General features: G+C 43.2%; 2 protein-coding genes, 5 long non-coding RNA genes and 3 pseudogenes across 18 annotated transcripts in view; 5 read left to right on the top strand and 5 right to left on the bottom strand.

Moving 5' to 3' along the window:
• LOC105471562 (tripartite motif containing 44) overlaps nucleotides 1-164,239 on the top strand; it is a 197,016-nt gene extending 32,777 nt beyond the window's left edge. Inside the window, exons 3-7 of one of the 6 annotated variants that reach the window (XR_011610684.1) lie at nucleotides 27,685-27,924; nucleotides 37,093-37,112; nucleotides 89,855-89,950; nucleotides 91,555-91,647; nucleotides 93,274-96,608. Coding sequence is in view for 2 of the 6 variants with exons in the window: in XM_011724101.2 (XP_011722403.1) it covers nucleotides 27,685-27,924; nucleotides 37,093-37,112; nucleotides 99,682-99,709 (288 nt within the window). In the remaining 4 variants the exon portion in view is untranslated. Of the gene's footprint in view, nucleotides 1-27,684; nucleotides 27,925-37,092; nucleotides 37,113-89,854; nucleotides 89,951-91,554; nucleotides 96,609-99,681; nucleotides 103,128-164,214 lie in introns of those variants that run through there. The other 5 variants (XR_981214.3, XR_011610685.1, XR_003015836.2 and 2 more) reach the window with 5 other exon arrangements.
• Nucleotides 103,274-127,254, top strand: LOC105471563 (uncharacterized). Its single transcript, XR_011610686.1, has 3 exons — nucleotides 103,274-118,594; nucleotides 121,238-121,308; nucleotides 124,414-127,254. It is a non-coding gene; the product is annotated as an uncharacterized lncRNA (long non-coding RNA).
• On the bottom strand, nucleotides 153,163-154,992 carry LOC105471711 (keratin, type I cytoskeletal 18 pseudogene; annotated as a pseudogene).
• A 3,365-nt stretch (nucleotides 164,240-167,604) lies between the features above and the next one.
• Nucleotides 167,605-186,245, top strand: LOC139357475 (uncharacterized). 4 transcript variants are annotated; one of them, XR_011610682.1, is made up of 4 exons: nucleotides 167,605-168,946; nucleotides 174,706-174,799; nucleotides 184,226-184,341; nucleotides 184,465-186,245. It is a non-coding gene; the product is annotated as an uncharacterized lncRNA (long non-coding RNA). The 4 variants fall into 4 exon arrangements; XR_011610681.1 differs by lacking the exon at nucleotides 174,706-174,799 and adding an exon at nucleotides 170,235-170,410; XR_011610683.1 differs by lacking the exon at nucleotides 174,706-174,799 and having other exon boundaries at nucleotides 167,605-170,410; nucleotides 184,465-184,634; nucleotides 185,117-186,245.
• Nucleotides 186,246-194,287: 8,042 nt separating this feature from the next.
• LOC139357474 (uncharacterized) lies at nucleotides 194,288-200,466 on the top strand. 2 transcript variants are annotated; one of them, XR_011610679.1, is made up of 5 exons: nucleotides 194,292-194,466; nucleotides 195,311-195,350; nucleotides 195,728-195,989; nucleotides 196,455-196,551; nucleotides 197,161-200,466. It is a non-coding gene; the product is annotated as an uncharacterized lncRNA (long non-coding RNA). The 2 variants fall into 2 exon arrangements; XR_011610678.1 differs by lacking the exons at nucleotides 196,455-196,551; nucleotides 197,161-200,466 and having other exon boundaries at nucleotides 194,288-194,466; nucleotides 195,728-196,421.
• Nucleotides 200,467-210,498: 10,032 nt separating this feature from the next.
• LOC105471564 (uncharacterized) lies at nucleotides 210,499-221,158 on the bottom strand. The gene is made up of 3 exons (XR_981216.2): nucleotides 221,011-221,158; nucleotides 220,442-220,545; nucleotides 210,499-210,759 (listed from the first exon to the last, which is right to left on the bottom strand). It is a non-coding gene; the product is annotated as an uncharacterized lncRNA (long non-coding RNA).
• A 17,397-nt stretch (nucleotides 221,159-238,555) lies between these two features.
• LOC105471565 (uncharacterized) lies at nucleotides 238,556-249,833 on the bottom strand. Its single transcript, XR_981217.3, has 2 exons — nucleotides 249,298-249,833; nucleotides 238,556-239,496 (listed from the first exon to the last, which is right to left on the bottom strand). It is a non-coding gene; the product is annotated as an uncharacterized lncRNA (long non-coding RNA).
• A 69-nt stretch (nucleotides 249,834-249,902) lies between these two features.
• LOC105471567 (low density lipoprotein receptor class A domain containing 3) lies at nucleotides 249,903-535,974 on the top strand. Of its 3 annotated transcripts, none has more exons than XM_011724106.3 (6): nucleotides 249,903-249,998; nucleotides 338,976-339,122; nucleotides 385,002-385,127; nucleotides 406,815-406,946; nucleotides 530,899-531,244; nucleotides 532,992-535,974. In XM_011724106.3, the coding sequence occupies exons 1-6, from the start codon at nucleotides 249,953-249,955 to the stop codon at nucleotides 533,227-533,229; spliced, it is 1,035 nt and encodes a 344-aa protein (XP_011722408.2). In that variant the 5' UTR covers nucleotides 249,903-249,952; the 3' UTR covers nucleotides 533,230-535,974. The 3 variants fall into 3 exon arrangements, with proteins under 3 accessions (XP_011722408.2, XP_011722407.2, XP_070930978.1); XM_011724105.2 differs by having other exon boundaries at nucleotides 406,812-406,946; XM_071074877.1 differs by lacking the exon at nucleotides 385,002-385,127 and having other exon boundaries at nucleotides 406,812-406,946.
• LOC105471568 (wee1-like protein kinase 2 pseudogene) lies at nucleotides 270,103-271,775 on the bottom strand (annotated as a pseudogene).
• Nucleotides 300,295-302,641, bottom strand: LOC139357637 (large ribosomal subunit protein uL11 pseudogene; annotated as a pseudogene).
• Nucleotides 535,975-576,716: the final 40,742 nt, after the last annotated feature.

Raw genomic sequence — 576,716 nt, 5'->3', positions numbered from 1 at the left:
TAGAAGCATAAATAAGAAAAAATATTCAAAGATAAGAGTCTTATGATAGTAGAAGTCTTGATCTGTGATCATAGGAAAAGCTGTTCACATCAAGGATGCCATCTTCTGGGGAGAGACTTACGTAGTAAGTTTACACTAAGTGTTTCAATGGGTGTACATTTCTAAGAGTGAAGGGGGACCCTTCTCAGTTGTGAGATTATGAATCCAAAATTCAGGGTTCCAAAGTTTTGCTGCAATGTGGATGGCAAGGGCGGTCTTTCACTGATGTTCTTAGATGACCCAGTCTTTGGGTTCTAGATTGTGAAGGGGTTGACTGTCCTCAGTGTACCATAAAAAAGCTTTATTTACCTGGTGAAAATACGCTGTGGCATAATTACTTAGCGTTATAACATTAGCCCTCTTGCGTGGGAGAGCTTTTATACAACCAGAAAAGATGCGTTGAAAATAACAGTTGAATGAAACTTTTTATAAAATATTTAAATGGCCCATCAGATGACCAAATGTACCTGAAGCTTTGATTGTTTTCCCAGGAATATAGGACCAAACATTGTTTATAAACTATTTTAGCAATTTGTAAGTCACGACACCAATATATTCAATTTGGATCGTTTTATCTTTTCCATGTCAAGTCACGGAATGCAGAACTTGTAATAACAAAAGCTTTAAGGACTCAAGAAGGACAAGGTGCCCATCCTGGGTCTCCATTAGTCCATGCTTAATTAACATTAGACTTATGTCCTCTTTGAATACCAGTTGTTTCTTCAAACTAGGTGCAGAGCACTGATAACTGATAGGTTATCTTGGGTGATTTGACTTAGACCATAGAGTTCATTCAAATTGTGTATCTAAACAATTTCAGTATCAGCTGATTTAGCATTAAAATCTGACAAAGTATATTCTTGGTAGCTAATTTTGTTCTGCTTGAGTTAGCAGTTTTATAAACCAGTCTGTCTTTTCATTAAAGTTCCAGGAATTCTTACCCAGTTCAAATGATATGATTCTGAAGTTGTTAGAAACCTGTATTGAAGAGTACTTTTTAGGGTCCTTTTCATCCTTTCCTGAACCTCGTAAAAGACACGATATTCTAGGATTTTGTGTCCTCGTGAGGTTTTCAGAAACTGCATCAGCATTAAACAATTAACTGTGGAAATAACTTTAAATCGTTATAGATGAAAACACAATTGATAAGGAAATTTCGTTATTTATGTGATCTGCAATAACATAACCACAATTATGATTAATAGTGTATACTCAGACATACTAGAATTTTAGAGATCCCATACAACTTTGTAACATGTTAATATCACTCACTAAAATATAATCTGAAGAAGATTAAACTTTTTTATTTTTTGACAGTGCTTCTCATGTAACATGTCACATCTGTTTACCTCTCTTTTGGATGCTTTAGGGGCCCTCTGTAGCATTTCAATGTTAGAGGAAAGAAAAGGCAATTTTGAAACTGAAATTTGATTTTGGTACCCTATCAAATATGTTAAAGGTTTAAAACACTTGATACTATGAAATAGAATTCCAGGTTACCATAAGTCATTCATTTAGCCAAAATGATGAGTCAAAAGTTTTTTAAAAGCTAAAAACCTTTACTCGTTGTTAGAGTGAAGACTTAACTTTCCAAATCATGTGTCTCTTGTCTTTCCCTCTGCCCCTTTTTTGGTAGTTAATTTAAAAGGCAATCAAAGGCCGAGCACAGTGGCTCACGCCTCTAATCCCAGCACTTTGGGAAGCCGAGGCAAGTGGATCATGAGGTCAAGAGATCAAGACCTTCCTGGCCAACATGGTGAAAACCTGTCTCTATGACAAATACAAAAATTAGCTGGGCGTGGTGGTGCATGCCTGTAATCCCAGCTACTTGGGAGGCTGAGGCAGAAGAATTGCTTGAACCCGGAGGTGGAGATTGTAGTGAGCCGAGATCATGCCACTGCACTCCAGCCTGAGCAACAAGAGCAAAACTCCGTCTCAAAAAAAAAAATTAAGTAATTAATTAAATAAAAGGCAAACAAAAATGTTTCATTATCTTTTAATATTACTTGAAAATCTTGTTCAAGAGAGACAGCCAAATTTCACTGTTGTATTACTGTACTATTAATGTCAACCCCAATTTTTAATAAAACATTAAAGACAAATTTTTTCAATCTTAAATCAGTTTGACCATAAGGTGAGATTTTCATAAACCTTTTATAGCCCTTTACAAATTTTTGTTTAAAAGCAGATCAGTGCTTTTGTTTCTATGTTCAATTTACTGAAAAACCAGAAAATACTACTTTAAATTTAGTCGAGGTGTTCATACTCAGAATTTTTTTTACAAGATTTTTACAGGCCTTCCACAACTTGTTCAAACCTTTAGCTTATTCTTATCTAATTTAAAACAATCCTTTAACCCTTTAATCCTTCAGGCAGAAATTTACATTCCCATGCCTTATAATCTTTTACCAAATATACATTTCATTCTCCTCACACATCTTGCATATAAAACTATTTTTTCAGTAGTCTTAATCACATGTTGTAACGGTAACTCTTAACAACTTTTACTTTTGATGCATACATTTCCTTTCATGAATCCTTTCACAACTTAACATAGACCATCTATGTTGTGTGGATTTTCTAACTTATTCTAAATATCCCTCTTTTTAAACAACCCGTTATTTTACTTTAAGACAAGAATTACCCATACAAAATCCTTTCTTATATAAAATCTCTTTTCTTTATAACCTTCTTTGCATAGCTAGGAGGCATGGCTAATTCCACATGTCCCCAGGCCTTATCTATAATATAATGCTCCAAAGTAGGTAAATTGAACAATTTTTAAAAGCAGTTTTAATTTCCCAAAGATTACTAAAGTTATGTGAACTGAAATATTACAGTTTTTATTTTTCTGACAAAATATTTAAGGGCTTATTCTTTTTTTTTTTTTTTTTTTTTTTTTTTTTTGACAGAGTCTTGCGCTGTCGCCCAGGCTGGAGTGCAGTGGCCGGATCTCAGCTCACTGCAAGCTCCGCCTCCCGGGTTCACGCCATTCTCCTGCCTCAGCCTCCCGAGTAGCTGGGACTACAGGCGCCTGCCACCTCGCCAGGCTAGTTTTTTGTATTTTTAGTAGAGACAGGGTTTCACCGTGTTAGCCAGGATGGTCTCGATCTCCTGACCTCGTGATCCGCCCGTCTCGGCCTCCCAAAGTGCTGGGATTACAGGCTTGAGCCACCGCGCCCGGCCTATTAAGGGCTTATTCTTAAAGTCAATTAATTAGAGCTGTTTTATATAAACATTACACACACAATACATGTATAACTACACAGAAGATCCAGTAGTTGTAAGATTTTTCATTTGCCAGTTTTTAAATTTTTTTAAATTGGATTACTGGCTTTAGGGTACAGTCCTTAGAAGAACAGGGCCAGGAAAGCATGCAGTTTCTAAGGCCTAATATAATAAGCAGGCACAGCTGGAAGGCAAACCAGGTCCCCCAAAATTAAAGGTCCCATTTTTATACCAGATCCTCGATCCCAAAAAGAACAGAGCCTTAGATTTTGGGTAGATCTATCCATTTCCAATTCCTGGGGTTCCATGAGGAAAACAGGTTTGTTTCCGCCCCCACCCCAAAACGGGATCTTTTGCACCCCGTTTTTCCCCAGAAGTCCCAGGTTGTTAGAGCTTGAATATCTGCTTTTAATTAAGCTGACGTTTATAGCGCTTTTTTATTTTTATTTTATTTTATTTTTTTTTATTTTTTTAAATTTATTTATTATTATTATACTTTAAGTTCTAGGGTACCTGTGCATAACATGCAGGTTTGTTACATATGTATACTTGTGCCATGTTGGTGTGCTGCACCCATCAACTCGTCAGCACCCATCAACTCGTCATGGCACATATACACCATGGAATACTATGCAGCCATAAAAAAGGATGAGTTTGTGTCCTTTGTAGGGACATGGATGCAGCTGGAAACCATCATTCTTAGCAAACTATCACAAGAACAGAAAACCAGATACCGCATGTTCTCACTCATAGGTGGGAACTGAACAATGAGATCACTTGGACTCAGGAAGGGGAACATCACACACCGGGGCCTATCATGGGGAGGGGGGAGAGGGGAGGGATTGCATTGGGAGTTATACCTGATATAGTGCTTTTTTTAAAAAAAAAAAAAAGTCCTTTTAAATCTTTTATTACCCAACTGACTAGGCCAAATGGCCAATTTCTATGCTCAGAAAAAGGAAAATTTAAGATAGTTCATGGAGGGAAAAAGAATCAACAAATGATAAAGGTCATGCAGATCTCAAACCAGAAAGTACTCATTCCCTAAGCCGGGAATTGAACCCTGAACCCAGGCTGCCATTGTGAAAAGAGAAACCACAGCCATGTGGTTACAACGTCGAGCTCCCATGGACATAACAGACCAATTTTCTGGACCGTCTTGAACAGCAGGCTTATGGGGTCCTAGGCAGGCATTTTATCCTAAGGTACCCCTCTTCATGACAAAACAATACAGAAAGGCGCAAAGCACACTAGATTCACTACAGCTTAAGACCAGCCTCAGAATTCTTTTTTTGTGTTAACGCAAACTTTATAGAGGAGATAAACAGTGACTTTTACAATTCGTTTGACCGGTTTGCACAGAGAGAGAGGCCAGAGTCTGACTGGTAAGTAGTTCTTACCATTTTGTTGGCAGACTTCTGGGTTCCTTTTCCCTGAGAGGCCCTAGTGACCCTGCTTGCCACACTGTAACCCTGGGGGCCAAGCTGCATCATAAAGGAAAATCATCTTTTTTGTTTCATGGATCCGCAGCAAAAGCCTCTCAGTTTTGCAAGTTGCCACCCAAGGAGTTACATGGGGTGACTCAGTTAACATTTTTAATTCTGGCCAGAGGAGTATATATGTGACTAAACCTAGAAATTAGTCACTCTGCTTAGCACCCAATATTGAACTGGCAGGACTCAAACTTGCCCTTGGTTGAACCCTGTCACCTTTATTCCATTTTTAACCAAGAAGGACTTTACTGAGGGGAGGACCTCTACCCCAATCCCTTCCTTTACTCAGGTAAAATGTACCCCATTACTTATCCAAAGTCAGCCAATTGGTGCTGCAGTCTATTTCCTTTGGATCGGGATAGTAACTAAGCTGAAAGATAAACATTTAATTTTTGGAGGCTCTCATTTGTAAATGCACTTCAATGCATTATTGTTTATTCAGAACATTCTACCATAAGTTACCTTTAGTAAGATTTCATTGTTTTCTTTAAGACTTTGCTGCCTCCTGTGCCTAATGTATAAGCCAGAAGGAACTCAGTTTTTCAGAAATTAAGGATCCCATTTTTACATAAAATATTGGCTTTGCTCTCAGATTCCCTTGATTAACTTAGCCAATGATTTTTCCTACCTAAGTGGGCAAGAAAAGTGAAACAAAGGGATCAAACAAAAAAATCCTTGCAAATCTTTAATCACCAAATTTTGTACCCCTAAAATACTACCATTTGCTGTCAGTTTCTTTCTGACCCAGTCAGATGTAAGAGGCCTCTAACTGGATCCAAGCCAATTAATTACCAGATCAAATCCATTGCTGGACCCAGCCCAGTTTCCGTCGTGACTTCCAAACCCAGTTTGGATCAGAAATTTGCTCAAAGAAACTCAGAGAGTTCAAAATGCAAATCCGAGGAGCTCTGAAATCCGAGAGAGAACTTAACGCTTCCCAGCCACTCTGAGAGATCAGAGGGCGCAAGTGGATCCTGCGGGCACCTTACTTGTTCACTCAGCACTCCTGGGGGTCATTAGAAGCTGTACTTCAGACCCCACTTGTGACACCATTTGTTTAAACAAAAATGTCAGCTAAATTAAATTTAAAGGAGTCTAATTGAAAAATGAACAATTTGTGAATTGGGCAGCCTCCAGAATCACAACAGATTCAGAGAGACTCCAGGGATGCCTTGTGGTCAGAACAAATTTATAGACAAAAAAATAAATAAAGTGACATACAGAAATTGGAAGTGAGGTACAGAAACAGCTGGATTGGTTACAGTTCAGCATTTGCCTTATTTGCACACAGTTTGAACCCTCAGCAGTGTATGACTGGTTTGAAGTATGGCTGCTGGGATTGGCCAAGACTCAGTGATTGTTACAGGTGCATACTCCTAAGTTAGGTTTTCAATCTTGTCTATCTTATTAAGTTAGGTTACAGTTCATCCACAAGGACTCAAATAGAGAATTACAAAGTCCTTTTCAGGCCATATTTAGTTTGCTTTATATACACACGCACACACACACACACACACACATACACACACACACACACATATATATATATATATATAGAGAGAGAGAGAGGGAGAGAGGGGGGAGAGAGAGAGAGCTTTGTATCCTACTTTTTTTCACCTAATGTTATATCTTATAAATGGATACAATTTTATCATTTGAATCCAGTTCCATCGTTGAATCTCAATTTAGAAAACCGGGATCCTGAACAATAATTTTCCTCTCTACCTTTCAGAGTTCTTAGTTGAGACAGACCCTTTTAACAAAGACAGATTACCAAGAGAAAAACAGAAGTTTATTAACATACATACCTCATGTGTGCATGGGATACCTAAGGGAAGATAAGTAAATCCCAAAGAGGTGGCTTTGAGTTCAGGCATAAATACCATGGAAGGGAAGGCTAGTTATGGGGAGATGCCCAGGAAAAGCATAGTAAACAAAGGTAAAGTTTGTTATGCAGATTTAAGTTGGTGCCTTCTCCATTTATAACAAAAGAGTTTCTAGTGATTGGGAGTCATCCTTCTCTTCCTGGTATAGAGAGGGAGACACCCCTGTAAATGGAGATTTCCTTTACAGATGTACATTTCTCTCACAAAAGGGTAGCTTTTCTTGTTTTCAGTACTATTCCTGTATTTGCAGTTTCTCCAAATAATCAGCTCAAAACAATTCTTCTGCCAAAGAAGCATGTTTTGGGGTGGCATGGCCTCCTACAGACATATTTTGGGATAGCATATCTTGAACCCCATCAATAGTTAAAGAAGTTATTCTTTATATTCTTTATATATTCTTTAACCAAATATATGATTCTATCTATATGAGATGTTCAGAATAGGCAAATATATAGAGATAGAGACTCAATACTGTATGGGACTGAAGGAGACGGAGGAATGTGGGGTGACTGCTAATAGCAATGGGGTTTCTTTTGGGGATGATGAAAATGTTTTAAAACCAATGGTGGTGATGGTTGCACAACTCTGGGAATATACTGCAAACCACAAAATTGTATACTTTAAACGGGTAAATTGTAAAACATGTGAATTATATCTCAGTAAAGCTGTTGAAAGAGAACAAGATTACTGCCTGAATCACTTTTTTCAAGCATTCACTTGGAGTGTCAGCAGTGAATATTAATTTTCTTTTTCCTTTTCTTTTCCTGACAGGGATGAGGGTTAAAAACCTGATGTTAGCCTCTGGCAGGGGGAGGCAGTATACTACAATTATTAAAAGTTCAGGCTTGGGAATTGCCTCATCAGCTCCAGCATTGATAGCTATCTGACCTTGGGCAAATCTGTGCTTAATCTCTTCATTTCTCAGATTTTTTGTTTTTTCAGTTCCAAAATAGGGAATAATAGTACATATTTCATAGGTTGTTGGGAAAACTAAGTGAGATAATCCATTTAAAGTGCTGAGTACATAAGGAGACCCCCATCTCTACTAAAAATTAAAAAAAAAATTAGCCAGGTGTAGAGACACGTGCCTGTAGTCCCAGCTACTTGGGAGACTGAGGTGGGAGGATCTCTTGACCCCAGGAGATTGAGGCTACAGTGAGCCATGGCTGTACCACTGCACTCCAGCCTGGGCAACATAGTGAGATCCTGTTACAAAAAAGTGCAGAGTACAGCCTCCTATAAATGGTGGCTGCTGTTAGCCTCCAGTCCGGAGAATAACCACTACTTCCAGCAGAAGGGCAAGGGTACGTGAGGGCACCTTCCTCCCCACAAAGTTCTGGAAATCTTCCAAGCCTTGCAGAGAAAAGAAAGCCACCTGTTTATAAATAATTCTATGCTTTGATCAGTTAACACTTCCTAGGAATAGTGACACCAATTGCATGTTTTAAGGGGCCATTGATACCTGTCTGAGTGATAATGACTTGCAAATAAATTGAGTTTAGTCTCCACTTTTGGGTTCCCTTGGTGTGGTTGGTTGGCTCGCTTACTCTGTGGGTCTTGCCTGGCTGCAGAGTAACTGGCAGTAGTTCAGCATAGGTCTGTTGCCTGTTCAAGTCAAGGCAAATGTATCTGCCTTGGGAGTGTGTAGTTGTGTGTCCATATATTCCCAATAGAAAGAAGAAATCAGTGCATAGAAGCAACTATGTTTATTGTTATGAAGCAGACTCCCTAGTTAGTAGAACTGCTTGGTGCCCAACTATAAGAAAAATAAAGAAGTTAAGTCAAATTTAAGAAACACATTAGGAAATATATTCCCACTTTAAAGTAAACGCTACTGAGATTCTTCACTCCCTTCCTACCTCCTCTTTTCCCTTCCCCTGCAGCTTTATCTTATCCTTCTCTTTCTTACTGGAGCCCCAGATCTCCTAACTGAACCACAGCACCATTAGATTATAGTCATTTAAAACCAGGTGGGCATGGTTTCCAAGCTGCCTGGTGGACTGGAGCATTGTTACAAAGCAAAGGGATTGAGCTTTAAATGGCTTAATACAATTAACACTTTGTGATGTCTTCTTCCCCCTGCTCCAGCTCCTCTCTGCACTGACAGGAGACTTGATAATATACTCTTTGCCAAAAGCTTGAAGGGCTGATTACACAGCGAACCTGGAGAGGGAAGTGAAGCTGTCAGGACTCCCCCGTAGCAGCCACGCTTCAGGTTTCCAGTGCAGGATTATATTTGACAGTTAATTTAGGAGCCGGGGTACCTAGATATAAAACTTTATTGTGATAATAGTGATAAAATCACCTAGACTTTTATTTAAGGGCCTGCTGCTCTCCTATCCCCCTCCTTCCTCTTTCCCTGTTAGTTCAAGTTCTCATTCAGTTAAAGAAATAAAATCAGATTTGATAAGGGAAAAAGGTGTTTTCTTTGATATTTTTAGACCAAACCTGCAGAATGCAACTCTCAATCTACCTCAGATCTATATGTAGATGCTTATACATATATATAAATATAAAATTTGAGAACACTGCCTCTCTCCTGATTGACTGCATTTAGCCAAAGGGCAGAATTTGTCAGGTCTTTGCACCTACGAAGAGACATTTCATTCAACCCAGTGATTCAATGGATGTCCATCCCCTTGTTTAATGACTTTTGTTTACTTCTACAGCAGGTGAAATAGATTCTACCATGTCTCCCTACTTCCTAACTGAGCTCATTTAGTTAGACATTATAATCCCCTTTTACAAATGAAGAAACAAAGATTTAAGAGGTTAAGTGACTTGTTCAAGGTCACAGGGCTAAAGATGCTAGGAAATTGCCTTTTTGTGACGTCTATATAGAAGTTATTAACTTTTACCTTTAGAAGATGGATTGAGAATGGTATTCCAATGTAGTATTTGTTCAGACTTGGGGTAAAAGTTTACATTATGACATGCTTTTCTTTTTTTTTGCGGGGGGGGTGGTGAAAGAGCACAGATACTGGAGTTAGATGACATGAGTCCATATACTTCAGTTTTATCTATAAAGGAGGACTAATCATATTTTTATTAATGAAGATCCTGAAAGTGAAAACTTGTAAGGAGGAGATAAGAAACAGTGGAAGATGATTTTGTGGTCTTAAATATATGTTAGCAACTGTACTTAGTTAATGAGCACTGTGGTTCTTGGTAAGCAGGTTGTTAGCTCCTTAAGGGAGTAGAGTAGGGTTTCAATCTACAAAGGAGAGAAAATACCATGAGAGGCAAGCTGTGAGATTGAGGAGCCAACTATGCCCGTAGACTGACTTTGTGTAGGTACAGAGGAACAGAATGTGACCCATCCTTCTTTGCTTCTGTATCATTGAAGTAGACTGACTCTGAGATGTTGGGCAGTCAGATCTGATCAAATTAGAAAAGGCATTCATTTCTCCTTGACAGCTCGTGGCCATTTATTTGAAACTCAGGCAAGGAGCCTTGATATAGATATCTTTACTTTTCAATGCCTAGGATGAGTAGGAAAGTCTTTTGTATGTTCCCCTGGGAAATTAGATCTAAACTCCCCAGGGCATAGGCTCCCTCTTTTCTTTAGGAAAGCTCATTGGGGGCTCTTTTTCTGTGAGAGCTCAGTAGATACCATATGGGAGGCACACAATAAAAGTTCACAGTTATTGTTACCTCTAATGAGCCGAATGGTTCTGCTGATGGTTCTGTGTGCCCAGAGAGCACTAAGTGCTTTCCATGTATTATTTTGTGTTAAGTTTAGAAAAATATCTATGGGAATGTTGTTATTACCCTCATTTTACAAAGAAACTTTTTATGGAGAAACTTTCACCTTTCTGAGCTACAGAAGCAGGGAGTTAGCAGAACCAGTCCTCAAACCCCTTTCTCTACTACATCAAACTCCATATGCTGTACTGTTATGACCCTCTGTAGGAAAGAAGACTCAGCAAACATGAGAGCTACGTCTCAGTGCCCTTTCCTGAGTATTCATGGCTGTATGCAGTTGTTTTGGTGTTGTGTTTTTAATAAAATACAAATAACTGGCTTTATAGGGAAACTGCTTGAGAGAACTGGAGTGGAGATTGAGTCTTATTTAAAAATTGCTTTAATCTTCAGCAGACAAAATAGGCTTTCTTTGTATATTCAAGTCTAACTTATTTTAAGTCACGACTTAAAAATAGTATAAATTCTGTATAGTTGCCCCTCAAATTTTCAGTGTCACTTTCAACCTCCCACTTCCTACACGATAGTTCCCAAAGCAGAAGTTGTCTTTCTGGTTTATGCATAGGCTAAGGTGTTAAGAAAGCAGGAAAACAAGATGGAATAGAAGTTCTCACGCTTATTCTTGGTTGATACAAGTCCTGGGTGTCTCTGGGGACACATTCTTCTAGTTTCACATTCCTATAGCAGGGGCCACCCAGAATTTGTTTGCTCAGAAGTTTGTGATTGCTTTCTTTATTGCCACCCTGGGGTCAAGCAAAGAAAGAAGCAACTTAAGAGCAAGCATTAGTATTGAGTCAAAGTGAAGCCACCATCCCCAGTGAACTGCTTTCTGTTGCATCCAATTCAGTGTCATGTCACTGGGTTACACATCAAGTTGTCATGGCAATAAAGTCATAGCAGCTGACAGCATGAACAAGCAGCCCTGGGAGGAAAGGATGCTTGGCGGCAATGCCACAGTTATAGTGGTTAGACATCCATCTCTCCCGTTAAGGGGTGCTTGACAGTCAACTGTGGCTGTGTCTCAGGTAACTGGGGAACACAGTTGCTGTCTACTTCACAGTTGATTAACTGATTCAATTCGAGTGTTTATTAGGCCCTTTAAAGTACAAAGCCTCTAGGAAATATGGTCCTGAGCATGTATTATTCTCTATGTGTATGTGTGTGTGTGTATACAAGGACATGTATATTTATGGCTATATGGAGGAGGGAGAACCATGAAGGGAAGGCAATTCAGAAGAAGCGTAGGGTCATATTCATGAAGCTGTTAAGTAACAATACAGAATTAGGGCTTAAGTACCAAAATTTATAGTCTTCTGAAGAAGTACTCTGGCCACAAGTAGAGGAAGGATGGAGTAGTCTGACTGAGATAGGGGGTGTATTAGTCCATTCTTGCATTGTTATAAAGAACTACCTGAGACTGGGTAATTATAAAGAAAAGAGGCTTAATTGGCTCACGGTTCTGCAGGCTGTACAGGAAACATAGTGGCTTCTGGGGAGGCCTCAGAAAACTTTCAGTCAGTGAAAGTGAAGGGGAAGCAGGCATGTCATACGTGGCTGGAGCAGGAGGAAGAGAGAGGAAGGAAGTGCTGCCCATTTTTAAACCAGATCTTGTGAGAGCTCCCTCACTATGCAGTATCAAGAGGGGTGGTGGTAAACCACTCATGAGAACTCCACCCTTATGATCCAGTCATCTCCCACGAGGCCCCACCTCCCTCACTGTGGATTACAATTGAATGTGAGATTTGGGTAGGGACATAGATCCAAACAATATCCAAAAGCATTTGTGTCTTGGAGTCAAAGCTATAAGCCAAGAAAAAGACTATATAAGAGAAAGCTGAATTCCAAGCACCAAGGCAGAGGGAGTGAAGGGCACATATGATCACTAAGTTTGAAGGGGCCAAAGGTGGGATTTGAGATCAAGGTTAGAAAGCCAAGGATTCAAGGCCAAATGGAGATGAAAAGAGAGAGAAAGCTGGTCAAGAAAAAGTTGGAGGTAGAAGCAAGATACTAACCAGTGTCCTCAAATCACTCAAGAGTTCTTTGTGACTTTGAATTTTGTTTTAGCGAGGTAGTGGTGCAGGGGGCAGTGGAACTAGGTTAAAAGGTCTAGGTGGGGTGAGCAGCGGGTGTTAAAGTGGAGCCTTGAAGCATGGGTCTAGATGTCTAGCAGGGAGTATGTGGAAGGGAATACAAAGAAAAGAAAGGGATTTTCATGTATATGGGGCAACATCTCTGCAGCCATACTGGTGAAGGGACAGATGTGAGCTGGCCTCTGACCTTCAGTCAGAATGTATTGCCCACCATTTTTTGCAGGGCCCTTAGTTAAGGTATCATAATTTCTCCTTGAGGTAGTAGTAAGTCAATAGACCTATTATCTGGTGGAGAAAATAAAACTTGGCTCCAGAGTTTGGAGCCTGATAACTGCCTAAATCATGGTGTCATTAAGGGGAATAGAGGAAGCAAGTCGACATTTGAAGGGAAGATGTAGGAGAATAATGTTGTGGTCAGAAAGCAGATTGTATAGTCAAACTACTTGGGTTCAAAATCTGCTACGTACTGTGTGCCTGAATTTGGGCAGGTTTCTTACCTCCCTACTTCAGTTTCTTCATCTGTAAATGGGTATAATAATACTAGCCACTCATGGCATCATCATAATGATTAATTGCAGTAATACACTTAAAGTGCTTAGAATAGTGTCTAATATGTGGGGCACTGAAAAAAAGTAGCGATGATAATGATGAGGAGGGGGAGGATTCAGTTTGAGGCTTGATGGCTTGGATAATAGAAATGTATCCAGGTAGAGAAGTACATCAGCCAAGAGCAACTGTGAGACTGATTTCCTGTAGAGAAAACCTAGGCGTAGGAGCCATCCTTATGGAGGTATTAGTTGAATTTCCAAAGATGGAATGAAATTGTTAAGGAAGACTGTAGAGTAGTGCTTCTCAGTGGAAAGTGATTTTGCCCCCAGAGGGCAGTGTTTAAAGACCAAGGGTGTCAATATGCTGAATGCTACAGACAGGTCAGTGGTAAATAGAGTTGGTGACTTGCAGTAGACGCCTTTGTGGTGGGGGAAAAACGGGTAGCAAGTGTTATGGTACCTTTTTTTAAAAAGCCTAGTGTCAAAGGTAGAAGTCAGCTCCCTATGATTTCATCTTCAACCTGACCAATCAGGACTCCTGACTCCCTGGTCCCCTATCTGCCAAGTTATCCTTAAAAAACCCCAGTCCTCCAATTTTCAAGGAGACTGATTTGAGTAATAATAAAACTCTGGTTTCCGGTTCAGCCAGCTCTGCATGCATTAAACTCTTTCTCTATTGTAATTCCCCCGTCTTAATAAATTGGCTCTATCTGGGCAGTAGGCATAGTGAACCCACTGGGCAGTCACAAAACTATGCCTCTGAGAACCAGGATTAAACCACTGGTAAGCAATTCAGAACAGAGGAAAGCACCAAGATAGAAGCAGAGGCCCCAAATATCAGTCAGTCAGTCACACCAACCAGCTGTGTGATTTTGGGCAAGTAACTGAATTTCTCAGAGCCTCATTTTTTTTAATTATAAAAAATGAAAAGCCAAACTCAGTTTCCTTTTATCTCTAACATAATACAACTGCATAGATTTTAGAGTCTTGAAGGAGTAATTCACCAATCCAGATTTGTTTCTAATCACATCTGTTGCACAAGAGTGGAGATTCAGGGCACTAGGAATCTAACTCAGTAGTAGTTAGGATGAGATAGCCAAAATAAGAAGTGAAGAAGATAATAGAATAATCTTGTCTTCTGACAATGCTCCTTCGCTATTTTGGATGCCATTATTTTCATGGCCTTAAATTGAAATGGGCTTTTTAAAACTTTGATTATTCTAGAAAGGGGGAGTCATATTGGGAAGGAAGGGTCTAGTATTAAATGGGAAGGCAGAGAATGAAAATGTTGACAAATTTGGGTGTCAGGTTTAAGCAGAATTATCTTTTCTGGTCCATTTGATGGTCACCCCAGCCCCAGATCTTCTGTAGGCTTCTCAGTGGCTACTTGGTTTTCTGTTTTAATTGTATTAGGTTGGTGTAAAGGTAATTGCAGTTTTTGCCAATGAAATGGCACCAACCTAATATTAACATTTTAAAATAGTTTTTTTAAAGAATGGTTTTATGTTAACAGAAAAATTGAATGGAAAACAGAGAGAGTTTCCATGTACTCCTTCCTCACCCCACGTGCACAGCCTCCCCCACTATTATCATCCTGTACTAGAATAGTACATTTGTTATAATTGGTGAAGCTGTACTAACATATCATTAGCACCCAAAGTTTGTAGTTTGGATTAGGGTTCACTGTTGGTGTTGTATATTGTGTGGGTTTTGAAAAATGCATACACCATTAAAATATCATACAGAATAGTTTCACTGCCTTAAAAATCCTCTGTGCTATGCCTTTTTATTTTCCCTTCCTCCAAACTTCTGGCAACTGATCTTTTTACTGTCTCCACAGTTTTGCCTTTCCTATAATGTCATGTAGTTGATTCCAAGCCTTTTAGATTGACTTCTTTCACATAGTAATGTACACTTAAGATTCTCTTTTGTATGTTCATGACTTCATAGCTGTTTGTTTTTCTTGTGTTTTTTTTTTCCTGTTTGTTTTTTTGTTTGTTTTTTTTGGTGGGGGGGGGATTAATATTCTATTGTCTGGATGTACCACAGTTGATTTATTATTTTACCTGCTGAAGGACATCTTGGCTGCTTCCAAGTTTTGGCAATTATGAATAAAAGTTGCTATAAACATCTGTGTGCAGGTTTTTATGTGGATATAAGTTTTCAGCTCATTTGGGTAAATACCAAGGAGCATGATTGCTAGGTTCTATGGTAAGAGTGTATTTAGTTTTGGAAGAACTGCCAAACTGTCTTCCAAGTGGCCTTACCATTTTGGATTCCCACCGCAATGAATGAGATTTTCTGTCGTTCCACATCTTCGCCAGCATTTGGTCTTGTTAATGTTTTGACTTGGACCATTCTAATAGGTGTGTATGGAATCTCGTTGTTGTTTTAATTTTTAATTTCCTAATGATATATGATATTGAGCATCTTTTCATATGCTTATTTGCCATCTGCATATCTTCTTAGTGAGGTGTCTGTTTTTTTGTTTTTTGTTTTTTTATACTTTACGTTCTAGGGTACGTGTGCACAACGTGCAGGTTTGTTACATATGTATACATGTGCCATGTTGGTGTGCTGCACCCATTAACTCGTCATTTACATTAGGTATATCTCCTAATACTATCTCTCCTGCTGCCCCTCCCCACAATAGGAAATGGTATGTGATGATCCCCTTCCTGTGTCCAAGTGATCTCATTGTTCAGTTCCCACCTATGAGTGAGAACATGCGGTATTTGGTTTTCTGTTCTTGCGATAGTTTGCTGGGAATGATGGTTTCCAGCTGCATCCATGTCCCTACAAAGTGCAAGAACTCATCCTTTTTTATGGCTGCGTAGTATTCCATGGTGTATATGTGCCACATTTTCTTAATCCAGTCTGTCACTGATGGAGATTTGGGTTGATTCCAAGTCTTTGCTATTGTGAATAGTGCCACAATAAACATACGTGTGCATGTGTCTTTATAGCAGCATGACTTATAATCCTTTGGGTATATACCCAGTAATGGGATGGCTGGGTCAAATGGTACATCTAGTTCTAGATCCTTGAGGAATCGCCACACTGTTTTCCATAATGGTTGAACTAGTTTACAGTCCCACCAACAGTGTAAAAGTGTTCCTATTTCTCCACATCCTCTCCAGCACCTGTTGTTTCCTGATTTTTTTAATGATTGCCATTTTAACTGGTGTGAGATGATATCTCATTGTGATTTTGATTTGCATTTCTCTGATGGTGAGTGATGATGATCATTTTTTCATGTGTCTGTTGGCTGTATGAATGTCCTCTTTTGAGAAGTGTCTGTTCATATCCTATGCCCACTTTTTGATGGGGTTGTTTGTTTTTTTCTTGTAAATTTGATTGAGTTCTTTGTAGGTTCTGGATATTAGCCCTTTGTCAGATGTGTAGATTGCAAAAATTTTCTCCCATTCTGTAGGTTTCCTGTTCACTCTGATGGTAGTTTCTTTTGCTGTGCAGAAGCTCTTTAGTTTAATTAGATCCCATTTGTCAATTTTGGCTTTTGTTGCCATTGCTTTTGGTGTTTTAGACATGAAGTCCTTGCCCATGCCTATGTCCTGAATGGTATTACCTAGGTTTTCTTCTAGGGTTTTTATGGTATTAGGTCTAACATTTAAGTCTCTAATCCGTCTTCAATTAGTTTTCGTATAAGGAGTAAGGAAAGGATCCAGTTTCATCTTTCTACTTATGGCTAGCCAATTTTCCCAGCATCGTTTATTAAATAGGGAATCCTTTCCCCATTTCTTGTTTTTGTCAGGTTTGTCAAAGATCAGATGACTGTAGATGTGTGGTATTATTTCTGAGGGCTCTATTCTGTTCCATTGGTCTATCTCTCTGTTTTGGCACCAGTACCATGCTGTTTTGGCTACTGTAGCCCTGTAGTATAGTTTGAAGTCAGGTAGCGTGATGCCTCCTGCTTTGTTCTTTTGGCTTAGGATTGTCTTGGCAATGCGGGGTCTTTTTTGGTTCCATATGAACTTTAAAGCAGTTTTTTCCAATTCTGTGAAGAAAGTCATTGATAGCTTAATGGGGCAGTATGGCCATTTTCACAATATTGATTCTTGCTATCCATGAGCATGATATGTTCTTCCTTCCATCTGTTTGTGTCCTCTTTTGTTTCACTGAGCAGTGGTTTGTAGTTCTCCTTGAAGAGGTCCTTCACATCCCTTGTAAGTTGGATTCCTAGGTATTTTATTCTCTTTGAATCTATTGTGAATGGGAGTTCATTCATGATTTGGCTCTCTGTTTGTCTGTTACTGATGTATAAGAATGCTTGTGATTATTGCACATTGATTTTGTATCCTGAGACTTTGCTGAAGTTGCTTATCAGCTTAAGGAGATTTTGGGCTGAGACAATGGGGTTTTCTAAATATACAATCATGTCATCTGCAAACAGGGACAATTTGACTTCTTCTTTTCCTAACTGAATACCCTTTATTTCTTTCTCTTGCCTGATTGCCCTAGCCAGAACTTCCAACACTATGTTGAATAGGAATGGTGAGAGAGGGCATCCCTGTCTTGTGCCAGTTTTCAAAGGGAATGCTTCCAGTTTTTGCCTATTCAGTATGATATTGGCTGTGGGTTTGTCCTATATAGCTCTTATTATTTTGAGATACGTTCCATCAATACCGAATTTATTGAGAATTTTTAGCATGAAGGGCTATTGAATTTTGTCAGAGGCCTTTTCTGCATCTATTGAGATAATCATGTGGTTTTTGTCTTTGGTTCTGTTTATATGCTGGATTACATTTATTGATTCACGTATGTTGAACCAGCCTTGCATCCCAGGGATGAAGCCCACTTGATCATGGTGGATAAGCTTTTTGATGTGCTGCTGGATTCGGTTTGCCAGTATTTTATTGAGGATTTTTGCATCGACGTTCATCAGAGATATTGGTCTAAAATTCTCTTTTTTTGTTGTGTCTCTGTCAGGCTTTGGTATCAGGATGATGTTGGCCTCATAAAATGAGTTAGGGAGGATTCCCTCTTTTTCTATTGATTGGAATAGTTTCAGAAGGAATGGTACCAACTCCTCCTTGTTCCTCTGGTAGAATTCGGCTGTGAATCCTTCTGGTCCTGGACTTTTTTGGTTGGTAGGCTATTAATTATTGCCTCAATTTCAGAGCCTGTTATTGGTCTATTCAGGGATTCAACTTCTTCCTGGTTTAGTCTTGGGATAGTGTAAGTGTCCAGGAAATTATCCATTTCTTCTAGGTTTTCTAATTTATTTGCATAGAGGTGTTTATAGTATTCTCTGATGGCAGTTTGTATTTCTGTGGGATCGGTGGTGATATTCCCTTCATCTTTTTTTATTGCGTCTATTTGATTCTTCTCTCTTTTCTTCTTTATTAGTCTTGCTAGTGGTCTATCAATTTTGTTGATCTTTTCAAAAAACGAGCTCCTGGATTCATTGATTTTTTTTTGAAGGGATTTTTGTGTCTCTATCTCCTTCAGTTCTGCTCTGATCTTAGTTATTTCTTGCCTTCTGCTAACTTTTGAATGTGTTTGCTCTTTCTTCTCTAGTTCTTTTAATTGTGATGTCAGGGTGTCAATTTTAGATCTTTCCTGCTTTCTCTTTTGGGCATTTAGTGCTATACATTTCCCTCTACACACTGCTTTCAATGTGTCCCAGAGATTCTGGTATGTTGTATCTTTGTTCTCATTGGTTTCAAAGAACATCTTTATTTCTGCCTTCATTTCATTATGTACCCAGTAGTCATTCAGGAGCAGGTTGTTCAGTTTCCATGTAGTAAGCGGTTTTGATTGAGTTTCTTAGTCCTGAGTTCTAGTTTGATTGCACTGTGGTCTGAGAGACAGTTTGTTATAATTTCTGTTCTTGTACATTTGCTGAGGAGTGCTTTACTTCCAACTATGTGGTCAGTTTTGGAATAAGTGCGATGTGGTGCTGAGAAGAATGTATATTCTGTTGATTTGGGGTGGAGAGTTCTGTAGATGTCTATTAGGTCTGCTTGGTGCAAAGTTGAGTTAAGTTCCTGGATATCCTTGTTAACTTTCTGTCTCGTTGATCTGTCTAATGTTGACAGTGGGGTGTTGAAGTCTCCCATTATCATTGTATGGGAGTCTAAGTCTCTTTGTAAGTCTCTAAGGACATGCTTTATGAATCTGAGTGCTCCTGTATTGGGTGCATATATATTTCCGATAGTTAGCTCTTCCTGATGAATTGATCTCTTTACGATTATGTAATGGCCTTCTTTGTCTCTTTTGATCTTTGATGGTTTAAAGTCTGTTTTATCAGAGACTAGGATTGCAACCCCTGCTTTTTTTTTGTTTTCCATTTGTTTGGTAGATCTTCCTCCATCCCTTTATTTTGAGCCTATGTGTGTCTCTGCATGTGAGATGGGTCTCCTGAATACAGCAAACTGATAGGTCTTGACTCTTGATCCAATTTGCCAATCTGTGTCTTTTAATTGGACCATTTAGTCCATTTACATTTAAGGTTAATATTGTTATGTGTGAACTTGATCTTGTCATTATGATATTAGCTGGTTATTTTGCTCGCTAGTTGATGCAGTTTCTTCCTAGCATTGATGGACTTTACATTTTGACATGTTTTTGCAATGACTGGTACCTGTTGTTCCTTTCCATGTTTAATGCTTCCTTCAGGATCTCTTGTAGGGCAGGCCTGGTGGTGACAAAATCTCTAAGCATTTGCTTGTCTGTAAAGGATTTTATTTCTCCTTCACTTGTGAAACTTAGTTTGGCTGGATATGAAATTCTGGGTTGAAAATTCTTTTCTTTAAGAATGTTGAATATTGGCCCCCACTCTCTTCTGACTTGTAGAGTTTCTGCCAAGAGATCTGCTGTTAGTCTGATGGGCTTCCCTTTGTGGGTAACCCGACCTTTCTCTCTGGCTGCCCTTAACATTTTTTCCTTCATTTGAACTTTGGTGAATCTGACAATTATGTATCTTAGAGTTGCTCTTCTCAAGGAGTATCTTTGTGGCATTCTCTGTATTTCCTGAATTTGAATGTTGGCCTACGTTACTAGGTTGGGGAAATTCTCCTGGATGATATCCTGCAGAGTGTTTTCCAACTTGGTTCCCTTTTCCCTGTCACTTTCAAGCACACCAATCAAATGTAGATTTGGTCTTTTCACATAATCGCATATTTTTTGGAGGCTTTGTTCATTTCTTTTTATTCTTTCTTCTCTACACTTCTCTTCTCGCTTCATTTCATTCATTTGATCTTCAATCTCTGATACTCTTTCTTCCAGTTGATCAAGTCGGTTACTGAAGCTTGTGTATTTGTCACGTAGTTCTCGTGTTATGGTTTTCATCTCTATCAGTTCTTTTAAGGTCTTCTCTGCATTGATTATTCTAGTTATCCATTCATCCATTCTTTCTTCAAGGTTTTTAGTTTCTTTGCGCTGGTTACGTAGTTCCTCCGTTAGCTCTGAGAATTTTGATCGACTGAAGCCTCCTTCTCTCAACTCGTCAAAGTCATTCTCTGTCCAGCTTTGTTCCATTGCTGGCAATGAGCTGCGTTCCTTTGGAGGGGGAGATGCTCTCTGATTTTTTGGATTTCCAGCTTTTCTGCCCTGCTTTTTCCCCATCTTTGTGGTTTTATCTGCCTTTGGTCTTTGACGATGGTGACGTACTGATGGGGTTTTGGTGTGGGTGGCCTTTCTGTTTGTTAGCTTTCCTTCTAACAGTCAGGACCCTCAGCTGTAGGTCTGTTGGAGTTTGCTTGAGGTCCACTCCAGACCCTGTTTGCCTGGGTATCAGCAGCGGAGGCTGCAGAAGATAGAATATTGCTGAACAGTGAGAGTTGCTGTCTGATTCTCACTCTGGAAGCTTTGTCTCAGGGGTGTACCCCGCCGTGTGAGGTGTCAGTCTGCACCTAGTGGGGGATATCTCCCAGTTAGGCTACTCAGGGGTCAGGGATCCACTTGAACAGGCCGTCTGTCCGTTCTCAGATCTCAACCTCCGTGCTGGGAGATCCACTGCTCTCTCCAAAGCTGTCAGACAGGGGCATTTCCTCTGCTGAGGTTTCTGCTGCTTTTTGTTTAGCTATGCCCTGTCCCCAGAGGAGGAGTCTACAGAGGCAGGAGGACCTTCTTGAGCTGTGGTGGGCTCCACCCAATTCAAGCTTCCTGGCAGCTTTGTTTACCTACTTAAGCCTCAGCAATGGCGGGCGCCCCTCCCCCAGCCTCGCTGCCTCCTTGCAGTTAGATCTCAGACTGCTGTGCTAGCAATGAGGGAGGCTCCATGGGCGTGGGACCCTCTGGGCCAGGTGTGGGATCGAATCTCCTGGTGTGCCGTTTGCTAAGAACCTTGGTAAAGCGCAGTGTTAGGGTGGGGGTTACCAGATTTTCCAGGTGTTGTGTGTCTCAATTTCCTTTGGCTAGGAAAAGGAATTCCCTTCCCCCTTGCGCTTCCCAGGTGAGGTGATGCCTCGCCCTGCTTCAGCTCTCGCTGGTCGGGCTGTACCCATGGACCAGCACCAACTGTCTGACACGCCCCAGTGAGATGAACCCGGTACCTCAGTTGAAAATGCAGAAATCACCTGTCTTCTGTGTTGCTCACACTGGGAGCTGGAGGCTGGAGCTCTTCCTATTTGGCCATCTTGGGTGCGCCAGGTGTCTGTTTTTTAATCAGGTTGTTCATTTTCTTATTTTTGAGTTTTTATGGTTCTTAGTATATTTTAGATAACAGTCCATTTTCCTCATATAGATCTTGTACATATTTTATTAGAATTATACTTAAGTATTTCATTTTTGGAGGTGCGAATGTAAATGGCATTATCTTTTTAACTTAAAATCCTGCTTGTTCACTGCTGGTCTGTAGGAAGGCGATTGACTTCTGTATATCGGTCTTCTATCCTGTAGTCTTGCTGTTGGTTCCAGGAGGTTTTTTCTTTTCTTTTTTCCTTTTTTTGGTGAATTCTTTCAGATTTTCTACATAGACAATCTTATCATCTGCAAAGATAGTTTTATTTCTTCTTTCCCAATCTGTATACCTTTTATTTCCTTTTCTTGACTTACTGCATAAAGTAGGATTTTCAGTACAGTGTTGAAAAGAAAAGGTTGAGAGGGGACATCCTTGCCTTGTTCCTCATCTTAGCAGGAAAGCCTTGAGTTTCTGACCATTAAGTATGATGTTGGCTGTAGGTAATTGTAGATGTTCTTTATTAAGTTGAGGAAGCTCCCCCCACCCCATTCCTAGTGTACTGAGAGTTTTTATAATAAATGAGTATTGAGTTTTGTGTATCTATTGTGATTTTTCCTCATTAGCCTATTGATGTGGATAAATTATATTAGCTGATTTTTCAAATATTGAACCAGCCTTGCATACTTGGTGTATATATCCCTCATTTATGTCATGGTATGTAATTCCTTTTTTTTTTTTATTTTGAGACAGAGTCTCGTGCTGTCACCCAGGCTGGAGTGCAGTGGCACCATCTCCACTCACTGCATCCTCCACCTCCCAGTTTCAAGCAATTCTTGGATCTCAGCCTCCTGAGTAGCTGGGATTACGGGTGTGCACCAACACACCCGGTTAATTTTTGTATTTTTAGTAGAGGTGGGGTTTTACCATGTTGGCCAGGCTGGTCTCAAACTCCTGACCTCAGGTGATCTACCCACCTCAGCCTCCCAAAGTGCTGGTATTACAGGCATGAGCCACCACACTTGGCCTGTTACTCTTTTTATACATGGATTAATTTGACTTGCTAGTATTTTGTTGAGAATTTCTTTTTCGTTAAGCCACATTTCTTTTAAAAAATCGTTTTTTGGTTTTTTGTTTTTGTTTTTTTTTTTGAGATGGAGTCTCGCTCTGTCGCCCAGGCTGGAGTGCAGTGGCCGGATCTCAGCTCACTGCAAGCTCCACCTCCTGGGTTCACACCATTCTCCTGCCTCAGCCTCCCGAGTAGCTGGGACTACAGGCGCCCGCCACCTCACCTGGCTACTTTTTTGTATTTTTTAGTAGAGACGGGGTTTCACCGTGTTAGCCAGGATGGTCTCGATCTCCTGACCTCATGATCCGCCCGTCTCGGCCTCCCAAAGTGCTGGGATTACAGGCTTGAGCCACCGCGCCCGGCCTAAAAAATCGTTTTTAAAAAGTGTTACATGTTATTTCAGAAAATTTGAACTGAGAAGTAAAAAAGAGAAAAGTACTTGTAATTCTACCATTCACAGATAACCACTCTCCAACATGTTGGTATTTATTTTGGTCTTTTATAATGAAAATAATAACGGTAACAATAGCAATAGTAAATACCATTATATTATTTCATTGAGTGGATCCCTGAAGTAACTAAGTGGTTAACTGAGGTAGAGATCTAATAGTGCCCTGTTAACAAAGTGGAGGTGATGACAGAAGTGAAGATACAAATGACTGCTTTTGCCTGGAGGCTTCTGAAGAAGATGAGAAAGATAGCTTAATGAAGAGTTTAAATGTTCACTTCAGTCAACTTTTTTCCTTTCATTCTCACCCCATTGTAAAACCTGCTCATATCAGGCTTCTAATTAGGTCGCTGAGGATGACATCACTGAGAATGTTGGTAGTGGAATGCTGTTCAGAGTTTATGTCTACTGTGTTTCTAGGCTGCGAATAATTTTCTAAGCCTGGTGGGTGGGCAGTTGTTTTATTCACAAATAGTGGCTATTGCACCGATACACAAAAGACACAAGAAATAGGAGATCTTCCCATCCATTGAAAAAAACCATGACCTCCTTATTGGTGAAGTATTTCCCTTGCCTGCCCTCACTGGAGTCTGGCCTAAGTTTGGAAGGAGCTCTCTTGGAGTACAATGTAGGAATAAATGCTGAAGGCTAAACAGATTCCTTAACTTTGAACTTCCCAACTTGAAGTTTCCATAGACACTGGCAAGTGGGGAGGACACTGTGCTGTGGGAGTGTGGACAGCTTGTAGCATCTGAAAAAGTTCCATTTCCTGCTTTTTTGTTTTTCTATTTTAGAATAATGGCCTTTCAAATGAGGAAGAGGGAAGTGAAAAATGGATTTTTGGGGGAGATATTTAGAGTCTTCAAACTATATTTCATGCAGTCTACAATTTTTAAAGTTATTTTTGGAGTAGTCTCCTTAACACCTTGCAGGAAATTTGGCTTGTAGGACTGTTACCAGAAAGGGGTCCTGATCCAGTCCCCAGAGAGGGTTCCTGGATCTTGCTCACAAAAGAATCCAGGGCAAGTCCATAGAGTGAAATGAAAGCAAGTTTATTAAGAAAGCAAAGGAATGAAAAAATGGCTACTCCATAGGCAGAGCAGCCCCAAGGGCTGCTGGTTGCCTATTTTTATGGTTATCTCTTAATCATATGCTAAGCAAGGGTTGGATTATTCATGCCTCCCCTTTTTAGACCATGTAGGGTAACTTCCTGACATTCCCATGGTTTTTGTAAACTGTCATGGTGCTGGTGGGACTGTAATGGTGAGGACCACCAGAGGCTACTCTCATCGCCATCCTGGTTTTAGTGGGATTTGGCCAGCTTCTTTACTGCAATCTGCTTTATCAGCAAGGTCTTTATGACCTGTATCTTGTGCCGACCTTTTATCTCATCCTAAGACTTAGAATGCCTAACCTTCTGGAAATGCAGCCTAGGAGGTCTCAGTCTTATTTTACCCAGCCCCTATTCAAAATGAAGTAGCTTTGGTTCAGACGCCTGTGACAGAACAAATGTTTCTGAAATATTCAGTGTAGATTTGGATGCTTCTCTTTTGAGTAGCTTCCTGCTCCTAACCCTGACCGTTATTCTCAGTTCATCTCAGCAATACTTTTGTGAAACAAATTTTTTTTCAATCTCTCTCTCTTTCTCTCTCTACCTCCGTCCCTCCCTCTGTTTCTCTTTACCTCCCTCCCTCCCTCCCTCCCCCCCTTCTCACTGTCTCTCCCTGTCCCTTCTCTCTCTCTTTCTCGATCTCCCTTCTTCTCTTTTTCTTCTTTCGACAGGGTCTTGTTTATAACTCACTGGAAGTGATGAGTTGTAAAAGTACATTAGACTGGACCAGAGGAAAGTTTCTAAACCTAACTTAATTATCATACTTCTCTGTGGCTTTTTTCCCCCTTCACCTATAAAATTAGAAGGTTGAATTCAGATGTTCAATAGGTAGTTCTGACCATACAGTGGTCAAATTTTTCAAATTGCAGTGCTATGTTATAATTTCATTAAAATGCTATGTTTAATCATATTGCACTTCACCCTAATGCAACTATAGCAAAGATATATCAGCTTGATTGTAACTAATGCGCTAAAGGTTTTGATGTCTTAGGCTGGAAAATGCTTATGTGTTAATTAGAGAATGAGAGTGGGAAAACGCATAAAGGTTTTATAGAGTGGATTATTTTTCCTTCAGTTTTCATTTGTGACCTGATCTGTATAAAATACAGTGTCATGCTGAAAACCCTATGTAATAAAGCTATGGGAAATAGAGAATTTTAAAATCCATGACTTATTTACCTGCTGCAGTCTGGTCCACACCTTTACTAAGTGGGATGTCAGCTTCCTAACTCTGAACCACATGTGTATGTAAGGTCTAGTAAAATAGGTTGTGAGTCAGTTTTTATTAAGATATCCATTGTTAGTTACTTGTAGCCATTAAGAGAGTTTCTCAGGCATTCAGAAAAGTCCAACCCTTAGTGGAAATGTTTGGTTTCTGAGAGAAGGTCCTGGTTATTTAAGACTCAGTTTATTTCAGGAGTAGAGATCTGTTGATCAGTGATCACTGTAAAGCATAATAGTCCTAAAATACATATACTAAACATAAAAAGGAATTATATAAACACCAAATCACAGTTCTCAATCTGATACAGAATTTGCGGAGACATTAAGAACATTTAATACACCTTCCCATTTTCTCCAGCACCAGGGAGAGCACCTGCAGAGAGTGTATGAGGGCTTATGACACTTAGTCACTTGATGTGTGAGCAGATACATGTCATACAGGCCTTATTTTGCACTGATGTCCTTAGCAGTGTTACAAAAGCTGCGTAAGGTATCAAGCTTCTTTCAATTTCTAAGAGGCTAATTAAAAATGACTTATTCTGCTACCCTCTCCTTTAGGCTTTCTCTTTCTCAGTCTCCTTTCTTAGGTTTTCCCAGTTTGACTTCCCTGCTGACAGGCTTTTACAGTGAACAGAGCACCAGACTGAGAACAAGAAGATTGGAGTCTTTCCCTCTTCTGCGGGTTTGCAACTATGTCCATTTCCTTATCTGTAAAAAGGAAGGAGTTCATTTAGATGACAACTATTTTCTCTGCTAGTTCTAAAATCCTCTATTGACTTTTCTTCTGCCTTTCTCCTTTCATCTACAGTTTACTTCTTCCCTGTTCCCTATCTCAGCTACACTCATAATATGCGTAGTTGTTTTAAAATACTCATAAACTAAACATGGTTGTGAGGAAACATCAGTAAATGCAGGTAAAATTTGGAGTTTAGAAGTTCTCATTTTGATGATTTCTCACTTCATTAGCCTTTCTTATGCCTTAAGCATAAATATAGCTAGCAGTTGTATTTTCTTTGGTTTGCAGTTATTATAAAATAAAACAATAATATATTTGCACCCATCATAGTAAAAGTTTAAAAGCTTGATATTATCCAGTATTGGTAAGGGTGTACGGAAGTGCTATACGTTGTGGTAGGAATGTAATCAATACATCTTTTTCAGAAGGCACCTTGGCAGTATGAAACAATATTTTTAGAGTATATGCCAATTTACTAAGTGGCTCTAAACGTCTTTAAATAAACTTATATGCAGATATTAAGAGATATACCCAAGGATGTTTATTGCTGTGTTGTTTATAATAGCAAAAATTTGGAAATATCCTGTACTTCCATTAAGAGAGGAATGGTTAAATAGGAGAAATACACACACACACAACCCTCCAGCTCCATATCATACAGATAGTAAAAATAATAGAACGAAGTTGATCTGTATGCACAAATATATCTTAAGTAGAAAAGACAACCATATTTTCACTATGATTCATTTATATAAAACCTACTTAATTATCTATATACATATATGTACATAACTATATAGAAAAATGGCTGGGAGGATACATACCAAACTGTTAACAGTAATTGGGGCAGAGAGGAAGAATTTCATGTTTTGTTTTGTTTTGTTTTGAGATGGAGACTTGCTCTGTCACCCAGGTTGGAGTGCCGTGGCACAATCTGGGCTCACTGCAACCTCTGCCTTCTAGGTTCAAGCAATTCTCCTGTCTCAGCCTCCCAAGTAGCTGGGATTACAGGCACCCACCACCATGCCCAGGAATTTTTTTTTTTTTTTTTTTTTTTTGTATTTTTAGTAGAGACGAGGTTTCATCATGTTGGCCAGGCTGGTTTCAAGCTCCTGACCTCAGGTGATCCACCCGCCTTGGCCTCCCAAAGTGTTAGGATTACATGCATGAGCCACTGCACCTGGCCTCATTTTTTACTATATATGCTCATCATATATATTACTGAAAATGAACAAAACAAAAAGGAAAAAAGGATAAGAAATTACTCCCTGAAGAATGAAAAAGGCAAAAAGATTAGCAGGAAATTCATCAAAGATATTAGGGGAACATTGTTTTTAGAATATTCCCAAAACTTCAGGATCAGATAGGATCCATGGTATGTATTTTAGCCAGGGCTGTGTAGTAATAACTCTGCCCTTTTGTTTCTTTGTGTGTTCGACTTATTCTTCTTATTTGCCTCTGTTCTACAGGTAACTCGGGACCAAATGAAGATGTTTATACAGCAGGAATTTAAGAAAGTTCAGAAAGTGATTGCCGATGAGGAGCAGAAGGCCCTTCATCTAGTGGACATCCAGGAGGCAATGGCCACAGCTCATGTGACTGAGATACTGGCAGACATCCAATCCCACATGGATAGGTTGATGACCCAGATGGCCCAAGCCAAGGAACAACTTGATACCTCTAATGAATCAGCTGAGCCAAAGGCAGAGGTAAAGGAAAAGCCCATAATGTTTAGTAGCAAGAGAAATAGGAGGAAACTGATGCCATATTTGTTAGACCCCATGTGGTCGCTGAACATGAATGAATTGAAATCTAGGTAGGGTGTATGTCTTTCACATGGTGTATAAACCAGTATGGAAGAACTGGCCACTAGTTTACCCAGTGGCTGGGCCTACCAAATTATTTATCCATCATTACTTTAAGGCGTATAGTCAGTGGGGACAGATACTAATCACAATTAAGGAAGGAAGCCAAAAATTACAACCAGAGAAGAGGGCAAGCAACAGACCCCAAGTTGTGAAATGAGCCTTTAAAGTCATCATAGACCTGAGCTGAATGAGAACAAATCATGAAGTAGAGTATAAAGCAGGCCAGAATGAAAGATTTTAGACTTACTTTATACATAGTGAAAAGGTATCTCAAGCTGGTTGTTATATGGAGTCAGCTTCATAAATTGGAGGCATAACTACTGGATTAAGAATGGCATGTGCACTAGGTCATTGTAAGATTTAAAAAAAAAATACTACGAATGAAAGACATGAGGTAAATGTTGAATCGCTATACAAATGTTAGTTGTCATATTCATTGTTTTATAATAGGAATAAAAGGGTCTTCAGCATTTTGCCAAACAACATATTTAGGCATTTTGAATCTACTTTGAAAAAAATTATTTAAGGTAGCCATTAAAAAAAAAAAAATGCTGGGCTCAGTGGCTCACACTTTAATCCCAACACTTTGGGAGGCTGGGATGGAAGGATTGCTTGAGTCCAGGAGTTTGAGACCAGCCTGGGCAACATAGTGAGACCCTGTGTCTACAAAATAAGAATTAGCAGACATGGTGTCACCTGCCTGTAGTCCCAGCTACTCAGGAGGCTGAGGTAGGAAGATTACTTGAGCCCCAGAGGTTGAGGCTGCAGTGAGTTGTGATTGTGCCATTCCACTCCACCCTGTGTGATGGAGTAAGATCCTGTCTCAAAAAAAAAAAAGTATGTTTCAACCACTAGAGAGAGGCTACTATTAATCAGATTTCACAGCATTATGTTGACAATTCTAGTGAAAATAATGCCAGATAGGTTTAGGGTAGGTCCTTCTAGAAGAAAACCTAGGAGCATCCTGTGGACTTTCTAGGACTGTTGATTACTCAGCAAGCCCAGCCTTAACTGGAAGTCTTGCCTTGGCTCGAGAGAGCCTGGCCACAGAATAAACTGGCCAGTAGAAGAGCCAAAGTAAACCAGGAGGCAGGTATTTCCAAGCTATCCTGACAGAAAATGTAAGAAACCATTAAAAGGTGTCTGCTATACCTATCCAAGGCTTTTGATTAATTTTCATCAATGTGTGAAAAGAATAACTCTTCCTCTTTTCATTTTATTCTCCCCATAATTGAGAAATTATGTGCCTAAATAAGTTTCTAGATTGGCAAGAGAGCACTTTATATTCATCATTTCATTTAATCCTTATGTCAGCATTCATTAACTTCATTTTACAAATGGGATATTTGAGATGCAGAGAACTGCAGGGATACTAACCCAATGTCATTTAGTCAGTAGAAAATAGAGCCACGGTTTAGATTTAAGTCTGTCCTATTTCAGTGCCTGTGCTTTCCCCCTACTATATGACATATGCTAAGCATCCCATCTGTATCTGTGGGAAAAATGAGAAGAATCCATGTTCTAGACAGCTTTGCATACCTTTACAATGTCCAGATGGTCAGTTTGTGTCTTAATAAACAAAAGATTCAACTAGAGTTAATTCAAGGGATCAACAGCATAACTCTGTCCACAATTCCCATCAAGTTCGACCCCTTCATTTATTCTGTTTGTTGATTAGGTTGTTATTTGAAAACAAAAGTTTAATTTTGGCTGGGCATGGTGGCTCATGCCTGTAATCCCAGCACTTTGGGAGGCCGAGGTGGGTGGATCACCTGAGGTCAGGAGTTTAAGCCTGCCCTGGCCAACATGGTGAAACCCTGTCTGTACTAAAACTGCAAAAATTAGCTGGGTGTGGTGGCGAGCCCTTGTAGTCCCAGCTACTTGGGAGGCTGAGGCCGAAGAATCACTTGAACCCAGGAGGCAGAGGTTGTAGTGAGCCTAGACTGTGGCCACTGCAGCCCAGCCTGGGAGACAGAGCGACACTACATCTCAAAAACAAACAAAAAAAAGTTTAATTTTGAGGTTTATTCTTCTCTTTTATTTTCATTTTAATCTATGAATTTAGTCCTTCTCTGACCTTCGCTGTCCTTTAAGCACCTCAATGGTACTATGCTTGTTAACTCTGATGAAATTACTCTTAAAGGGATGCAAGAGCTGACAAGGCTTAAGGACCAGGTTACAGACAAAATGAGCTATTAAAAATAGAGATAGCGTTCAGCCACTAGAGTAGAGTGTTTACAAAGAGCTGTTATTATTTAATAGCCTCTTGTTCCAGTTAATCTGGTAAGTTATTGGTGAGAGCAAATATCCAGTACCTGTCTTTCACTCATCAGAGGAATTATGTTATTTTTATGGTGTAGAATTTATCAAAAATCACCTGCATTTTGAATTCAGCCAAAAGACCCCCCCCAATATTTTATTATAAAAATTTTTAAACATACAGCACAGTTGAAAGGATTTTACAGATTATGCCTATGTACCTACCACCTAGATTCTCCTATTAACATTTTGCCATACTTGCTTCATTACATATCTAGTCATCTTTTCAACCTTCCACTCACCAATCTATTTTATTTTTGGCATATTTAAAGCAAATTGTACCTTCTGCTTCTGAGCATGATGGAGTAAACATATTCTGTTTTACTCCTTTCACTTATTACAGTAGAAATCTCTGGGCAAAAATACTGAAATCATCACCAAAAGACTCTTGCAGGTGGAGAAAAGATGGCATACTGATCAGGGACCTTGGGATTTGAGGGAATACAAGGCAGTGAATTCTCTGGGGTTTTCTTTACTTCCTGTATATCCTAGCCAGGTATCCTACAAACTGGAAACACTAATACACACAGACAAAAAAAAAAAAAAAAGGAAAAGAAAGAAAAAAACCAAGAAAGGCTTGCTTCGGGAGGCAAACATCATGAAAAAAGTGGCACTGCTCCTCAACCCCAATTGGCACTGCAGCAGTGGAGCCAGTGAGTGAAACTAACTCATTTTATATATGCCCTATGTTAATGAGGTATCTTTCTCTATGGAACCTGTGGGTGAAACTTTTGCTTCTACCTTTGGCCCTGCTTCTCTCAGTAATCAGTGGTACCCATCTCCCATGCATCTGTGGGTAGAACTCTGACTTCCAACCTACCCTGCAGTAATGGTACAGAGGAAGTAGTACCTCTTTGTTTTGGAGACTGTAGATAGAGCTCTAACTCCTCCCTCTCACCCCTGCATTAACTAGGCTATGCACTTCCCCAGCTGAATCAGTTATTGGAATTTTATCTTTCACTCCTGCCCTGTAGTAATGATTTGGTTTCCCTACTCCTCCCCAACTAGCTCTGCGAAGAATGTAGAATGGAGTCCTATCATCTGAGTGGGACAGACAAGAATAGCACTGTAGAGGCTTTATAAACTTAAGGTGACATGTGAACCATAGTTCACAGAAAGGATCCAGGACATGCATTCTGAATCTAAACAGGTTGACTGCTAAAATAGAAGATTTAAATAGGAACTAGATTTTTATAATACAACTCATCGTGTCCAGGATACAGACCAAAGAACCAATAAAAATCTCAATTCTGTAAGGCCGAGGCAAGAGGATTGTTTGAACCCAGGAGGTCGAGGCTGCAGCCATCTGTGTTTACACCACTGTACTCCAGTATGGGTGACAGTGCAAGATCCTGTCTTAAAAAATAAAATAAAATGAAAATCCCAATTCTAAGGAGAAAACAGAATTGATGTATGCCAACTCTAAGATGGCATAGATGTTGGAATTATCAGACAAAGATTTTAAACCTGCTATTGTAAGAATGTTTCAGTGAGCAATTACAAGCACTCTGGAAATAAATGAAAACCTCAATAAAGAAATAAAAATATTAAAAAGTACCAAATTAAAATTTTGGAACTGAAAAATATAGTAACTGACACCAAAAATTCACTGGATGGGCTCAATGGCAAATTGAAGGAAAGATCTGGTGAATTTGAAGATAGATTGATACTGATCAAATCTAAACAACAACAACAAACATGGAAAAATAATCGAACTGAGCTTCAGGGACTTATAGGACAATAATGAAAGATACATGACACCAGTGTCAAGGGGGGAAAAAGGAATGTGGAGCTGAAAAAATAGTTTGAAGTAATAGTATCTTAAAATGTCTAAAATTTGGCTGAAAGACATAAGCCTACAGATTTAAGAAGCAGAGTGAACCAAAGCAAGATAAACTAAGAAATTCATACCCAGACACATCAGAGTCAAACTTCTGAAAACTAACGGCAAAGAAAAAAAATCTTGAAAGCAGAGTAGCTAAAGAGAAATGACACATTAGCTCTGCAGAACAGCAGTATGAATGAACATATGTCTCCATTTATAAGTCAGTTTTTACATGCTCTCAGAAATGGTTCATGGTTTTCATTTAAAAGTATTAATGGCTTTTATTAAATTTATTCCTAGTTATTTAATATTTTCAATACTATTGAAAATAGAATTGTTTTTAAATTTTATTTTTCAGCTTATGTTAGTATATAAAAAATTGTTTTTTATATATTAACCTTATATCTTGTAACCTTGTCAGATTCACCTATTAGTTATAATAGTGGCTTTATAGATTCTTTAGGATTTTCTGTATCAGCAATTATGTCATCTACAAATAGAGACAGTTTTACTTCTTTGTTTCTAATCTTTATGCTTTTTATTTCTTCGTCTTATTGCCATGGCTACAACCTCCAGTGCAATGTCTAACATAAGTGGTAAAAGTGGACATCCTTGCCTTGTTCGTAACCTTAGAAGGAAGGGATTCAGTATGTTACTATTAAGTATGATGTTTTTTGTAGATGCCTTTTATCAGATTGAGGAAGTGCCTTTCTATTACTAATGTGCTGAGGGCTTTTATACAAACTGATGTTGACTTTTGTGAGATACGTCTTCTGTATTTCTTGAAATGATCATATGCATTTTTTTTCACTATTCTATTGTAATGGTTAATCATGTTGGTTAATTTTACAATATTAACCAACCTTGCATTTCTGAGATAAACTCCCATTTGGCCATGATGTATAATCTGGATTCAGTTTTCTTATATTTTGTTCAGGAGTTTTGTGTCTTTGTTCATAAGGGATATTGGTCTGTATATTTTTATAATGCCATTGTCAGGTTTGGGTATTAGGGTTATGTTGGCCTCATAAAACAAACTGAGAAGTAGTCTCTTCTCCTTTATTTTTTTTCTCACTTTTTGTGGAATTTACTTACATCATTTTATAAAACTCTTCACTAAAGCTAAGTATTAAAAAATGGTGTGTCTTTATATGTCATGTGAGCATTTTTATCTTTTGTCCAGTTTGGTAAGGAGAGTAGTGAGTTGCAATAAGCTAATATTGGGAAAAGTATGTTCAGATGGATAAACCATTAAAAATGATACATGCATATGATAACTATTTATTTTAAACTTGAAACATATATTCGTACTTTTTTTAATTCCAAGGCAAGGCCTTTGAAAACATGGGTTTGCTAATTAGAGTTAAATGTCATGTTTCTGGCGTAAACCACACCCATTTTGCACCATTTATAAGGTCCAATTTCAGACTCTGTAGTGAGGGTGATACCATTCAAAGCAAGCTGAATGCAGAATCTTAGTTCTTGTAACTTATTGTTTCTAGTATTTTGCTTGTGTTTCACCTACACCAAAATTGACAACAATTTTTAAGTAATTCATCTTTATCAGTACTGTGGATGCATTCAACTTAGTTTTTATGTGAGCAAGTTATCTCTCTTGCATTCACTTTTTGTTATTTAATTAAATGTGACATCATTACAAGTTCATATAAACAGCCTTGTTTGATTCTTGGTGAACAACATTTCCATTGGTAGAGGTAGAAATGGGAGGTTGCACAAGAGTGCAGTCTGCCCAATCAAGAGCATTTGTGATATCTTAATTAGGGATTTGAGAGCAGTGCTTAATCTAACAAGTCATTTAAATGGAAGTTGGTATTTAATAGACTGTCACTTCTGATATTCTCTGAAACCAGAATTTGCTCATAATAGGAGAAGAAATTAATCTTAAACCTTACCCATATCTTGAGTAATTATTTACTATGAGCCTTGTGCTGTGTTCGGTGCAGTGAATACAGAAATGAGCAAAATACAAGCTTCTATTCTCAAGGAGTTGAAATCCAAAGAGGGAGGCACTGTTTGATGTTGTCATTGTCAGTTTTCTTCTCTAAGTACTAGTGTAGAGTGGCAAACCCTACAGATGTGGGGGAAAGGAGGATTAACTTATTCAAGATGTTAGTGAAGAAGTTTCTGAGTAAGGCTTGATCTTAAAGGATAGATAGGAATTAGCTAGGTTTTTAGAATAGGGATGTACATTTCAGGTAGCAGGAACATCACATGCACATCTTTTACTAGCAAGATTAGCAATTCTCTCTGTGCCAGCCTATTCAAAACGGCCTTATAATTCATATGTGTGTGTATATTCTTGCTTTGTAACAGTGACCATTGTTTCTGAAAAGAAGCATACATCTATAAGCAGTAGAATTGGATGAACATATAGCAAAACTTTGTGTCCCATCTTTTCTGTCCTTCCCTACTCTCCCCTAGAAATGTTATTAATTAACAATTCAGGGAAAGTAAAAATAATGGCTGCCATTTGTTGAATGATTACAAGGTACTAGACACTTGCTTAGTTTTTATACAGATTTTCTCATTTATTTTAATCCATATGGTGACCCTTTGAGGTAAGAACTAGGATCTTTATGTGCAGATGGAGAAACTGAACCTTGGAGAAGTAAATTGCCAAAAGCTGCACTGTTGGGATTCATGAACCAGAATTTGAGACCATGTTTTTATATTATAACTGGGAAACCCTGTCTCTTAATCATTACACCAAAGTATGTGATCGTGAGGAGGACTTGCTCTAAATTGTGGGAGAAAGTTTAGATATTTTTTCCATAAAGTTCTCTTAGACAATTAGGGTTAAACATCCAAAAATCATGGAAAAATTTATGTTGGGATTTAATTGTGTCATTCATAGTTATGTAACTCATATTAAATTTAAATTATATAACTTTTTAATGGATATATTATAGTTCCCATGAGACATACCAGATGATAAAAATGCGAAGAAATTATCTACTATCCCTATACCCTCCCTCTACCCACTCGCCCTACTTCCCTCTAGTTGGAGTGTGGATGATTAACGCCCTTCCCACTATTGCAGATGCTTAACAGTCTGCCAAAAATGCCCTTCTTATTCAACCTCAAATGGCTAGTCTGATTTAAATCACCTTTCTGGCTGCAGCTGTGCTTTACAGGCTTTCACCCTGGCAGTCTCCCTTTACCTCAGTCACGCTCAACTCCACATTGCCCTCAGTTCCAACCTTATACCACTCCCAGCACCCTGCCCAAAACACACACGTGCACATCCCCATTCTCCAGTTTCACAGAACTCAAGGTTCCTTGAACAAGACATTTTTAGAAACTTGCCTTTGCTCTTGCTAGTTCAGTGTCCTTCCCACTTTTCTCTGTTGTCATCCTGGGAAAATACTATTTATCCCTCAAAGTGGCAATATCAATGTTACCTTCTGCATGTGAAGCTTTTCCCACCTTCTCCAGCAGAGGCAGTGTTCATAACTTGCCTGTTGATTCTCATATTATTCTGTTTATGTCTTTGGTATTGTTCATAACACATTTACTAATAGTTCATTTTCTTTCTGCCTGTTTCTCGTACTCCTGATTCGAAAATCCTAGAAGGTTAGAGCATTATGGGTGATTGTTTTTCCTTAGTTAGCATATACATAGTAGCTTCTTAATGAATCTTACTGAATTGTTACTGATACTGATAAATAGCCTTTATTAAATACATCCTGTGTCACAGACACTGTGTTTGATGATTATAAGCATTATTGCATTTAATCCTCATACTTATGATACAGAGACAGTTATTACCTCATTTTACAAATTAGGAAATTGAAGTTAAGAAAGGCAAAATAACAAGAGTAGGCTAATACAGCAGTAAAGTGACAGGGTTAAGACTTGAACCCAGAACATCTGACTTGAGAGCTCATTCTGCCTTATACCAGTAGGAACCATTTATTCATTCATTCATTCGTTCTCCAAGGAGTACAACCAGAATGTACATTCTCTATTAAGACTACCCCTGAATGGCTAAAAAGAAGGATATAAAAGATATGCTGACACTAAAAGGATGAGTGAGGTCCCTTGGGAAAGGCTTGAGAGTTATTTGAAAAATCTCATTTGATCACAGAAGGAAGCTCAAAGGAATCTGCTGTGATCACTTCTGATAAAGTTAGGTTGAGAGAATGCCATACCTGGAAAAATAATGTTCACACATTGTTTTTGAGAAGTGGACAAGAAAAAGAGAAGAGCCATTGTTTGGTGGAAGAATGATACGGATCATCAAATGCCAGAACTAACCACTTACAGAGGAGAAGACCAAAGTCCAGATTAATTAATGTTTGCCCAAGGACGCATAACTAATAAGTAACAGAGCTTGGACTAGAATCCCAATTTCCTGAGTCCCAGTTCAATGCCCTTTATACCACAGTGTTCTTTACATTAGAATTGCAGTGTTCATGTTTGATGAAAAATGCTAGAACAAGGCAGAAATGAGTCTTTGAAGGAAACAGCTTGATGCTTTTGGAACTGGCTAGCTTTTGCCTAAGACCTGCCTCTATTTTGGGTTTCTCACTTTGCTAAGAACTAAATACTGCCAGCCATACAAATAAAAAGGCAAGGCTATTATTTAGGCCTCCTAGGTCTGTGCATTCATTTCTCTGCTCTGCTTGTCAGGGCAAATTATCAGTTCATCTCCACTGGGCAGTTTGAACATAGGATTATATTAGCTCTTGTCTTATACTTTAGATGTCTGTTGGTTTGTCTCTGTTACAATAAATGTATAGTACATGCATTCAGGTTGGGAGAGGGGAGGGAAAAGAAGGAAATCTGACTCTCTCTGTAACAACAGTGATTTCTAATACTGTTTCTTTCTGTTTGTCTTTCAGGGCGATGAGGAAGGACCCAGGTAAGATCACATTATTGTTGCTTGTCTTTTCTCATAATTGAAGTAGAGTGACATTTGTGGCCTTTAGTGCTCCATGAAATATGGACAGCCGAGGAATAGCACAGAGAAGGGATCTCTATCTTAAGCCTAGGATTTGAAGATCTTGTTTTGTAAGACTCCCATCTTCCTCTCATCTGTGTCATTTCCTGCCTGTAACTTTCAGATAAAGGTAGACTTTAAGGTATATAATGACAGTAACTTTGCTGTATTCTTTTGTACATTCAGAATACCTTGTTAAGAAGAATAGGCACTACATTTAAATGGTAATGTAGTATCATTATGGTAATGGTAATGGTATCAGGTGGACTGACTAGATAAATTTTTGTAGTGTTCTTTCTTGATTGGAATTGGATTGATTTTTTTAATGGCCTGTAGATCTAGTATTCTTTATTTCTGACCTATAATATCTTTGTGTCTGACCCAAGACACCTATATGATGAATCCTAGGGTACAGGTATACAAAACTTTGTTTAGGAAAAAAATGTTCTTTGTGCTTCTGTATTGCCACAGTTGAATACAGTGCATTTTATTATTGTCTCAGCCTTGCAGTGAACCTGGACTGTGGTTTACTTACCCTTCCTGTCATTCTCCTTAAGCAGTGAAAACAGACTCCAGGAAAAGCTACAACTGTGTCATCAACACATTTGAGGCATATTTGTACAAAGTAAAATGCAATGTCCACTTGGGTCCCATCTGTCACATAGAATCAAGGGTTGTTAAGGCTGGGAAGTATCAGAATAGTCATCCAGGCCACTGCTATTCAAACTGTATTTTTAGCAGAAGCACCCTTTTTTCAAGTGGACTTTAAGCAGAACCTCAATGTGTGAAAAACAATTTTTTTCTGGTTAAAGTTGGGGCAGTATTCATTGAACCTTCTCTCTTCATCACAATATACCCTGAGGAACTTCTGCAGAGACCTAGGGTTCCTCAGAACTCAGTTTGAAAATCACTATCAAGTCCCTCAATAAAAGAAGCTAAATGAATTGTCAAAGGTTACCTTACTGGAATCAGGATTTGACCCTTCTTTGTTATTTTGTTTGTTTGTGTGTTTGCTTTTTACAAACCAACAAAAACAGTTTCCTCTCTTTTTTTGTTTTCCCTCCCCATATCCTGAGCCTCTTTCTTAGCACCAAATGTTGTCCCACATCTGCATCTCTTGGTGTGTTCTTCCCTTGGAAATTATAGTTTTTAACATCTGCTCTGGAACAACAAGATCTTGTCTGTCTCCTTGTCTGCTATGGCTAAAGCCACAGGCACCCAACTTTAAAAGACATAGGCACCTTGCTTTAAACCTACAGGGTTTCAGGGAACCACTTCAGACTCCATCTTTCAACCATTCTCAGGAACAGGCTCTTCTGTGTTGTGGTACTTTTCCTTCCTTCCTCACTCTTCACTCCCTTCCTTTTGCTCATTTAACGTGTATTCGTGACCTACCGTGTGTCTGGCACTGTGCTACATCCTGAATATATCATGGTGACTAAAGCAGGCATAGTTCCTACTCTCGTAGATCCTAAGTGTAGTGGAAGAGGCGAACATGTAACTGGGCAATTATACCGTAGGGAATGTGTTCTGATAAGTTTAGGCTATTTTAGGAAGGGCTCCTAAGTTAGTCTTGGAGGATAAGGGGAGGCTTACCAGAAAAGGGTTTATATAAACAGAGATCTGAAAGGTTGGAGCAGGGGTTGGTTGTTCTAGGTAAACAAATTGTGTGCCAGTTCCAGACAAGAGAGGAGTGGAAGAAAGACAACAGAGCCCAGATCATTTAGGGCCTTGTAGACCTTCTTAAGGCATTTGAGCACTATACTGAAGGCAATGGGAAGCTGTTAAAGAATTTTAAACAGGAATTAATGAACAGATTTGCATTTTAGAAGTGTCTCCTACCTACGGAATGGAAAATGAATTGGAGGTGGACCAAGATCCTGGGAGACTTCCAGGCACAGTGACGCACATCTATAATTCCAGCTACTCAGAAGGCTGAGGTGGGAAGATTGCTTGAACCCAAGAGTTCAAGAGCAGCCTGGGCAACATTATGAGACTCTGTCTCTAAAAATACGTAAATAAAAAATAAATGTTAAAAATTGAGGCCGGGCACAGTGGCTCATGCCTGTAGTCCCAGGACTTTAGGAGGCGTGACAGGTGGATCACCTGAGGTCAGGAATTTGAGACCAGCCTGACCAACATGGTGAAACCCTATCTTTACCAAAAATACAAAAATTAGCCAGGCATGGTGGTGCACACCTGTAATCCCAGTTACTCGGGAGGCTAAGGCAGGAGAATTGCCTGAACCTGGGAGGCAGAGGTTGCAGTGAGCCAGGATCGTGCCATTGCATTCCAGCCTGGGCAACAAGAGCCAGACTCAAAAAACCAAAAAATTGAAAAATAAGAAAAGAGCCTGGGAGACTAGTTAGACTAGGTTATCAGTGATGGGAGCCTAAATCAATATCTTCTAGTTATTGGTTAGGTTTTTATCATTTTGCACAGACCTTTGGTTTAGATGCACGTTAACCTATCTCCTTGGCCCTCCACCTTTTCTCTCAAGATTAGCTCTAACTCCTTAAAATCCAGTCCAGTCAGAGCCCTAGACTTACTTTCCCAGAAAAAGAGTTCAAACAAGACCATGATAAAGAAAATACCTTGGCAGAGGTAATGTGCAGGCTCCACAGGATAGCAGTGGCATTTGTGTCTTGGGAGAGCTGGATTAGGATGAACACACTCATCTTTATAGTCACATGCCAGAGGCACATTGATTAGAAGAATACAGGGACCGTATGAAGATATTAACTCCCTTTAAATATACTGTTCAGTGTGAGATTCTGGCTTTAGAGTTTAATTGCGGATACCTTTGTATCATTTTGACAAGATAATGGAAAGGCATAGAGTTTCTTTACTTGCAACCAAGATGTCAGGCCATCTCCTTCGAGCCAGGCTGCTATGGAGGTCTCAGCAAGGAGTTCACTGGACTAGGACTTGACAGACACTTTTTGGTATAATAAGTACTTGAAGTGCATGTTCTGATTTGTCAGAAAGAAGAAGGAGTCGTCAGATTTTCTTTTTTAACCTTTAAATTCCTATTTGTTGGTGCAATTCACTTTATTTGTATTGAGCTACCATTTGGCTCAATTTATTCTGATTAACCCTTCAGGGCAAATTGCCTTTGATCTGAATTTTTCTCATTTATGATATATACTTTACCATTTCAACAAGCCAAATATAGTTTTGTTCCAAAGCCTTCTATATTGCTGACAGTACTAAATGAGAATTTGATGTATAAGGAAGGCAGAAAGGAAGTGTGGGAGTCCCTACACAAGGGATGGATGAGAAATGAAGCCGGAGACACTGAGTTCCAGTTCTGCTTGGATCATTATGCCTGTGTCTCCTTTGCTAGTGTTCTTTTCACACAGCCACTTCTCCACTGTCTACATGAAGTCCAGAGAGAATTAGATTCTAACTAGTCTCCATGGTGGAAGGAAAAAAGAAATTCCTGTCCTATGGAAACATATTTGTCTATAATGGATCTTCCTCCCTTTCTACTAGCTGGAGTGTCTTGCCTTTTTTCCTTTTTCTGTTTTGATTTCCCAAGCTGTTTGATATGAGGGGACCAAATGTTGTGCTTTTAGTCATGTCTGTTCCTTGCCCTGAATTTCATTGTGCAGTTATTCTGCTAATTTACCACAATCATAATCGTAGCTACATTTATTGACAGTTCATTATGTCCAAAGTGCTTTATATATATTCTAATTCAATCTGCATGCAAACCTCGTGATGTAGTTATTAGCCCACTTGTCAAATGAAGAAATTAATGCTTTGAGAGATTAATTTGCCTTAGATCACATGGCTAGTAAGTGGCAGAACTATGACTTGAATCTAGTCTGGCTTCAGAGCTTAACCACCAGGTGCTCTCAGCCACCATTTGGACTGTCTTCAAAATGGCAGCATGCTTCTCTCTGTGACCCTATACAAAAGCCAAGAGGATTCACACACAGTCCTCAGAATATCACTTTGGTCTCGTTCCTCTAACCTGGGAGTTCTTCTGTTGCTTTGACATTGAATTGCTGTGGCCCCTGTTTTCTGCAGGTTGCTTCCCCTTCTCAGCCTCTGTCATTATAAAGGTAATGTCTTTGTCTCATTCTCACACAGTATCCTCTGAGGGTTAGAAAAAGGGGTGCTCCCTGGGGAGCAGCGAACTAAGCCTGCCTTTGACTCCACAGAATAGCTGCCTGTTGCCTCTCAAACTGGTATGTTACTCCTCAGATCCATGATACGCAGTCATATAGCTGTCAAGAATTCTTGGAGGACATGGAGAAACAAAAGTCTTAATATATAGAACATGTGTATTAACTGTTGTGGAGTCATCGTTTAAAAGAGTGTCTTTGACTTTGGGAGACTGAAGTGGGCGGATCACGAGGTCAGGAGATCGAGACCATCCTGGCCAACATGGTAAAACCCTGTCTCTATGAAAAATACAAAAATTAGCTGGGCGTGGTGGCGTGTGCCTGTAATCCCAGCTACTTGGGAGGCTGAGGCAGGAGACTCACTTGAGCCAGGGAGTCAGAGGTTGCAGTGAGCCGAGATCGTGCCACTGCAATCCAGCCTGGTGACAGAGCGAAACTCCGTCTGAAAAAAAAAAAAAAAAAGAGTGCCTTTAAAGACCAGAGTGATTTTTTTTTCCCTAAGCAGAAAAGCAATTTACACTTTTGGCAGCAATTTTCTGTCTTTGTGCTATTATGAGAGATTTTGTGTTCACTCCCTCACAGATTGACTCCTTCTCTACTCCTGCTGGAGCCTGCTGAGAAGTAATATATATCCTAGGAGAGGGGGTGGCAATGGGATCTGTTGGCGTAAAAGCTATTGTGTAGTGGGAGGAAGTCAGAGAGGGAAAAGACCCTTAAACTCTTGTGCTTAGAGGAGAAGGAGGAAGATCAGGATTAGATTTTGATTTGCTATTGAGGTTTTCTGTAATTTTTTTTTAACCTAAGAGGAAAATGGCTTTTTAATAGTAACAGCCACACTTGGAACTTCTGTAGAATTTTTCATCTTCAAAGCTGGCTGTTATTCAGGCAAAAAGCTCCTGCTGAGATCAGTGTGAATCTGACCCATACTGATTCTGTGATCAAACAGGAAGCGTATTCTGAAGGAGTAGGAGCCGAAGGAGAGTCAGCAGACTTAGCTTCTATTTGTGTTTCTGTCTGTGACTGTGTGACCTTGGGCAAGTCATTTAACCTCCTTGTACTCTATTTTTAGTTTTCTGTAAATACTATCCTCACCCCTCTCCACTCTTCCTCCACCTAGTTTTGGGGCCATCCTTGGGAGAAGGAATACAAGTCTTTTATCAAATATGGAGTGGAAACAACCTGCTTACAGATTCTATAATTTGGTGGATTTTTTTTCTCAATTTTGTTTCTTAAAAATTATCTTGGGTCTGAATTCTAGGTACTCTTTTTGCCCCTCTAAATGAATAACCATATGTTCTTAGATATGGCATTTCTCTTTCTGTTTAGGTTGGAGAGATAAAAGAAGACTAAGTTAGTGATACGCTTACGTTTCTTTTGTCTTCTGATTGCAAATTTGTAGTTTGGTTGTTGCATTGTCTTCATTGCAGGAAGTCTGTCTGAAAGCTGAAGAAAATGGCTGTGATACTTGTGACATGGAATGGAACTATCAGGGCTGCTTATTATGCAGAGTGGGGTGCCAATATTTTAAGCTGGCCTTCAGCTTACAGAGTCTCTTAATTGTCACATTTGCCTGTTACGGAACCTGAGCTGACCTTATTTTTCCGTGTTGATAAGGATTGTTTATCCCTTACTTAAGTCAGGTGAAAGTTGAAGCCATACTATGCATTGTGCTGCCTGTCTATACCCAAAGCATACCTCCTTGCTAAAATAATTGATTCAGAAATTTGCCTGTAAGAGTCACAACTTTATTTTGTGCATGTTAGTATATTAACCAGAGATTCCATTCACAGCTGGAAGATTCAGCTGAAGTGCTTCTAGCTTATTGCATCTGCCTCCAACTGGAAATGTTGACTAGAAGCAGCCTATGTTTTTAACATACATCTACCTACTTCATAATGCTAAGAAAAAAGGTTCCAAGAGGAAGGGGCATTGATGTCATTTTGCATGCTATTGTTTAACTCTAATCAACTTGTTTGCCATCCAGTACAGTAGGTATGATGCTTGGCAGGCTAACCTTATTTATATATTTGGCCTCAGAAGTTAATCAGGATAACATTTCCCACTAGGAGCTCTATTCGCTAACCTCTCAAACAAGAAAGATTGCAGAGGAATTATTTCTTTCAGACATCTTAGAGCGCCTAATGCCAGGACCTCTGCTAGGCCTCAGGGATATGAAGATGACTGACTTTGTTCCTGCATTTAAAGATCTCAAAATCTAGTTTGAAAGAGAGCTAAATAAACCATTTTAATTTTATTTATTTGTTTATTTATTTATTTATTGAAACAGGGACTTGCTCTGTCGCCTAGGCTAGAGTGTAATAGTACAATCACAGCTCACTGCAGCCTCAACCTCTCTGGCTTAAGCGATCCTCCCAACTCAGCCTCCCACCCCCATCAGCGAGTAGCTGGGAGAATAGGTTCATGCCACCATGCCTGGCTAAATTTTTTATTTTTTGTAGAGATGAGGCCTCACTTTGTTCCCCAGGCTGGTTTTGAACTACTGGGGTCAAGTGATCCTCCTGCTTCAGCCTCCCAAAGTGCTGAGAATATAGGAATGAGCCACCACATCTAGCCAACAATTTAAATTTTATATTTAAGTGCAGTATAATAATTATTATGATAAATTATAAAGAAGCATTGAGTGCCAGCTATATGTGAGGAAGTATTTTAAACATTTACGTATATTATCTACTTCTCACAACAGTCCTAATAAATGGTTAATATATTATTTTTATTTCTCATTTGAATGAAAAAACTGAGTCACAGAGAAGTTATATACTCATGAGGTCACACAGCTAAAAAGTGGTAGAGCCAGCATTCAGACTCAAGTAGTCTGACTCCAGACTGCAAGCTCTTAACTACTGCAGTATAATGATTCTCTGAAAAAATGCTGGTTGTAGAGTAAGTTCCAACTAACTCAGGATAAAGAATCAGAAAATATAGTGTTTCTTCTGGACCTTGACAAATGGATAGGTCTAGGCTTCTTCAGATGGAAAAAACAGGAAAGCAGTCTAAGCAAAGAGGTAAGTATAAAGGCTCAAGGAGTGAAAACACATGTGCTGTGTGGGGAATGGTGAATAACTGCATGACTGGCCCGGGGCAGGAGACGAGACTAGAAGGTGGGTTGAGTCCAGCTTGTAAAGAGTGAGGTGTACCATGTTGAGGCACCAAAAGTTGTTACTGTTTTCTGTTACACTTTATCTCTTGATTACAGCATTGCCCCCTTATAGAAGAAATGGACAGACTTCTGAATCTTGCAGGTTTCTTCCTCTAGTAACATCTTATGATTTGTTATGGGTAAATTGCTTTCTTTACATTTTTGTTTCCCCATAAAAATCTCACATCTTATTATACTTAAAGGACAAATATGTTTAGAAGCATTTAAAGTATTCCCCTTTTGGGCTTTGTTCTTTTAGATGGAAAACTAAGCAACCGAGGTAAAGTAGTTGTAGAAGGGAATTGTCTATTTGATTTGTGTCGGTTTTGATAGCTTCTGCCTTCCTCTAATTTATTCTTTCTTTTCTTTTCTTTCCAACAACACCACGTTTATTACATAAAAGACTGACATTCTGTTCCATCATTGTCATCATCACTAATGTTCGTGACCCACTAAAATGATTTCCCATCTCATCAGTGGGTTATAATCCATGGTTTGAAAAACACTGGAGCACATTTTATGCTAATCTGCCATGGATACAGGGTTACCACTGTCCATGATACCTTGGCGTGAACTAGAAGAAGGTGCCCCTTCCTCAAGATGTCTAATTCCATCTGCCAAAAAATTGTCATAATGTGCTGACTTTGTTACAGTAAAATACTGTCATATGCCAGATAATGGTTAAAAATAAGTAAAACTTGATGTCAACATTATGAATGGTGTCCCCAATAAATAATTACGTTGTAAGCACCCTATGCACAACTGTACCTATTTGCCCTGGTGGACACTAAACCAGATGACAAAACAGATTGGAGTTGTTTGTTCAATGGATTATCTCAGAGTACCTGTATATCAGGGATTTGTGACAGCTGTTTTGCCTTCTTAGGGCCTTCTGCTCATTTCCCAATTAGAATAGCCAGATAAAATACAGAACACCCATTTTTTTTTTTTTTTTTTTTTTTTTTTGAGACGGAGTCTCGCTCTGTCGCCCAGGCTGGAGTGCAGTGGCGCGATCTCGGCTCACTGCAAGCTCCGCCTCCCGGGTTCACGCCATTCTCCTGCCTCAGCCTCCCGAGTAGCTGGGACTACAGGCGCCCACAACCGCGCCCGGCTAATTTTTTGTATTTTTAGTAGAGACGGGGTTTCACCGTGGTCTCGATCTCCTGACCTTGTGATCCGCCCGCCTCGGCCTCCCAAAGTGCTGGGATTACAGGCTTGAGCCACCGCGCCCGGCCAGAACACCCATTTTAACTGGAATTTATATAAACAACAAAAAAATTAGTATAAGTATGTGCTACACAATATTTGGAAGACACTCATGCTAAAAAAAATTCATTATATATTTCAGAATTGCTAAAAGAGCATTATCTTAAATGTCCTTAACACAAAAAATAAGTATGTGAAGTCATGGATGTATTAACTAGCTTAACTAATGTAATTGTTCCACAATATTTACATATATCAAAAGATCACATTATATCCTATAAATATATACAATTATTATTTGTCAGTAACATTAAAAATTAAATATTTAAAAACATTCACTGTTATCTGAAATTTAAATTTAACTGGGCACCCTGTATTTTTTTTTTTATTTATTTCTTCAATGTTTAAGTTCAGGGGTACGTGTGCAGGATGTGCAGGTTTGTTACATAGGTAAACATTTGCCATGCCGGTTTGCTGCACACATGGTCCTATCACTTAGATATTAAGCCCAGCATCCATTAGCTGTTCTTCCTGATGCTCTTCTTCCTCCCACCGCCAACCCTCTGACAGGCCCCAGTTTGTGGTGTTCCCCCCATGGGTCCATGTGTTCTCATCATTCAGCTAGCACTTATAAGTGAGAATGTGCAGTGTTTGGTTTTCTGTTCCTATGTTAGTTTCCTGAGGATAACAGCTTCCAACTCCTTCCATGCCCCTGAAAAGGACATGATCTCATTTCTTTCTGTGGCTACATAGTATTCCATGGTGTATATGTACTACATTTTCTTTATCCAGTCTATCATTGATGGGCATTTGGGTTGATTCCATGTCTTTACTATTGTGAAGATGGCTGCAATGAATATATGCATGCATGTATCTTTAAAATAGAATGATTTATATTCCTTTGGGTATATACCCAATAATGGGATTGCTGGGTCAAATGGTATTTCTGGTTCTAGGTCTTTGAGGAATCACCACACTGTCATCCACAGTGGTTGAAGTAATTTACACTCCCACCAACAGGTTGTTTTCTACACCTTGCCAGAATCTGTTACTCTGGCTGGCGTCAGATGGTATCTCATTGTAATTTTGATTTGCTTTTACTTTAATGATCAGTGGTGTTGAGCTTTTTTATGTTTGTTGGCTGCATGTATGTCTTCTTTGGAAAAGTGCGTATTCATGCCCACTTTTGAATGGGGTTGTTTGTTTTTTTTCTTGTAAATTTGTTTAAGTTCCATGTAGACTCTAGATATTAGGCCTTTGTCAGATGGATAGATTGGAAAAATTTCCTCCCATCTTCCTCTAATTTAAAGTCAGGTTTGGAAAGCACAGCAAGTCCTCACTTAACATCGTTCATAGGTGCTTGGAAACAGCAGCTTTAAGTGAAATGATGCATAACAAAACCAATTTTACCATAGACTAGTTGATATAAATAAGAGTTAATAAAGATTTAAGAAAGATTAATAAAACAAGCAAGGTAATTATTTACCCCATTATTACAGTTCAGAGTCATGTGTGGCTGGAGCAGCTCAGGGCAGAAGGTGGAAACCTGCCCTGGCCAGGATGCCATTTCCTTGCAGGGTGCCCTCACACCCACATTCACTCAGACTATGACAATTTAGACACACCTGTTCACCTAAGGTGTACATCTTTGAGATGTGATTGGAAACCAGAGTACCTGGAGAAAACCCACGCAGACATGGGGAGAAAGTACAAACTCAACACACAGTGGCCCGGGCTGGGAATCTGCCCCCCTCCCCACTTCCCTTTTTCCCCTCATCAACATTATTTAAAAAAATATTGAATGAAATGACTCTATTCAAGGACCTGCTGTAGTTTAGTTCCTTCTAAATTAATGGAGAAAAGCAGTATTAAAGCACCATCTTCCAAATAGATTTAAGGATTTAGAGGTTTTCCTTAAAAGGTAATCTAACAATTAAGTTGATGTGAAGGAATGCCACATTGGTCCCTGAGTTAGATCCAATGCTGAGGAATCTAGCTGCAGCCTAATTATCTTCTTCCTTATTTGTCTTCATAGCTATTTTGGACTAGCACTAAGCAGAGTGGAATTTAGGAAGTCACACAACTTCAGTCTGTGTTTTAAGAATAACTAAATTTGATGTCCTTGGTTATGCCTCCCTCACCTGTGGACAGCCACAGCAAAATTGTTGTTGGTGGTGTCTTTTTCATTTTAGGAGAAACCTGCTGGTCTTGAGTATCTTGTCACATTTTTTCCCAGTGAGAGGCAGGCAAGAGGTCAGTGATTCCATTTTCCCAACAGCTTCCAAGGGTCCTTCCTTTTTTTTTTTTTTTTTTTTGGAGCTCTGTGTCACCGAATTGTAGTCACCTCTTTATCCAGAAGCTGAAACAGCAGGTGTCTGTAACTCATGCTGGCACCTCATGCTGGTTGAGTTTTTTGTTTGTTTATTTTCTTTCCAAGATGATGTGAAGTTCAGAGTCGATGAGTGCAGATTTTCTTAAAATTAGAACTGCAGGGAGGTGGCTTCAGAACTTTAAGAAAGGTAGCCAAAGGCTGAGTTAAAACTGGAGTACCCTAAATGGTGAGGTTTTACCATGAGGCAAATTCATGTGCCTATACTTGTTTGGACCCAGGACCTAAATATGAGTGGTTGCAGGTTCATAAATACATACTTTCTTGTCTATAAGCAGGGGGTTCCGCGAAGAAAAACATTTTCTTATAAAAATGCCTCATTCCTTCTTAGCACCACTACCAGTTGTTCCCTGTAGGTTTGCAATGTGGTTGTAAAATGGAAAAGCATTTTGTTTTCTTGGTGAGTACATGTCTTACCCTCTGGTTTCATCATTTCTATTTAGAAATTGAGCATGAGAAAAACAGTGCAAAGAGGGAGGAGCTGACAGAGTTGTAGCAAAAGCAGAGAAAGAGGCATTTCTTAGCTGCTAGATGCATCTTGGTCTGGATACTTTGGGACAGCTGCCATTTTCTCCCACCTGTACAGGTATTATTGTCTCTCATACAAGGACTAGTTAAAACTCACTAAGCTGCCAACTTTTCCCTAACTTTCAGGATTGTCCAGGGTTAATAGTTATCCAGCAATAATACCTGCCTATGTATCGAACATTAAGTAGGAGCTAGATCTACATATATAATTTCAAAGTTTTGAAACAACTCCATGAGGACAGGTATTCTAATCCCATTTTTGTTTGTGTATGTGAAGACATTGATGTTATAAGAAGTTAAGTGACTAAGCCGTGATCACACAGTAAGAAAGTGACTCAACCAGGATTAGAACCCAGATCTATCAGGATTAAAATTCTGTGCTTCTAACTATTATACTGTACTGCCTTTGTCAGAAGATGGAAGATTGAGATCTTCCAACCTCATGGTCAGGAAAAAGTAAAGCTGATGGATGGAATTATTTGCCTACAGGGATTTGGTAGTTTTATGAGAACATTTTTTCATTTTCTTTTTGAATGTCAACAAGCAGTTTGTCTGAGAAGAAAGTTGAGGTGGGGCTTGCCAGGAAAGTGCCTAAGGTGGAATGAACAGAAACTTCTCTCCCCAGACAGGTAAACACTAGTTTACTCACTGGCTTTTGTGAAGCCAGCAACTGCCATTGCCTCTTCTGAAAGAGCCACTGTTCACCAAGTGGCAGGTGCAGGCCAACTGTTACCATGGCAACAGCAGGAGAGGCAAGCAGTTTAATTCCAGAACTAATAATTAACTGGGGGGTATGGTGTGGGGTGGGGAGAAAAATGGGGGGATAATTGCTGCAGAAGGGAAAACTTAGCAATTACCAGCAAGTTGCATAAATGAAAAGGCCAGGCACAGATGCTCCAGCCCAGCATTCAGCACTTATTCTAGCTTTCAGCACTCATTCCCTCAGGTTAGGAATTTTTGATACACTAAAGTGAAGGGTTGAATCCCTAGCCAACCAAGTCTTTTTAAGGAATCACCTGAGGAAAGAAGATTGTCACGTAGGCTGTGAAAAGAAATACAGGGGGCCAGATGAATGACTACCCGAAATTATACCACTCACCCAGAAACAACCCAGAAATGCTATCTAAACTCTGCAGGAAGGATTCATACTTGGTGATAAAATAGGACCCATAAAGCATACTTGTGGGTGTCTACTTCTTTGGGTTGAATAGGGGAAACTGGCTTATTAGAAAATAAAAGGAGGACTCAAGGAAGTGATGAATTTGTTTAGGTACTTAATCATCATAGCTATTAGTCCATCAGCCCTTCAGAGACTGTGTTAATGAAAGTAGCCAGCACTCACATGAATGATTATCTATCTCATTTAATCCTCAAAACAATTTAGGAAGAAGATGCTATTAATATTCTCATAACAGACTCAGAGATGTTCAGTACCTTGACCAAGGTCATAGAGCTAGTAAGTTGATGTACTGAATCTTATCCTATTGGGTTGTATTTTAAAAATAGAACCTATACTTTTCTATAGAGAAATCATGGTCCCAGTCTACAAAATCAGACTTCAGCATATATAAAAAATTTATAATAAAAAGGAAAATATTTTTTCTAGCAAAATAAGGTTAACTGCAAAATAAAATATCCTGAATGAGCAATATTGGAGAATATCCTTTTCTTTTGAGATCTATCAGGCTCATAGCTCAAGATTAGCCCTATGTCCCAAGCCCTGATCAGGTGAATAATGCGAGTCATGATTTTTTCCTAACTTGGTTCTGTGGCTCAGCTGGGTTAAAGCTCAGAAGAAGAGGAGACTTGTTGACATTAAACAATGCAGAGACTGTCCAAAGCTCATCTAAATGATCTGTTAGAACCAAACTTCCATGATGTATGTATTTTTCATGGGAAAAATACCATAATGTACAGCAAGACTTCCGTGTATTCCTTGGTGTGTGTATGCGTATGTTAGAGAGAGAGAGAGAAAGAGAGAGACAAAAACAGATATTTTACTTTGAAACAGTGAGTCTCAGTTGGAGGAGAAACATGGCATTCATTCAGCAGAGTTTAGAGCACCTGCTTCATTCTAGCGTTGTCTTTCGTGCTAGGGATATAACTGTAGAGAAAACATTCAGAGTCCCAGCCTTCAAAGAACTTATGCTATAGAATCTTAAGAAAAGGTAAAGGAAGGTAAGTGATGTGTAATTTAAAGACACATTTTTAAGGACTCATTAATCCTTTCAAAATCTATTAAAGAAAATAAAACTTACTCAGTCTTTCTGGCTGGTAGGAAGGTACACAAAAGATAGAATAAGAATAAGAGAGCAGTAGAGGCTGGGTGCTACAGCTCACTCCTGTAATCCCAGCACTTTGAGAGGCCTAGGCGGGTGAATTGCTTGAGGCCAGGAATTCCAGACCAGCCTGACCAACATGGCAAAACTCCGTCTCTACTAAAAATACAAAAATTAGCCAGGCATGGTTGCACACACCTATAATCCCAGCTACTAAGGAGGCTGAGGCACCATAATTACTTGAACCGGGAGGTGAAGGTTGCAGTGAGCCGAGATCGTGCCAGTGCACTCCAGCCTGGGCAAGGAAGCAAAACTCTGTCTCAAAACAAACAAACAGAGCAGTAGAGGTTGATAATCACTATTTAAAACTGTGAGCTTACTCTTGATTTTCCAGAGGTTTGACAAACTAATAAGTTAATATTGCCTTTGCAAGGGAAAAAAATTAATATCAAAATTTGGGAGCTCAACTGACACAGTAATTATGCTGGAAAATGTAATTTTGCCTCCATAATAGAGATGGGATTATTTCAAGAAGATCTCATTAATGTGCTGTTCATCAACAAAAAGCAGTGTAACCTTTCTTTTATTAGATTAATGCAGGGTCGTGATGCAAAAGGCTGTTGGAATAATTCTCACTCCTTTGTTCTCAAAGAAAATAAATTAAGTACCGTCTTAAAGTCTAGATACAGAAATTAAAATCATTGAAGACAGAAAAACAGTGTGACCACTCATTCCAAAATCTCCATGAGCCTTCTGTCATTTCTATACAATTCATTCCTTTATCCATTTATGAAATAAATTTGATCAAGTGTCTACTATGTGCTAGGTAGTGCTAGATGTTGGAGCTATAGTAGAAACCGAAACCAAATGCAGTCCATGTTTTCATGGCGCTTACCACATGGTGAATGGTCTCTCCACATTTCAGGGGCATATATTTATTCTGTGTCTGCTCAACTCACATTAAAAGATCAGCAACCTACTAAAACATGCATGTCACTTGTAGCTGTAAATGGAAATCTCCCAATGCAGGGCTTTCTAGATATATTAGACTAAATACTATTTTAGTTGTTAGTTTACTCTTCTAAACTAGGGTTCCATGGTCCAATAAGTTTGGCAAAGGCCACCCTCTTGGAGTTCCACAAGTATCATGATGTGATAAAGACTTTGAGCATCCTCGTGATAATGAAATATGTTTACTTTGTTTAACCTGACATTCCCAAACTTATTGACTGTAAGACTCTTTTAACCCCTATCACATAAATGTTCTTTAGAAACTGTGTTCCTCAAGATATACTATGATGCATGCCGCTTTTTTTCCACTAGGTGTTGGGACTTGTTGCTAATGACTGACATGCAGAAAGAGGGTATAAAAAAATGTAGAGTCATTTCTTTTGTTGAAATCATCTCTTCACCGTACTTTGGGACTTCGGGACTTCTAGAACATTTCTCTGCTGTTATTCGTGTAATCTATTTGTACGGCAGTTAAAAGTGTAGCTATCAGGGGTAGAGAAAATGAAGGTAATACATATTCCTGGGAAAAGGAGGCCCAGAGAGGGCTGCTCAGATTTTTTTTAAAATTGCCATTAAAAAACAAACAAAAAAAAAAAAAAAACAAAAAAAACTTGGATGTACATAATTCCATATAAAAAATGCCACTATAAATAAGTTTTGTGTTCTTTTCATCTTAATTGATTTTTTTTCCCAATTTTTAATAATAACAAAGCAGTGGTACCACTGTAAAACAAGCATCCAGCACATTGCCTAGCACAGAGTAGACACTCAAATCTTGGTTAAATGAGTAAATGAATCAGGCAGTGACAAGGAACATTACTAAGTATAAAGCAATGCAGAACAATTAGGTTTTTCCGGTTTTAACTCATTGCATAAAGTGGGCCAATCCTTTTATGTCTTGATAGTGTGTCTTACATCTAAAAGCTAATACATGTTTATCATATGTTGGGAAGAACCAAGAAAACATTTTGCAAACCCTTAAGTACTCCATCTAAGGAATAGTAATTTTTTTTCACCAATGATGATGGAATTGCTTTAACTTTCAATGTGTGGGAAATTTCTCTAATATGGCCAGGCGATGCCAAATGGATTATAAACTAGGATCACAGTATTCTGACTAAAGGCCAAGAGAAAAGGGCAGTGAGACCAGGATATCAGGCTTTCATTAGAACCTCGCTGTCTCAATTTTCTCATCAGTCATATAGGAGCATTAGTACCTGCTCTGTATTAAGAATCAAGTAATGATAGTATATAAGAAATACAAATGAGAAGTGTAAATTGTGTCTTATACCCTTTAAAAGCATAAAGTGCTAAACAAGTGAAATAAGAGTGAAATAAAGGTAAGTCTTTTATAATGGTATCTGTTAAGACATAATTGTTTTCACAACCTGAGGCTTAAATATGAGTCATTTAAACATTTACCGGAAATAACAAAGGCAACAAGAAAATTGACCTTGATTCAGCACCTTTACAATTTACAGGATGTACACAGACATCTCATTTCCATATTCTGTCAATCCTGAGAGGTGGTTTTGCTATTTCCATATTACATAGATGAGGATATTGAATGAGTATAAGTGACTTATCCAAGTTTGCCCAGCTAAAACTAGAAGTGGCAGGAGTTAGAGTAAGGCCTTCCTGTCCTACATCCCATGGCTTTGCTCTCCTAGCTACTTGTGTTCAAAACATAACTCTCGTTTTCTCCTCTGTCCTCCAAATTCTCCTACCCTTTGCCTTCTTAGTAAATGGCATTAGTCTGTCTCAGGCCAGTAGCCGAAGAATTATCCCCAATATCTTTCTTTTTTCTTTGCATTCCACATCCAGTTAATCAGCAAATCCTGTCAGATTTATCCTAAGTATACATCAAATATAGAGACTTCTCACCACCTCTACCTCACCTTCCTGGTGTATGCCACATACTTCCCTTTAAGAATCCTACTGCCTTCTTCCTTTTGGCCACTCTTACTCATTCTTCCTCCTGCCAGACCTCCCCACAACCCCCACTGCCATTCCATTCTTCACATAGAAGCTAGCATGAACTTTTAGGATACAAAGAAGATCATGTAATTCTCCCAGTCAGAACATTGCAATATTAATTATATTGTGTCTGGAATTTGTGTCAGAATAACCTGGGGGAAAGGAAGCCTATAAAGCCTCACAAAATGAGGCTCCCACCTACCTCTCTCCATCCCCATGCCCCGTTGCTCACCTTAGCCACATTGCTTTCTTCCTCTTCTTCAGAGGTGAAGTTCCTTCCTACGGCAGGGCCTTTGTGCTCACGTTCCCCTCTGCAGGAATGCTTGTCCCAAGAGCTTCACATGGCTCTCTCTCTGGCTTCATCCAGGTGTCTGCTGAAATACTACTACTTTAGAATAACATTCTTGACTGTGCTTTGGTTTTCTGCATACACTTGCCACTGCATGAAAGTATTATATATTTAACTTATTTTCTTTCTTTTCTGCTAGAACATAAATGTAATAAGGGTAAAAATTTTGTCCATTTCACAACTGTATTCTCTAGAATATAACAGGCATTTATTTTTGAATATACAAATCGCTTTGCAAACCCTGTTTTCTAAGTGAAGAAAACCCTGGTTTGGAATAGGAAAGCCTTAGATTCACTGGATTACATTCTCAGTCTGTCACTTTGTGCAGGTCATTTACCTTTGGCAGTTATTTGTGAGTCTGCTTTTGTTATTTACAAAATGGGCATAATAAGGTGATATGATGGGGCAGGGGAGTTAAATTAGCAAATGTATATGAGTCTTTTGAAAACTGTAAGGTGTTGTAGACGTGGAAGAGAAAGCCTGTATTTGGGCCTCAGAGCCTAATCCCCCTCTAAGACGGCGCTTGTAGGGAATTTATACAGACCCATTTCTTCAGTGTTTCTCTGCAGCTCTGTACCCTTACAGCTTGGCAGAGATTCTACTCTGCCAATGTTAGAATCCCAAGCCTAGGATCTTCATTCATTCTCAGACCCTGGCCTAAAGAATAACTTGTCTAAGCCATATGGTTTCCAAATGACTATGGGAAATAATGCCTATGGATCATAACTTTTGCTGGGAACCAATATTAAACCATCTAGGGGCAGTTCTCTTAGGCAGGACTACCTTAATGAAAGGCAAGTATTCTCTTGCTTCTTTTTAATCTTATTTTGTTTCCAGAACATGCAGATTATGCTTAAGTAAATGAGTAACACTGTTATTACTGAAACCAGATCTATCCTAATGCTGTTTGGAATGAGAATGTAGTTGCCAAATTGGATTTTTTTTTTTTCTTGAGATGGAGTCTTGCTCTATCACTTAGCAGGTTGCAGCACAGTGGCATGATCTCAGCTCACTGTAACCTCCACCTCCCGGTCTCAAGCGATTCCCCTGCCTCAGCCTCCCAAGTAACTGGGACTACGGGCATGTGCCAACATGCCTGGCTAATTTTTGTATTTTTAATAGAGACAGGGTTTCACCATGTTGTTCAGGCTGGTCTCGAACTCCTGACCTTGAACCCAGGAGGCCAAGGTTGCAGTGAGCTGAGATTGTACCACTGTACTCCAGCATGGGTGACCAAGCGAGACTGTCTCAAAATTTAAAAAGAAAAGAAAAAAAGAAATTTATTAAATACTTACTAAGTGACTAGTAAGTGCTAAGCATTTTACATGTGAGTATTACCATGGGCCTTGAGACTTTGTGTTAGAGATAATCTTTCTTTCTTTAGTAATCTTTACTAATCTTTTAGTGGTTGTATAAAAGAGAGGCATGCTAATATTACTGTAGTTGAAGGGAAATTATTGGCAGAATTTTCAGGTGAGTAAACGGAATCATCTCGAATTTCTTGCAGGATGCAGGGAACATTCTGGATGTAGTACAAAACAGATAGCCAGTGTCCATGCTGCGTGCTGCTCACTCTAGTGCCCGACTGTTACGGAGACTCACTGCCTGTCTCCTCTTTATCTGTACACCTCCTACCTTTCTTTCAAGGTCCCATTTAGTTGCCTCTTCTTCCATGAATCCGTCTTTGATCCTTCAATCTTTACAGTTTATTTTTGTGTTTTTTCAATTTATTTTTTAGATTGACAGATAAAATTGTGTATTTATATAGTACAACATGGTGTTTTGAAGTACATATACATTGCTGAATGGTTAAATATAGCTAATTAACATGCATTATCTCACATTATTATCATTTTTTATAGTGAGAGCACTTAATATCCATTCTTAGCATTTTTCAAAAATACAGTATTTTATCATTATCTATAGTCACCATGGTGTAGTCACCATGCAATCGATCTATTAAACTTACTCCTTCTACCTCGCTGTAATTTTATATCCTTTGACCAACATCTCCCTAACCCCTCCCTCAACTGCCCTAGCCACTGGTAACTACCATTCTTCTCTCTACTTCTGTAAGATCAACTATTTTAGATTCCACATATTAGTAAGGTTGTACACTATTTGTCTTTCCATGCCCGGCTTATTTCACTTAATATTGTCCTTCAGGTTCATCCATGTTGTTGCAAATGACAGGACTTCTCTTTTTTTGATGGCCAACTGGTATTTCATTGTGTATATGTACTACATTTTATTTATTCATTCATCCATTGATGGTCTCTTGATTCCACATCTTGGCTATTGTGAGTATAATTCATCTTTGGACTTACCACTTTCTTCTCTGTTTTATAATTATCTGTCTGCTGTGTTATACCATCAGCCTTCGAGCTCCCGAATGGCAGTGTCTGTACCCAAATTTTCTTTATCTCTGTAACAAGTCTGTTGTAGCAGGTCTGTTGTATTATCTGCTCTCTCTATATATATATGCAATACTTTGCCATGTAATGGCATATATACTTTGCGATACTTTGGAAATGATTGGAAAATGATTGACTAGGACTCATGAACCCATGGCCATTCCTTAGATAATAATGATCACAGCCATAATAGCTAATACTGATTGAGGGCCTGCTATGTGACAGACACTGTTAAAGAGTGTTACCTGTCATCATTCCATTTAATCCTTATAATAACCCGATAGGGGTAGAGTAGATACTATTATCATCCCCATTTTCCAAATGAGGAAAATTAAACATTCCCGAGGCGGGCGGATCACAAGGTCAGGAGATCGAGACCACAGTGAAACCCCGTCTCTACTAAAAATACAAAAAATTAGCCGGGCGCGGTGGCGGGCGCCTGTAGTCCCAGCTACTCAGGAGGCTGAGGCAGGAGAATGGCGTAAACCCAGGAGGTGGAGCTTGCAGTGAGCCGAGATCGCGCCACTGCACTTCAGCCTGGGCGACAGAGCGAGACTCCGTCTCAAAAAAAAAAAAAAAAAAAAAAAAAATTAAACATTCAAAGATAAAATAATTTGTCCGAGGTCACATAGCTAGTAAATGGTAGACTAGTAGTTGAACCAAAGCTTTCTGGCTGCAGAGTCAAATCACTATTGTAGACTTGCACTGAAATGAATAAAACTTCTATGCATGTCTACTCTTAAAGATGGCTTTAAATCTAACTTCTCAAGGCTGTTATTTATTTTTGTTTAAAGCGACTTACCTTCCCTGTTTGCTCTCTGAGCCTTCTGAGAAAGGCAAGGATGCAGCAGGGAGAGCTTTGGAAGGAGTAAACTGTATTCTCAGGCATACAATGGCAGAAGAGCACCTGGAGAGATTTGGGCAGTGCCCTTTTCCCTTTCCTTGCGAGGTGACAGGCTAAGAGGGTGCTTTCATGGGCAGTGGCTGTCCTTTCAGCTTCAGGCTCGTGTACCTTGTACATGATGAGACTGGAGAACAGTGGACTGTCTGAGCCAGTGACCGTGCAGGCTGCTCTCTGGAAAAGCAGGGTGTGAATACAAATTTATTGTCCTGGGACATTCCCCAAAATAAGCAGACTTTTTGTGCTGACTCCTGGCTTTTCCAATTGAGGCCTATTTTCTCTTTCTTTTTTAAAAACAATCTTTCTAGATGACATTTCTTTTCCTTCCTGTCTTTGAGTGATAGGGCTCACATCTAGGAAGGAAATGATCTTTTACTTCAAAGGTTATATCTCTGTCAGACTTAAAGTTGTTTAAAATTAAGTCTTTGCCTCTGGAGCTCTGAGTCAAGGTGAAGAGTGCTCACTCCAGAGTTCTGACTCCTTGAGGACTGGAAGTAAGAGTGAACTCTTGCCCTGAGCCAGCTACAGTCGGTCAGGAAATAAGTCTTTACTGAGCCTTGACTAGGTGCTTGGGCTTGTGATAGGATGAAATCCTTGACCTCAAGTTGCTTACAAACATGGGGAAATGGTGTAGAAGAGTCAAGATCATAATATGTGAAATAACCAGACAATAATAAGATCATACATAATTATATATAATACATATATCAAACTCAAGCAGTTGTAAGCGTTTTCCGAATCAGTGTGATGTACTGGTTAAACAATTTTGGCTTTGGGGTTAGAGGTTCTGGGTTTGAATTCCAGCTTTACCACCTACTAGCTATATAACCTTAGCCCTACTATTTAAACTCCTTAGACCTTAGTTTTCTTATCTGCAAAATGGAGATGAAAATAGTGTCTAAAGTCAGTTTGCTGTTAGGCTTAAAGAAGATGATCCATTCATTCAGTTAAAAAAAATCTGAGTGCCTTCTTTGTGCAAGGCGCTGTTTTAAGTATGTGGAATATACAGATGACCCTGGAATCTCAGTGGTAATAACAACAAGTGGTTTTCTCACATACTACATGTCCACTGTGGATCAGCTTTAGCTGTGTTCCCTTCTCCTTTATTCTAAGACTGAAGTTAAAGGTGAGCCCCTATGTGGGACATGCTGGCAAAAGGAAAAGGGCAATAGCAAAACGATGCAGTCCACCCTGGTAGAGCAGAAAATCACTGTTAGGGCAGAGTGAGAAGTGACTTCAGATGGGGAGAGAGAGAGTCCTGAAGGCCCACTAGGTTAGGACATTACTGCAGTGATTCAGATGAAAGATCTTGACATCCTAGACTTGCATAAGAACAGTAGTGAAGGAGAGAAAAGAATAGGTGGAGGGAACAAGGATACAGGGAAATGGAGAGGACTTAGTGAGTGTCTGTATTTGAGGAATAAGGGAGAAGGATGGAGCTAAACTAAGAGTACTAGTTTTCAAAATTAGCTGTGCTACTAAGTTTACTTAGTTGTGTGAACTCAAGTCATTGAACCTCTCTGGCCTTGAGTTTTGAACATTTATAAAATGAGAGTCCTGAGTTTGATGTGGCCCCTAAGGTTCCTTCCAGCTCTATTCCTCTGTGGCTCTAAAACTCCAAAGTCTTTGTTCTAGAAGACCACACACTACTGGGAGTGGTGCTGTTGGGAGGGAAAATTAATTTGGAGAGAAAAATGTTACAAAAACCTAGTTTTGCTTTTGTCTGCTTCTATTGGGTTGTGTGCCTTTCCTTTTTGCCTTTGCTCATAGCCTTCACTTTCTCCTTGGCTTGATTGTAAATCCAGAAAGGAGATATAATTTATTCTTCATCTCCAAGGTGGGATCCTTGGGAAGATACAGGGCCTGGAGGTCGTGGAACTAATGCAGCCTTGTGCACAATGCCTTTCCAGCGTCTTTGGTATCTTGGCATCTTTATATGCTTCCACTAGCATATTTTGCAGTATGATAACATCTTCACAAATGTCAGCCAGGAGGTCTGTTTGGAGAAAAACTTTTTGTTCCCCTATTCCCACATATCCACAGAATCAGAAACTTTGGCCAACTCTTTCTTCTCAAGGGCATGCTGCTTCCTCTCTTTTATCTCTTGGTTGCTCCTTCTCATGGGAAGAGGAGCAACTTGTCTCATTGGTTAGTCTGGCAATCATTTGGTCCCTCTTCTCTATTGTACAGAGTTAATGTGTTAACAACCCCTGCTTCAAAAAGACAACATGGTCTTATCCTTCTTTTCTTTTGCTTTCTTTGATCACCTAGTTCAGGCAGGGTGGGCCTTCCTTCTGCTCTCTGTTACATTAAGCAGATTAGGATGGAATTGCCTCTGATAAACCCAGACAGGTCTTTCTTTCAACTTCTCTAGCAGGTCACTTTTCCCCTGGGATTTAGATAATTTTAATTTAGTAGGAGAGGTGGCATGAAACACCTGCTATAGCCTCTGACACCAGTCCATGTAAGTCAGCACTGTACTTTATTAGTTGGGTCTCCATTAGCAAAACTAGTACCTTGATCACAGTTTAGCTGCTTAGTTTCTGCTCTTCCTGTTTGAAATTGGAGAATCTAGTCAATAAGTGACACCATGACCTTTGGCAGAACCCATTCAGCATCACATCACAATTGTTAATGGTTTCCTATCCCTCTTTCCCAGCTTTGCCAGTAGGAGAGTACAATTATCAAAGAGGAAGGCTGTTTGCACCTTGCATCATAGGAAGTAGTTTATAAAGCTGAGTGGCCATCAACCAGTATCTGCTTGACCCATAAACTGTGCTTCCAGGAAACAATCCAGCATTATATCCTGGCATTTTAACCATTTCAGATGGTCTTTTCAGTATGAAATTTATTATGCAGTATGAGCTCTCTGAAGATGAATGTTGTACTTAATATTTTTTTAAAACCTCCTTCTCATACCCATCCCTATTCCATATCCCATATAGTGTTTTGTAATAAAACTTTTCAGCTGGAAAGTACTTAATAAATTCTGACATGATATCGAAAGACTTTTTTTGTTGTTTTGTTTGTTTCTAAAATGAGAGGCCAACTCAATTGAAATGGTTAAGCCATTTGTGTGCATAGTTGCAATCCCAGTTGATTCATTACAGAAAAAAATTAAATCTTAATAATTATTTTCAGGACCTCTCTCATGAGACAGAGCTCATGGGCCTTGATTTATTCCACAAACATGCATACCAGATACTGTATGAGGCACAACAGAGAAAAAGAATAAGCCAGGGACCCTGCTTTCAAGGCATCATAGTCTAGTTGAGAAATGAAATTCCTGAACAAAGAATTATAATCTACCAGTATGAGAACCCACATAGAGAAATGTGTTAAGTGCCATGGGAGGCAGAGTAAAATATGACTGGTTCTTCCTAGGAATTAAGGAAGATTTCACAGATGTTGACTCATTCTGACTAGTGACTTGAAAAGAGCTGTACAACAGTAAATTGAGTGGTGACAGATAGAGAATGGACATCCTAATAGTAAGCTTGGACAGCCTAATAGTAAGCTCTATTCGTTACAAGGAAATTTTTGAACTGTAGTTAAGGGGAAAGTATGCATTCCCTCACTATTTAAGTCCTTTGCCAGCATCGCGCTTTATTTTGTAAGGAGAGGGTTTTGCCAGCATTTATCTTTCTGGTTCTAGGCAAAGCTTGGGTATAAAAGAAATAAACTTGGCATATTCTGAGGCAGCCATAATTTGGGGCCTTTCAGTCTTGATGTTTCACTCATTCATTCATTTGTTTATTCATTCTCTCCTGCTCTTTCTGTGCAATCTGATAGAACAAAATTTAGTTTCTTTTTAACCATCCCCTACTCTTTCAGTGCTTCTTTGGTATAACTATGTCTCCTGTTTCTTACTGTGTTTGTCGGAGACTAATTGTAAGAAACCAAAATCCATCCAAACTAGTTCAATCAACACGGGGGTTAGGAAAGGATATGGTACATTTCATAAGACCCAATGAAAGCAAGTATTTCTGTGCCTGGTGGAGACAGGAGTAGGAATTGCTTACAACCAGAGATTACTCTCACAGTCTTCTTTCTTCTCTTTGTCTCTTTCTCCTTTTTGTATCAGTCTCTACCTTCCAGAACAGCCTCCTCTTTTTACTTGTGCCTCTCTTCTTCCCGTGTAATTTCAGCTTGCACTGGCATCACTTTGGCCCATGCCTTGCAGTTCTCTGATGCACATTCACCCTTACCTTAACACTGTCTCAAAAGAAAGCCCAGCCAATTCATCTGACTGTTAATTAGCTGCTCGAGTTAGGTGGGCATACCTAGTCCAGTCAGCTACAGTAAAAAAGTATACGTGTGTTGAGGGTCGGGAATTTATGTGGTTATATAGGGCTTTTCCTCCCCAAGGCCAGGGTAGAGCAGAAGGGTAAATTGGGAAATGTAGGCAAAATTGAATGATACTCTGCTTTGTTTCCCTAGAGAGACAAACCAATGTACAATCTAAGATGACAGTTGAGACTTTCTTAACAGAAGTTTTTCATAGTTGGACAACAGAGTGCTCCTACATGCCCACATTCAGTGTCCATTCCAAAATAAATTCTACTTCTTGCATGCCTAGCATTTTGCAGATAAACAGAGTAGTGATCGTTCATCCAGCACATAGTTTTTACTCATTTCTCACTTGCTGTGGCCTCGGCAGGCCGGGGTATATGAGAAAAACCATGAATTTGGAGTCACTAGATTTATTAGTTTCATCCCTTACTAATTCAGTGACCATGAATAAGCTCCAACTTCTTAAGAGCCTCTCTTCCCTGATTCAAAAAATGAGGTTGACTTGTGCTTCACCAGCCTCCCTGGATACTTATGAGGGGCACATAATAAATGTGTGTTGAATGACTTTGTGAATAGTAAAGCACTGTGCAAATGAGTTCAGTTATTAACAAATTATGTTAGAGATGGGAACAAAGGTTGATTTTTGGCTTGTCTCACATTTAGCACGAGGTACCAAGGGATAGATGCTCTGATATCTGCTCATCCAAGTCAAGGCATGGTTTTAGGCAAGATTCATAAACACAAGTTTCTGGTGCTCTGGCTCTCAGACTGTCATCAAGCATGTGAAGTTCCTTGAATGAAAGATGTAATGGAAACAAATGGGTGCATGCTTCTTCATCAATGTGTGTATCAATATGACCTCCAGGCATGATAGAGGACCTTTCATTTTTTAGCTGAAATTATTTTAATCATTATAGTGGTATTAAATGGGCTGTTATCTGGGTGTTTCTTTTAGTTAGATGGTGATGGTGAGAGAAAAAGGTGGATCACAAATGTCATTTAACTGAGGTTCATCTTTACTTGGTGTGGATAAGAACAAAGAAAAGACCAAACTTGTCAACATACGAGATCACCTTCCCTGGCCTTCCTCTGTCAGTCACAGGTTAGGTATGCAATAGATAATCCTCAGTACTACTGCTCTGTTCCAGGATGGAGAAGTAAGGAGAGGAAAGGTCGGAGGTGCTGCCAGCTCTTTTTCTTTGTCTTTTCCGTGGTTGTATTATGTCTCTGTGCTGTGGCGGGATAATGAGGAAATATGAGAAGAATGTTCTTTCTCTGTGGGGAAAAAAGATATGTATATATGTATTATTTGAAGATGTATTATTTGAAGAGAGGCAACTTGATGTAATGGAAGGACCATGGGCTTTGAAGTTATACAGACATGGATTCAAAAATCAAATCCCACATTAACTATTTTTTAATGGATATGACCTTGGGAAATTACTTAACCTCTGTGAACTTTTCAGATGTTTCATCCGTGCAGTGCAGCTAATAGTTCGGATATGTGATCCCCTTGGACATGGCCTAGCACATAGATGCCCACTAAATGGTGCCTATAGCAGTAACGATGTAGGCCCCTAATGGTCCTTGGCCCCAAGTGGCAGCTGCAGTGGAAATTTTAATCAGAAGGTTAGGGGGGCTTCTTTCTAAAACCACAGTTAGTTCATAAGGCTGCTCACAGCCCTCTGCTGCAGTTATAACATTCGCTGAATCACATAGAGGGACCTTTGGGGGAAGAGAGCCCTGCCCAGGGCATAGCAGACTAAAGGCCTAAAGGAATCTTAGATGGGGAATGAGGATTTAAAACGCAATGATTTGGTTGTGGGTAGCCCAAAGAGAATGTTTAACTTGTATTCAAACTTTGAGTGTAGACTGTAGAATTGAGTTTAAGAAAGTTTTATTATTTAATCCCCTGCCATGTGGCAGGCACCATGCAAAGTAGCTTGCATACTTAATTTAATTTACTGTTCATGGTAGCCATACAAGGTAGGTGGGATTATTCTCACTTTGAAAATAACTAAAAGAACCTTAATAATTTGTTGAAGGTCACACAGCTAGTCGAAGGTCACACAGTTAGAAGTTGAAGATTCGCACTCAACCCATTTCTGTTTCCAAATTCAACATTTTTCCCAATATGCCTCATGGCTACCAGATCTTATAGCCCACTTGCTTAGTGCAGTAATTTCTAATCGTGGCCCTTGGATCCCTGAAGATAGAAATGAATTCTATGTGCCATTTTCATTATTTCAAAAACTTTAATGGAAAATCTTATATTTAGTTGCAACAAGTTTATACTTGGTAACAAAAATGGTATGTTTCTTTGCTTACAGTTAATGTTAACTGTTTTTCTCCCATGGTGACCTAGTGCATCAGTTACTGATGTAGTTAATAAACTAATTAAATACTCAAAAATGCTTTTGGTTAGACAAAGTCTTCAGATTCTGAAGCTCATGAGGGTAAATGGGTGTTCTTGATGGTAAAAAAAATTATGAAATATAGTCAGATTTGAAGACTGCAAATTGATGGGTCATCAGCCAATTCTGGCCTAAAGATGCATTTTGTTTGGCTAATAAAGTAGTGTTGTTTTTTAATTTATAAATTACTGACAAGCATTTAAAAATTAGAAAATGTCACATCAAAAAGCAGATGTTTAAGCTTCTTGTCAAAATTCAAAAGTTCTGGCGTTACTGGATCCACATTTCTCCATGACAATAACCAGCTGGAACCAGGTTGTAACTTAGATGGAGCATGTGCTTTTCCAGTTTCCCACAGCCTCCACCTGACCCAGTTCATTGATGTATATTACCTGTCAGGCCCAGTAAGCATGTGAGTCTGTGATGCCTGGGCTAGCTCAGACTCCTCATCATCTTGTTATGCTATAGAGTAAAACCCATTTTCTGGCTGTGATCACTCACATCTTTTGTACTCTGTACAGCTTTGTGTCTTGGGATTTTTTCTTTTGTTGTTAGTTTATGTCTTTCATGTAAATAGGTCTGTTTGACAAGAGCCACATTCTCATCAGTTCACAATTGGCATTGTTTTGGGGGCTGAGAATGCGGAGGAGTCTTATGGCGCTCATACCCTGAGGGAGGTCACAGCCTAGCCTTCTTTCTTTTTAATTTACAAATGCATCCAGCATTCTGATGTGCATGTTCAGGACTTATTAGAATGTGGAGATTAACAGCATGGGATTGGGTATCAGAAAGACCTAGGTTAGAGTACTGACGTAGTTTATGTAAACTCTTCAGCTTCTGTTTTCTTGTCTTTAAAAAGGGGATAATTATAGTACTTACGAGATGCAGTGAGGTTTGAATGACCCAGTAATTATAAGGGGTTTAGTTCCAATCCATTAACATTTAATAACTGCCAAATACCTGGTAACTCTTATTAATAGGGCTGGAAAGGCAGTTGGCCCTCAACTGATGCTTGTTGAATTAACAAATAAATTGAACAAATTGAGTGTAAGGAATTAGATGTATTCAGACAAATAACTGCAACGGATGATGTCACCAAAAGTGTCTCCAGCAGGCCTGAGGACTATGAATTTATTTTTTTATAATTTCAGCTTTTAGGTTCAAGAGGTACATGTGCAGGTTTGTCACATGAATATATTGCATGATGCTGAGGTTTGGGGTACAATTGATCCTATCACCCAGGTAGTGAGTGTAGTACCCAATAGTTTTTCAACCCTTGCCCCACTCCCTTCCCTGTCTGGTAGTCCTTAGTGTCTGTTATTGCCATCTTTATGTCTGTGTCTACCCAGTATTTAGCTCCCACTTACAAATGAGAACATGCAGTATTTGGTTTTTGTTCCTGTGTTAATTCACTTAGGATAATGACCTTCAGCTGTATCCATATTGCTGCAAAGGACATAATTTTGTTCTTTTTATGACTGCATAGTATTCCATGATGTATATGTACCACATTTGCTTCATTCAGTGCACTGCTGATGGGCACACAAGGTTGATTCCATGTCTTTGCTATTGGGAATAGTGCTGTGATGAACTAACAGTGCATGTAACTTTTTGGTAGAATGATTTTCTTTTGGATATATACCCAGTAATGGGATTGCTGGGTTGAATGATAATTCTGTTTTAAGCTCTTTAACTGCTTTCCACAGTGGCTAAACTAATTTACATTCCCATCAACCATGTATAAACATTTCCTTTTCTCCGTAGCCTGACCAGCATCTGTTGTTTTTTGACCTTTTAATAATAGCGATTCTGACTGGTATGAGATGGTATCTCATTGTGGTTTTGACTTCCATTTCTCTGATGATTAGTGATGTTGAACATTTTTCCATATGTTTATTGGCCGCTTGGATGTTGATATGCTTTGGCTCTGTGTTACCACCCAAATCTCATCTTGAATTCTATTCCCATAATGTGTTGTAGGAGGGACCCAGTGGGAGATAATTTGAATCATGGGAGCGGTTTCCCCCATACTGTTCTTGTGATAGTGAATAAGTCTCACAAGATCTTTCATCTTTCTCATTTTCTCTTGTCACCACCGTGTAAGAAGTACCTTTCACCTCCTGCCATGATTCTTAGGCCTCCCCAGCCATGTGGAATGCAAAGCCCAATGAACTCTTCTTCTTCCCAGTCTCAGTTATGTCTTTATCAGCAGCATGAAAATGGACTAACAGAGTAAAATGGTACCAGTAGAGTGGGGCATTTCTGCAAAGATACCTGAAAATGTGGAAGCGACTTTGGAACTGGGTAACAAGCAAAGGTTGGAACAGTTTGGAGGGCTCACAAGAAGACAGGAAAATGTGAGACAGTTTGGAACTTCCTAGAGAGTTGTTGAATGGCTTTGACAAAAATGCTGATAGTGATATGAACAATAAGGTCCAGGCTGAGGTGGTCTCATATGGAGACGAGGAACTTGTTGGAAACTGGAGCAAAGGTGACTCTCGTTATGCTTTCGCAAAAAGACTAGTGGCATTTTGTCCCTGCCCTAGAAATTTTTGGAACTTTGAACTTGAGAGAGATGATTTAGGGTACCTAGCGGAAAAAATTTCTAAGCAGCAAAGCATTCAAGAGGTAACTTGGGTGCCATTAAAAGCATTCAGTTTCGGGTGGGCACGGTGGCTCATGCCTGTAATCCCGGCACTTTGGGAGGCCAAGGTGGGCGGATCATGAGGACTGGAGTTTTAGACCAGCCTGGCCAACATAGTGAAACCCCCATCTCTACTAAAAATACAAAAATTAGCTGGACGTGTTGGTAGGTGCCTGTAATCTCAGCTGCTTGGGAGGCTGATGCAAGAGAATCGCTTGAACCTGGGAGGCAGAGGTTGCAGTGAGCCGAGATCATGCCACTGCTCTCCCGCCTGGGTGACAGAGCGAGACTACATCTCAAAAAATTAAAAAAAAAAAAAAAATTAGTTTTAAAAGGGAAACAGAACATAGAAGTTTGGAAAATTTGCAGCCTGACGATGTGATAGAAAAGAAAAACCCATTTTTCTGAGGAAAAATTCAAGCTGGCTGCGTAAATTTGCATAAGAAGGAGCTGAATATTGATACCCAGGACAATGGGGAAAATATCTCCAAGGCTTGTCAGAGGTCTTCACAGAAGCCCCTCCCATCACACGCCCAGAGGCCTAGGAGAAAATGGTTTCCTTGGTCAACCCAGTGTTCCTGTGCTGTGTGCAGCGTAGGAACTTGGCGCTCTGCACCCCAGCCACTCCAGCCATGGCTGAAAGAGGCCAACATAGAGCTCGGGCCTTGGCTTCAGAGGGTGGAAGCCGCAACCCTTGACAGCCTCCACAGGGTGTTGAGCCTGTGAGTGCACAGAAATCAAGAACTGAAGTTTGGGAACCTCCGCCTAGATTTCAGAAGATGTATTGAAATGCCTGATGCCCAAGCATAAGTTTGTTGCAGGGTCCGGGTACTCATGGAGAACCTCTGCTAGGTAGTGCAGAAGAGAATGTGGGGTTGGAGCCCCCACACAGAGTCCCTACTGGGGCACTGCCTAGTGGAGCTGTGAGAAGAGGGCCAGCGTCCTCCAGACCGCAGAATGGTAGATCACTGACAGCTTGCACCATGCACTTGGAAAAGTCGCAGACACTCAACTCCAGCCCATGAAGGCAGCTGGTAGGGAGGCTATACCCTGCAAAGCCACAGGCACAGAGCTGCCCAAGACTATGGGAACCCACCTCTTGCATCAGCATGACCCAGATTTGAGACATGGCATCAAAGGACATCATTTTAGAGCTTTAAGATTTGACTGCCCTGCTGGATTTTGGACTTTAAGGGGGTGGTAGCCCCTTTGTTTTGGCCAATTTCCCCTATTTGGAATGGCTGTATTTACCCGTGTCACACAGATAGAACTCAGTGTGCCTGTACCCCCATTGTATCTAGGAAGTAACTAAATTGCTTTTTGATTTTACAGGCTCATAGGTGTAAGTGACTTGCCTTGTCTCAGATAAGACTTTGGACTGTGGACTTTTGAGTTAATGCTGAAATGAGTTAAGACTTTGGGGGACTGTTGGGAAGGCATGATTGGTTTTGAAATGTGAGGACATGAGATTTAGAGGGGCCAAGGGCAGAAAGATATGGTTTGGCTCTGTGTCCCCACCCAAATCTCATCTTAAATTGTACTCCCATAATCCCACTTGTTGTGGGAGGGACCTGGTGGGAGATAATGTGAATCATGGGGGTGGTTCCCCCATGCTGTTTTCATGGTCGTGAATAAGTCTCACGAAATCTGATGGTTTTATCAGGGGTTTCTGCTTTTGCATCTTCCTCATTTTCTCTTGCCACCACCATGTAAGAAGTGCCATTGCCTCCCACCATGATTCTGAGGCCTCCCCAGCCATGTGGAACTGTAAGTCCAATTAAACCCTTTTTCTTACCAGTCTCCGTTATGTCTTTGTCAGCAGTGTGAAAACGGACTAATACAGGTATCTTTATTTTTAAATAAGTATCTATTCATGTCTTTGGCCCACTTTTTCATGGAGTTACTTGTTCTTTGCTTGTTGAATTGTTCAAGTTTGTTATAGATTCCAGATGTTAAACCTTTGTCAGATACATAGTTTTCAAATATTTTCTCCCATTTTGCAGGCTGTTTACTCTGTGGATAGTTTATTTTGCTGTGCAGAACCTCTTTTTCTTAAATTATTATACTTTAAGTTCTAGGGCACATGTGCACAACGTGCAGGTTTGTTACATATTTGTATACATGTGCCATGTTGGTGTGCTGCACCCATTAACTCATCATTTACATTAGGTATATGTCCTAATGCTATCCCACCCCACTCTCCCCACCCCACGACAGGTCCCGGTGTGTGGTGTTCCCTACCCTGTGTCCAAGTGTTCTCATTGTTCAATTCCCACCTATGAGTGAGAACATGTGTTGTTTGGTTTTCTGTCCTTGCAATAGTTTGCTCAGAATGATGGTTTCCAGTTTCATCCATGTCCCTACAAAGGACATGAACTCATCCATTTTTAGGACTGCATAGTATTCCATGGTGTATATGTGCCACATTTTCTTAATCCAGTCTATCATTGATGGACATTTGGGTTGGTTCCAAGTCTTTGTTATTGTGAATAGTGCTGCAATAGACATACGTGTGCATGTGTCTTTATAGCAGCATGATTTTATAATCCTTTGGGTATATACCCAGTAATGGCATGGCTGGGTCAAATGGTATTTCTAGTTCTAGATCCTTGAAGAATCACCACACTGTCTTCCACAGTGGTTGAACTAGTTTACAGTCCCACCAACAGTATAATAGCGTTCCTATTTTTACACATCCTGTCCAGCACCTGTTGTTTCCTTTTTAATGATCACCATTCTAACTGGTGTGAGATGGTATCTCATTGTGGTTTTGATTTGCATTTCTCTGATGGCCATGATGATGAGCATTTTTTCATGTGTCTGTGGGCTGCATAAATGTCTTCTTTTGAGAAGTATCTGTTCATATCCTTTGCCCACTTTTTGATGGGGTTGATTTTTTTCTTGTAAATTTGTTTAGTTCTTTGTAGATTCTGGATATTAGCCCTTTGTCAGATAGGTAGATTGTAGAAATTTTCTTCCATTCTGTAGGTTGCTGTTCACCCTGATGGTAGTTTCTTTTGCTGTGCAGAAGCTCTTTAGTTTAATTAGATCCCATTGGTCAATTTTGGCTTTTGTTGCCATTGCTTTTGGTGTTTTAGACATGAAGTCCTTGCCCATGCCTATGTCCTGAATGGTATTGCCTAGGTTTTCTTCTAGGGTTTTTATTGTTTTAGGTCTAACATTGAAGTCTTTAATCCATCTTGAATTAATTTTTGTATAAGGTTCAAGGAAGGGATCCAGTTTCAGCTTCCTACATATGGCTAGCCAGTTTTCCCAGCCCATTTATTAAATAGGGAATCCTTTCCCCATTTCTTATTTTTGTCAGGTTTGTCAAAGATCAAATGGTTGTAGATGTGTCATATTATTTCTGAGAGCTCTGTTCTGTTCCATTGGTCTATATATCTGTTTTGGTACCAGTACCATGCTGTTTTGGTCACTGTAGCCTTGTAGTATACTTTGAAGTCAGGTAGTGTGATGCCTCCAGCTTTTTTCTTTTGGCTTAGGATTGTCTTGGCAATGCGGGGTCTTTTTTGGTTCCATATGAACTTTAAAGTAGTTTTTCCAAATTCTGTGAAGAAAGTCATTGGTAGCTTAATGGGGATGGTGTTGAATCCATAAATTACCTTGGGCAGTATGGCCATTTTCACAATATTGATTCTTCCTATCCATGAGCATGGGATGTTCTTCCATTTATTTGTTTCCTCTTGTGTTTTGTTGAGCAGTGATTTGTAGTTCTCCTTGAAGAGGTCCTTCACATCCCTTGTAAGTTGGATTCCTAGGTATTTTATTCTCTTTGAAGCAATTGTGAATGGGAGTTCACTCATGATTTGGTTCTCTGTTTGTCTGTTATTGGTGTATAGGAATGCTTGTGATTTTTGCACGTTGATTTTGTATCCTGAGACTTTGCTGAAGTTGCTTATCAGCTTAAAGAGATTTTGGGCTGAGACAATGGGGTTTTCTAAATATACAATCATGTCATCTGCAAACAGGGACAATTTGACTTCCTCTTTTCCTAATTGAATACCCTTTATTTCTTTCTCGTGCCTGATTGCCCTGGCCAGAACTTCCAACACTATGTTGAATAGGAGTGGTGAGAGAGGGCATCCCTGTCTTGTGCCAGTTTCCAAAGGGAATGCTTCCAGTTTTTGCCTATTCAGTATGATATTGGCTGTGGGTTTGTGATAAATTGCTCTTATTATTTTGAGATACATCCCATCAATACATAGTCTGTGGAGACTTTTTAGCACGAAGGGCTGTTGAATTTTGTTGAAGGCCTTTCTGCATCTGTTGAGATAATCATATGGTTTTTGTCTTTGGTTCTGTTTATATGCTGGATTACGTTTATTGATTTGTGTATGTTGAACCAGCCTTGCATCCCAGGAATGAAGCCCACTTGATCATGGTGGATAAGCTTTTTAATGTGCTGCTGGATTCAGTTTGCCAGTATTTTATTAAGGATTTTTGCATCGACGTTCATCAGGGATATTGGTCTAAAATTCTCCTTTTTTGTTGTGTCTCTGCCAGGCTTTGGTATCAGGATGCTGCTGGCCTCATAAAATGAGTTACGGAGGATTCCCTCTATTTCTGTTGATTGGAATAGTTTCAGAAGGAATGGTACCAGCTCCTCTTTGTACCTCTGGTAGAATTTGGCTGTGAATCCATCTGATCCTGGACTGTTTTTGGTTGATAGGCTATTAATTATTGCCTCATTTTCAGAGCCTGTTATTGGTCTATCCAGGGATTCAACTTCTTCCTGGTTTAGTCTTGGGAAGGTGTATGTGTCCAGGAATTTATCCATTTCTTCTGGGTTTTGTAGTTTATTTGTGTAAAGGTGTTTATAGTATTCTCTGATGGTAGTTTGTATTTCTGTGGGATCAGTGGTGATATCCCCTTTATCATTTTTTATTGCATCTATTTGATTCTTCTCTCTTTTCTTCTTTATTAGTCTTGCTAGTGGTCTGTCAATTTTGTTGATCTTTTCAAACAACCAGCTCCTGGATTCATTGATTTTTTGAAGGGTTTTTTGTGTCTCTATCTCCTTCAGTTCTGCTCTGATCTTAGTTACTTCTTGCCTTCTGCTAACTTTTGAATGTGTTTGCTCTTGCTTCTCTAGTTCTTTTCATTGTGATGTTAGGGTGTCCATTTTAGATCTTTCCTGCTTTCTCTTGTGGGCATTTAGTGCTATAAATTTCCCTCTACACACTGCTTAAAATGTGTCCCAGAGATTCTGGTATGTTGTGTGTTTGTTCTTTTTGGTTTCAAAGAACATCTTTATTTCTGCCTTCATTTCATTATGTACCCAGTAGTCATTCAGGAGCAGGTTGTTCAGTTTCCATGTAGTTGAGTGGTTTTGAGTGACTTTATTAATCCTGAGTTCTAGTTTGATTACACTGTGGTCTGAGAGACAGTTTGTTATAATTTCTGTTCTTTTACATTTGCTGAGGAGCGCTTTACTTCCAACTATGTGGTCAATTTTGGAATAAGTGTGATGTGGTGCTAAAAAGAATATATATTCTATGATTTGGGGTGGAGAGTTTTGTAGATGTCTATTAGGTCTGCTTGGTGCAGAGCTGAGTTCAATTCCTGGATATGCTTTTTAACTTTCTGTCTTGTTGATCTGTCTAATGTTGACAGTGGGGTATTAAAGTCTCCCATTATTATTGTATGGAAGTCTAAGTCTCTTTGTAAGTCTCTAAGGACTTGCTTTACGAATCTGGGTGCTCCTGTATTGGGTGCATATATATTTAGGATAGTTAGCTCTTCCTGTTGAATTGATCCCTTTACCATTATGTAATGGCCTTCTTTGTCTCTTTTGATCAAAAGAGACAAAGAAGGCCATTTTGACCCCCAGCCTCACTGCCACCTTACAGTTCGATCTCTGACTGCTGTGCTTGCTAGCAGTGAGCGAGGTTCTGTGGGCGTGGCACCCTCCGAGCCAGGCACAGGATATAATCTCCTGGTGTGGCATTTGCTAAGACCATTGGAAAAGTGCAGTATTAGGGTACAAGTGTCCCGATTTTCCAGGTACCGTCTGTCATGGCTTCCCTTGGCTAGGAAAGGGAATTCCCCGACCCCTTGTGCTTCCCGGGTGAGGCGATGCCCCACCCTGCTTCGGCTCACGCTCCGTGGGCTGCACCCAATGTCCAACAAGCCCCAGTGAGATGAACCTGGTACCTCAGTTAGAAATGCAGAAATCATCTGTCTTCTTCGTCGCTCACTCTGGGAGCTGTAGACTGGAGCTGTTCCTATTCAGCCATCCCCTCCTCTCCCATCTTATCTGTCTAGAAGCTCTTTAGTTTAATTATTAACAGATCCCACTTCTCATTCTTATTACAATTGCTTTTGAGGACTTAGTCATTAATTCTTTCCCAAGACCAAAGTCCAGGATGGTGTTTCTTAGGGGTTTTTCTAGGATTCTCAGAGTTTGGGGTTCTTATGTTTAAATCTTTAATCTATCTTGAGTTATTTTTTTTGTATATGGTAAAAGGTAGGTATCCAATTTCATTCGTCTGTATATGGCTAGTGAGCTATCCCAACACCATTTATTGAATAGGGAGACCTTTCTCCATTCCTTTTTTTTTTTTTTTTCCACTTTGTCAAAGATCAGGTGGCTATAGGTGTGCAGCTTTATTTCTGGGTTCTCTATTCTGTTCCATAGGTTGATATGTCTGTTTCAGTATCATTACCATACTGTTTTGGTTACTGTAGCCTTATAGTATGGTTTGAAGTCAGGTAATATGATGCCTCCAGCTTTGTTCTTTTTGCTTATGATTGCTTTAGCTATCTGGGCTCCTTTTTGGTTATATTCAAATTTTAGAATAGTTTCTTTTAAATTCTGAGGAACACAGATTTTTGATGGCTTTGAATATCTTGCAGGATGAGACCAGAGGAAGCACATGTGGCAGAATCAGCACCCAGTTATTTAAAATAGATTTATAAGCCTACCCCTGTGGGATAACATCAGCCCCAGTTTAATATAAGTTGATACAAGGTTGAGAAGAGAGGAATAAAATATCCATCCTTGCAAGGTAGACTCATGCTTAGTGTTTTGAGAATGCACCTCAGGACTTCAGAATTGGCTGTAGGCTAGACTCCCTTATACAGCAGCTTGAGATTATCTCCCTGAAGAATTATAATATTGGTAAGGTGACTGCTAGAAGCATTAGCCACTTTCTTAGGGATCCTGCATTGCTTTTAAGAGCCTTAAGGACAGGCAGAGGGGAACTAACTGATATTGTGTGTTATCGTGGTCTCATTTAATTGTTATACTGATCCTCTGAGAAAATTCACTAAACAGATGACAAACCAAATCTCAGACAGATAAAGGAATATGTGCCAATATTCATACATGTTGTAAGTGACAAGATCAGGACTCTTTCTACAATTCCACATAGCATCTCAAAGCCATCCCCATCACCCCTACACATATTAAATCCATAGCACCCATCAGCCCCAACCCCGCTCTCACTCTGAAAAGGAAACTTAAGGTAATCAAAATGGATCAACTCAGTGAACACACGCTGCCTTCTTTCTTTTTATTCATTTTCAACACATATTTATTAAGCACCTACATTATACCAGGCACAGTTCTCAGATGAGAACGCTTCTCTCATTTAACTCTAGTGGGAAGAGCTAGACAAAAAAACTAATAAACCACTAAATGAACAAAATAATTTTCGATAGCCATGTTAGAAAGGAAGTGAAATAGTGATTTGGTAGACAGAGACTGAGGAGAAGCAGCTACATAGCTACAACGTGGAAAGTGTTCAGAGAAGGGCTAAGGAGGTCACTTTTGAGCTGAAACCTGACAGAACAAAGGAGCCATCCAAGCAAAAATGAACACGGGGAGTGTTACAGGCAAAGGAGCAGAAAGTTCAGACCCCATCAGACCACTTCACGTTTTAGCCTTTTTTTAAATGTAATGTGCATAACAGTGAAGCATTTTTCTGATTTATAGTCTGAATGATATGTATTATTTGGCATTATTATTTTTCTGGGTATTTTGGCAGTGGGGCTAATAATCTTACCTCAAGAAGGCTGTGATCTGCACAAGTCCCAGAGACGAGCTGGCTTTATAGGAGGAGAGAGAACATGCGAGTTTACATCTGTTTTCTGAGGGAACCGCATACCTTAGGCTCAGCCTGAGGAGTGACTCACTGCATTCAGAGATGGGCGAGATCCAGATATGCCAGAGCCAGTGGGAAGCCTCCAGATCCCTAGTCACACAGATAGAACTTAGGCACCTCAGAAGCAAGGTGCTGGATTATGTGAACATTTGTTTTAGTGCTAAATGGGACTTTTCCCAGGATGTCTTTGGTAATCATGAAGAGTAAATTCTAAAACAAGAAAGAAAATAAAATTATTTTTGTGTAGATAAGAATAAATATGTGGCATAGAATAATTGAGAGAGCCAGGAGTAGGAGAATGTTATGAACTTGAACAAGGATCAAGTGGAATAACTTTTAAAATGATAAAAATCACTGCCTAGACCTATGCCTTTCCAACCTAGAATCTCTGAAAGCAGTCACAGGAACTAGAAAGCGGTTTGTAGTGTTTCAAAGATAAAAGTGAATGATAAGGCCACATAGGCTATCCTTTACTTCATGCCCTTTCAGATCATTTTTTCATCTTTCAGTATTTCAGCAAATCGTTAATGAGTTATCTACTGTGTGCCAGGTACCATGCCAAGTGCTAAGAAATTTTGTAAATGGCTCAAGTAAGGATCCTTGGTGTTGATACATTTTAACCATCTAATGTGGCAAAGAGACAAGTAAATGGATAATTTTAAAACAATATTACTTGTACTGATACAGGGGTTTATGGAGTACTTTGCAGAGTCCAACGGGTGGGGGGAATGCTAATCCAACTGGGGTAGGGTCTTGGAAAACTTCCTAGAGGAGACATTGCTAAATCTCAGTCTTAAAGGACATATATAAATTAGCCACCTGGATCGAAGGGAATGAAATTCTTGGCAGAGGAAAGATCCTATACTTATGTATAGGGCTTTTAATTCTCCAGAGTACTTACTCATTGTATTAGTTAGAATTGTGTTCAGTTTTGAGGAACAGAAAATTCTGATATCGGTAGTATAAGCAAATAAAGGTGTGTTTGTTTCACAGAGTAAATTTGGAGATAAGTGACATCTGGCTTTGGTTTAGTGGCTAATGATGTCAGGACTGCCATGTGTCTCTGAGATTCCCTGGACATTTCCTTCATGCTTGTTGCCTTACGATTGAAAAAGAGCTGCAGCTTTGGGTATTATACCCATGTTCAATCATGAGGGAGGGGTCAGAAGAAGCGCTATGTCTCTATTAATCAGGAAAGTAAACACTTTCCCAAGGAGCACCCCACCACCACCACCACCACCAAACCAGAAGACTTATCCTTCTGTGTCATATGCTCAAGCAAGGCTGCGTGCCACTCCTAACTGCAGTGTAGGCTAGATACACAAATACTTAACTCTTCTACTCTCCAGAGTAGAAGTTAGCAATGAGAGTGAGTTGGCAAATGACTACTGAGTCAGCCGATCAGTAGTATCTGCCAAATATATAATTTCATTTGCCTCCTTGTAATAAGTTTGTGAGATGGAAAGAGTGGGTGTTATTAGCTCCACTTTACAGAAGAAGGAACATTTGGAGAGCCAGATGATACCTAAAATCACAAAGCTGAACATTTATTCACTGATAACAAAAACAAAAACTAATATTGGTTGTATGTATGCTTGTTACACACCAGACTCTATGCTAAGCACTTTACATATGTTCTCTCATTTCCTTCCCATGCAGTCCTGTAAGGTAAGCTCTCCTCATTTTATAGATGTATCTGAGTAACACAACTGAGGTATAAGGAGATATTGACATAAGTTCCCCAGGATCACAAAGCTAGTATATAGCAGATCCCTCAGGATTCAGACTTCTCCAGAATGTCAGCCTGATGCTCTTCTTGCCTCACCTCCCTTTGATTTAAATGATCAAAATGTTCTCCCTGTAGATCCAGCGAATGTACCACCTCACTGTTGCCCAGAGCCCTTGAAGCTACCCTGTGCCCTTGTTACTTCTTTTAATTATGTGACCCACTCCTGTTTCTTCATTATTGCTTTTATGGACATAGAATCCAGCAACACATTGTTTCAAATGTGCTTTCATTATGAATGCAGTTTCTTTCATTGGAATAGCACCAACCATAATGAATACATTTTGTATCCATGCAGATGTCACTGGTGTTTTCAGTGCTTCATTCTAATTTATGCTGGAAAATGAATACTTAAAGTATTGCCCAGGCTCCCATTACTCCAGAGGAAATTAGGGATGCCTTGTGTGTCTGCATATGTTTTTGTGTTCATGCAGCAGATAGAATGTTTTGGTCAGAATGAATTGTGTGAGTGAAATAAGAGCCTAGCCCTTTCCTGGAAGGGCACTTTGGAGGTAATTCACTATGCCTATCAGTAAACCTGTGCAAGCAGGTATCTTTGTGAGTGGGTGTTTTGGGCACAAATTATAGTCAGATTTTGTTAGAAGTGAAAGAGGGAAAGCCCTACTGATTGAGAGATACATGTTTTGGGGTGCCCCAATGTCTTCTGGCCTTCTTATATACAGCCAGCAAAGGTTGCAGATGTCCTTGGTGGCAGCAGTCACCCCATCTATCAGCTTCACACTGACATGGCCTTCAATGTTGAGGGTGAACAGTGAGACAGAGGCCTACCGGCGGGGAGAATGTGCTGGGCTTGGGGTTAATTATGTGAACTCACCTTTATGGCAAGAGTTGGTTCATGACGTAGAGGATAATAGTCAAAGACTCTGAAACTATGGATAAGGGCAGGAGTACTCAGCTATCTAAGAAATGACCTCTCTTATGTTTGAAACAATATGTAGGCCAGAATGCTGTAGACATTCAGCCTGTCTGCAGGGGATTCTTGAAGTGATGTACTTTTAGATACATCTATGCCAAAAGTATTATTTCTGAAGCTTGAGATCTGAGCAGCTAAAGGGTAGCTGGAAGATAACTTGTAAGATCCATTATTATGAATTTTTATTCAAGAGTTCTACGTATTAAAAGAAGGAGAAGTGGTGGTTTACAGAATATAAGAGTATTCTAAGTTTCTTTAAAAGACTACATTTTTATACCATACCTATTTAAATCTTTTAAATATTCAGGAGTTGCCTCTTAATAAAACTTGTCTACTTCGTTTAGAATTACTGACTCCATAATTGCAAGGCAAATCGAAGAAGGAATAGTGATTGCAAACTGAATTTAGAATGGGTATTTACGTATGTATATATGTATGTGTATGTGTGTATACACACATATATAACATGCATATAGATTAAGGGGGTTGGAAATGTTTATTTTGCCTCTAACACAAAAGGGCAAGAACCATTCTAAAATTTGGCTTGGGGAGAAGCAAAATCTCTCTATATATCTTTAAGTGATCTTAAATTTCACCAGGTTTTTATTGCTGAAAATCTAGGAACAAAAAACTAGGTTGTAGAATTTCAATATCTTTCATTTTCTGTTTCATAATGAGTACTTTCCCCTCTTGCAGTCTCTCAAGCCTTAATTTTTACACGGTGCATCACCTGACTCTTATGTCAATACCTGAAAGACAGATTTGCAAGAACTAGTTTTCTCAAATCTATCTAGAAATAGAGCCTAGATAAGATCAATGCAATAACCTTAAAGAAGGTATTGTTCTTTGCTTCTTTCACACCAAAAAGCTACAAATACTTGTCCTATACTGACTAAAATGTTTACTATTTTACAGGAAATTCTATAGAACCAAGTATACTGTTTGAGGGGATTAGTTAAAACACAAATGAATTTAGCTCTGAATTGAATCTGAGTTCCATGTTCTCCATTTTTGCAGATTCAAATAGCAGTAATGCTTGCTGTATCGCCTAAAAGAAAACAGCAAGAGGCAAAAACCTTCAGAGCTCTGCTTGTCTGATGAGATGGCCCCACTGTTCGCCATTTCCTCAGGGGTGGTGATTCAAAGCACATTTTATATTTGCCCTGGGGCAAGGATAGTCTTGCTTCAACCTAGAAGCCTTTTTGAAAGGGGTGCAGAAAGGAGGATGGATAGAAGGTGCCTCCTGCCGTGCTGCCTTCAGATTTCTGTGGACAGAGCACAAAAGACAGATGCAGTTTACTATCAGAGCAGCTTTGAGTCAGAATTGTAGGAGGCTAAAACCTGAGAACCACCTCTGGGTCTCTGCACCCCATTCGGTTAAGAGTTCAGTCTTTATGGTAGGGAGCAGGAGTGGCTAAACAGTGTCAGCCTGATTCTCCTTCAGTTTGCTACTTTCAGCTGTTAAGCTGGCAGGCAAGCCTGGGAATCGGCCTGAATCCCTCCCTAGGAGCTGCCCATCTTAAGAGAGTTCCTCTAGCAAATGTGCCTTCAGGGGCCTGTATAACTGAAGCAAAGCCATTTGCATTAATTCATCCTACACATGTCTTTTGCCTCCTAAAACGTTCAAGGTTCTCTGCCATATGTGTATACTGGATAGTAAAAGTTTCTAGTCTCTAAATTGCTGTGCATTTAGTCTGCGCCAAGATGATTGAAACATGTGAGAGAGAACCAGCCCCAAAGAGAATGTGGCATTTTATTTCCTTAACCTGAGTCATCTGTGCTTTCACTGCCATTCTTTTGTTGTGGTTGTTTTTAGCCGTGAAACGAACTCAAGATTTTTAAAAAGTGTTTTCAATCATAAATAGCACCTACTGAATGAGAATAAGTTAATACCAAACTTAGGTATTTTCCAAAACTTTTAATTTGAAATAAAACAAGTTACAACTATTATTTATAAAATATTACCCCTGTGCCCATTATAATATTAAGAACTTTAAAAAGTGTTTCTCTTTAGTAGCATTCACATCTACTCTATTACATAGGTCTTACTGGATGCATTTTACAGATGAGAAAACTAAAACTCAGAGAGGAAAATGACTTTCCCAAGGTTACATTATCTGCTTATCTCAGTTCCCAGTCCTTTCCTTTTAGATGGTTATTGACAACTAGAAGACTGAAGGAAGATTCCATCAAAGACTCCATTAGCTCACTTAAGATAAATAGGTTGACTCTTCTTTTAACCAGGTGGACAGCAAAAGCCACCACACTATGCACACCACTTACACTACTACCTAATTAACCCAGGAGTAACAGCTACTGAGACCTGGCGAGATTCACAGTCCCATCCAGCCTTGTTTTTAGTGGGAAGAACATGAGTTTTGCAACCAGTCACTCCTGAGATCCAAATGTAGTCAAGTCACTGACCCCTCTGAACCTCATTTTCCACATCTGTAAAACAGAATCATAATGCCTTCTTCACAGAGATGCAGCCCTAATTGGACAAGAGATTATATATGAATACCTATTATAATGCATACTCATTGAATAAATTTTTTAAAATACACAGTTGCTTAAAATATAATTTTCTCTGTGTTAGCAAAAGGTTTCCCAGGCACCATGAAGTGTTTTGGCTGCAGTAGGAGAGTGGTTGGCAGATACAGTGTTCTTCAGTTTCCATTTTTCAGGTTCATTCTTTAGAACCAACTTTGCTTTTTATGTCGTGTTTTTTCCTCCAAGATAGGAAGTGGGCTGACGCTTTCCCTTCTACACTCCCCATCCTATAGCTCTCTGTAAGTATTCTCTCGCCTCCCTTTTGTGATTTCCTTAAGTGCTTTTAATGGTTGCTTGACACTAGAAAGATATTCCCAGCAGGCAATTTGTAATCACTGCTTGTTGCTTGATGTGAACTTGTGGCTGACCTCTGGAAAAGCGGCGTGGGTGGGCATGGAGACGAGAGGAGGGAGCAAGGCTCTGCTCCAGCAAAGTGAGATGGTGCATCCCTGAGCAACTGGCTGACAACTGGAGGGGTGACTCTGAAGATTGCTGTCACGCCTCCTTGCCACCTTGGGTTGGCCAGCGTGTCTGGAAGTATAACACCAGCAAAGCACAAAAGAAAAACAGGATGATAGAGCAGCTACAGTACGTTTCCACAGTGTCTCTGTTATTACCACAAGGTGGATGGAATGCCCTGAGGAGCAGCCTGCATACAGCTAGAGCTAATCATCCCTTATTCCACAGCCTGCAACCGGGGGGCCTAGAATGTCCCCCACTTTTTTTTATCTTATAATTCTGACTGTCTTCACCAAGGAGGTGATTGAGGTATTGCATATGGAAGAAAAATACAAATTCTTTGTGTCTTCATTCTACAAATCTTCATAGACACATGACTGCTAATCAGGGCTGTAAATGATGAATCCAGATACTTGCCTTCAAGCAGCAGTTCCCTGTCTAGAGGAGGAAAAGCCAAGTGTCTGTACCAGCTTAGTATCACCACAAGAGACACCTGTGGTAGCGGGTGTCAATGTCAGGGAAATGGATTTCATGTTAAATGCCTTGTGCCCAATCTTTTGTGACCTGCCTAAACCTTATGGGCATATCCCCAAACCACACTGTGAGCCAGGACTTCATAATGAGGCATCCAGTATCTACCACTGTCCACAGCCTCACTTCCTAGCCTTTGTAATGAATTACTCTGTTTATGGACATGGCTCACTTTCCAGGCTGCCACTCTCCCCTTCCTCACCAGCTTTGATGCCATCCTATGGCAGTTGTTCATGCTTATTCCCTTGATTAGGCTACTTCTAGCTCACCTGGTCTTACCAGCCCTTGGGATCCTGCATTTCTACTGCTCCCGCATGAACAGTAGAGCCACCAAGTTCCTCTTGGTCCTACAAGCAGGACCCCGAATTCTCTGATCTTGAAGGTGGATGATGAGTAGTCTCTCTAGAGTGGAGTGGTCAGCACAGACTTCATGGAAGACATAGACTTAGGCTGGTTATGATTTGGGTGGGTAAAGAGAAAGGATATGGCTCTTCTACCCTAGAGCAAGAGAGATCTTTGTTATGACTTGTTAACAGCCATTTAAACCATCATTGTGAAGAAGGAGTTTAGAACTGGAGCTGCCACAGAGATTCAAGGATTATCTGTGGATTTCGGTGCTGTACTGTTCTTTACCAAAGGGAGGGGAGGGGAGGCAAGGGGTTGTTGGAACGAAAGAAAGAAAATAAAGCCTCTAGTATGGCGTTATATCAGATTCATGGAGTCCTTCTGTTCTTTTCCTCCAGACAATTTTTATATTCCTGCATTGGGCCTCATTTGAGAGTCTGGTTTTGGCCCCTAAGGAGAATGCCCCTTGTAGCCATGTTGTAACCATTCATGCCAATTAAAATGAATAAGAGCTAAGTGATCGTCTTGCCTTTCACACAAACCAGTGGTTCTCAGAGTTGGTTGCTGGACCCCTACAGTTAATGGCTCTATTTCCAAAGTCTGGTCTTTCCATCCTCTTCAGTGGGCAAAAAGAGGCATATGATTAGCCACCAGAGGCCTTAGTCCCACCAGGGCTCTGAGCTCTATCAGAAATCAGACTCAGGAGAGGTGGCTGGAGAAGCAGTTTGGGAAGGATGTAAGCTTTCTCTTTACAGCTGAACATAAACTGAGTTGTTCCACAGGCTTTGCTTAAACTTTTACACACAGAATTATCACTCTTAACTCCTTTTTTCTTTCTTGTGTATATTTCAGCCTGAGGCCCTAAAAATAGTTTTTTTATAGAGGAGTAGCTTTATTGTCTCACAGCAAATATTTTTTAATTTGAAAACAACTCTCAAAAGAATTCTCTCATCTTTTCCCCAAAGTGGTTGACTGAAAAATATTTATTTTGTTGTCATTCCCTCCCTCCTACCCATCTCTGCTGGGCTGAGTGAGGACTGCAGTGGAATGTTTTAAGAAGTGAGTGGGTGACTGGATAGGGAAAGTAAAAGATCTATACCTCATGTTAACTTCTCATACTAGAAGAGCCATCTGATATATTTATTGTTCTATATTAAACTTGAGTCTGATTGGGACTGAGAATGTGAGAGCCTTAGAAATCATCTAATTCAAGGAGGAAGAAGGGGACATAGCAATATGTCATGAAAGTTTAGTATGTATAGGGTACTGCTTCATACAGTGTTTAATGAGAAAGGTAATCACTTAATAGTTTACCTTGTGCTGTGTGTTTTTACATTCATTAAGAACCTGGGAATCATTGATCCTCTTTTACAAGTGAGGAAACTGGGACCCAGTGGAGTAAGTTTTGCCCAGAGGGGTCTCAGTTAATAAGTAGAAGGACTGGATTCAGCCTTGGTTTCTCTGTGCACTCCTGCTCCTCTTAGCCTAAAAGGCAAGGTTGAGAGTTCTGACAGCAGGAAACCCTGTCCTCCAAATTACTGACAGATGCCCCTCAATTAAGCAGTCTTAGAGGGTGACTGGGCCTTACTCAGTTCTAAGAGGCATATATTCCCCTGGTGCTCCTTGGGGTATTTACACTGTTTCGTTCTGCCTGGGCCTTGCAATTGGGCCATTGGTGACCAAGTGCTTTCCAGGTATCGTAAATACATCTTATGACACTTGATTTCTGTTGACACTAAGCCATAAACAGGTTCTTCTTCATATAGATGAAACAGGTTTAAAGTTGTAGAATTATGTCATTTGGGTGTCACAGCAGAGCCAGCTTCTGGAAAAACTGGGAGGAGGGCAAAATGTTCTTTAATAATCCTTATCTGCTTCTTTCAGCACCCGTACTTATGCCCTAGTCCTGACCCTTTAAAGATTATCATTTCTCTTTCCCCCAGCAAAACTTAACCTCATCCCAACACCTAAGATGACAGCTGGCTCATCCAGAAACTCTTCTGCACTCAAGTGGTTTATGGTGGTCCCATGGCATACTCTTGTCTTATAATACATACTGATTTTTAACTAGGGGCTAAACTATCAGGAACCTTCTAAGTGCAGCACCTTAGACTACAGGAATAACTTTAATAGGGACTTTAGGCTTAATGACTTATGGGATATCTTTTAAAAGTGGCAAAGGCCTTGCTGTTTTTCACATGCTCTCATGTTTGGCATCTGTTACCTCCTCCAGTACATAGAGCAGTCCTTTGAGTTCAAAGCACTGGGCTTTGTTCAGTCTTGAGATTAGGCAGTGACGTATAAAGGATGGAAAGCTGCAGTCTTCAGTTCCTCTCTTCTCCCTGCTTCAGCTCTGTTTGATGTTTTTATGTGTTTTGGATCATCTAGTGGTGACCAGACTAGTGCTGTCTCTCATCTGACGGCACTGCACTGCAGTACAAGGAGAGCCTCTGGTAAGATTGGCTGAAAGTAAACTGGATGTGATGTTCATCTCATTGCTGTCTACATCAAGCAACCCTCCTTCCAGGAGGGGCAGACCTACAGTCCAGGCCTGTTGACTGTATCATGAGCTTTTGGAATATTGAGGTTGGAGTGCAGGTAGGGATAGCTTTCTTACCTTCTTTTCCATTTCCTAGGGAAACTCGTAACAAGAACACTTACTAAAAGGGCAGGGGTAGAACTGGGTAGTAAACAGGGAAGAAACCAGGCAGTGGGAGAACAGGGACCCTCTGTTCCCTTTCATAAACATCCACTTCTCAGTTATACTCATCTGAGAATACATGCTGGCAGAGATGCTTGAGTTATTAACTAGACATAAGACACCTCCTCATGGTTTCTTGTTTTCCCATTTCAGAGCCCTCTCACTGTCCCTGGCACGGACTTTAGACTCCTGGACAAGTGAGTCTGGCTTTGACAAAGAGGGAGCCCTAGCCTCTGCTTGGGAGCAAGTGTCCATTTGCTCCAGACCCCCAGCATCATGACTTTGGCACCTATAATACTCTTCCAAGCTGAGTCGCAGATCTGTGCTGATGATGTCATCACATTTGAGCAGCCTAATGCCTGCTGGCCCCCATGTAGGCTTTATATTGAGTTACCAATGGGTGTTTGTTTTTCTTTTTTTTCCTGAAACATCTGCTTGTGCTGCCTCAGGGAGTGTCACACAGAACACAGCCTGTATATTTTAAGCATAGCCCTTGTTCACATTTTGAAGTGCTGGCAATGTGGTAGACGCCATATGGAGCCCTGACACCCTTCACATCTCCTATTCTTTCCTATCTACATCCCCTCATTTTCTTAGGAGACACTTCCAGCATGACCCATAAAGATGAGCATTAGGAGCTGCTGATGAGACACGTTCTCTCTCTGGACCCTCGCACATTTTATCTCTAGCCATTCTGAATTTTTCACAGCTCCTTGAGCATGCCGAGCTTCACATCTTCAAAGTTTGTTCAAGCTGTTCCCTCCACCTGGCACACCCCTCTCCTTGCCCCATTGTCTTCCTAGAAAATACCAATCCATCTGTCAACACTCAGTGATAAAGTCTTCTCTGACTCTGCAGGTGGAATTTAGCACTTCTTCTCTTATGGCTTATAGCTACATTCTTTGCCATACTGTGAGCTCCTGAATGGTAGAGACATCTGATACACCACTGTGTTCCATCACTGGCATGTATTTGGGGCTCAGTCACTGCGAGGTGAAAGAATAGCCACTGACTTCAGGATGAGAGTGATACAAAAACAGTTGATTTTAGTTGAGTACTCATTAGGCAATAGGCTGAACACATTATATCCATTATCTCATTTAATATTTATATCAACTCTTAAGAGGTGGATCCTGATACTGCCCTTTCCTGAGTTGCCCCTACACACACACACTCACTCTCTCTCTCTCTCTCTCTTTCTTTCTCTCTCCCTCCTCATTCTCTATTCCAGCATCCTGGTTTATTTTCTTCATATCCACTATCAGAAATTATTTATGTGTTTGTTGTCAACTTAGTGGAAATTAAGCTCCATGAAAACAAGGACTTTGTCAGTCTTTTTCACTGCTATTTTACCTATTTGAATGCCTTATATACTGAGGGGTACTCAATAAATACTTCTTCACTGAAAGCACAAATGAAGGAATGACTCCCCATTTCACAGATTCACAGATGAGGAAACTGAGGCCTAGAAGATGTTAAATAGCTTTGCCAAAGTTACACAGCTCAGAGCTGAAGGGTTTGGATGGTAAGTAATCCTGGTCTCATTCCAAAGTGGATGATCCTAACGTATTATACTACCTCCTTTACGAGTTCTTCCAGTAGACAGATCTTAGTGCTCATAGAGAAGGGTCTGCTTTCCTGCTGGATGTAGTTTTTACCTTGAAGGTTTACCTTCCCCGCCTTTTATCTCACCGGTGAAATCCCTCCTTCTAGGCCGAAGCAAGTTATGAGAGCTGCCATATGCCAGCTGCCAAATGTCTTCAGTGCCAGGCATGTTGCTAAACTAGGGGTAAAATAGTGAATGAGAAACAAATGCAGCCTCCAAAGAGCTCAAGTGACAAATAGTGACTTTTACAATATAATGATGCTGAGGTGCACTGAAGCCCGGAACCTCTGGAGGCTACAAGGGCAGAGCAGTGATGTGTCAGACCACCTGTATCACTGGTTCCCTGATGGCAGACAGGAGACATCATCTTCACTTCAGATTTCATCCTTTAGTAGGGTGTAGTGAAAATCAACTCAAACCTTGAAAGATATTTCTATGTAACCTAACTAAATGAGTGAGACCTTGGTGCCTCTCACTGCAGGACAGGCAGGATTGAAAATGAAACCAATATCTGACCCAACGAGATTCTATCGTAAGTTCTGGGGAACAGGTCTTGGTGGCAGGCCCTTTTGCCCTTTTACATGACTGTTTGCTGGAGCGCACAAGAACCAAGACGAGAATCTGAGGGAAATGGCCACTTTGCAGCCAGGTTACAACAGGAAAGTCATGACCGGCTGCAGTTGTAAAAACTGAAAAGAAAAAAAAAAAATTTAGCTGTGCTTCTTCTTTTTTAAAAAACAAACAAATAAAAAGACACTATTGGGGCCAGGCACAGTGGCTCACACTATCCCAGCACTTTGGGAGGCCGGGGCAGGCGGATCACCTGAGGTCAGGAGTTCGAGACCAGCCTAGCCAACATGGTAAAACCCCGTTGCTACTAAAAATACAAAAATTAGCCTGGCATGGTGGTGTGTGCCTGTAATCCCAGCTATTCAGGAGGCTGAGGCAGGAAAGTCGCTTGAACCCAAGAGGTGGAGGTTACAGTGAACCAAGATTACACCATTGCATTCCAGGCTGTGCAACAGAGTGAGACTCTGTCTCAAAAATAAATAAATAAACTAAGAGACTATTGGGATCCCCTGTAACAAGGAGAAAGTTTTCAAGTAATTAGTGCCCAGACTGGAGTTTGAATCTGCCAAGGCCTTGGAACATCTTTAGCAACAAAGTACCAGTTACTTCCTCTGCTACTAGTAATGAAGCATTACTAATAACCAAGCTGAATAAATGCAGCCAGCTGATGTCACAAGCCCCCCCATATGCTACCTTCCCTCGTCATTGTCCAGGGCCAAAAACAAGAGCCAGTCCTTGGTAATTTCAGTGCTGCCTAGCTGTGGGACCCTGATTGCGAAGATTTGGGTGAAGTGATTAGTTCAGTGTCTAGCAAGTAATAACATCCATTTATTAATTGTAAGTGCTTATAATGTATAATTATCCTCTTTTTACAGATATGGAAACTTTAAAGAGGCATCTCACCCAAGGTTGTGCCGCTAATACCTGCTAGAATGGGGTCTCGAAACTTAGTTGTGTGCTTTTTCCATGATCAGTCTCAACCACCACAATAACTAACCTAGCTCTCCCACTTCTGGATCCATGCCTCAGCTGACATTTCATCTGAGGGAAAGAGGGAGCCATGAATTAAGTATCCCCTCACCTCTATCTTGGCGTTGCTGACTTGATATCATCCTCATCTCTCTCCCTTCATAGACTGTTAGGGTAAGAGGTGGATAAAGTATTGGAATCCAAGCTTGCCTTGAGAACAGCTCACAGCTGGGTTGTGGAGAGTTAGAAGTTGGCAAACTCACAGCTGTTTTATAGAGAAGCCAGATGAGAACATTTCCTCATGGAGATGAATTTGTTCTTCAGGTTTCTTTGTTTAGGGAGGACTGGATATGAGCTTACTTCTGCTTTGTCACTGCTGTTGCAGTGACAACAGCATTCCCTGTCCATGGGCCACACCATCCTTTACTCATACGGCTTCCAGTAAGGCTTATTTGTTTGTAAGAATAATCAGTTTATGATATAGCATTTTAATTCATTCTAGAGCTCCAGTGGTTATGTGTGCCTGGTCATTGCAGAGACAATTAGAAAAGAAATGGAGGTTGGGTTTACCTGTCAAAGTAAGCTGTTCATGAGATTCCTAGGCAGTGTCTCCATGACCAGCAAGTGGCCCATGGTTTGCCTGGGAAGGCTTCTTGAACAGTTACGTGTTATACGATTGTTTTGATCATTTACTCATTCATTCACTCAAAAATATTTGTTGTGGTTTCACCAGTGCCAAGCACATTACCAGGTACTGGTGATACGGCAGGGAAAAAAATAGTTAAAGCCCTTTGCCACCGCAAAATAATTGTAGATAGTGATCAGTGCTATGAAGACAATACAGCAATATAGTGTAATAGTACAGGGATGGGGTGGCTACTCTAGATTTCCTGGTCCAGGACAGCATCTAAAAAGGTGATACTGGAGCTGAGACCTGAATGTTAATGAGTCTTGCATTCCAAGATGTGAGGGTAAGAGCTCTAAGGCAGACCAGCAAAGCACAAGCCTTAAGGCATGAACAAGATCAGCTTATTTGGGGAACAGAAAGCAAGCCAGCGTGGCTGGAAGGTGGCATGAATCAAGCTTGAAAGGGAGAGAGGGGCCAAAGCATGTAGGAATTTGTGTGCTATGAACTTTGTTCTAGGGGTTATAGGAAGCTATTGAAGGATTTTTAAATGGGGCACTGATATAATCTATTGCACGTTTTTGAACTGTTACTCTGAATACAGTTTGAATAACAGGCAATAGTGCGTTAAGATTAGAAGTAGGAAGACTAGTCAAGAAGCAACTCCAGTAGTTCAAGCAGGAGATGGTGGCAGCAGTGGAGAAGACGAATGGACACACATGGGAGAGGTCGTGCAGGGTGAGTCAATAGGGCATGCTGTTGGACTTAGTGGGATAGGGAGACGGTGCTGCTAAGGTTTTGAGCACCATGCTTGGCACATAGAATGCGTTCTTATTCATGATAGCTGTTACTGTCTTTATTTTTTTAATGGCCTGTACACTAAGAGAACAAACTTGAGAAGGAATCTTAGCCCACTGGAATGACAGCATGGTACCTAGAGTGTACAGGTGACAACAGTGTTAACTCTTCTAGTTTTTTGTTAATAGATAGCAGTTTTAGAGGAAATGGGTGTTACAGGTATGGTGATGTATTCAGGAGCCAGAAACTGACTTCCAGTCGATCTCCCTCTACCATCAACTCATTGTATGACTTTTAGTCTCTCTTAGTTTTGGTTTCTTCACATGATGTTATTAAATAACTACAAAATGTTTTGAGCATTTACTGTGTGATAGGTACTATGTCAAGCTCTTTATATATCTGCCAAGTACTTCATATACATTAATCTCATTTAATCCTTCCAGCAGCTCTCCCTGGTAGGTACTACATTGTCCACTATTTCCAAGTATGATCACCGACCTCAAAATCTCACAGCTAGTAAGTGGCAGAGCTGTGATTCAACCCCAGGTGTTTCGAACTCCTAGGTCCATATTCATAACCTGCTGCCCTATGAAAAGTAGCACTAGGACATTATGGATTGGTATACTTCCAACTTCCTACAACTTCAATTGAAGGTCATCATCATGGGACTGCCAGAGTTACTGAGAACTGTTTTCTCTGTGTGTGTGTGCGCGCGTGCCCGTACGTTTTGTGTCTTTGCCTCTGTGTGTGTGTGTATCTGCCTTGCTTGCTCACTCTCACACACACACATGTGCATGCACACAAACATGGTGTGAGTCTCTATTCAGACAGAGATTAGAAATCAGTGTCAAGTATATTTATTTATTGATCCTTTCTCTTTTTTTTCTTTGGTAACTTGTGAGATACAGCAACTGAGGCAACAGGAAATTTGAAGTCCAGCATTTTACTAAATCTTATCTTATGTTTAAGATTTCTATGGAAGGAAACTGCTTGAGAGAGATTTGGTTTCCATTATACACATGCCAAGAGAAGATGAGGAAACTGGGTCAGGTGGATTTCCTGAAGGTACGGGAAGCAGGGAAGGCAAATCCTTGGGCTAATTTCTGCTTCTAACTCTCCACCCCTTGAAATTGCGTGGGCCCTAATAGAGGGTGTGGGAAAGGTTCCTTTCAGACCTCATCACAGGAGATCGCCAGTGATAGAAAATCCAGCAACACTGGGGGAAGGAAAGGGAGGTTGGGGAAGGTCAATGTAAGGGCAAAGAAAAGGAAAAACCTGGCCCCAGGGCCAACAGGAGACTGAGTAACGTAGAAGTTATTTTAAAGAGATGGAACAGATAGACACATGCATGCATATATATGCACATACTGTATCCCATGCCAGGTCATCTCCCTGCAGTCACTTTGAAATTGCCCTGCTATTGGCAAGGGTGTGGGGAAAATGGGCATTCCTGTGCCAATGTGAGTAATGACTGTAAATCAACATAAGATTTCTGGAGGGTAGTATCAAATGCCTCTAAAACCATATCTCTTGTGTCCTTTGGAGAATATCTGATTTTAGGTCTGGGGAGGAAATAGACAGCTAAGCCTGAAGGCTCTGTAGTGCTAGAAAGTAGGGAAGTGCTCAAAAACAGAAAACCGGTATTGATGGGGATATGTCAATGGAACATAGCCAGCTAACAGAGCTTTCAAAGGCCAAAGCTGAGCAGTTTGAGCAACAGAATAGTAATATTGGATTATAACCCAAAGAATAAAATAAACATCCATGAGTCCATACTGATATAAATGATCAAATAAATAAATGAAGAAGAGACAAAGCTCATGTTCGAAAGTATTTCACATAATGTATGTAGATATTCCACCCTCAAGGAGAGGGAACATAACTTCTCACTCTTTTAAGTATAGGCGACTCGTAGTGACTTCCTTCCAAAGAATACACTGTGGGAATGGGAAAAAAGAGTAGCCATACCATAGAAAAACCTGACAAGCAATACCTCAGCCAGGTGGTCAAGGCCACCTTCAACAGTGCTGTCATATTGATACTATCAACCCTTGATATGATGTAATGATAATGGCACTTTACCTCTGTAATTTTCGTTCCAAAAGCCCATAACTATGGCCTAATTGTGAGAAAAACATCAGACAACTTCCGATTGAGGGACATTCTGCAAAATACCTGATGACCACCCCTCAAAACTGTCCTCACCATCACAAACAAGAAAAGTCTAAGAAACCATCACAGCCAGGAGGAGCCTATGGAGACTTAATGATGAAATGTGGTATACTGAGTGAAATCTGGTGCAGAAAAAGGACTTTAGGGAAAAACTAAGGAAATCTCAAAATATGAACTTTAGTATGAAGGTATCAGTATTGGTTCTGTGAACCTGAAATATCTGAGGCAGGTCTCAGACAATTTAAAAAGTTTATTTTGCCAAGGTTAAGGACACACCCATGACACAGCCTCAGAAGGTCCTGATGACATGTCCCCAAAGTGGTCGGGGCACAGCTTGGTTTTATACATTTTAGGGAGACATTAGATGTCCATCGGTATATGTAAGATATACATTGGTGTGATCCAGAAAGGCAGGACAACTCAAAGTGGGGAGGGGGGCTTCCAGGTCATAAGTAGATAAAGGACAAATGGTTGCATTCTTTTGGGTTTCTGATTAGCTTTCCACTGAATCAAAGGAAGCAATTGGATATGCATTTGTCTCACGTGAGCCGAGGGATGACTTTGAGTGTTGTCTGTCCTTTGTGAGGGAGGTATGTAGCTTTTTAATCTTTGTAGCCATCTTATTTAGGAACAAAATGGGGGACAAGTTTGCCACGGTTCCCAGCTTGACTTTTCCCTTTGGCTTAGTGATTTTGGGGTCCCCAAATTTATTTTCCTTTCATAGTTCATTGGCAACGAATATACCATGCAAATATAAGATGTTCATAGTAGGGGAGACTAAGTATGGGAATCCTCTGTACTATCTTTGTAATTTTTTGGTAAATCTAAAGCTGTTCTAAAAATTAAAGCTTATAAAACAAATGCAAACAAGGCTTTTGACCCAGAAGGAAACTCCAGGGAATTTTTCTTTGGAAATAACTAAGGATGATTCATCCACAATGATGTGTGTCACAGAGATGTGGATAATAGTGAAAAGGTAGAAATAATTTAAATGCCCAATATTAGGTATGATAAATCCATACAAATCAATCATGATCATAATCTTATAGAAATATATTTCTTGATATGACATTCATGATTGATAGCTGAGTGGAAAAAGCAGACTGTGAAGAAGGCTGTCAAGTATGAGCTGATTTTGTAAAAGATATTTATTTTTATATATGTATAGAAGGTGTATGGGGAAATATATTTCACTGTGATAATGGTGATTATCCCTGGTGGTAACATAATGGAATTTTTTTTCTTTTTTATGGAACCAATACTTGTTTGTTACAGAAAGTAAAAAGCAACAAAAAAGCAAAAGTTACTCTTTGAATTTAAAAAAAAAAAAAGCTGTAAATGATTCTACTCTAAATTCAGCAGCAGTAAAGGACTAAAGAAGGAAATTCTGAGAGCAGATGGGACACTGGCACGCTACAAGCCTGCCTGTTACTTCCGTTCAGTCACCTCCCTGTTGCAAGGCACTGCCTGGGCAGGCCTGCTGGCTCCTTTTAATCTTCCATAGAAGTAGGCCATCCCCACACAGGCCCTGCCAAGTGCAAGAAAGGTAGCCACCTATAAAAACAGTAAATAGGCTGCAAAGTGCATGGAGATCAATTCAGACTTGGCACTGTGGTCAGTGCCAAGGAGGAAGTAGACAGCTAAGCCTGAAGGCTCTGTAGTGCTAGAAAGTAGGGAAGTGCTCAAAAATAAACAAAAAACAGAAAACCCGTTTTGATGGGGATATGTCAGTAGAACATAGGAGCCAACTAACAGAGCTTTCAAAGGCCAAAGCTGAGCAGTTTCAGCAACAAAATAGTAATACTGGATTATAACCCAAAGAATAAAATAAATATCCATGAGTCCATACTGATATAAATGATCAAATAAATAAATGAAGAAGAAGAAACAAAACTCATGTTCGGAAAGTATTTCACATAATGTGTGTAGATATTCCACCCTCAAGGAGAGGGAACATAACTCCTCACTCTTTAAGTAAAGTATAGGAGTGTGGGCCTGAGGTCATGCGGGAGACCCAAGGCAAGGCTCTCTCAGAGGTCCCTAAATAGGTGTGGAGAGACAGAGTCAGCTGTGAGGGCTGAGACAAATTCAGGTCTGTATTTCTTCTTTTTCTTCTATAGTAATCCTACTCATCTCTGGCATTTTTTCATCTTAAAAAAGCACTTGCTTGTATCTTCCATCTCCTCATGGTAAGTGTTAATATCCCATTTTTTCAGGTGAAAACATTTTGCCTCAGAAAACTTAAATGGCCACTACTTATCAGCTGGGTAACTAGGGATCAGAAAAGACAGGCTCATCTCTTACCCAAGGTCAGTTCATTTCTCGGGGTTCTAGAGTCTGATTGCTTAACCTAGGTCTATTATTTACAAGTCATGTACCTTAAGCAGGTCTTGCAGCCTCTCTGGGCCTCATTTTTCTCATCTGTAGAATGGAGATCATACCAGAAGCTATCGGTGAGTTTATGTATATAGATTTCTTAGCACAGTTTGTGGAACATTAAGTAAGCCCTCTGTGAATAGTGGCCATTACTGAAAGAGAGAAGGCTCATGGGATAAAGTAGAATGCAAACTAGAGAGAGAAGAGCCCTTGCCCTTGTGGTCTGAGAAGGAATTGCAGTGAGGCTAGAGCCAAGTCAAACTTTAAGGTCCATGATGAAATAAACAATCATGGGACTTTTGCTCATGGCAGACCTTACTCTTGGGTCTACACTAGGTAATGATCAGGCAGTACTGTGTCCGGAATTTATTCCTTCCGGTGGGTTCTTGGTATCACTGACTTCAAGAATGAAGCCGCGGACCTTTGTGGTGTTACTGCTCTTAAAGGTGGTGTGTCCGGAGTTTGTTCCTTCATATGTTCAGATGTGTCCAGAGTTTCTTCCTTCCAGTGGGTTCATGGTCTCGCTGACTTCAAGAATGAAGCCGCAGACCTTCGCGGCGAGTATTACAGCTCTTAAAGGTGGTGTGGACCCAAAGAGTGAGCAGCAGCAAGATTAGATAGGATAGAGGGGGGCACAGGAAGCAAAGAGAGACAGTTGTATAAATGAGAGCAAATTAATTAGCTCAGCAAGTCTGTATGTTGGAGAGAAGCTTTATTAGTTTTTGTCTGGTTTGGAGTTTTCCTAAATTTTGCGTAAAATGCAAGACATCCTAATTTCCCAGATAAGGATACTGGGTCCTAGAGTCACACAGCAGAACCAGGACTAGAACTCTAGTATTTTCATCATGTTTTTCTCGGTTAGCCCAAAATAGACCCAAGGACGTTTTACTTTATTTTGTAAAGTTCAGATCCTTTAAAGCACAGTAACCTTATTTTCAGTTCAGGCTGTTGGGGCAGGTGAGTGTGGGACAGAGGGGACAAAGAAGGCAACTCTGCTCTGTCTAGTAAAGAAAGGTCCCTGGATCCGATTGTGTAGTCCATCTCTCCAGCAGTGCTGATCGCATATTTACTGCAACTAGGCAACCACTTCCTCAGATACTGAAAGCATGAGACTTCCCAATCAGCTCCTTGTACAATGCCCAGGCAGTGTAATTTTTGGAGAATATTAAATCTATCTTTTTGAATTTCAGCTGAATCTAGCCTTCCTCCCTTGTCAATAACTCTTAATTTCTCCATCCTCCTGAGTTAAATAATCCTTTTACAGCAATAATCAATTAATAAATAACTAAGAACTCAGAAGGCGTGAGTGATACCAAGTCACATTAAGTTGTACTATATACTTAGGAAAAGAAACTGTTAAACTTGCAAAGTCAGAATGCCTGCTACCTGATTTATTAACTCCCCCTTTATACCCCTACAATCTGGGGACAGAAGCCAAAAAGCTGAGCTGCCTATGTATACAGCCTAACTAAAAAATTGTCAGTGAAACACTGTAAAATGATTATGATAAAATATGATCATTTTATCAGCAGGTGTTTAGGGTCTGAACGTGGGGCTTATGGCATGCCCTCTGACATTTCAGTTTCACAGGCATCACATCAGACAGTGAGCCCAGCTCAGAGAAGGGATACAGCATTCTGCTGACTGGGATGCCTTAGTCTCATTCTGTCACCCCAACCCCTACCCACAACCAAGAAAGTGTTAAATTTCACACCATCCTCCTGGTCAGAATTTAGGAGCTCCCAGTTCCTTTAGCTAAACATTTTTGTTTTACATCCCCTAAAAGAAAATTTAAAAGTATGTGCCTTTTTGCACATTTTTAAATTAATTCCTGAAATCATATATCAAGTGTTAATAGTTGCTAAGGGTGTGATCACTGACATATTGTGTAGTTTATATGAGTTTTTATATATATTTTTGTCAAAACTTTGGCACTGTTAGTTTAGCTTATTAAATTTACAAGCAAGGTACACTATATAATCTAATTGGCAAAGCCAGTTCTGTTGGTCAAACCATCCAGCCAGATCAGACTTGCTTTCTGTCAGATTAAGTCTGATTTCGTTTTTTTCAATACCAATAAACATTAGCACACACCTCATGATAACCATCTCACTTTTGAATTTGAAGTGTTAGATTGATGGATAGATAGATAAAACACACAGCCTTGCCAAGAGTTTCCTGCCTAAATGAAAAAAGAGATTGTCTCCTTTACTATTGCTTGCCATTCTCTCATAGGACTCCTCTAAGGGAGACATTCTAAAATTGTTACATGCTAAGATTCAGAAGGGTGAGAGTAGCATTTCTGCAGAAGTGTGGGACTATGGTGATCTGGAAAGTGGGAGTGGCTGAAACAAGAACCTTATAGAGCACAGGCATGTTTCTGAGGAGATAAGTTTTAGGAAGCAGTATATATGGAAGTTAAGGATTTGGACATTAATTTTCATAAAATTACCCAGGCCCAAATACTTCCTGGAAGGTAATTACATACCACAAGGGTATCGGTACCCCAGTTTTAAGGCCACCACTTTTAGATACAGCAATACCCTCAAACTAGATCAGTGACTGAGCTAAGGCCGGTTAACTAAACTTCACTCCGTATTTTTTCTCCCCAGTGTTTGCAGGCATGACTTTTCTCGAGACCTGCCACCTAGAAGGGTCAGAGTGATACTCAGCCTTTCTAGTTAATACCTGTATTTCATTAGGTCTGGGTTGTCATTTACAAAACTCTCCAAGTGAGCAAAGCAGGATACTGTTGCTTTCCAGATATTTGAAGGGTATTTGGGGATAGGAACACACTTGTTCTGGAATGTAATGTTTCAGCTGCCAGAACTAGGAACATTGGAGGGAAAGGCAGGAGGAGGCAGGTTTTTATTCAGGATAAGAAGGAAGGTGGGTTGAGGAAGGTTAACATTTTTTATCATTTGTATTGCATAAAATACATAAAGCTTTCACAGTAACCCTGGAAGATAGCATTTCGACGAAACTGAGATTCAGAGAGGTTAGTGACTTAAGATCCCACCGTTTATTAGTTCATAACAGGGATTTGAACCTAGTTCAGTCTGGTGACATCAGAGTAATTATGTAATGCTGACTCTCTCATTGGCATTACCTGCTATAGAATGGGCTGTCTGCCTAACACCCTTAGTTTATTAAAAAAAAAAAAAAAAAAAAAAAAGTGAAACAGCCATTAACATCTGAGTCCCATTCCGGCTGTAAGTCTAAATGTGACTGGTAGGTGTTTCAGAGGAGCGTGGTAAGTGGCTGAGGTAGAAGGCTCTATTACTTCCCTTGCAGAAAGTGAAGACTTTTATAGACTATTTAAGATAAAAAATCTCATGAACAGTCAGGCATGGTAGCTCATGCCTATAATCCCAGCACCTCGGGAGACTGGGGCAGGTGGATCACAAGGTCAGGAGTTCAAGGCCAACATGGTGAAACCCCATCTCTACTAAAAATACAAAAATTAGCTGGGTGTGGTGGCGTGCACCTGTAATCCCAGCTACTCAGGAGGCTGAGGCAGGAGAATCACTTGAACCCGAGAGGCGGAGATTACAGTGAGCCAAGATCACACCACTGCACTCCAGCCTGGGTGACAGAGCAAAATCAAAATAATAAATAAAAATAAATAAATAAATAAAATGATATAATCTCATGAACATAGACTAGCTTATATACAAAGTTTATATACAAAGTGAAGGAAGAACATTCAGGAGAGGAGATGATGCCTAACACTAATTATATTGTTGAACCCTCCAGGAGAGGTGACATAGAAGCTGAGCAAAGCTCTGTGTTACAGATTCAGTTATGATCCCTTTTCTTATTCATTATTGTGAGAAGTGGGTTATTATAAAAATAAGATGCTTTCTTTAAAGATGCTGTTCTGGGGGGGAAAAAAAAGGTCTCCCTCTCTCCCCTGAGCCTGTATCTCACCTACTAGGCTTTAAAGTCCTAGAGGGCAACTCCTGTGTTCATCTTATTCATTATTGTGCCCAGAATCATGACTGACACATGGTTGACAGTAAACAAATATTTAGCAAATGAAGTAATCAATAAATGATATGCCAGTATCCTAAGATCTCATGTTTTAAACTGTGAGATAAATTTCAGACCCAAGAACAGATCTTTTTTAAGTTAATGAGAAAAGATTTTATCAGTTCAGACTTCAGACCTTTTCCCCAAGCCACTCTCCAAATCTTATAGTAAAGAACCTGGCAACTGGAAAAGAGTTTATTTATAATTTGGTTATTCCCAATTTGGCAAGAGTTGTTGACTTCTTTGAAAATATGATGAAAAGTATGGCTTCTCTCAGACAAAGGAACACACAGATAAAATTCTGTATACAATTTCATTAGGTCCATGAACATTTAAACTATGTGTCTCAAGAATGCTAAAAAGTGAACTGCAGCTTAGGGCAGAGTCACCATGCTGCCCTCATATTTGAAATAAAACTGACAAGAGAACAATGAGAGCTTGCTTTGGATATAATACCAAGGGGGAGAATATGGCGCCAGTTCCAGCTCTGCCTTGATTCTGGTGAGAAGCTTTCATAAAAGACCCTTTGTTCCCTTTGGGACAGATGCCATTAAATACTGCTCCTTAATGACAGCCCACTGTCCAGCTCTTCCTGGCATGCATCCTTCATCCCATGATTGTATGACCAGCAGGAAAGGGGAGTGGAAACAAGGCAGATTTTGGAATGGTGAAGATTACTGGGTTGGTTCTTTTGGCTCCTAGCATACACTTACCTTAACTTGCAGGACCTGTTTCTTGAAATGTTTTTGCCTTTAGTGGAAGGTCTAGAAATCTGCTGCCTAGGATATTTTCCCTTAAGATCTTTCCCAAATGGATGCAAAGGAGCACAGCTTTTATATAGACATAGATAATCCCTTGTGAGATGAAAAATTTCTAGGTAATAGCTGGGAGCTGATGTTCTACAGGCCTTTTCCTTCTCTACCAGCTTGACCACTTCAGACTTTATCCAACTGAAACTAAACCTTGAGTTTTAAGGACACAGACCTTACTATGTGACCCTAGGATTTTACATGTCTCAGAGCTTCACGTTTTTCATCTGGAAAACGAGGGATAATAATAGCCCCTACATAATAGGAAGAATGGGTGAGTAACACACGTAACTCAGTGCCCCGGTCCACAGTAAGCACTTGATCAAGCTGGCTCTTGTTACTATTTTAAGGACAGTGACCTATGGAAGTGGATGGGGAGAAACTAGGCAAGTTTGCTACTTTTGCCTTTCTGAGTGTGCTCATTCCTGCTTTTTCAGGCTCTGCCTTCTCCTTGCCCCTGTCCCTGTACCAACAGTGTTCTCTCCCAGGTCCAAGCCAGAGGTGCTGTAACTCTGAGCAGCTGAGGTACTAGCCATGCCTCTGGGGCTTGACAACTCATTTTTTGGTCACTGAAACATCACTAACATCTGGAATAACCTGGCCAGGGCAGTAATGACTGACCAGTCCCTTCAACTGTGTCCATCCCTCCCTCCCTTTCTTCCTGTTGTTTGTATTTCACTTCCTTTTTAAAAACAATTATTTATTGAGCTCTTCCATGTGCCTAGTCCAGTGCTAGTGCTAGATATACATAGTTAATAAATAGTATTGCTATTCTTGTATGCTCTAGTCATGGGTAGAGAGAAGAGTAAATCGCAAACAAATTATGTAATGTGATAAGGCCTATGAGAGAAGTAAGAGAGAATCACCAGGGAGTCCTACTTAGTAGAGTACCTTCTCTGACGAGGTGGCATATGTCCCTATGGCATGAGTTGAAATCTTGGATTTTTTCCAAGTGCAAAATGCCATTGAGAGTGCAGATGATAGTAGCTTCTCCTTGTTTTTTCTCTCCTAACAATAAATGGCTTAAGGCTTAGAGGAAATCACACACCTGATTTTTACCAGCAATTTATTTTGCCAGTTAAGTTTAAAAGAATGATGACTCTCACCTGCTCCTTTAAATAGCTGCTCACTTAACCATATACCAGGTACTGTGCATTTTGTATGTATTCTCTTATTTAATCCTCTAGTAACTCAAGAAAGTAAGTTTTATCATCATCCCCCTATGGCCAGATAAATCAGAATTTAGAGAAACTAAGTAACTTGCCTTTGGCCATGTTGCTCAATCATGGTAGTTAAGACTTAAAATCCAGGTATGTCTGACATAAAGTCTGTGCTATCAACCAGTAGACTAGGTTGCCTCCCTTCTTGTGATACCTTAACTCACCTGGTTCTCCTTTTCCTTTGTAGTGGTGCCAGTGAAGAAGAGGACACATGAAGGCTTGCTACCCCCAGTGGAAAATCATCCCCTCCCCTTGTGTGTATGTGACAGTGTGTATGTAACGGCTTCTGATTTCTGTGAAAGCTGCTCAGCAACAAACGTACTTCCACCAGATGTGTCCCCAGATCCACAGCAGGCACATATCTCTCCAAGGGATGACCAGTTTTATGCTTACTGACTGTGTGCTTCTCATCCTCTGGTTGTGGTAGGTCAAGGAAAAGAGCCCATTTGATCCACCAGGAGCAATTAAGAAGGGTCCTTCAGGTAATCCCTCAGTGGCTGCTTTGAACTTACTCAGGAAAGTCAGCCCCCATAATATTGTGTTACCAAACAATATGGCTTTGTTAGGAAGGATCTGGAATAATCTTGAAGAGAAGTCAGAGTTTTCTCCCTGCCTATTAACAGAAACCCAATTTTGTTCATATTGAAACATGAAATAAATGAGAGCAAGGTAGGGCCACATTGACTCATGTGGGCAGTCCCTAAAAGTCCAGTTCTGCATTTGTGAAAATGTGGTGCCATGAATTAAGGTGGATGAGTGGAAAAAGGTGTTAAAGAGTTAAAGATTAGGAAGAGATATTTTTAGTATATGAAGTTATCCAGGACTTGAGATTCATAATTCAGTGCTGTGGAAATGAAAAAAAATGATTGAAGAGGTGGAACGGAAATGACCTTAGGGGGAAAAAAAAGGACCAAAGAAATCTGATTAAAAGTTGAAATCAGTAATTCTGAATTCAAATTGCTTGAATTTCCAAAATAGTCAGTAAAGGATCTAATAGAACCACAATTATTTGGGTGAATTCTGCAGGTTTTATGGGCTTGTCACAACATGAAGGGCTGGAATGTATATTACCAAACGGGAATTTTCATTGTAGGTTTTTGCTAGTCCTACCCCCATTTTAGCTTAATTTGTCTTAAATGCAATATGGGGAGAATTGATGCCACTCCATGTGTTCTGAATTCAGCTCATCTCCCAGCATAGAGATATAACCTCCTTTACCTCAGACCAGAACCCTTCTTCCTGTGGCACTCCCCACCCACAGACCTTCAGATCATCTCCCACACCCTGGATCTCGCTCTCCTCTTAGCAACAGAGACATGCCTGAGGTTGGACTTCCTTGCTTTTCTCTACTTCCAAATCACAATTTCTTACAACCAAGCTTTGTACTCCCGAGTAAGCAGGGATGTGCTAGGGGAATGTAAAACTGCAAACTTAAAAACCTGCATCTTCTTGAAGCATCAGTTTTACTTACCAAATGGTTTGGAGTCAGGAGATGACCTATTTTTATATAAAAGTTATATTATAGAATAAAATGTTCATACACATAGACTGTTAAGATAAAAAATAGGAATCTTGAAAGGTAATTATTTGCAAGTGGGTTATATGTTCACTCTCCTCTGCCTTTATGGTATTTTGGTGTTCACTTATGAAGAATACAACTGGAACCATATCCAAGCAGACTCTGGGTTGCTGCTAACCCAGGGGCTAGACTTCTAGTGCCTCTGAGGCAGAACTAAAGGAGCCTGCACCGGGGGAAATCCCTTTTCCTGCCTGCCTATGACCTGTGTACCTATTATAGGGCCAGCTGATTATTGTGCTTGCAGGATGGTTTTGAAACAGAAACAATACTTGTTTACTATAAGAGTCCTATTTATATTATTTTTCAGTCCTGTGAATGCTGTGAAATGATTTATTCCTTGAGGCCAGGAAGCTCCCAGGCATATATGCTTCTAGGTTAGGATTGTCCTAACTCACTAAAGATGCCAGGATATTGGGGCTGAGAGGAGTTTGAGATGTTAAAAAAAAAAAAAAAAAAAAAAGCATTTTTCTCTCAAACTGGTGGCCAAGAAATGGCTAAGACAATTTTGGTGCTTTAGCTGTCTCTGCAAAGACTGGAGAATTTGGCATACCATTAATTACAACCTCCAATCATATCCAACAAAACTACCCTAAAAGAAGGACCAGTGGCCACTCTTGAAAAAGTTTAAGTATCAGAAGATTAAAAAGATTTTAGGATTTGGAAGCTTGTATTGTCTTTCCCCAATAATCATTGTTTGATCTCCAAATAGTAGCCTTATATTAGCAATGGACAGATCATTGGTTCTCCATATCTGATCATATGTTATTACTTTGAATCAGTATTTGGGAAATTCAAGTATTTATGCAGTGGATATAAATGGAAATATAAAAATGTGTGCCAATCTGTCTCAGTAACTTATCTCTGATCCTCAAGGAAAGCACTTTTGCTGTTACTTAGAAAGGGTTTCAGAGTTGCTTTACAGACTCCTGCTGTCTTCAGCACCTGATAAAACTTTAACCAGGGAAGCATTAAACACAGTGCAGCAGCTTTTGCCCAGGCTCCTAAGTTCCTGCCGGCAGCATTTATCAATGTAAGAAACTAGGATGCTTCCTGCAGTGGCACCACCTTCCTATAGAGCTGGAGCATGCTGCTTGGCCTTAAGCCCCAGCATGATGAGGCTTCCCTCCTGCCACGTCAGTAAAACTTAGAAAGCTCAGAATTGTGTCTTGCCTGGCTGCAGGTTGCAGGGTTTGCTGAAACCCCTAAAGAGAAGTCACCAAGGGAGGCAGGTAATGAATGTTTCCAGAATCAGTCAGATACTCATAGCAATTTCTGGCTACCTTTCAAATGTTGAATTTCTGGATGCCGAGAGGGACTTTGATTTGATATCATTAAATCCAGGACAGTCCCAAGAAGTGCTTGGAGTCTCCGCTCTGACAGCCCAAGAAGGGAAATAACTTGTATTAAGGCACAACTATGAGCCAGGCCCTGAACTGTCTCTTAGATAATAAAACAGATGGGGAATGGAAGTCATTTGCTTCAAGTTACACAGCTAGGAAATACTCAAGCCAAATCTTGAACCCACCTCCCCCTAATTCTGTGGACAAGCACTTTGTACCACACACTGTGGTCCACCTAAAAACAGAAGGATAAAAAGGCTTCAGGTTTTCCCACTGTGCGCTGACCATCCCAATTTATGAATCTTTTTCAAAATGACAGTTATAGTTAGGGCTCAGAAATGGCATTGAGGTAGCCTTATTTCTCTCCTTTAGCCGATGCTTTAAGTACACATTGCTGACTTGAGCCCACCCCCAGGAGTTGGGAGAACATTTCCCTTTTCATGCCGTCTTCCATAAATAAAGTGTTTCTTGGCCTTCAAAGGTATAGAACTTTGCAGCAGTAGTAAAAGTGAAGGGTGTTCTGCTTTCTACTCAACTTTATTTGCAACTCTCTGCAGCTTCACTGCTGTAGAAAAGGAAATCTTCATATTTTAGTAAACTTAGCGGCCAGTGTGCTCTGTGAGGATGTGGCAATTCAAAGTCCAGTGAATCTGGACTCTCCTACTGATTCCTGGTTTGCGTGTGTTGGGTTAGTGTGACCTATATATAAATGACAAGTGTGATATGTGTGTATATGTATATACGTACATGTCCACACACACACACAATATTTGAGAACAAAGGAAAACTCAAAGCAGCCCCTTCATTATCTTGCATACTACTTCAAAGATTTCTGTCAGCCCTAATTACAAGTGTCACCATATAGTTGGAGCTTAGGTACTTGCTTACTTGCTTACAAGAAGAGCAATTCCCTAGCAAAAGTTGTTAGCTCCTAAGGCACTGAGTCAAAGTGACAGCCCTGAAGGAAATTGCACTCCAGCCCTCCTCCAAGATGTCTAATAACATGGGAAACTTGGATGCCCAGCCATTTTGGTGACCTGAGAGTCTAACTACTCCAGTTAGACCTGAGGGCACAAATGCAGAATTCATGACCTTGTAGTAGTGGCAGGGTCTAGGAAGTCCTCTCTCCCCAAGTAGAAAATGCTCCCTTGCCATTCTTGAAATTCCACATTCGTTATATGTATTGGCTGTTCCATACATGCTTCTCAATAAGAAAATTAACTGCATGTTTACTGTGTGCTGATCACATCAGATTTTTATGTTTAAAAAAATCTCATTATGGACTGAGTCCAGCCCAGCCCTAGGAGAAAAAGAAGGCCCATAGGGGAGACTTCAATCTCATTATTATTGCCTTTATCCAACAGGGCTTATGAAACCCCCTACCCTGTCCCATTCCAGAAACCATAAGACTCAGGCAGTTCTTGATTCTGGAGGCCTGCCTGGTAAGATAAGATAGTATCATTTGGAACTGAGAACATACCAGAAACAGCAGAACAAGGTCCAGAGCAGAAAAATGAAAATAAGTGAAGACACTTATGGATACATTGGTGCAGAAAAAGCCACGGAGCCCATACTAGGCTTGATATGACTTTGAGGGGACAGCAGATTAATACTCAATGAGGATTAAACCTGACCGGTCTTTCTACAGTGACAGGCCACACTGCATGAATGGGGAGAACCAATGAATCCATTGTCCTCTGCCTATTTTCCTGTGCACAGTCACATTCCTTCCTTAGGAATCTTCCCCTTCCACCCTTTACATTAAACAAGGGAACACTGAATCTTTCAACAGAATTACACGTTTGAGTTAATGTTTCAGTATATCATTTTCATACTGTAAATTATTTTGTAAGAGAGATTTACTGCTATCCCAGGATGTTCGGACTTGGCGCCCCTGTGCATTTGGAAATCAATAAACTATTACTGGAAATGCCATTTGTCTCTCAGAGTTGTGCACAAAGGACCCTGCAAGGTGTAAATATTTTGACGATCTGCATACTTCACTGTGGTAATGCTGGAGATGATGGTGTTTTGGTCACTAGATGTGGAAGTCTAATTTACTCCTGACTTTCCCTGAGTGCCTTAGGAGAGATCTCTGGGAAGTGGCAAAAGAACAGACTTAAGATCATTATTATTTAGTGATATGTTTTCTCCTCAAAGTAAAATGATCCAGGCCTAGATTAAATTTTATGAGCAACTTAGATTATAACCTAAAGAATACTTGGTGCCAAATTATGTTTTCAAGTAACATTAAAGTTTTAGAATTTGGATGAACTAGAAGGAAGGTCAAATTGTAATTTTTGCCGTCTTTTCTAGAAAAAAAAAAATGTCTTTTAGAGCAAATTACAGTTAGGCCAACAAAATCTTTGTTTTGTGAAACTTTAGAAATACCATATTTGCATATAATTGATGAAGAAATAGAATGAGTTGTAAATGAAGCAATTCCAATCTGGTTTGAAGGACCAGAGGTTGCACTGAAATCAGAAGTCATATACTCAGAGGCCTTCAGGAGCCAAATGTGAAGACTCAAGATGGTAGATATTGTGTGAATTAGAAAATACCAAGCCCTGCCTAAATGCATTAACATTTAACATTTAAAAATCCTAAAACCCACCAGCAGGTGTATCTGGCGGGACAGTTTGTAGACTCTCCTCTAAATTTTCTTTTAACGCATTTGTCTTCATCAGACCCTTTTAGTTAGCTAGGGACTATGTGAGAACCTTGAGAAAATTGTCCAAGCTAGGGAGATAAGTCACTCAAGGTCACCCAACAAGCCAGGCTGGTAAAGCCCAGGACAGCAGACTCTCTGTCTCCGGGAGCAATCATTAGGCCCTACTTCCTCTTCCCCAGTTGCGGAGAACACTGCTGCCTGGTGGGGTGGCATTGCCTGCCACTGTAGCACTTAGGAGTCTTCAGTGTTTTAACAAACCACAATGTGTTTGGAGGTTTTCTTCCCTGCTTCCTGGTGCCAGTATCTCAACACCACATCCACTGCCCCAGCCCTTTCTTTGTTTATCTTTCCCTCTGAAAGCTACAACTCTTATTTTATTACTCTTTGTTTGGTCCAACATGGCCCCATTTCCTTTATTCTCATAAAAAGGTAGAATTTCAGCTTGTCTGGAATATCTCCTGGCCTTCACAAGGCACAAGAGTTAAAGAGACACCCAACAGAAAGTCTAATAAGATACCACAGAAATAGAACCAAAGCAAAAGACTGCTTGAAGTCAATAACAGGCTGCAGTAAGTGTCTGTGCTTGTTAAATATTGTAATCTCCAGGTTTAAATCATTCATTTTTGTTAATAATAAGAGCTGTCACTTAGCTCTTTCTCTGGGCCAGGCACTCTCCTGTTGTCTTTCACATTATCATAATAGTAACAGCACCAATACTGTTATTCCCCACTCTATTGCTCAGGAATCAAATTTAGAGAATTAAGTACTGTGACCACGGTTACACCCTAATAAGTGGGAAGCCAGAACTTAAACCTAGGTCTAGCAGACTTCACAGCGTCTTTCCTTAATCTCTTCGCTCCTAGATGCACTGATTCCACCTTGTATTGGTGAATAACAACACTTATCCCCCTACAACTACCCCCACGCATGTACTGTATGGCTTCGGGGCAAAGGAGTTTGCCTTTTGCAAAGAAGGTCTTGCTTTGTATAGTCTGTAAAATGCAATGTACAGTGAGGGAAAGAAATCTAAGGGTAGCAGTCAAATCTTCTTCTGGCCTGAAACTGTACTTTTGGAAGAGAGGACTATTAGACTTGCTTCACCTTCTTTATTCCAAGGCCATAAATAAGGAAATCAACAAGAGAGGCAAAACCATGTTTTCTTTTGCTATAGCCTTAGAATCCTGAAAGTCAGCCAGCTCTGACACTGAGTCTGTTATTTAATTAAACATGTTGAAGGCTCTCCAACAGCTTGACATCAGGCCAACTTCATATTCTTGGAAAGGGACAATAGCAAAAGGAGCTTATCTGTTTTAAAGTTCACTTACTGAGTTCAGCTGTCATGGCCACAGCATACCATTTGCCTTATAAAAATGGCCCACAACCTTCACAACATTTTAGGATTCATAGCAACTCATTTACCTAGGGCTTAGCCACCTGATAGCTTCACCTGTCCCTATTTCCTGAACACAAAATCTAAACTAGTGGTTTGACAATGAGTAACTGAGACAGAGCTATAAAAATCTAGAACCTCTGCTCAACCCATCAAAAATGACTGAGAATTAAGAAGTAAGCAAACAAGGCTTCCAACCAACTGAAATAAATCCATGAAGCAAACGCATAAGACAAAGGCCATACATCTAGCCATCAAGCACCTCCTCAGAACCTATTTGCTTTTCCTTCACACATATTTCTAAATGTAAAGGAGAGAAACAGACTTTTGGAGAAAACAAGAAGGAAAAAGGAGGACTGCAATAGAGAAGATGGAAATTTTGAGTAGACTGCAAAACTGAAAAAGCCCTGATATATGGGTTATTTAGTGCCAAAACCAGTCTATAGACATCTCAATCTTTAAGAGTCTCACTGTATCACAGGACAATATTCTATTTAAAATGATGACCCTGTGCACCATACATTAAAAAAAAACTATGCTTAGAAGGCAAAAATGTGTATATCAAACATTTTAGAAATATTTATATCCCAATGGTTAAAAAAAAACAAAAAACTTTTAGGAATTAAAAGGAATAACCTCTTGACCATCCAGAGTATTTAGCTACATCAAACAATGTATATCCCCCTAGCTAACTTATTGTTTCATGAGCCTCTGGTGTTTAGAGAGTTTTTTTCACAGCTTTCTAAGTGACTTTCATGCTACAGTGCTTTGCATATAATGGCATGAACAATGGAAGTGCCAAGTTTCCAATGTGATGAATAAAACTAATAACTAGAATACAGATCAAATTATGTTACAACAAATACTGCTACCCATAAAAGTCACTTAAGCATCCCTGTTATTTCTAAGCCCCTGTCGATTGCTCATTTATTTTAGGCAATAGTCATTCAACAAAATTGGAGGATAATAAAAAGAAACTGGACCCTCAGCACAAGTTGGGTGTAACACATTTTAACCTGTAATAACAGATTCTCACTTGTATTTCTCCAGCTCTTTGCTGTAAGAAGAATAAACGTTATGTAGATATAATACCAGCATGAAAAGCTTGTGGTTGGTGGTTTCTAGGAGAAGAAAGAATTCAGAAGCAAAAGACACATGAAGTTATGTGGCAATTCCTCACTAGGGAATTTGCTCTCCACGGCCACTTTTGACCTTAATCCATATTGGAGCCATCAGTCAAAGAGTTGCTTGCATCTAACTGGTGTAATGCCTATACTAAGCCCTGGAACGAAGATAGGATTCATTTCTCATGGATTATTGAGCACTCTGGGGTAACCTGGCCCTGATCTGAAGACGCTAAGATTTAAAAACCCAGACGCATGTGACTGGAACTGTCTTTTCTCCCATGATGCACTGCTTTCAACACTGTATGATTGTAAAAACATGTGCCGTGTTGACTATATATAGAGATGGTCTAAATTAATCAGCTGCATCCCATTTGGTACCCAGGCAAGGATTTTTCCATACCTATCTTTTTGCTGGTGGTAATGATGAGCTTGGTCACTTGATATAACATTCTCTGTCTGTCTTTTTTTCTTTTATGTAAATACTTTTGTGACTTCATTGTAACCAGCATTTTGTAATATTCTTAACAGCAGAGGGGATTAAGTCGTGATTCACTTCTGAACAGTACAATCAGCAGTAGGAAAACGAGAAGGGAGGGAGAGGGAAATTGTCCACCATTTCCCAATGATAATGCCTGGCTCGGGCCCCAGATTCACATCTTACTTGAAGTTCATAAATTCTGGGCACTGCTCAGCTTGAGGAGGCAGGCATTGCTCCTTTATATTTCAGGGTGAGACAAATGCTCTGTTGAAGCCATGCCACTACAGGATACGTTCACCTCTGCTTTCCTTCCTAAGCCAGAGTGTAGTTAAACATTTATATGTCCCAGGCCAGGAGATCAAATTAAGAAGAGGTTAGCTACTTTCCCTGGCTCTTAAAAACACTGAGTCGAAGTATGGTTCTCCAGCTTGAGGGTGGCCATTTGCTGCCTCACTGTTTTTATTAGGGCATCTGGAGATTAGAGGTGTTAATTGGAAGTAACTTTTCTGTATTTGGTTTCTCTCCACACATTATGAGACCTTTTAGACCCAGTTGGATGGCTATATCCTAGTATGAAATTCAACTTCTAAGTAGGAAGAACCATGATAGAGGAACAAGATTGCTCTTTGACTTGGTGGTAGTAGTGGCAATAGGGAGTGTCAGTAGGGTAGTTTCGAGGGGGAGGATGACAAACCACTGATAACAATAAAAATGGGTATTCCTCAACACTCAAGCCAATGTCCCATTTGATAACAAGTAGGTTCTGATCTATTTTCCCCAAATTAATATTTTCCCTGGAAGATTCTGACCTGTCTGATCAAATAAAGGCATTCCTCTGAGAGTACACCTAGCCCACTTGTGACCAAATTATACTTCACTGTTATGTACTCCAAACAAGCTTGCCTGTTAATCGCTTTCTCTTACCTCTATTACGAGGACAAGACGTGGAAGAAGAATTAGGTCATCGGGGGATCCGCCATCGTGTATATTTAAGTGATATAAAGAAGCCAGGATTCCTAGAATGGTCTGTCTTTTGCCATTTCTGGGACAATGAGAAAATCCATCTGGAGTGCTTATGCCCCTCTGAATAGCCAAGTCATGGGCTTGTTTGCTTTCAGTCACTGCTAATCACTGAAACAGCCTCATGAGGACATGCAAAACTGGTATCTTCAGGCCTGGCCCATCGTCAAATGGCAGACTTGCAGAGCAAATAAGAGACCTGGCCTAGTTCATAAGGCAGTCAAGTGATCCAAAGTTCAGGCTCCCCCTCCTTTTTGTCCCTCCACCCTGCCTTCACTCCTCCGCCTCCTATTCTTCCGGCCTTTCCATCTGGAAACCATGAGCCTCATGGATTCCAGGCACAAATTCTCAGATTTCAGATGTTTGGGAAATTTCTCAGCTTGGGTCATTCTTCAAGAGTAAGAGATTGAATTTGGGAGAAAAAAAAAAACGCTGAGACCCTTCCACAGAAGAGAAAATAAATAAGGTGTGGTGTGTATCCATCCTTTTCCCAACTCAGCTCCAAAACCACACACAATGTCTAACTTCAGAAAGAGTATTTAGATCCCCCCTGGGAAGGAACAGAATGGAAAAACAATCTCCACTCATAAAAACACTTTTCTGCCTTCTACGGTATAAACACAACTGGCATCAGATAATACAATGTAATTGATTTTGTGTGTGTAATTGGGGAAGAGAAGGGTCTCTAGAGGGTAGACCTAAGAGTAATGGAATGGAGTGAAAAGTAAAATTTAGACTAAATTGTAGGGAGGAAACTGTTAACATTATGAACCACTTGACCCTAGTGTTGCATCTTCACAAAAAAAAGCAACATGCCGTCTTCTGTCTTTGGAAAATGGGACAAGCGTGCTCTTGATACTAGGTTTTAGAAGCAGACAGACTTGATTTTAGTACTGGATTTGTCCTTTACTAATTCTGAACAATTAAATGAGCAGATGGTCTATAGGGCTTAGTACAGTGCCTGACACATAGTAAGCACTTAGAAATGGTAGCTTGTGACTGTTGTGCTGGAGTCCTGTTAGGGATTCAGCAGATGGAGCCACCTTCAGGTTGCCCCTCACTGAGCTGCTCTGCTCACCTCTAGATGCTCCCCACAGCTGTTTCATAGCCCTCTGTACCGCATCCCCATGTACTTTTTCATATCAACAGTAAGTACCTCAAATTACTCTATGTATTTACTTGTTCATATGGTTGATGTCTATAACTCTTTGAAGGTTGTATTATTTGTTTGCTGCTATGTTACTAATGATGACAAAGTTGCCTGACAGAGTAGATGTTCAAATTTATGGACTTAAACTGACTGACATCTTGATAATGTCCATATCCAGAGGTACTCCAGATATTATATCTTGATGCAGAAAACTGAAAAATACCTTTAGCTACATCTACCCCAGAATGAGTGTCCAAAGCAGGTGGCACCACCAAAAGGCACCTTCTTTTCCCACGAGAAGAAGGAAGAGAGTTGAGAAGCCTCACTGCCATCCCTGCCCTGCCACTGACAAGTTGTGAGGCATTTGGCACATCATGTTCTCTTTCTACATGCTCCTAAAATGACGGGTAGGGTCAGAGACATCGAAGGATCTCTCTTTTCTCTTCCACCTCTAACACTGTAAGATCTTAGCAAAGTAAAAAGGGACAGTGGTAACAGGAAAATTGTTCCTTTAAGAGTCCCAAGTCATCTTTTTTCTCTCCATGTGTGTTAGCATTTGTGTGTGTCTGTGGGTGTGTACGCATGTGTGTGGAAGCTATACAAGGAAAACTGGATCCATATGTAGACTTTGTGGAGAGTAGTATTGCTCCAAATGCAATATGGTTTGCCTCTGTGTCCCCACCCAAATCTCATGTTGAAATATAATCCCCAATGCTGGAAGCGGAGCCTGGTGGGAAGATTGGATCATGGGGGAGGTTTCTCATGGTTTAACAACATCCGCCCTTTGTTGTCATGACAGTGAGTTCTTGTGAGATCTGGTTGTTTAAAAATATGTGGCACCACCTCCAACCTTCCTTCTGCTCTGGCCATGTAAAGTACTCACTCTCCCTTTGCCTTCCACCATGATTGTAAGTTTCCTGAAGCCTCCCTAGAAACTGAGCAGATGCCAGCATCATGCTTCCTGTGCAGCCTGCAGAACTGTGAGCCAATTAAACCTCTTTATAAATTATGCAGTCTCAGGTGTTTCTTTATAGCAATGAAAGAACGAACTAATACACCACGAAAAAATAATGTACCACAGTCAAACTGGGAAGCAAAACAGTGGGCCAAAGAAAGTTAAACAGGTTTCTTTCCTGTAGAATTTCTGGGAGCCTTTAATATGTTCGCATGCATTGTAAAGCTTTCATTTAACAATTTTCTAGTTTTCTGGCAGTTCTGTGTAACAATTTTAGGAAATACTGATTTAGAGATGAATCTAACTCTTCCTGAGTTAACTGTTGAGAGAACAAAGGCCCAAAGAGATTCAAGGATTTGCTTAAGGTCACCTGGCTATTGGGAAACGTGAGTTCTTACCCAGATTTGACCACTGCATCCCAGAAGAGAATGTCTGTTTATTGACTCAAGAGCCCACATTAGAACATTCTAGGAGACACCCCAAGGTTTCTCCCTTGATCCTAAAGGGAAGCGTTTGATAGGCTGCAATTCTCTGTCTCAGGACTTGCACAGACATTAATGTTCAGCATAGTGCAAGCTTCTTTGTCAGTGTGGTGCTGTCGGTAACATGGGGTGCAGCTCTGACAAGCTAGTTATCTCTCTTCCTCTCTTTCTTCTCTCCCTCCCTCCTGGTTCTCTTCCAGGTTGCATTCCAGGCTTACTATTGTCATACTCTTGAGTGATGGTAAAGAATAAAGCAGCACTGACCTGCTTGATTAAGATCTCTACCGCATTGATATACTGAGCACTGGGGCATTCAGGTGCTCAGTAAGCCTTGTGCATGGGAAGCCTCTTGACTCAGATGAATGATGACTGGGAAACTGGGGTGGAAGGCCACTAAAGGTGGCCATTTTTATCTGGTCATGAACCATTCTCAAATGCCTTCCCTGGAATGTTAGCCTGAGGCATCAGAGGAACCGTCAGGTGCCTTGCGGGGTATCAGTGTGTGACAGGCAGCAACATGGGAGTGGGAGGTATAGTAAGAGCAGGTGTGTGTGTACAACACCAGAGGGAAATAGGGCATATCAGGAAGAATAATGACTTGGCACCCCTCCAAACTGCTATTGTTTAGATTTTAGGTCAACATCTATTTAGAGAGGATGGAGGCAGGTGTAGGGTAGGGAGCTGGAGTCTTGTGTCCCCACCTGCTTACCACACTCACAGAAACAAAAGCCCGGGCCCTCTTTTTAGAAGACCATTTAGGGACCATCTGTTGTTATTCCAGCCTAACCTTTTTGGGGTCTCACCCCACCCACTTCCAAATGGCTTTCAAGTTATTTATTCTAATCCCATACAGTTACCTCCCTGAAAGGAGTTCTTGGAAGTGCATTTTTGTCCATCTCATTAGTGAGGTTTTTGCAGCACCGCAATCCCCTCCCCCAACAAACTGGTCATATGTTGTGTGTGGTGATCAGACTGGTGATTTAGTGAGGAGCCCACTCCTCATCTAGAAAGTATGCGTGACACCCAGATCACAACACTCCCCACGTGGTCGCCGGCTGTCTCGTACAGAATTCATGAACTTCCAAGTTAGAAGAGACACAAGAGTGGTATTTTCTTAGGAGATTATTAGACCCACTAGAAGATAAGAGCATTTAGCAATGGTAAAGAATAAATGTCCCCACTTACTGGGACAGCTCTCTTTCCTCTGTCTCTTCCTCATCCCTTTCCTCAGCTTCCTCCTACTCCTCTCCCAGGAATAAAGGAGCTTCATCTAGAAGAGCTCATGGACAACAAACATGCCTGGAAAAAGCTATTGCCTGACTGGCTCCCAGTTCTTATTGTGATGTTTCACACCTATCAAGTGACTTTGTTTTTAGGAATGCACAACCAAAGTATGACCTTGAATTGGATCAACCCACCATCTCACTTCACACTACTCAGCCTAACATGACAGAACCATCAAGACAACCAATTAACTGGAAAAAAAAAAAAATCAGTTCAACCAGTTGTTTGGCAGATGTTAAGTAGAATTGTGTTGATTGAATTATGCATTTTAAAAGGAGGCTACTTAGGTACAGCTGAAGTGAAATCCTTTTGTGACCTTGAACTTGAGTCTTTTATTAATGAAGACTCAAGATTTCCAATAAAAACATTTCCAATTAAGTGTTTCTAGTTCGCTCCCTTTCCCAGGTGAAGTGGCCAACTTCACTAAGCCCAGTGGCTGCCTTTTGCCCAAGCTGTCTTTTCTTGAAATAGAGGTAAGTTCTCTTTGAGTGAAATAATAGGAGCATGAACTTCTAGATCAGAATGCCTGGGTCTGGCATTTACTAAGTCACTTTAAACAAGTAACTTATATGCCCTTTGCCTCCATTTCCTCATCTCTAAAATAGGGACCGTAATAGAACTTGTCACACTGGGTTGATGAGAGGATCAAATAAGATAATGGGTGAAAAGTACTTAAAACAGTGCCTGGCACATAGTAAGTTATCAAGAAATAAAATAGTTATCAATATTGGCATCATTATCATAACTTGATTGGTGTAGTAATGAAACAGGTTATTGGATGGGAAATTTGGTGGTATCCAACCCCATTTTTAGAAATCTCCTTGAAAGAAATATGGCATAGGTACAAAACTTTTTGTGTAAGAATGATCGTGTAACATTGCTTTTAAGGGCAAAAATGTGGTAATGACTTCAATATTCATTAACGGGATGGGCTAAGTGTCTGAGAATCTGTCCTTGTAGAAGAACATTCTCTAGAAAATCAGGGGTGGGTTTGTCTCTGCTGACTCAGCCCAGCCAACAGTGCATCCGAAAATCACTGAGGCCTCCAAGTTCAGATTGGCAATCACAGCTTTCCTTCCTGAAATCATGTAACATTCTCTGGGAGGCTAATCAGGATGATTTTTTTTTTTTTTTCCACTGGGAAGAGTGGATTTGTGTCACTGAAGCCAAACTCTGAAGCGGCACAAGCCCTAATGAGGAAGAGATCAAGGAACATTGTTGAACGATACCCTGGTTCCCAGTATAACCCCATCTCACAACTGTGACCTTCAAGTTATAGGGCCAGTCGGGTAGGTCAAATGAGTTACAACCCTTAACTTTTGGATTTTGATAACCTTCCTTAGAGCTCTCTACCGTGAGAAGAAAAGGTCATCTGCTAGGCCATGTTCAAGCAAAGAAAAGTGGAATTTTTCCCATCTCTCATGATTCCCCAATCCCAATCCTTTAGGGATTGTTTCCCTATTCATATTAACCAAAAACACTGAGTTGGAAGTGGAGCCAAGCCCCTTACCACTCCACCACTCCCTAACCTCATTCCTGCTATGTCTGATTTCTACCAAACAGGAGCACTAATCGAGATCCCTTTCCCCAAAACAAAAGCTTTGCCCCTTTGAGGCTCTTGTTTTGTTTGGGTCCTTCTTGCTATCCCTGGCTTGCTCTGTGCTTTTCCTGGGCCCCATTTCATTCCAGTTTCACGAAAGAAGAGGAGAAAGTACAGACCACAAGAAGGAAAAGCATTGTAATTCTGGGTGCTTTTTATACCCACAGACGACGACTCCTATTGTAGTAGCCGCATCACGTGTATCATTGAGCGCTCCATCGTGCCCTTGACTGTTCCTAGTCCCGGCTCTTTGTCTTGGAACAACAGAATGAAAAAGCTGAAGGCCCAGGCGCAGTGGCTCGTGCCTGTAATTCCAACACTTTGGGAGGCTGAAGCAGGTGGATCACTTGATGCCAGGGGTTGGAGACCAGCCTGGCCAACATGGTAAAACCCCGTCTCTACTAAAAATACAAAAATTAGCTGGGCGTGGTGGCTTATGCCTGTAATCCCAGCTACTCGGTAGGCGGAGGCACGAGAATCGCGTGAACCCGGGAGGCGGAGGTTGCAGCGAGCTGAGATCGCACCACAGCCCCCTCCAGCCTGGGCGACAGAGTGAGACTCTGTCTCAAAAAAAAACAAAAAACAAAAAAAAAGCTGAGGCGAACGCCTCTGCGCCCCCTAGAGGTTGGAGAGTACAATCAACAATGAGTGTGAACACATGGAAAAGCTCAGTGCTAGCCTACAAGCTGTTAGCAATGAAGAGTGAGCTTGTGGGGCAGGCTGATCCAAGCCCCAACCGCCGTGAAGGGACATTATAATCCCCAGTTCCTCCTCAAGAAGTTCTCCGTTGTAAGGCAAATCCTACTTTTCTTCCTGCTCCCATATTGGCACCTAGATATCAAGGGAGGCAAAACCAAATCCTTGACGTCCCGGCAATTTGCTTTTGTAAGCCAATTTCCCCACTAATAACTGGAGATTGTGTTCCCCGGTGCAGTGCCAGACCAGGCCAGCAGGGGTCTAACATTAGTTGCTTTTAACCTACAATGACTGGCTCTCCACCGTAGTGGCTGAGTGAGTGAACTTGAGGAGCTAATAGCCATGGCTGGAGAAAACAGGTATAAATAGTGCATCCATTTTGTAGTAAGACTAAAAACAGCCCAACCCACAGGATATCGATTTTCCTTATCCACAATGAAGTGCTTGGTTTAATACACTTTTCCTGTTTACTCTGAAAATGCATTCATAAAGAGAGCTATCTTAATCCAGGATCTTGGACCATCCAGATTTCTGTCTGAAACAATTCACTAATTGCTGTGTGGTCTCTAAAGAGGATGACATGAGGACTAAAGATTATATAATAAAAAAGACAATGTCTCAAAAAGCAAATGTCTCCAACTTATAGAAGTCATAGTTTAAAAAACAAAAAAACACATGAGTTTAGTATTTCTGGATCATTCTTAAGGTTGGTATTTGAAACTGTAAGCTCAAATCTTTACATTGTCCTTGAATATCTTGTCATTGTGGCTGACTATTAATTACAACAATGATGAAATACCTAAGAAAACTATTGTGCTTTCCAGTTTTCAGTCTTTTTACATACATTACCTCATGTGGTCCTTTAACACAAGAAAAAAAAAAAAATTAGTCTCATTTTATGGCCAATGAAATTGAGGCTCAGAAAGGTAAAGAATGTTGCCTGAGATCACACCACTAGTAGTAGCAGAGCTGGCAATTTTCCATGCCAAATGCAGCAATTAAATTAAAGTACATGCACATTAAAAGGACATTTACATGTGCAAACATTTATATAATGCAACCTTATTATGAATGGTATTTTTTCAGCAACTAACCTGATTTTAGTTATTAATATCTATTTATATCTTGTTACTATGATAGAATAATCATATTATAATTTCTTTAGATTATGGAATGCGTGCTTTTGGGTGCACATTCCTTCACTTCATATAGCCCTGTTCTATGTTTGGCTCTTTGATGAGCTAGTAGGAAGTGGCAAGAATCCAATCTACCCAGATTCAAAAATTCTCCTTATCTTCAACAGGCCACTCTGTCAGAGAAAACGAAACTATTTTAATCACATAACAACCTGAAGAGCTAGGTACTATTATTTTTCTAGATGAAAGAAGAGGCCCAGAGAGGCTAGCTTGCCCAAATGCAACAACTATGAAGTGCAGGGACTGACTTCTACCTCACTAAACTGACCCCTACCAGGGTCACAATGACTATGGCACCAGGTGCAAAGACCCTCCAGGTGGCACAGAAGAGGTAACAGGACAGACTATCATTTCCCCCAGAAGAGTTTAACGTGGTTGTGAGAACTAAATAAAAAGGGCTATGTTGTTATACCGTGGAGAATAGGGAGAAGCGTTACAGATTTTTAAAAAAGTCAAATGCAATACGGATTTAAAAGGACTTTATAGACATTATGATTTTGATACCAATCACTCTGAGCTGCTTGGGTTGTCTCAGAATCTCCATTTTCTCCCTTTTATTTAGAGGTTTAATGACCTTAGATAATATTAAGGAAGGGCACCTTGAGCTTGCCTGTCTGTAGCCTCCAGCACTCCAGAGCCGGCTGTGGCAATCTGCCCAATCCCCACAGGGTGAGTTCCCATGGACTGAGAACCTACTACGTGCGGCATTTTGCAAACTGCCTCTAGAACAGGCCCTTCAGGCTGCCTAACGACTGCGTGTCTACTCCCTCTTCTTGCAGGATTGGGTGCAGGGATTCCTGCTCCCAGGGGCCTCCAGAAACAGGCTCCACCTCCCACCTCCAGGCGCCGACCTGATTCGTGTAAGGGAAGTCCCACCCTCTTGGTCATGAGTGGTTCAGAAATGAGCATGTGACCTGCGGGGGCTTCTGGAAAGTTTTGTCATGCCTACAAAAGCCCGCCAGAAAGTACCACCTCTCCCGTTTACGCAAATGGTGCCTACATTTGTTCCTGTGGTTTGAGAAGGGAGCTAACCTGGGGCTTCGGAGCAGAAGGTGAGGCAGCTTGAGACAGGCTCACTGCGACTTGCTCCCAAAGCTCTAAGACCCTGCGGTCCTCACAGCACCCCCACAAGGGAAGCCTTGTTAAGGCCCTTTTGCAGATGGGGAAACTGAGGCCGAGGGAGGTACAGAGTAAATAACCAAACTGGAATTCAACCAAACCCAGAGATATCTGCCTCCAAAACCTGGGCTCCCCTTCAGCTCACTGATCTGTCCACTTGTCCAGAGTGGGGAAAGTTAGAGCAGGACCCCTTTGATCTGGTGAAACCAGTGGATTCCACCCCACGCATACCTTCTGCTTCTCTCCTCCTCACCTTTCTTAAGTCAATTCCCTCTGCTCAGAATGCCCATCACTGTCCCCTCCAACCCGTGACATCCTTTCCAGCCTCCACAACCCACCTCTGAGTTGAATTCCACTTCTGTCCGCAAAATGCACTGGATCTGCAGCCTATATCAGGCTTTCAGCTGAACTTCCAACCTCATCACTTGTGCCCTAGGTTTGGCAATTCCCAAGTTCGTGTCATTCCTGGGGGGTTTAATTTATCCACATTGAACTCTTGTTACTGACCATTAGGTCTTCTTGGGACCTATTTGTGGCTTGTACATCTGCATATCTTAAGGAATCAGGTCTGACACCAGGAGCTACTTCTTCCCTGCCAGGAGCTACATTCTGTATTCCTCTGTTCCCCCTGTTCTCTGTAAGCCAAACTAGGCTCTTCCCAGTCCCAAGTATATTGGTTTTACAAACTAGATCTTTTCTCAGGCCATTTTTTTCTGTCTGGAATGCTCACCCGTCCTTCATGTCCACCCAGAATTATGTTCACTTTTGTGTGTGTCTTATCTCCTTTAATGACCTGGGGACTTCATGAGGGAAAGATCTTAGTCAATCTCATCCTGATATCCTCACAGCACCTAACACAGTGCCTGGCCCATAGGAGACATTCCGTAGATGTTTGTGGAATGACAAACGAATGAGTGAATGAATGAGTTTTCCTCTGATGTGAGAAGACTGCAGCTAGTATACTCTCAGGACCAAGGATATAACTCTTTCGTGGAACTGGATCTCCCAACAAGGTAGTATTTTGCAGTTGGTGGGATCTCGCACTATTTTAAACTATTTAAATGACTATCAGTCTCTCATATATTTTAAATAAGACTTTAATTTTGGTTCATGTCCATAGGCAGTATTGCAAAGCCGCGCATTTTACAATCGGTAACACTGATAAATGGGTGGCAGCTCCATTCACCCCCACTGCACACACACACAAAGTCTCAGACAAGGCTCAGGCAGCCTCCCCCTTCCTGTATCTTCTGGCCTAATTATAGCCACAGACTGGGTTGCAGGTGGAGGGCTCTGGTAGATAATTGAAATCCACAGACACCTGCTTTGCACTTGACAGCTTTGACCTTCTCTTCTGATCAGGTTAATAAGTCAGAAATATAAGGCACTGAAATTTGGTCCCCTCTCCTTGCCTTAACCCCAGCCAGCCAATAGTGCAAAGTCAAGTATTATATACTTACACTCTCAAAAGACACAGAAAGATGGAAAAAATCTCCCACCCACCCACCTCCACCCCTCTCAGCTCCTGAGTTATACGAATAATAATAATTTGAAATGATCCATATTTTAAGAAAATTCACCTGGGAAGACAGTGTTGCCTCATGGTTAAAAAGCACAGGCACTGGAAGCAACCAGACCTGAGGTCAAGTGCAGATTCTGCCACTTTCAACTGGGGGCACTTGAGGAGGTTACTGAGCCTCTCAAAGCACTGGTTCCCTCATCTGTAAAAACCTACCTCGCAAGAGTTTGGACCAAAGTTGTAAATGTAAAGATCCTCCGTAAACAGTAGCTCTTAGTATCTACACAGACTCTGGCCCTCTTCCTACTGGAATATCATTTTACAAACAGGGCCGATGTGGAGACCACCCTCTCTACTCTTGCCTGCCCCACCCTAAGGCAAAGAGAGAAACAACACAGAGAATTTATCCCTACCTTTGGCTCTTTTTCTTTCCCCCTCCAGGAGCCCACTGCCTGTCACATTGCACACACCCTCAGTGGCTCTCACGGTCCTCACTCAGGGCAATCTAGAGGATCTTCTTGGCATGTAGGCTTTGGAGACAGATTGCAAGATTTTGAATTCCAGCTCCATCTAGGACGTCCATTTACCACCCCAGCTTGCCCTGAACTTCCTAGTTTTAGCACCAAAAGTCCTTGGTCCTGGGCAGAGCCGGACATTTGGGCCTTCTTGCTCCATGCTGTCATAGGCTGTAAATCCTGGCTAATTTGACCTCTTAATACCTTGGTGATTTGAGCAACTCTAAAATCATCCTTGGTCATTGGAATGGAAGAAGTGAGCGCTTGGGGCATCCTGTCCCAGAGCCTCAGCCAACATTCAGATTCTACCCTAACCCACTGTGTGCACCAAAGGGCCTGTCCTCAGGACCCCTAAGCCCCCACTCTCAGCCTGGCCTGCCCTTGAGAAGCTATCAGCTGCCTAGTCTCAGGGTCATCTTTTCCCTTCAGGTGGGAGGGAACCTTGTCGTGACCACAACTAAGGCAAGCACTCAGCTGACACCCTCACCTGTGTTTCAGTCGCCATTAAATCCTGACTCTCCCCACGCCGGAATGAACCCAAGGACAAAGGAAGCCAGTGGGGTTGAAGGAAATGGGAAATGTTCTCCCTGAGGGACCAAGTGTAGGCTGGAGGTGAGGGGAAGGTGGACAGAAATGGAGCAACTGCTTCTCTTTAATGAGAGCAGGGCCTGTTGTCTTCCCCAGGAGCACATCAACAGCACTAATGAACCTGAAAATCAATCCTTGTTGCTGCTGTGCAGAGGATTGAGCCAGGTCAGCTGGCAGCTCTGGCGTTATGACTCCACACCCTACAGGGAGCCTTCCAACCACTCATCCAGAGTGACATTGACATGAGAGGAGCAGCCACCATGTGCAGTACCCATTGGCTTCTCCCAGGGTGGCTTTCTGCTATTATTGCTGAGCACTTTACAGTTTGCTGGGTGTTTGGAATTTTGAAAAATCCTTCAAGGTAGACTATCAATATTTCCACTTTCCAAATGAAAAAAAAAAAAAAAATCTAGGCCCAAGAGTCAAAGGGATTTTTCTTCCTTTGACTAATGGAAGAAATGTCTCACAACTAGTGTAAAGGTAGTGATTGAGGCTGAGCACAGTGGCTCACACCTGGAATCCCAGCACTTTAGGAGGCTGAGGTGGGTGGATCACTTGAGATCAGGAGTTCAAGACCAGCCTGGCCAACATAGCAAAACCCAGTCTCTACTAAAAATATAAAAATTAGCCGGGCGTGGCGGTGCACGCCTGTAATCCCAGCTACTCGGGAGGCTGAGGCAGGAGAATCACTTGAACCCGGGAGGCAGAGGCTACAGTGAGCCAAGGTCATACCACTGTACTCCAGCCTGGGCAACAAAATGAGACTCTGTCTCAAATATTATAATAATAATAATAATAATAAATTTAGTGATTGAGAATAATCTTCCATCTTGGAGTCCTGTCAGAAAAATGATTCTGAGCAAATACCTCCAATGTATATGCATGATTTATTTATAAATTACAGCCATGACTATTGTATTGACTACTGTATTAATATATTGAGTATATTATGAAACATGCAAATGAACATTAATAAGGAATGAGACCATACATATAAATAGGAGGTCCAATACTTGCTTCTTCTGCCCCAACAGACATCTTGGATGAAGTGGGCACTTTGGAGACACAAGCCCAAATGCCTACTGGAGCCAAGCAGTCAATATATGTAAGTGAACTGGGCTGAGCATAAAAGAACCAACAGTCCAGGCAGGATAAGAAGTGGCAACTGATTGTGAGCCTCAGAACTGGAGATAATAAAGAGTAGCAGGGACTGTAGCAGAAATGAGAACAAATACCCCATCTAAAGGGAGATGCTCTTATTCAGTTTCAGCAAATTATTGCCATAAAAGAGGGTAGGTCCAGGGCTTCTGACCTTCCAATTTTTTCAGTAGAAGTCAGATATCTGTATTTTTTGTTGAAATTGTACAATTTTTATGGTGTTGGCCACTGATTTTAGTTTTTTCAACAAAATTCCTGAGGTCCAAGTGGGTCAAAATCTGCTTAAAGGCTTCCAAAGGACAACCGTTAGAGTAAAGGAAAGAGCTTTGCCTTTGTAGCTAGATGGTCTTGATTTTGAATCCTATTTCTACCTTTAACAAGTATTTTAACCTCTCTGTGTTTCAGTTTTCAGGCCAATAAAATGGAAAGAATAGGCTTTTGGAGGGTTAGTGATAAGGTCCATGAAGCATTTAACACAGTTTCTGGCACATAGCAGAGGTTCAATAAATAATACCTATTGTTAGTGGGGCCCACCCACTACTCAGCCCTGCTGACAGCTGACCCAGTTCTCTTTCCTTTATGAAGAGGCTTAAACAGAAAATCCACATCCCTGTCACTCAACTTCCAATCCTGCAATTTGCAGAATTCATTCTGCCACAGAAAGGCAGGTCTTTCCCACCCTGGTCTTATCATTCCCAAGAAGAATCCAGAAGCCAAAGAAATGAGCAGGCTGTCACCCGAGGAGGCTGGTATGGCAGGTGGCATGGAACAAGCAGTGGGAGTCAGGCGATCTGCGCTCTAGTCCAGGCTTTGCCACTTACAAGCCGTGTGAGCTTGGACAAGTGACTGAACTACTGTGGGCCTCTGTTTGCCATTAAAAGTAAGCACAGTAATATCCACCTAAAAGAGTAATCGTGAGAAAGTCAAATTATACATTGTGCCAGAGTTCCTCCATCTACCTCCCCACACCTGCCACTCTCCTGACTTGTATAGGAAAAAGCAACTGTTTTTCTCCATGCCCACACTGAACACAGAACACTTCTTTGACCAAGTCTGGGAGGGAGAGGGTTGTCCCACACCAAGTATTAATAATTCTCCACTTCTTGGTGGGCACCAACTGGGTGTCCTATAACTTAACTCAATTATGACACTATCTACCTGGAGATAACATCTAAATCCTGCAAGTTAAGGGCTCGGTCCCATGAGATTGCCCCATTTCAAACATCTATTGCAAGCTCAGGTTGTCACCCATGCTTCTGACTGACTGACTATAAATCAGAGGTTCACACGACCTCCTCAGGTTCAACCATTTGGGCTAGAACAACTCACAGAACTTAGGAAAATAGTTCACTGATTCTATCAGTAACTTATTATAAACGGATAAAACTTAGGGACACATGGGAGACATGCATAGAGCAAGTTATGGGGAGTGGGAGGAGCTTCCATTCTATCTTCCAGGTGCCGCCCTCCGAGAACCTCCACATGTATGCCTTCCTGAGAGCTCTCCAAAATTCATCCTTTTGGGTTTTTATGGAGGCTTCATTACATAGACATGATTGATTAAATCATTGGCCATTGGTGATCAAGTCAGTCTTCAGTCCCTCTGTCCTCCCAGAGGAAACTGGGGTGGGGTTGGGGGAAGGCTTGAAATTCCAAAAGTCACCTCGTTTACATAAACTCAGGTGTGGTTGAAAGGGGCTTATTATGAATAACACAAGACACTCCATTCACCTTTACTACTCCTATCACTTAGGAGATTCCAAGAGTTTTAGGAGCTCTGTGCTTGAGAATGAGGACAAAGACCAAATATATATATTTCTTATTACAAGTCACAATGTCACACCACTCTTCTCCCCCTAGCTTTGTGCCCTGGAGTTTTATCTCAATGGGCTGCATCAATGGGACCCCTCCCCTCTGGTTTCCAGTAGGGTTCAGCACTGAGATGCATCAACAGGTGATCAGTGAATAGAAAGAAAGGGAGATGGCAGAATTTATTTCCCCAGCTTGTGGCAGTGGCCAGAGTCTATGCTCCTCTCCATCTCCTATCAAGCAGACCATTTCTACAGCTGCAGTTCCAGATCTCCATTCAGCTGTAGCCACAGATCCAGATGCAGCTATCACTCTTTTTTGTTGGGGATCCACTTCCTCCCCTTACCCTTTCAGCCCAGCGGTGGTAGCAGCTACCCAGCCTGTCTAGCCCCAGAACTTCACCACCCTTTATTGGTTTCTGTTAACCCTGACACACCTTTGTAATCAGTCTCTTCCTAAACTCTCCCCCATTACCCTGATTGTGCCATCTGTTTACTGCAGGACCCTGACTATGACACATACAGCATATATATATATATATATATATATATATATATATATATATATATATATATATATATTTTTTTTTTTTTTTTTTTTTTTTTTTTTACCTTGGAACCTTATACCTGGAAGACACTCAAGCAGTGTTGTTGGAATTTGAGATCATCAGCCTTTCTGCTTCATCCTCAGGCTGTCAGAGAATCCAGTTACCCCGAACCCTCATCTCCTGAGTAGCCCAGTCCATTAGGGTCCAAACATGTTGATGGGACACACATTCATTCACAAATGTTTGTCATGTACCTGTAAGATACCAGGTCCTGCACTGGGTCCTGAAGATCCAACTGAGATCAAGAAAACAATGTTTGTGTCTTAGTGGAACTTAACAGTCCTATGGGATGATGTGGAAAATATTCCCAGAGAGACAACTTCTTTGCAGGCCATTAGGAGGCCAGCTACCTGGCTAGAGTTCCCATGGACATGAAGACCCAAGGATGCTCCCTCAAGACTATATGAATTTGTATTTATTGTTTGTAGCCAACCCTGTAGATTGGCTAACCCAACACCCATCCAGAGCTCCTAGTCACCAGTTATGTGGCCATGAGGCACACTTCTGGCTAAGGAGACATAAGCATAAATCTTTAGGTTGGGGCTTCTAGCAAAGCCCTTGCTTCCCTTATAAATCAGGACAGACTCTGTTGATGTCAACCTTCATTCTTTTTGCCCTTTCCCTTTATTTGCATAGAACAAAGATGTGATGCTTGGAGGTGCAGTGACCATGAGACAACAAGCCAATCCTCTTAAGTGTGGCAAAGTAGGAAAAAGAAATAGCTTGGGTCATACAGAATCATTAAGCTGCCACATCAGTCCTGGACTGCTTCACTCTGAATTTATATAAAATAAACTCCTTTCTGTTTAAGCCACAGGTAGGTAAATAGTCTATTACATACATTCAAGAGAATTTGTATCTGGAGGGAACCTTCAGATTGTCTGTTCCAACTTATTGCCATGTGTATGATGAAACTAAGGCACAGAGAGGGAAGAAACTTGCTCCAAATCACACAGCCCAACTAGAGCTTCCATCTCCCAGCCAGCCCTAGTCCTCACTTACAAGCTCCTACAACTCATGCAAGGATTAAGCTCTGTGTGTTTCAGCTATTTGCCTAGTTAACAGGTCCTTTGGAAACACAGGTAATTTCACTCAGTCCTGAGTGGTCCCCTTAAAAAAAAAAAAAAAAAAAAAAAAGCCTAGCTGATGCTCAAGCATAATCCTGTTGAGCCTCTAGTAGGTCTAGTCTGGCTAACCCTGCACTGGGTGATTTTCAGAGCTGTGAAGAAGCACTTTGTGCCAACCAAAGGCATTTGTAAGAACAAATTGAGAAAAATAGAGGCTCTCTGCCTCTTCTCTGTCTCTTGGCATGGAATTTTTGTGGATTGTGTTTAACCCTATCTCTAAAGCTATCTTTGGCAGTGCCACTCCAAAAGTACTCCTGATCAGAGGCAGAGATCTGTTTCTGTTCCTTACCCTAAGTAGTCCCCTCTCTCCTTCCCCACCTTCATCTACCACCATGCATATGCACACACATACATACACACACACACGACACATGCTGGAGATTTTGCTGTTAGTGAGTCACTACTTTAGGAAGTAATTTCTCTCTTCCCAAGAATGCTGAAAGGAGGAAAAGCCATAGAAAAAGAGACTCCAGAATCCCAAAAAAAGGCTCATCAGCTTTATCAGAAGTTGCAATGGACTGAATGTTTATGTCTCTCTAAAATTTATATGTTGAAATTCTAACCCCCAGCATCACGGTATTAGGAAGTGGGGCTTTGAGTATGTGATTAGCTCATGAGGATGGAGCCCTCACGAATGGGATTAGTGCCCTTATTAAAGAGGCCCTGGAGGCCGGGCAAGATGGTTCTCCCCTGTAATCCCAGCACTTTGGGAGGCTGAGACAGGCAGATCACAAAGTCAGGAGTTCAAGACCCACCTGACCAACATGGTGAAACTCCGTCTCTACTAAAAATACCAAAATTAGCCAAGCTTGGTGGCACATGCCTGTAATCCCAGCTACTCTGGAGACTGAGGCAGGAGAATCGCTTGAACCCAGGAAGCGGAGGTTGCAGTGAGCCAAGGTTGTGCCACTGCACTCCAGCCTAGATGAAAAAGCAAGACTCCACCTCAAAACAAACAAAAAAGGAGGCCCTGGAGAGCCCCCTTACCTCTTCTGGCAACTATCAATGGACCAGGAGGCAGGCCTTTGCCAGATGTGGAATCTGCCAGTGCCTTAATCTAGGACTTTCCAGCCTCCAGAACTTTGAGAACTAAATTTCTGTTGTTCTTAAGCCACCCAGTCTAGGGTACTTTGTTATAGTAGCCCAAATGGATAAAGACAGGGACCTCCTGCATGCCAAGAGTACCACATGCTGCAACCTGTTCACTTTCCTCCAGGACATTCTGCATATTCGTTGGAAAGCCTGCAGTCACTGCTGTAGGATAAATTCAGAATTCTCAGCAGCTTATAACACCCACCTGTCAGCTTTTTCCTTAGGTCCATCTCCTGCACTGCAGTCTGATGAGGGCTACCTAGGGGAAGCTGGAACCCACCACTCTGCATGCTCATGGTTTTGAGCAGGAGTTAGCTGATTCTGAAGCTGGAAATGCTCAGCTTGAGAGATGCAGATGAACAGTACTTTCCTGCTCTTCTGGCCGTTCTAGAGCCCTACTCTTGGGAGGATGGGACCCAGGAGCCCTGTGGCTTGGCTTTCTCCAGGGTACAAAACTGTCAACACTATCATCACTACCACTACTACAATGATGATGGTACCTAACATGTGTAAATTGATTACAAAAATGGCCCCGATTCATCTTCCCTCCCTCATCCACACCATTTCCAATGTGTCTTTACAGTTCTTCTCATCCAATACTTGACTGTTTCCCCACACGTTGAATCTGGATTAACTTGAGGCTTGCTTTGGCCATTTGAACGCATCAGAAGTGACATGGGGCCAATTCTAAGCTTAGGCCTCAAGAGGCCACACTCTCCATTGGGACCCTGCCACCAACATGTGAGTAAACCCAGGTTAGCTTGTTGTATGAGGAGCCACACATGACCTATTTACCCCTTGTTCCAGCTTACAGCCTACCAATCTCCAAACATGTGGGTGAGGTCATCCGAGACTAGCAAGCTCCCAGCCAACCTGCCCACTGACGGCTGACACAAAATCAGCCAAGCCTGGCCAGATCAGCAGAGCTTCCAAGCGGACATGTAGACTCATGAGCAATAATAATACATGATTCTTAAGCCAACAAGTTGTGGGTGGGGGTTGGCTGTTGCATAGTCATTTTTTTGACCGTTTACTATAGGCCAAGCTCTATGTCAAGAGCTTTTCACAGAGTGCTTCATTAAATTCATACAGCAGCTCCAGGAAGTAGAAATTATCATCTTCATTCTCTAGAGGAAGAAACTGAGATTTAAGAAAATTAAATAACTTGCCCTCAGTCACACAGTAAGAAGTGGATCTAGATTTGAAGCCAAGTATTCCGACTCTACAACCATATTAGAATCTTTCTTCCAGTAGCCTTTCCCCACCCCACCCCCCACCCCCAGACATGTTTGGCTCCAAAATTTTAGGACTTTTTCTTTTTAGATTTCTGTCATAGTACCTACAGCAGGGGTCACCAGTCCCCAGGCCATGGACCACTACCAGTCCGTGGCAGGAGGTGAGTGGCAAGCAAGCATTGCCTCCTGAGCTCACCTCCTGTCAGATCAGCGGTGGCATTAGATTCTCATAGGAGTGTGAACCCCATTGTGAATTGTGCATGCGAGGGATCTAGATTGCGTACTCCTTATGAGAATCTAAATAATGCCTAATGATCCAAGGTAGAACAGTTTCATCCTGAAACCATCCCCCCACACCACCTCATCTGTGGAAAAATTGTCTTCCATGAAACCAGTCCCTGGTGCCAAAAAGGTTGGAGACCGCTGACCTATAGTCTCTTTGGGGTCAGGGCATGAGTGATTTTGGCCCGTGCCTGAGTGCACATTCTGAATAAGGCTAACCGTCACATCAGCTCTAATTTCTCTCTTTCGTACATGTAATCCATCAGCAAATCCTGTCGACTCTGCCTTCAAAATCCATCTGAACTCTTGTCACTTCTCATCTGTGTCACTACCAGTCTAGTCCAACCCACCATCCCCTTTGACCCGGTTGATTGAAGCAGGCTTCTAACTGGTCTCCCTGACTATTCTTCTCCACTACAGTCTTCTTCTTAGATCAGTTATAGTGATCATTTGAAAATTAAAGTTAGATTATGGCAATCTACTGTGCAATTGTAGATTGGCATAATCTAACTTTAATTTTAACCCTTTCACGGTTTCCCAGAACACTTAGAATAGAATCTCGAATCACTACCACATCCTCTAAGGTTTCATGATCTGGGCCCCGGCCATTTCTACAACTTTATCTCCCTCCACCTTCCCCCTGCTCACTGCTGTCTGGTCATGCTGGTCTCCTGGCTCCTCATATCCAAAGCATACTCCTGCCTTTGCATTATTTCCTCTACCTAGAATGTTCCTCTCCCCTCAAATATCTACAAAGTCTTACTCTTACATTGTCAACCCAAATATTACCTCCATAGTGCTCTATCTCCTTACCATGCTTTATTTGTATTTGGAACACCTACTACTACCTACCATTATGTCATATTTTCTTATTGTTTAGTTTCCTTTTTTTTTTTTTTGTTTGGAGACAGAGTCTTGCTTTGTCACCCAGGCTGGAGTGCAGTGGTGCCATCTCCACTCACTACAACCTCTGCCTCCTGGGTTTAATGTCTCCTGGATTTAAGTGGTTCTCATGCCTCAGCCTCCCGAGTAGCTGGGACCACAGGCACGCCTAGCTAATTTTTGTATTTTTAGTGGAGATAGGGCTTCACCATGTTGGCCAGGCTGGTCTCAACTACTGAGCTCAGGCAGTCTCTCCCAAGTTGTCATCAGCTGATCCAACGTGCAAGAACCCAGAAACTTGCAAGGGTTTCTGCACATGTATCCTCTGTCTTATCTTCAACTGACAGCTCCAAGCAAGGATGCACCTCAGAACTTCAACAATGAAATAAGTAAGAAACTAGTATGCAAATAGATCCTTTTATTGTGGGGAAAGAAATTCAGATCATTTGAGCACAGAAAAATGGCCCATTGCAATCCTGAGTTGACCCACCTCTTTGGCCCTAGTGGCAGTTTCTGGAATTGCAGGCAAGGAAGAGCCCGTGGAAGGTAAAGAGAAACATTTTGTTTATTCAACAATTATTTCCTCCGGGTGCATTTGCTCACGCCTGTAATCCTAGCTCTTTCGGAAGCCGAGGTGGACGGATCACCTGAGGTCAGGAGTTCGAGACCAGCCTGGCCAACATGGTAAAATCTTGTCTTCACTAAAAATACAAAAATTATCCAGGCGTGATGGCGGGCACCTGTAATCCCAGCTACTCAAGAGGCTGAGACAGGAGAATCAGTTGAACCCAGGAGGCAGAGGTTGCAGCAAACAGAGATGATGCCACTGCACTCCAGCCTGGGCAACACAGCAGGAATCCGTCCAAAAAAAAAAAAAAAACACAGCTATTTCACTAGACTCAAGACATGGCTGCCTCCCCTTTGGGAAATCAAACCCCAGGCTCTAGCAAAATAGGATCTAGCAGTACCACTGTCCAGGGGTATTGCTGATACCTTCTTTGTTCTGGTCTGTAGAACATTTGGCAGGGAGAGTCTATTTGAATCCTCGCAACAGACGTGCTAAAGAGGTCTACCCCGTTATTAACAAAGAAACCAGGCTGTGAAGTATTGCTAGAGCTAAGAAGGAAAAGATTTGGAACCTGTCAGGCTGATTCTCAACCCTGTGATCTTCCTCGTACTGACCAAAGGGGATAAACTTTGCAAATTCAACTCATTGCATACCACATCAAACTTCCCAAGTCTCTGAAATTTGAACTTCCCTGCCAGTTATAGTCTCATTAATTCAACAGCCTTCATTGATTGCCTCCTGCGTGCCAGGAACTGTGCTTTGCCCAGTGGCTTCCAGAGAATGACAAGTGAACAATGATAATGACATAATTTATGTGGCAAAAATGCAACTCTTAAGGAGTGCCTCTCTCAAATTGAGTTACTTTTTCACTATTGAATAAATTGTCATTTGAAAGGCCAGTAAAAGTGCCCTCTTTTGGTGAGCCAAGCCAATCAATACATGCCATTTTAAATGCTTCATTCTGCTTTTCTCCTATTCAGGCAGACTGGAGAAAAAGTCAGCATTGGAAGGCTGAGATTACTGGGTTAGGTTTCTTAATAGAATGAGGTGGTTGTTTTTTGTTTTTTGTTTTTTTTTTTTTTTTTGAGTGATTTGTTTCTGAAGAATAGGCAGCCTAGGGCAGCAGGCTAAGTGGACTGCTTTCCTGGACCCCCACCCCCAGCCCCCCCTCCCCCAGCCTGTGGGAGCTTGCCTGTCCACTGGTCATGTGGTCATGGGGGCAGGGTGAGGGGGATAGGGAATAGCCTCTACCGAAATTTTCTGGGAGATGCAGATACTCTGATGGCCCCAGGGACCCATCCCTGACAGCTATCATCAATAGTGATCAACCACAAAACAGATTCTAGAACAGTAGGTACTTGTTACAGAATGCACGCATACACATACAAAACCTGGGAACTTTGGCTCTAAAATCTTAGAAGGGGTTATTTCTGCCTTGCAGGATTGTGAGTGGCTATTTTTTTCTTGTTGTATCTCTGCAATGCCTGTTTTTTCTCTGTAGATCTGTATCACCTATAATCAACAGGTGCCAATGGGCCGCTCCGTCCCGCTTTCACTCTCCACACTCCCTCCACCCTTCCGAGCCCCTCCCATTCTCTTTTCAGAGTGGTTTTTTTTTTTTAATTCTCTCTCCCCACTTTACAGAGATGAGGAAAATCCTCCCTCTGCCCTCTCCGCCTGCCTACTTCCACCTTCTTCAAGCCTAAGAATGCAGAGGGTTCAGGAATCTAAAAGCAATTTCTCCTGTCCTCAGCAGTATGCCTGTCAATCAACTTCCCCAGCTGTTTCCCTTGGAAAGGAACTGCCTATGGCCCAAGCGAGGAGGATGGCAGGAGTAAGGATGGTACAGGAATATAAGGCCACAAATCTGTCCAACACAATTTCTTTTTCCTGAGCTCCAGGAAGGGTCAGGCTAAATCCAGTGACCTGGGCCACAGATCCATAGTGTGACCTTCGAGGCACAGAGATGTGCGGGGACTTGCCAGTTCCCTCGCTTGTCAAGTGGAAAGAATAATGCCTTCTGCCTCACAGGTGTGTAAGGAGGGTCAGAGGAAATTATGACTACAAACGTGTTCCAAAGGTTGAGAGCCCTGCAAAATCAATCACCAAGCCCCAGAAAGCCTTTCTCCTTAATTTCTTTCCCATCTGTCTTCTCCTTTCCACTCCCCCGAATCTCCCTCTTCGTGGCCTTCACGCCCCTCCCCTGCTCTCGGGGCCTCCCTGTCTTCCCTCTTTCCTTGTCTCAGTCCCAGCTCCACACTCAGGCCCAGTCATCTCTGTAAAACCCAGTACTCAGCAAGGCACATCCCTCTATAACACCTCCAGTAACAATCCTTTACCAACACAAAAAGCAGAACTTTCGGCTGGGTGGGGACGGGCAGAATTATAAGTATGACCCCATGACACTCATCCGTGTATACATATATGTTTCCTTTTGAGTGTGGGTGGAACCTATTAATAGGTTGAGCTGTCATGTCCATAATTACGTTATACAGCAAAGGGGAGATTATCTAGGTGGGCCTAATTTAATCAAACAAGCCCTTTAAAAGTGTAGAGTGTTCTTCAGCTGGTGGCAGAAGAGGAATTCAGAAATTAGAAGTATGAGCCAGCCAGGAAACAAGAATCTACAAACCACAAGAAGCTGAACTGGGCCAGGAACTGGGATGAGCTTGAAAAGCCGATTTTCTCCCCCAGAGCCTCCAGATAAGAGCCCAGTCTGGCAACACCTTGATTTTGGCCTATGAGACCCTAAAGAGACATCCAAATGGTCCTGCCTGGACTTTTGACCTACAGAACTATGACATAATACATGGGTGTCATTTTAAGCTTCTAAATTTGTGGCAATAGAAAATGAATATACCTGATATTTCAAAGCCTTAAAAATTCTTATTCAGCCTACGTCTCCAATCCCACTCTCAAACATAAGCTCTGAGCGATTTTGGGGTTCACATCTGGCCTCTACCACTTGCTGGCAAGTTATGTGGCATCTGTGTTTTTCCATCCCTTCATCTATATATTTAGGATAATTCTAGAACCTTCCTCATGAGACTGTTCGGAGGATTAAAATGAGATAATGCAGCAAAGCCCTCAGTATAGTACCCAGCATAAAATAAATGCTGGATAAATTATTTTTTCTTTGTAGTAGTATATTCTCTGCAGAAGTTCCCGTTAAGTCAAATGGGTTTATTTATTAACTCAGGAAAATGCACTCTTGTGCTTGGCTCACTTCATGGCCATTGCCAGGCATGCCTTCTGCCTGCTACTGTGCCTCTCAAACGCCCATCTGTATTAGTCCATTTTCACATTGCTATAAAGATACTACCTGAGACTGGGTAATTTATAAAGAGGTTTAGGCTGGGTGCAGTGGCTCGCGCTTGTAATTCCCCAGCACTTTGGGAAGCCAAGGCGGGCGGACTACCTGAGGTCAGGAGTTTGAGACTAGCCTGACCATTATGGTGAAACCCCCTCTCTACTGAAAATAAAAAAATTAGCCAGGCGTGGCGACTCATGCCTGCAATTCCAGCTACTTGGGAGGATGAGGCAGGAGACTCGTTTGAACCCAGGAGGCAGAGATTGCGGTGAGCCAAGATCGTGCCATTGCACTCCAGCCTGGGTGACAGAGTAAGACTCCATCTCAAAAAAAAAAAACAAACAAAAAAAAAACAAAGGTTTAACTGACTCACAGCTCCGCATGCGTGAGGAGGCCTCAGGAAACTTAAAATCAATGGTGGAAAGTGAAGGGGAAGCAAGACATGTCTTACATGGCGGCGGAAGTAGGGGAGGGGAACTGCCAAACGTTTTTAAACCATCAGATCATGTGAGAACTCACTGTCATGAGAACAGCATGGTGGGGGGGAATCGCCCCCATGATTCAATCACCTCCCACCAGGTCCCTTCCTCAACACATAGGGATTACAATTCAAGATGAGATGTGGGTGGGGACACAGAGCCAAACCATATCCCTATCCTTTCAGGCCTTGCTGAGATTCCTCCCTGCTTCGTGAAACCTTCCCTGACCTTTCCAGCTCATGGTGGTCTAGCCCTTACACTAACTTCTACAGTACTAGAGAATGACGTAAATACTGAGACTATCTCATACCTAATCATGTAAAAGTATGCTTTTTATTACAAAATAAATACCTGTTTGAGATAATTGGGAAAATCCATAAAAGTTCAAGGCAGGAAATGAGTTGATATTTCCAACATTGTTAATATTTTGGTGTATTTCCTTCCAGTCTTCTTGGTTTTGTTATTTGTGTAAATGTAAATATGTATGTAAACAGTTGCCTTTCTGAGCATAAACCTTTCTGCCCAAGGCATTCATCTGTCTGAGAAAAGATTAGGATTTATTCACAGAAAGAATTCAAAGAGAAAGAACAACATGATATTCAGCTGTAGTCACGCAAAATAGGAGTATGCAGGAAACCAAGGCATTAAGAGTTGTTTTAGCTGAGGTTCATGTACTAGTTTCTTATTGCTACTGAAATGAATTACCATAAACATAGTGGCTTAAAACAACACAAATTTATCCTTTTATGGTTCTGGAGGTCAGAAGTCTAAAATGAGCCTTATGGGGCTCAAGGTATTTTTAAGATTTCCTTCAGGAGACCCCAGGAGAAACCATTCCTTTCTTCCAACTTCTAGAAGCTGCCCACATTCCTTGGCTCACGGGTGCACCACTCCAATCTCTGCCTCCATTGTCACATCGTCTTCTAGCTTTGACCTTCTGTTTCCCTCTCACAGAGACTTGTGATTACATTACTTGTAATTACAACCACCTCCCCACCCCAATGTCAAGATCATCATAGTTCCTCACTGCTTAGTGTCACAGAACCAAATTAACTGTGCAAACAGGAAAATTAAGCAGCAATCCAGTGGAGGGGAGCGGAGCTCCTTAAGGGCTGCTGTGAGCAGCCATGGTGTTTGGAGGGCTCCCAAGGACAGGAAGCTGCTAGGAAAGCCATTCTCAGAATTATTATAGAAATAGCTACCATTTGTTGAGTATCTATGTGCCAGGAGCTGTACTAGGCTGTCTTTTAAAATAGTTGATAGGAAAAACAACATTGAAATAGCCACAGAATCTGAGATAAAAATTGCCCACACTCCAGTCACCTAATTAAATCAATATTTTAATTTTTACACACATACAGATTTTTCATATTCATTATATCATAGATATAACTTAGAATGTTAATTTGCACATTTCCACTTTAATTTTTACCATAAATAATATTTCCATTTGGCAAAAATCACAGTTTCTCTCTCTTTCCAGTGTTTCTCTCCTGCCACACTACAACCAGTATTAACAACCTGAGAACATCTCTCTACATATTTATCTACGTTCACTGAAAACAATAATAACAGTACACAAAAGGTCTTAATGCTTGTTATAATACAGACCTGTTTTCATATATTACCTACTATAGCTCACTTAATCCTCCAAACAACCTTATGAGAGAAGTACTATTGTTATCTGCCATTTACACATGAAGAAACTGGGGCCCAACATACACGGAGTATTCAAAAATGTAAACAAATCTGTAGACACCATAAAGGAAGGTTTTTTGGTCATTTAAGAAATACAGAGAAAGCCAGGCATGGTGGTACACGCCTATAGTCTCTGCTACTCGGGACACTGAGGCAGGAGGATCTCTTGAGCCCAGAAGTTCAAGGCTGCAGTGCACTATAATCACACCTATGAATAGCCACCACACTCCAGCCTGAGCAACATAGTGAGATCCTGTTTCTAAAAATATAGAGAGAGAGAGAAAAAGAGGAACACATTACATAGTTCACAGTGGTAGCTTTTGAAGTACAGTATATCTTGCCATCTCTCCAGGGCAACAGATCCAGCTCTAGTTCATTTTTAAGGAGCAATAAAAAATACCCCATTGTATGAATGTACCATCATTTATTGCACCTATTGATAAGCATTTATGTTACTTCCTTTTTTTGCCACTACAAATGATGTCACAATAAATATCACAGAATATAAATTCTTAGGTCCTAGAGCTCTTATTTTGATAAGGTAGTGTCTATAGACTTTAGTGCTGACTTCGGAAACTTCCATATGAAATGAGAAACACAGCCATAAGTTGAGCCAAAGCGTAAAACTTCCTTGAAATATGTGGGCTCCACCTAGGTCAGAGAGAGAAGACACACCATTTATATGGCCAAAGGAGTGGTAGCTAAAGAAGACACACAGCTAGGGAGGCCTAAGCTGGCACAGGAGGAGGCCAGACAGGGCCCAGCCTCTGATTGTAATAGCCCAATCAATTCCACGATTCCCTTGGACATCTCTGGAGCAGACAGAGCTACAGCACACACACTGCCCCAGTAAAAAGGCATCCACCTTCTAGTCTCCACATGCTCATTCTAAAGGAAGAATGGAGAAACAATATATAAAACCACTCTTATTACCTTTCTGCTTCCCCTAGGAACTCTTGTTGTGCACAGGGTGTGGGGGTGGGGAGGGAGGCATGAGACTGTGGCTCAGAACCTACTTTTCTTTTTAAATTAAATTCAATTTTTTTTGAGATGGAGTCTGGCTCTGTTGCCCAAGATGGAGTGCAGTGGTGCAGTCTCCGCTTACTGCAACCTCCGCCTCCTGGGTTCAAGCAATTCTCCTGCCTTAGCCTCCTGAGTAGCTGGGATTACAGGCATGCACCACCACACCTGGCTAATTTTTGTATTTTTAGTAGAGACAGGGTATCACCATGTTGACCAAGCTGGTCTTGAACTCCTGACCTCAGGTGATCTGCCCACCTTGGCCTCCCAAAGTGCTGGGATTACAGGCGTTAGCCACCACACCTGGCCAAAAGCCTACTTTTAGATAGTTGAATCACTGGTTAATGATAACATCATGGTGGGGAAAAAAATGGAAGAAAATATAAGAGAGAAATGAGAAGGAGAGAGGTGACCGGTAGAGATTAGAGAAAAAGAATAAATACTCTTGACCTGCTAGTGGAAGAGAAAAAATCTAAATAAATATTTATAATAGCTTGATATGTTTAAAAACAGATATATATCATGTAGGGAAGCATCTTCAAGGAACAAAAACGAACAAAAAACTGACCACTGTCAGTCTAAGGGTTCATTTTTCTTGCATAACAAGAAGTCTAGAGGTGGCTACTGCCGGTTCAGCAGCTCAACAATGTCAAGTCCAGGGTCTCTGTGGGGTTGCTGCATCAAAGGGAAGATGCATTAGTAATTCTGCTGGATATTCCCAAATTCCCCTGCACATGCCATGGGATTGTGCCATTTTGCATTATCTGAAATACAGCTTATAAACTAAGGATCAATATTCCCAATGGATAAAGAGCTTCTAAAAATTGAGAAAAAAATCAGCAACGACCCTACAGAAAAATGAGAATTTATGAACTGTTTGCAGGAGGGAAATGCAAATGATCATTAAACGTATGGCAAGAAACTCAGCTTCCTCAGGATAGGAAAAAGGCAAGTTAAAAGTACACAGAAATATCACTTCTCCCCTATTAGACTGGCAAAAATCCAAAGTCTGACTACCTACTCTTGATAAGGCTGTTGGAAAAGAGATTCTCTCATAAGTTGCTGGCAGAAATGCAAAAGAAAAGCCATTATGGAGGGAAATTGGGACTGTCTAGCAAAATTACAGATTCATCTAACCTTTGACACGGCAATACCACTTCTAGGAATCTATCTCAAAAATAAGCTGGCAAAAATATGAAATGACATATATGCAAGGATATCCATTGCCAATAATTATAGTAAAAGAACAGAAACAGTCCAAATGTCTATCAGTAGAGGACTGGTTAGATCCATTATGGTGCATCCATACAATGGAGTATTAAACAGCTATAAAAATGAATAGGAAGGATTTCTATATATACTTATATTTCCAGATATATTGTTAACTAAGAAAGGCAAGGGACAGGAAAGTGTTTCTGGTATGCTCTCTTTTTTGAAGAAACGGGAGTAATGAATAAAAATATATATTTGTTTATATTACCAAAAGATAGTAATAGCAGGATAAACCAAAAACAGTTAAGATGGAGACCTATAAGGAAAGGGAAAGAATATGCTGGAGAGACAGAGATGGACCCTAGACTTAACTGTACTGTAGTTTGTTGTATATTTTAACTTTGGAACAGTGTCAGTGTTTCAAATAAAAACACAAACGTAAATAAAGATGAAAAGGAGGGAGGATGTCATAGCTCACATCTGTAATCCCAGCACTTAGGGAGGTCAAGGTGGGAGGATCATTTGAGGCCAGGAGTTTGAGACCAGGCTAGGCAACATAGGGAGACCCCTATCTCTACAAAAAAATAAAAATAAAATAAAAAAGCTAGGCATGGTAACACACACCTGTAGTCCCAGCTACTCAGGAGGCTAAGGTGGGGGTATCACTTGAGCCCAGGAGGTCAAGGTTACAGTGAGCCATGATTATACCATTGCACTTAGCCTGGGCAAAAAAGCGAGACCCTGTCTCAAAAAATAAAAAATAAATAAAAGACAAAAAAGAAATTAATACAAGTTGGAAAAATGGAAACAAGTGATAATGATTATGTATTAGGTTGGTGATTTAACCACATAAAGAAGAATTGCTGCAAATGACTCTAAAAACAATAGTATTTTGACAGTATATCCTTAATGGGATATATATCCTAAGGACTAGAAAGAACCATGAAGAAATATTAAACTGCATTCAATGCTCTATAAATCAAGATAGACTAGATCATGTTATGTTATAGTAACAAATAAATCCAAATCAAGGTGCCTTCAACAACAAAGGCTCTTTTCTCCCATGCTACATACATGTTTATTGTATGTAGCTACAGCTCTGGTCCATGTTGTCTTCCCTCCGTAACTCAGGCTGAAGGAAGAGCACCTGTCTGGAATATCGTGATAGTCATTGAAGCAGAGAAAAAAGGTACTGAGGCTCTTAGACCTTCTTCCTGTAAATGACCAATGTTACTTTTTTTTTTTTTTATGAGCAATGTTACTCTTATTCCACTCTCATTTTATTGGCCAAAGAAAGACACACAGCCTGAGTCCAACAGGACAGAGATGTATAATCCCCTACAGAGATTGGCACCAAACATGAGTGAGCAAGGATAGTCTCATACAGAGAGGAAACTATTGGTATTGTCATTATGAAACTATCCAATGCATATTTCAGGATCAGCAAATATGTGCTTTTATTATGAACCAAGATCTTTTAGCCCAAAAGATGAGAGACAAGTAAAAACTCAAATGAGTTAAGACTCTGTAATCTAAGGTTTTAATTGGAAATACTGATATGAACTCATAATTTATCTTTCCCCCAGAGAGAACTATTTGCCTTTTGCCAGGGTAACTTTGAACAGGGGGAAAGTCCATGAATCCATCCCTTGTTTATTTCTCTGGTTCTCAATAACTCTGGCTAGAATGCATAGTTGGGATGAATATAATTAACAGATAACAGATCCCTCACGCTGGCTCCCTGGCTTACAAGTTAAAAGTCATTTTGATAGGAGGGGCCATATGGAAACTACCCTTTGTCCTGGCCAAGATAGTAACTCAGAAGCAATACTTCATTTTAAGAGGAATTACAGAGATTACTGCTACTTTTGAGGACTTAAAGCGTACGGGGATAGATCACACTTCTATTCAATGCACTTTTTTAGCCTTTGCAAAAACCGGACACATCATGGAGGATGGTGGTAGATTACTGTCAACTTCACCAGGAGGTAGCCCCAGTGGCAGCACAGCTGTTCTGCCACTGGTGGTACCTCTGACATTTGATACATGGCTGTTGATATGGTGAATTATTGCTTTTCCCTATTCTGTAATAACAGGGAGGTCAAAAGCAGCTCTCCTTTGTATGGCAAGGAAAGCAATAGACCTCTCCGTTGTCCTTCTGTTGAGAGATGCATTGGTGCAAAAGGGGTAGGTGCCATGGGAGTCTGGGCCACCTGTTCGTGTCATTTGCTTGTGCCTTCTGTATTTGGTCAGGCCACATCTTCACTGTATGTGTATGTGTGTGTGTGTGTGTGTGTGTGTGTGTGTATTTTTTTTTACACGGAGTCTCACTGTGTCACCAGGCTGGAGTGCAGTGGAGCAATCTTGGCTCACAGCAACCTCCACCTCCTGGGTTCAAGCAATTCTCCTGCCTCAGCCTCCCAAGTTAGCTGGGACTACAGGTGTATGCCACCACGCCCAGCTAAAATTTTTTTTTTTTTCCCAGTAGAGATAGGGTTTTACCATGTTGGCCAGGATGGTCTCCATCTCCTGACCTTGTGATCCACTTGCCTCAGTCTCCTAAAGTGCTGGGATTACAGGCATGAGCCACCACACCCAGCCCTGACTGTATCATTTTTATTGTGCAATGGATTACTGCTCTATCCACCCAACCTTATGACTCATTGGATTCATAGTACTCAGATCACAGTGAACATCTGTGGTGCCATGTAGTCATTTGGTGTCCCGTGGTCAGGCATTTAGTCTCTGGCAGGGCTTGAGAGCACACCAGACTCAATGCATGGCCTTGCTGAAGAACCCTAGAGGTCCGCTACACCTCTCTTGCTGAAGTTTATTAGAACTCCTGCAGCATTATCATCTGCATGGATACCTCTAGTACTATTGGATCTGCTGGGTCATACCTCCTAAGTGGCAGGGAAACTTGTACTGCTGCTTGGACATTCTGGGGAGTCCTTTTTACCCTCTGAGCCCCACTGTCCCACTTGAAAACTGATATCCCTCTGAGCCGCTCAATAGGACTTGGTTATATTCATGATCTACTAGCATTAATACAAAGTTGACCCTAGCCGGAAATGGACTGTGCCATATTACAGCTTCACACAGAAGCAGGCCTAGAAATAGCGGTAGAGGGAAATCCACTCTGTGGGCAGAGCTGCTAGCAGTACGCTGCTTACTGTGTGGAAGTGTGGACCCCTTGGCAGTAGGGAATGGCTCTGCTTGTTGGTCAGGGGTCTGCAAGGAAAAAGGCAACAGTCCATGTACCACCTCCAGTGTCCCAACCCTGCAAGATGTCCCTGAGCTGGCCTTTTAGCTGAGACTTCCCCAAGTCATTTGGCCATATTTTTCTCTTGCAAGTTGTCTCTGGGTGATGAGGTACATGGAAGACGACTTTATCTTGTGGCTTTGAGCCCAATGTGTCATACTTTTTTTTTTTCCTACAGTGCTTCTGCCAGCACCACCATCTGAGGGTGGACAGAATGCCCCATCTGTTGATATGATACCCTACATTAGATTGTCACAGACCAAAGAACACATTTTGCTACCAGCCAGGAGTGACACAATGGAATCAAAACCACAGGATATAATAGTCTGCCGTGTACCTCGTCACCCAGAGACAGCCGGCTTTATAGAAAAAGGTGTGATGGGCTGATACGGTCTCAGCCGAAAGGCTAGCTTGGGACGAATGCAAAGTTACCGCACTGGATGTGACACCCACGCTGAACTGGAACCGATACACGGTGCTGATACACATGGGTTCAGAAACCAAGTGCTGCAAGTACAGCTGTCCTCCTCACTAACACTCCCAGTGAAGACATGCAGAATTTTAGCTTCTTATTCCCACCAGCCTAGATTCTGTTGGATTAGAGGTCTTGGCACTTAGGTGGGAACACTTTCACCTAGGTACCTAGTAAGGATTCCACTTAATTGGAAGTTGCAGAACAAAATGAGCAGTGTAGGAGTGAGATGATGAATATAGATTTTGGCCATTGGACCAGCAGCAGCAGTGGGGACTGTGGCTTTGTTTGTAAACACTTTTAGATCTCTTGAGGAGATTGCAACTGGCCGTCATCTGGAAGAACTAGGCTTGTACCTCTCCTCTAAAGAAAGAAGTATGGGTGATTTTTCCCACATGAGATCTGAATACTGCAAAAGGGTCTGAGGATGTCTAAAAGCCTAAGAGGCAGTAGAGGTGGATGTACCCATTCATGTAGTCCTCCAGGTCCACTTGGTCACCCTGTACCAATGGGCCTTGGCCATGTGCCTTGCTTCCTGGTCAGTGCAACCCTAAGCATCACTCGCACTGTTGTCTTGGTTATAAAGCTGTGCCCAGAGCCACTGCCACCAGCACACACTGAGGCGTCCCTGCACACAACAGTGAGTGCCAAGAGAGCCACCTTGACAACACGCTGGCTGCACAGGCCACGTGGAGATGCTGGCTTCCCCTGTAGCCACGATAGGAGCAAAGAAATACACCTCAGGGATGCAGAGGAGACAACAGCACGTGGGATGCCACATGGCAGACTGTGCTGAGATGCAGTCTTTCAACGCCTCCTGTGTCAAGAGGCTGTGAGCATCGGAGCAATTGGCTGCTTATTAGGAAGCTGTGGCCACCCGGGAACATCTCCCTTTGTACTTCATCCTCCCCTCTGCCTCACTTCCCATTTCTTTTAAACCTCCCTGCTTCCCTGGGATTGCACTCTTCCCAGTAAACTGGCACTTACACTTTTGCCTCAGCCTGTTTTCTAGTGAGCCAGGACCAAGACACAGGGCTGATGACTGCTCTGGAGAAAGAACTGCACGAAAAGAGCTTGGGCCATCTTATTGCACCTGATAGCAAGGAAATGATGAAATATTAATGGTGTCAAGTCAAAAGGACACAAAAGCTAATCTGAAGGGGCTCCCACTGGCCAAAGATGTCACAATTTGGCATCAAAGGAAATACTGACTGCAATGGATTTAAACACCTTAAATATATGTTTAAATTATGAGTTCTTAATAATACTAAGAAAAAAAATCATTGGCAGCTAGTTCACTGACTGAGTATTCTGAAAGATGATAAAGAAAAAGACATGTATATGTATTACGTCTTTTCTGTAATAATTATTTCAGGGTTACAAATAGTTGATAAGAGAAAATTCTTCTCTGTAGAAAAATTCTACCTAACAAATGCAGAAGGAATGATAGACTTGGAAAATCAGCATTTTGCAAACCCGAATGAGATAAGGGATCAGGCAATGATCATCAATAAAAACTAACCCCATGAGATAAAAGTTTAATGGAGAACTTGATAATGGCAAGAGGAAGCTAACATTTCTGAACCCACAGATCATTCTCAACATTGCAGAAAGTGGGAGAAGCAGATAGTCTGTTTCTGCAAAGTGATCCAAGAGAAGACACCGCCCATGAATCTAATCAAGCCAAAATCTAACTATCAGTTTGCAGGAAATTCAGGAGACAGAGGAACAAGTTCAACAACAACTCAGTGATGCCAACAGCCAAATCCAGAATGTGAGAAATTCTTCAGAGGGACAAATGCCTCCGTTTTGTCAACACATGAATGTGATGCATGAACTTTGTTTAGCTCCTGATTATAACAGACCAACTGTTAAAAGATATTTTTGAAGCAATGGGGACATTTGAGAATAGACTAGTATGAGACGTTTTTAGGGAATTTCTGTTAATTTTATTGGGTATTGGCGTTGTCATTTTTAATAGTTCTTATTTATTATAGATGCATACTAAACTATTTTGGGGTGAAACAATATGGTTTCTGGGATTTGCCTTAAAATACTCCAGAAAAAAAATCAGAGAGTGATGAAACAAGAATGGAGAAATATTGGTAATTGCTGGAGTTGGGTGATGGGTACCCTTCTTCCTACTGTCTCGTGTATGCCCTGGTTCTTCCACTTTTACCCCCGGGTCCATTCTCTGCCCGTCTGTGTCTTGCTCTGAGGCCTGGGAAGCCACCTTTATTGATGGAAACACCCAGACAACTTTGTTGGCTGGTTTCTGGTGAGTTGAGCTAATAGTGGTCACCAGAAGTAGATCCGGAGTGGGAGAAGGAACAGTCAGGGAATTATCTTCCACGTGCCCTCTCTGCCTTCCTGTGGTCTGATAGTAGCTTTGTTCCACTATAGCAGTTATATTAGTTTGCTGGGGCTGTCATAACAAAGTAGCACAGTGTGGCTTAAACAACATAAATTTATTTCTCACAATTCTGGAGACTAGAAATCCAAGATACAGGCGTGAGCAGGGTTGGTATCTTCTAAGGCCTCTCTCATTGATTTGCACATGCCATCTTCTCTCTGCTTTTTCACATGGTCCTCCCTTTGTGCATGTCTGTGCCCTAATCTCTTCTTATTAGGACACTAGTGGTTCATGCCTATAATCCCAGTACTTTGAGAAGCTGAGGCAGACGGATTGCTTGAGCCCAGGAGTTCGAGACATCCCTGGGCAACATGGTGAAACCCCATCTCTACCAAAAAAATAAACAAATAAACAAAATTAGCCAGGCATGGTGGCACACACCTGTAGTCCCAGCTACCCAGGAGGCTGAGGTGGGAGGATTTCTTTTTCTTTTTTTTTTTTTTTTTGAGATGGAGTCTCACTCTGTCACCCAGGCTGGAGTGCAGTGGCGTGATCTCGGCTCACTGCAAGCTCTGCCTCCTGGGTTCGCTCCATTCTCCTGCCTCAGCCTCCCAAGTAGCTGGGACTACAGGTGCCCGCCACCGCACCCGGCTAATTTTTTGTATTTTTAGTAGAGACAGGGTTTCACCGTGGTCTCGATCTGCTGACCTCGTGATCCGCCCGCCTGGGCCTCCCAAAGTGCTGGAATTACAGGCGCCCGGCCAATGGGAGGATTTCTTGAGCCTGGGAGGTCATGGCTGCAGTGAGCTGAGACCACGCCACTGCACTCCAGCCTGGGCAACAGACCAAGACCTTGTCTCAAAAAAACAAAAACAAGAAAAATAAAAAAGCTGGATACCAGTAATATTTGATTAGGGCTCACCTTAATGGCTTCATTGTAATTTAATTACTGCTTTAAAGACCCAATCTTCAATTACAGTCACATTCTGAGGTACTGGCGTTAGGACTTCAATGTATGGATTTTGGGGGTTACATTGGCCATAACAGCAGTGATCAGCAAACTTTTTCTGGCAAAGCGTAAGACAGCAAATATTTTTGGCTTTGTGGGTAACACAGTCTGTCACCAGTGCTCAGATCTGCCATTGTAGCACAAAGCAGCTATAGATAATATGTAAATGAATGGACATAGCTGTCTTCCAGTAAAACTTGATCTATAAAACAGGGGGCAGACCCCTGGGCCGTAGTTCACCGGCCCCTGCTTCTGGTGATTAGCCCGTTTTCCATGTGTTCATTTCTCCCCGGTCTCTGCCCCTTCAGCAGAAGTGGTGATAGCTTCCCACTATTGCTAATCCTTGGATATCACACTTTCCCTTTTTGGTTCTGTTAACCCTGATGACGCCTTCTTTGGTCCCTTCATTCAGTTCTCCTTGGGTAAATGCCTTTTGAGTGTTTCCTCTCTTTCTGGTTTGGACACTGTCTGATATTTTATATTCAAAATTCTAAGCTTGAAATTGCCCATAAAAGAATCATAATGAGGCCAGGCACGGTGGCTAATACCTGTAATCCCAGCACTTTGGGAGGCCGAGGCGGGCAGATCACTTGAAGCCAGGAGTTCGAGACCAGCCTGGCCAACATGGCAAAACCCCATCTCTACTAAAAATACAAAAAATTATCCGGGCGTGGTGGCCATGCCTGTAATCCCAGCTACTCAGGAGGCTGAGGCATGAGAATTGCTTGAACCCAGGAGACAGAGGTTGCAGTGAGCCAAGATCGTACCACCATACTCCAGCCTGGGCAACAGAGTAAGACCTTGTCTGTCTCAAATAATAATGATAATGAAAGGAAAGGACTGATTTAGAAGGTAAACTTGATATGAGCTGCCTCTTGTCCCTGGAGAGTGCCCCAGCCAGGGAGGGGCTAAGATGGAGAGGACAACAGGTGCCCACAGGTGAGAACCAAGAGGGAGCTTGGGTAGGGAACATGTCCAGGACCTGATCTAGCCAAGAGAGGGACCAGACCACATGGGACGCCAGTCACAGGCTTCAGTGGCCCCCACCTGGGGGCCGGCTTGGACCACTCCACCTCAGCAGGCCCAGGGCAAGGAGCAGCCCAGACCAGCGACTCTACAGCTAGCCAGCAAGGATCCGAAGGCCACCACCTCCATCTGCCACCACACATGCAGGCCACAGTCCTTCTCCACACACCCGGGCACCATCTCATGGAGGGGCAGGAGGGAAAATATGAGGGACTGGGATTTTATTTTTTGTTTTACTTAAAGAGGCTAACCATGACTTCTAAAAACCTGCATCGAATTAGGTTTACAGGATTGGACTAAAGTGTTTAATCCAGCAGCCAGGTCCTGTGTGGAAACTCAAAGTAATTATAAACAAATAAAGGAATGACATTCTCTCTGCACGCCCAAGAGAAGTGTGGGGAATTTTGAGAGTGCCTACACCGGTGTTAGCCTGGCAGCCCCACACTAGCTAGAAAAAGGAGGCCGAGCTTCAAGGGCTGAAACAGGCTCTCGGGGATTTTAGATGCAAACGTGTTCTCGGGTAAAGTCCTGAGAACCACAAAAGCTAAGGCAAGCTTCATCAAAAGATAAAGAGATGTTTCTGCCACCCACCCAACCTCAGAGTCAGTCCTCAGTTCTCACCCACAACACTCACAAGCCAGAGGGCCTGGGAACCTTGCTCAATCCCATTCCACTCCTTCTCTACTGGCTGCTGGAGTCCCCAGGAAATGAAGCCAGGAGGCTGCCAGCCGGCCTCAGCACTCCTCCTTCCTCTTTCTTCGCTCTCCTCCTGTGCTGCTCAGGAAATTGCACACATATCCCCTGCCTTTGGTGCTGGCCAGCAGCGCAGATGTCTGCCCCATTCACCTGCCACCTGAGGCCACCGGCTAGGAAATGAGGAGGGCGAGCTCATGGGAAGGGAAAGCAAACTCAGAGTGACAGCAGAGCCACAGGGCACAGGGATGGGGAGAACCCATTTATTTAGATGAGATTGTGGGCCCCTGCCTTATTTAGGGATCCCAATCCTAGATATGCTAATAAATTGGTATCAAAAATGCCTTCATTCATCCAGAACAATCTGGAGGGGAAAGTACTCTGCTGGCTGGATAGTAAGAAGGATGCAGAAGAAATTGTTAAAAGTAACAGACATTGTTTCGATCATTCATTCAACCGGCCGTTATCAAGTGCCTGATTTGAGCGGGTGGGTGTTTTAGGCATTGGGGATAGGGTAATGAATAAGACAACAGTGTGGGAGGAAGGCAAGAAACTAATACACACGGCATGTATGTTTACACATGCGTGCATGTCTACATACAAAATACATGTCTGTTATACATAGATATGTATACATACAACACATATGTAGCACAAAGCAGGGATGAGTAATATGAAGAAAAGCGAAGCCAGGTTAGGGGGAGAGAGGGTCAGGGAGGTCCCCTGAGGAGGCCCCTCCAAGGCAGAAGGGCCAGCACGTTTGGAAAAGGCCTTTCTGTTCTCCAAGGGCTCTCCTTAGGCCTTACCAGATCCTCTCCCTCAGGCCTCACATCAGTCCTATTGTCAAGTCAGGGAAACTCAGGACTAGAAAGATTAGTCAGGATTTGAATCTTTATCTCTGAGCTGCCCTTCCCCCCCTCCCCCCCCCAAGATGGAGTCTCCCTCTATTGCCCAGGCTGGAGTGCAGTGGCACAGTCTCAGCTCACTGCAACCTCTGCCTCCTTGGTTCAAGTGATTCTCCTGCCTTCCTGAGTAGCTGGGACTACAAGCGTGTGCCACCACGTCTGGCCAGTTTTTTGTTTTTGTTTTGTTTTGTATTTTTAGTAGAAACGGGGTTTCACCACATTGGCCAGGCTGGTCTCGAACTCCTAACCTCATGATCTACCCGCCTCAGCCTCCCAAAGTGCTGGGATTACAGGCGTGAGCCACCACACCCAGCTGCCCTGACTCTTAAATACTATGAAGGCTGACCACCGTGGCTCACGCCTGTAATCCCAACACTTTGGGAGGTGGAAGTGTGTGGATCATCTGAGGTCAGGAGTTCAAGACCAGCCTAGTCAACAGGGTAAAACCCCATCTCTCCTAAAAATACAAAAATTAGCTGGGCATGGTGGTGGGCGTGTGTAATCCCGGCTACTCAGGAGGCTGAGGCAGGAGAATCGCTTGAACCCAGGAGGTGGAGGTTGCAGTGAGTCAAGATCACGCCACTTGTACTCCAGCCTGGGTGACAGAGCGAGACTTCATCTTAAAAACAAACAAACAAAAAATCTATGAAGCCCCAAGTCTTCCAGAAACTCCCATCTCATCAGAAAGGCCCCAAACAAGGAAGCAATGAAATGAAGGGGTTGTGGGCACAGCCAGGAGAGATTCCCTGGGTTCCTGGGTCAGCTAGTGGGAGGCAGTAACAGAAGTAGAGGCCGGAGTGTGAGGACGGAGCAGCCAGGGTATTCATCCCCTTGCCCCCTCTGTCTCCTGCCTTGGTAGTAGCTCGTTCTGCTGTAGCAGCAGTCAGGACGCTTTTTCTGTCAAGGGCCAGATGGTAAATATTTCAGGCTTTGCAGACCATATGGTCTCTGTTACCACTACTCCATCCTAACTATCCCACTCACTGGGGCTTTGGGGAAATTATTTCACCCTCCCACCATGCCTCTACTTCCTCAGTTATAAAATGGGAATTGAAAGAATTCCTACTTCGGGGATTATGGAAAGTATTACATGAAATAACATCTGTAAAACGCTTGGCACAAAATAAGCATCAAGAGCTACCACTGCTGTTGTACAGCTGGCCTTCTGCTTCATCGGGTTCCACATCCACCAATCACAGATGGAAGATATATAAAGCACCAAATAACAACAATGCAACAAAAATAGTCCAAATAAAAAACAATATAGTATAACAACTATTTATGTAGCGTTTACATTGTATGAGGTATCACAAATAATCTAGAGATGATTGAAGGTATACAAAAGGATGTGCCTAGGTCATATGCAAATACTATACCATTTTATATAAGGGACTTGAGAATTCTTGGATTTTTTTTTATCTGCAGGGAGGCCTAGAACCAATCCCCTGTGAATACTGAGGGACTACCGTATTTACCTCTCCCCTTGCAAATCAGCAGGTGATTAAGGACTGGCGGGTCACCTGTTCTACCCTCACACCTGATCCCAGCTGTAAAGACCTCTCTCTCTCTGGCCTGTCTATCAGGAGAGGCCCAACTGCAGATTGACTGAGCTCAGACAGAAGCAGCCCCTTGGAGGTGAAGTCAGGCCCTTGCACCAACATTACCTTAATTTATCTTGCTGAATTTCTCACAGCAATTCTGTCCATTTGATAGAAAGGAAGACTGAGGGTATGGATGATAAGAACTGCTCAATTTATGACACCATCCTGTTCTGATGCACCATTTCCTCACGATGGGGAGGTATTCAGCTGAAAAAGTAGCAGACCAGATGAATGGTCTAGAGGTGAGAGGAAAGGCATCCGCTGCTTCTTTTTCATTCCTTCCCCAGACAGCCTTCAAACTGTCCCCAAGGTGCCACAGGCTCATGCTTCTCTTCCATGTTCCTTCCCAGCAGCGTCTATGCAGACCTCCCCCTGGCTCCATCAAAATCCATCAAGACCTACCCTCCCTGTGTTCCATACTCTCTGGGCCTCCTAATCTCACAAATACATTTGAATAATAATAAAAGCTGATTTGACAGTGGGATGAGCTCCCAGAGAGCATATACATTTTAGCAAAGTTTTAATTCCTTGAGGGGGGACTAGTCATGGTGGTGTTGTCAGGTACCGTGGCAGACCCTTTGAAGATATTTTCATTTGGTTGGGAAAGGAGATATGGAAGCTTTGTTCCATTTGACAGATGAAAAAATTGAAGCTCAAAGCATGTATATCTAGTAATGCCCTCCTACTTAGATCATGCTGGGATATCTGCCATGGAAATCAGAACTATAAATGCTATCACATAGATAGGAATTTAGCACAGTAAGTATTAGTTATCTGACCTTCTCCCTTTCCAATCCTCTAACCTCAGGCTGGAGGAGATATTTAGGTAAAGCATTTAGGTAAAGTAAGGAAGGACAATGGAAGCCGGATATTAAGGAGGAAGAGTTCCAACTCGATATAGAGAAGGAGAAAGTGAAAAGGGGTTATTTACAGAGACACATTGCACATTCACCCAATCACAATTTAAAATTTGCCAAACCTAACCCATTTTCCATAAATCCATTTACTGACATCTAGAAACCCCACTGAGAAATCTATTTCTGATCTCCTTTTGAAGAGTTATTTAATTCCCAGGGAGCCTGGCCCAGTGGCAAGATATTTCCAAGAAAAGGGAGGAGAATCTAATTCTCTATTTGGTTTAATTTTGTTCTGGAACACTTATGAAGGCTCAAATCCAAGGGGAGAAAAAATACACTCCTACTTCAGGCCGCACAGCAAGGACACAAAGAGAAAGCAAAAAATTCCCTGTAAAGAGAGGTAGGCACAACGTCACTCGTATTTGCACTACTTTACAAACATAATTTGCCTGAATTTGGAGGGAAGCAGGACTTCTAAGACCAAGGGCAGGTGGAGAAAATGGAACAAAATGAATATTTCCATCTTGTAAAGGTTTCAGAGGGAGTGTACTTTAACAGTGGAAGAGGAATGAATGGATGGATGGACGGACGGACGGACAGACGGATGGATGGATGGATGGATGGACGGACGGACGGACGGACGGATGGACGGATGGATGGATGGATAGATGGATGGATGGATGGATGGATGGACGAAAGGATATGTGGGTAGAAAGATTAGTGGGGTGGATGTATGGCTGTGTATGTTTATGGGTAGATAGGATGGATGGATGGATGGATGGATAGATGGATGGATGGATGGATAGATGTGTATATAAGTGTAGGTGGGGGGGTGTATGGTTGGAAAGTGGGTAGATGGAGAGATGGATGAATGGATAGGTGCATGGATAGATTAGTGGGTGGATGTATGGTTATGTATGTGGATGGAAGGAGTGTGCATGGATGAATGGACAAATGGATGGATATGTATATGGGTGGGTGAATGGATGGTTGGATGGGTGGGTAGGTGATGAATGGGAAGGTAGGAGAACCAGGTGGCTAGCTAAATCCTGCTTATGCTTGAATTTTGTTTGGCCTGCATGATGTTTTGAAAACATTTGAATTAGTTGCTTTCATTTAAAGCAGAGAAAATTATACCTAAAACCTTGATTTCTGGCTTCTCTCGAAAAATCAAGGGAGCTGGCAAAACTGAGACCACATTTCTTCATGGCAACAATTAACTAGAGCTGAGTAATGACTGTCCCTTCAAACAGGACACACACGCTTCAGTCCCCCAGAGTCCCTGCGGATGCACATTGGCTCTAACACCTGTCAACTTCACTCTGTCACAGTATCTGCCTGCCCAGGAGGCATTCATTCAGGCAATAAAGGACCTAGTAAACATAGGCCCCATCCTAGTCCATTCAGGTTGCTATAACAAAATACCTTACACTAGGTAATTTGTGAATAATAGAAATGTATTGCTCACAGTCCTGGAGGCTGGGGAGTCCATGAACCAGGCACTAGCAGATCTGGTGTCTGGTGAAGGCTCATAGATACTTCATAGATGATGCCTCTTGCTGCATCCTCACATGGTAGAAGGGACCTGGGAACTCCCTTCAACCTCTTTACCTAAGTGACTAATCTTATTCATGAAGGCTCTGTCTTCATGACTTAATCATCTCTTAAAGCCTGCATCTCTTAATACTATCACATTGGTAATTAAGCTTCAACATATAAATTCTGGGGGAACATATTCAGACCATAGCAGACCTTTCCGTAAGCAGACACATAGCAAGATGGAGGTTCCATGGATTACACAAGACCTCAATTCTTGCCCCTCCATATACCTCCAGAATGGAGAGCTAACCTCTTAGCAAAACACTTAAAGCCCTTCCAGATCCAAGTTCCCACATGCCTGCTAAACTCTACATTCTATGCCACTGCAAACTCAAATATCTAAACTGGCTTTGCTGTTAGGCAGGACATGAACCAGCAGTTCTTTGCCTTTGTTTGTGTTATTTCTTCTTCCAGAAATGGGCCCTCTCACCGCTTTTGATCTGTCTGGTTAACTCTTCATCTTTCAGCCTTAGCTCAAGTATCACCTTCTTGCTGAAGTCTTCTCTGACCACTCTCTCCAGACAGAATGAAATACTCCCTTCTCTCTGTCCCTACAACTTGGACAATTATATGAACACAGCCCCCTGTGACTGTCTCTCCCAAGAACCACAGCACCTTGCCTGATCCCCGGGGCTCAGTACTGTCCCTGGTTGGTTTTCAGACACATTTGTTGTTACATGAGTCATTAGCTGTGCTGTACCCATCTAGCCATTGAGATATCAAGGAAATGCTTTACTGCTATGGTCAGTCAGGTTCTGCACTGCACCACTGAAGGAAGCACCATAGACATAGATCAAAATAGGAATGGAGCCCCCTAGATTGTACAGTACACCAGCAGGTTAGGTGGAGGACCTGCCCATGGCCCATCCTGGCCTTGGATGATGTGGTCCTTCCTCATAATCATATCCAGTTACAGTTGCCTGCTACTGAGTGTCACCCAGTCCAGAGGCCCTCACTGAGTGAAAGGGACATCTATTATTCTACAATTAATCTATTCAGTACAGAGCCTCATCTTCTTCCTTATAATCTTTCTCTCCCTCTGTCTTTTGATGCTAGGCCTTAGTTCCTGACAGCCCCTATGAAGGTATCTATAAGTTCTTTTCAACTCAGATTCCAGGGGTGGAACTTACCAAACTATTTTCCATGCTACATGTCCCTCCTGCCTTCCTTCTTACCTGCTCCTGAAGCTGGAAGCCATGCCCCTCCCATCCTCGGCTCATTCCTTCTTTCTAGGAGTTGGACCAACAGTTGGTGATCTGCACTAATCAGGTTGTCCAGGTTAAAGGACCTCCTCTTCACTACTCTTTGCAAAAGATCCTGTGTTTATTTTGTTTGTTTGTTTTGTTTTGTTTTCTCTGAAGCCTGTATTATTTGAAGTATTTCCTCATACTCTACCCCCAAGCTAGGTAAGACTATCCTGGCAGCCAATCTGTTATTGACCTAGAGTCCTCTGGGTCACCTGACCTTTCCTGGCTGTCTTCAGGTGAGGACAGTGATTGCTCTGCACTTGTTCATCTCCACCCCACCCCACCTCCGTTTCTTGAATTGTCATATGATCTACAGCCTAAGAATATGCCCAAGGGTGCCAGGGAAGTGGGCCTAACCTACCTTCCAAAGGTTCCCCATGCTGCCCTGAGTGAAGCCCTTGTGAATCAGAGGGGCAGGGGGCTTGGAGCTTAGAAAAGGATTAGACAATATGAGGAAGTCCAGTTTTCCAGTGGAGATGGGCTGCTTTGTAAGTGCTGATACTTACAAAATAAGTTTGCAACTCTCCGTGGAGTTTGCCATTTTTTCCAACATGGGGAGGATCTGTGTCTGTACTTCCTTTCCCATCGTGCCTAGAACAGGGTGGATTACTATATGTCGACGGCTGATGCATAGGTCTCATATGGCCATCACTGCTCTTAACCTCTCCCTCTGGTAGCGGTAACTACTGCAATGAGTTACTCCTCCATTTCATTTGATTCATGGGGGCTGCCTGCCTGGCCACTGGTCTTGACATGTGACCTAAGCCAGATAATCAAATAACCCATCCCCCTGGCCATAGTAACTTGCCAAGAGAAGGATGGCATGTGACCCACACTGACCAATTAGGGGTTTTCCCGGGATTTTATATATGGACTCCAGGAAAGAGAAACTCTTTTCTTCCACTGGAATTTCCAACTAGGGTGATGTAAGCCTACAGCTTACATAGTTTGGGACCAGACCTCCCTCCCACTCTTCTTCTTTTGCCTCTGAAATGTATGAAGTCATACATTGAGAGAAGCAGACTTGGAGGTGGGAAGAGAAAACGATGGCAAAAAAGAACTGGGGAGAAAAGGAGAGAAAGAACAGTGGAGGGAAGAGAGAGGTCCTCTGGGATCCAGCACATTTTTTAATTTTTTGAGACACGGTCTCTGTCACCCAGGCTGAAGTGCCGTGGGGCAATCTCAGCTCACTGCAGCCTCAACCTCCAAGGCTCAAGCGATCCTCCTACCTCAGCGTCCTGAGTAGCTGGGACTACAGGTTTGTGCCACTGTGCCTGGCTATTTTATCTTATTTTATTTTATTTATTTATTTATTTTGACCTCTGAACTTTTTTCTTTTTCTTTTTGAGACAGAGTCTCGCTCTGTCACCCAGGCTGGAGTGCAATGGCATGAATTCAGCTCACTGCAATCTCTGCCTCAGGTTCAAGCAATTCTTCTGCCCCAGCCTCCCAAGTAGCTAGGATTACAGGCACCTGCCATCATGCCCAGTTAATTTTCGTGTTTTCGTAGAAACGGGGTTTCACCATGTTGGCCAGGCTGCTGACCTGAGGTGATCTGCCCACCTCGGCCTCCCAGAGTGCTGGGATTACACGTGTGAGCCATTGCACCCAGCCTGACCTCTGAACTTTTTATTGGCCTCCTGCTCCCCAAAGAGTACCCTGCTTCTCCTGGCTTAAGGCTCAGAACTTTGGTGTCATTGGTCTCAGACACCACTTTGCCATCCACTATCCAGTGGGGGGTGGTCTTCGGGATGGTTTGCATGGAGTTGCTGACGTCCAGAGCATCACCAAGATTGAAGCCCTCGCTGCAGTAGGTGGAGATCTCAACCTCCAGCTTGACCTTGATGTTCGACTGGGCCTCGTACTCCTGGGCCTGGCGCTGTCCCTCTGCCCGGGTCTGTGCCAGCTCTGACTTCAGGTGCAGCACGATCCCGTTGAGCTGCTCCATCTGCAGGGTGTAGAGGGCCTCCACCTCCCTCAGGCTGTTCTCCAATCTGGCCTTCAGATTTCTCATTGAGTCCAGGTCGATCTCCAAGGACTGGACCGTACGTCTCAGCTCCGTGAGTGTCATCTCAGCAGCTCCAACCTCGGTGGACTGTGTGGTGACCACTGTGGTGCTCTCCTCAATCTGCTGAGAGTACTACTTGTCTAGCTCCTGTAGGTTCTTCCGAGCCAGCTCATCATATTGGGCCACAATGTCTGCCATGATCCTGGCAAGGTCCTGAGATTTGGGAGCTTCCACCTCCACAGTCAACCCAGAGCTGGCAATCTGGGCTTGCAGGCCTTTTACTTCCTCTTCATGGTTCTTCTTCATGAAAAGCAGCTCCTCCTTGAGAGCCTCAATCCGCCTCCACTTGCAGCTGAGTGACATTGGTATCATCAATGACTTTGTGGAGTTTATGGATGTCACTCTCCACAGACTGGTGCATGGTCAGCTCTGTCTCATACCTGACTCTAAAGTCATCAGCAGTAAGATGGGCATTGTCGATCTGCAGAACGATGTGGGCATTGTCCACAGTATTTGCGAAGATCTGAGCCCTTAGGTCCTCGATGATCTTGAAGTAATGGCTCCAGTCTCTGATCTGGGGTCCCTTCTTCTCCAGGTGCTCCCGGATTTTGCTCTCCAGTTTCCGTTCTCAGTCTCCAGGCTCCTCACTGTCCAGGTAGGAGGCCAGGCGGTCGTTCAGGCTTTGCATGGTCTCCTTCTTGTTCTGCATGCCTCCCATTCCTGCCAGACCCTCAACCATCCCCGCAGCCAGGCCCCCGGACTCCACGCCACCCTGGAAGCTGGTGGAGTGGGACACAGAGATCCGGGAACCAGAGCCCCCAGCGCCTGCATAGAGCACCGGCATAGACGCTGGCTGCCCTGCTGACTGGCCGGGTGCCATAGCTGGGCACCTGGACAGAGCCCAGGGACTGACAGTTGGTGGAGAAGGTGGAGCGAGTGGTGAAACTCATCCCATCTGGGGAGGAGAGCGAGAGGACAGGACTCAGACTTTGCCCTTATTTTTTGTAGAGACAGGTTCTCCCTACATTGCCCAGGCTGGTCTTGAACTCCTGGGCTTGAGCGACCCTCCTGCCTCGGCCTCCCAAAGTGCTGAGATTGCAGGTGTGAGTTGCCAAACCCATTCCCAGCACATTCTTGTGGCCAGTTACCTGTTTACCTCTCATTAGCCTTCAGCTGCCCTCTGTCTCTGCCTCTCTTTGTGCCTTTAGCTTTAACTCATGCCACCAAGCACACAAGTCCCCACATTTTGGGGTCTGTGAGGGGATCTGAATGGCTCAGATAGTTACCCTTGTCCCAGTTAGAATCAACTTGTGCCCAGCACCACTTCATGTGTTGGTGATCAGTGTATGGATTGGCTGTCCTTAGGTGACAGACCGATTCCCTATGACCAGGGAGATGGGAGTCAAAAGGCACCATCGGTCAGTGTAGGAGAAGAAGCCCCAGAAAAGAAGCTGAGGCACGGCAGCAGCTGGCACTGTGCCCACCCAGATCCACCAGCCATCCAGAATTGGATTCTTTAATATTTAATATTTATTAATAGGTAGAAAATACTGAGTTGACTGTTTGTAACTAACTCACACAGAATCCCAAAAATTAAATAAAAGGGAAGGAGGCATGGGAAGCAAAAAGCAATTTCCTCAAAAAATTCAATTTGTTTTGTTCTCTGTGTCTGATTTCCTTTGGGTTGGCCCTGCTTTCCTTAAGATCTCCAAAACCCCAGACTCGGCTTGCGTCTGGAACCAAGGCAAGACAGGGGCCATTTCTCTAGCCCAGGCCCAGGCCTAGGCCCAAGCCCTGACAATAACAGAGAGGCTGGCTCAACAGTGAGGTCTCGCCAGGATACATTAACCACCGCCTCAGTGTGAAAGATGATCAGCCGTGAGCTTAATTCCTCGTAAAATATCACTCAGGCCAGAGCAGGTTAGCTAAATATGTGGTCCTAAGAATTAAACAGAGTTTCCCTTTTAGCTCCAACAAAGAGGGGAAAGGCAGGGCTGCAGGGGTATAATTTTGCAGGAGCCTTCAGGGCTGCTCCTGGGCTGGCTGCTAAGTTGCTTGAGGGCAACATCATTGTAATGATAGGGTTAACGTTTTCTCATCTCCCATTGGTGCAGCCCTCCCCCTACTAACCATGCACGTTTCTTCAGTGCAAGTGGACATCAGCAGAAATCTAAAGGTTCTCTCCCTCCTTCCCTAGGCACAAAACCCAGCCTCCAATCTCTATAGACTTTAGAGAAAGATGCCAGGAATATAAAGTATGGTGAATGTGCTTTGTCAGAGGTAAGACATCAGTGTATGTATAGCAGTGGTTATACACGTTTTAATTTCATCACTAAAGGAAGTATATGATATTCACTACTTTCCCCCGTATGGCCTTTGATCTAGCTATGCTGGTTTCCTCAATATTCTTTGAACACCGCTGATACCACTCCCGCTCAGGACCTCTGAACTGGCTGTTTCCTCTGCTTGGAATACTTTTCTCCTAGATAACTCTGTGGCATGCTCCCTTAATGTCACCTTTTCCATGAAACTCTCTGGTCACTACATCCAAAGCCACTTCAAATTGCTGCTTTTCTTCCTTGCTCTGCTTTTCCCTACTTAGCCTTATTATTTACACTTGATATGTTTTACTGTTTAAATTGTTTGATCTGTTTCCCCTTATATAATGTAAGCTTCACGAAGGCAGGCATTTTTTTTAAGTTCAGGGGTACAAATGCAGGTTTGTTACATAGGTAAACTTATGTCATGGGGGCTTGTTGTACAGATTATTTAATCACCGAGGTATTAAGCCTAGTATCCATTAGTTGTTTGTCTTGATCCTCTCCCTCCTCCAACCCTCCGCCCTCTAAAAGGCCCCAGTGTGTGTTGTTACCCCCGTGTGTCCACGTGTTCTTATCATTTAGCTCCTACTTATAAGTGAGAACATGAGGTATTTGGTTTTCTGTTCCTGTATTAGTTTGCTGAAGATAATGGCTTCCAGCTCCACCCATGTCCCTGCAAAGGACATGATCTCATTCTTTTTTACGGCTGCATAGTATTCCATGGTATGTGTATGTACCACATTTTTGTTATTTTTCTTTATCCAGTCTATCATTGATGGGTATTTAGGTTGATTCCATGTATTCGATACTGTGAATCGTGCTGCATGAACATACGCATGCATGTGTCTCTATAGTGGAATAATTTATATTCCTTTGGGTATATACCCACTAATGGGATTGCTGGGTTGAATGGTAGCTCCACTTTTAGCTCTTTGAGGAATCGACAGTGTATAAGTGTTCCTTTTTCCCCACAACCTCGCCAGCATGTTATTTTTTTACTTTTTAATAATAGCTATTCTGACTGGTGTGAGGTAGTATGTCATTGTGGTTATAATTTGCATTTCTCTAATGATCATTGATACTGAGCTTTTTTTCACATGCTTGTTGGCCACATGTATGAGGTCAGAGATTTTCATCTATTTCATTTACTGCCTCATCTCCAGCAATTAGAACAGTGCCTGACCTATAATAGATGCTCAATAAACATTTGTTGCATTCGTGAATGTGTCAGAATGAGCCTATATTTGGGGTTAGATATGGGTTCAGATGTGTCCACAGCCAATTATGAACAGTGAGACCTGGGTACATGACTTCACCTCTCAGAGTCTCAATTTTCTTATCTGAAAGTTGGATATGACATCTATTTCATAAGGTCCTGGGAAATGTCAACAAGGTAATGCATATAAAGGGTTGAACACATTGTCTGGCTAGGAAATAAGTAACTGACAAGTTGTATTACCATTGCAAGAAGAGTAAGTGGTTGCTACTTCCGAGGTGCTTGAGAACATTTCAACAGAAACACAAAGAAAAATAAAAAGCATCCCAAAGGATTATAAATCATGCTGCTATAAAGACACATGCACACGTATGTTTATTGTGGCACCATTCACAATAGCAAAGACTTGAACAACCCAAATGTCCATCAATGATATACTGGATTAAGAAAATGTGGCACATATACACCATGGAATACTATGCAGCCATAAAAAAGGATGAGTCCATGTCCTTTGTAGGGACATGGGTGAAGCTGGAAACCGTCATTCTCAGCAAACTTTCACAAGGACAGAAAACCAAACACCGCATGTTCTCACTCATAGGTGGGAACTGAACAATGAGAACACTTGGACACAGGATGGGGAACATCACACACCAGGGCCTGTCATGGGGTTGGGGGAGGAGGGAAGGATAGCATTAGGAGATATACCTAATGTAAATGACGAGTTAATGGGTGCAGCACACCAACATGGCACATGTATACATATGTAACAAAGCTGCACGTTGTGCACATGTACCCTAGAACTTAAAGTACTTAAAGAAAAAAAAAAAGCATCCAAATCTGCCTGGATTGGGAACAGGGCAAATGAATCTCGTGCACAAGGACAACTTGATATGTAAACATCTGTATGTGTGTGTGTTTGCTTGTGCACATGTTCAGGTACCTCCCATTCATATAGAAGGCAGACTTTCATGGGTTTTCATTCCCATGGCAGTGTTTCCAAGTTTCATATTTGTATTTCTGCACATACACAAGCGTTGTGAACACGACACACTTGCACAAGCATGCACATGTATGAATACACATGCACACACACGTGTGCACACATGAGCACATGTGCACACATGTTCCTCCACCCCAACCCCTAACCCAAGGGGTGAGGCTCTCTGGTAGGGCAGCTACTTCACTATTCCTGGCTTGCAGGATTTATGTCCTTATAGCCATGTTGCACTGAAGTTCCTTGCTAGACACTGCACCTGCTCCAAGCATGGCCCTCTGTTCCTCTTCCCCAACCCTCTTGCTAGCTCAGACTGTACTTTCTAAGTCCCTTCTTGAAAGGACACCTCCCTTCAAGGCTCAGAAACCTCTAGTGGTCTGACTGCAAAGGAGAGTGAGGACACTAGATAAACAAACACCAGTCCTGGCCCCAGGTGTCACTGAGAGAAGCCACAACACTGAGCCAGAGTTTAAAATGGCAATGGCTTTCTGGAGGACTTTCCTATGTGGCGAGGCACGCTGAGGTCTAGACTGGAGGCAGCTTTCAGGGTAGAACCAGCACCTGCTGGAAACAGTTCGTGTCATTATATAGCCCCTAGCCCTCCATCCTACCCCATCTGCCGTCTCTGCCATAGTGAAAGTAGAGTCCTGGTAAAAGCACTAACTTTAGAATCAGGTGGTTTGGGGATTAGAATCTCAGCTCCAATACTTGACAGCTGTGAGAAGTTCAACCAGTTTCTTATTCTCTCTGACCCATGATTTCATCATCTGTTGAATGATCTGGACTCCTTAGAATTACTAGAAGGATTTAAATCAGAGTCACCATGTATTGCTGCTCAGGTTGTGCACTGCACAGTTCCAGGGAGCCATCACTGATATGGGCTATAAAATAAATGACAGCCCTTGGACTGTGCAGGACATAACCCATACCAACTTACGTGATAATACATGTGTGAAATAACATGTTAAAAGCACCTGGTCCAAGGCCTGACACCTAGTAGGTGCTAAATAAATGGTGGCCAAAAAATAGGTTTATTAATCATGCCTTTAATTCACAGAAAGGCACCCATTGGCCGGGTGCTGTGACTCATACACATGATCCCAGCACTCTGGGAGGCTGAGGCAGGCAGATAACTTGAGGCAAGGAGTTTGAGACCAGCCTGGCCAATAGGGCAAAACCCCATCTCTTTTTTTAAAAAAAAAAAAAAAAAAAAAAACAGCTAGGCTTGGTGGCACACACCTGTAACCCCAGCTACCTGAGAGGCCTGAGGCATGAGACTCGCTTGAACCCAGGAGGTGGAGCTTGCAGTGAGCCGAGATTGCGCCACTGCACTCCAGCTTGGGCAACAAAGTGACACTCTGTCTCGAAAAAAAAAAAGAGAAAAAAGAAAGGCAACCATATAGCCTTCATTGCCTGCTGACATAATGGCTGAGGGTAGGAAGTTTTAGCCATGGTAATATACAAGGCAACTTCAGTGGTGATGGGATATGATGTCCTCGGGACATCCATTTTTATTGTTCTTTAGATTCCAGAGTTTAAGAGTTTGCTCATGGCTTTTGCTCACTGGAAATTTTCTTGGTGAACAATTAGATATCTTGCAGTACTAGGATGTGTGCGCTCTTGGAATCATTTGGTCTTAATGAGGTGGGATTTGCTTTAAGTGGAGTATAATTGCCCTCCCCCATTAAAATATTTTCTCTTAAATCAAAACATTATGTACGATGTCCTTTTAAACATAGCTGACCTTTAAAAAGGAGAATCTAGATGCTCAGACCTCCAACCTCAATCCTTATGGTCTGGTAACTACCCCTTCTATACCCAGGCAGAGATAGGAACTTTACTTTCTGGTGAGGTCAACTCGTAGACGTGGCGTATACCTGAGAGAGGTAGAAGAGGCCTTCTACACACAGGATTTACGTTGTGAAAAGTTGGACTGTCAAATATGGTGCCCCTACCTGCGTGCCATAAAGCTACAGCCAAACCTAAACCACCCCACCCCAGGTAGCAGGCTGGAGGGTTCTGATCAGCCCAGATAATTGGCTTAAAAATATGAACAACAAGGATTTCCAAGTGAAATAGCCAGGTCCCACTCAGTCAGCCTATAGTGAAGTTCACCAGCTGCTAAGCCACACTAACGAGCAAAGAACCTCCAATCGGCAGTTCAGAGCCTCTCTCCTAGAGGTTCATCAGATACTAAGGGACTGATTTTGACATGGAAGATAGAGACTAAAAATAACAATCATAAAGAGCACAAGAAAGAGAGAAAGAGACGAGAAAAGAAAGGAAGAAAGGAGGGAGGGAGGGAAGAAGGAAGTAACTGACACAATTAATACAAAGCAGGGGCAAAATAATACTGACCAATATAGTGAAACCCTGTCTGTACTAAAAATACAAAAATTAGCCATGTGTGGTGGCACGCACCTATAGTCCCAGCTATTCAGGAGGCTGAGGCAGAAGAATTGCTTGAACCTGGGAGGTGGAGGTTGTAGTGGGCCAAGATCACCCCAGTGCACTTCAGCGTGGGCAACAGAGTGAGATTTCATCTCAAAAAAAAAGAAAAAATATATATATATCTCTCTCTCTCTACACACATATATATGGGCCAGGTGCGGTGGCTAACACCTGTAATCCCAGCACTTTGGGGGGCCAAGGTGGGTAGATCATGAGGTCAGGAGATCAAGACCATCCTTGCTAAAATGGTGAAACCCCGTCTCTACTAAAAATACAAAAAATTAGCTGGGTGTGGTGGTTGGCACCTGTAGTCCCAGATACTCAGGAGGCTGAGGCAGGAGAATGGCATGAACCCAGGAAGCGGACCTTGCAGTGAGCCGAGATCACGCCACTGCACTCCAGCCTGGGCAAAAGTGCGAGGCTCTGTCTCAAAAAAATATATACATATATATATATATGATTAGTAGTCATGATGAGAGAAGATATTGCAACTATAAAATAAGAATGAAGTTCATAAAAAGAGAAGAACAAGAACGAACTCATAGAAATGAAAAATGTGAGAGCCGAAATAAAAATGCAACAGATGGATGAGAAGATACAGTTGAGGACATTCCCCAGAAACTCTAACATTACAACAGAAATGGAAAATGAGAGAAAGTGAGATCTGTCTGGAGATCCAAAGTCTAAATAACCAAGAGAGACAATGGAGGAGGGGAAACATCAAAGAAAGAAATAGAAGAACTTTAATGAATGGAGGAATCTAAGTTTCTAGATTAAGGAGGACTTCAAAGAGCCTAGCATAATGTAGGAATTCTCAAATCAAAGTCTGTCATTCCAAAACTTTAGGTCACCAGAAATGAATAAAAGCTCTTAGGGAAAAATAGACATCAAAATGTCATCAAACTAGAAAATGATAGAACAGTGCTTTTAAAATTCAGAAGGAAAGTTATTTCTAACTTTGAATTCTTTAGCCTGCCAAACTATCAGTCAGAAGCGAATATAGAATAGAGACATTTTTAGAAAATGCAGGGTCTTAAAAAAATTACCTCCCATATACCTTTCTTAAAAAGTTACTGAAGGATATGCTCCATCAAAATGAAGGAGTCAACTGAAGAAAAGGAATGGGATCAACAGGTAATCCAGTACAGGTGAGAAGAGACCAGGAATTTTCAGGAGGATGGAAAAAAAAAGGCCAAGAAAACAGCTGTACAGCAATTCAAAAGGAAAACTAATCCAGAGCAGAGCAGGAGAAGAGAGATATCTAGAAAGTGTCTCTGGGGATAAAAAATAAAAGTTGTAGATTATCTGACATGTTTTGTTACGTAGAGAGGCATTCTATAGCTGTACAAATATTTCACCAGAAATTTGACAAACACCAAACATTTTTTTAAAAAACAATTAAATATAAGAAAAATAAAACATTCTGTAATTACCTCATATGAGGACTCTTAAATTTTTCTCTCCATAATATATCTTGAAAAATTATTCCACTTTTCAGACAACTATTATTTGTCTTTTATTTTTGTTTTGGGGATAACAAATTTTTACTCAGAAGCACACTAAATATATGTGCTGCAAAGACATGATAATTTGACATTACAGTTTCAGGCAATGACATACCTACTAACTGATTCAACATTTCCATTCATAGACTAGCATACTGGGCAAATTTGAGTTACTTGCCACATAAATGAGCCCCAAGTGCTTTGTTACGCAAGGAGTGCCAAATAAGAAAGACCTTCTACAACACTTTAGTCTTTTGGGTGTGCATACTGTTTCCACGTTTTGAGGTACTCTCATATTTAGCTTTTATTTAGCGTACAGGTGTAGGTCCATATTGTTTTTAAGTGCAGCTTGAGCAAATGATAACTATGACCCCCAAAAGTTGATGAATACAATGGTGCAACAAGAACATACCTTCCAGAGAATGACTCCCTCTTCCATCACACACTCAAGTCTACTCCTCCTCCTTTGGTGAATAAAGTCAAGTCTTTATTATAACAACTCATTGTGTATTATTTATTTAAGCTTGTTTTTATTGTTCATTTGATATTTTTTCCTATCTGTGAAAGTTGAGCATATTGGGTTGGGATGCATTAATACTTTCTCCTGTTAATATTCATGAGGTTTTTTTTCCTCCATTTAACAGGTCTTCACTTAGTGGCAGGGTTTTCAGGGTCAAATTAAAGTCCTTAAAGGAAATAGGTGTCAGGAAAGGAAATGTAATTACATGACCTGGATCAGCAGTAAATAACACATGGTCCATGTCATGAAAACAACAAATACAAATTGAATAAAAATAAGAATTGGGCTGGGCGTGGTATGTGACTTAAGCCATGTTGGGAAGATGAACAAAGAATTGTATTCAAAGGGTGCTGTAACATAATTGTCTTCGTACTCCTTATTAGAAAGTCAATATGTAAAATATAAATTTGAAGTATCAAGAATAGCAATATAAACTTGTTATTTAGAAAAATGGAAATAAATACTTAAAAAAACATCTAAAGCATTGAACGTGCTTGCCTCTGGAAATGAGAACTAGGGTGAAGAGAGACACAGGATACTGCTTTTCATTATGTTTTATAGGACTGTTTGACTTTCTAAAGTAATAACTAATAAAAATTAAAATTACATTTAAAAAGGCAATAAATATTCATTGGAGAAAACTTGGAAAATACAAAAATGGAAAGAGAATAAAATAAAAGTCATTCATAACATATCTACTCAGAAAAGCTGCTGATGAAACAATTGTAGGCTAGTTTCGAGTTTTTCTACTATACATACGTACATGCACGTTTTTAAAATAAAAGTGAGATCATATTATAAATATTGTTTTGCAACCTGCATTTTTTTCCTTAAGGTAATTGTGGCAAATTTTTCTATATTAATATTCATCTACTACATCATTTTAAGGGCTGTATATTCCCCATTATACAAATATACTATAATTTATTTAATTCAACCCAATATTTACTATTAATTATTCAACCAGCATAATTATTCCAGCAAACAAATGCAACTTTTGATTCTTTTGAAAAGATAGTAGAAAGGAATTTTCTCTATCCTTTGTTCAATTGTTGTCAATAATTTCTATTTTGCTTTACTAGCAAGGCTGAGATATTTGACTTGCTCTGAGATTTTCCCCTGACAATTCACAGTCTTTTACAAATTCTTTCTCCCTTTAAAATTGTAAAAGGAATGTGTATGTGGCAAATAGATGTTCTTGCCTGATAGTGACCATTTTCTCATCGTTAGGGAATAGCACCTCGGTTTTTCTTCCTAGAATCCCTCCTCCCTCTCAGGCAATGGCTCAGCCTATCTGGTTTGGATGAAACTGAACCTACCTCTGGTCCAGGGTGACCATATGATCTCACCTGGTCCCTCAGCCTAATTTATCTTTCCAGGCTCCATAAATGGTACAGGGATGGATGTATGGCCAGAAAGGATGCAACAGAGTCAACACCACAGCTTTCGGTGGAAACTTTAGGGAAAAAGATTTCTCTTTCTTTTCACAGGGATGGCTGAGCTGATAAAAGTTTAAGTCTGGGGTGACTGGTGACCATTTGCTACTGCAAAGGGAAAGCCTGCCTGAGGATTCAGCCAAAGAGGAAGAAAGATGACCAAGAGATTTAAAAAGGCAGAATAATGACAACACCTTTTGAGCACCTGGATCCAGCACTGCCCAATGCTCCCAGCCAGTTACAGGAATAATACATTTCCTTTTTTCCTTAATCTCTTTTGAGTTGGGGTGCTGTCATCTGCAAGTGAGTATATATGTTAATAATATATACTCAAAGTCAAATAACTCAAACAGTATTGGTAAAAAGTGAAAACTAAAACTTCCTCTTTTCTTCCCCAGATTCTCAGTCCAAACACCCCACAGACAATCACTTCTCAGTTTCTTAACTATGCGCCAAAATGTGTCTGTGCATTTACAAATATACCAATTTCCAATTTTTGAAATATACAAACACGATTATACTATCTATACTATCTTGTAGCTTGTGTTTTTACTTTACCATGAGGAAAGAAGATACCTTGCCTTGTACAAATCTAGATGTTTACTTCATTTTTTCCTAAGACTTTTTTTTCTTGAGATGAAGTCACACTCTGTTGTGGGCTGGAGTGCAGTGGCATGATCTCAGCTCACTGCAACCTCCACCTCCTGGGTTCAAGTGATTCTCCTACCTCAGCCTCCCAAGTGGCTGGGATTTCAGGCACACGCCACCATGCCTAGCTTTTTTTTTTTTCTTTAAGTAGAGACGGGATTTTACCACATTGAGCAGGCTGGTCTTGAACTCCCAACCTCAAGTGATCTGCCCACCTTGGCCTCCCAAACAGCTGGGATTACAGGCGTGAGTCACTGCACCCGGCCATTTTTTCTAAGACATTTACTTGCATGTTTTCATTTCGCAAAGGAGTGTGTTATATGGACATCCCATATTCTAACCAGTCCTGTACTGATGACCATTTAGGTTTACCCAGTTTTTCATCATTAAAAACAGGCTGTGATGGGCGTCATTCTTTTATCCTTTTGTGCAGCATATCCACAAAGCCAAAGAAGTTGATGCTTCTGGCACCTCATTGTCCAGGCCCCTTCCAGGAAGCTGCCATTTCATTTACTGTCACAGGATTCAGGTAAGTGAATGCCAGCTGCACAACGTAAGAGTGACATCCAGTAATAGTACTACTGTCCCGTGCCAACTCACAGGGGTCAAGATCCAAAGTTACAGGACCCTGGGCCATGTCTCAGTAAAAACATGCCCGAGGACAACAGGTACAGAATTTTACAGCAGTGGAAGAGACCTAGTTTGAAATGTACAGAACCGGAAGCTAGTCTGGGGAAAGTTCCAATGGTCAGAGGTATGAAAAGGATTTTGATTCTCACAAAAGTCTACCGGAAACATAATATTTCAGCATGTACAACAAAAAATGTACCATATGGTTTTTTTCTTTTTTGACTAGAACCCGGGAGAATAAAATTTATCAAGATTCTGTCTTTGTAGGGCCAAATCTGCAGTAACACCAGAAGCAGTAAGTATATGTCTGTATGAAGTGGCTTGTTTTCTCATCATGACTATCAATAATAAAGAACAAATTTCCATTTGCTGTGCCATAGGAAGGACTGAACTATCTTCCTACTCTCTTTATGAAAAGTGATATTTCAAAATTGTTGTCATAGGAATCAGAAGCAATCAAAGAGTACGCAGCCAAAAAATGTAGGAAAGAAGGCATTGTAAAAGCACATGAAGCAGTAAATTAATAAGAACATTGTTATTTTTCTGAATTTTGTGATGATGGTATTTGGTAGCTTTTTAAAATGTGTGACTTTTGCAGTTTATTTTCTCTTTGCAAATAAATATTCATTGTGTGCCTAACTTGTATGCGTAATTTTGTGGTTTTTTAAGAGGCTCTCTAAAATTGTCTGAAACACAGGCTCTGCAAAACTTGCTTCTGCACCTGTGTAGAGGATGAACACATGATCTGCAGCCAGCCCTCCCAGCTTCAGATCTCAGTGGGGCCATCTGCCAGCTTTATAATGCTGGGTGGTTTACTTTGCCTTTCTATGCCTCAGTTTTCTCATCTATGAAATGGGGATAATAACTTCAAAGGGTTTTTTGTAGGATTAAATGAGTTAATACATATAAAGAACCCAGAAGCTGGCTATCATTCATCATCAATAACAACTATGTTTGTTTCTTTTTTTTTTTTTTTTTTTGAGACAGAGTCTCACTCTGTTGGCCGGGTTGGAGTGCAGTGGCATGATCTCGGCTCAATGCAATCTCCGCCTCCCGGGTTCAAGTGATTCTCCTGCCTCAGCCTCCCAAGTAGCTAGGATCACAGGCACCCATCACCATGCCTGGCTACTTTTTGTATTTTTGGTAGAGACAGGGTTTCACCATCTTGGCCAGCTTGGTCTCGAACTCCTGACCTCGTGATCCACCCGCCTCGGCCTCCCAAAGTGCTGGGATTACAGGCGTGAGCCACCGTGCCCGGCCACAGCTATGTTTATCTCTTATGCACATGTGCAGGTATTTCCACAGGATGCTTTCCTAGAATTATAAGCCCTGGTACAAGAGTACACACTTGATGGATTTTAATAGAGAATGCCAAATACTCTTCAGAAAGCTGGGCTAACTTACCACCACCCTACTGTGTACATAGTGACATATCTCAGAACTGAGGAGTCAGGAAGTCCATCCTGGGTGACGCTAAGGCTTGGGTTCTTACTTCATTCCAGACTAGCCCAGTTCCCTGAACATGTCCAGGTCAAGTTGGTTTGGTGGCTGCGGGGAATTGCAGGCCCTGCTCCCAGCTGACACTCCCGTCAATCTTGGCAGCACCTTACATTTACAACATGCCTTACCTTTTATTGAGCACAGTGGCCCTGTAGGTTAGGCAGGTCAGGGCAGTGTTTAATAATTTATGGAAGAAGAAATTATGTCTCACATCAGCAAGAGACCTATGCAAGATTACTCCAACTGGTAAGTATTAGTTGGGGCAAAAGAAATTGCAGTTTTTGCCATTAAAAGTAATGGTAGGCCGGGCGCGGTGGCTCAAGCCTGTAATCCCAGCACTTTGGGAGGCCAAGATGGGCGGATCACGAGGTCAGGAGATCGAGACCATCCTGGCTAACCCGGTGAAACCCCGTCTCTACTAAAAAATACAAAAAACTAGCTGGGCGAGGTGGCGGGCGCCTGTAGTCACAGCTACTCGGGAGGCTGAGGCAGGAGAATGGCGTAAACCCGGGAGGCGGAGCTTGCAGTGAGCTGAGATCCGGCCACTGCACTCCAGCCTGGGCGACAGAGTGAGACTCCGTCTCACAAAAAAAAAAAAAAAAAAAAAAAAAAAGTAATGGTAGGTCCGGTGCGGCGGCTCACGCCTGTAATCCCAGCACTTTAGGAGGCCGAGGTGGGCAGATCATCTGAGGTTAGGAGTTCGAGACCAGCCTGGCCAACATGGTGAAACCCTGTGTCTACTAAAAATACAAAAATGACCCGGGCATGGTGGCGGGTGCCTGTAATCCCAGCTACTCAGGAGGCTGAGGCAGGAGAATTGCTTGAACCCAGAAGGCAGAGGTTACAGTGAGCTGAGATTGCGCCATTGCACTCCACCCTGGGCAACTAGAGCGAAACTCTGTCTCCAAAAAAAAAAGTAATGGCAAAAACCACAATTACTTTTACCTTAACCTAACAGGAGGGAGAGGACCAAGAACCCAGGGCTCAAGCCTGTAATTTTAAAGGAAACTGGTGTGTTTCCTTGTGGTACCTCATTGTCTCTCAAAATTCTATTAAAATGAAATATACTTTTTAAAATGGCATATATTCACAATGAAATATACCCTTTTCTCCAGGTCAGTAGTGAAAAGCAGGCATTAAGGCTATATAATATACTAAAAGGGCACCTCTTAGAAAAATAAATTTAATTGCAGCCTCTTGATTCGAATGAAACTCACTCTGTTTTAAACTTTAAATTATAGTAAGATAAAGCTGCTGAGAATGTGCTTTCCATCCTAATTTGAGACTTCAGATGGCAGCTCCTTTTGTACTTCTATCTTTAAAAAACTGCCTCCCCCAGCCCCCAATCTTGTTATCTTCTCTTTGACTTGCCAAACAAATCTAGTCCAAAAAAATAAAACTGATTAAATGCCTAAGGGAAGGAAGTGAAGAGCTTAAAATCGGTGGAATCTGTTACCACATGTTCGGGTTAATTTAACTTTGCTCACATGACAAATTAGAAAGGAAAAGGAAAATTTGCATACAAGGACAATTAAGAATAAACTAGAGGTGTCATTTGTCCCAAATTAGGACAGGATCCCATAATTTGTTTTTCCACTGAAAGAGTACTTTCTGGCAAGCAGGGACTACTGGGTGCATGCTTTTCTTCTCTGATGTCACGAGCAAGTGGGCGCTTCATCACAAAGGGAGGCTCAGCCCACAGTGAGCTGTGCCTCAGGCCTCCTCTTCAGCAAGCCAGGCTAACCACATGGTAGTGTTTCCATGCCCTAAAATGTGAACATGCCTAGGGTCTGTGAAAGTGCATCCAGGTCTGGTGGCAGATAGACAATAGGTAGATGGATGACTGATGGAAAGATTCATATATAGATTGTTCCATAGATAGACAGCAAGGGGATTTATTTTATGTAACATGGTGGCTCCCAGACCACCTTCTAGCCTGCCTGCCCTGGTGATTTTCACATACTATGTCTGTCCTCAAAGCTCTAAGAATACTCAAAAGACCCCCTCTGTAAGTATAATAATGGGGATAAATTTTTAATGTGCAGGACATAGTATTCAGTAGCCACTTTGTTATTCCAGCTGCCACAGGAAGTTTCTCTCTCTCCTTAGCAAAGAAAAGATGCATGCACTTAGAAATGCCCAGCTGCTGACAGTCTTGAATTATCCAGAGATTTGCCTCTTAAAATGAGCTTTATGGCTGGGTGCGGTGGCTCATACCTGTAATCCCAGCACTTTGGGAGGCCAAGGCGGGCAGATCACGAGGTCAGGAGATCAAGACCATCTTGCTAAACATGGTGAAACCCCATCTCTACTAAAAATATTTTTAAAAATTAGCCAGGCGTGGTGGTACCCACCTGTAGTCCCAGCTACTCGGGAGGCTGAGGCAGGAGAATCACTTGAACCTGGGAGGCAGAGGTTGCAGTGAGCTGAGATCATGACATTGCACTCTAGCCTGGGTGACAGAGTGAGACTCCATCTCAAAAAAAAAAAAAAAAAAAGGTTTACAAGAGCTCAAAGGCCAACTAACCCAAAATAGGAGCTGGCAAACTTCTTACCCCCTCACTGGTGGACCTGAAGGATAGATATAGAGCGGGCTCTGAAGTTGTTGAGCATCTTGTTGGGGTGTCAGTGATGGTATTTTTTATTTGTTTGCTTATTTTCTTAATAAGTAACAGACATGAGATCTGGTGAATTTAATAAAAACAAAATGCAAGAATTTATCAAAAGGCTATATGAGAGCATAGCAAATTCTAGGAAAAGCTAAGCCAACAGTAGGAACCCCAGTAGCTCTGGGAGTCTGGGTAGAAGGAACTAATAATGGACAGTTACAGCAAATAACTGCCTTTGAGAAAAGTCTGTTCAAACGATTTTCCTATCAGGTTGCTCCACCTGATTCCTAACTGGGTGAGAGCATCTGATTAGCTCAGTGTTAACCCAAGGCAGGGGATACAGGACACAGGGACAGAAACCTGTATACCTGATTCATACCACTGGGTGAGGATGTCTGATTAGCAGGGACAGAAGCCTGTATACAGTGGTAAAGGAGTGATTCCCCAAAGACCAGCTGCTGCTATATATATTTTTTAAATGCCAAAGGGATGTGGGCAAGCAAAAGCAACAGATATCCAACACACTCTAGTTTCTGCCTGTAACCTAAAGAAAGAGGTGTGTTTTCTCACTTGGAGTTGGGTCCAAGGGTTTCCAGCCCAAAGCAAGAAATACCCAGTACTCTATCTCAGGAAACTAAAGATTATACTCAGGAACAAAATTTCCCCATCCTTACCTCACATATCAAGGACAAGCTCACCTAAACCTTCAAAGGAGATAACGGGTCCAGGGTATAGACAAGTGAACATCCAAGCACAAAGTAGTGTAGCAAGAGCCATGATAGGGAGGTGCAGAGTCCTACAGGAACACACAGCACGACACCTGGCCTGACCTGGACTCAGAAAGAGTCAAGGAGGAGTTGAGGGTAAGTGAGAAGCTGGCAATCTACAAAGAAGTGTCAGATGTCTGAAGGTAGGAAGAGGAGCAGGTGACCCCCTGGAGGAGGTGAACCTGGTCGGTCAGACAGGAGTACATGGGGGTGGAAGTAGATTAAGCTATTGACTCCAGTTCTTCACCACTCCCTGCAGCCTCAACTTTGCTGTGGACAGGATGAGGAGAGCCTCTCTCCCCATTTACTTTGGCTTGGCCGTGAGATCTGGTAGGTATGTCTCTATGCCAATCCTAAGAGGCATTTTCATAGCTTAGGTCTTAGGCATTGGGCGTTCCATGTGCCCCCATAAGCCACTGCCATGAGAAGAATGTGCCCCACCTAGCTTGATGGGCCAAGAAGGATGAGAGACACATGCAACTAGAAGTGGAGCCAGATCTAGTCTAGGTCACCCAAACCCCAATCATGAAGGGCCTTGTATACCTGTTAAATTGAACTTGATTCTAAGGGCAATGGACTCTATTGAGGTGTTTTGGAAGTGACACACAGATCAGCTTTTTTAAAAGCTCACTCTGGTCCGTTAGGGCGGTGGGGAGACAGATTCCCTGAAGTTCACAACCTTACTTTTTCAATGTTTTTGGCTTACAAGCATATCTTATAAGCATGCTTTTATTAATGAATAAGAAATTAATAATTAACATTGTATATTCATTATAAACAACTATAGGCATAGAAAACATAGAACATATATAAATAGAAAAAACATATGTCTAAAGGTTTACAATGATTATCTCTGGATGGGATTATGGTTATTTTCTCTTCTATATGATTTTCTACAATGTCACATGTCTTTTTATTATTATAAAATAGGCGGAGTGCAGTGGCCCATGCCTGTAATCCCAGCATTTTAAGAGTCTAAGGCTGGTGGATTACTCGAGGCCAGGAGTTCAAGACCAGCCTAGGCAACATGGTGAAACCTCATTGATACGGTTAGGCTTTGTGTCCCTACCCAAATCTCATCTTGAATTGTAATCCCCAGGAGTTTAGGGAGAGACCTGGTAGGAAGTAATCAGATTATAGGGCAGTTTCCCCCATGCTGTTCTCCTGATAGTGAACTCTCACGAGATCCGATGGTTTTATAACTGGTAGTTTTTCATGTGCTGACACAGGCATTCTCTCTCACCTGCCACCATGTAAGATCTGCCTCTTCCCCCACCACCATGATTGTAAGTTTCTTGAGGCCTCCCCAGCCACGCAGAACTGTAAGTCAATTAAACCTCTTTATACATTACCCAGTCTCAGGCATGTCTTTCTAGCAGTGTGAAAATGGACTAATACATTTGTCTCTGCAAAAATTTAGCTGGGTGTGGTGGCTTGCGCCTGTGGTTCCAGCTATTTGGGAGGCTTAGGTGGGAGGATTGCTTGAGCCCCGGAGGCAGAAGATGCGGTGAGCTGTGATTATGCCACTGAACTTCAGCCTGGGTGACAGGGTGAGACCTTCCTTATCTCAAAAAGATAATAAAATAAAATAAAATAAAATAAAACCACAATTTAGTGGGCATTTATTACACTGTATGTGCTCATAAATTATTCTATTTCATTATCACTTCCCTTTTTACAGCTGAGGAGACTGGATTTTAAGAAGAATACTTTATTTTCCCAAGATCAGCCCACTAATATGTGGCACTATCAGAACTTGAAACTTGCTCCATCTGACATGAAAGCCTGAGCCATGATGCTAGTTTTCATGTTTGTTGTTTTGATTTTTAAGGGCATGCTCAGATGTTAAGCGTAAAGTCTGACAGCTTCTAATAGATGCATATACTTCAGTAACCCACACCCTGAACAAGACCTAGAGCATTTCCATGACCCTAAAGTTCTCTCTTCCCCATCTTTATCCTCAGCCTTCAGCAACTACTGTTGTGACTTCTTTATAAATGGAATTATACAAAACGTATTCTTTGGTTCCATCTTCTTTCATTCCACGTCACATTTTTGAGACCACAGAGTGTGTCTGCTGTTGTTTATTGCTGAGTAGTACTCCATTTCTCTGAATATGCTGAAATGTGTTTATTCATTCTCATGTTACAGGTACTTGATTATTTCCACTTTGGGACCATTATGGACAAAGCTACAATGCATATCACACACAAGTCTTTGTGTTCAGATATGTATTTTCCTTTCTCTTGGGTAAATACTGAAAAATTGGAAACGCTAGGTCATAGAGTATACGCATAGCTAATTTTATAAGAAACTGTGGCATCATAAAAAAACATTATGTTTGGTTTCTACCCCCAGGTTTTGCATACAGAGCTCCCAAAACTTTTGCAATTTTCTTTAAGATAGAAGTGCTAGGAGCATCTTTTAAAAAAATATTTGGTCTTTAACACTGGTTCCCGACACAGATATGCTAATTGCCTTGGAATTTCCTGAGTGATAAGAGCATCTCTTGTTCTAACGAGGTGACTCTTGGTGCGGCTCCTAGATAGCTTCAGAATGGGGGCTGGTCACCAGAAACACACCAAGTCATCATGAGAAGCTTGGAACTTTCAGCCCCGTCCCCCATCCTCCTTGGATGGTAGGGAGGATAAAATTGAGTTAATAATTGATCATGCCTACATGAAGCCTCTATTAAAAAAAACCTAAAAGATGGAGTGCAGAGAGCTCCAAGTTGGTAAACACACCCACGTGCCAGGAGGGTGGCACACCTCTGCTTTATGGGGACAAAAGCTCCTATTCCCAGGTCCCTTCTGGACCCAGTTCTATGCATCTCTTCATCTGGCTGTTCATTCATTCCAGATATCCTTCATCATATACTTTATAATAAACCAGTAAATGTAAGTAAGCATTTCCCTGCGTTCTGTGAGTCCTAAAAAACTTTTGAGTCTGAATCTGAGGAGGAGATTGGGTTGTGTGAACCCCCGCTTTGTATAGCAAGTTGATCAGAAGTACAGGTGACAACCTGAGACTTGCAATTGGCATCTGAAGTGGAGTCAGTCTTGTTGGACTGAGCCCTCAATCTGTGGAGTCCTATGCCAGCCCTAAGAAGATGATGTCACAATTTAGGTGAATTGTGGGACACCCAGGGGGTGTTTGGAGGCGTAAAGAATTTTTTGTTGATGTGGAGAAAGCCCACACATTTGATGTCAGAAGTGAACTGTTGTGAGAGTATAGAAAAATATTGATTTTTCCTCTTTTAATAACAGTTTTCCAAAGTGTGTGTACCATTTTACACACTTACCAGAAATGTATGACAGTTCCACTTATGCCACAATTTTACCAATACTAGGTATTGTCAAACTTTTTAACTGGAGTCATTCTGGTGGCGGTATAACGATATCTCATTATGGTTTTAATTTACTTTTAATTGATTACTGATGATGTTGAGACCTTTTTCATGTGCGCATTGGCTATTTCTGCATCTTTGAGAAGTGGCTATTCAAGTCTTTTGGCCATTATTCATAGTTGATTGTCTTCTTAATGCTGAGTTGTAAAAGTTCTCAATATATTTTGAACTCTCAGAATGTATATGCAAATGTTTTCTTTCAGTGTGTGGGCTGCTTACTGATTTTTTAAAAAATATCTTCAATGAGCAAAAGTTTTTAATTTTATAAGACCCCATTTATTGATTTTTTTCTTTTATGGCTAGTGTCTTCTATGTCTTGTCTTTTGTGTGTGTGTGTGTGTGTGTGTGTGTGTGTGTGTGTGTGTTTTGAGTCTCACTTTGTCACCCAGGCTGGAGTGCAGTGGTGCAATTTTGGCTCACCGCAAACTCCACCTCCCAGGTTCAAACGATTCTCCTGCCTTAGCCTCCTAAGCAGCTGGAACTACAGGCACGTACCACGCACGGCTAATTTTTATATTTTTAGTAGAGACAGGGTTTCACCACATTGGCCAGGCTGATGTCGAACTCCTGACCTCATGATCCGCCTGCCTCAGCCTCTCAAAGTGCTGGGATTACAGGAATGAGCCACCATGCCCAGCCCTTCTATGTCTTTTCTGAGAAATTGTTGTCTATCTCAAATTAGGAATGACATTTTTATATGTTTCTTCTAGAAGTTGTATAGTTTTAGCTTTTAAATTTAGGTCTATGATCTATATTGAACTAATACTTGGATATGGTATAAGGTGGAGTCAAGAGTCTTTTTTTTCCCCACATGGATACCCAGTTACTCTAGCACCTTAATTTTGTTTTTGCTTTCACCATTGAATTGCCTTAGCTCTCAAATTAAAACCCCACTTATATAAACTTATTTCTGGATTTAGTAATCTGTTTCATTGATCAATTTATCTGCTTTTGCACCAATACTATGCTCTCTTGATTACTGTAGCTTTCTATTTGGGAGGCCGAGGCAGGAGAATCGCTTGAACGCAGGAGGCAGAGATTGCGGTGAGCCGAGATCACGCCACTGCACTGCAGCCCAGGTGACAGAGCACGACTCTATCTCAGGAAAAAAAAAAAAAAAGGAAAGATTTGGAATCAGGTGGTTTATAAGTCATCTAACTAGGTACTTTTTCAAGATTACCTGACTATTCTAGGACTTCACATTTCTATATTAATCTTAGAATCAGCTTGTCAATTTCTTACAAAGAAGGGTCTGCTCTATGATAACTGTTATGTTCTTGCAGAATAATCTGGGGAGAAATGACATGTTAACAGTGTTGAAATCTTTCCACCCTTGAACATGAAATATCTATTTATGAAGGACTTTAATATTTCTCAGCAGTTTTGTACTTATTAACATGGAGATCTTAAATATCTTTCATTAACTTTGTCCCTAAGTATTTCATTTTTGGGATGCTATGGTAAATGATATTGAGTCTTTGATTTCATTTTCCAACTGTTTGTTTTACTCTGTAATATAAATGCAATTGATTTTTGCATACTGACCTAATATTGTGCAAACTTTCTAAAGTTAAATCTTACATAACTGGGATACACTCTATTTGGTAATGATGAATTATTTCCTTCTAAAATATTCAATTTCTCCAGTATTTAAGAAATGTTGTATCTAGGCCAGGAGGGATATTGGTCCATAATTCTTTTCTTGTAATATCCTTAGTATTAGGATTATGCACACCTCGTAAGTCAGAAAGTGTTCCTTCTCCACTATTTTCTGAAAAAGTTTGTGTAATATTGGCATTATTTCTTCCTTAAATGTTTGATAGAATTTATCCGTGAAGTCATGTGGCCCTGAATTTTTCCTGTGGCAAGGCTTTAAATTTTTTAAACAGATATAGAGTTATTCATATTTATGCTTGATATTTTGTGAGTTTCGTCATTTGTGACTTTTAAAGAATTTGTCAGTTTTATCTAAATATTGTAATTTATTGCTATGAGATTGTTAGAAATAGTCTTTTATTTGTCTTTTAACAACTGCAGAAACCAGCAGTGGTCTCCCATCTTTCATTCTTGATATTTGTAATTTGTGTTCTCTTTTTTTCTTGATCAGTGTAGCTAGAGGTCTATCAATTTGATTACTCCTTTCAAAGAATGAACTTTTGGTTTTGTTGATTTCCTAATCTACTTTTTATTTCACTGATTTATACTTTTTACTATTTCCTTGTGATGTATTAGAGGTATAATTTATGTTTCCTAGTTTCTTAAGATGAAGAATTAGATCACTGATTTTAAGACTTCTTTTCAAAAATTTCCCCCAACTTAAATAAGGTATAATTGATAAATAAAAATTGTATATATTTATGGTGTACAATGTGATGCATTGACTCATGTACACATTGAGAAGGGATTAATTCAAGATAATTAACAGCCATCATCTCACATATTTTTTTGTAGTGAGAACATTTAAGATCTACTCCTTCAGCAATGTTCGAGTATACAGTACCTGATTATAAACTATGGCTACCACTCTAGAATAAGGTCTCCAAAACTTATTCATCCTGTCTCACTGAAACTCTGTACCCTTTGACAAACATTTTGGTATCCCAAGCACCTTTCCCTCCCTCCAACCCCTGGTAACCACCATTCTACTCTGCTTCTGAGTTCAACTTTTTCAGATATCACAAATAAGTGAGATCATGCAGTAGTTTTCTTTCTGCATCTGGCTTATTTCACTTAGCGTTATATCCTCCAGATTTATCCATGTTGTCATAAATGACAGGATTTTCTTTTTAAAAGCGGAATAGTATTTGTGTGTGCATATATACATACACACCATATTAATTTTATCCATCAATAATCACTTTGGCTGTTTATATATCTTGGCTATTATGAATAATGCTGCAATGAGCATGGGTGCAGTTATCTTTTTTTTTTTAGATGGAGTCTTGCTCTGTCACCCAGACTGGAGTGCAGTGGCACAATCTCTGCTCACTGCAAGCTCCGCCTCCCGGGTTCACACCATTCTCCTGCCTCAGCCTCCTGAGTAGCTGGGACAACAGGCACCCGCCACCATGCCCATCTAACTTTTTGTATATTTAGTAGAGACGGGGTTTCACCGTGTTAGCCAGGATGGTCTCGATCTCCTGACCTCATGATCTACCCACCTAGGCCTCCCAAAGTGCTGGGATTACAGGCGTGAGCTACCGTGCCCAGCTGGGTGCAATTATCTTTTTATATCTCTCCATATCTCTATTCCTTTGGATATATAACCAAAAGTGAGGTTGCTGGATTAGATGGTAGTTTTATTTTTAATGTTTTGGGAAACCTCCATATGGTTTTTCTTAATGGCTGTGCTAATTTACATGCCTACCAATAGTGTGCAAGTATTCCTTCTTCTCCACATCCTTGTCAACCCTTGTTATCTTTTGTCTTTTGTGTGTGTGTGTGTGTGAGATGGAGTCTCTGTCACCCAGGCTGGAGTGCAGTGGCAGGATCTCGGCTCACTGTAGCCTCTTTCTCCCAGGTTCAAGCAATTCTCCCGCCTCAGCCTCCCAAGTAGCTGGGATTACAGGCGTGCGCCTCTAAACCTGGCTAATTTTTGTATTTTTAGTAGAGACGGGGTTTCACCATGTTGGCCAGGCTGGTCTCGAATTTCTGATCTCAGGTGATCCACCCTCCTCGGCCTCCTAAAGGGCTGGGATTACAGGCATGAGCCACCACTCCTGGCCTTCTTTTGTCTTTTTGAGAACAGCCATTCTCACAAATGTGAGGTGATATCTCATTGTGGTTTTAATTTGCATTTCTCTGATGATTGTTGATACTGAACATTTTTTCATGTACCTGTTGACCATTCATGCCTTTTTTTGAACAATATCTATTCAAGTCCTTTGCCCATTTTTGAATATGGTTGTTTTCTTGTTATTGAGCTTTTTGAGATCCTTTTACATTTTGGGTATTAACCCCTTATAGGCTGTATGATTTGCAAAATGCTTTCTTGCATTCCAGTGATTGTCTCCTTGCTTTGCCAATTGTTTCCTTTGCTGTGCAGAAGGTTTTCAGTTTGATGTAATCTCATTTGTCCATTTTTGCTTTTGTTGTCTGGGCTTTTCAGGACATATCCAAAAAAATGTTGCCTAGACAAATGTCAAGAAGTTTTTTCCGTTTTCTCCTAGGAGACTTGCAATTTGGAGTCTTCATGTTTAAGTCTTTAATCCATTTGTGTTGATTTTTTGTCTATGGTGTGAGATAAGGGTTCAATTTCATTCTTCTGTTTATGGATGTCCAGTTTTCCCAACACCATTTATTGAAGAGACTGTCCTTTCTCCATTGTGTGTTCTTGGCACCTTTGTTGGAAATCAGTTGACCATAAATGCATGGATTTACTTCTGTAAGCCTTCTTTTTCTCTGATATAAATATTTAAGACCATAAATTTTACTCCAAATGCTTCATTAACTGAATCTCACAAATTTGGATATACTATGGTTTTATCAGGACAAAAGATTTTAAAATTTTTCTTGTGATTTATTTGATTCATGGGCTATTTCGCAATGTGGTTTAATTTCAAAATATTTGGATTTGCCAAAGTTTTATCTTGATTTTTATTTTAATTCTGTTGTTATTAAAGCATATATTATTGGCTGGGTGTGGTGGCTCACACCTGTAATCCCAGCACTTTGGGAGGCTGACGCAGGTGGATCACAAGGTCAGGAGTTTAAGACCAGCCTGGCCAAGATGGTGAAACCCCATCTCTACTAAAAATACAAAAAAATTAGCGAGGCATGGTGGTGGGCACCTGTAATCCCAGCTACTTGGGAGGCTGAGGCAGAGAACTGTTTGAACCTGGGAGGCGGAGGTTGCAGTGAGCCGAGATGGTACCACTGCACTCCAGTCTGGGAGACAGAGCAAGACTCCATCTCAAAAAAAAAAAAAAGAAAGAATATATTATTTATTATTTCAGTCCTTTGAAATGTACTGAGACACATTTTATGGCCCAGTTTATTGTCCATTTTGGTGAATAAAGTACATAAACGTAAACATAAAAAATAAAGTACATAAACATAAATGTACGTGTAAATACAATATATATTCTGTAATTGTTCAGTAATGTTTGATAAAATGTCAATTAGGAGGCCAGGTGCGGTGGCTCACGCCTGTAATCCTAGCACTTTGGGAGGCCATGGTGGGCAGATAACCTGAGCTCAGGAGTTCGAGACCAGCCTGGGCAACATAGCAAAACCCCATCCCTACTGAAAATACAAAAAAATTAGCTGGGCTGGTGGTGCACCCTTGTAGTCCCAACTACTCAAGAGGCTGAGGCAGGAGAATCACTTGAACCCGGGAGGCAGAGGTTGCAGTGAGCTGAGATCGCACCACTGCAGTCCAGCCTGGGTGACAGTGAGACTCTGTCTCCAAAAAACAAAAACAAAAAAAGGCCAATTAGGTTATGTCCGTTTAGAGTTATTCAGATCCTCTGTATGTTTTCTGATTTTTTTTTGTTTATATGTTGTATCAATTACTGAGAGAAGGTAAATCTCTTCAACTCTTATGAATTTATCTATTTATCCTTTCAATTCTATCAGTTTTGCATTCATATACACTGAAGTTTGTTAGCAAGTATTCAGGAATTGTATATCTTCTCAATGAACTGATTCTTTTGTCATTACGTAATGTCACTCTCTATCCCTGGTAATTCTCCTTGTCTTTCTCTGATAGCAATATAGCCACTCCTGTGTTTTTACAATTAATCAATACATGGTTCGCTTTTCTATTCTCTTAAGTTGCATGTATCTTCATATTTAAAGCATGTCCTTATAAACATCATATAGTTGAATCTCACTTTTTAAAATCTAGTCTAGCACTCTTGCTCTTTTCATTAGACGGTTTAGTCAAGCTAGACAGAATGTAATTAGTAATTTGATTGGGTTTGATTCTATCATCTTGCTGTTTGTGTTCTCTTTGTCCCCTTGTCCTTCGTTTCTTATTTTCCTTTTCCTGTCTTCTTTTGGATCAATTGGGTGTTTTCTTGTATTTCATTCTATCTTCTCAAATAGCTTTTTAGCTATGCCTAACTTTTAGTGGGTGCTTTGGGGATTAAAATAAACATATTTTACCACTGTCTACCTTGAATTAACTTTATGCCACTTCACATAAATGTAAGAACTTTACAACAATATACTTTCATTTATCCACCCTCATCTTTTGTGCAATTGTCATACATTTTGCTTCTGCATAGATTATACACCTCACAGTACTTTGTTACTATTTTTGGTTTAAGCACTTGAATTTTTTTTTAAAGAAACTAAGAAATAAGAAGAAATGTCTTTTATATTTATGTCCCACATATTTTCCATTTCTGGTAGTCTTTTTAATGCAGATCTGATATCATGTGGAATCATTTTCTTCCTGCCTGGAGGACTTCCTTTAACATTTCTTGAAATGCATGTATGTTAATGATTCATCCAGCTTTTACTTATCTGGAAATGCCTTTAGTCTACTTTTTAAGACTACTTTTTTTCCGGATATAGATTTATGGGTTGACTGAGGTTTTTTAGTATAGTTTTGTTTGGTTTTTATTTAGTCACTTCAAAGATGCTGCCCCATTATCTTCTGACTAGTTTTATGTCTGATTAAAAAAAAAATAGGAATATTTCTCATTATTCCTTTTCGAGTAACCTGTCTTTTTTCCCTGGCTACTTTTTAATTTTTCTCTATCTTCAGTTTTTAGCAACTTGATTATGATGTGCCTAGGTGTGGCTTTCTTTGTGCTTCTCTTAAGTAAGTTTTATTGAATTTATTGGATTTGTATGTTGACATTTTTTCATCAGATTTTGGGGAAAGTGGCCATTACTTCAACTTTTTTTCCTGTCTCACTTTTTTCTCTCTTCTACTGTGACTCTACTTATGCATACATTATACTGCTTGATGTTTTCTCACAGATCACTGAGTCTTTATTTTTTTTAAATCCTTTTTTTCTCTGTGCTTCAGTTTAGATAATTCCTGTTGACCTGTTTTCAAGCTCACTGATTTTTTCTTATGCATTGTTCAATCTAATGTTAAGCATTAAATACAGTGAATTTGTTTCATGAAGTATGCTTTCTAGTACTGTAATTTCCACTTCTCTCTTTTGAAGGTTTCTCTTTCTCCATTGAGATTTCTATATTAATGTGTCCATCCTTCCTTTTAATTCTTGAACTTATTTCTACTGGCTGTTTTAAAGTCTTTGTCTGCTACTGCCAACATCTGTGGCATCTCTAGTCCTATTTCTACTGACTTTATTCTCTGGGTTATGGGTCACGTTTTCTTACCACTTTGTATGTCTAGTAATTTTTTTATTGAATGCTGGGTCTTATGAATGCTACAACGTTGAGTTTGGATTACGTTGTTTTCCTTTAGGGTGCTGAGTATTGCTAAGGCAAGCATTTAATTTACATATGGTTCAGCTTGATCCTGTTGAGGCTTGTTTCTAAGCTTTGTTAAAGTAGGCCAGAAATAGCCCATAGGCTAGGACTAGAGTAGTCCTGTTTCTAAGGATTGGTCTTTCTGGGATCTCAATTGAATGCCCAGAGTGTTCAGTGATACAGTTGAACTATGATTGGCCAGAAATCCAATGTCTGCCATTGCTATGTAACCTCGAGAATCTCCAGCCAGAGCACAGTCCCTCAGTAGGTACCCTCTGCCAGGCTACGCAGGATCCTGTTGCACATGTGCAGCTTTGTATTTGGCCAAAGACTGAAGGGGACCCATAGGCAGATTTCTAGGGCATCTTCCCTGTTTGGCTCTTTCTTCTTTGATATCCTGCCATAGAAATTCCAGCCACTGGCTGGGCGCGGTGGCTCATGCCTGTAATCCCAGCACTTTGGGAGGCCAAGGCAGGCAGATCACAAGGTCAGGAGATCAAGACCATCTTGGCCAACATGGTGAAACCCCGTCTCTACTAAAAATACAAAAATCAGCTGGGCGGGTGGCACATGCCTGTAATCCCAGCTACTCGGGAGGCTGAGGCAGGAGAATCACTTGAACCAGGAAGTCAGAGGTTGCAGTGAGCCGAGATCGCGTCACTGCACTCCAGCCTGGGCGACAGAGTGAGACTCCATTTCAAAAAAAAGAAAAAAGAAATTCCAGCCATTTCCACAGCCTGAAGTCTGAACTCTGTTGACTCCACCCAGTGAAACTAGTACCGTCTTGTGGGATTTACTTCCTTGTGTTGCCACTTGGAAAGTGTCCCTGGCAGAAAGCTAACTTGAATGTGGAGCTTAGCACATGTGTTTCCTTTGCTCAGGATTTACTGGCCAGGTTTTGGTAAATCTTTACAAGCAATGAGCAAAGCTCTTGGCAAATATTAGGTGCTTAGTAAGGTGTTTTTCACGGAGGAAGGTGTGATGAATTTAGTTCACTTCTGGAAATACCCACAAGGCTATTCAAATGGCCTGTCCAGAGAATCAATCTCCATTTCCCCCATTCACTCCCAGCTTCCCCTCAGGGGTAACAAACTGTCTCCTCTCTTTGGAAGCTGACAAGCAGTTTTCTGTGCATTTGGGTTACTCAGTTTGTAAAGCTTTGAGCATTTAGATAACGATCAGAATTGCATTCATCCACAGTTAAGATACACACTGTTTTCTGGGGGATTTGATATACTTTTTCCAAATCAGTTAAATGCTCTCTGGAAGAATTATTGGTGGGGAGGGGAGGCTAAATGACTTAGCATAAATCATCATTCAGAATGTGTCCTTGAAGCCCTGCATATAGTTTCTCGTGTTACCAAGAAAAGAACTTCTGAGTCTGTTTAAAGAAAGCAGCAGCAGCCAGCTCCAGTGTCCTCTTCAAGGAGAATGCTCCAGGTTTAGGAAGCTGTTGGGTGAAAGAAATCCCCAACAAGACCTCCTGGCTCCTTGTATTCACCTCAAACACCAGCTCGGCCTTATCTTCCCAGGGCCCATTTTCTGGACCAGTGAACCAAATAAAGACAGGCCATTTTCTTTTGTTTGCATCTTGACTGGGAAGACCAGGTCTCCAAAGGAAGGATTATTTTGAGTTGCTTTGGAGATTATTTGAGTATTTCACACTTTATCCTTATCTACTGCGTGTCCCCCTACTGCCATCACCCTGCAACATAAACACACTATATATAATCAATACCATCTTCTCTCCTGTGAAAGACGTGTCATTTGGCTTTGGGGCCCAATCACCCCATTCTTGCCTTGGAGACACCGGATGGGTAATTTGAGTTCACAATTCCTATAGTTCGGCCAGTAGATCTAACCCTTCAACTAAGATTTCCTCTTCATCAATAAGCACTAACTTTCCCCGTGCCTGCGTTTTGATTAAAAAATACAAGACAAACAAAGGATTGAAAAGATTAAATGTGTGAGGGTTTAATTTTCCTCTGGGGGAGAAAAGACAAGTTATGATTTTCTTCTAAGCAAACAAACCATTTTCCATATGCCTCTAAGAGAAAACTGCTTTTCTGTTATTCTGCACATTCCACAAATAAGTCCAGTGGGGATGGGGGTGCCTAGGAAGCAGCACATTTTCTTATGTTGTAGAAAAAATGTGTTTTCCAACTCATAGTCTCTAAGCTCTAGTATAATTAGGTTTGAGGAGCAACTCTGCTATTGAAAGGGAGCCAGGGAGCATGGAAGAGCCAGGGTTTACTTTCTGCATGCTGTGAGGGCCTCTGGGTGGGAGTCTAGCGAGACCTGACTTCATGGCTTGAGGCAGCTGGTGCACCATGCGCCTGCCCCCATGGTAGGACACTTGCCCCTCACCACGAGATGGGGCTGGGAGGCTGTGCAACCTACAGAAAGATTGTCCAGAAATACCTTCTGCAGTGTTACCTTCTGGATTCTAGCTCCTGGGGCATATATAACCCCCATTCTCAAACCTTAGAGGGGAACCTAGGGTAGCCCTTCACATCCTTGCTAAAACTTCAAAGACTTTGGTACCTGGCCTTGTCATTCCCCTACTTCAGTCGCCCCCCAATCTTTTTGGCACCAGGGACCGGTTTCGTGGAAGCCAATTTTTCCATGAATGGTGGGGGGGATGCTTCTGGGATGAAACTGTTCCACCACAGATCATCAGGCATTAGATTCTCATAGAGAGCACACAACCTAGACCCCTCACATGCGCAGTTCGCAGTAGGGTTCACGCTCCTGTAAGAATCTAATGCTGCAGCTGATCTGACAGTAGGCGGAGCTCAGGCAGTAATGCTCACTCCCCTGCCGCTCACCTCCTGCTGTACCGATACCAGTCCATAGCCCTGAGGTTGGGGACCCCTGCCTTACTTCATTGCCTTCAATAGTTCCCCATTGTTTTTATGATGAAGTTTCTATTCCTTAGATTTTCTCACAAGTTTTTGTTTGTTTTTTGTTTTGAGATAGGGTCTCACTATGTCACCCAGCTGGACTACAATGGCACAAACACAGCTCATGGTAGCCTTGACTCCTGGGCTCATGCAATCTTCCCATCTCACTATGCCTGGCTAATTTTTTATTTTATTTTATATTTTTAGAGATGGTGTCTGGCTATGGTGCCCAGGCTGGTCTTGAAATCCTGGGCTCAAGTGTTCCTCCTGCCTCAGCCTCCCAAAGTGCTGGGATTACAGGGATGAACCACTGTGTCCTGCTGGTAAGTAAGTCCTTAATAACCTGATCCTGCTGTATCTTTCCCTTATCTTTCACTCCTCCTTCTGCAATCCTCCCTCCACTCTCCTAATGACACCCTCCACCAACCCCTGCCTCTCTCCTCCAGCATATGGAAGTCTTTGCAACCCCTTGGATGCACTGGACTCTCTTCCAGCTTGGAATGCTGTACCTGGAGGGTGGGAACAACATCCCCTTGCTGCATCCTGCTAGCTCCTGTTCACACCTCAAATCTCAACACAGGATTGCTTCCTCCAGGAAGGCCTCCTTCAAGGCTGAGTTGGGCATCCCTCCTGCTTGCTGCCATAGTTCACTGTGCTTACCTCATCACAGTTATTCATTCACAAGTATTTATTGAGTGTTTCCATATAACAGCCACTGGGCTAGGTCCTAGGAATACAGTAGGAAGAAACAGTAATAAATAAGAAAAACAAACAAATACCTGAGAAAATCCTATTTGTGATAATTTCTGGGAAAGAAAAGGATATAGACATGGAAAATAGGGGGCAAGGTAAAGACCACCTTATCCTATTTTATTCTTATGTTCTCTTAATTACTTTCTCCACTAGATAGCAGGTACCCCAAGAGCAGAGATTTGTGTTACTCTTCGACTCTTCGTTTTACTTCTAATGCCCAAGTAGGACACAGTATAATGATGGCATTTGATAAGAGTTTGTGGTATGAGCCATAACCATTTTCTCTTCCTTACATTTCCGGGCCTTAACATTGTTGGAAACTGGAAATTTCAAATCTCTTTCCAGGAAGGGTCAACTGGACAGAGAACACAGGACATTGAACGAAGACACTCTGAATTAAAAGGACAGAGAAGACAGACCCTGGCTCATTTGGAAATCAACCTCCTTCCCTAGTCTGCCAAGTATCTAATATCTATCATTATTGGTATTTTAAATATAAGGACATTTTAAATATGACCTCAAATTCTTTGACAATGCTTCCTCTTGAATGTGGGCTGGTCCTAATGACTAGCTTCCAATGAGTAGAAATTGCAGAAATGATGTGTTAATTTTGAGGCTACATCATAAAAGACAGAGATTATGCAGCTTTCATCTCAGTCCCTCTTCCATCTTGCTCTGTGGGAAGCTGGCTTCCATTTTGTAAGGACATTCCAATAGCCTAAGAAGTGATGCCCATGGTTAGGAACCGAGACCTCCCGCCAAATGACAAATGAGTGACCATCTCAGGAACAGCTCCCTTAGCCCCACCAAGCCTTCAGAGGACTGCAGCTCTGGCCAAAACCTTAGCTGCAACCGCATGAGAGAGCCTAAGTCAGCCTCTCAACTGAAGTGTTCCCAGACTCTGGACCCACAGAAATCCACAGATAATAAAAGTTTGGTTTCAACCACTGTGTTTTGGGGTAATCTATTATGTAGCAGTAGATAATATGTCTGCACACTTGAACTTATGTCGTAAAAGATGGGAGTTAGCTGAGCCTCCTCTGCAAGGAAAGGCTCTTTCCATTCCAGACAAAAAAGGACAACTTATCTGAAAAATCAGAAGGGTAGTGGGATGGACTGAATGTTGGTGTCCCCCTAACACTCATAAGGTAAAATTGAATTCCCAATGTGATGGTATTTGGAGTGGGTCCTTTGGGAGGTAATCAGGTCATAAGGGTGGAGCCCTCGTGAATGGGATGAGTGCCCTTGTAAAGGGGACCCCAGAGAACTTTCTTGCCCTGCCCTCTTTCTGCTATGTGGAGATACAAGGAGAAGTGGGCACTCTGCAGCCAGGAAGAGGGCCCTTACTAGAATCGACCATACTGGAGCCCAGAGCTTGCACTTGCAGCCTCTGGAACTGCAAGAAATAAATGTTTGTTGTTTATAAACCACGCAGTTTATGGCTGATATAGTTTGCATGTTTGTCCCTTCCAAATCTCATGCTGAAATGTGACCTCCAGTGTTGAAGGTGAGTCCAGCGGGAGGTATTTGAGTCATGGGGGTGGATCCCTCATGAATATCTTGATGCCCTCCCCACAATAATAAGTTCATGTGAGATCTCTCTGTTTAAAACAAAAAATGAGACTGGGACCTCCTCTCTCTCTTGTTCTCTCTCTCTCTCACCATGTGACACACCTGCTCCCTCTTTGCCTTTCATCATGATTGTAAACTTTCTGAGGCCTTACCAGGACCCAAGCAGATGTGGGTGCCATGCTTGTATAGCCTGCAGAATTGTGAGCCAAATAAGCCTCTTTCCTTTATAAATTAACCAGTCTCAGGTATTCCTCTATAGGAATGCAAAATGGACTAACACAATGGCACTTTGTTATAGCAGCCTGAATCAAGACAGGTAGTTGCTTTTTCATCTGTAAAGAGACTGGGCCTATCTTGGATTCTCAGGTTTCCAGCCTTCTCCATAACATCCCCTATGACCCCAAAGGAGTTGTGAATGTAAGTAGGCATATAATTAACAATTCACGCATCTTGAAAACTTTCAATGTGTTGGCACTGTTCTAAAGAACTTTGCATATATTAACTCATTTAAGCCTCACAACTGCCCCGTCAGATACTATGATTGTCCCTGCTTTACAAATGAAGAAACTGAGGCACTGAGCAGAAATAACTTGCCAAAGCAAGCTTTTAATATTGGAGAAAAGGCCCTAACAAAAAAGAAGGCTTACTATGTGAAAATCATTTTAACAAACACTTTCATAGCATTTCTCTTAATCCACAACACAAACCTGCAAGAAATAGGTCAAAGGCCCCTCTTTTGAAGATAAAAAATGAGGCCCTTGGAGGGTAAGTGACTTGCCCATGGTCATACAGGAAGTGGCAGGTGTGGGTTCAAAGTCTAGGTCTGTTGCTTTCAAAGCCTTTCCTCAACACCCAGCTGCCTCCCTGTTCCCCTACCCTCTCTCTGCTCTCAGCTTCAGATGTGTGCTTGGCAGATCCAGAAAAATCCCTCAGGTGCTGGCCAGCTGCCTAAATGAGGAATGAGGTGACAGCCCTGGAATTACACATCCCCAGGCACCTCCAGGCAGCTGTTACCTGCACCCAAGTCTATGCTGATGTGCTTTACCACAAGCCTTGGGTTAGAGATGAGTGAGAAAAGTGGGCAGAAAAGGAGCAGGATAAATGGGCTGCAGTAAGCCCAGCTGTTTTGGCTTCAAGGCAAGAGTTCAGTAAATCCAGAAACACCTGTGCCTGTGACATTCCTGAGGTTGATGCTGCCTCAGGGCTTGGCTCTGCTTCCTGGGATGAGGCAAGAGTTCAGAGGAGATGGACAGAAATCTCTCTCCTGACTGTCAGGAGAAGGGAAGAGCCCTATCTATGAAGTCAGACGGGCCAGCCTAGGAGAAATTCATACTGTGTATCCATCCACATACCTGTGTCATCTGTGTGAGTAGAAAACCTGCTTCCCTGCACATAACACGCACTCACTTGTCCATGTTAACTCCCTCACCTCTCCACTCTCCTGTCCTCATCTGCAGGGTTTGAGGTATCCCGTGACTTAACATGGAAGTCAAAAGGCCATCCTCATGAGCTAGAAACTGTTAGCTCTCCTTGCATTTCTATAAGGCAATGGTCTGAGACCTCTTTTGGGCACTTGGGATGACTGCATTTTGCTGTAACACAGGGAAAAGAAGAGAGCTGTGGGAGTCCAACTTTGAGGGCTTAAAGATCACCTGGAGAGCATGTTAGAAACGCAACACAGACTCCAGTTTCATTCCAGCGATTCTTATTCATTGGGTGCCCCCATGAATAAGTCTTTTTTTTTTTTTTTGACATATCAAATTTTTTCCCTTCAATCACATTTAAGATTAGCCCACTTCAAAGTTTAAAGTTAGAAGAATTTTACTTCGCTAATGGAAGTGGACTTTTTTATAGAAGAAAAATCACTTTCACTTTTTTTGAAGATAGAAATAGATGTTATTGTAGTCATTTGTGCAGTGAAGTATCTATTTGTCACATTTTAAAAATCCCAGGAGCATTTTTTTCTTGGTAAATTTTAATAAGATATCTTAACATTTTTCCATATGTCTGATCTGCAAGGTTGTTGTTTTTCTTTATATACATACTTTATGTTCTAGGGAACATGTGCACAACATGCAGGTTTGTTACATATGTATACATGTGCCATGTTGGTGTGCTGATCCCATTAATTCGTCATTTACATTAGGTATATCTCCTAATGCTATCCCTCCCCCTCCCCCCACTCCACAGCAGGCCCCAGTGTGTGATGTTCCCCTTTCTGTGTCCAAATGTTCTCAGTGTTCAATTCCCACATATAAGTAAGAACATGCAGTGTTTGATTTTCTTTTCTTCAATAGTTTGCTGAGAATGATAGTTTCTAGCTGCATCCATGTCCCTAGAAGGGACATGAACTCATCCTTTTTTATGGCTGCATAGTATTCTATGGGGTATATGTGCCACATTTTCTTAATCCAGTCTATCATTGAGGGACATTTGGGTTGGTTCCAATCTTTGCTATTGTGAATAGTGCTGCAATAAATATACATGTGCATGTGTCTTTAGAGCAGCATGATTTATAATCCTTTGGGTATATACCCAGTAATAGGATGGCTGGGTCAAATGGTATTTCTAGTTCTAGATCCTTGAGGAATCACCACACAGTCTTCCACAATGGTTGAACTAGTTTACAGTCCCACCAACAGTATAAAATTGTTCCAATTTCCCCACATCCTCTCCAGCACCTGTTGTTTCCTGACTTTTTAATGATCACCATTCTAACTGGTGTGAGATGGTATCTCATTGTGGTTTTCATTTGTATTCCTCTGATGGCCAGTGATGATGAGCATTTTTTCATGTGTCTGTTGGCTGCATAAATGTCTTCTTTTGAGAAGTATCTGTTCATATCCTTTGCCCACTTTTTGATGTTTTTTTTTTTTTTCTTGTAAATTTGTTTGAGTTCTTTGTAGGTTCTGGATATTAGCCCTTTGTCAGATGAGTAGACTGCAAAAATTTTCTCCCATTCTGTAGGTTGCCTGTTCACTCTGATGGTAGTTTCTTTTGCTGTGAAAAATCTCTTTAGTATAATTAGATCCCATTTGTCAGTTTTGGCTTTTGTTGCCATTACCTTTGGTGTTTTAGACATGAAGTCCTTGTCCATGCCTATGTCCTGAATGGTATTACCTAAGTTTTCTTCTAGGGTTTTTATGGTTTTAGGTCTAACATTTAAGTCTCTAATACATCTTGAATTAATTTTTGTATAAGGTGTAAGGACGGGATCCAGTTTCAGCTTTCTGCTTATGGCTAGCCAGTTTTCCCAGCACCATTTATTAAATAGGGAATCCTATCCCCATTTCTTGTTTTTGTCAGGTTTGTCAAAGATCAGATGGTTGTAGATGTGTGGTATTATTTCTGAGGGCTCTGTTCTGTTCCATTGGTCTATTTCTCTGTTTTGGTACGAGTACCATGCTGTTTTGGTTACTGTAGCCTTGTAGTATAGTTTGAAGTCAGGTAGCGTGATGCCTCCAGTTTTGTTCTTTTGGCTTAGGATTGTCTTGGAAATGCGGGCTCTTTTTTGGTTCCATATGAACTTTAAAGCAGTTTTTTCCAATTCTGTGAAGAAACTCATTGGTAGCTTAATGGGGATGGCATTGAATTTATCAATTACCTTGGGCAGTATAGCCATTTTCACGATATTAATTCTTCCTATCCATGAGCATGGGATGTTCTTCCATTTGTTTGTGTCCTCTTTTATTTCATTGAGCAGTGGTTTGTAGTTCTCCTTGAAGAGGTCCTTCACATCCCTTGTAAGTTGGATTCCTAGGTATTTTATTCTCTTTGAAGCAATTGTGAATGGGAGTTCACTCATGATTTGGCTCTCTGTTTGTCTGTTATTGGTGTATAAGAACGTTTATAATTTTTGCACATTGATTTTGTATCCTGAGACTTTGCTGAAATTGCTTATCAGCTTAAGGAGATTTGGGGCTGAGATGATGGGGTTTTCTAAATATACAATCATGTCATCTGCAAACAGGGACAATTTGACTTCCTCTTTTCCTAAGTGAATACCCTTTATTTCTTTATCTTGCCTGATTGCCCTGGCCAGAACTTCCAACACTATGTTGAATAGGAGTGGTAAGAGAGGGCATCCCTGTCTTGTGCCAGTTTTCAAAAGGAATGCTTCCAGTTTTTGCCCATTCAGTATGATATTGGCTGTGGGTTTGTCATAAATAGCTCTTATTATTTTGAGATATGTTCCATCAATACTGAATTTATTGAGAATTTTAAACATGAAAGGTTGTTGAATTTTGTCAAAGGCCTTTTCCACATCTATTGAGATAATCATGTGATTTTTGTCTTTGGTTCTGTTTATATGCTGGATTATGCTTATTGATTTGCATATGTTGAACCAGCCTTGCCTCCCATGGATGAAGCCCACTTGATCATGGTAGATAAGCTTTTTGATGTGCTGCTGGATTCTGTTTGACAGTATTTTATTGAGGATTTTTGCATCGATGTTCATCAGGGATATTGGTCTAAAATTCTCTTTTTTTGTTGTGTCTCTGCCACGCTTTGGTATCAGGATGATGTTGGGCTCCTAAATTGAGTTAGGGAGGATTCCCTTTTTTTCTATTGATTGGAATAATTTCAGAAGGAATGGTACCAGCTCCTCCTTGTATCTCTGGTAGAATTTGACTGTGAATCTGTCTGGTTGTGGACTTTTTTTGGTTGGTAGGCTATTAATTATTGCCTCAATTTCAGAGCCTGTTATTGGTCTATTCAGGGATTCAACTTCTTCCTGGTTTAGACTTGGGAGGGTATATGTGTCCAGGAATTTGTCCATTTCTTCTAGGTTTTCTAGTTTATTTGCATAGAGGTGTTTATAGTATTTTCTGATGGTAGTTTGTATTTCTGTGGGGTTGGTGGTGAAATCCCCTTTATCATTTTTATTGCATCTATTTGATTCTTCTTTCTTTTCTTCTGTATTAGTCTTGCTAGTGGTCTATCAATTTTGTTGATCTTTTCAAAAAACCAGCTTCTGGATTCATTGATTTTTTTGAAGGGATTTTTGTGTCTCTATCTCCTTCAGTTCTGCTTTTATCTTAGTTATTTTTTTTTTTTGAGATGGAGTCTTGCTCTGTAGCCCGGGCTGGAGTGCAGTGGCCGGATCTCAGCTCACTGCAAGCTCCGCCTCCCGGGTTTACGCCATTCTCCTGCCTCAGCCTCCCGAGTAGCTGGGACTACAGGCGCCCGCCACCTCGCCCGGCTAGTTTTTTGTATTTTTAGTAGAGACGGGGTTTCACGGTGTTAGCCAGGATGGTCTCGATCTCCTGACCTCGTGATCCGCCCGTCTCAGCCTCCCAAAGTGCTGGGATTACAGGCTTGAGCCACCGCGCCCGGCCGATCTTAGTTATTTCTTGCCTTCTGCTAGCTTTTGAATGTGTTTGCTCTTGCTTTAGTTCTTTTAATTGTGATGTTAGGGTGTCAATTTTAGATCTTTCCTGCTTTCTCTTGTGGGCATTTAGTGCTATAAATTTCCCTCTACACACTGCTTTAAATGTGTCCCAGAGATTCTGGTATGTTGTATCTTTGTTTTCATTGGTTTCAAAGAACATCTTTATTTCTGCCTTCATTTCGTTATGTACCCAGTAGTCATTCAGGAGCAGGTTGTTCAGTTTCCATGTACTTGAGTGGTTTTAATTGAGTTTCTTAATCCTGAGTTCTAGTCGATTGCACTGTGGTCTGAGAGACAGTTTGTTATAATTTCTCTTCTTTTACATTTGCTGAGGAGCGCTTTACTTCCAACTATGTGGTCAGTTTTGGAATAAGTACAATGTGGTGCTGAAAATAATGTATATTCTGTTGATTTGGGGTGGAGAGTTCTGTAGATGTCTATTAGGTCTGCTTGGTGGAGAGTTGAGTTCAATTCCTGGATATCCTTGTTATCTTTCTGTCTCATTGATCTGTCTAATGTTGACAGTGGGGTGTTGAAGTCTCCCATTATTATTGTGTGGGAGTCTAAGTCTATTTGTAAGTCTCTAAGGACTTGCTTTATGAATCTGGGTGCTCCTGTATTGGGTGCATATATATTTAGGATAGTTAGCTCTTCTTGTTGAATTGATCCCTTTACCTTTATGTAATGGCCTTCTTTGTCTCCTTTGATCTTTGTTGGTTTGAAGTCTGTTTTATCAGAGACTAGGATTGCAATGCCTGCCTTTTTTGTTTTCCATTTGCTTGGTAGATCTTCCTCCATCCCTTTATTTTGAGCCTATGTGTGTCTCTGCACATGAGATGGGTCTCCTGAATACAGCACACTGATGGGTCTTGACTCTTTATCCAATTTGCCAGTCTGTGTCTTTTAATTGGAGCATTTAGTCCATTTACATTTAAGGTTAATATTGTTATATGTGAACTTGATCCTGTCATTATGATGTTAGCTGGTTATTTTGCTTGTTATTTGATGCAGTTTCTTCCTAGCATTGATGGACTTTACATTTTGGCATGTTTTTGCAGTGGCTGGTACCGGTTGTTCCTTTCCATGTTTAGTGCTTCCTTCAGGAGCTCTTGTAGGGCAGGCCTGGTGGTGACAAAATCTCTCAGCATTTGCTTGTCTGTGAAGGATTTTATTTCTCCTTCACTTATGAAACTTAATTTGGCTGGATATGAAATTCTGGGTTGAAAATTCTTTTCTTTAAGAATGCTGAATGTTGGCCCCCACTCTCTTCTGTCTTGTAGAGTTTCTGCCAAGAGATCTTCTGTTAGTCTGATGGGCTTCCCTTTGTAGGTAACTCGACATTTCTCTCTGGCTGCCCTTAACATTTTTTCCTTCATTTCAACTTTGGTGAATCTGACAACTAGGTGTCTTGGAGTTGCTCTTCTCAAGGAGTGTCTTTGTGGCATTCTCTGTATTTCCTGAATTTGAATGTTGGCCTGCCTTGCTAGGTTGGGGAAGTTCTCCTGGATAATATCCTGCAGAGTGTTTTCCAACTTGATTCCATTCTCCCCATCACTTTCAGGTACACCAATCAGACGTAGATTTGGTCTTTTCACATAGTTCCATATTTCTTGGAGGCTTTGTTCATTTCTTTTTTACTCTTTTTCCTCTAAATTTCTCTTCTCACTTCATTTCATTCATTTGATCTTCAATCACTGGTATCCTTTCTTCCAGTTGATCAAGTCAGTTACTGAAGCTTGTGTATTTGTCACATAGTTCTCGTGTCATGGTTTTCATCTCTATCGGGTCGTTTAAGGACTTCTCTACATTGGTCATTCTAGTTATCCATTTGTCAAATCTTTTTTCAAGGCTTTTAGTTTCTTTGCACTGGATTCGTACCTCCTCCTTTAGCTCGGACAAGTTTGATCGACTGAAGTCTTCTTCTCTCAACTCATCAAAGTTATTCTCCATCCAGCTTTGTTCCATTGCTGGCTAGGAGCTGCATTCCTTTGGAAGGGGAGAGGTGGTCTGATTTTTAGAATTTTCAGATTTTCTGCACTGCTTTTTCCCCATCTTTGTGGTTTTATCTACCTTTGGTCTTTGATGATGGTGACATATAGATGGGGTTTTGGTGTGAATGTCCTTTCTGTTTGTTAGTTTTCCTTCTAATGTCAGGACCCTCAGCTGCAGGTCTTTTGAAGTTTGCTCGAGGTCCACTCCAGACCCTATTTGCCTGGGTATCAGCAGCAGCGGCTGCAGAAGAGTGAATATTGCTGAACAGCAAATGTTGCTGTCTGATCATTCCTCTAGAAGCTTCGTCTCAGAGGTGTACCAGGCCGTGTGAGGTGTGAGGTGTCAGTCTGCCCCTAGTGGGGGATGTCTCCCAGTTAGGCTACTCAGGGGTCAGGGACCCACTTGAGCAGGCAGTCTGTCCATTCTCAAACTCTGTACTGGGAGAACCACTACTCTCTTCAAAGCTGTCAGACAGGGACATTTACATCTGCAGAGGTTTCTGCTGCCTTTTGTTTGGCTATGCCCTGTCCCCAGAGGTGGAGTCTATAGAGGCAGGCAGGCCTCCTTGAGTTGTGGTGGGCTCCACCCAGTTCGAGCTTCCAGCAGCTTTGTTTACCTACTTAAGCCTCAGCAAGGGCGGGTGCCCCTCCCCCAGCCTCACTGCTGCCTTTCAGTTAGATCTCCAACTGCTGTGCTAGCAATGAGGGAGGCTCCGTGGGCATGGGACCCTCCGAGCCAGGTGCAGTATATAATCTCCTGGTGTGCCGTTTGCTAAGACCCTTGGTAAAGTACAGTATTAGGCTGGGAGTGACCCAATTTTCCAGGTGCTGGGTGTCACAGTTTCCCTTGGCTAGGAAAGGGAATTCCCTTTCCCCTTATGCTTCCCAGGTGAGGTGATGCCTCACCCTACTTTGGCTCTCGCTCACTGGGCTGCACCCACTGTCCGACATGCCCCAATGAGATGAACCTGGTACCTCAGTTGGAAATGCAGAAATCACCCGTCTTCTGTGACGCTCACACTGGGAGCTGGAGGCTGGAGTTGTTCCTATTCGGCCATATTGGCGTGCCACCTTTTTTTTTTTTTTTTTTTGAGACGTAGTCTTGCTCTGTTGCCCAGGCTGGAGTGCAGGGGCACAATCTTGGCTCACTACAAGCTCCACCTCCCAGGTTCGCACTATTCTCCTACCTCAGCCTCCTGAGTAGCTGGGACTACAGGCACCTGCCACCACGCCTGGCTAATTTTTTTTTTTTTTTTTTTTTGTATTTTTAGTAGAGACTGGGTTTCACCATGTTAGCCAGGATGGTTTCGATCTCCTGACCTCGTGATCTGCCCACCTCGGTCTCCCAAAGTGCTGGAATTACAAGTGTAAGCCACTGCACCTGGCCGAATGGGTATCTCTAAGCCACCATCTGGCCACACTTAGAGAAGTTCTGGATTAAGGAGAGTTTTAGGCAGTCAAGAAAAGCATCCCATATTCATCCCCCTTTGACAAATTATTAGATCCTGGTTACCTTTAACCAGTTGAACATAAAATTTCAGATTATATCTTCATATGAATTTATAATAAATTTTTAAATTTCAGATTCCATTGAAAAGCTGATGAACATCTAAAAAGAGAGAAGGTAGGGCTTATCTCCAAAATCAAAATGATAGTTGCTTTTTTTATCCTTGGGGAGACTAGACTTGTCTTTAGGGTTCTTCAGTCCCTTCCAGAAGCCAGCTTTGTTTTTCCATGTTTGTATCTGTGGTAGACAGAATCTGGGGTCCCATTACCTTGTCTCTGGCATTACTCAGAGGAACATGTTATGCTACCTAGGAAAAAGGACTTTGCAGCTACAATTAAGGGTACTAATCAGTTGTTCTTAAGATAGGAAGATTTTTCTAGAATAGCTGGGTGGTTCCAATATAATCACATGAGCCATTAAAGAAGAGGAAGACAGAAGAAGTTAAGGGCATTTGAAGTAGGAGAATGATTTGACACACTGTTGCTCACTGGCAGATGGAGGTGGCTATGTAAGAAGGAAGGTGAATGGCCTCAAGGAGCTGAGAGAGACTCCCAGGTGACAACTAGCCAACAACAGAGATCTCATTCCTACAACCTCAAGGAACAGAAGTCTGCCAACACCCTGAATGAGTCGGAAAGTGCAGTCTTCTTCAGAGCCTTTAGATCCGAGCCCAGCTGGCTGACACCTTGTTTTCAACCTTGGGATACACTGAGCAGAGCCCAGAAGAGCCTGCCTGAATTCTTAACCTACAGAACTGTAAGGGAGTAAATGAGTATTTTAAGCTGTGACCACAGCACTAGAAAACTAACAAAATCTAAATGTTTTCATTTAAAATAATATTTAAATAATGTCATTTAAAATAATATTCCAACACTTTGGAAGAGCGAGGTGGGTGGACCATGTGAGGCCAGGAGTTCAAGACCAGCCTGACCAACATGGTGAAACCCCGTCTCTAGTGAAAATACAAAAAAATTAGCCAGGCATGGTGGTGCATGCCTGTAGTCCCAGCTACTCTCAAGGCTGAGGCAGGATAATTGCTTGAACCCGGGAGGTGGAGGTTGCAGTGAGCCAAGATTGTGTCACTGCACTCCAGCCTGGACAACAGAGTGAGACTCCATCTCAAAATATAAAAATAAAATAAAAATAAAATAAAACAAAACAAAATAAAATAAATATTTTGGTCTGGAATTTTGTTTTCAGTTTGGTTTTTGGTATTCTTAGATTTGAATTCATTGCTGGATGATTCCCTATGTACAAGTTCCCTGCCTCTCTTTAAAGACCACATCAGATGCCACTTCCCCCAGGAAGCTTTCCCCAAGTAAGTCATTTGTTGTCATTAGCCTAATGATCTTTGCTGGAAAAGTCCTCGTTTGTTGGTGAGTGAGAAATGGGGGATGTGATACAGTTTGGATATGTGTTCCCACCCAAATCTCATGCTGAGTTGTACTCCCCAGTGTTGGAGGTTGGGCTTAGTGGAAGGTGATTGGTCATGGGAGTGGATTTCTCATGAATGGTTTAGCACCATCCCTTGATGCTGTGCTCGTGATAGTCAGTGAGTTCTTGCAAGATCTCATTGTTTGAAAGTGTGTGACACCTCCCCTGCCTCTTGCTTCTGCTTTCACCATATGACATATCTGCACCCTCTTGACCTTCTGCCATGACTGGAAGCTTCCTGAGGCCTACCCAGCAGCAGATGCCACTATGCTTTCTGTACAGCCTGCAGAATCACGAGCCAATTAAACCTCTTTTCTTTATAAATTACCCAGTCTCAGGTATTTCTTTATAGCAATGGAAGAATTGGCCTCATACAAGGTGATAAAGGATTGAATGTATATATGAGGAGGGGGGATATTTGGGAACCAGACAGAAAAATAAGTTCATTAACTCATTCAAGAAATACTGATCAAGCATCTATTGTTTCTTCTAGGTGCTAAAGATACTCTGGTGAATATGACAGACAAAGTTTCCCTCTGATGAACTCTACATTGTAGAGGAGGGAGGCAGATAATACACAGAAGTCAACAAATAAATGAAGAAAAGTCTCCAGACAGCAATAAGTCCTATAGGGGGCAAACTTCCAGTAATACATGAGAAACAGAAAAAGGAAGCCCCTTTAGAGAGAGTAACTGTTAAAGCCTTCTGTAAGAATGTGATTGTTGAGCCGAAACTTGGATGATGAGAAGGAAAATGTGCCCAAGAAGGGAAACAGCAATTGCAAAAGGCCAGAGGCTGGAGGGAGCTTGACATGTTTTCTGAACAGGGGAAAAATGACTATTTGACAAAGAAGCAGTAAATGAGTGAGAAAGTACAGCCAAGGTCCGATTAGCAGAGAGAGGCCCCAATCAACTAATGTCTTGTAGACCACAATGAGGGTGCGGGTTTTATTACATATGTACTGGACACCAATTGCTGTGGAATATTATTGCAGCTTCTTCCAGACCAGACTCTTGCAGGAGTCAGATCTTGGAAGAGGGGTCATATGAGGCTGGAACTGTAGGAGGATGCAGCTGCAGTCAGAACCATGGCAGGCTTGCAGGGATGATGGGAAGGACAGAATAAGTATTCCAACTGCTCTAATCTTACAGTCTCTTGCCAGTCCCTCCCACTAGCTACAAAATAGAAAGGGAGAGGACAAAGCCACCTTGGTGGTGCAGTTATCCAAGCGGTCAGCCTCATAGAAAAAGGAGAGAATGTGTTGGAGAGGGCAAAGGAGATCATTACACACAGACTTGCTGTTTTCCGTACCTACAATGTCTTCTTAGCTGGCAGACTACTAGTTTATCTTCATAACTATCTTCCAAAACCCACACGGGCGGAGGGAGATAACTGGAGTTAATGTATTCTAAGGTTCTTCCATTGTCCAGGAAGTAGTAAAAGTACTAATTTATACTAAACTATTGTAAGTCAGGAATGCATGGTGTAATTTCTAAGGTGATCACTTAAAAAGGAGATGAAAGAATATATACCTAAAAGGTCAATAGAAGGGGGATATGGAATGATAAAAAAAAAAACTTGACCAATTCAAAAGAAGACAACAAAGGAGACAAAAAGGAATATAGAACAAAGAAAAGATAAATCATATGATAGATTTAAACCCAAATAAGTTATTATTTCAGTATTTCCATGAATGGAGATGGACTGTGCTACAATTCAAATTTTAAAATTGTCTAATTGGATTTTTTAAAAATCCTCAACTATGTGCTGCTTATAAGAAACATACCTTAAATATAAGGGCATAGAAAGGCTGGCTATAAATAATTAGAAAAAAATATACCATATAAGCATTAGGAAAAATAAGGATAATAGAGTCACGTATCAGAAAAATAAACTCTCTTTTTTTTCTTTTTTTCTTTTCTTTGAGATGAAGTCTCACTCTGTTGCACAGGCTACAGTGCAGTGGCAAGATGGTGGCTCACTACAACCCAGACCTCCTGGGCTCAAGCCATCCCCTCACCCCAGCCTCCCAAGTAGCTGGGACTACAGATACATGCCACCGTGCCTGGCTAATTTTTCTTTTTTGTAGACATGAGATCTCACTATATTGCCCAGGCTGGTTTCAAACTCCTGGCCTCAAGCTATCCTCTTGTTTTGGCCCCCCAAGTGCTGGGATTACAGGTGTGAGCCACCACATCTGTTCAGAAAAAGTAAACTTTAATGCAATGAGCATTACTAAAGATAAAGAAGGACATCTTATAATGAGAAAAGGATTAATCCACTAAAAAGGTATAACACTTCTAAATTTTTTTTTCTTTTTTCTTTCTTTCTTTTTTTTTTTTTTGTTACTGAAACAAGGTCTTGCTCTGTTGCCCAGGCTGGAACGCAGTGGCATGAACACAGCTCACTGCAATCTCAGCCTCCTGGGCTCAAGCAATTATCCCACCTCAGTCTCCCAAGTAACTGGGACTACAGGTGCACACCACCATGCCTGGCTAATTTTTGTATTTTTGTAGAGATGGGGTTTCACGTGTTGCCCAGGCTGGTCTTGAACCTTGGGCTCAAGTGATCTGCCTGCCTCAACTTCCCAAAGTGCTGGGATTACATGCATGAGCCACTGCACCTGGCCTGTATTTTCTGTATTTTCCAACATGTAATACATAGCCTCAAACTATAAAGCAAAATTAGCATAAGAAAAGGGGAAAATAGATAAATCTATTTCTCAGGAAATGATAGAAGAAGTAGACAAAAATCACTAAGGATAGAGAATATTTGAACAGCATAATTAATAAACTGTGCTCATGTAGAACATTTCACCCAATAAATGAGGAATATAAATGTCATTCAAATGAACACAGAACATTTACCAAAACTTGACAATATGCACGGACAAAGCAAACCTCAAAATATTCAAAATAATTGAAATCATACAGAATACGTTAGACTACAGTGCAGTTAAACTAGAAATCAATAACAAAAAGATAACTTACTACTAAGGAAAAAAGTTACAAAAACCCTAAATAAATAGATGGATATATGATCTTCATGGATTGGAAAACACAGTATTGTAAAGATGACAATGCCCCCAAAATGACATATGGATTCAATGCAAGCTAAAGTAAAAACCCAGCGGCTTTGTATGAGAATATGCATTTGGCTGGTGTTAACAAGCTGATTCTAAAATACATATGGAAATGTAAAGGATTAAGCACAGCCAAAATAATATTCAAGAACAGAGCTGTAGAACTGACACTATCAGGTACAATGCTTATTACAATGCAAGATTTACAAGTGTGGAATTACTACAAGAGTATACAAATAGACCAGAGACATAGATCTAAGAGTCCAGAAACTGATACACACATACATGATCATTTAACTTATGATAAGATGGAAAACAAGTTTTTTTTTTAATAACTTGTTCAGGAGCAATTATAAATCTTAAGGGAAAAAAAACAAAATCTTGATCCCTACCCTTACATCATACATAAAAAGCAATTCTAATATGTTGTACACAATACAACAGATAAAATGTTACCTGTCAATTTTAAAAATTTAAAATTTTCTTTCGTGGTGGCTCACGCCTGTAATCCCAGCACTTTGGGAGACTGAGGTGCACAGATCACAAGGTCAGGAGATTGAGACCATCCTGGCTTAACACTGCGAAACCCCATCTCCACTAAAAATACAAAAAAAAAAATTGGCCGGGAATGGTGGCAGGTACCTGTAGTCCCAGCTACTCCAGAGGCTGAGGCAGGAGAATGGCATGAACCTGGGAGGTGGAGCTTGTAGTGAGCTGAGACTGCACTATTGCACTCCAGTCTGGGTGACAGAGAGAGACTCTGTCTCAAAAATAATAATAATAATAATAATTTAATTTTGTCATAAAATTGATGCTTTTACATGATTTTTCTAAGATATTTTAAATAATAAACTATTTCCTTAAATTAAAAAAAAAGACAATTCTAGTGGAATGCAATGTAACTTGAAAGGTAAAACAAAATATGTCTTCTAAAAGTTAAAAACCGGAGAATATCTTTGTGATATTGAAGTAGTTAATATATTTTTAAAGGAATTAAAATTGATAAACATGATGGAAACCTTTATAAATTGGACTATATTAGAATTAAAACCTTTTTTTCAGGTAAAGGCATGATTAAAAGAGTGAAAAGGCAATTCAAAGAGTAGGACAAAATATCTACAACACGTAATTCCAAAAAAAGGACTCATGTTCAGAATGCATAAATAACTTCCACCATTTAGTAACAAAACAAACATACAATCCAGTGACTCAATAGAAAAACAGAAAAATGGAGCTGGGCATGGAGGCTCACGCCTGTAATCCTTGCACATTGAGAGGCTCAGGTAGGTGGATCACTTGAGGTCAGGAGTTTAAGACCAGCCTGGCCAACATGGAGAAACCCCATCTCTACTAAAAATACAAAAAAATAACTGGGTATGGTGGTGTGTGCCTGTAGTCACAGCTAATCGGGAGGCTGAGGCAGGAGAATCGCTTGAACTCAGGAGGTGGGGGTTGCAGTTAGGCGAGATCATGCCACTGCACTCCAGCCTAGGTGATAAAGCTCTCAAAAAATAAAAAAAGAAAAGAAAGAAAAAGAAAAATAGAAAAATGAGCAAAATAATGGACTTTACGAAGAAGCCAGCCTAATGGCCAATAACTATATGGAAAAAATGATTAGCTTAATTAGACATCAGAGAAATGCTAACTAAAACTACAATATGATGTCACATCTACAAAAATGGGTAAAATTTAAAAGGTAGACAATACTAAGTGTCGACTAAGATGTGGAACAACCTGGAACTCCTGTATATTGCTTACAGCACTGCAAACTATTTGAATGGATCTATGAAAGTTGAACATATGCATACGCTATAATGCAGACAATTTTAGTCCTAGGATACTCCCCAAAAATACATACACACATTCCCCAAAGGACATATTTAAGAATATAGTGTCATACTAACTTACATGTTCATACTGGAAGCCACTCAAATTCTTGTCAATGTTGAAATTGATAAGTAAATTTTTGTGTATTGATGCAATGGACTACTAAACAGCAATGACAATAAATAAACTATAATTACATTCAATAACATGAATGTCACAAACATAATGTTGATCAAAAGAAGGCAGATACACACACCAAAACATACAAACATTATTCTGTTTATATAAAGCATGGAAACATACGCTATTGCATTAGAATTTGGATGATGGTTGCCGTAAGGAGTGGGTTTGTGGTTGCAAGTAGGTAGGAGGGAGCTTCTGAAGTGCTGGTTATACAAGGGTGTTTAATATGTGAAAACGTACCCAGTTGGGTGCTTCTGGTTTGTAATTTTTAAAAACCAATTCCTGGTGGATGGATAGCTATTACTACATCAAGACTAAGAACTTCTGGGCTAATATAGCCACACTGAAGGTGGCAGATAGAAAAAACTAAGTCACTTTGGAAAATAGAATTCTGGTTATATATTGTAAAGCTAAAGACAAAAAGAACCGTATAGAAATATCGTACTATAGTTAAGTACATTTGCTTCTTATAAAGGCTATGAGGTTAAAGGTTAAGTACATTTACTTCTTATAAAGGTTAGCAATTCTGAAAGCATTTGATGTCGATACTAGGTTTGAGCAAATAAATACATTGTAGATGATGACAGGTTTTTCACTATCAGAGAAAAAAGATAAAAATGAGGGAAATGAGAAGGGTCAAAGAAACTCTGTGGTGTTAGATTATAACCTATACCGTCAGTATGAATTCATGGCTTTTAATATACACTCACATGGAATGCATAGATATAAAAATAAACATAGCTATATGTATGTGTGTGTGTGCCATACATATATACTTCCTAGCTCTTTCTGTTGAGAGGGACTAGAAGCACTGAAACCTCAGTAACAATGAGCAAAGCTAGCACCAAGATCTTGATTTATAAATATCATTTTATAATAAAAGGAACAAGAAATCCTTGGAAAAATGGTTGACTCCAGAGCATGGACAGGGAAAAATAGAAAATGAGCCTGGAACATATTGCAGGACCTGAAAGTAAGGATGTAACCAGAAAATGAGGTGATATTGATAGGAATCAATCTGAAAGAGCCCCCAGTGGCTAATCCTGGGAGCATTTGAAAAACAAAATAAATATGAAAGAAATGAATTGTAACCCATAAAATAAAATCAATATGCTTGAGTCCATATTGGTATAATTAGATAAATGAGGGTAAAAGGACACCAATTTCTTATGCAGAATTCCAATAAGTGCAAAGAGAATTATAGACATAGAAAATCATTATAGGCAACAACAGAGTAATAATTACTGGGAGCATGAATCATTGAAGGATGCCAAAACTAGTAGGTAAAGGTAGAATGAGAAACAGGATAGTTGTATGCTTCCAAAGTATGTCCCTACAGGATACTTATTAGTTATAAAGGCAAAAATAGTAAATTTACTGTGAATTCTGGCACATATCGCCTTAATCAAAGTTAACCCGACCAGTAACAATACCAGCATCCTATACTTTCTGATATGGTGCACTGAGAAAAGCAAAATGTCAATGGTATTCTTTAAAAAAAAGCATAACCTCAATCTAATCATGAGAAAAACTGACAATATCAGGTGCTATCAAGGATATGGAGCAACTAGAACTCCCATATGTTGAGAGTGAGAATGCAAAATGGTACAGCCACTTTGAAAAACAGTTTTAAGCTTGTGTCCACGCAAAGACTTCTATACAAATTTTATAATGGCTTTATTTGTATAGAAGTCAAAACTTTACCAAAAACTGGAAGCAACTCAATGTCCACCAACTGGTGAATGGATAAACCAGTTGGTGCCTGTATATTCTTCACCCGGCTTTCTCTAATAGTAACATAACCAGAGTAAAATCATTGAAACAAACAAAAAAATAACCAAATTGTGGTGCATCCATACGATTGAATACTACTAAGCAACATAAAAGAACCGACTACTGATACAACCAAATAAATGTGTCTCAAATGCATTATTCTAAGCAAAATAAGCCAGACTCAAAAGGCTCTATTCTGTATGACTCTATATGTCAATTCTGGAAAAAACAAAACTATAGGGATTAAAAACAGATAGGTCAGCAGTCCTCAACCTTCTTGGCACCCGGAACTGGTTTCATGGGAGACAACTTTTCCACGGGGTGGGGTGAGGGGGATGGTTTCAAGATAAAACTGTTCCACCTCAGATCATCAGGCATTAGATTCTCATAAGGAGCACACAACCTAGATCCCTCATATGTTCAGTTCACAATGGGGTTTGTGCTCCTATGAAAATCTAATGCCGCTGCTGATCTGACAGGCAGCAGAGCTCAGATGGTAATGCTTGCTCAACTGCCACTCACCTCCTGCTGTGCAGCCCGGTGATAACAGGCCACAAACTGACACCATGGCCTGGGGGTTGTGGACCCCTGAGATACGTGTTGCCATGAGATGGAGTAGGGGAAGACATTGACTAAAAAGGGGCATGAGAGGGCCAGGCGCAGTGGCTCACGCCTGTAATCCCAGCACTTTGGGAGGCTGAGGCAGGCAGATCACGACGTCAGGAGATCAAGACCATCCTGGCTAACACGGTGAAACTCCATCTCTACTAAAAATACAAACAAATTAGCCAGGCGTGGTGGCGGGCGCCTGTAGTGCCAGCTACTCAGGAGGCTGAGGCAGGAGAATGGTGCAAACCCAGGAGGTGGAGCTTGCAGTGAGCCGAGATCGTGCCACTACATTCCAGCCTGGGTGACAGAGCGAGACTCCATCTCAAAAAAAAAAAAAAAGAAAAAGAAAAAAAACCGGCAGGGTGGGGAAGGGAATTTTAGGGGGTTAATGGGACTGTTCTGTATTTCAATTGATAGTTGTTACATGACTGGAAATATTTGTCAAAATTCAGAACTATACACTAGCAAGGATGAATTGTACTCTATGTGAATATAAATCATACTCAAAAACCTGACTTTAAAAAAAGACAAAGTAAACCAAAACATCTTAAATATGCCATGTTTATAGTTACTAATTACTGGAATAGTTTTGCTAATTATGAGAAAACATTAGAGAGTCCCAGATTGAGGGATATTCTACAAAATACCTCTTCAAAAGTGTTGAGTTCATAAAAGACAAAGACTGAGGAATCACCCCAGATTGCAAAAGACCAAGGATACATGACAATTTTAGGCAACGTAGGAATCTTAGGTTGGATCCTGAACTGCAAAAAGGGCATTAGTGGACAGTTGACAAAATGGGGATTAAGGTCTGCAGATTAGTAAATAGTATTGTGGCAGTATTAATTTTTTGTACTCTGGTAAAGTAATATGTTCCTATTAAGGAATGCTAGGTGAAAAGTACACAGTCACTCTCTGTATTATTTAAGTCTAAAATGATTTTATCATAAAAAGTTTTTTAAAAAATTAACAACTTCTATTTATTAAAAGATTCTATGAGAATGTAAAAAGGCAATCCACAGAGTGGAAGACAGTATTTGCAATACATATAACCAACGAAGAACTCATCTCCATAATATATAAAGAAGTCTTAAATATTAATAAGAAATATATATAACACTCAACAGAAAAAGGATGAAAACTGTTCTAAGCACTTCATAGAGGCGGCTCTCCAAATGCCAATAAACACAAAAGGTATGCAATCTTATTATTCATCAGGAATATGCAAAATAGGACCACAACAAGATGCTGCCACACACTTAACAGAATTGCTGTCATTAAAAGGCCAGTAATACCAAGTGCCGGCAAATATTTGAACTGATACAGGACTTTCATACCTTCTTGGCAGAAATATAAATTGGGACAACCTACCAACAGTGAATATATGCATACCCTCTTCCCCATTAATTCTGCCTCTAGGTACATACTAAGAAAAATGTGGACATAGATTCACCAAAACACATATACAAAAATGTGATAGCAGTACTATTTGTAATAGCCCCAAATTTGCAAATCAAATGACCATCAACATAAATTGTAGTGTAGTCATCCAATGGAATGGTATGCAGTAGTAAAAATGAAGAAACTACCATTATCCATGACAACACGATTGAATCATACAACTGTAATGTCAAGCAAGAGAGGAAAAATTTAGGCTGATGATAGAAGTCAGAATAGTGGTTACCTTTGGGAACAGGCAGGCAGTGACAGGGAGGGGACATGAGGGGACGATAGTTACACGGCTGTGCTCTCTGTGAAAATGCATTAAACTACACACAAAAAGGTTTAATTTTTTAAATCTTTTGGAAGGCAAAGAATAGGGAGAGAAATAGAAGTGTTTTCATGAAAATATTAAATATTCCTTTTGTTTTGAAGAAAACTATCGTTCTGTGTAACACACTTGTCCATGTGGGCAAAGAAAAGTGTCCGGATAGCCCTCTTAAATGTAAGTATGATGTAAAAGCCAAGACTTCCATGTGCTAAAACAGTAGCAACAACATAAGCATATACCAAAAGGAAGCAGACAGAAAAATTAGAGAAGAAAGTAACCATACACATCTGAGAAACAAAAGCAAACAAAAAATTCCAAGATATCCAATGGGAGAAGTGAAAATACAGTATATGTTTCATAAGATAATCAAACTGCCATGCCCATGGTGATTTCAGGAAGCTGCCTTCTCAGAGTGAAAGCCAGGGGTTATAAAGAACAAAAAGATACACTGCATAATGAAAGGGCATCAGAATGAATAGAAGATAATTCCCTTGGACATGAAATGCAATCAAGTCAAGACCCATATTTTATCTCTGCTGGAGGCAGTCTTATTTGTTAGTAAAGTGCTAGGATAATAAACCATTGTTCTCCTTGCCAAGAATGTCAAAACAAATACAAGCTTCTTTGCTCAGTGCTAAAAATGTCTGAGCCTTTGGAGAACAGCTGGGCAGAAAGCGATCTTGTTCAATTTCAGCACATTTTCCCCCAAGTATTAGGCTGTCCGAACTCAGCCCACATCAAAGCATCCCAGGCACCCAGTGCTGGGACAGACCTGTCATGAAAACACAGCCTATCAAACTCGAGCAAGCAGAATGCACAATAAAACCCCTTTAAACTTGTCCAACTCTCTGTCTGAAGGAGCAAGGACTTTGAAGCACAAAAATAGCTACTTTAAACAGATAATTCCTTTGAGGTGCTTTTTTCATAAATATATAAAAGAATGTTGCTGTGCTTGCAAAATAATGTATATTGATAAGGCTCTGGGAGCATTAGAAATGATTTATGATCTCTTGGCTACCAATATCACTGTTGCCTAAGGGACAGCTTCTCCTAAGAATTTGCAGAATTGTTCTCCACGCTGTCAAGTCAGCTCTCATTAAAGTATGTCTTATTTGTGGCTTGTGATTTGTATTAATTTGGAGGTATGTCATTTAGGATGTTTGGGGATTCAAGTAACTAAAAATTAAAAATGAATTCAACTGGCTTAAACAATAAGAACACTTCTTTTATCAAATAACAAGAATCTCAGAAGTAGGTGGGTTAACCCAGTGATTCAAATGATGTCATCAAGGACCCAAGTTCTTTCCATCTTTCAGTTCTTCCATTCTCATGCTAGGTCCCCTCATGGGCCTAAGATGGCTGCCACAGTCCCACGCATCACAGCCAGATCTAAGAGTATCCAAAAGAAGAAAGCGTGTTCCTGTGAGTTTCTTTTCATCACTGAGAATAAAAAAATCTTTGCAAAAGGCCTATCAGCAGACTGTCTATTGAGTTTTAGTGGCTAGAATTGTATCACATGCCTATGTCTAAGCCAATAAGTAGACAGCAAATAGGATCACAATGTACCTATTAGACTAATTGACATCTATACACAGGGATGGGGATTATCTATGACTGATAAGATGGTGGAGCAGACACCCAAATAAATGTGTCGTATTGTCAACTTAGAAGAAAAGAGAATGGGCTGTTAGGTAGGCGAGCATCTGTGTCTACTACAATCGAGATGCAAGGTAAAATAAGTTTGGTCTAATTGAATTTTTTGACTTAACTATGGTATGTATTTTAAAAAACCCTTATTTACTTTCATTTTTTAATAGGCAGAATGTTATTCTGCTGCCCAGACTGGGGTTCAGTGGCACAATAATAGCGCACTGCAACCTTGAACTCCTGGGCTCAAGAGATCCTCCTGTCTCAGCCTCCTGAGTAGCTAAGACTTCAGGCATGCACCACCATGCCTGGCTAATTTGTTTTTATTTTTATTTTTGTAGAGACGGGGTCTCATGTTGCCCAGGCTGGTCTCAAACTCCTGGGCTCAAGTGATCCTCCTGCCTTGGCCTCCCAAAGTGTTGCAACTACAAGTGTGAGCCACCATGCTAAGCCAAAACACTTTCAGATTGTAACTGGCTGTTGAAAATTATTCTATATTAGTTCACTTTCCCCACTACTGTTTAAACTGGAATGACACCTTTGGTGTGTCTATACCTGATGACACTCACCTTTCCCCACCATTTGAAACTCCTCTTTTATTTCCATCCTCGGGATCTTAGAAGTAAGCCTCCCGCACCTGTGTTTGTACAATGCTGTCTGCCTACCCACAGATGATTGGAGCTGAGGTGTACAGCAGACCTTAGCTAGACCAATCAGCTTCTTTCTCTGAGAATTTCAAATTGGGGGCAACTCTGGTTTCATCAGTCTTCATGTGCTTGGGTCTATAACATAACCTCTAGAATTGCGGGGCAGCAGTTTTTCTGCCATTTGGGACATGAAGGAAAAACTAGTGTAAGGGAAAGTAAAAAAGAAAAAGATACACAGTGAGAAGTTTCTACAAGTTTTGGCTCCATAAGACACTTTGAACTACCCCTTCACCACACACAGGCACGTGGGCTTGTGTACATGCACACACACACACCTCCAAATCCATATGCAAGCCAGCTTGAGGCAGCTTATGTTACTTGCAACCAATCAGTCCTAACCAAAAAGGAACACAGTGTCCCTTTTCAGAGATGATTGAGGATCTTGCAGAACGCTAGGGTCACCCTGAAGAACTGCCAGTTCTCATTTCCTTTGTGCATAGAAAACTGAAGACAATGAGTCATACTTGTCATAAATTCACCCCAGACCTTGCTACAGAGGTTGCCTTTGTTTAAAGCTTCACTATTACTTTGGTTTCTAATACTTTTTACTCTTTTTTCTAAAAGTATTCAACAAAACATTCAACAGTGAAAATAATAAATAACTGTGTATTATGTGAATGGGAGGTGTTGTGTCCTCCAGGGGCAGGCAATGGGACTAATATCTATTGAGTTCCAACAATTTGCTTTGCATGTATTTTTTACTTTAATCCTTATCACATACAATCTACTAGTAATAACAAAATGAGGCCATGCCTGGTGGCTCATGCCTGTAATCCCAGCACTTTGGGAGGCCAAGGCGGGTGGATCACTTGAGATCAGGAGTTTGAGACCAGCCTGGCCAATATGGTGAAACCTGGTCTCTACACAAAATAAAAAATTAGCTGGGCGTGGTGGTGGGGACCTATAATCCCAGCTTCTCGGGAGGCTGAGGCAGGAGAACCACTTGAACCCGGGAGGTGGAAGTTCCAGTAAGCTGAGATCTTGCCACTGCACTCCAGCTTGGGAGACACAGCGAGACTCCATCTCAAAAAACAATGTGTGTGTTTTTTGAGATGATAACAAAACCATTTCACCAGTGTAGAAGCTGAGTCTCAGAGAAGCATTTTGTTAAGGTCACACAGCTAGAAAGCCACAGAAGATTTTAAGCCCAGGTCTCAGGAGAATCAAAGTTGATGATGCTTTCACTATTCCACATTGTTAAACAGAAAAAAAAAAGTGCTTTGATTAACCATCCTGTTAGATAGACTCTGATTAACTGACATCTCACTCTGGCTATTTTTATTCTCACAATATAGGGTATTCTCTACCATCAGGGAAAGAAACAGAGATAGGGAGAATGACCTTCTAGCACCAGATCTATTAAGGATATTTCTGCATTTTTAAAATTTCTAAATGAAGCATTGCTACCTCTGATAAAAACAGAGGATAACATTTTTTAACATGTGGAAGAAAGAAATGCCAGGGAAGACTAAATGAGGGGCACAAGATGCTTAAACACAGAAGCATCTTGTAGCCATCCCTTCTCACTGTCTTAGTAGGTGTACATTCTCAAGCTGTTGATTTTTCTTGACTAATTAAAGACGATCGGAGTTTTAGAGTTTGGCTTTATTTTTGTTTCTCCATCTTTCACATATTCCAACTCACACACTGCTGCTGCCAATTAGCAAGAACGTTGGAGAAGAGTTAGTCCTGGCTGTAACCAGGCTGGATACAAACCTGTCACAATGAGATTAGGGAGATTCAGGCAAAAGCATTTACCTTAATGTGTTTCATTCCTAGCAAAACAATCATGCAAATGTTTTAAGTCAAACTTTCCAAAACAGACACAGCCATGCAAAGCTGTCCATGTGAAACAGGTTGCGAGTCAGAACCACCATTTTTATCTTTCACTGCTGTTCTGTAGGCCAGTTAACTCTTCTCTACCCATTGAATGTTTTCTTTGTTTTTAGATTTATTTTTTAAAAAACCACCCAGCTGAACTGTTACATTACAAAGAAATGTTATACTTTTGCTTTTAATACATTCCAACATTACAGGAATGAAATGCAGAAATGGAAATTTGGGTTTGAGTTTTTCATACTGTCAGTAGCCCTTCCTGTAAACCTTGCCAATGTCAAGAATGTCTTAAAAAGTGTAAACTACAGGAAAACTCCAATTAGCCAAAATGCCCTGGGTATGGGAGATTCCAGGTTATCTCAGAGTTAACCAGACTTTACACTTCAACCCTTGCCATTGAAAATCTCTGAAAAGCATGAGTTGAGTTTCCTGCCTTAAAAAGCACAGTTTACTCTAAATGCAATTTAATGTTTGCCTGATAGTTGAGGGTCAGGGTGGACCTCAGGCTAAATATTCTGGACCCCAATTCTCATTGTCCAGAAAAAGCAAAACAAAAGGAAATGGGAGATTGGGTAGAATTTGTACTCAACCGTAGGACATGTTTTTGAAGTTCTTGAAATGAGCCTTTTCCTTCTGGTATTTTGCTCCTTTCTGCTTCTATAGAGAAAGAGAAAAAAAGTCTGCTAAACCAGGAGTTTTGCCTATATAAATTCCAATGAAATCAAGATGTTATGATATTTGAATTTTTTCATTTAATCTTTATGAAAGAGATGACTGAGGTGTTGGCCATCAGGAATTGGGAGCCATCCTCTTCCACCTGGTCTTGGGTCTAGTACAGGGAGGCTTGGAAAAGTGAGTTGCCTTAGCCACACCCTACCTTTCACTACCCTTCCCCCACCCCCCACCACCAGAGAACAGAATGGCAAGGGTCGTGCATTTGGTTATTTCTTCTCAGATCATTTGTCAGTCTCTAGACCAAGGTTCTTCATCTTTGGCATTACTGACATTTTGGGTTGGGTAATTATTTGTTGTAGGAAGCTGTATTAGGGTTATCCAGAGGGACAGAACTAATAGGATAGATGTTTATATAAAAGGGAGTTTATTTTTTAAAATTATTTATTTATTTATTTATTTATTTTTTGAGACAGAGTCTCGCTCTGTCGCCCAGGCTGGAGTGCAGTGGCATGATCTCAGTTCACTGCAAGCTCCGCCTCCCAGGTTCACACCAATCTCCTGCCTCAGCCTCCCGAGTAGCTGGGACTACAGGTGCCCGCCACCACGCCTGGCTAATTTTTTTTTTTTTTTGTATTTTTAGAAAAGATGGGGTTTCACCCTGTTAACCAGAATGGTCTGGATCTCCTGACCTCATGATCCACCCACCTTGGCCTCCCAAAGTGCTGGGATTACAGGTGTGAGCCACGGCACCCAGCCAAGGGGAGTTTATTAAGGAATATTGACTCACACAATCACAAGGTGAGGTCCCACAATAGGTCGCCTGCAAGCTGAGGAACAAGGAAGCCAGTCTGAGTCCCAGAACCTCAAAAGTAGGGAAGCCAAGAGTACAGCCTTCAGTTGGTGGTCAAAGGTCCAAGAGTCCCCAAAGCTTGGAGTCTGATGTTCAAGGGCAGGAAGTGTCCAGCACAGGAGAAAGGTGTAGGCTGGGAGATTCAGCCAGTCTAGTCTGTTCACATTCTTCTGCCTTTTATTCTGGCCGCACTGGCAGCTGATTAGATTGTGCCCACCCACATTGAGGGTGAGTCTGACTTTCCCCATCCACCGACTCAAATGTTTATCTCCTTTGACAACACCCTCACAGACACATGCAGGAACAATCCTTTGCATCCTTCAATCCAATCAAGGTGACAGTTGATATTAACCATCACATGGGCTGTTCTGCACACAGTAGGATGTTCCTGCTAGATGCCAGCAGCACTCCCCTCACCTCCTCAGTTGTGACAACCAAAAATGACTCCAGACATTGCCAAATATTCCCTGAGAGGCAAAATTGCCCCTGGTTGAGAATTACTGGTCTAGACGGAGGCACAATTATTCTTTTTCTCCCCCACTTGTCAAGATTATGAGTTTTCTTGACTTTGGCAAGTAATTTCATAACATATTTCCTGTACTATTTCATGGAAAAACAAAAATAATTCTCTGATGAAAGTGTATTTTGACTTGAATTGTATGAGGCAGGCCTTGTTAAAATACAACTGCAGGTTCTGCATTGTTTACTCCTCTAAATTTCCCTTGAGGTCATTGTCATTATGGACCTCAAGCCACCCCTAGCCACAGCCTCTTATGTTGTACGTCTTCAATTTCATTTTTGCATCTATCTCAGAAATACTTTCACTACTGTTGCTGCTTCCTAAAGGCTTAATAGATTTTTCACCCACTGGGTTCTTTTAAACCCATTATTCTTTCTCTCCAGTGGATTGGGTTAAGTTTAAATTCCATGTTCTTAAAGAATACTTTGTATATTTTAAACATTTGCTAAATTAGTTGAATTCAGGCAGTTAGTTCTAGATGCCTGATTTTAAGGGTAAGTATTTCTGCTGTAGAAAGAGTAGAAGTTAAATTTTTGTGGAGAGCAGATTAGGAGAGTTACCTACATATGTTGATTTTCAAATTTCAAACAATTAATATTTCATATATTATAATGTATTTATGTACAATTTTCCAGGTTCATCAGATTTTTTGTGTATGTTATTTTTACTTAGATGGTAAAGAATAGAACACAGAACAATAGGTGCTCTCTGACTGTATAAAAAATTTTTGTTTACCTAGGTAAAGCCTAAAATATAACAATTAAGGCTGGGTGTGGTGGCTCATGCCTGTAATCCCAGCATTTTGGGAGGCCGAGGCAGGCAGATCACTTGTGGTCAGGAGTTTGAGACCAGCCTGACCAACATGGAGAAACCCCGTCTCTACTAAAAATACAAAATTAGTCAGGCGTAGTGGCGCATGCCTGTAATCCCAGCTACTCGGGAAAGCTGAGGCAGGAGAATCACTTGAATCCGTGAGGTGGAGGTTGTGGTGAACTGAGATCACACCATTGCACTCCAGCCTGGGCAACAAGAGCAAAACTCCATTTAAAAAAAAAAAAAAAAAATCCTTGTTTACATAAATTTAAAATAGCATGTATTTTTCTGATATGAAAGTAACACCCTCACATGAAGTTCACTGGAAATACAAAAAGTGAAATGATGAAAAAGTACTTGTGATATTATCACCCAGAGATTGCCACTATTAACATTTAGAAAATGTTTCCTTTCGGTCTTTCTTTCCTTTTACAAAACTGAGACCACCCTAAGTTTAGAACTCTTTATTCTGATTTTTGAAATAATAGTGAGCACAGATACAAATATAACTAGTGTATTTAAACTGCCCCACCCTGTAGGACTTTAGGTGATTTCCAGTTCACCATTATATGTTTAGTGCTGCAGTGAAAGTATACATAAATCTTTGCACACATGCCTGAGCAGCACTTTCAGCTAAAACTTGAAAAGACAAATACAGGGTCAAAAGGTATGAATTTCTAAGACTCAATCCATATTGCCGAATTACCTCGGGAAAGCTATGCCCATTTTCAGTCTTTCTTTATTGGCAATTTTCTTGAAGGGCCTCCATCTTGTTCTGTCAACCTACAGGCCTGTGAGACATTTCCCGCGAGACATTCTTCAGATATGTCAATGTCAATGTAATAAGATACATCTTAAGATATCTGTCAACAGCCTCCCTGGACCCATCTCAAGCCATCTGTCAATGGCAACTCTAATATATTTTGGGAAGATGCTGATGCAGTTGCCAAAAAAAAGTTTGCAATGGAATCAGATTGTCCAATCACTTAAGTTGCAGAATTGAACTGTGTTAATGACATGTGACAATTTTATCACAATATCCAGAGACTCCATGCTAGGAATATGTCATTTTTTGTTTGTTTGTTTGTTTTTTTCTTTTTGAGACAGATTCTCACTCTGTCACCCAGGCTGGAATGCAGGGGTGCAGTGGTGTGATCTCAGCTCACTGCAACCTCTGCCTCCTGGGTTCAAGTGATTATCCTGCCTCAGCCTCCTGAGTAGCTGGAATTATAGGCACACGCCATCACTCCCAGCTAACTTTCATATTTTTAGTAGAGATGGGGTTTCACCATGTTGGTCAGGCTGGTCTCGAACTCCTGACCTCGTGATCTGCCCACCTCAGCCTCCCAAAGTCATGTCCTTGTAAATTTAAGGGCAGGCTGCAGGACGGGGAATGGGAATTATCTTTCATGTGCATTCTGCAGAACTCACACAATCCCAGCCATGTCGCAAACTTGGCAGCAAGAATTGACTGCCAACCCTTAGCTCCAGTCAAGACTAGGGAGAAAAACACTACTTAGATACAGGACTAGATGACTTAGAAAGGTAGATTAGTATAATCTGACTATAACACATGCAACTGTTACTTTGCTGTGGGTTTGAATTTCGTGCCACCAAATTATCTCTAACCAAGACAAGTATGGTGTTCCCAGGAAATGGAAAGGATCAGCTTTCTTACACTATAGAAAGCACTTTCATAAGTATATAAAAGTACTTTTCTTTCTTCCTTTTTTTTTCAAATGGAGTCTCCCCCTGTCCACAGGCTGGAGTGCAGTGGCACCATCTTGGGTCACTGAAGCCTCCATCTCCTGGATTCAAGAGATTTTCATGCCTCAGCCTCCCAAGTAACCTAGAGTACAGGCACATGCCACCACGCCCAACTAATTTTTGTATTTTTACTAGACATGGGGTTTCACCATGTTGGCCAGGCTGGTCTCGAACTCCTGACCTCAAGTGATACACCTGCCTCAGCCTCCCAAAATGCTGGGATTATAGGCGTGAGCCACCACACCCAGCCCATAAGTGTTTTTTCATTACTGTTTTTTACTGTTATCATAGCTTTATTATTGTTCTGAGCTGACTCTGAAACCCAGAATCTAAAATATCTGGGAACTAATTCATTTTATTTTTTTATTTTTTTTTATTTTTATTTTTATTTTTTATTTTTTATTTTTTTTTAATTTATTTATTATTATTATACTTTAAGTTGTAGGGTACATGTGCATAACGTGCAGGTTTGTTACATATGTATACTTGTGCCATGTTGGTGTGCTGCACCCATCAACTCGTCATTTACATCAGGTATAACTCCCAATGCAATCCCTCCCCCTCCCCCCTCCCCATGATAGGCCCCTGTGTGTGATGTTCCCCTTCCCGAGTCCAAGTGATCTCATTGTTCAGTTCCCACCTATGAGTGAGAACATGCAGTGTTTGGTTTTCTGTTCTTGTGATAGTTTGCTAAGAATGATGGTTTCCAGCTGCATCCATGTCCCTACAAAGGACACAAACTCATCCTTTTTGATGGCTGCATAGTATTCCATGGTGTATATGTGCCACATTTTCTTAATCCAATCTGTCACTGATGGACATTTGGGTTGATTCCAAGTCTTTGGTATTGTGAATAGTGCTGCAATAAACATACGTGTGCATGTGTCTTTATAGCAGCATAATTTATAATCCTTTGGGCATAGTGTTGGAAGTTCTGGCTAGGGCAATTAGGCAAGAGAAAGAAATCAAGGGTATTCAGTTAGGAAAAGAAGAAGTCAAATTGTCCCTGTTTGCAGATGACATGATTGTATATTTAGAAAACCCCATTGTCTCAGCCCAAAATCTCCTTAAGCTGATAAGCAACTTCAGCAAAGTCTCAGGATACAAAATTAATGTGCAAAAATCACAAGCATTCTTATACACCAGTAACAGACAAACAGAGAGCCAAATCAGGAATGAACTTCCATTCACAATTGCTTCAAAGAGAATCAAATACCTAGGAATCCAACTTACAAGGGATGTAAAGGACCTCTTCAAGGAGAACTACAAACCACTGCTCAGTGAAATCAAAGAGGACACAAACAAATGGAAGAACATACCATGCTCATGGATAGGAAGAATCAATATCGTGAAAATGGCCATACTGCCCAAGGTAATTTATAGATTCAATGCCATCCCCATCAAGCTACCAATGAGTTTCTTCACAGAATTGGAAAAAACTGCTTTAAAGTTCATATGGAACCAAAAAAGAGCCCGCATCTCCAAGGCAATCCTAAGTCAAAAGAACAAAGCTGGAGGCATCACGCTACCTGACTTCAAACTATACTACAAGGCTACAGTAACCAAAACAGCATGGTACTGGTACCAAAACAGAGATATAGACCAATGGAACAGAACAGAGTCCTCAGAAATAATACCACACATCTACAGCCATCTGATCTTTGACAAACCTGAGAGAAACAAGAAATGGGGAAAGGATTCCCTATTTAATAAATGGTGCTGGGAAAATTGGCTAGCCATAAGTAGAAAGCTGAAACTGGATCCTTTCTTTACTCCTTATATGAAAATTAATTCAAGATGGATTAGAGACTTAAATGTTAGACCTAATACCATAAAAATCCTAGAGGAAAACCTAGGTAGTACCATTCAGGACATAGGCATGGGCAAAGACTTCATGTCTAAAACACCAAAAGCAATGGCAGCAAAAGCCAAAATTGACAAATGGGATCTCATTAAACTAAAGAGCTTCTGCACAGCAAAAGAAACTACCATCACAGTGAACAGGCAACCTACAGAATGGGAGAAAATTTTTGCAATCTACTCAACTGACAAAGGGCTAATATCCAGAACCTACAAAGAACTCAAACAAACTTACAAGAAAAAAACAAACAACCCCATCAAAAAGTGGGCAAAGGATATGAACAGACATTTCTCAAAAGAAGACATTCATACAGCCAACAGACACATGAAAAAATGCTCATCATCACTGGCCATCAGAGAAATGCAAATCAAAACCACAATGAGATACCATCTCACACCAGTTAGAATGGTGATCATTAAAAAGTCAGGAAACAACAGGTGCTGGAGAGGATGTGGAGAAATAGGAACACTTTTACACTGTTGGTGGGATTGTAAACTAGTTCAACCATTATGGAAAACAGTATGGCGATTCCTCAAGGATCTAGAACTTGATGTACCATATGACCCAGCCATCCCATTACTGGGTATATACCCAAAGGATTATAAATTATGCTGCTATAATTCATTTTATTTTGATGCACAAAATTGGTAAGTGTCAGTAATCGCCTGGTTTCATCCCCTTACCAGATCCTCCCTGGCAACTTGACCCTCATCAAGAATCATAAAGCTGGAATTAGCCTTTAGCTTTCAAGGGACTGGTGTATAGTCTAGTCTAAATTTTCAAGTGGCCAGAGTGGTCTCTACCCTCAAATGGATGAAGTGTTCATGGGTTCTCATTGCTCTGAACCACTGGCAAATTGAGTCACTTTCTGAACTGTCACAAACAGTACAAAGTCCCCAGGCATTCAGACTGTTCCTTAGCTCTCTGGACCATATTATCTCCTTGGCATCTCGTCTAAATGCAACACACCACCAAAGTCAGAGCAGACAGAAACCACAAGGAACACATAACAGACAGAAGTCAGGGGCCTACCGCTTTGCCAATGAGGCAGACTGGAAAGGCAGGCCTGACCCAAATTGCTTCTCACTATAAATAGCTTTATTAAGAATGGGTTGTACTTAGCCACACCCATCAGATGAGATCAAAGCATCTTGAATGCATTTCCTGCATGTGGTCTGTTGGGTATAAGAATAACCCAAATTCTTTATGTCCGTACACTGTAGCCAAAATTCACCCAAATGGCATTCTCCTGGAATGGAGACTAGAACCCAGCTTATCCATCTGCATGTGTTCTATGGATTTATTCCTACCCTGAGTGTAGGAATAGAAAGGGGGAATTAGAAACAGACATTTTTAAACACTTCGCCCATTTTATTACATGTAGTTGTCCCAATAATTCTGTAAGCCAGGACTTTTATCTCTTTCACAGAAGAGCAAAATGAGGCTCAGAGAGGGTAAGTATCTCACCCTAAGTCACACAGGAAAGAAATGGCAAGGCCAGGACATGAACGTGAATCAAACTGCCCAGTTTTTTTTTCTTTTTCTTTTTGAGATGGAGTCTCGCTCTGTCACCACTCTACAGTGCAGTGGCGCAATCTCGGCTCACTGCAACCTCCGCCTCCTGGGTTCAAGCAATTCTCCTGCCTCAGCCTCCCGAGTAGCTGGGACTACAGGCACCCGCCACCACATCCAGCTTATTTTTGTATTTTCAGTAGAGATGGGGTTTCACTATGTTGGCCAGGATGGTCTCAATCTTTTGACCTCGTGATCCACCCACCTTGGCCTCCCAAAGTGCTGGGATTACAGGCATAAGCCACGGCGCCGGGCCTCAAACTGCCCAATTTTAAGGTCTCTGTACTCTCCATCATCACATAGCAGGGGATCTCAAGTAGACAAATTTCTTTGAAGACAAACTTCAAATCTAGAAGAGTTAACCAGAATGAGGACTCCAGGGGTTACATCACTTTTTATGAAAAATGAGCATTATAAGGCATGGCATATTGGTTATAAATTTGTGCAATTTTTATGTGTTAATGTCTCTGTCTGAATGAACCTCATTTATCCTATATCAACACAAGTAACTTGTATGTCTTTTTATAGGTTTTTGTTTCGTCTTGAACTCCTAGGGCCTGAGAGCCCTGACCATCTATGTTATACCTAGAATTTAGAATTGTTTTTCCTTTTCTTTCAATCCTGATTTAGTGTGAAATTGAGTCAGGGCAGGCAACTCAAGAGTGTATGATTATTACAGAAACAGGCTGCCCAGTCAGGGCCACATTTCATAGTCCTCTGAATGTAGCTGGGCCCGTGTGGTCATTTCTAGTCCAAGGTAGTTAAGAAAGAGATATATATTCCTTCATGCTTCCTCTTTTCTCTTCCACCTGGTTGCAGAGAACTTTGCAACTAGATGTGGTAGCTCATGCCTGTAATCTCAGCACTCTAGGAGGCCAGGAATTTGAAACCAGTCTCGGCAACATATTGAGACCCTGATCTCCACCAAAAAAAAAAAAAAAAGAAAGAAAGAAAGAAAGAAAAATTAGCCAGGCATGGTGGTGTGCACCTGTGGTCCCAGCTACTCAGGAGGCTGAGGCAAGAGGATCACTTGAGTCTGGGAGGCTGGGGCTGCAGTGAGCCATGATTGCACCACTGCACTCCAGCCTGGGTGACAGAGCAAGATCCTATCTCCAAAACAAAACTCAAATATGCCTCGGAATCAACTGGAAGACTGTTAAAAGGCAGATATTGCTGGGCTCTATCCCCAGGTTTTTCTTCAGTAAATCAGGGACTTGATGATTTGCAAGCCTTACAAGTTCCCAGATGTTGTGGATATACCAATCTGGGCACCACACATTGGGAACCACTGCCCTAGGGCAACACCCTTGTGGAACGCTGACTAGACACCCCTGGAGGTGTTTTAAACCTAATGCCCAAGCTGCAACTAAAACCAATAAAATCAGAATATCTTGGGGATGGGGCTCGTGTATTAGCATAAAGCTCCTCAGGTAATCACAAAATTGAGTTAAAATGGAAAATCACTGGTGTAAGGTGGAGCCTTAAGATTGAAGAAACATTGGTTCTTAAATCACTGAGTAGAGGAAAGCAGCCTGCCTGGAAGAAATGCCCACTTTGGATTGTTACACGAACAGGAAATAAACTTTTACTGGGGTAGGCTGCTGAAATTTTGGAGATGATTTGCTGTTGCAGTTGGCATTATCCTTATTAACACTCTAATGTTGACTGTTAAGAACCAGCTTTCAAACTTTCTCTTGCTTCTCCTTTTAATTCCTGCCTTGTTCTGCTCTGAGAGTATTGATCTGATTGGTTAGATTCTGCGATACTTAGTGGCCCTTATTTTCTAGAGGTGGAACTTAAAACAGATAGAAGGTTATATACCACACACATAATATAGGTATAGCCTGTCTTTTTCTCTCTTTATCCTTGTGGCCAGAATAGCAGGGTAGCTCTAGTTCATTCTCTTCGCTTCTCCCCACCCCTTCACTTTTTCTCTCCTTGGAAACACGTTCCTCCTCCCACCTGGAAGCAGGTTCAGATTTCTTCACTCAGTTTGAAAGGACTTGGGCAGCCACCATTCGGCAAATATTTTAGGCAAAGGTGAGAAGATGCTTTCCCTTTCTTCTCTGATATAGTTAAAAAACAAGAATCAAAACCAAACCACAAAAAACCTGAGCCAATACACATCAGCCAGAGGCAGAGGACAGGGAACTAGAGAGTCGAACAGGTAATACCTGAGAATTGGGCTCGAACCACGACAGGCAAGAAGCAAGAAGTCCACTCTTGCTCAAGTTTGCATTCCGGTTTTTCACCAAAGCTCTAAAAATAAAGTGCTACTTACCGCTCCTATGAAGGCACTGCTGGGAAATGGAGCTAGTCAGCCAAAGGCAGGATTTAGGTGTTGCAGGGTTCTCTGGCCAAATGTCTTCATCGACCCTCCATTAGCTAAAAAGATGGTGTAATTGTGATAACAAACATTTAAAAGGCATGGTGACCAAAAACAGATATGGATGACTTTGTTGAGGAATTAACCCATGTCTGTGTTCACTCTAAGGGAGACTAACATCATGTGAATAAAAAACTAGACAGATTCCCCCCACCGCCCATAAAAATGTCAGGTTTTCGATAGACAGAAATGGAAAAGCTAATGACTCTAAAAGCATATGTTGTAAATTCTGCCTTTTCATGATAAACGTAAAGGGACAACAGTCTCAGTTGAGAATCGGTTTCCTGGCTGACAGCAGTGAACTACCCCTCTCCTGGCCGCTCTTGTTCTTGGAGCTTCCCCTCAACTTTCCCTAGTGGGAAATGGACAACTTTTTTGTTGTGAGAAACAGAAAATCCAACCTAAGATAGTGCTCAAAGAAATCTTATTGAATCATGTACTGACTGTCTGAAATCAGGACTTACTTCAGACATTGATTGATTCGAAGGCTCAAGCACTGTCCACAAGATCCAACATCTCTCTGGTTCTCGTCCTGACTTGACTGAGTTCTCAAACCTGTGTTCCCTCAATAGATGGAAATGGCTACAGCTGCTCCAACCTCATACCTCTCAAGTCAAGCAAGGATCTAGTGAGAGTCTCCTTCCCAGAATTCCCTGCAAAAGTCTCAGTCTCTAATTGGCGCTAATTAAGTCACATAATTATCAATGAACCAATCATTGGAGTCCAAGGAAATGCAATACCTTGATGGGCTTAAACGTAAATCACATGCCCTACTCCTGAGGCAGGGTGAGTCATCCTGGTAGAAAGAAGAAGGGATGGTGGAATTGTCAGAAGAAGGGGGATTAGATTCTGGACAGCCAAAAAGGAACAGGTGTCTGGCATAGTATCCCTGACTTCCAGGGCCAATCCAAGAAAATTCTTCTTTAACTGTTTTCTCCTGAGGGGCAGCTCAGGCGGTACATTTGATTCGCTACATTGAGTTTCCAACTAGCCCCAATAAAAGGGGAAGGATGGAGACAGGAATAAGCCTGAAAAGGGAACAGAATTGAGGGGAGAGCTCTCCTGAGGAGGGAAGAATGAGACTGCAGAGTGGGAACTGTGTCATCCACTCTACACATCATCTTTCCCCTGGCAGAGCAGCCCACCCACACAGGAACTGGATCGCAAGAGCTGGTGATGTTCTCTTTCCGATGGAGACTCACCAGGCAGATGCTTCCTTCCTTGTTTGCCCTGGGCTGCTTCTCTCCTGCCACTCTATTGACACACACATAGATCCTCTTATGATGATGCTCCATGGAAACCAGGGATGGAATGAATCAAAAGTGGTCAGAGGAACCATTGTTCTCCCTTGTAAAATAACTGAACCCTTATTAATCTGTTGCCAGCCTTACATTTCTCCCGGAGAGATCTCCATTGGATGGAGGCTGTAAACAGGAAACTTGAAACCCTCAGTCATCCTTTGTATTACTTATTGTTTGCAGGCAGCTGCAGGGTATTCGCCACCACAGAGCTTATGCCTGGGGTTGAATCCTAGTAGGGAGATGAGCAGTATAGTTTCTAAGACACAACACGCGGAGGAGAAAATACACTTCTTCAAAAGGAAAGCAGAAATAAGGCTCAGAGTTGAGCAAAGACGCATTTTTAAATGGGTGACAGATTTGCAAGGATAGTAAAATAACTCTTAGTTTTACTTTGTGTACAATCTGCATGCCCACACACTGTGGCTACAGGAAAATGTAAAAATTTTTTAATTTCCTGTCGTCTGGCTGAAGATGGACTATTACTATGGACAAAACTGAAGCTTTGGGGAAACAGAAGTAAATTGTAAAGTAAGGCATACTTCAGAAATACCAGCAGATGTGGCTGGTGTCCAGGCTCAAGAGATCCTAGCTACAAAGATGATACCAAGTGGGGGATGAGAGCTAGGACCCAGATGGTATGAGTGTGAATCCCAGCTCTGGCACTCACCAGCTGTGGGGCTTTGGGAAAGGCACTTAACCTTTTTCTGCTTGTTTCATCATCTATAACACGGGGATAATAAGAGTACGTACCTCACTGGGTTATTGTGAACATTCTATAGGTTACTATGAATAAAGTGCTTAGAACAATGACTAATGCATAGTAAGAGCTTGTATGTGTTAGCTATCATTATTTTTACTAAATAATTCTCCCCCATGTAGGTACTGGATTTGTTTGTTGAGTGAATAAACAGATGAATGGATACAATCAGCCTTAGCATTCACTGCACATAAAGCACCAACCTCTCGGTCCCATTTTACCCAGGTCCATTTTCTCAGCAATGACTGGTGTGCGGTGTGGCTCAGACCTCCTGGTTGTTTCTAAAGACAGGGTCTCCACTCTGCAACTCCTGAAAGCTAGCCAACCCCCACCAACCCCTCAATGTTTAAAAAGCAAAGTGTAGTCTAAAATCCATTCAGGGAGAAAAAGTTTATTTAAATAAAAATAAAACAAAGCAATACTGTCTGTGAAATAAGCACTCAACTAAATGAAACATTTTTCACTGTATGGAAGGACTTTGAAATGGACCAAATGCATTACTGAGTACATTCAATGAAAATCTACGTGCTGTCTTGGGCAGCCTTCCAGGGTGTTTGATTCTGTGGGATTGCTGCACTTTCACTGCCTTGAACAATTTTACAGCTTTGTAAGTTGCAGCTAACTGATTGCAATACAAGTGATTATTTTCCGTGGACATGTGTATGAGTTTTCTGTTGCTGTTTTAAAAAAAACTACCACAAACTAAGCAACTTGATATAACATAAATGTATTATCTTATATTTTCTGTGGGTCAGGAGTCCAGGCACAGGTTAACTGGGTTTTCTGCCCAGGATATCAGCAGGTTGAAATCATGATGTGGTCCTGGGCTTGGGTTTCTCTCCTAAGTGCATTTCGTTGGCAGAATTCATCTTGTGGTTTAAGACTAAGGTCCCTAATTTTTTTTTTTTCAAGACGGAGTCTCCTCTGTTGCTCAAGCTGGAGTACAGTGGCACGGTCTTGGCTCACTGCAACCTCTGCCTCCTGGGTTCAAGCAATTTTCTTGCCTCAGCCTCCCATGTAGCTGGGACCACAGGCACGTGCTACAATGCCTGGCTAATTTTTTGTATTTTTAGTAGAGACGGGTTTTCACCATGTTAGCCAGGATGGTCTCGATCTCCTGACTTCGTGATTCACACGCCTCAGCCTCCCAAAGTGCTGGGATTACAGGCGTGAGCCACCGAGCCTGGCCCCCTGGCTGTCAGCATGGGCTGTTCTCAGCTTCTAGAGACCACCTGCTATTCCCTACCATGTGGCCTTCACAACTTGGCAGTTTGCCTCTCAAAGGTCAGCAGAATCTTTCCTACTTTAAACCTCTTCATTTAAGGGTTTGCTTGATTTAGGTCATATCCACTCAGGATAATCTCCTTTTTGATTAATTTGTCTCAAACATTTAATTACACCTGCAAATTCCCTTCACCTTTGTCGACCAATGTAACCTAATCATGAGAATGAAATCCATCATACTCGCAGTCCTGCCCACGCTCAAGAAGAGTAAATTCTGCAGGGGGTCAGCCATGGTGGCTCACACCTGTAATCCCAGCACTTTGGGAGGCCGAGGCGAGTGGATCACTTGAGGTCAGGAGTTCAAGATCAGCTTGGCCAACATGGTGAAACCCCTTCTCTACTAAAAACACAGAAATTAGCTGGGCATGATGGTGCACACCTGTAGTCCCAGCTACTCATGAGGCTGAGACAGGATAATTGTTTGAACAATGGAGGCAGAGGTTGCAGTGAGACAAGATCACACCACTGCACTCCAACCTAGGCAACAGAGCGAGACTCTGTCTCAAAAAAAAAAAAAAGAAAGAAAGAAAAAGAAATTCTGCAGTCTAAAAAAAAAGAGAAGAAGTTATGCAGGGCATGCACACTGAGGGGTAGGAATCTTAGAATTCTGGTTACTACAACATGCAATGAATTTTGAAAATTGTCCCTACTCTTTCCCCTCAAGCCAGTTTTTGCATCTCTTAAACAAATTTGTCAGCTTTCTTGTTTGTTGGTTGGTTTGTTTTGGTGGTGTTTTTGGTTTTGTTTGAAACAAGGTCTCACTCTATTGCCCAGGCCTCAGTGCAGTGGTGTGATCATAGTTGCAATTGCTCACTGCAACTTTGAGCTCCTGGGCTCATGAGATCCTCCCTGCTCAGCCTCATCTAGGAATTATGGGCACCAACCGCCAAGCCCAACTAATTTTTACATTTTTGGTAGAGATGGGGTCTGACTGGGTTGCCCAGGCTGTTCTCAAACTCCTGGGCTCAAGCAATCCTCCTCCCTGCGCCTCCTGAAGTGTTGGGATTACAGGCGTGAGTCACCACACTCAGCTGTCGGCACTCTTCATTGCCCATATGTGTATCTACTCTTTGATTTCCTTTGAACCTGTTATAACGTCTTACTGTTTTCCTCATTAATTAATGAGTTAAATAAAATATTTGACACGTGTTCATTTTCTGTTTGTATGAGTCATGGTTTTAGTTTTTAAAATATTCTATTTTCACATTAACTTTTATATTAATATTAATTGCATAATTTTTCTTAAAAATGATGGATATGTTACTTTTATGTGTGCAACTAAAGGGCTCTTTCCCTTTTCTAGAACTTCTAGCTCTTGAGACCAAATATTATTTGCTGCTGTGAAAGTCTAATGTTTCTGGCTTTTACTAGCCTCATCTTTTTTTTTTTTTTTTTTTTTTTTTTTTGAGACGGAGTCTTGCTCTGTAGCCCGGGCTGGAGTGCAGTGGCCGGATCTCAGCTCACTGCAAGCTCCGCCTCCCGGGTTTGCGCCATTCTCCTGCCTCAGCCTCCTGAGTAGCTGGGACTACAGGCGCCCGCCACCTCGCCCGGCTAGTTTTTTGTATTTTTAGTAGAGATGGGGTTTCACCGTGTTAGCCAGGATGGTCTCGATCTCCTGACCTCGTGATCCGCCCGTCTCAGCCTCCCAAAGTGCTGGGATTACAGGCTTGAGCCACCGCGCCCGGCCTGTAGCCTCATCTTAAGAAGCTTAATCCTGAGACCTAGTGATAGAACTACCGTTACCTAGAAAGGGGCAAACAACCACCTGCCTCACCACCACTAGATTATTTTCCTTCCTTAGGAACAAAAAATATCAAAGGGCGCTGCTGACATTTTCTTCTAGAATCTTGGGATTCCAGGATTTTGCTACTGGAAAGGGCAGGGGATTTTCTTCTCCTCTCTATGCTCAAAATAATGCACTTTTTGGATCACTAACAGTGCCTTTGTGGAAACAAATACCAACAAAATTTGGTGTTATCTTCCTGTGCCTAGTGTGGTGCCTGGTACATAGTAGGACTTCAGGAGATGTTAGGTCTCTGATTCCTTTCCAGCCATACTGTGAAGGGTGAAAAGAGAATAGGCATAAAGAGGCTTCTGGGTTTCCCGTGTCTATCCTGGCATCAAGCTGATTGGCAGCAGGGCCAGCCTTTCACAAGTGAGTATAGCGCATATGTAGCACACTCCTGATGGCTTTCATGAGCAAAGAAAATTCTTGCTCTTGCCAGAGAGTCACATGAAAGATTAATGCCAGTTAAATAATATATAATAGTAAGATCATTATCCTGTCCTCTCCCAGTCAACTAACTTTGTAATGTGTAAACACTTACAGGGCATACAAAATCAAACTACATTAACTGTTGTAAAGTGGAAGAACGATTCTGATCAATCTGGCGGCACACAAGGACACAAGAATTGTCTTTTGTTTCCCTTTTTCGAGTGAGGAGTCAAGCTGACATTCTGGACAATCATGCAAAACAAATTTCCTGTCCAAGTTTAATAGGCAACCATCTGATCTTTACAACTGGTGCTTCCCATTACATACCCCCATGCTAACTTTCTCACAAGTTTCCTCTCTTTCTACCTTTAAAAGCAAAGGCTGGAACATCATAGTTTTGTCTTCAAAGCCATCAGCAAATATTAGTCATGTTTCATCAAGGTGTGTCCTGGAGAGACAGAAAACCCACATGACTCTCTTTATCCATTTCTTCTTACTGCAAGGTAAAAATGAAACAACAAACTATTATAGAAAAAGTCTTAAAGAGGGGACTTAAGATGGAGGTTGGGAAAGGTATGGTTTGCAATGTAAAAGTAGAAGTAGAAAAGACATTCATGTGTGAGCAGCGCACATTTTTGAAATTGCTTCTGAATCCACTATTATAGGTTACATTGTCAGCAGGCTGTATTGATTAGTTTTAGGTAATTTATTTGTAGAATTTCTGCTAATGGACACTTCAGGATCATCTTTTGCATTTAATGTATCTAATACCCATTGATCAGGTCATTGGCTTATTGGTTATCTACTTTGCTGCCAAATGATTCTCTATAATTGCTTTCTTCATTACCCATTTCTATTCCAGGAGCAGCTTCTATTGTGTCCCATTACACTAATGGAAATTATTGATATGGAAATTAGTAGGCACTGAGCTTAAGAATTCTATGATACACACATTGCATTTCTTTAAGTTGTAGATGTTCTTGTATAATTAGCAGTAAATATTGACATGGTGAAATTAGTGGATTTAAGTCAAAGCAAAAGAACAAGAAACATCTTTAAAAAGGAAACACCAAATATTTTGCATAGCTATGTATACTTTAGTAAAAATAAATATAGCAAGTTTGGTGTTTATGTTTCACATTGTTTAGCACCCCGAGTTAAAAGACAAGAGTGTTTTTGATTCTTGTTGCTATAAGCATGCTCATGTTATAGATGGAAATGTTAGCCTCAGGGTGGCTAATATCTGTGTGATGTTGTCCAATATGTTAGCCACTAGCTACATGTGGTTGTTGAGCACTTAAAATATAGCCAGTCTAAATTGAGATGTGTTATAATTATAAAAGGCACACCGAATGCTGAAGACTTAGCATGAAAAAAGGACTGTAAAATATCTCATTAATTCTTTAATTAATTATAGGTTGAAATAATATTTTGAATAGTCAGTCATAACATATATTATTGAAATTAATTTCACCCTCTTTCTTTTTCCTTATTTTAAGGTGACTACTAGAAAAAACTAAATTACATATGTTGTTCACATTATATTTCCGTTGGACAGCACTGGTCTAGCACAAGTCCTAAGTGGGCAGTGTCTAGCACTTCACTGTGCCATATGGTAGCAACTAGTCTCATGTGATAATTATATTTAAATGCAAATTATTTAAAGATAATACTTCTAAAATTCAGTTCCTCAGTTGTGCTAGTCACATTTCAAGTGCTATTGCTCTGTGTGGCTGGGAGCTACCGGACTGGACGACACAGATAGAGAAGCCTCATAGCATTCCAGAAAGTTGCATTGAAATGTGCTGGTCGAGGTCAGGAGTTCAAGACCAGCCTAGCAACATGGTGAAACCCTGTCTCTACTAAAAATACAAACACTAGCTGGGCATGGCAGCATGCACCTGTAATCACAGCTACTTGGAGGCTGAGGTAGGAGAATCACTTGAACCCAGGAGGCAGAGATTGCAGTGAGCCAAGATTGCGCCACTGCTCTCCAGCCTGAGAGACAAAGCGAGACTCCATCTCAAAAAAAAAAAAAAAGGAAAAGTGCCGGTTCAGCACATTGCTAAGCAACCATTAAAACTGAGAATGCCTAGTCTGGGCATGATGGCTGACGCCTGTAATCCCAGCACTTTGGGATGCTGAGGCGGGTGGATCACGAGGTCCGGAGTTCGAGACCAGCCTGGCCAACATAGTGAAACCCCGTCTCTACTAAAAATACAAAAAATTAGCCAGGCCTGGTGGTGGGCGCCTGTAATCCCAGGTACTCGGGAGGCTGAGGCAGGAGAATCGCTTGAACCCTGGAGGCGGAGGTTGCAGTGAGCCGAGATCTTGCCATTGTACTCCAGCCAGGGTGACAGCGTGAGACTCCATCTCAAAACAAAACAACAACAACAACAACAACAAAAATCCCTGAGAATTCCTCTCTGCTAAGTCATTGTCCACGGAGACTGTAATGAAATACTATGAAAATAAATGAGTCATATTAAAGGTGAAACTGTGCAAATAGTGATAACGCATAGTTGGCAATGATAGTTATTAAAACAGGTATTCGTCCTTGGAAAGTCTAATCTCTAAGCACTGCTCAGAATATAGCTTCAGAGGTGGTATTTATCCATTGGGGTGACCACTTAATTTTGAGGGACAGAAAGGATGCAAATTGGGCAGAAAAAACTGGAAACACGTATAGCATTTTAATAAGTTGTAGTGAACAAGAACTTCCATTCTGGCTCTAATCTCTTTGAAGGGGCTTGGAAGTTAGACGACGAAGCAAGTCCTGAGGACCCCCAGCCAGACAATGCCAGACAATGCCAGTGTTCTTTCCTCTGTGCCCGGCTGCCTGGAGGTTAAGAGAGTGATGAGAACTGTATGTTTGTTTAGGGGATTGGGGGCTGCAGGGTGGGGAAGTCATAGATTTCAAAGTAAGCACTTAAGGGGAAATTTCTATAAAGCCAAGGGTCAAAATTATTCCTAAACCTAAACCCTCAGAATGAGAAACCAAAATTAATGTCATCAGTTTCTCTTTGTTTTTGGCTGTGACCTTTTTGTACCCCAGCGCCATAGAAGGTCCAGGTGTCATCAGAAGAATAAGAAAAGTAGATCTTATTTTCTTTCTTCGGCACACTGTCACTCTCTTTTGCTTGGTGGGAATGGGGGGGTGTGTCCAAACACGTTTATTTATTTATTTATTTATTAATTATTATACTTTAAGTTCTGGGGTACATGTGCACAACGTGCAGGTTTGTTACATATGTATACTTGTGCCATGTTGGTGTGCTGCACCCATCAACTCGTCAGCACCCATCAACTCATCATTTACATCAAGTATAACTCCCAGTGCAATCCCTCCCCCTTCCCCCCTCCCCATAATAGGCCCCGGTGTGTGATGTTCCCCTTCCCGAGTCCAAGTGATCTCATTGTTCAGTTCCCACCTATGAGTGAGAACATGCGGTGTTTGGTTTTCTGTTCTTGCGATGGTTTGCTGAGAATGATGGTTTCCAGCTGCATCCATGTCCCTACAAAGGACACAAACTCATCCTTTTTATGGCTGCATAGTATTCCATGGTGTATATGTGCCACATTTTCTTAATCCAGTCTGTCACTGATGGACATTTGGGTTGATTCCAAGTCTTTGCTATTTTATTTAAATGTACATTTGGGTCGGGTGCGGTGGCTCACGCCTGTAATCCCAACACTTTGGGTGGCTGAGGCTGGCAGATGACGAGGTCAGCAAATCGAGATCATCCTGGCTAACACAGTGAAACCTCATCTCTACTACAAATACAAAAAATTAACCAGGTGTGGTGGCATGCGCCAGCAGTCCCACCTAGTCAAGTGGCTGATGCAGGAGAACTGCTTGAACCCAGGAGGCGGAGGTTGCAGTGAGCCGAGATGGCGCCACTGCACTACAGCCTGGGCCACGGAGCGAGACTCCATCTCAAAACAAACAAAAAAAAAGTACATTTGATGGAACCACTCACCACTCCATAGTTTTGTTATGTTTATTGTGCTTGTGTAGAAGTGAAGGCATCAGGGAAATTATCCCTTCTTGAGTGTCTGCATGTTATTATTCTCTCCAGTGTTCATAGGAGGACCGAGATCTTGCCACTGTACTCCAGCCAGGTGACAGCATGAGACTCCATCTCAAAACAAAACAACCACCACAACAAAAATCCCGGCGAATTCCTCTCTGCTAAGTCATTGTCCACGGAGACTGTAATGAAATGCCATGAAAAAAATGTGTCATATTAAAGGTGAAACTGTGCAAATAGTGATAACGCATAGTTGGCAATGATAGTTATTAAAACAGGTATTCGTCCTTGGAAAGTCTAATCTCTAAGCACTGCTCAGAATATAGCTTCAGAGGTGGTATTTATCCATTGGGGTGACCACTTAATTTTGAGGGACAGAAAAGATGCAAATTGGGTAGAAAAAACTGGAAACACGTATAGCATTTTAATAAGTTGTAGTGAACAAAAGCTTCCATTCTGGCTCTAATCTCTTATCTGAGTCTACCAATGATAAAGTTCATTGTCCAACGTCACCAGCTGGTTAGTAGCTAAACCAGGATTTAAACCCAGGTTTTCCCTGAAGCTGAGCTCTGTTTTACACCAAAATAGCTCTTCTGGGCACCGAAGCAGGCACAATGGAGTTTCCTGCTGCCAGCATTATTGTGGGTATAAGTGAGTTAATACTGCACACTGCTTCTGGGGCATGCGATGTAGCCCATTAGAGTCTCCGCGGACTCTGAGTCCAGAGGCTAGGAATCTTTGCTTTGTCACTGATAAATGATCTGCGGGCTCTTAATCCTGATTCCATATTCCTCATTTGTAAAGCTGTTGGCATATTTGCACTGAGCAGATTGCTCTCTCTGCCAGCTTAGCTTCACATGGCAGTTTGGGATTTTATTTTTTCTTTAAGATTTCATAAAGCTGAGTGTAAAATGGGAATGTTTTCATAAACGCTTAAGCATCTTTAGTGAAGCTAATTTATAGAATTTAAATGTTCCTCTCCGGCAGTTTTAAACTCAAATTCCTCAGCAGTGGTGGGGGGTTGGGGCCAAGAAACAGGAAACTGCTCTGTTTCATTGTTCATACTCAACAATAAAAAATTAAACAGCCTAAAAAGTGCAAGCTAGAGAGAATTTTTTCAGACGTTCTCTCCTCTGAATTGGAGTGATGGTGATAAAGGCAAAAATGGGATTCCTTTCTTCTCTGGGTCCCCCGGCCCTCCCTGGCAGGGGCCTGGCAGCCACACCTTGAATTTCTGGGGTGACTCAGCCCCTGTGGCACAGTGCTAGGCACGACACCCAGCACCTTACTCAAGTCACCTTTGCCAGCGGCTTGCCTCCCAGCCCCTCCCTAGGGAGCATGCTTTGGCAATGGCGTGACTGGGTGGTGAAGAACCTGGATTGTGCAACCTTGCAAGGTTGTGTAACCACCACGGCTGCACTTTTTGCACAGTCTGCTAGATAGCTTAGCACACAGCCAGAGTTTGCAGCGAGGTTCCCATGGTAAGATTTTTTTGGGAGCGACTTTCTGCTTCTATTTTACATCCCATCCTTGTTTTAGCATCTGTTTTTGTTGCCAGAAGATGAGATGGCATGAAGTCTGCCTTCCTCTCTCTTCTTATATGGAACCAGGTGGTGTATACATAAGTTAGATATTTAATATATCAAAAGGGGAGGCCTTTCTCCTCGCTTCTCATTTATGGCTTTGGGAGTTCAAAAGCCTCCTTTTGCCTCTCAGCCCTAACCAAACTCAAAAGATACTCAATTTTCTCTCTGGATCTGCTGATTCGGCTTTTTTTTTTTTTTTTTTTTTTAACTGTGCATAGTGGACACCATCCTAGCCTTCAGCTCAAGAGATTGTGGACTGTATAATAATAGAAGTAATATGGCCGGGCGCGGTGGTTCACGCCTGTAATCCCAGCACATTGGGAGGCCAAGGCGGGTGGATCATGAGGGCAGGAGATTGAGACCATCCTGGCTAACACAGTGAAATCCCGTACCTACTAAAAAATACAAAAAAATTAGCCTGGCGTGGTGGCGGGCGCCTGTAGTCCCAGCTACTCAGCAGGCTAAGGCAGGAGAATCTCTTGAATCCAGGAGGTGGAGGTTGCAGTGAGCTCTACTCACTGCAGATCGCACCACTGCACTCCAGCCTGGGTGACAGAGCTAGACTCCACCTCAAATAATAATAATAATAATAGAAGTAATATAACAGCTAACATTTAATAAGTGCTTATGCTTTTAAGAAGCAATATAACAGCTAACAGGGCCATATAATAGATACCTCATCCCAGTGCCATATAATAGATACCTATTCCTTAATTCTCACAGTCCTGAGATAAGTGTTATAATCATCTTCCCATTTTACTGGTGAGAAAACTGAGGCTCAGAAAGATTCTGTAATTTATCCAAGGCCACACTGCTTGTAAGTGGCATGACAAGGCGGGCACTCTGGTCCATGTCATGCTTATCTCACGTGTCCTACTGAGCAGAAGCTCAGCTTTCCAAATTACCCATGGTGGAAAGGAAAGACATTCCTCAGGCTAGCCTCTAGGCTAACAGGGTTTATCTCATTACATTAAATAGCTGTATACTTGAAAATCATTGTTAGTCCAGGATAAGGTAGGCTACACTGCAGCAATCGACCCAAAGTATTAGTGCCTTAGCATAGCAAAGGTTTATTGGGACTCATGCAAAATCTAATGTGAAAGTCCAGGCTGGATAGAAGGGCATGTGTTGATGTTTTGGCTGATGGTCCCAGCTGGGTCCAATCTCAGAGTTGTCCCGTCCCAGACCCCAGGCATATGAGGGAAGAAACCTCCAGGCAATTTCTTTTTCTTTATTTTTTTCTTTTGAGACAGAGTTTCACTCTAGTTGCCCAGGCTGGAGTGCAGTGGTGTGATCTCGGCTCACTACAACCTCTGCTTCCCGAGTTCAAGTGATTCCCCTGCCTCAGTCTCCCGAGTAGCTGGGATTACAGGCATGCACCACCATGCCTGGCTAATTTTTTGTACTTTTTAGCATAGACGTTTCATCATGTTGGCCAGGCTGGTCTCGAACTCCTGACCTCAGGTGATCTACCCGCCTCGGCCTCCCAAAGTACTGGGATTACAGGCATGAGCCACCGCACCCAGACTTTCCAGGCTATTTCTGCTCCTAACATTTCAAGTCGCCTCCAGCTATTCATGTTGTTATGGGCTGTTTGTGTACCCCCAAAATGCATATGTCAAAGCTCTAATCCCCAAAATGATAGTATTTGGAGACGGGACCTTTGAGAGGTGATTAGGGTTAGATGAGACCATGACGGGAGGTAGGGGAGACCTGGTTTGATAAAATCAGTGTCTTAATGAGAAGAGACAGCAAAGAGCTCCTTCCTCTCTCTCAACTGTATGAGCATAGAGTAAAAGCGGGCTCCCTGTAAGCCAGAAAGAGAGCCCTCCCCAGAAACTGAACGGGCTGCCACCTTGATCATGAACTTCCCAGCAGCCAGAACAGTAAGAAAATAAATTTCTGTTGTTTAAGCCACCCATTCTATGACAGCCAAAGTTAGGGCAGCCAGGCCAGGCATGGTGGTTCACACCTGTAATCTCAGCACTTTGGGAGCCTGAGGTGGAAGGATCACATCAACCCAGGATTTCAAGGTAGCCTGGGCAACAGAGTGGGACACCCACCTATACAGAATATAATAATAATAATTAGCTGGGTGTTGTGGCACACACCTGAGGTCCCATCTACTCAGGAGTCTGAGGCAGGGGGATCACTGGGGGATCGCTTGAGGCCGGGAAGTCAAGGCTTCAGTGAGCCATGATAGTGCCACTCACTGTACTCTAGCCTGGGTGACAAGAGTGAGACCTGTCTTAAATAAAATACGTAAATCAATAAGTCAATAAAAACATAGTTATGGCAGCAACAGCAGAGTAATACACACATTTTTCCCAGCTGAGGCTCCAGATATCATGGAATTAGACAAGACATCCCACTTTGTCCTGTTGGAACTCCTGGCCCACAGAATGCATGAGCCTATTACAATGGTTGCTGTTTTGAGGATGGTTATTTATGAAACTACAGATAACCTACACACACACAATAGATTTGCACACACCATAGGCTATAACTTTCATTCATTCAACAAATATTTACTGAACACATATTAAGAGCCAGACACTATTCTGAGTATGTATCAGTGAACAAAACAGATAAAGACCTGTCCTCCTACTGCTTATATTGTATAGGGATAAAAATTGATGTTTTTAAAAATAATCATTTTAAGTATATTTTTCTAGTTACAAAAGTAACACTTGCTTATTCAACGCATTTGAGAAATACAAAAAAGTACTTTGAAAACACACAAAAAATAATCATTATGCAGAAATAATGCATTCCTAATATTATTTTATCTGACAATCACACACACACAGATGAACAAACACACTCTTTAAACTGGAGTCAAACTTTATATTCACTTTTATATACTGTTTTTATTTCACTTAGTTATTGCAGACCTTTTCTCATGTCATTGAAATATGATTTTTAGTGGTTGCATATTGTTCCAGCCTGTAGCAATACCAATTATTTAACCATCCTGCAACTATTTTACATTTCAGTTGATTCCAATTTTTCACTGTGATAAGCAACGTCTTGAAGAACAACTTTGTATGTGAATCTTCGGCTGCATCTCTGATTAGTTCCTTAGAATATAATCAGAGAAGTGGGATTACTGGTTCAAAGGATATGCAAATGTTCAGGCTCTTGATAAATATTGTCAGATTACTTTCCAGAATGTTAGTGCCAATTTACATTCTCACCTGTATTTTATAAGATGCCTCTCCGGCATTCTTGCCAATATTCAGTATTAGAGTGTTCGTAATCTTTGCCAATTTGTTGCATTAAAGAAAGGTATTTCATTTTAAGACTGGTTGACTGCCTAGGTCGCTCAATAATTATTGGGATTTGCCTAAATCTGAGTATTTAAAACCTAGCTCTGGCACCTTCTAACAAAATACATAACCTCTCTAAGCCTCAGGTTTCTTTTTCTACCAAATGGTAACATTTATCCTGACTTCTTAGGTTATTGTGTGGATTAAATATGTTCCAGTTTATAAAGTGTTTAACACCGAGCTTGTCAAATGGTAGCTATTATCACAGGTGTGACACTTTAGAAATTATCAACACATGAATAATTCCAGCCTTTGCTCTTTCCTGTGTGTGTTAAAGAAGATCCTGATTTTGCTTCATCTTATTGTTCTTCCTTCTCTCTCCTTTGAAGGAGAAGCTTGCCATGCTTTGGGGCTTTGTGAATTAGAATTAGGAGGAATGAGAAGAAGAAGGACAGGGAGACACACTGACCATTGACAGACCACCTAAAACCCAGTGGCTAACAACAAACGTTATTCTGCTGCACATGGGTCTGCTGTTGGCTACAGTTAGACTGACTGTGGCTGGGCTGGGCTCAGCTGGGTGGTTCTGCATCAGGCTACAGGCTGACTGGACTGGATCCAAGCTGTGAATGGGTTCATGTCTGCCCCATGTATGCATGGTTAGGAACACATATGAATAGAGCAGAAAATACCCAGGGCATATTCTCATGGTAGATTACCAGAGCATAAGAGGTCAAAACAAAACCCACAAGCAAATTTAAGATCTCTGGAGTGTTAGATCTGCTAATATTCCTTTGGCCAAAGCAAGTCACATGGCTTAGCCCAACATCAGTGGGCTGGAAAGTCTCCTCTTCCCACAGTGGAAGGGGGAGAGGAAGTGAATATTTACTGAACAAAAGATCACAACGAATGTTTCCAGAAATTTGCAGGAAGAGGCTACATACAGTGCAGTGTAAGAAAACTGAGAAAAGTGATTATGAAATATGTTGGGTATGTGTAAGATTTTACAAATCAGGTTCCTCTTAATTTCTGGAAGACTTCAGTTAAGAATTTCATGTAAGTTATATTTTGCCCGTTTAGACTGGAATTTATTAGAGACAACTTCCCCTCAGGACTGATCTTATGGTGTAATGGCTTCGATAGGGTTACATAATGGAAACCATATTATCTTTTCGATTGCCACAACCCTATACAGTTCTTCCTCTTTGGGTATTTTAGATCTTTCAAACATATCCTAATAGTTCTCTTTTTTTTTCTTCCCAGAGGAGAACAAGTATGGGTGTCAGCTTCCTGATTGTGATTTACCAACTAGAGGCACAGTCTCTGCAGGAAATATGTCAGCTGTCTCATTGCTATCTTATTTAAAGTAGGACAGACACCAAGCTTGAGAAAACTTGGACAGGAGGACTCAGTGGTAGAAAATGCAAGCAACCAAGTCAGTCTCAGTCATGACTCACAAGCTCCAAATTCACTTATGGAATCATCCGGTGAAATCAAATTGATAGTGAGAACAGGGCGCAGCAATGATCAGAAGGAGCCCAAAGAGCTCTAATGTCATTTTTGCAGCCTTTATTCTTGGTGTCTCCCTGAAGACCATTTACTTGGAACCTAGACAGGAGACTAAAGTCTGTGATCTCTGGGTTTGCTTAGCTCTGTAGACAGCTGGTACATCACATACAAAATATTACCCCACGCTCTCATAGTGTGATGAGTTGTTAATAAATCCATTCCAGGCCGGGCGCGGTGGCTCAAGCCTGTAATCCCAGCACTTTGGGAGGCCGAGATGGGTGGATCACGAGGTCAGGAGATCGAGAGACGATCCCGGCTAACACGGTGAAACCCCGTCTCTACTAAAAAAATACAAAAAAATAGCCGGGCGAGGTGGCGGGTGCCTGTAGTCCCAGCTACTCGGGAGGCTGAGGCAGGAGAATGGCGTAAACCCGGGAGGCGGAGCTTGCAGTGAGCTGAGATCCGGCCACTGCACTCCAGCCTGGGTGACAGAGCAAGACTCCGTCTCAAAAAAAAAAAAATAAAAATAAATAAATAAATCCATTCCAAATTCTTGGTTCTCATTCCTCTGAATGTAGATAGACTGGCTGAATATGGATGTATCAGCTCTGCTTATCACTCTAAATGTCATCTGTCTTTAACTTTATCCAAAACAGTTTTATTTTGCTTCAGAGAAAGCAGTGTTCTCAACTTGTTGAAAATCCAAGCCAAGAAGAATCATAGAATGAAGAATTATGCTAAATATTTGGTCCTCAGCCTTCCTGGAGCTGTGGCACGAAGCATCCGTGGCCTCAATATGTGTTGGGTTTTCCTTGGAATAATGAATAACACGTGTGCTTTTAAAAAAATGCATGTACATTTGACAGTTTTGGGATAGGGAACTGTCCATAATTCTGTCTCCTCAAGTCATTACAAGACATTTTCCTGTCTTTCCATATTTCCACAGAGAGAGTGTGAGTGTATAAAAAATTTCCTAATATTGTTTCTGTCTCGCTCTCACCCCATCCCCAAATAGTTGCTTTTTTTGGTTTGCACTCTTTCTGAAGTCCCAGTATAGGTGGTATTTTAACACGGTTTAAAGCCTAGACTAAGGATTTGAACAACAGTTTGAATTTTCAGCCATTTCTTAACTCTGCAACTTTTAATAAGGTACAGATTCTTCTTCTGAAAATGAGAAAAATAATAGGTGCTGCCTTGGCCTCCCAAAGTGCTGGGATCACAGTTCTAACGATGGACAACAGAGTAGGGTTGAAGTAGGAGGTGGGACTCAATGCCAGAGGCGGGGCTCGGACACCAGACCATACTGGGAATTAGCTAAAACAGGGCCGGGGTGGGAGCAGCTTTCCAATCAGACACACCCACCAGTGTGACATGTCAGTTTACCATTACCATGGAAACACCCAGGAGTTATTGCCCCTTTCTGTGGTAATGACCTGATGACTCAAAAGCTACTACTCCTTCCCTAGAAATTTCTGCATAAATTGCCCCTTAATCTGCATGTTATTATGTGGGTGAGTATAAATGTGACTGCAAAACTGCTCTGAGTTGCTACTCTTTGCCTACAGGGCAGCCCTGTTCTGCAAGAGCAGTCACGGAGCAGTACCACCACCAGCGCTGTAACACTGCTGCCTCAATAAAGCTCTTCTCCTAACCCTGGCTTGCCCTTGAATTCTTTCCTGGGCAAAACCAAGAACCCTCGAGGGCTAAGCCCCACTCTGGGGCTTGCCTGCCCTGCATCAGGGTGACTCTAGTTAACGATATATTTCAAGGTAGCTAGAAGAGAGGACTTGAATTGTTCCCAGCACATAGAAATGATAGATACTCAAGGTGATACATATGCCAATAACCCTGACTTCATCATTATACATTCCATGCATGTAACAAAATATCACATGTACCCCATACATATGTAAAATATTATGTATCAGTGTAAAAAAGTAGCATGCATGCTCCTCCCACCAAAGAATTGAGCAAATGAATAAATGAATGAATGGTAGTTATTTGCTATTTTCTAGTAGTTGTGATCAGAAATGATATTCAAAAGAGAGGGCATCAACTAGTTGCATGAAGCTTTAATCCCAAATGGTCACTGCATCAGGGAGCTCCAGGGGTAGCTGGGGTGATATGGGAGGCACCCAGGGGGATCAGCCCCCAACTGGTCCAGAGGTGTTTTATTATTCAACAGTTGACTGTCTGTATTGGCGTTCTCTGTCTGAATGTAAGCCCTGCTTGTCAACACTGGAAATAGGTCTTCCACACTCTTTCCCAATCCCTTTTTGACCCCAAACACCAGCATTGGCAGGATGACTGAGTGGGATGAAGGTTCTAGTCAGTGACCATAGAACTTTTTGCCTCCTCAGTGCAAAGCCAACTGGCCCGTATCAGTATTGACTTCAACTTTGTCTTCTTTGGCTCTGCACTGTGAGATCTGAGCCACTGGCTTATGCAGCCAGCTTCCGGTATTACCACTGCCTGATCTTCTTCTACCTTGGAAATTTTCATTTTCACTACTCCGTAGTTTTGCTATGATCAGGCCTATGGTGATAAGGCAGTGGGTTGGCACACTTCTTCCGATGGACTAGCTAGGGCACATGTCCTCCTTCCAATTCTCTCTTAAATTGAATCACTCCTCTGGCTTGGCCAGGACACCAGCTTTGCCAAGGTGACTTTATTATGTGTATCCTGGTACACATTCCCTTTTGTGTATGTAGCTCTGTTTCCTGGCATCATTATTTTTGGTAGGATTGGGGTTGATTTCTGGCTACGTGTTATTTTTCCAGCTAAAATATTTTGTTCCTGCACTTCGACATTCCATGAAGCTTTGTGAAAACACTCGTCCTGCTTCGGAAGGTTGTTTGTAGAGGGTTATATTGCCCTAAACTTTTCCTTCCAGGCCATGGTGCGATTCACAGGACTGAGACGAGCTGCAGCTCTGCTGCTCATTCACTGCAGGACTTGGGGCTTAAAACTTGATTTTTGTGAGCCTTTGTTATCACACCTGTAAAGTGGAGATAAGGAGAGAACAAAAGAGATAATGTGAATCGAAGTACAAAGCAATAGAACGTAGTCATTCATTCTACCGCACATCAGCCATAGTTCCCGACCATAGGGAGCTATGGATTGATGGGGGAAATAACACATTAATAGTCAATTAAGATACAGACTCAGACGTCCTACAAACAGGGATAAATGCAAGGTGTTATAAAAGCACACGGGAACAGGGCTGAACTCAGTCTTGAGGGGTTAGAAAAAGCATAGAAAGAGTAGGAATTATTAATAGTAATGATAGTTAAAATTAGTGGGGTGCTTACAATTCACAATTGCAAAAATATGGAACCAGCCCAAATGCTCATCAATTGACGAGTGGATAAAAAATTGTGGTATATGTATACCATGGAATACTGCTCAGCCATAAAAAGGAAAGAAATAATGGCATTCGCAGCAACCTGGATGGAATTGAGACATTATTCTAAGTGAGGTAGCTCAGGAATGAAAAACCAAACATTGTGTGTTCTCACTTATAAGTGGGAGCTAAACTATGACGATGCAAAGGCATAAGAATGATAGAAAGGACTTTGGGGACTCAGGGGAAAGGGTGGGAGGGGGATGAGAGATAAAAGACTACAAACTGGGAACAGTGTATACTGCTCAGGTGATGGGTGCATGAACATCTCAGAAATTACCACTAAATAACATTCATGTAACCAAAGACCACCTGTTTCCCCAAAACCTATGGAAATAAAAAATAAATGAATAAAAAACTAGTGGGATGCTTCCTGTGTGTCAAGTAGTATGCCGAGCATTTAGCTCTCACAAAGTGTGCCCATCTCATAGAGGTTTTAATTCTCATTTTATAATCAAAGAAACTGGTCCAAAAAGCTTCAGTAAGTTGCCCAAGGACATACAATTAGGTGGCATAGTCAGATGTTAATTTAAGTTGAATTCCAGAACCCTTGCTTTTAACCACTAGGCAAATCTGTTCATGCCATGCCCCTGCTTAAAACTGACCATTTGTGGCCAGGCGTGGTGGCTCACGCTTGTAATCCCAGCACTTTGGGAGGCCAAGGCGGGTGGATCACCAGAGGTCAGGAGTTCGAGACCAGTCTGGCCAACATGGTGAAATCACATCTCTACTAAAAATACAAAAATTAGCTGGGCGTGGTGGCACACACCTGTAATCCCAGTTACTCAGGAGGCTGGGGGAGAAGAATCACTTGAACCCAGGAGGCAGAGGTTGCAGTGAGCTGAGATCGCACGCCATTGCACTCCAGCCTGGACGACAAGAGCAAAAACTCCGTTTCAAAAAAAAAAAAAAAAAAAAGACAACAGAAAAAAACCCTGAGCATTTGTGACTTTCCATTGCTCATAGGATAATGACTAAACTCCTTTATATCCCTAAAAGTTTCCTGCCCAACCCTCTGGTCTTACTCTTCATCCTTTTCTCTGCCCCCCGCCCATGGTCATCAGCTTCAGCAGCAGATCATAAACGATATACTCAGCTAAGGAGTCTGAGCTTGTCCTATCACCAACAGGGAGCCATGGAGCTTTTAAGCAGATTGAACAGGAGCAAGACAAGATCTGAAAATGCCAGTGAGGAGGCGGTTGAAGTAACCCAGGCACAGGTACATGGGGGTGTGAACTAAGGGACAGAAAGAGGGAGGGAGAGGGAGAGGGGTGAATTGGATTTAAGACACATTAGCTTATGGAATCTACAAATCTTGGTGACTGATGACGCAGGGGAGTCCAGCAGAGCGAGGACTCTAGGCTTATAACCACATTTCTAGATGTGGTTAGATGACAAGGTCTTAGATGACAAGGTAGAGGGCACTAGCTATTTTTAAGGAGCTGCTATCAATGCCTAACAAAAGCAAACAACACCTACGATCTGCGTTTTTATTACATGTATGCTGCAAGGCCCTGAAAGCTGTACGATAATTTCCCTTCCCTGTCCCTTTTGTTCACTCCCTTCCACACTGAGTGTGGGAATTCACTGAAAGCTCAGCGAAACCCATCACCTCTGCCACACCCCCGCCCCCTGCCCAAGTTGAACTACAAACCCACACATCAGTCCCAGGTTAGCAATCTAACAGTGCCTGAAATTAAGCATTTAAACATTAAAATCAATCAAGCCCAAAGAACCTAACTTGAAGAGGTGTTTAAAAGAAGTAGGCTGAGGTACACCGAGAAAAACAACTTAAATTATTAAAGTGGAGTTTTCACCATGCAGGAAAAATGTTCCAATAATGTCAGATTAAAAATGTAAATCTATTTACCTTCCAGACGGTTTTTATGAGAGCTCTTATTAAAATCAGCTGCCTATCTGTTTGTCTGTGAAACAGAGTTTGTTACTTAGGGAAGGTAGTCAGACCCAGGCATGCTGGAATCATTTTCTCACATTTGTCACCGACTGAATAGCTCCTGTGACTTCTGGTTTGTCAGTTAATTACTCTATAAACTTTCCCACTGAAAACGGAGGTCTTTTTTTTTTTTTTTTTTTTTTTTTTTTTGAGATGGAGTCTCGCTCTGTCGCTCAGGCTGGAGTGCAGTGGCGCGATCTCGGCTCACTGCAAGCTCCGCCTCCTGGGTTTACGCCTCAGCCTCCTGAGTAGCTGGGACTACAGGCGCCCGCCACCGCGCCCAGCTAATTTTTTTTTTGTATTTTTAGTAGAGACGGGGTTTCACCGTGGTCTCGATCTCCTGACCTTGTGATCCGCCCGCCTCGGCCTCCCAAAGTGCTGGGATTACAGGCGTGAGCCACCGCGCCCGGCCGAAAACGGAGGTCTCATTTTGTGTTGTTTTTTCTTTCTTTCTTTTTTTTTTTTTGTTTTTTGAGATGGAGTCTCGCTCTGTTGCCCAGGTAGGAATGCAGTGGTGTGATCTCGGCTCACTGCAACCTCTGCCTCCAGGGTTCAAGTGATTCTCCTGCCTCAGCCTCCCGAGTAGCTGGGACTACAGGTGCCCGCCACCACGCCCAGCTAATTTTTGTATTTTTAGTAGAGATGGGGGTTTCATTATGTTGGCCAGGCTGGTCTCGAATGCCTGACCTTAAGCGATCCACCCGTCTTGGCCTCCCAAAGTGCTGGGATTACAGGGATGAGCCACTGCACCCAGCCTCAGTGTTGTGTTTTTTTCTGAATCCAAGTGACAAATGTTCATGTTGTCTAAAGCGGATTTTTTCCAATTTATCTCCTTCCTCTTGACCCTGTAGTGCATTTGTAATTCCAAAATTATGACATTAATATCACTTCCATATCAACGAACTTTGTGTCTAGGTTATATGGTTAAGAGAGCTTTGAGGCAGAATTAGTCAGATGGAGAAACCATGAGGAAAAAAAAGGCCTTCATAAGTCAGTGATGGACAAGACGACTTATTTTCAACTATGTTGCCAGAAACTCCAAAGGGTCATGTTTTCATTCATGAAATAAAATATTATCTATATCAGTTCTGTTTAATAGAAATATGTTGTGAGCCCCTATGGAAGCCACAAATGAAATTTAAAATTGTCTAGGAGCCACATAATAAAAGCACAAAGAATTATGTAGTAATTTTAATATTGTTTTAGTTAATTCTATATATTCCAATACATATTTCAATGCAATGTAAATCCTACTGAGATCTTTTACATTCTTTTTTGTATTAAGTGTTTGAAATTCAGTTTGCATTCTATAGTTAAGAGCATATCACAGTTGAGGATAGCCACATCTCAAATGCTCAATGTCAGGAGTAGCTCATGACTACAGTACTGCATTCTGCAGATCTATGCAGTTCAATGACAGCTTTCCCCATCAAATTGATAGACCAAGAATAGGTTTATACATTTAATAAATCTACCTTTTATTCCAAATGAGAAAGAAAATGAAATGTGACTATGGGAAAACCTGGCCAAAATTTCTCTTGCTACCCCGCAGGTTAAATTTATTTTTCCTATCATTGTTCCTTGGTTTCAGGTCTAGTCACGTATGAGAAATCATCCTTTTAAGGGGGTCGACAACTTCATTCAAGGGACAATAAAACTAAGGCATTAAAATAAATAACCAACTGCACATTTTAAAAAATGAGGGGTAAAAATGTCAGTTTCAGATGGTGCAAAATTTTCATTAATATATGTCAGCAGCTCTCTTTTCTGCAAGCTTCTGACTATATTAAACATGAATTACAAGAACTCTGTTGGTTCCCGGCAGTATTTTTCTGTAGATTAGTATGACAACTTAAAAATATATAGATACATTTGGCAGCTCTGGGACGACTTTAATTTCTAGCTGAAAGAACTCTCACGCTCAGCATGTTTTGGGGGTGGGTGGAGGCTACACCAATTAGATGCATCCTGAAAACTTTTCTAGTTTTCAGTTTTCTAGTTTGTAATTGTATTACAAAATAAATCAAGTTCTGTTTGATGTGCTGAACATCTTGAGCTTTCTAGCTCAAACCCAGTGAACACATTATCTTCGAAGCTGCAAATGCATTTTGTGTTTTATACATTGGGGATTATTTTGCTGTAGTAGGCAGCATGGTTTGGCATGGTGTTGTTGGAACCTTTTAGAATCAATAGGATCTGCTTCAAATCTCAGTTATTCACTGGATTATTCGGGGGAAGTCTTTAATTCTCTGAGCCTCAGATTCCCCATCTGTGTAAAAGAGATAATAATGTCTATTTCAAATACTATTGTAAAAATTAAATGTGATCATAAATATACAATACCAGAAGCAGGCACTTGATTAATGACAGTCCTCTGTTCCTGCCTTTCTCAGGGTAACTGGTGAGATTCAATGATGTTAAGTATTCACAGACCTGATGTTTGCTGTAAGGCTTTGTATTAGTTGTCTTTTGCTAAGTAGTAAATTAGCTCAAAACTTAATGGTTTGAAACAACAAACATATATAATCTTGCAGTTTTTCTGGGTTGGGAATCTGGACACAGCTTAGCTGGGTACCTTTGCCTTAAGGTCTGTCATGAGGTTTTAGTAAAGCTGTCAGCTGGGGCTGTAATTTCATCTGAAGGCATGACTGGGGAAGATCTGCTTCCAAGCCCACTTCTGCAGTTGTTGGTAGGATTTAGTTCTTTGTGAACTCTTGGGTTGAGGACCTTAATTCCTCACTGGCTGTGGACTGAAGGCCTTTACAGTTCTTTGTCACATGAGCTTTTCCACAGGCAGTTCACAACATGGCAGCTAGCAAGAGAGAGAGAGACCAAGGATAGGAGCCAGAGTCTTCTTGCAACCTAATCTTGGAAGAGACCATCCCCCTGCTTTTGCCATATTCTGTTTGCTAGAATTGAGTCACTAGGTCCAGCAACACTCAAGGGAAGGGAATTGCACAAGGGTGTGAATATTTGGAGATGGGGATCATTAGGGGCTGTCTCAGAGCTTGCTGACAGCAGGCTTTTCTCCCTGTTTTTTCTTTTCCAAATCAATTTCAGGCAATACAGCAGGCTTTTTCTGCAGCTTTAGCCTTCATGTTTCCTGGCCTTACTCCTCCCTCACATGTAGGTTCTAAGTCTGTAATACAAATAAGAGCTGAAAACACCTGAGTTATACAATAAGGAACTCTGCTAAATGCTTCACATAGCCCTTATGACATCATACACCCTTATATTATATGCCCTTACATTATATACTCTTATGACACTACATGATGTGGTCATTTGTTAATTTAATACTCATCTACATCTCAATATACTGTGAGCTCCCTGAGGATAGGGAATTGGTTTTGTTCACTGCAGAAATCCAGAGCCTACAACAGTAATAACTGTTTGTCAAATAAATAAAGGAAGGAGAAAGAGTCCTTTTGCTTCACACAACAAACCTAGGAGGTGGGTACAGTTCTTATGCTCATTTCACAGGAAATTGAGACTCAGAGATACACTGAGTTTCTCAGCCTTACATAGCTAGGAAGTAGTGGAACCTAGGACCCCAGGTGTATCAAGCCCCCTCAAAGCCCATTCTCTTAGTTACCTGAGTCTGTGTCCTCCTGCTTTTATGTTGGGGGTGCGTGTGTGAGTGTGTGTGTGTGAGTGTGTGTGAGAGTGTGTGTGTGTGTGTGTGAGTGTGTACGTGTCAGAGAGTGTGTATGTGTGATGTATCTGGGATGTATCTGGGAGGGACTTAGTGATCTTCTTATACCAGGCAGCTTCTCAGTAGGCAGTTTCCACCACCCACTATAATCTGGAGTAGAGTAAGCCTTCCTTGGCTGAATCCTCAAGTGAATTTCTATTTTCTTCACATATTGGAGAGAAGAATGAAAATCGGATGAAGGGAAGGGAGAGCAGAGAGCAAGAAATATGGAACCATAGAAACCATGAGTCACAGAAGTGACTGGGGGAGTTGAACGTCTCCTACTGTCTCTGCCTGATTTTTATGAAGTGAATCAAACTAAGGCAGACTTGGTGTCAGTAAACTTTTTATAGGTAAGGTTTGGTCCTTCCAGTGTCCCTGCTCCTTTTATCTTCTTGTCAGTTGCCACAAGTTCCTACTCTTATTCAAGTTTAAATATATATTTTTGAAAGTTTGAAAGGTCTGCGTCTTAGGCGCTTTGTGAGAGAGGTAAGACACTGACAATTAAAAAAAAAAACTATGATAACAAAACTAACATATATTGAGTGCTTACTATGTACTAGGCAATATTCTAAGTGTTTCCCATGTACTAACTTATTTAAAAGATCCTATAGAACCATTAAGTCAACCCTACAGATGACCTTAAAGGTAGATATACTAGTTATCTATTACTGCATGTGAATTATCCTGAAAGTTAGTGGCTTAGAACAGGAATGAACATTTATTATTTCTGCCAGTTTCTGTGTATCAGGAATTGGGGAGTGTCTGGGGGTTCTATTCCAGCTCACTGAAAGGTCAATCATGTTAGCCAAGGTACAGTCATTCAAAGACTTTACTGGGGCTGGAGGATCTACTCCCAAGATGGTTCACTCCAAGGCTGGCAAGACAGCAGGAAGCTCAGTTTCTTCTCATGTAGACATATCCACAGGGGTGCTTGAGTGTCCTTACAACATGGTGGCTGGCTTCCCCCAAGCCAAGTTATCAAAAGAACAGAGGAGAAACTGCTATGTCCTTTTTGACTCAATCTTGGAGTTATCTGCTGTCACTTCCACAATAGCCATTGGTCACATATGGCAGCCCCATTCAGTGTGGAAGGACACTGCACAAAGGCATGGATGCTAGAAGGTTAGAAGCTTTGAGAGCCATCTCAGAAGCTGGCTTCCACAACAGTTGCCTTGTAGTATGTACCAGAACTACACAAAAGCTAATGCTTCTTGAGCAATTACTGTGTGCAAGGTACCATACTAGAGACTTTATATATATTATCCTTTTAAATCCTGGACAGCAACTCTAAGATCCAGGTGATACTGTAATCCCCATTTTACAGATAAGGAAACTAGGACTCAGAGAGGCTAATAACTTGCACAAGGTCATAGAGCTAGTTTGTGGCAAGTGAAATGAGCATAGGAGCACATCTCAGACATACCACAAGTTCAGTTTGTGCTATTTTCACCTGTAATGTTGCAGGGGCCGCTGTGGGGAGTAAATGAGAAAATGTTTGCAAACTACAGAGCATTGTATGGAGGCCCACAGAGAGAAGACATTCTTTCTTCCCTCCTTTCAGCAATGTGCAACCGTGTCAGAAGCACACATGCATGGTCAGAGTGTCTCTTGGTAAATAAGAGACATAAACCACTTTGTTTTTGATTTTTATTAAACCAATCTTAAAAAAGATTGATTGGATCCATAGGACGTAAACAATTAGCACTGAAATCTCTCACATTTCCTGGAAACTGAATTTTTTTTTTTTTTTGAGACGGAGTCTGGCTTTGTTGCCCAGGCTGGAGTGCAGTGGCCCGATCTCGGCTCACTGAAAGCTCCGCCTCCCGGGTTCACGCCATTCTCCTGGCTCAGCCTCCAAGTAGCTGGGACTACAGGCACGCACCACCACGCCCGGCTAATTTTTTGTATTTTTAGTAGAGACGGGGTTTCACCGTGTTAGCCAGGATGGTCTCGATCTCCTGACCTCGTGATCCGCCCGCCTCGGCCTCCCAAAGTGCTGGGATTACAGGCGTGAGCCACCGTGCCCGACCGGAAACTGAATGTTTTGTGCTTGGAATTCTAAAGAACTGGGAAAAAGGAGAGTAATAAAGTATAAAGAATGGTTTCATCTCCTGCCCAGCTTATATGGTGAGGAGGAGGTTGGCAGTGATTTAGTATAATTACAAAAACAACAGTTGGGCCAGGCACGGTGGCTTACACCTGCAATCCCAGCACTTTGGGAGGCTTAGGCGGGCAGATCACGAGGTCAGGAGATGGAGACCAGCCTGGCCAACATGGTGAAACCCCCGTTTCTATGAAAAATACACAAATTAGCTGGGCACAGCAGCAGGCACTTGTAGTCCCAGCTACTCGGGAGGCTGAGGCAGAAGAATCCCTTGAACTCGGGAGGCAGAGGTTGCAGTGAGCCGAAATGTGCCACTGCACTCCAGCCTGGGAAACAGAGTGAGACTCTGTCTCATAAATAAATAAATAAATAAATAAATAAATAAAAACAACAGTTGACCTTAAATAAGGTTTTACATTAGTCCAAATGATTTCAAAAACATTAATATATTTAAAAGTGTGTGTGCCTGTGTGCATGTGAGAGAGAGAGAAAGAGAGAGAGAGAGAGAGTCAGAGTGAAACTTGCAAAGTAAGGAAGTCGATGTGCCCAAAGAAACCTAAGGAAACAAGAACTATAGCACTGGATCAGTCGCATTATCTTTCCATATCCCTAATGTTTAGAGGCAAAAGAGCAGCTGTAGGAGAAATTATTTGCTTATTCACCCCCTCAGATATTGTTATCAAAGGCAGGGGGCCTCTTCCCAACAAGCTTCCTGGAACAATGCACATACTCACATGCACAGGAAATTTTGCATAAAATTTTAAGGGCTTTAAAATTCCTTAAAGCCCATGGGACAATGTCCTTAATATTCATCAATCCCAAGATAAAAGCCCTGAATGCCAAATCATTTAGATAATTGATTTATATTTCCATATGTACTACGAACTACGGAACTTGTTAAACTTTCTTCCCTTATATCACATTTTCTCATTACCTCGAACTATCGTTGGTATTTTAAAATTGTGACCTGATCCATTTGAGCCTTTATGTTTCCAGACTACGGCAGGCAATTAAAAAGTAAAGTAATTGAATCTTAACACCCTTCAGAGTGTCTCCAGGGCATCCCAAAATCTGATGCAGGCATCCCTTTTATAACTGCCCCTGTACCCATACCTTCCCCTTTCCTTCAGCCAGGTGCAGTTTGTGTAAAGTAAACTTAGCCCTTTCGAGGGGTGGATTTTAGGGATGCAGTTCTATTGTTTTGACAAATGTACACAGTTGTGTAACTACCACTATAATCAAGATTAGAACAGTGGCACTGCCCCCAAAAGCTTTAATTTGTTGATCCATTTTATCAGTTGATGGACACTTGAGTTGTTTCCAGTTTTTGGCAATTATTTGCATTAGTCTTTTGCTTTTTTGGGTGGGGGGGGGGGTCGGACAGAGTGGAGCACAAAAGTGTCATCCCCTTCTTCCACTATCTAAGTCTTTTGGGACTTTTCACCAGTGCCCTCTAGAAGCAACTGCATTGGTGCAGCTATATGTTTTGCATTGAGCCTTTCATGACCTTTTTTTTTTTTTTTTAATTTTACTTTTTCCAAATTGGGTCCCAAACGTTCAACAGGTCAAGGTGGACACTATGCAGACAAAATAACTCGTGTGGTCCACCCTGTGTGCATGGAAGGTGTCAGCTGCTCTTACCTGTGGCTCCAGGATCATCAGCCTTGGAATCAGCCACGATGGTAAAAATGCAGAAACTCAGGCTCCACACCAGATCTACTGAATCAAAGAGTTAGTATTTTCACAAGATCGTCAAGTGTGCCGGATGCATATTAAAGTTTGAGAAGCACTGGTATTCCACACTCGCTACTAAAAATATACAACAATTTTCTCATAAGATTTGGCCCTTTAAGTTTTTCTCTCTCGGTAGTAAACTCACTTTGTAGTTTGAGTAAAGAACTCAAGTTTTGGGCTGGGCGCTGCATCTCGCTGGGTGTGGAAGCAAAGGCAGAAATGAGAGGGACAAAAGGAGGCAGAGAACAGAGTCCAGGCTGTTAGAAGACCCCCGCGGCCAGACCCGGGAGGCGACGAGAGACCGAAAGGGTGAACCCTCCGCCCCTCTCGGCGGCCCCTCGGAGTCAGGACACCCAGGGTAGGATGCCGGCGGCCACGCGCAGCCCAGGCGCTTGCAAAACTTAGCGGAGCCGGGCCGGGGCCGGGGCCGGGGCCGGGCCCTGGGCGGGCTGGCGGGAGGAGGGACAGGCGGGAGGGCGGGGCCGGCGCGGCGAGGGGCGGGGTCAGCGCCGAGGCCGCGGGGGCAGCGACGGCGCCGGGCAGCGGGAGCGGCGGCCGCGCCATGTGGCTGCTGGGGCCGCTGTGCCTGCTGCTGAGCAGCGCCGCGGGTGAGTCGGGGGGCGGCCGGCGAACTTCCCGCGGGGCAAGGGGTGCGGGGCGCGGCGGCCGGGTGCCATTGCGTCCCCTCCCGGGCACGGGCCGCTCTCCGGGCGTGGGTGTGCGCGGAGGGCGGACCCCGGCGCCCGACTGGCCGGGACCCTGCGGAGGGGCCGCCGCGGGGTGCGCGCCGTCCTATTGTGTGGGCGTGCGCGCCGGGTCGTGTTGTGCTGTGTGCGCGGGCGGGGCTCTGTGCGGTCCGGGTCTGGGGACCCCGGCGGCTGCCCCGATTGGGCGTAGCTCGAGTGTGGCTGTGTGTGTGTTGTGTGTGTTGAGGAACGGAGGCGGGGAGAGGAGAGGAGAGAACTCTTCCCTGGTCTCGTCTTCCCAGACGCCCGGGCGCGCGCGGCTGCGTTAGCCTCCTCGGGGCCTCTTCCCGAGTCTCTGGCGTGCACTCCGTGCCTCAGTTTCCCCACTTGCACCGCGGAGGGAGTAGGAAAGCTGCTTCCTTTCATTACTCTCTGGGACTGTTTGGTTTGGGTAAAGTGAGTTGAAGCAGGGCCGGATCTGGGAATTCTTAATTTTTCCCTCTGATCCTGGGAACCGAAGCTTTATTTAAGACGTCTGACCACCCTGCTTGCCCGGCGATAGGCGCCCTGACCGGCGAGGGGCCCTGGGAGAGGACACGGGGCTTCATCCGGCGGCCCTTTGAACTTGGCATCACTACCGCGTGTGCATCCCGGGGCCTGGACCGCAGCAAGCCTGCTTCCCTTCCAGACAGCGTGCTGTTCCCAGGAACTTTTCTGCTGATGTGGGCACGATCCGAATTCCAGCCTGGGAGCCCTTCCTCCTCTGCCCCTGCCCGCCGCCCACAGCTGTCAGCTGTCCCTCCTGGGCTGGACCTTTGACGTTTATTTCTGGGCATCTGATGCCCAGAATGTGGGTGACAGGGCCCAGTGAACTTTCTTCAGTAGAGTCTTGCCTGCCTGGCGTTTGTGCCATCCGCATATCTAATAGCTGCCCTGTTTTGCCAAGTGCTTCTAGCAGCTTGGCTGTCGAGGTGTCTTTGGTGGTGTGTGGGTTTGCTAAGTTGAGGCTCACTTCATTCTGAGCTGTCCCTTGGAGATAGGAATGCGTTAAAGGGAACTATCCCCTCTTCCTTGATGTCCCTGGTCCTGGGCATCATCACAGCCCACTAGGCAGCCTTTCCTGCTCTCAGACCCATGACATCATCTCCTCTCCTCTGATACCCCATTTAGATGCTTGTGGGTTTGCTGGGCTTCCAGGGAGGGGCTAGACCTCCTGGTGACTGCTGTGGATTTTTAACCAGGTCTGGGTGAGAGTGCCCTTAAATTAGTACACCTGGGGAGAGAGTTCTCACGGGACATTGGGCAGCCAGGAGCAGGTGTGAATTGTTTGGAGGCTGTTAGAGCAGGTCGATTTCCAGGGCGTCTACAGACATGAAGACCTGTTTGGATTCACAAATTCAATTTGTGTAGCTGTGGTGTGTCCCCTCATAGCATCTGAGAAGGACAGCTGGCTCTTGTGTGTGCCCTGGGAGAGCCACTGTGGCCAAATAGAAACTGTTATTTATTGCATCTCCCAGTTGGTACTGGGTTGCTTTAGTTGAGTCTCCATCTCTGTAAAAATAGTTGTAAAGTTAATTTTGTCCCTCTCTGGTCAGCAGTGGCTATTTAATGTGTGTGTGTACATCTAAAATAGGGCTAAAATAAATAAAATGGTCATAGTGGGGAGTGGAGGGGTAGGGGGAGGAATAGCGTAACTGTCCCCAGTGCGTTTTCCATTATCTGAGGGCTTTGAATTACCTTTACAGTTGCTTCCTTAGAAACATCTAGGCAGGTTGGAGTGTGTGCATCTTTCATGTTACATTAAGCATCATCTTTTTAGCATGGACTTCACTTTGACCCAAGTGTTGCCAGAAACAGGGCTGGTCATTTTTCCTAATGTCAACCAGATGCTCCTGGGCGCCCAGCCCATAAGAAAAGCCTATTTGGTTCAGTTTGGGTTTCATAGCCAGACCAGAGACCCTACCCCTCCATCCCATAGCCTGTGCTTCGATCCTCTTCTGGGAAGTTGATAAAACAAGAGAGATTGTAAAAGCCAAGACTTTGGATTTCTGTCTCCATCTGTTAGTCTGTGACAAAGAATCCCGGGGTCAAGGTTGAACCCTAGTTAGAGCCTGGGTCTTTGTGGGGCTGGAAAGCCACTGACATTCCAAGAGCAGTTTGGAGGCCTTTTTTATTCAGGAACCTTCTTTTTTTTTTTTTTTTTTTTTGAGACGGAGTCTCGCTCTGTCACCCAGGCTGGAGTGCAGTGGCCGGATCTCAGCTCACTGCAAGCTCCGCCTCCCGGGTTTACGCCATTCTCCTGCCTCAGCTTCCCGAGTAGCTGGGACTACAGGCGCCCGCCACCTCGCCCGGCTAGTTTTTTGTATTTTTTAGTAGAGACGGGGTTTCACCGTGTTAACCAGGATGGTCTCGATCTCCCGACCTCGTGATCCACCCGTCTCGGCCTCCCAAAGTGCTGGGATTACAGGCTTGAGCCACCGCGCCCGGCCCAGGAACCTTCTTAGAAACCTTCTTGTGTATTTTTTTCTTCCTTTGTTTTTATTTGTGTTAGGGAAGTGAAGCATTGATTTTCACCGTGACTATTTTTTAATGTATCCTGCGAGAGAGACTCAGCCCGGGTCACGTCATCTGATGTCCAGTTTTCCTGCATGTGGGTGCAGTCAGTGGGTGTAAGTGTGTAGGGCTTGAGATATTTCCAAAGGCGGCCATGCTGGGTGATGGTCCCATCTTCTCACCTCCTCCAGGACTGACCTTGGCCTAGACCTTCTGACATTGTTTATCAGTGAAAAGGCTTGATTTTCCCGTGTGTACTCCCAGCAGTGAGTATTGACCTTTTCTCCTGCAAAGATCTGCTTAGTGGTGCGAGGGATGGGTTTTGTTGTTTTTAACTAGCTGAGTGGCTGTGCACAGCTCAGCACAGCTCAGCTCAGGAAGATGAGGCCTAGAAGAGGCCTTGTACACCAGAGTACAAATAAACACACCTTGTTGCTTTTCATCTTCAAAGAGATGTGACTGAGGCTCCCTACTGGGGTGTGAGATGTTTTTTCCTGACAGCCAATTTAGGCCATTTACTCTGGGATAGGTGGGGGAGGGAGAGAGATTAGAGTAGGAGAGGGTGGGGTGGTAAATTCTGGGCCTTGAAGAGTGGTTTAGACACCTTTCAGCCAGTCTGCAGGATAAATTGAAAGTGGACTTGTCACCTTTGTAAAGCAGTTTAGAGAATTTGGAGTTTAGGAACACTTATAATCAAGTAATTTCATATTAAAGAATTGGCCTTAAGCCGGTGTGGTGGCTCACGCCTGTAATCCCAGCACTTTGGGAGGCCAAGGCGAGTGGATCACTTGAGGTCAGGAGTTTGAGAGCAGCCTGACCCACATGGTGAAACCCTCATCTCTACTAAAAATACAAAAATTAGCCAGGCGTGGTGACGTGTGCCTGTAATCCCAGCTACTCTGGAGGCCGAGGTGGGAGAATCACTTGAACTTGGGAAGTGGGGGTTGCAGTAAGTGAAGATTGCGCCATTGCACCCCAGAACAAGATTGCCTCAATTTAAAAAAAAAAAAAAAAAGAAAAAAGAATTGGCCTTTACAGCCTTGCCTGTTTGCGTGGGCAAGGGGAAGAGAGGGAACCCACTATTAGTGAAACATCTCCTGTGTGTGAGATGCTTTGCCCATTACTTTAAGCACATGATCCCATTGAAACTTGCCAAGGATATCATGTGGCAGGAAATCATTGTGTGGTTCAGGAGAGACTGATAATACCCAGGATACCACAATAAAGGCTGAAGCCTAGATTGTAACTTAAGCTTCTCCTTGCCCCCAACCTGGGCTGTTGCCGTTCTGTTTCCAGCCTTCCTGCACCATGCTTCCATGCCTTTCCTCCACATCACTCTTGTGAATTGACAGAATCAATGAGATTGTGTACGTGAATGCTCCCCCTCCCCATATCTGTTCACTTTGTGGTCACTGCCCAGGATTTGTTCAGCAGAGACATCAGCTTTCTCTGCAGGACACTTTGGTGTTCATGGTAAATACATAAAGTACATCTCAATCCTTATGTGAAGGTGAACCTTTTTCAGAATAACTCTGGTCCTTTTGCTGTGTGTGTGGGTGAGTGACAGACACGCTAGGCGGGGACATGATACCAGCCAGGGTTCCATTTCTTGACCCGAATTGTACTCACATGGGGCTTCGTTTTTATTCTTTGAGCTCTAAATTCATATTTCCACCCTTAAAATGTGTTTATTGTATTTTAGAATTAAAAAAATAAGTACAGCATGGACATGCCTTGGAGTGATGGAACTGTTTTTAGCTGTGGGATTGCCCCAGGGACGGATCTATTTTTGGTTGTTGGGTTTTCTTGTTTGTTCTTTTTCTCCTCTTTCTGTCTTAGAAATACTTAGGAAATGCTTGGGCCATTCTAACCATGCAGTTTTGCTGTTGTTGTTTTGCCAGTGTCTCTACGTGACAACCAGGGAGATTTTTAAGTTGTCTGCTCGTGTGTGTGTGTGTGTGTGTGTGTGTGTGTCTGTTTGTACGCATGTGCATATGTATGAAACTGCCTTCTATTGCTGTGAAAATATCTACTCACTTGGATGCTAAGGAGTGCCTTGAAGATGTTTGCTGGGAGAGCAGCCAGGTACTTTTGATATGCCATATTTGCTTGTCACATCGTTGGCTTGATGTTTAATATATCTTAAGATAGTATGTGGATGTTTATGGCAGAATAACTGCTTGGTCGGGGGGAATAGCAAAAGTTTACTTGAGGTATGATTCTTAGGGCTTTTGGAGGTGGTTGCAGGGATGGGGTTAGTCTCGGACAGGGTTTCTCAGCCTTGGTACCAGTGACACCTTGGCATGGATAGTTCTTTGTTGTGGGGGCTGTCCGGTACATTGCGGGATGGTCACAGCAGCATCACTAGTTCTCGATGCCCATATTGGCTTCCTCTTCACCCAGAGTGGTGATGGCCAAAACTGCCTCCCGACATTGCCACGTTGCCCCTAGTTGAGAACCCCTGGTCTAGGGTGGATGCATCTTGAGCACATTTCTGTGCATCCTAAATGTGTCTTCTGGATGCAGGGGGTCAAGACGCCATCCTACTCTCAAGGGCCTTTGGGCTTTGGCTTTATGTTTTGTAGCCACACAGTTCCATGGGAAAACCCATTCTTAACCAGAAATGCCCTCAGCACTGACCCTTTCCCTCTCGCTTTCCTCTTGTGTTAAGAGTGAAAACTTCTGGAATTTTCTATATGTGGTTTCCTTGGGAGAGACATATGCAGAGAAAGCAGGTGACAGGCAGGTGACAGCTGACACCAAAAGCCACCTGGTTCCCTGAATGTTAAACCTGGGAGGTTCACTATCCCTGAGGGCTGCAGGAGCACAAGCTGCCAGTTTGCCTTGGAAGCCTTGTGTTGAAATCCTAACCCTGGAAGTTCCCCTTCCTCCACTCCACAGAGTAGGTATTGTTTTTCTGGGCTCCCCTCTCCCTCCCCATAATTCCTTCTCCCTTGCCATCAAAAGGCCTTACAACTTGAGTCGTTCTGCAGGTGCTTGGGAAAATCGTCTCTACCAGCAGCAAGCTGTGTGTGTGTGTTTTTACAAGTTTTCATCTTACACTTTTTTTCTCTAAAGTCTCTTTGTTGCTCTGTGTCGCTTTATAATAACTTCAGTTCCTTTAAGACACTTTCCCCTCCAGCTGTTGTTTTGCTTCGCTCTGTTCCAAACTTTCCTTAAGAATTGTACTTCCACCTCTCTTCAGACTTGCCACATAACTTATCTGTAGCTGACGCAAGGTGGCACCCAGAGGAAGACGATGGCTTCCTGGGGAGAAGTGCACATTGTCTCAGTTCAGAACCATTGGTCTCAAACCATACCCTCTTGGAAAAACCTTCTCTAGTGGGGAGCTCTAGCTTCCTGAGTGTGCAGATATCATTTTCTTTGTCTTTGGATAACTACAAATGTCTTAACGTTTTATTTGGTTGTTCATCATTGTGCCATCAGCTCTGCCACACCCAGGCACTGTGTCTTATTTCCAGGGGTAGGCAAAGCCATGTAAAACTTGTTCTTTGCCCTCAAAGACCCAAATGACCCGCTGATGGAAATGGGATTGTTGACCTTCTTCTTCCTTATCTGAGAAGAGTAGAGGCTCTCCACCAGCGTTATCTCGGAGGCATTTCTAAACAGGAGACGTACTGATGGATCTTGGACCTTGATGGGAACACAGAGCTGTGAAGATGTCACAGTGCCCAGGCAAACATGGGTACTGCATCTTCAGGGATATTTAATCGATGTGTCATTCTTGAACAGGTTTCAGAGGTGATGACACGTGTCCTAGTTTGCTTCTTTAGGTTTCCAGATAAAATATTGGTATACGTGTATTGGTGCTCTGCGACTTTTCCAGCTCTAGGCTTCTGAGGTTTGAGCTAGAAATGTCTTCTGTGGCTTTTGGACAATAGCCTTCTTTACCTTATGGTCATACACAATATATACGTGTGTACATGTGTGTGTGTATACCCTGGTTATATATGTACACTGTATGTATAAAACCTCTCTTCTAAATCCTGCTAGATTGAAAATTCCTTGAGGGACTGGGATCATATATTAAATGTCTATGATACTTTTTCTTTTGTGGTGTTTAGAAGAGTGAGAGTGACTCCCATTCATTGAAGGTCTACTCTGACTGGCAGGGTGGCAGGACTGTGTGTGCCTTATTTTGTTGTAAACTTCTTGAATGACAAACACTGCAAAAATAGTACACGGGGGCCAGGCGCAGTGGCTCATGCCTGTAATTCCAGCACTTTGTGAGGCTGAGGTGGGTGGATCACAAGGTCAGAAGATCGAGACCATCCTGGCTAACGTGGTGAAACCCAATCTCTACTAAAAACACAAAAATTTAGCCAGGAGTGGTGGCATGGATCTGTAATCCCAGCTACTTGGGAGGCTGAGGCAGGAGAATCACTTGAACCCAGGAGGTGGAGGTTGCCGTGAGCCGAGATCGTGCCACTGACTCCAGCCTGGATGACATAGCGAGACTCCGTCTCAAAAAATAAAATAAAAATAACTAAGTAAGTAAATAAATAAAATACACAGACTGAGTACGTGCTTATGATACGAAATTCAAACAAATTAGAAGTAATGGCAATAATAAAACGTTAAAATCTTCCTTCATGTTCCTTTCCCATTTCTCTCCCCTCCCTTAAGTAACTACTGTGAATCGTCCGGTATGTATCAATTTTTTTTAACATGGATTTATATTTATATACAGATACACACACAGACATAATTTAATGAGCTCCTGCTTGTCTGTATCTGTAGTTTTTTGGCTGACTGTTTAACTCAAGTAGTATATTTCATCAATTTTATTTTGAGCCGTGTGAGTGGGTCACATCTGTCTCCTGTTTAGACATTTCAGTTATTCCCAAGCAATTTGGCAGTTTCCCTCACCTTCCCTTGCTTTGCTCGGCTCTTGAGCAGACACCCCTTTCGCTCTCTCAGAAGTACAGCTGATACATCTTCAGTTATTCGTGTTTTCCTCTTTTAAATCTCTTAAAGCGCTGGCTCTTGCTTTGCAAGAAAATACGGAATTATAGTCATTTCTTGCAGTGAGAGAGATTTGCTTCACTATTATCAAATTCATGCTGTTTCCCTACCTCTTTGTGTATACACGAATGTGTTTAATTTTTCATTTCAATGCCGCATTTTAACATCATCTTTTAAAGGACATTCCAAATAGCAGGTCAGTTCAACCTGTGCAGCACCAGCCATGCACATAACTCGATGGAAGTGTTGATGTACGAACAGCTGTGAGCAAGTTTACCCAGGCACTGCCAGTGACCAATGAATCACAGCTTCCACACACCCCATGCTTTTAGAAGATGCAGTTGGCCATTAGGTATGTCCTGATGTCAGAGACGTTACAACATCAAATAAATGTGTCTTCTTGGCCATCTTTCTTTCCGCTCTTATATACCTACCCATTCTTTTAAAAATAGCTTGCCGGGATGTGTACATACTATAATTTATTTAATAATTTCTCTGCTGGTGGATCTTATTTCTTTTTCAGAGCAGTTTATTCAGGTAGGTAGTATGCTCTACCATTGTATAGATGAGGAAACTAAAAGGTTCAGTGACTTTCCTAAACCTTCGACCAGTAAGAGATAGTTTCAGAATTGGCATGTGGGTCTGCGTGGTCTCCTAACCACTGGCTCTGCTGCTTTGGTATAGAATAGAAATCCAAGTCTGTATTTGTTGGGAGAAGAATCGCACCATCTACCTCGTGCTGGAGAATTCCAGCATTGCATAGGGATGTCAGTATTGACTCCATGCTTATCGTATTGGATAGAATGATTTGTTAGAGAGCCATTGGAGTGGGGGGCATCTCAAGTTGATTTTACTCAAATGGCCTGTCTGTCTGATAGAAACTGCTGTTCCCCTATGTGGAGAACGTATCAGTATAGGGGTTTAAATTGGCTTTTGCAGAGACTCAATTTATTAAAAGAAACAAAAATAAGAATAAACAAGTTATTTTAGCACCATGACACTTGCCTTTGAATATATTAATGATGGAGACAATTTTTCCCCCCTTTACGGGAATATTTTGTTAGAATACCCACCAAAAGGCTTTCTTTTCCCCCAGCACTTCCCTCAAATAGTACTGGGTGCCAAATAGAAGGACCCACTGTTCAAAAAGTCCGGAAATAGATTTTCCAGACAAAGATATAGCACTGATGATAATGCCTCATATCAAAAGAGAATTTAAAGTATTCTTAAAATTACTTTCTGACCCTGAGCTTAAGCTTTTAAGCTTATATGGTCCATGTATGAGAGAACGTTCCTGAACTAGAGATTGATGTTCTTTATTGTGGAAGCAGAAATTTTAATGTGTCGCTCCAGAAAGAAACTAGAAATAATTGACCCCATCTTGTTGCTTCAAACTAAGGGGCTCTTGTGAGAAAGTAGGCAGTGGTGCCTTGTGAGAAAGTAATGCCACAGGGCCGTAAAGTGTTAACTACAGGCAGAGCAGAGTGAACCCCAGGATTTTAAACTCACCCCCAGGGCCTTTCCAGAGACCTGAGAACTGGACTCTCCTTTTAGTGAGTCATTGTGATATCAAGAGACTGGTGATAAATTGGGTGAATTCACTGTTGCCCAAATCGAACTGTGATTTTTGACAGACAAATAGCGCAGTGTGCAGACGATGTTGTCTCTGTCCTGGAGAGCAGCCACAGGGAGGGAGGGCAGGCCCTTTAGCTTACTCTGGAACAGGCCTTGGGCATCCGGGTACTGCAAGGATAAGGAATTTATGAATAACTTGATTTAGAAGACTTGCAAACCCAAGGTGCCAGTGTTCCAGGTGGCAGTGGTACACTTATGTGTTTGTTGGCATAGAGAAATGAAAGCATAAAGGGTGTTTAATTTTATTGCATTAAAAATCCCTTCTCATTATTATAAGACCCAGTGAGTTTGGCTTGGGGAATGTCAGAAGTGTGTCCTCTTTGATGGCATTACTGGAACATTTTCCTTACAGCTTTAGCTTTGAATCAGAGCAGTGTTCTCCAGGCGTCGTTAAACTAATTGGACATGGCTGAAAAATGAGCCCTAGTCACACTTGTAGTTCCACAGTCAGTTGAAAAAAGCCCCTTGATTGATTTGGAAAGTTCTAAATTTAACTTGTTTTTTTATTATAAAAATAAAATTGAGGGAATTTGGGGAGGGAATGAGTGATTAGCAACACAGGGTATTTCATCAGAGTTCAAGCTGTAAAAAATGGTTAATGCTAAGAGTAACCAGAACAGAACTAAGTAAGGTGTTTCAAAAACAGATTGATTAAAACATTGGCATCAGCTTGATTAAAAAGTATGAGACCAGCAAGTGAGCCCAGCTGGCAGGAACCTGGGGAAACAGGATTGGAATGAGTTGGTGCTTACTACTGTAAAAGAGATAAAGTTGGAAAGAATGACTTTTACGTTAAGAATATTTGGTATTAATGAAAGATAGAACTAATCTTGTAAATGTTATAGTGAAACAATAAGCATTGGTGGATCCTGTGAAGGGCAGTGGTGATATAAAGGTTTAGCATACCCAGAGTTCATTTATGTTATTCAAGTAAATGATAATACAAGAAAAGCTAACAGATGTCAAAAATATCATAGGGTTCGGTTTTTGAATAATGAGCATACCAGAACAGTCAGAGATATACAAAATATGAATATATATATAAATATATATATATATTTTCAGAGAAAGGAACACTGCCCAGAATTGAAGGGCAACATCAGCATCTTTTGAAAGTACCCATAAGATGTGACTTGGCAACAATCCTGAACAGAAAAAAGAATTCTTGTTTTCCTGTGTCTAAAGCTCCGTGAGGCGGGATGCAGTCTATTGTGTTTTTGATGTCTATCTTATTTACTGTTATACTCCAGAACCTGATTCAATGCTTGGCATAGTGTTAGGCACACAGTAGGATTTCCTCTAGGTTACGTATAAGAAGGAATGGAGGGGATCACTAAAGACATGACTATGACTTTGAAAAAGAGACGGAATTGGGAGAGTCAGACTAAGCCATGGTGAATGAAATTTACCTGGCCAAGCTAATTCTGCCTTTTGGTGAAAATTGCTTCTCCTTCGCTGGAGTTTAGAACAGTCTCATTGATCTTCAAAGACTTGGAAAGATCTTTACAAGATATCCCTTGGCTTAAAAAGGTGAAGAAAAAGAGGCCTTTGATAGGGCAATGTACTAGAGCAGTTTAAAATCAGGTGATAAATTAGATTCACTATGAGACTAGCATGTGACGTATCAAAAGGGCTCTGACAGGCTAATGAAAACTGCTATGCATCTTAATTCCATCTGAAGGGAGTTTACATAGTTTACTTAACAAGTAGGGGAGGTCACCAAGAGGAAATAAAGCAGGTCTGTTTTCTAAGATATCAGTGTTAGGCCGGGTGCGCTGGCTTACACCTTGGGAGGCCGAGGTGGGCAGATAACCTGAGGCCAGGACTTGGAGTCCAGCCTGGCCAACATGACGAAACGCTATCTCTACTAAAAATATAAAAATTAGCTGGGCATGGTGCCACATGCCTGTAATCCCAGCTACTCAGGAGGCTGAGGCACGAGAATCACTCGAACCTGGGAGATAGAGGTTATAATGAGCCGAGATTGCGCCACTGCACTCCAGCCTGGGCGACAGAATGAGACACTCTCTCTCAAAACAAAACAAAACAAAAACAGTATTAAACACATGAAATAGTAAGGAACAGTTGGTTATCTTCTGGTCTAGTTTAAAAGGAAATAAAACTTTGCTGGTCAAACCACCCTAATGATTCCAGGAAGGAAACACATCAGTACATATAACATTAAAGGAAAGTGGAAGGCGATATAAATACGCCAACTGAAGACTAAATATAAAGCAAAATGTTACTAATTCTTTTTAAAAGAAAACACCTATCTACTCACTTTAGGACACGTAGTAAAATCCAAGAGATAATAGAGTGAAAAATTAAGGAAATAAAATCTATTATGTAAGGACTGCTTTTATGGTATCATATAGGTAATTTCATAGCATTAAGCATTAAAATAGATAAACAGGGTTACTGCAAATGACAAAAGGTTCATTAAACAACAAATATCTGATCATCCCACATAAAAAGACATGAAGAATTAGGAACATAATGAAAAGGGTATTGAAGATTCTCTAAGTATAAAATTAGCTGGTGCTTGCCAAGTTTTCGAAAGTTAAAATATTTAGAGAATACACAGTTCTAATGTTTTAAGTAAGGTCTGTGGGTATGGGGAAGTGCTCATCAGGTGCTGAGGACTGGGTGGTTTGTGCAGTGGGAATGGTGGGTGGGACTGACCTGTTCCTTGAGGAGCCCCCAGGGGCCTTTCCTACACATACCTGCTCCCTGGATCTACAGAAGTGCTCACTAATGGAAGCTATGGGGATAAAATCCTTCCTGCTAATGAGATGAGAAGTTTGATTAACTAACTTTGAGTTGGGCTTAGTGAGCCTGACACCAGTGGCTGCCCAAGAGTCGTCTGCTGGTGGGAATTTACAAGAGCAACTTTGGGCCTCTTATATGGATAGAAAGAGGATTTAAAGGTTACTGAGAAGAAGGTGTATTTTCGTTATGTATTATTAAGCATTCACATTATTTAAATTGTTTGATAACAGAGCTGGGCATGGTGGCTCATGCCTGTAATTCTAGCTACTAGGGAGGCTGAGACAGGAGGATCGCTTGAGGCCAGGAGTGGAGACCAGCCTGGGCAACATAGCAAGACCCCCATCTCTAAAAATAAAATTCAAAATAATTATTAGAAAACATTTTCCTGGTTGAGTATAGTGTATTTTCTCTTTTAAGATTTTACCATATGGATTGTGTAGAGCTTTGCTACTCTTAATGTAGTTGACAGACCAACAGCATCAGCATCCCCTGAGTCAGAATCTGCATTTTAACAAGATCCCCAGGTGATACATGTGCATATTAAAGTTTGAGGGGCATTAATATGGTGATTAAGAATACAGGCTTTAGAGTGAGTCAGTCTGGGTTCAGATTCCAGCTCCTTGCCTTGATCTTGGCTAGGTTTCTTAAACTTTTTAAATCCATCACATCTTCGTCTGTTAATAGGTATAATAATGGTCCTTACCATGTAGAAATATTTTAAATAAGATAATGCATGTAAACACTTTATATTTATTTATTTATTTATTTATTTATTTATTTTTGAGACGGCGTCTCGCTCTGTTGCCCAGGCTGGAGTGCAGTGGTGCAATCTCGGCTCACTGCAAGCTCCGCTTCCCGGATTCATGCCATTCTGCTGCCTCAGCCTCCCGAGTAGCTGGGACCACAGGCGCCTGCCACTACGCCCGGCTAATTTTTTGTATTTTCAGTAGAGACGGGGTTTCACGGTGTTAGCCAGGATGGTCTCCATTTCCTGACCTCGTGATCCGCCCGCCTCAGCCTCCCAAAGTGCTGGGATTACAGGTGTGAGACACTCCGCCCAGCCACACTTTAAAATTGCTCACTAAGTGTTATTGATTAGTAATAGATTTATTATAAAAACTTGGACAAAAGGTAGAAACACATAACATACAGTCTATCACCTAAAGATTTTTAACACATTGATTATGTTTGATTTTAGATGGTTTTGATCATACATGAAATATAATTTCATGTCCTGCTTTTTTCACTTATGAATGTAGCATAAGCATTTTCCCATGTTACACTAATCAGAGTACAAGGAGTCTCCCATCACAGAATGCTGGGTTCACTCTTTGATGTTGGCTGTAAAAAGCATCTGACCCACCCAAGCCAGCAACATGCTGCCTCACAGCTTATATCCTCGTCTATATGTAGGAGATGACATTACCTGGCCCCTCTACTTGTACATGATAGTCCTGAGAATCTTAGAATCGTGTAGTATGTAAAAACAGCTAGTAAAAAGTAAAATGAGCTGGGTGCAGTGGCTCATACCTGTTATCCCAGCACTTTGGGAGGCTGAGGCAGGCTGATCACCTGAGCTCAGGAATTTGAGCTGGGCAGCCTGGGCAACATGGTGAAACCTCATCACTACTAAAAATACAAAAATTAGCCAGGCACAGTGGTGTGCACCTGTAGTCTCAGTCGGGAGGCTGAGACAGGAGAATCGCTTGAACCCAGGAGACGGAGGTTGCATTGAGCTGACATCATGCCATTGCACTCCCGCCTGGGTGAGAGTGAGATCTTATCTAAAAAAAAAAAAAAAAAAGTAAAATGCTGTACACATCTGTGTTATTTTAAGTGGGTGAATCTAATGTATAGGAAAACCCTAAAAACAGAAATTACCCGTTGACTCCACAATTCCACTTCTAGCACTTTAACCCAATAAAATAGTTTGCAGTGTGTACAAAAGTTTGGCAATGAGGATACCTGTATTTGTGGCAGTATCGTTTATAGTGGTGAAACACTGGAGACTAACAAAATGCTCACTAGTAGGGGAGAGTGATCGTGTCAGGATACTAAAATACTATGTAGACAGTAAGAAGGATGTTACTGACCTGTATTCTCCAGTAAGGTGGCCACTAGCCACCTGGGGCTACTGAAATTTAAATTAGTTAAGTTTAAATAAAATGTAAAAGTTCAGTTTCTCAGTCACACCCAGCCTATTTCAGATGCTCAGTAGCCCCTTGTGGCTGGTGAGATTGGATAGCACAGATAGTGAGCATTTCTGTTATCGCGGAAAGTTCTAGCGGACAGCGCTGCTGTAGAATAATTCTTCCATGGGAAGAAAATTCTTACGAAACAGATGATTCAAATTTGTAGTGTGTATGTGTGTGAGGTACAAATTGCCCCGTGGTGCCCAGCATTTCATTTCTTTGTTTTTCTACGTTCAGTCCAATCTGGCCGTAGCAGTCCCCACTCACTAAAAGCTAGATATCTGATGTCAGCCACCTCGAAGTTTGCTGTAGGTCAATTCTTGAGGGCCCTCCTTTTCCTGTAGCCTCTCTCAGGACTCCTGGGTGCCTGGTCTGATCATTGGTGTTACTATTGCTTTTTGTTCCAAAGTCTGTTGTTGCCCAGCCTTGGACCTTCTTTTCTTCCAATTTCTTCAGTCCCCCTCTTCATATCAATTAACTACCCCCTACATTTTACAGCAGTGATATTCAAGGGTTGGGGAAGAGGAAGCCACTCTTCCCCTCCCTCATTGAGATTGATGGGAGAATGTTACCTAGGGGGTGGAAAAAAGGCTGAAAACCATATTACGTGAGTACACAGTAACAACCACCCTAGACCTTGATTCACGTGCACCTACGTACGCCGCTCTCGCCTAGTTTGCAGACCCTCCTGGACACTTTGCAAGAAGGCTCTGCGGTCACTGGACCCTCCATCCCCTGGCCCTCCCAGCAGCATTGGGCCTCCAGGCGCTCAGGCCTTGCCACATGGGTGAACTGACACAAATCAAGATGGTGTCAGTACCATAGTGATCCCTTTTTCTTGTTGGCTTTTTTAGCACATGATTCTGGTTGGCTTGATGGAGAAGGAACACAGTCTCCCAGCTTGCACCTTTCCCCACAGCTCAGCACAGCCATATGCAGTGTGTGCTCTTGTTTTCTGTCTGGTCTTACTATTAATTAAGGATATGACTGTGTTTGCAGACAGTTTATCAGAGAAAGCTTCCTGTTCACTCTCTGAAACCTGGCTAGTGAATCTCCTTTTCTAGAAAAGTGTCCTCCCATCTTCAACTCCCAATCAGAGAATTAATCTCTGACTTCTTAATGGCTGCCTCTAACTTGTATTTGTTCGTGTAGAACTTAACACACGATATTGCAGTTTATTTATGCTTGTTCCCTATACTTGAACGGTTATTAAGCCTAGATGATTGTAAGAGTAACTTGGGTGCTTTAAAATATATTTTTAATTACTTTAAATTATTGAATCTTCCAAATAGCATAAAAGATCTGAGAACAGCATAACAAACACTAGTGTACCTGTCATGTAGATTTATCAGATTTTTAATATATGTCATTATAATTCAGGCTTTTCTTTTAAAAGAAAAATGTGGCTGGGTGCAGTGGCTCATGCCTATAATCCCAGCACTTTGGGAGGCTGAGTCTGGTGGATCACTTGATGCCAGCAGTTTGAGACCAGCCTGGCCAACATGGTGAAACCCCATCTCTACTAAAAATACACAGAAAAAATTAGCCGGGCATGGTGGGGTGCCTGTAGTCCCTGTAGCTACTTGGGAGGCTGAGGCATGAGAATTACTTGAACCCAGGAGGCTGAGGTTGTGTGAGCTAAGATCTCACCATTCTACTCCAGCTTTGGTGACGGAGTGAGACTCCGTCCCCCGCCAAAAAAAGAAAAATGTATTACAGATAGAGTCAAAGACTTTGCCTCATCCCATTACTCTCTCTTGGCCCAGAGGTCATCACTATCCTCAAATTGGCATATATCCTTTCTGTCCGTTTTTAATCTTTTGCTACCGATGTGCATTTATATTCCTTGCATAGGGTTTTAAAGTGTACATAGATGCTATCAAATGGCCTATACTTCTGCAGCTGGCTTTTTTCATTTACCTTTATAATTTTGAGTTCCGTCCCATTTATAATTTTGAGTTCTATCCACGTTGCCACATACAGATATAGTTTATTTTAGTTGCTGCAGAATATCCTATTGTATGAATATATTACGCTTTGCTCATTCATCTCTTAACAGGATATTTAGATTATTACCATGACTAGCCACACTGCAGTGAAAATTTTTGTGCATAATAGCAGGACTTTCTCTATAATAATACTCTTGAAGTAGAATTGCTGATCAAAGGATTTGCACGTTTTCAACCTGAGTAGATATTGCCAACTTCTTTATAAAATGGTCTTGCCCATTTATGCTTTCATTAGTGGTTTATGAGAGCGTCTGTTTCTCTACCTTTCTTCCAGCGTTTGGAATTTAGGGTTTTTAATTTGTTTCTCCAAGGTGCAAGATGGTGACTTGCTGTGTCTTGTTTTGTTTTTTTTTTGTTTGTTTGTTTTTGAGACAGAGTCTCGCTCTGTCACCCAGGCTGGAGTGCAGTGGTGCGATCTCAGCTCACTGCAACCCCCACCTCTTGGGTTCAAGCAGTTCTCTGCCTTAGTCACCTGAGTAGCTGGGATTACAGGCTTGTGTTCCCATGCCTGGCTAATTTTTGTATTTTTAGTAGAGACAGAGTTTAACCATGTTGGTCAGGCTGGTCTTGAACTCCTGACCCCGTGATCCACCCACCTCCCCTCCCAAAGTGCTGAGATTACAGGCATGAGCCACTACGCCCAGCCTGCTGTGGTTTTAATTTGCCTGCCCCTGATGACTGGTCAGGGGAGTGGTGGCCTGTGCCCAGGCTTGTTCCCTCATCCCCTGCCGAGGTAGATAATGGATGGGGAATCCCAGGGCCATTCATGACAGGCAATTAAGAGGCAGTTGTTCTACTGTTGGCATGGCATGAATGTCCAGGCCCCAGCTGTGGACTGTAGGACTGGGTGATAAGGTCTCATTCTGCTGGAGATCAGAATATTTCCCAATTGTGTGGATTCTGGTGCCCCCATGGCTCAGCATATAGAAGGCAGTGCGCCTCAGCCGTGTGCTTCTCCTCCCTGGAGGGTGTCTCATTCTGTGATGCTGGGACCACTCATCCAGGGTGTGCCGCTGTGAGAAGATAAGCAAAACAGTGGGGAGCCACTTTCTAGGCTCCACTTCCAGTGGAGGTGTGGGAGAGTGATGGTTCAGAAGGCAGGTTCTTGAACCAAACAGTCTGAGGCCAGGTCCTGGCTGCGTGACCTTAGGCCAGTTACAGAGCTGCTCTGCCTCAGTGTGTTCGTTACTTGTAAAAGGATGGTAAGGTTAATAGGCTCATGGCATTCTTGGGGAGAGTAGACAAGATCATGAATGCAGGGTGCTTAGCCCATGCTGGCATTTCAGGAGCATTCACCACATGCTTACCAATCCATGCTGAGACTAGGGTTGAGGGCTGGGAGTGTCAATTTCTCTCAAATCTCCAGGGCCTAGCCCAGTGCTGGCACTGACTGGGAACTCAATAAATGCTTGTTGAATGAATGAATGAGTTTCTACTTAGTGACTTCTTGGTTGTGCTTTGGTTTGTACAGCAGACAATGTAAAGCTTTTGCATTTTACTCTAAGAGCAGTGAGAATGTTAAATTTTTTTTAAATGTTAAATTTTTGTGAGTACAGAGTAGGTGCATATTTACGGGGTACATGAGATGTTTTGCTACAGGCATGCAATGTTTCATAGTCACATCATGGAGAATGGGGTATCCATTCCCTCAAGCATTTATCCTTTGTGTTGTAAACAATCCAATTATACTCTTTTAGTTATTTTAAAATGCACAATGAGGATATTTTAAACCAGGGACGACTGTGATCCTGTTTGTTGTCTTAAAACAGAGATGAGGACTCTTGATCCTCCTGAAAATGTCAATCCTGACATTTCTGGTCACCAATCATGAACTTGAAATTAGACTTTTGTGACTCCTCATTTTCACATTTTCACTTTAAAATAATTATTTGCATTTTTCCCCCTCCTTGAAATGTTCTTCCCTCTGTCTTCTTGGTGTTTTTGAAGTGCATTTAAATAGTCTTTTTCCTTTTTTGTTGATTGTAAAATCCTCACGATTTTGGAGTTTGAACTTGAGCTTGTCTCCGAGGTCGAGGGGTATTCTCTTTCATGACCTAGGACATAAGCGCAGGGTCAGTGCTAAGTGAGATTCTGGAAGCAGAGTCTTCAGAATTCCAGGTATATTTTAGTTCTGCTGCTAGTTCAAACGGCTCATCTCAGTCTCATTTTGCCTCTACAGAAAGTACCTTTTTCTTCCTAAATTTTGGGTTGAAGAGGGTATGCCCACCCTCTGGGGCCATCATCAGGACTAAGTGGCTGATGATCATTTTCCATATGTTGGTTCCACACTGACTTCAAAAGGGTATGAACAGCTTGCGTCTGGGAGGCTCATTAAGTTTCCTGGGCTCTCTGGACCACCTCCAGTTTAATGAGTTCGCACAGTGGACTAAAGAGCCTCAAAGATTATGATATAGAAACGCCCTTTCTCTAAGTATATTTAGGGGAGGACACACTGACTGTTCCCTTTTCTGTTTAAATGTGTTTTATTTGCGAGATGGAAGAGGAAAGCAGAATGAAAAGAAATTAAAATCTCTGTAGACTTGAGCTATTTGCATACTTAGGACACCATGACAAGGACATTTAGTGGATTCAGAACCCAACGTGGGTGGGGAACAAAACAGAGAGTAAAAAGACTGGCTTTGCAAAATAAATAACAGTGTCATTTGGAAATGGTGATCTGAGTGAAGATATGGAAATAATGTGGTAAGTACTAAACCAGAAGTAGACATACCAGAAGAAGACATAATCAAAACAACACAGAGATCAGAAGTACAGAGATGTAGATGTTAATGGGAGAACAAAATAGAGTTATATGGTGACAGTCAGTCACAGCTGTGGAGGGAGGAAGGCCAGGCGACAAGGATGATGGATTTAAATGCCATTGGATTAAATTTTTAATTACAGTCCACTTGCATTGCCTGAGATTTTGGGATGAATGTATTTGTGTCTGTGCGTGTATATGAAACCAACCAACAGTCCCATAGTTAGTTTTTTTGGGTAAATATAGAAATTGACCCTTCTGATCTTAAAGCTTGAAACTTACATTTTTTAAGTATGAGTTTCTTCCTCAGGAAATGATCTTCAGGTCTCTTAAAAAAAAAGAAAGTATCAAAGAACTGAAATTCGCCAGATCACCACATTCCCACAGTTAGATGTCAGAACCCCTCATTCATCACGATTGCTTCCTTGCCCCTCCCAGTTCTGTTTTTTTTTTTTTTTTTTTTTAAACACATTGTTACATTTCTTCCCTAAAACCTCTAGTTTTAGTTATTCAGGGAGATTGATTTGAGACTGAGTCTCCTCAGCTTTAGCACCCCATGAAAGCCTTCTTCCTTGGCAATAATCATCATCTCAGTCATTGGCTTTCTTTGCAGAAAGCAGCAGGACCTAGACCCAACTTGTGGTATTTCCGTAATATATATACCCACATATAAACATTGCTGTTCTTCGTCCTAGGAAGAACTTCAACATTGGCCATAAGAAGTCTCCACAGTGTATGTGCTTACCATCTATTTTTAAATGACCTGTTCGGTATTATTGTCACTGTCATTATTATGGTCTTACTTTTACCCACCTCGTGTAATGGTGAAACCATTTATTTAGTAAATGCAATATCAGAAAGGGTATATATATTAGGAGACCCACTTCCACAAAGGGACTGGGAACTCTTTTTCAGGAATAGCCTCATATAACCTGGCAAGTACTGTGGAATTCTAGGCACATTTTCTTGTAAACTGTTACTTGAATTCAAAACCAAATTCCATTCCTTTCTACATACAGTGAGTCCCTGGGATCTTTGGTGGGGAATCTACAACAGCAGCCTTCTAATCCGTAAGGCCAAGCCAAGGACTGTTTCCCTTTTTCTTCCTTTAGTTCGGAGGCTCATGCTGTCCCTAAGGTAAAGCCTGAAGACCTTGCACTCTTTCCTCCTACCAGGCATTTGATGTTTCCTGACCCCGTATGGTCCCGGAGACCCCAGGGTCACCATGATGGAAGTCTTCCTGCGGGGACTGGGCCTGCTGGGTTTCTCTTCGTTCCCTTTCCAGTGCAGCTGTCTTGGACTTTTCCAAATTCAGCTGCTGCTAGAGCTCTTCTGCTTTCCCCAGGAGGGCCAGGGCCAGTTTCTGAACAGAGCTGCTGCAGAAGATCTCTCTCCTGGATCAGGGTGGATCATGTGCTTGAGCAGACTGTGGAAGTCTTCTGAGAGCTCCTGAGGAATGTCTGGGAGGTTACTCTCATGGTTATGGTGCCGTGCAGCACTGTTGATGGGTAATGTCCGTGCTCCTTCAGCTGTTGCAGTGATTAATCCCAAGGCAAATAGGTCTACTTTGGGAAGGTACTAATCATCTTCTTGCAAAATCTCATTTGCCGGGAAGCAACTATCTCCTTCTTCCACTTTGAGTTTGCTTAGTGATGTCACATGACCTAGGTCACCAATTTTATATATCACACGGGCAGAGAGAAACTAATCAGCTTCATTTTCAACTTCTGTGACTCCAGAGGAGTCACTTCGCATCTTGTGACAAAGGAAGGTCTGAGTAGGTTTGATGTCCGGGTGCACCATGCCAGAGTTCAAGGGAAATCTGTAGAAGGATGTCCTTGAGTGTTGGCTCTTAGAAATGATTGGTAGACTTAGTGTTTTCAGATATAGCAGCCTGCAAGCTCCTGCCATTGCAGTACTCATTCTGAATGATCATATGGTCATCTTCTGCCCGTGAGGAGTAGTATTGTACCAGATGGGGTGATGTCAAAACACTGCATGAGCATAAACTTCCCTCAAAGTCAACTTCTCAGGTGAAATCCTGCAGAAGTTTTCATAGAGTGCTTTACTGCATAAACACTTCTATCCAGGCTTTTAATGCACTTGTAGACCGTACCAAATTCTCCAACCCCAATTTTTTCTACCTCTGAACATTCTTTTTTATAGCAGGAAGCCATGTTGGTTTCTCATAGAACGCATGTCTCAGCAGGCAGCCCTTGTTCTTCCTTGACTTCCTCTGGACCAACTTCCTCAAGATCATCTCGAATTTTCCTCTTGACACTGGATTGAAGGAATAATTTTCTGTAGGACTTTGGAGTGAAGGGATTAGTATTGACCAGAGCCAGTGAGGTAATCTCATCCTTGGGAGTAGAAGATATGAGCGTCAAATGCTTAGAGCCTCTGGAGGGAAACTTTGCCATTGGAAAAATAACCTCTGGCTCAGCAGGCTTTTGGGAGTAGAGGGACTGGCACCATGTGGCAGCTTGTTCCTGTTGCCTGGTTGGCCTGGGGTCTCAGGACATTTGAGAAGGTGTGACCCTGGAGTCCTCAAAATCTGATCTGAATTTTCTTTGTCTTTTTCCCGAGGTTTGCTGAGTTCATGCATGTTACTGAGAGGAGCCCTGGGCAATGTAAGCATTGTCTCTGAATCCTGCACTTCACTCTTCTCTGGGGTCTGGCTCTGGGCCTCCCTGCTTCCTTGTGCTTTCTTTTGCCCTTCATTCTGAGTCTCTTCTTCACAACAGGAAAAGCTTAATTTCTGCCTCAGTTCTTTGTTAATATTTCTGTCATCCATCTCAGCCAAAGAGCTTTATAACATAGGCAAGATCTATTGCAAGAGAACACCGTGATTCTGCAGAAAGAGGAGAAAATTATTTAACCTGGCAGGTTTCACAACTCTAGCCTGCCTTTCCCTCCACCAGCTAACAGCTAGCTGTTTCAGATGGTTAAATTCCACACGTGCGGCCTCGTCATTTGGTAACTGGCAGATGGGACTCTGTCGTCTACAGATCTGTTTACGAACAGTCCTTTCCTAAGTGCATATGGTGTGCGTACCAAGTCCCCGGCTCAGAGTCACGATTTTATACAAAGGTTCCAGCCGTGGAATCCACATGCCTTAGACTGGGGGACACTTCCCCCTCAGGACGCCGAAGCTCAGAGAGAGGAAAGAAATCCCTAATATTCCAGATGCAGCCAGGATTTGAACCCAAGCCTCTGTCTTCTCAGTCGAGGTCCTTCTCAATTCATGTCCATGGAGGCTTCTCTGCTCACGTCGGTGTGAACCCCAAGGGGCTTCCCCTGGAAACTCATAATAGAATCTTTGAACAGCTGCCCGAGGACAGATTTCAGATTTTTAGCCATTTTCCTCTTTTAATGGAAGCTCTGACTGGCTAGTTGGTTAATGGGTCCCAGGTTCTCCCAAGTCACTTAACTTCCTAATTTTCAAGCATTATCCATGGAGAAAATCCACTCTGCAGAAGCTTATGACTTAATGAGCTCAGTCAAAGTCAATCTGAAGTTGCGGGCAGCAGCTTTGATCATTGTGATAGGCGTTTTGGTTTCCACCGAGCAGGGAATGGGAAAAAGCTTTGCCCATGATTTATTAATCACTTCCTTGGCTGAGCCGTCTCGCCTGACTCTCCTGGGAAGCCCCAGTGTTGAGGTTGCTCAGGATTCAACCTCAGTACGGGCTTTAGGTGTCCATAAGCCCTGTGTTGCCTTGTTTCTGGAAGGCTTTGCTGAGCTGGAATGCAGCCAGATGTTGGAACCAGGGGTGCGCACCTTGAGCAAACTCCTCTCTGCTTTCAAGCAGCCCTAGGGGCCCCTTATTGGCAGAACCAGCTCCTCCAGGGAAGAGGCGTGTGGGACCCACGTGCGTGCATGGAGTTTTTTTCAGAGATCCACCGATAAAATATTTACATCAGTGACTTGGTACCAAGTCCTGCTTTGTTTATTTTAAAGTCTTAATACGGCATTAGCCATGAGGATACCGGCTTGTTTGCTTTTGGTTTCTTGCTTGTGGTTTTTGTTTTTATGAGGAGCAAAGAAGCTAGGCCTGATCTGGGAAAGTAGCCTGCTGTGTATTAGCCACACACTGGAACAGAAAAACGGTTCTATGTGGAGTGCTTGCTGTGTGCCCCGGGTACTGTCCTTAGTGCTTTTAGGTCATTATTTCTTTAATCTTCTCACAATCATCCAGGTAAGTGTCGCAGGTTAAATTGTGTCCCCTGAAAAGATGCATTGAAGCCCTAAACCCTGGTACTTGTGAATGCAATCCAGTTTGCAAATGGCGTCTTGACATATGTAATTCGTTAAGACACACTTCTGTTGGACTGGGGTGGGTCCTCATTCCCATGACTGGTGTCTTTGTAGTAAGAGGGGGCACACGGTCACTCACAGAGGGAAGATGGCCTTGTGAAGACAGAGGCAGACATTGGAGCATGTAGGTGCAAGGCCAAGGTGCGGAATGCCAAGGATTGCCAACAACCTCCAGAAGCCAGGCAAGGAAGGATTCCGCCCTGGAGTTTTCAGAGGAAGCATGGCCCTGCCAGCACCTTGAACTCCTAGCCTCTAGAATTATGAAATAACATATTTTTGTTGTTTTAAGCCACTCAGTTCCTGGTGATTAATTATAGCAGCCCTTGGAATTAGTATAGTTAGAATTACCTAGAAGAATATTAACCCCATTTTAAAGATGAGTACATCAAGGCTCAGAGGTGTTAAGCATCTTGCCCCAGGTCACTCAGTTCATAAGTGGAGACAGACAAATCAGGTCTTGCATAATGCTGCTGCCAAGCCCATGCATTCGTTTTCACTATGGAGCCAGCAAGGTGGTAACTTTCTAATGCTGGATATCTAGGACAACTTAATGAGCAGTTTAGTCTCAAAGGGAGGTCGCCCAGTCGCGGTTTAGATCTGCTTCTAATCCTGGATTCGAAGATTCCGTGATTGACTCTGGGGGAACCTTTACTTTTACAGAGAGGATACAGGCCTGGTATTTTCTGTCCAGGGGATCTAAATGTGATGCCATCTCTCCCTGCTCTTCAGCTAGGCCTGTGGGTCATCAAGGACCCAGCCCGTTCTGCAGAGAGTTTAGACAGTTTGCCCAAAGTCCATCTGTAGTTGGAAGAAGCATGACTGGAAGGGAGATAATGAAAGGTGCCATTTCTTCCTGATCTCTCTAATTCTGCCTGTATCCTTACCCCCATCTGAACTCCCACCCCTCCCTACACTTCCTCTCCATTTGGGAGAGAGAGTAGTAGGCAGGGGTCATGTTTTGGAAAGGGTATTATTTCAAGGATATTGGAACCCCTGTGAAAGATTTTATTGAGGGGAGTGACATGACCTGTTGGACACTGTGATGGGCTGACTTGCGTCCCCAAAACTCATATGTTGATCCCTGACCCTCAGTACTTTAGAAGGCGACTGTATTTGGAGACAGGGTCTTTAAAGAGGTAATGAAGTCACTTGTTAGGTAGGCTGTTAGGATAGGCTCTAGCCCAGTTTGACCTATGTCCTTGTAAGAAGAGGAGTTTTAGACACACAGAGAAACACCAGGCATACACATGCACAGAGGAAGGACCATGTGCAGACACAGTGAGAAGGTGGCCATCTGCAAACCGAGGAGACTTCTTGAGAAGCCACACCTACTGACTCCTTGAACTTGGACTTCCAGCCTCCAGAACTATGTCTGTCGTTCCAACCCCTCAGTCAGTGGTGTCATGTGATGGCAGTCCCAGGGAACTATTACAGAACCAAAAAGATGAATTGAGCCTCAGGGCGGGGAATGGATGGGGTAGTGATATTGTGGGTATTCAGAATAGCTGGGAACTCACAGGAAAGAGAGGAAGGTGGTGTGGACCAGGGAGATCTACAGAGGTGGGAGGAAGGGGACAGATTACAGAACTGTGTAGGAGCCTTAAAACTGATTATTGGGGTGGGGAAGGTGTGGGGGAAAGAATCTAGGAAGATCCCAGTATTCTATCTGAATGGATGGTGGCTCCATTCACTGGTTTATGGGAACACCGAAGGAGCTGCCATTGTGGGGAAGGAGTCCCAGTTGTCAGTAAGATGTCCTCTAGCAACTGATTTTTGTATCTGGAGCTCAAACAAGAGATCTGGGCAGGGATGGAGATTTCGAAAGCACTGGCATCTAGATGACCACTCAGCTGTGGGTACCAGTGAGGAGAAGGAGATGAGAACTTGTTAAGCACAAAACTCTGTGAAACCCCAGAGTTTCACAGAAACCCCAGTTTTGCAGAAGCCAGCTCTTAAGGGAAGGCACCACCGTAGGAGAATAAGAAGGGGAATCACCAGACCACTGTGCTGAGAAACTGAGGGAAAGACTGCTTCAGGATGGCAGTTCAAGACACGGACCAGGGTAGAGACAAAGATTTAGGAGTTATCAGCATGGAGATGTTGGGGGCGTTCATCAGTGAGAATCTTAAACGGGGAAGAGCAGAGGACCAGAGAAACCACAATAGCTTAAACTTTTTTTTTTAAATCATTTGTTTTCGAATTGGTAATAGATATAATGGTATAAAATTTGAAAGAGAATTTCTCACCCCTCAGCCTCACTGCACAGTTTACCAGTTCTCCAGGCCAGAGGAAACCAGCCCTCAGATTCTTGTGTGCTACTTCAGAGGTAGCTGTTTACATGCAAGAATGTATGTATGTAGGTATGTCTGAACAGATAGATAGTCTGAATTTAATTTCTTTGCAGAAACTGTAGCAAATTATATGTATTTATTGATTTGAATTTTATTGTTTGAAAAAAAGTGCAACCATGTGGTTCAACATTTAAAAGGTATAAAAGAGGCCAGGCGTGGTGGCTCACGCCTGTAATCCTAGCACTTTGGGAGGCTGAGTCAGATGGACTGCCTGAGCTCAGGAGTTCAAAACCAGCCTGGGGAACATGGTGAAACCCCGTCTCTACTGAAAATACAAAAAATTAGCCAGGCGTGGCGGTGTGCGCCTGTAATCCCAGCTACTTGAGAGGCTGAGACAGGAGAATCACTTGAACCCAGGAGGTGGAGGTTGCAGTGGGCCGAGATTGCACCATTGCACTCCAGCCTGGGCAACAGAGTGAGACTCTGTCTCAAAAAAAAATTGAAAATAAATAAATAAATAAAAGAGCACATAAAAGCTGTCCTTTTGACCTGACCCCAGCCGCCCTGGTCTCCTCCCTGAACGCACCTCAGTTTTGTTTTGTTTTGATTATTGTTGTTGGTGTTTACTTAATATATTTCAGAGATATCTCTCTCTGAATGGAAAGAGATTCCTTGTTCTGTGTGTATGGTTCATGGTATTCTGTTACATGGATGCACTATAAATTATTTCATTATAAGCTCCTATTGGTAGACAGGTTGATTCACATCTTTGTTGTGACAAACAATGTTACATTGGATAGTCTTATACATATGTCATTCTAAATACCTGTAGAAATGGAATTGTTGAGTTGAAGAGTCAAGTGCATTTGTAGGTGTGTTTTTTTTTCCTTTTTTGAGATGGAGTCTTACTTTGTCTCCCAGGCTGGAGTGCAGTGGTGTGTGGCGTGATCTCCGCTCACTGCAACCTCAGCCTCCTGGGTTCAAGCTATTCTTCTGCCTTAGCCTCCTGAGTAGCTGGGACTGCAGGTGCATGCCACCACACCTGGCTAATTTTTGTATTTTTTTTTTTTTTTTTTAGTAGAAATGAGGTTTCACCATGTTGCCCAGGCTGGTCTCCAACTCCTGACCTTAGACGATATGCCCACCTCGGCCTTCCAGAGTGCTGGGATTACAGGTGTGAGTTACCACGCCCAGCCACATTTGTAGCTTTTATAGTTACTGCCTTGATGTCCTCTAGAAAGGCTGCACCACTATACTCCCCACCTAAATGAGGATGCTATTTTCCCCATTGCATTTCAATCAAGTGTGTTATCACACATTTTGATCCTGGTCAGTGTTTCATTGTGTTTCTCACTCTTATAATGAGGAAACATCTTTCCACAAGTATAAGAACCATGTGTAGTTTCATTTCTGTAAACTGTTTATATCCTTTGCTTTTTTTTTTTCCTATTGAGTAATCCTTTTCTTATTGATTTGTAGGAACTACTTATATATTATAGAAATTAGCCCTCTGTGATACAAGTTGCAGATATATTTTCTCTGTTAATCAGATTTATTAATCTTTTCTTTCATAGTTTTTGGACTTTCACTTAGGAAGGCCTTCCTCACTCCAAAATTACATATTAAAAGCATGTTTTCTCTTTTGATGTATTTTTCATATTTAAATCTTCCCTCAACCTGGAATTTATGTTGATATCATGTGAGAGTGAGGGATCCAGCTTTTTTTTTTCCCCAGGGGCTACCCAGTTGTTCTCATCATTTGTTGAATAATCATTGTTGCTCACTGACTTGACCTCTGTTCATTTTCTGTTGCTGTGTAACAATACTATCACAAACTCCATGTTTTAATACAGTACACACTTATTATGTCACAGTTTCTGTGGGCCAGGAGCCTGGAATATAGCTTAACTGGACTCTCTGAAAGCCTGGAATCAAAGTGTCAGCTAAAGCTGCAGTCTTATCTGAGACTCGACTGGGGAAGGACTCAATTCTAAGCTCATGAGGTTATTAGCAAAATTTATTTCCTTGCAGACAGCCAGATTAAAGGCCTCATTTTCTTGCTGGCTGTTGACTGGAGGCCAGTCTCAGTTTCTTGTCATGTCGGTCCCCCATATAGCCTCTTGTTTCATCAAGTCAGCAAGAAAGAGAAAGGACTCCAGCATGTTGGAAGCCGTAATACGCACATCTGATCACCTTCCATTTATGGATTAGAAGGAAGTTACAAGTCCTGTCCATATTCAGGGGAAGAGGATCACACAAGGGCACGATGCCAAGAGGTGAAGACCATGGTGGGACCTTAAGAGTCCACCTGCCATCCTAGGTTTATTTTACTTTAAATTTCTATGTGTGTATATCTGCTTCTATGACCCCACCAACTTTTAAGGAGTGAAGCCAGCTGCAAGAAGTAAATGCAACGGGGCTGAGCTCATCTTTCCCGATTCCCTGCTTAGGTGTGGAGCCTAACTCTGTCCAGTTGTGGACTTCATTTCATAAGACCCTTTGGCAGCTCTTCACTGGTTGAACTTGATACACATGTTGCCTGCTGACTTCATGTCCACACTCCATGTCTCCAGGCTGTGATAACCTAGGAACTGCTTGGGTATAGGAGAAGCTTACTACCTGTTTCCATACATTTGGCCCTGAAATTCTGTATTTTATTAGGGATTATGTTCATATTGTTAAATATTACTTTTCTGGCCACACCACTGCCTCTTGGTGAAATCAAGTGTGTCGTTGGAACTTGAAAATGTTATCCTAGTAGAATGCAGTAATAGCAAAGCTGTAGAGTGTTTGAGATGCTGATGGATTAGTGCCAGCCTCTCTCCCTGAAGAACGAGAGTATGCAGAACAGGCATCTGGAAGAAGGATGGAAATTCTGGCAGCTATGTTCTCTGCATTTGTCTTTTCCCCACATTTCCTGAAGTCAATTTTGTTACCTACAATTCCTGGCCAAAATAATGCTTCCATTTCCTTTCCCAAAAGTCATTATAGATTGATTGACCTGTAGGGGGTAGAGAACTCAGATTCTAATTAAAAGATGATGGGTTAAAGGAAGTTAAAAAACAAAAAGCAGTAACAGTATAGGCACTGGAGTGCAGCTGGTATAATCTTTGGCACTGAGCTTTATAGGACAGAGAGATATAGGATGATGCCGTGATTTATGAGAGAAGGCTGGAGAGTGGAACCTTCAAATGGGCTGAGCCAGAGAGCTGGCCAGGAAGAGGAGGGAGCACTAGAGTTTTTTTTTTTGTTTCTTTGCTTGTTTTTTTTGTTTTGTTTTTTTCTTTTTAGTGGAAGGGTGTGAAGTCAAAAAGTTGTCGGTTGTGTTTTGATATGCCGATGGTGGTAGAGACTTCTGAGAGCAGGTGAGTAGAGCATTGCGTGTCCAGGCTCAGGAGAATGTTCATATAGAAGATACCTTGGGCAGGCTGGGGAATCAGTTGAAGAGAGGGACCCTTTTTGATATCAGGTAAGGGGAGTTGGGCTGGTGAGGAGTGGAGGGGTCTCATTTTCCTAGGAGTGTAGGGTGCTGAAAGGAAGGATAGGGCCTAGTTCCTGAAGCAGAAATGGGATGATCTCAGAGTTGGGGACCACATGGATGGGGTGGGGTGATGTTGGCAGGAAACCTGCCTGGTAATTCTTTAAACTTGTTGCGAGTGAATGGCATCATGGTAGAATTTGAACTTGGAAGTGTACACAGTTAGATCCTTATGTCCCTTTGTAATTGAGAAAGGCGTAGTTGTAGGGATTAGTTCTGTCAGTTCTTGTGAGATGTGGAGGGTTCGTATCTTGGTGGGAAAGGAGGGTAGTAGGCAATATGGGACTTACGGATGTTGGAGCTGGAAAGTTTCTCCCCAAAACAGGTGATGAGAGCTGACCAGGTGGCCTCTGAAGGAGATCATGTAGAGGAGAGGTATGGGGGCCCAGGGACGATGGATAAGGGATGCTTTCTGGAAACACAGACTTAGACACAGTCAGGAAGGGGATGCTGGTATTTCCTGTGTACACTCATTTCCTCCCCTCCTGGGACAGTGCCTGAATTCGACTTCATTCATCATGCAGCCTACTATGTTCCAGGCATCGTGTTAGGCACTGGGTGGTGCTGAGTTGAATAACACAAAGTCTCTTCTCCAGGAGCTTAGTCCGGTGGGGGTGGGGAAGGACACTATGAGGTGTCTGAGATGATGTTGGAATGAATGAGTCTTCCATTTTCAAAAGAGTCTGTTTTAGTTGAATTTTATTATATGGCAAGTGGACGATGACTTAAGGTGTGTGTGTGCGTGCGTGCGTGTGTGTGCGCACACATGTCCATGCATGCGTGTGTCTGTGTTTAGCTGTGCTGCTTTGGTTTTTTTTTTTATCTTGGAGTTTTGGAAATATGCATGCTTAGAACATATTTACAAATGTCTTTTTTTGGGTGTTACTGGTTTATTGAAATTCAAGCTCAAATTCAATAACTCACCTTATTAGAATGAAACCTGCATTGCTCAGGCATGTGTTCTGCCTATTGAGTGGCTTTCAGAGCCTGCTGGAGGTAGGTAATTCAGGGTGGCATGGTGGCTGGCTCCATGCTATCAGGGATTCAGGCTCCCTCTCTTACTTGGTATTCCTGCGCTAAGTACCTCATGGCCCAAGATGACTGCTTGAGTACCAGCCATGTCATCTGAATTCCAGTTGGAGGAAGGAGGAAGGCACCAAGAAGGATGAGCTTCCTCTTCTTAAGGATCCTTCCTGGAAGTCACACACTGAACTTCTGCTTATATCCCATTGGCCCAAATACAGCCACACTTTGTTGCAAAGAAGAATGGGGAATGTGCTTAAATAAAGTCAGGAGTCTTTTTAGTAATTAGAAAAGGAAAACATATAATGGGGCCGGGAGGAGTGTATGAAAGGGTTCATAATGAAGGGAAGAGGACCAAATTCCAGAATTTTACTTCCAAAAACTTCACAGGGGTATTTTATAGAAAATATGATTGTTCTCCCAAGCAGCTTTACTAGAGGAATAAGAGGTATCCTGGGAGAGTACAGGTAGGGAGAGGCCCAATGAGACGCCTGTCTTAGGTCCTTTCAAGCTGCTGTAACAAAATACCTTAGACTGGGTAATTTATAGATAATAGAAATTGATCACTCACAATTCTCTAGCCTGGGAAGTCCAAGATTAAGGCACCAGCAGATTCTGTGTCTGGTGAGGGCGCTCTGCTTCATAGGTGGTCCTCACATGGTGGAAGGGGAAAAAGGCCCTTTCAGGCCTCTTTCATAAAGGCGCTAATCCCATTCATGACCTAACCACCTCCTGAAGGCCCCATCTCTTAACACTATTACATTGGGGATTAGATTTAAACATAAGAATTTTGGAGGTAGGCAGATGCTCAGGCCATAGCAGTGCCTTCAGATGGTGGGGTTAGGGAAAACATACGGTGGTTTCAAAGCTGAACCCCCACATCGGTGGTCACCGTGGCAGACTCCAGGATGTGGATATGGATTTATAATAGGGCTGCAGTTTCCTGTGTGGGCTCCATGGGATATGCTCCAGCGTGAGGCACAGTGGGGATCTTTTTATTGATTGACAATGGCTTGTGATTCTCCCAAGTGATGCAAAGTAAGCCAGCTTATTTAAAATAACCAGCACATCTAATTCACGTTTTTAGGAGGAAGGGAAGTAACCCTGAAGGCTGTTTCCCATTGCCTCAAAGGCAAAATCCAAACGGTAGCCGTTTGTGAATGGAATCCCTGTCTGTCTCTAGCGTCACATCCACTCAAGGTGTGCCTGCCTGCAGTGCTGCATGCGCCCTTCAGCCTTCGTGCAGGGTCGTCCAGGGTGGTCCAGGGCAGGGCAGTCTCATCCATTCTGTTTGTGACGTTATGTGACATGGATCCAGTAGAGCCATCAGTTAAATGTGTTTGCAGTCGTGGTAGCTCTTTTTGATACATTAAACTCCTTGGTTCAAGGTGGGGCTGTTTCTCACACATCTTTGGGACCTCAGCTTTGCTTTGCCTGGGACACATGATTCTGACCCAGTGCCCCAGACCTGAAGGCCCCTCTGTGTGTCAGTCCTGAAAGGATTTCTCTGTTTTCTTAGCCTCATGGTCTCTCCTAAGCAGGAGGCATTGCTTTACCTAGAGCAGATTATTGAGCTGGAAAAGACAGTTAATAGGTAAATTGATCACCAGCTGAGTCCAGGATACTCAGCTCAATGAAACATTAAAATTTTAAACACCCGCATTCAGAGTTGTTTCTCTCACATTCCAAGTGCTTCAGGTCAGGGGAGGAAAGAGGAGTTATTTTAGCTTAAATTATGCTTATCCTCTGAGGGGCACAGCTATTTAGTATATTGTTTCCCTGAACTTGGACTCATTTTGGATTTTGCTGAATGGTTTACCCATTTTTCCCTTATTGGCGAATGCCAGAATCTCAGATTTGCAAAGGACTCTTTAATAAGGCTGTTTGTTCCCAGCCATTTTCTTTCATATTTGAGTTGGTTTTCTTTCCACACATTGAATAGTGCTCCACTCTGGATCCGGGGTGTCCGCCTAGAGTGTTGCTTTCATAAACATGGTGAGGAAAGACAAGAAGAAGCAGGCACAATCTGTGGAAACTAGCCTGGTTGATAATTCTGGTGGTGGGCACCAGCAAAGAGGCATGTGGGTTTTCCTTTGGGTACCCTCCAGCCGAGTGCGGCCCGGGCTCCTAGATGGGACAGTGCTGCCTTAGAGTTTGGTCACAGGCTAGATCAGGTGGAAGAGCTTCCTGAGGGTTGTGTGCAAAAAACCACTTAGCTGCAGTTCCGTATTTGCTTGCTCGATCACCTTGGCTGCTTTGGGACTCATCCATCCTATGACCTCTCTGACCTTGGGAACTGAAGTTGCAGTTTTAGCCACAGGATATTGATGGTGGAAGGGTGTGGAAGTCTTTGAGTTGTAGTTGCGTTGTAGTATGATAGTTTCCCTTCTTGAGGTTGACCATGGGTTCGTCCTTGCTATACAGGGTAGTGTGAGGGTTGGGCTTCTCAGGTTAGCGGAACTTTAGGTGAGTGTTGGAACTGTCTCAGAGCCTCTGATCCATTTGTTTTAGGTTGTTGGAGGTTATTTGCCTCTTCTGAAGACACTGGGAGAAGCCAAGTTAAAATCGAGTCAAGTTAGTTCCTAGGTACCATACTTGAAAGAGAATTTATGAGATACACTGGGTCTTGTTGCTCTGTGCTGAGAGATGTGGTGGTTGATGTATCTGGGACAAGGTTGTTGAGCCAGTGTCATTCTCCTGGGGAGGGCTGTCCTGGTCCCCTGATTCCAGCCAGGCTCACACCTATTCTACTAGATATATCCTCTTCCCTTTAATTGGCCAATAGTTTATCAATGCAGAGCTTCATCAAGAATGTTAGAGAAGGCCCGGTGTCTCTTTGCCAGAAATATCTAAACCGGATGTAAGTGTTCTTGTCTTTAAAATAACAAGGTGATGGAAATTATTAAAAAATGAAGCCTTTTAATTGAGCCTTAATCTCCATGGAAGTATTTTTATGAGATTTATAACTGTGTTTAGTAGCTCTCTAATGAGTTCGTCAATTTGCATAATGCTGATTATCCAGGCAATTCAAAGTAATTTATAGCTATATCTTCATTACTAGGTGGCAGATATTATCCCCATTTTATTGCTGGGGAAATTGAGGCTTCATATAGAGAAATAAATGACCCATAGACAGTCAAACCACAGAAAAGAATTACTGCACTGGCATTTTCCCCTTCCTTGACACCATTGGCTTTATTGGGATGGGCTGTTACATGGCTTGTTGGCTCCTGTTAGGGAACCGATCTGCTGGCAGATTAGTTAGGTGGTTTGAGTTACTCCTTTTGAAAACGAGGTTTCTGTTTCTGTTTACATATATAGAATGGAAATTCTTGTTCATTTAGCTCTCCTACTGTGAAGGTTAATGAGTGTATGTGAACTTTGTTACAGTTTGGGAGAATGACACTATGAGAGATGTTATTTCATTAATGAGAAACTCGGATTCTGCTCCTGGGCCTCGTGAAGGTATTTTCTGATTTTTCCAGATGCGAACAGGTGCTGATAAATCCTTTTCCACTCACTTCCTGCCCAACCCAGCTGAGGACTTCTTGTATAATATTCCCCCCACTAGCCAGATGTTTTGAAATAGCAAAATTATTAAATAATAATTTGTATTGTTAAAACATGAATGAAAGACATTTATAGCTATGAGAGTTTCTGCTCAGAAGAAGTCGTTCTCGTCCTGCAGATATGTTTTGATTTCAGCCAAGGACAAAGATATTTGATATGTCAGTTGCCCAATGTTTAGGAAAAAGGACAATTTTGGTTACTGCTTTTGCACTAGTGGTGGGAACCTTGGGCATCCCCCGCAGTCTGCGGACCCCAGTTTGGAAGCTATTATTGGGGACCCTCGGGCCACTGCTGACCCCAGGGGAAGCAAGGCTTTCTCGTTTGGATTTTGGTTTTCAGACTGGTTGGGGGAAATCTCATATATGGGAAAAGAAGAAAAACAAATGTAAGTTTCCCTTTGGGGCCATGGTCCACTTAGAGCTGTGACTTGTACCTTTCACTTCTGTTTCCTAAATGCTCATGTCGTTAGGCCATACTTTTGGGAAATGTGAGGGCAGTGTGTGTGTTTGGGGGGGGCAGTCAGAGGGAGGAGGGTTTTGTAGTGACAACCAGGACTCTGCAGGCACAGTAACTTGGGACTGTAACTTTGCTGTCTGTTTCTCAGCTATGTGACCTTGGCCATGTCACTTAACCTTTCTGGTCTCAGTGTCAAAAGGGAGAAAATAACGACCTTAGTGGGTGGCTGTGGGGATTAAGTGGGTTAAGGTTTGTGAAAAACAAACAAAAACAATGGGGGTGTCCCCGGCTGTTAATATTAAGAACGGAAAATAACTCTTGAATATCTCAGATTCTGATAGCAGGTGCACACGCTGATGAGAAGATTTGTTTTCAGATCCTCAGATTTTTTTAGGAGTACACTTCTCTAATGTTCATTTAGATGGTCTTGATGCTGTGACCTTCTCTGTCTCTTTAGAAAAGGAAGTCGATTTCAGTAGGGCCTTCTCCTTGCCTGCAGTTTGCCAAAGCCGCATTGGCAGGATAGACTTGGAAATGCAAGGGTGCTTGGCATCTCCCATTACGTTGGCATTTCCCTGGCTTTAGCTTTCGACAGGAGCCAGCTGTAGCCCTGCTCAGCCCAGGCTGTGAACGTAGTGTGTGGGTGGGTGTTTGGGCGTTTGAGGCATGCTTTTGTTGCATATTAGAAAAGCTGTATTTTCCGCTTTTGGTTCTTCCACTGAAAGCTGAAGGACGATTTCTTCTTACTTGGCCGTGTAGCCTGGGAGTCAGAGCTCCTTGGGCCTTCCATCACCAGTGTTGTTTCCTCGGCTGTTCTGGGTTGCAGTAGTTAGTCCTATGTTCAGGGTCAAGTTGTGTGCCTGCACTCAGGAACAGGCACTATATTATTAAATAGTTTTCTGGAGTGGGTATAACAAAGTACCAAGACCGGGTGGCTTAAACAACAGAAATTTATCGTCTCACAGTTCTGGAGGCCAGAAGTTCTACATCAGGGTGTCTGCAGGGTTTGTTCCATTTGCAGGTGCGGAGGGAGAATCTGTTCCGTGCCTTTCTGTAGCTTCTGGTGGTTTTCTGCAACTCTTTGTCGTTCTTGGGCAGCAGCAGCACCTTGGTCTCTGCCTTCATCGTGACGTGATGTTCTGTGTGTGTCTCCACATCACCCTCCCTCTGTACAGGTCTGTGTCTGTGTACAGATATCCCCTCTTTATAAGGACCCCAGCCATGTTGGATTCGGTCCCACCTTAATGACCCCATTTTAACTCGATCACTTCTGTAAAGAGCCTGTCCCCAAATATGGTCACATTCTGAGTTAACTGGAGGTTAGGACTCTGGCATATTGTTTTTGGGGGACACATTTCAACCCATAACTAATAACCCATTTGCTCATTTGCACAAAGTAGCCCGCTCATGAAGCCGTGGACTTACTGTGCATGCCCAGAAGGTGTGCCTTTTACAAATCCACTCAAGGGCACGTCTGGGTAGCTGCCACTTGCCCCACAGGTCTGTCATCCCCCTTATTCTCTTCCCATCCATGTTGTTATGCAGCCTGAAGACAGCTTAGCCCTCTCTAAGGTGGCCATTTCTTCTGAATTCATGATACCCATGTGCATTCCATTCCTCTCCCAAGGCCACTGCTTGTGACATTTCTTGTGTCTGTGTTTAGGACTGTTTGCTGCTTTTTTTTTTTTTTTGAGACAGAGTCTTGCTCTGTTGTCCAAGCTACAGTGCGCAGTGGCGCAGTCTTGGCTCATTACAACCTCTGCCTCCCAGATTCAAGCGGTTCTCCTGCCTCAGCCTCCCGAGTTGCTAGGTCTACAGGTGTGCACCACCATGCCTGGCTAATTTTTATATTTTCAGTAGAGACGGGGTTTCACCATGTTGGCCAGGCTGGTCTTGAACTCCTAACCTCAAGTCATCTACCTGCCTCTGCCTCCCAAGGTGTTGGAATTACAGGCGTGAGCCACCGCTCCCAGCTAGTTGCTGCTTTTGAACTAATCCTGGGAACTTGCTTGATTATTGAATATATTTGAGACTTATTTCCTCACCTCCATCGTATACACAATGAAGACAAGGATCATATATCAACCCTATATTGGGTGTATAGGTTAAATAAAAGATGTCATCGAAATTAATTTTATCTATTCCTTTTTACCTGTTTGTAACGTGGCTACTAGAAACATTTTAATTACATATGTGGCTTGCATTACATTTCTGGTCACTGCTCTCTCCCTGTATCCGTATAACAAACCGCATGGACCTGTTTGGGCTATGAGGCTAGATTGAGGGTTTGGAAGGAGGTGGGCATGCAGTGCTCTCACTGGCTGGCTTACTGTTCAGTTGGCAGTGCCTAGACCCCTACAGGGGAGTGTGTGGTGGTCAACGTATGTACACTCTGAACGTGTGAATCTGACCTTATTTGGAAAAAGGGTAATTAAGAATTTTTTTTTTTTTTTTTTTGAGACAGTCTTGCTCTGTCACCTAGGCTGGAGTGTAGTGGCACGATCGCAGCTCACTGCAGCCTTTGCCTCCCTGAGCTGAGATTGCGCCACTGCACTTCAGCTTGGACGACAGAGCAAGATTCTGTCTCAAAAAAAAAAAAAAGCAGCAAACAGTCCTAAACACAGACACAAGGAACTCCCAGGTTCAAGTGATTTTCCTGCCTCAGCCTCCCGAGTAGCTGGGATTACAGGTGCGTGCCTGGCTAATTTTTTTGTAATTTTAGTGGAGACGGGGTTTCACCATGTTGGCCAGGCTGGCCTCGAACTCCGGACCTCAAGTGATCCGCCTGCCTTGGCTTCCCAAAGTGCTGGGATTACAGGCATGAGCCACTGTGCCTGGACAAGTTAAGATCTTAAGAAGAGGTCATGCTGGATTATCTAAAGCCAATGACAAATGTCCTTATAAGAAGAAAAACAGTTTGCTAATTATGAAGGGTTTTTTCTGCTTGTTGAGAAATCTGATGTCTTAGTGCTCATTAAGTACTTGTTGAAATGGATTGCTCCATTTTTGGGAAAACAGCATGACATACTGGTTTACCTAGAGATTTTGGGCTCCCAGCAAATGTTTTAGAAAGGGCCCTCACATTACTGATTGCAAAATAAACATCTTCAGCCTCATGTGCAGCTGACTTATTTGGCCAGTGTTTATATTTACGGGGAAGAGAAGGAACATTTGTTGACCGCCCACAATGCAGCAAGCATTTTGTTTTTTTCATAATTACTTCTGTTAATCCTCATGCTAGGCCTGTGAAGTGGTTTACTGCCCTGGTTTATAGAGAAGGGATCTGGGTCTCAGAGAGATCAACTGATTTGTCCAAGAACAGACAGATGGAGAACTGAGAGTCCCACAGTACAAGCCACTTTCAGCAGCAAGTGACTTTTTCACCAAGGAAATCTTTACATCAAAACTAATATGTGAAACAGGTCATCTGTACTGCTTTGGTTAGGTGGGAATTGGGTGGGGTGAGCTCTGTGTCCCTTCACCAAGATTCTCACCAAGCAGGCTCTGGTGCATCCCTGCAGAGCACATTTAAACTTCATTGTTCTTTTATTATTATTATTATTATTTATTTATTATTATTTTTTTTTGAGATGGAGTTTCGCTCTTGTTGCCCAGGCTAGAATGCAGTGGCGCGATCTTAGCTCACTGTAACCTCCTCCTTCTGGGGTCAAGCGATTCTCCTGCCTCAGCCTCCAGAGTAGTTGGGATTACAGGCATGCATCATCACACCTAGCTAATTTTATTTTTAGTAGAGACGGGGTGTCTCCATGTTGGTCAGGCTGGTCTCGAACTCCTGACCTCAGGTGATCTGCCTGCCTTGGCCTCCCAAAGCACTGGGATTACAGGCGTGGGCCACCGCACCCGGCCTGTTCCTTTTTTTTTTTTCCCCCCCTGTAACAGGGTCCCACTAGGTGCAGTGGCATGAACATAGCTCACTGCAGCCTCAAACTCCTGGGCTCAAGCGATTCTCCCACCTCAGCCTCCCAAGTAGCAGGGAACTACTTATGCATGCCATCATGCCAGGCTCACTTTTTACTTACAGTTTTTGTAGAGATGAGCTCTTGCTTTGTTGTCCAGGCTGATCTTGAACTCCTGGCTTCACTCAATTCACTCACCTTGGTTCCCTGAAGTGCTGGGATTATAGGCATCAGCCAACATGTCAGATCCATTATTGTTCTTGACTTGGTGCTTCCTGTACCCTCCCGCTGTCTGGTTCTGTGGATTCACTATTGCATGTCTCTCTGGAGTTAGTAAATCTCTAGCATTTTGAGCTTTTCCTTTTTGACAAGTTAGGAAATGGAGTAGACTCAGGGAGAGGATATTTTTGCAGATTCCATAAAGTGGTCTTGCTGAGATGGTGGGACTCTCTGGCCATTGGGAGGGTAGTGCTGAAACTCTGTGCTGGAGCCTTTTAGTACTTGGGCTCTAGTCAGTCTCTTGGTCCCTGAGGGAGGCAAATGTGGGAGATACTTTGGTGGATTATGTGGTTTGGCTGTGTCCCCACCTAAATCTCATCTTGAATTGTAGCTTCCGTAATCCCTACGTGTTGTGGGAGGGACCTGGTGGGAGGTAACTGAATCACGGGGGCAGGTTTTTCCAGTGCTGTTCTTGTGATAGTGAGTAAGTCTCACGAGATCTGATGGTTTTATAAAGGGCAGTTCCCCTACACAGGCTCTCTTCCCTGCCATCATGTAAGACGTGCCTTTGCTCCTCCTTCACCTTCCACCATGACTGTGAGGCCTCCCCCAGCCATGTGGAACTGTGAGTGCATTGAGCCTTTTTTTTTTTTAAATAAATTACCCAGTCTCAGCTATGTCTTTATTAGCAGCGTGAGAACAGACTAATACAGTGGAGTTCAATTTATGGTGTGTGGAAGGTACAAAATCTAGGTTGGGGTGTGCCCAAGGAGAGGGCAGGGGACAGTACCCTGATGCCAGTCTGGACAGATGGGTATTTGACGAGAGACTTATGTTGATGACTTTGTGTGAGAATGCTGCCATTGTTCATGAGAGACATTCATATCCCAAGCATTTGTTGGATCCAGGAAGATCCAGATCCATCTAGGTTGGGGACCACAAAGATAAGACAAAAATCTCTGCATAAAGGGCCATTTGGGTTGCAACTGGACATTGCCTGATTATCTCTAGGAAGAGGCTGAATTCTGAAAACACTTTGTATATGCAATGCCTCGGATTGGTTAAAGGAGAGAGAATGTATTTCATTTTATTTTTGTGTCCCTTTGATATAGAAGAAAAGAAATTTGAACAGACCTTATACAATATATGGTAAATTTCTCTCTACCAGAATATTGTTAATGTTCAGGCTTCAAGAATTAATGTAGTTTTATCTTGGAATTTAACCTGGTATTTATTGTGATATGCTATGTAAGGACATGTGTTAGATAATGTATTAGTCAGGGTAGGAGAGGTCTGTGTTGCAGTAACAAACTTCCCAGAAAGTTTAACACATAGAAACCTATTTTTCATGTACACAAAAACTCCTGAAGATTGGATGGCAGTAGTGGGCAAGGGCTCTGCCTGTCTTGGTCACTTTCTCCCGGCTGATTGAGGCTCCACCATCTGCAACATTGCCACAGCAGAAGAGATTGCAGGACCTCTTATTGCCAGCTCCTCTGTTCACCCAGAAGTGATACATGTCACTTTTCTGCACTTTCCATTGACCCAAAGTAGTCACGTGGCCCTGCCTCACCTGGGAAATGGGGGGACTGTCAGATGAGTACCACTCTCTGCCACAAATGATGCAGAGCACATCTTTTGGTAATTAGTTCATTGAATCTGAGTAAAAGCTCAAGCATGGGTAGTGTTGGGCCCATTCACTTGAGAAAATGAAGTCTTGAGCTCCTGAAAGTCAAGGGCTGTATCTCTAGATCTCTCACACCGGACTGTCTGCCTCACACTTTCTCAGCACTCAGCAAAGGTTGGTTGAGTTGAATGAATGAGGCATTTAAAATCTGAGTATTTGTCTGATTCACAGGGCTGCTTGACTTAGAGTTTTGCTAATGTAGCAGTCCACCTAAAGAGAATGTTCATGCTTCCTATGGTGGAGGTGGGTCAAGTACCAGCTATGACATATTTGTATATCTTGTTATGATGCATTTGTATATCTTGTTAGCAAGAAACTGCTGAAGTCTCTGCATATTTTTAGGGATCATCTTTTTAAAGAATAATTTCAACTTTTATTTTAGATACAGGGGATACCTGTGCAGGTTTGTGACATGAGGGTATTGCAAGATGTTAGGGTTTGAGGCATGATTGATGCCATCACCCAGGTAGTGAACTTAGTACCCAATACTTAGTTTTTCAGCTCTTGCCCTGCTCCCTTGCTCCTCTGTCTAGCCGTCTTCAGTGTCTGTTGTTGTCATGTTTATGTCCATGAATACCCAATATTTAGCTCCCACTTATAAATGAGAACATACGGTATTTGGTTTTCTGTTCCTGCATAAATTCACTTAGGATAATGGCCACAAGCTGCGTCCATGTTACTGCAGAGGACAAGATTTTGTTATTTTTATGGCTGTGTATGTAGTAGTCCTTGGTGTGTATGTACCATATTTTCTTTATCCCATCCATTGTTGATGGGCACCTAGTTTGATTCCATGTCTTTGCTATTGTGAATAGTGCTACGATGAACCTATGAGTGCATGTGTCTTTTTGGTAGAATGATCTATTTTCTTTTAGATACATACCTAGTAATGAGATTGCTGGGTCGGTCGAATGGTAATTTTGTTTTAAGCTCTTTGAGAAATCTCCAAACTGCTTTTCACAGTGGCTGAACTAATTTACATTCTCACCAACCGTGTATAAGTGTTCCCTTTGCTCCACAGCCTCATCAGCATCTGTTGTTTTTTGACTTTTTAATAATAGTCATTCTGACTGAGGTGAGATGGTATCTCATTATGGTTTTGATTTGCTTTTCTCTAATGACAAACGTTTTTAAAAATATGTTTGTTGGCCACTTGTATACCTTCTTTTTTGTTCATTTGTTTTTTGAGACATAGTCTCACTCTGTCACCCAGGCTGGAGTGCAGTGGCGTAGTCACAACTCACTGCAGCCTCAATCTTCTGGGGTCAAGCCATCCTCCCATCTTAGCCTCCCAATTAGCTGGGACTACAGGCATGCACCACTATGCCTGGCTAATTTTTAAATTATTTTTTGTAGAGATGGGGTCTCACTGTGTTGCCCAGGCTGGTCTCGAACTCCTGGGCTCAAGTGATTCTCCCACCTGAGCCTCCCAAAGTGCTGAGATTACAGGCATGAGCCACTGTGCCTGGCTGTGTGTCTTCTTTTGAGAAGTGGCTATTCATATCTTTTGCCCACTTTTTAATGTGGTTATTTGATTTTTGCTTTTCAAATTAAGTTCCTCATGGATTCTGGATGTTAGACCTTTGTAGGATGCATAGTTTGCGATTATTTTCTCTCATTCTGTAGGTTGTTTACTCTGTTGATAGTTTCTTTTGCTGTGCAAAAGCTCCTTAGTTTAATTAGGTCCCACTTGTCAATTTTTTTTTTTTTTTTTTGAGACAGAGTCTTGCTCTGTCACCCAGACTGGAGTGCAGTGGTGCGATCTCGGCCCATTGCAACCTTTACTTTCTGGGTTCAAGCGATTCTCCTGCCCCAGCCTCCCAAGTATCTGGCTCTCCAGGTACATGCCACCATGCCCTGCTAATTTTTTGTATTTTTAGTAGAGATGGGGTTTTACCATGTTAGCCAGGATGGTCTTGGTCTCCTGACCTCGTGATCTGCCTGCCTTGGCCTCCCAAAGTGCTGGGATTACAGGCATGAGCCACTGCACCTGGCCAGGTCCCACTTGTCAATTTTTGTTTTTGTTGCAGTTGCTTTTGAGGACTTAGCTATAAATTCTTTGCCAAGACTGATGTCCAGAATAGTATTTCCTGCATTTTCTTCTGGGAGTCTTATAGTTTGTGGTCTTATATTTAAATCTCTAATCTATCTTGAGTTAATTTTTGTGTGTAGTGAAAGATGAGTGTTCAATTTCGTTCTTCTGCTTATAGCTAGCCAGATATCCCAGCACCATTTACTGAATAGGGAGTGCTTTCCCCATTGTTTATTTTTGTTGACTTTGTGAAAGATCAGATGGCTGTAGGTGTGCAGGTTTTATTTCTGGGTTCTCTATTCTGTTCCATTGGTTTATGTGTCTGTCTTTGTACCATTACCATGCTGTTTTGGTTCATGTAGCCCTGTAGTATAGTTTGAAGTCCAGTAATGTGATGCCTGCACTTTTGTTCTTTTTGCTTAGGATTGCTGTGGCTCTTTGGGCTCTTTTTTGGTTCCATATGAATTTTAGAATTGCTTTTCTCTAATTCTATGGGAATTGACCTTGGTAGTTTGTTAGGATTAGCATTGAATCTGTAGATTGCTTTGGGCAGTATGGCCATTTTAACGATATTGATTATTCTAATCCACGAGCATGGAATGTTTTTTTTTGTTTGTTTGTGTCTATGATTTCAGCAGTGTTTTTTAGTTCTCCTTATAGAGATCTTTCACCTGCTTGGTTATATGTATTTCTAACCAAGGAATCTATCTTGGTTAGGTATGTATTTTATTTGTTTTTTGTGGCTATTATAAATGGGATTGTGTTCTTGATTTGACTCTCAGCTTGAATGCTATTGGTGGATAGAAGTGCTACTGATTTTCGATCCCAAAACTTTACTGAAGTTGTTTATCAGTTCCGGGAGCCTTTTGGCAGAGTCTTTAGGGTTCTCTAGGTATATAATCATGTTGTCAGTGAAGAGAGATGGCTTGACATCTTCTTTTCCTATTTGGATGCCTTTCCTTTTTTTCTCTTGCCTGATTACTCTGCTGAGACTTCCAGGGATCATCTGAAAACCTCGCAGGAAAACCACTCTACAGACACAATGGCAACATTTGGTGCCTCTTAACTAGTAGTTCAGGCTTGGGGTTTACTTATACAGTCTTGGGGCCTGATTCCTCCATTTGTTCTCTATGTGATTTTGACATTTTGTTGAGTCTCAGTTTTTCCACTACCTATAAAGACATGGGGGGTGGTTTGAAAATGCCCAGCTCTCAGGGTTGTCGTACGGAATTTATTTATAGTGATATTAGTTCCCTAAGGCTGTTGTAACAAATTCTTACCAACTGGGTGGTTTAAAACAGTAGACACTTTACTCTCTCACATTTCTGGAGAGAGAAGTTTGAATCAAGGTGTTTGTAGGACTGGTTCCTTCTGGAGGCTCTGGGGGAGAATCTACTCTATGCTTCTGTCATAGATTCTGGTGGTCACCAGCAATCTGTGACATTCTTTGGCTGGCAGCTGCATAACTTCAATCTCTGCCTCCATCTTTTTTTTTCTTTTGAGATGGAATCTCGCTCTGTCACCCAGGCTGGAGTTCAGTGGCGTGATCTCAGCTCACTGCAACCTCTGCCTCCTGGGTTCAAGCGATTCTCCTGCCTCAGCCTCCTGAGTAGCGAGGATTACAGGTGCACGCCAGCTAATTTTTAAATTTTTTAATATTTTTTTTAGTAGAGATGGAGTTTTGCCACGTTGCCCAGGCTGGTCTCGAACTCCTGGCCTCAAATGATCTGCCTGCCTTGGCCTCCCAAAGTGCTGGGATTACAGGTGTGAACCATTGTGCCTGGCCTCTGCCTCCATCTTCACAGGGTATTCTTCCCTGTCTGTGTCCAGATTTCTCTCTTGTTATAAGGATACCACTCATTGCATTAGAACTCACCTTGATCCAGTGTGACCTCTTCTTAAACTTTGTATCTGCAAAGACTTTTTCCAATTGAGGTCACATTCACAGGTATTGGAGGTTAGGCTTTGAACCTATCTTTTTGGGAGACTCAGTGCTAACCTCAGTAGCATGGAAAGTCCTAACACAGTACTCACACATAGGTGGCCTTCAGTAAATAATAGTTTCCATTGTTCTGCTGTTGTAGTGTTTGGCATGCCTGCATGGAACTTTCTAACTGAATTCTGCTATCTTTTCAGACCTTGGAGGCTATTGTATTGATAAAACCAGAGCATTTCCTATTGTTTGGTAACGCACAGCTTCTGTTTGTGGCACGATGCTCTTCTAGGGTGCGTGCAAGAGCCCCCATGCATCTCAATTACAGAATATGTTAGGCGTTTGGTTTTGACTAACTTAGCCTAGTACTGCCGTGGGTTCCTTCGGGCACTTTTGTCTTGCTTAACAATGCAAACTAGAAACTGCACACAAATGGTTACTCAAAATGAGTCGTGTTATTATTGCTTCTTTTACCCCCGGGGCCCCAAACTGCGGAAAGCTTATTCACTGCAAGACTCTAAATGTCTTGCCTCCATATATTACATTCCGTATTACACTGGAACATGGTGAAATTAATTGTGGCCAGGCAGGGAAGACAGAAAAAAACCTATAATGGTTTATCATATTTTGTAGGCTTTGTGAGGGTCATAAATTTAAGGCATATAGGAATTGTATTTATTCATTAGATTTCACAAATTTGTCATGTTCCTTTTCTCCAATGGTGACAGGTTTTTCCGACAACTAGGTCTCTGTTGTTGAAGTAGAAAATAGAAAAGGGAGTGGGCACGGGGATGTTTCTAGTGTCACAGATCACTGCAGAGCTCTCCCTCGCAAACTTCTTTGGTTACATGGCTGTTAATAGCTAAATTATTGATGCAGGTTTGCTGGTGGGGGGAGCTGCTTTTGACCATTGCCTCTCTTCTTACATCAGCTCTTCAATAGCCACAATCGTAGGAGTCACATTGCATGCAGAGCAGTTCATAAATTGAGTGTGTTTGTGTGTGTGTGTGTGTGTGTGTGTGTGTGTGTAGCAGAGGAGGCTCGGAGTTTTGGCCTCTGGCTGTGTGGCTGTATGCTTGTGAGTGTCCTTTGTCTGAAACCTGATGATGCAGGAATTTACATCTTAGAATGGGAGCTGGTTTAAACAAGGAAATTTATTCATTACTGAATTCTCCTGAGAGTTCAGCCGCTCCTGTCAGCATGGAAGTGCTCCTGTCTCAATCTTTTTGGACAATGAAGATGGATATTCCAAAGGTTAGATTTCTCTGAAATGACTGGATTTTCAAGATAGTAGGGAAACAGTATTGGCCACAGAGATCCAGTGGCTGCATGAACAAGAATGCGACCTTGATTTTATGGTCTTTATTTCCTTTTCCAAAGTCACGGTCCATGAGTTGATTAAAAATATCACAAAGTGATTTAACTATTCCTCAGTAATCATGTAGCCTATTGCCATCAAACTTTGTTGACAGTGACTTATGGAAACACATTGGTATGTCCACATACAAATTTGTACGCTAGTGGTTCATAGCAGCATTATTCATCATAGCCTGAAAGTGGCAACAACGCACATGTTCACCAGTGGATGAATGGATAAATAAAATGTAGTATATCCATACAATGGGATATTATTCAGCCATACAAAGGAACAAAGTTCTGATACATGCTACAGGATGAATGAACCTTGGAAATATTATGCTAAAGGAAAAGAAGCCAGTTACAAAAGACCAGATATTGTATCATTCAATTTATAGGAAATGTCCAGAATAGGCAAATACATGGAGATAGAAAATAGATCGGTGGTTGCCTAGTGCTGGGTGAGGGTTTGGGAGAAAATGGGGCATGGCTGCTAATGGGTATGGGGTTTCCTTCTGGGGTGATGAAATGTTCTCAAATTGATTGTGGTGATGGTTGCACAACTCTGAATATACCAAAAGCCATAGTGTTGTATACCTCAAATGGGTAAATTGTGTAGTGTGTGAGTTTTATCTCTTAGTCATGCCGTTAAAGATCACATTTACATTGCAAACAAGAACACTTATATAAAGGTGAATCAAAACATACTCTTCATATCTGATATATTCTGATTTATTCCAGTCCTTTCCATTTTATTTCTTTAAAAGTGTCTGGACATGAGCCATGATACTGAATCCATAATCCACACTTTTATGGATTCCTTTCCATTTTACAGATTTAAAAAACAGAGTCCCAGCGCTTAATGAGTGAGTACAGGGTTACACAATTTATAAATGACTGAGTTGAGACTTCAAACTGGGTCTTTCTTCTGACTCTCATTTCACTGTGCTAGCTAAGAGGTTGGGTAGTGTTTAAAAACGATGTAAAAGGTTGAGCAAATTCCGGGGTAAACAAAAAAGTACCAGCAAGGAATAGCCTCCTTATAAATACCTTCACCTATAGTCTGAAGTGCTTAGGGAAGCTCAGGGCACAGAGAAGGGCTGGCTGCACATCTTTACATTGAGCACAGTTTTCAGTGTCTGACACCCTGTGCATTGCCCTGGCTGAGTGAGGAGGCTCCATTTGTTTATTTTTCAAGCAAAGATGCTATTTTCTCAGCACTGTCGAGTAAAAACATTAGAAATTTCTAGCTGCCTGCCACTTAGGGCTTGCTGGCTTCTAGCCCTTCCACTGAAAGTCAGATGTGAGGTAGGGGATCATAGAAAATGAAGAAAAGACATACAAGTCATTAGGGAGAAAAGAGGAGCTGATGTTCTCTTACAGCTCTGGAACTGGTATCAGATAATTGTGCCCTGACTGCGCAGTCCTGGCCAGAGATACAAAAAAAAAAAAAAAAAAAAAAAAAAAGAAGAAGATTTTTACTGGAGTAAATGGGGAGTAGGGAGTGAGGTACCAGAAAGGTCTTGAGTTAGCCCAGATGAGTGATATATTTTTAATAGGGAGAGGATTCATGAGCTGATTCAGACGTATGGCCCCTTCCAGTGTCTGTGAGAGGCCATTTCATAAGCAAGTCTGTTTTTTTTCCACTAAGTTTTGCTTAACATTTGGAAAGAACATTCTACCTCCTTAGTTAATTATGTGCATAAATATTTGCTTCTCCCAGCAGGACCATTTCCCACGTTATAAAGGGCTCACATAGATTTAAAGGTTTTCTTTTCTCCCGCCCATAAGGAATTCAGTGTTGGTAAAAGGTACCCATCTCAGGAACAGAGAAGCTTCTGATTAGTTAGGGGTCCAGCTGTGGATATAGGAGCAGAGATGGGAGGAAGAACAGCCCTGTACTTCAGCCGGGTTCCAGGAGCCTACCACACCTCAGAGATATCGTGGGTTCAGTTCCAGACCACCACGATAAAGTGAGTCACATGAACTTTTTGGTTTCCTGGTACATATAAAAGTGATCGGGAGGCTGAGGCAGGAGAACGGCATGAACCCGGGAGGTGGAGCTTGCAGTGAACCGAGATCATGCCACCGCACTCCAGCCTGGGGGACAGAGTGAGACTCTGTCTCAAAAAAAAAAAAAAAAAAAGGTGATGTTTACACTATATTGTAGTCTATTAAGTGTGCAATAGCATTATATCTAAAAAAGCAATGTATATACCTTAATTAAAAATACTTTATTGCTGAAAAGTGCTAATGATCATCTACCCTTCAGTGAGTTTTAATTTTTTTTGTTGATATAGGATCTTGCCTCAGGATTGATGGCTGCTGACTGATCAGTGTAGTGGTTGCTGAAGGTTGGGGTGGCTGTGGCATTTTCTTAAAAATAAGATTACAATGAAGTTTACCGCATTAGTTGACTCTTCTTTCATGAAAGACTTCTCTGTAGCACGCAATGCCTGTTTTATAGCACTTTGCACACAGAACAACTTCTTTCAGAATTGGAGTCAGTCTTCTCAAACCCTGCCACTGCTTTGCCAACTGTTTATGGAATATTCTCAATCCTTGTTGTCATTTCAACAATGTTCATAGCATCTCCATCAGGACTAGATTCCATCTCAAGAAGCCACTTTCTTTGCTCATCTGTAAGAAGCAGCTCCTCATCCATTAAGTTTGTTCCTGAGATTGCAGCAATTCAGTCACATCTTTAGGTTCCACTTCTAATTCTAGTTCTTTTGGTCTTCCCACTACATCTGCAGTTACTCCCCCGACTGAAGTCTTGAACACCTAAAAGTCATTTATGAGAGTTGGAATCAGCTTCCTCCAAACTCCTGTTGATGTTGATATTTTGATCTCCCATGAATCACAGATGTTCTTAATGGCATCTGAAATGGTAAATCCTGTTCAGAAGGTTTTGAATTTACTTGGCCTATATCCATCAAAGGAATCAATATCGATGGTAGCTATAGCCTTAAAAATGTATTTTCTAAATAATAAGACTTGAAAGTTGGAATGACTTTTTGATCCCTGGGCTGTAGAATGGATGTTGTGTTAGCAGGCATTAAAAATCGTTAATCTTCTTGAACATCTCCAACAGAGCTTGTGGGTAACCAGATGCATTGTCACTGAGCGCTAGTATTTTGAAAGGAATCTTTTCCAGAGCAGTAGGTCTCAACAGTGTGCTTAAAATATTCAGTAAACCATGCTATAAACAGATGCACTGTCATCCAGGCTTTGTTGTTCCATTTATAGAGTGCAGGCAGATAAACATAATTTTTAAAGGCTCTAGGATTTGCAGAAAAGTCAATGAGTATTGACTTCAGCTTGAAGTTACCAGCTGTATTAGCTCTGAACAAGAGAGTTAGCCTGTCCTATGAAATTTGAAGCCAGGCATTGACTTATTCTGTCTAGATATGAAAGTCTGGATGGCACCTTCTTCCAATAGAAGGCTGTTCCATCTACGTTGAACATCTGTTGTTTAGTGTAGCCACTGTTATCAATGATCGTAGCTGTCTAGATCTTCTGGATAACTTGCTGCAGCTTCTACATCAGTATTTGCTGCTTCATCTTGTATTTTTATATTACGGAGATGGCCGCCTTCCACAAACCTCATGAACCAACCTCTGCTAGCTTTAAACTTTCCTTCTGCAGCTTTCTCACCTCATTAGTCTTCTAGAATTGAAGAGTTAGAGCCTTGCCCTGGATTAGGCTGTGGCTTAAGGGAATGCTATGGCTGGTTTGATTTTCCTCTCCAGACCACTAAAACTTCCTCCATATCAGCAATAAGGCTGTTTTGCTTTCTTATCATTTGTGTGTTCATTGGAGTAACACTTTTAATTTCCTTTAAGAACTTTTCCTTTGCATTCATAATTTGGCTAAGTGTTTGGCCCAAGAGGCCTGGCTTTCTCCCTTTCTTGGCTTTCAACATGCCTTCCTCACTAAACTTAACCATTTCTAGCTTTTGATTTAAAGTGGGAGATGTGCAACGCTTTCTTCCTCTTGAACGCTTAGAGGCCATGGTAGGATTATTAACTGGCCTAATTTCATTATATTGTGTCTCAAGGAATAGGGAGGCCCGAGGAGAAGGAAAGAAATGGGGGAACGGCCTGATGGTGGGGTAGTAAGAGCTCATGTGTTTATTGATGAAGTTGTTGTCTTATATGGGTGTGGTTTGAGGTGCCACAAAATGTTTACAATGATGACATCAAAGATCACTAATCACAGGTCACCAGAACAGATATAATAATAATGAAACAGTTTGAGATATTGTGAGAATTATCAAAATGTGATGCAAACACATGAAGTGAGCACACGAGGTTGGAAAAATAGTGCTGGTAGACCTACCACATTCAGGATTGCCACAGACCTTCAGTTTGTAAAAATATAATACTTACGAAGCTCAATAAAGTGAAGCACAGCAAAACGAGGTTTGCCTGCATGGTTTCTATGTTGAGTGGAGGTCTGTCCCTTAGATCAAGAATTGATGTTCTCACCTGATTGAGAGGGCCAGGAGCAAGCAGCATGCCGAAGGGAATTGAAGCCGCAAGTATAAATCATAGTGAGTGAAACAATAACAGTTAACTGTTTTCTGTTAAATGTGCCAGCCCCTGTGCAGTGTGGGTTGCCTCATCCAGATTCTTCCAACGTCTCAGTACAGCAGGTACGATATTGCCAAACTTTGGCAGACCTGGTTCAAGTCTGGGCTCCTCCATGCACCTATGGGAATGGGCTAACCATGTACCTTTGGGAATATCGTGTCTGCCTTTCTAAGCCTTAGTTTCTCATATGTCAAACAAGGACAGTGATGTCCTTGCCTCATGGAATGATGGATGGCTGAAAACAAAGTAATACACGTACAGCACTTGGCATACAAAATGGGCCATAAAATGATTGTTATTTTTATGATTAGGTGGAAACTTTTCTTTCTTACTTTAGTTGTCAAATGATCCTTTATTGAAATGTTTTCCTTTGTGCTTCTTAACTAGCTGGGGATTCCACTGCACCACTGTTGACATCATGAAGTGGCAGCCATCAACATCGCAACTCAGAGACTGGGCGGTTCCCAGGATCTCTTTAATGGTTTCAGAGAGTTCTCTGGCTAAAGATCAGTGCCACATCTGTGGAGCAATGTTGACAATCTCATCAAAAGTCATATTTCCATTGTGTTTAATGTTTTTCTGTTTCTTTCCGTCTCTTTGTGGCTCCTTGAGGGCTTTGCAGAAACCCTTCTGGCAGAGGCAGATGGAACCAGCTCACTCTGGGTCTGTTCTGAATGGTCAGTTTCACTGTAATCCTTAGACCCTTCCAGTCACTGGTTGCTTTGGCAGTGTCATCACCAACCTTTTTTGCAGACAGACCCAGAGGGCCAATCTTGGGGACCAGCACAGACATGGCACCAACTTTACCCGAGGTGCACCTCAGGTATACGACTTTGATCTTGTTGAGGTTGAACTTCAGTGGTGTGCTGGAGGCGGCTGGTGTCAGATGAACCTGGATTTGGGACGACCCAATAAAGTTGCACCTTGGCCTCCTCCGAGCCGAAAGCCAAAAGCGGAAACTTTCCTTATTCCTATTTTACAGATCAGGAAACTGAGGCTTATCTAGGTTATGAATTCAGGGGTCGCAGCTGCAGAGTGGTGGGGCTGGGACTGGAGTTCAGGTCTGTCGGACTCTGGCCTCCTGTTTTTTCCCTATCATCTGATAATTGGCTGAAGATGTCAGTTTTCTAGAAGAGGCTGTGGCGAGGGCACTGAACCTGTGCTGCCTTTTCAGATTGGACGGTCTTCTCTAGAAGGGCGTTGACTCAGCCAGGTGACAGCCAGGAACCGGGTTAGGGTGTTCACTGGAGGAGGGTGATTGCACCACCTGTGAACGTGGGCCTCCCCCAGGTGTTGTCTTTCATTTCCTTTTTCTCTAACCCTGGGATTACCGAGGCTGAGGAGGTGTTTTCCATCTCCTTTTTAAAGAAGAACTCTGAGCTGATTTTTGGTAGTGCAAATTTCCTTGTCATCCGCTTTCAATATGTGTTTGTTTTTTGTTCTTGTCGTCTGTCAGAGATTATCATCTGTTGTGGCAGAGAAAGGCCTTTTCCCTCCTGCCTCTTCTCTGATGCTTGCAAATGCTCCTAGTGTCTTAAGAAGCATCGGATGCACCCATGAAGTAGAATCCACACATTTAAGTCTAGATTGATTCTCTCAGGCCTTCCCTGCCAGCCTCCTTTCAGCCAAGCATGTTCGCCCTTTGTCAGGCTTGTGTGCTCAACTCTGTGAAATGCTCAGAGCCTGTTGGGCAGGCTGATTTAAACAAACAAACAACAAAACACAAAACAGTCCTAGAATGAACCTCTGGAGAGGAGTATCCTGGATTCACTTGGAAAATATCCTCTGTGGTTCCAGGGAGGTCAAAGATGTGAGCCCAGGGGTCTGTGGTTTATGAATGTTGCAGATCTCTAATTGGGGTCTTGGTCTGATGGCTCCAGGAATCCTCTGGATTAGGTGTAGTAATAGTAATAGCACTTTAAAGTAGGCTCATTACTAGAGCGGTTATTGCTTTTGTTCGAAATGGCCCATCTAAGTCAGGCCCTATTAAATAGAGCAATTTAACTGACACTTAGCGTCTTTAGGGAGATAAATTATCCTTTGGCCTGATCACCTCCACTTTGAAATTTGATCATTGGTATGAGTCCTGGGAGAGTCGTTCAGGCAGATGCATTTGTTCATGTGAGCCCACATTTCAGTCATTCGTTCAGGACACATTTAATGAGGGCCGACTCTATACCTGACACTGTGTAAAGCCCTGGATGTATGATAAAAATGAAGGGGACATGGGCCCTGCTTTTAAGGAGCTCACAGCTTTTATTCAATCACGAAACATTGATTGGGCACCTACTGTGTGCAAAAAGCCCTGTGCTCGGTATTGCACAGGAGACAGGTTAGTGGCAGAATGTGTGTGCTCATGGGGCCTTTGTGATCTGTGTGGAGAACAGACTTGCAATCAGTTAACTGGGTGCAGCCTAGAACTGAACGTACGTTATAAAAGAGGTGGAGGGAAGTGCTGCAACCCCAAGGATGCAGAGGTTCCTCAGTTGGTTGGACTGGAGTAGCCTTGTGGTGGTGGTGGCGTTACTGATCCTTGAAGGATGTCCTCTCTGTTGAGAGTCAGCCAGATTACCTGGAGAAACAGCATTTAGGACTGCTCCAGGGGCCTGGCTGCAGCCACAAGCCTCTCCAGAACTGAAGCTGCCCCTCTTCATCTCTCCTGCTGCCTGCAGATTCACTCTTTCTTGGTGTTCTCGGCTTCTCATTGGAGGCGGCTGCGTTCTCATCCTACCCACTACTTTCTCCAGGCTTCATGTCCATGACCTACCCAATCCCAAGTCTCCCTCATACTCTTCCATTCAGCTTCTTTGGCTAACCCAAAGTGCACTAATTCTGAAGACCCAAAGGGAGGGGTGTGTCACCTCTTTGACTTTTCTGGACCTCCATGCTTGTCACTGGCCTCCTGGAAATCTTCTGTTGGATCAGAGGCCCCCACTGCAGTCAGCAGTGGCAGCGTCCACCCCAAGGGATGTTGGTGACCCACTCATGAGGGTCCCAGGCCCAGTAGTATCCAGGCAGGGTGATCCTTGCTTCCTATGGATGCAGCATTATTGCTCAGAGAAGGTCTCTGCCTGTGCCTATGGAGACATGTACAAGGATGCTCATTGCAGGTCTGTCTGCAATGGTAAACATTGGAAATGGCCTCATTGCTCATCTCAGGGGACTGGGTAAATAAATTACGGTACTACTATGAAGTGGAATGCTATCCAGCAATGAAAATGAATAGGCTAGATCTTCACATATCGATGCAGATAAATCTCTAAGGAGACTTAGAGTAGGTAAAAGGAAGGATCTATATGGTATAATACCACTTGAGTTTATTTTAAAAGCACACAAAACTCTGTGTATGTGTGTAATACTGTATAATGTATATTTTTGTATATATATGTATACATGCTATATACTACTATAGAGTGTAATATATATAACATAATACAGATACATATCGTATAGTGTTTCATGTCTATACACAGACACTGTTGAAATGTATGTGGTAAAAGTAGAAAATGAGTGGTAAAGCAGATACTGGGATTGTGATTAAAATGGAAAAGGAACAAAGAGAAGGGAAGATGGGGGAGAGGGTCTTTTCAACCATCCATCTCAGTAATATTTTATTACTTAAAAAAAGATAGGAAATAATGATGGTAGAATACTAAAATTTATGAATTTGGGGTCTGGTTCCGTGAGCATTTATTATGTTAACTATATTTCTTTATATGCTTGAAATATTTCATGCTGTTAAACGGTTTGTCTAGAGAATGGGAGGTTGTTTGGGGTGTCTGGAACGTAGTTTGTTGGGAGGAAATATCGTGGATGATGAAAGTAGGAAGGTAGGTGGAACCTTGGTCATGCAGGCCATGAGTCTTCAAGCTGGGGCGCATGACATGGAGATGGTGACATGACCCATCCTCGGTGTGAAAAGGGCTGGAGAGCCAAGGAGGTTGGGGGCCAGGAGGCTGGATAGGAGGCTGCTGTAGTGGTCCCAGCAGAGCGGGTTGAGAGCCAGAGGTGGGCGGATAGGGGGATGCATCAGAGGGTCCCCAGGGAAGCAGAGACATGTGGGAAGGATGGGAGATGTGCGGTTAGATCTGCAGGAGTCCCTAGCGCTAAGTCCTTCACACTCAAGGGAGTGTTGGCTGTTGAAGTGGTAGAACTGGTTTACCTATACCTTGACGGTGTGTGTTCTCCCTATTCAAGTGGTACTTTCTTTCTCAGGGAAGTGCCTGGAAAAATAGATGACAGCCAGAAAGAGAGCTTGGAGAAAAAAATGACTCCAAGGAGAAGGTGGTCATTTCCTAGAGTCTGGCTGGTCAGTTGTAACTCTGTATTCTTGATATGTAAAATATCTATTATATTTCCAAAGTACAAATTAGGATGACAGTTATTACAGAAAGATTCTGTGGAGGAATTCTTTCATGAGCTCCATATATGTTTATCTGAGTCGTTTCTTTATAAAAATAATCTTTTAATCTAATAATTTGGGTGAAATGGTTGCTTCAGAATCAAAGCTCAGGCTACTTTGACTTACTGTTTGGCAGTTTTGTTTCTGTGGTGGTCTTTAACCTCCCCTACAATTGTAAAAAATAAAGAAGGGCTTTTGTTGCTGTTTTTATTGTTTGTTGTAGAAAATACAGTTGGAAAAAAGAAAATAAAAATCACCAGTAATCCTATCATTCAGGAAATGTTGGCATAGTATCCTTTCAGTTATTTTGTATACGTGTGTGTGTGTGTGCACATATAATTTGTAATGTTCTTTTTAAATTTTATACACAGTGGACATTTTTCTATTCATTAAAAGCATTTCTAACTTGGTTTTCACTCAGACTTCTTTACCCCAACTCTTTTGGTCAATATTAGCTTTATTTTTTGTCTATGTTGTTGAAAACATAGGCTTTTAGGTTACTTGACTCACAGCAGCTCTGTTCTAATATTAATTAACATTTACGAAACACAAAGGGCCCCTTTTGCTGGGGCTCTTCTTCTAGGAGGGTTGCTTTCCCATTTCTTCTAAACCAGTTTTAATTGCTGTATTGAATTTTGTCCAGTAGATGTTCCATAAGTTGTTTAACTACTCCCTGCTTTTGGGCTTTGTGTTGTTTCCAGGTTTTTGTTGTCATAAGCATCACTGTGAATGACAGGTTTGTAGCTATTACTAGCATACACTTAACAGTCATTCCTGTAGATCAGAAAAATCCCCAGAAATTCCACATCCCTTTTTTCCCCCAGAGATGAATGACTTGCAGCAGAGACAGCTGCCTGGCACTGGCCCCTATAGGTCAGGAGCTTAGAGCTCACTGTTTTGGGTATGTGTTATCACTCCTTCCTGTGTCATTCTCATCTTTCCTTCAATGACTAGAGTTGGAGCTGGTGCTGCATGATTCTGTTCCTGTGACCATCCTGCCTGTGCACGTGCGATCATCTCAAAGGCCCCATTGATACCCTCAGCTAACATCATCTCCTGGTACTTTTTCTAACTCTGGCTTATCTTACCAGCCACCCAGGGTCACACTGGATCTTCATCAGGCCCCTCCTGGACTACAGAGGGTCCACTGGAACCTCACCTGGCTTTAGGACAGTGAGTGTCATCGAATTGGACAAGGTCAAGGGAAGTCAGAAATGTTATTCCCAATAAATAGCTTGCAAAAATGATTTTAGCCTGGCTTGCTTCAGTGGGGAAGGGCCCCTATGGCACACCTACCACCTTGCTTCCCACTTTCTGGTAGAAAAGAATTAGAGATGGACTGCCTAAATAATAACGTGAGATTTATGCCATAGAAGCTCACAGGCATCTTACGAATGGAATATGTAAAAACAGCTATTTCCTACTCAACAGGGCCCATTTATCCCTTTGCTTTCTGACATATAGAGTAACCTTGCATGTATTATTAGGTTACCATCACATTTTGTTAGGGAAAACCATACACATTTCCAATTAAGACAAAGAATGTGCAATTTCCTGAAGTCAGGATTGAGGTCATAACTTTGAGTGCTCAAGAATTCCAAGTTTAATTAAGCCACCAAATGCTGCTGATAAAGAGAAAATGCCCTATCAATATCAGAGGTGATGAGAGGGTGATCTGGCTGTGACAGGTCACTCTTCTAATGGCCAAGACTGATCTTAACCTGGCCTGGCTGGTCCAGGAAGTATCTCATATTAGTGTGAGTGTGTGTCAAGGTCTGGAAGCTGCCAGGTTCTGTTCTAATACCCTTTTCTGTTTCAGTAGAGACTACACACAGATTTTGCCACTGTGAATGGGGTGTGTTGCTTTTCTTCCATATTAACTGTATTTTCTCAGCCTTTCCTGTTGAAGTCTAAGTCCTTTCAGTCAGAAGGCCTATGAGCTTCCAAGCGGAGTGGACTTGGAGGGAAAGTGAGAGAGTGTTGATAGGGTCTTACAGCAAAAATGAACCCTGTCACATCCTGCCTCTTGGAAGGGATGGAATGCTTTTGTCCCTGTTCTAAAGAGTCACTCTCCAGAGAGGGAGCATCATGTTAGTTCAGCTTAGATTACGTGATCTCACTTTGGCTAGAAAGGGTAGAACCTCCGACTCTGGTCCTATTACATTATAGCCACTGAGAGAGCAGTGATTCAAATAAAGTAGGAGGAGAATGGATGTTGTATTAGTACATTTTCACATTGCTATAAAGAACCACCTGAGACTAGGTAATTTATGAAGAAAAGAGGTTTAATTGACTTACAGTTCCATAGGCTTTACAGAAAGCATGACTGGGAGGCCTCAGGAAGCTTACAATCATGGTGGAAGGCAAAGGGGAAGCAAGCACCTTATTCACATGGTGGCAGGAGGGAGAGAGAGAAGGGGGAAGTGCCACACACTTTTAAACTGTCAGATCTCATGAGAACTCACTCACTATCACAAGAACAGCAAGGGGGAAATCTCCCCGATGATCCAGTCACTTTCCACCAGGCCTCTCCTCCAATACGACATGACACTTGGGTGGGGGCACACATCCAAACCATATTATTGCACCCCTGACCCCTCCCGAATTTCATGTCCTTTTCACATTGCAAAATACAATTATCCCTTCTCAACAGTCCCCTAGTCTTAACTCATTTCAGCATTCACTCAGAAGGTCACAGTTCAAAGTCTTATCTCAGACAAAGTAAATCCCTTCTGCCTATGAGCCTGTAAAATCAAAATCAAGTTAGTTGCTTCCAAGATACAGTGGAGATACAGGTATTGGGTGAATGCTTTTGTTCCAAGTGGGGAAAATTGACTGAAAAAATGGGTCTATAATCCCCACACATGTCTGAAACCTAGCAGGGCAGTCATTAAATCTTAAAGCTCCAAAATAATCCCCTTTGACGCCATGTCTCACATTCAGGGCACACCGATGCAAAAGGTGGGCTCTCAAGACCTTGGGCAGCTCTGCCTGTGTGAGTCTGCAGGGTACAGCCCCCATGGCAGCTTTCACAGGCTGGCATTGAGTGCCTGTGGCTTTTCCAGGTGCATGGTGCAAGCAGTCAGTGGATCTACCATTCTGGGGTCTGAAAAATGGTGACCCCCTTCTCACAGCTCCACTAGGCAGTGCCCCAGTGGGGACTGCGTGTAGGGGCTCCAACCCCACATTTCCCCTCTACATTGCCCTAGTAGAGGTTCTGTATGAGGTCTCTGCCCCTGCAGCAGACTTCTGCCTGGACATCCAGGAGTTTCCATACATCCTCTGAAATCTAGACAGAGGTTCCCTTCTAGAGGTTGCCTTCTGTACACCCACAGGTCCAACACCATGTGAAAGTTGGCAAGGCTTGAAGCTTGCACCCTCTGAAGCCACAGCTTGAGCTGTACCTTGGCCCCTTTTAGCTGGAGCTGGAGTGGCTAGGACACAGGGCACCATGTCCCAGGGCTGCAGAGAGCAACTGAATCCTGGGCCCCACTCACGAAACCATTTTTCCCTCCTGGCCTGTGATGGGAGGGGCTGCTGTGAAGTTCTCTGAAATGCCCTGGAGATATTTCCCCCATTGTCTTGGCTATTAACATTCAGCTCTGCTTTACTTATGCAAACTTCTGCAGCAGGGTTGAATTTCTTTCCAGAAAATAGGGTTTTCTTTTCTACCACATGGCCGGGCTGCAAATTTTCCTAACTTTTATGCTCTGCTTCCTTTTTAAATATAAATTACAATTTCGGATAATCTCTTCGTTCATGCATATGAGCATACACTTTTAGAAACAGCCAGGTCATGAATGCTTTGCTGCTTAGAAATTTCTTCTGTGAGATACCCTAAATCATCTCTCTCAAGTTCAAAGTTCCTGTTACAGATCTCTAGGGCAGTGGCAGAATGCTGCCAGTCTGTTTGCTAAAGCATAGCAAGAGTGACCTTTACTCCAGTTCCCAGTAAGTTCCTCATCTCCATCTGAGACCTCCTCAGTCCAGACTTCATTGTCCACGTCACGATCAACATTTTGGTCAAGACCATTCAACAAGTCTCTAGGAAGTTCCAAACTTTCCCACATCTTCCAGCTGCCTTCTGAGCCTTCCAAACTGTTCCAGCCTCTGCCCATTACCCAGTTCGAAAGTCACTTTCACATTTTCTGGTATCTTTATAGCAGTGCCCCACTCCTGGTACCCATATTCTGTATTAGTTCATTTTCACACTCCTATAAAGAACTGCCTTAGACTGGGTAATTTATGAAGAAAAGGCTAATTTACTCTCAGCTCTGCAGGCTTAACAGGAAGCATGACTAGGAGGCCTCAGGCAACTTAAAATCATGGTGGAAGGTGAAGAGAGAGCAAGGACCTTCTTCACATGGTGGCAGGAGAGAGAGAGAGCAAAGGGGGAAGTGCCACACATGTTTAAAGCATCAGATCTCTTGAGAACTTGCTGTTACGAGAGCAGCAAGGGGGAAATCCACCCCCATGATTCCGTCACCTCCTACTAGGCCCCTCCTCCAATTCGACATGAGAGTTGGACAAGGACACAAATCCAAACCATATCTGAGATGTTGAGTAACTTAAAAAAACTGCCACCCTTGCCCACTATACATGTGACCTGAAAATGGCCTACTCATTCCTCATCCCACAGGAAATATGGGCTCAGAGACCTTGTGGGTAGCACCATTGAGTATTTTCCTCTAGCCCCAGCAGTTTGATTCTGTTTAATCCTTCTTTTTTCCCTAAATCATGTAGGCACCATAGTTACCAGAGTTACAGTTAGATTAGGGTAAAAGCCATGACTTTAGGAAGCATATGGATGAATTAAAATGTTGGCTTTTCTACTCACGAGCTGGATGCTCTTGATTTTTCCCAGCCTTGGTTTCCTTATGGGTGCAGTCAAGGGGATGAGATGCCTGCCAGAGTTCTTCTGAGAATTAAATGGAACAGGCTTGGTGAAAGCGCTGAGCTGTGTGCCAGGGACATAGGAGGTAGGAGTTACTGAATGGATGTGGGATGGTGGTTCCCCCTCCTCAAATCCCAGATGGGGCATCTTGGGCTGGCTGCCTCTTCACAGCTGCTGCAGTTCCTAGTGTTTAAGAGTGTGGGTTTTAGAGTCAAACAGATCTGGGTTCCATGACTGTCTGATTGTGTTTCCTTGGGCAAGTTTTTGAACTCTCTGAGCCTTAGTTTTCTCCTCTGTAAACTTAGCACTGGTTCCTTCCTCTATCACATGGTGGTGGTGAGCAAACCCGTGACGATGCGGGATGTAGATATTTAGCTCAGTGCCTGGTGCATAAGTAGTGCTCCACTGTTATCATACAAGGTGAAATTACCTTATGGGCTCAAGCCCGTGGATTCAGACCTTACTTCTGACTGCATCTGCCTTGCTCCAAATGTCAACCATTCCCCTTCTTGCAGAGGAAGTAGCACTTTTAGCCCAAGAGGGAGGAAATGGCTGCTTCATTTCCACCACCCTGCTCAAGGTTCAGCCCTGCTGGTCCCATATTTGTGCCTTGACCTGGGTCACTCTGTCTCCAGCCCCACACAGTGGGCCTCAGTGACTCTCTCAGTCTGTGGGGGAGAAAGTTAACAATTCTGATTCCAAGAGCTTTGGAAAAATCCCACCTCCTCCAGCAGTCGTTATTTATTTATACTTTACTCTTCATGGATTACTCTGAGTTGCTCATAGCTTTCCAGAAAGCTCCGAGTAAGTGGAAGTCGTACATGCACCCGAAGTAATTAATGCACTTTCTACTAGCGAGAGAAGGTGTAATTTGCAGGAATGTGTGTCAGGACCCACCCTGCTAAATTTATACCCTGTAATTTGCAACGTTTGTTGGCACTGAATTGGCAGATTGGTGAGTCTAGCCTACCTGCTTTGCAATTACATCTCCTGGCCAGTATTGTAGGATTGAGTAACTGGAGAGACTCATTGCTTAAGTAAATTAGACCCCGCTCCTGGGACCCATCTGAGATCACCCTCTGGTAGGGAGGCTGGTTAATCATGTTTCCTTTGTGCATACTGGAGAGAATCTGATAAAGGCAAGGGAGGGAAGAGGCAAAGGCAGTCCTGAGGCTTGCCTGGGTGTGGAAGGACCTGCGGCTTGGGAAGGCATTTCTGCAGCAGTCCTCCTCAGCCAGCACTCTGGAAAAGGAAAACACAAAACTATTAGGACAGAAAGGGTTTTATGGTACGTTTTATGAGCAGCATCAGCCCTAATAATCAGCTCTGGGGGAGACTCTTGTTAGTTTTTAAAACTAGAAGTCACTTTGCAGCCTCTGAAGACCAGTGATTTTAGTAAAATCCTCGTAAATTTTCTTTCTGGGGGGAAACTGGCAGGAGAATCCGACAGGCTGCAATGTAGGCTTGTAGTTCAGGTGCTGGGAAGCGGGTGTGAGATGGTTGAGTTTTTCCATGGCTATGTTTTTGTGGCCAGATAAAAGAATTGAGTGAAGATGAAATAAAGTTTAGGCAGACCCAGCTCTTGTAGAAATCCCAGACCCTCAATTTATTCCACGTGACCTCTGGTGGACTGTTTAGCCCTACCTGAGAGGTCTCCTTTCCTTTGTGAAAGGGAGCTAATGAGTCTTTTGATTAAAGTTGTTATAAATACTAGATGCTTGTAAAGGCTCTGGCACATGGTGAATACCCCATAAATGGTAGTTATCATTAGGGCCATTTTTATGTGAGGAGGGCATATTATTTGTCGTTTGTAAAGAACACTTGGGGACACAAACTGGGCAGAATGGGTAAACAAATTGGGTCAAATCCTAAATTTTTTCAAAAAGCCATTTGAATGTGTACCTGAGGCCTGAAAATGTGGATTAGATACAGATTTTGCTTTGATGAGAGTGCGGTTGTACCTCAGGGAAAGCCTCCTCCATCCCAACTCCAGGATTCATGGAAGACGGTAGCATTCGTCTATTTGGTGTTGGGACTTCTTCAAGCCTTGAGAAAATATAACGAGGAGTTTAGAATCTGGGGAGAGGGATCTTTTCTCCCGGAAGTTTGCTGGGGTCAAGAAACATAGCTTTAAATGTTCCTATTGCAATATTGGGTTTGTAGATATGCAGACAATTCTATGGGTGTCCCAGTCCTATGGGTTGAGAAAGAATGAATATGTATATATATATTTTATCTCTCTCTGTACGTGCTTGTGTCAATTCCTAGTAAATATTTATGGGCTGGCAATCTGCAACTGGGAAAGGCCTGTGTTTAACTGGCTAAATATTAATAAGCATATTCAAGAGAATTGAGGCCTTCGTTTTGTCTTTTTAAGAAATGAATCCGCTCTTATTCACTGTGTATTCACAGGAAACTGTGCTGTTCAAGGAAGAAGTACTGCCTTGTTTTCCTTGTAGGCTTTCCAGCTTGGATTTCGATTTCCACTGAGGCCTTATTTTTAAAAACATGTTTTTACAGCAGCATTACAACTGTGGGGATTATAGCCATCTCCTACAGCTTTGGTTATGGAAATAATATATATCGTCTTTTTATTCCTTTTAATTGACCATTCTCTTACCTTCCTTTGTTTCCACATGGGGACAGTGCCAGGTATCTCCCTCCTTTGTATTTTTTTCTCTCTTCTCCAACACTCTGAGATCAAGGCCCAAGTAAGTACACACCTTCGCTTTTATCCTGGCTTCCTGGTATCCAGTGACATGGATTTTATACTGTTGAAATGTCCATCCTTTCCCCAACTCATATCTGTGGGTACTCCTCCCTTTTTCTTTCTAGAACTTTCCTCAAGAGTTCATTTCCTTACCTTGGCAGTGCTTCCCAGGAAACTCCCTTTTTTTGCTCTGAGACAGACCTTTTAATATTATTAAATCAAATGCTTCCGAACCATAGTTTGGACCCCCTGGTCTGGGAGCAGTCATTATAGGCAGGGCTTTTGATGAATTCCCTTTGCATGATCTGGTTGGCTATCCTGGTCCCCCGGATTTACAGAGGGCTAAGAATAGCGTTGGAGGAGACAGTCCTGTATTATTTTCACTTACATACTTGAAAAATTAGTTTCTGTCAGAATAGAAATGGATTTCCCCCTAGCCAGAGGTTTCTGCTGAAAGATGTAAAGTGGAATTGGGAAGATGAAATTAGATTCTTTAGGAAAGAATGGGTTTCCCACCTCCACTATAATCACTGTCATCCTTATAAGTGGATTGGGTGTTGCTGAAATGCAAATGCCATTCGTTCTGTTGCTGATTTGCTTACCGAAAGTTGCAGAAATTTAATCCATGCAGAAAATGCTGTGAGTCACTTTATTTCCTGTAACATTTTTTCCCATTATTATGGAAAGGAGCACATCAAAAAGGCAGGTCTACAAAAAACACAGTTTTCAAAAAGATTGTTTTATTTTTCTTACAAAGAAGTTTTCCAGAAATCTGTAACCAGTATCAGGAATTCTCCAGCTTTGTTTACATAGCCACTCATGATTGGATTCTACTCCTTGCTTTTATCTCACTTGTTGTCTTTGGGGTTTTGAAGATTTGAAGGAAACTGGTCAGAATTATTGACAAAGTGCTCAGGCCTTGAAATATACTATCAGGAAAAGGGACTGAAGAATATAACCTACTTTATTGTATTTGTGTCTGGAGTATCTGAGTGTTAAAATTTGAAGCCCAGGATAGCTTTCTGTATTGCTTGTTACATTTTAGGATTGCTTGCCCCTTGCTCCAATGGTGCAGGCAGAAGAAATGCAAACAAAGTACAGCATTAGCCTTAGCAAAACATATAACTAGAACAGTGGATCTGCTGCCAAAAATACCATCTGCTGTTTTCCAAAGCCAGAGATTGATGACTTGAGTTGTCTCTGCCTTCAGCAAATAGTCAGAGACTAAATAGATTTATTTACTTTTAAGTTTGCCCAGCCCTTCATAATATTTCTTATTAGAAGAAGAATATGTTTTGGAATTAGTGAAGATAGACCCAAGTTTTTGATTCCCAAATGGATGCCTAAAAATTTCCAATAGCTTCCGAATTGTTTTTTCTTATTACTTTTCTTTCCCAGTCTCTTTCTACATAGGGCTGCCAGGTTAACCTGTCTGAAGCATTACTCATCTCATGTCACTCCCTTGCTCAAAAACGGATGATGTTGGCTTCTCCTTGTGTATAAAGTCAAGTCCATAGCCTGGCACTTAAAGCTTTTCCCACCCTTATATCCTCTTCTCCATGACTGTTTGCTTTCATGCCTCCATTTAGCTCAGTGTTTCATTCGGAATGGAGGTCTGCATCGTACCCAACCTACAAACCGGCCTGATTGGAAATTATTCTATGCAGCATTCCATGATGCTTCCCCTGGATTAAATTTCCGCCTCCTTAGTAATTCTTTTTTTTTTTTTTTGTGAGACAGAGTTTCGCGCTTGTTGCCCAGGCTGGAGTGCAATGGCGCAATCTCGGCTCACCGCAACCTCTGCTTCCAAGGTTCAAGTGATTCTCCTGCCTCAGCCTCCTGAGTAGCTGGGATTACAGGCATGCGCCACCATGCCTGGCTGACTTTGTATTTTTAGTAGAGATGGGGTTTCTCCATGTTGGTCAGGCTGGTCTCGAACTCCCAACCTCAGGTGATCTGCCTGCCTCGGCCTCCCAAAGTGCTGGAATTACAGGTGTGAGCCACCGTGCCCAGCCCCTCATTAGTAATTCTTACTTTCTGTTTCCTGTTTTCTTCTGTGGCATTTATGACTTCCAACTTTTATAATTATAAAATAATTGTAATTTTATAGCCCTTTAGGTGCACACTCTTCTCTCCTGCTCAACAGTAGGTTTTTGATGTGCTCAAGTCTTGTATTCCCTGCAGCCTTGAGTATAGTAGGTGTCTAATGCTTTCTTTTTGGGTAAGTGAATGAATCAGTTAGTTGAATGAGTGCTTACTACAAAACAGAGCATGCGATAGGCAGCGGGCACCTATTAAATATAAATATCTTGTTCCATGGCCCCAAGCAGTGAAAAATGTCATTGTTGAGGAGATCACTGGCTAGGAATTTTAGCAGCGAGAACACAGTGGTCGTTGCAGTAGTCTAGATTTGGGCGGTCCTTCAACACTGTAGATGTATAATTAATTTGGGATTTGTGTATCAAAAGTTCTGCTACCTCAATAATACTGATATTATAAATTTTGAAAGGGTGGAGAGAGAACCATAAGCAATTGTAACTTATGTATTCTTCATCAACAGGTCTATTCTGCTATTTTGGGGACATAGCAGAGGTCAGTTGGAAAGAGATTTAGGGAGCCAGTTAGAGCCTGATTTGCATCCTAGTTCTCATTACCTAGCTTGTCATCTTGAACCTCAATTTCCTCATCTGGAAAATGGGCATAAGTAGCTACCGAGTAGGGATGTAGTGTGGATTAAATGACAAACAGAAAGCACCAGTGCAGGCTCTAACACATAGTGGGTGCTCCACGAATGCAAGCATCACGTCTAAGGGAAGTCTGAGTGGCGGCCTGTCACCAGCATCGTGACTGTTTGACTTCATAGTCTGACTGCATAACTGGGGGGAAGAAGGCAGGCAGGGTCATAGTAGTTCGCTATTTTCTTTGAAAGTGGTTTCTTACTATTAATTTTAATCAGTTTAGATTGCCATTCTTCTATATTCTGAAGTCTCTAGGGGTTAGGAATTCTGATTAATATATTCTGTAGTAGTCTCAAGACCCCTTATCTTTGGGGATACATCTCAAGACCCCCAGTGGATGCTTGAAACCGAATATGGTACCAAATTGCTGTCAGTTGGAACCTATTTCTGTCCATGTGTTCCACTCACAAATGTAATGCCTTTTCCGTCCTAACTAAGCACTTATCACACACTCTGGCTGTAACTTTTGCAGTTTGAGGTGTGACAGCAAAACTAGCACAAATTCTTTTTCCTTCTTCACAATTTCACAGATAGAAAATTTGTTCGTAATGTACATCTTAGCAACCTCAGCATAAGATTTTTCTTTTCTTTCCTTACTAAGTCGAGAACTTTCACCTTTTCACTTAAAGGAAGCACTTTACAGCTTCTCTTTGGCATACCTGAGTTATCAGCATCACTCCTCTTGTGCTTTGGGGCCATTATTAAAAAAAAAAATTGGTTGCTGAAATACAAACATTACAAGACAGAGGCAGTTGATCTGATAACTGAGACCGTTCCTAAGTGACTAATAGGCAGATAGTGTAGACAGTGTGTGTACGCTGGACAAAGGGAATATTCATATCCTGGGCAGGACACAGCAGGACGACACGAGATTTCATCACACCGCTCAGAATGGAGCACAATTCAGAACTTATGAATGGTTTATTTTTGGAATTTTCCATTAATATTTTCAGAAGTCCATTGACTGAGGGTAACTGAAACTGCAAAAAACGAAACTGCGAAAAACGAAGCTGCAAAAGAGGGAGGACTGTTGTATTTAAAGATGTGAACTTCTGGGAAGTTTGAAACTGGAAAAAAACGGGATGGAAAAGTTGAAAAGAAAAAAGTCAGATGTTTGGGAGCAGAGGATGGAAATTTATGCAGTTTCAATTCTACCTCCATTATAGTTCTAAAGTTTCCTGTTAATTTTGAAATATAAAAAATGTCCACCTGCATAAATCGGCTTGCCCAAAGGTGATTATATTTGGTATATTTAGAGAGAGAAATGCTGTTCCTTATTTGTACAGGCCACCTGAGAAATATTTTGTTTTCCAAATATTGCTGAGTGTTCTTATCTCTTGTCCTTTGAGCAGTGCCGAGGATAATGCCTGATTCATAGGGGCAGTTTGGTAATAATACGTTTTTTTCTGAAATTGTGTGCTTATTAGCAGGCCTTCTTAGCCTCTCAGCAGCTTGCTGATGCAAAGGGACTTTGAAGGAATGATGTCTGTTTCTTCTTCTTCTTCTTCTTTTTTTTTTTTTTACTTTAAGTTCGAAGATACATGTGCAGAATGTGCAGGTTTGTTACATAGGTATACATGTGCCATGGTGGTTTGCTGCACCTGTCTACGCATCATCTAGGTTTTAAGCCCTGCGTACATTAGGTATTTGTCCTGATGCTTTCCCTCCCCTCGCCCCCCATACCCTGACAGGCCCCTGTGTGTGATGTTCCCCTCCCTGTGTCCATGTGTTCTCATTGTTCAACTCCCACTTATGAGTGAGAACATGTGGTGTTTGGTTTTCTGTTCCTGTGTTAGTTTGCCGAGAATGATGGTTTCCAGCTTCATCCACATCCCTGCAAAGGACATGAACTCATTCTTTTTTATGGCTACATAGTATTCCATGGTGTATATGTGCCACATTTTCTTTAGGAGTGATGTCTATTTCTTTGGATGGTGTTTTACAAAGTCTGTTTCCTTTTCTTCTCAGGAGTTTGCAACCCCCCAGGGGAGCATGCCTGAGTTTTTTCCTGCTGTCTAGCTGGGGTGATTGACAGTGGCTGTTACAGATGCCTTGAAGTCTTTCTGCCTCCCATCCACCAGTTTTGCTGCTGCCCGGTAGATAAGTGTTGTCCGCTAGGATCAGGAAGTCCTTGGTGGAGAGCTAAGGCAAGGTAGACTTTGCAGGCACACCCCCCTTTTTTTCCTCCATAAAGATACTTTGTAAAAAAATCTTAAGTTGGTTCTTTCTTTTGGAACCTTTCCTCCTATGGTTTTGGTTGTGTGTCCTGCTGCTGAACTGTGGGCCTGTGATTCTTGGGCCCGACAGGTGTGCGCTGAGGTGTTCCTTCCACGCCTCCCTGTTCTTGGAGGCTGAGCTTTGAGCAGACCTTTGCGTGTTTACACAAGTTTGGGATTTTTACTGGGGTTGGGGAGGTGTCTGGAGATTGAGTTGCTCTGGGCGGAAGTTTGAACAGAAGCTGTTTGTTTTGTGGGAACACAAGAAGCTGATCTGAGAGAGAGAGAGACAGACAGATAGACAGACAGGGGTGCATGACCGGCATGAAGCTGTGTACTAAATACAAAGGAATGGTATTACCAGCCTGGCCTGTAATGAAAATGCTGTATAATACCATTATGGGAAATGATGACTTCTGTTGTGCCCAAGGAATGGAAGTGGCTGGAAGGGTGCAGTACGGGGTGTGCATGGTACCTGCAGTGATGGTAATGCCTGGAGTGCTCTTAAAGTCGCAACTCCCCTTGTCTCACTTGCTGCCAGCTTTCCTGCCTGCAGTGGGGAGGTGGCAGAAACTCTGCTGGTGAGGTGAAATCAGCCTTCCTTTCCCAGGGTTCAGATTCCTTCCTGAACATCTGTCTTGGCACGGGTGGTGACAGGGCAGTGCCTTTTTGAAAGAGTTATTATGGCAAAAAAAGAGGAAGAAAGCCAGGTTCAGACTTCTCCCTTGGCTGCAGGCAGAAACCAGCATTCAGTTGCCTAATCTGTAGACTCATCAAACGTAAATTATTCTGGATTGCTTTTCTCTCCGTATAGTTTGCTATAAGCTTTATGATTTATTTTTATTTTTATTTTTTATTTTTGGCCAAAGACAAATAAAAAACGTTTAAACAAAAGAAGGGGGGGAGCCCCCAAACAAACTAGGTGGAAAAGTTCAGTGAAGACCCCCCTAAGATTCCTGATAACGAAGAATAATCCCAGAAGAGTTTGGAAAGTGAGTTGGATTTTAACTGGAGCTGGAATTGGCTTCTAGGAGGCGAGTCCCCTACTCTCTGTTCAGATTCATTTTGGAACCGAAGCGACAGCAGCCATGTAGACTTTTCTGAATGCATCCCAGAGTTTGGCTCTTCACGCGAGCTTCAGTAGATGCCACTGCAGAGCCTTGCGCCAGGTCTGAGAAGTTTGCATGCTTGGGGTTTATCAGGGTGTGGCTCGTGCCATTTTGGGCATTGCAGAAAAGGAGTGGGGCTGTTTTGAGTATTCGGAGAAAATGAGTGAATAAATTAAAAATAAATCCAGGACATGCCATTCCCCGCCCCTCCTCACATTGCCTGTCCCCGTCCCCACCCCTTGTCGTTGCATTATGAAGTCCTTGGACTTGATAGTGAGGTTGCTGGTGGCTCAGGCTGTGGAAGGAAGAAAGGAGAGGAATGGTGTCTATGAGCCAGCTGTGCTGTTCAAAAACATGGTTTTTATTTTTTATTTAAGTAAACTTTTTATAGAAACTTAACACACGCACCGAAGAGCGCGCAGATGTTAACTGGGGAGCTCTATGAATTTTCATGAAGTAAACACACCTGGGGAAGCAGGGCTTAGCTCAAGAAGTACAGCATTGCCAACCCCAGAGCCCCGGTGGTGCCCCCACTCCATCCTCCCCACCCCCGCCCCACTATCCTGACTTCCAACGTCACAGATTCCTTTCTTCTGTTTTTGAACTGGCAAGAATGTCTGGCTTCTTTTACTCCACATTAAAAAGATATAGTTTCCACCTCGTCTTCCAGGAGGTGGGTCGTAGGATAACCCTCCACCCACTTGGTTTGCAAGGACAACTCCAAAACCTTGGCAACCCGACATCCCACAAGCCTTGGACTCCAGACTCCAGAACTCTTATTCCAGGCACCCTTGAATGAGCTCCTCTGTTTTCCAGCAGAAATCGTGGCCTAATGCCACCTGGAAGACCCAGTAGCGTGGAAACGGGAGTCCAGAGCAGGCTATAATTGTGAGCTCACAGGGAGGACAAGCGAGATTTGGAGAGACCTGCCACATTCCCCGCAGAGGGCGAATGACGTTTACATCCCTTAGAGTCAGAAGCATCCCACCCAGGCAACTGAGGCATGGCCCTTTTGTGGGGAGTGGGGCTGGCCAGAAGGGAGGGGAGAAGTGTGGCTGTGGAAGGTGGCTCATAAGAGCTTTTATAGAATACATTTGTGTTCTAAAAGGGAATAAAAGGAAACATAGCCCTTGGGTCATTTTCTATGATAACTCATTAATAAGCAGTCATCCACAGGTTTCTCTAAGTGATTCCTTGTTTAGTTTTTCTTTTTAGTTTAAGACAGCATTTGGGACTGTTAGTTTCTGACTGTATCAAGTACTCTTATCCCAAACTTGCTTCTCTTGTGCTTTAAGGAATGCTTCTTGAAAATATTTTGTAATTTGGTGAGTAAGATGACTGTTTCCTTTTGGGTTTTGTTTCTTAAGGTTAAAGGAGCAAATCTTTCTCTGTGTGTATGTATTTGTATAATGAGCAGCGCTATGCAACCTCTCCCCTAAATCATCTTGGCTGCTCTCATAAGTTCTCCAGGCATATTTACTATGGTGACATTTTAAGCAATTGGTTCTGAAGAAAAGATGCCAATAGAAAATACACCCACATTCTAAAAGGACCTCTCAATTCCTTCCCTGCAGAGTGTGTGTTCTAAGACGATGCAGATATAAACATAAATACCAGTACTATACAGCTACATCTCTAGCGATGAACAAACATGGGATTCTGCTATACATATTGTTTTGCAACTTGCTCTTTCCCTTCTGACTCTATTGTGGCTATTCTTCCATATCAGTACATTGTAACTCCTGAATTCTTTTTAAAGGCTGATGTGGTAGTATGGCTCTACGGCATCATAGGAGGGGACCTCAGAAAGTTCGTGGAAAGATGGAATTAAAAGATAAAAATTTCAACTTTACTCCTCAACATAAGCTTCATCAAGTTCAAGGTACTTTTGTAAGAGATGATACCAGCCGTTTAGTCCATCCCTAAAGAACTGAGCGTTCTGGGAATTTAACCACGTCAATGTGTTTTCCATATTATTAACTGAAGAAAAATGTTTGCCTTTGAAAGATTTTTAGGATTAGGGAGCAAAATCAGAAGAAGCCAAGACTGTAAGGAGGCTGCCTCTTGCATTCCCATTGAAATTCTCAGAAACTTACCCTGTTGGATGAGATGAATGAGCAGGCACATTACTAGGATAGAGGAGGACTCTCTAGTGAAGCTTTCTGGGCCATTTTTCTGCTAAAGCTTTGGCTAACTTTCTCAAAACCTCTCATAATAAGCAGACATTATTGTTCTTTGGCCGTCCAGAAAGCCAGCAAGCAAAATAGCTCTCAAGTATTCCAAAAAACTGTTGCCATGACCTTTACTCTTGACTGATCAGCTTTCACTGTGATTGGACTACTTTCACCCCTTGGTAGCCATTGCTTTGATTGTGCCTTTTCTTCGTGATTGTACTGATTAAACCATATTTTGTCTTTTTTTTTTTTTTTTTTAAAGACAGAGTCTCACTCTGTTCCCCAGGCTGGAGTGCATTGGCGTGATCTCGGCTCACTGCAACCTCCGCCTCCCAGATTCAAACAATTCTAGTGCCTTAGCCTCCTGCGTAGCTGGGATTACAGTCGTGCACCCCCATTCCCGGTGACTGTATTTTTGGTAGAGATGGGGTTTCTCTTTGTTGGCCAGGCTGGTCTCCAACTCCTGACCTCAAGTGTTCCACCCACTTGGCCTCCCACAGTGCTGGGATTATAGGCATGAGCCACTACATCCGGCCCATGTTTCATTTAATACAGTTCTTCAAAGACATGCTTCAGGATCTTGGTCCCACTTGCTTAAAATTTCCATTGAAAACTCTGTTCTACTCTGTGGCTGATCTGGGTGCCACAGTTTTGGCATTCATCGAGTGCAAACTTCAGTTTTTCAGTCAGAATTGTGTAAGCTGAACCAATTGAAATGTCTGTGGCATTGGCTATTGTTTCTGTTGTTTATCACTGATCCTGTTAAATTAGGGCACAAACGAGATTAACTTTTTCCTCAAAAATTGATGTGGATGGTCTGCGGCTGCAGACTTCATCTTCAACACTGTCTTGCCCAGTCTTAAAATGAGTTAGGCGTTTGTAAACTGCTGATTTTGGCGGGGGGCATTGTTCCCATAAACTTTTCATAAAGCATCAGTGATTTCATCATCCTTTCACCCAAGCTTCATCGTAAATTTGATGTTTGTTCTGCTTCAGTTTTAGCAGAATTCATATTGCTCCTGTAGGGGCTTTTTTCAAATTGATGCCTTATCCTTCTTAGTGCCTCAAGCTCGATTCTGTTCAGACATGTTATAAAAAGTTAATACGAGTTTATTTGGGTACAGAAAAATTTTAAAATACACGCATAGTTTTTTCATAATATGCATTTTCACGAACTTTTTGAAGATCCCTTTCATTTACCCATCTCCTCTTATAGATACTTAGGTTCTTTAAAGTTTTGAACTTTTACAAGTGATGCTATAAATAAAAAAAACCCAAACTTTTATGTGTTTCTCCCTGCATTTATATATTTCTAAGGCTAGATTCCTAGAAATACAGTGGGTCCAAAGGTAAGCTCATTATAAATTGTGCCAGGTGCTGTCAAACGGCCCCAGAGAGATTGTACTACCTTATACTCCCACCAGTAGGGTCTGAGGGTGCCAGTTTCCTCCCCTGCCAACCCTCAAGAGTACCCATCTTTTCAACTTTTGTTTTAAAACATTGCATTTCACCTGCATTTGTTTACCTGCTAGTGAGGCTGTGTGTCTTTTCATTTATTAGCCATGTTTATTTTTTGTGCCATGCTTGTTCATTTTCTTTATTCATTTTTTTTTCTTGGTTTGTTTGCAGTTCTCTTACTGATTTTTAAGGAGTTCCCATTAGGGACATAGAGGATTGTTTTAAAACATGCATTTAGAGAAAAAAAAAAATCTTGATTGGCATTTCTGGCTATAAAGCTCTATAAAAGACCAAGTACTTCTTTCTGGCATTGAAGGCTTTGGTTTTCTGCTTTGTTTTTATTTAATTAGGTGAAATTTTTCCTCCTGGCTGGAGAGTCCGGCTGTCTGTAAATGCATTATCATTTGTGCAGCACAGGGTGGATTGTGATGTGAGGTGGAAAGTGAGCCATGCCAGGCAGGGGTTGGAGCCTGTTGGAGCTGATTATCGTGGGTGTTCAGTGCGAAGCTGGATGTCTTGCCCCGTGTCTTTTAAAAACCGTGGTCTCTCATGTTGTTAGCATAAAGGCACTTGATTGACAAAAGGAGAGACAGGGAGAGTCTCTGGAGATGTGCTGGCACTCTGGTTCATTATGTTTCTTTATTCTACTGGCATTTCCTATGTCAGTCTTGCTTCATGTGGAGCAGCCAGTATTCCTCTCTTCACATCCAGGGCATGTGGAGAGCTGCCACCTTCCTTATAGTTAGATAACCTGGCCTCATTGTTCATAGGACACCAGAGCTTCCAGGAATGGGGTGGCCGAGGGCCTGGGTCCCAGCGCTTCGATGGCCTTTGATAACAGAGGCAAGCTCTCAACCGAACCCCTTTAGGCTCCTTCATTCCTGCCAGCCCACCCTTACCTCTCCTGTAGTAAAGGGCTTGTGCCTTTGCCTGCTCTGGGTGAGAGTCCCTGAGCACAGCGGTCCGTCACTGTGTTGCAGCTGTCACTATTCCCTGGATCCAGAAAAGGTAGGGTGCTAATGGTTTGGGATTCACCCTGGGGAGAAGGTGAATCAACCTCTCTGTGGATGGAAGACTGGAGGCTTGACTGAGAGGCTGTCTGCCACCCAGTGAAGAGCAGAAACAGAGGGCTGACTCAGAGAGGCATTGTCACCTGCCAGATGCACCTGGGCCTGGCTCTCTTCCCCTTTAACATGTGTCTGACCTTGATTTCCTGTGAGCTGGCTCTGTGGGCATGGGTCATCACAGAATGCTGGGCTTGTCTTACGGGCAGCTGTGTCAGATGGTGCTGACAGCACATGTTATCACATGCAAAGTCCTCGTGCCCCAGAGTTTCTGGAGGCAAGCTTTTACCTGCCCCGGTTGCAGTATGAAGTACTGGGCTACATTTGAATTTTTACTTTGGGCCATAAAGAATTACTGGTTTACACTCAAGCTAATCTGGAGGTACAGTTTGCCTCACAGAAAATCCTAGGGTCCATAACCTTCTCAGGAAAGACAATAATAATAATATGAATAAAAAAGAATATGAATAAAACCATGAATTTTTGGTTCCTGTCCCCACTCCTGCCTTTTAAAATAAGCAAGTTGTCTGAGCATGAAGAGACATGTTTTAGTTCTGTAATCTTAAAATGCATGCAAATAGGGACTGTCCACAAGATGGAGGAATAATCCTAATTTGAAGGAATAATCCACAAAATGTTCATAGTGCTTGTAATCTCAGCACTTTGGGAGGCCAAGACGGGTGGATCACTAGGTCAGGAGATCGAGACCATCCTGGCTAACACGGTGAAACCCCGTCTCTACTAAAAAATACAAAAAACTAGCCGGGCGAGGTGGCGGGCGCCTGTAGTCCCAGCTACTCGGGAGGCTGAGGCAGGAGAATGGCGTGAACCCGGGAGGCGGAGCTTGCAGTGAGCTGAGATCCTCCAGCCTGGGTGACAGAGCCAGACTCCGTCTCAAAAAAAAAAAATAAAATAAAATAAAATAAATTTTTATAGTGTTTTACAGGGAAGCAACTGTCCATTTTTCCCTCCTCCTTTTTCTCTTTCCATTTCAATAGACACTCTGTTGCGGACTCTGGGCTGCATTAAAACACATTCCCTCCTCCAGTATCAAAGTTGCTCCTGGGTTGTGGGGGGAAGAAAGGCACCCAACAGAAATTTGTGAAGCATTATGGTAAATGAAGAGATCGAGGTTTGCATAAGTTATGTTGAGAGGTCTGAGTGGGGGCATGTACATTGTGTTGGGGGGACTAGGGAGAAAACCCCTGGAGAGGTGGTCTGGCCAGGATACCCAGGCTGGCCAGGATACCCAGGGCCGCCTCTGCTGACCCAGGGACCTTGAGTTTTACCTGCTGTGGAATGGGGATTTGAAACAACATGTGACATGGTCAGATTTGTTCTACAGCTGTGTGAAGGATGCTTTTAGGGGCCAACACTAGTAAGGAAGCCATTAGGGCCAAACAGGCAAGAAAAGCATTTGGACTAGGGTTGTGAGTGGCAGGAATGGGACATATTAATGAAAGCACCAGTTGGTTGATGGCGGTGGGGGTGGGGAGAGGGATGGTTGGTGGTTCTACCAGCTGAGATAGCGCATGATGCAGGAGGAGCAGCTTTAGAAGAAAATCCCAAAGTTCTGTTTTGGACATGCTGAGCTTGTGCCAGGGACGGAAGTATCTTTGGCAATATGGGGTGGAAATGTGAAGCCAAGGGTGGAGGATGTCGTTGAAGGGAAGAGAGCTGAATTGGCCGTGTTGGTTTGGAAGCTGTCACCGTGAAGGTCCAACTAATAGTGGACAAAATGACTTAACTAGGGAAGATGTCGTTTGCTTAAGCAGTTGGGAGCAAAACTCTGAAGCCTGTTAGAGGAGGGAAAGGAGCTTCCAAGATGACTGAGAAGGAATGATCAGAGAGCCAGGTGTGTGTTAACGGGAGGCAGAGGAAGAGAAGAATATGGTGTGAGGGTGGCCAAGGGAATGGAGTTTCAGAAGGAGGGAATGATCTAGCTGATCCAAAGCAGCAGAATTGTGCCTAAGGAAAGATGGAAAATTAACATTTGAGTTCAATGATTGGGAGGTCCCCCAGTGACCTTGTGAAGACAGATTCAGAGAGAGTGATGGTTGTGGGAATCAGTGCTGGTGGAGAGAGCAGATGGCAAGGGATTGAAAAATATGCAGACTGTAGGGTTTAAACCTTGGTTTTTTTTAGACAGGGTCTGAGTCTGTCTCCCAGGCTGGAATGCAGTGGCATGATCTTGGTTCACTGCAACCTCTGCCTACTGGGCTCAAGTGATCCTCCCACCTCAGCCTCCTGAGTAGCTGTGACTTACAGGCACACGCCACCATGCCTGTCTAATTTTTAATTCTTTTTTTTTTTTTTTTTGGTAGAAATGACATCTCACTATATACCCCAGGCTGGTCTTGAACTTCTAGGCTCAAGTAATCCTCCCACTTGAGCCCTGCCAAGTGCTGAGATTACAGGCGTGAGCCACTGCGCCTGGCCTCAAACCTATTTACAAGTTAATCATGGTCTCAGCATTCGCCAGGCCTTTGACTTCTTCCGGCGTCTTGGTATTGAGCTGCCCCTGTTAGCAGGGAGCAATGGAGTCACCTGAAGAACTGGACCCACACTGTGGGGCACGTTATTTCAATTTACTGAAAAATCATTTCCTAATGAACAGTTCCCTTCTGTTCTTTCATCTCGCCTGGTATGATTCTATTGTATTCAGTTCGGGGTCGATCCTTTTACACTTCAGATCACCCTTCCTTTAATTATTAATCATGTAACTACATTAGAATGCTTTGTCTTATGAAATGACATGTTATGTACCTACATTACATCTAGTCTTTATATCATAGTAATTCTTTAATCATGAATAATAACACCTTTAAGAAATGAGCTCTAGTTAATCTTATGGCCACTATCTGCATGCTGTCATAAAATGTGTGAAAAATTCAGAAGCTTCTACTGAATTTTAGTATATATATATATATATATATATATATATATATATTTTTTTTTTTTTTTTTTTTTTTCCTGAAGAGGTTTTCTGGTGTGAGTGATATGCAGTGAGAATTCTACTGTTTTCAGGTCTGTGACTAGTTGGCTCCAGTACCAAGATGGACAAAACAGCCCTTTGATTACCCAGGGAGCCTGTCAAGTTTGTATTTGGTCAGCCTCTGTTTTACATATAAGGAAACTGAGGCACAGGGCGGGTAAGTAATTCCCTGAGCTTGGAAAGTAATGGTAATAGAATTCAGTGTATGGGCTCCAGGGCTGACTCAAATGAGAAGAGCTCTATAATCCATCTTTAATTTTTAAACTTGCTTCGTTTTCCGGAAGGTCCTAAGCTACCTTTTCATAGGCTACCCTTTGCAATCTGGAAACCCCAAACAGGTTTGTCTACACAGTTTCAGCCCTTTAAAACAGATTTACCAAATCTGATCGTCTCTTGCAAAGGTAAATTGCTCACTCAGGAGGTCTGAAAGCTGCGATCATTCAGACATGCATACTAAAGTGGGGACTCCATGGTAAACACTGCTTAACTCTGGCACTCTCTAGATGTACAAACATCATTTGCTCAAGAAGTCAGCTAATTCCTCATGATGGAGGGCCTGTCGTCGTGCTCAGGAGGGAGTGTGCCTGCGTGAGCAGATTGTAGAAGCGGGATGGACCAGTTTAATGGATTAAGCTACTTAAGAAAATGTAAAAAGACTCCCCGGTGAATATGCACACCCTTGTGCTTGACAGAAACAGGCTGGCATTTTTGATCTCCCTGGCAGGGTTGCTTTCCCAATCAGAAGTTATAAGCCAAACAATCATTTATTTGCTGAGACATGATGGAAGATTATGGATAATTGAAGTGAACCAGAGAGGCCCTTTAATCCATAGGGAACGGGAGGCAGGTGTGAGTCCCATGCCTTTGGAGATTATTTTCTCCTGTTGCAGGGGGCTATGGGGAGTAGCCATCTCCTAGCTGACAGTGGAAAATGTCGGAGTTGTAAAGTGCAGAGGCCAGAATTGGGTCTCATTTGGGAGCTGGAGACCTGGATTCTTTGGCCAGCTCCAGCACTGCCTTTTGATGAGCTGGTTGATCTCTGAGTTTTAGTCTCTCTGTATTAAACAGGAGGAACTATTTTCAGTACCTGCCTTTCAAGGATCTCTGTGTCAATCCCACTTATTATTTTTAAATGCTGAAGACTCTATCTAGGACAGGCAGATGATGTGTGTTTGCCTGCTATGGGGACGATTATGAGTCCACAGAAACAAACAATGAGTGGGGAAATTGGGTTGTCATCTGTTACTGCCTTACTTTATGCACGGGGAAACTGAGGCTTAGGGAAATGAAGCAGCTCCCCCAAAGCCCAGTGGTGAGTCCCAAATGCCTTTTCTTTTGACCTGCTTTATAGCTTTATAGTTGTTTGGAAGGGTTGGTTCATGTGTATAGTTTGGCTGCTATTAAAGAGCTCTAGGAATGACTTAAGGAGGGCTAATTATTTCTTAGGAATAATTGAGCTGAGGCCATCGTGTATGAGAAGACACACAGCCAGATTCTGCATTGGGAGCTCTTTAACTGTGTCCTTAAAACCTGGTGTCTGGCCCCACAATCTGCTTTTCTGGATCTAAGGGACCACTAGGTCCCAGACAACCAGCCCAAATTCCAGCAGGTTTCCCATCTGACCAGGTTATACCACTCTAGAGAGGCAGGAAGAGAAAAGGGACCCAGCCTTCTCTGACTCAGAGAGTCAGTAAGAATGTGTGGAGGGAAGGAAGGTATGACATATACTCGTACCATTTATTAACCCCCAAGTACATACCACCTGCTCTCTATATATGCGTTATCCTTCTATCTCTTGTATGTCCACATTTTACCTATATTTATATATATTTTATCTATATCTATACCTATATCCATATCTATAGCTATATCCATATCTTTATGATTATTTGTATCTATCATCCCTCTATCTCTCAGCAATGCTGCCCGGGAGGGGGGATTTCAGTTTTACAAATGGAAAATTGAAGCTCAGAGAGGGTAGCTCTCTTGTCTGAAGTTGCCACAGCTAGTTATGGTTATAAGAGAATTCAGCATTAGAACCCAAGTCTGGCTCATTCCTGAGCTCATGCTCTTTTTAACAGACTGCCTTCCCAGAAGGGAGGACAAGGTGCAGGGATTGGGCTTCACTGTCTGGTTTGCTTGCCTTCCCCCATCCTTCACCCTCAAACCACTTCTGTGCTGGCCGCCCTGGTTTTTGACTCTGCTCTGTGCCTTTGGCCCCTCCTTAGTCGCAAAAGCCAGGGGGCCCTACCAAGTCACAGCCTTGGCTACCCCCCAGCTGAGGCCATCTGAGCCTTGCTCAGCCTCCTGCAGCCCCATGTTGAGGGGTGAGGAGGCAGATGGTGTGGACTATTCTAAGGAAGACAACTTTACTGTGGCTTTCCTCGCCCTGACTTCTTAGGGAGTTAGTATTCAAAAAATATCTGGCCTACTGGCTAGGCCTTGCTATTTCTGTTTTTGGAATGTCATGGCTTAATAAGTTTGGTGGGTAAATCTATCTTAGGAGATATGTTTATTTTTTCCTCCACAATCAGCTTCTACCCTGCAACTGTTGCTGCCTTTCAGAATATGAACAGAGTTCATGCTAGATGGAATCTCCCAGAAGAATGTCTTTGCATTTGCTCTTTCTTGTACAGTATGAACACTTGCCCCCTTTTATCTTGCATTCCTTTGTAGTTGGTGGGGTTTTTGAAGTAAGAATAAAGTGGTAAAAGCTTCCATATATCTTTCATAGGTTTTTTTTCCCCCTCAAATATTAGTGTAATTTTTGTTCTTTATAATGAAATTTTAGCAATGAAACATTTTTTAAAGGGGAGAGAAAAGATACCAAGAATAACACAAAGCCCGCTGTGTGCCTGCCACCCAGTTCCCCTGAATTCTGATATTTTGCCATGCTGACTTCAGATTTTTTTTAAAGACAGAAATCTTGCAGTTGAAGTTCATTGTGACGATCCCAGTTGCCAGAGGTACCCACGATCCTGAATTTGATTTTTTTTTTTTTGAGATGGAGTTTTGCTCTTGTTGCCCAGGCTAGAGTGCAGTGGCACGATCTTGGCTCACCGCAACCTCCGCCTCCGGGGTTCTAGCGATTCTCTTGCCTCAGCCTCTTGAGTAGCTGGGATTACAGGCATGCACTGCCACGCCCAGCTAATTTTTGTATTTTTAGTAGAGACGGGGTTTCACCATGTTGGTCAGGCTGGTCTCGAACTCCTGAGCTTAGATGATCCGCCCGCCTTGGCCTCCCAAAGTGCTGAGATTATAGGTATGAGCCACCACACTCGGCTCTGAATTTGATATTTATCTCTCCTGTACATTTAAAAAATCTGTATGTATCCATTAAAATAGTATTTTTTGAACAGGATGTAGGTGATATTCTGCAGTTTGCTCTTTTCACTTAGCAGTGAGTTTTCTCAGATTTACCTGTGTTGAGTCATGTAAACTCTAGTTCATTTAATTGAAGTTCTGAGTAGCCTTTCATTGTGTGAATGTACTCTGTTTTCTCATCCATTCTCCTTTTGATGAACATTTAGTTTGTCTTACAGTTTTGTATGATAGTAGTGTCTCACTGAATGTTCTCTTACTGTCACCCTGTGCACATGTGCATGTTTGTCCCTGGGCCTAGAGTATGTATTAGGATTGGCTGGGTCAAAGTGTTAGAGGCGTTTAAACCAGAGTGATTCCATCTTAATAGGGGCTGGATAAAATAAGGCTGAGACCTACTGGGCTGCATTCCCAGGAGGTTAGGCATTCTAAGTCACAGGATGAGATAGGAGGTTGGCAGAACATACAGGTCATAAAGACCTGCTGATACAACAGGTTTCAGTAAAGAAGCCGGCTGAAACCCACCAAAACCAAGATGGCGAGGAACTTGACCTCTGGTCGTCCTCATTGCTCATGATATGCTAATTACAATGCGTTAACATGCTAAGACACTCCCACCAGTGCCATAACAGTTTCCAAATGCCATGGCAATGTCAGGAAGTTACCCTATATGGTCTAACATGGGGAGGAGTCCTCACTTCCAGGAATTGCCCACCCCTTTCCTAGAAAACTTATGAATGATCCACCCTTTGTTTAGCATGTAATCAAGAAATAACCATAAAAATGAGCAACCAGCAGCCCTCGGGGCTGCTTTGCCTATGGAGTAGCCATTCTTTTATGCCTTTGCTTTCTTAATAAACTTGCTCTCATGTTACTTGGGATTCGCCTCAAATTCTTTCTTGCATGAGATCCAAGAACCCTCTGTTGGAGTCTGGATCGGGACCCTTTTCCAGTAACAAAAGCGTGTGAGCTTCACTAGGAGTTGCCAAATTGCTCTTCAGATGTGCCGTGTGTGAGTTCCTGTTCCTCCCCATCTTCACACCACTTGAGAATGTCAGGCTTCAAAGTTTTGCAAGTCTGATGGGTGTGAAAGAGCCCTCTTGTTCCATTAATCATTCTTTGATTACAAGTGAGATTAAGTGTATATTAAGTGGTTATTTGAGTTTCCTCATCAGTGAAAGTACCTGTTCATGTGCTTTGTCCATTTTTCTGCTGGGCTGCTTGTATTTTCTTATATCATTTTTTCAGAAAATTCTAGATATTGATGCTTTGTGGGTTATACATGTGGCAGATAATCTTATTCTAGTTCGTGGCTTCTCTTTCAACTTTGTTTATAATATCTATTGATGATTAGGAGTCTTAACATTTTCCTGCAGTTGTATTTATCAGTCTTTTCCTTTGTGGCCTGTGCTTTGAGTCTTATTTCGGAAGAATTTCTTCCTTACCCTGAACTCATAGAGATACACTTTGGGGCCTATATGAAGATGGTTTTGCTTTTCTGGCCTTATTCTTTAGTTGACTTTGGTATTTTCCACATTTGCTCTGCCTGGAGACGTCTGCGCGGAGCAGAAGAGAGGCTACCGAATGGTTCCCAGTGGCTGTGGAAATTGTTGCAGTTGTTCCTGGGCACAAGGGGCTGGGCTGAACTTGGGGTTGTAGCAAAATCCTTCCTGGGCAGTGGCTCTTCCTGAGAGGTGCTGAAGTGCGAGTTGATTGGCTCTCTCATGAGCCCTGGCTTATCGCAAGCCAGATAAAATTGGTCATAAAGTTGTCCCCTCCTTCAGTTTAGCAGCATGCCCAACTCACTTCCTCCTGCCACTGCTGATTGAGCTGAAAAGACAGAAGGCATGGGGGGATGGCTCCTGCTCTGGGTTCTTTCCCAGGCCTGACCAGCGGCCAGCCCTTGGCAAGGACATGGGTGTGAGTGAAAAGCAAGCGCTTGCAAAAGTTCTTCCAGAAGTTCTTGACTTCAGTGCCTTTACTCGTGGGAGCCCAGCAGTGTTCTTCACCCCAGTCTCATTTATCCATTGCATATTGCGTGGCAGAGTATAAATGGGTTCAACTCCTGTTTAGATAAATTCACAGAACTTAAGAATGTCACAACTGGAAAGGTTCTTAAGGGTCAACAGGTTCCGTTGCCTGTTCATGCAGTCAATAGGCATTTATGGAGGGTCTTCCAGGCACCTGGCACTTGCTGGTTGCTGAGGATGCAACAGCAAGAAGACATGGTGTGGGGAGCAGCCAGTCAACAACGGGGCTCATTTCAGAGTGGTGGGTGTGATGGGATAGGGAGAATGTGCCTTGGGATTGGCCACTTTTGTCATTTTCTTATTTTACATAAACCTGTAGTCTTCTAGTGCAGGGAGTCAGTTGGCAAATGGGCTGAAGCCAGCCATCACCTGCTTATAGACACTCCCCTGAGCTAGGTATGGTTTTTACATATTTAAATGGTTGGGAAAAAATCAGACATTTATAATATATTTTGATAATGGAAAACAGTAACTTTGAACCTTAATTAAGTGAAATGTTAATTACCCTTCCCAAAAAGAATTCCATTTTTTTCTTAGTAGACCTATATTACAGAAAATTGTTCCCAATGATTATGAAAATATTTTGAATTTAATCAACAAAAATTTGTGGAATATTCTTTTCTTTCCTCTTATATAGGTACCTTAATTTGGCCTCTTGGCCTACACGGCCTGAAATATTTACTCTGGCCATTTACAGACTTTTTCTAGCTGTGTTACCTTGGGAAAGTTACTTCAGTCTCAGTTTCCTCATCCTGCAAAATGGAAATGGTGCCTATTTCATAGGGCTGTTGTCAGGAGTAAAAAAGAACTGAAGGGCCGGGCACGGTGGCTCACGCCTGTAATCCCAGCACTTTGGGAGGCCGAGGCAGGCGGATCACAAGGTCAGGAGATCGAGACCATCTTGGTCAATATGGGGAAACCCCATCTCTACTAAAAATACAAAAAAAATTAGCTGGGCGTGGTGGCATATGCCTGAAATCAGACAGAAGAATTGCTTGAACCCGGGAGGTAGAGGTTGCAGTGAGCAGGAATCACGCCACTGCACTCCAGTCTGGGCAACAGAGCAAGACTAAGTCTCAAAAAAAAAAAAAAAAAAAAAACCCCAGAAAAACGGATGTTCCACTCCTGCTGTGTGTATGTGTTTCAGTAGATGTCAGGTCTTCCCTAGTGAAAAGTCTGTAATAATTGATTTCTTGAGGGCTGTTAAAGGGAGCAGGAGGAGGGATGGGATGAGGGTGGGGCCGGGGCTCAGTGCTCATCTTGGAGGTCAGTATCGTGACAAACAGCATCTTCCAGAGTTGCTGTCAGACCCCCAAACTGTGGACCTTAGATCTCACAAAGACCGTATCCTGATGGCTCTGCAAACCCACACTAGATTAACATTGCTGCAACATAATTTTCCTCATGAAATGCACTGAAGCATAACTAAAAAAATGTAAGTAGCAGCTATCAGGACCTTAATGAGGTTATAAATACAGCAAGAAAATAATTTGTAAAACTCTTTCCTGGTGAAAAACTGTCCTTTACCTAGACCTCTTTGCTTGCCCCATTAATAACAGCCATTGGCTTTCTTTACTAACTCGCTTTGTAAGAAAGGAACAAAGCCTTTAACATTTTGTAACTCATGCTGCTTTACCCTTGTAGGAGAAACAACCATATAGCTGTAGGAAGTGCAGACTCCTCATGGCAGAGTAGGCAGCTAGGCCCCCTCACTATCCCGGTGACTTGCGCCATCCATCAGTTGTTCCTGCTGCAGTATTGCACACCATCTTCTTTTAGGATCATAGGCAGTGTAAATATGAAATCTGTGGATATCAATAGCCAGTGGTCCTGGGCTGAACCCAGGGGTCGTGTTATACCTTCTCACCAATTTCCCTGGGCTGTCTTTCTTTAACAGATGGGTAAATGGAGGCTGGGGCTACTGGAATGAGCTCACAGGGCAGGGTGGTCTGAAGAGTCTAGACAGAGCTGGAGACATGGCTATGCTGAGGTACTTAGACCCAGAAGGCCCATCTTCGCCCCAGACTCAGCCTTGTGTGACTGTTCTTGGTGACAGCTGGAGTGCTCTTCATAGGCAGGCTCTAGCAGGAAGCAGTTTGATGGGAACCGAATGGGAAATGCACAGGACAGATGTCTCTAGTTCCTTCTTACACTGATGCTACCATGCGGAGCAGCCTAGGGTCGAGGAGGTCTTCAGGGATTTTCTAGGGATGTTTGTAAACAGATCGTTGCAGAGCAGCTCACTCACTGGCCTTGTGCCTGTGCATGGAATGTGTGTGTGTGTGTGTGTGTGTGTGTATGTATACGTTTAAAGAAGGCAGTCATGGAAAACAGACAGTGGCGTTCAGTGCCTCGTAACACTGTGTTGGCATTAGGCAGTGGAAAGAGGTTATTAATTCTCTGGGGAGGTTTTAGACAAGATCCGTTTGAGATTTGAGATTTGCAGAACCAAATGCTAAGCCTGTGTGTCTGTACATATGTATGGGTGTATGTCTTGCTTTTGCTGTTCATTGAGCAGAGATTGTCTCAGATCCAGATTGTCAGGAAGCAGAGGATAAAAATGAAGGCCACTGGGCAGAAGTTGGAAAGCAGGGCTGTCATGGTTTGCAGATGTCAATTCTAGATTGCATCATGACAAGGGGTCCCCCTAGGGTGGGAAGAACAGCAGAAGGAGAAGAGAGAGCCAGGAGGACTCCAGCTGGTAGGCTGGAATTCCCATTTCTCAGCTGGAAAAGTCAACCTCACTAACTGCGTGTTCTGGAGTAATTTGGGTGGAATGCAGCAGCTGTCTGAGTTTGTGTAGTTGCACCAATTTCGGCCCCCTTGTCAAATATAAATTTGTGGGAGCCAGCAGTTTTGGAAGAAGCTTCTGCAGCAGGCTGTTTGCCTTTGTCCAATAGAATGGGACTTGGAATTTTTTTTTTTTTTTTCATTCTTGGTGCAGATGGTGTAGTTATTTTAAGTAAGTGATGTGCTGCAGTGAAAATGGGCAACTCTCTTTCATTTTTCAGCTTAATGAAAAAAAGAGAAGGGAGGAGGAGAAACCCCAGCTAGCCAACTTTGTGCTAATGCTTGTCTTTTTTGGATTCTAAATGTGTCCCAAGGCACTAAGATGGGATAAATATTTCAGCCACTAGAAAGTCCTGCTGTCGGCCTGAAAAGATTTCTAACCTCTTTTAAAGCAGACTGGGTAGTAATTTACTTGTACAAATCCAGACACCCCCATGTCCCTTGTTTTAACTATGCATGTACAGATTCTACTCACATTCTAGGGGGATGAGGCAAGGGGCAGATGGAACTCTCTAGGGAAGAGTATGTGGGAAAGGGAGGAAATAAATTAGTGACTGAACATTTGCCTGCCTTCTTAGAGTGGTTACAAGTATTCATTGGAGACCTACAGAGTGGTCAGGTGCCCCGGGTGCAGAGTTGAACAAAACAGTGCCTCTCTGCCTTCATGGAGTGTTCAGTCTAGGTGGAGAGATAGTACAGACACACCAGTAAGCAAAAGTTGGAATAAAGGAAAACAGGACATTACCAGCATGAAAAACAGGGAGACGAGCTTTAGATTGAGTGTCCATGCAGGGACCTGAAGAAGTAATTTAAGCGGAGGTCTGAAGGATGAATGAGGTTAGCCTCACAGTGTATTAGTTTGCTCGGGCTGCTGTTAGGTTGGTGCAGATGTAATTTCCTTGTGCATTATGCAACTACTTTTGCACCAACCTAACATAGCAAAGTCCACAGGCTAGGTGGCTGAAACGACAGAAGTTTGTTTTCTCACAGTGCTGGAGGCAAGAAGTCTGAGATGGGGGTGCAGGATTAGTTTCCTCTGAGGCCCCTCTTCCTTGGTTTATGAATGGTTGTCTTCTCCCTGTGTCCTCACATGGTCTTCCCTCTTCCACGGTCTCTGTCCTGATCTCTTCTCAGAAGGACATCAGTCATACTGAATTAGGGCCCACACTAATGCCATCGTTTTAAAGATCCTCATCTCCAAATACAGTCACATTCGGAGGTTCTGAGGTTCAGGACTTCAACATATAAATTTTGGGGGGACACAGTTGAGCCCATTACACAGATGAAAGGTAGGTGGAAGAATGTCTGGGCTCGGCAAACAGCACATCTGGAGGCCTCACAGCGGGGGGTACTGAGGTGTGTTGCAGGAGATGATGTGAAATGAGTATCTAGAAGTAAGCAGCAACTGGACCATGCTGGACTTTGTAAACTATGGCCAGAGTTTTAGATTTATTCTGAGGACACAGAGAACCCGTAGTGCGTTTTAAAATCTCACTCTGTGTGAAGAGAAGGAACTGGAGGGAGTGAGAAGTGGGGAGTCCAAAGGTTTTTAATTAATAAACTAAGGTTTGTGAACCTCGCCACTATTGACATTTTCAGCTGGATGATTCTTCATTATGGGGGCTGTCTTGTGCATTACAGGAGGTATAGCAACATCTCTGGACTCTGCCCACTAGATGCCAATAGCACCCCCATCTCCCCATCACGACAACCCAAAATGTCTCCAGAGAGTGCCGTATGTTCCCTGGGGGGCAAAATTGATCCCTGTTGAAAACCCATGGTTGAAAAGGGCAAGAGATAATGGTGACTTGGATTGGGTGGTGCCAGTTGAGTGATGGGTTTGCAAATTGGATGGGTTTGAGGCAGGTTTTTGAAGGCAGAATCAATAAGATTTAACCTGCCTTTGCCTTAGTTTCTTCTCATGCCTTTTTTTTTTTTTTTTTTAAAGACAGAGTTTTGCTCTTGTTGCCTAGGCTGGAGTACAATGGCGTGATCTCGGCTCACTGCAACTTCCACCTCCCAGGTTCAAGCGATTCTCCTGCCTGAGACTCCCAAGTAGCTGGGATTACAGGTGTGCATCCACACCTGGCTAATTTTGTACTTTTAGTAGAGATAGGGTTTCACCATGTTGGTAGGCTGGTCTCAAACTCCTGACTTCAAGTGATCCACCCACCTCAGCCTCCCAAAGTGCTGGGATTACAGGTGTGAGCTACCGTTACTGGCCCTCCTCATGCTTTTGAGTTTGATGATGTCACTTCCCTGAAGCACATGGCTGTGCACCACCTGCATGCCTAATACAGTCGCTCAGAAGAGAAAAAAGAATGTGCCTCTCTGTTACTGTTCACCAGGCCCCAGGATCCCTGGTCCTACTGAGAAAGCACTTTGAGCCCCGTGGCTGGCAGGACCACCTGTGTGTAATAGACATGGTATTTAGTCTCTGCATCCACCCATCCATTTGTCAAGTCCGTGTGCCGCCAGCCTTATTGACTCTCAGAGGAAGTGCTTTGGAATCTAATCTGGCCAATTCTCCTGCTCCAGAAATCTGTTTATCAGAACATGATTTCACAGTTGCAGTGACATTTCCAGGGGGGCTTGCCTTCGAGGAGCTACCTCTACAAATGCACATGTAAGTATTTCCAAACAAAGCAGAATGACCGTTACATTCCCGGCCCCTGGAGAGTTCTCTGCTTGCTGGAGAAGCCCAGAGCAGTTGTTAGCAAACAGCCGGAATGTGTGGATTTTCTGGGTTGAGCATTCGTTGTCTGGCTAGTATCCAGTACCTGGCTGCCCTTCTGGGGTCCCCCTCACGCCCTTGCCTGGAGATGGTGAATTGGTTTCATGTTCTTCTCGGGGTTGTTAGTGGCTTTCTGGAGTCCAGTCTTGAGAGGGAGTCTCATATGGATTCTGGGCTCGGTGGAACAGAGCATCATGATTAATTAGGGATGGCCGACTTTGCACTAGGATAGGAGAAATTGCAGCAGAATAGGAGAAATAGTAGCATAATACCTTTGCATTTCCTAACAATCAGAGCTGCGTGATTTTTAAATTCCATGTCGTTCCATGTTCTGGGCTACATCTTCCTGCACAGAGTCTTTGCTGACACTGTTCTCTAGACCTGAGGGGTGCTTAGTTTTTATCTCTGTGTGTCTATCAACATCCACTGTAGATGCTACCCTCTTTTTAGGAATCTTTTTTGATTTCTTTGAATTTTGACTTTATCTTAAGAACACCAGGGAGCCATTCAATGACCTTTTAAAGTTAAGAAATGATTGACTTGGTGTTTAGACAGATCCTTCTGGCCACAGAGGGGAGAGTGGGTTGGAGGGGGGCAAGATGGGAGGCAGGGAGACCAAGTTGGGAAGTTGTGCCGCGTAGCAGTCCCCGTAAGAGAGGGTGGCTGCTTCGGCTGAAGTCGCAGCTGTGGCAATGGAGACTTGGGGACTGGCCATTATCAGAACATGATTTCACAGTTGATAGACTGAGGAGGGGACAAGGGAGATTTCTAGGGTTCTGATGTGGGCAGTTGGGCAGGGTAGAGCCCCTCATTGTAGCTTCTCTCCTAGAGCTCTCCAGTGAGTGATGAAAGCTCATTTTCAGTAATGAAACATGCATGTGCATTATTAATTCTGTATAATGCAGCAGATAGTCCACAAGGGAAATTCCATGGCACCAAGGCCGGTGGGGTATTGCTTGCCTGTGACGGTGTCCTTTGTAATTGGTTGTTGCCTGCTTGTTCTAGTTATAAAATAATTTTAGTATCACCCCAGTGGTACTATCACCAGACTACAGAGTTAGTGCTCATCTGTGTTTGGAGAAGCCAGGGAACACGTTAGAGGAAAGGGGACATATTTGTTTGCTTAAGGGTGTGTAGGGATTTACTAGGAGACCCAGCAGGCCGAAGGGCATCCCTGGTAAAAAAGAATAGCACACATAAAGGATAGTGGTCTGTAGGCGGATATGATGTTAGGGATCTGGAGATCTAGAGATGCTTCTCCTTGGCAAGGTTTTTGAAAGAGGATTATGGACCCTTCTCTTCTCCTGCTACCCCTAGGCAGGTCTGGACATCACTGTTCTTATTTTGCTGTGTGTGCCTTTCCAGCCTAAAGGTATAATAAGCCCTAGGCTTTATCTCTGTATCTTTAGAACACAGCACAAGTATCTGGTCATAAATGTCTAGTAAATGCTTATGGAATGACTCAGGAGGAGGCTCTGGAGCTGTGGTGTGCTGAAGGACTGGTCTTTTTTTTTTTTTTTTTTCCTGCTTTTCCCCAAAACTCTTTTACTCACATGGCTCCTTGTCCCCCAGCCATTGATCACAATGGCTCAGACTGGTCAGATCGATCAGATCCTGGCTGCCTTGAAAATCTGCCCCCAGGGTCCACTGGTAGATGAACTCAGCACGCTGCCCACCTCCACCGCCACAGCACTGGCCTTCTCTATTTGCTTTCCAGCCTGAGAGTTGGCTGTTTGGGTTGGGGACTTTGGCACTTTATGACGATGTTCAGTGGAGTTGAATCTGAACTTGCAGCTTGGTTCTCAGCCTCCAGTAACTCTTGGCAGGCAATTTCGTGACCTTGGGACCCTCATGGAGGTTACAAATCCCGAGTTCAAGATTCAGTGCGGCCTTTTCTACCTGTGCGACCTCAGGCAGGTTGGTTTTATAGGTCTGGGCTCCTGTTTCCTAGAGTGAAATGATCTCCCAGTATTTCTGCCAACTTGGCCCAGCTTCAAGGATTCTGTGATTGTAAGGGCTACAGAGTCTGAGGCCTGGAAAGGTCTTGCAGTTCCTACTGTTGGAGACATTGGGAGTCCAGTGCTCACTCCTGTCTAGAATTTCAATTTTTAATCACTGCTGATGGGCCAGAAAAGAACATTTGGATTTTACAACCAGTCTTTGATGGAGAAAGAAAAAAAGTCAGTGAACACCCATTTTGTGCTCGACATTTAAGTATGTTTGTTCCCTGTATTTCTCCATTTAGTCCTTTCAGAATCTCCGGAGGTGGACTGGGGCAGATTATTAGTCCATTTCACAGATGAGGAAACTGAAGGTCAGAGAGGTTGAGTCACCTACCAGAAGTCTCACCTATACCGAACCAGACACCTTTCAGCTGAGTCCCTACTGTTGCTGTGCCATCTGACCTGTCCCCTCTCTCCAACAGAGAGCCAGCTGCTCCCCGGGAACAACTTTACCAACGAGTGCAACATACCAGGCAACTTCATGTGCAGCAATGGACGGTGCATCCCGGGCGCCTGGCAGTGTGACGGGCTGCCTGACTGCTTCGACAAGAGTGATGAGAAGGAGTGCCGTGAGTGGCCTGGCCCTTTGCTGGGGTGGGGTGGCAGCCATCCTGGGGCAGAGGGGAGCCGGTCCTGAGCTGGCTTAGACCCTGCACACTCTGCTTGCTGCAAGCTGGTGGTTTTGTGCCTCTTGCCAGCAGTCCTGCTTCTCTGCTGTATCTCCATCTCAGTGTCACATGATCTGTGTAGACACAGGGATCTTGGTGGAGGTGGAGCTAAGGCTTTGAGAGAGCAGAAGGTTTTACCATCAGGCTCTACTAATCCTCACCCTGGAGTCCCGCCCTTGCCTTCATTTTATATACAAGCCAACTGAGCATCCCAGAGGTTATATGGCTGCAGCACCTTAAAACCAGCAAGTGGCACATTGGACGTGGGAACCCAGGGCTGCCTGACTCCAGGGTCCATGCTGGTGACCATCTGACAGAGCACCATGGAATTTTCTTGATGATTAAATGAGGCATAGCATCCCACCAAGTATCCAGCATGGAGTTGGCACTGAATACATAGTAACGTGCTTTCCCATCCCCTTTTCTCTGCCAATAGATATGGCTTGAGCCTTTGCTGGGGACATCATCTCCTAATGGGCACCACCAGGATCAGATGGTTTTGTGATCCTCCCCACCCCACCTCCTTTTCAGCCCTTTGCCTGTTTTGTGCCGCCGAAACATGTGTGAGAGTTGGGTTGATGGTCATCCACGAGAAAAGAGGCACCGGGGATGTGAGTTGAAAGGGTCCGTGGTGTCAAGTGATCCTGCTCCCTGCCCTGCAGAGGTGTATTTCTCTTCCTCTTCAGTTTGTCTCTGCAGAGTGAGCTTGGCCATGTGCCCTGTGTGGTTGTCCTCCTGGGTGCCCTGGTAGGTAGGAAACATGACTGACAAGTGGTGGGCACAGTGTTGTCTCACAGGGGATTGCCTTGAGACCACATGACTAGACGATGGTTCCTGGCTCTTTCGTGTGCTTTGGGCACCAGGCCACGTGGCCTGTCTGACAGTAGAACTGTGTGTTCTGGCTCTGAGCCTGCTGTCTCCCTGGAAGCCAGCTGAGGAAACAGCTGAAGACAGGTTAATCATTTGAACTTCTTTGTTTTTTTTTTCTCCCCGAAATGGAGTCTTGCTGTGTCACCCGGGGCTGGAGTGCAGTGGCGCGATCTTGGCTCACTGTAACCCCCACCTCCCAGGTTCAAGCAATTCTCCTGCCTCAGCCTTCTGAGTAGCTGGGATTACAGGCGCCCACCACTGCGCCTGACTAATTTTTGTATTTTTAATAGAGACGGGGTTTTACCATGTTGGCCAGGCTGGTCTCAAACTCCTGACCTCATGATCCGCCCACCTCAGCCTCCCAAAGTGCTGGGATTACAGGCGTGAGCCACCGCGCCCAGCCAATCATTTGAGTTTTTAACATATCTCTGACCGGAATTTGGGGCCCCTGTCTGTTGACGCACAGGAAGGGGTACCTCTGACCAGAGTTTGGGGCCCCCGTCTGTTGACGCACGGAAAGGGGCACTGGCTTTGGAGTTCACATACCTCTGGAGCAAGCTGCCCCCTCTGAAACTGGCCCTTTGCCCATCCAAGGGTTCCCGTATCCTCAGTGCCTGCTCCTGCCCTTCAGAGAAGTTTCTGGGATGGGAAAATTGAGGTGTGTTTTTTGGGGAGAATACTTCATACTGCTTGTTGCATGTGACCTTTCTGAAATGATGACTATACGCGTGAATTTTTATTTTTGCAGAACTGTTTGTTTGTTGTCTTCCAGCCCAGGCTGAAATACAATGGCATGATCATAGCTCACTGCAGCCTCCACCTCCTGGGCTCAAGTGATTCTCCCACTTTGCCCACCCCTAGTAGCTGGGAGCACAGGAGTGCGCCATCACGCCTGGCTAATGTATTTTTATTTTTTATAGAGACAGGGTTTTTCACCATGTTGCCCGGGTTGCTCTTGAACCCCTGAGCTCAAGCAGTCCACCTACCCCCGCCTCCCAATGTGCTGGGATTGCAGGTTACAGGTGTGAGCCACCAAGCCCGGCCTGTAGAATTATTTTGTAAAATTATTATGTCTAGTTTAGCTTTTCTCTGTTTCTAACATGGCCTCAGAATTACTAGAGCTGTAACATTAGTAAGCTGAGCAAATGGCATAGTATGTGTGAGCTCTGTCATCTGTCTGGTTTTAAGGATTTATTAAACAGTATACAAGTGTGCCAAGTTACCATTTTTGAGATATGGTGTATATTTGACCATCGGCACATGCGGATTGTTGTTAGCTGACCTGGGAATATTTGGGACATGATGTTTCCGAAAGAACGCAGGGTTAAGGAGTTAATTCCTAAATTGTATTCCCAGCTTTGTCAGTAGCAGCTGTGTGATACTAGTGCAATCTCTGACATTCTCTGTCCTGTCACAAAATCTCATGATTTTAGAATTCATGCTCAAATGGGAAGACATGGTGGAGAGCAAATATTTTTTTAAAAAGATGTTGCTGGCAGCTACCTGGAGCTGCTTGGTTTGGTTTGGAACAGGCTCATTCTTGGCTATTCTCCATTCGTTTTTTCTCCTGACTTCCTACCTTTAGCACCCAAGTGTGGTGGAGATTTGAGTGGCATTTATGTAGTCTTTTGAGCAAAACATAATTAAAAAACTATGCGCCCCAAACGTATATTAACCTCTCTCTCTGTAGCCCTTCTTTTTTGTCTTTAAATTGTGAAAACAGAACATTAGAAAGTTTAGATAGTAGAGGGAAGGAGAAAAAGTCCCTTTTCTAAAACAAATTCTACTTTCATTTAAAATTTCTTATATATTCCCTTCCAGCCTAGGACTTGAGGGTGTGAGCCCTTGAGAAGGCCTATTTGTGTCAAAATCTGAGCCCTTCTTCCCCCTTAGGGGGCTGTGTGATCGTGGGAAACTTACCAGAATGTTCTAAACTTTAGCCTTTGGGAGAATTAAAGAGAATTCTTTAACCTCCTGGTGCCTCAATTTCCTCCTGTCCAAAACAGGGGTAATAAAGGCTTCTGATACTTAACACTGTTGTGAAGTTTTAACCTGTATGAAGCACGCAGCGCAGTGCCTGTATACAGTAAGTGGCTTGTAAACATGAACTATTATTGGTTAAATCTGTACCAACTATTTTATTTTGGTGGTTGTCATGGGGAAATACGGTTCAATTGCCTGCTTTTTTCTACTTAACATTAGAGGCCCTTGGCCCCATTCTATATTGAGGATTCACAGTTGTTTTGGGAGGCTGCCTAATGCTGTCAGGTAGACACACTGTAAGTTAACCATCCCCCTGCGTTTCAGTCTCTTCTGTTTCACTCTCTTCCGCACTTTTACTTCTGCTGATCAAAATGTTTAGGATCATTTAAGGAACTTATGCTTAACCAGATCACGGAAATATACAATGGTTTCAGCCAGAGCCAGGGTGGACGGGGCTGAGGTCTCCAGGGTGACCAACTTGACCACCTTTTCAAGGATGATTGGAACGGCTGATGTGGAGTTCCTGCCGCCTTCCCGGAGGGAGGGAGACTGGTTCTGTGTCTTGCTCATGAGCTACGAAGCCCTTTCTCTGATTCTTTGGAACAACTGGGTACCGAAGGGGAGGCGAGTGAAGGTGGCAGTGTTCTCGCCTCAGAGAGGTGATTACTTCAAGTGCCCTGTGGAGCTTTGGCATTGGGAAGATAATACGCTTCTTAAAAAAGAGAGAATTCTTGCCCTTTCCAAAGGGCAAGAAAGAGCCTGCAGAGGTGTGTCATGGTGGGATATGAGGCAGTGAGCAGCTCTTCTGTATCCACAGCACAGGAAGGATTTTTACCAGACAGGAAGAATTTTTTAAAAAATTTTTATCGTGAAGGTAATAAGACCACATATTGTAAAAACTGAGGGCAGAGAAGGAGGAAAAGCGTATGTACTCAGATCCACTGTTGGCATTCTGGAAGTTCTCATTCAGGCTTTTCCCCAGTGTAATCGCCAGGGGTGTACAGTTTTATATTTTGACATTTTTTCATGTAACATTTCAATTTCAACCTGTTAACATTTTTTCTGTATCTTCCCCCATTTTCCTCTTTGTCATTTTTAGTGCCATTAACTTGCTATAATATGGTTTATTTACACATAATTTGGCATTTCTCTTCTTTCCAGTTTTCCACTATGGGAAACAGTGCTCACTTGTGAACAGGAGGGTGGACATGACTTCCCCTCTGTTTTGAGAAATTTGCTTAGGCTCAATTCTCAGAATTAAAATTACTGGGTGAGAGGGAAGGCACCTTGTCTTGGCTCTTGACACTGACTGCCCACTTGTTTTGCTAAAGTTTTGCACTAGTTTGCTGGCAATGTGTGAAAACTATGACTTTATTTTAGTCGTGGCAGCCCTGGGTAACATCTTTAAAAAATATTTTTCTGGTTAATTTAATAATTGAAAACGGTTACTTTTTTTTAATTTAAAAAAGTTATCTAGCGAGATTGTTTTCCCTTACCTCTACTTACTAGTTTTATTTCTTTGTGAGATACCTATTGATGGACTAAAATTAATTTCCAGCTGAGTTAAGACATTAGATTTTCTGCCTCTTGAATCTATAGAAGAGGCTCATTTGGGGACACTTTGAGTGTATTTCTGTTCTTAGTGGAATGCCCTCAGAGATAGTTTTATCCAAATAGCTTTAAAATAAAAGGAATAAAGATAATGTTTTAGAAAAACGAGGAAGCACCATGAAAGTCCTGATTATGAGGAGAGTTTATTAGAGCTTCCTCTAGGCCACACTATCCCAGGCATTTTACATTCTATTGATTCGTTTGATCATTGCAGAAGCCTTATTAGTAAAGGGCTGGTGTCATCTCCAGATGAGGAAATTGAGCAGTAGAGCGATTCCGTGGAGCTTGCCTGTTGGCCCAGAAAATAAGTCTCCATAACCTTCTTCTGTCAGAGACCCCCAGTGGGGGCTTTCAGTCTTTTTCTCCAGTTATCTGTTACCCTGCTGAAATGGAATCTTACTGCTATCATGACATATTATCCTGTCGAACCTGCTTTATAAAAAGATTCTAAAAACATCGATAATGGTTTCCTATGGAAATGAATATTTACATGGCTGTTAGTCCCGGGAGTTTCTGAAATGTTTTCCTTGAAGAGACTGTCCTTTGATTGGTGTTGCCTTCTGTAATGAAGCAGCAATCCAAATTTCCAGAACCCACAGGGGACTGGGAGTCAAGAGCCTTAAGTTCTGTGTCGATGTTAGCTGCCATCTGTCTGTGTTCTAACCAAGTGGTTGGGGGGATCCTGAATGTTTGGAGTCCTCTTCCCATGGCGGTTCATTTTCTCCTTTGGAAAGTTACACCGATTGATGTCTTTGGCTTTGTGTTTACAGACCTGGCCATTTATGTTTGATGGGTGTGTTTGGTTGGGGGGAGGTGTGGAGGAGGGATACATTTGAGGACTTTGTCAAATGATAAAATATGAACGAATCTCCAAATCCAGCTATAGGAAAGTAGGTGCAAAAATGGGATTTGAATTTTACTTGCTTTTACTGTTCCTGACCATTTCTTGAACATGTGTTGTTATTGCTCTGGTGCGAAGGCATAAATCCACGAGATAGGGTTGAGAGGGCAAGTTTGGGCAAATGATCCCCAAGAAATATAAAAGAGCAAGAAAGCTGGGGTTGAGATTGTTCAGGCTCCATACTCTTCCTCTTTCCTTTTTAGCATCTTCCTCACCTTCTGCCTCTAGGTGGTGCCACCTATATTTTCTTTTAACCTCGCACTACAGGGCAAGTAGAGATGTGGGAAAAAGCTGGATTCTGAGTTATTCTTTACCTTTACTAAGCTTTACCAGGAATTCAGCTGTTTCTCTAGGGCACCTAATACCGGCTCCACACACAAAATGCCTTTGGAAATCAGGAAGCTTTCTTTTTTTCTTTTTTTGAGATGGAGTCTCGCTGTGTCGCCCAGGCTGGAGTGCAGTGGCGCGATCTAGGCTCACTGCAAGCTCCGCCTCCCGGGTTCACGCCATTCTCCTGTCTCAGCCTCCCGAGTAGCTGGGACTACAGGTGCCCGCTACCACGCCCAGCTAATTGTTTTTTGTATTTTTTTAGTAGAGACAGGGTTTCACTGTGTTACCCAGGATGGTCTCGAACTCCTGACCTGGTGATCTGCCCACCTTGGCCTCCCAAAGTGCTGGGATTACAGGCGTGAGCCACCACGCCCAGCCTAGGAAGCTTTCATAGGATGGATAGAGCTTGCGGCTTCTTCTCTTGGACTGTTCTGTCGTTTCTCAAAGAAGGGGATGTGTTGGCTGATGGGCTGTGGCTTAGGGAGGCAGCCTGTCAGTCACTGTGTGCAGCTGCAGTGGGCTCAGGTCTCCCCATCACTGTGTAGAAAGCAGAACTGGCACAGCACTATCATTTTGGGTTGAATTGTAGCCCAACCTTCCCCCACAATTTTCCTGTGTTGAAGTCCTAACCCCTAGTATTTCAAAATGTGACTTTATTTAAAGATGGGGTTTTAAAAGATAACCAAGTAAGAATGAAGTCATTAGGTGGGTCCTAATCCAATATGACTGGTGTCCTTATAGAAAGGGGAAATTTGGACACAGAAATATGAACAGAGGGGAGACGATGTGAAGACTTGTAGCAAGAAGACAGCTATCTACAGTCCAAGGAGAGGGCCTGAAACAGATCCTTCCCTCAAGCCTCACAGCCCCCAGAGGGAGTCAAGCCTGCTAACACCTTGATTTCAGACTCCTGGCCATCAGAACTGTGAGACAATAAATTCTGTGGTTGAAGCTGTCCAATTTGTGGTACTTGGTTATGGCAGCCCTAGCAAACTAACACGACTATCAACCTATCTCCTTTGTTTTAAAAAATAAATTATTATAGGCCGGGCTTGGTGGCTTAGGCCTGTAATCCCAGCACTTTGGGAGGCTGAGACGGGCAGATCCCTTGAGCCCAGGAATTTGAGATCAGCCTGGGCAACATGGTGAAATCCTGACTCTACTAAAAATACAAAAATTAGCCAGATGTGGTGGCAGGAACCTGTAATCCCAGCTACTCGGGAGACTGAGGCACAAGATTTACTTGAACCCGGGAGGTGGAGGTCACAGTGAGCTGAGATTGTGCCACTGCACTCCAGCCTGAGTGACAGAGTGAGACCTTATCTCAAAACAAACCCCCAAAATTATTATATAGTGAATGATAGCTTCCTGCAGCTGTCTAACAGACTGACATGTGCAGACATCCTGCTTTCATTTTTTCCTTTAACAATTTGCAAGTAAGAATCTCACTGTTATGGGTCAAATTGTGTCTTCCAAAAGAATATAGGATATGTTGAAATCTGAACCCCCGTATCTTAGAATGTGACCTTATTTGGAAATGGGGGTCCTTGTGGATGTAATTAGTTAAGATGAGGTTGTACTGGAGTAGGGTGGGCCCTTAATCCAATGTGAATGTTGTCATTATAAGAAGATAATATGAAGATATGAGGGAAGAAGACCATGTGACAACAGAGGCAGAGACTGGAGGGAGGCACCCGCAAGCCAAGGAGTGACCACCATCACCAGAAGCCGGCCTCTGCCCAGTCCACGTGGACCTTTTCTTAACCCCCCTACTGCCCGGCCTCTCGGGAAGAGTCACACCCTCTGTTCCTTCTGGAGGCCCACTGCTTTCTCATATGAGTGAGGTGTCCGGTTTTTTTTTCGCATCTTGGTTCTTGGCAAGCCACTGCTAGCTAAGGACTGAATTCCAAAGGCCTTCTGAAGGAGCTGAGCCTCAGAAAACATAACTGGCACTCCAAAGGGTCTAGAGAATATCATCGTGGTTTAAAGATCTGTCCATCAAACACTTCGGAATGAAAAGACATGCTCTTTCACAGCGCTTATGGTATGGAGGAAATCCAAGACCTATGTATATTAGCGTTGCCTCTTTTCTCATTGAGTCATTCTGTTTGTATTTGGTTTTTAAGTGACTCACCTAATTCCTGGCATGATCCTCACTTCACTGAATTTCTTTAGTCTTAAATTCAAAACCATAAATCCTATGGTTAAGAACAGGAGCTTTGGGTCCAGACAGTACTGAGTTCTCCCCACAGCTTCCATTTATGACGTGTGCAGCCCTGGGGCTTACCATGCACCTGTTTTCTCATCTGTAAAATGGAGGTAATAGCAGTGCCTATCCCAGAGGTGTGATATTTCGGGGGTGATATTTCAAACATCTAGTAAGCGCTGTGTCCAGGCCCTAAGCCAGTTAGAAAGGAGTGGATTTAAACAATAGGTATTGTTTCCTGGTGCAGACAAGGTGAAGATCAGCTCTGTGAGTCTGACATGAGCTAATGTGAGGCTTGTAGCTGGTACCTGGTGTGAGTTAAGCAATCAGTGAATGCTAGCTGACCCTATTCCCTCAAACACATGTATGCTGGTGACATTTCCTGGCCAGCGCAATGCTGGGAGTTATTACTGCCCTGTTCCCAACACCTCCCTCCTGCACTTCCCCTTCCCACACCCGATCTTTTCTTGCTCTTAGTTCGAGAGCCTGTGCCATGGAAACACCATCATCTGCTAGGTCAACATCTGCTTTTCACTGTCCAGTCTTGAACACACATTCATGAGCTTGCATGAAATTGCTTTTAGCTTAGAGCTCCAGGGAGCCAGCCAGACACCCAAACTGGTACAAAAGGGAAGGAAACAAACATTTGAGGGGCTGAGGTGAGCCAGGCTCTTGAGGTTGCGGGGAAGGAAGCTTGGAGGTACCTCCTCTGCATTCAGATGGGCACCTGTGTCTTAATGGACCTGCAGTAGGCGCCCACCCTCAGAGTAGCTGCCTTAGGCTGTTCTCAGCTCTGCTGGAGCCCTGCACAATTAAACACCTAAGTGGATTTTTTTTTTTTTTTTTTTTTTTTTTTTTTTTTTTTGAGACGGAGTCTCACGCTGTTGCCCAGGCTGGAGTGCAGTGGCGCGATCTCGGCTCACTGCAAGCTCCGCCTCCTCGGTTCACGCCATTCTCCTGCCTCAGCCTCCTGAGTAGCTAGGACTACAGGCGCCCGCCACCGCGCCCGGCTAATTTTTTGTATTTTTAGTAGAGACGGGGTTTCACCGTGGTCTCGATCTCCTGACCTTGTGATCCGCCCGCCTCGGCCTCCCAAAGTGCTGGGATTACAGGCTTGAGCCACCGCGCCCGGCCCCTAAGTGGATTTTAATGACGATATTTTGCTTCAGCGCCCAGGCTTCTCAGCCTCCATGAGTATGTAGTCTCTTCCACCTTCACCACACTGACCTGAAGTCAGCACCACTCCCTGTGGCCTTCAGCATTGTAGGCCTAGAACTTGCAAAAATTACTGTCTTCCTGATTCCTTCTTGCCACTCTAGATGTGCTCTTTGTGCCTCGTGGCCTGTGGTGAGGACGGACTTTCAGTTCAGATGTTGGAATCACAGCATGAAGTTTCAGGTGGGCATCTGATAGGCACCCACCTACATACGGACGTTTCCAGGTTGTCAGGCTACACATAACATGCATTTGACTGTATGCAAACTTTTCTTAAAGGCCCCTGATAGATTTTTGAAGATGTTGGTAATTTTACACTAAGTGGAGAAGTACAAAGTGCTCCAAATCTTTCCAGTTTTATTAGTTTCCTAGGGCTGCTGTAACAGAATACCACAAACTGGGTAGCTTAGAACAACAGATACTTATTCTTTCACAGTTCTAGAGGCTAGGTGTCTAAAGCAAGCTGTCGACCCGGCCATGGTTTCTCTGAAGGTTCTAGGGGAGGATCCTTCCTTGCCTTGTCCTCACTTCTACTGATTTGCTTTCTGATATGGTTTGGCTCTGTGTCCCCACCCAAGTCTCACTTTGAATTGTAATAGTCCCCACGTGGTCATGGGCGGGACCTGGTGGGAGGTAATTGAATCATGGGGGTGGGTTTTTCCTGTACTGTTCTCGTGAGAGTGAATAAGTCTCATGAGATCTGATAGGTTTTTTGTTTGTTTGTTTCATTAAAAAAAAAATTATTTCAGTAGTTTTTGAGGAACAGGTGGTTTTTGGTTACATGGTAAGTTCTTTTTAAATTTTAAGTTCTGGGATACATGTGCAGAAAGTGCAAGTTTGTTACATAGGTATACATGTGCCATGGTGGTTTCCTGCACCCATCAACCCGTCATCTAGGTTTTAAATCCCACATGCATTAGGTATTTGTCCTGATGCTCTCCCTCCCCTCCGCCCCCAACCCCAACAGGCCCCAGTGTGTGATGTTCCCTTCCCTGTGTCCATGTGTACCCATTGTTCAACTCCCACTTATGAGTGAGAACATGTGGTGTTTGATTTTCTGTTCCTGTGTTAGTTTGCTGAGAATGATGGTTTCCAGCTTCATCCATGTCCCTGCAAAGGACGTGAACTCATTCTTTTTTATGGCTGCATAGTATTCCATGGTGTATATGTGCCACATTTTCTTTATCCAGTCTGATCTGATGGTTTTATAAATGGGGTTCCCCTGTACAAGCTCTGTTGCATGCCGCCATGTAAAACGTGGCTTTGCTCCTTCTTTGCCTTCTGCCATGATTGTGAGGCCTCCCCAGCCATGCGGAACTGTGAGTCCATTAAACCTCTTTTTCTTTATAAATTACCTAGTTTCAGGTATGTCTTTATTAGCAGCATAAGAACAGACTAATACACTGTCCATCATTGTGTTCTTCGGCTTGTAGATGCATCACTCCCTTCTCTGCCTCTGTCATCCATGGTTCTGTCCCTGTGTCTCTTTGCTTTTTTGTCCAAATTTCTTTTTTAAGGACACTGATCATTGGTTTAAGACCCACCCTAATCTAGTATGACTTTATCTTAACTTCATTATATCAGCAAAGACCCAATTTCCAAATATAAGGTCACATTCACAGGGCCCAGGGCACTGTTCAACCTGCTACACTGGGTAAATATTGAGGAGGTGAAGCTCCCAGTGACCAGCAGCTACCACCGGAGGAGGCCTTTGCAAACTCAGCTGCCTGGCGGTCCCCATGCTGTGTGGATGCTCACTGCATTCACTTGGGGAATATCGCTATTAATTGTTTTACCTCTGCCTTTGTAGCATAGTGGTTATGGAACAGAACCAAGTGTGTCAATAAAACAGGGATGATTTGAATGCCTAAGAAGGTTGATTCAAATGAGAAAATAAATAAATACATATATTTTTAAAGTTAGCTGGATGTACTCTTTTTTCTTCTGTAATCTGATGCCTTCCTTTGGCCACTTCCATAATGTGAAGATACTCTAAATGCTAGTTAGTGTGTATAGCAGTCTGTGAAAGTTCTGTGCTTTTAGTAGCTCTGGGGCTGGAGGGGGCTGCTGTGGACTAAGCACAGTGTCACCAGCTCTCTGCTGTCCAGCCCCACTTGGAACCTGGGAGGGTTCCAACTGAGGGTCCCAGCCAGTTTGGACTGCAGTCAGGTTTTGTTTGTCCTGCACAAGGACACGAAAAACAAGAATTAGTTGCCAGTGTTTATAAAGCAAGAGCTTGCACATAAAAATTAGGATTATCAGGTTTTCTTGAGAAATCAGATATTAGGTTACTTTTTGCACTCATGGAGAACCATGTCCATTCTGCATCTATCATGTATTTCCCCGTCTTGATCATTCTAAGGCCTCCAGTGTTTTTAAAATTCTGAGACACACATTTTTTTTCCCCACATTTTTCAATGGACTAAGAAAACAGTGTCTAATTTAATTGGCAGAGTTGTTTCTTTCTTAGTTGTGCACAAAATAGTGGCGTGCTTTGCACTCAGTGGCATCTTGGATTCAATGAAATGCACTAATTTTCTCTGATTGTTAGCGTATGATGTTTCAGCCAACGGTGCTGAACATTTCCAAACAGATCAATGCACCATGTGTGTGTTACGTTTTCCTTTGGGTGCTGTGCTTAGAGGATAGCAGACAGGGTGCAGAGTGAGAAGGACCTGGCTCTGCAGCCAGCACTGCCAGGATTGAATCCTGGCTCCATCATCTGGGAGCTGTGCGACCTGGGCAAGGTACTTGGCCTCAGTTTCCTCATAACTCCCCTGGCATTTTTGTGAGGATTAAATGAGCTGAAACCTTGAAAACGCTTCAAACAGCAGCGGGCACAGAGGAAGCACTCCATCAATGTTAGCTGTACTCCTGGCAGTGTGGAGGTCCCAGCTCTGCCCCTAGCTAGTCACTTCTCTTCTTGGAATCTCAGTTCCTTCATCTGGGAAATGGGAGCAGATGTGAAAAGGGGCAGGGTGAGAATACATATGAAGGTGCTGGCGCCTGCTGCATAGCAGGCACTTAATGTGGTATGCTTTCCATCTTCTTCCTTCCTTGGGGATGCATTGTGCCCTGAAAGGGAGAGCCTCCAGGGTTGCCAGAGAGTTTTTGATCCAGGCTCCTTCAGGTGTCAAAGATGAGCTGGGTGATGCTCCATAGGTTCTCCTTTCTAATAGGTGACAGTTCTGTTTCAGAAATACTGTGGATGTTCAGGTTGACAGCACATAAGTCAAACTTAGCCCCTTCCTTTCCCTGAACCATTTTCAGGAGATGGAACCCGGGGAGCTTGTCATAGTCTGGTTCTGAGGAGTGGGCTGGGGGACAGCCTAGGATGGGGAGCCCCACTCCAACTACAATGCTGTCGAGTTCCCATTGACACCCCCAACCACTGCCCAGGAGGTGAGAAGCATCAGACTATCTACCTGAGGTCCTGGGGCTCCCTCCCTTGAAGCTGGGACAGAAGACCCAAGACTCTGGTTGGGAAGAAGTTGAGTCAAGTCTATCGAGATAAGGCTTCCTGGAGCCTAGAGAAAAACTGAGAAGAACTTATCCAATTGAGTAACTCCCAGGAGAAGAGTGACTGTTTCATTTTCTGAAGTGACTAAATCTCCCAGTTCTTAGAAAGTTTGTTTCATTATTTAGTTAAATCTCCCATCACATATCCCTGCTGTTACCATTCTGATCCTATTCTGGTGGTGACAGGGAAACTTGGACGGCATCTGCAAGAATCCCACCAGGCCCCTTCCAGCTCCCTTGGTCCTTCCTAGGTGACAGCAGCTGTTGTTTGAGACCTGCCACTGCTTTCTTGGAAACTACCAATTTAAATGCCAATATTGTCACCAGCTGAGAAGTGAGTGGCATGGAGTCGTCTTAAAGTCATCTTTTAAACCAATTCCTTTGCACAAATATCAGCTTCATTCCATCTCGCCAGTCTTCTTCCCCACTTCCAGAGAGCTTCATTATCATCAGCAGTGTGTGCTGCCTTTTCTCTGCCTGCGAAGGGAGAATCTTAATGAAATAGCTCTGAGCTGGGGGGCAGGGGTCATGTTTCTGTGTTTCTAGAATGAGTGTGGTCAGGTCCCTGTCATTCTGGCATGCTCTCATTGCCAGGACTTGGCTGTAACTGCAAAATATAGTCAGTGGTAACACGCTTGGTAATTGCTAATAAAATTTAAATGGCTGCAAAATCACAGAACATCAAAAAAAATTTTCTCCTGGCACATCCAGACAAATCTTGCTGATCCAAGTTAGGGTGTGCAGTCTTTATTTTTATTTTTTAATGCAGACTTGCACTTTTATCTGCAACATAGCTAGTGTGCAGTCGCCAAATGACTTTTTAAAAAAATCTTGAGACAGATGAGAAAATAATAATTAAAAAAAGAGAATATGGTGCATTCATATAATGCAGACATGTGACCAGAGAGACTTTCGCTAGTAACACTTGAATATTAGTTTTCTAAAGGTTTAGAGTGGGAGGAGATGGGGGTAGAGAATCTTTAAAGTCAAAAGGTAACTGCATACCCCTCTTCAGAAACTTTAGCTTTTGACGTGGTTAATGCCATGTCCTTTTCTCAGATCACTACAAGAGGAGTCACATAAAATGTGGGGAATGTCTTAGGGCTGAAAGGCCGTTGGGGGTTCTAGAATCAGTGATTGGAAGGCAAAGGACTGAGGTAGGTTACATTACAAGTATTCAGTGTTCTATAGCACCACAGAGTTCCAGGTTAATTTCAAATTAAAATACAGTCTCTTACTCCACTGGAAAGGCATCATTTACATGTACCTGAGTTACTTATTTCTATTATCCATGCCCTTCATTTTGGTGGGATAAGGGTGGAGAGGCAAAAAGTTAGTGTCTCAGATTCTCCATGGGATTGAAATATGCAGGGTCTGAAGACCATCTTGGCTGCTGCTGTCTGTTGTCAAGTGAAGGGTTGTTTGCCTCTCCTGCTCTTTTGGGATCTAGCAATAAAGCCTGTGATGTTTACTGACCTCTGAGAGGGAGGTGAGGAGAAGAGACCCAAGAATTTTATTTATTTGGAGAGAGGAGGGAGAGAGGCCATCCCGTTGCCTTCTCGAATCACATAGAGAGCTACGAGAGAATGCTTCAAAGATGGATTGGACACTGTTGGAGGAGTAGGTGATTGTGGTGAGGAGGTTTCCATGATCTGTGTTTTCCTTTGGCTGTTTTGAACATTTTAGCCAATGACGGGTTAACTATAGCAGGATCCTGCTGGTAGCTGTATATTTGTTCCTGAGCCTGTGCAAGCCCATCACCATCATCTGCTGCATGTCTGTAGACCTTGTCCTGTTGAGCCCTGGGTAGTGCCTGCTTTTTGATGCTCAAACCACATATTCACGTTGTTGTCGGTCCCCAGGCAGCAGGGCAGGCAGTCTGGTGGGCCACTGAGTGAAGCTGTTGGATGACAGGGAGCAGATGGCCCTGATGCAGAACACGGTGGGTGTCTGCCACTTGTCTGACTTTAAAATCCAAGCTGGGGCTATTCCCAGTTCCCTGGAATGGAGGCCACTGGCCAGTCAGATGCTGTTAAGGGAAAGTTGAGTGTAGTTCAGTGGTGACAGTGCTGGCCGCCTTGATTCAAGACCTGGCTGCTGCATCCTCTCCATTTCTCATCACTACTGGCGCTCAGAGCCTATACTGAGTGTCCCTTTAGATGGATGTATTCTCTGCTTTATTTTTCTATTTAATCTTCTCAGAGTGCCAGTATCTTAATCCATTCAAATACTACTAACTGGGTGGCTTATAAACAGCAACACTTATTTTTCTCAGTTCTGGAGTGGGGAAGTCTAAGACCAAGGCACTGACAGATTTGGTGTTTGGTGAGGGCTCGCATCCTGGTTTGTGGACAGCCGTCTTCTCTCTATGTCCTCATAGGGTGTAATGGATGCTTGAGCTCCCTTGGGCCTTTTTCATAATGGCACTAATCTCATTAATGAGGGCTCCACCCTCATGATCTAACCAGATCCCAAGAGCCCCGCCTCCTAATACCATCACATTGGAGACTAGGGCCTGAACAGAAGAATTTCAGGAGGACAAAAACATCCAGTCCATTGCAGGGTAGAAGAACTTTCATGGAAAAGGAAAGCCTAAATACAGCCCTGAGGGTAAAGAAAGAAGAGGATGCTGCATATTTAGGCCTGCCCATGGTGATTCCTATGGCTGGTTGGAAGGAAGAGGAGAGATTTCAGGGGTGCCTAGAGAAGTATGTAGTGGATCAGGCAGGCAGGGCTGCATAAGCCAAGGTAAGGAAATAGCCATGTGCTTAGTGGTCAACAGGGTTGAGAGCGTTGGCTCCAAAGTCAGATGAGTGAGTCAAATCATGCTGTACCTCTACCTAGCTGTGTGATCCTGGGCAAGTTACTTAACCTCTCTGTACCTCAGTTGCCACATCTGTAAAATGAGATAGGAATAGTTCCTATGCCACGGGCTGGTGAAGATTAAATGACTCTCTGTAAAGTTCTTAGAAAACACCTGCTTCACAGTAAGCATTCAACAAATGTTTGTTGCAACTCTTGACAATACTTCATGCTTTAAATTCTCCTGTATAAAAGTTATGGCCAAAAAGTTGTAAATGCTTGCCTGCCGTCATCTGTTAGTCACCAGACTAACCATAATGACACGACTCATAAATTTTCTGAATGAATAAAGGAGTACTGGAGTGTTATCTTGGTGGCTCAGCGTGGTGCTGCCAAACAAAAAGAAAGAAAAGAAAAAGAAAAACGAAACAAAATAAGTTTTGAGTTGTCTCTTGAATAACCACAAAATAAAGGGCTAAGCTCTTTGCCACCTTGGGCTCCTGGGCTCTTAGGGACAGTGCCCAACCAGTACTTTCTAAATTGTGCTTGATGGGTCATCTTACTCATTTGTTAATGTAGATTTGGGGATGACTCAAAAGCTGCTGGAATAGAATTCTTAGAAACAGAGTGGAGCCCAGGAGTCTGCACCTGAACAAGCAACCCAGGGGAGTCTGGCGCTCCCTCCATTTTGAAACTCATCTGTCATAGGACTAGACTAAGTCTCACTGAGTGAGGAATTTGGTTGGACAAATCTTGCATTGCCAACCTCTTTTGATATCTGGGTAGAGGAAATGTCCAGCAGAGCATTCCTTCTGCTAAGTCCAGGCAGATGCATTGCAGTTAGTATGGTGGCCTCAAAAGCACACTGTTTTGAAGAGAGAGTGCTAAGTAATGGGATGGCGACATGATACGGGTTATTGCTTTGTTTTGCTTTTAAAGTTCTTTCATGCGTATTATCTCCTGAAGAAATAAAATAGATCGCAGATGCTCTCATTGCAATACCCATGAGAGGAAATGACTTTATCTGAGCCAGAAATGAAATTCTCAGCAAGAGGCTCCTGTCCATTGGAAATTTCAACAAATATTGCCAACAAGATTATATGCCTGTTCACAGTGGGTATCTCTGGAAGGTGGGATAATGATAATTGTTCTTCTCTAACATCATCTTATTTTTGCACGAGAGGCGGTGTGTGGCGTGCTTGAAAATACACAAGCTTGACATGGGCCAATCTGGGTTTGTCCTAGTTCCTTTGCATACTGGACACGTTATTTAATCTCTCTGTACCTCAGTTTCCTCATCTGTGAAATGGGGAAATAATAAAATAGTATCTATCTCCTACAGTTTAAATACATTTATACCTGTTATATGTTTAACTGGTATTAACAATGCTTGATCTTTCTTAGTTGTTGAAAAGAATTAGCTATAGTTATTAACAATGTCATCAAAGTACATGCAACTGGTAGTCCTTGGAGCATAAATTAAAGCATAAAGAGAAATGCTGCCCAGGTCCTGGCAGCTGATGTGTGAAGGGTGTAGCATATCTGTCATAAGGACCAATCGGGATTTGCTAGGACCCAGCTCTCTGATTTGGGGTCTGATTTTTTTTTTTTTTTTTTTTTTTAATCTCTGCAGTGAGGAGTAGGATTCCTATCAGTGTTTTTCTAACTGTACTTCTTGGAGTGCCAAAGGGAGAAAGGAGAGCACCTGAGCCATGGGGGCTTGGAGCATGGACTCTTGTCCTTGCTGAAAGCAAAGCAGCTACAAGTCTATTTTGTAAAAAAAAAATCTATTGGGCTTGAGATTTGATTTTCACAGAGACTTCTGTGGTAAACAGACAAAAGGGTTGATTCCTACTGGACTTGCTCTCGAAGCAGCCTTTTTTTTCTTTCTTTTTTAAAATCTCATTTTGACATCTGTGATTCCAAAGACAGCACTGTAATTGTCTTTTTCCAGAACAGAGCTCACTTCCAACTCTCATAGCATGGGAGTACTCAGAAATTTATTTCTCATAATGAGCCAAAATCTCTCTGCAGCTCTTTAAAGGTAGCTGTGGAGCACCTTGGGTGCTAATGAGCTCCCTGTTAATAGAAATGCTCAGGCTTGTATTGGTTTCAGGTCCCGGCTTCACTCATGACTGGCTGTGTTGTGTGTCTAGGTAAGTCTCGCCACCTGTCCAAGAAATAAATATGAGGATGTATGCAAAGTCCTCGGTACAGTGCCTGGTAGGTGTCAGCCTTGGCTGCCACCAGCAGCAGCAACACTACTGTTCTAATAATCAGAAGTGACTGGTGCACATCTGCTTGGAATCCTCTTCCCGTGACCCCAGAAGAGAGTCTTATGTTCATGGTTAAGGATGATTTTTAGATGATGCCATTAAGATCTCTCTTCAGTGCCCCTGACACTGCAAATGGGCCATGCACCATTAGGAGATGCGGCCTTTCACAGTTACTACAGAGGCTACCTGGAAACATTGTATGAGCACCTCCAGGAAGTTGTGGACATGTGACTCTTATAAGGAGTCACCCTAATGCTAGCAGTTAGCTATGCCCACGGGCAAAGTGATGGATGGGGTTCCCTAGAGTCCATCAGTCCTGCACTCTTCCCTTTGCCCTGCACGGTGTATTTCAGAAGAAAACATAAACTGTGGATTGTATAATCATCCTCTGATGCAAACCAAACTTTGGCAAGTGTGAACGATTATGAAAACAATGCACATGTGAAACACACTTTCCCTACGCTCTCTGTTTAACATCCCAGGTTATGTGCCAGGTTTCCGCGCCCCCCCCCCCCCCCATTTTCTGCATTTCAGAAATATTTTGTTTTTCATTCCAGACTGTGGGAGTACAAAGGCAGATTTGTGTCATCACTTAATTTGTTAATTCTGCCAGGATTTTTCTCCCACCAACCGGCAATCCTTTTTGCAGTCTTATATTTAAGGCTGGCCTTGAGGAAAATTACATAGGAGCAGCATTGTATTTACCCTTTGTATGACTGCAGGGGATGTGAGTAAAATCAAAACAAAACAAACAATTTTAAAAACAAAACAGTGCCTCTGTGAGTGAATTCCAGAGTAGACTGATATGCCATGGCTGAGCAAGGTAGAAGAGCAGCTCTTCTTGACCCTGCATGGAACTTAGAGCATGGAGTTTTACTTTACTGAGCCTTCTTTTCCTTCTAAATAGAAACATGCTCTCTGGCATCTTCCCAGAGATGCTGGTTATTTACAGGATCGACATCACCCAGTTCTTTGATTTCTCTGCTGATGGAAGTACAGAACTGTAAAACATCAACAGAAGCTGCTGCTTAAAAAGAATGAAGATGGATGGATGGATGCGTGGATGGATGGGTGGGTGGGTGGATGGATGGATGGATGGATGGATGGATGGATGGATGGATGGATGCTTGGATGGATGGATGGATGGATAGATGGATGGATGGATAGATGGATGGATAGATGGATGCATGATAGGTACATGGATGGATGGGTGGATGAACGGATGCATGGATGGATGGATGAATGGATGGATGATGGATACATGGATGCATGGATGGATGGATGATGTATACATCGATGCATGGATGGATGGCTGCATGGATGGACGCATGAATGGATGGATGAATGGATGGTTGGATGAATGGGTGAATGGGTAAATGGATGCATGGATGGGTAGATGAATGGGTGGGTGGATGGATGGATGTGTGGATGGATGGATGGATGGATGCATGCATAGACGGATGGATGGATGGATGGATGGATGGATGGATGGATGGATGGATGGATGAATGGTTGGATGGATGGATGGATGGATGGATGGATGGATGGATGGTTGGATGAATGGATGGATGGATGGATGGATAGATGAATGGATGGATGGATGGATGGATGGATAGATGGATGGATGGATGGATGGATGGATGGATGGATGGATGGATGGATGCATGGATGGATGATGGATACATGGATGCGTGGATGGATAGATGGATGCATGGATGGATGGATGCATGGATGGGTGCATGGATGCATGGATGGGTGCATGGATGGATGGATGGATGGATGGACAGATGGATGGATGGATAGATGCATGGATGGATGGATAGTTGGGTGGTTGGATAGGTGGATGGATGAATAGGTAGATTTATGGGCCATTGTGTAAAGACAGAGGCGTCTCATTCCACAATGACATCTCCTACTGGAAGCCTTCTCTCCCTTCCTACCCAGGCTAGGTAGATGCCCCTTGTCCCTGCTCCCAAAACATTGCCTCTCTCTACATTTGACTTGTAAACAAGAAGATACAGTAAACTGGTATAGTTTTCATTTCCCAAGGAATCAGATGCTTCAGTACAGTCAGAAAAGGACTGATATCCCTTGTTAACTGATACACCTTGTTATCCCCACACCAAACAACATTAGCTCCTGCTACGTGGGACATGCTTAGTACACATTTGTTGAATGAATCAATGAAAGAACAGTGACTGTTTACTAGGATTTGTGGGGGCAAATCATTGCTTGCATTCTTACATCTCTTTCACTACTGCGTCTCAGAGCTAGTTTTCTCTTACCAGGAGGCCAGATGGGATTGCTGAGCAAGAATAAGATTCCTTCCATCTGTCTCTCACACACACACACACACACACACACACACACCCCCATTGCTCTCTCAGCACTTTTAAAGGATCACTTGATTGATTCACTTTAACAGCCTCATATCCTCCCTTTCCACCTGCCCTGACCCCAATTCCTGCTTGTAATTAATTTTTCTTCTGAAGGTAAATCTTCTCTCAACTTTTCTCCTTTTTGATTTGGGTCCCAAGGAGTATGAACTCTTGGAGAGTCTTATCCCTCCCTCTCTTTCTCTCTGTCAGCCCTCGCACAGATGCCTATTATCATCATCTCAAGCCATGGTATCCAGATAGTTTGCTTGGATTTAAAGACCAGAGGCAGAAGCTAATGAAGGGCTTTCATGTTCAGAAACAGAGGGTTCCTGGCAGCTTCTTCTTCATTTAATTCCAGGGTGCTAGGAGCACTCCCACTGCTTGGCACAGCCTGGGGGACTGACAGATGGCACAATCAGCCCAGAAGGGCCAGTCTTCCCTGGTTCAGCCATTGCCTGTGCAGCCACAGTGCCCGTGTGCAGGGCAGAAACCACAGCACTAAAAGACACTTGCCTGTGGTCTTCCTAGTTAGTATACTTTGGTGCAAAGAATGAACTCTTGCTGTGGGTGAGCACTCTAGCTTTTCTCAGCCTTAGTTTTCTCATTATAAAGTGCTTATGTTACCTCCAAGCATCCTTACAACTACAGACCTCTGTAATTTTAAATGGAATGTTCTCCTCCTTGTGAAAATACAGAATGGTTTTCTTGCAGGTGGACCTACACATGTAGTAATGAGTTTGGGTAGCTTTATGGTTGTGCAAAATTGTGGAGACCCTAAGTGAGCATGTAGTGTAGGGGGGGTTCTGGGGTCAGACAGCCTGCCTTTTTTTTTTTTTTTTTTTTTGAGACGGAGTCTTGCTCTGTCACCCAGGCCAGAGTGCACTGGTGCGATCTTGGCTCACTGCAGCCTCTGCCTCCCAGGTTCAAGCAATTCTCCTGCCTCAGCCTCCTGAGTAGCTGGGATTACAGGCATACGCCACCACGCTCAGCTAATTTTGTATTTTTAGTCGAGACAGGGCTTCACCATGTTGGTCAGGCTGGTCTCGAACTCCTGACTTCGTGATCTGCCCGCCGCAGCCTCCCAAAGTGCTGGGATTACAGGTGTGAGCCACCACGCCCGGCTGACAGCCTCCCTTTAAAGAGCAGCTGAATTTTATATAATGGGCACCCAATGCTCTGCAGGGATGATCTCATTCAGTCCTCACATCACCTGAGTCCTGCTAGTGTCCCCATTATACAGTTGGAGAGTTGAGGCTTAGAGAAGTTAAGTAACTGGCTGAGGCACTTGGGTGGCCTAGCCAAGTTTTGAAGGCAGACATTCTGGCTTGAGTTGAGCCACTGAACCACTCTGCTCTGCTGCTGTCTGTGGGTAAGTGCACACCACCGCAGGTCTGTATGGAGGAGGCTTTCAGGATTCACTTGGAGCTCTGGGAATGCATAAAGTGCAATACTTTCCCATTGCTGCAAAAGGATATTGCATTTTAAATGTCTGAAATCATGATTGACTTAGCTCCTCAGCCCTGGAGGGCGCAGCAGTGGCTTGAAGCATCAGAACCTTGAAGGAGGTTTATTTGAGGAACACTTTGCTATCTCCCGTAAAAATTACAGCAAACATTCTCAGGGCACTCTCCACTAAATAGGTGTGGCAGGAGGGTACATGATACCTCTCGCCTCAACCCCAAAATCCTCCCTGTATTGCAGTCTAGAGCTTTTCAAACTTCATATGCATTCAAAAGGCATGGGGGTCTTGGTAAAATGCAGAGTCTGGCTCAGTAGGTGTGTGGGGTGAGGCTGATTGAATTTCAACCCCCCAGGTGGTTGCTGATGCACTGGTCTGAGGTCTACACTTCGAGCCACAAAGGTCTACAGTTTATGATTTTCAGGGAGCTAAGCTGGCTGTATCAGAATGACCTAGAGTCTTCAGTAAGCAGCTTCCCAGGACCTTTCTGGGATATTCTCAATCAGGAGGCCTAGGATAGACCCAGGAAGTTGCCAGTGTTCCAGGAACCACACTATGAGAAATGTTGCCTCACTCAGTGGTTCCTGTGATCGTCAGGGTCCCTGGTGGATTGAGGCCAACTTGGGAAACAAAGGTTGTTGGGTTTGGGATGGGGCCAGAAACTCACTTGTATCCTGTTTCGCCAGGGGAGCCTAATCTACACTCAGGTTTGCGAATTCCTTGCAGTAATTACTTCTTTACCTCCTCATCTTTAGTCTCCCCCCTGGCCCCACACTCTTCCTCAAGCTAGTGTCCCACTGGCTCTTGTTCCTTCTCCTTTGTTGTAGCCAGTGTGTGACTCCTTGGCCCTCTGCACCTGGCTTTTGATCCTCCACAGTAATGTTTTGCTCCAAGAATCTCTTAGTTGTCAGATCCAGCAAATGTTGAAATCTGTTCTTACTTGACCTTGAAGCAGTACTGGACACTGCGAACTGCCGCTTCGTCTTCTCTCCTTTGTTTGCTGAGATTCTCCCCACTATCTCTTGGCTGCCCTTCTGCCTTCTTGGTCTTCCTCCCTGGATCATCAATTGCCTTGAAATGAATTCTGACCTTTCCATGTAATACATTTTCCCTTGCTCATTTATTTCCATAAACTAGTGATCCTCAGATATTTTTATTTCCTGAATGATCTTCCTAAACCACACATTTGCGTCACAATTTCCTTGCCTAGCGTGAACTCTGGAGCCAGCTGGTCTGGGTTCACATCCTGGCTCTGCCACTTGTCAGCCAAGAAATCTTGCGCAAGTCACTGAGTTCTTTAGGTTGCAGTTTTCTCATCTGGAGGAAGGATGAAGTGCCTCATCTAAGTAGAGCGCCCAGCACTGGGGTTGATGCCCTCCGAGCACTCAGGAGATGTCTCTTTGATTTTCCTTTAATCATTAGTAATAAGAAGTAGGAATAACAACCACCCTCCACTGGCTCCCAGATTGCACATGGAATCAAGTGTGTCTTACAGAGCCCTCCTGGCTGGTCCCTCCTGTCTGTTCAGCAGCAGCTCCTTCCCTCCTCCTCTCTGCCCGCCAGCCCTGTCTCAAACCCAGTGCTGTGGCACATGCCATTTCCCTCTGTGCCTCTGTCTTCCAGGCACAACATTGAAATCTCACGGGAGCACTCCCACCACTTCCCCCAGAAGCAAAGAGCCATGTCTTCCTTCACGCTCTGGTCAGTCTTGGGGGTTTTTCTGACGCATATGACCTACTTTATCAACCCCATTTGCTTATAGGTCTGTGTCTCTCAAATTGTGAGCTCTTTAAGTTACGCTTGCGTCCCTGGCATTGGGTTTGGCTGACACTCATTGTGGACTGTTTGAATGAATGAATGATTGAGTAGCACTGAAAATCAAAACCCAGCCCACTGGTATAGAGGGAGAGCCCTCTGAATGTCTAAGATGATCTTACCTTGTTACATACAAAAACTTAGAAATCCTTCTTGAGTCCTCTCTCTCTCTGTTCTAATCCATTAGCAGGCCCAGTCAACTCGACTTCTAAAGCAGTGGGTCTCAGTCAGAGGTGATTTTAACCCTCATAGTCGTTTGGCAATGTATAGAGACATTTTTGATGGTCACAATTGGGGTTGCAGCTGGTGTATGTGGATAGAGGCTAGGAAAGATGTGAAACACCTTACAATGTATAGGACAGTCACCTCAACAAAGAATTACCCAGCTTTAGTGTGAAGAGTGCTGAGGTTGAGGAACCCCGGTTTAGACGATACTGAATTCATTCACAGCTCTCTATCTTCCCCACTCCTGTGCTAGTGTAAGGCACTGTTGTCACTCCCTGGACTGGTCTACCTGCTTCCTTTGCCTCCCTCTGTGCCTCCCTCTGTGCTCTCAGAGCATTTCTCACAGGGCAGCTCAGTGGTCTTGTATAAAGGATAAATCAGGCCAGGCACAGTGACTCACACTTGTAATCCCAGCACTTTGGGAGGCTAAGGTAAGAGGACCACTTGAGCTGAGGAATTCAAGACCAGCCTGGGCAACACAGTGAGACACTGTCTCTACACAAAATGAGAAAATTAGCTGGTCTGTAATGCATGCCTGTAGTTCCAGCTACTCAGGAGGCTGAGGCACACTTGAGCATGGGAGGGTGAGGTGGCAGCGAGTCATGATTGTACCACCGCACGCTAACCTGAGCAACAGAGTGAAACCCTGTCTCAAAATAAATACATAAATAAATAAGGTCACTCAACCCGAGCAACAGAGTGAAACCCTGTCTCAAAATAAATAAATAAATAAATAAATAAATAAATAAATAAATAAGGTCACTCAACCTGAGCAACAGAGTGAAACCCTGTCTCAAAAAAAAAAAAAAAAAAAAAGATAAATAAGGTCACTCCCCTGTAATGACTTCTCATCACAGCTAGAATTCTGAACTCAAACTCCTTAGCCAGGCTGAAGAAGCCCTACCTAACCCAGCTCCTGCTGACCTCTCTGACTCATTGTGCCCCTCCCCTGCCATCCCTGGGCACTCTGCTTCAGCCCCACTCCACAACCCTTCTTTCTGTTTCAGATTCTTTCCAGGCTTTAGGTATGTTCTCGAGACGTTGCCTCTCTGCCTGGGCTGCTGTCCCCTCTCCCCCTTGGTTGGCTGACTTCTTGTCTTCTAAACCTCTCTGGAACTGCTTCTGCTATAGATATTCCTTTCCTCAACACCCAGACTACTTGTCCAGTTGCCGACTATCACATCTCTGTACATCACCACCTAGCACTTAGCACTGCCTGATTTTTTTTTTTTCTTTTTCATCCTCCCCTGACTAGAGCACCACTGAGAGTGAGACCTCCCCTGCCTTGTGAAAGGCTCTATCCACCCATGCTTAGCACAATGCCTAGCACATAGTCAGTCAATAGACTGTGATGGGAATAGGAGGGATAGTAATAGTTTACACTTATGTAATGGAGTCTAAAAAGTCTAAGTGCTTTACATTTAATCTCCACAGTAGTTTTGCGAGATGAGTATCATGATTGGCATCTTCATTTTACAGATAAGGAAACTGAGGCATCAGAAGTTATATAACTCAGCTGGGTGCAGTGGCTCATGCCTGTAATCCCAGCACTTTGGGAGGCCGAGACAGGTGGATCACGAGGTCAGGAGATTGAGACCATCCTGGCTAACACTGTGAAACTCCATCTGTACTAAAAATACAAAAAATTAGCTGGGCGTGGTGGCGGGCACCTGTAATCCCAGCTACTCGGGAGGCTGAGGCAGGAGAATGGCATGAACCTGCGAGGTGGAGTGACTCACATTTTATGATTTACTTGCTTGTGTGATGGGGTTATGGTGTGGGGGCACCAAAAATCTCTTGTCTTATAAATAGTTCACTTCTAATGTTCTGGATACTTCTCTCCATCCTTACTATTGATCATGCTTCCTTTGTTATTTTGGCCACAAGGAAACTCAACTAAAATTTCAGCCCTGATACTAGTGATCTTATAATAGTTTGTGAAATGCATTTTGTCTATTACCTTTCTTCTCTGCTTTTCCTTGTAACATCCCATTTTCCGCATTTAAAAGTATTTATTTATCTCAGCCAACTCGATTTATGAAAATAAATTATGAATTTATAACAAATAAATATATGTATAAAAGTGTGTCCCTGGACAGGTTCCTTAACCACTGTGATGCTTCCTGTCTTCTGTGCAGTACTGGTAATCATTCCTGCCTCACAGTTTTTTCGTGAAGTCTAAGCAGGATAAAGTCCATGAAAGCCCAGAACACACAATAAACATTAGTAAGAGTGTCTTCTTCCTCTTCCTCATTTACAGTAAAGATGAGGGAATCGTTTTTTTTTCCCCCCCTGAGACAGAGTCTCGCTCTGTTGCCCAGGCTGTGGTGCAGTGGTGCAATCTTGGCTCACTGCAACCTCCGCCTCCTGGGTTCAAGTGATTGTTCTGCCTCAGCCTCCCGAGTAGCTGGGACTACAGGCACGTGGCACCACATCCGGCTAATTTTTGTACTCTTTTAGTAGAGATAGGGTTTCACCATGTTGGTCAGGCTGGTCTTGAACTCCTGACCTCAAGTGATCTGCCTGCCTTGGCCTCCCAAAGTGCTGGGATGACAGGTGTGAGCCACTGCGCCTGGCCAAGGAAGGAATCTTGTGCTGGTACCTGGCATAGTGGAGGTAATGGAAGGTGGTTTAATATGTCTTACTGAGCTGCTAAGAAGCAGCTGCATGTCTTATTGAGCTGCTAATTGGTACTACTAACTGGGGAGCACCATTACAGAAACCCACAATAAATGACAGGCTGTCATCACGTCCTGTTTTGGGTGGCTCTTTTCACTATAATAAATTGGTTTTTGAGCAGCAGAAAGATAATAGGTTTAGTAAGTAGAAAAGACTCAACCACAGGGGGCTTGTGCATAAAACCCAGCCTGGAAAATGGAAAAAGCATTTATCAGTAAGACCCACAGAAACTTTTTATTACTATGGCAACTGGGTCTTTGGTCAGTCTCTCTTTAGCTAGATTATAACATAATAGTGAAGAATATCAACTGTGTGTTTGAATTGCTTATTAGCTCATAAAATTTGCCAGTTTGCATATTAATTGTTACCGGATAAAATAGCCCTATTTTTAGGTGACCCAGTCACCCATTTTCTGATACCAAGCCACTTTCGGAACTTAAAAAAAAAAAAAAAAGTAGTTATAGTAATAAAAACTCTTAGCCTCAGGCATCTTCTCATTTAATCCTCCCAACTACTCTGTAAGGTCAGTTTCATCTTCCATTTTACGGATGAGAGAGGAAAAGCCCAGGGCAGTTAGGTAACTTGTCCAAAGTTACAGTTCTGGTAAGGCATAGATCCAGGATTTGAGTCCATGTCTGTTTGATTTCTATTATAAAAATAACTTTATAATCTTAACCATTAATATGGGCTATATAGCCCATATGATATAGAATATAAAGTTTCTGTAAATCTGAAAAGGCAAAAAATCCAAAAGTATTGACCTTTCCCTAGTACAGGGTTGGTTCTTCAACCTCAAAAGTATTGACATTTTGGGGCCAGGTAAGTCTTTCTTTTTGTTACTGAAACACCAGGGGTTCAGTATTAGGTCCTGCTACTCCACACACAGAAAGCCCATCAGCAACATGACGATCATTGCCAAGGAAAAAACCTTTCAATCAGGTGCTGCAGCTTAGGAGATGGGAGCTCAGTCTCAAATTCATCTCCCTGACTGATATGGTTTGGCTGTGTCGCCACCCAAATCTCATCTTGATTTTAGTTCCTATAATCCCCGTGTGCCATGGGAGGGACTTGGTGGGAGGTAATTTAATCATGGGAGTAGTTACCTTCATACTGTTCTCATGACAGTGAATGAGTTCTCATGAAATCTGATGGTTTTATAAGGGGCTTTTCCCCCTTTTGCTGGGCACTTCTTGCTGCCCCCATGTGAAGAAGCACGTTTGCTTCCCCTTCCACCATGATTGTAAGTTTCCTGAGACCTCACCAGCCATGCTGAACTGTGAGTCAATTAAACCTCTTTCCAATTACCCAGCCTTAGGTATGTCTTTATTAGAAAAGACTAATATGTTGACCCACTAAAACTAGCTTTGTATAGCAGGGAAGAAATGTAACAATGTGTAAGCAAACAAGAACTGGGGAAGAGCAAGGAAACAATTATGATGAATAGAGGATCTCTGGATGTGGTGATCTGGTGAGTTTCAGCTCTTTGATACTTTTTTGAGAGGCCTGTAAGTCCTTCCCTGAGGAAGGAACTCAGATAAAACAAATGTAAACTTCAAACTTTAAGACCAGAAAGGTCATCCACACTCACCTCCCTACATCCCCCAGTATTGCCTAATTTTGCCTGGGGAGGAATTTGGCTAATTAGGACTTTCCTGGAAAAAAGCAACTCTTTCATTTCTGATGTCACCAGTCTTCTTAGATCTTAGCCTTTACTAGAAAGTTTTGTTCTTTATCTAGTTATGTTCAGAGAGCTGTACAATTTATTGCTACTATCTAATTTTAGAACATTTTAATCACCCCAAGAAGAAACCATGTACCCATTAGCAGTCATTCCCCCTTCTTCCCTCTCTTAGTTCCTGGGAACCCCTAATCCACTTTTTGTCTCTACAGATTTGCCTGTTCTGGACATTTCATATAATGGAATCATACAATATGTGGCCTTTTGTGTCTGGCTTCTTTGACTTAGAATAATGTTTTCAAGGTTCATCTGTGTTGTGTCATGTATCAGTACTTCATTCCATTGTATGGAATATAGGAGTCCAATTTCGTTCTTTTATATGTGAATTTCCAGTTGTTTCAGCCATTTGTTGAAGACTATCCAGTGAATTTTCTTGGCACTCTTGTCAAAAATCGATTGACTAGAAAAGTAAAGGTTTATTTCTAGACACTCAATTTTATTTTATTGATCCGTATGTGTACCCTTATGCCAATAACCACAGTGTCTTGATTACTTTAGCTTTGTGTAGTATATTTTTAAATTGAGAAGTGTGAGTCCTCTAATTTTGTTCTTCTTTTTCAATATGGTTTTGGCTATTCAGAGTCCCTTGAATTTCCATATGAATTTATGATCAGCTTGTCCGTTCTGCCAAGAAGCTAGCTGAGATTTTAGTATAAGGGTTCCGTAGACTCTGTGGATCAATTTGGGGAGTATTGCCGTCTTAACCAATTTTAAGTCTTTAAATTCTTGAACATGGGATGGCTTTCTGTTTACTTAGGTCTTATTTATTTCAGTGATGTTTTGTAGTTTTCAGTGTGCAAGTCTTACACTTCTTTTGTTAAAATTATTCCTAAGTATTTTATTCTTTTTGATACTATTGGAAATGGAATTGTTTTCATAATTTCATTTTTGGATTGTTAATTGCTAGTGTATAAAAACACAATTGATTTTGGTATATCCACCTTGTCTATTGCAACCTTGCTAAGCTTGTTTGTTCTAATAGTTTTGTTTTTTTATTTTTGAGACAGGATCTCACTCTGTTGCCCAGGCTAGAGTGCAGGAGTGCAGTGGTGTGATCACAGCTCACTGCAACCTTGACCTCCCAGGCTCAAGGGATCCTCCCACCTCAGCTTCCCAAATAGCTGGACTACAGGTGCAGGCCACCACACCTGACTAATTAAAAAAATTTTTTTTTGTAGAGACGGGATTTCGCCATGTTGCCCAGGCTGGTCTCCAACTCCTGGGTTCAAGTGATCTGCCCTTCTTAGCCTCCCAAAATGCTGGGATTACAGGCATGAGGTACCACTCTCGGCTAGTTCTAATAGTTTGTGTATGTGCGAGTTTGAAATCTTTCTGTTTTTTAATGTAGGCATTTACAGCTATAACTTTCACTCAGCCTTGTTTTGGTATGTTGTGTTTTTGTTTTCATTCATCTCAAATTGTTTTTTAACTTTATTTTTGATTTCTTGTTTTGACCCATTGGTTATTTAGGAGTATGTTAATTTCCACATATTTGTGAGTTGCACAAATTTCCTTCCTGTTGTTGATTTCTAATTTCATTCCTTTGTGGTTGGAGAACATATGTTATATGATTTCATTCCTTTTAAGTGTATTGAGGTTTGTTTTATGTCCTAATATTTGGTCTGTCCTGGAGAATGTTTCATATATACTTGGGAAGAATGTGTTCTGTGGTTGTTGGGTAGTGTGTCCTGTAGACATCTATTAAGTCCGTTTTGTGGTGGTGTTCATGCCTTCTATTTTCTTGTTGATCTTCAGCCTAGTTATTCTATCCATTATTGAAGATGGAGTACTGAAGTTTCTAACTATCATTGTTTAACTGACTATTTCTCCCTTTAATTCTGTCAGTTTTTGCTTCAAGTATCTCGGGGCTCTGTTTTTAGGTACATGTAATTATGTCTTCCTGATAGAAGATATATTGACTATTTTATCGTAAAAGTTCTACTTTGTCTTCAGGAACTGAACTTTTTTTTGGTTTTAGATTTGATTTTGTCTGATATTAGTATAGCCACTTATACTCTCCTGATTTCAAATATTTTTTTAAGCCTCCTAGGCTATTCTAATATGCAGCCAGGATTGAGAGTCACTGCCTTTATAGGATAAGTTAGAAGCTGAGGATCAGTATTTTGTTGTTAAAGTTAGCTCATAGCTACCAAGAGATGATAGCCATGGGATTTTCTGATTCCTGTGACTGATGTAGAAGGCATTATAGAAATTTCAGGATGCCTTGGTGAAACCTTTCCTAGAGCAAGACTTGTGGTGCACTAATGTACTATTTTCCCAAAAGAGTTGTTTTCAAGTTACATCATGACACAGAATTCTGTTATGGTTTATAGTGTCTTTCTTCCTAAAAGTACAAGCTGTAGGAGCAGCCTGAAGGAGCCTCCCTCCCTCTCTGCCCCGTTGACACTCTCACCCCTGATGTCTCTGAATGGAAGTCTTGAGTTCGCATGGATGTTACAGTGGCTTAATCTTCACATCGTAGGCCTTTATCTCTGCCCTTTGCAGGTGTTTTGAGAAAAAACCTGAGTTTTAGGGTTCTGCTGTTTATGTGGATCATGTGGGGAGGGCCAAGAAAACCTTTCAGAGATGCCCCTCGAGAGCTCATCAGAAATGAGCTTCCTCTTTGGAGTCTGAAGGCAAAGAATATGCCACGGAAGCGAGGATGTTTGAAGAAGGAAAACCTCAAAGTTTGCCAGGAGTCAAGGGGATGGGAGAGGGTGGCGGCTCTGAAAAGAAAACCCTTCTTCTTTTGGTGGAGATAACCCTCCTTGCCTAAGTGAGATGGAAGAGGGGCTACAGTGGAGTCCTCTTTGAGTTTATTCAAACTTGAAGACTGTGATTCTCACACTTTTCACTCATTTTTTTTTTTCGTACTTTTTTTCTACCACTTGTTAGGAGTCATCCCTTAGATATCAATTTTCATGCTGTTGGATGATACCCTTACCGAAACACTTTTTTTTTTTTTATGTGGAGACCATTCTGTTCTGCCGGAATCTCTGTGCCCACATCTGGTCTTAATCCCAGGGACTTCGATCCACTGTCAGGAAGATTTTCCACCAAGTAGTGAAAAGCCTCCAGAGGCTCAGTTACCTAACCCACATGTATTTATTATCTTTTTAGATCTTTCCCCACCCCTCAAGATTTGTCTGTAGAAGCAGTGGTTGGGAGTATCTTAGTTTCCTGCTCATAAATTCTCTAGAATTTTCATTCCAATATATATGCACACAAAAACCTCTTTATCCATATACGTGTGTGCATTACAGATAGCCAAAATAAATAACCTTTAAAAATCCCTTTAGATTATAATTTCCTAATCCCAAACTTGCTCGGTGGAAATTTTGCCTTTTTTTCCGCCTGTCATTCTTCATAATAAAAGTACTTTAAGGGTCCATGATAGCCACTTTGAATTCTGTTGTGGTTTATAGTGTCTTTCTTCCTAAAAGTGCAAAGAATATTATGGGCTTGTCTCTCTTCTGCTCCCTCAGGGCTTTTGAGGGGGATGAAGAGATTTCCTTGACTTCCAATAGCTTCATGATATCTTTGTGGGTTCATATAAAAACAAATCTGATGCATCACTTTCCTCTAGAAAGATGTCTGCTGGCTTCCAGGATAATTCCAGACTCCTGTCTGCCTTGCTTCCAGACGCATCTCCTGCCACATAGCTTGTGTCCCAGGTGCCCTAGCTTCTCCCAGATTTCTGTACAAGCCATAACCTGTTTCAACTCTGAGCTTTAGTTCATGCCATTCCTCTTGCCTGGAGTGTCCTTCTCTCTTTTTTTTCACTAACACACTCCTATAAATCTTTCATAACCAACTAAAATAGCACGGGTTTATGAAGTATCCCCTGGCTCCCCCAGGCTGAGTGGGTCCCACTCTTTCTGAGGTCTTTTTGCATTCTGGCCATTCCCCACATATTAATTAAGCATCCACTGCTGGGCAGAAATTATCTGAAATGATAATAATAATAATAAATGGGAATAGTAATAATAGTTAATACTGTATAATAATGCTGGATAATCTGTAACACTCAATACTACATAATACTACATTTTATATTTTATAATACTATATTTTGTAGTGTAATATCAGATAATAACAAGATGTAATGTATAAAACAATAGCAAATATAGTATTAACTATCATAGCTAATACTTTATTCCAGAAAAAGTGCCAAGTAATTAATACATTGTCTTATTTAATCCCCACAACAACTGAGCGAGGTTAGTAGTGTTCATATCTCCATTTCCTGATAAGGAAATTGAGGCACAGAGAGGGTAACCAACTTACCATAAATCGTATGGCCAATAAGTGGTAGAGACAACATTTGAACCCAAGCAGGCTGACATCTAACTGCTTAACTGCTGTAATTAACTTTTTTAAAAGACAGGATCTTGCTCTGTCACTCAGGCTAGAGTGCAGTGGTATAATCTTGGCTTACTGCAGCCTCCACCTCCTGGGCTGAAGCGATCCTCCCACCCTAGCCTCCAGAGTAGCAGGAACTACAGGCGTGTGCCTGGCTATTTTATTTTATTTTATTTTTTTGTAGAGATAAGGTTTCACCATGTTGCCCAGGCTGGTCTTGAACTCTTGAGTTCAAGCAATCCACCCATCTTGGCCTCCCAAAGTGCTGGGATTACAGGTGTGAGCCACCACACCCAGCCATAATTAACTATTGAAAGGCAAATGTTGATACAGCTTATGTAGCACCACATCTCATTGCAATCGTCTGTTTATTGTCTCTTTTTTTTCTCTTTCTCTTGGCCAGGTGTTTTCTTTAGCTAAGGGCCTCTTGCTAGCAGAAATTGTTTTATTCTCTTTGCAACCCCCACACTTGGTTCTGTGTGTGGCATAAAGCGAGTTGAGAATTACTGTTGGTGGAATGAATAACTGAAAGAGCAAAGCCTTAGACTGTCTAAACATTACATTGATTTCCACCTCATTTTTCTCAGGACTAGCCATCTATGTGAAAAGCAATTTGTAGAACCATGAACCATGTTAGGGAGGGGAAGGCATTACTGACTCTCTACCAGATAGCAAACGTTTTGCTGTATTCTCTACATGCAAAATCTCATTTTATTTTCACAACAGCTGGGGAGTTCTGTACCATCTTTATCTTTCTTTTACAGATGGGGACACTGAGGCCGAGGGAAGTTAAGTGATTCATCCAAGATCTCAGTGATTACGTGGTGGAACTGAGGTGGATACCTGGATGCCTCTTTTCTTTTTCTTTTCTTTTCCTTTTTTTTTTTTTTGACAGTCTCACTCTGTTGCCCAGGTTGGAGTGCAGTGGTGCAATCTCAGCTCACTGCAATCCCCGCCTCTTGGGTTCAAGCGATTCTCCTGCCTCAACCTCCTGAGTAGCTGGGACTACAGGCATGTGCCACCACAACCGGCTAATTTTTTGTACTTTTAGTAGAGATAGGGTTTCACTGTGTTAGTCGGGATGGTGTCGATCTCCTGACCTCGTGATCCACCCACCTCAGCGTCCCAAAGTGCTGGGATTACAGGAGTGAGCCACCGTGCCCGTCCCAGAAACCTGGATGCTTCTTAACCCTGAGTCCTTCTGACCTCTTAACCCCAGGCTGTAGACCTCCTCTTCTCAGCTTAAAAGAGAAGAGGTTTGGAAAGAATTTTCTACAAGAGAATCTTCTGGCAAAGCTGCTTCAACTGGATGCCTTCTTTCTGTATTTATATTCCAGTTAGCGTATGGTCTGTTGCTCTTTCACTCCCCAGTGTGTACGTCTGAAACAGCCAATATGTTATTTTAGGAAGAAATAATACATTGCAATATCTGATCGATAAAACTTGGAGTCTACTCCAGTAGTCATGTGGAGCTGAACTGTTGCAACAAGCAAAGGGCTTTTTGCCCAAGCCGTAATTTTTGCAAAGGCTAGAATTCCAGGAGTGAGTTTGTTTTCTGGGCTGTTTGTCATCTGCCTTGGGACCACAATAAAGGAGCTCCCTGCTTTGGCCCCCAGATTTCCTGGAGAATCCAGGCAGATTACTTTTTAAAAGTCAGTTATTTTTACAAGGCTTTCTTTGCTTTCTTGTCCCCAACCATGAAGTCATTTTAAAAGGAACCAGTTTGACCTTTCACCAAATGAGCTAGAGGACTGAATATATTAATAGTAGCAACATCAGATCGACTGCTTTTTGCAGTTTTTAGCTAGCAATGGCCACATGTGGGTATTCACTTTGGGGAGCTGTGCATGTTGATTCAAATTATGTGAATTTTACACTTTGATTCTTTTCTGACATATACTTTTGCTTAGCCCTTGTCATTCTCACATCTTTACAGTGAGCTGAATTGTAACTGGTTCATAGCACAGTTTTTTAAATGAGAAATAGGGCTTTTGATTTTTTTAATTAATGAAAAGATACCAGGTACTTTTACGGATATGAGAAGCATGTTCATACTGACCTCCTTTCAGTTCCTCCTTTATCACTTTGTTCTGCCTCCAGGCTTTTACACAGGCGGCTTGGAACATCGTTGATTCCACAATTCCACAAACACCTCGGTGTCTTCTATGTATTCTCATTCTTTGCAGGTGTGACACAGAGTTTGTGAATTAATATTAGTGGAATGAAAAACGGAATGAGTGAGGCCTCACGCTGTAAATATTACATTGCTTTTCCGCCTAGACCATGGCCCACCTCAGCTGAAACCGACCTTCCCCTGAGAAGCCTGTTCTGATGCCAGCCTCCTCCCTAGTTTGAGATTAAGCATCCTATAGCTCCCCCATCAGGGCACTATTTGCATTACATACAGGGGCTCCTTTACCTGTCTCTGTCTTCCACTATCACAGAGAGAGCCTGTCGGCTTCGCGTTTGAATTCCCACACGACTGACTCAGCACCAGACAGGTTGAATTCCCACACGACTGACTCAGCACCAGACAGGTAATAGGATGCTTAGGAATATTTTGATATTGGCCAAACAGGAGCAGATTATTTATTGCCTCTTTAATTCTATTTTCTGTTGGGCACAGGTAAATGTAAACCCTTACGAAGTGGACAGAACTGAGTAAGTTTCAAAGCTTTAAAAAGGGCCTTTTTGCTTGAATAACAACCATTTGTATATGAGCCCACAGCTTTTGTGTGTGAAGCAGAATTTGTATCTTGCACACAAATGGGAAAGAAGAGAGCAGTGTTGAAATGCGGAACGATCATAAAGAGGCCAGTTGTTTCCTTGTGGATATTCATCTCATGGTAACTCCTCTATCTGGGATGTATTAGACTTGGCTTGAAGGAGTCATGGCCAGAGTAGGTCTCACATTGGCTGTGTAGCCGTGATTCTTGGAGCGGCAGTAACATCAGGAAGAAAAGAATGATGAGGTCATTTGCTCTGTGGTATAAGAAAGCAGTAGAATCGGTCAGAGTAGGATGTTCACATTTTAGTACCCATTGGGATCCTTAGTGTGCTTAGTAAAAATGCAGATTCCCCTAGGGGAGAGACTCAGGAATCTGCATGTTCACAAGCATCCTTGGGGATCCTGCTGCAGGTGGATCACTGACTTTTTCTCCGCGACACTGCCCCAGAGAATGGGGAATTCTGGAAAAATACCGGCAAGTAGGACAGTCCTAAGAGTGAGAGTCAGCCCTTGCCCTTTGTCAGGGTCATTAGTCGAAGGAGACCATGTAGCCCAGGAAAATCAACTCAAGGAGCATCTCACAGAAGGAGGACGCTGCATTTTCCCATGATTCCTGCAACCCGGGGAAACCAATTCCAGCAAAGACTGATGCCCTATACCCGGTGCAGATTTAGAAATGATAAAAAGAAGAGTCATGGTTTCCTTGACTAGACAGGAATGTCCCCTACTCTGCAGAATAATGAAATACACAGATGTTAAAATGAAAAGAGAGAGATGGATGGAGAATAATAGAGCGCAGCAGCAGTTAAGGAGCAACTTAACAAAAATGCAGAGGAACCATGGGATGCTCTCAGCCTTTGTGCTTCTAGGAGCGTCATTGCCAACATGGGAGAATCAGCCCATAGCAGACAATCCTGGGCTGGAGGCTTTTCTCATAGCCATCTGTGGCCAGAAGACAATACCAGTTCCTCAGGGAGGAGGCAGTCAACAGTCAAAAGGATACCAAAATGTGAAACATGCATATCCTTTGACCTAGCAGTTGTACCTTCACGAGATAATATGCAAGTGGGAAAAATATGCATCTGGCTGTGCATTGTTTATTGAAAACACCCCAAATGTCCATTAGTAATGGGATTTATGGGTACACAGACAAAGTAAAGTTACCCTTAGCCATTAAAAATGATGATGTGTACCAGTAGTTATTGACATGAAAAGATGTCACAATATGTCATGTAGCAAAAACAGGTTTCAGAATAGCATATATTTTAAGGGTGCATTTAAGTAAAATTGCACGCTCGGATTTCTGCCTCTGAATTCCGTCAGTAATTATTGAGTAGCCTGTGTGCCTGGCACTTCTCTGGGCATTGGAGATACACAGTGAACAAGACAGTGGCCCTTTGCTCTTGGAAGTTGTGGCACCTGGAGCCAGCAGCATCGCCTGGGAACTTGTTAGGAATGCAGGATCCCAGGCTCCACCCCAGACCCACTGCATTTTAACAGGGTCCTGGGGCGATCCATTTGCACACACTAGTTTTTGAGACCATGCTGTAAGAGCATGTTTACCAAAATGGCCGCAGTGTACTTCCCCACGTGGTGGCAATTTGTTATAAATTTTACATCTGTCTTTGTATGTTTCTCCATGGTTTGACTTTTTCACAGTGAGCTATGTCTTGTGTTTATAAAAGCAAGGGTGGCGATACTGTGAAACAGCTCCTTGTTCGTTGGGCTCTCTCAGCCACATACCGGTAGGATCCTGGGGCAGGAGTAGGAGATGAGCAGGGGTTGAAGGTGAGTAGCTGTTGCTCATTTGGCCAACCACAAAGGTCTAGAAGAGAGATCCTAGAGACCCACATTATGCCATAGCCTGAGAGAGGCAGCAGGTCTGATTAGCTGACTTCATGGCTGTTCTGGTGGAACAGAGATGCTTCCACATTGCAGCCTCTGTCCAGCTCTTTTGTGTGATTGCTGCCTGGGAAGCATCTGGGGTGGTGGCCAGAGACAGCAAGCCCACGCTGGAGTTTCCATCACCCTCCAGACCTTGAGCAGCCCTGTGCCCTTCCTGGGCAGATTGGGAGCTACAGGCATGATGATGTCTGGGGAAGAGCCTTCTCTACAAGGCCTGGAAAGTTCTGCTCCTGTGGGAGAGTGGCTTTTTCTTGGGAGTTTCTCCTGTGCCTGTCCCAGAAGAGGGGTTTGATCAGGTGTGGCCCTAGGGTACCCTGCCTAAAGTGTAGTATAGTTAAAAGAAGCTGGACTCCAGCAGAAGAACTGGACTATAGACCAATCTGACCCTAAACAGCTATGTGACTTTGGGCAAGTACAGTTGCCTCTTTGGGCCTCAGTTTTCTCATCTGTGGAATGTGAGAATTAGTTACTGAGTGAACCTGGGTGGACTGCCTGTGTGCTCCAGTTGTTACAAGTCTTTGTCGTTAGGATATCGCAACCTGGAGACACTGGAATGCCTCCCGGCCCCCTCTAGTTCTGACGTGGACCCCGAATATTGGTCCCAGGACTGTCTCTGATTTATGACCTGGTTGTCACTGGCCCCTGGTGAAATGGGAAAAATAAAGACAGTCTAGTGAACATGTAGCTATAAAGTTTCTACCTTTTCAGGTTAGAGAGTTCCTTACTCTGAGACTTTGCCTTCCTGCATTTTGGATGCTAAGGCAATATGTTATTTTAGGCAAATGTTTATTTAGGGCAATAGTAAGTAGAGGTCATCGCGTGTATTCATGTAAGTTTTTGCGTAAAATAAAAAGTTGGCAATTGTATTAGTCTTTCCTCCACTTTCATCTAGTTTTTTATTTTTTATCTTACTGGTCTGTGAATTCCAGGACTGTGGGAAGTCGGCTCTAAAAAGTTGGGGGAGGGCTTCGGTCAGGAAATAAACCCAACCCACAGGAGACCCTTGGTCCCCATCTTCCTGCTAATGAAAGCTGCCGCTTTGAAAAGTTTGTGGACTAAATCCTTGAAAAGTGGTGAATTCAAGTATTCAGCGGAATAGAGTCACCCTGTCTGCCTTTGTCAGGGCTACTTTAAAGACAGGCAGGGTCAGTGTTTCGCCTTCTGCCAGACGCTGCTGAGTTCTATGAGGAAATCTCCCCTTTGTGGAAATGGGGGGTGAGAGAGGGACAGTCGGAGCCTTGCCCAGGACCCCCCTTCCCCACAGCCCTGTAGCAAGTCATGCAGGCAGGCAGCAGCTGACAGCTGTTGTCTGGGACAGGCTTTTCTCTGCCCCTGCCAGGCACTCGGCTGGTTGCCTGTGATCTGCTTTGTGGGCATGTGATGATGCAAATGTAAATCATAACAGGACAGGCTCCCCTGACATAAACCACGACTGAGCATGCTGACCAGGCAGGAAGTCTCATTAGTAATTCCTGAAAAGGGTGCAAGGGCAGGGCCAAAGAGCCAGTTAATTGGATGATGGCTAATTTGTTTATAATCATTCATATTTTCACTCTTTTCTCTTTCTCCCATAAAATCTAGTCCTCTGGAACTGGGCTGGTCCTTGGAGAAATCTAAGGAGGCGACAGAGCAGCTGTGCCAAGGGAAATATTTGAGCCTTGACTCTGTTTATTAGCATTGTCAAGTTACTTCACTTCTGGACCTCAGTTTTCTTATCTGTAAAATGTTTTTTTGTATGTGTGTGAGAACTTAAAAGATATCAGTGAGACAGAGTGTGATGCTTAGCTCATACTAAGCATTCAGGAAATACTAGCCATGTTGTCCAGCCTCACTCTTTCCTCTTATAGGTTCATTTGGACATTATGCAAATATTTATGAGGCACATGGTGTAGGCACTGTACGGTGCAGCTCCTTTAAAAATGATAAATGAAAGTATGCAAATGAGTGTACGTTCTTGGAGGCTGGAAGGCAGGGGCATTAGCCAAACAGCTTAGTACAAAACTGGTGAGATCAAGTAGTGATGTGTCCTGTGAAGGGAAAGAAAAGAAGGCTGAGGGTTAGAGCGACTAAGGGTGGGAGCATAGGTTCTACTGCAGATAGTGCAATGATTCAAGAGACTAAGATGGAGGAGTGAGCCGTGCTGAGCCCTGGGAAAAAGACATTCCAGGTGGTGGGAACAGAGAGTGCAAAGGCCCTGAGGTGGGACTATGCTGGCTGGACTTGAGGAGGAACGAGGAAGCCTGTGTAGTTAGATTTCCAAGATGGGAAGATCTTCATGGCCTTGATGAGAAAGCCTGGAATTGGAGGGCAGCATGATGACTCCAGGTTTTATTCTAATGGGAAGGCAGTGATGTTCTTAGTAGAGGAGTGATGTGCTGAGGCTTATGAGGAAACACTCTCAGCCTAGATGGCAAAGTCTATAAGCATTCTTCCCTGCTCCCTCAAAAGGTGCCCAGAACGAGACTGGCTGATTAAGGACCGTGTGTCAGAAGCTTGAACCTGTCTGGAAGGACACGATGGCTGGAGAGCTGGCAGAGGGGCAAACTTGACCCTGGAAAATGGAACTCCTCTGCTTTTCTCTTCCTGTAGCCTTTCCCAGCAGAAGCCAAAATGCCCATCTGTGCAGAAAAAGCATTAACACAGCAGGCCTGACTGCTGCCCTTTGAAAAGTGTGCTTGGAACATTGGCCCTTGGCTGGCATCTGGGAACCTAAATTTCAGTAGGTTTCCCATTACCCAACTGTTAATGGTGGCTCACCGTGCCTAAACTGGCTGTGCAGACCGTGTAGTTGATGCTGTTTTTCTGCTGGAAGTCTGGAAATGTGGTGTACTGAGAATGCCTGCGTGACCAGCCCCTAATAAAAACCGTGAGCACTGAGCCTCTAATGAGCCGCCCTGGTGGGTGACATTTCACACATGTTGTCAACAACTTGTTGCTGGAGGAATTAAGCACATCCTGTGTGTCTACCCTGGAAGAATACTTGTGAAAGCTTGAGCCTGGTTTCCTGTGACTTCATTTCATATACCTTTTTCCTTGGCCTTTTTATCCTTTCACTGTAAGAAATCTTAGCTTTGATTATATGCCGAGTCCTGGGAGTTACCCTAGTGAATCATTGAATCTGTGTGGGCTTGGGGACCCCTGACACAGCATCTTATATGAAGGGACTATAATGTTGATGTATCTCATTGCTGATGATGTTGACCATGGTCACTTGGTTGAGGTGGTATCTACTAAGTTTCTCCACTGTCAAGTTACTGTTTTTCTCTTTGTAATTAAATGACATATTGGGGAAGATACTTTGACACTGTGCATATCCTGTTTCTCCTCAAGTGTTTATTTTCTAATTTTAGCATCCATTGCCAGATCTTGCCTGTAACAGTTATTACAATAGTGTTTGCTTCGTGGTGGCTTTCTGTTTCCGGCACCTCTTCTACATTTATTAATGAGAAGTCTTCAATAAAGAAGAACTTTCCTTTCTCCCTGTTTACTTACTTATTCAACAATTTTTGGTATCAGTCTCGGGTACTAGATCCTTATTTTGTCGGCCTCAGATATTTATTTTATTATCTGTGTCATAATCTGATACTGTTGTTGACTTTGTTGCTTGGATTGTTCTAGCTTTGGCTATTGGGAACTTCAGGGTGACTTCTGTGTCCTTTTGACATGCTCCCATGATATTTGGACACTTATTTACTTTATTTTCACACTTCTGGCAACAGAAGATACTCCGGGTTCATCTTGTTTGTATATTCTTCCTGGAATCAACCACTTCTCCAAGGAGGTTGGTTTTCTTTGTTAGATAATGGTATTTAGAAACCAAGATCTGGCTGCTAGGTGTGCTTATTGCTGTTTAGGTGTACTGCTTCTAGTCTCTCTCAGCAGATGGAGCTAGGAAATGTATGTATATACACTATTCCGTATATACACACAAGTCAATATTTATTTTTGTCTGTCTGTCCATCTGTCCATCCATCCATCCATCCATCCATCCATCCATCTGTACTGTCTGTCTAATTTTTGAAGACCTTGAGTTCATACTGGTGGCCTCCAATTCCTTCAAATTTCCATTGGAAATTTTGGTTCAATAACCAAAGCCTCAGGATTCACTTAAGCCTTCTCACTTTCTTTTCTTTTTTTTTTTTTTTTTTTCAGATGAGTCTCGCTCTGTCGTCCAGGCTGGAGTGCAGTGGCACAATCTCAGCTCACTGTAACCTCCACCTCCTGGGTTCAAGCAATTCTCTGCCTCAGCCTCCTGAGTGGCTGGAATTACAGGTGCCCTCTACCACGCCTGGCTATTTTTTTGGTATTTTTAGTAGAGATGGGTTTTCAGCATCTTGGCCAGGCTGGTCTTGAACTCCTAACCTCGTGATCCACTCACCTCAGCCTCCCAGAGTGCTGGGATTACAGGCGTGAGCCACCGCACCTGGCCTAGCCTTCCAACTTTCTTTATTTGCAACTTCTCTCTCTGACAGAAATCTTACAGTATATTTACATATTTGTTCAACCCTAGTGCACCCAGAAGATAGTTTCAGAATTGATGACCCATACTCTTGGGAGAAACAAATATAACTAGTGTACAGTATTGTAGTTTTTTTTTTTTTCTTTAGCTTTATGGAATCTAGTCAACATACTGTTTTCCTGAGTTACTTAGGCTGGTTGTTTTCTTCCCCATCCCCTTCAGTGTGGTGGTGTTATTTACTAGTAATACGGTTATGTTTACTTATTATTGTTAATATTTCATTTTGAGTTTTCCCCACATGTGATTGATTTTAAGTGTTTATTTTTGGGGTGTGTGAAATACTACCATGGTTCCAAGATATACAGTGCTCTGAGTATATTTACACAAGTATATGGTGAGTCAGATAGATATACTCGAAGAAATGTGCAACCTTCTCATCCTGTTATCTTGTCTGATATCAGTTCCCCATGGTTTTTCACTCCTTTCCAACTCACCCCCTATAGATAACCAGTCTCGTTAGTTTCTGGTTTATCCTCCTGTATTTCTTTTGCACAGATAAGTCAGTACATGTATATTTTCTTACACCCCTTCTTTTCTCATATGGAGGGCAGTGAAGTACTGTTACGGGATCTCTGGGGTATCACTTTGCCAGCTGGAAATTTCTGTGGCCAGTGGCACCTTTGCCCAAGTTTAGCTCTGGCCTTCTGGGCTCCTCTGCCCACTTGACCTGGCAGGCTGTGCTTGGCTCCCACTACAGGCCTAGACCCCATACCTGACAAGGGCAAGCCAGTTGCACAGCAGTGAGAGTTGTGTGAGTGAGTGTGGAGTTCAGCCACTGCATATTCAGGTATGCCAGCTGTGGTGGGGCAGGCAGCTCCAGACACAGGCATGGGTGCTAGCTCCCCGCAAGGCTGCGGTTGGACCAGGCATACCATAAGCAGTTTCCATGGCTGACATTGGGGAATGCAGTGTGATGCCTGGAAGCTTGGACACTCCAGGAACCACAGAGCCCTAAAAAGGGTATCACAACCCTGGCTTGGGGGTGCTCTTAGGTCTGGGCTCCCCAAAGGGCCACAACTCTTCTCTTTCTTCTCTCCTCTTGTCTCCCACAACATGGTGGGCAAACAGCATGTTTCATCCCTGTTTGTGGTATTGCTCTTTTAGCCCTGCCCTTCAGTGAGTCCCTAGTTCTTGTCCTGCATCCGGGAAGAATGAGGTACGCAGACAAGTGGAGGGTGAGCAAGACAAAGAGGAACTTTATTAAGCAATAGAACAGCTCAGAGGAGACTCACAGTGGGCAGCTCCTCTCTGTAGCCAGGGTGTCTTGATGAGTGTTCAGCTCTCAGCAGAGAGGGTAACTCCTCTCTGCAGTTTGTCCTGTTGTCTCCTCCAGTCTGACTGAGTTCAGGGCTTTTATGGGCCTCAGAGGGGAGGAAGTGCATGCATGCTGACTAATCCATGGGTGGGCCTGGAAAAGTTCCCACTCCAGTCTGTGGGACCCACAGCCTGGCCCTCAGGCCTCAGGCCTTCCCTGGCTTGAAGATTGGGCTTCACCAGGGACCTGCCCCCTCTGCCTAGGAGCATGTCTGCCTCCTGCTCTCTTTCATGGTGCCCAGGGTTGTGCCAAGGGGCACCTGCCGGGCAGTGCCAAGCTGTCTTCAGCACCGCCTTGGTCTCCCTCCCATGTTTGTCTTCACCCAAAGTCCAGAGGCAGCTGAGGTGGCAGGGCTCTGGTGTGTCAGCACTGCCCTGAGCGTGCACACATCCAGCTGGGTTGCAACAGTGCCCAGGCTCGGCCTCAACTTTGCTCCATGATCTCAGTGGGTGCTGACAGCAGGGAGAGGCCAGGGAGCTGGAGCAGACACCTCTGAGACTGTGGGAGTAAAGGGGGGCCCTTCCTGGGCCCCTGAGAATACAGAGATGTCTGCGTCTGCAGCTGCAGTTTGGGTGACTGCAGCCATGCCCAGAAGGGTGGGACTCCTGCCTGCTCCACGCTCCTGCTGACACCATAGAGTGTGGTACTGCCCTGGGCCCAGCTCTGCCTCTGTGCCCCTCTCTGCCTGCCTCTCCATGATCAGTTTCTAAATTCTGTGAACTTAGTGATGATGATGATGACGATGATGACAAATAGCATAAGCATTACCATTAATTGAGCATCTACTGTATACCATGCTCTATAATGTCTTGTATAGATTATCTCAATCCTTACTAGAGCCCGAGGAAGTAGATGTTACCTCCAATTTACTAATAAATGTTGTGGATGCAACTGGTTGGGGCTGATGTCGTGGGTGGTAAAAGAATACCAAGACAGTCACAGGTAAAGAAGGGCAGATTTGTCAGCAAAAGTACAAAAATACGTTGCATGGGTGCAACAGGCAGCACGGCAGCGAATGGGCCGTCTGCAAAGCGGCAGGGGCTGGAGGAAAGTTTTATAGGGTCATGCTGGAGGGGCCTACTTATGGAATGAGGTATTTAATGAAAGGATGTTGGGCCAGTGGGTTTGTGATTAGCCATTTCTTGGAACAATTGTTCTTCCCAACTTGGGCCCGCTTACTTGTTGCTTACTTATCAGGATGCCACAGTAAGGAAACTGAAGTCCCGCAAAATTTAGAAACTTGCCCATCATAAAAAATAGAGTTGGAACTTGAACCCAGGACTGTCCTGAGTTTATGCTTTGAGAAGAGTACACCAGTACCGTGACAGAAGTTCCAAGGTGAAACAAAGCCACGTGGGTTTTTAAAACCTGGAACATTTCAGGCCTTAAAACCCTGATGATTGTGAGTTGGCTGTTGCCAAAGTCAGCATGTTACAGACAGCAAGAACGTGGAGGTAATTTATTGCCTGTTTGTTTCAAAGAAATGGCCCTTCCTTCTTGGAGGACCATGGGCCCTGCCTCTAAGACAGGAGACAAGAGGGATGCTACATAGGGCCTGCTACCTGGGATGTAGCAATAGATCTCATCTCACATCCCCTAATCGCAAGCCAGAGCACCAGAACCATTAATGGGAGAGTACATTACCCCACAGGGCTGTTTGGTTTAGCAGGACACTCAATCAAGCCCAAGTTACAGCAGTTTCTGCTAAAACTGTTTGTACAGCATGAGTGGAAGAAGAATTTATTTGGAGCAGGAGTCTGGCTTCTGTTGTGGAAAGTGACAGCCTCTGGCAGAGAGAGAGGCAATGCTGTCAAGTTGGTTGAGGTCAGGGCTTCTGGAACCTGTGTGCCGGCCCTCACCCGGTGCTTGATTTTCCAACTGTGTGACCTTGGGCAAGTCACTTGATTTCTCAAAGCGCATTTATGAAGTGGTGATAAGAACCATACTCATTTGTTTGGGGCTCCCAAGACCACCCCAGGTTCAGCGATTTGCCAGGAGAATTCACAGAACTCAGTGTATGGTCATACTCATGGCTATGATTAATTACAGCAAAGGGATACAAAGCAAAATCAACACAGGTAAAAGATGAGTGGAATAAAGTCCAGATGAAATCAGGTTCAGGCTTCCAAGAGTCCTCTCCCAGTTGAGTCCAAAGGATGCGCTAATTCCCCTAGCAATGAGTTGTAATGTAACAACACATGTGGAATGTTACCAGGGACACTCACTAGAGACTCAGTATCCAGAATTTTTATTAGAGACTGATCACATAGGCACCCTTTGCTCAGCATGTACCAAAATTATAGCCTCCCAGAAGGAAGGAAAGCAGGGGTGTTCAGTGTAAGTTGTACTGTTTGCATAAACAGTTTAGGCATAGTGAGCCACTCTTGTTAGTTAGGGTGGTGCAAAGTCTCTCAAAATCCAAGTTCCCAGACTCCAGCCAAGGAAGAGCCAACCTTGCAAGGAGGTCTTTGTAAGCATAGCAGTTTCAGTTCTGTTTTGTTACCTCTTTTCTGCCCATCATCCCGTTGGGTGGTTGCTGGGTGAATTAAATGAGATGATCCATACAGAGCTCTGAGCACACTGCCTAGCATGGTGAACACTTACTAAATGTTGATGCTTCAGCACCTTCATCTACTCATCATCCATTTACTTACCTGTTCTTCTTCGTGGCTTCATTCAGTACGTTTTGATTGGCACCTGCTGTGGTGCAGGGGCTATGTTAGCCTCTTGGGTACTTTTGAAGCATTCCTCTCTAGATGATGCTGCATGTGGGTGTTCAATCTGGCTGGGTGTTTGAGGTGGGTGGTGGTAATGAGAAGAAAGCTTCAGGGACTTTAAGATAAATCTTAAGCGGACTCATTTTCACATTCAGTGTTAGTAGGATGAGTATGCAGTCATCTGAGAACATCTCCTGATGTCTTGCTGTTTCTTTTTCTTCCTGCAGCCAAGGCTAAGTCGAAATGCGGCCCGACCTTCTTCCCCTGCGCCAGCGGCATCCACTGCATCATTGGTCGCTTCCGGTGCAATGGGTTTGAGGACTGTCCCGATGGCAGTGATGAAGAGAACTGCAGTAAGTGCTGTGCACTTGGATGCTGTGATCCCTTGTTCTTTCCTGCCAGCCAAACTTGTCCACGTCGGTCCCCCTCATCATGTGCTTCTTATACCTAGAGGCTCAGGCATTCTCTTCTGTTACCCAGAGTCTGTTCTTTCCTACTTCTTGTGTAAATCTGTAAATGTTCAGCCACCATTTATTAGGGGCTCTACCAAGTGCACTGAGCCTGAGACTTGCTATATTTTCAGTTCTGACAATAGCTCTGCAAATGCAGATGTATTATCCTTAGTTAACAAATAAGAAATTTCAAGTTAGAGAAGTGCATTAGCTCATCCAGGGTCACATAGCTCATAAGAAGCAGAGCCATTTCTAGGTTCATTCAAACCCTCATCTGACTGATACAACACTTCATGTTTGTGCTTGCTTACTTTTTTCTTACTTTGAATTCTTTTCTTAAAAAAGTTGGCTGGGGCCGGGCGCGGTGACTCACGCCTGTAATCCCAGCACTTTGGGAGGCCGAGGCAGGTGGATCACGAGGTCAAGAGATCAAGACCATCCTGGGCAACATGGTGAAATCCCATCCCTACTAAAAATACAAAAAATTAGCCGGGCGTGGTGGCGGGCGCCTGTAGTCCCAGCTACTCGAGAGGCTGAGGCAGGAGAATCACTTGAACCCAGGAGGCAGAGGTTGCAGTGAGCCGAGATTGTGCCACTGCATTCCAGCCTGGTGACAGAGCGAGACTCCGTCTCAAAAAAAAAAAAAAAAAAAAAAGTTGGCCGGGTGTGGTGGCTTGCACCTGTAATCCCAGCACTTTGGGAGGCTGAGGTGGGAGGATTGCTTGAGTCCAGGAGTTCAAGACCAGCCTAGGAGACAAGGTAAAACCCCATCTCTACGAAAAATACAAAAGTTAGGTGGGCCTGGTGGCACATGCCTCAGGTACTCAGGAGGATGAGGTGGGATGATGCTTGAGCCTAGGAGGTCAGGGCTGCAGTGAACTGAGATGGCACTACTGTACTCCAGCCCGGGCAACAGAGTGAGACCCTGTCTTAAAAAAAAAAGTGTTTATATGTTAGTTGTATGCATACTATAAAAATTTATTCTTGAGAAAACAGTTCAAGTATCATAGATGAAATTAATGTCCTCCTTGACTGTGACCACCCTGATTTGTTTTACCTGCTGTATAATATTCCCCTGGTGTCAGTGTGCACACACACATATTCACTCCCTCTCACCTTGCAGCCAGCAGTCTTGCTGTTGGATTTAACTACTCCTTGCCTTGGATACATGCAGATCCTTCCTTTTAGAATCCTGCTGTCCACAATGACTTTGCATACAGTAGCCTCAGTGACCTTCAAACCTCTCTTCTTCACCTTTAATACTGGCCCAGCTCTCCCAAGTTGCTTCATACCTGCCACTGGTCACTCTGGTCACTGTTTCTTCTTCTTTCCCCATTCCTCAAGATGTTTAGACTACTTGAGCCTTCATAATTATCATCGGCTCTGAACAAACTTACGTGTTTATTTTCTGTGCATATATATATATATATAAAAGACTTTATGTTTTAGAGCGGTTTGAGGTTCACAGCCAAACTGACAGAGATTTTCCAAATCCTCTGCCCCAACACATGCACAGCTTCTCCCATTGTCAACATCCCTGGCCAGGATGATACAGTCATTACAATCAAACCTGTGTTAACACATCAAGTCCATAATTTACATTAGGGTTTGCTCTGGTATTGACCATTCTATGGATCTTGATAAGTATATCATGACATGTAGCCATCATATAGTATCATACAGAATAGTTTCACTGCCCTGAACATTTTCTATGCTCATCCTACTCATCCCTTTTTGTATCCCTACCACATATTTTAATAAATAATTTTCTTCTGATTATTGTGAAGAACTTGCAAAATATAAACAAGTATACAGAAAAAAGCAAAACTGCCCATATCCCATAAGTTAGAATGAGACACTATTAATATTTATGCCAGGCCGGGCGCGGTGGCTCAAGCCTGTAATCCCAGCACTTTGGGAGGCCGAGACGGGCGGATCACGAGGTCAGGAGATCGAGACCATCCTGGTTAACACGGTGAAACCCCGTCTCTACTAAAAAATACAAAAAATTAGCCGGGCGCGGTGGTGGGCGCCTGTAGTCCCAGCTACTCGGGAGGCTGAGGCAGGAGAATGGCGGGAACCCGGGAGGCGGAGCTTGCAGTGAGCTGAGATCCGGCCACTGCACTCCAGCCTGGGCGACAGAGCGAGACGCTGTCTCAAAAAAAAAAAAAAAAAAAAAAAAAAATTTTATGCCATTGTGTGCCAGTTCTTCCCTCCCCTCTGCTCCTCCTTCCCTCCCCTCTCTCTTTCTCTCTCTCCCACTCTGTCTTCTCTCTCCCTTTCTCTCCTCCTCCTTCTCTTCCCATCTGTCCCACTTTCCTCCCCACCTGTCACTCCTTCTCCCCTTCTCTACACACACACACACACACACACACATACATACACACACACACACAGCCCCCTTCTCTAAGCACATTGTACTTGCTTGTACTGTCCTGTATGTTGTGACCATTTTCACATTATCAGTTTTTTCCAAACATAAGTTTTAACGACTTCAGTGATTCTTTTGATAGATTATGTTCTTCCTCCTACCTCATTGGCTCGATTTTAAGTCTCTGATGAGGAGGATGACTGTCTCCTATGTCATATGTGCCTTTCTAGGGAGCAATCATGGCTGTCCCTTCCCAGTAGGGGCACAGGAAGTTTCTAACTCTGCCCTGCATTTTGTCCTGTTGCCTTATTTCATCTTCTGGGCTCCAAGTGTCAAGAATCTGGCACAGCCAGCAGATGATTGTGTGGTTAGTAGAGTGATGGACATGCACCCCAGCAGGGAGGATACATATCACTAAGAGGAGAGGCGCAACTGGGAGAAATGACTCGACCCAGACTCTGGGCTTGGATTTGTGCTATACCCTAATGAAGAATGAGTCAGATATGCCACATCATCTCTTGCATAGCGGTTTACTGGTCTGCACACTGGGGGTGCTGAGAGCCTGCTTCCCAGGATTGCTGGAGAATTAGATGAAATAACTGAAAAGACTCAGTATAATGGCTGGCACAGAGTAATTGATTTTTTAAAATAGTGGTTTAAAACAACTGTGAGAAAAGACCATAGTTACTAGGATTTTGCCTTTGATTTTGGACTTACAAAAATATACTTCTTTTGTATTTTACTTAATCCTTTAGTAAGTATCACCTTGATCTCTGCTTCCTGTTGTCCATGGGGATCTTATAATCTAAGGGAGAAATGACACACACAACACACCCCCCCCCCAGAATAATCCAGTGGCAATAAAATGCAAGTATGACACCTTATAGTATAAGCAATCTAAATGATTATGTCATCCTATATATTCCCTGCCATAATTAAAGACCTTATATGATTTAAATGTTTGGACAATGGTCTTTAATTTTCTCTTTTTTTAATTAATTTTTTATTGTACTTCTAGGGTACATGTGCACAATGTGCAGGTTTGTTACATATGTATGCATGTGCCATGTTGGTGTGCTGCACCCATTGACTCGTCATTTACATTAGGTATATCTCCTAATGCTATCCCTCCCCGCTCCCCCCACCCCACAACAGGACCCGGTGTGTGATGTTCTCCTTCCTGTGTCCAAGTGATCTCATTGTTCAGTTCTCACCTATCAGTGACAACATGCAGTGTTTGGTTTTCTGTTCTTGTGATAGTTTGCTGAGAATGATGGTTTCCAGCTGCATCCATGTCCCTACAAAGGACACGAACTCATCCTTTTTTATGGCTGCATAGAATTCCATGGTGTATATGTGCCACATTTTCTTAATCCATTCTGTCGCTGATGGACATTTGGGTTGGTTCCAAGTCTTTGCTATTGTGAATAGTGCTGCAATAAACTTATGTGTACGTGTGTCTTTATAGCAGCATGATTTATAATCCTTTGGGTATATACCCAGTAATGGGATGGCTGGGTCAAATGGTATTTCTAGTTCTAGATCCTTGAGGAATTGCCACACTGTCTTCTACAGTGGTTAAACTAGTTTACAGTCCCACCAACAGTGTAAAAGTGTTCCTATTTCTCCACATCCTCTCCAGCACCTGTTGTTTCCTGACTTTTTAATGATCACCATTCTAACTGGTGTGAGATGGTATCTCACTGTGGTTTTGAGTTGCGTTTCTCTGATGGCTAGTGATGGTGAGCATTTTTTCATGTGTCTGTTGGCTGCATAAATGTCTTTTGAGAATTGTCTGTTCATATCCTTTGTCCACTTTTTGATAGGGTTGTTTTTTTCTTGTAAATTTGTTTGAGTTATTTGTAGGTTCTGGATATTAGCCCTTTGTCAGATGAGTAGACTGCAAAAATTTTCTCCCATTCTGTAGGTTGCCTGTTCACTCTGATGGTAGTTTCTTTTGCTGTGCAGAAGCTCTTTAGTTTAATTAGATCCCGTTTGTCAATTTTGGCTTTTGTTGCCATTGCTTTTGGTGTTTTAGACATGAAGTCCTTGCCCATGCCTGTGTCCTGAATGGTATTGCCTAGGTTTTCTTCTAGGGTTTGCTGAAGTTGCTTATCAGCTTAAGGAGATTTTGGGCTGAGACAATGGGATTTTCTAAATATACAATCATGTCATCTGCAAACAGGGACAATTTGACTTCCTCTTTTCTTAATTGAATACCCTTTATTTCTTTCTCCTGCCTGATTGCCCTGGCCAGTCTTGTGCCAGTTTTCAAAGGGAATGCTTCCAGTTTTTGCGCAGTCAGTATGATACTGGCTGTGAGTTTGTCATAAATAGCTTTTATTATTTTGAGATACGTTCCATCAATACCGAATTTATTGAGAGTTTTTAGCATGAAGGACTGTTGAATTTTGTCAAAGGCCTTTTCTGCATGCATTGAGATAATCATGTGGTTTTTGTCTTTGATTCTGTTTATATTCTGGATTACATTTATTGATTTGTGTATGTTGAACCAGCCTTCATCCCAGGGATGAAGCCCACTTAATCATGGTGGATGAGCTTTTTGATGTGCTGCTGGATTCAGTTTGCCAGTGTTTTATTGAAGATTTTTCATCGATGTTCATCAGGGATACTGGTCTAAAATTCTCTTTTTTTGTTGTGTGTCTCCCAGGCTTTGGTATCAGGATGATGTTGGCCTCATAAAATGAGTTAAGGAGGATTCCCTCTTTTTCTATCGATTGGAATAATTTCAGACGGAATGGTACCAGCTCCTCCTTGTTCCTCTGGTAGAATTTGGCTGTGAATCCGTCTGGTCCTGGACTTTTTTTGGTTGGCAGGCTATTAATTATTGCCTCAATATTTCAGAGCCTGTTATTGGTCTATTCAGGGATTCCACTTCTTCCTGGTTTAGTCTTGGGAGGGTGTATGTGTCCAGGAACTTATCCATTTCTTCTCGGTTTTCTAGTTTATTTGTGTAGAGGTGTTTATAGTATTCTCTGATGGTAGTTTGTGTTTCTGTGGGATCGGTGGTGATATCCCCTTTATCATTTTTTATTGCATCTATTTGATTCTTCTTCTTTATTAGTCTTGCTAGCGGTCTATCAATTTTGTTGATCTTTTCAAAAGACCAGCTCCTGGATTCATTGATTTTTTGAAGAGTTTTTTGTGTCTCTATTTTCTTCAGTTCTGCTCTGATCTTAGTTATTTCTTGCCTTCTGATAGCTTTTGAATGTGTTTGCTCTTGCTTCTCTAGTTCTTTTACTTGTGATATTAGGGTATCCATTTTAGATCTTTCCTGCTTTCTCTTGTGGGCATTTAGTGCTATAAATTTCCTTCTACACACTGCTTTAAATGTGTCCCAGAGATTCTTGTATGTTGTATCTTTGTTCTCATTGGTTTCATAGAACATCTTTTATGTACTCAGTAGTCATTCAGGAGCAGGTTGTTCAGTTTCCATGTAGTTGAGTGGTTTTGATTGAGTTTCTTAATCCTGAGTTCTAGTTTGATTGCACTGTCTCGGAGACAGTTTGTTGTAGTTTCTGTTCTTTTACATGTGCTGAGGAGTGCTTTACTTCCAACTATGTGGTCAATTTTGGAATAAGTGCGATGTGGTGCTGAGAAGAATGTATATTCTGTTGATTCGGGGTGGAGTTCTGTAGATGTCTATTACGTCCGCTTGGTGCAGAGCTGACTTCAATTCCTGGATATCCTTTTTAACTTTCTGTCTCGTTGATCTGTCTAATGTTGACAGTGGGGTGTTAAAGTCTCCCATTATTATTGTGTGGGAGTCTAAGTCTCTTTGTAAGTCTCTAAGGACTTGCTTTATGAATCTGGGTGCTCCTGTATTGGGTGCATATATATTTAGGATAGTTAGCTCTTCTTGTTGAATTGATCCCTTTACCATTATGTAATGTCTCTTTGTCTTTTTTGATGTTTGTTGGTTTAAAGTCTGTTTTATCAGAGACTAAGATTGCAACACCTGCCTTTTTTTGTTTTCTGTTTGTTGGTAGATCTTACTGCATTCCTTTACTTTGAGCTTATATGTGTCTCTGCACGTGAGATGGGTCTCCTGAATACAGCACGTTCTCTTTTTTTTTTTTTTTTTTTGAGACAAGGTCTTACTCTGTCACCCAGGCTGGAGTGCAGTGGTGTCATCACAGCTCACTCCAGCCTCAATCTCCTGGGCTCAAGTAATCCTCCTACCTCAGCCTCGTGAGTAGCTGGCATCACAGGTGCATGCCACCATGCCCACCTAATTAAAAAAAAATTTTTTTTGTAGAGATGACATTTCACCCTGTTGCCCAGGCTGGTCTCGAACTCCTGGGCTCAAACAATCCTCCTACCTTGGGTTCCCAAAGTGCTGGGATTATAGGCATGAGCCACCATGCCTGGTCTCGTCTTTAATTTTCTAAATGAGTAAATTATACCCATTCCAAACTACGCCAATGAGGATTAGGTCAGCATCTTCCTCTGACATAGCTACCATTTAAAAATAGTGATTCTGAAGCCGGGCGAGGTGGCACATGTCTGACACACGAGTGTGTGAGATGGAAAGATTGCTTAAGCCCAGGAGTTCAAGGTCAGCCTGGGTAACATAGCAAGACCCCATCTCTATAAAAATAAATAAGTAAATACAATTTTTTTTAAATTAGTAAAAATAGTGATTCTAGCTCACTGTTTTGGAAAGTGGTAAATAAAAGTATGAGTCAAACTTTATCCCCTTGCTCCTATGTGAATTATATTTCAGAGTAATCAAATATCTGACTTTAAAAGGTAATTTTTTATTGAAGAATACCAGTGAATAGAAGAATAAACAAATTAGAGTATCTTCATTTTGTAACTCCTAATGAAGAATGGGTTTAGGTAATGATCATCAATGACTGCTTAAAACCATTAGGTAAAAAATTGATGGGGCCTTCATAATGGAGAGATCAGGCTAAAAACTCCTGAACAGCTCTGAATTAGTGTGGATTCACTTCAAGTAGAATGTATTAATAGAAACCTTGCCACTCTCTAGGTCACTTTAGAGTATAGTTGTCTTATATAGTACCTCTGTGTACATTAGCCACCCCACAAGGCAGTGTTTTAATTTTTGCTTTAAATATTCAAATGTATTTTGAAAAGTTCCAGAGGTATTGTATTTACCCAGATATTCACCATTCACTCTTCCTTCATTCCTGATATTGCCAAGTCGTCTTCTAGTATCATTTTCCTCCTCTGTGAAGAACTTCCTTTAGCAATTCTTCTAAAGCTGGCAACAAATTATCTTAGCTTGCCTTCATCTGAGAATGTCTATTTCACCTTCATTCCTAAAGGGTGTTTTTACTGCATATAGAATTCTGAGCTGACAGTTCTTTTCTCTAAGCACTTTAAGTATGCCACTTCCATCTGGCTTTTACGATTTCTGAAGAGAAATTTACAGTCATTCAAGTTGTTTCCCCATAGATTATACATCATTTTTCTTTAGCTGCTTTGAAGTTTTTTTTTGTTTTTTTTTCTTTAGTTTTCAGCAGTTAGATCATAGCATGTCTGGGTATAGATTTCTTTGAGTTTATCCTGTTAGGGTTCTCTGAGCTATTTGAATCTGTAGATTTTCGTCTTTTGCTATACATGTTCAGCTATTAGTTCTTCAAATATTTTTAAAGTACTATACGTTTTCTCCTTTCTTTATGGGAGTCTAATGACAACAATGTTAAATCTGTTTTTATTGTCCCACACGTCCCTGAGGATCTGTGAGTTTTTATTTTTTTAAATATTTTTGGGGGTGGGCGAGGGTTTCACTCCATCACCAAGGCTAGAGTGCAGTGATGTGATCATGGCTCACTGCAGGCTCAACTTTCTGAGCTCCAATGAACCTCCCTCCTCAGCCTCTTGAGGAGCTGGGACCACAGGCATGCAGCACCATGCCTGGCTAATTTTTTTTTTTTTTTTTTGTAATTTTTGTAAAGGTGAGTTTTGATATGTTGCCCAGGTTGGTTTTAAACTCCTGAGCTCAAGTGATGCACCCGCTTCAGCCTCCCGAAGTGCTGGGATTACAGGTGTGAGCCACCACAGCAGAACTCTGTTCATTTTTTATCACTCCTTTTTCTTTTCATTGTTCATATTGGACAGTTTCTATTAATCTGTCTTCAAGTTCACTTACACTTTCATCTGTCATCTCCAGTCTGCTTTCAAGCCTGTATAGTGGTTTTTTTTTTAGTTGTTTAAATTTCAGTTACTGTGTCTTTCTATTCTGAAATTTCTTTTTGGTTTTCTTTATATCTTCTCTTTCTTTGCTGAGACTTTCTGTTTTTCCATTTGTTTTGAGAGTGTGTGTGATTGCTTATTAGAGTATTTATGTAACAGCTGCTATAAAATCTTCATCATATAACTTCAACATCTGTGTCATCTTGGCATTTCTCTGTTGATTGTCTTAACCCAAATGAATTGAGATTTTCTTGGTTCTTAATATGGCAAATAATTTTGGATTATATTCTGGATAGTTTCATTATTATGTATGACACTGTGGGTCTTATTTGAAGCCTAGGGGGAGTGCTTATATATGTGTTTTAGTAGGTAAATGACCTAGGCAGGTTAGGCCACAGGTTTCTACCAGCCCTTTGTGGGCTATGGTTACAGCCGTTTTCACGCTGTTTTTGCAGTGCTATTTGAATGTGTCCTGCCTGTGCCCTTACCAGTAGTTTGTGAGTTCAGTCTTTGATGTGCTGATTAGGACCAGGTCCATGTGCATGCAGCTTGTGGGGATCATCCCAGGAGTTCATAAACAGTTTTATGGGTTAGCTTTTCTGAGCTCCTCTCTCTTCTTAGTGTCTCTGGTTCTTTCCAGTTTCCTGGGGCTCCAAAAGGGAGAAAATACAGTAAACCCAGCACCATTTTGGTGATAGTTTAAATTTTGGTCTTATTCTCCATTTGTCCTGCTCCAAATTACCCTTTGCATCTACTGCATGCATTCTCTTCAGGTTTTTAGGTGATATTCAGTGGGAAAGCCGGAGTGAGGTATGATGACTGCATCTGACCCGGAGCAGGAACTTCCATAAGCCAGTTTCAGCAGCACAAAAAGACAGTCTTCTGATGCGGTGCCAAGGAATACACATCACCAGTATGAGATCGTGCTGCCAAAAACATCCCACCTAAATCTGATCGAGTCTCTAAATCTAACCATTAGTTTACTGGAAATTCAGGGACAGGGGAATATGTTAATGACCCCACAAAGGGGCATACTTTTAGATACAGAATGTGGGAAATTCTTCAAGACCCAGTTTCATTCATAAATAAACTCTAAGAAAAAACAGAGGAAAAGGAAACTTATAGATTGAAAGAGAGTAAAAGACAAATTAACCAAATGTGATGTGTGGACCGTATCTGAATGCTGATCATACAGATCGACTGTTAAAAAAATTGAGATACAGAAATTTAAATTGTGGTTTGATACTTGATATTAAGGCATTATTATTTATTTTTAATGTGTAAGAATGGTATTTTGTCTATTTTTTAAAGTCCTTATCTTTTAGAAATATATACTAAAGTATATAAAGAGATTATGTGCTATCTGGGATGCACTTCAAGCCAATTCCGTCAGGGATTGAAACAAAATGGTCAGTGAGTTGATAATTGTTAAACCCATGGAATTCAATAAACCAGTCTCTATTTTTGTATATGTTTGAAATTTTCCATAATGAAATGGTGAGAAGAAATAAATAGAAGTTAAAGAAGTGGTTCTGTCTGGTGATGTCTTGACTTTAACAAAAATAACTAGAGAGTTATATTTTTAAAGAACTTTGGTTTGCAGACATGTGTTTTCCAGGTGTAGCAATCATTTTGCACTCAGGAGTGCAGATAAGCAAAAACCCAGTATATATAATTCTTTTTTTTTTTTTTTTTCCCCAAAAAGGGTCTTGCTCTCATTGTCTAGGCTGGAGGGCAGTAGTACGCACACAGCTCACTGCAGCCTTGACTTCCGAGGCTCAGGTGATTCTTCCACCTCAGCCACCCAAGAGTATCTGGGACTTCAGGTGCACACTACCACACCAGGCTAAATTTTTTTTGTATTTTTAGTAGTGTCGGAGTTTTACCTTGTTACCCAGGCTAGTGTCGAATTCCTAGCCTCAAGAAATCCACCCTGCTTGGCCTCCCAAAGGGCTGGGATTACAGACATGAGCCACTGCACCCAGCCAAATTAAAAAAAAAAAAAAAAAAAATTGTGTAGAGATGGGGTTTTGCCATGTTGCCCAGGCTGGTCTTGAACTCCTGAACTCAAGCTAACTGCTTGCCTTGGCCTCCCAAAGTGCTGGGATTACAGGTGTGAGCCACCGCACCCAGCCCCTCAAAACCAGTATTTTCTTTTAGAGCTTCACAAGGCTGAGATTTTTGCCCTTTGACTGTTTTTCCTTTCTGCTTTTTGCCATTTGGCCTCTTTCTTCCGCTGTCCTCACACATTCTGGGCTGGAGGTGAAACCCTGGGTTGGCTGGCAGCACAGCTCTCACCCCAGTCCTCGTTCAGTAAGGATGAGGACTCCAGCCAAGAACTGAAATGGCAGGGTGTCTGGGGACCACGATTGAAAATTGAGTCAAGCTGATGATCTTCTGCTACAGCTTTTAGTGTAGTTGTGCCCAGAAAAACCACTGTGTCCTGGACTGTATCTCCCACTGATGACAAATTTTTGCCTGAATTCTGAGCACCACTGAATCATTTAGCTAGTATGTCTGTGTTTTTGTGCACAGAGCTCCACACTGCTGGCATATTTCTGTAGCTCTATTCATGTCAATCCAGATGAGAGTCCCCGTTTCCTCTTCACCCCTCAGCCAATTCATCAGTTGTAGCCTCAGAAAGCTGTGTCTTTTATTGGGTAGACTAGCCGAGCTAAAAGTGTCAACAGGAGAATTTTTCCTCCCAGTACTCCAAAGCTACATCATCAAGGTCTCCTTGAAGACTCTTATATGACTGGTTTCCTTTGGAAATCTTTCTGGTTTGCCAAGGCTGGGCTGGGTCATCCTCCGGTGTGTTCTCAGACCATACGGGACCTTCTTCAAACAAATGTCACCTCATCAGAGAGGCCTTCCATAACCACCCTATGAAAAATGACCCCTCTCATCCCCAGTCTCCCACTCTGTTTCTGTCCCCTGCTTCATCCTTCTCCACTCTTACTGTCTTCCCTACTACACTGTGACAGCCATGAGATGGTATTATAGTGTGGCTCACAGCTATATTCCCAGTGCCACGTATATTGTCAGGCTCAGCCTTAGCAAGCGACAAACATATACTGAATAAATGGTATTTCTCATGCTTTCTCGTAACGGCGTATTGACTTGCCTGTATAGTATACAAACTTTCAGGGCACATGAACTGCTTGGCTGACAGTTACTGAGCACTTACCTTGTATATGGCCTGTTTCTACATGCTTTACGTGGATGATCTCATTTTAGGTAGCTAGTATTATTACCTCCTTTTCATAGATAAGGGAACAGAGACATAGAAAGGATAAGTAACTTGCCCATACTCACACACTTAGTAAGTGGCATAGTTGAAGTATCAACCTAGGCAGTATAAATACAGAGCCTAAGCTTTTAACTGTTACATGAATGTGTGTTCCCAATACATTTTTTTTTTTTAAATGGAGTCTTGCTCTGTCGCCAGGTTGGAGTGCAGTAGCACGATCTCGGCTCACTGCAACCTCCACCTCCTGGGTTCAAGCAATTTTCTTGTCTCAGACTCCGAGTAGTTGGGATCATAGGCGCGTGCCACCATGCCCAGCTAATTTTTGCCCAATACATATTTTTTAGAAACAGGGTTTTGCTCTGTTGCCCAGGCTAGAATGCAGTGGTACAATCATAGCTCACTGTACCTTAAACACCTGGGTTCAATTGATACTCCCATCTCAGCCTCTTAAGTAGATAGAAATACAGGTGCATGCTACCTTGCCTGGCTAATCTTTAAACTTTTTTTTTTTTATTTTAAGAGAAGGGGTCTTGCTATGCTGCCTTGAATGGTCTCGAACTCCTAGCCCCAAGCTGTCCTCTCATTTCAGCAACCTGAAGTGCTGGGACTATAGGCTTGAGCCATCATGCCTGGCTAATAATTATTATAATAAACATTTATTGAGCACCTACTGTGGCCCACATGCTATTTTCCATGCTTTGCTCATTTAATTTTTATAAAAGTTTATGACAAGACATTATTTTTATCCTCACTTTACAGATGAGGACATTGAGGCTTGGAGAAGTTGAATAATTTTTCCAACATCATATAGCTGGTGAAGTGGTAGGCTGAAATTTGAGCCCAGGTGGACTTCACACCTTCACTTCTAACCACTACAGCAAAATGTGTGCTTGGAATTGTCAGCTGGGGCAGATCATAAAAAGTTGAGATTATAAAAGGTTATATATTATACTCAGTGAGAAGCAGTTGATACTGAGCTGATGCAGGATGAGGAGAGGAAGAAGGTCACATGACTGGAGACCGGGGAACTGGGACATGGTGGCACTTTCATAGCAGTAAGACCACAGGAAGAGGGAGAGGTTAGGAGCAGAGGGGAGAATGTCAGTTTCAGATCTGCAGAGTTTGAGGTGAGAGGGTATTCAGGCAGAGGAACCCATGAGGCAGCAGGAGAAAGATGTTTGTTTCTGGGGGAAGGTTTAGGGAGCTATCCACAGAAAGGTGGTAATTGAAGCAGTGATACTGGACTTGTTCCCTGGAAAAGGCAGGGTTGGGTGTTGGACAGGAGATAACCATGCCCAGGAAGCCTTTACCGATGAGGAAGAAACAGACTGCCATTAGCAATGACTCTTGAGTTCTGGCAGTGGCCCCTTGCACTGACTCTAGAGGAGTTTTGAAAATTAAAATCCTCTGAGTCCTTAGAGCCTGAGGAAAAGGGAGGCAAGACTGAAATATTTTTGCATCTTGCCTGCTTGCCCAGCGTGGCGGCCCTTTCCTCTCCTGCAGACACAGAAGAAGTTCCATGTGCAGAATGCGGCTGCACATAGGCTGTGTTCTGTCTTGGAGGGGGAAAGGCTGCTGAGGCTGGGGGACCTGGTAGCCTTGGGGCTGGGAGAGGCCCACAGGACCTGTTGAGCAGACTTTGGAAGGAGGAACTCACAGGTGTCCATAGGCAAGCCGAGGTCAAGGCAGCGAGCATTTTCCAAGTCACAAAGGGTACAGGACTTGTTGCCGGGATAATTTGCAGGGAGACTGCTTCAGCGGGCTCTGGTTTCCTGGAGCCAGGCGCCCTCTATCCTGGAGAAGAGAAAGTCTCAGTGCAGCTCTCTCTCCGTCAATTGCCTGGTTTCCAGGGACATTGGGGCTGGTAATACAAGGACCGTGTGGAGGCTGGGAGGTTGGGAAGTGAGTGGTGACCACCGCAGGCTGGAGGAGCCGATGGGAATTGTGGGGGCTAATGACAAGGAGTTTCTCATTTATGTGTTTTGTCAAGACCCTTTGAGGTAGGAGGGGAGCCGACTTCACAGACTTTAAATGAGTTAAAGAGTACATTTCCTAAGTCCTCCTGTAGACAGATTGCTTCATTTCCTGTCTTGAAGCCAGTCAGTTGCTTTTGGGAGACCACAGTGGTCCCTCGGTCCTATCTTTTAGATGTGGTTGAAGTAAACCCTGCCAGTTTAATTAACCACTAAGCGGTTCCCTTCACTCCTGCCTCCCTCCCCTCCCTCTGCCAGAGAGAGACAAGTTCTTTTTCCTGAGTATTGTGGCTTGGGAAATAGAGCTTTAGAACCCTGTGTTTTTTGGGGGTAATAATAACCAAGGAGCTTTTGAGCCTGTGATTCAGTTTTTGAAGTCAACTCTGCAGACAATTTTCTCCACCCCTAGTGAAATAAATATTGTAAAATACAATGTTCCTCTCCCCAGTTAACTGAGTAACATAATACATTTCTCAGTGACTGGTAAGCCGCAACAAGGATGAAGAAAACAAACATTTGGAGCACATTAAATATGGCTAAACGATACTGAAACATAACATCCCAGAGGATGAAATGTTTCCTGGTCCATTTATGATCTGTTCATTGAGCATTTACTATTTCCAGGGTCCTGGACCAGGCCCCATGGGACCACAGAAACCCCTAAGACTTGTCCACCATAGTCCCAAATACAATCATTCTGAAATCTGGCTGAGCCAAGTAAATAGCTGCAGAGGCTTTGGAAGAAATGTAGTGAAATCTGAGCTGTCTGGGGTCTTTGGAGAGATCTGCCACTCTGGTTAAGTCAGTCTGCTTAATAACTGAATATTTATGCCTTTCAACACCAGCAACAGGAATCTCTCTGAGATGTATCGAATCTTGGCTTTGTCAAAATGTACCTTTTTTGGTAGTAGCACAGGGTCATTCTTAGGAACATTAATTTTTAGACCAGGCTATAATACAGGGCTGCCTTTGGCTCCTTTTTAGAACTTTTTTATTAGTCTCTTTTGGAACTATCCTAGGCTGTTGTGCTTTTGGAATTATTTTAAAAATACCTTTATTTTTATTTTTTAAATGTATGCATATATATGGAGTACAGGAGAAATTTTGTACATACATATAACGCATGATGTGATCAAGTCAGGGTATTTAGGTGCCCATTACTCAAGTGCAGTACACTTTTGTTAAGTATATTCACCCGACTCTGGTTTCCTTGTATCTCACTGTATGTTTGTATTCTTTAATCCACTTCTCTTTATCTCTTTATCTTCCTCCCTTCCCCCTACTCACCCTTCCCCGTCTCTGTTACCTATTTTTCCACTCTCTACTGCCATGTGATTAAATTTTTAGCTTTTGGAATTCTTGAGGTTGCTTTTTAGAGCTTTTCTGTCCCCTTCTCTGGTTGTCAGTTTTTATTTCTTGCTGCCAGTTTGTCTACAAGGCAGCAAATGACATCCCTTCTCCCTTTTTATTTGCTTTGTCCTTGGGAGCCGGTATGCAGAACTTGTTGGAATTTACATAAATGGAGAAGGCATAGACCCTGAGAGAGGTGATGGCTGGAGCCCTTTTCCTTGAGGAAGCTCCTGGCACTTTCAAGGCATGAACATTGTGATGTATATTTTGATGGTTGGGAGGTGTTTTTCTCTAGCTTGCTGCTGGGTTTGGGCTGTGTTCCTCTACCATCCTCTACTTCTGTTTTTCTGCCCTGCAAAGGATGGGGGAGATTACACTGTGTTTTATGAGGAGTCATTGACGAGGAGGAATGCTAGGTGTGGTTGTATACAAGGATATAGCTATGTCTCTTGAGCAACTATGCCCCTGAGTGTGAAAGATACTAAATATTAAGAGGTGTTTGTGGACCAGGGAGAACTTTATGATGGGAGAGTAAAAGGGAAGGAAAGTGAATGCTCACTGAAACATTTCTGCTAGACTAGACGTTGAAAAATGTTTAGTGAGGTTTCTCAAACATACTGAAAAGGAAAAGTAAAGTAAAATGAACACCTGCATTCCCAACATCCAGTTTCAAAAATGTATCACCATGTTGCTGTATTTGCTTCAGAATTTTAAAATAATAAAATATTACCAAATATAATTAGAAATCTCCAGCCATATCCCTTTGGGATCTTCTCTTCTCTCCAGAGGCATCCTTTGCCTCGGACGTGGGGTTGTTTATTCCCATTCAAGTTTTTTTTTTTTTTTTTTTCTTTCCGTATGTGTATTTTTTAATCCTGCTATGACAAGTAGCATTCTCTTGCGTGGGTAACTTGTTATGAATGGTATGTAGTACAGGACATAACCTACTACTGACACAGGATTTTTGTGGGCCACTTTGCCAGTTGGGTACCTCCACAGGCAGTGACGCTCCCCGCCCCGCCTGGGCCCTACTCCACCCCAGGTTTGCTGCTGGAGGCACCCTGCCCATTCAGCCCACCCGTGTTATAGGTTGTACCCGTGTTCAGTAGTTCCTGAGCTCTTGTCCCATGTCCAAGAAGAATGAGGGTATGCTGAGAATTCAAAGGGTGAGTGGGGGTGGAGAATAATTTTATTGAGTGATAGAACAGCTCTTAGTTGAGAGGGAATGCAGGGGTGGTTTTCTCTCCCAGTGTGCCTGGGTCCAGGGCTTTTTATGAACTCAGATTGGGGAGTCCATGGTAATTGGTTTGTGACTATGCAAAAAAGGTTCAAGTGAAGACACCACTCAAAGGTGGGCATGACAGTGTAGAAAACCAATTAGGAAAGGGTAGGTGTATGTAAAATAAGTGATGGTGGGGATCCATCAGAGGAAAGTGCACCAAACAGGAAGGCAGTTTCTCAGTCTGGTCCATGGATTTGACTTGTAGCTTGGCTTTCAGGCTTTAAACTGTCTTTGGCTTGGAGGTGGGGTTTCACTGGTGACCCACCCCTGTCTGCCCAGGCATTTGTCTGCTTCCTGGTACCATCACTGCTTGCTTTTCTCCCTCACCATTGTATTTGTAGGATTTATCTATCTTGACACCAGTTCATTCATTTTTCACTACAATACAGCATCAGTTGAGGCACTATGGCCCTATTTTGCCTAACAGCAGCTTTTGTACAAAAAGTTGTATTAGAATGTAGTATGCCCTTCATTTACAAATTGCGTATGGCTGCTTTGCAACACAATAGCCAAGTTGAGTCATTACAACAGAGACAAAAGACCAAACAGCTGCCAAAACCTACAATATTTACTATCTGGCCCTTGATAGGACCAGTTAACCAGTCCTAGCATTGTAACAGTATAACACATTGTGTCTGTTCTCTTGTAAGTAAACATTTGAGCCACTTCCTTTTCTTTCTTTCTTTCTTTCTTTCTTTCTTTCTTTCTTTCTTTCTTTCTTTCTTTCTTTCTTTCTTTCTTTCTTTCTTTCTTTCTTTCTTTCTTTCTTTCTTTCTCTCTCCCTTTCTTTCTCTCTCTCTCTTTCTTTCTCTTTCTTTTTTTCTTTCTTTCTTTTCTTTCTTTCTTTCTTTCTTTCTCTCTCTCTTTCTTTCTTCTTTTTCTTTCTTTCTTTCTTTCTTTCTTTCTTTCTTTCTTTCTTTCTTTCTTTCTTTCTTTCTTTCTTTCTCCTTCCTTCCTTCCTTCCTTCCTTCCTTCCTTCCTTCCTTCCTTCCTTCCTTCCTTCCTTCCTTCCTTCTTTTCTTTCTTTCTTTCCTTTTTTTTTTTTTTGAGACAGGGTCTCATTCTGTCACCCAGACTGGAGTGCAGTGGCACAGACTCAGCTGACTTCAACCTCTGCCTCTCAGGCTCAAGCGATACTCCTGTCTCAGCCTCCCAAGTAGCTGGGATTATAGGTGTGCGCCACTACCACCTAGCTAATTTTTGTATTTTTAGTAGAGACAGGGTTTCACCATGTTGGCCAGGCTGGTCTTGAACTCCTGACCTCAAATGATCCACCCACCTCAGCCTCTCAAAGTGCTGGGATTACAGGCGTGAGCCACCGTGTCTGGCCCGTTTGAGTCCTTTCTGATTTTTTAATTTTACAAATAATGATTTCAGTAAACATTTTTGTTTCTTCAAGACTCTTGCAATGGCTCACACCTGTAATCGGAACACTGTGGGAGGATTGCTTGAGGCCAGGAGATTTGAGACCAACCTGAGCTACATAGTAAGAACCCTGTCTCTCCAAAACGTTAAATAATTAGCCAGGCATAGTGGTATATGCCTGCAGTCCTGGCTACTCAGGAGGCTGAGGTGGGAGGATCGCTTGAGCTCAGGAGTTTAAGGCTACAGTGAGGTGTGATTACACCACTCCACTGCAGTCAGTGACTGAGATCCCGTTTCTTTTTTTTTTTTTTTTGAGACGGAGTCTTGCTCTGTCACCCAGGCTGGAGTGCAGTGGCCAGATCTCAGCTCACTGCAAGCTCCGCCTCCCGGGTTTACGCCATTCTCCTGCCTCAGCCTCCCGAGTAGCTGGGACTACAGGCGCCCGCCACCTCGCCCGGCTAGTTTTTTTTGTGTATTTTTAATAGAGACGGGGTTTCACCGTGTTAGCCAGGATGGTCTCGATCTCCTGACCTCGTGATCCGCCCGCCTCGGCCTCCCAAAGTGCTGGGATTACAGGCTTGAGCCACCGCGCCCGGCCCCCGTTTCTTAAAAAGGAAGAAAACAGAGTCTTTCTAGAGCAGAGTATATAGCTGCAAGTGAAATTACTGGGCCATGCTATGTACACCATAGGCTTTACTATTACTGAATGGGCCTCCCAGGTGGACGTACCAATTTACACCCCCGCTTATAGTTTATGAGACTTCCTCTCCCTCCACATTCTTGCCAATGACCTGGTACTTTAAGACCTTGAGTGTGGTAAGTCTCAGGCATAGTGGCACGTCATCACTAGTGACAGTATACATTATTTCACGTTTTTACTGACCATTTGCTGTTCTTCCTATGTCAGTTGCCTGATTACATCCTTGGCCCTTTTTTTCTATTGAGTTGTCTTTTCCTTTTTGATTTTCGAGAGTTCTTTACGTATTCTGGCTACTAGTATTTTGGGTTCTATTCATTAAAACCAATCTGTGACTGTGACTTGGTTTTTAAACATACATACGCATACTTATAATAGACATGTAATATGTATGTAGACATATACACGTATGTGACTTTTTTCCTTGGAAACTTTGAGAGGTTGAAAGGGTCTGAGACTGAAGGAAAAGTAAGTAGATGACATTGGTTTCAGCAAGGATGACTCTGCACAGCTTTCCCCGTCAGGAGGTTTATATAAGCTTGTGAACACTGCATCTTGGAGCACTTAGAATGCCTTTCCCAGGCTGTCTGAGTGAGCTGATGGTTACTGATGTTTTGGTTGCATAGATGTGACCCACAAGGTCCGAGAGAAGCCGAAGGTCACCATGGTGGGATGTTGATGGACACAAGGGTTTGGAGAGCTGCCTTGGACAAAAACCAAACGTGATTTGTGGTTTTGGATTTCTCCATCTTGGTTTTGGCTGAAGATAGACCTTGGTTTTGGCTTGATCCAGTTGAGCCATTCTCTGGCCCACAGCGATGTCAATAATTAAAACTTCAATTTTCAGGCCAGACCACTTTTGTTTGACTTTACATCATTGGTCCATCATCCTCAACACTGAAAGCACTGGCTTCCTCCATTCCCCCCACCTCTTCTGACCTTTCGGATCAAACTTTTGGAATTGAATAGTTAAAATAAGAAAGTCTTCAGTTCCTCAGATTTAGATAGTGCTATGAAGTTAACCAAGTCCTTGCAGCTATGATCTCTGTGTGTTCACAATAGCTCAGTGAAGTGTAGGGAGAAGACAGATCACAACTGCCATCTTGCTGTTGAGGACCACAGAGAGACGCTGGAGCTGGTGTGGCTCTGATCCTGTAGCAACGTAGCAATCTTCTGTGCTGGGCCTGGCGTCCATTCTGGTGCTGTACCCACCACATGCAATGCAGGTGCCGACTCAGTTCATTCCCCGAGATCCGGGATGACCCCTCTTCATCATTACAGATGTTGCTCCTCATGGGAGGACCATACTCTGTAGGACCGAGATTTACATAATGAGGGGAACGAGTATAACATTCCCTGAGCCTGTGCTACATGTCACACTGGGCACTGTATGTTTTCCCATGGATATCATCTGATGCTCAGATTAATGCTGTAAGTAGCAGGATCAGCTTGTTGGTCTGTGGCTGGCGTAGCCATACAGGGCCAGTGCTTAGCTGAGAAGGGGACCATGCTTGGTTTTATGTTCTGCTCTTGCCATCTTGAGTTCTTAAAATAATTTTTGACAGCAGATCCCACATTTTCAGCAGGCACTGGACCTCACAAATCATGTAGAGGGTCCTGTCCACAGATAAAGCAGCTGAGACTCAGAGAGGTGAAGTCATTTGCCCAAGATTAATAAGTGGCAGAGCTGGGATTGGAGTCATTTCTACTTGGCTGATTCAGTTACTGAAAACAGAGCCCTGGAATGAACCTTGTTTGAATTTTACTGCAAGTAAATTGTACCATAGAAATACTGATTTTCTGTGGAGATTTGCTGTTGTGTTGTTAAATAGTTTTGTGCTGACCTTGTACTGGCTGGTTGTCACACTTCTTCTTAAGGGGAGGGCGCAGATCTGTCATTTCTTTTGAGGTCTCAGAAGGTTCCCAGAATAGGAGCCTCATGGAGGAGCTGCTCGGAAAGTGTTCACTGACCAACTAGGTTCATCGGCTTTTTTGTTTGCAAAGAAGAAATTGAGGCTACTCAGTTTACCTTAGTGAGTCATAAGGAATAAGTGAGGAATTAAAAGGCTGCTGCGTAGTTAGAGAACTGGAAGCATCCTATACAGCTGTGGGATCAGATCTTGTCATTACTTCCCCAGTGGCAGAGAGGTGTCAATCCCTGCCTCAGCTACTCCTTCTGTCCTGGCTTTGCTCCCTGTGTCTCTTATGCTACCAGCCGTTCACTCTTGCCTCCTCCAGGATATGTGCATGAGGTTCAGGTTTTGCCCAGACCCCTCAGTGTCTGCTGGCCAGCCTTCAAGTTGACCATTTCAGGTGAGGCATTGAGAGCGTGGGGGTGGAGAGTGGCAAAATAGATAACGGAGACCAGAGACTTGGAAGGGTGAGTTCGGGGAAGGGAGGATGATAAAGAGATGAAGAGAAGTGGGTTAAAGGATACAAACACAGTGAGATAAAAAGAAACCAGAGTAGGGTGAATATACTTAACAAAAAAGTACCGCACTTGGGTAATGGGCACCTGAATACCCTGACTTGATCACATCATGCCTTATGTATATGTAACAGAATTGATCACATCATGCCTTATATATATGTAACAAAATTTGCATAAATAAAAAAACAAAAATAGAAAAAAAATTTTAAAGAATTCCAAAAGCACAACAGCCTAGGATAGTTTAAAAAGAGACTAGAAAGTTCTAAAAAGGAGCCAAAGGCAGCCCTGTATTATAGCCTGGTCTAAAAATTAATGTTCCTAAGAATGACCCTGTGCTGTCACTAAAAAAGGTAAATGTTGACGAAACCAAGATTCAGTACATCTCAGAGAGATTCCTGTTGCAGGTGTTGAAAGGCATAAATATTCAGTTATTAAGCAGACTGACTTAACTGGAGTGGCAGAGCTCTCCAAAGACCCCCAAGAAGTTTTAGAATGAGGCAGAGTAAGTCTTGTTTCCAGGTTTGGCTGGCCAGTCTTCCAGGATGGGCTTTGAGTGTGTCAGCTTAGAAGATAAACTTACTGCTTCCTGAACGAGACACACCCCAGGCTGGAAGACGTTCCACGGTCCCCAAGGGGACTTGCTGGCCTCCCTGGTCATGTGCTATGTTTTCCCTCCGCAGCAGCAAACCCTCTGCTTTGCTCCACCGCCCGCTACCACTGCAAGAACGGCCTCTGTATTGACAAGAGCTTCATCTGCGATGGACAGAATAACTGTCAAGACAACAGTGATGAGGAAAGCTGTGAAAGTTCTCAAGGTAGGAACCTCTCAAGCTCTAAAAAGATCATTGCAACACCAAACTGCAGTGACGGAACACACTAACACACTGAAAGGCAGAAAGCAACATCCGTCCCCACTTCCAAACACAATAGCTATGTTTTTGCACTTGGCCTTGCGGTCCTTGTACAGGTAGGTACCCGTGTTTACATGGCTTTAACTGCAACACACCTACCATTTTGTATTTTGTATTGTTCCTGAATTAAATATCATGTATACATTTCTCTTCGAAACTGTAAGATGCCCCAACTGTATTACATACTGTCACGTTGCCCTACTGTGGTTTTCTGAGGCACTGCCTTGTTGGGGCAGTCCAGGTTGTTTCTTTCCCTTGAATGACTTCTTTGGGATAAACTCCCCAGAGTGGGATGTCTGCACAGGTATGCGTTACACCTCAGCATGCAGCTGTTTGTTTGTTTGTTTTTTAGTTTACATTGCTGACATCATCGTCTGTTCGTGTCGGTTTTACAGTTTTACTGTACTATCACAGACATTCACTGGCATCACAACTGCTGCCCTATTTTTTTTTTTCTCCATTTTTGCTAATTTGGTAGTCATAGAATGACAGCCTCCCAAAATGCTTTCATTTGCATTTCTCAGATTGTGAGCAGAGTTCACGTTTTCCCCCCTCATGTTTGTTTACTGCTTCGTTTCCTTTTTTGGGAATTGCCTCCTTGTGTCTGTGCTCTTGATTTGGGGCTGTTTCATGGAAGCTGAAGGATGCAGGTGGAGGACGAGCTTTGTTAGGGAGTCTGAGGAGGACACAATGGGGTAAGGTCATGTCCTCCCTTGTTAAAACTGACTGGGTACATTTCTTTACTCGTGGACTCTTTTTTTAGTATTTCTTCAGTGATTAGAAACACTAAGATTTAAAATGCACATCTGTTTTAAGGCATCCGAAAGAATATATATTTCTAATGTTATAAACTGATAGATATCATCTGTATGTAATCTTTCCTTTTTTCACTTAGTATTATGTTGCTGTGATTCACCTGTATTCTTGTTTGTTGTTGGAGATTGTTTGTCTTGACTGATGTTTAGTGTTCCACTGTATGATTGTACCATAGTTTCTATATCTAATAAAAGTGTAAAAAGAAAAGTAAGAGAAAGATGGTTAACTGCTTAGCTGGTGAACTCATATATTGGGAGGTAGGATAGATGATGGATAAGTTCCATGTGGTTAGGTGTAGGTTATTTTCAAGGTCCTAGCTTTTATTTTGATTGGTGTTATTAAAAATGAATGACTGAACGAACAGATGGTCATACGTAACCACTGGTAAGAGTGGGCCACAAACCAAGGATTATGGTCAATCCAAATCTATATGCCTGAGGTCCACAGGAAAGAAAAGACAAAAATGTGTATTGGCAAAGACTTTGCTAAGATTTGTGCAGAGAACAGCTGTGGGAAGCGAGTCTTGGAGAGAATTAGCTTCTGATTGTCTCTGCCTGGAAAATGCCCTTCTTGGGTCAACCCTTCACAGGGGTTCTCAAAGTATAATCCTCAGTCCAGGAACATCAGCATCACATGAGAACTCAGGAAATGCAGTTGTTCAGTTCCCATTCCAGATCTGCTAAATCAACTGGCGAGGGTGGGCCCAGCCATCTGTGTTTTACTTAACAAGCCCTCAAGGTGATTCTAATGCACACTGAAGGCTGAGCTCCACCATTCTTCACTCACCTTACAGAGGTTTATAATCCTGCCATTTGCCTAGAAATTTCCAAACTTCTGACTGAATGCAATGTATTGGTGGCCTGTATACCAGATCAAATTTTTGTAAAACCAAACATGCCAATGTCTTGCCAGTGATGGACACGAAATAGGGAACAAGAATACAAAATCAAGTAAGTATTAGCATAGATAGGAAGGATTGGGGAACATTTTCTATGGAGATTATTTCTTACATAGTTTCTTTTTTTGGTTGAGGGCAGGATGGAGGCTTGCTCTGTCGCCCAGGCTGGAGTGCAGTGGTGTGATCTTGGCTCATTGCAACCTCTGCCTCCTGGGTTCAAGTAATTCTCCTGCCTCAGCCTCCTGAGTAGCTGGGACTATAGGCGTGCACCACCACGCCCAGCTAATTTTTGTATTTTTAAGAGATGGCGTTTCACCATGTTGGCCAGGATGGTCTTGATCTCTTGACCTTGTCATCTGCCCACCTCGGCCTCCCAAAATGCTGGGATTACAGGCGTGAGCCACTACGCCCAGCCTATACAGTTTCTTAAGTGTATATGTATCCTGGACTCACTCACTCATGGCACCCTAAGATGTTCAGTGAAAAGGCTCCCAAGTGTAAGATGTGGAGGTTAGGCCTGTCAGTGGTTTGGGCAACACCCTCTTCTGTGCCCTTCCCAGTGTTTTACTGAAGTGGGTTTTTGCTTGCCGTTAAGAAGAATGGTGGATCTCTCTATAGGCTCTTTAAAGCTCCTATTTTTTAAAGTTCTGCTTTTCTCTCTCTCCATATTCCACGTCTCGTAAATATGAGGTTTATGGAGAAAGTTAGTGGTGGACACATACACATGAAGCCCAACTCTTGACAGATACCTTCTTTAGAATCGCAGCTTTGTGCCTTCCTTAGCCAGAGGGCATCCCCTTAGCAAATAAGCTACATATGCACATGCTCCCAGAAAATAAGGCCCACCAGGTGATTGGTGACACCTGTCAGTTTCATGGTATAACAGCCACCCCACAAGATGGCCACTTGTGGAAGGCATTGCTGTGAGTTACCCAAGAAGAGTAACAAGAAAAGGACGTGTGCCCATGTTGCCTCTCAAATCCCGCCAAACCTGTGTCATGGCATTGTGCTCAGTACCTAGTGGATTTGCTAAGTGCTGAAGACTAGAAAAGACTTCTTAGTAGTGTGTTGTTATTAATGCTGTGTTTTAATTTGCACCCTATGTGATATTGCACCGTATAGGATTTTAAGTTACATGAGTTCAGATATCTACGATCTATTAAAATAATAACAACAAGTATTATTATTATTGTTTAAATTGAGTAGAAAGTTCCATCATTTCCTCAGTGGGAATCTGCCCTGCAGTGAGTGTGAGATGGGAGACAGATCTGGAGTTCCCTTAGCTGTCTGCAATTCTACAGCCTCGTCCCTCATAGGGTGTACATATCTCCCTGCCCTGAGTGAGACTCTGGTATTGAGAGTGTGTTTTCTTGTATCATGTAACCTCTATGTCCAAACCGACTAACTCATTTTGGTGCTTGACCAAAGGAACCTCAGTGCATCAGTGCTATGGGAAAACTGACCCACACTGAGCTCCATGCAGTATTTTCCTGAAGAATCTCAGAGATATTTTGACTAGACAAAATATTGCCCTATGCCACATAGGATTTGACTCACTGTCATCTTATTTTTTTTTAATTTTTTATTTTTTTGAGACAAAGTCTCGCTCTGTTGCCCAGGCTGGAGTGTAGTGGCGTGATCTCGGCTCAGTGCAAGCTCCACCTCCCGGGTTCACGCCATTCACCTGCCTCAGCCTCCTGACTAGCTGGGACTACAGGTGCCCACCACCATACCCAGCTAATTTTTTGTATTTTTAGTAGAGACAGGGTTTCACCGTTTAGCCAGGATGGTCTCGATCTCCTGACCTCGTGATCTGCCTGCCTTGGCCTCCCAAAGTGCTGGGATTACAGGCGTGAGCCACCGCACCCGGCTGACCCACTGTCATCTTAACAATACCTTTCGATGCACCGAGTACTCTGCTAAGCACCTCTGTACGTGAGCTCACTTAGTCAAACTTTGTTCTCTCTCCTTCTGCTGGGTGTGTCGCCCTTAAAAATAGATCTTTGCTCTCAGTTATGTGGGAAAAAATGACATTTTATCATATTTATCTTGATGGAGTAGAGCAGACTGGCTCCAAGACCAGAAAGAGAATGCTTGAAATAATTTTCTTCTAATTTGACTAGGGTATGTAATAGTGGTTTCTCCACTTCAGCAACACCAGTTTATGGGAGCCCCTCCTCCTTTCTCTCCTTATCTGGGATTTAGTTCCCCTCCTTATCCTTGGCCTTGAAAACTAACAGTACAGTCTGTAAGGAAATGGGCATGAGAATGGGGTCCTGAAAGTGCAGTCATTATTCTGTCGTTGTATTCTATATGAGATGTATTAGAGACCAAAGAAGGTTGTGGTGGAACTGAATTTGAATTGGGGCTCATTGATTGGAAACATAACCTGTTTACGAGATAATTCTAAAAGTAAGAGCTGTGGAGCAGGCTTTCGATGGTTTTTCTGTTGCTTGGGACCTCTCCGTGGGAGGGACAGATCTGAGAGTTAGCAGGTCCTGCCATGCACATGTTGGGGGTGGCCGGCACTCAGGTGGCCTTACAAATGTTGACTGAATGTGGCAGGCAGCCTCTGATGACCCCCACCTCCTGGTATTCATGCCCTGGTATAATCTAGATCTTAGATCCCATTCTTTTGGTGTGTGTCAAAATTTGTCTACCATAAAATTTATCATTTTAACTGTTTTTAAGTATACAGTTCAGTAGTGTTAAGTATGTTCACACTGTTGTGCAACCAATCTCCGGAACGTTTTCATTTTGCAAACCTGAAACTCTATACCCATTAAAAAATAACTCCCTGCTCTCCTTCCCCCCAGGCCCCGGGCAGTCATCATTCTACTTCTGTCTTCATTAATTTGGTAACTCTAGGTACCTCATATAGTGGAATCATACAGTATTTAGTCATTCTTAAGTGTGTATGTGTCCTGGACTCACTTACTCATGGTGCCCTAAGACGTTCAGTGAAAAGACTCCCAAGTCTAAGACGTGGAGGTTAGGCATGCTGATGGTGTAGGCAACACCGTCTTCCATGCCCATCCCAGTGTTTTACTGAAGCAGGTATTTGCTTGCCCTTAAGAAGAATGGCGGGTCCCTCTGTAGGCTGTTTGAAGTTTATATCTTTAAATTCTGCTTTTCTCTCTCTTCATATTCCACGTATTTTTCTTTTTGTGACTGGCTTATTTCACTTAGTATAATGTCCTCAAGGTTCATCCGTGTTTTAGCCGGTGTCAGAATTTCCTTCCTTTTTAAAGCTGAGTAGTGTTCAGGTGTGTATATGTCACATTTTGTTTATCCATTCAGCCATTGATGGACACTTAGGTTGCCTCTACCCTTTGACTATTGTGAATCATTATGCTAAGACATGGCTGTATGAATTGTGACTCACTTTTAACAAAGAAAATGCAGCAGAAGTGGTGGATGTGAGTCCCGAGGTTAGATGATGGAGCCACTCTGCCACTGTCTTGCCTGTCTTCGCCAACTGGCTCTCTCCCACTCTCTGAGGCAAGCCAGTTGCCATACTGTGAGCCGCCCTACTCAGAGGCCTGTGTGGCAAGGAACTGAAGGACAGCTCCAACCAAAGCCAGCAGGGAATCGAGAGCTGCCAATAGCCACATGAGTGAGGTTGGAAGTGGGTCCTCCCCTAGTCAAACAAAGACATCTGCAGCCCTGGCTGACACTCCAACTGTAGCCTTGTAAGACACCCTGAGCCCGGTGTGGCCACTCCTAGGTTTCTGACCCATAGAAACTGTGAGATCATAAATGTTTGTTTGTTTAAACCTCTAAGTTTTGGGATAATTTTTTTCTGCCACATTAGATAACTGACATACTGAATACTTCTCAGGTGGGCCCCAGTTCTCATTGCTCTAACCACCAAGAGCTTGTGGTGACTCAGGTCACAGTGATCAGTAAAACCTTTGGAAGATCATGCAGGGATTTATAAGAATAGCAAACATTGGCCAGGCACGGTGCCTCACGCCTGTAATCCCTGCACTTTGGGAGGCCAAGGCGGGTGGATCACGAGGTCAGGAGATCAAGACCATCCTGGCTAATGTGGTGAAACCCTGTCTCTCCTAAAAAAGTACAAAAATATTAGCCAGGCGTGGTCGCAGGCGCCTGTAGTCCCAGCTACTCAGGAGGCTGAGGCCGGTGACTGCCGTGAACCCGGGAGGCGGAGCTTGCAGTGAGCCGAGATGGCGCCACTGCACTCCAGCCTGGGTAACAGAGCGAGACTTTGTCTCAAAAAAAAAAAAAAAGCAAACATTTGGAGTACTAACTGCATGTCAGGCACCATTCTAACCATTATTGTATTTTCCTACGCAGTTCTCACAGATTCCCTCTGAGAGTGGCTGCTCTTATCACCCCCATTTTCTAGATGAAGAAACTGAGGAACACATAGTTTGTTCCTGGTCAAGTCTGCATAGGGAGCAGGTGGTGGAGCCAGGATGGGAACTCGGGTCATCACACTAATGGACAGACTCGTGTTTTTCATCTCCCTTTGAGACTGCTGGCTGGTAACACTGAGCTGGGCCCAGGACTTTCAAGTGGTCAGTCCAACTCTTGGCCTGTGAATTTATGGGGGAGGTTAGTTTGAAGACTAGCACGTTTTCCCTCTCTTTGTACTCCCAAAGTTTTCCTTTCCAGGAAAAAGAATAATGTGCCTGTCCACCTTCCCACCTCCTGAGGAATGCTGGGAAGTTAAGCTCTTCTCAAGAAGCCACCAATGCCAGGAGAGTTAATTAAGTGTTTTGGCAGTTTCTTTATCTTGCTTGCTGTATCCTGGTGATAAGGCTTGAGGAGAATTTGAAAAGCTGGCTGTGAGATTTGGCACCTCACTGGAAGCTAACATTGACAGCTTTGTCCTGTTCCTTCTGCAAAAGTGTGTGTGTGTGTGTGTGTGTGTGTGTGTGTGTGTGAGAGAGAGAGAGAGAGAGAGAGAGAGACAGAGAGAGAAAGACAAGGAGGGGTGTGTGATTGTGAGAGTGTATGCATTCTTCAAGTTGGCATTTTTGTCTGTGGGGAGGTAATGGGTAGGTGAGGGGTTGCCTCCCCTGTGCCAGGCCCCTGGCTGCATGCAGGGGTATAGAAGTGGTCTTGGCCCCTCGTTGAATTGTCCTCCTCCCCCGCTGAAATTCTCGTGTTGATGTCCTAAACCCCAGTGCCTCAGAGTGTGACCTTATTTGGAAATAGGGTCTTTGCAGATGTTACTCGTGAAGATGAGGTCACACTGGAGTTGTGTGGGGCTGTAATCTGGTATGACTGGTGTTCTTATAAAAAGGGAAGTTTGGACACCGACATCTCACAGAGAGAACACCGTGTGAAGGTGAAGGCAGAAATTGGGATGATGCATTTACAAGCCAAGGATCAGCAGAGATCACCAGCAAACACCAGAAGCCAGGAGAGGGGCTCGGAACAGATTCTCTCTCGCAGCCCTCAGAAGGAGCCAACCCTGCCGACACTTGGATCTTGGACTTCTGGACTCTGAGGAGGCAATACATTTCTATCGTTTAAGCTGCCTAGTCTGTGATACTTTGTTGCAACAGCCATAGCCAACTAATACAGTCCCGGAGAAGTCACACTTAAGCAAGGCACAGACATTCACTAAGTGCCAGAGCAAAAATATAGCCAAGAGGACGTGAAACTGCCGGAGAGTGATCAGAGTACAAGAGTGAAGGGAAGTGAGGTTCCAAGGGAGGCTGGAAAGGCTAGATACAGTGTAGGAACTGTGACAGTTGCTGATAAAGAATCCCCTTGGCAGGGAGAGCTGCTGGTAAAGAATCGCCTTGGTAAGGAGAACTCCTGGTCTGCCTATGGTGTGGGGCTTGGTAGAGCCACGCTTGGTTAGGAGGACACCTCCCAGCCTGTATTTCAAGTTCATTTTCTGTACTTGGTGCATGGACCTCATTATCTCTCTCGACGGCAGCCCTGGACCTGGAGTCAATGGAGTCAGAACCCTTCCATGTTCCTTGAGAGCTATGGCCTAATCCATCAATATCTGTGTTCTAAGGACCTTGGACAGTTGTACTTTCCCCTTCGAGTTCTAATGCCTAAGTTAGTGGTTACTGACCCTGATTGATTGCTGGATTCTGGGCTCACAGTGAATATATATGTATCTATGAGAAGAAAGAATTAGGGATAGTGACTGCTTCTTGCCTTACCTTCTCAAATAGATACCTCCAATAAAACCTCAGAGGTGGGGGACCCCAGGAGGAGGGTCCTTAGGGCTGGCAGGCAGAGGGGTCACCAAATGAGGCCAACACTGCTAACTGTGACTTCTGTGTCCTGCATCTGTAATGACCAGGGCCATATTGCATATGGTTCATCAAGGGAACTGTCCTTTAGCTACTGCTGAAATTTGGAGTTTGGTGTCCCTTCACACGTTCCACCTACCCCAAACCCACCACCTCCATATGGGGTCTGTGAAAAGACTGGATTTTTACTTTCAGTTCTTCACTCCTCCCCTCTGCTGTGTGACCTAGCAGAATAGCCAAAGGAAATGTCCCTGCCCCGTGGATGTGGGGCTTGCTTTGGCCCGTGGAATGTTGGCTGTCAGCATGAGACCAGCATGGCCTCTTGCATCTCAGGGATCTTCCTGGAAAAAAATATACCCTGGGAGCTGCTGGTCCAAAGAGAATGCAGAGGCACATGGAACCGACCTGGACCCACCCCACAGCTCAGGATCTATCCCAGCTGAAGCCAGCAGAGCCACAGCCAACCTGCAGATCCAGGAGAAGCCAGTAAATCTTTGCTGTTGTAAACCACTGAGATTTTAAGATGTGTTTGCTACACAGCAAAACTGATTGATATTGGATCCTCAGGAAATGTCTGTTTTTTTTTTTTTTTTTCTGAGACAATTTTGCTCTTGTCACCCAGGCTGGAGTGCAATGGCGTGATCTCAGCTCACTGCAGCCCCTGCCTTCCAGGGTCAAGCAATTCTCCTGCCACAGCCTCCCAAGTAGCTGAGAGGCGCCCGCTACCATGCCCCACTGATTTTTGTATTTTTATTAGAGACGGGGGTTTCACCATGTTGGCCAGGCTGGTCTCGAACTCCTGACCTCAGGTGATTTGCCCAACCTCAGCCTCCCAAAGTGCTGAGATTACAGGTGTGAACCTCCGCACCCGGCCTCTGCCTGTAATTTAACAGGTATAGTCATGTGCTGCATAATGACATTGCAGTCAACCTACGTGTATAACTGTTGTCCCATGAAATTATAATACAATATTTTTACTGTATTTTTTCTGTGTTTACACAAATACTTGCCATTGTGTTACAGTTGCCTACAGTGTTCAGTACAGTAACATGCTGTACAGGTTTATAACCTAGGAGCAGCAGGCTGTACCATAGAGCCTAGGTGTGTAGTAGGCTGTTCCATCCAGCTTTGTGTCAGTTCATTCTATGATGTGCACACCGTGATGAAGTCGCCTAATGATGCATTTCTTAGAATATATCCCTGTCGTTAAGCAACGCATGACTGTATTTTTGATTGCTACTGTGTGCTAGGCACTATGCCCAGGAGACTAAAGGCACATACCAAATTTTGCTAAATCTTAAAATGCCATCTATTGTAAGAGCCATCATTATTTTATGTTTTACCGAGAAAGAAACAATACTGACCATTAAATTATGGTACAATGTTGTTTTTAAAATGCATTCCAGGCCAGGTGCGGTGGCTCGTGCCTGTAATCCCAGCACTTTGGGAGGCCGAGGCGGGCGGATCACGAGGTCAGGAGATCAAGACCATCCTGGCTAACACGATGAACCCTGTCTCTACTACAAATACGAAAACAAAATTAGCTGAGCGTGGTGGCGGGCGTCTGTAGTCTCAGGTACTCAGGAGGCTGAGGCAGGAGAATGGCGTGAACCTGGGAGGTGGAGCTTCCAGTGAGCCAAGATCGCGCCATTGCACTCCGCCTAGGCGATAGAGTGAGACTCCGTCTCAAAAAAGAAAAAGCGTTCCAATTTCTAAGTGTTAAAATGTAAAAAGAAAATTGTATCTTAGAATTGAAGAACGGTAATAGGGAGCCAGACAAATGTGGTCTCTGCTCTGATAGAGCTCATATTCTATAGTAAAAATGGGTGTTCAGTTGGTCGGTAGCGTGAGGAATGGGTTGCAAGGACAGGCTCAGGACACTCTGTAAGTGAATGGCAGGGCAGTCTGTGGGGTGCTAAGGCTTTCTCAAGACAATGATGCTGAAGTTGAAACCAGAAGGACGGGGAAGAGTTAACTGGACAAGAGAGAGGAGGGTCAGGGGAGAAGGATCCTTCCAGGCAGAGAGAATGGCAGGTAAGCGGATCCCGAGGTGAGAAACAGCGTGATGCATTTGAGGAACTGGCAGATCCACACGATTGCCCTGGGGTGGATGTCAAAGAAAAGCCAGAGCTAGATGATAAAGCGCTAAAAACAAACTTTATCTGGAAAAAGGGTTGCCATCAGGGAAAAGAGACCTCAGTATAGAACTGGATTCAATTCCACATATAATAGGAAAAGTGGGAATTTTTAGCCAAGCAGTAGGATGGGGTTAGTGGGTGGAAAATTACTAAGAGGAAACATCAGGGTAAGGGGGGATTCTGACTCAGTGGACCTAATGGGATTCTCACTGAAGGCAGGCCAGGGTGATCAGACATCACCGGGAGGATGGTGAAGGAGGAGGAACAGGATCAGATACCAAGGGTGAGCATGTGGCAAATGGAGGATTTTGCTAAACTGACTCATCAGGGCTCAGCTAGAATCAGACAATGCAGAGAGGAACGCAAAGCCCCAAAGCTAGGGCCTCTTTGAGAAGAGAGCTTAGAAGAGCCGGAGTGGCGTGAGAATCTTTGTCATGGACAGGGGAAGAACAGCCTGCGGGGAAGCTGGAGTGGTCCGTGGTGGCCTATGTGGCCTGGAGGCCTGGGAAACCACGGGAAGGATGTTGAACTCTCTTCCATGGGCAGTGGGAAGTCACAGGTAAGACATGTGCAGGTGGTGGCAGTGGGAACATATGGGGGATGGCTTCAGGAAGTATTTCAGTCTAGAATCGCCAAGATTTGATGACAAACTGAATGAGAGTAGCAAGCTGCGTATCACCATGGGGATACTAATTTTGTGGAACTAGAGAATCTGCCGTATTATTTTCTGATTGTGCTTGCTTTCCACTTTGCTGCTCCAGGCCCCCCACTAGCCTGGGTAATTGAGAGTAAAAGAGCTTATGCTTTTGGAAGAGAGAGATCTTTGCTTTTTTCTGTCGCCAAATAGAACCAAGTGACTAAGCAGGCAGAGGTAATTTCTACAGAAATCGTGCCGGGCATGTGATAGAAGAAGTGCTAATTTTAGTTTAGTTTTCCAAATATGGATGGGAAAAAGCTTTATATTTTTAAAAAATAGTAGTCTGCGTTTAGGGGATCCAACCAAAAATGTCACAACCTGGAATTTGAAGGGTGGTCAGTATTTCTGCCAAACCTTGTGGCTGCCAAGTGATGTCAAGAGCTTCATTAGAGAGTCCGTAGGAAAGAATCACCACCCTTACGGAATTCCTGTAGATTTTCATAGAATGAAACTGCTGGAGGTCCGTTTAACAGGAAGAATGTGGAAGCCTTTCTTCCACATTTAAGAGTTTGAAAGCCCAGCTGGGCTGAGAGGCAAAAATGCTGACTCCGTTGGAAGAAACTGAAGGAGGCTGGGAGAGGTTGCTTGCCGCCTTTCTGTACAGGTGGGGTTTTCTTCTTAGTAATTGAGTGTTTGCATCACAAAAGCTGCCTTTTCTTTAACCACAGCAGCAGGAGTTCGAAGATTTCTGAAAGGTCTTTCATTTAGAAGCAAGTCAGAATGATTCCGCGGTCAGAGACAGTCGTTGCTTCCTGATCACTTTGCTCCTGCAGTAATCTTCAGGGCTGTTTCTTTAGTCTCCCCCATTTCTGTCAGGTGCAGGTTTCCCCTCCTCCTCCCTCTCCCAGTTGGTCCCCGCCTCCGTCCTGCCTCTCTCTCCCTGGGGAATGATGGAGTCCAGCCTGGACACCTGGCAGAGTGCGATTCCTCCTGAGGTGGAAGGACTGAGTTTCAGAGCAGTCAGGGATCGGGTGTAGGGCTTGCTGTCTCTCTACACGTTTGCTCTGAAAGTTCCTGGAGCCCTAAGACTGCTGTGTTGTGCTGCTTGATTGTAGAGGGGCCGTTTATCCCTCCATGGACCGACTGCTATGGCTCTCAGCTCCCCGACCCCCAACACCCTTCGACTCTCTTGACTCTAACATTCGTTCATGCACACATCATTTGCAGAGTGCCTGCAATTGCCCAGTCTCACCCAGGTACTGGAAGAAATACAAACTATTATAGATCAGATCAAAGTTGCTCACAGCCCTGCAAGGGAGAAACATAATAGCCTGCAGATAATTACCCTCAAGTGTGATAAATGCTGTAATAGAGGAATGAGCAGCGTGCTGTGGGAGCTTGAGGCTGGCGAGGAGTGACGGTTTTTCCTAGGGGGATATGGCAAGCCTTCAGAGAAATGAAATCGCTGCCCAGTCTTTACAAATACATAAAAATGGACCTGAAAACAAACGTGGGGCTGGGCATCCAGCCAGAGAGGGAATAGTATATCCAAAGACAGAGATTCTGTATGGCTGGAGCAAAGTGTGCATGTGTATGTGTGGGGAGTGGGAGACGTGAAACTGTTAGGGTGCATCGAGGCTGACTGCTGGGGGCCCCCTCCCTGCAGGGTCCAAGGAGAAGGTGGAGACATGAAGAAACCCAGGAGAAATGAGATGTTCAGCCCTGGAAAAGGAATTCATAGGAGCCGCTCGTTATCACTGCATGCCGTGAGCCGTGAGCATTCTGCTTATCCTTGTGTCTTATTGAGCCCTGCTAGTATACGTGGCAGGATGAGCCTGGGGAATCGGGGAATTGTAGACCTGTGAATTTCTAGGGGTGAGAAGGGTTTGGGAAGCTCAGTGACCATGGAAGGGATGTCCTCCCCCTCCTGCTTCCAACAAGTGGCTTGAAAAACTTTCCTGGGTTATTCAATCAAGTCAGTTATGTCTTTTTTTTTTTTTTTTGGCCCCCGTTTGACTTCCTGATAGTTGTGTGGCCACTGAAATGTGGAAATGTGCTCTCTGTTGCAAATATGTCAGTTCTTGTCACATCCCCCAAGTACTCCAAGCAGCTCTTTCTTGTTTCCACCTTGTTTTCCTCTCTGGAAACCCACCACGTTATCAGTCTGGTTCATCTATTTTTTCCCCTCTGAGACAGAGTCTCACTCTGTTGCCCAGGCTGGAGTGCAGTGGCACGATCTCGGCTCACTGCAACCTCCGCCTCCCGGGTTCAAGCACTTCTTTGCCTCACCCTTCCAAGTAGCTGGGATTACAGGCGACCGCCACCAATCCTGACTAATTTTTGTGTTTTTAGTAGAGACAGGGTTACACCATGTTGGCCAGGCTGTCTTGAACTCTTGACCTCATGATCCACCTGCCTCAGCTTCCCAAAGTGTTAGGGTTACAGGTGTGAGCCACCGTGCCCGGCCCAGTCTGGTTCATCTTTAGTTCATTTTGTGGAATGCCTCTAAATGACACTTACCCATCTTCTCCCATTAGTTCTCTTCCTTGAGACTTCGTGCCCTTCATCATGTGTCTGCTGCTCAGATTCGCATCAGTAGGTCAGCTGTTATTGAAACCCTCCTTTTTTTCTTTAAGAAAATTTATTTGTACCTCTACAGCAGAAATGGAGAAATAACGAGTAAGTTTATGCAAACCATACTTTATGAAATGGATCCTCATAGCACATCCTTTTTAATGCAGGTTTGTTGTTGCAACATTATTCCTGGATTTTCAAAATCCAGCCAACATGGATACCTCTGGTACTCTGAAACCCTCCTTTTTGCAGAGCACATTGCTAGGTGCTGAGAGTCAAGAGAATTCTTAGGAGCTGCTTCATTCTAGTAGCTTATATTTTAGTTGAAGAGAAAGACCAAGAATACACAACCATGTCTTTGACCACTACTAACTTGAGAAATGTTGCATAAGGCCTTCTGTTTAAAAGTATACATGAATTCCCCATACATCCCGAGTGCCAGGGTACATAATGTATGTTGAATTAGTTGTCCTGTCCTCAGCAACTTCCAGACCGTGCACTCGTGACCTTTGGAAGGGGCAGCCCTCTGCTCTCCAAGACACCTCCCTGCCATCTCAGTCACTGTTGACCAAACCTTAAGTGGACAATTGATCCTAGCCTAGTCGGTTTACAGCTGGCCAGCAGCAAATCAGAATGTCTCTTTCAAAGACACTCAGGACTGAATCAGCCTTAGGATGCTAAGCAAATCATTCTGTAGGGTAGGACACAGTCACGTAGAAGCTACAGCTGGGAAAGGCAGAATTCACAGTAGAGGGTACTGGTCCACCTAGAGGCCAGCCCAAGAGGCCAGAGATGGCCATCCCCAAAAGAGAGATGGAGAGAGTATTTGTTTTTTTTCTCAGATGTTTTCCCAGATTCCCAGGAAGCCCAGTGTTTCTGCCTTTTCAGTGAAGCCTCTGTCTTCTAGAATATGCCTTTCCCTTATATGAACTGATTTCAGTGGATTGCAAGCTTTTATCAAGAATGGTCAGTGTCAGTCAGTCATACATGGAGCCATGGAAGACTTACATTGCATACCTCTGACAAATAGGGAGGAATGGGAAGGCAGGGAAAAGGTTCAGAAAGACAGATATGTGTACATCTTTTGGGGGACTTTTGGGATCTAGTTTCTAGGGTTTCTTCTATGATTCTTTCTCACATTAGGTTCTTAGTGTAGAATATTTGAGGCGGCCCAGGGATTCTATATTAGTTAGAACATAGGGTAAGCTGCCATAACAAAGATAACCCATCATGAAGTGGCTAAAATGAGATGCAGGTTATGGCTTAATAATTGCCTTCAATGAGAAAACGTCTCTCACTTGGAATACCCTAGAGATGAGCAGTTTAGGCCACAAGGAGCTCTCCCCTCCTCAGGAATTCCAAGACCACTACAGTGGTTACTATTTCTGAGTTATCAGAAAGGGGGAACGTACAGAAGGAGCAAGACTGAAATTTAAAAAAAAAAGAAAAAAGAGAAAGGAAACAAGAAGGGGGAGACCAGGACAGATAGCTTGATATATAAGGAGATGACCTGAAAGTTATACACATCACTTTCACTCATGATCTGGTTGCCTGATCATGACATACTCACATGACCACACCTAGCTGCAAGGGAGGCTAAGCAATGTTTTCTTTCTCATTGTGGGTACTTATATTTCCTTTTATATCCTAGGTGTAGAAATCACATAGCATCACTTTTTTTTTTTTTTTTTTTTTTTGAGACAGTCCTGCTCTGTCACCCAGGCTGGAGTTCAGTGGCACGATCTCAGCTCATTGCAACCTCTGCCTCCCAGGTTCATGCGATTCTCCTACCTCAGCCTCCTGAGTAGCTGAGATTACAGGCCCGCGCCACCACACCAAGCTAATTTTTGTATTTTTAGTAGAGACCGGGTTTTGCCATTTTGGCCAGGTTGGTCTCAAACTTCTAACCTCAGGTGATCCACCTGCCTCGGCCTCCCAAAGTGCTGGGATTACAGGTGTGAGCCACCACGCCCAGCCAACTTCTGCCATACTCTATTGATCAAAATAGTCAGGACTTTCAGTAATATTATGAGAAGGCAGAAAGGGAGATTGGATGGGTACTGGGAATTGTATAGCCACAGTCTTTGCCACAGACTCTTTTGGACTGAGCTGATAGGTCAAACGTTAGCTTATGCAGTAGCATGGGGTGTAGGTTTTTTGCACTGACCAACTCCTGAACTTTTAGAAGACTTTTAGAAGATTTGTTTTCTGCTGTGAGTGACACCAGTTCACACAGCCTGAAAGAGAGCCCTCAGTCCATGCTGTCCCTCCTTGGGCTCACGCAAGCGAAATGGGTCTGAGCTGCAACACCCTGCAGTGCCAACCGGGAGAAACCTGCCTGTCAGGGCTGAGAAACATCCTGTAGCAACTGCGCATATCTCTTGCCCCAAATGTCAAGTGGAAGAGGTGTTTCACATATGTATTTCTTCCTACATAGGCTCATTTATTGTACGCCTGTTGTGACCCTTGGAGAGCCAAGCTTTTATCTTGATTTTGGAGTGTGATCAGGGTTACAGTTGTTCCTGCGGATGACAGGAATCTGACTTTGGTTTTGCTTTTTTCATAGAGGTCAGTTGGCCTCAAATTTGGGCCAGTTTGCATCTGAAGGAAATCTCCAAGGACAGATGCCTTGTCCTCATTAGCTAATTTGTCAGGCAGTCTTTCCTGAGTGGCACAGAACCTTTTATAGATGTTTCCTCAAACTCGTCTTGGTCGGCCAGTGCCTGCCTGCTTTCCTTCTGGAAATGTGCTGTGTATTTGTGGGGACGTGACTCCATGGTGCGTCTCTCTTCCCAGTACATTCCCTTTCCCCTATCCACGGCCATGTTGCTTCTGTCTTTCTTCCACCCTCAGTGCAGCAGTTTTAAAGTACATCCACAGACTCTTTGGCACTCCTACCTTCGAGAGGTACAGACTGTGCCCCCCCTTCTGGAAACTGGGCCAGCTATTGTGACCATTTTGATCAGTAGAGTATGGCAGAAGTGGTGCTATGTAATTTTTACGACTAGGATATAAAAGGCGACACGACCTCTTCCTTGTCCAGAATACCCCTCTTGAAAGCTTCAGCTGCCATGTGAATGTGGTGCCCTGAGGCTGTCGTATTGGGAGGAAGCCCAAACTATCTACACGAAGAGACCATGGAGAGGCCAATGAGAGGAGAGAGATACTTGGGCCACCCCTGGCTGCTTCCTCCACTGCTGTCCCAGCTGCAGATACTGTCTGACTGCAGTGACTTGTGAGACCCCGAACCAGAACTACCGCTTCCTTCCCAAATTCCTAAACCATAGAAACTGTGAGAGATGATAAAAATGGTGTTAAATTTGGGGATGATTTGTTACATAGTAGTTGCTGATTGGAATCTCAGTCAATAAAAAGGCATCTCCTTGCTGCATCATCAGTGTGCTCGTCTTGATAGAGAAGCTAATAGGTACCCATTTTCAGAGTCTTACTTTTCCTAGGGGCAGCTCGGACCTTTCACTGGACCCCCATTTCCCAAGAGAGCATTCATGTGACCCTTGTGTTCCCGAACTCTGTCAAAGGTGACCACTCCCTGAGGTTGCACACGAAGGCCAGAAAGGCCACTGACCTCAGGCTCTGCTGTGTCATGTCTCCGTCACACAGAGCTACTCCTTATCACCCCACAGTCACAGCCCCAAAAGGTTGCCCTGGTCCCTCCTCACCTCAGGCATCATCTAACAAGGCTGTGTATGGTGCTTCTGATGGAAGCTGAGCCTGAGTCCCTGGTCCCTCACTTCCTTGGCATGAGACTGAAGCCTGAGATACCTTTCCTTTATCTGTGCCAGGCCTGTGCTAGGCATGGAGGATACAGAGGAGAACATTAGATGTGAGAAAGTTTTAAAAATAAAATCCTTCAAGCTTTGGGTATAAATTTCAGGAGCAAGCTGATTTTGCAAGGCCTCCCCCTTACCTTAGCATGTATATTAACATATTCATGATATAAAACATTAAGAGCCCAGGCTCTGGATAGGTCAGACAGCTGTACCACTTAGTAACTCTGTGATTTTGAGCAAGTTACTTAACCGCTCTGTGCCTCTTCAACACAAAGGCAATCAGGACTGCCTCTGGGATTGCTGGGAGGAAATGTGAGAAAGGCCTTCCAGCACTTAGCAGGTACTCGTAAGTGTGGGTTCCATTCCCTGTGGGCCACCATTCCCCCATGTAACGAGCAACCATCAGAGCTACCCGCCCAAGCCATTCCATCTTTCGAAAAACACCAAATTGAAGCACCAGATGGGTTCTCCAGGGGACTGTGTCTCCGACAGCTGACAAGGGTTTTCTTTTTCCTGCCTACCAGCAAGGAGCCAGGGTCCCAGCTTGGTTCCATCTGGCATCTTGCTTCCTGGCCTAACAAAAAAAGGAAATACCAGTGGAATGTTCACACAGAGCTGGGGGTGAAACAGACCTTGTTCCAGGAAGGCAGGGATGGGGGGATGCTCAGAAGGCGCTTCTGTTGTCTCAAGTGTCCACTCTAATAACTCCCCCAGTTGTGTTCAGAGAGACTCTATTACAAATAACAGAGCTGAGTCTCATACTAGCCTCTGTTAATTCAGTGTTAGGCACCCGGGATGCATCCTTGGACCCTCCCTGCTTTATGTGGTTCTCTTCATTTCTAGTGATTGGCACCTCAGATACCAAGGGTGGAGACTAAAAAAAGAAAAAAATAAAGATTAGCACTAGTTTAAAAGCCACGTGTAAGTCTTGATTAGTTTGGGGAAATTAACCATACTTTGATTATTTATCAGGACAAAGACTTGCCTTGTGATTGTCTGAATAACTTTTCTTTCTTTTTTTTTTTTTCTTTTGGAGATGAAGTCTTACTCTGTCGTCCAGGCTGGAGTGCAGTGGCGCGATCTTGGCTCATTGCAACCTCTGCCTCCTGGGTTCAAGCAATTCTCGTGCCTCAGCCTCCCAAGTAGCTGGGACTACAGGCGTGAGCCACCATGCCTGGCTAATTTTTGTATTTTTAATAGAGGCGGGGTTTCACCATGTTGGCCAGGCTGGTCTTGAACTCCTGACCTCAGGTGATCCACCTGCCTTGGCCTCCCAGAGTGCTGGGATTACAGGCGTGAACCACCGCACCTGGCCTGCCTAAGTAATTATTCAGAGCAAAAGTTGTGAGGTAGAATCTGAAAGGAAAGGGAGGAAAGAGCCTCTGAGATCAGTGATCCTTTCTAGACAATCACACTTTGAGACATTTGGTGTAGATGAGTCACCTTATACTAATTTATGGTGTGTTTTCTATTAGAATTGCAAAATTCTCACACTTACAGGGTGTTAAAATCTGATTTCACATCATATTTAATACATACTATATTTAAAACTAGGATGTGAACTGAAACAGAAGCAAAAACTAGAAAGAACTACACTCATTTGCTGACTTCTGAACCGATCGGGGTTTGACCATTGTCCTCTTCATTTCCACCGTGGTGACTTTCTATATTTCAGTACTGTGTTTTGGATCTGAACCATACCATGAATTATCAGAATTATTCCACTAGGACAAACCTAAAACGTCGGAACACCCCAGCAGAGCTGGAACTGAACTGGTTGTTGCCTGGCTGCCTGGTTCCCGCCCAGCGTGACAGTGTGATGGGCAGCGTGGCAGCCGCGGCTGCTGTGGTATCTGCGACTGAGCTTCCGCTTCAGCTCTGCTCTGATTCAGGGGCAGTGTCAGTGATGGCCTCGATGCCTTAAATGGTGGGTTCTCCGCTGTGCCAACCCTCCAGCTGCTAATATAGTGGTAAAATTCAGATTATTATGTAAGATATCTATAAACAGGCTGGGCGCGGTGGCTCAAGCCTGTAATCCCAGCACTTTGGGAGGCCGAGACAGGTGGATCACGAGGTCGGGAGATCGAGACCATCCTGGCTAACCCGGTGAAACCCTGTCTCTACTAAAAAAATACAAAAAACTAGCCAGGTAAGGTGGCAGGCGCCTGTAGTCCCAGCTACTCGGGAGGCTGAGGCAGGAGAATGGCATAAACCCGGGAGGCGGAGCTTGCAGTGAGCTGAGATCCGGCCACTGCACTCCAGCCTGGGCGACAGAGCAAGACTCCGTCTCAAAAAAAAAAAAAAAAAAAAAAAAGATATCTATAAACATTAGTGGAAAGACCTGGAGAGTGGAAGTGAGTGTGAGGCAGAAGTTATCAAAGGAGAAGGCACCGAGGCCAGCATCAAGGTGTGTTTGGAGCTAGAAGAGTTGCCCTGGAGAATATCTAGTTATAGGGATCCTTAACCAAAGGTGGTAGAAAAATGTGGGGCTGAGAGAGAGCATTTGGAAATGTGGATGGTGAGTTCCACAGTGTTGGCGTCGGGGTGGAGACGTGATTGGCATTTAATCATAGGGTCAGGGAAACTTGATGTCCCCCATGATAGGGTAGTCTTACAAAGCAAAGAATTGTCCCACCCCAGATACCAAGAGTACTCCGGTTGAAAGGTGTTAGATCAACTCTTTTGTTTTATAGAGGAGACAATGGAGACCCAGAGAGATGATGTAATTTGTGCAAGGCCACACAGCTAGGAAATGGCAAGAACTGGGAATGGGAACCCAGTTCTTCGGACCCTAAAACTGAGGTCTGTTTTCATCATGCTCCTTGTAAGGGGAAAAAATTAACTTACGGCATAGTGATTAGAGGGAAACGTCTGCATGGCATTGTATATGGTATCAGCACATTACTATTGTGCCATTTGACACACATGTCTCCAAACAGAAGTGAGGAAATAAGAGTGTGTGTGTGTGTGAGAGAGAGAGAGAGACAGAGACAGAGAAGGAGGGAGAGAGAGAGAGAGAAAAATACCTCATTCTCTGCCAAGTAGAAGCCCTAAACTGAACTGGATTCAATTTGGAGGTCCTGAGCACCACTACAAAAGGTATCGGTCAATAAGTATATTACTTTGTTTTAGGGTTTTTTTAACAGCTTTATTTTAAACCCTGCTATGGGTCTGAGTGTAATTAATATACCATATTAATTCACCCATTTAAAGTGCACGATTCAATGTGTATTCACATAGACAGCCATCACCACTGTCTAATTTTGCAACATTTTAATTACTTCGGAAAGAAACCCCCATACCCACAAACAGTCATTCCCTATGATCTCCCTGCACCTTTCCCTCAGCCCTGGGCAGTCCCAATCTCATTTCTGTTTCTATGAATTTGCCTATTCTAGACATTCCATAGTGATAGAGTTATATAATATGTGATCTTTTCTGACTGACTTCTTTCACTTAGCATAACGTGTTCAAGGTTCATCTAACCATGGGTAACTTAGACCTTTTGGCTTCCCTGGGCTACATTGGAAGAAGAATTGTCTTGGGCCACACATAAAATACACTAACGATAGCTGATGAGCTTAAAAAAAAAAAAAAAAAAAGTTCGTGCGTTATTTTCATGATATCCACCACAAAAGATAAGCAAAAAAGTCCTCACATTCAAAGGGTTGGGCACTCATGATTCTAAGCTATAGTATGTATCAGCTTTTGGGATTTTTCACTTTTTGGCTATTATGAATGAGGCTGCCATGTACATTTGTGTGCGAGTTTTCTGTATGCACATATGTGTTCATTTCTCATGAGTGTACAGCTAGAAGTGGAATTGTTGGGTTATGTGGGAACTCTGTTTTAACTCTTTGAAGAACTGCTTTCTACTATTTTGGACTGTTTTCCAAAGCTGCTATGTTGTTTTACCTTTTACATTCCTACCAGCAGTGCGTGAAGGTTCTGACTTCTCTACATCCTCACCAGCACTTATTATTCTCTGTTTTTTTGAAGATAGCTATCCTAGTGGTGTGAAATAATATCTCATTGTAGTTTTGATTTGCATTTTCTTAATGACTAATGATGTTGAACATCTTTTCATGTACTTATTGGCACTTGTATGCTTTCTTGTGAGAAATCTCTGTTGCTGTCCTTTGCCCATTTATAAGTTGAGGTCTTTTGATTGTTGAGTTGTAAGAGTTCTTTTTATTAATTCTTCAGACAATTCATTTATCAGGTATACGATTTGCAAATATTTTCCTCCATTCTGAGTTGTCATTTCACATTCTTGACAGCATCACTTGCCACACAAAGGTTTAATTTTGATGAAGTCCACCTCATCTATTTTGTTGTTGTTGTTGCTTATGCCTTTAATGTCATATCTAAAAACCATTGCCTAATTCAAGGTGCCAAATATTTACTCTCGTGTTTTCTTTTAAGAGTTTTGTAGTTTTAGCTCTTGTTTTTAAGTCTATGATTCATTGTAAGTTCATATTTATGTATGGTGGGAATTAGGCATCATTCTTTCGCAGGTGGATGTCCAGTTGTCCCAACATCTTTTATCGAAAAGATTATTTTTCTGTCACTGAATTGTCTTGGCACCTTTGTCTGCTGTTTTAAATAAATACACTGCATAGACTCCCTTGGCTATGTTTCTAGTCTGGAAACAAATACACAAGTAGTGTGTGATTGTCCCTCTCTCTATATTTAGTTGGGACAAGCCGAAGCTGTATGATGCTGTAACAACCATTTTTTTTTTAATGGTCCGATCTCTTCTTCACTGGGTGACCTTGTAACACCACACACCTCTCCTGCAGAGAACCAGTGCCAATCTCCTTCACTAGAATATTTTCTACTCCACAGATACTAATAGTTGTGGCAGTAGTTGTACTCATTGGAAACTGTCCTGTGTTTAGTATGTGCTAGGCACTTTCCTTAGCACTTTATGCATATTATTTATTTAAACCTCATGAGATCTTAGACTAAGGTAGCGTAGGGAAAAAAGCAATTTTAAAAAAAGAAAAAAGAAAAAGAAACCTTGTGGGAACCTCATGAGGCAGTGATGAGTATCCACGTTTTACCAATGAAGAAAACAAGACCCAGAGACATTAGTTAATTTGCCCTGGGTCACTTAGCTAGTAGGTGAAGGTGCCAGTTTTGAAACCAACAGCCCACCTCCAGATGCCAGTCTGCACCTCCAGAAGTGAGACTAAACTGCCTGCTATGGGTCTGAATGTGTCTCCCCCAAATTCTATATGTCGAAATTCTAACCCCAAGTATGATTGTATTAGGAGATGAGGCCTTTGGGAGGTGATTAGGTCATGAGGGCAGAGCCCTCATTGATGCCTTTAGAAAAGAGGTACAAGGGAGCACGTTCGTTCTTTCTATCGTGTGAGGACACAATGAGAAGACACTGTCTGTGAACCGGGAAACGGGCCCTCACCAGATGCTAATTCTACCAGGACTTTGATCTTGGACTTCCCAGCCTCCAGAACTATGAGGAATAAATGTTTTTTGTTCACCAGGTCCATGGTATTTTGTTGGAGCAGCCCCAACTAAGCCACCGCCTCTCTAGTTCACTGTTCTGTCCCCGGTACCCATCACATCGTAGACACTCAACAACCATTCGTTGAATATGCAATTGGATGAAATGAATAAACGACTAGAGGAACAATCCAGACAGAGCAGCAGTGGCCGAGGGAAGGGAGGATTGATTTATGGGAGAAAATTAGGGGAATGAAATCCATAGAAAGGGTTTGCCTAAGTGAGAGTGATGACTGGAGCCGGAAGACGCCCAGGGGGAGAGGAATTGTATCACATGGTAGGAAAGGGGAGGAGGGAGAGAGGTGGGGTGGTGGAGTGCAGCGTCGAGGCTGGAATATAAATGAAGAGCCACAGAGCTGATGTTTCAGCCCGTGGAACAGTCTGGAGGAAAGTACGGAAATGCCACCATGTAAGCACATACACCCAGGGCGTTCTACCCCGTCCTGTAAAACAGCGAGGGCCCGCTTTGTCTGTGACCACCACAATGGTGACGCCTCCTGGGAAGGGTGCACCATGAGTATCAAATTATTTTGGTTCAGGAAAAGAATTGCTGGTTGTGGAATTCTGGAGAAGTGGTATCGCAGAAGAGAGACATGCACAGAAGTGTTCAGGCAGGGAGAGCTGGTTTGTGTAAGTAAGAGCTCGATGAGCTATCTGTGATGATTTATGCTAGGAATCCACAGCTTCTGTGCTTCTCACACAGTACGTAAACCCAAAAGGTCGCTCTAGTTTGGAGCGGTGAGGCTGTGCCAGTGTGGGAGCAGGCAAAGCCGTGAGGCCTTCTTGCTCACAAATCCGGCACCTCCCACCTGCCGTCGGGTGAAGAGAGGGAGGGCACTGCAATGGCTGGTGTTACTGAGCCCTCGCAGCATGCTATTCGTGTTTTACACCATTTCGGAATCCTTTGAGGAAGTTATTTCTATTATCATGATCCCCATTTTACAGGAGGGGAAAGTGAGGTTGAGGGAGAAAATAGGACATGCATGAGGTCATCCAGTAAATGGCAGAGCCAGGATTCGAACCCACACTCTCGTGACCTCAGAGCCCAAACTCTTAGCTACTGCCTTCTACAGACACAATCCCTGCACCGTCGGATTTTTACCTAAGGTTCTTAATTTGGTTTGGGGGATCAAATGAACAAGTAAACAAACAGAAAATGACAAGGAAGGGCTGTGCTGTGTGCCCAAGAGAGGAAGCAAAAGGATGGGCATGAACAATTTGTAGATGCCATCCAGAACAGAGTGGTCAAGGAAATGGAGGCTCAGTGCAGGGGGAGAAGCGGGAAGGGCTTGTGCTGTACACATGAGGGTTAGGAACTGACGAAGCAACCTCCCCAAGCCTCAGATTTTCCGTCTGAAAAATGGAAACAGGATTGATCTCCTTAATTGTGACTGTCACGTGTAATAACATTGGTAAAGAGCTTAGCACAGGCTTGGCACATGGTAGGACTCCATAAATAGACACTGCAATGATTCGTTGTGTGGTTACTGCATGATGATGATGATAACAATAATAATCACTGTGATTATTAAGCAGGAACTGTTTTATGTGCTGGGAAACCAAAAGGAAAAAACTCCAGCCCCAGCTCCGAGGAGCCTGTCGTCTAGTGAAGGAGATAAATGTGTGAACAGATATAATTCCTATCTCACTGCTTGCTTCCTTTTCTATGCACTCATGGTACTGCCTGGTGCGATGGTTCATGCCTGTAATCCCAGCACGTTGGGAGGGTGTGTCAGGAGGGTTGATTAAGCCCAGGAGTTCAAAACCAACCTGGGCAACCTAACGAGATCCTATCTCAATTTTTAAATATATAAATAAAATAAAATTTCATACAAGGCTAGCAAAGTGACTCACGCCTGTAATACCAGCACTTTGGGAAGCTGAGGTGGGAGAATTGTTTGAGCTAAGAAGTTTGAGACCAGCCTAGGCCATGCAGTGAGACCTCATCTCTACAACAACAACAAAAATTTAAAAATCAGCCAGGCATGATGGCACATGCCTGTAGTCCTGGCTGCTTGGGAGGTTGAGATGGGAGGATCACTTAAGCCCAGGAGGTCGAGGCAGCAATGACCCATGATGGCACCACTGCATTCCAGCCTGGGTGACAGAAAGAGACCCTGTCTCAAACAAACAGACAAAAAAGTGTGGTACATAATAAGTATTCAGCAGATACTTTCAAGTGAGTAACCATCAATGCATATTTTTAAACGTAATATCCTGTGTGCAACACAAGAGTTGAACCCGGCCTATAGCTCAGCTAATCGTAGCTCACCAAGCTTAGCTCCATTCTGCAAGCTGGTGCAGGTTTGCCCTACCTGCTTTTCTTTCTCCTGGAGCAGAGGGCTGCCCCATGGCATGGTTTTCTCATGGCAGTATTAGAAGTACAAAAGTGCAAGCCCAGCTGCATAAGCATATTTTAAGCATCTGCTCATTTGTCCCATTGACCCCAAAGTCACATGACCAAGCCCAGGATCAATGGGGCAGATAAATCTATTCCCTCCAGTGAGAGGCTGCAAGGTGGCATGGCCAAGTGCATGGACATGGAAAGGGTGAAGAACTGGAAACAGTCTTGCCTCTTTCACAGTGAAGTGTGGAGGGGGAGTAGGCCCTAGCCACAAATGTCTGCCCCTTGGCCTGGCAGATGTCTTGTTTTCCAGGAGTCCAGCCAGGCTGTGGCATAGCGCCGACCCCCTGACTCCTGTCCGAGGGTCTGTGCCAACCATCCAGACTCCTAAAGTCCTGCTGTGGCTGTAGAGTTGAACTCTGGCTGAAGCCAGGCTGCCTTTTATTGAGTCTGCCTCCGCCTCATTATTTACATAGACTGTAAAATAAAGCTTAACTCAAAATTACCGTAAGTCAGCGCATCCGAGTGAAGCCGGCAGCTGGACCTTCACAGTTGAAAGCAGACTAAATAAAAGGGGGCGGATGAAAAAAGAAGAGCTGCAAATGAAATGTCAAGGAATGCTTAATTATATAAAGGTTGTGCATTTGCCTGCATAATTGTCCAAGCAACTGATGGCAACAGCTGGCAGAGAAGCTGGTCTTCAGCTCTATTTGTGTTTATCTGGTGCCTGTCACCATAATAGCTACAGGAAGTATTGATCACAAATTAATTTGGCCTCGTTCCTTCTTTTTGGCTGTACCCTTATCAGTCTCACTTCCCCCACTAAAATAGGAAACCTATTGAATACATGGAGAAAACTTGGAGGTTGTGGAGGCAGAGGCTACCAAGTAACACGGAAGCAATATACTATATGCCAGGCACTAGCATAGGTAGCATTTGTAACTGACTCTTTTAATAAAACAGCCCTGTAAGGTAGATATTGTTACTCCTGTTTAACATATGAGGGTAGTGAGACCCAGAGAGGTGAACTCATTTGACAAAAGTCACACAGCTTGCGGTAACCTGGTGATTCTCTTAACCACGGTTCTCCCAACTGGGCTCTGCAAGGTGAGTATTTGGGGAGTTTTTTTGCTGCACCTGGAGTGAAATCTGAACTCTACCACAGACTACATGCCCTGTGTGTTCTAACTGGTCTTCAAGCACCTCTTCTCCGAGTGGTATCTTCCACCTTGTCCAGCACGCTAGTCTCCTTACCATTTCTTTTCTTTTCTTTTTTCTTTTGGAGACAGAGTCTCACTCTGTTGCCCAGGTTGGAGCGCAGTGGCGTGATCTTGGCTCACTACAACCTCTGCCACTTGGGTTCGAGCAATTCTCATGCCTTAGACTCCCAAGTAGCTGGGATTACAGACTTGTGCCACCATACCCAGCTAATTTTGGTACTTTTAGTAGAGACGGGGTTTTGCCATGTTGGTCAGGCTGGTTTTGATCTCCTGGCCTCAAGTGATCCACCCACCTTGACCTCCTCATTTCCATTTCTCAGACATGCCAGGCTCTTTCCTGTTTAAGGGTCTTTGCAGGTGCTGTTACCTCTGCCCAGAACTGTATTCCTGCAGGGTCACTTGCTCTACCTTGGCTGTTTCCCTCCTCACCCTTAGTATTCTCGATCACAGTATCCAGAGTGTTTCTTCTAGGCAGTTACCATAATCATCAGTTGTGCCTTTCTGATTGTGGGTCTCCACTCTGATCTGTGCATTCCATGTAAGCAGGGATCCTACTTGTTTCATTCACCTATGTGTACCTAGATCCTGGTACACAGAATGCATTAAAGCATGGTCTCTGAAAGCAACTTCCTGGGTTCAAATTCCAGCTCTGCCACTTATTGTCGACTATGTGACTTTTAGGCGGATGACTCTCTTTCTGTCCTTGTTTTCTCTGTCTGTAAAATAGGAATAATGATATTGTTGTTGTGTGGAATGAATTAAGACATAAAAATGTACAGTGCCTGATACGCGGTAAGCCCTCAGTACATGTTTAACTGCTGTTAGTCATCATGATCAAAATCATTAGCGCATATTAGATAGTCAATGTTTGTGGAATGGATGAATGAATTTCTAATTGCAGAAGGGCAAACAGGCCTCAGCGATCGATGGGGTGAGTTTGTAAGCACAGTGTGAGACTGCTCCATCTGAGATGACACAGTGATCAAAGGGTTGTTCTTGTTTGGTGTGCTGGTCTCCACTACTGGGCAGTCTACTGTCCAAACAGTACTGTAAGGTAAACAGATTTGGGAGACCACCTTTTGTGATTCTGTAAGTTCTTTTGGTGGAGTTGGACAGAGTTTTGTTGGTGGAGAATGGTGTCTTCTTGCTCCTGCAGTACACAAGATGTTTTCAAGCCACATGGAGGGTGTGGCTGGTAGGCTCTATGGTCGTGTTCTGTCCCGTCCCATAACCCCCTCAACCTGATCTACTGCAAAAGGTCACCCCCCTTGGAAGGCAGCTGATAGAGAAGCTGTAGGCTCATGCTGGGACCCCAGCCGGGACAAATGAGGCCAAGTTGGAGACGCTGTGGAACCAAGAAGTCAGTCTGCACATTGAGATCTGCACCTGCGATGCTCCTCCCCACCCTTCACGTACAGTGCAGTTTGGAGGGTTCAGTCCTGCTTTCTGCTCTCCTCTTGCCTTTGGTTCTCCTTTGGCAGGATCCCGCAGGAGGCGTTGGAACCCTACCACTGCTCTCCATTCCTTGCTTCTGTCTGCTGCTGGTCCCTGCTGCCTGCACTGCCCACGCCCCCATCACCTATCTCTGCTGGCCTCTCAGGGCACTGCGTTGTCCTTCAGTTCCTGGGCGTAAATCTGCTCATCAGGCACCATTTACCTTCTCCAGCCCTGTGCCCTGTTCCTAAATCAAGGATTACACCCGCCAAGAGCAGGGTTTCTTTTATCCCACTGTAACCACTCCTAATGTAATCAGAATGCTCAGATCTCTTACTGAAGAGAGTAAGTTATCACCAAGACCCCTCCCAGACCCATTTCAGCCAATTCTAGCATGCAGGGAAGGGGCTGAGGATTGGCCCTCGGTGGGGTCAGGGTCAGGAGGCTGGTCCCCAGAAGAAGCCAGTTGTTGGCTGTGCCTTTGGGGTAGCGGAGTCTGGAGCCTGGATCATCCACCAGGGCTGTCAGCCTTGTTTGGGTTTTTCAGTGGGAGCTCATTCACATATGCAATAATGGGACGCTGGATGGTCTAAGTTGCCTTTTGATTTTTTGTCTCCAGGAATTCCAGTGTTCCTGGTGTTATTTGGTATGTCTGTGACTTTAATTTCCTTTTTAATTTCTGTTGAAAGGAAGAAAGAACTCTGTGGAGTTACAATCTGCAGAGAACCTATGTTGTAAGACCAGCAGGTGTCCTGAATGGCTAAGTAATTAGAACGTTCGTAATCACCCAGGCTTAAACCCACTGCCCAGCAAGTGCATCCTGTGAACTCGACTGTGTAAACAAAATTGTGCAGGATCAGCCCAGAAGGAAAATTCAACAAATGTAAGCAGTGGTCATCCCTCGTGGTAGATTGTAGAGAATTTAATGTCTGGTTTTGCCCGTTTTTCAGTTTTTTACACTGAGCACATTACTCTTGTGTTTTGTAAGAAAGACACGCATTAAAAAATAAACAATACCTGTATTCTTGAACACTTGATCTTGCAATCTTAATATAGAAGGCTGAAAAAAATGACAGAAGCTAAAGATACAGGTTTAAGGAATGTCTTTATTTTATTGCTTATATAATGAAGTATTAATATAACTGTAGATTTGCATATGGAATTGGGGTTAAACGGGTTTGAAGGATTATCAGTTATGAATAGTTTATGGTGAAAGTTAGAATCGGAAAATAAAACAGTACTAGGGAGGAAGGTGTTTTTCACTTATATATTTGAATTTGTATAGTACATGCTGTTTAGTCCTGGGCTGGTTCCTTAAATCTCACTTTGCCTCAGTTTCCCCATCTGTAAAATTTGGGTAAAATAGTACTGGCCTGTTAGGTTATTTTTAGGATGAAGTGATTAATATTTGTGAACTTCTTAGAACAGGGTTGGAACATAGCAGTTAAGAAATGCTTGCTGCTGCTGGGTTAGTCTTATTGTTGTGATATAGAAGCTTTGACAACAGTTTTTGCTCCTACATCAGAAGTAACAGTAGGTAAAGCTATAATGTTAGTGAACCTGGGTAGACTTCTTACCATGTCTGAGCCACCATGCTCAGTTTTTTATTTAGGTTATCTCATTTGCTCCTCAGATCTGCTTCATATCAGTTTAGGATGTAGGGGCTCAGAGAGGTTAAGTGACCTACCCAAGATCACACAGCTTGTAAGAATTTGATTCCAAAGCTCATGCTCTGAATCACTGTTTTATTACCTAGTATTGTATTTTTTGTTCTTCTGCAGGTACCTAAAATATGCACTTGCCTTTACTTTCCCTGGGTCAAAGGTCCACTGGTTGAGGTGTTTTAATGCCCTTCCAGAGGTATATGTTGGGAATTTCTCCAGCTGTTTCCCCAAAGCAGCCTCCTCCTGGTGGATGTACACTGATGAGGCAGGAGCTACCCCACACTCACTGATCTGAGGCCTCAGGTGGCCAGGAGGTTCGTAACTCAACTGTTGTGTATTGATGGTAGAGGTTTTTTTTTTTTTTTTTTTTAAATAAGATATGTAGGCAATTAAACTTCGAATGGGAACTGAAAGATGAAGAATTAATTTCCTGTTTGTTTGTAATACTGTGTGTAGGCAAACAATCAGCATCTGTATAAATACCCCCCCATAGGGGTCTGGCCCAGGGTCAGGGAGCTCCTCTGCCTCCTGCTAGCTGGAGAATGTTGGTCCATCTCATGCATTTAACAGCAATTTCTTCTGCCCAGCTTTGTGCTGGATGCTTCAACAAGCGAAGCTTACGGAACCACCATGCACAGATGCTCTGCCTGGGACCCATGGGTAAAGATGCCAGAGGGTGCCATCATATAGGACTGTAGAAGCCCGTGCACCTGGGGAATTGGACTTTATCTCGAGAGCAGAGGGGAGCCCAAAGGGCAGAACTACAATCTACAATCCAGTTTTTAATCAGAAAAGCCACTCTAGGCCGGGCACGGTGATTTGTGTCTGTCATCCCAGCACTTTGGGAGGCTGAGGTGGGTGGATTGCCTGAGGTCAGGAGTTCAAGACCAGCCTGGGCAACACGGTGAAACCCCATCTCTACTAAAAATACAGAAATTAGGCTGATGTGGTGATAGACACCTGTAGTCTCAGCTACTCAGGAGGCTGAGTCAGGAGAATCGCTTGAACCTGGGAGGCCGAGGTTGCAGTGAGCAGAGATCACGCCACTGTACTATAGCCTGGGTGACAGAGTGAGACTCTGTCTCAAGAAAAAAACAGAAAAGAAAAACCACCCTAGCATTGGTCGAACAGTGATGGGCAGAGGCCAAGGTTAGTAGAGAGACCCTGGCTGGGATGCTACCTTTGTAGTCTACATGAGGGATGGTGGCAGCTTTCCCTGTGAGATGGAGGGAAATGGACAGAGTCAAGAGATGTTAGGGAAGTAGAAGTACAGGTCTCAATACTAGATTTGATGTTTGGGGAGTAGAGAGGAATAATGGTGAGGGAACCGGCCCCTGCCTCTAGCTCGAGAGATTTAACAGACCTTCCCAGATAGCAATGTCCCGGTCATTGTGTGGGAAGGTTTATTTAGAAGAGCATATGGCATTCGTTCTCTGCCTGCTTCTGAGCAGAACACTATTAGCCCTTTTCCAAGTCCTTTCTAAAACAAAAACTAAAAACCAAAGGATCTGGCTTGCAAATGTTGATGGCAGAGGCTGCCGCAAGCAGGAATTGGTGTTTGCTGATTCTAACATTGAGCAGAAGTACGTGGTCTGGGATTCCCCGTGAAATCAGCCCCAGAGCCTTCATCTCCAGTAGCCTGTACCCACCTGGAAGGCCAATATGAAAGTCGAACGAGGAACTAGGAATGGTCCTTTCCCAGAGTCCATTCGGAGGAGGTGAGCCAGTATCAAATCCAACCTTGCTGGGACCCCAGGCGATGTTCTGGGCTCAGATTTTATAAATCATTCTTGGTGCCATGTCCCTTCCCAGGAGCCACAGACATGACTTCAGTTGTTGCGTGGATTCCCTCACCTAGGGCACAGAGAGGCCATGCAATTGACCATTGCTCTAAGGCAGTCAGAAAATGTGGAAGGAGGCATCCCAACTGAAACATCTGCCCTAAGCCTCCTTCTTGGCCCTAAAACCTGCCTGGAATGTTCACCACCCCCAGCACGCTCCCCAATCCACCCACCTCCTCTGGGTCTTTGCTCAGTGCGACCTTCCCTGACCACCCTCTATCAAACTGCATCTTTTCCCTTCCCTGCTATGTTTTTCTCTGTAGTATTTATCACCGTTGGGTGTACACTGTCCTTACATTCATTCTTGTGTGCTAGTCTCCCCCTGTAAGAGAGAAGCTCCAGGAGGGAACTTCTGTGTTGTGTTTGTTGTTCACTGCAGTATCCTCAGCCTCCACAGTGGTGCTTGGAACTCAGGAGGGGCTCAGTCAGTATTTGTTGAATGGATAGTCATAGTAATGGCTAGCTTTTATCAGCTGAGACTCTGTGCTTACAAGTTCACTGCAGAGTTGAGAGACAGGCATTGAACAGGCAATTTCAAATGTGATGATTCGTGTAAGGAAAACTGTAGGACATGATAGTAGCATGGTTGTCTTCCCTGAGGAAGGGGCATTTGGCTGAGGCCTGAAGGGTGATAAGACCCTGAAGAGAAGAGTCTTCCCGGTGGAGGGAGCAGCATTTGTGAGGGCATAAGGTAAAGAGAATGGGGCTTACGGCATAGAAGACAGGGAGTGTGCAGAGGCCTGTCTGGATGTGCCCACGGGGGCTAGAAGGGACTGGATTTTAGAAACAGTATTAAGATCCCAGCCTTGATCCTTAGGACAGCGAGAGGCCATCAAAGGGTTTGGAAGGAAGTTTGGAGGGCAGAAGGCTGGAGGGAATGCTTCCTTGCCCAGATGAAGCCTGAATGACTCGCAGGGCTGGGGCAAGCTGGAGCCAGTTTTATCCACGAAGCAGCAACCACATCGGCTAAGATAGTGGTGAGTCCGAGCCCCTCCAGCTTCCCTGTTCTCCTCAACCCCAGTCTGAGCGCCTGCTTTGTCCAAGTCATTCAGGCTTTATCAAGGCACTATGTTAATGTTAGGTCCTTCTTACAGATCAGCCCACATAATCCTCACAGCAGCTGGTTGAGGAGCTATTATCATTATCATCCCCACTTGGCAGTGGTAGAGGCTGAGGCTGAGAGAGTTGCCCAGGTTCACTCTTCTGGAAGGAGCCAGCTCTGGAATCTGGAATTCAGCCCCAGGCCTCTCCCAGTCCAAGTCCAGTGCCCACGATCTCTTTCATGGACTGCCTCCCATTCTCAGCAGGTCTTTATCCAACCCTGCTGGTGGCCGGAAGCCTCTACCTGGTACCCCTCGCAACCTGGCTTAGACCAGGCATCTCAGGATGCCCCACCTGACTTCCGGCTGGAATCCAAGCTGAGCTGTGCAGTTGGCTCAAAGGGCGGCCAGCCAGAGGAGCAGCTTCATCCACGCTGGCTTCAGAGAAACCACTCTAGGCCGGGCACGGTGGCTCATGCCTGTAAGCCTCATGCCTTGAGAGGCTTTCCCTGTTCTCCCAGCTCTCAGCCCACCACCAGTAATCTGTGCTCGAACGGGCTGTCTTGCCTTTCCACGCAAATGAATTGCAGATAGTGAGGCTCGAGGCAGCAGCAGACGCATCTCAGAGCTGGTTTGGGGCACAAGACCTTTCTCTCTATGAGAATAACCTGCTTCAGAGCCTTCTCAATGATAGGGAGGTTGGTATTTATATAAAGTGAGGTTTTTGAAATGAACAGAGGTATGAGCTGCCTGGCAGTGTCCTGGAACCAGCCAGTTTGTAAAATAACTACTTTTTTGTTGCTTTGGGGCCAGAAGACATTATACCAGAGTAAGAGATGGTAACTGATGACATCATTGTGTTTATTTCTTGGGAATGAAAACACTGTTCCTGTTATTGGGGATGCTTTGCCTTTAAAAAAAATTATGGTGAAATATACGTAACATAAAACCTACTGTCTTAGCCATTTTTAAGTGTACAGCTCAGTAGCAATAAGTACTGAATTATTGTGATGATTTGCCTTTTGAAATCCAAAAAAGAGTACCTGGGTGTATTTTGTCCAAGCATATAGTATTGCTTCCTTGACTCCTATTTATAATTGCTAACGTTTGCATGGTTTATTCCAGTTTGTACAGTCTATATCACACATCCTGCCCATTGAACCCACCTGGGGCCTGGGATGGACTGGGCAAAGGACCAGAGGAGCTGAGGTGTTGGGTGGTCTTTGTTTCGAGCATGTTCTAGCGCCATCTAGTGTCTGTGGGACCTTGTGCTGGCCAGGCTAAGGCTGTTGGATTTCCCCTGCTTGGGGCGATGGCTCTGTAAAACCCAAATAGCTTTAAAAGAGCACCAAGGAGATGTTTGTCTTTTTAGATTAGCTGGGATTTTTTTTTTTTCCAGCTCTGATCCCTTTGAAACTTACAACTGAAATTCATTTCCTTAGGAGTCAGAACAGTGTGTCCCTTTGACGTTCAGACAGGGAGCGATTAATATGAACCGATATTAAGCTATTAAGCATCAGTTTGGCGAACCTATTTATAAAGGAGAGTGGAAGATGGAAAATAAAGGAGGCTGCATTAAGAGGCTCCTTTGCCAAGTCCACTGTCTCTTATTGGAAAAATGTGTCTCAATAACCAGTCTTTGTGTGAGAGAAGAGAAAAAGAAAAAGTGTGACTGTGTGTGTGTGCACACATGCTTCGATGATGTGTGATTATCTAATAAGAGCGATAGTGCGGCATAGCTAAACTTACACGGTGTTGACTGTATGCCCAACACTGTTCTTAGTGCTTTATATTTAAAACGTGTTAAATCACACAACAACCCAAAAGGAGTAGATGTCATTATTTCCCCGTTTTAGAGATGAGAAAACTGGGGCACACAATGGTTGGGTGGTTCGAAAGTCACAAAGCTGCAGTAAATATTTCGTGATAGAGAAATTGTTCAGGACTCAGAAGCACGTGGATTTTTAATTAGGGTTTCAGGTGATGTTGTGTTTTTTCTTCCTATCCATACGTCACTTTTGAGCGCCTTACAGCCCCAAGAGGAGAGGACCTTACATAGTGCTTCTTGAGTGAATGCAGCAGTTTAAGCCCATGTGGGGTTTTGGCTTGTTTTAATGCACTCCTGAGTACCAGGTCGTGAGGGGCTGTGTGTACAGAGGGACGAGCACCATGTTAGAGTCAGCAGGTCTGAGTTCGGTCCTCAGCTCTGTGGCTTCCCAGCCACGTGGCCGTGGGCAAGTGACTTCCTCTCCCCAGCCTCAGTTCCCCCATTTTGGGGATAAATAGAATGAGTTTTATAATGTTTTGGGGTTTTTATTTTGGGAGGATAAATGAGATACTGATTAAAATAGCACCTTGTCTAGTGTTTGGACCATGGTATATGCTCATTAAATTTTACCTTTGTTTACTTTTTATCTGGAAACTTAAACTTACTTGGCTCTCCTTTTGCATTTTCTGGCATCTCCTGCAGTGATGATTCATCTTCCTTATGGCCTAAGAAGGCTAAGTCCATTTGTCCATTTTCTTTCTTTGTTTTTTTTTTTAAGTTGAGGCGGGGCCTTGCTATGTTGTCCAGGTTGGTCTCGAACTCCTAGGCTCAAGCAATCCTCCTGTCTCAGCCTCCCAGAATGCTGGGATTACAGGCGTGAGCCTTCATTCTTAGCCTGAGTCTCTTTTCTTTTCTTTCCTTTTCTTTTCTTTTCTTTCCTTTTCTTTTCTTTTCTCTTCTCTTCTCTTCTCCTTTTTTTTTTCTTTCTTTTAGAAAAAACTGAGACAAGGTCTTGCTCTGTTTTTCAGGTTGGTCTCGAACTCCTGGGCTCAAGCAACCGTCCTGCCTCAGCCTCCCAAAGTACTGAGCCACCATGCCCAGCCCAAGTCCATTTTCTTTGTTTTTTTTTTTCTTTTGAGACGGAGTCTTGCTCTGTCGCCTAGGCTGTGTCTCCACTCACTGCAAGCTCTGCCTCCTGGGTTCACTCCATTTTCGTCTCAGCCTCCCGGCTAGCTGGGACTACAGGTGCCTGCCACCATGCCCGGCTAATTTTGTTGTTGTATTTTTAGAAGAGACAGGGTTTCGCTGTGTTAGCCAGGATGGTCTTGATCTCCTGACCTCGTGATCCACCTGCCTCAGCCTCCCAAAGTGTTGGTATTACAGGCGTGAGCCCGTAATTTTATGCTCCCGGCCCATTTTCTACATCGAAGGATAAAATGGTCCAGTTCTGCTTGGATGTGGGTTCTTAAATGTCTGTTCTAATTGAAAGAACTGAAAGCTGAGAAAATCTGGCTTCTTCTTTCAGATTTCCAAGTGTGTGTGTGTGTATATATATATATATATAAAACATATATGTATACACACACATACACACACATGCATGCATAGCAACCTGGATAATTTTGGATCAAGTATAACAGGAATGGAGATAAAATCAGAAGGACGCCAGACACGGGGGAAAAAATCTTGTTCATCTGCATGTTACCTCCTACAAGGCAAAATCATAGCATCAGCATCTTATGGAAACTGAATAGGGAGATCCCGAGAAGCTTCCAGAAAGCAGGGGGATACATTGAAATGCATTGTACACTCCTAATGATTGCAGTTTTAAGATGTGTAAAGTGTTACTGATAGTCTCCTTAATATGCAGTGTCTGTTGTCATTAGGTATTAATAAGCACTAATGATATTAATAAGCACTTTTATCAGTTCCTGTAAAAATCAAGTTTTCCTAATCTTGTTTTTCCTGTCATGTCTTAGGCTACTCAGTCATAGATTCTCACTCCATAGGGTCTGCAGCATTTGCACGTCTGAAGGAAGTGGTTTCTTCATCCAAAGTTCTCAGGCTCTGAGAGGGAATTTTACATATCATCTTTACAGTGGTGTGGGAAATGAGATACGGTATTTTTGTTCAAGGGAGCTTATAGGCCCCCTTCGCATCTCATGGAGAAGGCAGCAGTGTAGTTTTTGCAAGCTGAGTCCAGCCATTCAGCTGAAGGTAGCTACAGCCACATCGGGCATCTGTTATGGACCTCATTGAGAAATGGAATCATTCATTCCCTCTTGGGCTCATTCAGTTGCAGTTATGTTTAACGTGCTCTTGGGAACTTCCCCTCTTGCTGAGAAGTCAATCTTTTGATCTGTAGCAGGAAGAATAGCTCAGAATTGGCAGGTTGGTGGTGGGTGCTGCTGGCTCTCTGGGGACCCAGGAGGTATCATCTGCCTGGTACCATGAGGGTATTAAAGGGGGTGAAACACTAGTGACTTCTTCCAGCTCCCCTGCCTCTAGGTTTCTCTCCTGGTTACTCTCATGTCCCCAGTTCTCCACTCTCAGCACCCTTCTTTGCTCCATTTTCCCTCTTTCCCGCCTCTCTCTCCCTCCTCTTCCTCACTGTGGTAGGTGCAGCAAGAGTGATGTTTGGTGGATACGTGGGATAACTGAGCTTCCACCTTCTTTTGACTCAGCGTGGAGATGCAGCCTCTCAACTTTTCTATATAAATCATTTAAACACAAGGTTTAATAGGCACCAAGTTTTGCTGTGGCTTGTCCCTGGTCTTTCAGATCAAAGCCAGAAGTCCAGGGAAAGGTCTGAGAAAAGTCGTGCCTCTGTATTCCAGTTCTGTGCATTTTGATTCTTGAAAGATTCATTGCTGGCTTTTTGCCCTTTCCCCATGGCTGGGGTTTGGGAAGATTCCGGAGAGTTGTTATTTCTGGCCCCTAAGCCTTGAGGGGTGGCAACAATTCTTTTTTTTTTTTTTTGGAGACGGAGTCTCTCTCTGTCGCCCAGGCTGGAATGCAGTGGCCGGATCTCAGCTCACTGCAAGCTCCGCCTCCCGGGTTTACGCCATTCTCCTGCCTCAGCCTCCCGAGTAGCTGGGACTACAGGCGCCCGGGGTGGCAACAATTCTGACCTTGCTTTCCTTCTTCCTGCCTTCTGTTCCCATTCTGAGTCTTCTCATTATCCTGAGTGTTTAAAATGATAAACTCCTTCGTGCCATCACTCACCCATCTCCCAAAACAGTGACTTTAAAAGTATGAAAAACCCCAGGTAAAATGAAGTCAAACCGGTTTCTTTGCTTTGGAAGTACTACAAGTCTTGGGTGCTTTAGAAATCCCTAAGTGGGGTCGGGCGTGGCGGCTCACGTCGTAACCCCAGCACTTTGGGAGCCCGAGGTGGGCGGATCACTTGAGGCCAGGAGTTCAAGACCAGCCTTGCCAACATGGTGAAACCCCATCTCTACTAAAAATCCAGAAATTAGCCGAGAGTGGTGGTGTGTGCCTGTAATCCCAGCTACTCAGGAGGCTGACGCAGTAGAATGGCATTAACCCGGGAGGCAGAGGTTGCAGTGAGCTGAGAACACACCACTGCACTCCAACCCGGGCAACGGAGTGAGACTCCGTCTCAAAAAAAAAAAAAAAAAAAGAAAGAAAAGGAAGAAGAAAGAAATCCCTAAGTGGGAGATACAGTGTTTGGCATTTTCCAAAATACCCAACCATGGAATTATTTCTTGGAGTTACATCTCATGGATCAACACTACTTGCTAGCTTCATTCCTTCAGGATAAGATATTCCTTCCATATAACCCACTTCATCTGTGCACATGAATCTGTGTACATTGAGTCCTGTGCTCTATGCCGATTGGCCTTCATGAATATGTGCTGCAGGGGGCATGCTGACCTATCTCAGAAGGATTAAGTTGAGGCATAAAAGCCTGAGTGCCCACTGTGTACCAGATGTTTCATATATACTGTCTTAGGAAGACTTCATAACAACCCCACAAGGTAGATCCTGTTGTTCCTGTTTCACAATTGAGGCCAGTGTACAGAGTAGTAAAGTAAGTTACTGATATAGTTTGGGTATTCATCCCTGCCCAAATCTCATGTTGAATTGTAATCCCCAGTGCTGGAGGTGGGGCCTGGTAGGAGTTGTTTGGATCATGGGGGCGGATCCTTCATGGCTTGGTGCTGTCTCTATGATAGTGAGTTCTCTTGAGATATGGTTGTTTAAAAGTGTGTGGCACCTCCCATCAGACTCTCTCTTAACTTGCTTCTGCTTTCACCATGTGACATGCCTGCTCCTCTTCACCTTCTACCATGATGAAAAGCTTCCGGAGGGCCACCCAGAAGCTGAGTAGATGCCTGTACCATGCCTCTTGTAAAGCCTGCAGAACTGTGAGCCAATTAAACCTCTTTTTCTTTGAGACATAGTCTCAGTCACCCAGGCTGGAGTAGAGTGGTGCAATCGTAGCTCATGGTAACCCTTGTCTCCTGAGTTCAAGTGGTTCGCGTGCCTCAGCCTCCTAAGTAACTGGCTAATTTTTGTATTTTTAGTAGAGGCAGGGTTTTGCCACGTTGGCCAAGTGGGCCTCAAACTCCCGCCTCGAGTGATCCACCCTCCTCAGCCTCCCAAAGTGCTGGGATTACAGGCGTGAGCCGTCACGCCCAGCCTAAACCTCTTGTTCATAAATTACCCAGACTCAGGTACCTATTTCTTTTATAGCAATGCAAGAACAGCCTAACACAGTTACCCAAAGCCCTACAACTAGCAAATGGCAGGGCCAGAATTCAGCATAGATATTAGGAAGAGGTCCGTGGAACATAACTCAGCCACGCTAAGCCTCCGTTGTCACTGGCCAGCAACCTGAACTGAGGTTGACCAGGAAGTGGATTTGTAATGGGGCCATTCTGTCACTGTTTGTGTATGTAAATAAGGAACATCTCTGACACCTGCTGAGGTAGCCAGAACATTTACTATCCTTTGCCTGCCTGAACATCTTTTCAAATGTAGGGCTCAATTCACATACCTACAAGTTCAGTTTTTACCCAACCAACTTCTAATGACATAATCTCATGAGTTCATTTTATCTGTAACCTCTCATCAGAATTAGCAGATCCTCTGCAATTTGGGAACTCTGGACAAAATCCAGGGGAAAGATTCTGAAGGTGAAGCATTCAAGTCTAGCAGCCCTAATGGAACAGTGTAATAGCAACACGCCCCTCGTCTGCAGTCAGCCTGGATCACTTAAATTGGTTTCCAGGAGGTTGAAGGTTCATGAGAACAGCTCAGCACTGCTAAGCTGGTATTAATAAGCACATTGTGCCCGTGGACAGCATTGTAGATCAATACAATGTATGCTCCAAATTCACATGATAGATGAGTACCATTATGACCTAATTAGCAAGCCTTATATTTTGAATAGATAAATAGTAATTCCACCACATAATCCTAAACCACTTCTTGAAAGACGCTGTTGCCGCCGCTCTTCCCTGCTGCAGAGATGAAGTCAGAGCAAGCAGAGGAACGGGCAGCCATTTACATATTTATTTGCTTCTGTGATGGGTAACTGTTTTGTCTGTATTCACAGATGTCTCTAGCTCAGCTGTGCTCATTATTTTTTAACATGAGATAAGAGGAAAGTGTTCAATTTTTTTTTAAAGTCAAACTGCCTCTTAAGGGTGGAATTTACTGGGCCATACGTAACTCAGGGGCCTTTTAATCTGTTGCATTTGAGGTGCATCAGCCTGAGTGCCTGACTGAAGATCAGGGAGTTGGGTCCAAGGCTGGCAGTGACACCACCACGCTGTCCTCTGCAAGGGAACCATCCATTGCCTTGCGGGCAAGAACATGGACTCTGGATTCAGAGAGATCTGGGTTCAAATCCTGACTCTCACCTTTCTTAACTTTGTGACCATGACGTTTCTGAAAGGCAAGTAAATGGGATTGCTAATAGTACCTACTTCTATGGGTGGTTGGGAGGAGTAAAGGAGATAATGTGTGTCGTGCCTAGCACAGTGCCTGGAACACGATGCGGGAATAGATCAGTTAGTTTTTATTGATAGTCTCTTTTATCTTTTGTGCAATAAAGTAGTACGACCAAATCAAAGATTCCCAAAGTAAGGTCTTGACAGACATCCTGGTGGAGGTGGCTCTCAGGCTATTTTAAGTAGTAATTAGAAGTGCCTGATGTCTTTGCCTTTGACTGGACTCATTCCAACTTCATAGCAACACCTGTTATCTCATGGTGGTCAGAGGCTTGGTTTGGCAGTGACATTTGTTTACGATTAGTAAAAAATGGAAATCATATTAATTAGTACTTAATAACTGCATTTTGGTGACAGATTTTGCTACCAAAGCTTTCCTTACACATCTTACTTGGAAAATGCCTCTGGTTTAGAAGATGGCAGTTGTTGGAACATGTGATGCTTGAGGGGTTTGAGGGGTAGGTGGACAGTAAAGATTGGTGGTGGTAGAAAGTTTAAGACCCTTGGTCTGGATGGTGTTTTTTAGTTAACTTTCTCTGATTCTGTGAGTCCTGCCTGTGCAGAAAGTGCAGTAATAGGGTAATATGGAACCCCTATGTAATAGGGAACCTGACTGTTTACCTGTATACACCTTGCCTGGCCTTTCCTCTCCCACCCATTATGCCCTAGCTGGTGGCCTTGGCTTAAGCCAGATAAATGTCCTTATAATCTCAGGAAAATGCAACTCTCACTTCTACTCCCTGCTATCCCTGTGCTGCCAGCCTGCCTGGAATGCTCTTCTCTCTTTGTGACCCTACTCAGGGTTCCTTGAGCTTGATACTGCTGGTCTTTTGGACTGGCGAACTCTTTGTTGCAATGTAGGATGTTAGCCAGCATCTCTGAGGTCTATCCATTACATACTAGTAGCGCCCCTGTCCCCTAAGTTGTGACAACTAACAGTGTCTCTAAGACCTTGCCAGATGTCCCCTGGGAGTGGGGGCAGACCCAGCTTAACATCCCACATTTTCCATGAAGACTTCAGTTCCAGTCCACAGAATTCACCTGTCAATTATAGATGATCCCAACTTTGGTCTGTGTGTGTCTTCATTTTGTCTTCCCATTCAGGTCTCACTGTTAAAGAGTTTGGACCACATCGTAACTCTCTGTCTCCACAGAGCAGATCCTTGTTTGCTGTATTGGTTTTTAATAAGAGTCTCCTGGCTTGCTGTTGGTTGCCATGAATTGAGTGCCTGATATTTTCCAGTCGCTTCATGTATATTTTCTCTAATTCTTACAACAACCCTCATCTTAACAGGAAAGATATCTGAGGCTCAGAGAGGGTAAGTCACTTACCCATAGTCACATAGTTGATGAGTCCAAACTTGTGCCCTTTCCCATAAACCACCAAACCCTGCCACTTTCGGGAGGGCAGCAAGAAGGCATTCGGTGTCTCTGTCTGTCTGTGGCCTGTGTTTAAATTATCTTGAGGAGATGAGGGTGAAGGGATAGTGTGGGAGTGCCCTTCGAGAATGTATGTTGGGAAGAACCTAGTATGAAAGAATAGGGGGCAACCTGTCTTCCCCTGGAAACCTTGGCAGCAGGAATCCAGCCGAAGTGAATGTGCGGTGGGTGTAAAGCTGGGCACTGATTGGTTCTTCTGTGGCAGCCCTGAAGGCTGAGTCAAGAATAGGTCAGCCTGACATCCTTGGGGATGCTCTGGAAAATGACATATCTCTTATTGGGCTAAGCACCATGCTAGGGAAAAGTAAATATTCCCTCTGGCAGCCATGAAAAGAACAGCCAGCAGTGATGAGCAGGACAAGGGAAATGATTTGTTTTGTCTCGGAAAGCTGTGTTTGTTACCTCTGATTGTGGCATGTTTGTTCTTAACGAAGACTTACGTGGGCAGTTCGCAGAAGTGGAAATCTGGTGAGCTGTGAGCCTATGAGGGGACGTGCACTTCTTCTAGCATGCAGGGCAAAGTAAACCGAAACGGCAGGACCCTCCTCACACCAGAGAAGACCTTGGCCTGTGTAGAAGAGGATGCGCTTACACTCATTCATATCCTCATTGTTGGTAATGATGAAAAATTAACAAACCAGCTAAATCCCTATCTCTAGGGGATTTGACAAATCCTGTGATGGAATACCATGCAGCATGAGACAGGGTTTCACTGTGTCACACAGGCTAGGGTGTAGTGGCACTATCACGGTTCGCTGCAGCCTCTACTTCCTGGGATCAAGCGATCCTCCACCTCAGCCTCTTGAGTAGCTGGGACTACAGGTGCGCGCCACCATGCCCAGCTAATTTTTTGTAGAGATGGGGTTTCTCCATGTTGCCTAGGCTGGTCCTGACCTTCTGGGCTCGAGTAGTTTGCCCACCTCGGCCTCCCTAAGTGCTGGGATTACAGACGTGAGCCACCGTGCCTGACCTGTGTGCACTTTAAAAGCACATGGAAACCAATATTATTTATTTGTCATAGATAGACATGTGTCGGTGAAAGTATTAAAAATAGACTTTCAGGTTGCAAAACAAACTGAAGGAAATAATTATCTAGGAGCCTGAGGGGTGAGCAGGCAATGCAACTGAAGTGGATGAAGCATCCTTCTTTGCCTTATCCGAAAAGTACTAAAGTGAAAAATAATTAATGGAAATGTGATAAAATCCTAGCTAGTTTTAATTCTGGGTGCTGTTGAGCGCTCGCGCGCGCTCTCTCTCTCTCTCTCTCTCTGTGTGTGTGTGTGTGTGTGTTTCTGTATTTTAAAAAATGGTTCCATCCAATATGGAGATGTGTGTGGTACTAGCCCTACTTCCTGTGTGGGCTGTCATGGGGATTCAATGGCAGTAATGTATGTGAAAATGCTCTGTCAACTAGGAAGCAATGCAAAGGCAGGATAATGTTTATTTAATAAGAATAATCACCTATCGGGTTTTTCTTTGGTCCTTGGCTAAGTAGCTTTGTAGCATTTGGAGGCTTAGGAGAGTTTGCAGTGATTTACACTCTCCATACCTTGAAGTTCATGTTCGTTTGTTTTGTAAAAACTCCCCAGAGCACACAGCAGAGATAAAAGTAAAGAGAAAGCAGGGATCGAATTTTTATGTGTGTCTTGGAAGGCTGGGGAGGATGTGGAAACAGATGCATCCCTCCAGGAAAACGGAGACAGCCGCCTGAATGGAAACCCACAGCCCCATCCCTGTCCTGCGGTCTGGGGTTTGATCTTGTGGCACATCTGATCAACTTTAGTACATGCTTACTGGGTCGTTGGTCTAGGCAGTACCCGGAATAGAATTTGGTGGGGGTGAGAGTAGGGAATCAGTCAGTAAAGGGAGATAGGGATGGGGCAAGAAGGAATGTTGGCTAACCCATATAGATGAAGGGCATGTTCAAATAGTGGTTTCTATGGCAACACGTGGAGTGAGCCAGGTGCCCCTGGCCCAAGCACACAAGCAGGCTCTGCACGGAGCAGTCTCCATTACCTGAAGAGGTAGCTGGCTGCAGCAGCCAGGGTCACAGGAAGTCAGCAGAATAGTTGGGTGGAAGGCAGGCTAAAACACAGTGCATAGCCTCATCTGCATTTCCGAAGGCAATAAATTCCCATTTAAGCTGCAATATCGATCTGCTCTGTGAAATTGCAGTATGAGAGGTTTTCTTTTATTTATTTATTTTTTTTAACCATACAATTGGGACCTTTTCCTGAATCTCAGACAGGATGTGCAGGCTAATTTGTTCCATTTTCTAAGGAAAAATAAACCACTATTGCTTGCTTCCAGTCTCCTCCCCCTTCTTCACTTTTGGGGAAGCCATCCAGCCGTGGCTGGGGTTTCCAGACAGATGGTGCCCATCCTAAGCAGCCTCTGTGAGCCTCCATTTGGGACACTCTGAGCGCAGTGACACGCTAGAGTCACTCCTTAGTTTCAGGCCTCTCTGATGGTTTTACTCTGATGAAAGGGTGAACTGCAGTCTCCCCCTCATTCACACATCCTGGCTGTATTAAGTGAGCTGACGAAGACATAGACACAAGAATATCCATGTGCCCGTTTGTTCCTGCTCTGTAGTTCTGCTGTGTGTTTGTGATTTGTCATCATGTTCCATTTAGTAGCTGCTGGTGAAATTTTGAGGTTGAATTCTTACTAGGACAACCTGTTCACCTACCAGCCTTAAACCTGGCTCCTCATGAAGTCTGAATGTCCTCAGCCTTCAGTGCGTCTTAGCCCTTTAGTTTGAGTGGAGGAGGATTCGGTTATTTGATCCACAGTGCATGCTGAACCCACTCTTTGGTTCCCGCCCCCGCTTCCTGCACTTAGTCTTAAGTACAAACATCTAAAAGAAGCCAAGCGGGAGGGACAGCGGTGCAGCCGGTGAAGTGAGACTCACGCACATTGGAGAGCACGTGCCACACCAAAGGGAAGCCCCCAACCGAGCCACAGCCAGGCACTGCCATGCAGGAGGGCACTTTCTGCATTGCTGCCTCCAGGTTATCTAAAGGAGCCAAAGATTGGAATTTCTGTGTGAAAGCTCTTGGTTTTTAAATATCGGAGGAAAAAAAATTGGAAATCTGAAAGCACTGTGCAGTCACACACAAGTCCAGCTCCCAGGCTCATGGAACCCAGGGGAAAAGAGGCAAACCACCCCAATGGGATTTAGGTACAGTTGAAAAAGGAGCCAAATTGGTGAACCTTTTCATTAATAAACATAACAGACATTGATTAAACACGTACTGTGTGGTGGGCACCATGCTAAGTGCTTAACATTGCCAATGCATATTCACCGGTGAGGTGGGTGGGGTTAACTTCACTTTACAGAGGAGGACATTGAGTCTCAGTCTGGGAAAGCATTTTGCCTGGGGTCACCTAGGAGTGATCAGAACCTGTATCTGAACCCAGTTCTCTCTGTGAGCCTGTGAGCCTGTTCCCCAGGCACAACACGCTGTCTCCCGCAGCCTTGCTTCCTCTATTTAAAAGTCACAAAGAACTCCCTGGCCACAAAGGAAACCCAAGGCCTGGCGTCCCCTCCCTGTTTCCCATGGTGGCTTTGAATGAGAAACCAGGGGAAGCTGGCACATCACATGAATGTGGCTTTGACCACTTTCTTTCTCCACGGTGCAGGGTGGACTTTCTTTCAAAAATAGAGTTGCCAAAAGTCTTGGCTGTTGTTAGCTCAGAAATAGCCTCATTGGGCAGGAGGATCCTGTACCTGGAAATTATGTATTTTCCCACTTCCTGTTTGAACTCAGGGAGAACACCACAGGAAAAAGGGAAACAGGTATAGAGACTGTGTGTTCCAGCCTTCCTAAGTGTGTTAGTTGGCTATAGCTGCTAACAAAATACCACAGACTGGGTGGCTTAAACAACAGAAATGCATCCGCTCACTGTTCCGGAGGCTGGAAGTCCAAGCACAAGGTGTCAGCAGGTCTGGTTTCTCCCAGCACCCCCTTTTTTCTTTGGCTTGTAGATAGCATCTCCTTGCTATGACTTCACATTAGATTAGAACCCACCCTACAAACAAAACAAAACAAAGCAAAAACCTCACTTTAACTTAATCACTTCTTGAAAGACCTTGCCTCCAAATGCAGTCACATTCTGAAGTGTTGGAGGTTAGGACTTCAACATAGGAATTTAGGAGGGAACAAAATTCAGCCTGTAACACAGGGTAAATAGCCAAATGAATGGGTGCTGGTGAGAAGCGCCAAAACCTAAATTCTTATTCAGACTCAGTCAGCGCTCAGCCTCCTGATCACACTCCAACTCAAGTTGTCACCCATAAAATCAGAATAATGTCTCCTCATGCACTTACCTCCCTGGATTATTTTGAATATCAAATGTCTGATGAAAGTAATAACTGCTACATGGCAGCAAGGGTTTGCCTTTAGATAATCCATCAGTGATGAGAGATGGCAAATTTTTTATATGTTTCTCATAACCTTTTCTCTCTTTACAGAAGTAATATATACCCATTGTCCATCCTTTTCATACCATATGATTGAAATTATCTGTAAAGAGCTATATAAGCTGCTTCTACATATCATAGTATATTGGTTTTCTCAGGCTGCATAAATTTCTACAGATTTGGTGGCTTAAAACAACAGACAGTTATTCTCACACAGTTCAGAAGCGAAGTCCAAATCAAGGGGTCAGCAGGGTTTGTTCCTTCTGCGGACCCTGAGGGAAAATTCACTGCATACCTTTCTCCTAGGTTCTGGCGGCTTCCAGCAATCCTTGGCATTTCTTGGCTTGTAGATGCGTCCCTGCAATCTCTGCTTCCATCTTCACCTGGCATTCTCCCTGGAGTCCCAAGATTTCTTGTCTCTGTGTCCCAAATTTCCCTCTACTTACGTTACGTTATGTTATGTTATGTTATGTTATGTTATGTTATGTTATGTTATGTTGTTGATTGAGATGGAATCTTGCTCTGTCGTCCAGGCTGGAGTGCAGTGGCGTGGTTTTGGCTCACTGCAACCTCCGCCTCCCAGCTTCAAGTGATTCTCCCACCTCCGCCTCCTGAATAGCTAAGACTACAGGTGTGCACCACCACGTGCGGCTAATTTGTGTATTTTTAGTAGAGACAGGGTTTCACCGTCTTGGTCAAGCTGGTCTATAACTTCTAACCTTGAGTGGTCTACCCCCCTTGGCCTCCCAAAGTGCTGGATTACTGGCGTGAGCCACCCTGCCTGGCCCCCTCTATTTACTTTTTTTTTTTTTTTTTTTGAGACGGAGTCTCTCTCTGTTGTCCAGGCTGGAGTGGAGTGCAGTGGCACGATCTCAGCTCACTGCAAGCTCCGCCTCCCAGGTTCACACCATTCTCCTGCCTCATCCTCCCGAGTAGCTGGGACTACAGGCACCTGCCACCATGCCCGGCTAATTTTTTTGTATTTTTTAGTAGAGACGAGGTTTCACCGTGTTAGCCAGGATGGTCTCGATCTCCTGAACTTCTGATCCGCCCACCTCAGCCTCCCAAAGTGCTGGCATTACAGGCATGAGCCACCACGCCCGGACCCTCTATTTACTTTTAAAAGGACACCAGTCATTGGACTTAGGGTCAAGTCTAAATGGAAGATGATCTCATCTAAAGTTCCTTAACTCAGTCACATCTGCAGAGACCCCATTTCCAAATAAAGTCATATTCACAGGCACCAGGGGTTAGAACATAGACATAACTTTTGAGGGACACAGTTCAACCCCCTACACATAGTATCATGTACACATTCTCAAGTTATTAACAATTCCTAAAACAATCAGTGTTTCAGAATATCTCCTCATGTGGCTGTGGTATAATATATCTGACACTGTGTATCTGACACTGCAGTTGCCAGGCTCCTGTGATTCTGACCTCTTACATCACAGCAAAGCAATACCTGACTTTGCATATGCCCTGTGGTGTTACAAGGGTGAGCCACCAGCTTGAATCTTTATTGCCTGGGCCTTTATTTCTTTTCCTTTTTTCCATTAGTTTTTTTTTTTTTTTTTTTTTTTTGAGAGAGAGTCTCGCTCCGTTGCCCAGGCTGGAGTGCAGTGGCGCGATCCTGGCTCACTGCAACCTCCACCTCCCAGGTTTAAGCGGTTCTCCTGCCTCAGCCTTCCGAGTAGCCGAGATTATAGGCACCCACCACCACCCTCGGCTAATGGTTGTATTTTTAGTAGAGATGGGGTTTCACCATGTTGGCCAGTCTGGTCTCCCAACCTCAAGTGATCTGCCCACCTCGGCCTCCCAAAGTGCTGGGATTACAGGCGTGAGCCTCCGCACCTGGCCAGATTTTTTTACTGTTTTCTTTTTTTTCTTATTAAATACATGTTACATATCTAGCATAGGGATTTTAGAAAAGGGGCCCAGTGATGGTCCTCTCCTTATTTCTCAACCCTGTGATCTTTGTGTTTTAACCCCTGCCCTGTCATTTTAGGGGTCTGGAAGTGGGAAGGAGACATCTGTGAGTGCTCAGATGACCATCCCAGTACACTCAGGCTGTATTTTCTGGGGTGACTCTGGGGGCATCTCAGTTCATTTGGTGGCAAATCCAGCTTTTCTGTTCCCTAACTAGGACTTAGCTGCCTTTATGATTTTTCTCTCACTGCCTGCTTCTGGAAAAATCTTCTGACAGTTACACTTCCCAGTAGAACTAGAAGGGAATGCTTCAGTCTATCCTGTGTTTAGAGTCATGGAGTTGGAGGAGGTTTAGGTGGGAATCTGAGTGACGGCTAAAAAGAAGGAGATGGGGCCATCTTGGGGTTTTCTGCAGTCTCGGACTCTGGGTCTTTGTATGACCCTTGGGCACATGAAGCAGCCAGGGAATGGAGCCAGGACCACTCCCCCCCAGCAAGACTCCCAAGCGGTATCTTCAAAGCTCTGAGGGACGTGGTGCATTCACCTGTCTTCTGCTAACCACAGATGACCCGCTCTGTGAAGGAGGCATCCCCTGGCTTGGGTAGGCAGAAAGTGTTGGAAAGGAATTGAAGTAACATTTCAACTTGAAGCTTTTGTAACAGATGGTGGTGGCAGCTGCTCTAGGAGAGGCAAATGAAGTTAGTGAAATGGTCCTTCATTCAGTCTAACTTGTGCATCCATCCATTTAGCCAACCGTGTGGGTTGGCTACGATGAACCAAGCCCCGTGTCGCACACTGGGATGATAAAGAGAGAAGACCTGGCCAAAGCCTCTAGAAACTCCTTATCGAAGAAGAGGGACAGACTCATGGCCCACGTGATGAGTTCTGTTGAGTACCAAGGTAGCAGAAAAGGGGAGCTTTGAACTCTATTTGGGAGTGGCCAGGGAAGATGGCCTTTCCGCAAGATTCTTGAGGGAATGATCAGGCACTCAGGCCTGAGAGGGGAGAAGACATCAGATGTCAGGGGATGGTCAAATGTCTGTGCAGAAGGTAAAATGAAATCTGTCAAAATCTACAGAAGAATAGGGATTGGAGAGTTGGGGGCACAACAAATGCAAAGACCATCGTGGATAAAGTTAAGTTGGCAGAAAGCAAGAGAAAAAGGGGAAAGAAAGTACCAGCATGCAGTTGCTAGAAAGGATAGGACAAAATAACCCAACTTGGAAGGCCCCAGAAAGACAAATGATTCAAGAAGCACCATCTGTGTCTGAAACGTTGACCCTGCACAGCAATGTCCTCCAGCTGGTGAGAGATGAGGATGAGAGGGAGTTTGAATCTGTCCGCTGCTCCTGCTTACTTGTTGAAAATGTCAGAGCTGCGAGTCTGCTTCTGTGCTGGTGGCCAGGGTCTGTGGCTCCCAGCGCTGTGGTGTCCTGCTTCATTTGTGTCAGATGGTAATTGTGGAAGAAAACCATCTCCTGGGGCTTGGTGACTGGGGTGTGAGGACACTGAACACAGTGCCGGAGCTTCCAGAAGTGCTGGGGCAGGTGCGGCGCTTGCTGACTTGGGATCCCATTGAGGCTCTGTGTCTGTTCCTCAGGGCCCCCCATGTGGCTAAGTTGAGGGCTAAAGCCTTGCTTCTCTCTTACAGCGTTGCTTTGGCATTCACCAGCCCAGGGCAGGCGTGAGCGGTGGAACAGGGGAGTGTGGTAGGATGAGGTGGAAGGTGGGGTGTCCTTTTTCATTCCCAGAAACGGCTTTCTTGAACTATCCACCAGGCTGCAGGGGGTGTCGTTTACCTGGGGACTTCCCATCTCTAGGGAAGAACCGTGTTGCCTCCAAGTGGCTGTGTCTGTCTTGGACACCGGTATCTAAGAACTGAGAACAATATTTGTTCCATAAATGAGGCATGAATATTACTCTTTAAAGATTCCCTGTTGAAGGCAGGTACAGTGGCTCACACGTGTAATCCCAACACTTTGGGAGGCTGAGGCAGCAGGATCACTTGGGACCAGGAGTTTGAGACCAGCCAGAGCAACAAAGTGAGACCTAGTCTCTACAAAAAAATTAAAAATTAGCCAGGTGTGGTACTGCACGCCTGTAGTCCCAGCTACCTAGGAGGCTGAGGTGGGAGGATTGCTTGAGCCCAGGAGTCCCAGGCTGCCGTGTGTTATAATTGTACCAGTGCACTCCAGTGTGGGTGACAGAGCAAGACCTTGTCTCTTTAAAAAAATAAAAAGGGTGAGACCATCCTGGCTAACACGGTGAAACAACGTCTCTACTAAAAATACAAAAAAGTTAGCAGCGCGTGGTGGTGGGCGCCTGTAGTCCCAGCTACTCGGGAGGCTGAGGCAAGAGAATGGTGTGAACCCAGGAGGCAGAGCTTGCAGTGACCTGAGATCGAGCCACTGCACTCCAGCCTGGGCGACAGAGCGAGACTCCATTTATAAATAGATAGATAGATAGATAGATAGATAGATAGATAGATAGATAGATAGATAGATAGATAGATGCGACAGAGTGAGACTCCATTTATAGATAGATAGATAGATAGATAGATAGATAGATAGATAGATAGATAGATAAGAAAGAAAGACCCTTGTTGAAGCTGAATGCCCGTGCCCAAATTCTGGCCTTCTCTCCACCTCCTGCTTTTGCAATAGCTTTCTAATGAGCCTTCCTGACCTCCAATCCTTGTAACTGAAAGCCCAGCTCTGCTTGTCTTGCCCTCTGTGCTCAAACACAGAATAGCCCCTCATTGCCAGTAACATAAAGCTGAATCTCTTACTGGACATGGAAGGTTCTCCGAGGGCTGATGCACCCACAGGCACCTCTGTACAATCCTTGGTTTCCTACCTTTCAGGCACACGTTTCTGTCTGTCTAGAATGCCCTCCGCAGTCTCAGCCAGGCCAGAGGTTTCCAATTGTGCAAATTGTAATTCACATGGCACTGTTTCGGTGAATCATGCTCATATCTGGGAATGACCTGAATTCTGTCCCAGCTTTGATGTACCTGCCTTTGGGTACTTACCCACATGGTAACATCAGAGACAATCATAATAGCAGCTACTGTGTATTGAGCACTTACTACGCATAGATGGGCCAGGGCTGCCCATTGCAAAACTTCAAGGGGTGCCATTTACATTGAATACAGAACAGAGGCACTGCTGGCCACTGTGCCAAGACCTTCATATAGATAATCTCAGCCCTAACAGGTGGACTCTGTTACTGCCATTTTACAAAGAAGGAAACTAAGCCTACAAATGTTAAGTTTCTTGCCCAGGGCCACATAGCTAGTAAACAGTTGGGCTGGGTAGTAGTCAACTCAGGTCTCTTTCCAAAGCCCATGGTCTTTCCATGGCACTCTGCTCCCTCTTTAATAGACGCTAAGCTCCGTGAGGGCAGGATCCCACTTTGAATTGTTTTTAGTCTTCCACCTCCTCCATTGAGCTTGATAAATGTTGATTGGTCAAAAACTCCAATCCTGTCTAGTGCCAGTTACACATCAGTGTCTGTAGTAGAGACCGTGGTGCTACCATGAATTCTGCCAAGTAGGCTAGACTTTACAATCAATCAATAGACTAAAAGGAAGGAAAATATACAGTTCCTCCCAGCCCACTGAGTACTATTGTCTTGTCTCTTAGTACCACTACAAGGAATTGCTAGATCATGAGGTGGGGCTACCAGAGGGCTTCATAGACTTGACCCCAACACTTTAGCTGGATGACTTGGAGAAAATTACCCCAAAGTGTCTGCAGTGACTTCTGTGACCACCACCAGCTTCCCGAACCAGCCCATCCAACTCCCATTTCCTGAGTGAGGTAAAAACTGGTAGAACCAAGGAATGCTGAATTTCCAAATGCCTCCTAAGGGAACTGAAACCGCAAATTGGCCGCTTGGCTGAGAAATGCTCTCTCCCCCTCCAACACACACTTTCCTTTTCCTTTAGCTAAAGAATCCATAGATGTGTCTCACTTTGTGATACATGTGCTCCTGAAAGCTGTGTGGAATTGAGTCATATTCTAAATTCACCAGGGAATCTATTTTAAAGAAAATCTCTAGTCAGTTATAAAACCAGATGCTATCAGAGACAGAAAGACCATTAGAGGTTTATCTAATTCAGCTTTCGTCTCATTTTACAGATGAGAAAACCAGAGAGGTTAAGTGACTTGGCCACAGTCACGCAGCTCATTAGCGATAGGAATTGACCTTAAGTCAAACAGAACCTTAGATCCTCTGATGCTGGTGCCAGTGCTTTCCCCTTTCCAAAACTCTTTCATCATGAAATCACCCGGCCCCTACCCATGTCCCTATTCACTGCCGCCAAAAAAAAAATCCTCCATATAGTGTATTTTACAAATTCACCCATTCTTCTATCAGGGAGAGTGTCATCTATACTTCTAGTTTTGTCTGCTTCCAACTCCCTTTGGCCATTTGCACAGATCAGCTTTTCTAACAGAAGGGTGTGCAGAAAGAAGTTTAAATAGCAGGCCTGTTTTAGGATAAATAGTTGTGATGCTTGACAGCTTGCACCTGGTTTACCCCAGCCTTTACTCCATGCACCTTTTTCCATGCTATTTTTGCTCTGTAATCTGTTGCTCTAGTAAGTTGTGCCTGTGAGTACAACTATATGCTGAGTCCTGTGAGTCCTCTTAGCAAATCTTCACATTTGGGGTGCTCTTGGGGACCTCCAACAAAGAGGGAGAGGAAGCTTTCAGTCGAGGGTACAATCAAGCAGTCTCCTGTCTTAATTGAGGCATGGATGATTAAGGTTTGTGGATGAATACTTTGAGGTCCTGCTCACCTGGGCTCCACTCCGGAATCTGCCATTTACCATGGATTTGTGGCAAGTTATTTTCTCCCTCTGAGCCTCAGGATCTCCGGTAAAGGAGTTAGTAACACTTACGGCTTCGGGTTCTTGGAGGACACCAGGAGACACCCGGCATAGTGGGGGTGCTTGACCAGGATATGCTACATGGGCGTAGGAACCCTGAGTTGTAGATGTGGTGTCTCCACTTCTTAGAACAGGTCCTCCTGCAGCAAATATTTGTTGAATGTATACTTCAGGAGTGAATAAATGCCACCTAACATTGCTACAGAAAGCACTTGAGTCCAGGAGGGACCAGAGATTATTGTCAAGCGAGGTGAGTAAATTCCGTGTAAGTTTCTGTCTGAGCACTGGCTGGCTCCGGTTGTTGTGGGAGAGAACTTTTAATTGAATACAGTTGGGGGTATCTCTGCTTTACCGAGACCTCTTGCTGGGTCGGTTGGCACCCCTCCCTCTCTTAGGACATTGAGGCTTCTCTCTGGGTTACCTTGGTTGATCTATTTCTGGATCGGTCTGTAAATTTGTCGTAAAGGTAGACCCTGTTACCAAGTACAAGGTCTTAATTAGCAAGACACATTTTGAATGGCTAAGTGGAACATCCCTTTTGCAATCCCAGTGACCCATTTCCTAAGTGCTGTCTTTTGGCCTTATTTTTTTCTGCTTCTTGAACAAAGGAGAAGGGAGGAATGTAGCTATGTGCCTATTTGTTTGCTCTAGTGGTGGGCAAATGTTTACCTTCCTGCCTTAGGGGGTTTCTCTAGCTTGCTTTGCTTGTTAATGTTTTTTTTACAGGATAAATCATGTGCAAGTGTCATCGATAGACTAACAAGAGGTAGGCCGGCCATGGGAAAGTAGAATTTACCACCTCTCCGACGGCTCAAGGACACCGTTCTTCTTAGTTTTTAAACATTGGTTGGAGTTGTGCCTTCAGTGGGGTTGGGGGAATTGGAGAGGTACCTTCATAATGGACTGAAGGCCAGAAGCCTCGGGTTCCAGTTGTATCTTAACCACTGACTTATCCCAGAGATTTTGGCATAAACCACTTGACTTCCTCGGCCTCTGCTCTTCCTTTTGTAAAGAGATGAGTTCATCCAGAATGTTCTCCTGCATTCTGGCATTCTTAAAGAGTCCCAATTTTGAACTTTGAGAATGCCACACCCACTAAAAGTCAGCCACACCTTTAAACATCTGGGGGACTTCAATTTGTAGAATGTGCCCGTGATACCACCACCACTGATGTCCCCAGCCTGCAGATGAGCCAGGACAGGTAAATAGTGACCCACCGTTAGTGTCCAAGAGATGACTAGACCCCAGGTGGCACAGCCAAGGGGCTCTCGGACCCCACTGATTCCTTTTGTACCCAAGTAGCTTTCCTAAAGCATGTTCCTTAGAACCCTAAATCCACAAGCATCTCCACCTGTGTTCACATGAATTTGGGAGGCACTTTCCCCATCTTAGAAATCACAACAGAGGTTTAAAGAAGTCGTATGGAAAAAAAAAATTATTGTTGTCTAACCTGTGTTTCCTGAACTTAGCTGACCAAATAGCCCATTATTTTACCCCTTTCCATACTGCCTGTAGCCTCCCATGCGAACCCATTCCAGAACCTGCGGCTGCAGTCAGTCTGGAGTCAGGTAACTTAATTAGGAATTTGTTTCGTGTCTCATCATTCAGTTCCTATTGGTTAATTTTCTTGGAACCTTTGTCAGAGGGACATCCATGTGCATCCTAATGACAGCCTCATTTGAGACAAAATTTTCCATTGTGGACAAACCAACCACCAGGTGACCCCAAGCAGCCTCCCCTGGCCTCTACCACAAGTCCCTCTCCCAAGAGCTCGTGCCGTCTTCAGGCCCCGTCCATCTGTGTGTCTGCTTCTCTCTCTCCCTTCCTCCCCTTCCTTGGGCAGCTCCTCCTCTTCCCCATTTCCCTGTTTTCCATCCTCTCACCCTTGCCCTTACTTTGAATTCTGCTGGGAAGGGGATGGCCTTGAAAACCCAGACCCGCAGTCTTTCCTGGTTCAGGCTGGTTCCTTTGCCATCATTTGCTTTCTCATTGATGAGGAATTAATCGATGGCTGACCGTCTCCCCAGAGTGGATCACAGCTGTCTAGGAAATCTGCTGATCCAGAAAGATTTTCAGATGCCGTTAACAACCCAGAGATCACGCTGTCAAGTATTTTCTTTTTCCAGCAGCTCTTGGCATGGCGAGCATGTGATTCAGCCCCCCTGCTCTGTGGCCTTTCAGTGACATTCATTTATTTATCCCGGGCTTTGAAGCACGGCTCCAAAATGTTGTCAAAAATTCTAAATTATTTTCTTCCTTTTTGTTTAAAGAATTGTCATGTAAAACTTTGTTTGGAGAGAGCCCAGTCAGGTCATAGTGATGCTGACGTATGTGTCTGTTCCCCAGCTCATCTTTGCTCCCTGTTTTCTCCCCACGCTGGCCTCTATGCCTAGCACAAGTCAGACTTGGGTTACTTCCCAGCTGTGTGACCTTGAGCAAGTGGCTTAATGTTTCTGAGCCTTAGTTTCTTCGTCTGTAAAATGAGGATAATAATACCTTCCTCACAGACTAGTGGTAAGGATGACAATGAGAGAATACAAAGCACTTAGCATAGTTCAAGAACATAATTATCCAGCCCGGCGCAGTGGCTCATGCCTGTAATCCCAGCACTTTGGGAGACCAAGGCGGGCGGATCGCGAGGTCAGGAGATCAAGACCATCCTGGCTAACACGGGAAACCCCGTCTCTACTAAAAATACAAAGAAAATTAGCTGGGCGTGGTGACGGGCGCCTGTAGACCCAGCTACTCCGGAGGCTGAGGCAGGAGGAGGGTATGAACCCGGGAGGCAGAGCTTGCAGTGAGCCGAGATCACGCAGCTGCACTCTAGCCTGGGCAACAGAGAGAGACTCTGTGTCAAAATGAAAAAAGAAAGAACATAGTTATCCATCACTTTAGAATACAGCAGGGGCCTCTTGTTCACCCCTGTTTTTCCCAGGGGCACCCGCCTGGCTCATAGTAAGTGCTCAGCAAGATTTTTTTCAATGGGAACTAGAGGGATGTGCCTATCTAGGAAATCCTCTGTTGGAGCCAGTCTAGGTCCTCAAAAGTCCTGGGCCTGCCTTCCCCCTGGCTTCAAGGAGCTGCGCCAGTGATAGTAGCACGTGGCCACCTGCAGGGCTCTGTGGAGGAAAGACCTTTGAACTGGGAGATTATGTTCTTAGATGAGTCGTGTTCTGCCTCTGCATTTCTTTAGTGGTTCTCAGTCCTAGCTGCACATTAGAATCACCCAGGGAGCGGTTTTTAGAGACTCCATGCAAGAGACTGACTCTGCTGATTCGAGGTAGAGCCTTGCGATGTGTCAGAAGTTCTTTGCTTTCGTTGAGAAGAACGTACTGAGTGGAAATTGTATAACCTCATCAACAGCTAAGCACTTGAAGGGATAAAAAGGACTGCCAGTAGTTGGCAGTCTTGGTTGGGGCTTCAAGATTGAATCCGAAGCAGTTTGTGATTCCTGTGGAGTGGCATGATCCCCAACTTAAGCGCTGTTTGCACATACACATTGTCACTGCAAACTCAAAACCCAAGTTTGTTCGTATAACCAGCTCTGCCCAGCAGGACCCTGGGTAGGGCCAGGTGCCTTGGAAGAACATGGATGAGGCAGCGCAGGGCCACTTGGATGAGGGCCTCCCATTCGTCATTGTTAGCATGAACTGAAAGAAGTTGGGTCTCCCAAGGCGGTGCTGTCTCACTGCAATAAACAAGTTTTCAGAAGATCCACCTCCTTGAAATATACATGGATTGGGTTTTGTTTGTTTACCCACACACAGCCTTCTCTTAGAGGGGAGTTAAGGTAAGGAAATGACAGTCTCAACACCCACACCCTGATGTGGCATTAGTTGGCAACAGTGACTTGTTCTTCAGCCCCTCCCCTCCTCATGGCACCCACCCAACTGGCAGAAAATGACAAAGAAGGAAAGTCAGCATTCATCATCTTCAGCATGATATGGTTTCAGAGATTTTTAGCATTTGATTTGTAACATGTCAGAAGGCAGCATAAATCATGTTGGTAATTTTTTTTTGTCATGCCAAAAAAAAAAAAAAGGAAAATCTGAATTCATTTGGGAGAATGTGTGTATGTCAGTCACAGCCTCTTCGGATCTAGTTGAAAAGCTGCAAATATTTTTCTCCACACAAAGTACATTCAGGTTTTGTTGATGATGTTGTTAGTACACATCTCCTCTGGGGCACTGAGTAACCCTGGGGAGAGGATGGGAAACAGTGTAAGGCCTGTAATTTTCAGGCTGGAATAGAAGCAGCAATTTTAGGCAATTTAAACAATTCTATTAAGGGTAATCTGTTGGTCTCCTGCTGGAAAGAGAGGACCCCATTCCGAATGCTCTCGGTAATACTGTAAGGGGCTGATGGGGTCTCCAGATTGTATACAGTCTCCTGCACCCCCGAAACCATCATAGAGGACCTCTGCCCCCTCATGCCTTTAAATAAGAACATTAATAATTTCCTGCTTAGTGCGGGATGTAGTCCAAAAACTCAAAATGAGTTGTCCAGATAAAGGGAGACCTCTGGGGGATGCCAGACAAACTTGGTCTTGTCAGAAGAGAAAAACTTGAGAGGGAGTTAATTGAAGAGTTTCCCACATTGCAGCTTGTGTGAGTGGTTCTGTTGTACTTTTGTTGATTTTTAAAATTTCTTTTTATTTAGTCAGTTTTTCAAAGTCCCACATGAACCATGGTTCTTGGCCCAGAGAACAGATGAACATTGGTTAGGCCAGGGAGTTATTTTCCAACAAACCGCCCATGAGTTAAACTCCACTCTGTGAATTGGGGATTGTGATAAGGGAAGGGAGCTCCTACTATTGTGCGGTCTCTGTTTTGAGTGTCTTAAAATTCTAGCAGAGTAGGAGCCATTGGGACCATCATGCGAAGATGTAGCCCCTGGGTGGGAAGCAGGGTGTCTATCTTTTGTAACCTGTTGGTTAGTAGCTGTTAAGCAATTTTGACCCAAACCTACAATAAGAACTACTTTTGTTTCGCAAATATACAGATAGGAAATCATCCTACCTGCAGCACACTGATGCAGGTATTTTTAATACATTCTGTTTCCTTCTTTTAATTTTATGCTGGCTGTGACCCACTATGTTAGTTTCTGTACTTATTATACTATTTGGTTGAGACCTGATGTTGAAAAAACATTCCAATGGGATAGTCTATGAAGATGGCCTCAGCACATGAGTTGTGAGAGCTGCCTCAGCTAGAAGAGTTCTAGGCACATTGCTGTCCGGGAGTAATTCCCTTTGAGTTTCATTGAATTTTAAAGAAAAAGCCCCCTTGCTGTTCCTCAAATGTATCAAAGACTCTCTCACCCCAGGATCTTTGCACTTGCTGTTCTGTCCACTTAGAACACCTGCCTTCCATATACCCAAGGGTCCCTCTTCAGCTCTTTATCAGGTGCCACCCTCTCAAGGAGACCCCCATCTCCATCCCTACCGCCTGTTTAAAATTGCAACCCATCAGCAACCCCGCTCCCTCTTCGTTCCGCTTACCACGTTCTGGGCTTTTGTTGTTGTTGTTGTTTGCCACAGCATTTATTACCTTCTCCCAAACAATATACCTGTAATTTTTTTTATTATGTCTAGTCTCTGTCTCTGCCCACTACCCTGTAAGTTCTGTGAGGGCAGGAATTTCTGTTCTGCATATCATCACATCCCATCGGCCGGCTCAGTGCCTGTGATGTGACAGATGCTCGCTAAAGACTTTGCGGAATGAATAAATGAATTAATTAATGATTTTAAATTGATAGCTTCTTCTTACTACAACGGTCTTTTATTTTTTTTAATTGACACATAATAATTGTACATATTTACAGGGTACAATATGTTTTAATCCATGTATACATTGTGTAATGATCAAATCAGGGTAATTGGCATATCCATTGCCTTATATGTGTATCATTTCTTTTGGTGAGAACATTTGGAAAGCTCTAACTATTTTGAAATATACAATACATTATTATTATCTATAGTTGCCCTACTGTGCAATAGAACACCAGTTTTTCTGATTGTACTTTTGTACATGTTGATTGCTTTCTTAAATTGTGGAAATTAAAGGAAGGGCTGAACTGTCACTCAGATTTGAATAGAAATGAGGAAGATGAAGAACAGTGAGATAAGGAGATGGTGACAGTGATACCTGGTGACAGTTCCATTGAAAAAGGAGAACTTGACCGGGTGTGGTGGTTCACGGCTGTAATCCCAGCACTTAGGACACGAAGGCCGAAGCATCGCTTGAGCCCAGGAATTTGAGACCAGCCTGGGCAACATAGTGAGACCCCATCTATATAAAACATTTTTAAAACTTGGCTGGGTATAGTGGCGTTTGCCTGTAGTCCCAGCTACTCGAGAAGCCCAGGTGGGAGGATCACTTCAGCTCGGGAGGTTGAGTCTGCGGTTAGCTGTGAGCAGGCCACTGGACTCCAGCCTGAGCGACAGTCAGACCCTGTCTCTAAAAAGAAAAAGGAGCCAGGTGCGGTGGCTCACTGCTGTAATCCCAGCACTTTGGGAAGCCAAGGCAGAAGGATCACTTGAGGCCAGGAGTTCAAGACCAGCATGATCAACATAATAAAACACTGTCTCTACAGAAACAAATAAACAAACAAAAAAATAGCCAGATGTGGTGGCATGCTCCTGTAGTCCCAGCTACATGGGAAGCTGAGGTGGGAGGATTGCTTGAGCCTGGGCGGATGAGGCTGCAGTGAGCCCAGATCATGCCACTGCATTCCAGCCTGGGCAACAGAACGAGGCCCTCAATAAAAAGGAGAACTCAGGGGACAAGAATCAAGGTGACAAAGGCCTATGACCTTTGCCCACAGAATAACCACCCCTACCCTGGAGGGCCAGGACGGTTCCTTCCTCTCCTTCCATCCAAAGCCTGAGTCTTCTGTTCCCTGCCCAGTAGTGAGTCCTCCGGCAACTCATGAACAACACAGAGCCACAGGGCTTTTGTTGGGACCCCCTTGAAGACACTCAGTCCCACGTTGCTGCACATTGCTGGTGGTTGATAAGACTGTTGCAGGAAAATTTATAAATCCGTGGCCTTACTGGCTGTGAGTGAGGCAGATAAGCCACAGTCTGACAGAAAGAAAAGCATCTCCCTTCCCTGTTCTTGACGCAGAGAAGAAACCTGAATCTGTGTGGTGAATGAACATCCTGGTGAAGTGAATGTGATAAAATTCCAGCTTGCTGTTTTGTGGGACGTATTGCAGGCACTGCCTCTTTGTGCTCAGACCCCTCTGCCCTTTGTGTGGGCCAGCCTCGAGGGACGTGGCCCGGTGAAACCTGGGGGAAAATCACGCTCACAGAAAGCCAGCATGGTTTCCCAGCCAGAGGAGATAAGGCCCATGGGAGTGAATGGCAGCTTAGCGACCCCTGTTACACCAAATCCTCCTTGAAATATTTAATTATAAGATACATGAATGCTTATCCTAGCAGTTATTTTTTCCTCTTAACCCATGTTGAGCCTTGCAGCAAAAAATAAAATATGGTTCCTGGGAGTTTATCTTTCTTTTAATGAGGCTCTCAGGGGTCAGTTTTTTCCCTTACAGTATTTTTAGCCCATCGTTCAACCCAGGAACTCTGCTTGTCAAAGAGGATCTTTCAATAAAGTAATGCTGTTTCTGGTTTCTTTCATAGGTACCGTTTACCCTTTCATATTGGTTTTCAGTTTTAAAAAGCGTTTTCACATAGAAGAAATTGGGATTGAAAATGTGTTAGTGACCAGCTCAAAGTCACTCAATGACTTAGTGAAACCTCGAAATGGAAACAGGATCTTTTTTTTTTTTCTTTTTTTTTTGCGGGGGGAGGGACAGAGTTTCACTTTTGTCACCCAGGCTGGAGTGCAATGGCACAATCTGGGCTCACTGCAACCTCCGCCTCCCAGGTTCAAGTGATTCTCATGCCTCAGCCTCCAAGTAATTGGGGTTACAGGCACCCACAACCACGCCCAGCTAATTCTGTATTTTTGGTAGAGACAGGGTTTCACCATGTTGGCCAGCCTGGTCTTGAACTCCTGACCTCAGGGGATCTGCCCGCCTTGGCCTCCCAAAGTGCTGGGATTACAGGCGTGAGCCACCGTGCCTGGCCAGAAGCAGGATCTTGAAGCTCTCAGAATGCCCGTTTCTGCTTCTGTGCACAATGAGGGCTTCCCATTCTCTCTGATTTCCCTTTCCTGTAGCAGAGAGGGGGAAGATACTCCACATTTGTTAAGAGCTTTAGGGTACCAGGCACTGTGTGTGAAGTGCGTTTCTTATATTACCCCCTTTGATCCCTCCCAGGAATCCTATGACATGTATAATATTATCCCTGTTTTCTAATTGAGGAAATGGAACTTCAGAGTGATTTTGTTCCAAGTAGAAATCAGGCTTTGGCAACTGCTTCCTGCTAGCAGGGTGAGATATAAACTTTTACAAATAGCAGACAGGCTATCATATAAATATATATGATGTATTTATAAATATATATCTGTAGATGTATTTATAAATACATATCTGTAGATGTATTTATAAATACATATCTGTAGGTATATTTATAAATGGGGGGAAAACAGATAAAAATCCCTACCCTTGTGGAGTCTGCATTCTGCTGATTCATTTTGGGATGAATGGATGGATGGATGGATGGATGGATGGATGGATGGATGGAGTACAACAATCTTCAGAGGCCAATTCCACTTCCGTTCCAGCAAATTCCTCTTACAGAAGGGTGGAAACATACATTGGTAGACCTGGGCTTCAGACCAGGAAAGTTGTATTTTGCCACTAAATTTAGCCACTGTGTCAACACATCTCCCGACTTACAAGATGACTGAGAACAAGTGTAAGTTCTTGAGGGCACAAGCCCTTGCCTTAGTCAGCTTTGTGTGCCCTGCTGTCCTTAATGCTTCATGGGTGTTCATTAAATGTTTAAATGAATGAGATGTGTAATTCAGTTACAGTGAGGCTCTCTGAGAACGAATTAACATCTATTGAGAGTTGTGCAGTCCGCAGACTTAGAAATATCCAAAAATAATCACCCCTAGAGAGATCTCTGCAAATCAGTAATGAAAGAACTGTAAAACTATAAATCATTCCGTTACGGTTTCATACATTTACAAGTAAGTAATTTTGGAAGCAAAATTGGTATATAAGCTGTATTTAGCCTCAGTGTGCTAAGCAACTTTGAACCAAATATAAATTCCTGGCGTGGTATTTTTAAGCCATGGTGGGGGCAGGGCGCTGGGGAAAAAGTAGAGTTGGAGGAGCATCAAAGCTATTTTTGCAAGTTTCATCTACAGTTTTAGAAAGAGGCGTTTTTGAAGAATTGGGATATCAGTCACTTCTTCCTGGCAGGATTCCTCATCAGGGGAGAAATGACAGCATGTCCGATCTTCCTTGGGTCTCTGAAGATCGCATTATTAAAATGGTTTCTGTCACTGTGCACCATGAGAAGAAACTCTTCCTTCGCACACCACCCTGTCCTTCGTCTCCTGATTTATAGCTTGCAATAGACTTGTTGAGTGTGAAGCTAGAACCCAGACAGAATGTTAATGCAGGGAAATGGCATGTGAGTCAGTGGTGCCCTGGGCTTTGAGTGTACATGACTGAGGGGAGGCCCAGTGAGCTGTGGCTGTGCTCCTCACATCAGCTTTGATTTGCTAGACATTGCATGAAGAATGAAACAGAGCCTTAGCCGTGAGCTTCTCAGACTGGAGCTAAGTGATGGTCCCTAAGTCTATAGCTTCCCACCAGAGACTGACTTAATTAGCCGGGATCCTGAGCTTGGCTAATGGTGGGCCCAGTGAATGCTTGATTTGCAATGGAAATGCCCAATTTGATATGGAGTCTCCATTTTTAAAATGCACTGACTAACTTTGCAGCTTCCCCCATCCCCTTCTCATGACAGTCTCCCTTTCTGGAGTATTTCAAATGCGAAGGGGGAAACAGGGTTGTCATTATATCTGGATCCTATCCACAAGAGCTCAGCAGCTGTGATGTTCAGCAGGACAAATACAGACCCAAGAGACCAACAGCTTCTTCCTTCCCCAAGTAGTTAAAACAAAGACCTGTTCACTGCCTTGCCTGTGTGTCTGCATGGGTGTTTGATATCAGGGTAAACTCTAGGGACTAAAAGTGGGAGCAGAAAAAGCAATGCAAATGCATTAGGCGAGCAGCCAGGGCGGATCAGCAAAAGGTCTGGAATTATGGAAGGTTGAAGATAAGCAGTTTTGGTTGATTTCCAACACAGGCAGTTGCCTGCTTTAATGTCTGGATAAGAACTTGCCTGTAATTGGTAGATGGATTGCTTGGCTATAAATGGAGCCTGAAAAGAGTCTATTCCCTTCTAGCAATTAAACATCCCCCCGACTGCTGCCACTTTCTCCACTTTGATTATTCAGCAGACCCATTCTTCTTAATACATAGCACCAAGGTGTTGCATAGCCCAGCCTGGTTTGAATTAGCTTATGGGATCCATGTTAATGAAGCTTAGCTTACTTCCCTGCATATGATGTATGACTGGGTATAGTCGAGTGCCCAGTGTAGGTAAATAGATTTGGGAGAATGGTGATGTAAGATACCTACCAACCATATGTGGAAATCCCTTTCAGGATGGTTTCCCTCTGCAAGACTATAAAGGTAGGAAATGCACTTCTTTTCCCGCCCGTTCACTCCAGCACCTATTTGATAACCCACTTGAGTATTTAGAACAGTCTTCCAAAGAGGGATGTGTGCAAGGTGATTGTTTAGGGAAGGAAGGAAGGGAGGGAGGGAGGGAAAAGGGAGAGAGGAAGGGAAAAGGGGAGGAGAGGAAGGGAAAGAAGAAAGAAAAGCTTTATATTTGATATATAGATTGACAGGATCATGTATATAATGTAAATATACATATATTGGGGGGATATTGTCTCAAATGATGCAAGTTCGCTGGTTTAGAGCACTGATTGAGCCACCTCAATTTTGCTCCCATTTTCTTCTTTGTCCCTAGTGCTGAGTGGCTTCCGTTTTCCCTGCTTTGATCTATGTCCTGCCTGACTGGATTACGAAAATAGAGACCTAGAGCTTCTAGTGGGAAGAGAGGAAATCGGTGACAGAACTGAATTAAGACATCTCTCCAGAAGGAACCGTTTTCCAGCCTCTTACCACTGCCCTGGGTGATCCCCTAGGTCACACAGGAGCTGATATCATGGTTGAGCCTGTGAATCTCAGCCACACTCTGTCCCTGTGCATCTCATACAAGCTTCCATGGTGATGAAAACTGTAAAGATGCTTGTGTGAAGCACGTGGGCTTTGGGTTTGCTCATTCCAGGCTGCCTGCTGCTGATGCTGTTTCACCTATTTAAATCACCCAAGTGTTGCTTTGTTTAAAATTGAACAAGAGTCAGCCACTTAGAACATTTATCAATAAACTCATCACTCAAATGAAAGTGTGCCCCCACCCCTGCACTTGCATATGGCCTTAGATTGCTGTTCATTTCCAGACACAGATGACTTGCTTCAAAATGTTTTGCTTGAACAAGGTAAAAAAGTGAGAGGTGGTAGCTTTCAGGTGTACAAACCTGCCAAGAAAGGAAAATGCTGTGAGTGGGGGTAATTGCTGGCAAGGAGCAGGGTCTGATACAATCCATGTCTGTCCATCTGTGTGTCTGTTCTTCAGCCCTGTGTGGCAGATCCCCTTCCAGTGAATGAGCTTAGCAAATGGAGTGTCTATGACAGCTATTTGAATCATCCTAGAATCTACTGGCTTAAAGCTGACAGCTCTGACTCTTCCTTTAACTTCTTAAGTGCAGTATTTTGGACAGAGGTAGAAGCTTTGCGAGCAGGCAACCCGCCAGATTCTTCTATATCCCAGATCTGGATGTTAGATTAGAAAATTTGGTATTTACAAATGTGCTTCACCTTGAATTAGCCATGACCCAATTGCTATTGTTTGTTGAAGGGGACATCTTTTAAAATTTTACTTATACAACTGACTTGCTTTTCAAAAGCACAATAAAATCTTATGTTCCCAATAGAAAAGTGCATATACTCATTACAGGATGTTTGGAAAATACAGAACAGGGAAAAATTCACACACATTTCCTGCTTCCATAAATAATCACTATTAGCAGTTGGCGTATTTCCTCCCATATCCTTTTCCGTGCCTAGGTAATGGAGGCTTTGTTCTTGCAATCATGATACTTTTTATTCAGTTTTACATCCTACTTTTTTTCCCACTTACATTAATAAATATTTTCCCGTGTTGTTATAAACTCTTAGTAAGCATTCTTAATGGTCATATGATATTCTATTAAATGGGTGCATCTTATTTTTTACTTAGCCACACATCTATTGATGAACATTTAGATTTTGTCAATAAATTGTAGACAAAGTTGTAATGGCCTTTAAAGCTTTTTTTTGCTTTCGTCTTTTGGATTACTTCCTTAGGATAGATTTCCATAAGATTTATATCAGGTATGAACACCTTTAGGGCTCATTACATTTATATTACTAACTTGTTATCCAAATGGATTATCTGTTTACACCCCCACAAGCAATTGGATAGAACCTTTTTTTCATCACATAATTGCCAACATGGGATATTATCATTTTAAAAAATCATTCTTGCACTGCTAGGCAAGAAGTGGTATCTAATTGCAGCTCCCTTCTAAGTGTTGATTGAGCCTTTATTTAGGAAGGCCCTGCTGTGTTTTGCATAGTTCATGGAAATTCTAGGAAAGTGCTCTTGAAAAATGAAATTATTTATTTTCATTTTACTTTTTCAAACTTCTCACCTCCCCCTCCCACCCCCCCAGTTTTAAGTCATTTTACATGAAGAAATACAAGACCAAACTACAGAAGTAGGGAATTAATGCTCCACAGATTCTAGTTAATGAGATGGCCACCCGGTTTTCAAAAATAAGTGATCTCATTTTTATGGCTTAAATATTTTAGTCAGTAATCGTTGAGTGCCTACTGTTTATATTTCTTTCTAGGCTGACTTCTTTCCTTCCTTCCTTCCTTCCTTCCTTCCTTCCTTCCTTCCTTCCTTCCTTCCTTCCTTCCTTCCTTCCTTCCTCCCTACCTCCCTCCCTCCCTCCCTCCCTCCCTCCCTCGTTCCTTCCCTTCCTCCCTCCTTCCTCCCTTCCCTCCTTCCTTCCCTTCCTCCTTCCTTCCCTTCCTCCCTCCCTCCCTCCTTCCTCCCTTCCCTCCTTCTGTCCCTTCCTCCTTCCTCCCTCCCTCCCTCCTTCCTCCCTCCCTCCCTCTGTCCTTCCTTCCTGCTTCCTTCCCTTCTTCCCTCCCTCCTTCCCTCCTTCTCCTTCCCTCCTTCCCTCCTTCTCCTTCCCTCCTTCCCTCCTTCTCCTTCCCTCCCTTCTTCCCTTCCTCCTTCTACTTCCCTCCTTCCTTCCCTCCCTCCCTCTCCCTTCCCTCCCTCCCTCCCCCTACTTCCCTCTTTCCTTCCCTCCCTTCCTCCCCCTCCCCTTCTTTCCCCTCCCCTCCCCTTCTTTCCCCTCCCCTCCCCTCCCCTCCCTTCCCTTCCCCTCCCCTTCCCTTCCTCTGTTCCATCCTCTCCTCTCCTCCCTCCTCTCCCATCGTGGACAGCTTAGGTAAAGGGCTGACGGAGGGAAATTGACTGGCTAATCTATGTGCAGTAGCCCCTGGTCCCTGCTCTTTCCACCGAACATGATTTATAGTTGTTTGGCAGAAGGTCAAAATCTGATTCCATAGAGTGGGGATGCAGGGGGAAATATTTGATTTCTTTGACACAGTTCATTAAAAATTCATACATATGGATCTGAAAATGAAACATTTCTCCATGTCAACATGAATTACAGTGGGAGCCTAGAGCAAGACATGAGTATTCAAGTGAGACACTGTCACCAGGTAATAACATCGGCATGGCGGTGCCTCTCAATGAGACAGGAAAGGGGAAAAGGTGGCCTGGACTCTGGAGGGTGGAAATGAAGTTTTTCTCTCTTTTGCCTAAAGACTTTCCTTGTAAATAGAAGCCAGTTTGTTAGAAAACCTCTGTTATGAAGAGCCCATTTCATTCATGTATTCTTTTCTCCATTTGTTTGACAAATATTTATTTATTTTCCACTATTGGTAAGGTGTATATTGATTAATAAGAGAGAGTACTTATTTCAGATCTCCCTGTTATTTCTACTTTGTTTCTTTTTTTTTTTTTTTTTTTTTTTTTTTGAGACGGAGTCTCGCTCTGTCGCCCAGGCTGGAGTGCAGTGGCCAGATCTCAGCTCACTGCAAGCTCCGCCTTCCGGGTTTACGCCATTCTCCTACCTCAGCCTCCCGAGTAGCTGGGACTACAGGCGCCCGCCACCTCACCCGGCTAGTTTTTTGTATTTTTTAGTAGAGACGGGGTTTCACCGTGTTAGCCAGGATGGTCTCGATCTGCTGACCTCGTGATCCGCCCGTCTCGGCCTCCCAAAGTGCTGGGATTACAGGCTTGAGCCACTGCGCCCGGCCTCTACTTTGTTTCTTAATTCTTCCTCTTTGACCCTTTACTTTAGAGCTATCTGACTTTTACAATGTCTAGACTTCAAGCCTTTTATTATAAATACCATAAATGGTTGGAAACATGATCTTCTAGCCCAGTACTTCTCAAATTGTAATGTACACACAAATCATCTGGGGATCTGTTAAAATGAAGATTCTGATTCAGTAGGTCCAGGATGGGGCCAGAGAGAATGCATGTCTGTCAAATTCCCAGGAGATGCCACTGCTGCTGATCCAAGCACCATTTGAATAGTGAGGCTGTAGTCTACCATATCTGCACGGGGTTGAATAATGTTCTCCGAAAATTCATAACTACCCAGCACCTGTGTGTGTGACCTTATTTGGGTATAGTTTTTGCAGCTGTAATCAAGTTAAGATGGCTTTATGGTCAGCATTCTTCAGGGAAACAGAATTAATAGAATTGGATGTAGATAGAATGATATTAATTTATTTTAAGGAGTTGGCTCATGCAATTGTTGGGGGCTAGCTAGTCCAAAATCTGCAGGGCAGGTCAGCAAGCTGGAGACCCAGAGAAGAGTTGATGTTGCAGTCTTGAGTCAGAAGGCAGTCTGGAAGCAGAATTCCTTCTTGCCCCAGGAACCTCAGTCTTTTCTCTGAAGGCCTTCAACTGATTGGATGACGCCCGCCCACATAATTTGCTTGAACTCAGAGTCTACTGATTTAAATGTTAATCTCCTCTGAAGAAATATCTTCACAGCCGCATCTGGAATGGTGGTTGACTAAAAGCTGATTACCATAGCCTAGCTAAGTTGACACATAAAATTAACCATCACAATGAGGTCATACTGGATTAGGGTGGGCCCTAAATCCAATATGTCTCATGTTCCTATAAGAAGAAGGAATTTTGGATACAGAGATACAGACTCACAGGACCACATGAAGACAGAAACAGAGATTGGGAGCTAAACACAATTGATCCAATTGAGGTAAAGAGTAGAATCATGGTTACCAAATGCATCTGCAAGCCAAGGAACACCCAAGATTGCCAGCAACCACCAGCAGCGAGGAAAAGGCAAGGAAGGACTCCTTCCTAGGGCCTTCAGAGGACCTGCTGACAGCTTGATTGCAGACTTCGGGCCCCCAGAATACATTTCTATTGTTTTCATGCCACCCAGTTCATGGCACTTAGTTACAGCAGCCCTAGGAAACTCATACAGTATCTAAGACATAGGCCTACAACAGGCCTAAGAACATCATCACAAAGCCAGAATGCTTGACTTTTCTGGTAATTTGCCACCTTGACACATGGATGCAGTGTCTGGAAAGTGCACCAACTAAAATATTTTGTCATTCTCGTAGAAAAGAAGTTCAGAGTCACTGTGGGTGGGAATGAATTGGTCAGGAATCCCCTCCTCTTTCTTAGACTTCCAAGTTGGTCTGAAAATGCTCGTCGATCTTCTCCTCTGCTTTCTCTTCTGGCCCTGCCTTCAGGTTGCAGGGCAGCCCGGTGACAAATGAGGAGGAGCTTAATTTGCTTTTTCTTTGAACAAACTATACTAATTGAAATGGACCCCACTGGGATTGCTGTTTGCCATAAGTAATGCATATTTCATTAACATTTGCTTTAAAAACCAACAAGATCATAAAGCTAAGATTGCTTTAGCCTAAATGCTGTCCAGATTTAATATGTGTGATATAACCTCCTGGCATAGCACTAAGCTTGAGCATGCAATTTTTGGTGCCTTCCTGATGCTTGTTTTTAACAGGAGGAGAATCAATACCGGGTGAGGGTTAGACTAACAATGTGTTCGAACTGTTACCAAAGAAATAATTAAAGTTATAATATTAACAAAACAACATGGTTGTAGAGGGGATGGATAAATGATTTTATTCCATTTCTTTCTTCCTTCCTTCCTTCCTTCCTTCCTTCCTTTCTTTTTTTTTACTGCCTCAGGCATGTTTGTTGGCATTTTCAAAAGGAGATAGAATCTAGGAGGTATTTTTCTGCTAGGAAATGTTTAAGTAAATGTCAGTTGTGATCAATAGGGTAGCCTCCACAAAGCAAGCAAAGCAATAAATGTCACTCATTTCACTTTTTAGCAACAGTTGTGGGTGTTAGAGCAGAAGTCTGTAATCAGTGACTTTAACTTTAGCCAGGGAGTATCGACCAAAATCGGTGGTGAGGAGATAAAATTGCCCTGGAAAAGTTGGGTTCCCCTTAACAATGGTAGCATGGAAAAATCAGACTTCCAGACGTTGTGATTTCTCAGCTCTCTAATTCATCAAATTACGATGACTCTCAGGACTACCTGGAGATGAACATCAGACAGAACACAGCCCACATCGTGCTTTGAGCTGAACACCTTTAAAAGAGTTTCACACCGACGTTGAAGCATGGCTGTGCAGAATGACATATAAGGAATGATTCTGTATTCCCAGTATAGGAGTCACCCTGCTTTTTTACTTTCCCGGAAGAGTTGTCTTATTTCTGATTTGGGTCAGTGCAGACTACAGTTGTGTGGCATTAGCTGGACCCCTGCTCCACCTGGGGCAAAACAAATCCTTCTTATTGATCTCCGATGAGATTTTTATTGATACATAATGATTGTAGTGTTTATGGGGTATATGTGATACTTTGATACATGCATACGATGTGTAATGATCAAACCAGGGTAATTGGGATATCCACCACCTCAAACATGTATCATTTATTTCTACTAGGAACATGCCAAATCATCTCTTCTAGCTGTTTTGAAATATATAATTATTGTTAACTGTAGTCACCCTACTGTGCTGTTGAATACTAGGACTTATTCCTTCTGTCTAACTTTATGTTTGTACCTATCAACCAAACTGTCTTCATCCCAGCCTCACCCCTGCCATCCTTCCCAGCTTCTGGTAAGGATGTTACTGCAAATGACAGAATTTCATTCTTTCTGTGGCTAAATAGTACTCCATTATGTGTACATACCACATTTTCTTTATCTGTTCATCCATTGGTGGACACTTATGTTGATTTCCTATCTCGGCTGTTGTGAATAGAGCTGCATAAGCAAGGGAGTGCAGGCATCTTTTCTATATCCTGATTTCCTTTCCTTTGGATATATCCTTAGCAGTGAGATTGCCGGATCATGGGGGTAGGTCTATTTTTAGGTTTTCGTATCTTTTAATTTTTTTAATTCAATAGGTTTTTGGGGAACAAGTGCTATTTGGTTGCATGGAGAAGTTCTTTAGCGGTAATCTCTGAAATTCTGGTACACCTATCACCGGAGCAGTGTACACTACCCAATGTGCAGTCTTTTATCCCCCACCCTCCTCCCACCCTTCCCTCTCTGAATCCCCAGAGTGCATTATATCATTCTTATGCCTTTGCATCCTCATAGCTTAGCTCGCACTTGTAAGTGAGAACATGCGATGTTTGGTTTTCCATTCCTGAGTTTCTTCACTTAAAATAATGGTGTTGAACTCAATCCAGGTATTTTGTTCCTTTTTATGGCTGAACAGTATTCCATGGTGTGTGTGTGTGTGTGTGTGTGTGTGTATGACATTTTCTTTATCCACTTGTTGATTTATGGGCATTTGTGCTGGTTCCATATTTTTTCAGTTGCAAATTGTACTGCTATAAACATGTATGTGCAAGTGTATTTTTTATATAATGACTTATTTTCCTCTGGGTAGATACCCAGTAATGGAATTGCTGGATCAAATGATAGATCTACTTTTAGTTCTTTCAGGAATCTCCATATTGTTTTCCATAGTGGTTGTACTAGTTTACATTCCTACCAGTGATACCCTGTTCACCACATTCATGCCAGCATTTATTATCTTTTGATGTTTTAATTATGGCCATTCTCGCAAGAGTAAGATGGAATCACATTGTGATTTTGATCTGCATTTCCCTGATCGTTAGTGATGTTGAGCATTTTTTCATATGTTTGTTGGCCATTTGTATATCTTCTTTTTTTTTTTTTTTTTTTTTTGAGACAGAGTTGCCCTCTGTCTCCAGGTTGGAGTGCAGTGGCGTGATCTTGGCTCACTGAAACCTCCACCTCCCAGGTCGAAGCAATTCTCCTGCCTCAGCCTCCCGAGTAGGTGGGACAACAGGTGCGTGCCACCATGCCCAGCTAATTTTTGTATTTTTAGTAGAGACGGGGTTTCATCTTGTTGGCCAGGATGGTATCGATCTCTTGACCTGGTGATCACTTGGCCTCCCAAAGTGCTGGGATTATAGGTGTGATGTATATCTTCTTTTGGTAATTATCTATGTGTGCCCTTAGCCCACTATTTGATGAGATTATTTGTTTTTTTTCTTGCTGAATTGTTTGAATCCCTTGTAGATTCTGGATATTAGTCCTTTGTCGAATGCGTAGTTTGCAAAGATTTTCTCCCACTCTGTTGGGTTGTGTGCTGATTGTTTCTTTTGCTATGCAGAAGTTTTTTAGTTTAGTTAAGTCCCACTGTTTATCTGTTTTTATTGCATTTGCTTTTGAGTTCTTGGTCATGAAGTCTTTGCCTAAGCCCATGTCTGGAAGGGTTTTTCTGATGTTATCTTCTTGACTTTTTATGGTTTCAGGTCTTAGATTTAAGTCTTTGATCCACCTTGAGTTGGTTTTTGTATAAGGTGAGAAATGAGGATCCAGTTTAATTCTTCCACATGAGGCTTGTCCATTTATCCCAACACCATTTGTTGAGTAGGGTGTGCTTTCCCCACTTTATGTTGTTGTTTGCTTTGTCAAAGGTCAGTTTACTGCAAGTATTTGGCTTTATTTCTGGGTTCCCTGTTCTGTTGCATTGGTCTGTGAGCCTATTTTTCTACCGGTGCCATGCTGTTTTGGTGACTATAACCTTATAGTATAGTTTGAAGTTGGGTAATCTGATGCCTTCAGATTTGTTCTTTTTGCTTAGTCTTTCTTTGGCTGTGCGGGCTCTTTTTTGGTTCCACATGAATTTTAGGATTGTTTTTTCTAGTTCTATGAAGAATTATGATAATATATTGATGGGAATTAGATTGAATTTGGAGATTGCTTTTGCAATATGGTTATTTTCACAGTATTCTACCCATCCACAAGCATAGGGTGTGTTTCCATTTGTTTGTGTAATCTGTGATTTCTTTCAGCAGTGTTTTGTAGTTTTCCTTGTAGAGGTCTTTCATATTCTTAGTTTTTTGTTGTTGTTGTTTGTTTTGTTTTGTTTTGCAGCTATTGCCAAAGGAGTTGAGTTCTTGATTTGATTCTCAGCTTGGTTGCTGTTGGTGTATAGCAGTACTTCTGATTTGTGTACATTGATTTTGTATCCTGAAACCTTACCGAATTCATTTGTCAGATCTAGGAGACTCTAGAAGATCTAGAGTCTTCAGGGTTTTTTCGGTATATGATCATATCATAAGTGAACAGCAACAGTTTGACCTTTTCTTTGACAATTTGGATGCCCTTTCTTTCTCTTGTTTGATTGTTCTGGCTAGGACTTGCAGAACTATGTTGAATAGAAGTGGTGAATGTGGGGCATCCTTGTCTTGTTCCAGTTCTCAGGGGGACTACTTTCAACCATTCCCCATTCAGTATTATGTTGGCTGTGGGTTTGTCATAAATGACTTTTATCACATTAAGGATGTCCCTTATATACCGATTTTGCTGAGGGTTTAATAAAAAGGGGATACTGGATTTTTGTCAAATGCTTTTTCTGCATCTATTGAGATGATCATGTGATTTTTGTTTTTGATTCTGTTTATGTAATGTATCACATTTATTGACTTGCATATATTAAACCAGCCCTGCATTCCTGGTGTGAAACTCACTTGATCATGGTTTATTATCTTTTTGTTATGCTGTTGGATTCTGTTAGCTACCATTTTCTTGATTTTTGCATCTGTGTTCATCAGGGCTATTGATCTGTAATTTTCTTTTTTGGTTATGTCCTTTCCTGTTTTGGTGGTAGGATGATACTGGCTTCATAGAATGATTTAGGGAGGATCCCCTCTTTCTCTATCATTTGTAATAGTTTCAATGGGATTGGTCCTAATTCTTCCTTGAATGTCTGATAGAATTCAGCTGTGAATCTGTCCATTCCAGGACTTTTTTGGTTGGCAATTTTTTAATTACCATTTTAATTGGGCTGCTTGTTATTAGTCTGTTTAGAGTTCCTATTTCTTCCTGGTTTAATCTTGGAGGGTTGTGTATTTCCAAAAATTTATCCATCTCCTCCAGCTTTTCTACTTTATGTGTGTAAGGGTGTTCATGATAACCTTGAATGGTCTTTTGTATTTCTGTGGTATCACCTGTAATATCTCCCATTTCATTCTTAATTGAGCCTATTTAGATCTCTCCTTTTTTTGGTTAATCTCACTAATGGTCTATTGATTTTGTTTATCTTTTCAAAGAACCACCTTTTGTCCCATTTATCTTCTGTAATTTTTTGTTTCAATCTCATTTAGTTCTGCTTTGATCTTTGTTCTTTCTTTTCTGCTGCTGGACTTGGGTTTGCTTTGTTCTCGTTTCTCTAGTTCCTTTAGGTGTGACCTTAGATTGTCTATTTGTGCTCTTTCAGACTTTTCAATGTAGGTATTTAATGCTATGAACTTTCCTCTTAGCACTGCTTTCGTAGTATCCCAGAGTTTTTGATAGGTTGTATCACTATTATTTTTCAGTTCAAGGAATTTTAATTTCCATCTTGATTTCATTATTGACCCAGAGATCACTCAGGAGCAGATTATTTTATTTCTATGTATTTGTATGGTTTTAAGGGTTCCTTTTGGAGTTAATTTCCAATTTTATTCCACTTTGGTCTGAGAGAATACTTGATATAATTTCAGTTTTCTTAAGTTTGTTGAGACTTGTTTTGTGGCCTATCATACAGTCTGTCTTGGAGAATGTTCCATGTACCGATGAATAGAATGTATATTCTTCAGTTGTTGGGTAGAATGTTCTGTACATATCTGTTAAGTTTATTTGCTTTAGGGTATAGTTTAAGTCCATTGTTTCTTTGCCGACTTGCCGTGTTGACCTGTCTAGTGCTGTCAGTGGAGTATTGAAATCCCCCACTATTATTGTGGTGTTGTCTATCTCATTTCTTAGGTCTAGAAGTAATTGTTTTATAAACTTAGGAGCTCCAGTGTTAGTACATATATATTTAGAATTGTGATATTTTCCTGTTGGACTAATCCTTTTACCATTATATAATGTCCCTCTTTGTCTTTTTTAACTTGTTGCTTTGAAGTCTGTTTTGTCTGTAGCTACTTCTGCTCACTTTTGTTGTCCATTTGCATGGACTGTGTTTTTTTTTGTACCCCTTTACCTTAAGTTTATGTGAGTCGTTATGTGTTAGGTGAGTCTCTTGAAGACAGCAGATACTTAGTTGGTGAATTCTTACCCATTCTGTCTCTTTTAAGTGGAGTATTTAGGCCATTTACTTTCAATGTTAGTGTTGAGATGTGAGGTCCTATTCTGTTCATTGTGCTAGTTGTTGCTTGAATACCTTGGGTTTTTTTTTTTTTTTCATTGTGTTATTATTTTATAGGCCCTATGGGATTTATGCTTTATGGAAGTTCTATTCTGGTGTATTTCAAGGTTTTTTTTTTCAAAATTTAGAACTCCTTTTAGCAGTTGTTGTAAGTGCTGGCTTTGTAGTGGTGAATTGTCTCAGCATTTCTTTGTCTAAAAAAGACTTTATCTTTCCTTCATTTATGAAGCTTAGTTTCACTGGGTACAAGATTCTTGACTGATAATTATTTTGTTCAGTCAGGCTAAAGATAGGACCACTCCCTTCTAGCTTGCAGGGTTTCTGCTGAGAAACCTGCCGTTAATCTGATAGATCTTCCTTTATAGGTTACCTGATGCTTTTGCCTCACAGCTGCTAAGATTATTTCCTTCATCTTGACTTCAGATAACCATGTCTAGGCGATTATCTTTTTGCGATGAATTTCCCAGGTGTTCTTTGAGCTCCTTCTATTTCAATGTCTAGGTCTCTAGCAAGGCCAGGGAAGTTTTCCTCAATTATTCCCTCAAATAAGTTTTCCAAACTTCTGGATTTCTCTTCTTACTCAGGAACACCAATTATTCTTAGGTTTGGTGGTTTAAGATAATCCCAAACTTCCTGGGGGCTTTGTTCAATTTTTTTATTTTTTTTTCTTTGTCTTTGTCAGATTGGGTTAATTTGAAAGCCTTGTCTTTGAGCTCTGAAGTTCTTTCCTCTACTTGTTTGATTCTATTGTTGAAACTTTCCAGTTTATTTTGCATTTCTCTGAGTGTGTCTTTTATTTCCAGAAGTTGTAATTGTTTTTCATTGATGCTATTTACTTCTAAATATTTGTTTTACTTTTTAAATATTTTTAAATATTTTTACTTTTTAATATTTATTTTACTTTCTAAATATTTTTTCACTCATATCCTGTATTACTTTTAAAATTTCTTTAAATTGGTTTTCATCTTTCTCTGGTGCCTCCATGAATAGCTAAAGAATTGAGCTTCTTAGCTCTTTTTCTGGCAGTTCAGTGATTTCTTCTTGATTTGGATCCATTGCTCATGAGCTAGTGTGATCTTTTGTGGATGTTAAAGAACGTTGCTTTGTCATATTACCAGAATTGTTTTTTCTGGTTCCTTCTCATTTGGGTAGACTCTGTCAGAGGAACGATTGGGAATTCAAGGGCTGCTGTTCAGATTCTTTTGTCCCACAGGGTGATCCCTTGATGTGGTGTTCTCCCTCTTCGCCTAGGGATGGGGCTTCCTGAGAGCCAGACTGCAGTGATTGTTACTGTTCTTCTGGGTCTAGCCACCCAGTGGAGCTACAGGACTGCAGGTTGGTGCTAGGGAGTGTTTGCAAAGAGTCAAAGAGTCCTGTGATGTGATCCACCTTCAGGTCTCTCAGCTGTGGGTACCAGCACCTGCTGTGGTGGAGGTAGCAGGGGAGTGAAGTGGACTGTGTCCTTGGTTGGGATTTTGTATAGTCCGCTGATTTTCACAAATGCTGCTTGTGCTCCCGGTTGGTTGGCCTCCAGCAAGGAGGTGATGCTTTCAAGAGAGCATCAGCTGATACAAGCTAAGGTCGCCTAGATAAGTATTTGGGTTTCTCAGGCCATAGGCAGTGCCATAGAGCTCCTAAGAGATTATGTCTTTTGTCTTAATTCAGAGTTTTTGTTTTTTGGCTGTCTCTTGGAGTTTGCAGTGCAAGCCACTTCCTTCAAAGAGTCTGTGAAATCTTGCGGCTTTCCTGGTGTGTTCCTGTGGTGGTTTTTGGAGCTAAAGTTAACGATGTGAGTTTCTACATGCTGTTCTGTCCATCTGAGTGGGAGCTGCAAGTTACTCCTGCCTCCTCACCACCATTTTTCCCTATTTTCAGTTTTTTGATGCTACCACTGTTTTATACCACTTTGTTCTCAGTCCCTCAGTCTCATCATGCAGAAACCCTTGCTTCCAACTCTATGGAGAACAATTCAGGCCTCCCAGTGAGAGTGTCTTCAACCTCCTCTCCACCCCAGGATTTCAGTTTCCCACTGTCCCTCTCCCTTCCACTGCTGAGGGTCCTCTCCTGGAACCTGCCACACTTCTTTGACCTCCATGGTTCATCTGCCCACTGGTCTTCCCACCTCCTCATTCCCTCTTATGCCAAACCCATCCTACACTCAGTGTCATATTATTTTTTTCTCAGTTTTGTTACCTCCCCACTCAAACCCCTTCCAAACACCCCTTCTACCTTTTAGATTAAGAGTAAACTCCTCACCCTGTCATTCAGAGCTGTGCATTTGACTCCAGTGGACATATACCCTACCCCTGTGCCCCATCAAAACTGGATTGTTGATCATTACCCAAAAACATCTTGCAGTTTCTCTCCTTCCACTGACCAGTGCTAATTCCCTTCACAGGAAATATCCTGTCTCCATCTCCACTTGCTAAAATTGTTTCCATCCTTCAGGACTCAAATACCACCTACCTGATGAATCATGAGCTGATTTTCACTTCTGTGCCCGAGACCCTCCCATCCCTCCTGCCTTTGAACATCCACAGCATGGAATTTATACCCTTTTCCATCACTTATGTTGGAGAACTTGTGTTCCTGACACTTGCCTACCTTGATTTGTCTACTGATTTGATTGTAAGTTTCTTGAGGTCATAGAAGTAAGAGCATGCCTTGTTACCCAGAGTACAGGCTGTCTGCCTTTGCTAACATAAGCCCTCCTTAATTGTGAACTGCATTGAATTCTCAATAGAGCAGGGCCTGTCTCTGTAATTTAATCGTTTCTCTGACTTGAACAACAATGAAGCAGGGAGACAGAATGCTCTGGCTGACATGGGAATCCCAGGGTATTCACTAAGTACACATTCTTGGTCTGCATCCCTGGAGATTCTGAATTAAAAGGTAGAGCCCAGATAGGCCAGGCATGGTGGCTCATGCCTGTAATCCCAGCACTTCGAGAGGCTGAGGCGGGTGAATCACTTGAGGTCAGGAGTTAGAGAACAGCCTGGCTAACATGGTGAAACCCCATCTCTACTAAAAATACAAAAATTAGCTGGGGGTGGTGGCAGGTGCCTGTAATCCCAGCTACTTGGGAGGCTGAGGTAGGAGAATCGCTTGAACCCAGGAGGCGGTGGTTGCAGTGAGCCAAGATTGTGCCACTGCACTCCAGCCTGGGTAACAGAGTGAGACTCTGTCTCAAAAACAAAAAACAAACAAACAAAAAAGGTAGAGCCCAGAAACCTGTCTTTTTAACAGGCATCTCAGCTCAGAAGTTCATTGCTACTAAAACACGTTGTGGGAACCACTGGGGGAGTGGACCAAATGAAGCTGAATTTGAATCCAGTTCTTCAGTTCCCTAATTGTACAGACCTGAACAGCCTCCTCATCTGTAAAATGGGATAATACTTGCTTTTTTAGGCCATTGCAGGGAGTGAATAAAACAACAGATGTAGCCGAGCTCGGTGGCTCATGCCTGTAATTCCAGCACTTTGGGAGGCTGAGGCAGGAGGATGGCTTGAGCCCAGGAGTTCGATACCAGCCTGGGCAACATAGGGAGACCCCCATCTCTACAAAAAATTAAAAATTAGCCTGACATGGTTGCCTGTGCTTGCCTGTGGTCCTAGCTACTTGGGAGGCTGAGGTCGGAGGGTCGCTTGAACCCAGATCTAGGCTATAGTAAGCCATGATCACACCACCACACTCTAGCCTAGACAACAGAGCGAGACCCCATCTCAAAAAAAATAAATAATCAAAACAAACAAAAAACAATATATGTAAACTGGCCAGCCCAATGCACAGATCAGGGTAGATGCTCTGTCAGTTTCCTTCCCAAAGTGCCACATTCAGTTCTGTATCCTGGTTCCAGGTGGGTCCTACCTGCCTCGGTATACTGTCATTTTCCTCATCCTCAGCATTAGTTGAAGGTCTCTTCACCCTAAGTCAGCAGCTCTCCTTCAGCTGGGATTTGTCTGCCTCTTCACTCCCTTCTGCTTCTGGCCCAGAGGACCTACGTTGCAGAGGACATGACTGCCGTGCTGGCTTTCTTAGAATACTTTTCTGTTGGGCCGTTTCCTCAACATACACTTGTTGAGTGTCTGCCCTGTGGCAGACTCTGTCCTAGAGACTGAATGTGCATCTGTGAACACAATGAGCCCAAATCCCTGTCTTCATGGGCTTGTAGTCTAGAGGGACTGTACATGTAGAAATAAGTAGGAGGGTACTCAAGGAGGCCTGCGAGGAGAGTGGCGGGAGCTGGGGACAGCTGAAGAGAGGAGGTGTGTGCCAGAGGGTGAAGACTTATGAGGCATTGAAGGGACTTTTGCCTCTATTCTGGGTGACACGGAGCCCATGGAGAGTTTTGAGTAGAGGAATACCCTCATGTGGCTCATATTTTGACACGATCATCCAACTGCCGTATTGAGAATAGACTGCAGAGGGCAGTGGTGGACATGAGGAAGCAGTTGGGAGACTGGCTGTAATGGGGGTTAGGTGGGGGTTGGGGGTGGGGTGAGGATGGTGGCCAGGGCCAGTGTATACCAATCGGGGTGGTAAGAACGGTCAGTGCGGGCCATGCTTGGAAAGTGGAGACCATTGGAATTGCTTGCGGATTTGATGTAGAGTGTGAGATAATAGCCAAGGATGGCACCAAGGTTTTTTTGGCCTAAAGGAATGAAGGGATGGAGCTACCAGTAACAGAGATGGGGCAGAGGCACACATTGCAGGAAGAACAGATCAGGAACTCAGCTACGGATATATTGCCTCCTGAAATTCAGTGTGGCCTTGGGTAGCTGATCTTGAGCACAGATTGGAGACTCTTGTCCCCGTGTGTGGCTCAGGGTTAACTTTTTAACGATCAGATGCTCACCCCTCCCAATAAAATGCATTAACTGTGGGCACCTCTTCAAAACTCTGGCTAGTCTTTAAAATAGCTAGTTAGCTTTCATTACAAAAGTAATACATATACATGGTAAAAAAAAAAAAAAAATCTAAGAATTACAGGACTAAGGTGAAAAATAAGCCTTCCTCACTACCCCTGCGTCTTGTTCTTTGTCTTTTTGCAGCTATTTTTCCACAAATTACTGTGTCCTAAGCCCTGAGCTAATTAAGTGCTGGATAAGCATCACCTCCCAGTAATCCTCTTATCAGCCTTTCAAATGAAGGTCACTTTATTATCCACATTTTGCAGATGAGGAAACAGCATCGGGTGAAGTGTCTTTTCCAAGGCCACAGGCTCCTGAGGGCAGGGGCTCAAGTTTAGGCCTTCAGACTCCAAAGTCCAGACCGTCCCCTGGGAACATGCACCCTAGGATTTCACATGGAGCCTCTGAAACGCCTCTGGCATCTCCTGCTGTGGGTTGGATATGAGCTGTCTTATATAGACTCTACCTAAATTAAATTAAAATTGACTAATTAAATGTGGCCTCTTTGAATACACTGCCATATTTCTAATTATAGCTTTCCTTCTCTCCTGAGAAGGCAGCCCAACATTGTTTCTGAAAAGGTCCTCAATTATTAATGGTTGGATAACATTTTGAAAATGTAAGTGTCATTAAATTGTTAGAAGGCCCTGAGTGGGGATGAGAGTATGGAAGTCAGTTGTCAACTGTATCCTCTCTCTCTCTCTCTCTCTCTCTCTCTCTCTCTCTGTTTCTGTCTCTGTCTCTGTCTCTCTCTCTCTCTGTTTCTGTCTCTGTGTGTGTGTGTGTGTGTGTGTCTCTCTATTTCTGTCTCTGTCTCTCTCTCTCTCTCTCTCTCTCTCTGTCTCTCTCTGTAATACACATATGCACATCCTTATCTCACAATTGACCCAAAGCATCAGAAATAAGAAGTCAGACTGAGTGACCTTAGCTGCTAAGAAGCATCTTATTGTACCTTCCCTCCCTCTCTGAGCCTGCAGATAACAGAAAGCAGGAGCTTATCTAGACAGGAGTGGTGGAGATAGCCAGTAACAAATCATTGAAGTGAGGAGAAGGAAGGTAGAGAAATTGATCAGCTTTAAACAGGAGGTGACTCTGCATTCCTCTTGCTTGGAAATGATTCCCGGGATGGAATTATGTCCAGGTGGGAGGTTGGTTGTGATCCAGTCCTTTCCAGATAGAATATATGAGGCTTGAAACTACATAATGCTTATTACCAAGAGATATATAGGTTTGTCAGAGCAAGAAGACCGCTCCCACTTCGTCTCTGGCAAAAAAAAAAAAAAAAAAAAGAAAGGTAGTATGAGACTTAGAAAGTAGAGAAATATAGGTAGAAGTACAGTACCTTTGAGTGACCTTCAGAATTTGGTCCTCTTGGCTCAACATTTTGGCATCATCTCAACAAACTCTTTTTTTTTTTCTCCCTTCATTCGATTTCCCCTTCAAGAAGACAGGGAGTGAGTGGGCTCCAATCTTGGCAATGTTGGCTGCTTATTAGAGCATTTGCAGGCCTCGGAGATTTGCTCCTCTTATTGGTATCTGAAGTTCCACAAGCCCGTTGTTCACTTCCCCTGGAGTGGGGACTGTGGAATGTTACCACTCGCCCTCAGTTCCCTGTTGAAGCTCTTGCAGACCCCTAACAGTGCATGCTACTGTTCTGCAGAGAAAACCATGATGACAAACCACAGCCATCCTCCTTCATCTGTTGTCTTCTGGTCTTTAGGAAGGCATTCCTGGAATGACTGGGGGCTGTGCATCTCAGTTTAATAATGCAAGCTTTTGGTTTTTGTTAAACACATGCAGAGCCTGATATTAAGCATTAAACCAAGGAGCCAAGCTAAGACAGTTGTGTCAAGAAGTTGCTGTCTTTGAAGAAGCACAAGGAATTTAAAGAGATGAGGAAACAAGAAGGGGGCCTATACAGTTGGGACCACAATACAAAATTGAATTTATCATCTATAATAATGGCTTCTAGTTTTTGAGTACTTACTGTGTCCCAGGCACTGTAGATGGTGGGATGTAGATGGTGGGATGGTGAGAGACCCCGAGAGCTTAAGTGATCTAGCCACGGACACACAGTGCTAGTTAACTTTTGGGAGACACTTTTCACAAGCTGGTGTGAATGAAAGAAAAGCAGCATGTACTTTTACAAACCTTAATTTAAGCAAAGGTAATAAATTTAAACCTATTCAAAGCAGAACTAGGGGGTAATTACTTGCTTTGTAAAAGAATTTTTTGCTTTGAAAAGTTAGAAATACTGGTTTTCAAAATATGTTTTGATTTTCCTATCTAAACCTCTTTTGGATTACAGTAAAACATGTTGACCGTAATATCTGGAGAAATAGTGCACATTCTGTCCAGCTATTCTGGATGAAAAGGGTGCAGTCAGTGACAGGTGAAAAACTAATCTAGTTTGGACGAGAAGAAACAATTAACTTCTGTACTTTGCTACCTAGATGTCACTACTCTAATACTTCTCAAAGTATAGATGGGCTGGGTGTGGTGGCTCACGCCTGTAATCCCAACACTTTGGGAGGCCGAGGCGGGAGGATCACAAGGTCAGGAGACCGAGACCATCCTGGCTAACACGGTGAAACCCCATCTCTACTAAAAATACAAAAAAATTAGCCGGGCGTGGTGGCAGGCACCTGTAGTCCCAGGTACTCGGGAGATGGAGGCAGAAGAATGGTGTGAACCCGGGAGGCGGAGCTTGCAGTGAGCTGAGATCACACCACTGCACTCCAGCCTGGGCGACAGAGCATGATTCCATCTCAAAAAAAAAAAAAAAAAAAAGTATAGATGGACACCACACCTGCTAATATTGCATATTCCTGGGACTTGACCTAGTATGAATAATCAAACCAATGGTATTAGGGCCTCAGAATCCATATTTTAATAAGCTCCAAAGGTGATTCTGCACCATAATTTGAATTTCCTTTAGATCACCTCATTCCGTATCTGTTAACCTCTTGTCCGTATTTTCTATCTTTGTGTGTGTCTTTCTGCTGCGTTCTGAATAGTTCTTCTTGAGCTGTCTTTCGGTTCATTTATTCTTTTTTCATCTGTGTCTAATCTACTGTTAAATGGGTCCATTGAGTTTTTAATTTTAGCTACAGTATTTTTCACTTCTAGATATTCTGTTTGGTTCTTTTTCTATATATATTTCATCTTTTTTTTTTTTCCAAGATGGAGTTTCGCTCTTGTTGCCCAGGCTCGAGTGCAATGGCACATCTTGGCTCACCACATCCTCCACCTCCTGGGTTCAAGTGATTCACCTGCCTCAGCCTCCCGAGTAGCTGGGATTACAGGCATGCACTACCACACACAGCTAATTTTGTATTTTTAGTAGAGACGGGGTTTCTGCATGTTGGTCAGTCTGGTCTCAAACTCCCGACCCCAGTGATCCACCCACCTTGGCCTCCCAAAGTGCCGGGATTGCAAGCGTGAGCCACTGCATCTGGTCTTCCATCATTTCTTAATAGTTTGCTCTTCCCTGCAGATGGACGTATTCAAGCTTTGCTTTTATTTCTTAATAATTTACTAATATGTTCATGAAATTTAGTAATATGTTTATGATTAGGTCTGATAATTTTAATATCTGAAGTCTTTACATGTCTATTTCTGATATCTGCTATTTTTACTGGTCTATTCATGGTATCTTGGATCCTCCAGTACTTAGTATTTTTGACTGTATATTACTCATTGTCTTTGAAAAATTATTTTTGGAAATTCATTGAGGACTGTGATAAAAAATGACTTTCTCCAGAAAGATTTAGATTGGCTTCTGCCAGGTGCCTAGAAGTACTACCAGTTCAGGACCATTTCAAACCAAGTTTATGAGGTTCCCTGGACCATCTGAGTAATGCAAACCCAAGGTATACAATCCATGAGAAGGCCACCCATGGTGAATAAATTCTTCCACATCTCCCTTGTTGAATTTGTTGCAAAGACAGCCTTCTCCACAGTTCCCTAATCTGGAGAAGGTTTATTTCTGGTTCATCTTCACCTTAAAAATTAACACTTTGGAGTCTAAGCATAACAGCGGGTCTCCTTTAGACTCTCCACTTTGGCCCTGGATCTTGACTTACTGGTCCTCTCAATCTTTGGTAAAACAGAAACTCAGGTTGGTCCAGCTCACCATTGCCCTTAGAAGAAAAGTTGCCTCAATTTTCCAGGTGCTTACCTTTTACTTTTTATTACTTTTTTGAGGATATTAAGAATCTTAAAAAATATATTTTACTCTAGAATTAGGTTTTTTTGCCCAGTAGGGGAGATGGTTTGCATATATAGCTCACCATATTACTAGAACTGGAAGTCTCTGCACTAGAATTATAGAACCATTCCTCTGTTCATTCCAGCCCATGATGTTGGAGAGACAGAACCAAAGCTGTCCTCTGGCCTGTGGTTGGGTAGAACGTTTTACTGACCTTTGCCCAAATCTTTCACCTTTGTTCTCCCTAGGGTGTTTCCAGCCATCTCAAATGAGATGGCCCAAGTCTCAAGGCACCAGTAGCTTTAAAGCAATTAAAAGATCAAATAGTACTTTTAGAAGGAGACAAAGGGGATTCTATAAAAGGTAAAAATCTTTAGATGCTGAGAATTTAGGGTGTAGTAACCACAGCTATTCAGATGAACTTGGGCTGGTCTTCCCTGTCACGATCACTGTGTGCCTCTAGACAATAAATGCTGTTTGAGGAATGCAGTGGCACAAGATGGCTTGTATTCACCACGGAGACTGATAAATGAGAGCTGGAAAGAGTGCTCCAGTGTCCGTCGTTGAAAAGTGGGGAGATAGACAGCCTGTACCCGGGCTCCCTCACTGTCGAGTTCATTATTCCCTCACATGGATGAATTGGCCTCTGGAGGTGAGATTGCTACTGGTTCTGAAGGATGCCTCTCTTTAACACGTTATTGCTTGCCCTTCACTCTGCTTCTGAAAGTCACCCTTGAAAACACACATTCTTCTCTACCGGTGAAGCCTGATTTATCAGCCAACTCCTCAGAGAAGAAACAAGATAAAAACCTCTGGCTATAAAACACCGTTATGCATTATGCTCTGTTGGCTGTGTGTCTAGACAGAGCTAAGAGACCCCTTTGTGACCCTAGGAATACCTAGAGATGACTGTATATTTACCTCTTTTTAGAAGAAAGATGGACTTGACATTTTTATATATTAGACAGAGGCCACAGAGGCAAAGAAAACTCTAGCCAGGGAGACAGGAGGTGACACTTTAAAACCCTGGTCTGGCCATCCTTCCCTGAATGAGAGAAAGTATAGTATAGCCTTGCAGATAAAAACAGACCCTGGAGTCACCAACTGCCTGGATTCCCATTCCTCACACTATGACTTTTTAATTCTGTGACCTCGAGCAAGTTACTCACATCTCTGTGCCTGAGTTCCCCCTCTATGAAGTGGAAATAATGGTGGTACCTATCTCATGGTGGTGGTGTACAGATCAATCATGTAAAGTACTTAGAATATAATGCTTGACATGTAGTAAACACTCAATAAATGTGAGATATCATGATTATTATGCCAGCCCAGAGAAACTACAGTATATGCAGTTACTGGCAATGCCTGTAAAATAGTCTCCTCTTGCAGTGAGCCACAGGAGCTAACAGCTCCCATTTTGAAAGGGGAAATTGACAGTGGTATCTGGCGTTTTTGAGAGAGTTGGTCCACATCCAAAAATCTTTTCAGGCCAGTAAATTCTGGCCAGACTGATTGCATGTGTGGTCTAGGGTTACCATGTTCATTGCCAAGAGACATGTGAGTTACTGAGCTAGGAGAAACCCAAATTAGGAGGGTACAGAATCAGGAGATCTCTGGGAAATGCAGGCAGAAGACTAGATAGCACTACCAGGCAGGTCCTGATTCAGAATTAGTGAGACGGATGGGGTATGAATCCCATACTCACCACCTATTCCTGTGATTGATGGTGGCTGAGTGAGCTCTTCTCCTACAGATCCATGCACTTGCGTATAGCCATGAGATTTTTTTTAAATGATTCCCCCTTGGGTTACGTGGGCATATGCATTTTTCAGAAGTCATAGCCTGTATACTCAAGATGTGTGCATTTTGCTATATGGAAATTACACAGTTTTTAAAAAATGAGTTCTTCCTCCCCTTAAGTTGATAGTGGAGCTTGCATAAATGTGCAGGTGGTTGCCATGGCCCACGGGGATCCATTTGTGGTTACCAGCTGGGAGGAGATACACCTGCTTGCATGTCTCTAGCAGAGGTGTGTGACCTGCCCCCAACTCCTGCCAATTCGGGCCCCTTTCTTAGCCTCTTCTCCTATATCCATCTTGCCTTGGCTTCTTATTACCTTTACTTCTTTTCTCAGATTCTGGGTTTTTTTTTTTTTTACTCTTTTAATTTACATTTAGTCTTTCCTTTTTTATGATCAGAAATAACCTATGCATATTATGAGAACGATCAAACTGCTTAGAACTATATAAAGTAAAAAGCAAAAGTTTTTTTCAATTCCCCAGAAGTGATCAGCATGATTTGGTGAAAATGCAGCCATACTTTTCTATATATACATGTCACATATCTATGTGCCTATATAATACAAATATATAGATGTGTAGATAAAGACCTCCACATATATAGGGTTATGTTGTTTTATTATAGGAATGGAATCCCACAAAACATCTTTCATGGCACTGCAAATAGCACTGCCACCCCATTCTTTTTCAGTGGCTATAATAGATCCACTGTTTGGATATATTAACCACTCTTTTTTCCATATTTCTAACTTTAGTCAAGGTGGACATACAGCTCAGCTGAGAGGCAGACATATTGTGAAATGGACTCCTCAAAAAGAGTTTCATCTCACTTATCCCTTCTCAGCAATAAAATCTTGGATTCTGGGTGTATTTGTTTTAGATGCTGTGGTACTGGCTGGTTTTGGCAACAAGGACAGTGTTGGTAGGGTGAGAAACACTATCCCAAGTCATATGTCTATGTGACTACAGGACATTTCTTTTGAATGCCACAAGGATGATTTGTATGATTACTGGAGACAAGCCTCTGTCTCCTGAAGACAGGCCAAGATAACGTTAGATTGAATTTCAAGAGATGAAAGTGAGGTTTTTAAGTAATAGCAAAGCCTTGTGTTTCTGTAGTACTTTGTGCTTTTTGAAGTGCTTTCACAGTCATTATCCTGTTTGATCCTACTAAGAACCCTGAAAGTACATAGGTTGGTGGTTTTTATCCTGAGACTACAAATGAGACCAAGGATAACAATGAGTAGGAATCAGAGCTAGAATTAACCCCTATTTTCTTATTATTGACCCAGCGTGCTTTCTGCATTGAGATGTGCACTGCACTGAGAAGAGATTGGTCACCACAGCACAGGGCACACAGAATTCCATTAGTATCACTTACCTGGGAAGTCCAGGTGCCTTCGATAGTTGAGGGGAGTAAATGATATGACTACCTTCCTTCAAAACTTGTAGTTTAAAGTGGTAACTTGAATTCTCACATTTACCTCTGCTACCTTTCTCTAAAATGGTTTTTTAAAGGGTAAATCCACAGGGACAAAGAAAAAGAGAGGAGAAACAGGAAAAAAAAAAAAAAAAAAAAAAAAGGAAGCTGGAGAACAAATGGGTGAGCTATGACTGGATTAGTGAACTCAGAAAATGGAATTCTAAGCTGGCACTCAGGAGAACCAAGAGGCAACCAGATTTACTTCCAGAAGGCCTGGGAATTGGCAAGTTGAGATAACTCTGGAAACAAAAGAGATGGTGGGGCTAAAAATGGGAAGATTAGTTGAAATTTCATTAGGAAGCTATCACACTTTCATATTCCTTCCCTATGCTGCACAGCCTGGCGACTGCCCCTCTCACACCCAGGCAGAAGACTGGAGCTTACTCTCTGGTGAGGGTAGAGCAGGTCTCTGGAATACCAGATATGAAGCACAGCTGAGAATGGGGATCCGTTTCTGAAAACAGGGATTTAGCACAAGTCAACATAATGAACATTGAAACTACTAGTCCTTTTCCTCAAGTCCGGTCCCAGAACACAGCCAGCCAGGCTCATATTCCTTCTAAGCAGGAGTTTATAAAAGTCTTCTTTGGGAAAACTCACCAGTTTAAGAGATTGGATGTCAATGAAATGGCCCAACTGAATCATCTAATGATGAAGCCCGCAACCAAGAGCTTTTTAGTGTCCCACATTTAAAAATGAGTGTCAGCCAAGGATCACCAGACATTTGACACTTGACAGAAACCTTGAATATGAAAGACAGAACACTCACACATCTATGGGGAGGGGGAGGGGAGGAGGAGGAGAAAGAGGAGGAAATCACCTGGTAGGAAAACAGGCTATATCAAGAGAAGGAAACTTAAAATGAAACAGAAAAACCTAAAAGATGACTGAAGATATGGAATCCGTGAAATAAAAATAAGATGCCTCCCTGCTTTTAAAGGACTAAACAGGAAAAGACTCATAGAAATTTAACTTGAAAAAGTTGGGATTGCTTAAGGCCAGGAAATCAAGACTAGTCTGGGCAACATAGTGAGACCCCATCTTCACAAACAATTTAAAAAATATATTAGTTGTGTGTGGTGGCACATGCCTGTAGGCCTAACCACTCAGTTGGCTGTGGTGGGAAGATTGCTTGATCCCAGGAGTTAAAGGCTGCCATGAGTTATGATTGCACCACTGCATTCCAGCCTGGGCAACAGAGTGAGACCTTGTCTCTAAAAAAACATAATAATGGCAAAAGTTAGGTCATAAATTTGAAGGTATATCCCAGAAAATTGAAGGTATATACCAGAAGGTAGAAAAACACAAAGAAATAGAAAATAAGAAAAACTGAAGACTGGGTTAGGAAATACACATCCAAATCATAGGAATTCTAGAGAGAAGAGAAAAATTTGAGAAATTGAAGAAAATGCTCCCTGAACCAAAGAACAGTGGTTTTCAGACAGAAAAGAGCCCACCTGATGCTCAGATTGGTGAACGACAGTAAACCACACCAAGCACATCGTTATGAAATTTCAAAACATTGGGCAAAAAGAAGATCCTACAAGTTTCTAGAGAGGGCATTACAAAAGTAAATACATAGATAAAAGTAAGTTTTTTACAAAGATTCAAGAATCAAAATGGTGTCAGTCTTCTTAATAACATTGGACGTGAGAAGACAGTTCTGAAACAAATCGTTTCAACTCAAATTCTGTACCATAAAGACATTTTCAGAAATTATTAAAAAGTTACTTTCATACAGCCCTTTCAGGAAGCTACTAATAAATATGGTCTACCAAAACCAAGGGAGTAAACCAAGAAAAAGAAAGACATAGGATATGGGAAATTGGGAATCCAACCCTAGAGAGTGAAAAGGAACCTCTGGAATAACACTGAAGGGCTATCACACGGTGGCAGCTGGGAACCCTTTGTCCAGACTGGAGTGGATCCGAAGGTGTGGGGAGAGATTTCTATAGGAAGAAATTGATAGGCCAAGCTTGGTGGCTCACTCATGCCTGTAATCCCAACACTTTGGGAGGCTGAGGAAAGAGGATCACTTGAAGCTATAGCCTGAACAACATAGTGAGACCCCATATCTACAGAAAAATTAAAAATTATTATAGCTGGGCATGGTGTGCTCACCTCCAATCCCAGCTACTCCAGAAGCTGAGTTGGGAGGATTGCTCGAGCCCAGGAGTTTGAGGCTGTGGTGAGCTGTGAGCACGCTACTGCACTGTAGCCTAGGTGACAGAGCAAGACCCTTTCTACACACACACACACACACACACACACACACACACAGAAGAAGAAATTGATAGAATACTTAATGTATTTGAATTTGTTGAGAAGAGATTTATGAATCTGGGAAAGACTTTGTGTGTGGATTATTGAGAAGTATATGGAATGCTAAACAAATGGGGAGGGGGAAGGCTTTTGTTTTCCCAGGAAGAAAAGTGTTCAAATCATAGTATACCTGTGTTGTTCATCTGTAACATTTTCTTGATCAAGATAACAAAAACACTGATTATCTATAATTGCTGTCTAACTAAGAAGCTTGAAAATGGGCATGTGTGTGGCAGTGGCAGAGAAGGTAATAAACTAGAGCTAAATCCTCAGCTTTCAGAGAGGGAAGACAATAATTCCTAAAACTAAAGAATCATAAAGTAGCACACAAGCATGCTATTTAGAGATACGGCAGTAAGCTATCAAAAGACCTAACCAAAATAGTAGAAGATGACTGCTTCTGGAAGATGAGGGTCAAAGAATGCGATCGCTTTTATCAAGCCTCTTACAACTATTTGACTCTTTAAATTGTGTGCACTGGTTACTTTGATAGAAATAAAAGTGGAATTTCAAGAATGCGCTGGTAGGAACAATTGGTCTGTGACAGCACTTTGCACTTTAAAAGCGAGCTGTCAAACAAAAACCTCTTTCAAGCATCTCTAGCCTCGCCAACGGATGGTCTGGGCATGCACAAGACCACTGCACCCCTGCTTGTCTCCCAATCTTGGATCCACCTTAATGATGGAAGCACAGAGGCTGTGGGAACATTTCAGAAGCCTGTGACCTGACTTTTTTCTCTGCAGGTAACTGCAGGATGAGTGGTTTATTGAAAAATCCAATTCTGAGCATTTTGGTCTACCACAAACTAGAGGAGAAGGCAGAGGTGCCATCTCAATGGGTTTGGGTCACACACAAAGCATCACAAGGCCGCTTTGTGGGGAAAGTTATAATGCTGCCCTGCTCTTCAAAGCAAAGCTACATGCACATATTTGGCATATGTGCAGCATAAGAATTCATTCTCTTTTCTCTCACACTCCTAGGTAGCCTGGATGAGGTCCAGGGCATAGAATGTGTTGCCAGAGTTGTCTCCCTGGCACCTTTTAGGGTGAATGGTGGAGACTCCTTTCCTGAGATGAGATCCTGCCAACTTGCTCCCAGGCCAAACCAGCCAAAGCCTCAGGGGCCAAATGCACTTGCTTGTGAGTATAGCAATTCAGAGCATGGACTTTGGAGCCAAACTCAATGGAGTTCAAATCTGAACCTTGCTACTTACTAGCTGAGTACCACTCCGAGGAAGTTACTTCACTTCTCTGAGCCTCTATTTTCTCTTCCGGGAATGGGAATAATAGTAGTGCCTGTGTTGTAACATTAAGTAAGACCTAGGATGTGCTTTTAGCACCTATCATATATTAGCTCTTAACTCAACATTATATTTGCTGTGTCATTGTGGGAAAGTCACGGAATCTCTCCAAGCCCCAGTTTCCTCATTCGTCAAATGGGGGTAATGCTGCATCCTCAAGAGTGTGGGGAACGTTCTGTGAGCCGATGTGTGCAAATTGCTTAGCCCAAAATGTGGCAACTAGTGAGAGCTCAATTCATGAAGGTGATTATTACTTTCCTGCCTTTTCCTTTCCACAGCTTCTCTCCTAATTCAGGCCTACTTTCGTTTTGTCTGGCCACCAGAATAGCTTATCTGGCCACCCTGAGTCTCTCTCCCTCTTTCTGCTGTAGCTCATCCTACATACAGTCGCCAGAACAATTTTACATAAACATGGCTTTTATAACTTCCCACCCCTGCTGAGGAGCCCACTACAGTTAGAAGATCGAAACACCCCAGGCTGTTATTTAAAGCTTTGCACGCTGAGATGTGTGCTTTGCATCTTTGCTGTCCAACCAGTCACCTTATTCCTCATCTACCTTTGTGCCTACTGCCTCTGTGTGCTAGACATTGTCACATGCCCCTCCCAGCTCTCCTGTTAAGAGCACCACTTAGTTTTAATAATTGATTTGAAATGAAACCCACTTCTTTCAAAAATTCACCCTGACACCTTTACCCTCCTCATTCCTTTATGCCTTGCCTTAGCAGCCCTTGGGGCTATGGCCAGCACTGGTCTCATGCAGCTTTGAGTAAATTTCCTTGTCCTGAAAAGCCACTGAGTGTAGTGGAAAGGCCTGGAGGCTTTGGAGGTCTGACAGATTTGGATTCAGATCTTAGCTCTGCCACTTACTAGCTGAGACATCTTGGGAATGTTATTTTACTTCTCCATGTTCTCACTTACCAAATAAGAATTTATAAACTGGGAATACTGTCATTATTCCCAGTTTACAAATGGGGACATGGAGAGGTGAGATAACACATGAGATTATTATTACATAAAGTCCTTAGTACCACATCTGACATTTAGCTGCTTACATATTACAGTTCCCTTCCCCCCGTTGTTTCATATGTGCATGGTTTGTTGCTTTGCCCAGATGTTTTGTCTGTGTACCTTAGGTCCCTGTATTAGCTGGTATATGCTAGGTGGTGCTTTGGTAACTTACGGACCCAAGTCTCAGCAGTTTCAAACAATAGAGGTTTGTTTCCCACTTGCTTTGCAGGTCCATAATGGATTAGTAGGGCAGGCTTCTCTCATCTTAGTCACCCAGGGAGCTAGACCACTCACATTACACTGGCCAAAGCACATCACCTAGACAGATCTGAACTTCTGAGGGGACAGGGAAGTCTAATCCTATTGTGTATCTGGAAGGACAGAAATTCAGGAACATTTGTCAACCACCTAGTGACCACCGTATCCTCCAGGTCCTATCTCAGGTTTCCTGTGTGGCGATATCTGTTGGCAAGCCTGGTGCCACCACTGGGTATATGGTTCACTGCCAGGACTTGGAGTCTTAGTGATTACAGTCCTCTTCTCCATGGGTTCATGGTTGCCCAACTGTGATTCACAACCTGTGCCAGAAACCCAGTGTGAATCCACTTGTCTCAAGACTCAACCATACCCCTACCAGTAAGGACACAATGAAGACGGCACCTTTGTCCTGTTTGAAAAAATAAGCAACGTTCAGGGATCCCCAGTTCTCTAAAACTCTGTCATCCTTTACTCATTCATTCGCTCCACAATACTAGATTTGTGGAGATTTGTTATGTGCCAAGCACAATTTTATTTACAACAATACAGTGATACTAAGACAGACATGGTCCCTGCCTGTTCAGATCTGACAATTAGGCGGAGAAGGCAGTAGTCTAAAATGATTAACAGAATGGGCTCTGGAGTCAGACAGCTCATCACTGGGCCTGCATTTCTTCCTATCAGCCTTGGGAAAGTTCCTAAACCTCTCTGCACCTCAGTCTTACCATGTGCAAAGTGGGAGTGATGACCATACTTCTGTTATAGAGCTTTTTAAAAGAGGAAATGAGGTTGGTAATCCATATAGAACAGTTCATAAAGACATCAGCTTCTAGAAAGCCCTTGGTAAATGTTAGCCACGGCTGCTGTCATCATCTTCTTCATCACCATTACCATCATTAGTAGTAACAGTAGGAGTATTTAGGGTGAATAGTGGTAGGATGAGGAAGATGTTGAGCCAGCAGGGAAAGTTTTGCATTTTTCTAGAAGCATCGTACTAAAAAGGGTCATTGGCATTGCACATAAGTCCATGAAAACCTATTTCTCGTGGACCAGAAGCACACTGTGAACACCACCATTCCAGTCACACCTCACCACTGTTTATAACATTGTGCAGGGTCCAGCTCATCCCCTGTTGTTGGCCATTTATGTTGTTCCAACTGATTCTCTGTTGCTGGCCCCTGAAGTCCCACTGTCTAATTCCTTTTGAACATTCAAGTAGCTTTTCATGATTAAGGCTCAGAGTACAGAAAGGAGAGCTGAATAGGAATTGAACATTTTAAAACAGGGAGAAAAGGACTCATAATTCTAAAAGCCAGATTATAAAGGGCTGCAAAACAGCCCCTCAATGCATCAGCCTGGTGCCTGTGTATAATGTTTATGGCCTGACTTTGTGTCACTGTTCTTAAGGAAAAATATATTCTAAATCCCTCTGTGACTCCCCTGCTCAGTCACCCAAGACACTTGACCCAGTGGTGACATGGTGAATTCAGCATTGAAGCAGGAAAGACAGGAGAGCCAGAGACACGCTGCTGTTAATTCCCCATATGTGCATAAAATTCAGATACCTCCAGGTCTGTATTTACTTGTGTTTAGCATCTGCACGTAAAGAAAGGGAAGTTACTCCCTGCTACCTCCCATCAGTCAAGCATCACCTGATTCAAGGACATACTAAGCCGTAGTCGGCCCATCCCAACTTTTTGCCAAAATGCCCACCCCAAAAGACAAAAAAAAACCATACCCCATCCAAAAAGCTGGCCTAATTAAATCCTGACAGATTGCTGCTCTATTTCACAGCTGCCTAGTAGCTGGGTCTGTTTCTGAGCTCTGGCAAGAATAGGATACATCTGGCTTTACTGAGTTATTTAATATCTTTGGCATGAGCCAGAAAATGGTGGAAATGGTAGAAAATGTGTCCTTTTCTTACGCTAAGACGCAAGGGAGTTGGAAAAAGTACATTTTTTCCCTCCACATTTGAAAATGACTAGAAGGTGAGAGAGAGAGAAGGCTCATCTGCAGCCAGTGAAGTCACGCTTTTGCATTCTGTTTGTAGGACAAGTTGTCAGTGTGCGATGATTTCTGTAGGCTTTGAAATGGGGTAGCAGTTTAACCATATCAAATGCTTAATGAAGTGAGGCCCCATCTCATCGGTATGCAGTGTGGCATTAACATTACATACGCTAATCCTGAAACGATAAGCTATAAGGAGAGCCTCGCTTTCTGGGTTTGAAATGAATGGAGCAGTCTGAATTCTTCCAGTTTTATCTCCTGCTTTAACCTGGAATGATGCCAGTGTGTTTGGTTTTACCCTGGAGAATTCGTATCATGTGAAAAACTTAAATCAGGTCTGTCTGCCAGTACACGCAGTCCTAATCCGTTAAATATTCCTAGCTAACAATGCACGTGGGGCTCTTCAGCTCTACAGACAGTCATGTTCTGCTAAGTCCATGCAAATATGACCACTTCTGCCTGCTTTTTTGAGGGGGGGATCAATAATCCCCCATGCCTACATGGTTTTACCCAAATCCCTCATGCAACATACAAGGCTCTTGGCATATCTTAACCCTGGTGGTAGCTCCCCATCCATTCTCTAGGGCCTGGCTCTCTTATTGTGAGTTTGGGAAGGTTTCAGATGAGACACTGCTTCTCTTTCATTGGTCACTTAAAAGGAACCAGAACTCTTGACTTTATCAGGTTATAGAAACTTGAGCCCAGAGTCCCATTTGTAGAATGTCTGAAGAGAATGCCATTGAACCCCATCATTCCCTGTGCCCTTCTGCATTCGGGAAAATTAAAAACGTGAGGACTTGTGTGAACCATGTATGGGGCATTTTTCTTCAGAGTCAAGCACTGCTGTCTGAAAAAGAACACTTCTTTCCAGAAAACTCTGCTTTTTCAGAACGACCTCTTTCATTCTGCTGCCTCATTCCCAGAGGAGTGATTTTGTATTTCTCCTCATCCAAACATGGAGATGACTATTTCAGGATTGTAAAAAGGAATGTGTGATCAATCTTTTATTTAATACATATTTATGAGGTGCTGCTGTGTGGGAAGTGCTGGGTAAAAGGGCAGTGTAGCATCACAGTTGCAAGCATGGATTCGAGAGTCCAGCTGCCCGGGTTCAGATCCTGGCTCCCACCTTTGACAGCTGTGTGAGGTTGTGATGGTTACACAGTCTTTCTGGGCTGTGGTTTCCCCTTCAGGAAAATGGGGATGTTGACCATACTGACCTCATAACGAAGTCCTTGGAGTCTGGTACCTAGCAGGTACTAAGCAAATGTTAGCTGTCACTGCCTCCATTCCTGCTCCTGCTGCTCTGCTGTTGATCTCATTACTGTTACCTTCATCATTATTATTATTAGGTGCTGGGAACAAAGTTGTCCACCAAAACAAAACGAAACTATACCCACCATGGTTCCTGTTCTTATGGAATACTAAGTTTCCTGAGGGAGGCACACACTGAATAAAAAACTGTAGACCAGGTACAAGGGCTCATGGCTGTAATCCCAATGTTTTGAGAAGCTAAGCAGGAGAATGGCTTGAGGCCAGCTGTTCAAGACCAGCCTGGGCAACATAGCAAGACCCCATCTCTTAAAAAAAAACAACAAAAAAAAATTAACTGGGTGTCATGGCACACCTGTAGTCCCAGCTACTCAGGAGGCTGAGGCAAGAGGATTGCTTCCTCCCAGAAGTTCAAGGCTGCAGTGAGCTATGATTGTACTGCTGTACCCTGGCCTGGATAACAGAGACCCTGTCTCTAAAAAATACCAAACAAACAAAAGATTGTGGTAAATGTATAACTATAGCATGTGCTATGATGAGAGATAACTAGATTTAGGTGAACACGAATAAGGGGAACTGTCATAATCATGAAGGTCATCAAAGGCTTTTCTGAAGAGCAGATGATTGACCTGAGATCGAAAGGAGAGGTATTAATTCAATACAAGATCATTAACTCAGAAAATGTAGAAAAATACCCCCTTCACATCACGTGTAATTTATCCATCCAATGATAGTAGCCATTGTTAACATTTTGCTGTATAGCCCTCTATACCTTCTTTATGAATGGAGAGAAATACACACACACATACACACTTTCTCATCAACGCATAAATGGCATCCTGCTCTCGTAAAAGATATGCTGTCCACTAATGTGCTGTCTTCACCAAGCAGCATGCTGAGGATACCTTTCTGTGTCAGCCAGCAGGACCAACATCCTGAGAGCCAAGAGCCACTGCGGACCTTCCAGCTCAGTTCCGTGCCTGGCTGGCTTCCCACCCCGTCCCACGCTTGCCTCTGCATGAAGCAGGGTGGTTATGCTTCTAGAGCCAGACTTCTTCACTCTCACCTGACAGCTCTTGGCACACACCTAGCGCTGGACTTCCATCTATTTGCAAGGCTACTTCCTGACACCTGCTTAGAGCCTCCAGGTACCTTACAGTATATTCTCCTGATGTGCAAATTGGATCCAGAGGCTTTATGGCTGTGTCTGAACACCTCATTTGGGTTTGTGATCACCATCAACATTTATGGGCTTATCTGGAATGAAAGCCTCTGTTTACACATTTGGAGGAAAAATGTATCCACAGGCACAGCACCTTATTTCTTTATTTTATTTTCTTTTTTTGGAGACAGAGTCTTGCTCTGTCACCTAGGGGCTGCAGTGCAGTGGCATGATCTCCACTCACTGCAAGCTCTGCCTCCCAGGTTCATGCCGTTCTGCCTCAGCCTCCCGAGTAGCTGGGACTACAGGCGCCCACCACCACGCCCAGATAATTTTTTGTATTTTTAGTAGAGACGGGGTTTCACCGTGTTAGCCAGGATGGTCTCCATCTCCTGACCTCATGATCCGCCTGCCTCAGCCTCCCAAAGTGCTGGGATTACAGGCATGAGCCACAGTGCCTGGCTGCACCTTATTTCTTAAAATACCTTTCATATTCCTGGAGCCTGAGCTCTAAAGGATCCCTGTTAAGGAATTTACTCCTAGGGTCTTAAGAGACTCCCGAATCGTGGGAGCCTCTTAGAGGATGGGTTGCTTTTTCTAAAATTGTTGAAGGCTCAAATCACGAAAGTCACCTTTAAAGGAGGTACTTTTATGGACTTAAAAAAAAATCAATGTCTTTGTGCTATGTTAATTTGCTTTCCACCTCTTTCTCCTCCTCATCTACTCAATACAAGTTGATTCATTCATCTCCTATGTGGTACGATCGAAGGCATCTCTCAATGAGGGTCCCTGTTAGCATAATGTTAGGAGTAGCAGGAAGCTGTGGTTCTACACACACACACATGCACGCACGCACACACACACACATTCTGGCTCATTCCAGGTGGATTGACAGCAGCTGCTTAGCATGTCACAGGCCTCAGCCTTCTAACAGTAGCCCGCCCGTCTAGCTTCCTTTGTGTCATGAAGAGTTGTCTTCTCCCTCTTGAGTTGATTTTTCTCTTGTATTTTCCTTTATACTCTCACAGCTTAACCCTGAATCAGTCCAAAATGAGTAAAGTGAGTAACCAAGGTCATCTAATAAAACTGTGAAATGATCTCACAGTCTGCTCAGGCTGCCATAACAAAATACCATAGACTGGAGCCGGGCGCCGTGGCTGACGCCTGTCATCTCAGCTCTCTAGGAGGCCGAGGTGGGCAGATCCCTTGAGGTCAGGAGTTCAAGAACAGGCCGGCCAACATGGTGAAACCGCATCTCTACTAAAAATACAACAATTAGCTGGGTGTGGTGGCATGCACCTGTAGTTCCAGCTACTCAGGAGGCTGAGACAGAAGAATCACTTGAACCAGAAAGTCGGATGTGTAGTGAGCCGAGATTGTGCCACTGCATTTCAGCCTGGATGACAGAGCAAGACTCCATCTTAAAAAAATAAATAATTAAAAATTTAAAAAACAGACCAGGTGGCTTAAACAACAGAAATTCTCAGTTTTGGAGGCTGAAAGTCCAAGATCAAGGCTCCCACCAATTCAGTTCCTAGTAAGGGCCCTCCTGGCTTATAGACAACCAGCTTCTCATGGTGTTCTCTCCTCAGCACACTCTCTGGTATTCCGTCTTCATTGGGGCACGAATCCTAGCATGGGGGTCCCACTCTCAGGACCCCATTACTCCCTAACCTCCCAAAGTCTTCATCTTAACCACCATCACATTGGGGGTTAGTACCTCAACATATGAATTGAGGAGAATACATACATTCAGTCCATAACCATCTGTTTTCAGGACTCAGGGCCAAGAAAGGCATGTGGCCAAGATACCACCGCTGGCAAAAGCTAAAATCTGAACTGCCAAGATGGCCGGGCATCAGGAAAAGGATGGAGAGGCAACATGGTGGTTGGGTGGGGGAATACAGTGTTGGCACCAAATGCCTGCTCTGCCACTTACTGGCTGTGTGAACTTAGAAGCGTATTTAATCTCTCTGAACTTGCCTTTCCTTCTCTCTAAAAGTAGGGCCGATGGTGCTCACCCCGTGGGCTTGCAGTAAATGTTCTTCTGTCAATCAGCCAGTCAAGAAATAGCAACGGATTTATATGTCAGAAACTCTTAGGTGATGAAATTAAATGAAACTCTTGCTTATGCTGAAAGCTCGATGCAGGACACGGTAGGCACATGATCAGTGTCTCCTTCCTGGTCCCACACAGAAGGGATCCCCAAAACACGATTAGTGGGAGTAACTCAAATGGAAGAGCTGGTGGGAACAGAGTGCTGTAACAGAGAGGGAGAAAGAAATGTTTTGTTGGTTTGCTGGGCATGAAGGTGAAGTTTCTTGCATGCCAGATTGCAGTTGGGGCCTGCAAATGGGTACCAGTAGAGTTATTTGAGGGTGGAAGTGTGAGGGAGTGACAATGGAAACCACCTGCTGTTCTTCTTTGAAGGCTGGGGATGTAATTTCTGAAGGATACCACAATAAACCAGCAACCAGAAGACAGGTGGACCGCTGACAGCCCTCCCCACTCAACACAAGTCTTTGTTGCTATATGGTAGAAAAAATAGAGATGTGAGTTCTGAGACATTTATGGGACTGGCCTTTTATTATAGCTTGACAAGTACAACACTGCACTCAAGTTAGAAGTAATCACATCACATTTTTAGGGCACATTGTAAGTCTAAAAAACCAGATTTGCCATAATGCCTGCTAGTGGGATTTTTTTGTTGTGGGTTTTTGTGGGATTTTTGTATCTTTTAAATTAATTTTCAATTAAGTTTTGAAAGGGCAAAGTGTAAAATTAACTAACTTGCAATTAATTTCAACAGTCATTATGCAAAAATTCTAGGCATGTGAAAGATGGGGAGCACGGAATAATTAGGCGTGGATTTTTTCACTACCATAATTACAGTAATGAATATGCATGAAGCCATTTGGGAAAGGAACACACAGCAAGCAATTGTATTTAATTAAACTTCTAACTGGCTTAGCCAGGCAAACCTGCCTTGTGTTGTGTTGTAGTCTCCTCAAACTATTAGCAAAGTCTTTCCAAACAAATAGCACCCCAAAATATAAAGGAGGCAGTTGCTGGAAAGGAGGCACTTGCCAGTGTGGTTTTTCTCAATTCTTCCTTTAATTTTCAGATTTCTAGCTTCCTTGGACCTTAGGCATGGCATGCATCATTGTCCGGTGTGACCTGAACAGCAATACCTTGGAATAGATTTTTATGTCAAATAAGCACAGCTCAGCCTTATGCAGATGCCACTTTGTTTCATTTCCACCTTGTATCAAAGACCCCTCCTTGGGTACTTCTTGGGGGCACTTTTTTTTTTTTTTTTTTTGAGATGGAGTTTCGCTCTCGTCACCCAGGCTGGAGTGCAATGGCAGGATCTCAGCTCACTGCAGCCTCCACTTCCCAGGTTCAAGCAATTCTCTTGACTCAGCCTCGGGAGTAGTTGGGATAATAGGCATGCACCACCATGCCCAGCTAATTTTTGTATTTTTAGTAGAGAGGGGGTTTCACTATGTTGGCCAGGCTGGTCTCAAACTCCTGACCTCAGGTGATTCACCCGTCTCAGCCTCCCAAAGTGCTGGGATTACAGGCGTGAGCCGCCGTGCCCGGCAGGGGCATGTTTATTTATAATGCAAGATGTAGGAATTGGGCTATAGCTGGAATACCCAATAATAATAATAACAGCACCTCTCACGGTTGAGCTGTTCCTACAGGCCAGAGATGCTGACCACTTGACATGCACTTTTCTCTTTCATCTTCCTGGCCACCGAAGTTTGACACTTCAGGAACTTGTTCAGACTCACTTGCCTAGGAAGTGGCAGAGGGAGATTTGAACCCAGGTCTTTTTGATCCTGAGGTCTGGGTTCGTATCATTTTTCTCCAGCTTGAGAAAAAGAAGGAAATTGTTGTGAGTCCCCACTTTAGGCTGTAGGTGGAGTTCATGCATCTCCCTTGTTTTTCCAAGGTCACCTTCCTCCTACAGATAGATGTCCCACGGGCGCCTGAGTCAGTAAAGCCAGACCCTGACAGGGAGCTAGGAAGAAGGGCACAGCAGAGGGGGATGTGATGGTGGCACTGGCAGCAGCAGCTGCAAATATTTAATGACCCCTTCTACTGTTTGCCAGGCGTTGTGCTACATGCTTTTTTAAGTATGTGTTTTTATTTGTCTTAAGAGACAGAGTCTTGCTCTGTCGCCCAGGCTGGAGTGCAATGGTGCCATCATAGCACACTGTGACCTCAAACTCCTGGGCTCAAGCAATCCTCCCTCCTTAGCCTCCTGAGTACCTAGGTTTATAGGAGCATGCCACCATGCCCAGCAAATTTTTAAATTTTTTATAGAGATGGTGTCTCACTGTGTTGCCCAGGCTGGAGTACGGTAGTGCAATTATAGTTCACTGTGACCTTGAACTCCTGGCCTCAAGCGATCCTCCCATCTCAGCCTCCAAAAGTGCTGCGATTACAGGTGTGAGCCCCCATGTGCTACATACTTTATAACGACCGTGTCTGATCTTCACAAATACCTCATGAGATGCATGCTCTTATTCTTCATTTTACAGATGAGGAAAACAGGCTCAGGAGTTGAAGTAACTTGCCACAGTTGCAAAGTTAATAAATGGTAGAGCCAGGATTCAGACATGGGTCTGTCAGCCTCCAGAGTCTGTGGTCTGTGTTGGATGTCAGTGCATCATCGTCTCAACTCCTTTTTAATGTCCATGGGTGCCCATCCACCAGGTGGGAAAATCTGGCCCGACAAACGCAGTGTTTAATCTCGCTCACTGGTGGTAAGAGCCAGAGTGCGAGTGTTGGACATCTTGGAAAATTTCCCCTGGCGGCACATGAGATGATACTTGGAAACTTGCAAAGAACTTTCTAGAATCTCCACAGCAAAGAGTTAAAGAAGCATAGATTGTCTGTCACTGTAATGATTACGGGGTCTTGTTTTTATTTAACACACAGCACTTTGTCTGAGCTTCTCATTTCCAAATGCATAACCCCAGAAGGCCTCTCCACCCTTGCCCCCTCACTGTGAGGTCACAACACCCCGGCTAGTGACTTTTTTTGATCTGGGAAGCACACTCTTTGAGGTCAGCTGTTACTTTCTGGAATAGTGTGTGATTTCTGAAGGCAGTTACAACTCACCAGAGGGGCCAGGATGGGCCCCAGTGAATGCTGGTTCCACGGCACTTTTCCAGTTCTCACTAAGCACAATGGCTTTTAGTTTAAAAAAAAAAAAAAAAAATCCATCACAGACGTGCATACCAGACTGCCATTAGCTGAACCGGGAAGAACCTTTTGCCAAGTGAAGCAATTTCCTTCTTCTGTAATTAAAGTAATTTGCGGGCTGAATGTATTTATGGGCAAACCTGGTGACGTGAGACAGAAGCGTTTTACAATGTGCATGTCAGAGGAAAACCGGAGGCTCTGGGCAGAACATCCTGGGTATCCCCTTGTCATGAATACAGCATAGCAGGGGGGTCAGGTCTGAGCCATCTCTTCCTGCTATATCAGGGGCAGCATGAAGAGACCAGGAAACTGAGGTACAGAGAAGGGAAGCAGTTGGCCCAAAGTCAGAAAATGAGCCATCCAGTGGCCAAGCAGTTCCAGGCTTGGTCCTTCCTCTCCTCGTGTTTAGACAACTCGTCCCTCCTACTCTTAGCCAACTCGTGTTCTTTTCTGTCATGTTGGGTTTTTCTTGATGTCATTGGAGTTTCTCTCTCTCTCTCTCTCTCTCTCTCTCTCTCTCTCTCTGTTTTTTGTTTTGTTTTGTTTTTTGTTTTTTGTTTTTTTTTGCGGTGGAGTCTTGCTCTTGACATCCAGGTTGGAGTGCAATGGCTGCTCACTGCAACCTCCGCCTCCCAGGTTCAAGCGATTCTCCTGCCTCAGCCTCCTGAGTAGCTGAGATTACAGGCACCCACCACCACGCCCTGCTACTTTTTTTGTATTTTTAGTAGAGACGGGGTTTCACTGTGTTGGCCAGGCTGGTCTCGAACTCCTGACTTCAGATAATCCATGCGCCTCGGCCTCCCAGAGTGCTGGGATTACGGGTGTGAGCCACGGTGCCTGGCCTGGAGTTTCTTCTTTAATGGTTTCAGTTTTCCTCTAGTTCTTAAGTTTTCAAAGTTTTCCTAGGCTATCATTTCAGTATTTGGACATTCCTGTCTCCTGCCAGACAGCCACTTAGGTTGTCACATTGGCACTTGTTCTGCAAAAGTCCCTTGAGCGCCTATGACGACGGACTGGAGCCGCCTATTCTTGCCCCCGCCCTAATGCACAGCCCCATCTTCCCTTCAGGTTCCCGGGTTCTTCCTCCTCTTCATTTATAAGTGACTTGAATTCTCCGGAACTAAGATTTATACTTTCCAAGCTCAGCTGGGACTCCAGTGCCATGTTCTGTTCATTTTGGTTTTGCATTATTCTGAATGGTAACAGAAACGTATGAATTTAGGACAGATTAAGGCAACAAAGCCATTCTGTGTTCTCCGTGGGGCCGGGGGATTCCTGCCTTCAGATGAGCTTACCCCACATTTGACTGTCATCATCATGAATGTCCCAAGGCAGCTTGCAGCTATCTCTTCCTAGAGGAAAAGCCCAGTGCTGTGGCTCTCTTCCTGCTCCCCTCTGCGCCTTGAAAAGTGAATTCCGAGGAGTGAGACAGTCACTGGCTTCACACAGCCCTGTCACTGTCTTGATGTCCCTGATGAAGGGCTGTTGAAGGGCTTTTATCCATAGAGAGAATAGATAATGGTGGAGATGCCACAGATGACAGTATCTTTAGCTGAAGGTGTAAAGTTGAGGGGTATAAGCAGAAAGAAGCAAGAAGGTCCACAGCTTCTCCTGTTATTCCCCCAAAGTCTTTACAGATCAAAACAGGGTTTAAGAGCTGTTTATCTGCCATCAAGCAAGATGCCTTAGAATAGCTCCATTTGGGGCCTGTGCTGCTGAGACCACAAGGGAAGTTTGTAATTACGACTGATTATGGGTTTTTCTCCTTGGAAGCCAATGAAAAAATACAATTAGCTGAGTCTCCCTTTATCTCCCTCATTTGCGTGTTCAATTAGTGCAATTGGACATAGACACTGTTATAAGAGGAGCTTTGCCGGCAATGATAGGGTGGCCAGCAAATGCTCAGAGGCGATGAGTAGAATATTAATTGACGTGAATCTTGTTTATGCTCCTGCCTGGAAGTTCCCGCTCCCTGGGTCTCCAGTGCAGATTTTCCATTGGTGTTAACAGCGGGGTCTCCTTGTTGCTCTGGGTGAAAGTATCACCAGAGGAAGCACTTGATGTATGAAAACAGCAGAATTAAGCTAGAGGCCCTCAACTTTTGGTCTGGAGTTATTTCTTCTAAACTTAGAAATTCAAAAATCAGAGAGGAAAATCATGAAGAGTCCAGAAAATTATATCCTTGTTAGAGAAGCAAGCATTCATTCTTGAAATACTGAGTGGCAATAATAGTGCTTCTAAGAGCTAATACTGTGTGCGGTAGGTGCTGGGGCTGCCTGGTGGTCCTGAACCCACCATTTAAGGCTAATATGTAATATGACATATTAGCTTTACAGATATTTTAGAACACCTAACATATATGTGCAAGGCTGAGCTTAGTGCTTAGCAGTGAGAGGGATGGGTTATAAACATGACTGAGAGGAGAATCCAGCCCTTAATAAGTTTAGTGTTCGGAAGACTAGCTATGTCCGTAACTCGACAACATGGGAGAGAAGAAGATGTGCCATGACATGGGCCAGGTAAAGCACACTGGGAGGCTGAGGCAGAGCGTGGTTATTACTAGTTAGGGAACTCAGGGGAGAAGTCAAGGAGAAAGTGGCTTAGTGGCCATTTGAATCTTGAAGGCTGGCCAGATGTGGGCAGGAGGTCATCTTGGCCAAGAGAGCATCAGGCTCTTATACAAAGTCAAGAGAGCATCAGTCCTAGGAAGAAAGGACTGCTAGAATGATTTACCTGTACAGCCCTGTAACTAGCAAGACTTGTTGATTTTACTTTTTTTTTTTTTTTTTGAGATGGAGTCCTGCTCTGTCACCCAGGCTAGAGTACAGTGCTGCGATCTCAACTCACTGCAACCTCTGCCTCCTGGGTTCAAGCAATTCTCCTGCCTCAGCCTCCCAAGTAGCTGGGATTACAGGCGCCCCCCACAACTGTGCCCAGCTAATTTTTGTATTTTTAGTAGAAGCGGGATTTTACCATGTTGGCCAGGCTGGTCTCAAACTCTTGACCTCGTGATACACCCACCTCGACCTCCCAAAGTGCTGGAATTATAGGCATGAGCCACCGCGCCCGACCCTGATTTTATGTTTTGTACCTGAGTGTCTCTGGCTTAAGATCTCTCATGTGATTGCACTTCTCCTATCTGCTGGAACTGTGGTCTCATCTCAAGTTTCAACTAGGGGGTTTCCATTTCTTGTGGGTTGCTGGAATGAGAGCCTCAGTCCCTCACTGGCTGTCTGTTTGCTGGAGGCCTCCCTCTGTTCCTGGGCATATGGACTTCTCCATAGAGCAGCTCACATTGTCGTGGCTCTTAGAGCAAGCAAACAAGAAAACGATCAAGAGCAAGCAGACAAGAGGGAGCGGAAGCCACAGTCCTTTGATAACCTGGTACTGGAAGTGACATCTTATTTCCATCATATTTCATTAATTAGAAATGAGAAATGTCTGGGTGTGGTTGTTCCCGCCTATAATCCCAAGACTTCCGGAGGCTGGAGGAGTTCAAGATCAGCCTGGGCAGCACAGGGAGACCCTATCTCTCAAAATAATTTTTAAAATTAGCCAGGCGTAGTGGCATGTACCTGGGGTTCCAGCTAGTCAGGAGGCTGAGGCAGGAGAATCACCTGAGCCTGGAAAGCTGAAGCTGCAGTGAGCCATGATCATGCCACTGCACTCCAGCCTGGGCGTGGGGGTGTGAAGGGCCATTTAAGGGCTTTTATCCACAGTGAGATCCTGTCTCAAAAAAAAAAAAAAAAATTAAATAAAACAAGTAAGAAATAAGTCCAACCCCACCTCATGGGAAAGGGATCACAGAAGGCCATGAATCTGAAAAGGCAGGCATTGGAGGAGCTGCCTCAAAGGTTGTCCACCACACTGGGGAAGGGAATAGAACATCGGGAACGAGGGCAGAGAGAGAACACGGGGGCTGCTCAGAGAGGGCCTCCTAGGTCTTTGTAAATGCTTTAGGTTTTACTTTAACAATTGCTTATGTATGAAACAGCCCACCTACAAGGATTTTTATTGTAAAAGATTATAATAGAAAAGTTTGGAAATAGATAGATCCTGGTTATAATCTCCACCAATGGTACACTCACTATGCAACTATCAAGAAGAGTTAGAATTGATTCTAGGCCTCGGGCTGGGAAATACAAGATGTGCCTGAAGCATCTTCTCCCAGAAAGTAAGCAAGTAGCCCCCAAAGCATAAAAAACAAGAACGTGGAGGTTCATTGAAAGGATGCAGGAGCCAACCTGAGAAAGTGCTCCCCATGGCCAAAGGTGAAACAATGTGAGCAACAAAATAAGTACTAATGCCTTTGTTTTGTGCTGGTGTAACAAAATACCTGAGACTGAATCATCTAAAAAGAACAGAAGTTTATTTCTCACAGTTCTGGAGCCTGGGAAGTCCAAGATCAAGGCGTGAGCAGGTTCAGCTGTCTGGCAAGGGCTGCTCTGCTTCTAAGATGCTGCTCTATTGCTGCATCCTCTAGAGGCGACGAACGTGTGTTCCCGGGGGGCAGAAGGGCAGCTAGCCAAACATTGCATGATGCCCCTTTTATAAGCACCCCAGTCCCATTCCTGAGGAAGGAGCCTTCCTGGCCTAACCACCCCTTAAACGCCTCACCCCTCAATACCATCACATTGGCAATACTTGTATTTTGGAGGGAACCCATTCAAACAGTATTGGGTTTTATAACTCAGAGAGTAACTTCAATAACAAGTCCATCTGAAGTAAATAAATAATAAATAAATTGGAGAAAGGGGCAAACCTTCCTTATAGAAAAATCATAATCATTGAAATGTAGAGGAAATCAAGGAAATAGGGGGGGAAAAAAAACCATGAGAACAACACAGGAATATTTGCTGCAGGCAGCAGGCAAGATCCATGATGAATGCTAAAATGAGTGGGTGAAAGTTTAAGCAGAAACAGGATATTTGCATAGTTTCAAAGAATCTCCCCCAAAATATTTATTGACTACAAAGACAGAAATGGTAACTTTGCAGTGAAGAATCCTGGCAGATAAAGTGATCAAAGTTAATATCATCAGTGAATGCATTTCAGGTACCCCCTGATGGGGTACACTGAATATGCTCTGATACTCTTTTCAATAATATATATTCTCACAATTGTGAAACTACATCAGAAAAACCCAAATTGAGGGACAGTCTACAAAATAACTTCTCAATCCTCTTCACAGTATTAAAGTCATGAAGAACAAGGAAAGACTGAGAAACTGTCACTGATTAGAGGAGATCAGTGCCCCATGGGATCCTGGCAAAATTTGAATCAGTTCTATTAACTTAGTTAATAGTTGTTCCAAGGTTAATTCAGTTTTAGCAGTTGTTCTGTGGTTAGGAAAGGAATCATCACTAGGGGAACCTAAATGAAAGATTTACAGAAACTGTGTCTCACTCTGTCACCCAGGCTGGAATGCAGTGGTGTGATCTCGGCTCACTGCAAGCTTCGCCTCCCGAATTCAAGCGATTCTTCTGCCTCAGCCTCCTGGGTAGCTGGGATAACAGGTGCATGCCGTCACACCCGGTGTCTCGAGAGCTTTTGACAGGGATTCTAAAGCGGCCCTGGGGGCACTTGGTTATTATTTCCTCTTTATAGAATTGAATGAGTAACTTTGAATCCTCCACAGCCCAAGACCCTGTAGTTATTCATATATTATGGCACAACCGGGTTCAGTGACCTACTGCCCAGGAGGCCCACTGGTGTTGGAGTGGAGCACCTTGTCTTAAAGAACATTAAAATGCTCCACCAAGCCTTCATTTCAAGAAGCATAAATATGAGACATCCAAGTACCTCTCAGAAGACAGGATTGCACAGGCAGACAGTATTGCTCAACCACCCAGGGAGGTGGTGGTGGCAAGAACAGATAGGTTTTTAACTGTTCGGGTATTTCATAGCCAAGATTGAGACCAAGTTTGCCATTTCCTATAGGAACATTTCAGGCGCTTACTTCTACAGATAACAAAAAGCAAGAGCTAATTGAGGGACAGCAGGGGAAGGGTGTGCTTGATTTATTCCTTGATTTCTTGATTTCTCCATTCGTTTTCTATAGCAGTTATAGTTACCTTATGCTGATTGCCACATTTTGTGTATTAGAGTAACTTCCCAAAGAGACCATAGCTGGATAAAAGCTGCGCATCTCTAAGCTCATGGTTCACTGCAGTATTGGTCTGCTCGAGGAACTAACATTAGCCCTCCTTGGGTCAGTTTGTATTTTAGGCTTGATGGACCCTAGAATCACTGTCTCAACTATGCAACTCTGCCATTGTAGCATGAAAGCAGCCATAGACTATACATAATGAAGGGGAATGGCTGTGTACCAATAAAACTTTATTTATAAAAGCAGACAGCAGGCCAGACCTTACCGACCCCCAAGCTAGAACACGGATGCTAACAGGCAGGTTGTAGAAGAGTCAAGGGCCTCTCGTAGAGATCATATGTTTAAGCCATTGCTAGGAGTTTGGATTTTCAGTACAGTGAGCAACCCTTGGCAGGGGTATAAAGCAGGAAACATACCATGATCTTATTTACTTCCTAAAATGAGCTCTCCTGGTGCTGTATGGAAAACGGATTGGAGAGGGGCAAGATCAGAAATTGGGAGACCAAGTAAGAGGTTCACATGGTAATCCATGCAACAGATGATGGTAACTTGTCCCACATTGTGGAAGCAGACTCAGCAGGACCTGCCCCTGAGTTAGACGTGAATGGAAAAGGAAAGGAAGGAACCAGCTTTAACACTGAGGCCTGCAGCTCCAGTGACTGCCTGGGGGCCCTGTCCTAGGATTGTAATTGCTATCTGATGATGATACTTGTTTTCCCAGCTCCCACAAATGAAGTTTTACTTGCAACAATGGCCTGCCTGAAGTAGATTTCTCTCTCTCCAGTTTTTAGGGTTTGCTTTTCCCTGCAATGCTATTTGTGTGTGATTACACCATACTCACAAACTGATGAGAGCATCTCCACTCCCTGCATCCTGCTTGAGTTAGCAGTATTCACTCTGGCCGCTGACACAGCAGGCTCAATAAACTATTGTATTGTAACTGGCCAAGCCTTATTACTGGACCAGAAACCCACTGACCATTGAGTTCAAAGAATGTCTGCTAAGCATTTAATTTTGCAGCTTCCACCAAACACTACAGGTAAATAGATACAGTAAGCAAGAGAAATAGTAATTCTTTAGAACCCTCCTTATTCAGCAAATTCCAGGAGGCATGGATAGTCATTTCCAGCATGTTGCCTGCAGGAGCAGCCCGGGATGTCACATACAGGAACCTGGGTCTGGCGAAGCCACTTAATGCAGAGGAGACAGATGCCTCAGAGGTTTCCCTTCGGATGGGTGCAATGATTAGATTGATCCCAGTGCAGGTGCATGAGCTCATTACCAAGGCCCACCCCGTTCCCGCACTGTCCCTCATTGGCCTTTGCTGCTTTTGTGGCCTGTGGTAGGAGAGGTAGCAAAGAACTCTTACCCCTCATTTTCACTGCATTCTTCTGTTGACATTTTCGAAGCGATGACACAATTGAGCAGAGTTCTAAAAAGGCCAACTGGGCCCTAGCTCCCAGTTACCCTCTCACTGAGTTTGAGTGGCAATCTGAATTCTTATTTAAAAAATGCCCTTGCACTCTAGCCTGGGCAACAGAGTGAGACCCTGTCTCAAAAAAAAAAAAAAAAAAAGCCCTTTTCTATCTTAAAACAGCCAATTAAATGCCTTACCCTCCAACCAGTTCTGCAACTGCCCTGAGCCTGTGTCTTAGCAAAGAGGCCATTAGCCACCCGACTCTCTGGCTTATCACTGGGCCCTTCCTCATCAGACGCAGAGATCAAATTCTGAGGGTATACAGCAGCTGTCAGCAGGCTTCAGAGAGCTCTGGGACAGCTGGGGGCTTTCCTCCATTCTAAGAAACTCTCTGGGGTGAACACCTTAGAAATTAGGGGCCATTGATACCAGTTGGCTGTTCAGTAGCACTTACTGAAAGGATAGAGTGCAGCTTTCAGGGAGACTCCCTGCTCCCATTTGCCCAAAGGATGGCAGTGGTTAGGCAGATAGGAAAACTGTTCAGTCTTTTGCAGTAAGAATGACTGAAAATTCCCAGGAAATGCCTAAATGCCTGCTTCATTCGGTCTTCAGTCTTAGAACTTTCTTCTCTCTCTCTCTCTCTCTCTCTCTCTCTCTCTCTCTCTCTCTCTATATATATATATATATATATATATATATATATATATATATATCCCCCTCCCCCTCTCTCCCTCCCACTTGTCTCCCTCCCTCCTTCTCTCCCTCCCTCCCTGTTCCTCTTCCACTCCCCCTCCCCTTGCTTTCTCTCACTCATTTTGAATTTAATCCTCGGGCACTTGTCTCCCAGATCTCAATGGTCCCGGTTCCCAGCATCCTGGCAGATGGGTCTCCTCTCTCATTTCCCTCTGGCTTGTGGCCAGGATGGCCCCTGCTGTGGCTGGTCTGAGGTTGGGCAGCTCCAGTTTTCCCATCACCCTCTTTTCAGTTAATTTTAGCAACTTGAGTTGCCATGGTAATGGTTCAGTGGGGTTTTCGTGGCTCTCTTTTGATTCAGTCATTTGCTGGTCTGCCCTTTAGATTAAACTTTTTCAATCCGCGTCTAAATTGGGATGGGCGATGTGCTTGGAATAGGGATCTGCAAAGGCGCTCCAGTCCCCTGGGATGCTTTTTTTAAATAGGAAAGTCGGGGTGGATGTGGGGATGCCCTTGGTTTACAGTGGTCCAGACAGTCCCTTGATGCTTCCAGGCTTGAGAAAATGTGGCTGCCGCTGTGGCAGAGGCCATGGTAGGAGGCATGCAGGAGTGAAATGGGCCCCCCAGGGCCGCTCCCACCCTGGGAGTGCCACCGGAGTCAGGCCTGCTCCCAGCTCCTGAGCACAGGGCACAGCCAGGATCTGGGGTCTCCCAGTGGACGAATGAAATGTGGCCCCAGCCAGACTTCCCTCCATCATGTCACAGCTTAGAGTTTCTGTGTCCCTGTGAATCCCAGCTGTTCTCCCTGCCTTCCTCTCAGCAGCATTTTCTCTTTGCCATTCAGCACTCCCGAGGCCCGTTTTAATCTGGTGTGAAGGGCCGGACTCTTCATCCAGGTAAAAGGAAACTGCAGAAGCAAGCTCACAGTCGCTTCACTTGGCTCAAATTTAAAATAGTCTTCAGTGTCCATCTAAACTTTGGGGTGGGTATAAGTTGTTCATCCTGACTTTACAGTCCCAATTTTAATCCTGCTGTCCCTTCATTAAATGCTTTCAGTTGTCTCTTTTAAACCAGGAGGCTGTGGGGCCCGGCGTTGACAGGCTTTAGGCACTAGGCAGGCAATTTGTTCTAGGCGTGGCCAGCACACTGAAGAGCAGCTGGAGAAGGAGACAGTGAGAGAGGAGAGTGGGGGAGGAAGGCCCTGTGGTGAAGAGCTTTGACTTTCATGATGAGGGGGTGGGACTTGACCCTTGGCAAATAGGAAGTCCTGGAAGGGCTGTGAGTGGGGGCAGAGCCAGGTCCAGTCTGCAGGGTTGGCCCGGAGTGACTATGTCAGGGCACCATCTTGGCCACTTTGGGAGAGGAGTCTGCCTGCACTGGCCCCACACTTTTGGTCTTGCAAGGCAGTGGATCTCTAGATGATTCTGGGAAAGGGTTACATTGATCCCACTTTATTTGTGAGAAGGAAGATTCTAGAAGGATGAGACTCTGTTTTTGTACAGTGAACATGTGTTTTCTCTCTGAGTCCTGAGCTCAGCCAGTGCCCATCAATAACAGTGTGAATATTTCAGCCAGGGGGGTGGTTTTACCTTCCCCAAAACAGATCAGTGGGACAAACTGGTTGAGTGGGACCTGCCCTCATACCATGTGTCATCTCTGGGTGTTGGTCAGACAGACCTGAGCTCCTGTCTCAGCTCCATCATTTCCTGGCTGTGTGACTGGGGGCAAGTGACCTCACTTCTCTCAGTCTTCTTTTTCTCACCTGTGAGGCTGAATGGAATGATGGCCATGAAGCCGTGGAGTCTCATAGGAAAGATGCACAAGCCAAGACTTCATAGGGCCACAGAGTTAGAGACACTCTGCCCGCTTCTCCCAGCAAATTTTTACTATTTGGGACTTTGGGGATTCAGGGATGAACAAGCAGAATTCAGCTCTGCCCCCAGGAAGTTCTGTTCCAGTGGGAAAGAGAGACAATTAAATACAAATATAAAGTACAGTGACAGGCAGTGACAGTGCTGTGAAGGTAGACGAGGTGAGTAGGGGGATAGAGAGTGATGTCAGTGGGCCAGAATGGAGTAGAGCCTTGAATGGAATCGTGAGTGATGCGGATGCCCTGGAAGGGCGTGCTAAGCAGACGGCAAGGGCCCTGTAGCAGGTGCATGCTGGGTGTGTTCCAGAACCACATCAAGGAGGCCAATGGGTCTGCAACAGCAGCCAGGGAGGAGCAGGAGTGGAGGTCAGAGTAGCAATGGGGATGAGATTATTCAGGGCCTGGAGGCCATGGTGTGGACTTTGGGCCTTATTCTAGTACATGCGAAGCCATTGGAAGGTTTTGAGCTGAGGAGTGACATGAACAGATGAATGTTTTTAGAAGGAGCACCCGCAGCCATGTGGAAAAGAGACTACAGAGAGTCAGAGTGGAGGCAGGTGGAGGGGACGTGGCTGAGAACAGAGAGGTTATGAAGCACAGGCAACAGGACTGGGGATTGGTTGAGGCTGGTGTGCAGAGTCCCGTCTGGCATCAGGTATGTCTTGTGCTCCCCTTTCAGGCATGCTCATCCTTCCTGCACTGGGACTGGAGCCTGAGAGCCCAGTGTCTGGAGAACAAGAATCCGGTGTGTGCGAAATGAACAGCCCTCCCTCCAAGGCACTGGAGCTCGTTGGGTCAGGGTCGTTGTGTTCAGATCTGAAATCTCAAGAAGCCATGAATTTGTTCATGGTCGATAAAGCTCCCCCTTGGGAGCCCCGCTTACAGTGATTCTGTATCAGCCCGTTCCCCTCAATTACTCAGAAAGTTTTCTGCCCTCTGAAGCTCCAAGTGTGCGCACTCAGCATTTCCCTGGGTAATCAAGTTTCGCGGGCAGGAGTAGCACCTGATGAACTGATTATGCAAGGGGCCATGACAAACTCACAGATCCCAAGAACAGAACCAGGGCAGCCTTTGGACTCCTTGTAAATTTCTGCAGCATCAGCTCCTGCATGCTCAGTTCTTGACAAATGTCAGACGCGGCAGAGTGTCGTACAACCCTCAGGGTGGCCTCTCTCACTTCACACTCAGGAGCTGCTCCCAGTGCTTGGCCGTCAGTGATGGTGCTGCCGAACCTTAACTGATGTGGCCTGGGACCTGGGTCTCACTGTATCATGAGAAGAAAGGATAGGGCTAAGGTAGTTGTCTCTCAGCTTCATCTTCTTCCGTTGGCAGCTGCAACACAGAGCTTCCTCCAACAGCCTGCCCAAAGGCCGGGGATTCCCCTTTCTGATTTGTGAGAAGATACCTTCTAGAATGTTGGGCATGCACATATTTGGAATATGGTGTATGTTCTGTCCATCTCAGCCTAGCACTGAGATTGAGGAAATAACCACATCCTCTCATGAAGTGTCACAGTGGACATGTGCCTAGTAAAGGCTCTGACGAGTCAGTAGCTATTGATAATAACTGAAAGGTTTGTTGAGTGCTACTTACTCTGCGCCAGACACCACTTTAAACATTTCTATACATACTTTCCCTTTGTATCCAAAACAAAACCCTATGGGGTGGGTTCTGTTATCCCATTTTAAAAGTGAGGATTTTGAGACACAGAGAGGCAAAGTAACTTCTCCTAGTCCACACAGCTAGTGAGTGACATGGCTGAGGTTTGAATCTAGACAGTTTGATCTCTGTACCTTCGCTCCAAACAGCTACAAAAAAGGAGGGGGGAAGGGGTTTATCTTGTCTTATTCCAGTCATTGTCACACCTGTTTGACCAAGGTACTCTTTTTCATGAAATACCTCTTGCCATCCCACAGAAGATACTTCCAGTATATTGATCAGACTCTAAGATTGAGTCTTCATTGAAGTCACTGGAAAGGGACCTCATTGCAAGAGCAGTACAGTGAAGTGACAAATGGTCAGGATGAATGCGAAAGAGGAGAGGAGGGAGCAGAAAGAAGTATTCAGGATAGCACAGTGGATTCTGACATCAGACTCCTGCAGCCAAAGACTAGTTGTACCACTTGTTTGCTCTGTGACCTTCTATAAGTTACTTAACCTCTCTGATCATAAAAGGGCACATTTCACAGGATTGTGGTAAAGAAAAAGGGAAATTGTATGTTTCAAAGGAAGAGTAGAAAAAGGAGGTTCAGTGCTCACTGCTCAGTGTCTAGGTTATCCTTATTTTCTTCTTCAAATGTTTGCCTTCCTGTAGTTTTGACTGTAAGTGAAGAAATTGTGAATTACCATGTTGACATGTTTCAGAGTTAGTTTACCAATATCAAAAAACACCGTGGAGTACCTGTTGTATTTCCCAGATTGCAGTGAGCCCTGAGTGGGGTTCCAAGAAGGAGCAAGCCTGGTCTTTGCCCACTGAGAACTTAATGGTAAGATGGCCACATATGTAAAATGAAATAAAGCTGTGGGCTAAGAGCACAGATGCTGGAACCAGACTGCCAGGGTTCCTCTTGGTTTCTCCACTAGCTAGCTCTGATAATAGCTATTAATCTTTCCTCAGGTGTAGGGAGTACTTGGGCAAGTTCCTTTACCCATGTTCCCATTTCCTCAGCTGTGAAATGGTCCACTTCACAGGAGGGTGTATTTGTTTGCTAGGGCTGCCATAACAAATGACCACAAACCTGGCTTTGAAACAACCGAAATTTATTCTCTCACAGTTCTGGAGGCCAGAAGTGCAAATTCAAGGTACTGGCAGGGTTGGTTCTTTCTGGAGGCTTTGAGGGAGAGTCTGTTCCGTGCCTCATTCCTAGCTTCTGGGGCTGCTGGCAATTCTTGTGTTCCTTGGCTTGGTTGGGGCTGCATAATTCCAGTTTCTGCCTTCAACTTGGCATGGCCTTCGCCCTTGTCTGTTTGTGTGTCATCTCCTCTATCTCTCATAAAGACACTCATCATTGGATCCAAAGCTCACTCTAATTCAGAATGAGCTCATCTTGAAACTCTTACCTTAATTGTATCTGCAAAGACCCTTTTTCCAAATAAGGTCACATTGTGAGGTTCTGGGTGGACATATTTTTCGGGGGGACACTACTCAACTCAATACAGATGGTGTAAGGATTAAAAGTGTTAGAATGTGTAAAACACATCAGATATTAATGAGAATAGGGTAACAGCTGCTAGGATAACTATGGTGATGATATTATGGTTACTCTTGTGTTTTATTTCAAAGCAACTATGCATGGTGGTGATGGTTGTTAGTATTATTAATATCATTATTTAGTTCAAATCAGAAATGAGGCCATGTCACAAGGCAGATGGTGTTCCTCATTCCAACTCTGGACTTTTCCCCATGCCCTCTGGGGGTTGATGCTGGGAAATTAAGCACAGGGAACAGTGCTATCTGTGAATGACAGGCCAAACAGGGTGATGTGAGCCACTGAGGTTCCTTGATCTGAAGAATATTACAAGAATTACATAGCAACACAGTCCTTGGTAATGTTCAGACTTGTGGGAGTATTGCAAAAAGACTTCAATTCGAAGAGGCTACAGTTGGCAAGACTCTCACGGAGGTTTTCTTCCTGGCCTGGGCCTGGACGTGACCATGAGAATGGACGTGAGGTTAAGAGGCTGGAGAAACACAGCACAGTAGAAATTGACCATACTTGGTTGCTTGATGTGGACAGAGAAAAAGGAGAATGTTCAAGACAACCCCAAGTGTTCAAACCTGGCAGACCAGATGGCCAGGGAAACATCCAGCATCTAGGAATTCGTCCAAAGAAATAATTGCATCAGTGAGCAAAGATCACTGGCCCCTCCCCTCATGACCCTCACTATCTGCCTGAATGGTATTGTAGCATTGTTTGTAATAGCAAAAATGGGAAGTAACCTAAAGGTACTTCAATGGAGGTTTGGTTAAATAAACTATAGTTTATCTCTATAGTGGGATACTATGTGGCTATTCTTTCACAAAGGTGTAGGTGACAAGGAAAGATGCCCACACGCTGAAGTATCCATATAGCATGAAGAAAAGTACATGCATGTTCACAAGCATAGGGAGCAGTTTTCAAGGATCTATGCTGTGGGTAGACAGCAAACTATGGCCAGTGGGCCAAATCTGACCTGCCGCCTGTTTTTGTAAATGAAGTTTAATTGGGACACAACCACATTCATTCATTGACATATTGTCCATGACAGCTTTTATGCTACTTGTGTAGCTCACAAAGCATAGAATATTTACTGTCTGGCCCTTGACAGAAAAAGTTCACCAGCTCCTGGTCTATACCGAACTGTAAACCATGTCTAGTAGAATCCTAGTAGGTTTGAGGGAGAGGAGGGGACGTTTTTGTCTGCCTTGAGTATTTCTATATTACTTTTTTTAAAAAATGACATGGGTTTTTACAATCAGAAATAAAGTTCATTTTAGAAGGGGGAAAAAGGCATGTAAGACACACTGCCTCATTTCAAGACTTAACTATAAAGCTGTAGTTAACAACCCTTATTGGCATAAAGATAGGTGTATAGCTCAATCATACAAAATAGATAGTCTAAGAATAGACTCAGACTTGTATGGTCAATTGATTTTCAACAAAGGTGGCAAGGTAATTCAATAAGAGAGGATAGGCTTTTCAACAAATGGTGTTAGAAAAATTGGAAAGCTAAATGGGGAGATAAAAAGAACCTTGACCTTTACCTTGGAGCATAAACAAAAATTAACTTGCTGTGGATCATAGACACAAATGTAGAAGTTAAAGCTATAAGACTTCTTCTAAGCAGTGATATAGGGGAAGATTCCTTGAAATGAATACAAAAAACACAAACCATTAAGAAAGAATTGATGGAAAGGACTATATAAAAATTTGTTTTGAAACTTTCTCTTCATTGACTAGTCTTAAAAAAGAAAACACCAAAAAGCTCTTTTTAAGACACTGTAAAGAAAATGAAAAGATAAGCCATAGACTAGGAGAAAATATTTGCAAAACACATTTGTGATAAAATACTATGTCGCAGAACATATAAAGTGCTCTTACTATCCAATAATAATGTCAAACCAATTTAAAAATGGGCAAAAGATTTGAATAAACACTTCATTAAAGAAGATAAAACTGTGGCAAATCAGTACATGAACAGATGCTCACACCATTAGTCATTAGGAAATGCTAATTAAAACCTCAATAAGAGTTTTAACTGGTATGAATAAGATACCACTAAATACCTATTAAGATGGCTAAAATTTAAAAAAAACTGGTATTACTAAGTGCTGTTGAGAACACAGGATGACTGAGAATTTCATACATTGCTGCTGGTGGAGATGGGAAATGCTACAGCAACTTTGGAGAACAGTGGGACAATTTCTTCTAAAGTTAAACATATGCTTCCCGTATGACCCGGAAATCTCTCAGCCCTAGTATGCCCAAGAAATATGAAAATATATGTTAGCACAAAGACCAGCCTTCCTGAAATTGGAAACAGCCCAGTACCCTCCCTCATTTGGGGAATCAAACAAATTGTGATACATCCATGCAACTGAATACGACTCAGGGACAAAAAGGAATGAAATATTAACACTTAAAGAAACACGGATGAATCTCAAAAGCAGTGTGCTGAGTGAAAGAAGCCAGATGGAATAGAGTATAAAAAACACCATTAAGAAAGAATTGATCCAAAGGACTACGTAAAAATTTGTTTTTAGGTACTGTAGGATACTGCATACTGTAGGATTCCATTTGTATGGCTTTCTGGAAAAAAAGTGGATCTATTTGGACAGAAAATAGACCCCTGGTTTCTAGAGGCTTGGAATGAGGGGAGAAGAGTGACCACAAGAAGCACAAAATACCTTTTGTGGGGGATGGAAGGGTCTGTATCTTGATTGTGGAAGAGGATGTGTGACTGTTTCATTTTATCAGAATTCATCTAATGGTGCGTTTTTAAAGGGCAAATTTTATTATGCCTAAGGTGTACCTCAATAAATCTAACTTTTAAAATATATAATCTGGAGGAAAAACAAACAAAAAAACACTTAAAAAAATAGCAAGGTAGGAGTTTTTCAAAGGGATGAGGAAGAGTCAGTTTGAAGGGCAGTGAATATTCCAGAACAGGAATTCTGGACTCAGGAGGTCAGGCTGGGCCAGGCATGGTGGCTCACGCCTGTAGTCCCAGCACTTTGGGATGCTGAGGTGGGTGGATCACTTGAGGTCAGGAGTTCGAGACTGGCCTGGCCAACATAGTGAAACCCCATCTCTACTAAAAATATAAAATTAGCTGGGCATGGTAGGTGTCATGTGCTTATAATCCCAGTTACTCATGAGGCTGAGGCCGGAGAATCACTTGAACCCAGGAGTTGGAGGTTGCGGTGAGCCAAGTTTGTGCAGTAGCCAGGATTGTGCCACTGCACTCCAGTCTGGGAGACAGAGTGAGACCCCGTCTTAAAAAAAAAAAAAAAAAAAAAAAAAAAAAAAAAAAAAAAGTCAGGCTGGAGGCATTGGAAGCTGTCCTCAGGGAGTCATGAGTCAGCAAAGGGTCTTCAAGTGAGCATGGGACAGTGAGGCCTGAACCCAGGGAAGCACCTACAGGGAGAGAAGGACAGGAAACAATAAAGAAACTGAGCCGGGTGCAGTGGCACATGCTGCAATCCCAGCTACTCAGAGGCTTAGGTGGGAGGATCGCTTGAGCCTGGGAGTTCAAGACCAGCCTGGGTAGCACAGCAAGACCCTATGTCTAAAAATAAAAATAAAGAAACTGAGATGCACCATCAGCCTGGGCATGTCTAAAGGAAGAGGACAGAGTGCTTGTTTTTTTAATAGATAATACAGAACAAATTCTACAAAGGAAGGAAGGAGTAAACAATAAAAAGTAAATCTCCCTCTCCACAAGCATCTATTCCCCTTCCTGGAAGCTCCCAGTGTTACTAGTTACGTTGTGTCTTTCCAGATATATTCTATACGTTCTCGACTGAACTTTGCTTTTTTCTCCTTATTGATATATCCTTCCGATTGTTCATATCAGTATATTTAGAGGTTCCCTGATTTTAAAAATAGGTACAAGATTGTATGGATACAGCATAATTTATTTAGCCAGGCTGCAACTGATAAACATTTGGATTGTTGCTGATATATTTTGCTGTTATGAACCATGCTTTCATGAATGCTTATTTTGTTTGTTGGTTTTTTAGAGACAGGGTCTCACTCTGTCACTCAGGCTGGAGCATAGTGGCATGATCATAGCTTACTGCAACCTCAAACTCCTGGGCTCAAGTGATCTTCCTTCTTAGCCTCCTGAGTAGCTGGGACTACAGGCGCATGCCACTACACCCAGCTAATTTATTAAATTATTAAATGTTTATTTTTTTGTAGAGACAGGGTCTCCCTATGTTGCCCAGGCTGGTCTCGAACTCCTGGGCTCAAGCCATCCTCCCTGCTTTCACCTCCCAAAGAGCTGGGTTTATAGATAGGAGTCACCATGCCTGGCCAATCTCAAAAAATATGCACATTTTATATTAATATATATTATTAGCTCCTCCACCACCCTGGGTTTGTACCAACTTACCCTCCCACTAGCCATGCCTGCATATATATACCAGGCACAAATATACCTGTTTGCCTGAGACCTGGCCAGCAGAATATGAGCTCAAACTTTGCTTTTGCCAATCTGATGGGTGAAAAATGGTATCCGGTAGGAAATGTAATTTGCATCTGGAGGAGGGGATTTTTTTGGAAGTGAAGGAACACCAAGTCACAAGTGTCAGCTGCTTGAGTGCCTTCGCTGGTCCAGACAGCACCTCTGAGTGAATTAGTTAAAGGTACTCCTCCTCAAGACACTTGGCTGCCATCTGCTAGAAAGCTGTCATGATAACTAAAGAAATATGTAATGACTTTGAGGTGAAGAGCACCCCTGGAGTTGTACAAAACACAGCCTGCTTCTCCACAAGCGGCCGTGGAGCTACTGGCAGTCTTGATAGAACAGCAGTCTCTAGGTAGTGACCAGATTGCCTGGAATTAGTACAGTAGAAGCGGTACGGACAGGACAAGAATTCAAGATGCTTGACAGTGGAGCACGAGGGCATTAGCTTGAGGGACAGCCAGAATAAATGGAAACTTCATTATCCATGGATTATGCGCTTGGAACTTAGGTCCCAGGCAACTCTGATATTAGTAATTTGGCCAACAGGCTCATTAAGCTCTTAAGAAAAGTGGGCCTAGTTAATGAATTAACACAAGATGACATTTTACACACAGCAAAAACGAGAGCAGGCACCACTGAGTTATGCAACATCATAATTTCTCAGGCAAATGTGATCACTGTGTCTCGCCTGCCAAAGTGAAGAGATGTCTGAAGAGGCCTGCTTTCGGAGACATAAGTGAGACCATTAAGTTCCCCAGGCATTTTATATCCTATGCATTTTAAAGGGCTCCCACTTGTATTCTTAAAACCTCACGTGTTTACACAGAAGTCAGCATTTTAAAATCTCTGGACCATTTGTTTTCTGTGTGACAGTTTACCCACTTTCCTCCTTTAAGAAATACGTTTCACTGGCCAGGAGCAGTGACTCACACCTGTAATCCCAACAGTTTGGAAGGCCAAGACGGATAGATTACCTGAGCCCAGGAGTTCAAGACCAGCCTGGGCAACATAGGGAGACTCCGTCTTTACAAAATATGCAAAAATTAGCTGGGTTGTGTGGCGCACGCTTGTAGTCCCAGCCACTGAGACAGGAAGGTGGCTCGAGCCCAGGAGGTGGAGGCTGTTGAACCAAGATCACCACTGCACTCCAGCTTGGGCAACAGAGTGAGACCTTGTCTCAAAAAATATATATTAAAAATTGAAAAGCAATAAAAAATAAAAAGAAATACATCTCACTGGAATGGAGCTCAGTCTGTTCATATCTTCTCCCCAACCCAACCCCATCCCCCAGAGGTGGCTCCCCCAGCTTTCTACCCCCGGTTTCGAGAAGTTGGTGAGGATAATGGTAAGAAAGGCAACACTACAATCTAGTGTTCATTAGTGAGGGATGATGGAAAATTCTGGAGCTGGATAGTGGTGATGGATGCACAATAACACGTATGAACGTTAATAATGTGTATGAATGTTAAGCACCCCTGAACTGTGCACTTTAAAATGGTTACAGTGGTAAATTTTATGTCTATTATTTATTATATAAATTATATGAGCAAATTCAGATGAGCAGATTGACTCAGAGAGGTGAATTATTTTGTCTAACATCACCTGCGAAGTAGGCAGAGGAACAGGACTAGAATTTAGATGTTTCTCCTTCAAAGTTATATAATAATTATCATTATTATTTTGTTGTGGTGGTGGTGGTGGTTACAAAAAAGAGCTGGCATTACTGAGGCAAACCCTTGCCAGGCACTGTGCTCAGTGTATATATTATACTCTACCATCTGGATAATCCAGGGAGATACGGATACTGTTGTTTACCTAGGACCGCCACCATTTCGCAGACGAGGAGGGTGAGGCTTCTAAGAGTTAAATAACTTACTTGAGCTCAAACAGCTAGAAGCAGTGGCTCCAGGATTCCCCCCAAGGCTCCTAACTCTGCAGTTCTCCCTGCTAGATAACAAAATAAAGAAGATATTTTAGTTTAAGCCTGAATTCTGAAACATACACATACACAAGCCTCCACCCAGCTTCTAATTGTCTAAGCGGAGAACAGACAGAACTCCGGCAGAATCCCTGAATGACAGCTAATTGTCTTCAGAAAACATCCAAAAACCGCCTCCCTCCCTTAACTGTAGTGCAACATGATTCTTCTTTCCGCTGGGCCCCTATTTGCTTCTCTCTGTGCAATGAATCATTGAAACAGTGACCGCCAGGGATTTGGAGAATCTTTGTAGCTTTTAGTCTATGCTTGGGTGTGGCTGGAGAGACAAATTAACACAGAGAGCCGGACCTTGAAGGGGAAGGTCATCATTTGTCTCAGATTGGGATCGTTTGGGGAATCAGAAAATGTTTATATCAGAAAAGAAGAGAAGTCAATGTGTTTCACAGTCTGTGGTTTTTTGAAGGAGAAACATCTAAATTCTAGTCCTGTTCCTCTGCCTACTTCTTAGGTGATGTTAGACAAAATAATTCACTTCTCTGAGTCCATTTGCTCATCTGAAAAATAGGAATAACAGCAGCACTCACTTTACTAGGGCATGTGAATAAACAGATTTTTTTCCCATTGCGTGGCGGGTATTCATTGAGTGCCTACTATGTGCCAGGCACCATCCTACTCTCTCGGGATACAGCAGTGAACAAAACAGATGCACAGCTAGTGATGAGGGATGGAGTGAAGCCCTTAGCTGATGCCAGGACAGCGGACACGAGTCACCTGTAGTCGCTGCCACTGCTGCTATTTCATGGCTACATTTTGACCCCTGTGGACCCACTGAAACCTCCTCACTGCCTCACAGGCGGAACAAGGACAGGGTCGTGGCCACCAAGTGTACTCAATTGAGCTGCATTTAGATTATTCTTCCAGCTAGGCCATGACAGTAGGTAGTGGCAACTGTCTGTAAAGATGAGGGGTACCCAGCTTGGACCCCTGGTTTCCTCCACCTGCCTGGGCCTTACAGTGGTAGCCAGGTGTGTCCTGCTGACTGGGAAGCTCCTTACCTGAGTGCTTGAAGCATGGCTCTTTAGCATGTGTGCAGAGAAGGATATTATGATAGCAACCTGCAGGGGTGGGATATGTATCAAACCTCCACCCTGGAACTCCCGAGGAAGTGCCTGCAGATTGCCTGGCAGGTCTTATTCGGGTGATGTAGAGCAGAACGCTGGGGCCAGGTTCTGAAGTCAGACCCCTGGACTCAACTCATGCACAGCTCCTTACCTCCAAACTGTGTGGCCTTGGTCAGGGGAACTGACTTCTCTGAGCTTCATTTTCTTCATCTAAAAAAAAAAGAATCACAACACCTACCCCATGGAGTTGTTATGAGGCAGGGAGATGTGATATAAAGCACGTACTTGGCCAGGCACAGTGGCTCACGCCTGTGATCCCAGCACTTTGGGAGGCCGAGGCAGTTGGATCACTTGAGGTCAGGAGTTCGAGACTGGCCTGGCCAACATGGTGAAACCCCATCTCTAAAATACAAAAAGTAGCTGAGCATGGTGGCATGCACCTGTAGTCCCAGCTGCTTGGGAGGCTGAGGTGAGAGAATTGCTTGAACCCGGGAGGCGGAGGTTGAGTGCACCGAGATCGTGCCACTGCACTCCAGCCTGGGTGACAGAGTGAGACCCTGTCTCAAATAAATAAATAAATAATCGTGTATTTGTATGTACCAAACACATGCACTTACAGAGCACAGCGTGTAGCTATGTTCAGGGGCTTGATGAGTATTGACTCATTTCATGCTCAGAGAAGCCCCAAGAACTTGGCACTATTGCATCTCCATTTTGCAGCCGGGAGAGGGTAGCACTTCCAAAAGGCACACAGCAAGCAAGTTTTGAGGGGCTGGGATTTGAGCCCAGGAGTTCCTGCTGTGAGGCTGGGCTGTGCGGGCTCTCCATCCCAAAAGCTCCATGTGGGGCCTGGCTTAAAATAAATGATCTGCAGGTATGAGGACACCAGAGGTACCGTACGCCTGTGTTCCTGAGGTGTGTTACATTATACATTTCTACTAAAGAACTGATTTCTGCCACCAAAACTCTCACTCCTATTCCCTGGATAGTATATGAGTATATGATACTTTTTTAAACAACTTAATTGAGGTATTATTTGCAGTACTTAAAATTTGCCCATTTTAAGTGTACAGTTCAGTGATTTTGCAGGGGGAAATTTGCCAATTTGTGTAACCATCACCATAAACCAGTTTCAGAACATTCCCATCACCCCAACAAGATTCCTCCTGCCCACTGACTGTTAATCCCCATTCTCTTTCCCACTCCAGGCAACCACTAATCTTACTTTCTGCCTCTGTAAAATCGCCTTTCCTGGAAATTTCGTATAAACAGAATCATACAATATGTGATCTTTTGTGTCTGGATCACTTTACCGCATCATGTTTTTGAGTTCCATCCATGCAGTAGCATGTATCAGTATTTAGTACTTTTTATGGCCGAATAATATTCCTTTGGGTGGATGTACCACATTTTGTTTATCCGTTCATCAGTTGGTGGACATTTGGGCAGTTTCCACTTTTTGGCTATTGTGAATAGGGCTACTGTGAACATTCGCATGCAAGTTCTGGGACTGACGTTGAAACACAAAGATGAGCCAAACTGGTAACCTTCTCTCTTTTCTCTCCTCTCTCTGGGGTTTCTCAGAACCTGGCAGCGGGCAGGTGTTTGTGACTTCAGAGAACCAGCTTGTGTATTACCCCAGCATCACCTATGCCATCATCGGCAGCTCCGTCATCTTCGTGCTGGTGGTGGCCCTGCTGGCACTGGTCTTGCACCACCAGCGGAAACGGAACAACCTCATGACGCTGCCCGTGCACCGGCTGCAGCACCCTGTGCTGCTGTCCCGCCTGGTGGTCCTGGACCACCCCCACCACTGCAACGTCACCTACAACGTCAATAATGGCATCCAGTATGTGGCCAGCCAGGCGGAGCAGAATGCGTCGGAAGTAGGCTCCCCACCCTCCTACTCCGAGGCCTTGCTGGACCAGAGGTGTGTGCTGGATGGAAGACATTGAGGCGGGAGAGGTCATCCATTGTGGGGAGGGGAACAGGTGCACACACTGAGGTTCCTAGGTCTTGCTGAGAGCCTGGCTTCAGCTGCCGTAGGCAGTGGCAGCATCTGACATTCTCCAAGTCCTTGCAAAATGCTCTACATGGATCACCTCATTTAATCCTCTCAGCGCCTCACTGTGGGAGGAAACTGATAGGAATGTTCCAAAACTGGATTATGGTGATGGTTGCACAAGCCAGGAAATTTCCAAATTCTACAGATGAGGAAACTGAGGCTCTGGGATGTTAAGTGACTCATCTGAGGAACATATAGTTAGGATCCTGGCTAACTCAGAGGCCTGCTCCTCCTGGGAATGCCACGCTGGTCCATGTTCTGGCCACAGACCAGCTCTGAGCCTCACCTGCTACTGCAGAGCAGTGCCCAGTACATGTGAGAGGTTTGGTTAATATCTGTGGAATGAATGGATGAATGAAGAAGTGAAGGAATGAGAGAATCAGTGAGTTCCTTAACTTTGCTTGGCTCATTTATAAAATAAAGGAGGCGGAAAGGAGCACTTTCAAGCTTTTTTAAGCAGTAGACACCACATTGCAAATGGAATTGTACAAGAGCCCCCAGTAGGTATAAAGCCAAGAAGCAGAGTTCTGTAGTTGAAGCAAGTAGTGGGTCCGTTTGCTGATCAGCATCCCTCTTCCTCGAGCTCTGCCATGTATGGCATTAGACATTTTGCAGGCCATGTTCTGATGGTGACTGGGCTCTTCCTTGGACCCTCTTCAGTGGCAGCTCTTATATTATTTAATCTTCGTTTTCCTTCCTCATAAAAGGTGAATAAAGTTTCAGAGGTCAGGGGAGGGGATGGCACTTAAGGATCTCTTTGCAAATAAGTGTAAGAATTCAGGACCTTCCTCACCTAATAAAGTTCCCACTCATAACCTCTCCATATGGACCATCCAGCATAGGGTAGGGTTAAAATTGCCGGATCCGGAAACAGAATGCGTGGGTTCAAATCCCAGCATTGCTGTTTACCAGTTATTTCTGATCCTGGGCCAGACATTGAATGTCCCTGTGCCTCAGTTTCCCCGCCAGAGTAGCAGGCATGAAAGTAATGCCCACCTCACAGCATTCTTGTGAGCATTAAATGAGGTAAGAAATGTAAGGGGCACGGCAAAGTGCCTGACTCACGCGGAGACTTCAGTAAATGAGAGCTAGAAAATCAAATGTCTTTTCTGTTCAATTCATTCCTTTCAAGCCCCTTCTGCAGATACAGACTGAGGTGTTGAGAGGATGTCCTCTCACTTACCCCAGTTCACAGCCAGGAAGAGTTAGCTTTCAGTAGAAATGCCAATTCCGTGTTCCCATCAGAGGCCCAGTCAAGATACCAGCCCAGCCTCTTGACCACAGGGCTTTTGGCCAATGGAGCAGAGTGGCAATGCCGAACCACCCAGGTTGAGCCGAGGGACTTGGCGGGCGACCTCATTCTGGTTCTACCCAGAGGATATGGTTTTGGCACTGCCCGGTCAACCCGAACCAGCCAGAACACACTGGCCTTTTCTGTTCCGCCGTGGTTCCTGGTCCTTGAATTGACTGTCTTTGTACTTGGATGGAAAATCTCATTTCGCACTGGAAACACCATCTCAGAAATGGGCTGAAGTTGGCTTATCTTGGCTCTAATGTGTTCTCTTCTTTTCCTGTCTCCACTGCCCCTGCCCCTCTGCTGTCCCCATCGCAGGCCTGCGTGGTATGACCTTCCTCCACCACCCTACTCTTCTGACACGGAATCTCTGAACCAAGCCGACCTGCCCCCTTACCGCTCCCGGTCCGGGAGTGCCAACAGTGCCAGCTCTCAGGCAGCCAGCAGCCTCCTGAGTGTGGAAGACACCGGCCACAGCCCGGGGCAGCCTGGCCCCCAGGAGGGCACTGCTGAGCCCAGGGACTCTGAGCCCAGCCAGGGCACTGAAGAAGTATAAGTCCCGGTTATTCCAAAGTCCATATGGGTTAATCTGCTCTGACTTGTTGCCGTTCTAACAATTTGTGCTCATGGGAAACATTTTAAGCAGCTGTAAGGGCGTCTCAAGTTACGGTTTGGGATATTAGCTATCTCTGCATTCCCCTCCTCCCCCAGATTTCAGAGATCTTTTCCTGGCCTCTCAGTTGATGTGATCTGTTGTGCATTTTTTCTGTGAGCTCACTCTTCCTTCCCTTGGGGCCCGAGATCACACCCTTACTTTTCACATTATTCTGTTGCTATTGGAAAGACAGCAGATAAAACAGTATTGAAGTAGGCTGGGAGAGAGCAATGTTTCTACGCTCTATTATATGCAGAAATGCAGGAGATGCTGGACCAAATTCTCTCTGCTGGGCAGCTACCTGATGGCATTTGGGGATTTGGGTTACATGATCTAACCAGGAGGCCATCATTGGATGGTCACCCCCCAAAAAAAGACTTCCAGTTGAGCATCAGAACCTGCCTTGCACAATCCTGTATGTTGCCATCAGTTCAGCAGAATCAGTAGCCAAAGAAAACTTTGGACGTGAGTAACACCCTTCAGCAGTCACAATGTGATTATGGTTTTGTGAAGGACTCTGGAACCATCTATGCTGTATAAATTCTGGCTTTAGAAATTTGCCCAAGAATGCTTATTCTGAGAGCTTCCTCCAGCAGCATATATCATCAGCCTCATCCCAGAATAGGCAGGGAGCCCCTGCCATGAGTTGATATCCAAGTTCTCAGCTCCTAAAATGCAGGCTGCCAGGAGCCTACACCTGCCCTTGCACTACCAGCCACTTACCTGGTTTCTGGACTGCCACCCTCCCAGCTGACCCGCCCATAGCCAAGGAATGAGGACCTAACTTGAGTTGAGCCAAAATCTGACCTGGTTGTATGTCCCTGTGACCCACACCCAGCCTTGTCTTGCTCATTCGTGCAGCCTCAACACTGGCCTCCGAAGTTCCCTTAAGACTTGCAAGTCCGTTTTACCTGTGCGTTTGGACTTGAGGACACTGGTTTCTATCACAGGTGAGAGCTGTATTCAATACCTCCACCAAGAGCTCCTGGCTGCCTGCACTGTGCACGCTCCTCTTCCCAAGGTCCCACCCAGTACCAGCGCCTCTAGTTAGAGTTAGGATCAGGGTCAGGCCTCTCCCAACATCCCAGTAGTTTCTCCTCTGAGACACATGGGCAATAGACAATTTGGAGTCAAGGTTTCCCGTTTGGATTTATTTTAAATCTTTTAGAAATGCATTTGAAACAGTGTGTTTGTTTTTTCCCTTCTAGTTAAGGGACTATTTATATGTGTATAGGAAAGCTGTCTCTTTTTTTTTATTTTGTTCTTCCTTTAACGAGGTCCAAAGAAAAATGCAAAAGGAGATCACACCCTTGCCCCACGGAGCCCCGTGATAACAAGTCACTCCATACTAACCTGTGTGCCAGACATTTGTGCATTGTTGCACTTTGAGGTTATTATTTATCGAGTTCTTGAAGGAAGCAGAAAGAGGGACTCCTGTCTCCCTCCGTGTATAGTCTCTATGTTTGTGCTCGTTTTTCTCTTTCTTTCTCTGTGCCCAGCCAGCCACAGGGCCCGCCTCCCGGCAGGAATAAGGGGTAAAATATTAGGCGTTATTTGGCAGGAAACCACACTGACTGATGAGGGGTGAAATGGAACCAGGTAGAGCGACTCGGGGCAGCTGTCACCCATTCAGAACTTCTTTCTGCAGCTGAAGAAATGTTACCTGTTTGATGCTAATTAAAATAGAGCCTGCAGGAAGTGGGGCTGAAGTGGCATTCAGTTGATCCTGTTCTGTAGACTTTTCTTTCTTTTTTTAACCAAATCCAAAGGATGTTACAGGAAAGCTAGCCATTGGTATTTTCTTTTGTTAAAAAAAAAAAAAAAAGAAAGAAAGAAAGAAAAAAAAAAGGGAAAGGAACCTAGTTGCCTGTATCTTTCATTTTTAAAATAGCACTTGAGTTATTTTCTGAGTAATCCAATAAGGAACTTTTGATGACAGCTAGAATGTGTTAGAACTCCGGCTGAACATTTCATCTCCTGTGAGTCAGAAGGGCTTTATTTCTCCCTTTGATGGGGCCCTTTCTTCTTTCTGGTGCTCTGGAAGTTGTTTAGAGGAAAGAATTCTAATTTTAATTAATTGCGCAGTGAGTTAATCTCACTTGCTTTTCTGCTTCCAAGCATCTTAGGAAAAACAAATGGTTTTAGTAGATAAGGGAAGCCTACTAATGTTGTTTTTTAAAACAAACAGGGACATTTTTATTATAGATTTGGTTTTTTTAATGAATGTTTTTAAAAATATATAGGATACCAAAGCGGCAGGGTTTTTTGCGGGGTGGGGTTTGTTTTCCTACTCAAGATGGCAAATTAGCGGCCAGCAATATTTTTTAACTCATTCCAACCAGGAAGCTTTTTTATACATTGCCAACCAGAAAATGGTCTCGTCTCTTTTTTTTTTTTTTACAAATGAGATCAGTGCTTTATTTTAGCATTAAATTAGTTACACTCTGATGGCTGGCCTATTACCTGACTCAGCTCCCTCTACCTTGAAATTGACATTTTTATAAAATGCAACTAAGTGATTAATAGTGTGTGATGCTCAAAGTTAATGTAAACTGGAAAGGTTGTATGTCTTTGCTTGTTTTTTGGTTAGGCTTGGTTTTGTTTTTTAATTTTTATACTTTCTAATAAATTTGCAGTTTCATTCTTTCTCTTTGTGCAAATGGTTCTTGACCCACTCATTTCCCTTATAGCAATATGAATAGTGGACAGTCACTTCTGTCATAGCTTTTGCAATGAATTTATGCTATAATAAAATGAGAAAAAGGAAGAATATGTTGGTGGGACCTCAAAATGTGATGGATGCTTCAGGATTCCACAGCTGATATGATTGGAATACAGAGCCAAAGTTGTGGACACCAGTTAATGTAATGGGCCCTGGGAAATCATACTGGAAGATGGATGTTTCTGCCTTTGCTACAGCATTGTTCAAGGGAAAAGGACAAGTGGCTGTGATAACTAACAGATTCTGACCACATATTCAGGAGCACACTATACCTCTTGCACAGGTGTGCTAGTAATTAGTTTCAAAACACAAATGGCTCAGATTGTCCCCACCAATGATGGGAACATCTTTATGCTTTTTTAAGTCTAGTTTTGGAGCCACATGTGGTCCAATGCAGCAGGGACATCTATGCGGGAAGGAAGTTAGGATGCTCCATAGGTCACCACCACCATCGTGAACAGAAGCAGTAACTCCAGCCCTGGCCAAAATGAAATCCACATGGAAATCCAAATGCAGGACCCATGGTACCAAGATTTAGATCATGTGTTGATCCCAGATTCCTCAAAAAGAAGACTGGGCTCTCAGACAGGTATATCCCAAGTATATGCTGTGTCATGTCCTGCCCCAAGTGGTGTAGAGTAGACTTTCCTAAGCCCCAAAGATTTGTCAGGTTACTCATTTCATCATCCCTCAAGGTACCTTATGAATACCATTTTTATGGATGCCAGGATGAGCATTTTTTATAGATGCTCGTGCTTTGCAATGATTGTAAAGTATTCAGCTAGAGCCGGGGTTGATAAACTCTCTAAAGGGCCAGAGAGTAAATATTTTTGGCTTTGTGGCCATGTGGTTTCTGTAGCAACTGCAAAAGCAGCCATAGACAATACAAAAATGAATGGATGTGGCTGTGTTCCAAGAAAAGTATTTACAAAAACAGGCTACTGGTGGGATTTGATCTGTGGATGTGGTTTGTCAGTAATCTAAAGGATCACTTTCACATTGAGTTCATAGATCTAAAGCTAAGGACACTGAAGAGAAGAAACAGTTGTGTTAATGACTTGGAGTACTAGAACCTTTGAAATGACACCAACCTCAAAAAATTAAAAAAAGGCCGGGCATGGTGGCTCATACCTGTAATCCCAGCACTTTGGGAGGCCAAGGACGGTGGATCACGATGTCAGGAGATTGAGGCCATCCTGGCTAACACGGTGAAACCCCGTCCCTACTAAAAATACAAAAAAAAAAAAAAAAGTCGGGTGTGGGGGTGGGAGCCTGTAGTCCCAGCTACTCAGGAGGCTGAGGCAGGAGAATGGCGTGAACCCGGGAGGGGGAGCTTGCAGTGAGCCGATATCGAGCCACTGCACTCCAGCCTGGGCGACAGAGCGAGATTCTGTCTCAAAAAAAAAAAAAAAAAAATTAAAAAAACTCATGAAGCAGACAATTCAAGGCCCCTATTCTCTTTCAAAATAAGAAGATACAGGATTAAGATGAAGAGAGGCTTTCTTAATGAAGTCCTAAATATTTGGGTTGAATATAGCAATCCCAGAAAGAACAAAAAAAAAAATTCTACCCTTACTGGGAGTTCTTCAAGGTCATGAACTCAGACAGCAAACGGTCTTTTTTTTTTTTGAGATGGAGTCTCGCTCTGTTGCCCAGGCTGGAGTGCAGTGGCATGATCTCGGCTCACTGCAAGCTCCGCCTCCCGGGTTCAAGCCATTCTCCTGCCTCAGCCTCCCGAGTAGCTGGGATTACAGGCGTGTGCCACCACACCTGGCTAATTTTTTGTAATTTTAGTAGAGACGGGGTTTCACTGTGTTAGCTAGGATGGGCTTGATCTCGACCTCATGATCCACCCGCCTCAGCCTCCCAAAGTACTGGGATTATAGGCGTAAGCCACCACGCCCGGTTCAGCAATCTGTCTTTTAGAGAAGGCCCATGGGAGTGACTTGAGAGGTCCATTTTCTCCATTGAGCTTGCAACCCACAGGCAAAGCAGTAGATTCGAAGAGTGAATTGAATGAGAAAGAGATTCAAGTGGCTGTAGTGGAAGTGTATGAGTGTACATAAGGAAAGACTGCACTCAGTGAGACCCTTAGGGAAAAGGTCAGTGAGGAAATACACTGACTCCCTTGACATCCTATAGCTAAACAAGTTCATAGGACATTAATTAGAACTCCTAGTTATAAGTAATAGAAATCTGACTCATACGTGATTAATTGCATTAAATTTTAGAACGTATATTGTCTAATGCAAATAAATCCAAGATTAAGGAACTTTTGGTTTCAAGCAGACATGGATCCAGCTGCACAACAGCTCTCATTAGGAATTTGTTTCTCCCTTGCCAGTTTCTCAGCCCTGCTTGCTTACAGAAAAGAGAGTTCCAGAAAACCCAGGTTCACAGTCTCGGGAGAGGCACTGTCTCCTAGCATCCATAGCAAACTTTAAACGGACTCACGATTGGTTGTTCTTGGTCATGTGACCACTACTGGGCATGGGACTCAATCCCTTGATCGACAGCCCCACCTGAATTACATAAAGTGGGAAAGAGAAAATTCCCACATGGAAAGAGTCTGGTAACAGACCAAATACCAATACGTCTACTATAAACCGTCACCAAAGAATGGGACACACAACTGGCTGGTACAATTTGTAATATACGTAAGAAAATAGCAGACAACTACAAGCTTCAGACAACATAACCATGGGCATTATATGGTCTGAAAGAAACAGAGGCCACGTTGCAGTGAAAATTTAAGGAGACTCAACAGCCTTTCCTTAAACCTATGAGGCAAGGTTAGTTTCAAGTTGGGGTTAGATCATGTATACTTTTGTGAGATGGTCATCAATAAGCTGTGTAGGAGGAATTCTACCCTAAAGATACCCCAAATATCTTTTGGGCTCAGAACTGTCTCCTAACCACTGAAATGGGGCAATTATCCTGCCAAGAGTTCCCCCATCCTTCACAGTATTTTTAAGCTGATGGATCAGAAATATATTCCCATTCATCACCCTTATCAAGCTACCTAAAGACCTAGACTCAAGTACGCATGCAGTTAATGAAGGTTTCCATAGTTAACCATTTTATCTATACCTGAAAGTTAGGATGTGTCAATATCTAGAGAACCATTCACTGGAAATTTTGGAACAGCTTGTGTCACTGGAGCTGAGGGACTGAATTTCCATTAGATTGAGAGCTTGAAGGCATAATCATGAGGAGCTGTGATGAAATATTGGAGGAAGCATGTTAATATAAATATGACTGATGCCTCAGCTGGGCTGAGTTGATAGTCTGAGCAAGGATAATTCACGCTACAGTTCTAATATCAGACTGTATTTGACTTTACATGCTTTTCAAGGTCACCCTTGACGGTGAGTCATCCCAGTGAGCCGGCAGAGAAAAGGCATTCCAAGGAGCACACATGCATGGGCAATGTTTATGGGCCAGACCTGGAAGCAACACACACACCTCCACTCACATTTCATTGCTCAGAGCCTGGTCAGTCCCATAGTCAGACCTACCTGTAAGAGAGGCTGAGAAGTTAGATTAGCTGGGTGTCCAGGAAGAACCAGAAATGGATTTTGGTGCTGGTTACCAAACCTGTGTTTGCACTCTTCTTCCCCTTCTGGAAGAAGACACCCAACCATTCCATCCAATCAGATTCAAGGTCTGGGATCTGGTGAAAATGTCTATGTCAAGTCCAAATGTGGCTTTTCTAGAATGACAACTTTTCAACCCCACACAGCTCATATATCATCTCTCCCCTAGATTGCCTCCTTTTGGCCTGTTCTCAGAATCTTTCTCTTTTCTTTTCTTTTCTTTTCTTTTCTTTTTTTTTTTTTTTTGAAACAGGGTCTCATTCTGTCACCCAGGCTGGAGTGCATTGGCATGATCTCTGCTCACTGCAGCCTCAACCTCCCAGGCTTAAGTGAACTTCCCACCTCAGCCTCCTGAGTATCTGGGACTGCAGGCATGGGCTAACATGCCCAGCTAATTTTTGTATTTTTTGTAGAGATGGGGTTTCGCCATGTTGCCCAGGCTGGTCTCAAACTCCTGAGCTCAAGCAATCCGCCCACCTTTACCTCCCAAAATGCCATCATTCCAGGCACACAGCAGCGCTCCCAGCCTATTCTCAGAATCTTTGAATAACTTTTCCAGACACACACGACCACTCACAGCCTATTCTCAGATTCTTTGAATAACTTTCAACTCACTCCAGAGAAAGATCAAAATGCTAATCTATGGGACTTTCCACCACCTGGCTCTTCCCTTCTCCCTTACCCTGTCCCAGCTATCCTGACCACCCTCCTGGCTCGAACCCACCAGGCAGACTCTCAGCTCCCGAACTTTGTTCTTGCTGTTCCAGCAGAGGGAACAACCTTCTCAAGATCCCTAGAATACTCTTCCCCCTCGGAGAACCATTAGGAGCCACAGCCACTTGGAATCTTGCTATTGATGTCTTTGGGACCTCAGCTGTGGCAACACTGAGATTTGTGGAAGACAGAAGTTCCAGACTCCTTGATCAAGATACTGATTGATCCCTAGACTAAAGCAGTACATGAGAACTTGGGAAGGTGAGTTGAAATACCTTGAAATTATAAACAATACACTGGAATATGAAGAACGGGACTAAGTGATGGAGGTGGTACCTGAACACATGCCCACCTGGGGCCCTGCTCTTTTGGTGACCCCTCAATAAGTATGGCTCTTTTGCAAGAGGACCTGGGCCAGACCATCTTGGAAGTGTGTTCCTGGTGAGCCAGTCTGTGAATCAACTAAGAGCATGCAGACATGCCAGGCAACTTCCCAGGGATTGGACCACAGATTCTGTTTGAAAATGGTGGCATCCCTGGTTTGGAGATAAGAAACTGACACTTTGCTGAAACAGGGAAAAGAGGTAAGAAATTATAGAAAGAGGCCGGGCGCGGTGGCTCAAGCCTGTAATCCCAGCACTTTGGGAGGCCGAGACGGGCGGATCACGAGGTTAGGAGATCGAGACCATCCTGGCGAACACGGTGAAACCCCGTCTCTACTAAAAAAAATACAAAAAAAAACTAGCCGGGCGTGGTGGCAGCGCCTGTAGTCCCAGCTACTCGGGAGGCTGAGTCAGGAGAATGGCGGGAACCCGGGGGGCGGAGCTTGCAGTGAGCTGAGATCCGGCCACTGCACTCCAGCCCGGGCGACAGAGCCAGACTCCGTCTCAAAAAAAAAAAAAAAAAAAAGAAATTATAGAAAGAGAAGACAGGGCCAACCTCCTTTTAAGTGAAAAATAAACTGCTTGAGTAACTCAGCCCTCAGTTACCAGGAAATGATGGAATGTGAATGTCTTGACCCCACTTGCTGGCTTGGCTTAGATCTAATAAGTGATCCTTCCATGAAAATGATGTTTGTGCTTGCCTGGTGTATCAGTTAGGATCAATCAGAGCCACTACAAGTATTACAGGAATAAGGGATTTCATATGGAAATTAGGGCTTACCCTGATGCGGAAAGAGCTGGTGGAGGGATGGTCTGGAAAGCTGGAGGATCCGGGACACTATCTCCATGGACACTAGCCTGGGGCCTGGGACAGGTGGAGGAACTGGAGCTGGCAAGGAAGGCCAAGAAGGTGCTGCTCTATTAAGTCTTCAAAATGGTATTGCAACAAGTGAGCTCATGGAGAAGATTGTGAAGCCACATGTCTGACCGCCCCAATACTTGGAGAATAATGACTTCTGCTCAAGTTCAATTATCTGGCCCTCCCAGAAACTCTTCAAGCCACTTAATGAATTCCTTTTTTGTTTAAATCAGCAAAACAGGTTTCATCATTTGCAGCAAAGATCCTAACTAATCCAATATTCAGCCCAGGTGAGTTGTGGGAGAGATGAGCACTGGATCTAAAGTCCAAAGATCTGAGCTCAAATCTCAGCTGCGCTGCTCCCCATCTTGTGACTTCACACGTCAGTCTGTCTTACCAAAGCTCAGTGTCTTGTCTATAAAATGGTTGTAATAGTCATTACTTCTTCAAGCAGCATTTGAGAAATCCTTGCAATATTGCAAAGAAAAGTCCCTTGTGAAGGGCAATAGACTTTTTTTTTTTTTTTTTTTTTTTTTTTTTGAGACAGAGTCTCGCTCAGTCACCCAGGCTGGAGTGCAGTGGCCCTATCTCGGCTCACAGCAAGCTCTGCCTCCCGGGTTCACACCATTCTCCTGCCTCAGCCTCCCGAGTAGCTGGGACCACAGGCACCCGCCACCACGCCCGGCTAATTTTTTTTTTTTTTTTCTGTATTTTTAGTAGAGACGGGGTTTCACCGTGTTAGCCAGGATGGTCTCGATCTCCTGACCTGGTGATCCGCCCACCTGGGCCTCCCAAAGTGCTGGGATTACAGGCATAAGGCACCGTGCCTGGCCTGGCCGGCAATAGACATTTTTAATGGTAAGTCCTGTCATTGTTCCTTCACTATGGATCCAAACTGCCCTTCCTTTTAAATGCTAAGCAACTGGGAATTTGCATTAAGCAAATCATGTCAGGACAAAATCTTGACTGCACTTGCACCCAGGAATTGAGTGAGTCCATTCACATGCCCTTTTTGGAAATGGAGTGATATGGTTTAGCTCTGTGTCCCCACCCAGATCTCATGTTGAATTGTAATTCTAGTGTTGGAGGAGGGGCCTGTTGGGAGGTGATTGATTCATGGGGGTGGATTCCCCCATGCTGTTCTCCTGATAGTGAGTTCTCATGAGATCTGGTTGTTTGGAAGTGTATAGCACCTTCCCCTTTGCTTTCTTTCTTCCTCCTGCTCCCACCATGTAAGATGTGCCTCCTTCTTCTTCGCCTTCTGCCATGATTGAAAGTTTCCTGAGGCCTCCCCACCCATACTGCCTGTACAGCCTGCAGAACCATGAGCTAATTAAACCTCTTTTCTTTTCTTTTTTTTTTTTTTTTTGAGACGGAGTCTCGCTCTGTCGCCCTGGCTGGAGTGCAGTGGCGCAATCTCGGCTCACTGCAAGCTCCGCCTCCCCGATTCACGCCATTCTCCTGCCTCAGCCTCCCGAGTAGCTGGGACTACAGGCGCCCGCCACCGCGCCCGGCTAATTTTTTCTATTTTTAGTAGAGACGGGGTTTCACCGTGGTCTCGATCTCCTGACTTTGTGATCCGCCTGCCTCGGCCTCCCAAAGTGCTGGGATTACAGGCGTTAGCCACCGCGCCCGGCCTAAACCTCTTTTCTTTACAAATTACCCCATCTCAGGTAGTTCTTAATAGCGTTGAGGAAATGGACTAATATATTAACTAACAGGTAGAAGAATGCAGGGAGAAGTAGAGCTATTTACTGTCACTTGATGATCTAAGTGGCCGAACGCAGAGCAGCAATGCCGATAATAATAGTAGTAGTAATAGCATTTATTCTTCAGTTATTTTGTGCCAAGCACTTTGTTAACACATAATCCTCCGAATCAGGAGCTGGCAAATGTGACCCACAACCCAAATCTGGCACTGCTTATTTTGTCAATAAAGATTTATTGGGACATATTCCCATTCATGTACTACTGCCCTGGCTGCTTTCATGCAGAGTTGTAGCATGAAACATATGCCCAAAATATTTGCTGTTTGGCTCTTTCTAGAAAAATTTGCTGACTCTACTCTGAATGAACCATGGAAGATGGATACTATTATTCGACCCCCTTTCCAGATTGGAAAACTGAGGACTAGAGCTATAAGGAGCTTATACTAACACCAAAAGCTAGTAAATCCTCAAGCTCGGATTTGAGCTCAAAGCCCAGGCTCTAATCACTGTTTTAGCCTTGCCATCATTTTAGGTGAGTGATGTCCCCTCCTTTTTCTGTTTTCTGTTGCTTTGGGGGACATTGGTGCGGGGCAGTCACTGCCTTCCACCTCAAGTGATGACATCAGGCTTGGATTGAAATGTCTACTTCCTGCCTTCAGGCTCTAGAGCAGAACTGGGTGTTTCTTCCCTAGGGGTTATTCGCTGCCTTGCTGCTCTCAAAATCAATCAGTTCCCTAAAGCCGTGGTTCTACTTCTACTAAATGGTAGGAAATCTGTGCAGTTTTGGGGGCTGAATCCAGGGCCCCTGGAGAAATGGAGCTTTGCCAGGCAGAGCTGGCTTTGCAGAAGCTCTCCCTTTTGGAGCGTGAGTTTCCAGGGTTTCAGCTCACATGACTTTGGTGTCCCTGTACCCCAACCCCCACTGTAGGGAGCCCTGGACCCTAGAGGGTGTTTTGGCATTTTGCTGTACTTCTCATCTGAGTCCAAAGCTTACATAGGACGGATTCGCCTCTGGCAGTAAACAACCACAGACTGTGGATGGTGCCGTGGCAGATGCTCCTCCGGAGAGGGGCTCTCGGTCTGGGCACCTACCCACTGCCTGTCTGGGCAGAATTAAAGGAGGGAGCCAGAAGAACAGTCCTCTTCTCTGCGACTTCCCAGTTTAAACTGCTTCTTCACATCTGTGGTTTTCTTTTTTTTAATTTTTCTATTTTTTATTTTTTAGAGATAAGGTCTTGCTCTGTCACCCAGGCCGGAGTGTAGTGATGCGGCCACGGCTCACTGCAGCATTCAATCCTCCTGCTTTACCCTCCCCTGTAGCTAGGACTACACCTGGATATTTTTTTTATTTTTTATTTTTATTTTTGTAGAGACAGGGTCTGTCTTGCTATGTAGCCCAGGCTGGTCTCGAACTCCTGGTCTCAAGCAATCCTCCTGCCTGCACCTCCAAAATGCTGGGACTACAGCTGTGAGCCACCACACCCAGTCATATCTGTGGTTTCTGACTGACTTTGTCATCTTAATTCTGGTGTCATGAAACATTTCAGAGTTGGGAGAAACTGGGGGCAGGAAGCAGTCAGGAAGCCCCTGGGCGAGGGGTCTGCCAGGGCGAGGGGTCTGCCAGGAAGGGCTTGGCCCATTGGTACGAAGCCTGAGAGAGTGGGTTGGTGTCCACCCTGCTCAGAAACCTCTTTCAAGCAAACGAATGCTGATAGAATGGTTCCGCCCTTCACAATGAGTTTCCCCTGGCCCTTCGTACCACTCAGAATGAGCTCCTCTATCATCTCAGGGTGTGCCAGAAAGATACTCTGTTATGCACAATTCCCAAAGATAGGCAAGCCCAGGCCAGTCCTGGCTTCCATGCGTCCCAGGGCTTTTTCCATGTCTAGGACCCTTTTCTATGCCTCAGCAACCCCGTCTGTAAAATGGGAAAGCAACTGGCCAGCAGCCCAGGGAGAATCCCCATTCTGGAGAGCCTTGGTCCCAGTAGACAGGCGTGGGGCTCGGCAGCACTGATAGCAGGGAAATTCTACCTCTCAAAGAAAGGGCTGGGGGAGGGTTCTGCAGATAGTCTCTCAATAGGCCTTATATCTTGACTAAATTGCATGTTGGAATTTAATTTGGAATCCCTGCTGTTTCCTTGATGAACGCAAACCACACTGCAATTAGAGTGATGAAGCGGGCTGCTGCCACGTCTGACAAGGGTGATCTGTTTGAGCAGGGAGGGAGGGGACAGGCAGTTGGCAGGTGGCTGGTGGACTCATGCTGGGCATATTCTCAGCATCTCTCCCACTAGACAGAGGTCCTCAGGGGAGAGAAAGGAGTTCAGAGGACAGAGGTTGTGTGCTCTCACAGCTCACAGGGCAGAGTGGAGGGGAGAGTTTCAGGGGACTTTATTGGATTGTGCTCCATGGCTTATCCACTGCAGTGTCCTGGGCCCACATGACACCAAGTACAGCAGACTAAGCTCATGACTTCGGTCTCAGAATCTCACCTCTTCCATCATCCCACTATGGAAGGAAATAAACTTTTATTGAGCACTTCCTATGTGCCAGGCACTGGGGTAGGTGCCCTAAAGGCATTATCTTATTTAATCCACCCAGCCACCTCATGAGATGGGTGCTGTTATCATCTCCATTTTACAGATGCAAAACCTGTGAGCCAAGAGGTTAAGTAACTTGCACACAAGGTCACAGAGCTCATAAGTGATGGCGGTAGGTAGGATCTCAGCCTGATGGTCTGGGTCTAAGTTCCCTTTCCACCTTACCCATGCATCCGCCAAGGCCCTAGCCTTCCAGAGACTGAGCTGGTCTCTCCCTAATCATCTGCTACTTCCTCCAAAGGATTCTTGCTCCTGCTATCTGCACATCCCCATACTGGCTCATTGAAAGGGGAATTTGCTCCCTTCCCACCCTCCTCGCTGCTTCTTCCCTGCTGGAGGAGGACTAGCTTATCTGATGCATTCATGTAGGAGAGTTGCCCATTCGTGGGACCATATGAAACAGGTGCGCTGAGCATACCCGCCCTCCCAGTCTCTGGGTGGAAAGCAGACTCTACAGAGTCCACTGCTGGAAGCCTGAGCTGGGTGTTTGCTCTCTGACACCAGCCCTTCCATCTGGGGCTAGATCGAATGCTCAGTGTGGCCGTTTCTGCAGAGAGATCGCAGATAGAGGTAGGAAAAAAGCTTCATTTGGCCTCAGTCTTGGTTGCATACTCTCAAACCTGACTTTTGAGCCCCATTTTGTTCAGTTCTCTGTATTGATACATTATAGGCCAGAATTCAGGAAAGGAAGAAAGAGGCTATTGCTTTAAACCTAACCCCCAGCTTACAGGCACCGGAACTGGATACCCTTGCTCCCAGGCTGGGGCGCTGCAGTGGAGGAAACTTTTCCAGAAACTGCCACAGAGCACCCAGGCAAAGGATATTTCCTGCTGAACTCCCAACACAATCTTCTTCCTGATACTCCAAATCCAAACCATCAGAGAGGAGATGCAAGAAGAGTCAGAGACTCCCAGAATCAGACGCAGGGGAAGAACAGCAGCAATTGCACTGGAAAGTTTACATATTGACAGTGGGACCTGGAGCAGTAGAACAAGTATGGACCTCATAGGCAGTGAACCTGAATTTCAATCCCGGCTCTACTCCTAGCTTGCTGTGTGGTCGTTTTGGGCTTAACTTCCACGTGGGTAAAGTAAGAATATTAAGTAACTGCTAAGTCATTATGCTACTGTGATTCTAATGTGATTAACGGACATGTGAAAGCCAAAGACAATAGGTCAAGAGATCCTGAGTACTCGTGGTGACCCCCCGCTGAAAACAAGTGGCAAATATACCTCAGGCCTCTTATTCCACCATTCATTCTGCAAACATGTAGTAGAGGTCTGTGGTGTGTGGCTTGTGCCGGGAGGTAAGAATTCATTACAGAACAAGAACGTTCTTCGTCTCACGGATCACCATCAAAGGGAGGGAAGGACAGTGTCACAAGGGCATAAGCACAGAGGGGCTGACTACAGGCCAATCTCAGCATCTCCTGATGTCACTGCGGTGATTAGGCTATAGGTTTGGCTGCTTGACTGAGACCAAAACTAGACTTGCTCAAACAAGATAGATATCTGTTTCTCCCCCACCTAGCAGTTCAAACACAAGGCATCCAGGGCTGTTATAATGGCTTCAGGATATCAGGGACTGGATTCCTTCCATCCTGAGTCTCTGCCATCCTTGTGTGTTGCCCTTGTTCCCTTGTCTGACGATGGCCCACCACCATAGCCATTGTCCAGCCAGCAGGAGAGAGGAGGAGGAGAAAAGGGTGGTGCAGCCCAGAAGTTGCACACCTCCCTTCTGCTCATGTTCTATCAACCAGAGCTTAGTTGTATGTCCATATCTAGTCCGTAAGGACGTTGGGAAGGGTGGGCTTCTGGGGGCAGCCAATGTGGAGTGCCTAGCTAAAGACCAAGGATTCTCTTACTGTGTAAGGGAGAGTGGGAAACAGAGAACAAGCCATCACTGCCAGACTTGTTTTCTCCTTCTTTTAAACCATGACTAAATCAAATATAACAGACTTAGCCCATCACGTGTCAAGTGCTGTCGTAGTCCCAGAAGACAGAGTCCACACCCTCAGAGCATGTAGGTTGGTTGGAAACCAGAGAACGTAGGACTGTGGGACTGCTTTGTAGTAGGGAACAAATCAGAAAAGCAGCCACTGTAGGTCTTTTAAACAGAGGACAATCAGTACAAGGAATTGTTTATTCAGGGAATGGAAGAACTGATAAACTGAACAACCCAGAGACTAGAAACTGCAGGAAGTCATTTCACTCCCAGGCTGCAGGGACCAAGGGAAGAGCCAACATCATGGTGGTTGATGCCCAGTGGACTCTGGGACCACAGAAGGAAGAACTGTCCAGCGGGAACTGGAGCCAACAAGGAAATACAGTTAGAGCTGAGGCTGCCACTCAAGGCAGAGCAAAAAATGAAGAAATATTCTGGCTTCTCCCTTCTTCCCACCTTCTGTCAGTGCTGCCCATTGGCCAAATTTAGCTGGACGCCAGCTGGAAAGAGATTCTTGAAAGTGTAGTTTTCTGCAGTGTGGAGCAGAGCAGAGAGCAGGGAACGGCTGGCGGGTGGATCTGAGTACAAACAGGCTAGCACAGGCCAGCACAAGGCCAGAAATACCCAAGGGACAGACCTTAGAGTATATTATTGGAAAATTGTATTTTCTCCAGTCTAGCGCTAATTAATATAACAGAGTACGCTTTGATTTTTATAATAAGATAAAAGCCGGATCCTTGATTTTAGAAAAGGATAGAGCACATTTGAAAGTAGAAGACCCATGTATTAGTTTCCTATTGCTGTTGGAACAAATTATCATCAACATAGTGGCTGAAAATGACACAAACGTATTACCTTACAGTTCTGGAGGTCAGAAGTACAAAATGGGTTTTACAGGGATGAAATCAAGATGTTGGCAAAACTGCATCTCTTCTCAAGGGTCCTATAGATAATCCATTCCTTGCCTTTTCCAGTTTCTATATATTGCCACATTCTTTGTCTCATGGCCAACCTCCAACCTCTGCTTCTGCGGTCACAGGTCCTTCTCCCACTTTCCCATGTCCCTCCTACAAAGACACTTATGATTACATTGGCCCCATCCAGATAACCCAGAATAATCTCTCCATCACAGGATTCTTAACTTGATCATATCTGCAAAATCTCTTTTATGATGTAAGGTAACATGTTACTTAGGGTGAGGATTGGGATGCAGACATCTTTGGGGAGGCCATTATTCTGCCTACTACAACCCTCATTCCATTTTCTTCCTAGATCTGAATCTAGGCCCCCAAAGATTATCAGCATGCAAAAGTAATTACAGTCAAGTTTCTTCAGGCCCTTGGTAGGTCTCCTGTAGGTACTCTGTGGACCATGGCTACCCTTTGAAAGTTAACACACAATATGTCTTTGGAGGATGTGCAGAGGGAGTTCAGTCAATACTGGCTTCCTTCCTGGTCGAGCGGCATTGGATCAGTTAGGAATACTTTGGGCTGCAAGATACTAACACATCTGACTCAAATATGGTTTGTCAGTTGTTGTTGTTTTGTTTTTCTTAATAGCAAAAGTCTATAGGTGGCTGCTGGCCTTGGTTCAGTGGGTCAGTGATTTCAGGGCTGGCATCTCTGGGAGTCACTTTCAAGTTCCCTAATGCTTTTACCTCACTCACTGGATGTCTGCCCCAGCTCTAGGCATAATGCTTTTGCTTCACTCACTAGATGGCTGCCCCAGATCCAGGCATCATGTCCAAAGTCAAGTCAAGAAAGATGGAAGAGATGGCAACAATAACTACGTCCCTGTTGTCAGGAAAGCAAGCTCTTCCTGATCCCCCAGCAGACTTCCACTTACATGTCATTGGCCCAAACAGTCATGTCACCATCTTTAGCAGCAAGGGAGGCTGGAAAAGTGAGTATTTGACATTTCCAGCCTCTATAGTGAAGTTGGGTGAGCAGGGAGGAGGTTAGGTATTGAATTAATCAAACAGAAGAATCTGTCACCACTACCTTTCTTGGATTTACTTAGTTCCTCCCATTGAATGTATAGATGAAATATAGTTATTTTGGGCTGATTATACCTATCGGCAACTTTTATCTCACCATTCCTCTTCTAAACCTCATCAAAGTCAGCTCTTTGGAAAAGCTCATGACCTCTCTGTCCATCCTTGTTGACTCTAGGGTCCTGGCAGGCTAGTGCTGGGACCTAGGGAGTTTGCTAGAGACCCACAGCATGGATGACCATGTTCGCTGCTGCTGATGACAGTCTCAAAAATAAGTATGAAATGGGTTCTATTATTATTTCCATTTTACAGAGGAGGAGACTGAGGCTCGGGAAAGTTTAATGACCTTTCTCAAAGTGCCACCTCTACTAACAGCCTAAGTAGTTGGTTACTATGATATACCTCCTCCTGGAATTCACTTTCCAGGAAGAAAGGACCAAAGGCAGAAAGTCTCTATTACTACAAAGCCAGGGCAAGAATGTTGCAAGATTAATGATCCAAGTGATAGCTCCAGTGTCCAAAATTTGTTGCATATACAGCATCAGTAGAGTTGGAATGTGATATGAAGATGCAATGAGCACACCACACACTTAGCCTTGTCCCACAGTTCATTAATCACCCTCAATTCAAAAGCATTTATCATGATTAGATCCAGCTCAGCCCCCGTGGTAAGAGGTTTTTTTTTTTTTTTTACTTTTTTTTTTTTTTAAATAAATACACTTTAAGTTCTAGGGTACATGTGCACAACATGCAGGTTTGTTACATATGTATACATGTGCCATGTTGGTGTGCTGCACCCATTAACTCATCATTTACACTACGTATATCTCCTAATGCTATCCCTCCCCTCCCACCCCACAACAGGCCCCGGTGTGTGATGTTCCCCACCCTGTGTCCAAGTGTTCTCATTGTTCAGTTTCCACCTATGAGTGAGAACGTGCGGTATTTGGTTTTCTGTCCTTGTGATAGTTTGCTGAGAATGATGGTTTCCAGCTTCATCCATGTCCCTACAAAGAACATGAACTCATCCTTTTTTATGGCTGCATAGTATTCCATGGTGTATATGTGCCACTTTTTCTTAATCCAGTCTATCAAAGATGGACATTCGGGTTGGTTCCAAGTCTTTGCTATTGTGAATAGTGCCGCAATAAGCATATGTGTTCGTGTGTCTTTATACCAGCATGATTTATAATCCTTTGGATATATATGCAGTAATGGGATGGCTGGATCAAATGTTATTTCTAGTTCTAGATCCTTGAGGAATCTCCACATTGTCTTCCACAATGATTGAACTAGTTTACAGTCCCACCAACAGTGTAAAAGCGTTCCTATTTCTCCACATCCTCTCCAGCACCTGTTGTTTCCTGACTTTTTAATGATCGCCATTCTAACTGGTGTGAGATGGTATCTCACTGTGGTTTTGATTTGCATTTCTCTGATGGCCAGTGATGATGAGCATTTTTTCATGTGTCTATTGGCTGCATAAATGTCTTCAAAGCTGGAGGCATCAAGCTACCTGACTTCAAACTATACTACAAGGCTACAGTAACCAAAACAGCATGGTACTGGTACCAAAACAGACATATAGACCAATGCAACAGAACAGAGCCTTCAGAAATAATACCACACATCTACAACCATCTGATCTTTGATAAACCTCACAAAAACAAGAAATGGGGAAAGGATTCCCTATTTAATAAATGGTGCTGGGAAAACTGGCTAGCCATATGTAGAAAGCTGAAACTAGATCCCTTCCTTACACCTATATAAAAACTAATTGAAGATGGATTAAAGACTTAAATGTTAGACCTAAAACCATAAAAACCCTAGAAGAAAACCTAGGCAATACCATTCAGGACATAGGCATGGGCAAGGACTTAATGACTAAAACACCAAAAGCAATGACAACAAAAGCGAAAATTGACAAACGGGATCTAATTAAACTAAAGAGCTTCTGCACAGCAAAAGAAACTACCATCAGAGTGAACAGGCAACCTACAGAATGGGAGAAAATTTTTACAATCTACTCATCTGACAAAGGACTAATATCCAGAATCTACAAAGGACTTGAACAAATTTACAAGAAAAAAATCAAATAACTTCATCAAAAAGTGGGCAAAGGATATGAACAGACACTTCTCAAAAGAGTTTTTTTTTTTTTTTAATAATGCAAATAGCAAACCATATCTTCCCTGTGGCTTCTACAGTTCAGGGTCTGGAGGTCAGGCTCCCTAATTCATTTAGCAAATATTTATTGAGCACCTACTGTGTGCTAGGCACTGATCTAGATGCTGAAAATCCAGCAAGAATCAAATACATCAAAATCCCTGCCCTCATGGTACCTATATGTCTCCTCCAGTGAAGAGAAATGCAATAAGCGAAATAAATAGGTGAAATATAACGATTGTTACATGGTGTTCCCATAATACTAGGAAATAATTGGTTGTTCCATAATCAAGATGACAAGTTTCCATCACTTTGTTTTAAACCTATCTAATTCATCAAAGACAGTCCTAAAATCTTTGTGTCAAAGAAAAGCTAATTTTACAACTTGGACAAGTTGATGAGTGGTAACTCACTTCAATGATCAAAACTCTGAAAGCCAACCAATCCACAGCAGCTTCATGATGTGGAAGTAAACCAATTCCTGGTGGACTCGCTTATGTGAACATCCTTCTGAGGCTGATATCAACCCACCCCTGCCTCTAAAAACAACACAACCTGAAACACTCTTCCCAACAACTCTATAAAAGACTGGCAATTTGCCTTGGTTGGAGAAATGTTCCTGACTACAATGGGTATTCCTTACTTAAGAAAGATACTCAGATTTTAAGTGGTGGTCTCCTCCTTTGATAAATCTGGAGGTCCCAATGAGATTGTGTTGAAAATGTCTAGTTAGCAGAATTCCATGGCACTCAACAACAGATGCTTTGAGCCTAGGTCCTCTGTGCCCTAATTCTACTTACTTTGTGGATTTTCCTCACGTGTTTCATTAAAATGTCTTTGCTGAATTTATTTTGTTATCCTAGATTTCATAACCAAATAGTTCTTTGTACAAGAAAATGAGATCTCAATCTTTTTGTATAATTAGCACTTCTTTGGAAATGCATCATTTGGTGAATATTTTTGCCTTTAATCTGCTTATTCTTTTCCTGCTTGCTTTGCTTTTGTTTTTATTTGACTATTTGTACAAAGTCTTATCTTGTGCAGCTCTGATTTGATCTGCACTGTCTTGTGTCTGTTAAATGCATGAGAGAGTGCTCCACAAGGATAGCTGGAGGCATGGGCTTCGATCCCATCCAAGCTAGCCCTGAGGACTGCAAGTCGGAGATTCAGGAGATAAGCAATTAATTCATGCAAAAGTGATGGATCAGATTTTGCTCTCAATCCCTTTCCAAATTTTGTGAGGATGTTCCCTGTCTTAACAACTTGTAAAGGAAGGTAATTTTGTTCAGTCTATCCCAAGGTCAACAATTGTTGCATCATTGGTTGTGTGACCTCTTCCTAGATTCTGCTTGGTTGGTTGAAACACTCTTTACAAGTACACACACTTTTGACTAACTATGGTGGTCCCTTTGTCATGAGATTGGCTAGGTCAAAGCCCCAACCTTTTCCTAACGGAACTCCTGCTTTTTGTACGAATTTACTTTTAACTTGGTAAGTGACAAAACAAAATTGTTTTACTTAGTATATTAGCTTGCTAGGGCTGCCATGCCAAAGTACCACAGACCAAGTGGTTTAAACAACAGAAACTGATTTTCTTGAAATTCTGGAGGCTAGAAGTTTGAGATCAAAGTATCAGCAGGATTGGTTTCTCCCTGTGTTGTCATATGGGTCTTCTCTCTGTGTGTTTCTGTGTCCTAATTGCTCCTCTTCTCCTCCTCCTCCTCTTGTTCCTTCTCCTCCTTCTTGTTCCTTCTCCCTCTACTCCTCCTCCTCCTCCTCCCTCTCTTCCTCCTCCTCCTTCTTCTTCTTTCTTTTTTCTTCTTCTTCTTTCTTCTTCTTCTTGATAGGTCTTGCTCTGATGCCCAGGCTGGAGTACAGCGATGTGATCATAGCTCACTGTGGCCCCAAGCCATCCTCCTGCCTCAGCCTCCCTAGTAGCTGGGACTAAGGGCATGCACCACCATACCCAGGTAATTTTTATTTATATTTTTTAGAGATGAGGTCTTGCTATGTTGCCCAGGCTGGTCTTGAGCATCTGGCCTCAAGCCATCCTCCTGCTTCAGTCTCCTGAGAAGCTGAAATTACAGACTTGAGCCACAGCACCTGGCTCTAATCTTCTCTTGTCACAAGGATGCTGGTCAAATTGGATTAGGGCTCACCCTAATTACCTCTATGGCAACTCTATCTCCAATTACAGTCAGATTCTGAAATACTGGGGATTAGGACTTGAACATATGAATCTCAGAGAGACAAAATTCAGCCCCCGACACGGAGAACTGATCATTTTGGGGAAATTGTGACATGTCAAAATTAAGAAATTAATATATTTCACAATAGCTCTGGAAAATGCTGAGAAAAACATATTCAAAGTTCAGTAGTCAGCTTTTTTGATGGATAGACTAAGGACTCAAAACAAAGTATTGATATGGACAGAACCTGTCACAAAAGTTCTACTTAGCTCCCGCTTAGACTCAGAGCTCTCTCCTCTGTGCTCTGCTCTCTTTCCTTGCTCATCACCACCGCTTACATTCCTCTATTTCTTCTGCTCTCTCTCCTGAGCTTCTAAGGAAGTTTGTCTCAGGAAAAGAACAATTACATTGCAAAACAGCCCCTGAAAACTACTAGACCAGAAGGCATATCTATAGAAGCTGAATTTTAACCACGGTCTACAGCTAAACTGAGGGATATAATTAAAGTATTTTTGTAAACCTCAGGAAGGAAGGCAGAAATTTGCTACAGAGTTCAGGGTTTTTTTTACACTGATCGTCCCCAGCAATCAGATATATACCAACTAGTCTACTGCATTGTCAGGCCCTCTGGTGAGGGAAAATGTTAAAAGTAGCAGTGTAGGAGAGATAAAGAGAGAAACTAAATAACTCAGCTATGCCATAATTTTTTAAATGGCCCTGAGAGCACAAGGAAACAGGAAAGTTGTTAAAATAAGGCCATGTCAGAAGGCTTTTCCTAAAAGGCAGTGGTGTGCTGGTAAATATTTAACCACCAGCTCTTTGGGGTTGGGGGAGTAGGGGAAAGCTATGAATCGTAACATTTGCAGATTTCCATGGTGTAAATACTCCCACCTTAGCCAGTTTCAAGCTAATCACAAGATATGATCTAATGCAGCATGTGGTACAGAAGCTCCCAAGAGTCAGTGCAAGCCAGTTCCAGCACACCATGGCTTCAGGGTAGCTTGGACAAAGATTTGAATTTGCAAAGAAAACAAGGATGAATCAACAGATGCCAAGAACCTTTCATAACAGTATTCTGGAGTGAACCCACAGCCGAAGTCAAGAGAGAGTCATCCTCTCTCTTTTTTAATGTCCTCTGACCTAAAATAGGAGAATAGGAAAAAATATGTTTGTAAGAAAAGTTGCCAGTGTAGAAAATTTTCAACATGTAGCCTAATAGAAATCAATAAGCTAGAAATGGAAGTAAACATCGGAGTTTCTGATTTAAACAACTGACCCAGGGATCAAAACATGCCTTTTGTGCTCAGAATTCAGAACTTGTTGAGAGGATTACCTGTGGAGGTTGCACGCAGAAGAACCATTGGAGGAATGAATGGCCCATAGTTGTGTAGAAACTGAAAAAGAACTATCTGAAATCTGTCCAGTGATGTCTCACAGAGAGACATTAGCACCCAACAATTCCTAGTTTTCCTCTTCTAAACTCCATGCACCAATAGACATTGTTTGTTTTACCTGCCCAGGGTCTCTACCTCTGGAGTCAAAACCCATTTATCATGTGCTTTAAGTGAAGCTGACCCCAGCTCCTTCACCTTCCCCTAGTCTAGCAGGTGACTCAGAGATGGCTGGTTGGGAACTCCAGCCCCTTGGTTCAATGATGGGCAAGTGACCCAACCTGGGTCAATCAGAGTCCTCCTTGATCTGCAGGATTTTCAGGAAAGATGGTATCTGTTCAATAGAGTTGGTAAGCTAGTGAGCAGGCATCCACTTCTCCTTAAACCTGGGCTTGCCACTGGGGCAGCTCAGCTATGTTTTGCCTCTGCTTCTATTCCTCCCGCATTCCTGACCATCCTTCTCCCTCTTCTCTGTACCTCCCTCATAGCTGTTGCTTTCTCATGATCTCCAATGGCCTACCTAGTTCATGGCCTTCCCAGTTCTTGCCTATCGCTTTTGCACTTTGCATCTTTACACCTCTGCCTATCTACCCTGTGAAGACAGGGATCATGCCTGTTTTTTGCACTATTTTATACCCAGTGCCTGGAATTCTTTTGAATAAGTGAATGATCTTTGTCTTTCCCTGAGTTTTCCGTTCAAACTTGCCAAGAAATGGGTTCTGATGGAGTTGAGCCCCCCATCCCACTGGGGCTGTCTTTGGTCAGGTATTTGAGTCTTGTCCAATCCATAATGGCGAGTGTCATTATGGCCACCTCGTATAAGGAAATCTCTGTGGGTAATGGAAGGTTTCCAGAAAGACGAATGTATAGCTAGCAGAGCTAGCAGAAAAAGCCTGTTTAGCCCAAAAAGTTATGGGAGGCAGATTCTGACATGACCCCATTGATCTCTGCCTCCTGATATTCCTACCCTTTTGTAATCCCCTTCCCTGAGCATGGGCTGGACCTACTGACTCGCTTCTAACCAATAGAATAAGGCAAAAGTGATGAGATGTCACTTCCATGATTAGGTTAGAAAACACTGACTTATCTTTTTCTTCTTATATGTTTGTCCTGATGGACAGGCCAATCTGTCACGGAACTATGGGTGACTTCCAACCAACAGCTGGAAACTGAATCCTACTAATGTGTGCTTGGAAGTGTACCCTTCCCAGCAAAGCCTTCAGATGAGACCACAGCCCCAGTCAACACATTGATTTTAGTCTTGTGAGAAACCTTAAGGCAGAGTACCCAGCTAAACTGTGCCTGGGTTTTTGATTTACATTAACTGAGAGAAAATAAATGCTGTTTTAAGTCACTAAGTTTGGGGATAATTTGTTACGCAGTAGTAGATAACTATATACAAGCCAAATGATATCTCATCCCACTATCATGCCTACCATTATTTCTTAAAGTACTATTCCCTTTTAAATTCAGGGCAGTCATCCTGGGCTGGGCATTTGGAGTGACAGAGTCAACTCTTTCTTAGAACTCTGTTGTATTTCAAGGACCAGAGGCAGGGAGATGCCTAAATAAACATTCACAGAAGACATCCACAACTCGGGCCTGTAACTAAGGAGGAGACTACAACTCACCAAATCTCTGACTTCTAGTGCCCTGTAGTGCCCGTGCTGGGAGCTGAGGCTTTGTCGCCTGGGGAGTGGGTAACCAACCCTCCGAAAAGTGGCCTGAGGCCAAGAGACACCAGTAACAGCAAGAAGATGACTTGCATTGGGGCTGAATTCTTCTCTTTCATTTCTGGAGAATGGTTTATATTTTGGCCTAGGATGGCCACTGGGTTCCCACATTCTACTCTGAGCCTCTGAAACAAACCTGAGCTGTCTAGGCTAGAAGCCCTTGGCTGCCCTCCCTGATATCTCTCTGTTGCATTCCAGGCTCCTAACGTTGCTAAAGTGCCCTCTGTCCAGAGAGCCCAGGATTCATGACTCCAGAGCCTCTCAGCCAGAGCCAAGACACAGGACTGCCCAGCAGGAGATGTGGCAAAGGCAAAGCCTCTTCCCATTCTTCCCCAGACTAGCTGCCTCCTTGGTTTAAACACCCAGCTGAGGCCTAAACCAGAAGAAAAACAAAGCATCCCTATTGAAAGGGTACCTCCATCATTTCCATCCAATAGATGAGGTGGCTTCTCAGAGAGTAGCTGGGAAACCAAAGACAAAAGAGACAAAGAGCCTGATGTCCTCATCTTCCCGCAGGCTGCTGGGTGGGTGGGTCACAGGGTGGGTTGGGAGCTGCCTCTGTGTCTTCATTGCAGCCCCAACCTCGGGAAAGGCATAGAAGATCCCTCCTCCAGGGCCCTTTTAGTTTGAGGGCCTTCCCCTCTCTTTACTTCTGTGTTGCAGGCCAACAAGTTTACCTGGGTGAACAGAGCCAATGTGCCCTGGTGGGTCTGCAGAATCTGCCATCATATCACCCTTGTGTGATATAGGAGTCTCAGGGTGGGTTTCTGGCCGTGTCAGAAGGCCAACTTTGTAGCAAAGCAGTCCTGAATGACTTCAAATAAATGCTCTGGGGGCAACTTTGTGCAGTGAGAACAGAGGCACGAGAGTCAGACAAGGCCAGGACTAAATATATCCCAAGCCACCTGCAGTGTGCCCTTGGGTAAATTACTCACACCCTGGCCCCCTCAAGCCTCAGTTTCCTCATCTGTAAATGTGCGATAATTTATTCACCCTGCACCAGTGCCCTACCTTGTAGAATTAAACAGGGTTGGGACTAGGATGAGGTGAGTGAGACACTTGTCTTAGGCATAAAATTTAAGGGGATGCCAGAGAGCTCAGTAGCCAACATAAATAATATTTTAATGCAATATTTTTAAAAATCAAAATTAATGCAAAAAAATCCATGATCAACAAAATGTCACAATTCTAAACAAAGAGGATCTATTCAATAAGTGACTGTGAACATTACGCTCAATAAACTTTGTGAGATGCTTTCCAGAAGGCTGCAAGTATGGATTGTAGCTGCATGAAGAGCCCCATCACGCCTGCTCAGGCCCAAGTTCAAGTGCACCGTGCTGGCTTGCACTGTGTAGTGCAGTGGTTGGTCGTATAGGCTTGGGGGTCCAGTAGACCCAGGCCTGAAAACTGACTTCACTACTTATCATTTTTGTGACCTTGGATGCTTTATTTTGTCACTCTAAGCCTCAGTTTCCTTATGTGTAAATTAGGGATAATAATAACACTATCTCCACCAAAAGGTTGTTGTAATGCAGGATGCCTGACCCATAGCAAGGGCTTCGTCATAGTGGTTGTCATTTTGGTATCATTTAACACACATCAGAATCAACATGAAAAATTCCCTTGGTTGGGCAGAGGATAAAACAGGCTGGCGTTTTGTGGCTGTCTGCTTGCTGCCTTTGTGAGTCTTCCCGATAAGCTGCATCTGCCTGGCTTTCTTGTTAATCAAATACACAGCTGGCTTGGGAGCTGCTTGCCTGGAGCTGCCTTTGCTACTGTGTCTGCTGCCATCTGGATATCAGAGGGATCACAGAGAAGAGGCTGGGTGTCAAGGCAGGAACAGCTGGGGCAGAGGGCGGAGAGAGTCCCGGGCTGCGATCTGTTTGCTGCACGCTTGTTTGAGATGCATGGTGCTTGGCAAGGAACAAAATACCATCCCTGGGGTTCAGCCAGCCACTCTCTGCCTTCCTCCTTGGCACACAGAGAGCATGGGGCTCTGATCTGGTTTTGACCAGTGATCTGCTCTGATAGCTGACTTGTCCAGTTTGAGGAGAGCTAGGGGTGCAAGTGACCCCGACAGGACAAAAGAGGACGCTTTCCAATTTATTTTGGGCAGGCTTTTTCCTTCTGATGCTTCTATCATCAGATGCAAGAAGAAAGGTTTTGATTCAGAGTTATGTGTAGGTGACAGTATGAATTTGTTCACTTAGTAAGCCACAGACCTGTGCTAGGTACGAGAAGAATTAACTGATGGGGTGGAGAAGTAGCACAATAGCAGAGCACAGGGTTCGTAAACTTTAACGTGTATCAGAATCATCGCGAGGGCTCATTAAAAACCAGAGTTCTGATTCAGTAGGTCTGGGGAGGGACCCAAGAATTCACATTTCTAACAAGCTCCCAGGTGCTGCTGCTGCTGCTGCTGCTGCTGCTGCTGCTGCTGCTGCTGCTGCTGCTGGTGGTGGTGGTTGTGGTCTGAGTACGACTGACATTAGATGTGTGCTGTGTAGTTAGACTGCCTGGGTTTGAGTTGAGACCAACTCAGGTACTTACTGGCTGTGGGGGGCCTTTGGCAGCTTAATCTCTCTGTGAATCGGTTTCCTTATCTGTAAATTAAGGATGAAAATAACAGCATCTAGTTCACGGGCTTCATGAGTTATGCATACAAAGCACCCAAAGCAGTGCCTGGAATATGGTAAGCACTCAATATGCATGAGCTATTATAATCTGTAATATGTAAACATTTTACAATGAATTATGACATGTGTGCTTTTATAAATAAGGAAAGGATTCATACATATACAAAATATTTGCATACAATTTCAAGGGGCTCATAGGCCCCCAGGAATTTCATCCTTCTTGATGCCCCTGGTTTTGTAGATTATAATAGGTATTATTTTTGAGCCTCCTCTCTGTTGTATGAAGTGTGGCAGGTAATTGATAGTCTAAATTATTTCACTTAGTTCGCACTCTAACTTTGTAAGACAGTCATTGTCATTCCTGTTTCACAGGCAGAACAACCGAGGCTTAGAGAACTTGCCAAGTGAGGGAGGGCTAGAGTCAGGATTTGCACCCAAATCTGTAAAACTCTATGTCACATGGCCAATAGTCACTTCCTTAGAATGACTGCATCACCAGTTTATCCAGAAGAGCACATTTAGCAGTGACCAAGTGATCAGCCCTATAGGGGAGAAATTGAAGGTTGTTCTTGACCTCAAAGAGCTACTGTCTAATTGAGAAATCAAGGTAAACAGAAATCTGCAACATAGCGTATGATTGCCCACAAATAATAGGTGTGGCAGAGCATTGATGTGATTCACCAAATATGCATTTGCTTTTCACATTTTCCAGCTTCCCTTGCAGTTGTATTAGCTCAAGTGACTGGGCTTTGGCCAGTGAATATTGGGCATGATATAAGTTACTTTCCGTCTTGGCCCCTTATAAACATGTCGAATGGTCTCTGCTTTCTTTCCCTTGCCTTGTTGCAGTGATTTAGGGAGCCATGTGTTCCAGATGGCACAGTTCAAGATGGAGGAGAATTGCCCACCTGGTGTCAGACTGAGACAGGAAGGAGAAAGGAACCTCTATGTGTTAAACCACTGAGATTTCTGGTCACTGCAGCATAGTCTAAGTCTCCTGAGTAGTCAGATGGGATAGCCATAGTTGCATACCGAGGAGTTCTAAGAAGATTAGGAGTCCTGAAATATTCAGGTCTCGAATTGGCTACAGGCCCCATTCTAGACAAAGTGAGTCAAAATCTTTAAGAAGGGTCACAGTACTCTTTATTTAAGGTGATACTGAGGAAAGGCTGGTACTGTGGTCTGCTGCGTCTCCCAGAGAATCTCTCATGCGAGAGCCACCATCACATGAGCATCTAGAGAGTCCCACCTCTGGGGTGGGACTCCTTGGGCTAGAAGCCTGCCACCACCTCCTTCTAGCTTTATGCTGGATAATTTAAGGATCTACTTTGTAAAGTTGTTGTGATGACTAACTGAGAGTTGTATTCGTTATCTATTGCAGCATAACAAATTACCCCAAAACGTGGTACTGTCGACAACAAGAGTCAAACACTGTAAAATATTTGAAGAAGTTTATTCTGAGACAAATATGACTGACCATGGCCCAAGACACAGCCCTCAGGAGGTCCTGAGAACATGTGCCCAAGGTGGTCGGGGTGCAGCTTAGTTTTATGTATTCTAGGGAGTCATGAGACTTCAATCAAATACATTTAAGAAATACACTAGTTTGGTCCAGAAAGGTAGGACAACTTGAATCAGGGGCCTCCAGCTTATAGGTGGATTTAAAAATTTTCTAATTGACAATGGGCTGAGTTTATCTAAAGACCTGGGATCAATAGAAAGGAATGTCTGGGTTAAGATAAAATATTGTGGAGACCAAATTCTTATTTGCAGAGGAAGCCTTCAGATGGTAGGCTTCAGAGAGAATAGGTTGTAAAATGTTTCTTATCAGACTAAAGTCTGTGTTGATATTAATGCCCGAGAGGTATAATGAGACAGATCCAGCCCCTACTTCTTGTCAAGTAGTCTTTCAGGTTAAATTTTAAGAGTGCCCTGGCTGAGGAGGAAGTCCATTCAGATGATTGGGGTACCTTAGAATTTTATTTTTGGTATGTGGTGCCATAAAACAGCCACCATTTACTATCTCATAGTTTCTTTTTTTTGAGACAGAGTCTCACTTAGTCGCCCAGGCTGGAGTGCAATGGCGCGATCTCGGCTCACTGCAAGCTCCGCCTCCCGGGTTCACGCCATTCTCCTGCCTCAGCCTCCCGAGTAGCTGGGACTACAGGCGCCCGCCGCCTCGCCCAGCTAATTTTTTACATTTTTAGTAGAGACGGGGTTTCACCGTGTTAGCCAGGATGGTCTCGATCTCCTGACCTCGTGATCCGCCTGCCTCAGCCTCCCAAAGTGCTGGGATTACAGGCGTGAGCCACCGCGCCATACCACTATCTCATAGTTTCTATGGACCGGGAATTGAGGGGTGTTTCACTGCACAGTTCTGGCCTCTTGTGAGGGTGCTGTCACATGTTGGCTGGTGCTGCATCATCTGAAGGTTCAAGTGGGGCTGGAGCATCCACTTCCAAGTTGTCTCACTCACGCGGCTGTTGGCCAGAGGTCTCATTTCCTTTCCACACAGGCCTCACCGTAGGACTGCCTGAGTGTCCTCCCTGGATGGGGGCAGGCTTCCCTCAGAGCGAGTGATCCAAGAGACCAAGGGGGAAGTCGTGATGCACTGGCATCACACAGGTCAGCCCTGACTCGGTTTGGGCTGGGACTAAGCACGGATAAGGATACTAGGAGGGGAGGATCCCTGGAGGCCGTCTGTGAGGTTGGACAGCATAAGCTTTTCAAATATCAACTTATCTGAAATATAATCTTACCCTTATCAACAGCATAACCATCTCATTTGATATCTGAAATGCTTCAAACCGTGTCTGACACAGAATTACAACTCAGTAAACATTAGCTATTCGTTATTACTAATAGAATGATCAGTAATCTCTAACTCAGAATTCCAGCTTTTCCACCATTTTATCCTCCTTCCCTCATTCCTCAACTACCCTCCCAGGTGGAGTCCAGCTGTATAAACACCTGTGCACCTGTTATGCCAGGCCGCACACTAGGTGCTTGGCTCCCAGAAGGTAGGGGTTCACCTGGGCACCTCTGTGCCCCAGGGCAGAAAAACTCTAATAGAGACACAGAGGATGCTAGAAGCCAGGGAAGAAGAGGTTGAATAATAATGAATGCTTATATGGGGGTGTCAGAGTTAACAGGCTTGTTCGCCTCCATTATCCTACTAGAGAAAAGGTGGTGGAGCGGCTAAGAGCACACACTCTGCAATGAGATTGCCTGGGAGCAAATTCCAGTTCTCCTGACTAACTATGTGAACTTGGGCAAGTTACGTAACTTCCCTGGTGCCCAGTTTTCTGTTAAAAAAGGGAATAATAGTTCTCATTTTACCAGGTTGTTGTGTGAATGAAATATTCTAAGCATTTAAAAGGCTCAGAACAGTGCCTGGCTTATACTACATGCTAAAAAAAAAAAATTGCTATTATTTTCTTTCTGAAATCACCTGGGGCAGGGGAAGGGGGTAGTGGTTAAACAGGAGGTAAAGAGACAAGGGAATAAACAGATGCAGACACCTTAAAAATTCCAAGGCAAAGCTGGTGTTAAGACATAGCTCTCTAGGACTTTCCCCTAGAGTCTCCCTGGCTCCGGGGGTGCTGCTCACACAGAGGAAAGCTTGACCCAGAGTGCGTTCATCATGCTGTGAGTCCCTGGGCCAGGGTTGCACACCCTCACAGCCACCTGGCACGCTTCTTGGCTGACTTCTTCTGTGACCAGGGCCTCTGGTAGCCCTGTTCCCCTCCCTGCATGTTGTTTGTATCTTCTTTTCCTAGCTTTGTTTCAGATAAGCTCAGGGGTTCCTGAGCCATCTTGTCTTCCTTTGATGGATGGGTGGCAAGGGAGTAGGGCTGGAGCCAGGGGCCTGTCCATGGAGGGTGGAGGCAGATGGAGTGGGGTGAGGCAGCAGGTAGGTAGGAGAAATCAAAGGGCTTCACATCAAAGAAAGAGAAGCCAATCAGCTGGAGTATTCTCCATCCTCTGAGATGGGATCTGAGCTCTAATTTGTGAATCTTAGTTAAGGTTTGAAAATCAAAAGCAAGGGGCTGCTGGACCTCCTGCCTAACAAAAGTGTTTGCTGAAAAGATTCAGAACCGTGACAAAGACACAGCTCCTGCAGAGCTCTAAAGAGATGGGAATTCAAGCTCCAGAAGGTGGGGACCCCACAGTGAAAATGACAAACAGGGTTCACACTCTCCTAGAGCTGGTCTTCCAGTGGGAGTACACAGACAACGCCAAACAAGATCATTTCAGCAAGTGTGATATGTAGGAAAGATGCTCTGTGACTTTGGGTTGGGTGGTCAAGGAAGTCTCCCTGAGAAGGTCACACTGGGGCTGAACCCTGTGCAGCCACATGTGGATCTGGGGGAAGTGTGTTCTAGGGCGACCAAAGAGCTGGTGCCAAGGTCTCATGCAGAAGGGAGTTCAGTGTGATTGAGGAACAGAGGGAGGTCAGCGTGCCTGGGGAAAGTGCAGGGAGGAGAGGCGGCCCACTGAGCCAGGGAGGCTGGGACAAGGAGCGCAGGTGTTATGGTGAGCCTCGTGGCAGGTTTTAAGTGTAGAAGTGATGACATCTGATGGGTTTAAAGTGACCACTCAGCCATCCGGCACAGAATGGATTTCAGGGGACAATGGAAAGGGCGAAGCCTGTTAGGAGGATGTCAGGAGTCCAGATGAGGGCTCTACACCTAAACTAGTGTCGACAGTGGAACTGAAGGGCATGGCAAATGGACTCACATTGTGAACAGAGAAGAGAACTGCCATTTACAACTCCTGAGGGAGTGACCACAAAGGAACCTCACTTGACGGTGCCACAGGGTGGGGCTCTGAGGAAAGGCGGCAGATCACAGCCAGGTCTGCAGTGTCTAGAACAAACAGGGTTTGGGAAGAGTCCCTGATTCCAGCCCCAGTCCTAGCATGAGGGAGTTTCTTTTATCCTAGGACTCAGCAGATGGGAGGGCAGGCGACTCATCCCGGGACTGGGCAGCTGATGGCGGACCTTCTTTCCGGACTAGTGCTCCCCCTGTACGAATCGCTGAATGCATAGCTTAGAAAAGTGAGATGCTTCAGGGGGTTTGGAAAAGGGAAGTGCATTGGATGAGGCCAGGACACGTGTGTTGTGAGGCCCAGAGTTCTGTGTCGTGGTAGCCTCTGAGCCCCGGCCGCTCCAGCCCTGGGGAGAACTATCCGTGCAGCTTCCACTGTTTGTCTGGATGGAGCACAGAGCCTGTGCAGGTGTCCATCTTCGTCGGCAGCAAGGTTCAGAGGGAAAAGGTGCAGGATGAAGCTTAAGGAAGGACAGGTCAGCAAGGACCCATTTCTTACTACTCTCCCCTAGCTGGCCAGGTTCCCAGCAGCCCCACCTCCAGCATGCAGGAGCATCGAGGGCTGCTGGGCTGGAGATGGCATGAAGGTGCTGTAGAGGCACCCCTGGGAACCACTGTGCTGGCAGAGAGGGACAGAGGAGAGGAGAAAGGGCTTCAGAACAAATGCAGACCACTCAAGACTTGGTTCTCCCTGGGGCAACCTCCCAGACCTAAGTCCGTTCAGTCACTCACTCACTCACCCACCAATATTTGAGACACCGGTGATATAGCCAAGAGGTAAAATGAGGAAAGAAGCAGGGAAGGAAGAAAAGAAGGGAGGGAGGATAAAGAGAACGGGATGGAGGAAAAGGGCACAGGCCCCGCCCTTATAAACCTCACAGCCTAGTAGAGGAAAAAACAGGAATCAAAGAATGACAGGCCTATGAGTTGGAGGTTCCAGCCAGTCTGAGCGTGAATTCCTGCAGTCAGCTCTGAGCCCTTCACTGTCTCCTCTGAGCCTTGGCACATGCTGTCGCTCTGCCTGACCGTCTTCCCTGTGTCCCTCCCTCCTTTATCGGTGGAGGGAGCAGAACTGAGGCTGGGCCGGTAGGACATGTTCACCGGGGCAGCTGAAGGCTCAGTCGAGGTCTGAGGAGGGGAGACAAGCGGGGCATATAGACCTGCCCCTGCCATCCGTAGACGCTTCTCATTCAGAGGGACCATGGCCTGGGGGGCTTTCTTGTGATGACCCTCAGCAGTGACATGAGTGGGATGGCGTTTCCTGTCCCCATGGCATGTGCTTCCCCTCAGCCTTTCACCAAGGACCTGCCATGTGCCAAAGACTAAGCACTGGGGGATAGAAGGGGAACGAGACTGGTGTGGCCCCCCTGCCCTGCTCTCAGACCTGCCGATCTCCGGCGTTTGTTTTCTTGAGACTCCTGACGCTGCCTGCCCTCAACTAGGGATTCCTGATCTCTGCATATCCCTTCCCAGCCATCCAAGACAGCAAGAGCTGTTACCCTCTGGCTAACTCTTACTTATGCTTCCAGTCTCAGCCAGATGTCATGTCCCCAGTTCAGCCTCCCCAGGGGTCCCTCCACATGTTCCGCAGCCCCTGTACCTCCCCATCATTGCCCTGGGCCAGAACGGGCTCTGACTGTGTGTCAATAGAGACAAAGAAAACTCGGAGCAATCACAATACCACTTTGGCTTCCTAATTTTCTCTGCAATCTTTGGGGGGCCAGTGCCAACCAGGCCTTGAAGACTGATATTCCTCTGCGGGGTGAGAGATGCCTGCCTCCCTCTCTGGACTCTTGTGGGACCAGCAAGGGGGATCCAGCCTCTCTTGTCATCAGAAGACATGAGCTATAAATGTGATTCCCCAACCTGGCTGTATGTGCAACACTTGGGGAATTCCTAAAAATAGAGATGCCTGGGACTCTAACTCCAAAGACACTGCCTCAGTAGATCTGTGCTGAGATCTGGGCGTATACATTTCTTGGAACTTACTCCAGCTTCATGTACAGATCTATTGCAGCAGCATCTGTAATAGCAGAAGGTTGGTAACGGCCTAACTGCTCACCAATAGGAAACTGGCTAAATAAATCACAGCCCATCCAGGCAATGGTATTCTGTGTACCCTAGAAAGGAATGAACAAGCTCTTAAGTACTGATAGAAAGAGACCTTCAGGATAGGTTATTGGGTTAAAGAAAAAAAAAAGGCAAGGCGTATAACATACTATTTTTTCATCAAACTTTAATCAAACTTTTTCTGTAAAGAGCCTGATGGTAAATATTTTAGGCTTTACAAGCCACGTATAACCTCAGCCTGGAGGCGCTGATGTGGCTTCAACAGAGTAAACCTGTAAATGGAGTGGATCACAGAAAACTGAGGGGTTAGTCCTGAGTGGCCACTGGAGAAGACAGGCACCTGTGTTAGGACCCTCGGATGGAGGCTTCCGAAGAACCCACAGAGGCACCTGATGTTAAAGCACCAGCTTTTACCATCCGCAACCCTCGGAGCCAGAGAATAACCCTACAAAGCCAGGCAGCTATCCCTCCCCACTGTCCTCCCCACTCCAACCTTGCCCTGCCACCTGGAATAACATGCACCCACCCCTGTCATGAGATAGCCTTTTGATGTTACCCCCTCCTGAGTCTCCTTCTTTCTTTCCCTCCTCTATTTCCAACTGCTCCTAATGTCACCAGGTTCCCAGACATCTCCCCAGCCTCCTTAGTCTCTGACCGGTCCGTCTGGGGCAGCCCCCTTCTCCTTATCCCTGGAGCTCTCAGCTTTAGATCACCGGCACTCCTGGGGGCCACCTCGTCAATTTTGACACTTTTATCTTCTGAGGATGATCCTTTTCCACACTGTAACTTCCCAGCCCTGAATTTGTCCAGAAACCAAAAACCACTGGACTTGGGGCCAGACCTAGCTGTGACCTCCAGCAAATTATTTCTCATCTCCAAGGCTCTGTTTCCTGATCTGAGGAAGCGGAGATAATAAAACCACCGCTGAGGGATACAAGGATTCAAAGACCTGGTGTGCATGCCCGCCAGATGCTTTGTGTGCCAACTTCTGGTGCCCAGTGTGAACGTGGAGATCCTTTGCCCTCTCAGCGGACTCAACTCAGTGGATTAATCAGAAGTGCACACAGTTTTTGGGGTTTGCTGTGGAGAAGTTCGTGCTGCTTGGAAGGACTGTGGTTCGTGAAAAAGTCCCTAGATACCGTCAGCTCCTCCTACCCCATCCCTGCTGCAGAGGCTCAGTTTATATCTGTGGTCAGGGCTGAGCCCAGAGGGCTATCCCCAGAGCTGCACACCCAGGAATTGAGGGAACACTTTCTGAGGAAGCTGACTTGGAAACTCGGAAGTGCCTTCTTCAGTCCTGGCAGCTGCCTGGTGCTGCTGGGCTTGGGAGGCTAAGAGCAAGAAACCGGGGGCTGAGCACAGTGGCTCATGCCTATAATCCCAGCACCTTAGGAGGCTGAGGCAGGAGGGTCGCTTGGGCCCAGGAGTTTGCAACCAGCATGGGCAACAAAGCAAGACCACATCTGTATATATATATATATATTTTTTAATCAGTTGGGCTGTTGTGGTGTGTGCTACTTGGGAGGCTGAGGTGGGAGGATTGCTTGAGTCCGGGTGGTTGAGTCTCCAGTGAACCCAGATTACACCATACTCCAGCCTGGGCAACAGAGCAAGACTCTGCCTCAAAAAAAAAAAAAAAAAAAAAGAAAAGAAAAGAAAAGAAACCCTATCCAGACACAGAGCCATTGCAAAGAGCCAGCAAAGATGTTTAATCCAGCAGATACGTTTATCAGTGGAGGGAGCAGAACTGAGGCTGGGCCAGTAGGACATGTTCACTGAAGGGCAGCTGAAGGCTCAGTTGAGGTCTGAGGAGGGGAGATGAGTGGGGCACATAGCCCTGCCCCTGCCATCCGTAGATGCTTCTCGTTCGGAGGGACCATGGCCTGGGGGACTTTCTTGTGATCTGAATGGGATGGGCTTTCCGGTCCCTGTAGCATGTGCTTCCCCTCAATCTTTCACCAAGGACCTACCATGTGCCAAAGGCTAAGCACTGGGGATAGAAGGTGAACGAGACCTGTGTGGCCCCCTGCCCTGCTCTCAGACCTGCCAATCTCCAGGGTTTGTTTTCTTGAGACTCCCGACGCTGCCTGGCCCGAGTAGGCACTAGGGATTCCTGATCTCTGCATATCCTTTCCCAGTCACCCAAGACAGCAAGAGCTGTTGCTTCTGTTCTCAGATTTCTCCCTTGGCTTCTTGATTCAGCGTTTCATCCCAGCTATGGTTTAAAAAACAAACAGCAAATAAATAAACTAACCACACACCCAAACAAACCTCAGACTGCACAGAATGGAAGCACTGCCTGCAATCATAAAGATCATTTGTTCTTGGCCGGGCGCGGTGGCTCCGGCCTGTAATCCCAGCACTTTGGGAGGCCGAGACCGGCGGATCATGAGGTCAGGAGATCGAGGCCATCCTGGCTAACACGGTGAAACCCCTTCTCTACTAAAAAAATACCAAAAAAAAAAAAAAAAAACTAGCCGGGCGAGGTGGCAGGTGCCTGTAGTCCCAGCTACTCGGGAGGCTGAGGCAGGAGAATGGCGTAAATCCAGGAGACAGAGCTTGCAGTGAGCTGAGATCCGGCCACTGCACTCCAGCCTGGGTGACAGAGCGAGACTCCGTCTCAAAAAAAAAAAAAAAAAAAAAAGATCATTTGTTCAATGTCCCTTTTTCTCACTGCCAGGCCAGGGCTCTTGTCTGCACCACGGAACCCATTATGGCTTGAGCCTTTCCAGATCAATTCCCCATAAACCTAATGAGGACATTGGAAAGGTGAGCTGAGGTAAGTTGGTGAAGAAACTCTAATGGAGCCCTATGGAGTCTGGAGTTTTGACAGCATACTGGGGACAACGGGAAACCAGTGACAGAGAAAAGCAGGACAGAGCCATGATGCATCATCTGTTCACTTATTACATTCAGTTAGCATATATTTATTGAGCATGTGCTCTGTGCTAGGCTATGGGGATATACCATTGAACAAGATAGACAAGTTTCTCATCTTCATGTCTCCAGTGGGGAGACAGAAAATGAGCATGGTGAATAAATTAGAATGCACATCAGTTCACCAAATAAGACTTTCCATGGCATGGGGTGGTGAGGGGCAAGAAATGAACAGGATGCTGTGATTCAGAATAAAAGACAGAATCGTCTTTAGAGAGCATAGCTTGAGAAAGTTTCTCTAAGGAAGTGATCTTTTAGATGAGCCTTTAAAAAATGGGAAGAACCCAGTCTTGTCAAGAGCAGGAGAAACAGTGTTACAGTTCGGAGCAGGGCGAGGGATGGGTGGGTGGCGGATGCAGTGAGTGCACAGGTCTTGTGGCTGGAAAGACTTTGGAGGACACTTGGAACTGAAGGAAGGTTGGTGTGAATGGAGTGCTAAGGAAAGTGTTATGAGCTCAGGAGGCAGAGGTGGGCAGATGTCATCATGCTTAGAGGCTACCATAGGTGAGAAATGACAGAGTCGTTAACCAAGTTGGTGCACAGATGGAGAGAAATGGACCAATGTGAGTATATTTTGGATCGAGAACCGGCAAGTCTTGCTAATGGATTAAATGGTGGGTGCAGCGGCAGACAGAGAAGGGGGCAGTGATGTTTCCCACGTCTCTGGTTGGAGCTGTTATTTACTAAGATGGAGAAGCCTCGGAAGGTCGGACCAGGTTTGGGGGGTAAAACTAGATCAAGTTTGCACTGAGAAGGTTGGACTTGGGGAGGACAAGGTCAGTGCAGGGTGCTCTTCAGAAGCGAATCCAGTATTCCAGGTGAGAGATCATGATGAGGATGAGCTAAGGTGGTGAGGGGGGATGAAGGGAATACCCATGCCTCTGCTAAACAAGCCAAGAGAAGAGTTTCCCACTGCCTCAGATGCTCTGAATTTCATTTTGTGACACGGCTCAAGAGACCAACCAGAGGGAGGAGTTCGTTTTGGATAAGGTTGAAATGAAATCAACATATGGAGAGGAGTGGAGGCGAATGATGTGGAAAATGGGGTCACGAAAGACACCAGCAGCAATGCAGTGTCTTCCGCAGCTGGCTGTGTGACATGGGAGAGAGGAGTCTGGATTCACCATCTGTGCCAGGGAGAAAGCCGTCCTGGGAAACAGATGGCCGGCAGCCATGCCCACGCACCCTGGACGACCACGGGGTTTCCCTGGGGTCCTGCAGCCCGGGTGACTTTCTTGGGAGGTTTGGGACAGAGCATTCAGAGGCTGTGGGCATAGCAGGCTCTGGGATTTCTGCCCTTGATGCCACCGTTACCCAAACCCCTAGAGCAGGGTCCCAGATGGTGCAGCTGAGATGAGCTCTCTTCTCCTTAGCCTCACTGTCCTCCAGCAGTGCCCCTTCCAGCCTCTGAGGTTAGCAAAAGCCAGTGGCTGGTGGCACTGACAGTGACCACTCAGTCAACCCTAGTCCCTGTCAGGATAGTCATTTTTTTCCTTCATTTGTTCTTTCATTCCTACATGCATTCAACAAATCCTGACTGAGTATCTGTGACTGCAGGCACTGTCCCAGGCCCTGCCCTCGAGAAAAGGCAGATCGAGAATTGGACAATGTGGGCTACCAAGCCCTCTCCTTCCCTTCTTCCTCATCCTGTCACTCCTTCCGGCCTTGAGGCCCAGAGCTGACCCGAATCCTCACCCAGGACCCATTCCAGCCCCTGGTCCGGGCACTGCTGATTCTGATTTAAGTCCATTTCTTAATTTTATTTCATGAGACTAAAATGTCATCAGAAATCAGGTTGTAAAGGACACTGAATAATATTTTTCTGAGTTTGGGCTTTATTCTGAGTATTTGTTTAAGTATTTTAGGCAAGAGAGTGACATTAGATTTCCATTTGCGAGACACCTGCAGCAATGAGGAGGAAGGATGGGAGGCAGGGAGAGAGGGATGGCACGATGGGAGGCAGGAAACCAGTTTGGAGGCCTTTGGACTTGTCCAGATGAGAGGTGACAAGGGCTCCTTGCCATGTCCCCACCCCCTCCCCAACCCCATCACATCAAAGCTACTCTCAGAAAAGAACTCACGAATCCTGTGAGCTGTGGAAGGGCTCACCCCAGTGGAGGCACCTGTGTACATATTTGAAGTTAAACCAACATTCGGCATCTTTTATTTCTCAGACACCTTCATGTACAATGAATCCCCTCCAAGCAGCATTGTCAGGAAAAAATACTCTCCATCTCTCTCTTTTAGAGATGAAGAAACTGAGACTTAGCTCTAAGCACCCCTAAATTTGAATCCTGGCTGCACCACCTGTCCAGGTGTAGAAAGTTCCACTGTGGACAGACTGCGGGACCTGCATGGTTGCCATGAGCAAAACCTGATCTGGAAGAGTTGTATCTAATGGGCCCTAATGGTGGCATCTCAGAAGCACCGAGGAGACCCTGGGGGCTTCTGCAGCTGGGCCTGGGGAGCATGTTGAACGGGCGCCCTGGGTGGGCCTGCCCTGCCTGCTCTGTCTTCTGCCTTCTCTGCCTATGTTGCCCAGGGCCTGAGCGGGAGAGTTCTGTAGGTGAAGGGGCCTGGGCCTGAGGGCTTCTTTTGCAGGAAGCTTCTCCCCTTGCAGGATTCTAGGAGAGGCCTGCCCACTACCCCACCTTCCCCCAGCTTTCCTGGTCTTTGTTCCGATTTTAGGCCAGAGTGGGACGATAAGGAGGACGACTGCGCCATCTGCTGGGCATCTCAGGCAAGCTCCAGCTGTGCCCAGGTGAGTTTGGCTTTTGCGCATGAGAACCTTGGGTCACCAAACGGGCTCTGGCCCCTTGACCGATGATCTGTTTTATAGAAGTAGCCCCAGGGATACACTACAGTCAGCTGCTGCCAGGAAACTCTCGGTACCCACAGAAGCTGCCCATTATCTGTGCGCTCAGGTGTGGGGAACAGAAAGGTGAACAGGGTGTGGGGGAAAGCACAGACACAGACTATTAAAATGCAGTGTGCCGAGGAATGACGGAGAAAACGCAGGTGGAGAAGACAGGCCAGTTAATTTGACTTCCTGGGTCCCTGTTAGGTGCTGCTCCTGAACTCAGAAGCATGAATTGGAATTAGGGAAGGATTAAGGGAAGGCCTTCCAGAGAGACGGCATGGCAGGGCAAAGCCCTGGTGACCGTGCGGCCACCTCTGCTCAGGCCCAGGGCTACTGCCTCTTTCCTGCCCTCCTCCAGCAGTTGGAGACTTTGCTGACCCCTTGGAAGTGCTGGTCCCTGAACTCTGCAGTGGCAGGAGCTCAGAAGGTCCACATCTGCCCCTTCACTTACCACCTCAGCAGCAGCTCCTTCTTACCCTCACCCAGAGTTCCCAATCCCTACCTCTTCCTACCCAAGCCAAACAGTGTGGCTGGGAGACTGCTATGAACCAATCTCCCACACTCACAGACTCAGAAATCAATGCTGGAGAATGAAAGAAAGGTGGAGAATGATGAAATCACCTAGTTGGTGAATTAGGGCCCAGCTGAGGTCGATTTAGGAAGAGCAATTCTAGTGAGCGTGAGTTCTGTCAGTCTGCCATTATATTGCATTCAATCTAATTCAGGCATGGTTTACTACACAGGTCAAATCCTGCGAGTTTGTGGAAGAAGTGGGATGCAAAGGGACATTTACGGGGCAATCTACTGTGTGCCAGACACAGTGGAAGCTATCATGGATATCAAGTGAATGAGACATGGTCTCTGTCCTCAAGAAGCACCCACATCACCACCCGGTCCTCCCCACCACCGCACAGTTCCTTTCTGTTCTTTTCTCTTCCTGCAGAAAACCTGCTTCCGGGAAAGTAACTGATAAATTAAGCCACACTGAGCTGTAGTCAGTTGAGTGGGTGTTTATGACAGTACCTGTGAATTGTCTCTATCTGCTCTATTTCAGTAAAATCAAGAAACCCACTGGCTTATTCTCCTGCCCTCCCCCACCCCAACGTGTTAGCTACACACAAGACCACCCAGCAGAGACTGTATTTCCCAACCTATCTTGCAGCTAAGTATAGATTATGTGATGGAGGCCAGTGGGACATGAGTGAAAATAATGTGGCAATTTCTGGGGTATACCCTCCTCCTCCTCCTCGTCTTCCCCTTCCCCCTTCCCATGGCTGGGATATAGACTTGGAGGGTGATGGCTCACAGGCTTTGCTCACAGCAATGAGGGTGGTACCTGGTGGTTGGTGAAACAAGAGGGAAGGATTCCGAGTCTATGAACCAGAGCAGAACCATCCTACTCGCTCAAAGCTCCTACCAGCTCAGACTTTTACATAGAGAGAAACTTCTAAATTCTTTAATCCACAGAAGCTGGGCTTTTGTTAAAGCAGCCAAATCAATATCCTAATACAGTGGCTCTTGCTCCCTGATGTTTAATAAGCAAATAAGCAAAAATATCTTGAGCAAGAGCTTTATCAGAGTTCCTGAAATTCTAACCAGAGGCCATCCCCTGAGCTGGGGATCCAGCATGTGTATAACAATGACCCCATGCCCTCTGATACCCAAAAGCATCTCTCAACTAATTCATCATTCAGTTTGTTGGGACAGTATTGTATTTTACTGTGTGGTATGTGTCTTAGGTCATATGGCTAGCTCAACATTGATAACAATAGCCAAGAAAGTTCCATTCTTCAGCCTGTGGGTCTATGCAGTTTACTGTAAATTTATGGGATGCATTACTGAAGGAGTTATCTCTACTTACAGATGAGACCTAAAAGCCCATTAGAGACTTTCCCAAGGGCCTGGGGCTAATAGAAACTCAGCCTCTCAAACTTACCTTTAAGAACTCTTGACACTTCCCCAAATAAAGGACCATTCCCTCTCCTTAGAGATTAGGGTCCTCTGACAACAACCAGGGAATACTATTAGAAAATATTCTTTATTTTTTCTTGAAGTACTTGTAAAAAGGACGATTAAATCACAAAAATGTGAGCACCAAAGACAGAAGGAAGTTGTGTAAAGGTCAACATTATGCTGGTAAGAGCATGTTCAGGAACGATCAATATTTGGAAGCCAATGGTCACAGGTTGGCAATTGTTCTTGTAAATGTTCAACCACTGGAAAACTTTCAAAATGCTAGGTAGCCAATGGTTTCTAGATTAAAGTATTAAAACAAATAATAATTTTTTAGAAAACTATCATTTCTGATAACATCTCAGCTTACTGAACAAAGTAACGGAGAGCCTCTCGCACCACGCTGGACTCGTTTCCTGGAAATTTGTAAATACCAGACCACAGAGCTTGACTAATGACTATTGGACATGGTGCCCACTGTGTGTATTTAGATAACTGGCTTGTGTGGGAAGAACCCAAATGTCTGGTCCTCATGCCAATTTGTCTTTGGACCTAAAAATGACCAGAAAAGGGAGGCAAAGGAAAATGACCATGATCTGGATGGAGATGGTGAGGCAGGACTGATGGCGGAGTGAGCCGAAAGTTGCCAAATTAAGGGGAAATTTAGGTGATCTGTAAAGAATCATGAGTTTTCTCTTCCCCAGGTTGAGGCAGGAATGGAGAAACCACAGGCTTTTGAGTTGAAAGCCCCAGATACAAGTTCCAGCTCAGCCCCGGACTACTTTGAGCTGACTTCTCCTCAGTAAAATGCACAAATACTTGTGAATGGATGCTCCAATAACCTGAGAAGGTTGTGTGAAGAGGTAAGATGGTATCTAAGGAAACGTTTCAAGTGCTCTCATGTGCCACACAGGTGAGGAGATTTATCATTATATCATGAGAAAAAAGCTGAAATTGGGTGTCAGGGCATGTATTATTACAATTCTTTTTTATTTTTATTTTGAGACAGGGTCTCACTCTGTTACCTAGGCTGGAGAGCAGTGGTGCGATCTCAGCTCACTGCCACCTTGATCAAGCTCAAGCAATCCTCCCACCTCAGCCTCCTGAGTAGCTGGGACTGCAGGCACACACCACCATGCCCAGCTGATGTTTGTATTTTACGCAGAGGCAGAGTTTCACCATGTTGCCCAGGCCAGTCTCAAACTCTTGGCCTCAAGTGATCTGCCCGCCTTGGTATCCCAAAATGTTGGGATTGCAGGCACAAGCCACTGCGCTCGGCCACAATTCTTTTGAACAATTCTTCTTCCTTTTGCTTAAGCAAGAGAGGAATCTTTTGGTTCCAATGACAGTTGTCAGTAGTCATCAGGACTAATCACAAATATCCCGCTTCTCTTCCGTCCTGGCACATGGTAGGATTCAGCTTCTCTGCTCTTTCATGGTTAGATGTGCCCACATGATTTGACTGGTACTTCTGGGCAGCAGCTTTAAGATCACAGGTACAATTTGCCATAGTCCCTTTCCCTGCCTTGGTGATTGTGGAGGCATGTGTTGAGATGAAGCTTCCATCATCTTAGGCCCTTAGTGATTACAGTGAGCAGAATACCCACCCTTCTCCTCCAACCTGCAGTGAATGTACAGCATTGGCAAAGAAACTTGAGTTGTGTAAAAAGCCACGACAACCTTGGGATTGTTTGTTACTGCAGCATAACCTTGTATTGAGTATATGTTCTTATTTTCTGTATTCTTCATGCTCTAGCATTTGGGTCGTTGATCCAAAGAAGCCGCCCCATCCAGGGCTAGCAAATTCCTAGAGAGAGACAGAGACAGAGAGAGAGAGAGAGGTAGAGAGAGAGAGAGAGAGAGAGAGAGAGAGAGAGAGAGCGCACACAAACAATTCTCCTGGGAGCATGCCTTTGATGTACAAACCAACAAATCCAGAGCCCACACTCCCAACCATCTTCTTCTTTTTAAAACCAAACTTTCACATGCCAAGCCAATATTCCCCTTGCCCTAAGTCACCCTAGGGCCAGATGACTAGGGACCATCCCTATGGCCCTGAACCCACCCAAATTATTCAAACTATCCAACCCTAAACTTAGTGA

Source organism: Macaca nemestrina, chromosome 12 (genome assembly GCF_043159975.1).
Source record: "Macaca nemestrina isolate mMacNem1 chromosome 12, mMacNem.hap1, whole genome shotgun sequence".
In the NCBI taxonomy this organism is placed as follows: domain Eukaryota; kingdom Metazoa; phylum Chordata; class Mammalia; order Primates; family Cercopithecidae; genus Macaca; species Macaca nemestrina.
This window is presented reverse-complemented; position numbering and strand designations above follow the sequence as displayed.

Excerpts from the sequence above, each read along its gene's own strand:
- LOC105471567 (XM_011724105.2), top strand. The coding sequence starts at position 249,953 with ATGTGGCTGCTGGGGCCGCTGTGCCTGCTGCTGAGCAGCGCCGCGG. Across the intron at positions 385,128-406,811 it reads CAGTGATGAAGAGAACTGCA|CAGCAAACCCTCTGCTTTGC; the intron begins GTAAGTGCTGTG and ends TTCCCTCCGCAG. Across the intron at positions 406,947-530,898 it reads AAGCTGTGAAAGTTCTCAAG|AACCTGGCAGCGGGCAGGTG; the intron begins GTAGGAACCTCT and ends GGGGTTTCTCAG.